Source organism: Galleria mellonella, unplaced genomic scaffold (genome assembly GCF_026898425.1).
Source record: "Galleria mellonella isolate WM207_F2 unplaced genomic scaffold, CSIRO_AGI_GalMel_v1 utg83, whole genome shotgun sequence".
NCBI lineage: Eukaryota > Metazoa > Arthropoda > Insecta > Lepidoptera > Pyralidae > Galleria > Galleria mellonella.
The window spans coordinates 876-577,591 of record NW_026442162.1 but is presented as its reverse complement, the minus strand read 5'-3'; the positions used below and the strand labels follow the sequence as shown (position 1 = coordinate 577,591).

The window sequence follows — 576,716 nt, the reverse complement described above, 5'->3', positions numbered from 1 at the left end:
ATAAAGGCAGCCGCTATGATAGCTGATAAATACGTAAAAAATATAAACATCTAAAGGTAAGTATATATTTGCTATACATACCAATACAAGAAAGACATGAAAGCTGATGGTTACAATATTACATTAACTCTCGATATTGTTAATATATTAATTAACGCTTTACAAAATAATTTAAACCATCAAGTAAAGTAAACGCAACCAGGGCTCTAATGATTTAGATAAAATTTAACAGGTATGTATATTTTGTACAACCGACAACCAACGTACGACGACCAACAGGTTTGTATTTTGTAAAATTTTGTACAACCGTTTTGCAAGGCTTGCTTTCACATCATATTCCAATTGAAATAGTAGAATAATAGTAGTTAAAAAACTGAGTATTACGACTCAAAATCGACATGCCATAAGAGTTGGCAACGTAACGAATGTTTTTAATGTTACAAGCGTTTACGGGTCACGGTTGCCACCTATTGTCAAGAAAACTTATTCTTATACCTATACTCAACCGCCACCATCGTTGTACAAAAACTCTAATAATAATTAATTTCAAACATAATTTATTTATACTCATTAAAATTATATTCTAAATTTAAATTACATTAATTATCGAAAAAAAAGTTACAATTTTCATAATGTAAAATCTACCCATATTCGCCACAAGTGCCCACATCCTCATAGGGTTGATTCGCGGCTGGCAACAATGGTAACAGTTTCTCACAATAGAGTGGCTACTTACTTTTTGTGCTCAAAACAATACTTACAATTCTAAGTGATCGAAATACGTCTCCAATTGATATAATAAGTATCGAAGAGGTAGAGGTATACTGTATTGAAGTACCTATATTATAATCATGTTTCTTTGACAAAAAATCCACTATATTTAAACTATTCATTCTGATGTACATAATTAAACATAGTAATAAAATATTATAGTCTTGCATTAAATTACAACTCATTATTATAAATTTATATAAATATGCAAAAAATCTTATTTTTATTTACTAGTTCTAGTATCTAGTACATAAGTTCTGAATCGATTTCAAGGTTTTTTAACAGACAATTTACTCTCGTCTCAATATCAGACAGTCAATTGTTTTCTAGAATTAAATATTATTTTATAGTAGGTAATATATCTACTAATTTTCTTATATTATATATATTTAAATTTGAACATTACTATTTTCTCGATGTTCATATTTTCATATACGGTTCCGGTGAATACTTAGAAAAATAGAGCCGAATGCTAAAAACTATACATATCCTAATAACATAACTACGTTGTACTTCCAATAGCCAACTAATTCTTTATTTAATTAATATAAAATAATTAAGACATGTATAACATATAATGTTATAATTATAGGACAAAATTAATAACAGCAATCTAGTGCCGGCAGTGAAGTGGCGTCCCGTTGCGTTCCAATATTGTCGGACCGTATTCCGTTCCCACCCCACTTCAGCCGCGTTTGCGCAGGAGCACATTTACATGCGCACAATACAACTGTCACATATTAAACGTTATAATTACGGTACATAAGATTTATAGCAAAGAAACAATAGCACTAAAGTACCTACGTTCAACCCTTTAGTTTATAATCATTCTAACGAAGTGCGTCGCTCATTTAGTGGGTAATTAATATGTGAAATTCTCATCCCCAGCAATTAAAATTACTCTTTGTTGGATATCAAACAAAAAATAAACAATATGATGACCTTTTATATCTTAATTCTATAGATTTTTTTTCTATTCATAAAAGCTATATTACGCACAAACAATACAGTTATCGTAATCTATATTTTTTTTAATCTAACTTAAAACTATGTTATTCTCATATTATCTAAATAAAGTCTAATTAAATCAAATTATAAATACCAGCAAGTACATTGTTAACACTTTAAATATCAGTCTTGGAATATAAATCCTTTCAATACAATAAAGCTACTTAACTGTGTGTACAATGTAATAACATTTATGACTACAAAACCAATTCTTTAGAAAAATTACTACAACAAAGCAGTTCGATGTTCCTACATAGATACCTGCTACTCGCCTTTACTTCGAGGTTACTCAACTCATAATTACCTATAGATAATCTTATACTAATAAGCCAATGAAACATTAACTACCTTCTCCTTTACAAACAATCACAAAAAAATCATAGTTGTAATTACGTGGTCTGTTTGCCAAATCATGTTTGTCTAGATACTTACGGAGCAATGATTGTGATTCCAAGAGAGCCGTGTTTGGAGTTGCCGGCAGGTGACGCCGCTGAGCAGGTGCGTTCACATGCACCTAGAAATTAAATCTAGAAATTTCCACTAATCCTAGTAATTTACGATCCTATATAATATTATATCGATGGCATAATACACAGCAATAAAAATTGCAAATTTTATCAAATACTACCTAGTTGAACTACATCGCAAACTTTTGCAATTAGAGAAAATAATAATAAATTTCCATAAGTGCATACAATAGGTATTTTACAGTATTAGATTTACAGCCTATTTTTGGAGTCATACCTCAAAGCTGGATCTAATTACTCTAAGTGAAACTATTTACCTTACTCGTTTCGTATTATATAATTAAAATAATTCGAGATATCTTCCACTAATTATATTTAAGTATCTAATCAGAATACATCGCAGTCTATTATTTTTTAATTTCTATAGAAAATAATAGACGCGCCATAATTTCAAAATAAGAACATTATTATTCTCTGTAAATGGAAATGTTTATTAATTTCTAATTGGCCAGTAATATATTTTTATACTTTTCTTCTTTTACTTTTTTTCTGTTCATATGTTATGCTTTTATTACTTAAAATATATCATTATTATTTCAAGTAATAGTACTATTAATTTATCCACAATGGGAAAGGCAAAGGAACTAAGCCATACAGCCTGATCTTTAGATATTATTTCAATATTGAAGATGGAATTGATACTAAAATTAAAAGTTTTTAAAAATAATAAGATATTCGTGCAGATTTTCCAAAATACAAAATATATATGTACTTAAAAATTTTTAAACAATTTTGATGTTTACATATAACAATAATTTTATTGTAAATTTTTAAATTATTTTTAGATATCTAACCATGCCATCCAGCTGATAGGGTCATATTACAAAAAAAAAAAATAGACCACCCACAATACCAGAAGCATCACTAGAGAATTGCCAATTTTGACTTATCCCTACAAACAATATTTAAATAATAATACCTATTATTAATAATTATCTACTTAAGATGAATTGTACGTACCTAGAAACCTTTTAGAAAATATACCCAAAAGACAGACATTATTTTTTTTTCACTAGATCAGTTAAGAAGTTATCGGAAATGAATGCTGCACGCGCACCACCTATCGGAACTTCACGTGCATTGCGGAAAGTTTGTAGCCACCCACAGATTATAATCTACCAGCTGTCATTGTCACGTGCCTTATCCATAGACAAATAAATATTCAGTGCTGTCAGTAATTTTAGACTTTCTTCCAATGTTATACGATTTAATTTAGATAAATTTGTTACTTATTATTTTTTATTCACATTGATAACTATCTTTTTTTTTTTTTTTTTTTTTTCTTTTTTTGTGGCGTTCACCCCGATATTAGGGTATTTTGCCAAGAGCAAAACGGGGAAACGATAATAGTAATAAAAATACCTAACACAAACGAATTTAGAAAGGATAAGGATTAGGTCTAGGATATTTATAGGATATGAAACATATACTTGTACATATGAGAATATACTTATAAATATATAGGAAAAGCAATTGATGCAACTATAAATGTATTCATGTAATATAACTAAATCTTAATATTGTTATCATATATATATGAAGATAGTATTTTATAGATAATAGGATCATTGGAAGAAAGTAGAGTAAGAATAGAAGTTGGGAATGGAACACGGATGGATCGGAGATGATTAAAAAGGGAGGTGTGGTCAAATTTAGAACATGAGAAGAATATATGATTCAAGTCCGCCACTTCAGCACCGCAATTACACGACGAACTTTGTACAATACCAAGCTTGTATAAATGAGAAGGTGTGCATACGTGACCTAGACGCATACGAGTTATAATAGTTGTTGCGGTCTTTCCAAGCTTTAATTTACAAAACCATGGTTTGAAAGGAATATCGGGTTGTATAAGGCGATAAAATCTTCCTTTTATTGTACTTGTTTTTTCCCAATATTCCTTCCAGGCATACCTTAAATATATTTTTGGGAGACAAGCTAGGTCACTACAGTAATTATGATACGGATACATATCACCACAAGTTACAGCCTCTCTTGCAATAAGGTCAGCTTTGTCATTGCCGCTAATACCACTGTGTCCTGGTAACCAGGCAAAAGAAACGGAATAACCTCTCAACATGCAAAGATAAAGACTTTGTCTTATGTCACAAATAATGGGATAAACTGGTTTTGATTTAAACGGATATTTGGCTAGAGCTTGCAAAGAGCTCATAGAGTCAGTGAAAACTATTGCCTTATGTAATTTCATTAAAAGTATATATTCTACAGCTTTTAAAATACCATAACATTCCCCGGTAAAAACTGAAGACTCCGGTGGAAGTTTAATTTTTTGAACGATATTAAATTGTGAATGAAACACACCCACACCTACACAACCGCTATTGTCTGGTTTTGATGCATCAGTAAAGATGTAGTGCCATTCATTCCATTCAATGTCAGTTATAAACATAAATTTGGCATTCAATTCTGAATCATTTTTTAATAACCCAAAATCATATTTAATATTAGGAGATAAAACTAAAGATTGATATGAGCATTTATAAATGGGAAAACAGGACGATGTAAAAGTGGGAGATTCTATGGATTTATATTTTTCATAACTTTGTATTAAACATGGAGGTTTTTTATGTTTCCAATAAGATGAAGACGAAATAAAGATATGTAGTTGAGATAACTTTTGAATAAGCGGATGATCAGATAATTGTAAACAACGAAAAAAGAAGCGATCAGATAGATATTGTCTTCTTAAAACCAAAGGTGGATCACCGACTTCGAGCTGTAAAGCATTGATTGGACTTGATTTCATTGCTCCAGAGATAATCCTCAAGGCCTTTGATTGAATTAAATCCAATTTCTTAAAAGCAAATGAACTTCCTGGAGCTAACAAAAAAGTTCCATAATCAATGACACTCCTTATAAGACCATTATAAGCAAGTTTTAGTGAAACGGGATGTGCTCCCCACCAAACTCCAGCAAGGCACCTAAGAATGTTGAGGTTACGCTCACATTTCGTAGAAATATAATTACAGTGGGACAGACCTGTTAATTTATTATCTAGCACGATACCTAAAAATTTAATTTCAGTCTTTATAGGAATGTATGAGTTATCATAAAGCACCTTAATTTGTTGCGGTGATCTCATTCTTGAAAACAAAACTACACTACTCTTGGTTACAGAAAGATTAAGACCATTTGCATCTAACCACGTTTTTAACAAATCTAATGAATCAGATAATTTGGCAGAAGCAGATTCTATGGACTTCGCAATAAAATATAATAAAAGATCATCAGCATATTGTAAAATTTTGACGGATTTATCAAGGAATAATTCTAGATCGTATGTGTATATGTTAAATAAGATTGGACTGAGAACAGATCCTTGTGGAAGGCCTTTCCATACTGTTCTAGATAATTTGGTATCTTCATCTAAATTCATATATATTGTTCTTTCTGATAAAATATTAATAATGAAATTAGAAAGCATTACCGGTACATTTAGAGCTTGTAATTTAGTTTTTAAAATAGAAATTATTACATTATCATAGGCAGAATTTATATCTAAAAAGGCTGAGAGGATTGACAAATTTTGTGAGAAAGCTATATGAATATCTGAAATAAGAATGCTCACATTATCTAAGGTGCTCTTACCTTTCCTAAAACCAAACTGGTTCGGGGATAGTAAGTTATTACTTTCTAAAAACCATTCTAGACGGTTTTTCACTAAATGTTCAGCTAGCTTTAGTAAGACAGAGGAAAGTGCAACAGGACGGTATGAAGATGGTTCAGAAGGTGGTTTATGAGGCTTTAGAAATGGTATAATAATCTGAGACTTCCATGAAGTAGGTATATTTCCCGAAATAATTATGGAATTAATTATATTTAAAAAGTAAATTAATGTCGCATCGCTAGCATTTTTAAAAAGGAATACGGTATACCGTCTTCTCCCGGTGCAGAGTCTTTAATAGAAGCTAGAACACCTTTAAGTTCTACTAGAGTAAAAGGAGAGTCAAGTTCGAATAATTCGTCAGAGACGGATAGAGAAATATTGTAAAGGCATTCCGGCACATAACTAGGAGCAAGACGATCTAAAAATTTATTCGCTAAAGTTAAATCGAGTGCAGAACGTGATGTATGATCACTAAAGGCAGATCTGAATCTTTTAATATTATTCCAAACGACTGATGAATTAACTTCTGGACAGATAGAAGAACAAAATCTTCTCCAGCCTTCTAATTTCTTTTTTTTCAGTAGTTTTCGAGTAGAACGTGAAACTGCGGTGTAAATTTCAAAATTTTCTGGTGTCATGTAATTATTATAATTTTTTTCAGCCTCTTTACGATTTTTAATTGCTTCCGTACAATCTTTGTCCCACCAAGGTGGCGAGGGAATTTTCCCTGAAGCACTATTTTTAACAGGAAATAATAAATCAGCAACCTCCTTCATATTTATCATCAAGTCATTACAACATTGATGTTCATTTCCATGGTAAACAATAGGTAACTCCGATATTTTATTATCTAAATATTGTTTGTAAATATTCCAGTCTACATTTGATAAATTATATTTAAGCCGAGGACCACTCTTTCGACTTGAGGGAATGGAAATTGGAAAAGAAAGAATGAGGGGAAAGTGATCGCTTCCGAAAGTAGAGGAATGAGGATACCACGACAGTGAAGAAGCTAAATCAGAAGAACATATTGAAATGTCAGGAGCACTAAACCCTTCATTCGGTGCAGTTCTACGTGTTGGTACATCTGAGTTAATAATACATAAGTTGTAAGTGTCAATTATCGTCAGGAGTTTTCCACCATAAAAATTAGAAGTAGAACTGCCCCACGATTGGTGTTGAGCATTAAAATCGCCCATTACGAGAAAAGGTTTAGGTAAAATTGAAAATAATTGTTCTAGTTGTGAATATATTTGGCATGTAGGATCAGGAATATATAAAGTAACAAAACAGATACCATTTATAATTATAGCAGCTGCATTAATGCCGCTATATACAGGAAGCGAAAAAGAAGAAAAAGGAAGGGAGTTTTTGACCAATATGGCAACACCGCCATATCCGTCAGCTCTATCATCACGGAGACTTGTAAAGCCTGAAATCCTAAAAGGATATCCTGGCTTTAACCAAGTCTCTTGGAGAGCTATTATAAAAGGATTATATTTATTAATCAAATAAAATAAGTCTGATTTCTTGTTTGTTATGCTACGACAGTTCCACTGAATTATTAGGACTTTGTAATCCATTGTGAGAAGTTAATAATTGAGAAAATACATTGTAAATGGCATCGTTGGACGGTGGTAAAGTTGTTTGTATCATTTTCGATTGCGATAACACTTTAATAAGCATGAGAATAATATCAAAGATGGATTGATTATTGTCAATATTATTTGATGATAATGCACAACCATTAGAGGGAGCAGGAATATTATATTCCTTAACTATGGCTTCATGGGCAGAACGATCATATCCTTGTTGTGCTTTTTGAGGAGAGCGTGGTTTAAGTGTAACTGTTTTTTTATGTGATGATTGAATATGTGGTAATGATGATTTCTCTTTGAGGAAAGAAGATTGAAAATGAGATTTATTGGACGGAGATGATGATGTTAATACATCCGAATATAGTTTAGAAGTGGGAGGATGAAATTTTGATGCTTCAGCATAAGAAACACAACTGTGGGCCATTGTTTCTTTAATGGCTTTCTGACGTGCATATTCAGGACATTTCTTACTAATTGCTGAATGAGAACCATTACACAAGATACAAGAAACATTTTCCTCATCTACTTCACATTTATCACCTGTATGATTTTGCCTGCATTTATAACACCGAGGATTTGAACGACACTGCATCTTGACATGTCCGAACCTACAGCAGTTATAGCATTGGATAGTGGGGTAAATGTACAAATCTACAGTTAATGATGTGTAAAACATAAATACTCTTTTTGGTAATATTTGTCCATCAAAAGTAATAACAATGGTTTCAGTATTAATAAAACTTGGTTGTCCTTCATTAATGGTCTTTTTCTTAATTCTTCTGGTTTTTAGAATTCTCCCACAACCTATAGGTACTGATATATTTTGGATTACTTCCTCTTCTGTCCAATCTTTAGGAATACCCCTCACAATTCCCATACGGGTTACATGGAAAGAAGGTATAAATGCCTTAAAATTATGTGTTTCTAAGTGACTATTATTTAAAAATGCATTTGCATTTTCAAAATTTGAGAAAGAAAGCGATAAACGGTTTCTTCCTATTCTTTTGAGGCTACCATTCACTATATTATTTATCTTATTAGTGTGTAAAAAGCGACCAAATGCAATAGGATGTAATGTAGTGTTATCATTAGGATGTGTTTCATTTTTTTGTACATGAACGACATAAGGAGCTACATCCTCGGCATTGTACAAAGTTCTGCTTAAAGTACTGGGTGGAGAAGCAGGTTTAACAGACTCGGTATTATTTACAACTGGTATTGATACTAGAGTTTGATTCTCATCCTCAATACATTGACAATCACTATCTTTAATTTTAGATTCGAGACCTTTGGTGTGCCTCCTTCGTTTTTTATTGCAATGTTTGCAAATGCGACGTTCGCCACGTACTCGCTTACGTTTAGAACTTGCAACGCTAGAACCATCTGTGTCCATACTAGATTCACCCAATATATCAAAACTATTATTAAATGGGATAGTTATATTTGCAGACACCTGGGGGTTGTCCCCCCAGGGTCTATAGGTGGATCCATAATGTCTAATTAATATAGGTAATTTACTTACCAATATTTACAGCAACAAACACTATTACTACAAAATATACAATTATATATACAATCTAATACACAATATATAAATAAAACTAATCCTTATATAATTAAAAATAAAATTAATTTAAAGAAGATCAAAAAACACTCCCGCTTTTTTAAACGTTTCCCGCGCTTTCGATAACTATCTTATGACCTACAAATGGCTTTATTTGCTTTCAAAAATCAAGATTTTATATTGACCATAAATTTATTTCACCTGGGCAGTAAGACAAATATAAAAACAGTGTCTTGACAGAGCAAAACAGAAACCGAAAAGTAGGTAGACATTATACTCGTATAAGAAGTGAAAGAGTAGAAATAAATGTTTTCAGCTATGTAAACACACATATATATATATATATATATATATATATATATATATATATATATATATATATTTGTCTCTTAGTTTTACAACATTATACTACGAAAATAAATTTTAGTATTAAGGACGATAACTTTGACAAATTAAAACGCACCCCTTAATAGATGACAATGAAACATTAATAACATGTATCTTAATCGGAAATTTTACGGACCTTTATATATTATATCTACGTTAAACGGTTTAGTAATATATACTCAGTTATTTTACAATAATGAATGCGTTGCTACTTCACCGTAGAAATAGACGAATCTAAACACAGAAACTATATCACCAAAGAAATTAAAATCGCATTATTATTTACATCTTTTATATATTTCAAAAATACTAAAAGACTAATAAAATAAATTTGTTAAGTATGCTACTTAATTCTATCTTCTGTACCTTAGATGAATTAAATGATTAATTCATTCCAACAATTAATTTATAAGTAGTCATTCCGTAAAATGTACAAAAAATATGACCCACCCACGAACATTACTGTGCGTTTTTTTATTTGACCGTCAATTGCATATACGCAATAAGTGAAGAGGACCATAGGGACCAGGGAGGGCTGCATTCCCTCACACCTAGCGTCAGCTGGCGATCCTCACCCTCTCTACAGTCCTATTAACTTCAATTGAGCCCGACAAATTTACATGAACTGAGAGGCCACTAACTTAGCGATTCGTGAGTACGCTTGTTTGTTTAACACCTTTAAAAACATAATATTTTAATATTACTTAGATAAATAGATTTAAAATAAATCTATGTAGACTTCCATTATCGAGAACTGAACAGCTCAAAATCTTTTAAGTATATATTTTTATATTTTAGCATGTCCAAAGACTTATATGAATTTTTCTTTTTGCCACCGGATATCAGGTATCTGTATTTTTGTAATTTTTTTCCTGATAGGATATTATCAATTATCATTAATGGATTCATGTAAATACATAAAAAGAAACAATTGCTTAAAAAAAACATTCATAAAAGTAAATACTAGTTGGAATATTGTAAATACAATTATACCACAATTAAATATGAAACGCCAAATATTAAGGAGGGTGAAGTTTACTCATCGATGTATAACTCCAATATAGTGGCCACAAAAGCTTCACCCGCGCGCGCCGCACCATATGGCTGTAGCTATGCGACTCAAATCGCTATTATATTGCTTTTAATTGATAACAATTTAAATATATTTGGTGATTCACACTTACCAACCTCATTATTATTCATCGAGTCATTATCTTCGTGTTCGCATTTTACCAATCGATGCTATCTTTGGCACGAATGTGTTTTACCTTTATGTTTTATCGTTGCGCCACTAATTTGAATTGGCCGCTGATGTCATTGTTGTTTTCCGACAAAACTAACAATTACAATTCTCAACTTTTCTATAATCTTATTTTTGTTTTATTAAACTTTTTCTTTTATATTAAAAATACTTTCCATATAGCTACATATTTCATTCTTTTTCGAAAAATTATATAATTTTATCTGACGGCAGTGGATTTTAGAGTGTTTTAAATTCTAGTCTTAGAGCTGATTTGAGGAGGATTTAATTCCACCTCAAAACTAAATATTTATAAAGTATATATGTAAATTTAATGTCCATGCTTTAATAATAACGATAATAAATGGGATAAGAAATAATATTGACTGATAAATTATTTAAACAGCACAATTTATATTTTAAATTCGATCGATTTGGACAATAGACAGCAGATTTTTTAGTTTTCAACCATAAGAGTAGACATTAAAAAGGAATTATGACCTATAAAGTTGTTCCATTTTGTGGAGAAATTTTATTATTCAATAAAAAGGTGTTGCAACAAAGGCACATTGAATCCCTGCGGTTTTCGGAGGCAGTAAATCAGGAGCAAAGACCCCTCGTGGACTAGACACGGCAGGCTTCTTGAACTCCCAAGGTCCTGTTGTGGTCGTCCGTGCTTCTCTTGTAAACAGTGTTTGACGACGGCTGTTTACACTGACAGCTGGCTGACAAACTTGTTATAAAGCAAATACTAAGCACTTGTAAACAAATTTAGTTGCACTCGCTGTCTCACTACCAGACAAGATCAGCAATTAAGACATAATGTCTTTTTCGATGCATCTCATTATTTAAGAACACCAAGAATTCTAAACTTTGTAGATGTTATGAACTATTAAATATTGTATTTATAAATAAAATTTAAAGATAATTATATATATTTTTTTTTATTTAGGAATAACACTTTCTTATTCTATCTCACGTTGTTGCAATTTATATTTTTAATACAATAACTTTCCCATATAACTACATGGAAAAAGCTGGACTAGATTTTACTGAAATAATCAGGCTCGTACTTGCGTCACAGTCGCTCATGACTAAGAATCACGAATTGATTCCGAAACGAATCCAGCTTTTTCGATCTAATAACACGTAAGTTGAACCGGTTGTTATTACATTTAAATATAATGTGTGCTTACTAAACTTTTAGCAATTTATATTTTGTTTGCTAGATACTAGCAAGTAATATAATAAATAATGATAATAAATGATAAAAATTTCCCTAAATAAAAAAATAAGATGCCATCGAAATGTTCCTCTATTTTTTCTTTCTATATTTAATATATTTGCCATAGCACTTATCATACCATAAATCCAATTAAAACATACTTTAATGATGACTTAAAAACAGTTTAAATAACAATCGGGCAAAATGCGTCGCGTGTCGATGCGGTCAGATAACATAGCAATTCACAGGCCATATTGCATCCATGTCATTTACATAATTGTTACATTTAAATGATGTGCACACTACTGTATCGTGATGATACCGCCGTACACATTTTTACCATGTAAAAACTGTTCATACAATCAACCAAAGGGTAAAACGGCAGTCCTAGAAACAATTACAGAAATTATAAATTGACCTAGATATATTCTATTTCAATAGAACTTAATAAAAATAAAAACACATGAATAATTTACAAGACAATCTGCTGATGTCCATAGTATTTATAGTATATATATATAGTATCGATAATTAAAAGTCTTTTGGTTGAATCGAAACACACAATTGTTAGTCTAATTTCGTTTAAAAGGATTTCTGTGAAAATTAATACATAACTTGGTTACTTTTTTGTTAAGTTTTATTAAAACAGACTATAAAACACTTCATTTTGCTTATTGTAAATTTACTTGCTTTAATTAAATAAAGATCTAATTTAACCCTTATAATTTAAAAAAAAAATAATAACATTATAATTCGGGAAAGTTTTTGTTTTCGGGATTTGGAATAATAAGAATTTGAAGTAATATAAAATAAATACTGAGTTCATCACAAACCAATATTAATATTATCGTATGAAAACTTATTTAATGCGAATACGATATGGATTTAAACATAACAGTACGATGATGACAATGATTAGAATAAAGATTAGTGATGATCATACAAAATTAAGAAAACGGAATAAAGGAGAATGTGTAGTATTCTGTACCATACCAAATAAAAAAATGTAAGAACTAAAATTTTAAGATTTTTAATTTTAAATAAAGAAAAAATATACATATTTCCTTTACTTGTCCTTTAAAAGCCTAAATTATGATAAATATTATACATATTTCATAAGAATCAAAATCTTCTGCGGATTTTAATCAAATGTTGGCCTATTGTATGAATTATTATCGTTATACACCGTATAAAAATAAAAAAAACATAGGTAGATGTTCAGCAAAGAATAAAACCCAGTAACAACTACCGTTATTAAAAATCGATTTTCTACCACTAAAGTACGTTGACTCTTTGGCATCTAGGTACATGCGTAATGGGGATATCAAAATAGAAATATACTGAAATTTTTGCACATAAATTATTTATTTAAAAATTGTAACATCAAACATACCAAGCGATTCACTTTATTGAAATGGTCAATTCTATTTTTCCCTACCAACGATTCTTCACTGATGCAAATAGTAATCGCCATCTTTTCTAGAGATGTCTCTAATGTACTTGCAGAATTCGATTAACATATGATGCAAAATTATTACTAGCTTATTACCTGCTGCTTCGTAAGAGTGAATTTCAAAAGTAGAAAAACTAATGTAATATGCCACTTCTAGACGGCGTATCAAGACAAAACATACTGGTGTTTATTATCTAAATAACTAGTGTTTCTAAGATAAATCTTTAAGAATAACAATAGAACAACTTTAAAAACCGCGTCCAATTTGGTACAATAGTCTTTGCGTGATGTTAGAACAAACATACACAGAGACAATCAGACAGAAAAAAATATATAGATTGGGCATCTATATTTTTTTTATTATTATACTTCCTATTAAGATATTATTTTTTCTTAAATATCTTCCATGTACAGAAATCGTATATTAGATCGTTATATTAGAAAAATACTTAATTAAAAAAAAATACGCCAATAATACCTTTATGTCAACTTCATATACAAACAAAAGTATTTGAAACCGTAACAAAAGTCGACTAGTATTGATAGCAGAGATTAATCACAACTAAATCTGCGGAACCCCAATGATGGAACGGAGACAAAGAACTTTGACCGAGTACCTCCAAATAATCCTTGTGCCAGATTCAATGGGCTAATTGCATCGCACGTATGAGATAAACTCATTAGCAAGGATAGACGCGAGATTCCGTTGCTAGTACTGCCGAGCTTATCTGTTTACACCGAGGACACAAATAGAGGCGGAAGCAAAATGATGATTTCTAATAACAAATTATTTTATATTAGATTTCTTTTCCCCTCTGCTATAAATTCTCTTGATTCTTTGATAAATTAACATGAGTATAATAATAATTACTTTTTTGAAACGTTAACAGAAAAAATTATACAACGATTTCTAAATTTCAATGGAAATCTAAATACCTATCTATTAATTTAATTCTAATATATAATCAAAAAAATGGAAAAAAAAGATTGCTTATTTTAAAAAAAAATAAATTTAATAATATTATTCATTAAAAAAAAATTTTGTTGACAAATGTCAACATTCCGAGGAAGCAAATTATTTCTGTTACTTAATAAAAAAAAATTATTATAGTTTGAATTAATAAGTAATTTTACTTTAGTTGAATTCACAAACTATTTATGCAGAAGTATGATACCAACTCAAAATACCTCCCTATAACCCCTACAACTTAGGAATTATAAAACATGTACTATTCACTCTATCACAGCCTACTAACAATAAAAATATAAGTCTGTAAAAAAGGCTTTTGTAAGCTAAACAAATTTTAATAAAATCCAGTGTACAGATAGACCATTTACAAGAATAACACACAAAATATTTTTTAATATTAATGTACCCAGATAAAAAGGAATACAATTAATATAAAATAAATTTGTACGAACAATACATAACCGCTTCTCTTATTACTGTAAAACTAGCCTATCCACATACAAAGGCCTTTGACGAGCGCGTTGGCGGGTGTGAGCGGGGGCGCGCGGCGGGCGAGCGAAGGGCGGGCGGCCCGCATGATCGCGCGATCGCCGCCGACCCATTTGCGGCTCGTTACACGCCGATAGCACCAAACAAAACACACCCCAAGTAATTAGGGAAAGCCTTTTCCAGATACCGTAAGCACTGGTGACTTTAGCGCAAACATGAAGTGTGTAGAATGCTCTAATAGAACTTGCAAACAACGTAATGCAAGTTACACATTTGTAGGAAATTATTCGTAGATACATCAGTATTTAGCACTTGCCAACTTTTTCCAGACTATTAAAGAAAGCAGGGTAATTTTTGTTGACACTTGGAATGTACATTAAAATTATGCACAAGAACTGGACAAAAAAAGGATATACAAATGAAGTATTTGTAAAATTAAATAACAAATCCCTTAAATAAGGTGAAATAGACGGGCATTAAAAAATATAAAAAAGAAATACATATTTTATGTATAATTTAAATAAATTTGATTACCTTTATAGGTAAGAATGTTTATAAAATATAATTAATTTATTATTCAGTAACAGATAAACTGATCTTATATTTATAAAATAAAAAATTTAACAATGTCCATACTAATAAGCTATTTTCACACAATTTTGTTTGTCACAAACGATATGGTTAGCCTGCGTGGTTAGCAATATTTCTATTAATAACATTGATTGTAATGAACAATCTATAAAGATACAAGTTGAATTAATAAATGACTGATATCTATCTAAATGCATCAATGATTCATCTTCACTGTAGGTACACATAAGTTTATATTTATATGCAATACATTCGATACGACCACCTGGCTTAATTGAATTGCTAATGCCGCCATCTTGTACTTTTCTAAACCATTAAATAAAACTTCTAAACTTCTGTTTGTAATATTGCAGTTAGAATTAAAAAACACAACTCATAAAAATAGACAATGGTATAATTTTAGAGTACTGAAAGGTGCTAATGTTTATGAGTTCGTAAATCTAACCGTAGACCACAGACAAAACATTACATTTCTACATGGTCTATAAAGAAATTCTAGTCGATGCACTTACATTTAACTAATGCTGAATATCGCTTCTAACCGCACTGCCTCACTTATTTATTAGCATTTAGTAATAATAATTATGACCTGTTTCAATAAAACTTAATTAAACAAACTAATTAATTAATGTGAACAAACGAATAAATGGCCCTACAAATAGATAGTTCAATGATGTCCAATAACAGAATAAACAAAAAAATTATTTTTTTAATAATTTAATGTAAATTATATTTAATGTTTCAATTTGTTACTACTCGTAATTTTATTTTGAAAATAATTCTGCAATAATATCAAACTTCGAAACGACCTCGACGACTTCAAAAAGAAGGCTCTTAATTTGGTAGTTGTTTTCATTTTTTGTTACCTCATAACTCCATTAGTGAATCCAAAAAATGTTTTGTAATTTTTTTTTTACCACATTTGAATTTTTGGCCACAATTGAAGTCGGTTTTTTATGGACCACAATTATAACTAACTTATATTAAAACAGAGTATAGTAATACTATTAAAAAATTAGATATTATACACTGCACATCGTAAAATGGTGCGAATGATAGCTGACTTTTTTTCATGTCACTAAGGTGGCAAACAAACATACAGCTCACCTAATTGTAAGCGGTTCCCGTGGTCTATGAATGTCTGCAATACCAGGGGCAAAACACGCCAGTTACGGACTCTGACGAAACCTGTTTACAACATTTATGAAGATTCTCGTTCTAATAATTTTCACTATAATATAACTTTAATGAAAAATTTATAAAAGAATGCTGTCTCACAATCGAAGGTACCATTGAATCTGTAAATAACATTTAACTATATCTATATATGTGGATAGGTAGCTGATAGAAAAAAACATTCCAAGTGGTTAAACACAACTGTTTAAACGCAAATTTTATAACTATATTAATATCAACAAATAATGATATAGAGTTCAAAGATCAGTAAAATTTATAATAAATCGTTAGCCCGTCTCCATGTAGGGGGAACAGGATGAGGCAATGACATCAGCTTGCCGTGTCGCAACCGCCCACCTGGGATCACGGGACAGTGGCGCCATTTTTTATAGCGTAAATACAATTGATGGAATAATCAGATGTATAATCAGATAATAAATAATCAATGACTTATTACGATCGCACCAAGTAAGTAATTACTTTTTAATAAATTGATTACTAACTTAACTAGTATTCAGGTAAATGATGATAGCAGTAAAAAAATCATTTCTTAATTAATTTATCTATTTAACTACAGTCATATTTTTGTATTATATGTATTACTTTAAGTCCACAAAAGTGAGTAATTTTTTTTCATTGTCATGGTATCATAAGAGGTAACTAGTGATACAAAGAATACACTAATACAAAAGAAGGAAAGCCCTTTACCAAGAAGTCTCACCAGCATAGTTTTTTTTTTTTTATGCAATTTTTACCAGAGGGTGACTTTGTAAAAAAGTCGATTGCTTAGGTACCTCTGTCCCATTCGTGTTTCTACCGTGAAGCAGTTGTGTTTGCATGGCTGTGTTTCGGTTTGAAGGATGGGATATGGCAGTGAATTTACAGGTACAGAGGAATAACACCTGAGTCCTCAGGAATGGCAATGCATGGGGGTATCATGGGCGAAACAGTATACTCTGTTGTGTCCATGGTACTGCTCATGTCTATAGGCGACAATTACCACTTTCCATCAGGTGGACCGTCAGCTTGTTTGCCATTCTAAGTTGTATAAAAAAAAACTTAGAATAGCAAACAAGATAACGGCCCACCTGAAAGAAAGTGGTAACCGTCGCTTATAGATATGGTATACCATGGAGATAACAGAGTATATTGTATTGGCCGTGACACCTCTTATATGTTGCTATTCTTGAGGACTAAATGTTATGCAAAGGCACAATAACATCACAGGGTACAGAAGTACCCTGTAATTTTATTGCCATATCCCACCCTTCAAATCGAAATATAGCAACATTTTACAGAAGAAACACTAATGAGAATGGCCAGTATATAATAGTAGGTAAGATATGATAGATAAAGAGATAAGACAAAGTAGTAAGATATTTAAGATGCAATTTCATAATTTTTATGGTAAATAAAGATTATAAGTAATAAATACAAAAAAATAAAAGAAAATACTAATCAAACTAACTGGTTAATTATTTTGATTTAAAAATCAAAATACTGAACTTATTTGCATGAAATTTCTATGAGATTAATCTGAAAGTATATCCAATCAGGTGAAAAATAAATTTCGGTGTATGAATGTCGTAGTTCTGAGATAAAAAATATAAAAAAATACAATCGAATTGAAATCCTTTTTTGAAGTCGATAGAAAATTGTGCGGTACCGTGCTACTGTTAATTAGAAAACCACCTATATGTTCGATATATAGTTGATTAGTATTAAATGTATATCCTTTAAATGGTTAATAACATTAGACAGGGTGCGTACGGTGCTTGTGGAAAGTGAAACGGCACTCGCATTGTATCGCTAAACTCCTGCGTCAATCAGTGGATGCGGGCCCACAATTAGTCGCACGTGCCGCCTGGGAAAACTTAATGCGAATACAAATAAATTCTCATATATGACTATTTAAAATAACGCTATTATGGCACCGCGTTGTAACGGTCTTTAACGTATTCTTTTATTAGGTATGCCTGTAACTTCGTCCGCTTGATCGAGATTTAAAATTATAATCCTTCTACATACCAAATTCTACGAGTATAAACTTTCATAAGTCATGGTTGAGCCAACAGGTAACTTAAAACACAGAAATACTAATAAAATTTTATATATTTTCGTCGGGTTTATTTTATTATTAAAATAAATATTTAAGTGTGTCTGTCAATTGTCTAGTAGTATATCTACCGTGAAGCAGTTGTGTTTGCAAGGCTGTGTTTTGGTTTGAAGGGTGGTATATGGCGTGAATTTACAGGATACAGAGGAATAACACCCGAGTCCTCAGGAATGACAACGCATGGGAGTATCATGGGCGAAACGGTATACTCTGTTATGTCCATCTTACTGCTCATGTCTATAGGCGACGGTCACTACTTTCCACCAGGTGGGCCGTCAGCTTGTTTGCCATTCTAAGTTGTATAAAAAAAGTTGGTTTGGGACTGATTAATAGTATAAAATCTTAATGTAAAATAAATTACCTACTTTATTACTTACTCATGAAGTTAAATCAGACTAACTCAAACTTATTCCAAAATAGGTCTTGTTGGGTACAGGACCAACTAACAATACTTGATTACATTATAATTGTTATCTTAATTTTCAATGTTCTGCTAAATATATAAGCTAAATAAGCTCTTTAACGAAATTGAATACAAAAAGAAACAATTTCAATAAAAACTTATGAAAAGGCCTCACACAGTGGTAAAAAAATAAAAAGAAAACTAATAGATGCATAACATAATTGAGACTTTGAAGAAAAAAAATAACCATAAAGCATGCAACTTTAATGACAGTTCGTCCGACTTACAGTCACGATTTACAAAAATCACCGTAATTTCTGTTGAACATTTCATACTTTTACGCTCAAATTGATGCTATTTGCTCTTACAAGTAAATAACTTAATTAAGAATTTAATGTCTGCATTACTAGGAAACATATTATGCAAGTGCCACTGTGTTGTTTTATTACTCCTCTTGTAATGTACGAAGGATATATAATTATAGACAAAATGTACTCGAAGAATTACTACGTTCATACCTGTTGAATAATGAACTCGAAAGATGAACATCTATTTATTCAATTGATTGATTATACTGTCAATCAATCTTTGGCAGTGGCAAATACGAGAAAATAATTATAAATTTTTTTATGTTAATTTTAAATATATTGTAGATCACACACATCTACACTATATTAAAAAAAAAAGTTTTCTTCTCGCTTCATCCTTTTTTAGGATAGGCAAAGGGAACGAAGCCCATACAGCCTAGTCTGACATAAGTAGTACTTTTTATATAGTTTTTTTTTTTTTAAATTATACGGCTAACGATGCTATAAACCTAATATAACTTACTACGTACATAATCTAAGAACGATACGATACTAATTATGAAAAAAGTTTACGTATGTACAATGAAAAATCATATCAGAATAATTGAGAGAAATGCAGTATTTTTTTTTTTATTCTGTGTATGTCACATAAGCACATACTATTACACTGAATTAGAAAATAGTGATGTAAGTACTCTATCTAGTATCCCACAATATAATTCCGGTCTAGAAGGTGTAAATCGAATGTAAATAAATAACCAATCGCTCTGTAGAAATCATTTCAAGTTCAAAGCACTTGGTCGCGCATCTGGACGCGGGACACTATTAGCACGTAAGTCATTGCGTAATAATCTATTCAGCAGATGTGCGAGCTGATTGCACTCGATATATTTAGCTAACAGGTGCAAATCATCTACACGTGACTCGTACTAGCAGGGCTGTAGACTTCCTTATGAGTATTTTATGCTACACAGATTCACTTCAAATCATGCAACTAAACTAATTAAATACCTTATGAGGTAGTATTGATTTTATGCTACACAGATTCACTTCAAATCATGCAACTAAACTAATTAAATACATTTCATGTGACGTGCATTTAGTCTTTAAGTATGCATACCCATGTTCATGTCTATAGACGATGGTTACCACTTTCCATCAGATGGGCCGTCGAGTATTCCATGTGTGGAAGGAGTTGGTACGAGAACAGTTTATATAGTTTCAGGCGGTTTTCTGGCGTGAGCTTCCCCAGACTCGACTTATTATCGAGGGAAGTGCCCTGAAAGTGAGGAGATACGACAAACGGTGTCTTTTTTGCGTAACGCGCAGACTTGTCTTCGGTTGCCATTCTGGGTTGCATAAAAAACACATAGTACAATATTTAAAAATTTATATACAACTTAAAATGTATAAAGCACGGTAGGTGTATTACTTGGAAAGAAACTCTCTACCTTACTCGTATGAATTACCATCAACACTCGTCAATGATTGACGAAGTCACAAACTGATTACTTACTTGCTTTCGCAAAAAATAGAGAATTAATCTATGTAACCACCTAGAAGTGTCAACGTACTAAAATAAATGAATATTAATAGTGTTGTACAAATCTAAATAATATTACCTGTGTCCTAAATATCAACATCGATAGATACCAGAAGAGACATAACCATTATACGGTAAAAAATTTTTAAATTTAATAAATTGATTGCATAGATTTCATATAATCGTTTTTTTTTTGTCCGTACCACACAAGTCTACATGTAATTTTCATTCCCGCCAATTCGACTGCATCAGGTTGCTGTTTTTTTTTTAAACATATGAAAATATTACTAAGAACAGATAAATGCACATTCATCCTTTGAAATAATATATTTATTTATTTATTATGTGAGTAATATAATCAAGTTTTATGAAACCTTACTTGCACCTTTAGCTCTTAGTAAATATAATATACATACCTATTTGACTTTATGATGAAAAATATACTTAACTCCAATCATAAAGATAAAACTAACACCAATTATTAAGAAAATAAGTGTCCAGAAATTACTTTTATTATTAAGTTAGGAATAAAAAATATAAGTTTATTAATATTTTTTAATAATGGAACAATACGAGTAACATTATTAAAAAAATATCAATTTTGAGACACAAAATTTTATTTTTATATGTTACAAAATATACAAGAAAGACATATTTCACAAATGTATTTATATAATCTAAATATATCTAAAGTAAAAACCTAGTACTTGCTCTGTGATAGGCTGAGGTGAAAAGTATTTATAAGTACCACATATTTTTAATGTCGACAAATGCATACATATTTACTAACTCTACTTTAATTAAAGTGAATATAAAATTGTCATGATCTGTTCGTTGTTTTACATTTACACATTTTATGAAACAGCCCTGTATGAAAACGAGTTCGACGGGATAAACCAATGATATAGGATTTTATTGACCGTCTGTACACATTACGTAATGGCTAGCAAAGTGATAATTGCATAGTAGCGCTCGTACCGGAATAAACTCCCGATACTTATACAACGTAATTTAATGGGTATAGGATTAAACATGGCATCGATAGGATGTAGTTATTAATAAGAAGCCATTAAAAATTTGTATTACAATTTAAATGGTGGCCTGTGTTAAATTTTGATTCAATTAAAATTTTATCAAATACTTTATTAATACGTCTACATTTTTGTGTGTACGTTATGCTGTGTATTCACCGATTCTTAACTGATTTTGATAATTATTTTTCGATAAATTAATATCGTACCTATCCATACTGGTATCATGTTAAGACCGTTCATAACTTTTACCTACTGAAATAGTAGGTAAAGTTATGAAGGTAAGATATTTTGTAGACTTTAGAGCATATATAAAATAATGGTTATGTTCCTCTAGGTCCATCTTATTAGAATGGACTTGACCCAATATATAAAAAAAATACAGTAAATGTAAATATAAGCATATTTTTTGGCTTTGTTATCATTGTACACATACAAAAGAAAAATTCTGTAGTGTTATTTAAACCACTAAGGTTTGACTAACAAAATAACTGTCATAGGAATGATATTGTATCCAATTTCATATTTGATTTATGATTGAAAATTATGTAGCTTATCTAATTATCTTAGGTAAATAAACCGCCGCACAATTGTCAGGCAAAGCGTGGCACAAGTTGATTAGAAACAGGTATTGGCTCGCAGGTGGCTTTCCTTGTAGAAAAGTTTTTGCACTGATACAAGCAAGCCCGGAGGCAGATGGTTGCGCCCGCGCCGCCGCGAAAATTGCAAGCCCCTATACCCAACTAGTCATAATCTAGGAATTAATAGCCAATTGCTAATGACAAAATGGAAATGCAGCAAACGTTTGGTCAATTACATATGAGACGTTAGATTCGCTAGTGAACTGGCCATACGGGTAGGTACACGTGTCGCTGCAACTCACGCACGCCATGTACCATGCATACCATACATATATATATACATAATATATATAAATACATTTTGCTCAACAATTTGCTCAAAATAATCATCATCAACGAAATTTTCATAGACACATTGAAAATTTAATCTGAAGATTGGACACATTTCGTCATCCATCGATTGATTAGTTTAGTTAAAAATTAAGCGAGTTTTATATGTGTAATAAATACTAGAATATGTTTATTAAATATAAATAATCTACTCAAAAAATCTTACCAAGAATTATTTTAAACAAAACATAAAGATAAATAGGCAGATCTATATAATAATGAGTTATGATATGCAAAATTGATTAAAGCTTCATTACGCGACAGCCAACGTCAAATAGAACAAATCGGTGCAAATACATTGTGGAGCGCTTTTGTATTGGGCGCACATGCGCGCGCGCACAATGTTCGAGGAATATCGCGGACAAAACGCTTTTCATTTCATTTGAATCGCTCGCTTATTCCATACGCAAGATGAGTCAGAAGTGCTCCGAACCATAAACTAATAATAAAACAGAGAGTTACATCAGAATAACTTTACAGGTATTTTACCTACACGATAATCATCGTTATTTATTATATAATGCTGACGATGTTAATAGATAATAATATACTTAATTGTTATAGTAGCATTCTGAGAAAGTTGTTGATAAAATGAAATCAAAAAAAAATCTTAATAAACTTATTTGCATTCCACCGTCCATTACAAAAAAGCAGTTTTAACAAGAAAGAATGAACAAGAAACTCAACAATATCTATAGTCAAACAAAAAAAATTAGATACTGTAGGTATCTAATTAAATTAGGTATTTACTATTTCAAGTATCTATAATTTCTTCGTATTATATTTATTTAATTAATAATTTATTGTACACACTAATTATACATAAAAATATGAAAGAGGTAATCAAATGTACAAAGACGAGCTAAAAGGAGTTCTCTTCCAGCAAACCCAAAGTACATAAATTGTAGTACATGACTACAATTTACTATGTACTAAGGCGCTGTATTTTTTATATTGAAGGTTTTCTCTCAGAGAGTAAGTTGACATAACCACATATAACAACCACCACTGCGTTATTTAATAATCTTTGATCAGGCGTAATTAGTAGCGAAGTGAGCGTTGTCTGTGAGGAATTCTTTTCACGGGAGATAAAGGGAGGAGGCTTAGGGCGAGCAGCCGCGATCAATGGGATATCGTGTGTCGGCCACCTGCGCGCTTTGCTTTTGTGCCAAACGCAACAGCGGGATGCGCTATGCGCTTATGGTTCGACTGCTGCAAACCTATATCCCCATATATTAATTATAGTATAAAGTTATTACTATACTGACATACCTAACAATTAATTATTTAATTAATAAAAAATATGTACTTAAATTACCTACGAGTACCTGAAATATCAGAGAATATGATAAGCGAAACACTAACCACCCATTGATCCTGTTCTCGGGGTAAACTAACTTTTATTTACTGATGCTGGATGTTTACCATTTTCATTCTGTAGGTTTTCTTATCTTTTTTTATAACAAAGAGGGCAAACGATCATACGGCTCACCTAATGGTAAGTGACTACTACCGCTCATGAGCATCCGCAACACTAGAAGTATTGCAGATGTACTACCGGCCTTTTTAAAAGGAATATTCTCTTTTCTTGAAGGTTACTAGGTTTTATTTACTAGCTAATAGCTAATCTTCCAATCTGTTGATAAACTTTGGTTTACTAATGATACTGTAGCTAGTACTATGTATTTACCTAAATATGTATCTACTATCTAACATGACGAATACAACCGTCACAAATATTAATTACAGCAGCGTAATCATGTGTAATAATTATGTTATAAGTATAATCAATAACAAATCGGTATTCGCAATTGCATTATAGTCTAAGTTGTATAAAAAGTATCTACATGTTAGCTAATATCGTATCAAAAATCACATTTTTTCGCCTAGTGATATCGTTACTACTTGTTATCTACATACTTATCAGAGAACGATCTCATAAAATTTAAATCCCAATAATCGGTGGCAATTATAATGTAACTACCTATTGAAACCCAAACTCCCGGAAACAATACCATCAATTTCACGTCGGTGGCCTCAGTAGAATTGTGAATCGAGTTATAAAATCGGCAGATCTCACACGGAGATATGCGCCTCTCCCCCGAGCTGCCCGCTGACTCCTGAGAACGCTACTCATTAACAATCATAATTTTATATCGATATAAATGTATCGATCGGAATTCGCGTATCGATGTTATCAAGCACTTGCGGTTTGTGTGGGAAACGAGCGATTCTCTTACAATGTTCTTAAAAGCAAGTTCGTGACACGTGCTATTTTTTTGTTGCAAAACTCTGTTTCAGCTGCGCAATGCATTTAAATAAATAGACTTTGCGGTTCTTAGAACGCTTAAGAACCATAACCTAGAGAAAGTACAAAGACATGGCTATAAACGAACAAAGAAACTTTACAATGAGCAAACCACCTGCATCTGTTTAACTAGCTAATTTAGCCTACATATGATTAAATTTACCTATATATGAATATTTTGATTTGTCTTTCATCATTATCATTCCAGCCGTTAACTGTCCACTACTGAACATAGGCCTCCCCCTATTTGGGGGGTATTGCTAGTAATTGCTACGCTTGGCAAGCGAATTGGCAACGGTAGTTAGGCTTTGGTGATGTTTTAAGAGGGACGTTACTGCCCATCCATCGATCATTTAAATTCTCTTAATTGTCTCTTACGTCACCCACGGAAAAACAAAAGTGGTAGCCCATTCTATACCGGGACCACACGGCGAATGATTTGTTTTTGATAGCTTCAAATTTATGTTAGAAGTATGCACAATTTTTTTATACAACTTAGAATGGTAACGTAGCTGATGACCCACCTGATGGAAAGTAGTAACCTCCGCCGCGCCGTCCGCGTTGTCTATAGAGACATGAGCAGTACCATGGACATAACAAAGTATACTGTTTCGCCCATGATACCTCTCATGCGTTGCCATTCTAAAGACTAAGATGTTATTCCTCTGTACCTTGTAAATTCACTGCCATATCCCATCCTTCATACCGAAAGATTAAAGATTATATATAGATTATATTATATAAAGTTTGCTATGTAATTATGCATTGTGTTACGATAAAAAAAGACAGATATTAATGCCAGAGATCACACTAGCTGCTGATAACGCACGCATTGCAGATTTATTACAGAAATAGATAAGACTAAAGCACATTTACCATCTACTTAGAAGAACGTCGCCTTTTAACTGAACGCCTACTCAATTTCTAACCCACCCTAATTCGAGTGATTGTGGGAAAGGGCAAAGACAATGGCGATTATATCACAGTTAATAGCTCCCATCAAGTAGTGAAGGGGTGCCGTGGAGGGGTGGCGACCTGGCTTATCAGGCGGGATTAGTCGGCGGAAAGTTATTCCCGGTACTTTCTGTGATAACGATATCTACTCTTATTGGCAATATTCACATTGTTTGTATTATTTTAGAAACCTTTGATGTGAACTATTAATGATACTTGAAAATTGCTAGGTATACACGTAAAAACCTCAGGTCTAAAACATGCAACGCGGATAAAGCATAACAACGAATAAGCAATTCAAAATATTGAAGTGAATGAGTGAAGAGCAATATCTACCTATATTCCATTACATATTTATTCTAGATTATTTTATTGTACTTCTGTAATTGCATTTAAATAAATAGTTAACCTATTAATTTATGCAGGTATAACTTAAATATATATTAAAAAAATATTTAAAAAACTACTTTACCTATGTTTTCCAAATAATTTATATCCAATTATTTTCGATTGAAAGTAAAATTATTCTAAAATTTTATTACAGTTCGTTTATGATTCAAATCGTTTATGACTTTTTGTGATATATAAAGAAAATATTTTACAATTACGTGTTAGTAACATTAAGTCACTATAGTACCCACAATAAAAACCTATCTGTTTAATCATATCAAAATAAGAAAACAAAACTAAACAAAATTGAACCGTGAAATAGTCACCTCAAAAACTATATTTCATTGCTAGAATTTTCTAAATATAGCAGGGGCTCTGAATGTTATTGTGTTAATATTACAATATGGTGCTGTCAGTTAATTGGAATAGATTATGGGAATGAGAGAAGAAGTTTATTTTCATAGTGGAGTGGTCCCGGGGGATGGACGCGCGCGATCTTTTTATATTATTTTTTATCAAGTCATCGAGTGACAATGGAGGATTGGCGGATTATCACAATATTTTGAGGTCGTGTTGCTGTAATTTGAGTGTCACTGCGGCTTCCCAACAATAGAAATACTACAGTTAAACATGCATAATCATGCGGTAACATTCTAAATAGGTAATTATGATACTGCATGTCATAAATCTATTATGATATGTGTAATAAATAAATTAGGTAATTAATTCTAGTTGTTAAAAGGTAGAAAAATTTTGCTTAATAATACTACTTAATAATTTTAATAACTATCGATGACCTAAATATATATTTTATTAATATTATGAAATTATAACTGGACGATTTCTGTATATGGGAGATGTTTAAGAAGTATGAAGAATCAACAAAACAAAGGATCAAGTTAACGCAATTTTTTAGAAATTTCGCTTGTCTATCATTATGTTTGTTCCGATACCACGCAAAAACTACTGCACCAAATTGAATGCGGTTTTCACAGTTGTGTATCTTGATACGGTATTTAAAAGTGGTCTATTTGATTAGTTCAAAATTAGGAAGATTCTAAAATCTATAAAATGCGAACACAAACTAGTATAGACATATTAATAGGAGCTAGTAATTTGTGTATGTGTTTATGTCTATCTACTCAAAAATTACCTCATCACATCTTTGTTAATTGTTCTACCAACAGCTGTACCACATTCGTCATGCAGTAACGACCTGCCTCAAATTGTCTACTAATTGAATTAATTCTTAGCAGTCATCTTGTAGTGACCGACACAAGGATACAGAAGGCATGGCGTGACCCAGTGTCTGGTGAGATGTGACGTGAAGTGACTAGACCCGCATGAGACGACCAGACGGCGCGGCTCCCATGACTCATTGGTAGAACAACCTCTTATACTTGTAAAGATGATCGTGTCTCGAGGATTTTGATTAATTAAAGAAGCTACCTTTATTGTAATGTTATTAGATTTTGCTTCCGATTTCTTCCAAATCAAAAAATCTACGTGAGCACGTATAATTATATAATTAAATATATGCTTCTGTGGTGCTATTTCTTTCTATTGGCGATGGTAACAACTTTCCAACAGGTGGGCCGTCAGCTTATTTGTCATTCTAAGTTGCATAAAAAACCACGAAAATAAGAATAATAAGTATATTATGCTTACTGCTCGGATAAAATATAGTGAACATGAAAAGTGAACATGAACTATCCGTTTAGAAGCTATATCATCGGAACCTATTTGTTACTAGCAACCTACTTGCTTAGCTTATTTGCCTTTATAAGTACCTGTCATAAAAATTTCTAAAATTAATTATCTGAATACTGGCAGTAGACTTTTGCCGAAAAACGAAAAGGTAAATCAATTTCCTGTCTACTACTTTAACTTTAAAAATTATAACAGTATGTTACGGTAAAAGAGTAGTGATTTAAAAAAAAATCTTTGTGTAGTTTATAAAATATAGAGTATACTTACTACCTGCACTTTTATATATTTTGATAACAAATCTCACGTTACAAAGAAATATAAAACTATCTTGTATTTCTAAATATAATTAGCTATCATAAAGCAATAAAAAAATTAGAGTAACCGAATTATAGCGTGAAAACATAGATCGTCGTGGGCCGACGTTTTTATTGATAAAAAGCAAATAAAAGACGTAACAAAACTAACAAAGCTTTGAAGATGCGCAATAAAAATGTAATAATGTGTTGTTGTGTGCGCAACAGTGGAACGGCACAATGAGCGTGACGAGCGTGACAATGGACTCATCGGCGCGTGCGCACCCGAAATGCACACCTTGTTGGGTGCGTGCGCCTTTAGCGCACCCCGAACTTACTACGCGCACTTCAATGTTGGATTATACGTATGGCCACCAGTATATTTTTTATTATAAATAGTGTGTATGTGTTTAATTAAATAAGACACACAATCCTACTATCATATTTTTTTATAATATTATAAATTAACAATAGCACATATATTGTATTATTTATAAGTGACGCAATAAAGAGCACCGAAATATTTTTTTGTCTACAAAAACTTCTCAAACTGTTAAATTTTTCCATAGCTTTTTTCCGAGAGAAATTTTTATATTATAGCAATAATACCAATTAACTGGTGTTTTCTCAAATTTGTATATTGAATTTATAGAATTGAACCTGAACCTTATTTATTTCAAACCAAATTATCCCTACTATTTGCGCTACGAAGGTATTCAAAATTTTCATAAACGTATTTATTATATAAGGTATCTATTACTTGAGTTCACTGGTGGGGGTCTCTATTATAACATACGTAATTTTATGAAAGGTAAACGTAAAAAATATAGCTTTTGACCTTAAGTACGCTAAATCCGATCTTAACAATATGCTAAACTTCTATGACCCATTGTTACAATGTCCGCAAAAACAAGCTTGGAGCGAACAAAACCCCCAATAGAAATATTCAATACAGATCTTGAATGGCTCTTTGTGTTTTTTTTTTTCTCATATTTGATTTGTTACTACAAATAACGGACATGAAAAGCATTTAAGGTACTTAATGTCCAGTAATTGCCGATCAATGAGGATCAGTGGGCACATTGTGCTAAAGTATCGACTGGCTACCGAACTTATTGTCCGAGTGGGAAATAAAAAAGCGAATAAAAAAATTAAGCGAACTCCGCACCCGTGAAGGGTCAACTTCCAACAGTAAACTGTCGATGCTGACACATTCAATGAGATTAATATTTCCGAAACTTAAAATAAATTTTTAATAAGCTCCAATACAAAACGATTCGGCAATAACTTTAATATTCTAAATTGAAATATATTTATTTTATCATTTTTAATTTCAGCCAGTAAATAATTTATAATCGTAGTAATATATTTTAATTGTTTAAGAATCAAAATTAGTATTTATTTTTTATTCCACTGAGAACATCAAACGAGTTAACAGCCCACCTGAAATGTTAACATACATTATATTCAATAACGTGACCCATTCCTTAAAACTGGTATTAATATTAACAGGGACTCGAAAATATTTTTCTCCTAGAAAAAATTTATATTGCCAAAAAAATTTATGTAACTTAGAATGGCAAACAAGCTAGCCCACTTATTGGAAAGTATTATATTAACCGTCGCCTATAGACATGAACAGTACCATGGACATAGTAAACTGTTTCGTCCATAATACCCCCATACATTGCCCTTCCTAAGAACTAAGATGTTATGCCTCTGTACCTGTAAATTCACTACCATATACCACACTTCAAACCGAAGTACGGCTATGCAAGCACAACTGCTCCACGCTAGATACACGTATGGGACAGACATACCCAAACAAACGGTTTTCGTACGTAAGTCTCCCTCTGATTATTCTCGAAAAATAAACAAACTGCATATGCACCAAGAGCACTACACAGACAACTACACTACAAGATATGTACACACTTATTATACATACCAAAGGGAAACTTTGTACAAAAGTCGTTTGCTTGGGTACCTCTGTCCCATTCGTGTTTCAACCGTAATGCAGGTTTGATATGGCGTGAATTTACAGGGTACAGAGGAATAACACCTGAGTCCTCAGGAATGGCAACGCATGGGGGGTATCATGGGCGAAACAGTATACTCTGTTATATGGTACTGCTCATGTCTATAGGCGATGATTACCACTTTCCATCAGGTGGGCCGTCAGCTTGTTTGCCATTCTAAGTTATATATAAAAAAACACCTATTATTATGTAGTGCCATTGATACAAATACAAATTGTTCTTTCTAGAATTTTATTTGATACAATGAATATAACCAGCAAGGACATTTAAATCTATAGCCTGTGTACATTGCCATGTCTCAGATTAAATATTTGTATGTAATGTTGTTTCTTTTGCAGAGATTCCACTAGTTATATTCAAATTCATATAATTTTTAAACTTTACAACCTCATTACCTGGCGATTTGTATGCAGATTGTTATTCTTTTATTCCTGACAAATGCCTGCTGTCACTGAACATCGAACACCAATACGTTTCTGTTACACCTTGTATAAATAAAAAGCACAAAACAAAGGTGCTTTTAAAGTAACGGACATTTTAAATTCAAAGAGGGCGCTCGATTTGTAATCAACTAGCGAGGGCGGCAAGCGCGTATAGTCCCACGCGTCCTGAATAAGAAACACGAGATAGAAGGATACTGCTATTATCAAAACATTATTACAACACTTCAAACGCATCGCCCTTCCAATGTAAAAATTAAACAACAATTGCCTTTAATATTCGCTCGCTGGTGCTAACCCCTGGCTGGTCTTATAAAAAATCTGTCAATCTGCCGTAGATCAATCATCCTTGGTGAATAGTCGGAGGGGTGATCCAACGCCACTCTCAACCGCAACTGAACCGCTGTACTTCATAGATAATAAAAGGCGGTCTCTATTTACGTAAACGCATCGATTTGATGTCCAATATTGTGCTCGGGCGCATCCGACATTGATTTCGGTTTTTGCAATCTGTGCACTCCTTTGTGCGATTCTGTACACTTGAGTGACGTTCCGTGAGCAACACACATTTCAAGTAGGCTAATAATTTTGATTTACGAATTTTGCTAATTCTAAAAATATATTTATTAATTACATAATATATTTATGGATGTATGTGTGTAATATGTAATAACAATATTTATACATATTTTAGTAGTAAATGCACCACCTACTTAATTTTCTGCTTGCCTCATGGTTGACTGGTAGAGAACGCCATTAGATATTAAGTCCGCCATATCGCCATAGTCGTAGAATACTGACGGATCGTTATACTCGTATGTAATCTTTGTCAGATCCGTCAGTATTCTACGACTATGACGATATGTACACTTACTTAAATTATATAATTGTGCATTGAAGTTTAAATAAATAAATAATAAAAGCAAAAACAATATTCCACATGATTCCAGTATTAACATTATTAATATACAATATTATATATATATATATATATATATATATATATATATATATATATATATATATATATATAATGTACTTATAATCATAACTATATAGTTATGATTATAAGTACATTATTAGCTGTGTTGGTATTTTGATAACTTTCAAAACGTGTATTCTATAATTAAACTAGCAACCGTTCTATTTCTCTCTTCATATGATTTACATAACTCTTAAATCAACCTCTTCAAACATCTGCAACTTTCCACGTCATCATTTCATATTTGTTTAACAATTTTTTTTATTAAACTTCCCTTTAATTACCGTTTTCAGTTTGCAAAACGGAAGACGCTCAAGAATGCACAAGACATTTCACTCTATAAACAGATGAGGCGTTGCGATACGCAAGTGTTGTTGGTTGACCGCCCTGGCGTCACACTCGTGCGCGTCCACGTGTGAGCACGCGTCACCGCGCCCACGTGCTATGCGCGACGCACGCGCTACTCAGGTACAACTAATTCGCGACGCGTGTACGCGATAATGGAAAGGAAATGGGTTGTAGCTGTAGGTGCATACCGTTTAAAAGCTTTATAAAATACGGATGCACACTTAGCTGAGTTCAGCACCTGTACTACGTAGTGTATGCACATAATTTTAATAGACAAAATCGACGATCGTATATTGCAGAATTGATATAGTAGAATGATACCTACTTGTAAAAAGAAGAAAACAATATAAAATATAAATCATCATTATATCAGCCTTTAACTGTCCACTGCTGAACATAAGCCTCCCCCTTGAGGGATTTTGCCAGTAGTTGTCACGCTTGGCAACCGCAGCTTTACAGATGTTTTAAGACGGACACTGCTGCCCTTCTGTCGCCCTTCCTTAGTCGCATCTTACGACACCCACAGGAAAGGAAGGGATGGCCTATTCTATGCCGGGACCACACTAAATATAAGTGGCAGTAATAAATTGTGAAAGTTATACTTACCAATTTTTTTATATCTCACCCAATTTATTTTAATAAGTATTTTCAGCCCAAAAGAAATAAAATTTTATTCATGCTAGTAAAATTGCACTATTTTATATACCTAAATTCTATGCTATTTTATATATCGGGAAAAGGATTATTTGTAGATATAAAAATGTTTTTAAGTTAATTGAATACTTCAAACCTTTGCGAATTGTGGTATTAAAATAATATACCATCTGTCTATAGGATTTCTATGGAATAAAAAGAACCTAACATTAAATTCTACAAAATAGACATTAATGAACAAGCACACCATGTAAGTAATCGGTATGTCAGGCATGCAGTTTATCACCGGAGCTAATTGCATCCCCTGATCAGTGATTCTTATTCCTACAACGATTGTATACATGTTTTGTTATAAGCACTTTGTACAAAAGTCGATTGCTTGGGTACCTCTGTCCCATTCGTGTTTCAACCGTGAATCAGCTGTGTTTGCATGGCTGTGTTTCGGTTTGAAGGGTGGGATATGGCGTGAATTTACTGGGTACATAGAAATAACACCTGAGTCCTCAGGAATGGCAATGCATAGGGTATCATGGGCGAAACAGTATACTCTGTTATGTCCATGGTACTGCTCATGCCTATAGGCGACGGTTACCACTTTCCATCAGGTGGGCCGTCAGCTTGTTTGCCATTCTAAGTTGTATAAAAAAAAAGCAATATTTGTACACAAACGAAGTAACCCTGTTAATGAATGATCATTCATCTCTTCATTGTTTCCTTCAAACAATGATACAGATTATAAAGATTAAAAATACGGACACAAAATGAATAATTACTTACATAAACTTAATTACATAAAAACAAAATAAAGAGACAAAAATGTAAAAACTAAACAGCAGTCTCTTCCAAGCAACCTTAGGATGGACAGGAATAATTAATAGGACATACCTACCTATATATGCGAGTAATTATAATATAAAAGGAAAATAATCATTAGACCACAGGGAGATAATTAGTGCATTATAACACCTAGGATAATAAGATAATAATAGAATAAATAATATTTTAATAAAATAAAAAGTCGTTGTATAAAAGAAGATTTAAAATGCTTCGGAAGTGTGAGCGAAATTGTGACGTTGCTATATACAAATTTTACCTACAAGTTGAATATTTCCTAAATTGGCCTAATCAAAAATCAATGTGAAATTATAATTTAAAATTTATATTACAAAAAATATGACATCCATATATGTATATCCAAAACGTTTCATTTCAGTTTCAGCTACAGACATAATATTATTTACTGTTGTTTACTGTTAAAATCACATTAAAAGTTGGTTTATTGCTAAAATCCATCGACCAGTTACTAAAGTGACAATAGCAGTGGCGTGTGTCTATCGCATTGTCCATTAAATAAGAATATAATTCAACAAACAACATTATAAACTAGCAGGGTCGTTATTACAATGGTATTTACATCTTCCGATGGTCAGTTATCACGAGTAACAGGGGAGCTTGATTGATCATTGAGAACATAGAATATACCTCATTAATGTAATAATTTAAAATATTTATGTGAATACATTGTTACAGATAAAGTCGACAGTATTTTATTACAAAGAAATTATAGAATATTGTTTTTATATCTACCAAATAGGAGACAACTTATGTATAGGGTAGTTTAACATATAATATGGGGTAAGAGATTATTAGTAATACGAACTATCAGTCCTATTGTTAGCAACATACTCTGTCAGATCGACCACCACGTGGTTCCACCTGGAAACCATCGTGCTAAATTCCAGGTGTATTCATCACGATGGGCTAACAGACCTGCTTTTTCATTTTCACCTATCATCCCTCACTAGTGCCCCGCCAGCATAAACCGTTCGCGCAGGCAGGGTTATCTTTCCTATATAATTCAATAAAAAGTACATGTATACAATGTGAGACGAGTTATGTATGAAGCAGCACGATAGTGACCTTTGGAACTTAGTCCTCCCTGCCTACTTTATATAAAACATATATAATAGATAACTATAATACCAAGGTATTAATTTATAAAGTAGACATAGTAACAAAAAATATATCCTACGCTACAATATAACATATCCATAAACCAGACAATGAAAATTTAAATAATACTAATTAACATCTAAACTTTTGAAATGTAATATCTGAAATATGTACATAGTCTTAAAATACACTAGCAGATCCTACCAATATTTAAAATGTTGCCTAACTATAACTACTACATAACATATTATTATTATCCCATTTTAATCCATTGAAATGATGACCGCATTTAACGTTACTTAACCTCATAAAATGACACCAATCAAATTGTAAGCGCTTCAAATAAAAGAAACATCCATGTTTCTTTATTCATTTTAAATTTAAGAGACATGACAATGATAGCTGTTGATGCTACTTCTTACTGATTAATAAATAATAGTCTATTCAAAAATTGAAGAAAAATCTTCAAATATATTTACAAAACAAAAGGTACAAAAGGCCATCTTATCGCTAGAGCAATCTTTCACAGACAACTTTTGGTTAAAGGGTTTATCAGACGTTTGTAACTTAAATATTGATTTTTCAAAATATACAATAAAAAAAATCACAATATAATAAGTCATATACAGTAATATATTATCTGTGGTACTTGTTATTGGTTATGGTCGCAATGCGGTTAAATAAAATAGATTTTTACCTAACCGCATTGCGACTTTGATTTAATATAACTGTCTGTCAATTTGTAGTAGCATCGGAACACGATACGTCGGCAATAACCATAACCGTACATCTCAAATGTACAAATATTGTTCTAATAACAATAAACATAAAGTATTCGCGGCCACAGGAGCGCAGTGCTTCAACCCTTTCCCACCGCTCTAATTTTACTAATGCGTTCTTTTAACAGAGGGGTCAACTTATTAGGTTAAATAAACTATTTACACGTTATTTAACCTTTAAAACAAACTATTAAGTTATTAAATATAAGTATATACGTCAATTGTTCAATAAATTTCTTAATTTTACCAGTGATGTCATCTGCGAAGAGTTTGATAAAAATTATACCAAATTAGAGGTTAAAGGTTCCCTACATACACTACTACATTCCCTATAATACATAGATTATGTAGATTTCATAGAACTGTTTACCATTTTGAGACTACTTGTTACTATTTAAAATTTTAATAGGCCAGCAATATTTTGTCCCATAAATTTGATAATAATAATTTAATCAAAAAAGGAAAATAATTTTAGTCTTTTTGAATAAAATTGTGTCTTCGTTTTTATATTTTATCCTAACACCAGATGCAAAAATTGGCATTTGTTGCTCTGTTGAGGGCAAAGCGATAAACTATATATTTTTTGTGTATATCTCTGTGTCTAATCTTATTTATGTGCTGTAATGTAAATAAATTATATATTTATTTACCTATCTACCGAGAATTGTCTCGATGAATCCTTTTTTTTAATAAGTGTTTTTTAATAATGTTAATACATAATTATGAAGCTCTTAAACCTGATCAGTCAGATACATTTACGCCTCTGTATTTGTCTTCAGGTTTTTAAATCCTTTCTTCTTTTAATACGTATTATTTTTTGCAACATCGAATGACCTTTTTGCCAATAAAAATGGTAAAAAAACTGAAGGCCTAGTGACGTTTTTAAGGGATACGTTTAAAAAAGAAAAATGTATTAATTAATTACAAGAACTAAACATGATTACCATGTATAAATACTAAAAAAAATATTAATGAAAAATATAAATTTAAATAACGAACTATCAAACGCCACGCGCCCATAAACTTTCCAATTGCACAATCGAAATGGAATCCGTTCACATGAAATGCGCTGTCACAATCGTAGCTAATTGCGCATAATGAGCTGAGCAACAAACGCAATATGTTTTTTTGCCATTATTTATGTCCCGCGAACGCCCCGCCGCTTTGGGCACCCTTCACCAGCCGCTGGTAAAAATAAAATTTAATGGTCCGCCGGGTCCTTTTTGAGTAGTTGCTTTATAATGCGCTAATGTGAAATATCGGATTTCCGGATTCGGTGAGAGAGATTAAATGATCATGCTCAATTTTAAAAACTGAAAAATATTTGACTCTATAGTTTTTATAGGTTCGTGAACATTTTTCATACGCCAAAACATTTAGATTATATTCATTTTATGAAAATTACGCAACACTAAGTAAACTATAGGAGAGCTTATAGTATCTAAGCTCTGCTATAACGGTCAAGTACAGAGCGCTTGGTATGAATTGTACTAAGATTAAAGCTAAAACTGTTATCTCGTTTACGTCAATAAACATTATACCAAATCAAATTTTCTAATAATCACATCCAAACTGTTTCAAACGTTCTATTTCAAAGAATACTCCACACGTAAAAACTATTATTCTAGTCAAATGGAAAATTTATATTTTTCAAAAAAAAGAATAAATACGAGCATACAACAAATATATCCCTATTAGGTAACTATTTTTTTTTATGTATGATAATGGAATGATTACCCCGCTTGCGCTAACGGTATACGCTGGCGGAGCACCACTGAGAATAAAAAGGCATGTCAGTTAGCCCATCATTATGATATTATCGACCTAACAGGGTATAATTTCCAATAATGGAACAGATAGTCCGCATTATTAACAATCTCTTCCCCCCATTAAGTAACTGTATCACCAATACAGTCTGCATGTTAAATGCTAAAAAGAAAATTCTATCGAATGAGTTAATTCATTTTTATATAACACAGGGGGCAAACGAGCATGCGACTCACCTGAGAGTAAAAGATTACCGTCGCCCATGGGCACCCGCAACATCATAGATATTACAGTTGTATTGCCCGCTATTTAAAAAGGAATATGAAAGTTTTTTGAAAATTTCAATGTCGTACTTGTTTAGTAATACAATTGCCGGCAATTGGTTACTACTTGCAAATTTTAATACTATTGGCAAATACTTCGGTTGTGCGTGAAAATAAATGCGTATAGAAACGCATAGTGAAGAACCGTCACTCACCCAGATGATCAAACAGAATGAAACTTTAGCTAATACCGGATAGTACAATGAATAAATTCAACAGCTGATATTAATCCGAGTAATTCCTTTGAACTGTTCTATTCAACGGGTATACTGCACTATAGGTATCGTCTCTACTCTCTACATATACAATAGATTCCCATATTCCCACGATTAGACAATAGATCTCGTATTAGTAACTTCAATTAATTAAAACCACCAATCAAGGTGCGTTCCCACGTTATGATATCTCCAAATCACGCAACATCTTTATTCGTTTATTACATTGTAACCCTATGGGCTACCCTATCCATAACCATTGTTTTTGGGGTGAGCGTGAAATGGGCAGGCGCTAAAGTCATAATGGTTCGCATCAAAACACACTTTTATATATTAAATATAAATTATAATAGCAACGGAATATTCCTGAAATGGTCCAGAATCCAGACATTACATCTAGTAACATTTGGTAGACTTTTAAATATTTTTAAATATTAATTAAACGTAATGTACTTATCTGTATGTATATATTTAATATTTTCTATTTTGCAAAAAATATAAAACGGTGATAATTAGTGTCTATGAACTTACACATCATAATTTTATAATTGATTCCATAAAAAACAGCTACTTCAATAGTAATGAAATTATTAAAATCTACACAGAATTATAAACGCTTTTTTAGTCACCGCGAAAGTTTGTGAAGGTGTTTAAATTTTTGTTAATCAATCACTTTTTAACAGCTAAATAAATTGTAATAAAATTTGGTATACACATAGACCTTGATAAACGCAAAAGAATATTTTTTGTCCTAATTCACGCAGATATTACAACATAGACTATTGGTTACAGTTATAATCTATAAACCTAATTGTAAACTATTAAGAGAAAAAGATTATTAGCAACTTGGGACTGGCGACCATATTTTTATTATCATACCCTGTCAGATCGACCTTCACGCGATTTCCCCTATAAACTATCGTGGAAAATTCATCACAATGAACTAACTGATCTATTTTCATCCTCATCTTCCACCCTTCATAGTAATGATCTTCAATCGTGTACCATTAAAACAAATAAACAAATATAAAATATTTTCGCCTCCTAAAAAATCTAATCTATTGTAATTGTATATTTAGAAATTCGAGAGCCATAACAATTTCACACCATTAACAGCACAATACAGAAAATACTTTTAACAAGGAATAATTAGTATAATAAAACTATATATCAATTTGAATATAGAAATACGCGAAAATTTATGTTGAAATTACGCGACGCGCCCATGTTTATGCAAAGTAGTCTTTTTGAAAATTCAAATGAATCAACAAATCTGTTCGAGAGGGTGTGCTAATTTTATGGTATGGATGCGCATAACGTTTAATATATTTATACTTGATTTAATTCAATTCGTACACATTTTTAGACATTCATACACTACATTGAGGAAGGTCTGGAAACTACACGTAAATGGATCTAGTTTTAATTACAGTTAAAATATACTTTGAAACATTGGACTTGAACATAGTTACCTACTTGTCGTGATGTTACAAAATCACCATCGTACAACCCGCCATAAACTAAAATTTCATCCCAATATACAAGGCACTTTGAAACATTTAATAAACTCGAACATAGTTACCTACTTATCGTGATGTTACAAGATCTATTTATTGATAATTAGCCACTACTACACAAATCTTTTTCGAAAATGTAATGATTCTTTTTTAACATAGTAAATATCGTATAGAATCTGAATTGATATCAACATGCTCTTTAGAGCTTATCAAAACTGTAGTATAAGTAAATGCGATGTCTATTTAAATCCATATCAATGAAACAGTTGCTGTTAGTCGCGTGGTGCATGTTAAAAAGCAGAGGTGGGGTATACAGGCGTCGCCATGACTGCAAACTGCGCGCGCGCACCTCGCACCCGCATCCATAGATAACGGACGAACATAAATTAGTGCGAACACAAACTGCCTTTCACAACAAAACTATTAGAAACGACAGTTTTCACCTTGTCGCTTCATGATACCGGAGTTCTAATAAAAATACCGAGCGTTTTCAGCCGACTTCAAAAAGAAGGCGTTTCTCGATTCTTTACCTCATAACTCCTTCAGTTTTAAACCGATTTTTTTTCATCTGTCAGGTTTATGTGCAGCAATGGACAGATAATGTCTGTTTTTTTTATGGATGATAATGGATAATAACTTCGTCTGCGCTAACGGTATACGCTGGCGGGGCACCAGTAAGAGATGATTGGTGAGGATGAAAAGGCAGATCAATTAGCCCATCGTGATGAATACACTTGGGATTCAGCACAATGGGTTCCAGGGGGACCACGTGGAGATCGACCTGTTGGGTATATTGTTAGCAATGGAAGTGGTAATCCGTATTACTAACAATCCCTTCCCCCCGATAATGTCTGTTATAATGATGATGTGTAAAGATGATATATGTATCGACCTTAGATTATAGAGTATCTCCATACAAATGCTTCGAGAAAAGCGGGTCAACTTTTTGATTTTATAACTTCTATATTTATTTTGTTTTATAATTTTTGCATCTTTTAATTACGTAAAAACCCCATTTATATTTAGTAAATAATTAAATATAGATATGTCAAGATACATTATGTGCGTAAATATATAAAACACTGATGAAAAAAACCAGTCAGCCAATTTGACAATTAGCTGACAAAAAGTTGACCCGTTTTTGAGACTCGATGCTCTATCTATATAATCTAAGGTATCGAAGTTACAGGAACAGTTATATTACATTTGCTGTATTCTTCTTTTCAACTTTCATGTTATACAATATATTTACATTATCATTTCACGCTTCCAATAATTTTCTGTTTATTTTTTCAGAATATGTAAAATAATTTTAAAAATGACAAATTGCGAATCACTACTACAGTAATTCAGCAACGATAAACGAGATGACTCTACCTCAACGTCGATATATGTAAAAGTTTTAATTTATTTAATTAGGACTTCACATAAATGTGTTATTTTTAATAAATGAGCAATATCTCTATTGATTTCATACGGGTATTCATTTTGCATAATCATCATAAACATAATATTATATTTGTTTAGATACAGTTACGTTGACGTTACCTACAATTTTTAAATATTGGCTTTTACCCGCGACTTCTTCCACGTGACTGAGATATGTTCACTGACCGCGAGAAAAAGTAGCCTATAACCATCTCCAGGATCCCATCAATTTCTACACCGAATTTCACAATAACCGATTCCTTAGTTTAAATGTGAAAACGTAATAAACAAACAAACTCACTTTTGTACTATTACTTAAGGATTATATAATATTAAATAATATTTTAATTAAAAAATTTAATCGAAGCATTTGGTGTTCCATTGTTTCTGCCTTTCACAAGTGTGACAGATATGTATTTATGTATGTTAATTAAAAAAACTGTTAACTGCTTATATGTTTTGTCTATTTACTGCTCTTGTGTTGCTATCTTTTTAGGTATAATAAGAGGTATACATACCACTTTTAAAATTAAATCGTCTCATTGTTTGTCACCAATTAGGTATTATAATAATATCCATATAAGTACTATTTTGCGATAAGTATTTATTTTGCTTCTGGGGCATCACTGATCGCTTTGAAATTGATTATTGCATATATTTGTATTATCATAAAAAATATAATCCGTAGTGATAATTTAGGAATTGTGTCACTAACGACTTTTTCACTTTTAGATTTTTACAACAAGCAGATCATATATTCTGATAATTGTTTCGTAAAGCAAAAAACCGCTGAAACAACAATATATTTGTATGTCCGTTGTTTAATTTATTATTATATTACCTAAATAAACCAACAAAAAGTTATCGTATTTACCCACATTAATAATTATGTGTAATTAATCTCTAATAGGTAGTTCAATACTTACCTTTATGAAAATCTCATAATCTTTTGTTTATACCACAAATCTATAAATCTATTCTGATCTGATAACATAACGCCAGAATTTGACACTATCTTACTTTATATACTAAACTGTACTAATACATAATGGTCACACATAAAAAATAATTATTTTGAGCAACGAGCTCACCACTTGATAGAAAGTGGTAACCATCGCCTTTAGACATGAACATCGCCATGGATATTAGATAGATAAATAAATAGACATTTATTTAACACACAATACATGAATAGCAAACATAGCATAAATAACAAAACTTATGACTAATAGTAATATGTATATATAAACAAAAAAAAGAAGAAATAGAGCAAAGGTAACAAATTAGAAGTGATTCTGTGTACGCAGTATACTCGTACACTTATTCTCATAAATAATATTCATTAGAGAAGGATTCACTTACGAATGTCTGTGGTGTTATATCTCCGTACCGCGTAATTTCAATAGCATACTTTTTTACACTATATATAAATTCAATTAATCATGCACGTCATTTATTAATCATTTTTGTTGCATAACTTTTAAAGCCTCTACAAATAATGTACAAATATGACTTTAAAAATGTACATCAGCCGGCAAAGCTGCTATACAAAAATACGCAAAGGCCGAGAGAATTGCGCTATTCTGAAATCGCATTAGTTGCACTCGAAACTCAGCATTGTTGTTCATTTAAGTGTGTAAGGTCAATCATAAATCTATTTGTTGTAGCGACAGTTGCGCGACAAACGCGCGGGGGCGGTGTTTGTCCTCGCGATATAGTTGTTTGATTAACTGCCTTTCATGTCGTGTTCGTAGGAACGCGATTGTCTGCGGATTTGTTTAATTTGATCCTTTGTTTGATCGCCGCTTGTGTGGAAAGGCTTATGGATGGGGCATGTTCAATGTAGATGGATATGGAGATTCGGTATCAGTGGCCGAGCGAAGGGTTATCTCTGTTGTCACCGGCAGATCAAGTATTGTACCCAGTTTGACGACCTCTGTACGTATTTAATAAGTACGTTGCTGATTTTAATCAATTCTCAACCGGGCCTGTTTAGCAAGTGAAAATTTGTGAACTTGCTCGAATTCCGATATAATTGTCTATAGTTACGTACAGCATTCTATTATCGAATGTCGGTCGATTGCTCATTGTATAACAGCGATTTAAAAACAAAGCCTGATTAACGTTACCTGTATTTATTATTCTACTGTAGATTTTTTTTATTGTACGATATTTATTTAATTATGATATGTTCAATAAAATTATTGACTTGATTTATTACGTAACTATTAATTTTATATGTATTATATTTATAGTATACAATAGATTGGCTAATCTATCCAAAAATCATTATTAATAAATTTTGAAGTATCGTAATCTTGTACAACTGTTGACACATCGTAGGTACTTTCTTTATTGATCAGGTGGTCTACCATGAAATGAAATTCCGAAATTTTGGGCTCAATTTCGTGTTTTTGTTCGTATCAAAATCGACCCAGTAAATAGAGCTTAATATTAAATTCATCATAAATCCTATTCTAATAGTCCAAAGGAACGATATTTTAACTATTTTAATAATTTTAAACACCATGTATTATGTAATTTCAACATCAAATTTCTGTTTCGTTCGTCCCCGAAATTTCGGAAAATACTTCATGGTAGGCCCTCTGGTTGTAATTAACGATAACCACATGGGTTATTTATTACACACATTAGTACATTAAGTACTTAACGTGATTCAACATACCTATGACGCATATCTACAAAACTTTCCTGACTACTACGCTTCTGGATACTATGTTTGGGTATGTATTGGATATGCATGTATGTGTGCATTATTCTTATTATTATATTATATATTACTTCCTGCAAAAAATAAAAAAATTGGATACTACTAAAATTACTTTTTTATTTAAGATTTAAATAAATAAAATTAACAATCAGTGGCTAACACACCAGTTTCGTAGGGGCGTAAGTTTTTGCATAGCCGTGTTACAAGAAATGATGCAGCCATTTTAAACAGATGCGCTTACATATATTCGACAATTGATTTTTATTTCTGTCTATAGATTTACTTCTCATAGACTAAAACTAGAAGTACAACTACAACTACCATGTGAAAAAGTTTGTCGGCTGTCATATGCCTGTGTGTACGCTTTGATCAGGCGATGTTGACTCACGAACATTTCGCCGCTAATTCGCTGTTTGCTACACGACCCCTGTCTCTAAAAGCACTCGACGCGAGTTTAACAAATAAATTGTAACGTATTTACCTCTACAGACGTACTCTACTCCACTATACAACTAGGTATGTACAATTAGGTATTGACAATGTTTGCGGAATGCATGAATAATTGTATTTTTATACAAGACTAGCGGCCCGGTACGTGCTTCGCTACGTATAAAGTGAAATAATAAAAAAAAAATTTAAATGACAGCATGAGTGACATAAGAACATGCTTGTACTGTAAACACTGAAAAAAGTTTTAATTTGACAGCACAATCCCCATCTTAATAAAAGTTTGAATTTGACACAAAAATCCCCATCAACAAAATGATCCGCCATTTATTGAATCCATTTGTTACAAAAAATGTGATAAATGAAGAACCACTCGACCGATTTTATGCAAACTTCACATAAACAATGTACTAAATAGTCCGAACAAAGCCTAAACATTTGGTTTGGATAGGTGAGCCCGTTCTTGAGTTATAAAATCGCAACGAAAAGTGGCATTAATTTTTATATATACTCGTATACGAGTAGATACATAAATTTACTTCTTCACTATTCTTTTAAATATTCTTTTAATATTTTAACATGTTTTGTTATTAATTAATGATAATGGAATGGAAACCGCCTGCGCTAACGGTATACACTGGCGGGGCACCAATAAGAGATGATAGGTGACGATGAAAAGGCAGGTCAGTTAACCCATCGTAATGAATACACCTGAAATTCAGCACGACGGTTTCTAGGGAGGTCCACGTAGAGGTTGACCTGACAGGGTACATTGCTAAAAATGAAACTGAAAGTTCGCTTTACTAATAATCCCTTCCCCCATAATATATGGCATTTGAAAAGCACAATGGTCTACATTGTTCTTTTTTGTTCCACATAAAGAGAATTATAATTTAATGCAAACATATAAAGTTTAAGCACATTTTTATTAGAGATACTCTAAGATAAAGAAATATAAATATATATTTAGGTTTATTGCTCTTATACATTAATATACCACGGATAATATATATAAATATAGCTTTTTTTTTGATGGGTGATAATGGTATGGTAACCCCGCCTGCGCTAACGGGATACGCTGGCGAAGCACCAGTGAAGGGTGATAGATAAAAATGAAAACAGGCCAGTTGGCCCATCATGATGAATTCATCAGGAATTAACCATGATAGTTTTCAGGGAGAACCGCGAGGAGGTCGACTTGGTTGGGTATATTGCTAGCAATGGGATTCTCAGTCTCTATTACTAATAATCCCTTTCCCCCATATAAATATAGTTTGAATTGAATGTTGTTGAATTGTTCATGATATCCATGGTTACTCAAAAGCTGTGTTATGTTAAAGTTAAATTTCAATATGCTTAGGACCTTGTGGAATATATCAAATGATGGGGAGCACTTGTCAAGGTCTTTAAAAATCCACGCGCATTCAATCTTAAATTGTAACTTATCAGTCACAATTTACGATCTTAATATATTAGATATAAAATGTTTTGTGCTAAATTAAGGCAAACATTTTATAAGAAAACGCCAGTTTATCACATAAATGCGTATGTATGATGAAAACAACTTACAATATTATCTCACAACGTGACTATGAAACATCTTAGTTAAAAGGGAATTGTTGTCAATTTGCGAATTGGCAACTTCCGCAGGGCGCGGAACGCAATTTGTTCGGCAGTCGCACGACCTTATTTGGGCGGTAATTGAAACAAGACGGTGGGGCCTGCGCCAGCCAATAGTAGAACATACCGTGACTGTTACTTATCGATTTGTGTCACAATCGTATGTAAATTGTATGCAAACTAATGCTGAACTGTTTTCAGACAGAAAAAAAAAACTATTTGTATTTATTATTATAATTGCCAGTACCAAATAGGTTCTGATGATATAGCTTCTACACGGATAGTTCATGTTCTCTTTTATATTTTAACCGAGCAGTAAACATTATATACCTACTATTCTTGTTTTCATATTTTTTATGCAACTTAAAATGGCAAACAAGCTGACGGCTCACCTGATGGAAAGTTGTAACCGTCGCCTATAGACATGAACAATACCATGGACATAATATTATTTCGCTCATAATAAGACCCCCCCCCTCCTTTTAAATTCACTGCCATATCCCACACTTCAAACTGAAACACTGCCATGCAAACACAACTGCTTCACGGTAGAAATACGTACGTACCCACGGTAGAAAAGTCGTTTGCTTGGGTACAGAGGTACCCAAGCAAATAACAATATAGAGTATTTTGCTAAGGTATATTGTCAGGTCGATTTCTATGCGGTTTCCCTGAAAACCATTGTAGTTAATTACTATTGAATTCGTCACGATGGACCAACTGACCTGCTTTCACCTTTCATCTTATCATATATCATCTTCCACCGATGTCTCGCCAGCGTACACCGGTAGCGCAAACAGAGATACCGTTCCATTATCACCAATTAAAAAATTTAAAAATAATAAATACGTATATACCTGTTAAAACGTCATCTCCATATATTAAAATCTCATGTCATGGTATTTATGATCACACTATATTTAGGCAGATATGCGAATCGAACATAAAGTACATGCATCCACCGTGCATCTTTCAAGGCACTTTCTTCCACGCACAACCACTCTTTGGAATCAACTTCCAGCAGCAGTATTTCGAACCGATATGACAACGAACTAAGATAAAACGTCATTTATGTCTACATATGTACATATATTATTATATTATTAATCATAGTCATAAAATAAATAAGAAAGTATTTATGATCAATGACTTATCATTTACCAGATTTAGGCAGATATGCAGAATCGAACATAAAAACAGTATACGCTGTTATCCCATTGTACTTGTCGTGCATCTTTCAAGGCACTTTCTTCCACACACAAAAAAACTTAGAATAGCCAACAAGATAACGGCCCGCCTGAAGGAAAGTGGTAACTCTTTGGAATCAACTTCCAGCAGCAAATGTATTTCACAGAACCGATATGACAACGTAAGCTATAAACACAACCTTTTTACAGAAGAAACATGAATGAGAATAAAAAGAATGGTAAGATATGATAGATAAAGAGATAACAAAGTAGTAAGATATTTTAGATGCGATTTCATAATTTTTATGGAAAATAAAGATTATAAATGATAAATACAAAAAAAAAGAAAATACTAATCCAGTATTTTCACCAGTTATTTTAACAGATTAGTATTTTTTATTTAAAAAAAAAAACTACTGAATCGATTTGCACAAAATTTATATTAGATTCTAAATTGCATAAAAAATCAATTATCATGAAATTTGCCTAAATATCAAATCAATATGGTACCTACGTAGAAATCATATGCCCTAAATATCAACGATTTGCAATGAAAAGCAATCAGTTGTTTTTGTTACTTCGTAAATACCCCATGTTAACATGCGGATTTACCAGAATGATGTCAAGTTACTGACGTTTTTGTTTTTCCTCTAGCAATGTAAACGGATAAATAATTGAAATACTTGATATTGCAGTTCTCTTTTATCTCATTTAAATCAGTAGAAAAACATAAAGTCAATATATACCTAGTTACAAAACAAAAGAAGATAGAAAATAAGTTGTAAAATATGATGCGCATATTATGATGGCCAGTAATACGCCACACCAATGTTGATTATAAAATTAAGACCTTGAATACTAAGTATATCTGATTAAGAAGCATTAAAAGAAATTGTATCGTACTTCTGCCATTTTATTTAACTTTTCCCTTAAGTATTCGTATTTCCCCACACCTAGCTAGCATCCTTATCGAATTACATGAAACAGTTTTCAGAAAATACATAACTTTTTAGATGTCTACCCATTCAATGTCTTTATCATGTAATATATATATATATTATTGTTTTATGTGATATATATATTATTTATTATGTAATATTTAGTCTTTACCTATCAAGGATGTCGCCTACCTACCTTGAGTCAGTCGTGAAGTTCACCTTACGCTACCATGCACTTATAAATTTAGGTAGGTATTTACAGTATTGATAGTTGATATATTTAAAGTAAATATAATTTACTGTTTATGTTATTTTCTCATAAACATATTTATGTGTATTAAGGTAGTATATACATAGATTTACATAGATAATAAAGCAAAAATTTACCTTCGAAATGCAACGAGATCTCATTCTATCGAACAAACCGTCCTACTTACATAAAATCAATTTCCACACATGCATTTACGAGTACGTAACAGATATTTCCTAAATACGATTTTTCCCTAAAAAAAAAGTTTGTAGAAAACTGCCATTGGTAACCAAACGCATTCGCTGATTGGCCAGGAGGCGGGGTCGTGCGAACGGAGCGTCAATATTGGACGATCAGCTCCCCCCACCTATCCTCACCTAGTGTATGGTGGGAGAAATCATCCCCATGTTTATGTTTGTTATCCGACTTAGTAAGCCCAGAGCTTTCGTTGCGTGTATGTGTATTTAATGCTTTACAATTATTTTTGCGATAAAATAGAAATAAATAATATTAAGTTTATTCTCTTACGAGTGAATATCGTGCTATTGTGAACTCAGTGAACAAGATTGCAACATTGGGATTGTGCTGGCACTCGCATTTATTTGGAGATGGTGATCCTGTAAGTAAGGAATTATATTTTTATTAGAAAATATGTTTTATGGATACGTATATTGTTTTTTTTTTTTTTTATTATTAATAACTAACATTGAACAATGTACTTAAGAGGTTGTTTTACTGCATCATCTTGTAATTTTTCATTTGAATTTTTGATTAATTTATTATTTATATAATTGAAGTTATTAATAATATATGAAATAATGAAATAGGTACTAGAAATATATATGCAGAATTTATAACAATATAACAATTTATATTATGTCTGAATAGTCTTTACGATGACAATTTCTCGTCAAAAGTTTGTTTTTAAATAAATAGATATAGTTAATCGTCTTAATGACGCTGCGAAATTGACTTTTTAACCCATTTTTGGCCACAGTGCCAATTTGGGAACACATATTGTAAGTAGATGAAAAAAATATTGACCATAATAAAAATTTTATTACATAGTTGACGGTATACTAATTTGACCTGAGGGAGACTTTGTACAAAAGTCGATTGCTTGGGTACCTCTGTCCCACTCGTGTTTCAACCGTGAAGCAGTTATGTTTGCATGGCTGTGTTTCGGTTTGAAGGGTGGGATATGGCGTGAATTTACTTGGTACAGAGGAATAACATCTGAGTCCTCAGAAATGACGGTGCATGGGGGGTATCATGGGCGAAACAATATACTCTGTTATGTCCATGGTACTGCTCATGTCTATAGGCGACGGTTACCACTTTCCATCAGGTGGGCCGTCAGCTTGTTTGCCATTCTGAGTTGTATAAAAAAAAATACATAGACGCAGATGAGATTGATATCAACCGTTTAATGTTCACTACTGACTAGGCCTCTTGAAGATTTTGCCAGTACACAGCCATACTTGGCTGAATTGGCAACCGCAGTTAAGCTTTGGTGATGTAACGAGTATTAAGAGGGAGCCTGCTACCCATTCCTCCACCATTAAGTTCCCTTAGTCGCCTCTTACGATACCCACGAAAAAGAAAGGAGTGGCCTATTTTATACCGAAATCACACGGCAAAATACATAGATTATTTTGTGTGTGTTTTTAATTTATTAAGATTTCTTAAAATAAAAAATACATAGCTAAATGATCTTTTGCAACTATCGTATTACATGGGTAATAGGTAATCAAAATTTTCATAAACTTTATTACGAATGTAATAAGTAATAAAAAACATTTACAAATATTTTGGAAAACTTATCTTTACATAGAATGAAATATCGCTTTCTGCCGTCTGTACGCTTAGATCTTTCAAACTACGCAATGGATTTTAATTATTTATTTACTCAATAGACGGTTATTCTAGATAAAATGTTTATATGTATAATATAATATAAATTATATAATTCATAATAGTGACGTCAATGTCTACATAGTCCGAAAAAGCTAAAACATCTCACTATTGTTTTACACCAGCAACTATTAAGGGTGTATTCATATGGCGGGCAATTATCTACATAGAGAATAAACACTCGAGCTTGTTGCAAAATATTCAATAACCTTTTAGAAAAGTGTGAAGGTGAACATGAAAATCGTTTTTATGCAACTTGCATTTTTATAGCAAACAAGCTGATGCACTAGATAGAAAAATAGTTTATAGGGGTGGCCTGTAGACATGAATAACACCATGGCCAAAATACATTTGTGATACTCAAGGTATCCTTTATATGTTTGTTGCCATTCATAAGGATTGAAATGTTATAACTCGAAACATTGTAATTTGGCTTATGACTTTAAAAATGTCTAGAACAATCAGTATATAGAATGGGCTGATTTATGATACAAACTTACCATCAGGTGGGCCGTATGCTTGTTTGTCACCTAAGTGGTATAGAAAAAGAATCTTACAATTAATCTTATACGTCTATATAAGTGACATTATTATATCAAATGATTGGTGACTAAAATACAATACTAATAAAATATAACTAAATATAATACAAATAATAATATAATTTTGTAATTTCCTGATATTTTATAAAATATATTGTTCTTATTTTACCTATATTTATTTTTGTAACTACAATGAATAATTTTTGTAATTGCAATTGGCTCTTTTCATTTGTCTACAAATGGGTTAAAGAAATCCTATGGCAGGGATTTTAAATAAATAGTGAATAAAAAAAATCTCTTAAAACATTAAAACTGCGGTTGTCAACCTATCTGTCGTACGTAGCAACTACTGGCAAAAGCCCCCAAACTACAGGAGAAGGATATTTTTAGCAGATAAAAATAAAATTAACGTAAGAAATAAAAGTAATTAAGAAATAAATATTTACCTATTAAAATTATAATAATTTAGATATATATATTTTTTTATACCACGTAGGTGGCAAACAATAGTACAACCCGTCTAATGATAAACGGTCACTGTAGTCGATGGCGAGCAGTGTGATGATGCAAGGTGTGATATATAAGATGTATATATACTACAGTGTGCCTACCTACCCATTTATCTATCTTTCTAATGTCTATATGACTTACACATGCCTAATCAATCTGGTAAAGTATACCTGCCTAAATATAAATACGACTAATTATAGGCTTCCTACCTAGTTATTATAATCATTTAATGTATATTTTATTGAATTTGAAAATTACATTTTACATACCTATATGCAGGTAATATTACGTGCTGACCTTCTTAAGTATAACAATTAAATAAAAAGCTAATATAACGAATTATATGAGGTCTCCTAATTACATGTAGTGGGTAACAAGAAATCAAAAATAATGCACAACAACAAATAAGTAGACACTTTAACCTAGATCGTAGTTTAAAATTCATACATATATAATAATACTAATTATAATAAAACTATAACAGTCTGTACACACATCATTCAAAACCTACTGAACGTATTTTGGTATTTATAATCTAACGCAATGATAATTTAGAAAACCTGAATTTACATACGAGATACATTTTATTACAATACATATCTTATTTCTCAAGAATAATACAAAAACTCAACGGAAACCAAATTACAAATTTGAACAGAAAAAAATACGTATAAATGTACTAACACAAATCTTGTGGAGCATAATTTATATAAAAGAGTTTAAGGAACACTAATTGTTGAATGTAACTAAATTGATTCGTTGTCAATTTATAATCAACTCTTTAGAGCTTTCTTTCACTCTCGTCAGTTTCCAATTCATGCATTATTGTGACTTGAGTTCGTAAAAACTCGGAGACGACTAAGTACACAAGAAACATGAAATCTCATGCAGTATAAGGAATATAGTTATTGTTCGATATCTGTAAAATTAAATTTATTGATGACGCTTAGCACTTACTATCAGAAAAATTAATTTGCTTTGTTTTACCCTAACCTATATTGAAATTAAATTGTTAAAATATATCTTAAGAATTATTCATAACAGATGTAGTATAAGATGAAAATGGAATGTTCATCCCGCCTGCGCCATCAATGTACACTATCAACCACCAGTGACCTATTTTAGGTAATTAAAAATAATTATGGCGTGATTTTACTGGGTACAGAGGAATAACACCTGAGTCCTCAGGAATGGCAACGCATGGGGGGTATCATGGGCGAAACAGTATACTCTGTTATGTCCATGGTACTGCTCATGTCTATAGGCGACGATTACCACTTTCCATCAGTGGACCATCAGCTTGTTTGCCATTCTATGTTGTATAAAAAAAAAGGTCAATTCGCCTATTATAACGAATTCATCAGGAAATAACCACAGTAGTTTCCAGTAACGAGGAGGTTAACTTGATAGAGCTTGCACTACTAGCAATTAAACTTATATCCCATTATTGACAGTCCCCTCCTCCTACACAGAAGGGGGGAAAGGGATTGTTAGCAATGGAGTTTGATAGCCCCATTGTTAGCAATTCGCCCTATTGGGTTGACCTCCACGTGGTTCCCCCTGGAAACCATCGTAAACAATTCTTATTGAATTCGTCACGATGGGCTACCTACCTGACCTACTTCATCCTCACCTGTCATCCTTCACTGGTTTCCCGCCGGTGAATACCGTTAGCGCGGGTGGGGTTACCATTTCATTATCACCCATTAAAAAAAAACCTACACAGAAGGATTAGTATAGTGTAATTTATTAAAGCACCTACCAATATTTTATAATAGGTATTTTTCTCATCAGAATGATATCACTCCCCTCGTGGTTAACGCAGTGTCGATCATACCATAAAATAAATAAGTAGTCAAAGTGGGGTGGGTTGTGGAAGGTGCCGGAGGGACGCCAATTGGACCTAATTGAAACTCATTGAGTCGGTGACGCCTGCGCAGGCGCTACTTGGCGCAATCCACATTGAATTTGCTTATTCTACATATTTAAATTCATTTTTGGGACTTAAAATTAAATATCTAATAATATATATAAGTAAATCATATAACAGCTACTTTTTTTTAATAATAAAATACAATAGAAAATGTCATCATTTTTGATAACTGAACGTAACGATGTTTCAATATAATTTCTACAAAACAACTTTCTAGTAGGCAACCACAAAAAACCGACTGAAAAAGACTAGGCTAATTTAAAAAAAAAAACTACTAAAGGGTTTTAGAATGAGATTGGCTAGAAGAGAATCTATGTACTATTAATACATGAAGACAACCAAAAACAACTTAATTTTCGTAAAAAGAGGTACCTTTTTACGAAAATTGCGCAGTCGGAGGAGTATGAAATTTAACACACTTATAGTTTATATAGAGAAGGAGTGCAGTAATATTGTTTATCTTTAATATTATTTGTCTATAGTCTTACTGAATGTCAAACTTAACTATAAGTAATTCATTTATTACAATATAAGTATATTTCGGCGAATTTCGACCACTGAGCGACCACTAGTATGTACTTACTTATAGCATTACATTCGCCTTATATCTAACCGTTTATTATGTATCTAAATAGGTACCTACTTACTGACGAATAAATAATTATATAATGAGGATTTAAATCTTTATAATTAGAGTGTATTATATACCAAATAAGAGAACTTAATAGTACCTAGTTAGGTATGCGGATTCTAAACCACTTAATGATCCCTCTGTAAGAAAATGATAATCACATTATATATTTGCAAAAAGCGGGCAGATGAATATTTCAATTAAATAGTTATGTTAAAGTATATTTTATATGCAATAAAATGAAATAAATATTATTTACTAACAGTAACAACTTTATTTATGAATTACAACGTACAAATTAATTGTCATGTCGCTCAATTTTGGGTATACTTGAAGCTTGCAAATCGATGTCCACAGAGTTATATGAAATCCCTAACCAGACTTCGTTTCTATATACGAGGAGCTACTTATCAATTCTTAGAAGTGTCAATGAGCTTAAATTTACATCTCTCAATTGTTCGAGATGATTTTGAAGTTAGAATGAACTGACTTCCAATTTTTTTAATTATATCACAATTTAGACATTTAAATAAAATACACGAAATCGACTAAAGATCTAACCACATAATAATAAGGAATCTTTTAATTCTGTTCGAATATTCAAACAAAATATAAATGCTCAACTCAGCTTTCCTCACAATGTGCTACTATTGTGGTATAGTATAGTAGAAAACATGAAGACGACCAGTCTGAAGGTAATCGAGTACCGTAGCCACAGACAATATAGTAAGTAAAGTAAAAAATTTAAGTAAAGTAACTAACTATGGCTAACACAAGTAGATATATTGTATAATAACTGGATATTATTGACACCTAAATACATACTAGAGAAAGAAGGAAATATTTAATCACTTTATTACATAATTTTATCATTTGCACACTTAATTACATAAAATATTTAACAATAAACAAAAAGGAAAAGAAAAGCACTAAAATGGTTTCACCAAGCTATATGATATGTTCTACTGAACATGACGCTGATTTTCAGCGGCAAAAATTAATATAGGATAGATAGTTACCTAATATGGCTCATCGCGTCATGCTAACTTACTTAACTACATTCTTCTCCACTTTTTCTATTCTTCTATTTTCATCTATATTAATTTTTTAACAGATTTTCTTTTCTTTTAACCCGTACCTACTCCTTGTGTCTTTTAAATCTGTAAAAACGTGTCATGTATCCCCACAACCAACCAGCAAAAATGTGAGCTTTCCATAAATAAATAATAAAAATTAGGCCAACCTTCAAGTTACGTATACAAATCCAAGTACCAAAATCTAAAATAACGATTTTATATTTTTAAGTTAGTTTAACTAAATACAATTTTATACGAACCTATTTATAATTACAACAGAGCCTTTGTACCTTCGGCCGATCTTTACTTGCATCGGTTTATTTCAAAGAATCTATCTGCCTGTATATTTACCTACATTATCCTCTCAGTACAAAGTTGTTTATCCAATTAAGGCACGGCCTGCCCCTTCAGACGGTAATTTTGAAGCAATTGGCTCAACGAAGCTTGCGAGGGGGAGCTTTCTCCGCAAATTGAGCTAACGTCGTTCACTGGTGTTTACATTTTTAAATTACGATTCATTTCTTTTTCTGAATACAAAAAGAAAATAAGTTATTATTAAAAAATCCAAAAAAAAAGTATTGCTTTTATTTTCTTTAATCTAAAGAAATTTTTAGTGCATTATTAAAAACAATTGTTGAAGTTTTTTAAATTAAAAATATAGACATGCAATTAGTTGTGTAAATGAGTATATCTAAAAAGGCTTAGTTTTGAATTAAATTACAGAAATCTCTCCCTATTAAGTTAATTTTTTTTTATAAATACCTAATCAAGTTTAGATAATTTGCCCTTAGTAGTTAAAAGATACTTCCAAAAGATGAAAATTAAAAAATGAAAAATTTCAAAGGAATTGGTCTTAAAATAATGCAAATTATATAATTAACAAAATACCCAATAAAGTAGGTACTTACCTACTTTACGTATATATAAATAGGCAGACAACATACATATAGTACCTAAGTATTAGTAGTAGGCCTTTACTATCCTATATTATGAAAATATATTTCTGAGTTTTATTTTCAAGTACCAAGGTGTTAATCAATTTATAGTATAAATAGCTCAAAATGCTGTTTATATAAACACCTGTAGGAACACATATAACAAAAGTATAGTGTACCATTCAGTTAACGTTTTATTCAGTAAAAATATAATTTTAAATACCTAAGTATGTCATATAAGAAGGTCGAGAATATTGCGGTCTACGATAGAACCAAAAAGAAAGAAAAATACAAAAAAAAAACACAATTTTATTAAGCCGACAAGGAGGACATACAATGAAGATCATTTAGGTAGGTGATGATTAGGCATGTGACGATAAATAACCTGCCTTGTACTTAGGTAAATACTTAGAGTTAACATAAGTAAATTGACTTCATCAATATCTCTAAAAAATTACCTGTTATAATAAATAAGTAGGAGGGATTGTTAGTAATGGAGACTAAGCTATTACTAGCAATATACTTAACCAGGTCGACCTCCCCGTGGTCCCCCCTAGAAACCATCGTGCTGAATTCCTAGTATATTCATCACGATGGGCTAACTGACCTGCTTTTTACATTCTCATCTATCATCTCTCACTGGTGCCCCGCCAGCGTATACCGTTAGCGCAGGCGGGGTTACCATTCCATTATCATCCATTAAAAAAAATAAGTAGGTAAATGCATGGCATGGATATCATATAAACATACTAAAGTTAGTATTACTTTTCAGAAGACGAGCGGATATGACAGAGGGACAGTCTACACCTGAGTGGGACATCAACGACGCCGTAGTACCACGAGTGACCTCGTTCGATTCATTTGCCGAATGGTGTGACGGGCACGTTCGCCGTGTATACCCTCCAGGCTGCGAAGAGGCCAGACGACACGCATCTGGTTGGGCAATGAGAAATACCAACAACCATAACGTTCACATTTTGAAGAAAAGCTGTCTTGGCGTAGTTGTATGTTCCGCGCGGTGTCGTACCCCTGATGGAACTAGAGTTCATATTCGACCAGCTATATGCGATAAAGCACGGAAAAAACAACAAGGTTCGTTGATGATTATTATTGTTTTATTGTCCATATCACTAGTTATTTCATTAAAATTATTTTGTTTACTTCCTCTACTATTAGTATGCATGCGACTATCAACATTCGAAGATTGACTACTATTATTATCACTAGAAGTTCTACAACCTTCCATATTAGCCATCAATTGCCTCTACTAAAGTTACAAATGCAACATCAGAAATATTTTTCTTATGAAACGATAATAGAATGGTAACCCCGTGTCATTGGTATATACACTGGCTGGCCACCAGTGAGGGATGATAGGTAAAAAAAAGTAGATCAATTAGCTCATAATAACGAACTTATAAAAATATATCGTGATAATTTTCAGATGATACCGTGTAGAGGTCGACCTGATAAGGTATATTACTAGCCGTATATATCTACAGGTCGCTATTCCCCATTACTAACATCTCTCCTCGCCCCATCCAAAGTATTAGGTACCTATATTTATCGTAATTTCCAGAATTTCTAGGTATATATAATCTATAGTCATGATTTTTATATGCAGTTCTAATTGTCTTCTATTTGCAGGAAAACCATGCACAAATAGAATGTGTCGCGGACGGTTAGAAGTTCAACCGTGCCGCGGTCATTGTGGTTATCCTGTAACTCACTTCTGGCGGCACACAGAACATGCTATATTCTTCCAAGCGAAAGGTGCTCACGATCATCCCAGGCCAGAAGCAAAAGGTGCCAGCGAAATAAAACGGTCATTTGGATCTGGAAAACGAGTGAGAGGACTCGCTTTATACTTATCAAGAGAAACGGCTCCTATAAAAGGCAAAATATTATCAGTAAAGCCAGATAAGCCAATTTCTCAAAAGTTTTGTAATCCACATCCGCAGCCGCCGCCACTCATACCAGATAACCAACCAGGTAAGAATTTGCAATTTTTAATTTCATACCTTTAGATTTCGTATTTAGAATTAATATATTTAAGACTACACGCGATACTGAACCGAAGCAGATGTGGCAAAGAAATTAATAACTATTTAAAAATGGACTTTATCAGCATTAACATTTAGCTAAAATTGACATAATGAAATAAACGACGCCAGCGTATCTCTTTGATATTCGAAGTCTCTCAGGTTTCACATCAACACGACTTCTAAATCGATCTACAGAGATAAAAAAAAAAACTAAGAACCCAATTAATTCACTACTTATGACTTAAATAACTGCTGAGGACTAAGTTGTTATACCTCCTACATGGCTGCTTTCCTAAATTTCAAACCAAAACACAACATCTTACAACTTACGGCACAATGAGGGAGTCCCAAAACCAAAAAGTTTATTGAGCACAAATATGTATCTATGCATTGATTTTTTAATACTTTTTAATTTTTTATCAAGATTTTACTTGCTCATATAGTTTTTTTTTTATGTTCTTTACACGAGATTAAAGAAAGAAGTAAATGAGGATCGGGAACTGAAAACTTAAATGTAGAGGTCCTCTACATTTAAGTCCTCAGTCCTTGTTAATTTCAAGACACCACTAAATTTATCTCTAAACAATATCCTTTGGATAGGTCGAATTAATTTCAACGAAATAACCCCATTATTTTACAATTGCTTCTATGTACCAACCATATTTCATTTTTTTGCCAACAGTAATGAACTGCAGTTGTGGACAGTTTGGCTGCACATGCCGATGGCGTTCAGAGCAGACAGAACAAAATTATAGCCAAATGTCATGGGCACCAGCGGAACCCCAACAATATGCTACCTACGCACAACCCATTGAGTCCGCACCAGCGTTACCCCAACCATACCAATACGAATCCTCAGCACTTCTCACAGAAGAATCATTCCAACCTGAACACATCTTCCAATTAGAAAAACCTTTAAATCAAAATTTCCCCATTGAAGAAAATGCCCTAGAATCACCTTCAACATTTATAAACCTTAACGAAAACTCAGGATCGGAATATTGGGAAAGAATACAAACCGAAGACTGGCAGTTTACCGCCAGTAGTTCGGAATCAAGCAACACCCCATCACCAGAATTGTTCGTTAACAATTATCAACAAGCAGAGATGTACAACGACCAAAACCAGTATCCAAATCAAACTTATTACCCTGAAGAAACGCAATATTACCCTACCGGAAGCAACAGTACTTCTCCAGAAATGCAAATGCCAGAACAGACATTTTATGGTTATGGTCAAGAATGCGTTCAAAATAATAATTTAGAGGAAGTACAATGGAATTATCCGTCTTGCGCTTTCCAGTCTAATAACCCACCAGAGGGCAAACCGTATTACAACGTACAACATCAACAGCCTGTACATACATTCAATGGTCTTTTATAATATAATTTAAAATAGTCAAATGAAATTTGTATATAATTGTATGTTATTATAGTTTTCTTGGTTGTTACTTGAAAGTCCAGTGTAGTTACTCCAGTTGGTATCTACAACTTATTGTTTGTTCCTATGAATACTTACATTATTATGAATTTTGGTAATAATTAAGAAATATGAGGTGGTTTCTGAGCAAATAAAATTCACAATTTGTACAAAATGGTCTATTTATTGTATATAAAAATTACATTAAAATTTTTAATTTTACATTTTTATTGTGTATGAACTAACGATAAAATTGGTCACTACAAAATAGTCCATTAAGCAATCACACAATAGATTTATTATTATGCAATATTTGAATCGCAAAACATTCCAAAAATGTCCGTATGACACAATAACATGACACGACGATCAAAAATTTTAACGATGAAAGAACCCACGAAGATCCCGTTATAATATCAACACCATCCAATGTGACTGTCCAGCATAATCAACCAAATCCTATACTACATATGGTGTTCTCTCAGTTCACTAATATCCTTATGTATTTTTTTTTCGGATATAATTATCTATGAGAACAACATACGAAGCCACATAGCAAAGCTAGCCTTACCTTTAAAAACGTATCAAATAATACATAATCATACTTCATCAAATTTTAAATCGAATTCGCCGTCTTACTGATCGGAAAACATGACTCCTGTAAAACTTACTAATTAGACCCTATGTTATTTTATCAATCAACTATGTACAATAACAACATAGCTATTTGTTGTCGCCTCGTATTATGTTAAACTTGTTACTCGTACATGGACTTATTCTTCATAATCTTAACAAATTCATAATATACCTTAACATGTCTTATTAACTGTGAATCTTTATGCAGTGACGCTACAACTCTCAGTGATTGGCACATGTTGCCAGAAAGCAAAAATGTGACACTGATAAATTTTACAAATACTTTAATATTGCTGGAGTCAACAGTATCAAACAGTTTTATCAGTACAAAACAGGCTTAAGTGTAACGTAACAATTGTTGATTATAATGTTCTTAACTATAGGCCCTAATATATAGATTATAATTAGAATTTTGAGTTTTGTACTTGTAAAACCGTTCGCATGGTTTGAGGAGAGCACAGCACGCACTATCACAGCAGTCGGCAGCAGCCGATAACGGTATCTCCGCTAATACTTTCACAAGATACGATCCTCTGAAAGTACCACCGGAGGCACATGTAGCCCCATATTGGGCGCCACTTATTATAAGGCCACAAACAAATCTAACACGAAGCGATGTCTTGATATATTACAACATAATTTTACATTTTGCGCTTCGATCAACGAATCTACATTTATCATTATGATAAGAACAGCTAAAACAACTTACGGACGCAAATATTTGTGTGTGTGTGCTTTTTATTAGTGGCGGTTTATCCATTAGCAATGAAACGTGAATTCTAACTTTTAGATATTCGCAATGCATATTTTATGGTTATTAAGAGACGAAAATTAACGCGACCACTTAAGCAATGTATCGATTAAAGACAAGGTGAGTGTTGGGTGAAAAAACCCTCAGTATAGTGACAAAGTTTGTATGATGTGGGACAATGAATGTCATATATATCAGTTTACTCGTAACCATGGGCTGTGTAACCTGATCAAAACGTCGAGATAAATCTGGTAAAATACCATAGTTTACCTAAACGTTAGCGTTATTTCCCGTTCCTAATAAACCATAAAATATGTATTCTCATTGTAATGTTTCCCTATCTATGATAACACTCACTTCTCATTAAAAATAAAACTAATGAGTTCGAAGAGAGTACCATAGGACAGTATACATTATTTATTATAATGTCAAAATATTTTCGGCTTAAAAATTCAAGTTCGAGATCGTGTATAAGCGTTATCAATTGCAAAAGCCTATTATATAACAAATTTTACAGCTTGTTATCGAAATTCCTAAGACCGATTATTTAACTAATATTCACTATAAAAACCTGTACAAACGAGGAACAGTTCGTATGTGTTTTTGTCTATTAAAATAGTTTGTCTATTAATATAGAAGATTTATAATTTCATCGCATTATACCACATAGAAGGGACTAAAAGTACCACATTTGTACAGTAAAAAAATACACTAAAACTATCCCAAGCAGTGTCCCTCGTCTGTATAGGCTCTAACTTTGTATCAAGTAAACAGACTTAAAAATTAAGCCAATATTAAGAATAATCATGGCTCTAAGATTTAATACATACGTAATGTTCCGTGTAATACCATCTGTAATCACTATACCTCGACAATATTCTATGCACAAAGAATACAGCATGAATAGAGCAACATACAACTTTGTGCTCACATTACGATGGTCAAAATTATATAGTATAAATCATCAGAAATTATAATATCTTTAAAAACTTACACACAAACACAACACATTATAAAATTAAAATAGTAAATATAGACTGCAAAGTAAAATATATAAAGCTCTGTGACTATATAAATTTGTACTATTGTAAAGAATGAAATAATTCGAATCGAAGGAGACTTCATTCCGATCGCTAAAATGTTACAATAATATAAATATTAATCGTGTAATAAAATCACATAGAGTACAATTTGCAACGAGGAACTCGTGACGCGACTTCAAACGCGCATTACTCAAAGACGAGGTTGAGAGTTGAAGGAATCCGCCTGAGTCAAAACGTGGAAGATGCGGATCGCCGCTCGGAAACTGTAGCGGGCACGATCGATTGATCGCCTATTGGAGATCTACTCCGAAACTCTACGCCTCACGATTTACGACACAGCTTGGAGAGGTCGGTGAAATGTCACAGGGGCGTCAAGGCGCCGCCTCCTCAGCCAGTTCAGCCGCTTCAGTCCCTTCAGCTCCCTCTGGCCCGGTTTCATCGACTTCCACTGGCCCTGTGCCCGACAAAGCCGCACGTAGCGTAAGTTCTGACGGTTCCGGGCCAAGATAACGGCCTACACTGCACTCCATATCCGTTCTAAAATTAAAACATTATATTATAAACTACATAGAAGAAAAAAACAATTTTGAGATGGCATCGAAAACCGCGAATTGATGTGAGATGCAGTGGGATCATCATATCAACCGCTTACTGCCTACTGCTGAATATAGGCCTTCCACAAAAGGGGGGTTTTGCCAGTAGTTGCCACACTTGGCTGGCGGACTAACAACCACAGTTAGGCTTTACAAATATGTGTTGCATACAATATTCTACATTCTAGATTCAATTATATAATGTGAATTTAATCTTTCAGGTATAAAAACATTTTGTTATTAACCATTTACATAAAATGACTTTAAACCTTTTTAAACACAGATCAGTACTAGTAACTGTTAATGATATAGACGTGTTTTTATGTTTGGTAGCTTAAGCCTTCAGATGTCTAATAGTAAATTTATAGAAGTCATCATGATGTACTTTTTTAGAAGGACGCTGCTATCCATCATTCAACTATTAAGTCACCTTAGTCACCTCTTACGACACCCACGGGGATGGAAGGGATGGCCTATTCTATACCTCTTTAATTTTATTTATTTTGTTGTTTACCACCTTTCAAGTCGTTCATCGTTATAGCCTTTCTCACACGCCTCTTCCTACTCCTTACATTCATAGTTCTATTCTATGTGCATAGATCTATTCCATATGAAATTCAATTTTGAAACTCTTATATACTCTTTGACATATTTTCCATCTCACTTATACCTCAAACGAAATATCGAAGATAACTGATAGAAAGATGCTAATTACTTGTCTTAAACTCAATGATGACATTGAGATAGTAAAACTTGATGTCATTTAAATATAAATTTATTGGTAACAGATCGTTGTTCACGTTGCCGACCATTTGTTTGTACGCGTCTCGTATAATATATCCATACATTTACTAGAAAGAATAATTAAAAATACCATCAAAAGTGCGTTCAGTAGAATGCGTCATTTAATTTAGTTGCATTCCAAAGAGAAATCACTCAAACATTGTTTATTCAATTGTATATCATCTTCTTCGGCTTTTGTTCTTTTAAAACATGGATCGTTCGTGTGTAATTGAAAACAAATAAAAAAAAATTTTTTTTGTATCGTAGTTTGTCTAATAAAGTTTCGTTATAACTGCGGGTCAGATTTAGGAATTCGTATATCAAGAACAAGTATAATATATTGGCCATACGATTTACTAGAATGCATATTTAAATAAATTTGTTAAATTTAATTTATTACAGATATAAGCATTAGATTTTAATTTTACTTGTAAGTAGTGGCAGTTCCGAAAATTGACGAATTCAAATAAAAAAAAGAACAGTTTGTTATAGTCAAATTCAAGACAAAAACATTGGCCACAACTACGATTAATACGATGGAGCATTTTTTTATCGTAGTCAGTGTGTAATACAAGAGTAAATCCTGTCGATTACAAAGAGGACATTCAAAAAATAAAATTAAATATGACTCACAAAGCGCTAGCAGTGGACATCTGCATCTTCGAAGTGTGCCACTGGTCGCTCGCCTCTATCGAGTCGAATTGCTCTGTCTCTAGAAGTCCAGTTGTGGGCGCGGCAGCGACAGGCGACTCCAGGTTAATGAGCGTGGCGGTTGCCACTTCACCGCGACTCGGCTCCGCAGGCTTTTGTATATCTATTAAAAAAAAATTATAAACTAGCAATTCGGCCTAGCTTCGCACGAGTATTTAGAATGTACAAATATAGAGCCTATGTTAATCGTTGATAATGTAGCTTTCTCTAGATGAGAGAATTTTTGAAATTGATTGAGTAGTTTTCGAATGCGTTATCCATTACGAACAAACGATCAAATCTTTCCTCTTTATATTAGTATAGATATAGATGATTATAAATAAACCAGACCTGTCCAAAAATTATATTATACTGGTATTAGTAAATAGGTCAATCTTTAAAAAGAAAGCATGTGGCATTTTGCATGAGAATTCATTAATCTGTTATTACTTCAAGTTCCGAAATTCCTAATTTAAAATGCAAAACACACACTATTCAGCATATAATTAATGTTATCAGTCAATTCTGTTATCGCATAATATAATAACTATGTGTACTTTGGCATGAAATCATTTCTCTAATGTGCCATTCTATTGTGATACTGATGAATTGTATCTATGAATAATGCAGGAAGCCATAATGCTACATGATGTATTTAAATATATATCCGAAGCTAAATTTTGTTACAGAAGGCATTACTATTTTATAATTGGTATGAATCTAATGAGACCCTTTTGTGATTCTAAAACGTTTTGTGTATAACATAAACTATATAGATCATATACGTCTAGATGGAGCGTCAAGTATCAAAACTATACCATAAACGGTCATCAAACAAAAGAATCTTTTTTCATTATTGTAAGTAGTTTAGTAAACAATTGAAGATATGAATTTATGTTTTTTCTAAGTGATATATAATATAATATGAGCGTACATATTGTAAACAAATTAATCTTCATCCTTTGTTTGGAATTATTTAAACTACTTTTTCTTACTCACTTAATTTAATACTATATACCTATTCACATACAGAAGAAAATAAATCAGCTTTTTTGATAATGTATTTGTAGTGAGACACTCTCTCCAGACGTTATTAATCTAAGAAAATAAAATTAAACGCACGCAAGCAAATAATGTTAAAAGAATGTAAAACAAAAAATGGAAAATATAAAAAAAAGGAAGAAGAAAAAGCAAAGACCTGGTGCATGCATGTAGGTCAACCATTTCTTGACCGGCCGGTTTTCACCGAACATGGCGAGGACGCTGCTTTTCTTTGCATCTGCAACGCAACAGCGTCAGGTATCAACCGCACAGTGAAGCAAACATAGATTAGTCACAAGCAAAGGAAGAGAAGAGAAGGAGTACCGTATGGTCTCGGCATTAAATAGGCCACTCCTTCCTTTCCCGTGGGTTTAGTAAGAGGCGATGGAGGGCGAGGGATGGGCAGCAGCGTCCCTTTTAAAACATTTCCAAAGCCTAACTGAGGTTGCCAATCTGCCTGCCAAGCGTGGCAACTATTGGCAAAACCGCTCAAGGTGGGGGCTATTGTTCAGCAGTGAATAGTTAAAGGCTGATATGATGATGATGAGGGAAGAGCGCAAAGCGATACGGCCGGTAACTATTTGATACTACAACACTGTAAATGGGAGGTAAACGAACTTTCCGTATAAGCTATAAAAAAATCTACAAAATGACTTAATTTGACATCTTAAAAATCAAGTTCAGCTCAGTTGACTTTATCTGAATAGAAATTGACTGAACTGTTTTACCGACAATCAGTCAAATTACATCATTCAAAAACTGCTTCTTTTTACCATGTCAATGTTAAATTTTTTTAATAATGTATTTAAAATATTTAAAAAAAGCACATTATTAATTTCTTTTTTTTTTTTATTTAAAATGACACGGCCATTTTCCTCCCATTTACTAGTACAATATTACAAAACTATGTGATAATGAAGTGTTTGTTTGAATTATCATGCACTAGTAAAATCTAACCCCTTATTCATAAAAATATCAAACCTCTCATAATCTATTTTATAAACCTATTTTAACTATTAAACTGTTTTGTCTTTTTTTTTTTTGCACTAAATTCCCAATTTGAAAAAAAGTGACAACACTGTAAATTAAAATAGGTTTGTAGAAAGTTTTAGTTTTTTATGAATAAGAGGGTAGGTGCATAATTAGTCTTAATAAAATATAAATAAATGATTTTGATAAGACAAACTATTTCAGTGTAAGGCACTAGCCTAATTATTTCTGTGTAAAGTCCAAAATACTAAAACACAATCTTAGAACAACCCGTCAAAGAAATTTCCTTTCATTGATTAATCGTTCATAGTTAAATCCTAATAAATCTGAGTATGAGAATTTTGAGGCAAAAACAATGTTGGGTGACCCCCCTCAGATGGAGCGATGACCTCAAATGTGTTACAGCAAATTAATGGATGCAGATGGTACAGAATTAACTCACTTCTTCGCGATCATCGTGAACCATTCTATTCCTATAACTGAAGGTTGGTATTTATTAAGCTAATCAACCTACCAACATCTACCACCACACGTAGATTTATTTTTCGGATTTGGTGTTTGAAATTAGACAAAATTTTTAACAAAATATATTATTTTAAATATATATTAAAATAATATTAGCTCTGCCAGCGACTTTGTGCACTTAACCGAAACGTATTAAAGTAGCCTATATACTTCTTCATCCCAAATGCTATGAATATATCAAATATTATGACGTTTAGTTTAGCAAACAAATTCCCACACACAAACCCAGTGACTAGTGCGGATAATGACGGCTCACAAATATGGCATGAGTGTCAATAAATTCAAATACTTGCGTCATCTAAATCTATGTACGTCTGTGGACAGCTCTATGTACAGCGGTAATTAATGAATGATCGTTGTGATGAGGAGCCGAATGTGCTAGCTGACCTTGTTTGGATCGCGCATCGCTGCTGGTGGCGGTGGAAGCCGCGGGGGGGCAGCAGGCGGGCTGCGGCAGGTGCGGCCGCAGGGGACGAACCCGGACACGGTAAAAGCGCGATCCGCGCGGCATTAAGTACCGGTTGCTGCTCTATAATCATCAAAACAGTAAAATCATAAGGCACGTAAAACTAAGAATCTACCTATGCTATTCAAGATATTAGGACAAAAATATTGTTTATCAAAAATAAAAAAATTATAAGGTTATATTTATTTTGTAGTTTTGGACGTTAAGTTGTCTTGGCGAAAATATTTAGTTTCATAATCCTTTCTTAAAAAGATTCTAACATTAGTAGAAAAATTCAGGTCTCTCATATTAACTTGACAAATGTTATATACATAATCCAAGTCTCTCGTCGGAATTTAAAACTTAAGAAGACAAGATAAACACAAAGAAAATTTTTTACATCAACCTGTCAACTGTCAATTGAATGATTTCCATTAGTTTCCAAAGATAAAAATTTTATTTTGAATAATCAATCTTAAAATTACAAAATTTCATCTTAACTCCTACGCAGACGAAGGACATTTTATAAACGAGAGAGAATCCTTTGTATCATACTTCATATGTACCCATGCAGTACTTGCATGGGCACTTGTGTTACGTTATTTATGAATACGTAAATGAATAAGTTCTATTATGACAAACTAAACTTATGTCGAAAATGTCCTTCGTCAATGCAAAGGACGTCAAGGAGAAAACGCGTGTAACAAAACGAAATATCCATACCTTCTTCGCATAACAATACTCTTTCGATTCAACGGTAGCTATAGCGTAGAGACGTCTCTCGCTTTCGTTATCCACCTGTATACTGAGATCGAGGGACGGTAAGCAGTCACTATACACGAAGTACATAGTCGACGATTCCTAAAAGAAAATCAAATATCAGAATACTGTTTTTGTCCACCGATCTGCCAAACCAAAAACCCTCAAAAAAGGCTCAACAAATAACATATATATATATATATATATATATATATATATATATATATATATATATATATATATATATATATATATATATATATATATATATATATATATATATATATATATATATATATAGTTTTTTTTATTCAAATGATAATTGTAAATAAATATTTTGATATAAAAAATGTTGTTTTTAAAATTTTTTAACTAACATTATTAGCAAAAATTAAAATTAGAAAAAAAAAATGTTTGGCCCGGGGTCAAATTTTCATTTGCAATGTGACCCGAATATCGAAATATTTAGCCACTCCTGGTGTAGAGGGTGCAGTACCTGCATGACGGTGTAGTTGCGGTGCGCGGGGTCCCACAGCACGAGCACGGTGTGTCCGGGCAGGCACGACGACAGGCTCAGCGCGCCCGCCGCCAGCCCCAGCGGCGTGTGCCCGCGCCACTTGGCCCAGCCGCCGCGCCCGCGCCTTCAATACAAACATCTCATTTATACAATCATCCGTTATGGGCCCATGATCTGCCGACAACTGACACTCCACTACTGTTTAAAAGTCCGCAATGACAAAGCATGAACCATTCATTTTTGAGATTTTAGTGCATTCTATGGTAACTTCGCTTATCAATTTATAGCTTCTTTGCATTACAAATTGCATAAAAAAAGTTGGGATTATTAGTTTTTAAACATATTATATACAGGCGCATTTCTGAACATAACTGTAGTACAATAATTTCATTTTAAAAGCAATTAAAAATATTAAATTTAACAAAATATTAATTTTATATTTACTTTTCCAATAGTACACTTGCCCTCACTCCCCTCCAGAATTGGTATAAATTTTGTAGTATTAATTTAAGGTAGAAAACATCTCCAATCCGCAATGTACTTCCTATCATAATAATAAAACTCATTCATACCTGAAGTCAACATCTTCTTCTCTGCTCTTCTCCCCCTCGTCGGCTTTTTTCTCCAACTGTTTCTTCAGTTCAGCCACTTGTTGCTGAAGTAGCGCTTTGTCATTTTCAAGAGTAGCGAACTGAAAGAAAAAATAATATTTTACATTTTTTAGAGGCAGATTTTGGCATAAGAGTTCCATGCTATTAGTAGAAGGAAAAATTAGACTTGGGTAAAACAGACAATTCCTCGCTTGATCTAACGCCACTTTTATGACACGGCGACAATTTTTCGACAGCAAAATCTTGCTGCCAGCATTAACAAGGAGTAATAAATATCAAATGGCACATATTTTAGTGCTAATAAGCGAATCGAATCATGAAGATAAAACTACTGCACAAAACACTGATATCACTAATCGCTGGCACCGAAATTTTGCCGCCGCAAAAATGTTCCCATGTACACGCGGCTTTATACAAGTCTAAACCTGAGTTTTAAGCAGTGCGTCGTAGTCATTGGTCTCTGGATCGGTGAGCTGTTGTATGGTGTCCCGGTACTTGTTGCACTCGCGCACTAGCGCCTGTTCGCGTTCGCGCAGCGCCTCCAGTTGCCGGTCCTTTTCCGACAGCAGTCGGCCACGTACATCGTTGATTGTTACCTACACACCCACACACCAGTTTCAACCGACGTCTAAAAGGTACTCAAATCGGCTATACTTTTTGCATGCTACGCGATACCTTTATTCACTTTATCCTAAACACGAGGAATGCGAAGTTTAAGTCTTTCCAATCAATCGATCAGGGTTAAGTAGATGCTTTACACAAATCATAATATGAATTTTTTCTCTATTTTCTTCAAATTGCTCACTACTGAATTTTTACTAGTCTATACTAACATTACGCACTCACCGCAAGATGTCTATAAAACTTGGTTAAATATATAAAATGAATCGTTTTCCTGTAACGCGACTACTTTAACCCTCTACTTTAATACATTTTCAATACCGACTAATTGCGTAACTAATAGTTTACCCACCTGTTTCTCAGCTTCATACTTGGCCTTGATGGCATCCAGTTCCGACTCCATTTTCTGTTTCCATTCGGCCTCGCACTTGGCAACCGCCTCCTTGACCGCTTCCTCTCTCTCGACCTCCGCGTTCTCTTTGGTCTGCATCACGATCGCGTTGTGATTCGATATCTCGATCACGTCTGTGCGCTCGATCTTCTCCAGACTCGATTCGGATGGCGAGCGATCCATGTTAGTCAACGCGACCAGACGGAACCTGTTTTTTTTATAAAAAAATTTCTTTAACATAATAGTATTGCTATTTGCACAAAGTTGCAAAGCCTATTCTACAAATAATAAAAAAAATATTATATACTAATAGTATACTACAACTTTGTGCATAAGAATTAAAATAGAAATCATTGTTTTAGAATTCAAAATAAGTATTATTTAAAGCTTCTAGCTATGATAATAAATGATGAACAAAATATTATAAATAATTATTATCTTGAAAGAAGATTTAGGATGAGAGTATTTTTTTGCCAATTTAGAGCCGCTATTTTCTAAACTATTATTATTACTTTAATTTGATTATTTCGTGAAATTACTATTTTACGAGCCATCATAAACTAAATTTATAACAATTTTTACACAATTCTATAAGAATTTTAGTTAATATTGGTTTTAGAATAAAGATTGCGCTGTGACATTAAATTTAAATTCATGTAACCTCAATGTAAAATAAAATGTACCTTGAACGCAAAGATTCAATCTCGGCCTTATAATCCATATGCATTTTCTCCTGTAATTCTTTAATCTCCTTCTGTTTATTTACTTCAATTTCTTCGAGTTTCGTCTGAAACGATGCTATCTCCTGTCGCGTTTTCTCTAAAAGCTCTTTAGTAACCTGATGTTCTTTATTCAATTTCTCTATTTCTTCTTGGTGTTCTACATTTAGATTTTCCTTCTCCCTCTTAAGAGAGTCAATGATGTCATCCTTCTCTTTCAAAGCTGCCTTCATATCACTCAATTCTAATTCATGGTCAAATGTTAGCCTCTGAGTTTGTTCGCGATACCGAATATCAGCCTCTTCGTTACTGCGCTTCCAACTTTCCAGCAGTTCTAAATATTTACTTTTAAAGAATTTCTTCTGTTCATCAATTTCCATTTTTAAATTACACAACTCATCTCGTATGTACAAAATATTGGTTCTACACAATCCATACAGTTTAAAGAGAAACTCTTGTAGTTTTTCCATGTTTATTTTATGAGAATCCATATTATCCTGTAAATTAAAAAAAAGCATTTAAACTCCGTGATCGGAAACTGAAATATTAAAGTTGTGAAAAAATTATATAAAAATAGCAAACAGCCCACATAGTGGAAAAAGATTATAATAGCCTACAGATCAGAGCCATGGGTATAAACAGAACTATGACTTTTCCCTTCTATAACAAAGATGTAAAAGAATCTACCGATAAATATGGTTTCATTACCACAAAAAAAAAATAACAAAACAGATGTTGATATCTAGTCTTATAAACATTAAAAACTTATCTAACAATATATTCATTTGCAATATATAGACATCGTTTTTTTTATGTTCAATACTTTTATATCTGATGGTGATCTTGGTTTATGAAAGATAACGAGGCAAGAATATGTTGCCTCTATAAAGATCACTAATTAATCCATAGCTTAGCCATCAAAATACATACTGAGACAGAACATTTTATACTGGCTCTATATGATCGTACAACAGCCAAACTATACACGTCAAATAAGATTTAGACGCGTTCAGCAATTGGGCGTTCAGTTCAGTTAAGGCTTTAGGTCAGGTGGAGGACATCAATGTCTAATTTATCAGCTCCGAACCAAAATTAGTGCAGGTTAGTTGTATAATCAGACCATTTTACCACTTTCCTTAATCTCGTTTTAATGACCGCTTTATTATTTTTGGAAATTTAAAAAATAAAATTAAATCCATCGATTATTCCGCCTCGTTATATATTTATAAACATCAAACAAATGCAAGGCGTTCTAATGAAAGGTTATTGAGAGTTGGGATATTGAAAAATTGTGATTGTGACTAGCTTGCACTTTGTAAAAAAAATCCATACAGAAATCGGTTTAGATAAAAATTTTGAATTAGAATGTTGAACGACGATACAGAGCCAACATGGAATTAAGTAAATTAATCTATACCTAGTAAGTTATATTGTTTATATCTACAACAGATGATCAGATATGATGAAAAAATATATGAGAAAGCAAAATAACAAAACACTACAAATCTCGATTTAACGGGGCCGGTGAAGACAGGAACAACAAAAAAAATAGCTAAACACATCCATACATGTGAGACCTCTTTACAATTGGTAGCGAGTGGTAAACAATTCGGGTGAGCGCTGATCGAGCGGAAAATTTCTGACGTTTTTTACTAATTATCTACATTAGTTGGATTAATTATTCTGTTTTGAAAGGTAGTTATGAATATGCCTCATAATTTATTTACAAATATTTTACTCAATTAGGTGATATCTGGCAGAAGTCCATATCACTGGTTATTCGATTCACATTATTTTGTTTAGTAATAACAGTGATAGTCAATCTTCATTGACAGTCACAGTTATACTAATAGTAACAGAAATAAACAAAATAATTGTAATCAAATAATCAATGTACACGAATATTTTCCAGATGTAATAAATATTCCTAAGAATAATTTTCTGTATGAATTAATATCAGAAAAAGTTCATTTTAAAATTTAGTTTTTATCGAAACAGGTATTTACTTTTACAATAGCAATGCAAACAATACACAATTCACAAATTTTAAACTATATCAAATATAATATTTTGTATACAGCCAACTAAGGGAGAAGTATGCAACCATCATACAAATATGAATTTTATTACATTTAGACACCTTAATAAACATTTGAAAAGTAGCTGCTATATGAACAGTTTAAAAGCTATGAAATTATAATTCACGACGAATATCTACACTGACATTACAAACATGACAAATTTGTTTGTTTGCAATAGATAAACCCAAAAACTACTTGACTAATTTTAAAAATTATTTTACCAATAGAAAGCTACATTATCAATGATTAACATAGGCTATATATTATATTATTTTGGAAAATTCTATCAACCCGTGCGTAGCCGGAGTATAAAAACCTAACGAAGCTATTCTCCACTCGCTCAGCTTATAATCTGACAAACAATGAGAGGTAGGGGAGGTCTGACACGATGGGCTATGATTACGATCGGTACAGGGGTTAGAAGTACACCTGTCGTTCGTCCCGGCCCCATTCCAAGCTCGACGGTAGCGACTCTTCAATGTAAAAGTCAGAGTTCTCAAACTCGTCGCAGCGTTTTTGGGGGCTCTCGGCTGTTTCCAAGATAACCGGTAGAGATCGCACCTCGGTCACGGTGGCCACCGCCGTCGTCTCGGGGGCGCACGTTGTCGACGTGCTTATCAACTCCTTCGGTGCTATCTGGTCGGTTAGCTTCTCGAAATCTCCCGTCTCTGCCTCAGATTCAGTAGCCCTGGAAATTAATTTACATTTAAGAATTTACTCAATATTGTCTCCAATATTGAATTGATTTTGATTATTTGGTCACATATTATTTATTTCACGATTATAGTCAGTGGTCTTTGAGCATAAGAAATTACTGTTTGTGTAATTTTTGTTTCATACATATTTTATGAATATGAAAAAGAAAACATTTGCAATGACATTAATCTCGTGAAGCTATTTTTTAATGTTTCTGCGAACTTGTGAAAGGCCTTTTACACTGATACTAAAATACTACACAGTTTAAATTATTTGTAACTCTGATATTTCAGAAGCAACTCACCCTTCAAGGCCCAATTCAACATTAACTTCTTTGTCCTCTTGTTCAGGTATTTGCACCCTAAAACAAATTTATAATTTCTTATTTAATCATAATTAGTTAAATAAATAATAATAATAAGGAAATGAAAATTAAAAAACAACAATGCACAATAAGTAATGAGCAATTATTAATCAGATTAATGTGGAATTTGACTAAGCAAATATCTATCATTCTCTCAGTCATTCATAATAAATACAAGTAAAGAGAATTCTTTGGTTGCTTTACTGTATATATGAAAAAATTTTGGTATATATAATTCCTCTATATCCTATTCTACATTTCGTACTCATTATTTTTAGTCTGAATGCACCTTTAAACAAAACTGACCTCTGTTGAAAGAACTTAAGGGTGGCTGTCATATCGTACGTAGGTACATGGGCCGCAAGTTGTGGGAAGGAGTCAGAAAGCGCGGCCACGTCCGCGACCGCTAACTGCGGAAGACGTGCATCGAACTGCACGGGCGCCTGTGTCGCATACGGCGGCGGCATCTCCATCATACCCGGGAACAGGTTGTTCAAAAAGTGACCCTCGAACACCGCATTGAACTCCTGCCGCCGAGATACTTCCTCGTCATGGATTTTCTGCAGCATCGCAGCAAGCTCGGTCGCCCACTGTTAGCAAATCAGAAAGAGAGTTGTGATCAATATAGGAAACGAGCTTATACTGTAAAGAATTCGTATAGAAAATTATGAACGTGCTACTTTGAAAACGATGTCAAATCCAAAGAATAAATACACTTGGCCTACAGATATACAATGCTTCTTTTTTACCTACATTTTGTTGTTGGCACCCATGTAGCGATTGTTAAAAATTTAAAAGATATTCATATTATATAGTCTCCTGTATAAACTTAATATTATAAATAATATTCAGGTTGTCTCACATTTTTTTTTTTATGACACAAGGCAAACGAGCATGCGGCTCACGTTATGGTAAATGACTACCGCTGCCCATGAACATTCGTAACATCAGAGACATTGCAGGTGTACTGCCTGTCTTTTAATATTAAAAAAAATCTCTAATATTAAACACATTTTTTCTGGTACTCCGAGCCGGATATTTTGACTTCTTACTAATACAACATAAAATATACTATCAGGTATTTATATAATAAGTAGACGAAACAAACGTCACGCGTAACATTCTGCAAAACCCTATACATAAGTTTTTTCAAATGATGACAAGCAAAAACAGACGAGTTGGGTGGCACTACACAAAAGACCAACGAAGGCCTGGCAATGTACCTACAAATAGTGTAAAAGACGCTATATTATCAAACCTGCAAATGTGCGGTAGAGAAAGCGCGACGCCGCGCCACCTCGTGTGCGGCACGCACGAAAACAGCGGGCGCGCGGTGCAACTGCGCAACGATGCCAAAGTAACGTGCAAGCCGGTTGAAGCACTGGAACGAGAGCATCGCGTGCGCATCCTGCACCGACATCGAGTTCTCGATACGCAAAACCGTCCTGCAACATAACAACGTATTGGTTATAATGCATTTTTTAAAACAATTTCTTTAATGTAATTTTACTTGTTTATAAAAGAATTACAACAAGGTTCATATTAATTTTATTTATTATATTAAGTTCAACATTTAACACTTTCCTTTACTATTATAAATTCAAAATGTGGACGAGTGCTTGTTTACCAAAATACTAAGAGTGGATTATTTATTTATTTATTCTTTATTGCACAATAAAACTTTGTACAAATGGCGAGCTTAATACTCTATGGCTTTCTCTACCAGCTAATCATTAGATAAAAATAGAAAGCGTATGAAGGGCAGATGTCGTGAAAAATATGTGAGAATTATAGTAACACATTAAAGTAATCATATATATAATACATAAGAAATGCACTTATTAAGGGAGCATTATTTTTTATTCTTTTTATATTAATAAACCTGTGAATTTACTATAGCGTATGTTTTAAGTTTCATGAGATAAAGAATAAACATTTTTCTTATAGCATGACATGTGATCTAAGCAAACACAAAGACAGTATGATGTATGAATGTGACCAACTGAAAAGAGAATGTTCTTTTCTAAATAGTCGGCAACACTATGCTGGCTCATTAATTAATATTTCATACTACGTTTCAAGGATCCGAGATTATATGATGAAGGGAACACATCACGGGAAAGGCCATTATATATCTACATATTAGAATACACTTACCCTAATCTAGCTTTTAGTGTATACGACAATTCATCCTTTGATTTTGTAATTCGCCGTCTGATATCGACTAGCGTCTGGTGTCCTTTGAGTAACTTCTCAAGCTGACACCAGTGCGACTGTACCAAGGTTGGTAGTACAGACGGATCACACGCCGAATTCAAACGGTCACGATACTGTAAACAACATTCTAGTGTTACCATCATAAATTTAAACTCTGAATCTAAAAATAACGGGTTAAAAGTCGTTTGTTTGAATATCTCTGTCCCATTTGTGTTTCAACCGTATAGTTGTGTTTGCATGGCTGTGTTTCGGTTTGAACGTGAATTTACAGGGTACAGAGGAATAACATCTGAGTCCTCAGGAATGGCAACGCATATATGGGCGTAACGTTTTGTCCAATATGTTTATAGACGACGGTTACCACTTTCCATCAGGTGGGCCGTCAGCTTGTTTGCCATTTTAAGTTGTAATAAAAAAAATATTTAAGTATATAATAATCATCATCATTTCAGCCGTTGTCCATCCACTGCTGAACATAGACCTCCCTCATATAGGAGATTTTACCAATAGTTAACACGTTTGATAGGCAGATTGGCAACAGCAGTTAGATTTTCGTGGTATTTTAAAAGAGACGTTGATGCCCATCCCTCGACCATTAAGTTCCCTTAGTCACCGCTTAAGACACTCACAGGAAAGAAAGGAATGGTCCATTCAATACCGAGACCACACGGAAAATTTTTGCCTCTTTATTTTACCTAATTTTGAGCAAAAAATTCACACAAAATACATACAATTGTGGCTTCTATTTCTTTACATAGAATGGAATAAAATAAATTCGGAATATTAATTTTATATTTTCTTTAGTGGCTAATTGTGAGTAGGAATTCAAATCATAGACCTTAGAGGTTTAATCTATATCTGGGCCACTGAACTGATTCATATTCAGGATGTTGCCATTAACAAGGATTGCAGTTGGCAAGGTCAATAGCAACCTTAACGTCTCTTGAGAAATATTTTAAAATAAAGTTGTATAAAATATAATAATGCCCAACATTTTACTAAACAATGTGAAATTTTTAACGTGAATAACTTTTCAAAAACATTTTATATTTATCTTGTATTGCATTATATTGTATCAGCTGGTAACTGTCAACTGCTAGACATAGACTTTCTCCATAAAGGGGAGTTTTGCCAATAGTTGCCACGCTTGGCAAGTGGATTTTTAATCACAGTTAGACTTTGGTGACGTTTTCAGAGAGACGCTGCTGCCCATCCCTCGAGCATTAAATTCCCTAGTCGCCTCTTACGACACCCACGGGAAAATAAGAAGTGGCACATTTTATGCCGGAACCACGTGGCGCTATATACGCATATATTATACACCAAAAAAGGTAACATAAATTAATTGCAATGCTCGTTTGGATTATTAATTATAATAGCATGACTTAATTCGAGTTCCATTAGTAATCAATACAGTAATAATGTAATAAAAACAAGTTATTCAAGTTATCCATAAAAGAATTCTTAAGCTCAGTATATTATATTTATTGTAAGGCAATATGGTATAAATATCTTTAGAATTTAAATGTAATTAGTATTTTATTTACAAATGTAAAGTAATATTTATTAATAATTATATATAGTATAAAAATATTAATAAAATATATAGTATAAAAACTTAATAATAAAATTCTTGATTGCACTTAGAAATGCATTAATATCAACTATTAGAAATAATGTGAGTAAATATGAACTTATCTCAAAAAAAGATCTCTTTCAGTCAACCCAACACAGTAGCACAAGAAGTCTTGAGTGGGCATTAGTAGCGTAAGAGTGTATTGAAAACATACATTTAAGTACAGTAGTACTACATGTAGTAAAATGTATACAAAATATAAATCTACATATATATAAATAAGAAAAATATAAATTAGTAAATTAGTATAAATTTTATATTCCTATGTATAATAACTTGGTTCTTAAGTGAGATAATATGTGAAAGGAGATGTTCTAGTTTATACTTTGTGTTAAAATCACATATGATTTTAACAAAAAGTACTAGAAAGATTCAATATTAAATATTATAAAATATTAATAAAATATTAAATCAAATCTACCTACAAAGTAAATCTATCTACATTACTGTACTACACAGACTATCTAATCGACAATTGGCATATTGACAATTAATGATCGATTAGTTCGACGTGACATTTCACCTGCGTAAGTGATGCGGCCTGGTCGTGCTGATCCCGTTCTAATTTCTTGACGTCATTGAGCAATTGATCAAGTCCGTACAGCCGTTCCTCTATGCCCTTGATCTGTTTCAATCCGTACATATTCGCCCATGTCAAGATTCGACACAGTTCCTCTTCATGCTCCTTCAGGGGCTCCGCATCGATCTAAAAGTTGAAAAAAAAATACTGTCGACTATAATCCGCAATAGGGGTAATCGACTATTGCTCGTCCGTCCGCATTTTGAGTAGAAGAATTAGAAGTAGTGAGAGAGTCTATCGCCGACACTCGGAATATATTAGATTTTTTTATTTGTGTTTCTCATAACCCGAGAACTAATGAGTAAATTAAATTGATACAAAACGATTATGAAGTCGGCGAGATTGAAGGCACGGTACCTTCCTTTTATTTCATTAAATATAGTAAACAATAAGAGGTTTTAGATTTTTATTAATAGGAAATTGCGAATTTTCAATATATTTGCAAAATTAATGAATTAAATTAAAATATAATATATATTGTGGATGCTTACACTACATTCAAAATAACATTGCAAATCTGTTAAGACTCTTACAGGATTCAAATCAATATAAATGAATAAAATGTGCATTAATGAATGTGTGTGTACTAAATTATCAAAATCAGTAACTATATTTAGTCAAACCAATACATACGTTCAAATTTCTCGATACAAAAGCTAAAATATAATTTATCTAAATCCCTTGTCTACCCTTTACAGAATAAAATCTAAATTAAATTAATTTAAATATCTACGAGGCGACATACCAGCGCGAGGCCTTTCTCGCAGTAGTCCAATATATCTTGCAGCGACGCCTTGTTCCCCTGAGCCAATATCCAATGTAAAAGCGAGGGCTCTTCTTTGCTATCGTATGAGAAAACATCGAACCGATCTCCTTCATCTGACACCTCAATTTGCTTTTCGGTTTCTGTCTGTTCAACAGCGCCATCTTTACTTGTCGACGCGTCTTTTTGATCAAAAACTGAAATAAAATATAATGTCAAATGTCTGATGAATAGTGTACATATCCACATATGTCTTGTTCATTTTGTCTCCGATGCTATGCATTGATATGGGGTAAGGCGGCTGTAAACACAAAGTACAAAGCAAATCGCTACACCTACAAAATACTCTTGCTAACATTCTGCACGTTATGTTGTTGTCGTGTGGAGGAATGGTCTATGACAATTTAAAGAAAGGATGTATCTTTGCACGTGTTGATACCAGTTTGATATGATATAGTACAGCGAATACAGACTTTTAATAAATAGAACATCATAAATAATAACTTCCGAGTACCTACTCGTCATCAATAAATCAGCGAGCCTGCTGCATGCAGCACTATCATTCTACCAGTTTTCTAAATAACGTTACACTACCTTTACCTTTATTATACAAAATTTAGACTTACCATCTTCCTCAGACAATTTGAATGCTTCCACCCCAAAATCCTGGCATCGCTTGTTCTCAGAGCTGTTGTCTAGGGGGTGACTGACCCTGTACAGATGGCCTTCAAAGTTCTCCTCAAAAACGTCAAAGCCCGAGAAACGGTGCGCCTCCGCATTCACTTGCAGCGCGGGCAGAATAGGTATCTTGCCAAGTGACTCTAACACTGCGCCGAGTCTACAAATACATTTTAATATTAGCAATCTACCCTCATTGATCATACAATCTCACACAGTGTGGAATAAAATCATCAGCATTCTTCCGAGTTCTACCAGTAAAACGGAACATTTTTAATAATCATACCAGTCACCTTTTATCATCGCACCACTCGCCATCGACAAGGGATTCACTCTCACACAATAGAACCTAAATCTATAGTCGCGTATAGTGCAGTTTCAGAGGAGTTTTCTCCCGCGAACGCTCTGGCTGTGGAATGTGCTCCCTGCCAAGGTTTTTCCTAGAGATTACTGGTACAGTATGGGGTTCTTCAAAAAGGGTATATTAAGGTTTCTTCAGGGCCGGCAACGTGCACGTGATAGCCCTAGTGTAGCAAGCTGCAAGCAGCAAGTGTAACAGGCTATATATGTATTTGCCACCTTCGTGGTATGAAAAGAATAAACATTTTTTACTAAGAAATATGGATTTAAAAGTCACAAAAAACATCCTAACTATTACTATTATTCACAGACGGGCTTTTTTCAGGCAGAAAAACCTGTGACACTGCAACCTTTCCAGTATCCTTTGTGCTTCCCATACTAACTTATTACCTTAGGACGCGGCGTTTTAATATGTAAAACAGATAACTGAAACTCTTTCAATGATCAATCCTTATTACTTGAGCAAAAAATGTTTAATTATATTTTCCGAACACACCCTTAATACGATTCTAATGATTTCGATTTCACCCTGTATATATCTATGAAGCCTTAAGAGACCACTCCTCTACAATCAAGTAGTTACAAAATTAGTTAGAATATTCAAGTCGCTAAAATCAAAAAGTTAATGGCATTATTTCAAAAATCAGTATGAATAGCATTATAAAGTTGGAGTTAGAACCAAGTACATGATGATCTGTGACATAATACATTAGCATACTATATTTACGCTACGAGTATCAATTTACAACTTTAGTTTTAGAGACAGTTTTCATGAAGGGCTCCTCAAAATTGACCTCAATGTTAATTAAATCACTACAATGCGTATTTACATGTCCTAGTAAACTAGTGAATATGTACCTCCGGTTTTAAATGAGGTTATCACGTAGACAATTACCACAGTTGCGACTCCAAGGTCGATTATTTGTCCCATTAGGTAGTAATAGTTCATTAAAAAAGTATTATTAAACAATTACACTAATGTAGAAACTTTGTATAAGTACTTTACAAGGTCAATAAAAGTTATGTAATATACATATTCGCATAAGGGTTAAGTTTTTATTTGAATTGTATTTTTTTCATAAAAGTATTTTATTTTATCCTTATTTTTTTGCGCTCACCACTAAAAAAAAAAACTAAAAATGCTATATAGATTATGTACGTTTAGATGGAACATCAAGTTTCAAAAAAACGTTAACCAATTTTTAACTCTTGTATCGGTGTTTCTCGACAATTTTTTAAGGAAACAATCCTAAAATCATTTATGTACGACTTAAACTAATGTGAATATTTTTTATGCAACTTAGAATGACAAACAAACTAACGGCCCATCTGACGGAAAGTGACCGTCGCCTATAGACATGAACAGTACCATGGACATAACAGATTATACTGTTTCGTCCATAATATCCATGCGTTGCCATTACTGAGGACTCAGATGTTACTCCTATATACCCTGTAAATTCACTGCCATATCCTACCCTTCAAACCGAAACACAGCCATGCAAACACAACTGCTTCACAGTAGAAACACGAATGTGACAAAAGTGCCCAAGCAAACGACTTCTGTACAAAAACTCTCTCTGATGAATTGATAACAATTTATAATAATCTACCTTTTCTCTCCACTCGTGGTTTTAAAAGTAGAAAAACTAATGAAGTTGATCACTTCTAAATAGCTTAGTATTCTTTAAAATAAAACATATACCAGTTTTTAAATTAAACCTTCAGGAACACAACTGTGCAAATGGTGCTGACTAAAAATAGATGGACAGACAAAATTTATATAAATTATTCTTTTGACTTCTATTAGTCTTATAAGAAACTTTATATTTTCTTAAATACCTCTCATTTGCAGTAACAATTTTATTATAGTACTGAGATAAATATTGTCGCAAATAGCTTGCCAGAATTTCTAGCAAAGATTATGTGGTTATGTTTATATTATTTAAGTTTTAATGACTTTCACGAGTCACTCTAATGACACATGTGAATATTGACGCGAAGACAAATATTTTACATCTTATTATCTGACCATCCCGGCCAAATATAAACAAAGGAACACCATTAACAGATAACATTATACTAAATTGAACAGCACTGAATGCTGTAAACAGAGAAATTCCAATGCTCATATTGTATTATTAACAGGTAAAAATTGACTGACAGAAAACTGTTACTAGACAATAGATTTTGATTCTCAAACAAAAATATCGACATCCACGTGGCCAGACCAGACCAATTACGTTGATTTTTAAACCAAACTACTCAACGGATTTTGTTGTAATTTCTATAGGGCCAATCTGAAAACCAGCTTCAGGTAAAAAAAAGAATTTTTGATATCGATTTATGAGTGATGGAGTTACGAGGCAATAAAATATACCCAAATTGAGAACCTCTTCCTTTTATGAAGTCGGTTAAAAATGTTCAGATGTGGACAACATATATTTTAATACCTCCAATATGTATAAGGAACATAACACAATGTTGAAATAATAAGAGCTCTTAGTGTAACTACTTGACATACTGTACTGAAACAAGTGACCAGGGCCCGATCTAGGAGAGGGGGAAACAACCGTGCTATTGCTCAGAGAAGCAGTCGAGAGTAAAAAAATGGTAAGCATTCGCCTAGCTTTAAGCATAAAAGCTCGCCTTTATTTGAATACAATACAATAATGTGTTATCGTCAAGGACGGTAAATAAATATTACACTTAACTGGAACGGCGAAATAGCTAAATGCGGTCTTGTCAGTGGCTATTTCAAAATCTAACTTCTCTCTAAGTCTCACAATACGCCAATAGAAAAATTAATTAAATATAGGAATTGGACCATCATTATCATCGCACTATGGGCTTTATTAATCAAATTAATGACTATGATAATTAAGTATAAATGAGATAACAAGCTAGACATGTATTCTGCATCTTAAATGTAAATGTAGCCTTTATAAGGATATGTAAAAAATCACTGGTCAGTCATGCATGAGGAAATAAAGAATAACTAATTGCGAATAATCCTTATTAATAAGCCTTAGTTACTAATAAAATCGTAAATAGCTCCGTACATAGGAGACATTTAAGAAAAGTTGATAAAGGGTCTTAATTAAAGCAACTGAAATAAAAACTTTTTTTACTTCGTCTTTGTATCTGAATGTTTGTTCCGGCATTACGCAGAAAGCACTACACCAAGTTGGATACGGTTTAACAGCTTTGTTCCTGAAGAAACTAACTTAAAATATGGAGTATGTCATGATAACAGTATTATATATTGATATATGATATAACAATAAAAGTAGTTTAATTCATTGATTTACCTACTTCAGATATCCACGCGTACGAAACAACGGGCCAAAAATTTGTTACCTAATTATAGATATATAATATAAAAGAGGATGAATGACTATTTGATCAGCACACAGCCGAAATTATTAACAGGAAAATTTACATAAGACTAATGGTGGTGTTAAGATTTTTTTGATACTCAAAGAATCAGTAAACAGCAAGATCTGCACGATCGAAGCCGCTAAAAACACTCCTAGTATAAAATATACTGTTAAAAGATGTAGGTATTTGTATATTTTAAATATCGAATTATAACAACAGATAAATTAATGAATACTACTTATTAGTAGTAGAAATACTTCATTCACATTATATAACATAGGAAATAAAAGAACACAAACAGTAGATAAAATAGATACACTTGTATAAATATACACAGCGACCTTAATACAGAAAATAATCTATTAACATATGTGTAGTTAGACTAAAGAAAACAAGACCACAGAACAAAAATTAGAACACATATTAATCGGTACCTATATATAAAATAAACTAAAACATTAACGCAAGCATAACTTACAAAGTTGTTAGCGAAATCAATATAGCAAAGAAAGAATGCTATTAATATATTGACACTAAATAAAAATTTAAGAGGCAGAAAAAGAAAGATTCTCTCCGTTATTCTAATTCCACTCTACAGAATAAAGAAATGGTCGTAATGCGAATACTAAGTTGGAAATCCAATGATAATAGTCATAAAACTGTAAAATTTCCCTAATAACAACAGCCGAAACCCGAAAATATTTTTTAAATATTTCATACTAAATTGATCACGTGACAGCATGGTTACTATGGACAGTTTGAAGATTATTTTGTCTTTAATTTTGACTATACTCTTGAGAAAAGTTGTTTAATTTTATGAATCTTAAATACTTATTACATCCGTATATTCCGATGATTAATAGTTATACTTTATTTAAATGGAGCTTTATGCTTAAAATAAGATTTCACACTAAATGACAACAGCATGAAGTTACTGTGGCTCACCTCGTGACAAAAGACTTGGACCTACTGACCCTGTGCACGTTGTGACTGCGTTAAATAAACATACACAGCCCGTGGTCCAAAATTGATAAATTGGAAGTTAATCTATTTTGTGCTAACCTCATTTAGGGATATAGTATTGGATACATACGTAATACCTAATCAGAAACAACAATTAGTAGGTCGTTAAGTAACCTATTTATGTATATGTATACATATATATAATATAGTAGGTTTTATTACGCATAGAATGTGCTGGTGTAAAAATGAAAAAAGGCATGCTACTTTGGATAGAGCACGTACAATATCAGATGACAAGTCAACAACACAGGTATGTACACAATACGAATGTAATGCAAATACAGGAGAAATCTAAAGAAACCTGCAATGATCAAATAAACTGTTCTGTTTCAGGGAGGAGTAAAGAGATTGCGAAATCGGAAGAGATACAATGATAGAGGTCTTTAGATCTGACTTCGCTCTGCCTACTCCTCAACGCTATTAGCGTGAAGATAGATATGATGGTGACGACGATATTAACCATTAACAGTCCACAGCTGAACACAGGCCTCCCCCATAAGAGGCGTTTGCCAGTAATTATGACGCTTGGCTGACAAATTGCAACCACAACTAGGCTATTGGTGGTGTTTTAAGAGCGACGGTGCTGCCCATCTCTCGACCATTAACTTCCTTCAATCGTCTCTTACGACACCCAAAAGTAATCGTGAATATAGATATGACTTACGAATATTTATTAAAAGATATGGCTTCAAACAAATTACCTTAATTCTAAGTAGCAATTTGCTGACGACCTCCGCCAAGTGACGTAATTAAAAATTGTTTATAGAAGCACCAGAATCGATAACAAATTATAAAACTTTTATATATGAGATATATTTACTGATGATTTCTCCGATATATATAAACAAAAAAAAATGTTGAAGAAAAATTACTTAATACGTTTACGGCAATATAATGAACTAGCGGTAAAGTGTAAATAATTTGATTGTATAAACCCATTTGTAAATTTACGTGTGTCATAAATGGCTTAAATAAAAAGTTTATCTATCTTATCTATCTAGCAGCCCATCTCGGCTTCGCACGGGTGGACATTTTTACGACATTTTGAAAAGTGGTTATTGTGACATAATGATAATAGCTGGGCATATAGTATCGCGAAGATTTTTATAGTAATTGATATTTTCTTCAATATTATAGAACATACTTTTGTTTCCGCAGCGCAAGCGACGAAATATATTTTTTAACATTTTTTTACACCTTGAGTTACATTACTAAAGTTTTAGTAAGGATCCCTAATCTTTTCTAGCAATAAATATAGCCTATGTTACTTAGGGTGAATATAGCTTTCTAATGGTGAAAGAATTTTTGAAATTGGCAAAGTGGTTTTTGAGTTTATTCATTACAAACATACACAGAAAAATACAAATGTTTCCTCTTTATAATATTAGTGTAGAAGTGTAGATATAAAAGCAAGAAAAAAATTATATAATGAATCTCGCAAGATAGAACCGGAGGTATTTCGAAGTATTTTTTAAAATCGTCCCAAAAATGCTTTTAAAGATACAATACAATAGACAATATTTAAAAAGTCATGCATTTCGCTGAAATCACTGGTACAAGAAATCAATACAAATATAACCCACAACAATATCGTGAGAAGCGGTCGTTAAAATTGTAAATTGTAATCGCAAAACGCAAATAACTTACGTATTCAATTGCTCTTGATACTCCTCCTTTTTCTGGCGATGTTTCTTAAATGACTCTTTGAAATTCCTTGATCGTTCACAAAACTCATTGTATATGTCCTCTAAATTGGCTACGACTGCTGCCCATCCCTAATGTAATAAAAAAATATTTTTTATTAATCCCTAAATCATAAATACATAATTAACTAATTTATAATAACAAATGTGTTGATAGATATATGTAAACTAGATTATATGTCTACAAAAAACTAAATATGATTATACATACTAGATATTGAGATCGACACTATCGATCGATAGTCTATACCTATCTCTAAAATTAAAATATCAATTTGGCATCAATCATCGGATCGGATTAATGTCGTCTGCTTGGGTACCTCTGTCCCATTCGTTTCAACCGTAAAGCAGTTGTATTTGCATAGCTGTGTTTGGGTTTGAAGGGTGGGATATGGCGTGAATTTACAGGGTACACAGGAATAACATGTGAGTCCTCAGGAATGGCAACGCATGGGAGGTATCATGGGCGAAACAATATACTCTGTTTTGTCCATGTTACTGCTCATATCTATAGGCGACGGTTACTATTTTCCATCAGGTCGGGCGTGGTGCCGAACAAGCATACAAATGCTTGTTTGCCACCTTTGTAGTATAAAAATATCAATATATCAATCTTTATCATAAAGACCATTATATATATTACTAACAGATTTAAGTCACATTTATTTAGATTATGATAGTGCATAAAACAGTAATTTGGCGAAATTAAATTAAAATATTAGGTTAAGAAATAAGTTTAAAAAAATGGTACCTCAGAATCGGCCGCACTATATGTACATATGCCCACACCTACCTATTATATATATGTTATATTACCTAATATATATTAATAAGCAAATCAAAAACCTCCACTTTTATGTAAGCACTTAATAAGACTATATGTTTGTAGTAGTAAAAGCATCGAAACTGCTCTCACCTGATGCTGTAAATGCTGCTCATGTACCAATTGTTCACAGCTCCTAGACACTTCGTATGCGAGGTCACTGAACTTCTGAGCGAGAGTTGCGCACGAAATCACAGTATTTATGTTATTCGATTGCATGGAACGACACAGGTCCACATTTGCCTTCAGTTCGGCCACTGATTTCCCATCAAAGCCTCGACTTTCGCTCCTGGATTCACCAGCTCCTAACTCCGCTATTGGACTCAGGTCACACACTGTCGTATAAAAATATATATATATGTCTATTCTGAACCGTTATTCATACTTATCTCATTTAGTACTAATGTTATCACATTTTTTTACGAAATTTATCGTTAGAAAATAAATAAGACATAAAAATCTATATACTAGAAATTTAAAGTAAAAACATGCAATAAATAAACTGTAAGCAAAATTAAAAAAGACTACAATAGTCGAATTATTCACCTAAAAGCTCTGAATACATGTTGTAAGAAAATGTCGTATATGTTAATATATTAATAGAATCATAATAGGGGGTATCATGGGCGAAACAGTATACTCTGTTATGTCTATGGTACTGCTCATGTTTATAGGTGAAGGTTACCACTTTCCATCAGGTGAGCCGTCAGCTCGTTCACTGACTGCTAAGTTGTATAAAAAAAATGTTGCATGCAATAATGATTAACACACAGTAGTTAAATTAGGATTTTTTCATCTAACTCGAAAGACACTAGACTTTTTTATTTAAATTGTGATAACACTCCCTACTATTATAGATTTAAACAGTCTATGAGTTGGTGGGATAAATATTGTTAGAAGATATAAAATGTTGGTAAATACAAATAAAGGTACATTAATATTATTATAACTCACTGGATTGTTTTAGAAGGCTCTCTTTTACAGATGGTTTGCTGAACATATATATAGGATTTGTATCCGTTCCAGCACTGTACGATGATACCATGTGATCAGACTGCAGTACCTCACCACCGCTCACCAAGAGCACCAAAGAGTTTGACGATATTTTTGTTTTTTTCTCTATAGCTGCTTTTAAGCTAGCCACGCTGTAATTAGAAAAGATATTAGACAGAGACAAAGAGATTAAGACAGGACTTCTAAAAGATATCCAGCAACTTGAATTGTCACAAAATTACCGTAAAGACAACACGAGTATAAATCCTACTGACTGCAAAAACAATCGCCAAAATCAGTTCAGAATTTGTCAATACAATCGCGTAACATAAAATACTGCCAAAATGAAAAACTTCCATTTTGAAAGTTGTTTAATCTTCATATACTAGCGATCCGGCCCAACTTCGCTTGAGCCGGATGGACAAGACAGAATTTTTTAAAATAATTTATAGCCTATGTAATTCGATAATAACTGATTGACACGTGAAGCCACGGGATACAGTTAGTGTGATATATTTTTCTATTAATAACACGTAAGATGTAAGAGACAGGTTGGCAAAAATTGAAACAATGAATTCAGACCATTATTCTGAACTGAAAACCAGTGGAAATTCTATCCGGAAAATATCAACTTTTTTAAAACTTTTGTCAAAGAGGATATTTCTGTGCCTTTCAACTGCGTATCGCGACAGAAGGAATTTTGATGGATCCACTCTCTTTAATTGTAAAGATTGATTTAGGTCATGTCCTGTATATCAACGATAAACACCGAGCTTCAGGACTTGCTTTATATTACGCAACAGAGTCCTAGCGGTAATCTTTATTTCTCGCAATAAGATTTTTAGCTTCTTAATGGGCGAATTATGTCTTTAAAAGCCTTTGTAGTTCTAATAGCACGCGGTCACCCCAAGCTTTTCTGGTCTTCCACAGAGGAAGTGTTATTGTATCTGTTGATAGTACGATATACGAACATACGGCTGATACCAAGCTTTTGAAGTGTCTGGAATATGACCGACGACTTCATACCTACTTTATGAAAAGCAATCACTGCAATCCTATTTTCTTTAACACCCCATTCCATATTGTAATTTGATAATAAACCCGAAAAATATGTAAAATGGCGCGAAATCGAAAGAAGTTTTTAAAATAATAAACGTGTTCCAAATTCAAAATAATGAAAATATTGAAAAAAAGTTTTTATGTAACAGTATTTATGGCCAGACTAGTTACATTGTGCGACGTCAAAACTAAGAATAGGTTATTATATGGCTGTGGTGCATTTCTGGTAGGAAAATAATCTGCCGTCTAATTCAGACCATTCATCTGAATCAGCTATTTTCATTTTGATCAAGCTGTCTCTTTCACCCGGTATATGACGACTTTGGTAGTATAATGGTTTAGCACACCAATTCCCTAATATCCATATTACAAGTTCTGATTAATTTGATGATCAATGGCCATGTGTAACATATCTAGTGTTATTTATGAGCATTATTTTTTTATATACTTACGTCTGCAATGTCAAACTCATATCGTATGTGGTCATTTGACCAGCATCCACATGAAATACATACAACATTGTGGTTTTTTATACTGCAACTTTGGGCAGGAAACAATACAAATTTGTACTACTCCTTACATTTGCCACCAACATCCATGAGGCTATGAACAAAAATATACCTAGTTATTTATAAAAATATAGTTATTGTTGTTATACTTATTAAGATAAGAAATTAATGAACATAATGTCAGATAAGGTATTTATTCCTAAATTTAACTTTGATTTCTATAATCATAGTGAATTTACACAGTACAGAGGAATAACACCTGAGTCCTCAGGAATGGCAACACATGGAGTGTATCATGGGTGAAACAGTATACTCTGTTATGTTCATGGTACTGCTCTTGTCTATAGGCAACAGTTACCACTTTCCAGCAGGTGGGCCATCAGCTTCTCTGCTATTCTAAGTCGTATAAAATAAAATATGTTTTAATTTAAAAATAGTTTTCAAAATAAGTAAAAACTTATGACTGTCTCCAGGTTCACTTGAACTATTTATGTTTAAATAATATAATTCTGAGAAAACTATTTTAATATATAAATTAACATGCATGCAATCATTTGTGATCCTTTATATATTAATATTATACATATTTTTTTTTATTTAATTATCATACATAAATACATTAAAAAAAAATTGATATGAAAGTTTATAAAGATTATTGGATATTTAGATGTCGCAATCATACTTTAACTGATGCAAATTTGATACTACTAATACATAAAAAATATTAGGTATTACAGTTTCTTTTCTGTGATATCAGTACACACTAGTAGAACTCCAATGAAAAAAAAAGAAGAAGGTTAGCCTATCATGATGAATTCATTTAAAATTATCTATGTTTTCAGATGCGACTGCATAGAGGTCTATGCAGTCATCTCTGAAAAAACTAACAGTCAATAAATCTGACAGGGTATAGTGCTACTAAGGGGCTAATAGTCCCCATTACTAACAACTTTCCTTCACTGGTACTTATATTATAATCCATAAGTATCTAATAAAAATATGGAACTGTAATTTCGAATTTACTATAGAAATTTTGATGTCAAGGATAGAAAAAGTACTGCAAATAAATAAACAAAATAAATAAACAAACAAACCAATATGTCTATGTATTTATCTGCCATAATTGAAAATATTATAACATTAATAAAGTAGGTAAATGTGATTCTACAATATTACAAACCCTCACTAATATATCAATGTGAAAATTATATATATATATATATATATATATAAATAACTTAGAGTACTACTCTGATTGGAAAGGCAGAAGGGATTGTTAGTAATGGGGATTAGCCCATTGCTAGCAATAAACCCCATCAGGTTGACTTCACAGTTCCCTCTAGAAACCATCATGATTGTTTTATTGTTGAATTTGTCACGATGCTATTTCATCTTCACCTATCATCCGTCACTGGTGTACCCTACCAATGTATACCGAGCGCAAACAGGGTTACCATTCCAATATCATCCAGTAGAAAAAAGTACTCTGATTACTAACCCTATGAGTTCTTGATGAATTTATCACCTATCATCACTCAATAATACCTATCAATCTATACTGATCATGCACACAGATTTACCATTATCAGTTATTAAAAAAAGGTATAATTAAAATGTTCTTCACTAATTTTAAATTTTCCCCATTTTACAACTGTTTTTCTAAAAATACATAAAAAGTTAAAGAATCATGATGATTGCAAGCAGCAGCAAAAAAATATGTATAATAAAATAGTAGTCAAGCTAGAATACTTATTTTAATCAGTTGCCAATTACATTGGTAAGTAACATGCTTTTATTTCACATAATGTTTAACAAAAATGCCCATAATGATTTCATTACTATAAAAATAAAAGTGTTCACCAATGTTTCAAATAACTTATATATCTATAAGTACATATAAAAAATATTTTTATTATAATGTCATTACCATAATAAACCATATTAATCAAAATATTATTTATAAATAATACCTATGGTATATGTAATTGTCTAAATCTGCGGAGAAGGTTCTGCAGTGGACAAAGAGTGATTGAAATGATGATGATATTGTGATATGTCTCTGACTTCATACATGTAAATGTTTTTTCCAAATATACTAACATTAAAACATTACAATAGAAAACAATATACGATTGATATATATATTATGTAATTAAACTAAACTTTCAAAATTAGGCGCGCACACCAAGTCCAACAAACAAACACGCACTACACATGCCCAAAATAAACAATACTAATGCAATTATTTTCACATTTTTTAATTTGCGCTATTTACTTATGGCTTGTCTGTGAAGAAACTACATATATACCTACTTGAAAATAAAGCAAAATATTAACATAAAATAATATCACGTTAAATCATTAAGGAACAACGTGTTATTTTGTGCGTTTGAGCGCATTTATTACAACAAAGATTCAACACTTACGAACAACAGATTCTGAAGATCAAACGATTATAGTACAACACATTTCATAAATCGTTGATTTACTGGAATACAATTAAGACGTTTTATTCGGCAGTATCAATCACCAGAGATAGGAGAATTTTTAATGTATTATGTTTGATTCAATAAATCTCTTGAGGTCATAACATCACCACCATTACTCGATAATCAACTCAAGCAGCCAAAGCCAGCTGACAGTTAAAGTGTTGCCTGAAATAATAATTAAAATAAATAAATATAATTTTTTTTTCAATGGATGATTAATAAAATGGTAACCGCGCCCGCGCTAACGGTTTACACTGGAGGGGCACCAGTGAGGGATGATAGATGAGATAAAAGGGCAAGTCAGTTAGCCCATTGTGAAGCATAATGGTTTCCAGGGGGGACCACGAGGAGATCGACCTGATAAGGTATAAAGCTAGCAATGGGACTGATAGTCCGCATTACTAACAATCCCTTTCTCCCCCATAAGTAGGTACTATTACACACTTACTAAAATAAAATAGAGTTGCCTGCATTAAAGCTGTCGAATCTAAGAACAAGGAAATACGTAGAAGATATGATAAAATAAAAACTGTAAATCATATGGTTGCCTCCTTTGTTCTTATACAAATATAATTAGTAAAAAGAGGACAAAAGATACACCATCAGTTGCTATTTTTCTCAATTCATAGCAGCTAGTGAGTAGAAAATATGTATATAAAATTTTTGTTCTTATTTTATCATTCCCTCGATGTAATTCCTTGTTCTTAGAATAAAAAGAAATGACATATCTTGATGAATTTGACTTACGAACTAGTCAAAATCGTTTTTATATGTCCTTCCCTCTCTACTGCATTGGCAATGTCATAAATACAACGAGCAACACACTATGTGAATTATGCATTCCATCTATTCTATTTCGAAATCTTTATGTTAAATTGTAAGCATAGATAAGAATAGATTTATGGGTAATGAAGTACTTAACATTCACTCAATATGTAGCTATTATATAGATATTCTTTATTAGCACTATGCAAAAGTATATCTGCATTTACTTACTATATTTTTTTCATTAGCCGATTGAGTCATCATTTCTCTAAACTTATCTCTAAATAAAAATATTCATTTGATGCTACATCGAAATCTTTATTGTAAAGACCAATGTAAACTAATTTTCTAATAAATTTAAGCCAAAATTATTATAGTTTTAGTTTATAATGGTACGATAAACAATAAGTTCTAGAAATTATCAAATATTAGTTTAAGAGATAGGTTCAGAGAATGCCTCAGTTTCGGCTCATTTATTGTATTGTACGCTCTCATGAATAGACTGTATGGTTTTTGATTCCACTATTTAAAGATTTTAGAGTATTAGATCACAATTTTTAATTAAATAATCAGCAAACAAATATTAACTAATTAATTCAACATCGAATTACCATGTGGTCCCGCCATAGAATAACGGGAAAGAAAGGGCACCCCTTTGTCGTAGGTGTCGTAAGAGACGACTAAGGGAACTTAATGGCCGAAAGATAGGCAGCAGAGTCCCTCTTAGAACATTATCAAAGCCTAATAATGGTTGCCAATTGCCAACCTGCCTGCCAATCGTTGCAATTACTGGCTAACCCCCTCTTTATAGGGGAGTCCTATGTTTAGCAGTGGATAGTTAACGGCTGAAGGGATGGAATTAGGGAATTCAAGGTCAGAAATCAAAAATGCGCATATTAATTAAATAGACATTTGGTATATTTGCACAATAACAGTATACATACATACATACTTACCAGAGGGAGACTTAGTACAAAAGTCGATTGCTTGGGTACCTCTGTCCCATTCGTGTTTCTACCGTGAAGCAGTTGTGTTTGCATGGCTGTGTTTCGGTTTGAAGGGTGGGATATGGCGTGAATTTATAGGGTACAGAGGAATAACATCTGAGTCCTCAGGAATGGCAACGCATGGAGGATATTATGGGCGAAACAGTATACTCTGCTATGTCCATGGTACTGCTCATGTCTATAGGCGACGGTTACCACTTTCCATCAGGTGGGCCGTCAGCTTGTTTACCATTCTAAATTGTATAAAAAAAATACATTCTTTCAAATTAGGAATTTGCTACCAAAGAAAGAGATAAAACAGTTCAATAGGTAAAAATGAATTTACGGAAGGTTTGACGTTATTATGAATAAGTGGAGTCTCTAAAATGCAATTTAATTGTTTAATTCTTGACTCCCTTGGGAGGAAGGGATTATTAGTAATGCAGACTACTAGTCCCATTGCTAGCAATATACTCTGTCAGGCAGACCTCCACGTGGTCTCTCTAGTCATCCCTCACTGGAGCCCGCATCACCATTCGTTCCATTATCATCCATAAAAAAAATACCTTCCTTTGCAGTACAATGACGACATGGCGCAGTGGTCGGCACGTTGCTTTGTGTAAATGAGGTCCGGGGTCCAATTCCCAGTCAGGCTGGTTTCCATGGGGGGGCCATGTGGAGGTCGACCTGACAGAGTATACCCTATATTGCTAGCAATAGGTTAGGTAGTTCGCGTTACTGCTAATTCTTTCCCTCCAGGCAGATATTAGCTTTTATTACCAACTTGACTATTTGGTCAAATTGGTAATAAAAGCCATTTGGCTTGATTTTGAATTTTCCTTCTTTCATATTATTATTTGGCAAGTATAATGCAACATTTCAGTTGTGTCTTACGAGGAAAATTATGAGGTGTTGGGGTGAGGGTGTCATATTGTCTAATATTGTATTTTTACTTTATTACCAGATTGATTACAGTCAACTAATAAAAATCAATGATATAATTAATAACTTAATTTAGTAACTGCTTAATAGATAAATATTTCACAATATTATTTAAAAGACTTAGTAGGTAAATTAATTTGTAAAGTGATATTTTTACACAATTTTAACTATTTCGAAAATTAAAATAAAAACGTAAGCAACATGAAAGAAATTTATTTAAATCAGACCTTATCTTTGTCTTAACATTATTAATACTTGTGTCATAATAAATATGAATACTTAATTTAATAATAAATAAAAAAGACATAAACAATATAAACAACAGTTTGTAAAAAAAATTGTTCATTAATCTTAAATCTTTACATTCTCTGTCTATTAGTTGAAATCTAGTTACAATCACAATATAGATTATGAGTATTTCAAGGTGAAATAGTTTGACCTCTAATACAAGAACAATTGTACCTACTTATCTAAAATCAAACTTTTTATTAGGTTAATATTGCTTGATAGACAACATTACATTATCACAGCTCTTGTTAATATTATTTAATACAAGATAACTGGTAAGGCACTTGTAAAAAAACCCTATTCTTAGTTTTTTGTCATATTTATATTCAGAACTGAAATATGCAAAACAGATACTTATTTACCTACAAATGTTACAAGTAGATACACACCTACTTGTATGACTTGATCTGACCTTAACATGACCTTACTGTAGATCAGCGATTATAATTTTTAAACTGTGTTCAGCAATACTAGTAATTTGTGAATACAATAATTCTGATATTATGTACATAAATTTATGTAAATAGTCAGACTTTCACCCCACAATTAATGGTCTCTTAATTAAAATTTGGAATGTTATTAAGTATCATATTCTTATATAAATTGTAAAAATTTTATCAAAAATATATAGAAGATTATGCATTATTAAAATATAACTTCTACACTTAGAATAATACAATGTCATAAATTTAAAAAAAACTTTCATCAGCACAACAATAAATTGACAATGAGAAAAATTATGCGTCTTAAGAGAGTGTAGGTTTCTTCCATTTGTATGAACCAGAATATTTAAAGTCATATTCTGATAACTTTGTATCTGCCTCTGGTGGCCCTCTTGATCCAAACTCATATGGAAGGGGCCTGATATGCTGCTCCTCTAGCAACTTCAAAACAGGAGTAAAAATACGCCAAGCTTCTTTCAATTCATCATTGCGCACAAAATGCATCTGTGTGCCAGTAAACACATCCAATATCAGTCTCTCGTATGCATCAGGAACATCTGCCTCCTTATAACGCATACTATAAGTCAGATCCAATTCAGTTTCCAAGAGATCAAATTTCATACCAGGAGATTTACACATGAACTTTAAATAAAGCGCTTCTCCTGGCTGAACTCTTATAACCAACTCATTTCTCTTAGCATGGCCATTAAATATATCTCCTGGCACATCTTTATACTGTATCCTTACCTCTGCTTTTCTTTCATTTAGTGCCTTGCCACAACGTAAAATAAATGGTACTCCTTGCCATCTAGCATTGTTAATATGTAAAGCTGCCAATGCATATGTGGGAGTAACAGAGCCTTTTGGAACTGTCGGATCATCCAGGTAACCAAGTCGCTCTTCACCTTGACCCTTAGGGTTACCAATATATTGTCCTATGAGTATGTCATCCAATTTTATAGGACTTATGTGTCTCAGAACTTTAACTTTTTCATCTCGAATGTCATTTGGGTTCAAGGACACAGGCTTCTCCATAGCAACCAGTGATAATATTTGAAGTAAATGGTTCTGCATTACATCTCGAATAATACCAAAATCATCAAAGTATCCTCCTCTACCCTCTGTACCAAATGGTTCTTTGAAAGAAATTTGGACTGAAGCAATATTTTCTCTATTCCAAGAAGGACTAAAAATCTGATTGGCAAATCTGATGGTCATCAGATTTTGGACCATTTCTTTGCCCAAATAATGATCAATTCTATAAATTTGTTCTTCTTTAAACAGTCCAGCTAGATGATTACTCAGTTTTTCAGAACTAATATCATCACGTCCAAAGGGCTTTTCTATTATAACTCGAGTAAATCCTTTGATTGACACACAAGCATTTTTTATATTTACAGTAACATCTTCAAATACTGTTGGAGGTACAGCTAAATAAAAAATTCTGTTAGCAATAATTCCTTTTTCATGCTTGGTAATTGTTTGATTAAGAAATTCATAATTTACTCTTTTATCATATGAGCCAGACAAATAATCATTCGCTTCCCAAAATTTTTTAAATTTTTCTTCTTCTCCTGGTCGCACTTTCATGTATTTTTTGCACTTATCTTGAACATCGGACATGCTCTGATTAGTGCGTGCATAACCAATAAATTTTGTTTTTTCTGGTAAAAGATTATCGCGATATAAATACCATATAGTAGGATAAATTTTCTTCTTAGCAAGATCACCAGAAGCACCCACCAAAATAAATGTATGGGGATACTCAAAATCTGTTTTGTTTTCCATGTTTCTAACCTGCGAATTTAACGTAAAACTTTAAAAGTCTTGTGACACAACGAGTTAAGTTTAGAGAAATATTCGAACACTTATTAAAATTTTTATTTGATTAATAATAAACACAGGCAATTTAAGAAAGAACCGCATAACTGTAAACACATGCTACAACTAAAACTGACAGAAACTTTGAGTGCAACTGTATTTTATAACCACAGCATAGTGTTGTAATAATCGTAGAATATCAATCAGGTATTAATCGATAATGATGCCAGATGTAATTAAAAAAACGATTAAGTAATTATTAAATTTAATTTACCTTAAAATTTCCAAGAATGCATTAAATGAAAGAACATCAATTAATTAGTGGTTTATCAAGTTTTGGATGTAAAAACTGAGTACGTATGTTCCTTCTGAATAAGACATATGAGAAAACGGCTAAATATTGTTTGATGCAGCTTAATGTAGGAATTTTTTTAAACAACTTAGAATGGCAAACAAGCTGACAGTCTACCCGATGGAAAGTGATAACCGTCGCCTATAGGCGTGAGCAGTACCATGGACATAACAGAGTACACTGTTTCGCCCACGATACCACTTGCGTTGATAATGCGTTGCCATTCCTGAGGACTCAGGTGTTATTTCTCTACTAGCGACCCGTCCCGGTGTCGCAAGGATCGACATTTTTACATTTTAAAAAGTAGCCATTAAGGCTGCACACGCGATGGAAGCTTAAAAATGGAGTAACTTCTCCCGTTTTCCCAGCATTTCCCTTTACTGCGCTGCTCCCATTGATCGTAGCGTGATGTAAAGTATATTATAACCTGCCCAGGAGTATAAAGAATAATTGTACCAAGTTTCGTTAAAATCCGTCGAGTAGTTTTTGTTTCTATAACGAACATACAGACAAAAATTTTATTGATTGCATTTTTGGCATCAGTATCGATCACTAATCAACCCTGATAGTTATTTTGGAAATATATTTCATGTACAGAATTGATCTCTCTACAGATTTATTATAAGTATAGATTAAATTATGTATACAACCTTGTTGTAGTTACTTTATATCAATATTAATTCCCCCATAATATTAAAAGGGGATGGGTCTGTGGCCTCTTAAGACAGGATATTATATTAACCTATTTAGGAGCCTAGTTATAAAACCACAACTACTTGACCCTTTTAAAATTATAATATTAATATTAGTAAACTTAAAAAACTACAGTTATGTTTTTATGTACAAATCTCATTTCATTTCAATTTTATTCCTCGCCTTATATAAACTTCAAAAATTTTAAGTCAAGCATGCATCTCAAATAAGACGGCATTCTTTAATCCTATCCCTAAAATTAAAATTTCAATTAGATATCATATTGAAATCTTTATTGTAAGGATCAACAAGAACTAAATATCTACTAGATTTAACTTTAAATATTATAAATTTATAATTTATAATACAATACAATATATAACATAATACATTTACAATGGTCAGTAAAATAATACTTTCGTATTTTACGATAAATCATATATATCAAATAAAAACATTGGTTTTAGCAAAGGATTTTAGAGATAGATTTACAAAAGACCACCTCGAAGTTAACCATTCTTTTAAAACTATGTAAATAAAAAATACTTCAAAATATTATCTTGAATTTATATGTAAAAATAATCAGATTTTATTTTGTTTAAACATCTAATGGACGTTTCTTTTCTTATTCCTCTTTTAATTCTTTTCAAGATTATATATAGGCCACTCTAATATGTTAACGATTATTTTCGCCTTTTACCTTATCACATAGATTTAATTTTTTCTAAAAAAAAAATCTACACACGTTGCTGTGCCGTTTACAGATGCGTGTTTTCGTTCAGAAATACAACAACTGAACAAGACATATATTAATTTTTAAACGAAACTTCATATACTGACGATTGACGTGACGCTTGCTTTTATGTCACTTGTGTGTATCGAATTGTAATTTCTCAATTGTGAAATATTTTAATTCAGTGTTCATTAGTTACTGAATAAGGTCTTCATTATTAAAAATAATTAGTAAGTTTATCATTCAATGTGTTTCAAAGAACCCCCAAAGATTTATGTTTTATAACGGGTATAATTTCAAGTATAGGTATATTTAGTTCAACGACCTTGTTACTGACAGGTTCATCTTTGCGACTGTAGTAATTTATGAAAGTGGTGAACCTATTGTAGAAGATAATTACAAAAGAGGATGGAGCCCTCGAGAGAGTCAGGCAAGTACATATATTCTAACTTAAAATAAAAAAAAAAGTAAGCATGCATGTAATTGTTACTAACTAGAAAGAATATCTCTGAGACATGATAATTAATTTGTTTATTTAGATTAGAATTACTGAAATGTATAGGTACTGCTCTGTGTGACATGTGTTGTAGTTATTATCCGTAAATAGATATTCTATTTTTTTTATTATTTTGAGATAATCTGAAAATTTCGGTTAGTGAGCCTTAAGGTTGTTATCGAACATGGTAATTTAACTTTTGTAATTTTTTTTCTAACACCATTCCCATAAAATATTATATATCGTTGCTACAATTGATTCAAGCTGATATTAGAATGACTTTTTCATAGTCACATTTCTGTGAACTCATTGTACTCTGAAAAATATAATGCAATATGCTAAACACCTTTATTACCCACAACATTTTATAGACATAGGTGGATTATTATTTTTCTGGTTCTGTTTATTTACTTGTACTATAATGCTAATTATTATATATTACTACTTTAAAATGTCATTAGAATATTAATAATAATATAAATAAATCCTCTTTATTCTCATATCCAACAATAGTTTTAAACTGTATTAATTATATTATGTTTAGTACTAGAAATCTTAATATCTATGTTAATTTATTAGTTATGTAGTCTTTTGGATATTAGCTCCATATTGGGTATAGGCCTCCTTCATCTAGTACCAGTGTTATTAAAAAATACCCAATAATTTCAAAATTACAAAAAAAAAAAAAAACATCAGTCCTGATTTGTCAATTTATTATATTAACTTCTGATTGTTTCATATAAAAATTTTGCTTAATCATTGAAGGGTGTCATATGTTATAATGAATAGAATTTTATGCATAATTAAATATATTTTAAAAGTAAAATTTCATTGGATGATTTAATGACAAAAATCAGATTAATAAAAAATTTATTGTTTATTATATTCAATATTTCCTTGTCTCTCATAGTAATGAAGATATTGAGGATGGCTTATATCTAGCAGTCACCTGAAAGGGGCTGATTATCGGCCTATTCAGGTTACTGCTTGATTTAACATCTCTTAATGTTATTGATATTATTTATAGGTGTTTTAGAGTATTATGGTGGCAGTTAATATGAATGTGTGTACTCATATACTAATATAAATTCACACATTTATATTAAATAAATTCAAGAGAAAAATAATAATTGTAATTTGGCTTTTATTTTTATTGGATATGATTTGCATTTGTTATTATAATTACCTATATACTTTTTTTGCCAAGGGTTGACTGGGAGAGAATGCTATATAGTATTAAGTCCGACTTTTGTAATAGATATTTTTTTGTGATGTGGTTAATAAAGAATAAATAAAATAAATACATAAATAGAATGAATAAAATACTTATTTTAAAATATAAATTTTTTAATAAGTATGTAGACAATAATATCTTTACACCTATTTACTTTTTAAGAATTATGACTATACTATTATGAGTGTTCATCTATGAAAATGAAGTACTATGCTAAAAAAATCTAAATTTTATCTAGCTGGAAGAAATTTTATAAATATTGACCTTACAATTATTTTCATGATAAAATATAATACAAAAAAAAAAAATTGTGAACCTTAATTATTTTTTATTCGCAAAAATTGAGTTCTTTACTTCTCCACCTACATTGATGATATTAGAGATTGAAATTGTAAACAATGAAATGTCATTGTCAATGACATTAGGCCAGTCAACATTATATTTTAATTTGGTGACTGCAATGAGGGTATGGCACTACAGTTTTTTTTGGTTTGTTTTGTTATATATTGGTCTTATTAAGAGCCCTCATATAATTTTTCCTTAAATATTTCTTATGTACAGATATAGTGCAGTTACAATTTTATTATGTATTTTTTAATCAAAATTGTAATTTTGTTCTTCTGTTGTCGTATCATACATATTTTAAAATTTGCAACGCTGTCTAGTAAAACAGTAATACTTTTATTGCTGCCAGGTGCTGATGTGTAAACAAATAACACATATAACACTAAGATGCTTTTTGATATGCAAACATTGGGAGACCAATATTATTATTTTTTAGCTGTTTTTTTTTATATCATTATGTAAAGTATTATACTTAAGTATTAATATATTAGTTATAAGCAATATCCTAATTTAACAAAGTTAGGATATTACATACTCATGTACCAATTTTATTCGAATCTATTCAGTTGTTTTGAGTATCAAACATACAAACATCTCAAATTATAAGGTTTATTAAATTTACTGTAGCATCAATACTCCAGGAAACTAAACAAACATTCTAATGCCTTTTTATTTTTTGTCAGCTTATTATTTTGTGTTTATTTACATATTTTTATATTATTTTACTTTAGTACCGACCCAATTCCGTTATAGTATAAGCCAAGAAATACCTACCAATTTATTTCTAACGTTTCATACGAGATGTCGTGTTACACAGTTCAGTCATATATACCTAGATGGCGCTACTGGTATAAATGAAGATTTGTTAAGTAGTAACGAGATGAAGAAAAAAACATTTACTCGTAATTATTCTAATTTATAAATAGGCACATAGTCATTGAAATAAATACTTAAGTTAATGTAATAATTTTATATGAATTCATATTATAATTAAGCTTTTGTTAATAAATGTTTTTTCTACGATAAGTACCTTGTAATGTTGTTGTGTACCTAGATACACCATGTATCTTGATACCTATTATAGTACTAACTAGCGGCCCGCCCCGATGTCGCACGGGTGCACATTTTTAACATTTCCCTTCACTGTTCTGCTCCTATTGATCGTAGCGTGATGAAATGTATACTATAACCTGCCCAGGAGTATGAAGAATAATTGTACTAAGTTTTGTTAAAATCCGTCGAGTAGTTTTTGTTTCTATAACGAACATACAGACAAAAATTTTATTGATTGCATTTTTGGCATCAGTATCAATCACTAATCACCCACTGATAGTTATTTTGGAAATATATTTCATGTACAGAATTGACCTTTCTACAGATTTATTATAAGTATAAATTATTAGGTATCTACTTAGGTACTGTTTACATTCCACTACTGGGCATTAGTATTTTGACCCTGGCCAGGCAACTTTGTATAGTGTTTTCGAGCCTTTTCTTCTTATTTGTGTTGAGCTTTGTTTTTCTAGTCGCCTTTTTCATTGTTAGTAGGCTTAGTAGTCAGTAGGCTCTAAGGGTCCATTGTTAGTAATACTCTCTATCAGGTCGACCTCCATGTAGTTCCTCCTGAAAACCATCGTGGTTAATTCTTGTTGAATTCGTTACGATGGACTAACTGATCTGCTTTTTCACCTTCTCCAATCATCCCCCACTAGTGTTTCGCCAGCGTATGCGGTTAGTACAGGCGGGGTTACTATTGAAACACATCTTGGGGATTAAAAGGAGATACTGTGTGGTGCAGTCTCCAATAGAGGGAGGCCTATGTTCAGCAGTGGACAATTAAGGGTTGACATGGTATGGTACTGTGTGGTGACACATTGTATTCTTACTCCATCATCATACGTAATGGTTATGTGATATTTAAAATACGTAATTTGTAGTTCTTGTTCTTAAACAGTATTTTTAGAGATACATTATACTTATTTCACTTTTTTTGCATCCATTGCATAAAACCAAAACCTAAATTCTTGTGGTAGCAAAAAAAAATTATATATACTTTCGTTTCCTATTAATATTATAAATGGAATAAATAAATGATATTTCAATAATTTTGATGTTTGGAATTCAGTCGATGTGAGATATTTTTAGAATTTTAAAATGTGTAGAATTATGTATACATGAGCTACAGATTTGTAGGCCAAGTGCTTTATAATAAAAGGCGGAGGTTCATAATTTAATTGTATTTTTTAGCTTTTCTTCGTCTTACACGATTAATTTTTTTTTTTTTATTGTATTTGTAATTGATAAACTTTACATGTAAGTGGATTTGTTCCGTATTAATTTTTGATAACTCGACGAATAAGTACTCTCGGAGTTTTGCTACATGATAAAATCCGAAATGAGAATATTTGCAGTAAAACCAAAGTGATTTTATAGGTATAGCCTGAAAGTTAAGTAAGCTTAACCCTTTGAGTGCCCACGAGCGCCATTACGCTCGTGCGCATTGCAACTAAAAGTGCCACGAGCGTCATAGCGCTCGTAAAATCAGTCGCCGTTTAGCTTGCTGTAAAAAAAATATTAAAATTGGATAATTTTTGGAGGAGATAGTTTTTTTAGAAACAAGGGTAAATGACATCAACACGACAAAGATTTCTTTGGCATTTTTAAGTAGATATGAGTAAATATCAATGGCACTAAAAGGATTAAGGTGCAATGGGTGGGTGAGTCATATAATTCGACAAACCTCCAACCAAAAAGTCTTGTATTACGACCTAGTACAAGAGAACAGAAAAATACGACGTCCCCCATCCCTCTACTTAGTGAACTAAATCACTAGATGCAGGCGATTCGAGAGTATTATTATATTAAGCATAGGATTTTCGACAGCTAAAAAAGTTATGACATTATTAATATTTTAGATACATATATGACAAAATGGCAGTGTGATAATATGTGAAATGGGATAGCACTGACGATATGTACATCAGGGCCTAAGGGACTTTTAGGGTCACGGTGTGTGAATACAAAATGTATATCAACAAATTATAGGTACAAAATGTTCCAATGCGAGCGGGACCCGAAGATGTGTTACTACTTAAAAGCATTTAAGGGATCAGTTTACTATACACGGCCACACGTTTTAATATAAATTTTATTTCAAGCTTTTTTTCTCTTCACTTAATGTATTATCCTTTTTCTAGTGATCTCTTACTAAATCCTGTGGATGAAATAAGGAAATCAAAATAATTTAATCATATATAACAATTGTTTGCCTCTTATGCACGTAAATTTTTAACTCATAATGAAACTAAGAAGACATAATCTGCCTACTGTAAAAGCAACTACACTATAGCTCTTTTTAGTCTGTTGTCATAATATTTATAACTTTAACGAATATATGTGACATACCGAACATAACAAAAATTACGTGCATGATCAATTCCAGCGCCATTTATTACCGTAAATTGCATGATTGTCATATTTTTCTAAAATTTAAAGATCTCTACATGTTGGCTGTTTTATCGCGTAATAATATTGATAATTATTATACTTATATAAATAATTAAAATGGAATAATCTGATCTTGCGCACAACGTAAACCGTAGTGATTATGAAGAACTCATTGGGTTTTATTACCAAGAGTGATTCCAAATAAAGACTAGAATCTATATATGATGATGATAAAAAGAGTAGTGACACATTTTACTCCTATTTCATCATGAGACTAATATTTTTTCATTATTTTTTTGTAGACAAATTCATTTAAATATTAAATAGTATCTATGAAACTTGCGTAAACACACTACATGGAACTTATGCATAAATCAACTAATATTGATTTATTTATATCAAATATAACTATTTATAAACTATATATGTGGAAACTAGTACAATTATTCCAAAGAGGAGATCAGGTGTAAAATTATATGAAATTATACTGTAAATTATATTGTATCCCAAAACATAAAAAAAGGTTTATTGCTCATTTTTGGCAAAGTACGAATGTATATTTTAAGTTGGTATTTATGTCTAAAAATATTCGCATTTCATTTTAAGTTCTGTAATCGAGTAATAATATCATCAAAATAACAAATATTGATCTGTGAGAGATAGAGATGTGTGGCATAAGACAAGATGGCCTTTACTTTAATAGTTGAAATCCCTAAAGACGATCCAAGAAGTAAACACATTTCAGTTGATATAATTGATGTGGGATGTCAAAAGGTGGAGATAAAATACATAAACAAGACTTATTACAGAATAAGACTTATTCTTATAGCTAGAAATAAGCCGAGTGCTAGAACATAACCAGGATTACGAAACAACAACATATATAATTGTTCGCGATAGCTGTTGAGCAACGAGAAGAAATGCTCTTAGCACGTTTACTCCAAACAAAAATGAAAGGAGTAGTGTAGAACGAGGATTACGAGTAGCTCACTTTATCGAACTCTCCTTTAAGGCTGATCGTAGAACTAATGAGTAATTATATGGTGTGAATGATAACTGATTTACCATCAGGGAAGGGATTAGTGCCCCATTGTCAGTAATGTACCCACCCAGGTTGAATTCTTAACTGCTTTTATCCTTACCTACAAATATCAGCGTATTAATTTAATTCAAACAAATTGGGTCCATTTGGAGCATTTAGTACATAACTGGATAAAAGTTGCAAAAGTTTCGTTTATGTAGGTGTCTATCAGTAGAATCCTGTAATAGTTGAACTTATATGGTTTTGCCAAACATTACCTAAGTGATTTCACTTTAAGGATGTTCCGATTCCTGATGTACTGGAACTGGAATTGTTAGCACGTGTGATGCGGCGGCGACAGGCAACGCGGGTGGATTGCAGGGTGAGGGGTGCGCAGTCGTGTGCAGTGGACCACTCGACGTCGCACAAGGTCAAGGAGAATGATTAACAACGAAAATACAGCAAAACAAATGGTGGCGGCGCGGGCACGAGCGGGGACGGGGCGCGGCAGTCAGAGCAGCGACGCCACCCGCACCGGCCGCAGGACCGGCGCCGCTCGCGACGGTTTCGAAAATCGATGCACGATACGCAATCGACTTTCAACAATTTCAACTGTAACTGCAATTTAATAGTTACCTTTGACGAGTGACGTCACGAAGGCCCCAGCCACACCGCCACTCGCGACTGTGATGCATTCCTTCAGTCTACCGCACATTGTCGTCATGACATTTCTGTCAACTTTAAAAATGAAGTTTTGCATGTTGCACAATATTTTATTTCTCTCCGCGAATAATTTTCAAGACTGCAATTCAACAATTGTTTCTTACACGTACAGTTGCTATAATCATGTACTTATACAATGATCTCATTGATAATATTCTCATCTAAACAAAAGTTAATAAAAATTGGTTTCGATAAATATTGTTATTATAGCAAGGTTGATACAAAAATATTGTCTCGTTAATTTTCAACTCGCACTATTTCAGAACACCATATATACTTACCTATAATTTTTAAATTGTGCTTTAAAGGTGACATTATAAACAGACTTTTAACATGGATGTGTCCTTGTATATCTCCTTTTGAATAAAACAAATATGCAGTAAGACGACTTTGACGTATCAGAATAAAACTTTTACGTATATCGCTTGGAATACTTTTTATTAAATTGAGATATTTAATGCTTTGGATAAACCATTAATAGATATATTTTTATTCTTGATCATATTGAAAATAGAAATAAAATTATGTTTATGATCTATACATACATATAGTAAAAAAAAAACACTCGTCATATTCACGGTTTGCGTGTTTGTACCTAATGATCAACAAACAATTCTATTGGTTCAGTAGGTGAATAATCTATCTTGGAACTTCACTTGCGTATGCTTATAGAGTAGCGATGTTTTAATGCCCTTATATCTTTATCTGCCACCAGTTGTAGAGAGCACCGCAAGGTTGCAAGTGTATTGACTCTAGGTATCTTGAATACGTTTATCAGGACCCTGATCGTTCTAGCCGTTACATATTTATTCAATATTTTCAAAATAATCTCGTTTTACTTCTTTATTTACAATATAAGACAGAACTTTCCTCATTTATATTCAGATAGTTTGACGTCATGATGATGTAACATTGTACCGACAGCGTGCTAAAAAGTAAGTACTGAGATGAAAAGAGTATCTCCTGCAACATGACCATTAAAGGAATATTTAGATTTAGCCTTGTAAAAGTTAAAATATATAATATATAATATCTATATACGCTTCGAAAATCTTTTAACCCTAGAAAGATAATCATATTTGGTATGGCGGTAAAGATAATCATACGTCTCAGAGACGTACGCCTAGTTATTAACTAATATTTTAATATATATGCATTTATTAATTGTTTATAGGGTCTTACATATTAGTTTAAGTATTGTACTAAGTAATAAAACATCCATTAAGTTATTATATTAATTAATTAAAAGAAAAAACAATAAACATAAAACTCTCTTAAAAGTACACAAAATATAATTCAACTTTTTTAATAGGAAGTTTCTATGTGGTTATCAGTCTTCAATTACAAATATAATGGCACTTTTTGAGGGTATAAATGCAAAACAGTCTTTAATATAACAGAAACAATCATCTCTTATAATTTAAGTACATTTATAACACACATCTTTTTTGTGATTACTACAAACAGGCTTTTGGCAAAGAACACATTCCATTTTGGACATTCTTTTTATCTTGGAAGGACAGTGCAAAAAATTTCTTTTCTTTTTTGCTCCAGGCTCTTCCTCTCTTTCCGGGTTATCATCCACTCTATTTTCTAGTAGCAGTTCTTTAATATTGTGGCGTAAGTACCTTTTCAAGGTCGGAACTTCCAATCTTTTCCCATCCAAGCTGAAGTTAGCTTAGTGCTCAATTCCTTCATGAAGTCGTTCCTGTTTAATGGCTTTTCATTGTTGATGAGTACATTATGACAATATATGATATATAAGTTAACAAACGATATGTTTAGCATGCTATAAAATATCGACATTGGCTATCTATTAGGCGTTCCCTAGCTGATCGAATAATATTTATTGCTAATGTCCTTCCGCAGGGGGGAAGGGATTGTTAGTAATGGAAACTAAAGGCCCTATAGCTGGCAATATACCAAAGCAGATCGACCTCCACGTGGTTCCCCCTGGAAACCATCGTGCAGAATTCCAAGTGTATTCATCATGATGGGCTAACTGACCTGCCTTTTTTTTCATACTCATTTATCATCTCTCACTGGTACCCCGCCAGCGTATACCGTTAGCGCAGGCGGGGTTACCATTCCATTATTATCCATTTAAAAAATGTCCTTCCGTGACTTTTACCTTTGACAGTGGACCAATAGTTTTGCTGAGGCGGGGTATGCGGATTCAGTGAAGGAATTATATTGACAGTAGACTCCGTCGATTAAATTGATAAAGAAGGGTTATCTGTAGTTATATCGATCAACTCGTCTTCTGTATCACTTTGTACATCATCTTCGAAGAGTTGATTTTCCACTTCGCTATCACTTTCTTGGGCAGAATCATCATCATTTCCCATCAAAAATTGCACAATTTCCTCCTCATTATATATATATATATATATATATATATAAAAAAATATACATTCAAACATATAAACAAAAAAAAATATCAATCTCGCGAAAGTCACACAAAAGATAATTATACGTCTCGTAGACGTACGACATAGCTGTATCTAGGTACCAATATCACTTACCGCTGCTGAACCACCATCCAACATTAGCTCCGACAACCGACTGAGTTGACTGAGACGGACAGTGCGCTGCGTATTGTAGATAAAAAGAAATAACAATATTTAACAACTGCGTACGTCTCGCGGACGTAGAGTATCTTTCTAGGGTTAAATAGAAGTGCGTATTTTACTTCTATTTAATTCTTTATATCGACTCAAATTTGATTCACAATTAGAAATCGCCATCAAATCCATAAAGTCTTTATTAATACTATTTTCGTACTAGTTTTACAATAATATTTCCTGAAGCTAGTCTATTTTTTCATTTTCATTATAATAATGTAAATGAATAATCTTTATAAAGCAAAAACACTTGTAGGATCTCTACAAGAAGAGTACACGTGTATTCGCTTAGGAAAGATGAAATTCAAATTCCACCTGATTTAAATACAATCATAAATTTTTAACGAAATTTGAAACGGTGAAAATTTTAATGCGGATATCAGTGTTTTGATAAATTGTTATACATTACGCTTAGGTACATTATATGGATATTACTAGATTCGTTAATATCTAAGTATTTATCCCGCAGTTTCCTACAGCATGGAATTTTAAAGTATAATGGTCTATATTTCTATTTGACAATTAATAATTTTTAAAACATTCAATATTATTTAAGCATCATTTATTTTAATATACACAATCAAAAATAATTTGAAATATTTACTCGTTTGTTTCATTACCTGTTATGTTAATAGGTAAATGCCAAGATTTCAAAATGTCCGTGGAAATAACTTGGAATTTGAATAGAAAAATTGGCTTTCTACAAAATAATGAAGAGCATAATTTCATTATTTTCCCAACTGCGGTTTTAATAGCTAATTTTATTTTAACCAAATACGGATATACCTATGCATTTTTCAAATTATTACTTGTAATTCTAAACTGTTTTTCTATCATATGCTTCCTTTGCAATTCAGGATGTCCTATTTTATATTTTATGTTGTTTCTTTGTTCTATATTTTTTCCAAGCCCTATGTTTCTTTTTTCTTTTTCTAGTTTTACTGTAATACGTTTTCATTATATATAGTGTCAATACATGATATTGTATGGTAGTTGTTGTTTTCTCACTGTTTAGTCACTGATTTTGTACCAGTCTCATACTACTGACATAATATTGATTTCTGTTATTATATTATTAATTTTAACTTTCAAATTAAAAAAGTAATAGATTTTACCATGCTTTTCGTTGCGTTTCTTTTTCTTTTATATGTTTATAACATGTTTCATTAAAACATAATCTATATACATATACGATATGTTATATCGTCATATTTTAGCTGTTTCCTAATTCGTGTCGATTGTAATAAAGATCGTATCAATATTATTTGTTTTTTTTTTTTAATATACACTTGCTATCATTATTTTCGTTTAAACTCGTTTTGAGTTTCAAGGAACAACTGAACTTGTCTCTTTCACCATTTATTGTATCTCAGTGTAAATATAGGCATTGTAAATCTAAAACTTAGGATAAAGATTTTCGAATCTAATATTTTAAAACCTAATTTTTGGTAATATATATATATATATATATATATATATATATATATATATATATATATATATATATATATATATATATAAATACATTTATTAATAGTCAAACCGGAAGCAACTATTATCAAGAGAAGTTTTATGACACAAAAGAATGTTGGACCTATCTATTAGCAATTTTGACATTTGAAAGCCCATACAGATATAGGCGCAATAGCAGATCGTAAACCTCCTAATCTTGATTGACGACACTATTATAGACATAAGGCTGATTTTTTAATACTAACCAAGATAATTTTAAAAATAAGTAAACGAACACCTTAGCGATATACTAATTACATAATTAAAAAAAAATGCTTAGGTGCCTAATGAAACCAAATTAAAATTTTATTATGTAAAAAGACAGCTATTTCAATCGTGACAAAATCAACACAAGAGCAAATCCTGTTAATTCCAAAAGAATCACCAAAATGTATTCAGAACTGGTGACGATATTGCATAAAAAATAAAATAATGCGAATTATAAACCTCCTTCTTTTTGAAGATGTTTAATAAAGTACCTACTTAACATTAGTATTCCTAATGTGAGTTAGCGTGAGGGCGGCAATGAATTTAAATAAAGTAGAAGGCCTTGACAATGATACAATTGTCTTGGATAACAGCTCTATAAAATAATAAACGAATTTTTATTCGTGTCCAGCACACTTGCTACATTTTAGTTGTACTTTATTGCAGTTTATATTGTCGTGTATATAAGACTACATGATAGTTATATAATAGAGCATGTACATAACTAATTATTCGATACTTATGAAATCAAAAGGACATATTCCAGAACAACGACAATGAACTAAAACAGCCGAGAAACGCAGTGATTTTGTTATTAGGATTTTTTTCACAAAACTTACCATATATACCTAGCTGGGTAACCAGAATTTAATTAATAGTAAATTTGTCGTTTCTGACAATTGTTTAGACTTCGAGTCTTCTTTTTTCAAGACACCGGAAGAAAATTACACTAATACATTGACAAAGTACTCACAGGTATACGAGTAATTAATATAAAACGGCTTAAAGGATTAAAATGAAATTTAGTATACAAAAACTAAACCTAAGATATATATTAATATATATATATATATATATATATATATATATATATATATATATATATATATATATATATATATATATATATATATATATATAAACTTAGATATGAAAGACTTAAAAGTGCCTGTGACTAAAAATAGAGTGCATTCAACTAAATTATGCATTAATTTCTGACCAACCAGGAAACATTTTTGTCAAAAGCACTAAAATGTTCTTAAAAATTGAATAAAAAAAAATTACTAACAAATATTTTTACCTAGTACACAGAAGTCTGAGGTTTCCTTGGCATTTTATCAAGCAACTTATCTTTTTTGGGAGTATGGTAGACGATACTGATTTTCTTCTTATAGTATATTGGGTTTACAGTGTTTGGTACCATGTTGATTTTGTTTGTAGCTGATTTTGTGCGGACTAAAATCTTAAATTAACTTATGTTAAATTATCCATCTACTGATTGCAAACAGATTATTCAAACAATATTTAATGCACAATCAATACCAATTCTATAAAGAATATAAAACTATTGCGTATTCGTTTAAATATTTACTGGCGTACCACAAAGTATAAGTAAGTAACAGTAACATTCCTAATAATATAAGATAAGAATGGTCATACAAAATTTTTATTAACTTTCTCTCTTCAATTTGAAACATTCTTAATGTCAACATCATCGTCTTTCTATTAATAATATTTTTATATTACTTGTGGGTAAAGATTAACATCTTTAATATTCTCGTCTTAGCTCTAATTTTAGATCCTTGCTTAATGAAAATGATTGTTTGACACTCCATACAAGTTTCTCTAAAATTAAGTTAATATCAAATTTAAACTTAAGAACTTAGCATAATTGTTAAAGTATTTTATTTCTTCATTTTTCTACACTTCATGAGTATAAAGTGAAACGAATTAGAAATTCATTATGTAGTATAGTACAGGTATAATCGGTTGTTGCGTGTCCCTAATCGCGAGTCTGTACAGCGTCACGCCGCGGGAAGTGTTACTTGCTTTGGTCACGGCCAAGGTCTTCGCCGACCGGCAAATTGTGCTCGTCATTATATAACTGCCAGATAAAATGTTTGCGTTCTCTTTACAATTCGTTGTTGCATTCCCCTGTGTCCTAACGATATCACTATTTATATGGTTTATTTACATTAATAAATTTACACTGCATTATTTCTCTATAGAATGTATTCAAAGTTTTTGTCATTCTTCTCCATCTTTCTGTTAGTCCAGTTTGTATAACGTTTTTAATCCATATGCGCGTTAAATAATGCAGTTTATTTATTTATTTTTTAATATCCAAATTTTTTTTTTTTTTTATACAATTTAGAATGGCGAACCACCTAATAGAAAGTGGTAACCGTCACCTATAGACATAAGCAGTACCATGGACATAACAGAGTATAATGTTTCGCCCATGATACCTCCCCGTACGTTGCCATACCTGAGGACTCAGGTGTTATTATTCTGCACCATATAAATTCATGGCCATATCCCCTGCCTTTCAAACCAAAACAGCCATGCAAACACAACTGCTTCACACTAGAAACATGAATGGGACAGAGATGCCCAAGCAAACGACTTTTGTACAAAGTCTTCCTCTGGTAAATATTGTAAATCTGGTAAATAAAATAAATTGAATAGTGTATATTTTTAATCACATCGCCAATGCATTAATTTGCTTAGTTACTCTAACAGACATTTACATCTAATGAATCCAAGGATATTTAGGTATTAGACATTCCTATATTGTTTGTCATTGTGGTTGTTTATTATTAATTTAAAGTGGGAGATAACAAGATATTATGAAGTATCGATAAAAAATAAAATATGCAAATACTAACCAATTTGTATTGTGTAATATTAGAAAGATAATTTATCTATAGTTAATGTCTCTAATCTCTTTGTTGATGTTAAAAACAGATGATCTAACACATAGATGTTTTGCGAAGAGAACTGTGGATTTTATAATAAAATAAGTATTTTTATCGTTTAAATAATGCCGTAGACAATTTAATAGTAGGTTTGAAATTGGCGAGTCTATTTATAAATATGTTTAAAAACAACTTCAACCTAAAAAGATCTGATGATGAATGACCGCCTCCAAACACTACTGTTCAAAATTACGGTTACGATGACACATACTGGCATACGTAATGGCCTATTTCAGCTAACAAATTATCTAAACGCAAAATTACTTGTAAGGACAGTGTTACAATGTTCATATTTACAAACATGGTTAGCCGATTGTACTGGTGGGTTCTAAGACGCTCGATCATTCTCATATCATTTACAGTCATTATCTGTATTGTGACTTGAAATGTTTGCGTCAGATATACCTAGTTTTTAAATAATTCTAATAGCATTTCCTACCCTTATTCAAGATATTGTAGATCATCCAAATCCTATTATAAGACGTTCAACACTTTTAGATAACAATCATTTCAAATTAAATATTGTTAAAACAGATGCCACATAAAAAATGGTAGGATAACGATACTTATTTTTATAACTCTTATCATAATGATGATTAACTAGCTAGTTCAAGTGCGTGTTTGAATGTTAATACCCCTTTTGTCTTTTTATTATACTCTTATAAGTATTTAAGTGTTCGTTCATTTGAAAAGTGAATATTATACTTATGGTCATTATTGTTTTCTTTTTTTTTTTATTCTTCTTTGCTTTCTTAAACATTATTCCATATTTGCTTATTACAAATCTTTGACTTGCTACATACAGTACGATACAAAAGGTCATTTTTACTTTATTATTTGGGATATTGAGTAATTTTATGTATTAATATTTGTTACTTTATTTTGTAACCAGTCTTATTGATTGGACTACCGTCTAGTGTCGAGTTCCGGTTGCGCTCTCCGCGTCGCGGTCGTCTTGGCCAGTGTAGACTGGCCAGGCCACCAAGCAAAGCTCGGCGATCTCGTGTACAAACAAAAAACACCTGTAGCCGTCAGCGAATCGCCAAGGTCGCAGGCCCCTACGGCGCGCTTCTCTGCGTTCCGTTTACCCATATCTCGCGGCGAATGCACGCGTCGCGCCGCCCCCGCTCCTTTGACTCACCGCACCCGCGCGTCCCGCCTGCTGTGTTTCGGGTCAAGTCTAGGACGGCCGTTTGACTTTGGTCTTGCTTCTTTCTTTTGCTGCAGTCTGCAGTATGGTATTACATTCGCGTCGCAACGAAAACATGGCGCCCTATCAAACATGACGTCATTATATGCTGACCTATCCCAGAACATTTTTATTTATATAGATGTAGAGTGTATGTATTGATGACTTTATGGTTTGACGAAAATGAAAGTATGTGACATACAAATGAGTACATACAAATTGGTTGAGATTCGGATAAAGTGTGCGCGCGCGTCGCTATTGTTAATCTTAATAATTGTAGCTGGTGGCCGCACTTCAAGTCAAGGTCGGCGCAGATCGATAGCTGCGATGGAGTGGGGTGACGGCAATCCTCAGCAAACTCCACATGCACGAGTGCACGTCATACAGACCAAAGAAAGTATTTGAAAGCGACAACATTCTTTGATAAGACTGCAAACAGTTCCACGCACGATGCGTAATCTGTCTGTATACAATGTACATTTTTATAAGTAGACTTACTTACCTATTGGGTATTTTTTCTTTTACCTTTTCATCAAAACTATTTATTTATATTTTTGCATTTAGTTCCTTTTATACTAAAGGATAAATCGAACAATGAAATATTGTAACTTAGAAGTAGGTATGTACTTGTGTCACACGTGTTTGTTGCTGGTAGTGGTATTTGCTTACTAAATCTAATTTTGACAATATTCTTATAATGGCTGTCCATTCATGCCATGTGTAGGTGTCCTCTGACCGCTAACGCCCCGAGATTGTTAAGTAGTTACGATTACACCTAGGTACAAAACACATCGACGTCAATGTAGGCAACTATTATGGCGACGAAGTGTTTTGTTTACTACAGCTTAAATATTGATTTGTCGCTTTCAATAAACTACACAATATAGAAACCGCCTACCACTTCCCAAGGGAGAAGCTATCAATTTCATAGACGCGAGGTTGTCAAGGATACCGCCTGATTGACATGTTCGGGTGATGTATACCTAAAATGTATATACTTACAGACGTCCCATATCAATCGTGAAAGGATATAAATTCGCGCCTGGATGAATTCTTTAGAATCGTGCGTGAATAATATCCGGGCAATCCACACAATAATTAGATATCATATATTTACTTTCAGTTTTTATGGTAATACGTATTATTAAATTTGTTTGTTGTTGTAATAAGTAAATGATTTAAACTTTATGGGTTAAACGTAGAGTAGTTTGTTGCTTAAAACATTTGGTTACTGGATATGATTTATGGTGTTTATATTCATACATATTTCTTTCTGTCTTTCTATTCTGCCTTATATCGCACTATCGTATCTCACTGTCATGAAGCTATTATCAACCCGGTTTTCGCTACCATTAGCTAGCGAGTGCTCTACTAGTGTATCTCACATTCTGCTGAAGTCACATTCAAGTTCATATTGAAATGGCTTCATATAGACTTTAAGAAACTGAGAAGACTAGTATTAACACCGCGGTCAATGTTGGCGTAACCGTAGATTTAGCAGACAAGGCTTTTTATTGCAATAAGTAATTAACTAGCAGTCATTACAAATTCGCGGTCAGTGAATATTACATTATTTGTATCTCCAAATACGATTACAGCAGCTAATACAATGAAAGATTTTAAGACGCATTCTACTAGGAGGTTTTGAACAAGAATGGTATCTGACAAACAAAAATATTTTTAAGTTAATTTAGGTATACTTTGCTTTGATGTAGGAGAAGATTCATAATTATCATTTATGAGCCCGCAAACTTTTTTGCTTTCAGAGCTTTACACGTGGTTATTAATATAATGCCTTCTTTCATAATCTAATATATAATACGCAGTGGTATCTATTACAGTATTTCAATGTGTATTTGTATTAGAATGTATATTTACTCAAACGATGTCCGCTTTTTTTTTTTAATTTCGCATAACTGATATCGTAAATAAATATTTAGTTGTAAATATAACACGTATCGATTTCGAATATATTTGATTTTGTGATGCCTACAAATTTTTGTATTTATTGTCATTGCGTACTCGTATATTGTATTATTAAATGAATACTTAACCTTATTTATTGATATATCTTTGTCCACATACACATAACAATATGTCTCTAGTCATTGTTTATTTACCATTTCTTTTATACAAATCTACTTTGTGTTTATTTTTATTAAAAATAGATTTTAGAAGACCGGATATGTCATTGTTTTTATTTTGTTACGCTAATAGTAATGTGAAATGTACCTTCAAGCATGTGGGCAAGGCCACATGTGTCCTCGGGCCCCTTGCTGAAGTAAACAAACATAACAAAACATGTTAGCTAGCTTTATATAAACGCATTGGTTCCACTATATTATGATTTGTATATGCTAAATACGGTTTAGATGATTTGGTGAGTATGGAGTAATTCAACTCCTAAACTATCTATGTAATGTAATGCATTAGTCGTGATGATATCCTTTATATTTTCAAACACCTTTTTTATCATCTTTTTTGTATTTATTGATAATACTAGTGGACAAACAATAAATCTGCAGGATATTCAATTACGTATTCATGGAATATAGTCTTTAGTTTAAAGTCAGAGATTCTTGCAAATACCTCGTATCTTTAGAAATTTACCTGACATTGTGTTTTGTCCAGATCGCGTTATTTACTTGCGACTCTACACTTTGTCAATAATTGTTATATTGTTTTATCTATGACAGTCTCATGATCTGTACATGCGTAAATTGAAGAAGATTTGATATTAACAACATGTTTAATTCAAGGACGTGTATGTAGGTGTATTTTAATTAATATCTTTTAAATAGTAAAAGGTACTCTTCGGATGTTTTTGTTTAGTTCTATTTTTGTTTCTCTGATTCTGTTCATTGATGAAACCAGCGAATGAAAATTGACTACTATTTTATTGTTGTGCGTAAAAATTGCGAGGTAGCGTAATTATACCTTTTAACAATAAGAAACTCCGTCCTGGAAAAGTAGTTGCAATAAGTCGCTCATAATGACTTCTAAATCAATTGCTACCTAGACTTATCAAGCTGTTGATTGTTTTATCCGTCATTGGAACCTAATAGATGCAATTTTTTTTACACTTTTATGCCTCTGCTCTATTGTAGATTAAACGTGGCGCCTGACTTGGCCTTCGTTTAGTCATTGTTTTTTTTTTTTACTTATGCCTTATTGATTATGTTATTGACTCCATACTACCTTGAAGGCGAGCGTCACATATACTATCTGTACCATATTACTATCCCTATCTATTATTAAGGTTTGTGACTAAGCAGCAGTAAATTAGCATAGTGTAATTACTTATTGTCTATTATGTATTGCTATGAATAATGATTTTTAAAAGTTTTTTTATTATAATATCATTGGCTACAGACGAACAATGATAAATATAGGATGTGTTTGTTTAGTTATTTATTAATTTCTCTTAAATATAGATAAAAATCAATAAAAGAAGGCAAACTGCGCGGACCCCAGATAAATGAAAAAGGCAAGGCAATGATGATGATGATAGAAAATATCAATTATGTATAATTTGAGTATAATAAAGATAACAATAAAATGAATGTAGAGAAAATATCGAAAACTATGCCCAATAAATATGATACGTTTGGTAGTTAATTAAAATATAAATATTATCATTGTTTAATTAAATTGCTTTTAATTTTATTGAGTGAAAAAGCAAATTTTTACATGGTAGGGGCTAGCGCTGGGAGTTCGGTCCACGAGTGACGTATAATATAATTACAGAAACGCGCCACAGCCACGATCATGAAGGCCAACTGCTAACAACTTCAATTATTTAGATGATTCCATCCCAACTCCTAACATATACATAACTACCTAACCATAAAATTCTTAAAATTATCTAGTTCATTTTGGTATCATTTACGAGTAAATGGCAAAAAACATGATTATAGCAACTCGTTTTGCTCAACATAAAATCAGATTTATTCATGTATGATTGTATACGGACCTTGAGCGCTTCGGGTGAGACCTTCACGCCCGTAACCGCGCGGAAGTTGGCGAGTAGGTACTAGCGGGTACCTATATTTTTTTGTCAAATCAGAGCTAGTTGAATTGCGCATTAGTCACTAGTTGGGCATCGGTGAGTGTATTTGTTACTTGCGGCGCATTGTTGACGAGCTGCACTGATATCGGCGTGTCGCGTCGGGTGCAAACTATCGTTATCACAATGTCACAACGTTGTCTAGATTGTCCCCTGCACGGACGGTTGTTGTAATGCTGTGCTGTCCTCTTATCACGATAGTCGTTTATTCGGTCTCGGTCGCCTTCACTCACATTATTTACATTCTTAATCGTTAATATCATTATTCGCGGATTCTAACATTCAGGCGCAAATTGTTCGTGACAGTCGCATCAACGTGACGTGGGGCAGTCGATTGACGTGTTAATCCGTGCAGTGTAATCGCGATCATCGGCAAGTGCGAAGTGCAGTGGCTCTTGAAGAGTCTCTAGTGATGTGAGGATGCTAGTTTGTGGTCATGTCGAGTGTGGCGAAGAAGGACAAGCCGACGATGTCGGTGACAGCGCTGATGAACTGGGCGCGGCCGCCGTTGTCGGGACAACAGCAACCATCGCCGGCCACTCCGGCGCCCGTGACTGGCTTTATGCAGCCGCTTCCGACGCCCTCCACCATTTCCAGCGACAGTTCGCTCGACATGCAATGTAAATATGTATTTTAACTTAAGGCCTATGTTAATGATAATTTTTTGCCGCGAATAAATCATTGGACTTATCATTAAACCTACACCTGACTAGAAATGTCAGCAATATTATTTTCAACATCTATGCCTTGTGTCATTAACATTAGGCCGTATATACATATAGTTATATATTTAATTTGTGTCTAAGGTCGCTGGAAGAATTCAAAGTTACAGAAATAGGTAGTGGGACCTTGAAAATAATCGATAAATCAGTAAAAGTACTTTTACCTTATAGATTGAGGTTGAATTATTAATTTGGGTAATTTGGGTTTGGAAAATTCTTGGAAACGTATAAAAATTTATTATTTAAAAATCTTCAAATATAATTCTTTCGTTCAAATAAAATAAGTTGTAAAATCTTAAAATACTTACCACTTATAACCTGTATATCATTAACAACCCTAATACTCGCATCACAAAGCAAGCAGCCCTCATAGAATATGTTATTTAATCCTTATTAATATTATAAATGTATAATGTTATTTTGTTTGTTTATTACCTCTTTGCTCCTTGGTGACTTAATAAATCACTATGAGACTAAGGGTACCCACTGACCGAAATTTAATATTATATAGTATGGAGAAAGACATAGGTTACACTTTTATCTCTGTCAGTGAAAATATCCCGATCATGCGGACGAAGTCGAGGGTGTAAGTTAGTACTTACAAAATAAGGATGTGTAATTAATTGAACTTTGAAACTTATCTTTATTTCTTAATACCTTCGTAGATAGATATCTACGAAGGCGTTAACGTTAATACGTATACAGACAGTTTTACAATTTTTATATTTGCCTAGGTACTACGTACTGTAGATTCTTACTAATTGATAGAAAATAAATAAACTGCAAAAATTATAGGATTGCAAATATAAGTATGACGTATAGTTTAAATAAAAGGTGATACTGGTTTCAGTGGTTTTCTATGAAGTATATGTATGTATTTACACGAAATTAATTAAGTTACGTCACTATAATGACTAGTACACAAAGTACTAGACATTTATTACTTACATTATTATTATTTAGCATACCTTATATATACCGTTTTTTTTTTTCAAGATTTGTAAGAATTCTGCATTATTTTTTTTTTTTTTTCTTTTTGCCCGCTACTGCTACGCGCGTGGATTTCAGAAGTAGCAAAACCAATGAAATAGATCACTTCTGTATCAATATAAAACGTACAACATATTTTAAGTTACACCTTTAAGAACACAACTGTGAAAACCGTATCCGATTTGGTGTAGCAGTTTTTGCATGATGCAAGAAGAAGCAGACAGATAGATAAAAATTCTAAAAAATATTGTTTTTGGTCTTATTAAGACCTCTCAAGTTACTTTTTTAAATATGTCTCATGTTACGGACATTGTGTAGTTACATTTTTATTGTCTCAGTAAAATTATAACATTTGAGCGCGTTTTACCATAGTCTCACGTGATGTTAAGTGAATGAGTGGTCTAAAATGCTGCACGTAGACTCAAATATTACCTATTCACTCTAGCCTCGATGGACCTCAGAATATAAGAGCTCAAAAAGATAAATATTAATAATAAATATAAGATTGTTCATCCATAGGATATTTATCTATTAGGTTTTATGTTTTTTACAACACAGAGGGCAAACGAGCATGCGGCTCACCTGGTGGTAAGTGACTACCGCCGCCCATGATCACCCACAACACTAACGGCATTGCAGGTGTGCTGCCGGCCTTTTAAAAAAGAATATGCTCTTTTCTTGAAGGTTATGATGTCGTATCGGTGTAATTTTGACCTCTAATTGTTTATTATATAATTGTTTATTACTGGTAGGCTATACTGTATTTTTTTATAAGTAATCAACTCTCTCCCTATCACTCTGTATCGTTATAATTTAGCAGTCATTATGCAGTAGTTGTATAAGACCAGCAGTATATTCCATTTTTCCCTTCATTACACTTTACAAGTAATTATTATTTTCTAACGAGTTTGTTAATTACACAGTGAGTGATTATACGAAGTGACGAAAATCATGGTTGCTCGCACGATGAAATGAAATCTCTTTGATTCGTACTCACCTATGCATATATTATATAGGTACATAATTTTCTGTTTACAAACTCTATATAATAAATTATGAATATCCAATTTCATTAAAAGGCGCCTTTTCATCTTAATTCAACTCAATATATACTAAATTAAACGATATAAAATCATTTCATTACGAAAATATGTAATAATAAATTATAAAATATATTATGCGATATATGAGGTAGATTTGAATTCATTGCAATATTTACAAATAAGATTCAATCCAAAATACAATTGTGTACTAAATTTACAAACAAAAATTTTGACTATTGTTAAAAATATTGCCTTATATAATTATATTATTTAATATATACTATATAAACAAATAAACGTGACTTATTGAATACCAAAAATATATTATGCAAAACATCTTGATACATAATATACGCGAATCGATTTCAACAATGATTAATTTAAAAATCGAAAGGTTAATAATTTAAAGCCTTCCATACAATCGCTATCTTTGTAAAACCCTAAGTGGCGCAAGAAATATCTATAAAAAAAGTCGTTATGGTTATTTTTAGTGGAACTTTCATTTGTAGTTCATTATTTTAATTACATATCGATTCCGTATTAGAGCTAATAGTGACTTGCAAATTGTTATTTTAAAGATTGTGCGATTAATCGCAGTTTAAACTGGTCTTTTGTTTTTGTTAAACAGCTTCCAAGAAGAGAGGGTTTTGGATTTGTCATTTCTAAACAAATTTTTATAATTATTTTTGCAATTTATTGATTGACTCTTTGATGGATTTATTTTATGGATTGACTCCCGTATTGTCTGTTATTAATTTTAGCTTGTTTCGTAGAAAAACTTTAAAAAAATACTTAATTCCGTTATGTGTTCTGAATTCAAATTTAGTCGTGAAGTGTTTTTTTTTTTTTTGCTGCCCAAAATCTATTTGTAAACCTTATATTTCGTAGACATTAGTTTGTACTGTACTATTTCAATTAGTTATCGATTCCCTATATGAAGCTCATGATGACTTGCAAATTGTTATTTTAAACATTGTGCAATCGAATTGACGTTTTTACTCTTTGAAGGCATATCTGTTACCTTATCATGGTAAGGAGGATTTATACTAAGTGAGCGATTCTCTATTCAATCCTTACTTCTTATATTTTTTAGTGTGAACATATTAAGAGATAGCTAATATTTAAAGAATATTCTTTGATATGTGTTTACTGCAATTCGCAATAAGTCGTCTAAACTTGCAATATTCGATGCTCTAGATTGTTCCTATTTGTATATATATAATAACAAAAATAATATTGTGTTCCACAAAAAAAAAAACTAATTTCAATCGTGGCAAAACCAGTTATTTTGATTTTAGAACTAAATTACTGAATCGATTTTGATAAAATTTCTATGGGACTAATTTGTGAAAGTATATGCTTTCAGATACAATAAGAATTTCCCAAATTAGTTAATAAATGATGGAGTTATGAGGTACAAACGTAAAAAATACAACCGACTCCTTTTGAATTCGGTTGACAATGGAAACCATACCTTTAGGGTAACTTATTGGTAACTTGCTGTTACAAGTCTTTCAGTCAGTTTTATTCCAAACTTGGTATTCACGTATTATTTAGACGCGTTATGATAGAGCTTCAATTCAATAGAATCAGAACATAATACTATTCCAATTTTGACAACTTCACAATCGGCGCTTTTCAAGGATTTCTTCAAACGTCTAAGTTGCTATACGTACTGTGAGTAATATACTACGTACTATATACAGTATCCTTACGGTTTTTTTTCTCTAATTCCGAAAATTTACGTATAATTTAATTAGATTAAAAATTTATTATTTTCCTTGAAAATTATACTTTTCTCAAATACTTGACAAAAGTGCACATCATTTATTTTATAATCGTCTCGGACTTTAATACGAAGATGAACCTTATCACTAGATAGTCATAAAATATTTTTATACCTGGGTATAAAATATAATTGGCTAATCACTTCCAGTCGATAATCTTTATGATCTTATTATTATCTTTTTCAGTACCTATTTACGCCAAAGCATTTTAGGTCATAAAATTTTCAAAACATAAATGTGTACGCGTGTACTTATTTATATTATTTACTTCACGATGAATTTATTTTTGGAAATCAAATATTCAGCGCAAATGTATTTTACTCTCGGAAATGAGATCATTTGAAATTCTGTATTTAGTTCCACCTTGAACCTTATCTACTTAACTTTATAATATAGATTTAACATTCGCCAACCATGCCTGTGATATCTTCCCACTGATTAGGTTATAAGGTAGAAAAGATTCAGATCGATTCAATGAATATATGCATTACGTTGAGGAATTTCCATTCTGTATTTTTGGCTCAACGCAACGTGCTATTGAATTATGTGGAAATCCAAACCCCTATAAACTATTTTTATGGTATGAAGTTGATAAACAAGCTTATGATTACTAATGAACAGTTACCAAAACATCAGTGATTTACGGGTTTTAAATGGTATTCACTTTTATGAGTATTATTGTGATTTTGATAATTTAATTTATCATTTAATTTTAATTTGTCATTTGCATTCTGGTTTAATATTACTTCATCATCATTATCTCAGCTATTATCTGTCCACAGTTGAACATAGGTCTCCACCATAATGGTCCTGTGCCGCCTACATCCACTGACTTCCCGCAATGCATTTAAGGTCGTCACTCCACCTATTAATATTCATTCAATAGTTTAAAATAACGATACAATATCATTCTCTATGATTTTTAAGGTTCTTGTTATTTTTTCTCGGAAGATACCAACCAAAGGTTTTCAAAATTATTAAGTAGATACATGCCTTTTAAATAATGTACTTTATATGTCTGAATTTGATACAAAAAGCAATATTGCTTAGGACAAATGATATGATAAACCTTAACCACTTTCTTAATAGATGGGATGAAAATTTGTAGATAAAGTGATTTTATAAATGATAGAAAAATAAATCATCTCAAGGACGTAAGTGGAATATCATAAACTAATCTAGGTTTTGATAAACACAAAAATCATCAATAGGTAATTATATCTCTGCATATACTGAGCAAATGGTGAGGTCTCACACTCTATCGCATTGTCTCCTTGTAATTACTTGTAAAAAAAACATCATTCATCAGCATTAGTATAACATTTGCAGTATTTTTTTTTAATTAGTCAAAAATATCTACATACTTAATTTGGTATATATATTTTTATTTGTATGAAAATCTGTTGCATAATTAAATACAACTTTAAAGGTTATCATAAAAATTGGATTAGGAATATGATTTATTGAAATTAAGGTATATACGGAAATGTAGTTTACACTTGATGAATTAAAATGATTCTACTATTTTATAAGTCCAGCTATGTTTGTAGTAAATACATGATTCAAATGAAATCATTGTTGGTAGGTGTATTCATTTATATGCGAATACTGCTGGTAAACAAGCAGATTTTTTCTCTCTATCTGATACAGCCAAGTACTGTATATAAAAATTAACTTCCTTTACTGATTTACAATATCTTTAGAAATGATTTTTCATAATAACTCAATGTTATTGATATTCGGGAAAATCTCATACACATATCTAATAAATATCAACAGATTGGTAAAACTTAATATCAAATTATAAATTTGGAATAGATGTTTCTATTTTGAGGCTGTTATTTACTGTGATAATTGTAATTCCAAATGCTAGTATTATCATAAAATGTTTAGCTCCTGTTTTAGTTAAAATATATTACAATATCAAGTTATTTAGCCTTTTATTATAGGTAATAAAGACATCTGTTAATAACAAACTATATTTATCATTTGCAAATTAAGTGTAAATCATTGTGAACTTTTTCTTATTTCATACTCGACAATGTAATTTTGAACTATTTTATTAAATAAACAACTGCAATTAATGAAAATTGTATGAATAAATTTATATAAATATGTTTTGTGTCTGTTAATGTAAAACTTAACAAATAATAGGTACTTAAATACCTATAACTTATAGAATAGATTTATATATGTTATAGCTTAGTTTATGGTCATAAATACACTATAGTTAATTGTAGAATTCTACGATACGATCTAAAGTCACATAATTTATATAGGTGCTTACGAGTACATTCTTCGAGACCTGTAACTATTTAAGTGGAAGCTATTAAAAGCATGTAATTGATAAATTGATATCTAGATACGTTATACTAGCAACTCGCCACAGCTTTGCATGGTGTGTTTTTTTTTTAATAAAATACAGTCCATGTTATTAGCTAAGAAGTTTCCTGTAGGTTAAGGAATTTTTAAAATCGGTTAATTATTTTAAAGTTTATCCAAAACAAACAAAAAAAAATCAATCTTATTATTAGTTTAGTTCGCCGTGTGGTCCCTGCATAGAATGGGTCACTCCTTCCTTTCTCATGGATGTCATAAGAGGCGACTAAGGAAACCTAATGGTTGTGGTATGAGCAGTACATTTACTGAATCAGTCGTGAATGCAATTGACGCTGGTAAGCAATACGACGTTATTTACACCGATTTCTGCAAGGCTTTTGATAGAGTTCCACATAGAATATTACTATATAAGCTTTCTGCGTATGGTGTAACGGGTGCTTTGCTCTCCTGGCTAAGGTCTTATTTATCCAATCGTTCGTTTTATGTAGTTTTGAATGGATACCGTTCTTCTTTCCACTCGGTGGTCTCAGGTATTCCCCAAGGATCTCATTTGGGGCCGATCCTTTTTAATATATTTATTAACGACATCATAAACTGTTTCCAGTTTTCTGAGTTATACATATTCGCAGACGACTTGAAGTTTGCTAGGTTGATTACAACTATTGAGGACGCATTAAAGCTTCAAGACGACTTAAGTAGACTACATAAATGGTGTCTCCAAAATGGCATGAATTTAAACACTAAAATGTTTTAATATGAAATTCTCTAGAAAATTGCACATTATTGATTACAGCTACCATATTCAAAATGAAATAATTGAATCTAGGAACACCATAAAAGACTTAGGAGTGACCTTTGATACAAAATTAACTTTCGTGCCTCATATAGATAATGTAGTTAAAAAAGCTAGCATGATGTTAGGATTTATTATAAGAAACACTAAAGATTTTCGTAATAGTCGAACCAAAATTATTTTATATAATAGTCTTGTCCGCAGTATACTGGAGTACTGTAGTGTAGTCTGGCGTCCACATTATTGTACACATGTTTTACGTATTGAACGTATTCAAAAGAGATTTTTGTGGCACCTCTCGTATCTAAATAATAAAGGAATAAAAAACTCCTCTTACATTGACAAGCTGAAGCATTTTCATATCATCTCATTAGAAAAACGCAGAGATTTTATTGACATTTCTTTTGGTTTTAAAATACTGACGCATATAATAGATTGTCCACAAATGCTTCAATTGTTTAACTTTCGTGTTCCCTCTAGAATACCTCGGAAACAGATAACACCTTTATGTCCTCCGTTAAGAAGAACAGTGTTAGGAGCCAACTCGCCTGTACCCAGATTGTGTAGGATTCTGAATGCTCACAGCGATCAAATTGACATCAATTTTGGACCCACCAACAGCAGATATAGCTTATTGCGGAAAATCTTAGACATAAGTTCATAATTACTTATTATTCAGATAATTTTATTGTTATTGTTAATGATTTATTAAATATTATAATAGTGCATGTGGTGTTCGCGTATAAAAGATTTTTACATTAGGCAAAATTATTTTTTGTGTTATTAAGTTGCATGTAAAATGTAAAAGTTGTATGTGAACCTTATTAAATAAATAAATAAATAAGCAGCAGCGACCCTTTTAAAACGTCGCCGAAGCCTAACTACGGTTGCCAATCCGCCTGCCATGTGTGGCAACTATTGGTAAAACCCTTCAAGGGGGAGGCTTATGTTCAGGAGTGATATATGTATAATGATGATGATATTTGTTTAGATTTGACAAACCTGACTTGTAGGTATTAATAATAACTGGTGATGTTTTTAATAAGCATTCATTATAAACGTACATAACATAAAAAAAATTGGTGTTTTGTTTCATTTTTTATTAAATGAACTGACGATTACTAATAAAGCGTCGTAAATATTCCTGTCTGCAGATAGATTTTAATTTGTGCTCTACAAAGAATAATAGCAGTTTTATTCATCACAAAACTAATGTGGGAGTACACTTTATCGATTATATAAAAAAATGTGCAAATTGGTTAGAAAATGGTACGATAGCCACAAGAAATATTGAGAATCTCTTACGAACTTCATTAATATACTTGCTGTGCATTGGGTTGTAGTTGTCAGTTGGTTTGTTGGCAATTGGCACAGTCATCTTCGAGACGCCATGCTGTCATAAATACCTATGTAAATATGTTTTTTCTTTAATATTTGACGTTGATAGATGTATATATTATACATAGTTTTAAAAGTAACACGTTAATATTCAATAATATCTGCAAAAAACTAAACCATTCTAATACATACATAGAGGGTGGCTCCGATGTTTATTTGGTTTTTTGTCTGCTGTTGACTGTAGCCCTCGACTGGCTCCGACTAATGGACCGGTTTTGTCGGTTGAATCTAAACACTTTTTATTTTCCGGTGTATTTGACGTGCACATTCTATGCATATTTTTTTCATACATAAAAATTACATAAAAAGAAATAAATTCATCCGGCCACCATACTGTTTATTCGATTGTAAGAAGTGGTGATTTAAAATGTTTAATGCGTTCTCTTTGATGATTTGTTTGTTTTTTACGAGATTCAGTAAATTGAGTTGACTTAATTTACCAGCGAGTTCCTTCTACCAATTCCATTTATATACATATACATCAAAATATGAATGTATATTGCAAATTGTCATAGAAAAAATTTATTACGCGTTGTTGATGTTTCGTAAATCTTTCAGTCACCCTAGACAAGTGGTAACATCGATAGAATGGTTATCGCGAGTCCATAAGTTGGAACGAAACATTGGGACGTTGCTATCTCATTCTATCTAATGGGCTCGCTAGCTATGATTATTCCATCGATGAATTCGCTTGCCATTTATCAAAAGGGCCAGCTCGGTTGTTCTATACATATTATCAATAGATAAATATGGAATTTTAACTCCGCCTACGTTATTACTTTACAAATGAAGGGGTACATATCAATGACGGATGATAGATGAGGAAGAAGTTAGGTCGTTTGATTCTTAGTAATGAATTTACCTGCAAGTAATCATGTAATTTTCAGAGGCCATCGCGTATATATCAAACTTTCAGGGTATATATATTTTAATGTATAATATTGGAATGGTAACACCGCCTGCGCTAACGGAATACGCTGGCGTGACACCAGTGAAGTATGATAGGTGAAGATGGAAAGACAGGTCAGTTAGCCTATCGTAATAAATACACCAGGAATTCAGCACGATAGTTTTCAGGAGGGACCACGTGGAGGTCGACCGGATTGCTTATATTGCTAGCAATGAGACTGGTAATCCACATTACTAACAATTCCTTCACCTCCCTTTCAGGGTATATAATCATATCAGCCGTTAATTGTCCACTGCTGAGCATAGGCCTCCCTCTATTGGAGGATTTTGCCAGTAGTTGCCACGCTTGGCAGGCGGGTTAACAACCGCAATTAAGCTTTGGAAATGTTATAAGAGGGACGCTTCTGCCCATCCCTCTACCATTAAGTTCTCTTAGTCCTTAGAGAAAAGAAGGGATGGCCTATTCTATGCCGGGACCACACGACGAGCTTATCAGAGTATTGCTAGAAATAAAATCGCTATTATTAAAACTCATATTACGTAAAGATTTCATAATTAATATTTCAGAAACCCTGATAATTTTGATCATTATAGTGAAGCTCTTAAGTTTAATAACTATTTGGACAGACAGGTGCTGTCTGCCAAATTGAAAATCCACATCTGTCGCGTTGCTATGAATTGTTTTAATTTTGGCGCGTTTATTAGGTTTTTTTTTTCGTTTTGTGTTCTGTTGTTTATTTCGTCATTTTGTTCATAACGTGGGTGAATTGATACAAAGTCATATGCATATATAATCGTATAGTGTTTCGCCTCAAACAGCTTCCTCGAACAACTTTATATCAAATTGAGGGTTGGAATTGTGCAGCGCAGTTATTCAGTACAAAATCATAACATCGTGGTCCTTAGGAATGGCAACACAAGAGAGATGTTATATAGCTTTGAATAATATCGTCATAGTCATAGAATACTGACGGATCTTACAAATATTAAATATATATATCCGTCAGTATTCTACGACTATGACGATATGTTTGCTGTCCATATCTATAAAGGTTACGATTTTTCCAAGAAGTGATTGTTGGTAATGAGAACTAGCGGCTCCATCACAACAAGATCTTCCATGGGAACCATTATAGTCAATTCCTGGCGAATTTGTCACTAATAAGCTAACTGAGATGGTTTCATTCGCATTTGAACTACTCTGACCGGTGCCCCGTCATCGTATAGCGATAGCGTAGTTAGAATTATCATACCATTTTCAGTCATAAAAAAAACGTTTTGCGAGGTGGACAGTCTGCTACTTTTCCATTCCATGTTGTATAAAAGAATATTTTTGTCGACAGGGCTGAACCTTGAGAGCAGCTTCATGAGCAGCCCAATGTCCCCGCCGGAGATGAAACCGGACACGGCGATGTTGGACGGGCTGCGAGAAGATGCAACTTCACCACCTAATTCCTTCAAAAATTATCCACCAAATCATCCCCTAAGCGGTTCTAAGCACCTCTGCTCAATATGCGGTGATAGGGCGTCAGGAAAACACTACGGAGTATTCAGGTATGTTATCGACTATTTAAAATATGACTAGGTGAAATCTATTCTTAATGTCAGTTTTTGGGCTTTAATACATTTCTTTATCTAATTTAATTGAAATCGGTCTGACTTAGCGTTTTCAAGAAGAAAATTCTCAATTCGGTTGTCTTTTTTTATATTTGTTACATAATTTCGTTAGTGCTAAATCGATTTAGAAAATTCTATTGTATCTGAAAGAATATACTTACAGATTAGTTCTATAGAGATGTAATCGAAATCGGTCAAAATAGTTTAGTTTTTAGATTAAAATAACTGGTTTTGTCGCAATTGAAGTCGGCTTTTTGTTGGATCTTTAATTATGTATACAGATTTATATATTTTCCAATATGAATCACTCAAGCGTATAAATCGATTTTTTTTATTAGGCTACAAAAACAGTATGAGTATATGTATAACGAAAGATTTTTTTTTATAAATAATATTTATAAAAAAATCTTTTGTTGTTTTATGACTAAGATTCTTTATATTGGGTATAATTTATATTATAAAAATAAGTTATGTGATTATAAATTACTCATGGTATGGAATGCTAATAGCAAAAGTACGACTTGTACCAAAACATTTTTTGTTATTGCAACATTACAAACAAAAATGCGTAATTTTGTTCCTTTATCTTCCACAGCAGTTTGATATAATTTATATAATTTGTACTAAAATATACCCATTCATATCTAAATTCATATTATACAATTTTTAGAAATTATCCCAACATCAAAGAGGAACGTTATTTACCTTTTGTTAGGTTGTGATTGTGATTATTTACTCGACGGACACCCACGCCTTTATGGATGATTTGATTTTATTCAAACAAATAAAATACAAATTTTCTTTTTTGTGCCGTTATATTTCTATTATGTTTTGAATACATATAATTTTATGTACGGTGAATTGGCCCAGCTACGGACTATTAACTCATGTTATTTCCTTTTCACATAAATATATGTGTCACGCCTGTCTCTTATTGGGGTAGACAGAAATAATAGAATGCGATGATTCAAACAGACCTCTTTTGCTTCTTACATATTCATTAATATATTAATACAGGCTGGCCGGTTATGAGTATTTTTAACTTGGACTTGGCCCTTTTTCAGCACAATCATCTCCTATTTGGTCGACGTACGTCGCTCTAGGGCGGCCCCCTACTGATGTCAGCGACCAATTTCGCTTTCTTTTTTCAAACTACGTTATTTTGGTTTTCTTTTTAATTTTTGTTATTACATCAAAACTTTCAAAAGGGTCAATTTTATAAATGTGTCCTATCTAATATTAAGATTACTTTTTAGTAGTAATAAAACGAACGCTTTCTATTGTCACTTTAATTCTGTCATTCTCTTTTAAGGTTACAAAGAATTTGTATTGCTATTTTTTTTATGGGTGAAGATGGATCGGTATACGTTGACGGGTCACCAGTGAAGGGTGACAGGTGAGGCCGATGACAGGTCAGTTGGCTCATAGTGACCACTTAAACAAGAAATAACCACCATGGTTTCCAGGGGAAACCGCGTGGAGGCCGCCCTGATAATGTGTATTCCTAGCAATGAGGTTGTTAAATCTCATTACTAACAATATATTTCCCCCCTTTGTATTGCTGTTATTAACACTAATTTATTTCAAAGTTCTACGCATCCTTGATTGGGTTTAGTGTGTTGATTGTTTGACCATCGACTGTGTGAGATGGAAGCAGTTGAGGAAGGCTTTTGACCTTTTAACGTCATAAGCTATAACTGATTGATTGAATGACAGATTGTAAATACGGGAATGTTCGTGTGCAAATCACCCTTGACAATATTATAACTATTTGAAAACTCAACTTATTTACTAAAATTTCTGGTTCAATCTACTTTTATGATATAATGACGTAGTTTCGGATTACAGTTAGAGGGTACATACAGGCACAATTATATAATTTAAGATTTACAGGGACTAAATTACTATTATTAATAATACTATTATTAAAAATAGGGAATATTGGTTTTGAATGAGCGAAGACATTACATAACCTACGCATATAAAATAATACAGGCGAGTTGAGAACATTCTCCTTTCTGATTTTAACGTTGGTAGTAAAATAAAATATTAAAGATTCAGTTTCATTTGCAAAAATCATCCTTAAAAGAATGCTAACTATTTCATATTTACCATAATTTCAATTTCTTCAGATGAATTTCGGTCATTCTAGTTTGAAAATATTTTTTTATACCTAAATTACCCCTGATCGATATATCAGCGTATCATCTTTATAGAAGTGAATTAATATAGTATATATAATTTCGCTTGATGATAGATCCACCTTATGTTATTATTAGTGAAAGTGAAACTTCAACTATTTCATGAAAATATAATCTTTCTATTCTTTTATCTATTATTACGATAAAGTAATAAGAAATAGAGGGGGGAAGGGATTAGTAGTAATGGAGACTGAGAATCCTTTGCTAGCAATATACCCAACCAGGTCGACCTCCTCGTGGTTTACCTGGAAATTATCATGGTTAATTCCTGATGAATTCATCATGATGGGCTAACTGGCCTGTTTTCATTCTCATCTATCACCCTTCACTGGTGCTCCGCCAGCGTATCCCGTGAGCGCAGGCGGGGTTACCATACCATTTTCACCCATCAAAAAAAAAATAGGAAATAGGATTATAATTATATAAAACCGTATTCTTTTTTTATTCTTCAACACAAAGGTTACACACCCTTGATTGATCAGTGCATCGTAAATCAAGTATTTATATCGTTCCGCGGGTATTTCCAGAAAAGAATTCTTGTAGACTAACCTCAAGGTTCTAGCGACACCAAGTAGTTACTATGCAGTATCGCTAGAACCTTGAGGTAAGTCTACAAGAATTCTTTTCAGGAAATACCCGCGGAACGATAGAAAACGAGTTCTGTGCAGATGTTGCGTAGTTTCCTTTTAGTTCAGTTACATACAGGTTGTAACAGAAATGATTAAGGCCCAAAAAAACTATAAAAAAGAACTACAACCCTTCCTCTATTTTTTTTTCAATATATATATATATAGACTGCAGAACTGACGAAAATATCATACAATATGCACGAAAAACAACCACGCTCATTTAAAACCTCCTTTTGACGTCATTTGGACAATAAACATAAACCACGTGTTCATGTATATTATTTTTATTTTAGTTTTTAGTTCCTCGTTAGTCAGAATTTAATAATTAACAGATATTTTTGTTCATTCTTGCGGTTCGGGAAAATTAAGAGAAATGTAATTAAAAAAAATGCTCTGTAAAACTTGTTTCCGAATTTTCATGTAATATTTAATATAATATAATTTTTATATATATTTTTTTAAACTGAGGGAAAAATATATGTATAAAAAATAAAAAGATAAAAATATAGGTAATAACGATTTATCTATCGGACACGAGATTAGTAACTATTCTTGGATTTTGGATCGTATTATGCTCAATTAATTACGTTCTGTATAAAACTAACGTAAATTATATTTAACTTAACAAAATATAATTGCTCGCAAGGGGCATAGTCCTCAAGAATAGCGGCGAAAGCCTTAGGCAAAATCTGTATTGACAGTGACTACAGGCGCCGGTAATTCCTTTCACTGGTGAGCCGTCAACTTGTTGGTTACTTCTACTACTATAAAAATAAAATAGTACGGCAGTCTTGATTGTAGCAATCTAAAGAAAATATCCCTTGATTGAATGTAATAGAGTAAATTTTTACGCGTACTCGTGATGTATTAAATTTTTTGCTTTGCTATTACTGTCGGCTGGATGATCATAAGGAAAATAAATATTTCGAGTTTCATATCAAATTATATCTGACTTAGAAAGTCCCATAAATTAAATTCAATATTTGATATTGTATTTATTCATCTGTGATATTGTCAATATGAATGAATTATAAGTCATTTCTTTTGCTGGATATGCGGAGTTTGTTCAAAGGATTTTTTATGTCGTGTCTCTTCGAATGATTAAAAAATTTAATCAGTACCCATTTAGTAGATTTTGTGTAATGTAAAAACATGGTTTTGTTACAGTTTTATTATATCTAAATATAGGATATATATATATATATATATATATATATATATATATATATATATATATATATATATATATATATATATACACATTTGAACTAGTAGGTACATATATAATAATATAATAAGATGTCATCTTGAGACTAGACCTTTAAGTAGCAGAGCACAATACTTGTGCTCTGCTACTATGATAGAAGTTAGACACGTATAGACAGAAATAAAAGAGCAAAAATAGTGAACAACAAAACTAAAGAAAACCTTTCAGGTTCGAGTTGAACTCACACACTGAGGGTTCCTTATATGAGATAAAATTACCTTTATTAAATTTCTTCTACGAAATAGACACCTAATAGTTATTATTTTTATTGCAGCATTTGTTTTTTTTTATAATAGGTCATAATTGTGGTTAAAAACTGAACTGTTGAACAAAATTTGTTTACAGTTGTAGTATATAGTTTGAAACATTATTTTTACTGTGTTATTCACATGCACCTTTATATACTAAATAATACTTTTTATGATTTTTTTGAATTAGTATATAAATAATACTTTATATACTAATTCAAAAAAATCGATAGCCGTAGTAGTTCTTGAGGCATAGCGTTGTAACAGGCGAACAAAGTCACTCTATAAGGGTTTCTTTGACCGATTTGTTAAAGAACTGTGAAATGTACAATTTACCTAAACTAGGACTATCAAACTATTTAAATGAAACGCAGACGAAGTAACGAAAACAGTTAGTTTGAAATATAAAATATGAAAAAAGTTTGTAGGTACATTTACAGATCGCGTGTTAAAATATTATGGCATGCGCAAAATTAAAGATTTTACACCTTATTTCTTACAAAAAATTATTATTGTTGTACTGGTTGTGCGTGGGACGTGCGTTTAAACTATGCCAAGTAGGTAGGTACTTACTGATAGAATATGCCTACCTACTATGAAAATCTATCCGAAATTTCAAAGACGAACGAAACGTGAACTGTAATTACCGTCGAAATCACGAAAGGAATGCTCTCAAAGTTCTTGTTAATTTAGATCCATCCTTCCGTCTTTTGTGGTACTGTTAATGATAAATGAATTGTCGCTCTCAGTATCGTATTTCATTATGTTTAGAAAATTCGCAGCTTCTTTTCATAGTAGACCCCATTATGCTGTATAGCTACACTGTTATACATTATCAGAGCGATTTACAATTCTATCGATCCTCGGTTACCGGTAAGTAATTCCATGCAAAAGACACTTCATTTTCACCTTGAGAATTTTTTATATTGAATTGACGCCATCGACAGGTAATAAGTTGTATATACGTCTGTCTTGCATCAGCAACACAACAATGTACTTAAAAAGAAAAGCGAAAATATATACGCGAATTAACCTCGCGATCTTAGTAAGACACCTCATCAATAATATATTTGCCTAATATATATATATATATATATATATATATATATATATATATATATATATATATATATATATATATATATATATATATATGCGCCTATGTACCAAGTGACATGATTCCTGAATGGGAGAAACAACTCCAAATCAAGTTTTTCAACCTCCTTTTTTGGTGTCAGATTAGATTACTGGCATCTAGGCCCGAAGACATCATTAATTGCGAATTATCGAATTTAAAATAGGTTCTTCTTAATATTTTTTTAGCTAAATCAGTTCAGTAGTTTAAACGCGAAAATCTAACAAATAATTAGATAAACTCTGTTTCGCTCATAATGTAAGATATGCAAGTGAAAATAGTTGTGTACATACCTGATAATACGAGCATAACACATATCTATTCACGTGCTAACAATTTTCTATTCTCATACAATGCAGTTCGCATATGTTTATGAAAACGGAATAAGAATAGGTATCCTGTAGGTGAATAACAAATGTAATACAAGTGAGAGGAGATTTATTATTAATATTATACTTAGTGATTCTGGATTTTTTTAGTTTTAGTTCGGCTCTTGCTTTAAATTATCTATATGATAGAACATAGAATCTCAAAAACCGGTAAATTTTTATCAGCTAATTGTCAAATTAGCTTATTCATATATCATTATGAATAAAATGTATCTTGACGTATTATTTAATAAATAAAGTATTTACGCATTTAATAAATGCAGAATTTATAAGACAAAATAAATATAGAAGTTATAAAAGAAACATTCATAACTATTTATCACGCAAAATTGTATGAAAAAGTTGATACGCTTATCTCGAAGCATTTGTATGGAGACACTTGATCTATATAATCTAAGGCTCTTGCAACAATTTCCTTCTAGAGGTACCTACGAGTTGTACTCGAACTATTACCCTTGTTCTGCGAACAGCAAACCTTACATCAGTAAAAATATATAATAACATTATAATTATAAATAAGTTTCACACAATCACGTCGATGTCCTAGTTCTCAATCTAATTATGAGGGACCAGGTAACGAACATCTGAGGGTACAACTAAGAACACCTAGATTTGAGACAATTCTTTTTCTTTTATGAATGATAATAGAATGGTAACCCCGCGTTCGCTAACGGTATATACACTGGCGGGGCCCTAGTGATGATAGGCGAAGATGAAAAAGCAGATCAGTTTTTTTTTGATAGGTGAAAATGGTATGGTAACCCCGCCCGCGCTAACGGTATACGCTGGCGGAGTACCAGTGAAGGGTGATAGATGAGAATGAAAACAGGCCAGTTAGCCCATCATGATGAATTTATCAGGAATTAACCATGATAGTTTCCAAGGAGAACTGCGAGGAAGTCGACTTTGTTAGGTATATTGCTAGCAATGGGATTCTAAATCTTCATTACTAACAATCTCTTTCCCCCCAAGCAGAGCAGTTAGCCCATTGTATGAATACATTTAGAATTAAACGTGATGGTTTCTAGTGGGGCCCACGTGGAGGTCGGCTTGATATTGGGTATATTGCTAGCAATGGGACTAGTAGTTCGCATTACTAATAGTCCCTTCTCTCCCCAAGAGTCAATTCAGAAAAATTCGTTTTTTTTTCGTCAAACAAGCTGACGGCCCACCTGAGAGAAAGTGTTAACCGTCATTTATGGACATGAGCAGTACCATGGACATAACAGAGTATAGTGTTTCGCCCATGATACTCCCTATACGTTGTCATTCCAAGCAAATGACTTTTGTACAAAGTTTCCCTCTGGTAAATTTTCCTCTGGTCGTTTTTCATTTCCACGAAGCAACGTGTCCAACACAGCGCCATTGAGGTCATCAGTGTTAATAAATATTCATATTAAATATTTGTTTCTAACAATTCTCTCGCAAATCGCGATATCAAATAGTTTTAATAATATCAAGTTTTACATAGACGATGTGACGAGGTGTAAACTCGTTCTTTGGCACGTGTTGGATACCGGGTAGGTAGTACGTACCTATATGTACATAGTGCGCGTGAATCTCTATTTATATCACACTGTTTCTTTTACGTTGTACAACTCTCTAATGACCTAATCCCCTATAAAATTGTAAATCAGTATTGTATCGTATCTAATGTACTGCAGAATGCCATTTTGATCTCATCGACCACCACCACCTCGACTTTAACTACGACAATCCATCCTGTTGCAGATAGGTAACTGTGTAGTAAGAAAATAGCATCTCATAATATAAACGTAAATCTGGTAAAGGTCTTGACATAGAATAGGCCATCCCTTTCTTTCCTGTGGATGTTGTAAGAGACGACTAAAGGAACTTAACGGTAGAGGGATTGGCAGCAGCGTCCCTCTTAAAACATCTCGATAAGTGTCACTGCACTTGCCCACCCATCTGCCAAGCCTACGTGGCAACTACAGGTAAAATTTCCGTTATGGGGATGGCTTATGTTCAGCAGTGGACAGTTAACGGCTGAAATTATAAAGTATTATTCTACTCTTTAGTAATTAAATTAAATTACAATGTTTTTCACTTCAGCGGTTGTGTTCTTTTAACCTACTTAAAAAAGAAGGAGACTCTCAATTCAGTTGTATGTTTTTTTTTATCTTATAACTCCATCAGTTGCAAATTGAATATAAATAAAATTTTATCAAAATCATGTCAGTAGATTTTGCTACAAATAAACTTTTTTTTTTTGTAGAATATTATTATTATTTTAAGAGAGCAGTGTATTTAGATAAAATAAATAAATTTACAGATTTTTTTATTTTATGATATTGAAGTAAGTAGCAATTTGATCTTTTAATATTTTTACAATGTCAGATTGTGCTTACTGCGTACATACTTAACGCCTGCGCAGACAAGGGGCTTTTGTCCGCAAAGGACACGGTTTCAAGTACTTGCAAGGACGTGTGCTTTGTAGCATGCAATACAATAGACAAAATGTACGCCGAAGATGATCCATCGTCTGCTCCGGTTAATAACTTAAAATTAATTTCCATATTTTTGTCTATTTGTTAATTTTTATTCCTACGTGAGACCTGTTTTAATTAAATTTAATTATACTGTGTTAATTAAGATCGTAAACAAACTTACAGCAAAATAATTATTTAAACCATCTTAATTGCCAATATCTGTTGCTTTACTGCAACTGTAAAAAATAAAACATTTTACTATTCATTTTATATGAGAATCTGAATAATTTTCACAAATCTTTTTTTGATTACACCCTTTGATTTCTCTTCTTTCAATTTATTTGATTAGCTTCATTCAAATTTGAATCTTACGTCGATCACAATAAAATGTGTTGACAATCGGTATGTTTTTATTGATCACACTTTAATCGATTCTGGTTTTGTGTAAGCAATGTCTGCGTAAATTGAAAATATACTGTATGTGTTCAGTGTGCTTATTTATATTAACGGCAACATCAATCTAAATATATGATTACGTGCCAATTTGATTAATGGTTACATTTTTTCAATACAAATTTTACTGATATAATAAAATTGTAATTAATTGATGTTTGTACATGGGAGATATTTATAAAAAATAATATAAGGCCAATAGATTGCCAAAATTTTTTTTTGTAATTTTATCTGTTTATATGTTTATTTAGGCGTCAAACCAAAACTTCTCAACCAAATTTGGATGTGGTTTTTACACTAGTTTTCCTGAAGATCTAGCTTAAAATTTGGTCTATGTTTTATCGTGATACGTCATCTAGAAGTACTAAGTCTACTTCATTTGTTTTCCTATTTCTGAAATCCACACGAGAGAAGTAATAGTTAATTTGATTAGTCATTATTGAAAAGAACGGGGCTTTTAAATAGACAGCAAAAGTTTCTATTCTCATAAAATTCATAAGATACACGAGAGTTTATTCATATTTTTGATAAAAATAAATAAATTTCAAAACGTCCCTTATTAACCTACTTCATAAAAGAGAAAGTTTTAGATAAGGGTTACCAACTTGAAATATACCAGTATCCTAGAATTATTCGAGCAAATAAATAACCAATGTAAATTGTAAAAAGCAGAGGCAAAATTACACTATATTAAACTTATTTTACTTAAAATAATCATAAAAGTTTGTATCCCTATGTGGTAAAATGATATAGCAGATAACACTGTTAAATGCAGCCAATTTACTTCGTCGTAACGACTTTAATGTCCCATTGTTACCGAGTTACGAAGTGATCATTGACATTGACCGCGCATCACAATCTCAGTTACTTGGCTTGAAATAGACAATTTCATAACTGTCTGAAAATAGTAATGTGTTGCAAGTTGTTAAATAATGAAGTTACTGTTATTTATATAAAAATTGTTTTAGTTACCTATATTTTTGACTCCTTTATCCGTAAACTACGTCCTCGTATTAAGAAAAATTAATATGAGGGGTCTTAATAAGGGCAATAGGAGCACAAAAATAATATTTTTTAGAAATTTTGTCTCTGTAATTCATTTTTATCTAAATATAGTGATCTTTTTTTTATACCATGAGGTGGTAAACAAGCATACGGCCCACCTGATGGTAATTGGTTACCCATAGCCTATGAACACCTGCAATACCAGAGGTATTACGCGCTCGTTGCCGACCCTGAAAAAACCTCTTTACCCCCCCTTTGAAGAAACCTTTCCCTTTTTTTGGGAAAACCTCGGCAGGGAGCTCATTCCACAACCTGAGTGTTCATGATAATATAGACATATTAGTGAACTTTATGGTATTATATTAAAATTGTTAGTGTATGTTATTTTGTACAATCATTTTTTTACGGTTTATATTACAAAGAATAACGAAATTTCTAAATCAAGTCAATATGACTTGATTTAGAAATTAATATGCTCACAACTGTTAATTCTTTATAGAGTAGTCAGAGCATTAGTTAAATGCTACTCGGATGTATTTGAAAGAAAAAAATTTAAGAGCATACACCTTGTTTTATTCATTATTGCTTGCCGAAGCGTGTAACGTCGCAATTATTTTTCAATTTTTAAAAACAATTGAATAATTTTGAATGTTTCTTAAAGTTATATTGCTTAGAAATGCTTTTCCTAAAATCTAAAATTTAATCGTACAACACGTTGCATATAAATTTATCATTAAAAACTTTACACCTACTTAACTAACTTTAACTTTTTTTAACTTTATTTGCTTTAGAATTTTTCAAATATAATTTGGTCATAAAAATCCAAATTTTCAGTAACAGCTTAGATTTCATGATTAAAGTTTTAGTTTAAAAAGTGCTGTGTTACACTTTTAAGTGATCAATCAAAAACATTGAAAATTATTCTTTTTAAAAATTGACAGATAATTTCGCCGTTGCCACACTTCGTTATAAATGTTTTTAAATAATCATTTTATTCTCTATTTACAGTTGTGAGGGCTGCAAGGGTTTCTTCAAGCGGACTGTGAGGAAAGATCTCTCATACGCGTGTCGTGAGGAGCGAAATTGCATCATCGACAAACGGCAAAGGAACAGGTGCCAATATTGCCGGTATCAGAAATGTCTCTCGTGTGGCATGAAGAGGGAGGCCGTCCAAGAGGAGCGGCAACGAGCCGCGAGAGGCACCGAAGATGCCCATCCGAGCAGCTCAGTACAGGTAGGTGACTGTAGAGATATTATAGACAAAAGATAAATACTTCTTTATGAAATCTTTTTTTTTATATCATAATATTAAGAATTTAAATTCAACTGTCATAGGTGGCGCTAGTGTAGAAGGTAAGGTGAAAACTCCTGTAATCTGAAAAGAGGGGGACTCTTTAGCGTAATGATTAATTAGATGAATGTTCAAAGATAGACTGTATTGTATTTAAGGTTTGTGTTGTATGTGAGTTTCTATATTCTACTATAACTGTATGAGCAGACGATTGTGTTTTTTAAAATGCAGTTCTTGTTATCTTTGTTTTGATTTATCTTTTTACAATTGTGTCTTGACACTTGTTATAGAGAAAAAGATGTGACAGACACTTGGCCCTACACCGCCGAGCTAATGAATGTATTGTTTTTTGTAAAATGAAATTTTCATGATTTTATCTCAAGCCTTTTGCCACAAGCAAATAATTAATATTAATCCATTCTCCTCTCTTACTCCTTAATTAAAGATTGTGTTAATAGCTAATAAAGGATTTTTTAATTAAAACGAGTGTAGTAGAAACGCTTGAGCTGTGATTCGGTACAGAATTCATTGTTTACTGCGTCTTCCAACTTATCGATTTTGCATCGTGTTTCTTTTTTGCGAAGTTAATGACGCAGCGGTATTTATATTTGACGAATAGTTATTGTATGCTGATAGGTTTAGCTTGTACAATTTTAATACTGTCTGCTAATGCAGCATTTTGTATGTTATATTGTTAGATAGCTATGTGGCTTATTGTTTCAGTACTCCGATATAAGGCAGTAACCAAGATTTTTTTTTATTTATTTAAAATATCAATAGAAATACAGGCTACAAGCTAAAACAGCAAAATAAAAACTCATTTGTGGTTTATCCGCCACTGTCCGGAAAGATTTTCTCGCACAGTCGCTTATTTGGTAAATAGTGGGACTTTATATGTTTTTACATTTTTGTTGATTATTCTATATTTTGTCACAAACATTCGCAGGCAATTTATTTGATATTTATGGCAATATATATTCCATATTTGATGCGTAGTTTCGACATAGAATGGGCCACCGCTTTTTTACCGTGGGTGTTGTAACGACTAAGGGAAGTTAAAGATCGAGAAATGGGCAGCAGTGTCCTACTTAAAACATCATCAAAAGCCTAACTGCAGTTGCCAACCCGCCTGCCAAGCATGGCAGCTACTAGGGAAACCCTCCTTATGGTAGAGGCATAGGCTTCTCTCATAAGAAAGAGGGCCTAACGTCTATTTCAGAATTAGGAGTTAACAATGGGCAAAGACATGTCTAAAATTATGTATGCCCTTTCTTTAAGGTCCTAGTCCCCCAGCCAGGTTTGGAAAATAACCTTAAATATGTAAATTATAATGATAGACTTACCAAGAAAGTAGTTTTAGCAAGAAGGTCCGTTCATTAAACAAGTACGGTAATTTACTTTATTTCTACGACTCGCTGAAATAGACAGCGAATTTATGATGTCATGACCACGCAATCCTCCAAATCTAGATGTGACCTCATTTTAATTACACTTTACCAATTTCAACAGATGGCTATTACTATAAAGTCTGCACTACAATATAATATTTTAAGTATTTATACTGGTGATGATGTAATTTAGATTATCAACTAATTGTTCATATTGTTTTTATACAATTTAGTATGATAAACAAAGTGACGGATTACATGATGAAAAATTGTAGCTGTCGTCTAAAGACATGCACAAATTAATGCACTGTGATCGATGTCAGTGTTGTGACTTATACTGTACCTTTCCTTAGAACTAAGGTGTTCAAAAATATTTTAAAATATATTAATATTAAAGCATTGGGGAATTCTAAATTTAAAGTGTTATATTTCCTTATCCGATAATTTCTTTAATCCTGACTTCTCTCTATTTATGCGCGCGCATCACATCAAAACTGCTTAGTCAACTTCAATAGAATTTCCTTTTAATTCAATCGATTGATCCTATACGCAAGTTTGAAATGAATGGAATTCATTCTATAGAAATGGTCAGGGCGATAGGTTGAACTGTATACACCTTGCGGATCTATATAAAACGGGGGTCATGATTACTATACTAAATAGGTACATGTGGAAATTAATGTACAAGTATAGCCTTCATAGGTTAAGGTCACGGCACCGAATAAATTTGAACTCTAAACATAGGATTGTAATGTTTAGATCTAGATTATCAAACGTTGTCTGTTGTAAATGTTGTCTATAAAAAGTTTCAATGTTTATGCTTAAATGTTAGTATACAATCACGCACGGATTGGTACGAAATATGGAATCAACAGAGATGGGCGATGTTCTAATTGATTAGCTGTTAGGATATTTTATATCTTAATCAATGCAGGTAGTTAGTTACCTTTGATATACAACTAGTTAGTAACATAATATTATGCGGACGAAGTAAATAGTTTGTTTAAGAAACATCATATAATATCTTCATTGTCCACTGCAAAATATAAGCTTTCCCCATAAGTTTTGCAAGTAGTTGCTACACTTGGAAGGCGGATTGACAACCCTCAATCGCCTCTTACAAAACTTGCCTTTTCTATGCCGGGACCACACAGCTAAGTTGTTTAAGAATAAAACAAAATATTTTTCTTATACATTATTTTTTATTATTTTTTTAGTTTCATTTAAATAGAGTATAAATATAACCTACAAGTCCTATTCCACGATTTTGTCCGCGTGACCGGGATAAAAAATAACCAAATAGTGCGAATGTCATGTGACGATTGATTGAGCCGTTTAAGCGCCAAGAAGTAACAAACAAACAAATTTACTTTCAATTTATGACATTAGTAAATTTTCCTATACACCTGTTTCTTGAATTAAAGAATCTTTATTAATATACCTTTATGTTTATTATACAGGAATTGTCAATTGAACGGCTATTAGAAATGGAAGCTCTGGTGGCAGACACTACCGAGGAGTTCCAATTTCTCCGCGTGAGCCCCGACAGCAACGTGCCGGCCAAGTTCAAAGCGCCTGTCTCCAGCTTGTGTCAGATAGGTAAGTGTATAATATTCGTAGTAACTATCAAGAAGTTATAACAGTGTAGTTTAATGATAGAAGTAAAACGCACATTTAAAGAGACAGTAAAAAAAATATGAAAATCTATTCACAGTTGGTAAGGGTGAATAATATACACAAAAAACAAATTTTTTTTACAAGTTTTAGAAATAGAAATATTTCATATTTGTGTACTGTATTTGAAATAACTCACCATGGATGCCAAATTGTATCGATGTTTACAACTTAAGCGTTACTTTCTAATATTAACGGCACGGCACGGCATGATTTATCGTCCCGATTCAACAAAAACACCAGCAAAATATATGAAGAAACATATTCTATGTTAATATTCATATCATAATACAAAAAGTCATAAGCTCCATGTCCGCTATATTGGAAAATTAAAAAGTACGAAAATTATACAATTATTGAATACATTTTATTTTCCTATTTAAGTAATATAATAGCAGGTTGCATAAAAAATATTAGAACACTACATTTTAAGATTGTGTTTTACAAAAATAAAAAACTTTTTATAAAACCAGTTATTTTAATCTAAAATCTAAACTACTACTAATAAATACCGATTATGATAAAATTTTCATGGAACCAATCTGTATGTATATTCTGTCAGATAAATATAGAATTTTTCAAATCGGTTTAGAACTGACGGAGTTTTAAGGTAATAACAACCGATTTGCAAACATAAGAAATAACCGAATTGAGAGAATCTCCTTTTATTGAGGTGAATTGAAAATATTGCCGGGACTGTGCAATGTTATAATCAAATTTATAATTAGATAATATAAGAATGAAAAGATAACAAGTAACTATTTTGTAATTCAATGAGACTGATAATAGTAGCTTGTTGTCATTGCGAGCGAAGATTTTTGACGTTTATCTATTTCGATAGCGCGATGTTTATACTTACTCCATAGTAGTTGGCGTGTGTGTTCTACTACGTCTTACGGTTAAAAATATACTAGTTTTAATTAATGGTTATATACCCACCAGTATGAACAAGCTGGATTTGTAATTTATTATCTCTTAAATTCGTAGATTAACAAGTAGTCATTAATATTCATAATTGACTTATTAATTCGTAGTTATTTTTAATCTCTCTACAGAGGGAAATCGAAATATTTTATCCGTTAGCATCCTTTGAAGGGATTGTTCTACTAGTGAAACTGAACATTTTCAAAATATGTCGAAAAATTACAAATAATTTTGAATCACCCATTAAAAAAAAACGTCTGTATGTCGTATTCACTGTACGTATCTTGATTTATTAAAGTTTATCATCGTCATCATCATTTCAGTCCCTAACTGTTCACTGCAACATATGTCTCCCCCATAAAGTGGGTTTTGTTAGTAGTTTTCACTTAGCAGGCGGTTTGATAACCTCAGTTAGCCTTTAGTAATGTTTTAAGAGGGACGCTGCTGCCCATCCCTCGACCATTAATTCACTTAATCGCCTCTTACGATACCTACGATAAAAGAAGGTGTATTAAAATTCGATCCCTGGTAATATAAATAATATAAAATTAATTTGTTTACTAATTCTTGGCTATTTAAGAATATTCAAGCTCTCATTATGAAGTTTGGAATACACGTATTGTTGATGGAGAAGGGCATAAGGATTTATCCCGATTAATCAACTATTTAATCAGTTTAAATAATTTAATTTTCTTGGAACTTTTAATATTTGTTATTGAAGATATTAATAATTGTATTAAAATGCATTATCATCATCTTTCTGCCTTTATTCTAATTATAGAAATTTTGGAGTCGACATAATGCTTTTATCAATATTATCCAAGGTTTTGGCTTTTAGTTTTACGACCGGTGGTCTGCTTATCGTCTACCCTACTTGGGAATTGCATTAAAATGCATGTTTATATAAATATGCTTTATTTCTGACTATTAACTCTTATTTAAAAAATATACTAGAAAATTAAAATTGTTTTACTAATTAAAAAAATGGACATATAGCTTTTTCATTATTATCAACATTAGTTTTTTTTAAAAAAGCTTAATTATTTTGTATATTTTTTTTTTTATGCAATTTAGAATGGTAAACAACCTGACGGCCGCCCTGATGAAAAGTGGTAACCGTAGCCTATAGACATAAGTAGTACCATGGGCATAACAGAGTATACTGTTTCGCCCATAAAACCCCCCATGCGTTGCCATTCTTAAGGACTCAAGTGTTATTCCTCTGTACCCTGTACATTCACTGCCATATCCCACCCTTCAAACTGAAACACAGTCATGCAAACGCAACTGCTTCACGGCAGAAACATGAATGGGACAGAGGTGCCCAAGCTAACGACTTTGTACAAAGTTTCCCTCTGGTAAAAATGAAAAATTCCCTCTTATGAAATCTTAATAATTTTAATGAACAAAGAATCATAATACACTAGAGGTGAGACGACGCGAGCTATAATATGTTACTCAAATAACAGCGTCTTTGTATTGACCCCTACATAAAATTAGCTGTGCCGTGGTAACCAAGAACAATGGTACATAACAAGTCATCACTACAAAATTGGAAACACTTGATGCAATATTTATGATTTTCAAAAATCGAGTTTGCAATGTTTTTAAACATTGACGGATAATATACAAAAGGTCCTTAATAAATGTATTAATTTGAATTGCTACTTGAGATTCATGCTTGACGTATTATCAAATTTAATGATTAATCCAAAAAAAAAATTGTAGTAATCATTATTATTTTTATAAATATTTTTAGGAAAAAACATTTAATTAGATATCAATGGTAAACAAAAGACTTATCCTGTCTGAAAATCATTTATTCAGTGAATGATCTGTTAAAACCCAGCGAAACAGCTTAGACTAAACTAAACAGAGCTACTCATAATAATAAAAAAGTCTGCACTGTCGAGATTAAATCCGCAATACACTATTGAGGTAGTTAAATGTTACAAAATTTCAGTTATTGGACCTATTATCAAATCTATTGAGTACCGGAATTTATGTCATAATATTATATAAATTGTATTTACACGCAACCAAAGACATAGTTGTTTGGCCAATTTGTAACGAAGCTCAAACCGAATTGATTCGCTACTTTATATGTTATTGCCGCATTGATTCAATTACACATACGATCTCAAGTCCATTCGTACCAAATTTTCTTGCTTACAACTCTATTACGGTGTTATAAGGATAAAAATTCCATAGAGAGAAATCTTGGTCACAGTTACATGTATATAAATTTTATTTACCTACATAATTATGTATACATAATTAAAGACTGGTTAGCTTATGACGTCGTCGTCTAGAAGGCATCGACTTTTCTATAATTAAGAGGTGTTCAATTTTCACACAAATATTTATATAAATTCATAACTAATAGTACAGCGACTTAGGCTTAATTATAACGTAAAGTAATAAGAAAATGAAAAAGGACTCCCACGTGTACACCTCTAGTTAGCCGGCGCCCCTAGCTAGATTTTCTGTAGCGTTATTTTTAATAAACAAATAGATATTATAATTTCAAGTAGGGTGCCCTCCTGACCTGGCGTCGTAGGTGATCAACCCCAGTTGGTTGTGAGTAACGACTTTAGTGCTTAAACAGTTTATGGGTTGCGGTAGCTAAATATCATGAGACGGGTCGTATGCTTAATTGCTCCTTTCGATATATAATTTTAAATATAGAAACTATTCCACAGTTATATGTGGTACAAGAAACGAACGTGAGACGTTTATTTTACATGTAATGAGTACGGTTTACAGTTGTACATATTATTCGATCAGCATTTTTGTCTAATTCACATTACGAGTATAACATTAATAAAAAAATCAGTTCATCTAATAAAACTGCATATCGCGGCTGTGTACTCTTATATCATTAGCGTACTTCATTTGTGCATTTACAGTATATGAACCATACATAATCCATTCATTGTGTTTTATAAAATGTTATTCCTCTTTAATACATTTAATATGTTGTCAGTGATGTACCCCCATACCTGTATTCGTAATTTTGGTATTTACGGAATAAGTTTTATAGATAGTGTCGAAATAAGCAAACCATTAGATACGATTCAATAAAAGTTTATATTATAAAAAACAAAGCTAAGATCAAATTTACAGTAGCAGTTTATAATTATTGCTATTGTCTGGGAGTCGATTGCTTTCTGTTTGTTAATATTGTTTGTTTCCAGACTTGAAAGCTTTTAATTAAATTCCACGATAATATTATGTACTTAATGAATAGAGCTATACTAGAATTGTATGTTGTAAATTTCGAACGCTGTTTGGCTTGAAAATTTGTAAGCTTTAAATAACATAAAGTATATAATTATATTTTTTAAAAACCTATTTCTGTATATTTATTGATAGATATATTATTAAACATTTTAATAATACTGATTTATAATGCAGTACACATTTAAGTAAAGTATAGTATTTAAGTAAATAAATAGGAGAAAGTGGTCAACTTTCTTACACGTTTTACGTCTTCACTCACTATTTTCTTCTATTTGGATTTGGGTATTCAGAGCTGAGACTCTAGATGTTGGCCATTTGGCGGCTATCGTAATAATATCTGAAAGTTCTGAAGTATACATATACATATTTTTGATACAATTTACTGCAGTAAGTAATTATGTTTTTGGATTGTACCTCTAATTCAGTCAGTTGGTTATTTTATTTGTAACTGACTCAAAATAAAGTGGTTATCAATTTCACAATATTTTTATATCTCTTTTATACAGTAGATATCTTCATCAATTTTGATGTCTAATCTTTTAATCATAAGCTCTGCTCGTGTTTTTTCCTTATGCACGTATTTAGCTAGTTCTTTTTTAAAGATCAAAATTTTTCATACTTCTTCTAGTTTTTTGTATAATTTAGAACAGAAAAGAATCTATTTGGGAAAAATGCCTCTAAACCTTCCACTACGTTTATTCGTATGCAACATTCCAGAAATCGCTGGGAGTCGTTTCGAGACCTCAAAACAGAACACGTATACAAACATTGTTCGTTTAATAGCCTAAGATAATAGTGTTATTTACTACTTTGGCAGCCGAGACCAAACAAAAACAGTTTTTAAAACATGTTTAGTATGCGGAATGCTCACTGGATTGCCATTTGCCGATTATTCCCCAGTAAGGAATGTGTGGTAGGTATATTGGGTATATGATGAATATTGCCTACTGTTGATGTTTTGTTTGGTTGAGATCACCGTTCACTAGTTAATCTTATGTATATCGACACATATATGTATATATGTATGTCTGTATAGACGATTATTTATTTTAAATTTATTAATATAAATGTTTACTGATAAATATGCTGCTTGTTTACTTTAAATAGATATAACGTGGTAAAATGTCTTATCTTGTGATTTATTGCACATAAACTGTTTCCCGCGTCTTTGCCCGCGTGAATATATAAGATACTCTGTCTCACAATCAGTGACGTAACAAAAGTAGGGTGGCAGAGCGGGCGAAATGCGAAGGTCTTCGGCTTGAGGAACCCTCTGGTCATTAATGAAATTATAATATCAATCTTTTTAAGATGGCTCCATCCGATAAATTTACCATTAACATCAGATGATACTAGTTACGCTACTGCTCACAATAATAGCATATTTTTTAAAGGAAATTACTAATATAATAGAATATATAGGTACAATATTATTACACTAGTTTTTTTACGTGACTTCGTTGATTGATCGAGATAAAAATTTGCGTTTATCTTTTTTATATACCACATATATTATTATATAAACATAGTTATATCTAATTATATGCTAATTGTTATAGTCGGTAAAACGCTAAGAGGCCACAAACAAATCAACCCACTTTCACATTTGTTATTAGTAAATATTTAATTTATGTATGATCGTAATTACGTATTTATTAAATTGCAGGCAATAAACAAATCGCGGCACTGGTGGTGTGGGCGCGCGACATTCCCCATTTTAGTCAGTTGGAGCTGGAAGATCAGGTGGTACTGATCAAGGCCTCCTGGAACGAGCTGCTATTGTTTGCGATCGCCTGGCGGTCTATGGAAGTAAGTCGTTTTTGTAACTGAACAATATCTGTAGGTAAATGGATATTTACGAAAAATTAATACGTAAGGTCTTAATAGTAATATTTTTTAGAATTTTTGTCAGTCTGTATGTTTGTTCTGGTATCACGCAAAAACTTGCACCAAATTTGATGCGCTTTTCCCAAGCTTGAAGTCTGGATTTTAGTTTGATACTACATCTAAAAATAGTTTATTATTTTTTTATAGAGGCTAGTTAAAGTAACCACACCTCGTTATTATTTATTATTATTATTTCATTGGTTTTCCTATTTCCAACGACTACACGTATAAACTCGGGGACAAAACCTAGTTATTATTAAAGCTAAAGTGATGGTATATAGGGATTATTGAAAGAATTATTTAAGCATACTGTTGACTATGACTTTCTCTATATAAAGAGGATATAGCCTAAAAATATCATGCTGGCCAAGAGAGAGATTGTTATGAAATTTTATTTCGACTTTATCTTTTCTTGCACTGATATAGTATTATTTTCTTTGGTGATCCTTATCGTCTTGAGATGAAAACTAGGTTTATTTATATTAATGTAATGTCTGTAGTGATACCAATAATTATTTTAACTGTCGTAAGGACCGACTTATAAAATATTCCGTAGCCTGTTGCAATTTTTTAGGATAGGTACTTGTATTGTCTTTTTTTTATGATCGATGGAGCCATTACAACAATGATACAATATTTATTATAGGTACGTGTTCATGCAAGGACAATGCCTACGTGTTCTGCAAATATAACTAAATCATTAATAATTGATTTATGTAGTAAGATAAAAATTATAAAACATTGTCGTTTTGGACGTATTACGTACCGCCATCCATCTATTCCCAAACTAAACACAGTTTTATGTGTACTAAATAATTAGTAGACCACACAAAAGGTATTCGTTCAATTGATGTTATTTATATAATTTACTCAAATATATTTTTTATTCAGATCTTGCAATAATTATAATATTAAATTTACTAGTATAAATCTATTAAACTGTAAGATTCTTACCTACAGGAAATGTCTTAGAGAAGTTATGTACACCTAATTATGTATTTGCAGTTACTTGATTCCCTTATCTCTGCCATATTGTCTTACTTTTTATTGTTGAATGAGTAATTTGGTATTTCTGTTTATTTTATGTTAAATATCGAATCAGTATACTCTGTTATGTCCATGATACTGTTCATGTCTATAGGCGACGGTTACCACTTTCCATCAGGTGGACCGTCAGCTTGTTTGCCATTCTATGTCGTATAAAAAAATTTTTCTATATACTTGTGGAAACTTTGTTGATTTGTATGTTATGTATATGTATATACTAAATGTAATAAGAAATTTTTTGTTTAACAAATAAATAAAAATAAAAATGTTGTACTATGCCTGTTTCAGTATTTAAACGACGAACGAGACAACATGGACGGTTCGAGAAATACATCGCCGCCTCAGCTGATGTGCCTCATGCCAGGTATGTTCTGTACTACTATACTACTTTCGTGATAACGAAATAATATACCAGAGAGCCATTGGGGTCGATTCCATGGCGCCATTTCTCTAAACTCATCTCTTAGACTGACATTTTCATTTGATAGTTTTGCAAAATTACTGTTTTATGGACCATCAACATAATTTATAATTTTGACTCAAAAATGTATTAGAAATGTAATTTATATTGATTCTTAAAGACTTCGCTGTGATATCAGTCCTAATGGGCTGCTCATATAGCTCGAACAATCGACAAACGATGGGGAAGAAAAGTTCTCGAGTGGCGACCCCGTACGAGCAAACGCATTGTAGTATGACTCCCCCCCCCCCCTTCTCTCCATCTAGATGGAGTTACGACCTCGAGTGCATTGCAGGTGGCTCAAGACCGTTCTTTATGGTAGTTTATGGGGGAGGCCTATGTTCAACAGTAGACTGATAATGTCCGAAATGATGATGACGATGTGATATCAAATTGAAATATAATTTCATACATAGGTTTAGAGAAATGACGCCTTAGAATCATTGTCTACATGAGTACCTCTATTTCCATCGTGTTTCTATGTTTCATCTGCCAAGCGGTTGTGTTTATTTCGATTTGAAGGATGGGACATAGTTGTCAGGAATATCAATGGCTATAAAGTACTATAGGCATCATTCTGTATTCTGTGATGTATTTTTTTTTTTATAATGGCACGACACATTGACTCCATAATCGCCTGATGGTGAGTGATTATGAAATCTATCTGCATGGGCCATATATTGTGTAGTGCATGTTTATAGGCGACGCCTGCCAATTACCATCAAGTGAGCCATCAGTTTGTTTGCCACTCAAAGTTGAATAAAATTAATGACCTGATAGAAAATCTGTGCACATGTAAGATTAGGATCAATAATTTTTCGTTGTTGACAATAATTCCCTTTGTGTTTCGCGTACCCATGTACCACGTACATTATTATTGCTCGTTGGCACTTGTTTTTTTACTGTAACATCTATGGTAACTCCATACGTCGCGTCCACAATAATCTTCTAAATTATACTGTATATAAATAAGCATTTTGTGTGCATATTCATATAAAATGACACAGTAATTTAACGCCTTTTATTTTGGTATCACGCCATGTCCCTGACGTGACATGTAGGCGATGATTAGGGTTGTCACAAAATGAATATAACCATATTTTTCTCTAAGCCTTGAATGTGTCTCAAATGTGTACTGTGTATAATAATTGGAGCTTACATTCACTTTATTTGATTATTTATTTATTTAAGGACAACCAACAAAGCATACATTTATATCTACTTAAAACACATTATAATAAGGTTACATTATAAAATGCTGCCTCAATTAAAGGTCGCCACGACACGCTTATTCATAATATATATAACTATTAGGATGAACATTTATAAAAACTACAATACTAGTTATACAATAAATAGACTACAGTAATACTTTGGATTTGAAAGATTTGTACACTTATAATCTATACATATGTGCAATGATACATGCCATGCTGTTATTAAGCTGAATATATTTAACTAAAGAATCTATACAAAGTTGATTTGAATTTGTTTATCTCACACCGCAAGTTTTCTGTCTGGACTTATTAATATGCTATCAATAAAGACTTACTAAATATTTCGTGAAAGTAGCTTAACCAATTGTCTTTGAAATTGAGTATACACATATTACTTGATATTAAAAACGATATAGGCTTCTTTTCTTGATCCCGGTTAATAAACAAACCCTTGTTGCGCGGTCGCAGTCGCGAGGGAAAACTAGTATTGTAAAGAAATAGACGTACAGATAAACAGTTTATACGATACTAAAATAGGTATATGACGAATTACATTTAGAAAAAAACGGCCGTTGTATATCGTCTGCGTATTTTATGGCGTAATTATTCTAATAATTATATAGTTGAATAAAATTTTAAAATGAAATTTCTATTGCGTTCCAGGTATGACGCTGCACCGCAATTCGGCGTTGCAGGCTGGTGTGGGGCAGATCTTCGACCGCGTTCTGTCCGAGTTGTCGCTCAAAATGCGCTCACTACGCATGGACCACTCAGAGTACGTCGCGCTCAAAGCCATCATCCTGCTCAACCCAGGTCGGTACAGCTAGTTTGTCATAGTATGTCCTGCCCCACTATTGGGCAGAAGCCTTGTCCAACTACTTCCATAATTATCAAAATCCGGCATGCAAAATTTATATCGCTGTCATATGAACAAAGCAAATAAATGTATAAATACAACATTTAAATTTATAGGCATTATTACACAAAATATAACTACCAAATTATTTGGTTCTAAATTATTTTCTCAATGAATAATTGCATCTAGAAGCTTGCTGCTTATTATATACATTATAACTTATGTCAAAGTTTATTTAACAATTTTTAAGACATTATTACATTTTTTTTATGGGTGAAAATGGTATGGTAACCCCGCCTGCGCTAACGGGATACGCTTGCGGAGCATCAGTGAAGGGTGATAGATGAGAATGAATTTATTACATATTTGGTCTATTATGTCATTTTGATAACACCAGTATTTATTTAGATGTGAACTATTTTTTTTTTTTATAATTTCCAGATGTGAAAGGATTGAAAAATCGACAAGAAGTAGAAGTTTTAAGAGAGAAGGTAAGATTGATTAGGTACTTGAGAAAATGATAGTTGATGTTCAAATGATAATCGTGAATTTGACTAAATATTTTTTTTTACACAACCACTCCTGCAATCTTAATGTATGTGACCCTATTAAATAGTCCTTACGAACCTTCATTTTAAATCTAGATTATTTCTCTAAGTATTTCATCGTTAATAATAAAGATTTTGTGGATTTAATAATTGTGACAGAATATTATACCAGTATGGGAATAAAATCTATCTATTTGATTCATATCAACCTTTAACTGACCACTGGTGAACATAAGCTTCCCCTTGTGGGTTGCTAGTAGTTGCAAAAACAGTGCATCTCTGATGCATTGGGTCTGGGCAAGCTCTAACATAATCCTAAGGGTATTGGCGGACCGTCCAAACTGCCAGTATTTGATTTATTATACATATAATTTTTCATTTATTTCTTCACTATGACAGTATTGATTATTATTGTCCCTTTGGCTTTTGACATTGGCTCAAAGAGTTTTCTGTAAAAGTTCGTTCTCTAATTTAACTGGAATAGGTATTCAAGTTAGGCCCAGGTGGGCGTAAACAAAGAAATGAAATTCCGAATTTTACGACCCAAACTTCTCGCGTACAATGAAACAAGTTAATTCTGTAGACAGAGAGTGATATAACGCTAAGAATTTTAATAAATTGTACCATTTTTAAACTATTTGTGACTTAAGAATTTTCTGTTTACCTCTAAAACTTCGGACAGAATTCATAGTAGCTACCTTGGATTTCTGTCCACAACTCTGTAATTATGTGGAACTTATCTATATTATATCTCGTTTCAGATGTTCTCGTGCTTGGACGAGTACTGCCGACGGTCGCGCGGGACTGAGGAGGGCCGCTTCGCATCGCTGCTGTTGCGGTTGCCGGCGCTGCGTTCCATCTCGCTCAAGAGCTTCGAGCATCTTTTCTTCTTCCACCTGGTAGCTGACAGCAGCATCAGCGGATACATACGAGACGCTTTGCGCAATCACGCGCCGCCCATCGACGCCAACTCCATACTGTAGGCTGGGGTTTAACGCCACCACTACGTCTGATATCACCACCGGGAGAACGAAGTTTTACAAACACTGGCAGTAACGGCTGAACAGAGAATATTTTAGATTCAATGATTACTCTATGATTTATCATGTCACGATTTTAAATTTTATTGCATGATGGTAAATTGTGCAAATTACAAATAAGAAACATCTGGCCTTTAATGTAATTCATTGACGTCGTAGTAGGTTGAACCCGTCGACCTTGAAGGTGATGTGACAACACGTCTCATTACTGTTTCTTCATCAATACTTATCTTTCAACTCAGTGTATATTATTATATAGAAATTAAATAGGACAAAATGTCTCCAGTTTATAGACGTAATATCTTCAAGAACAAAACATTAATAGTTTTCCGGGATTAGATCGAAGAGATGGCCTCGCGTAATGTGATATTATGTAGCGCTCGACATGACCGTCGCAATCCGTGCCGTTATCACTGAACGTCGACTAGTTACAAGCCCCTGATTCGACTGTGAATAATGATTATGAAGACAATACGTGCTCTGGAGGAGCGCTATCTATGTTTCGAGTATATTCACGCTGTTGTACGTGTAGTAGTGGAGTAGGCAACGCGGCGGGCGCGCGTCGCGAACTACGTTATAAGAACGATCTTCAGAGTTAGATAATGTAAATGGGGCCGCCTCTTTTATTATTACTTAGTGTTAATATTAATGTAATTAGTCGTTCGTTTATTAGAGAATTCTATTTGTCATGTAGTTTTATCTATAGTGAATTATTATACTACTTAGAATATACGCGTAATGTTAACTTTTACCAAATCTTTAAAAAACACATGTTTATTATATATAATAAAATGTCCGATCCCAGTGAACTATAAACAAATTTGTTGTTTAAAAAGTTAAATTCTAAAAGAACATTTCCATAGTTTACACTGTCTCTAATTATTTTACTTAAAGCGCAGCACATACAATGTTTTTACCATCAGCGATCAGTGATTTTACAGCTTTAATGCTACATCATGATTTAGCGACGTAAAATCGTGAATTAAAAATGTGCGTACGTTGTATAAGCTAGAAATGTGAAGCAAGGGGGAGGATGTTAACTAATTACTGTATCAGGCATCGAAATATGCGCGAATTGTAAAGTGTAATCGCTGCATGGAGCTCCCAGGAAGCAATCGAACAAAGTAATTCACCGATCTCCGATGTTAAATGTGTTGTCTATGCTATAGCCTTTTATTGACATACTGTTGGTGCTTTACATGCATTAAAATTATGCAGTTGCATATCAAATATGCATAAATAATCTTGAATGGAAAATAATATTATTTTCTCTATAGTATAAGTTATATAAAAGCTGTAAATATACCCTTATGTACAATATAAATCTAATATTTACGTATATTCATTAATTAATATATACACACCTCACCAACGGAGTGGTGGGACAATTGTTAATGATGGCCTACACAGTGTCGAGTAACAATATCATGGTCATTATTATTGTAATTAGGCCAGTATAATTTTTATTTTTTGACTCAACACGCATTTCTGCAGATATTTATTAAAAATAACCAGTATTAATAAAAATATAGATCTTAATAATTGAATTACAAAATTATAGGTAGTCTTGAAGAATAAAACATAATCCAAAATATTATATGGTAAAATATGTTTTGTATAACATATAATTCTATTTTGCAATTTTCTTTATAAAAGTGGATATAAATAGGGAGCTCAATATAATAGAACTTCTCTTATCGAGGTAATATGGTTAGTATAATAAATTAAAAGATTTACATCTAAGTATTTATGAATAAATAGTGAAGTTATCACTACATTCTATTTTGTTGATATTGGTAACCACTGTTTCTGTTGTATTGAAGGAAAATGTTGAACAATGATATTATTATATGGATGGGTTTTGAATTTATGATGATGGTGTTGCAGCGGTTGTGAGATGATATATTATGATGTTCACTAATTATCTGACTAAATTTAAGTTATATTTTTTGTATAGACATAGCTTTAAGATGAATGGTAATTAAAATGATTATCATCACAAAACTTTGTATCATTGTGTACATTACATTCTATAAAAAATGTTAAGACAGTTATTATCTACAATTATAAATACAGAAACCTTTTTTCAAGCTTTTCATGATAATATCAAGACTGTTTCCTTCCTTGTTAAGTCTTAAAAACCTCAAGTATAAAAATAAACAGATAATATTATATGGCATCTATGTTACAGGTATAGATAATAAGGGGGAAAAGGGTCTGTGAACAACGGGAACTACTTGCCCCATTACTAGCAATACAAGTCTGTCTGTTCCCTCCGATCCCTCCTGAAAACAATTTTTAGAAACTTAATTCCTGATGAAGTCATCACGATTGGTTATCATAAGATCATTTAATTTTATGTTTTTCTATATCATCATCACCTATACGCTAATCAGAGATAAGGGCGACCCTTGGCTTTCGACACCTGCGCTGGAAATGTGTAAGGTGTTCATGGGTAAAGTATCTGTATATGTAAACAAAAGAAATTACACAAATGCCGTACAGTAATAAATGACCTATACTGCTACTTCAATTATCGACGTATTAAAAATTTGCACTGACTTCCGGCACCACAACTTTAGGACGGCACTAGGTTTCTCGATATTTATTTTTAATCATCTATAAACTATAAAAAAAAGCCGTCATCACTCGTACCTGGGAAATTCCATTTATTCACGTAGTCACCTGTACCGCTCAGAAATGACGGCATATAGTGCTCAGAGTTTTCTGATATAGTAGCAGCCTTCTAAGTGTTTTTCACGTTGGTTCATTTCATAGGTTTTTTTTTCCATGGACTTGTAGTCTATTAACTGGCCTACATTAGGGGGAAAGGGATTGTTAGTAATAGAGACTGCGAATCCCATTGCTATCAATATACCCAACCAGGTCGACCTCCTCGCGGTTCCCCCTGGAAACTATCATGGTTAATTCCTGATGAATTCATCATGATGGGCTAACTGGCCTGTTTTCATTCTCATCTATCACCCTTCACTGGTGCTCCGCCAGCGTATCCCGTTAGCGCAGGCCGGGTTACCATACCATTTTCACCCATCAAAAAAAAAAAACTGGCCTACATTTTTATTCTTACTTGACATCACTCACTTTTATTCTGTTAGCGTATACCACAAGTGCGGGCGGCGTTACTATTCTATTATCACCCATTAAAACAACATGTTATTCTTATCCAGAGATATTGGTCTGATACTGTTAACGTTTTTAATGTATCATTACATTAGCCATCAGGAATATTAAAATATCGGATAAAAAATGACCATAATTTTGTTTAATAAAAGTAATTTTTATCATATTTTAATTTTTAAATTAACGAACTCACTGTGTTTTGCCGTTTATATGTATATAGACATTTTATTATATACATATAAGTAAGACAGACGAGTATTTTACCCCTCAACCACCGATGCAATATAATGGGCGTGGGGTCCCGGCATAGAATAGGCCACCCCTTCTTTTCCTGTGGGTGCCATAAGGGGCGACAAGGAACTCAATGGCAGAGTGATGAGCAGCAGCATCCCTGTTAAAACATCTCTAAAATCCTAACTGCAGTTGCCAACCTGCCTGTCAAGGGTGGCAACTACTGACAAAACTCCCATTAAGACGAAGGTTTATGTTCAACAGTGGACAGTTAAGGATAGTAATGATAAAAAAAAGTAAAGCACAGCCAAGTATTTATTGTTTTTTTTTTTACTAACAATATTCGATAATACAAAAATAAAATAATTATAAACATTTGCATATTCATATCTTAGACTTAGTATAATGTACTACAATTATTGAAAGACTGGCAATGTAATCACACTAGCGTGCGTGTTTATTAAACGTTTGATTTCAATTCGTGGACATCCAGAACTTTATTTAGGATAAATTCATAGTACGTTATACTAAGTCTATGGATAAATCTGATATTTTTCAACAATTCTCGTAAAAACTATATATATATATATATATATATATATATATATATATATATATATATATATATATATATATATATATATATATATATAAAAAATATCTCTTTACATGCAATTATATATATATATATATATATATATATATATATATATATATATATATATAATTGCATGTAAAGAGATATTTTTTTTTCTAATTTATGTTATATCTACATTTAATTCCAATTAACTACATTCACTTAAAATGAATTTCACTTCAAAACAAAAATAAAAAAATAAGATTTGTTTTTTGTTCATACTCCCACCAAATCAGCTTGGAGCTTATATTGTATAGGTGAGTTTCCTATTTATCTATCTCGCTAATACTTTTACATTACCAATATATATACTTTATAATCTAAGAGTGATACAGTAGTGAGAAAACTATTATTTATTGAAATGGGATAACTCCACTGACTCATATGCATCCAACTTGATGTTGAACCTGCAAAAAACAACAATATTAGACAGTACTGACAGTTTTCACCGCTCGAATGTTCTACACATTTTTTTATAGATTATAGGCACTGGGGAAAAATCTCGTAATAATTTTCAATACAGTGAAAAGTTCTAGCACAAACAACCAATGCATATGAATATCCCAATATTATACGAATGCTACGCCCCCATTATACAGTCGTACAAATAATCTCAGTAGTGGTGAATATAAAATGAAATTTAATTTTGTGATTGAATATAGCAGATATATGCTGTATTAGTTTCTATTAATAATTATAGATAAACAAACATTCACGTGGCAATCGATAGTGCACTAGCCATTTCAATATTGTAAATTTTGTTCTTAAAATGAACAAAGGAAAAACAATATTTGTTCTTGTGTTACTTTGTTAAACTCGAGTAAATTTCATAAAAAAATCACTTAGTAGTTTTCTTGTAATGCGAGAATAGACAGGAAAAGACAAATTGACATCTACCTATATACAAAATTGTGAATATACAACAAATAGTAATCTGTTGTATATTTACAATGTGTATATATATATGTAGTCTTATCAGTCTATTATGGAGTTACAGTTCATGTCTTAGACGATTGTAACCATTTGCCTTCTTGTCATATTCAGTAAGCAGAACTAGAAACTAAACTACAGAATACAGGTTATCTCACTTATCAAAGGCGGCCTGGATATCTTTGACCTTGGTGGGGTGGCACACAATGGCGAGCTTGCCCAACTTGGGGTCGAGTAAGGTCGGTAGCCACCTCGCCGCCGCCGCCTGTGCCACCGCCGGGGTTACCGCCGCAATCGCGCATATTAGGTCCCTGTAATGATAAGACCAGATTATCATTACTATAAAAGCTTTTGACAGGAAAAAAGGATTGTTAAAATACAAGTAAAAGTTATTCCAATATCTATTATACCTGTTGTATGTATCGGTGGCTTGTCCCACGAAGTTGCGTAAAGATTCTCGGACGACATTAGCGGTACACTTCTCATTCTCCACTACTTCGAACAACGCTGAGCTTTTGGCTTTCGCAAATAAACCCGCGTCAAATTCTCTGGTCGCAAGGAATACTTCCTATAACATAATGAAGTTATAAAAAATATTCTTGTAAATACGATGAGCTCGATTCTGAGGCGCTATTTCTTTAAATTTATCTTTTAAATTAAAATTTTAATTTGATATCGCAATAAAATCCTTATGCTAATCTTTAAAATTAATGTGAAGTAAAATTTTAATAGGCTTTAATAATAAATTTTGTTTATAATGATCCATAACATAATAAGTTCACGAAACTATCAAATTAAAATATTAGATTAAAAGTAAGTTAGACAAATAGCGTCTCAGAATCGACCCCAATGTTAATTAAACGTTACATAAAGTCTAGATAAACGCTAAACCCATCTATTAGTAGATTTGTTTCATCAGCACACATACATAAATAGATTCTTATATATATCTTTCACGTCTGTCACTCACTGGGGTAGGCAGAAACAATGGAACGCCAAAAATTCCGATTCAAACACACTTTCTTCGCTTCCTCCATATTCATTAATCTATTTATACACGCTAGTTACAGGTACTTTTAATTTGGCACTTGTTTTTAACGTGACATTTTTCAGTACGTTGCCTATTTGGCCCCTACTCTTTATTCGTGATCGATAAATATCTTTCCTATTTCTTCTTTTATTCATCCTCTCCAAATGGCCTAATCAACGCAACATGACCGTCTTTCAAGCCACGTTCTAAGCACACTATTTCTCACTGTTCTTTACTACAATACCATTAGTATAAACACTATAAAGATAGAAGTGATTCCACAACAATACTGTGTACGTAGCTCGTGTAGTCTTGGAGAATTAAGCTCAAAAATATCTGATAATTTTCAAAAACAATTGAACATTTTTCAATGTTTTCGATTGATTACTTAAAAAGTGCTCTACTAGCGAACTCAAAATGAAAGTAAAATTAAAAATTGAGCTGGCGGCCTTTTAAAAAGGACATGCTCTTTTATTGAAGGTCATGATGTCGTATTGGTTCGAAAATACTGCTGCTGTAAATTGATTACAAAGAGTGGTTGTGCATGGAAAAAAGTGCCTTGTAAAACGCACGATGGAGGACCGCCACTCATCCAGATGGTTGGGTTGGAACTTTAGTTTATGGCGGGTTGTATGGTGGTGAAAATCAGCAGCAAATATCAATCCGAACAATTCCTCATAGTACTACCCATGATAAATTCTGTAGAGGATGCACAGAGATGCAACATCTCTATGCAGTTTCAGTGTGTCGAGTCGGACAGTACCACTCAATTAAAATTATATCAAATTATACTCTGAACTATTTACATTATTTTTATTATACACACACTGCACAGACAATCACCAAAAATATTGCTCTTTTTTTTTATATTTATTTTAATTATTATTTTCACGATAATGGAAAGAAAATCAGTTTTTGCCTGAACAATGTTCCATCGAGTATACACCTTTTTGTATTGTTGCAGATCACACATAATAACACAATTTTATAAATCTTATGTTGTTTTATGTATTATCTATTCTTATGAACATGTTGTGTGTGATTAGTAACAAACAAATAAACGATCTATCTATCTATCATCGTGACGAAATCAACAAGAATTAGCCACAATGGTTTCCAGCTTCCACGTGGAGGTCGACCTGATAAGATATATTGCTAGCAATGGGGTTGTCAAACCCCATTACTAACAATCGCTTTCTCCCAGGAGCTGGTACTGTGGCGCTTAATCTGGATGTTTTCCATACATACTCATTATTTTAAAAAAAGTATTTAACTATGTCAATCAGTTGTCTAGAACCCAAGTTCTGCTTATATTAGCTTGGGACTAGATGGCGTTGACGTATTTAGTTGTATTAAGAAACGTTGTTTTAAATTTCATTAATAATATTAAGGTTAGAGGTAATAATACTAACGAATATCGCTTTAGTTTTGATGTAGGCGAGGAATGCGTTGGTGGCGCGGTACATCGAGTACACGAGACAGCCCTCGCTGGGCGAAGGCTTCACACTGTACCCGTACAACAGCCCGCCGCCATAGATCAATTCATATATTGGACCCTGCCGTAATGCGAATTAGATTTCAATTACATTTCAGATGATTTAAAAAAAGTACTCATTTGGATTTATACATTACATATTATATACTATAATATATACTATTATTACTTTTTTTTTAATGGATGATAATGGAATGTTATCCCCGCCTGCGCTAACAGAATACGCTGGCGGGGCACTAATGAGGGGCGATAGGTGAAAATGAAGAGGCAAGCCAGTTAGCCTATCGTGATGATAATTTGTTATGTTAACCTAACTCGCGTGCGTGGTGCCTGCGAGTTAGTTTAACATGTGCGGCCCGTCCGGCGTATGTAGTGCGTGTGGTGTGGTGGGTGCGGTACCTCGAGCTGCGTGAAGTAGTCGAGTGCGACGAGTAGCGGCGCGTGGTCGGCGAGCGCGGCGCGTGTGGTGCGTGTGGTGCGTGTGGTGTGGTGGGTGCGGTACCTCGAGCTGCGTGAAGTAGTCGAGTGCGACGAGTAGCGGCGCGTGGTCGGCGAGCGCGGCGCGTGTGGTGCGTGTGGTGCGTGTGGCGCGTGGGTGCGTGTGGTGCGTGTGGTGTCGGTGGGACGGTAGCGGCGCGTGAAGTAGTCGAGTGCGACGCGTGCGGCGCGTGGTCGGCGAGCGCGGCGCGTGTGGTGCGTGTGGTGCGTGTGCGCGCGTGATGGCGCGTGTGGTGCGTGTGGTGTGGTGGGTGCGGTACCTCGAGCTGCGTGAAGTAGTCGAGTGCGACGAGTAGCGGCGCGTGGTCGGCGAGCGCGGCGCGTGTGGTGCGTGTGGTGCGTGTGGTGCGTGTGGTGTGGTGGGTGCGGTACCTCGAGCTGCGTGAAGTAGTCGAGTGCGACGAGTAGCGGCGCGTGGTCGGCGAGCGCGGCGCGTGTGGTGCGTGTGGTGCGTGTGGTGTGGTGGATGCGGTACCTCGAGCTGCGTGAAGTAGTCGAGTGCGACGAGTAGCGGCGCGTGGTCGGCGAGCGCGGCGCGTGTGGTGCGTGTGGTGCGTGTGGTGCGTGTGGTGTGGTGGGTGCGGTACCTCGAGCTGCGTGAAGTAGTCGAGTGCGACGAGTAGCGGCGCGTGGTCGGCGAGCGCGGCGCGTGTGGTGCGTGTGGTGCGTGTGGCGCGTGTGGTGCGTGTGGTGCGTGTGGTGCGTGTGGTGTGGTGGGTGCGGTACCTCGAGCTGCGTGAAGTAGTCGAGTGCGACGAGTAGCGGCGCGTGGTCGGCGAGCGCGGCGCGTGTGGTGCGTGTGGTGCGTGTGGTGCGTGTGGTGTGGTGGGTGCGGTACCTCGAGCTGCGTGAAGTAGTCGAGTGCGACGAGTAGCGGCGCGTGGTCGGCGAGCGCGGCGCGTGTGGTGCGTGTGGTGCGTGTGGTGCGTGTGGTGTGGTGGGTGCGGTACCTCGAGCTGCGTGAAGTAGTCGAGTGCGACGAGTAGCGGCGCGTGGTCGGCGAGCGCGGCGCGTGTGGTGCGTGTGGTGCGTGTGGTGGGGTGGGTGCGGTACCTCGAGCTGCGTGAAGTAGTCGAGTGCGACGAGTAGCGGCGCGTGGTCGGCGAGCGCGGCGCGTGTGGTGCGTGTGGTGCGTGTGGTGCGTGTGGTGTGGTGGGTGCGGTACCTCGAGCTGCGTGAAGTAGTCGAGTGCGACGAGTAGCGGCGCGTGGTCGGCGAGCGCGGCGCGTGTGGTGCGTGTGGTGCGTGTGGTGCGTGTGGTGTGGTGGGTGCGGTACCTCGAGCTGCGTGAAGTAGTCGAGTGCGACGAGTAGCGGCGCGTGGTCGGCGAGCGCGGCGCCGCGCGGGCCCGGCGCCAGGCGCGCCGCGAACGACGACTCCACGCCGCCGACGCCCACCACGCACCCGCCGCCCCAGCCCGCCAGCAGCGCCGCGTCCCAGTACAGCCGCGGCCTGCCCGCACAATCACGCTATGTCATGTCCAGATTTGTATAAGGTTATACATAAATATTTAATGGCTAATTTTGATATAGTAAACAAAGTAGAAAATACTAAGGAATTTAACACAGAACACCCGCACTACTAGGACATTACTTTTACTACTAGGACTTTTGATATTACCGTAAATTAATTTGCATTTGAAATAAGTAGGTCTAATCTGATTTTTAAAACAGACAAAAATTATCTTTTAAATGATCTCATTCGTATCTAGCAAATCTCTTAATTTATAATTTAAAATTTGTTTATTTAAAAATGTAATTAAATGTAAAAGAATAGTATTCTACTTACTCAGATGGTACACTTTCATTGGTTCTGGCAAATCTCTTCCACGGCTCTGTGCTCAACTTGTATCTATCGAAATCAGCCGCGAGATGTAGCCATGCGTTTTCCGTGAGTCTTGCGTATGCCTTCTTCGCTTCATTGACAGCTGCCTCTGCTGTGTCTCCGCCAGCATTTAGCTGCTCTACAAGCTCCTTTAAGAACGTCTGCAGGCGAAGAACTGAGCACCAGTGTACATTACTATCTTTGCAATATACAGAATCTCGCAGTATGTCGTATACTATTTTAAATCCGTTTTTACATACCTATAAAATTATAATTATGTTAAATAATGGGTAACACTATCTGGGTTATAAGAATGAATAGTACTTTCTGTAATTATCAGTTAGTACTTATTTTTTAATTATTATATTTTATTTATTAGTAATTTATACTTATTTTATACACATTAAATGTATTTTTTTTATTAGAGATAGCAAATCAAACCAGATAGGATTTTTACGACGTGTTTACGATTCAAAATTACTAATTTGTTATTTTCAGTTAGGATATATAAATTTACCTGTGCGACGTCGTTGATCATCCTCTGTGTAAACACTAACAATCTCTCTTTTGTAATTTTAGCTTTGTATAGAATCTCATAGAGATGGTTCACCACCTCCTCGTAATCTTGTGGCTCGCACTGTAACAATAACAATATATTAGGCCTAGTGTACGTACAATATTTTAAAATACTGAAAACGATTAAAGGATTATAGAAAAATAAGAATAAAATTCATTTACATAGTAATTTATTATTATTATTATATCAGCGTTTAATTGTATACTGCTGATTAGGTTCAGTCTCCCTCTTGGGGGGTTTTACTAGTAGTTGCTATGCTTGGTAGGCGGATTGGCAGCCGCAGTTAGGGTTTGGAGATATTTTAAAATGGACGCTGCTGTTCATCACTTGCCCTATCTTAGTCGATTCTTACGACAGCCACAGAAAAGGAAGAGCTGACCTATTCTATGCCGGGACCACACGGCATACATTATTAAATTTACTAGCACAAAAATATTTTCGATCTTGCCACAAAAACAATTTATAGACTTAGATATAAACAGATATTAAATGTCCCTTTTACAGTAAGTCGTTTACAAATATATTTAACACCTGTCTTACGCAAGTTTTACTAAGGTAAGACCAAGTGTTTCTACTGTGAAGAAGTTGTGTTTGAATGGCTGTGATTCAGTTTGAAGGGTGGGATATGACTGAATTTACAGGGTACAGAGATATAACACCGTTTTTAGGAATGGCAACGCATGGGGGGTATCATGGGCGAAACAGTATACTCTGTTATGTCCATGGTACTGCTCAAGTCTATAGGCGACGGTTTGCCAGTCTAAGTTGCATAAAAAATTTGTGATTTTTTTTTACAAAAAACATTTCGCCGCTTGCGGCATGTCACGTAGATAACGTTACGTACATATTTATCACAAAATAAACTCACCCTAGTCTCGATCTGTATAAAATTGCCGTATTGTCCGACGGTGAAGTTGCCCGACTTGCCGAAGCCAATGTCATTGCTGAACATGACGGTGAGCTGCTCGGTGGTGGATATGACCTGCTCGTGCGGCACCAGCGTGTCGCCGCGTCGCACCGGGCACTCCGTCAGCCCGTTCAGCTGCAGCGGGATCCACTTGCGCGTACTCTGCTCCATCGACGTTGTGTCCAGGATTATACTTATCTGGAATATTGAACAGGTTTAGAATGATTTACATGATCAACGTGACTACAGTTCGTCAAGTGTGCGGTGCTCTTTAGAATGTTTAATGTCGAAAATGCATTCAGTGGGGTAACTATACCATCTAAGCCCGTGGTAAATTCATCAGATCGGGTACTTTATCTAAAAAGCTATGTTATAGTTTCATTTTTATATAATATCCCACTAAGTAAATATGCATACTTATGAACATATTTATATAATTAATGTGTCTATTTTTGGTTTTACTTACCTAAAAAACCTTACTTAAAATACCTTGTTCAAATCTTAATAATTCATGTATGTTTTGAAGTTAAAAAGTTAAATTTTGTTAAGTTCTTAAATTGTATAATGAATGTGTAAGACCCTTTTTTTTGTAAGACCAATAAAATTAAAACAATAAGTGTTAGATTTTTCTTCTGCTCACAGCCATAAACTGGAACCAAAAATGTTTTTTTTTTATTAGTTTTTTTACTTCGAATTTCCACGTGTACGAAATAACAGGCAAAAAGCTAGTAAAATAACTCACCAACAAAAAATTTTGATCAAAGAGACATTTTGCCTGTTCCACCATTTTATTGACACGCTAATGAGTGTGTAAGACCCTTCATATATTTTTGTAAGACCAATAAATAGCAGTCAAAACAATAATTTACAAAAATTTTGTCTGTCTGTATATTTTTCTCAGCAGCACGCAAAAATTACTGTAGCAAATTGCGATTTTCACAGTTGTATATCCGAAAGTATCCGCCTAGAAATGTTTTTTTTTATTAGTTTTTTTACTTCGAATTTCCACGTGTACGAAATAACAGGCAAAAAGCTAGTAAATAACTCACCAAAAAGAAATTTTGATCAAAGCTGTCTACATACCAAGCAGCTGTGCTTGCAGAACTGTTTGGTTCCATTTTTAAGAATATGAGATATGACAGTGAAAGTACCGATCACTGTAATTCAGGAACGGTTATGGCAAAAAGTGACAAATTGGATGTATATTTTTTTTATATTTATAAAAGGTCCGTTTTTTTTTTCTTATCCTACTTAGAATGGCAAACAAGCTGACGGTCCACCTGATGAATAGTGGTAACCGTCGCCTATAGACATGAGCAGTATCATTGACATAACAGAATGTACTGTTTCGCCCATGGTACCCCCCATGCTTTGCCATTCCTGAGAACTCAGGTGTTATTACTCTGTACCCAGTAAATTCACGCCATATCCCACTCTTCAAACCGAAATGCAAGCCATGCAAACACAACTGCTTCACAGTAGAAACACGAATGGGACAGAGGTACCCAAACAAACGACTTTTGTATTTGCGCAGAGTGTACTGTGAATGTTGAGGTGGTCTTGCAAGCGTTCATTAGCTCGTCATCAAGGGAGTCTTTCTGTTGATTGCTATCATTACTAATTAAAAAATGGTACACTAACATATACGAGGTTGGTGGTGAGGCTGTGCACACGAGTGTAAAGCGGCATTTCCTCGAGAGCGAAATGGGGACAAGTCTCTCCCGGAGTGCCAGCCGCTGATCGCTTGGTAGTGGAGACGGTCCCACGATGACACCGGCACCGCCGCTAGTGCGTCTTCTGGTGGACTGCGCTGAATAAACCACTTTCATCGTGATTACTGAGGTCCTACTACATACATATTACATGCTTCTCACTTTTAACGCTTGTACCCAGCAAACACATCTTTCTCGCTCTAATACTAATTTTTAGCAAATTACATGACAGAGAAAAAAAATGTTACGATTGTTATGTTTGGTAGAAACATGGTGTATAATTATTACAGTATCAAAGATAAATTTTATGTATGTATTAGAGTCATAAATCTATAGGGCAGAAATGAGTAGTGATCTCACTGACTATTTCTAAGTAATATTGTCTCCCTAGATAGGATATTGTTATTTATTATTTGAATTAACAAAATAGATAATATTCAACGAACACATAAAATACAAATATATTTCTTTTCTCATTAATACAACGCAACAAATGTAATCTATAAAAAAACACCTCAACAAATAATAGGTACTTACCTCGATGAATTCCATAGCTTCTTGCAACAGCTTGGCTTTCTCTGCTAAGCCGCTTTCACCGAGATCTCTTATTTGTTCTTCTATTCTATTCTTCTCGTCTTTTTCCATTCTAAATTTTAAATAATACTTTTATTTATTAAGATAAATTATATAACTGTATCGTTACATTTATTGTCTTGCTTATTTCCTATAGCGTCGGACTGGCCATATAGTCGAGATGGCATTTGCCATCCGGGCCCCAAACTGCGTGCGTAACCCCTCATAGCCCTGGCTTGCGGGGCTTGTGGTGCCGCTACCAACTGGTGCAACTACTATCATCTAGTCTCGGGCCCCGGGCTTGTGGTCAGCCATCCGGGCCCTTTTAGCCCAGTCCGACCCTGATTCCCTATATTGTGTAATGCAAATAAAGTATACTCATTCGTACATAAATTCTAAGACTAAGTGCCTAAAACTGCGTTACAAATATCATCGAATTAAATTGAATGCTAAAAATTAAAGAACCCTAAAATCATCATACAGGGTGAAATTGAAATTAATAGCATCGTTCCTAAGAAGTATTCTAGCAGTTAAATTGAACATTTTCTCCAAAGAAATATAGTTTGAAAACAATAATAATTTTTAGTTTGCCATGTTGACACCACGCATGGAATAATATAATAAAAAAAAAAAAAACAAATTTGACATTTCAACAAGCCATGTTAATATGGAAAGTATATTCTAACAACATTTCTTTGTAATGTTTGTACAAATTCATTAGTAGAGCACTCTCTTGTAAGAATGCTAATGCTTTAAGGGGTTATATACAGTTAATTTTTTCAAAAAATCGATTTTTTTTTTATTTTTTTTTCTGATTCTACATATATTCAAGAATACACACAAGAAATTTCAAATCGATCCGGCAAATATTTTCGAAGTTACACGCATATTTGTAACGACGTCTCGGAGCGCTTGGGAGTATAAGGCCATAGCGGCATCGACTACCTGAGCGCTGTCCCTTTCATGCATCTGTCTATTGTAAGCATTCCCCTTCTAAAGTGTTTAGATGTGTAAATCAACAGTGTGATTATTTTATTTTATACCTGAAAAGTGAGTTTATATTTTTTCGACCCTAAAGTGGAACATATTTAAGAGTGGTAGTCAGTATACGGAGCCAAGCCAAGCTGTAAACTTGTGAGATCGTTTATTTTTTTGTGTGTAATTTCCAGTGAAAATGAAGTCTTCCCGAATAATGAGAAAATCTCATAATGTACGTAAGTCGAGAGTAAAAAAACGTAAAAATGTTTTCAACCCAAAAACAGCTGAAACAGATGAAAGGAGTTTCAGTGCCTCGGCGAAAAAATTTAAAGAGCAAGAGGAAATCTCCGTCACACGTGATCCGTCTGTTGAGTATCGCATACTAAACTTCATTACTGTTTTTGCAGCAATTGCTGAATATGTAAAGTGTAAAGTCTGTGACGGAGATGTCAAGTTTCAAACAACTTCTGAACGAGGACTTGGTTTTCAAATAGTTGTGCTGTGTGATAAGTGTGCCGACCGTAGCGTAAATTCTAGTCCGTTCGTCACGCATTCTTATGAAATAAATCGACGATTTTTATTTGTCATTAATGAGAGTTCTCGGATTAGGATTGAAAGGTTCAGCAAAATTTTGTGGATTAATGGACATGCGAGCTTTTATATCACAGCCAACTTATGATTTGATAATAAATAACATTCACTCCAGTGTAAAAATAGCCACTGAAAAACTTTTTGCACAGGCTTGTACCGAAGAGAAAATTTGACTTCCGATAATCAAGGTAACGAACATTCAACAGAATTAACTGTATCTGGTGATGGCACATGGAAAAAGCGAGGGTATACTTCCTTGTACGGTGTGACCTCTTTGATTGGATATTATTCAGGTAAAATAATAGATATAGTTGTTAAAAGTGCCTACTGTAAACTGTGTGAAACCTGGAAGAAGAAACTTGATACAGAAGAGTATAATGAATGGTACGAAGAACATAAAAATACTTGCACTGCAAATCATGCTGGTTCCTCAAAAATGGAAGTTGATTCAGTCGTTGAAATGTTCAAACGTTCATTGGAAAAACTCGGAGTCATCTATAAAAATTATATCGGAGACGGTAATTCCAAAACGTACTCGGGAATTTTAAAAGTTAAACCTTATGGTGATGAGGAAGTTGTAAAGAAAGAATGTATTGGACATGTACAGAAACGAATGGGTACGAGACTTCGAGATTGTGTAAAAAAAATGTTGAGACTGTTGAGAATGCGAAAGGAAAAAAAATACAAAAGAAAACTCTCGGTGGAAAAGGAAAACTCACTGGAAAGATGATCGATAAGTTAACAGTTTACTATGGCTTAGCAATACGTAGAAATTGTGATTCCATTGAGAAAATGTATAATGCTATCTGGGCCACATATTATCACTATTGTTCATCTGACCAAAAACCTCAGCACGACAACTGTCCGAGAACCAGACTCATGGTGCAGCTGGCAGATTCATTGCTGCTGCCAATGAAGTATCTACTTTCGAACATGATTATGAGCCACTACCTGATGATGTTGCTGAAGCTATACGTCCGATCACCGCCCAACAAACAATTATAGACCTCAGCAATAAAAGTTTATTGGAAAGATGTGTCGGTGGTTTTAACCAAAACAACAACGAGAGTTATAATCAACTGATTTGGAAAATCTCTCCCAAAATTGTTCCGGCAGGCTCGAAAACTGTAGAAACCGCTGCATACATAGCTGCTGGCGTCTTTAATGAAGGAATGGCTATTATTATATTATATGAATGCAATAGGAATTACACACTTGGACCCAACGCACATTTATATGCCGAAAAAGAAGATGAGCAGCGCGTGAACATCTCCGACCGCAGAGCGCGCGATAGCACCCGAGATGGAAGAATGGCTCGCAGACAACATCAGCTCGAGTTATTGGAATAATGAATCAAAAAGGTCTCTTATATGGGCCTGGAATAGATGACACCATGTAAGTTGAAAAAAAAAAATTTTTATCCCATGTAAAGTGCACTCAAAACTTTAAACGCGTTTTTCTCGAAATGGTGTTTTCAAAGTCGGTGACCACTGTAACTCGAAAACGGTTTCTCCGATTCGTCTAAAATTTTGATACAAGCTTCTTAAATATATTTTTCAGTTATTAATCGAAGCTTTTATTTTTCCAATAAAAACTTCGATTTTTTATAAACAATTTAAAGTTGAAATTTTGGTGAAAAATCGACTTTTTTTTTTTTTTGAGAAGGCGCCATTTTGACAAAAAAACACATTTTTTTTTGCTTATTCCATCGATTAATAATTGAATTTAACATTACTTTAACTAAATCTTTTTATTTTTTTAATTTCAGATGATCCAGTTCAGAGATAGAGTGGTCACCGCAAGACGTCTTTTTTTAGAGGACCTCCTGGAGATCGGCTGTAGCTCTTCTCCAGAGAAATATTTTTACTAATAATAAGCACTAAAATGTTGTTGAATAATACCATAATAAGTATGTAAACTTTTGGAATCAATAAATTTTAACGGCTTCTCAAAAAAAATTCCTAAAAATTCGCTTTTTTTCGACCCATTAACTGTATATAACCCCTTAAGAAAAACATGTGCCAATTTGGTTTTCCTTACAGTTAAAATATAACGCTAATGATTTCGATTTCACTCTCTACAGTATGTAATCTTACTTGACTTGTAGCTCAACACTGGGCGAACTGATAATCGTGATGACGTCATCGGTGAAATATTTCTGCAGTAAAGCAAGCCAGTAGTCGCTATTCTCCTCCAAAAGTTCTGCCAGTACTTTTTGAGGATTCATTCGTGCATAGAACTGCAAGATGGCTTTAGAACATTTAGACATCTTTTCTATATACAGGGTGAAATCGAAATAATTAGGATCTTTATCAGAGAGTTTTACTAATGAAACTTAATATTTTGTCCTATATTTCTTTAAAAAATAGGTAATTGTTTTTTTTTTATTATTATTACTGAACACTAATAGTTATAATTTCACTCTGTATACAAAAGTATCCTGTAGGAGTTCGTTAACGTCCGTTGCCGGGGGTTTTTCGGAATTTTTTTTTACAACACAGGGTGCAAACGAGCATGCGGCTCACCTGATGGTAAGTGACTACCGCCGCCCATGATCACCCACAACACCAGCGGCATTGCAGGTGTGCTGCCGGCCTTTTAGAAAGGAATATGCTCTTTTCTTGAAGGTTATGTTGCCGTATCGGTTCAGAAATACTGCTGCTGGAAGTTGATTCCAAAGAATACATTCTTATTGCACTTTTACGTTATATATGGGACTCTCGTGTTTTAAATATATCTTTTATATATTTGATGATGGTTGTAATTAAAAATTACAACGTTATTACAAAGCGTATGAGGTTTTTTTTTAAAGTGACATCAGTTTCGTTAAGTTTGGAAGCTATTGCGCGTTGCTTACGCATCGTACATAGGGGGGCAGGTGGATATTAGACTTATTTCTATTTAATTTTTTTCTCAAACATGCTTGGAAATGTGAACATTATTTTGACAATCTTCTTAGAGATAAATCAAAATTGCCGTACTGGACAGATACATGCGGGCAGCGGCCGGCAAAAGTTGTATGAAAATCCATATCTGTCGTGTTTTGCGGCCAGATAAATTACTATGTAAGCTCATATCTGTCCTGTATTTTAAAAATGGAATGACCTTTTACTTCGAAATATGGCTACCAAGGAGGTAACTAATAAAAGGTTTTATTTAAAATTCGAACTGGCTTGCAAATAGAAAGCTGTTTATCGAAAAAAAAAACAAGGGAACATTATGGCGCGTGAAAAATTATTAGTTCGTTATTCGTCATTAAACTTAAAAAGTAAAATTGTGTTTTTGATTTCCGCGCATTGTTTGAGAAAAGTACTTTAATTATATTGATGGACTCATATGTTGCCTAATGTCGGCCTACATTTGCACGTTCGTCCATCAATGCCTCAGTTGCTGGCCGTTGCAGTAATATACTATTACTTTATAGTATGATTTTGCTTTGCTTATTTTATTCATATACTACAATTTATTTATAGGTATAAGCGTATAAGGGTTTAAAGGTTTTTTTAATGGATGATAATAGAACGGTAATCCCGTCTGCACTAACGCTATACGCTGGCAGTGCACCAGTGAGGGTTAATAGGTGAGAATGAAAAGGCAGATCAGTTAGCCTATTGTGATGAGTGCTCCTGGAATTCAGCACAATTGTTTTTCATGGAGGGCATGGTGAGGTCGACCTGATAGGGTATATTATTTGCTAGCAATAGGGCTAGTATTCCAAATTACTAACAATCGCTTTTCCGCTAGCGTGTAAGGGTTGCCATGGGCATCAAAATGTATTCTTTGATATTCAAGGTGCCCTTCATGTCTATAGGCATACTTGAACAGCCCTCCTGTTTGACTGTGCCTATTAGGGGGGAAGGTTTGTTAGTAATGGGGAAGTTAGTCCCCTTTTCTATCAATATACCCTATCAGGTCGACCTCCACGCGGTTCCTCTTGGAAACTATCGTGACTAATTTATCGTTAAATGCGTCACTGATAATGACCTACCTTTTCATCCTCATCTATTACCTCTCACTTGTACCACGCCAGTATATACCGATAGAGTAGGCAGGGTTACCATGCCGTTTTCACTCATTAAAAAAAACAGGAGGGTCATCAGCTTAGTCATTGCCAATTTCATAAAACCATCATGCAGTCAGTGAATAATACTAAATTGTTATATATTACTCACATCCTGTTCATTCTGCGAATACAGAGCGACTCCAATACACCTGGACGCAACAGCGTAGTGCGGGTCAGACTCGAGGCTGGCGAGCGCCTCCCGCAGCTGCTTCCGGACGAGCCGCCGGAGCCGCTGCATGTCCAGCGGCTCGCTGCCGTCGCACACGCTCCGCAAGCAGCTGCGCGCCTCGTCGCGAGCCACTTCCAGCTTATCGATGGGCACATTGTCCAGCTCGATCTTGATCAGGGACGCTATGTTTTCGGTTAGATCGTACGAGACCTGCGTATATAAGTATATTAAATTGTCATATTTTTAAACATATAATATCAGATGAACAGATGGAGTAAAAAGATGATAACACATCTTCATCATATCTAACGTTAACTAGCCACTGCTGAACATAGGTCTTCCTATATTGGAGGATTTTGCCAGTAGTTGCCAAGCTTGGCAGGCGGGTTGGCCACCGCAATTAGGCTTTAGTAACGCTGCTGCCCATCCCACGATCATTTAGTTCCCTTAATCGCCTCTTATGACACGAAAAAGAATGGGTGGTCGATTCTATGTCAGGACCGGGATAATTAAATATATTATCGTCTATTGGATGAAAAATCAAGATTCTGATTTTTTTATTTTTAGTATTCTGAAACAAACAGTTCGTTCATTAGAAATCTAATATTGGTTCGCCGCGCGAACAATGACTAATATGGAAGGTAGTAGAATTTCTATTAATAATATTAGTCAATCCGTTTGCTCGCATACTAATGGCAGCAAAATTAAACAAAATAATTCTAATCGACTAACCAGTAATTTTTTTATGCCATTAAGGTGGCAAACAAGCATAAAGCCCATTTCATGTTAAACGAACACTTAGCCTATGGACGCCTGCAAAACTAGGGGTGTCACGTACGCGTTGTCAACCCTGAAGAAACCTTAATATATCCTTTTTGAAAAACCCGACACTGTAATCTCTTGAGAAAGAGCAGACTCTCTTGGCAGGGAGCTCATTCCACAGCCTGAAGGTTCGTGGGAGAAAATTTCTTTGACACCGTACTGTTCGTGGCCATTTAGATTCAAGTGTCTGAGGATGAATTGCGGTGCGATGATAAAAGTTGACTGTAGGTATCATTTCAAACAATTACTCAGAATACAATCCATTATACAAGCGATAAAACACAAGGGCAGGCAAAGTATCACCTTAGACTTTAGGACTCGATACCGCTTGTGAACCAAACTCACAATTTCGTCGTGATCGTCAGCAATTTTCATAGACCATCTTTGAACTGAGTCAAGAGGACCAAGCTGGTATCCAGGTGCTCTGGCCCACATATCGTCATAGTCGTAGAATACTGACGGATCTGACGAAGATTACATATAAAGATCTGTCACTATTCTACGACTATGACGATATAAGAGCAGTACTTCATGAGGGCCAGACTTGCGACTTGTACAAGAATAGTCTTTGTCTCGGGGTGAAATACCATTTCGTTCTATTGAGCACCCCGAGCTTTTTGGACGCCAGCATGACCCTATCTTCTAGATGACTTTAGAACTACAGTGAGATGATAATGGATGTGTTCTCAAATTGCGGAGCTACAGTAAATGGGTATTTTTTTAGCGGTGAACATTTGTCTTTTGGGTTAAACTAGACTAAGTTTAGTTGCAATTGGAGATTCCAACAAGATTACTTTTGATTTCAGACATAAGTTGTTCGCAGTTAGTCTCCATAGCGAAGGTTATTTGCACGGCTCTTGTAGTTTACATCCCCAGTTTTGTCACCCGCATAACAATGAATGTCAACTGTAGCCAGCAAATCATTAATGTGCAGTAAAAACAACATTGGGGACAACGCAGTCTTGTGGAACGTCGGCATTAATGTCGGAGCTACTATCATCAATCACGTTTTTAATGTATCTGCCGGACAGAAAGCTGGCGTGAGTTTGGGAGGCTGTGAGTCCGTATAAAGGCAATTTCGACAGAAGACTATTATACCAGATCCGATCGATAGCCGTTGCAATATCTAGACCAACCGCCAACGCTAGCGGTGTGTGAGGTATACTAGATGATCACCAGTTGAACAATGTTGATGAAAATCGTATTGGTGATCGCTGATCCTCTAGGTAGTAACGTATGCGTAATATGCTTTATGAAAGTGGTTGGAGTAAGATATGACTTATCTTTGCATGAGTATGTTTTTTTTTTTTGATGAGTGAAAATGGAATGGTAACCCCGCCTGCGCTAACGGATTACGCTGACGGAGCACCAGTGAATATAGAATGAAAACAGGCCAGTTAGCATCAGGAAGTACCATGATAGTTTCCATGTTTGTATTCTAGCAATGGGATTCTCAGTCTCATCACTAACAATCCCTTCCCCCCGATGAGTATGTTTGTATTGATCTGGGTGTTTTTCTTTGTAAATACATATCTGTATATATATATTTTTTATAAATAATAATAATATACATACAGTATCATCTAATAGTCTAGTGTTATTTGTTTAATCAATGCCAACTATCGCACAGTGAGTCACGAGCACATCTAATAGGCAATCGGTTTCATTGTTCCTTAATCAGTGAGCGCTGCAGCAATAGAATATCACAAATGAGAATATTATAGAATCGTACGTCTCCGGCGAGCGCGTGCTCCCGCTCGACGAGGCGGCGCTGCAGCGGCGCGGCGGCCGTGTCGCACAGGTAGCGCAGCAGCAGCGCGCAGCCCGTCAGCTCGCGCTGCGACTGCGGCGCCGCCAGCACCGGCCCGCGCCACCCGAACACCACCTGCGGCACGCCGCACCACGTGTCTTATGCATCCACTGTTACCACTGCCAGTCAATACAAGGCTCGCATATATGCAAATATTTCGCAAGACATATTAGAATTCAATGTGGATATATAGGCACGATGTACATGACCAGTAATAGTTTACAAAATATTATCACATAAAAAATATATTTTTGCACTTTGAGCCCCATATGACTATATCAATTTAAAAAGATAATAAATTATCTTTAAAAAATTAAAAACCTGTCCACAGTCTTCGGTGTCAGCTGGCCACTGCTCCTTGTACTCCTCAAACTTAGGCAGAGGTGGGATTGTCTGCCATGGCTTCACCCACTCTTCCAGTGGTTCTTCCTTTCTCTGTTACGAAAATATAGTAAAATTTATTGCAAGTTATTGACTTTGTATTGTGGCATCAAATTTAAAATATGACATCAGTTTATATCTGAAATAAAATTAATTATTAATATTAATTTGATTTTATGTAAGAATTTCATTGTCGACCTGTGAAACTTTTCATCAGTACAATGGAATAAGTTGACTTATGGACACTTGCATATATAAGGGCAGAATATTTAGCCATATCTGCTATTACTATACTTTGGTAAGGCCAAAAATAAATAATAAGGTTTGGGCATATATGACGAAGTGTGATCGTAGATAAAAAATGAGAGTCGACATTTTTTTTGTTGTTTTAGAAACAATAACAGCTTTCGAAGTAAAAATTAACATTCATCTGTTAATAGGGCATACATAGTGCCAATAATAAAAGGAAAACAGGAAAAAATATTGAATAAAACATACCTGGTTTATGATATCATCCTCGACTGTAGTTAATGCGTTAAACACGTCATCTGCTGCAATTTTTCCTGTTAGTATGATTGTCAGATTTTCAGCACGATAAAACTTTTTGTGGAAATCTCTTACCTATAAAATGATACGTACTAATTACTTACTACGAACAATAAAGGAAGACAATATATTAAATATGAAGCTACAGGCAATAAAAACACAAAAATGTGGAGAAAAGAATGATATGGTGTTCAGCTTGCGTTGCTTGGCATGCAGATTGTATGACACCAATAAAAAGTTTATATTTAATTCTAATTCTAAGAGACATAAATATATAAAAAAGATCAAAATATAAAATAAAAGAATAGTAAAACATTGTCAACATACTTTACCATTATCAGTAGAGGTCCTCAAGTTGGCCACAATGCCTCCAGTTTCATATGAGTATCCACTATTTGGATACATAGCTTGCTGTAATCGTAGTTCACATCTATATAAAGGATAATAAAAAATAAACAAAACTGGATTATTCTAAAAAGGGGTCATAAGCTAAATTTAATTAGAAACTACTGAAAAATATTTTTTTTAATACTTCTGTATCTTTATATAAACTAATATTATAAAGAGGAAAGATTTGATTTTTATATTTGTAATGAATAAACTTAAAATAATATTTAACCAACTTTAAAAATTGTTTCACCTATAGAAAGTTAATATAGCTTTCTGTATTCTATTAAAAAATAAACTGGAGAGAAGCCAGTGTGAGTCACTAATGCCATATATTTTTGTAAAATATGGTCAATAAAGAATAAATAATGTGTCACCATTTTCTTAAAGATATGATAAAAGATAATTAAAGGAATAAAGCTCAATAATGAATAGGTAGGGAAATAATCTAATCCTAAAATTAGACACAGGAAACAATAGAGAAGTATGTTTTCATTTTTATACATAGAAAATAGGAAAAAAGATTTTTTAAGAAAACAATTGAAGCCCATTTGTAACTAATATTGATGATTAAAACAACTGTGCATCATCTAACTATATAAACAAAGTACATAATACTAATGACTTTTATTATCAAAATGATAAAAAATGAGAATTATAAAATATACCTCTGATTTACTGTATTTTCCTTGTCCTGCATTTCACAGTACACAACTCCACCATCTTCCCCATCACCATCAATGTGATGAACTTCAGTGATGAACCCCTGATCAGTGAGTGTAGGCCTCAATATGTGGTCTAAGTATATCGGTAACAGTGTCAACATACCCTCATCACCAACAGTGTATATAGTGTAACAAGTGTGGTCAGTTTCTGTCCATGCATTAATCCCATGTGCCATGCATCGGTTGGCCAGCAGGTTCAATACTCCTTTATAGGGGTATCGCTTAGACCCAAGAAAAATGAGATGTTCCAATGTATGTGGCAATCCATCATCATCATGTGCCTCCGTTGCTAAATATCAGACACAAATATTACTCAATTTAGTAATAAATAATTATAGAACTATTAAAAAACCAACTTTAATAATAGTACAATAATGTAATATTTTTTTTTATATAACTTAGAATGGCAAATAAGCTGAAGGAAAGTGGTACCCGACGCCTATAGACATAATTTATTTTTAAATTAATATTTTTATTTCATTGTTGTTAATAAATAATTTATATTGATTTAAAGATGTGTAGTTGATCAACTAGACTGTAACAAATTTGATATTTTTGTGAGATTGTTTTAATGGAGATTAAAGACACTTAAATGAATTTTATAATAAATTTACACTTGTTCCATCAATAATTCTGGTGTATTATCAAACTAAAATTATAGGGATAAGGAAAATTGTATTATTATTATTTACAAAATTCACATTTACACTCTTAGGGAAGGGAGAGGGAAAACTAATCATTATTATTATTATATTATTTTTATTCTGTAGTCTTGATAATATTAAAATTATTAATTTTTTTTAATTGGCATATTCAGAGATTAATTTCATACTTGTAATAAATTAAGGTATATAATAATAAACTTACCAAGACAGAAAAAGACATTCACAAGAGGACCCTCCACCTCGGCAATGATTATGGTTAGACCAGTTTTTTCAGATACATATTTGTTTACGGGAATAACATCTGTAGCCTTTGTTGATGTTATTAATTTGAAATGAGACATTGCCTCAAAGAAGTATCTGTACAATTCTACGGTATAATTCTAATAATAGAAATAAACAAACAAAAACTAAGAAATAAAATTAGCTACTTGACAGCCGGTAGTGATGCGCGTAATCGGTTATAAACATAATCGTCTTTTGTGTTGCAATTTTTATAATTAACTTCCGACCCGCCGAGAATCGCACGAGTAGATGGTAAATAATATATAGCCTATATTACTCGCTATTAATGTAGTTTTATATAGGTGAAAGAATTTTTAAACAATCAAACATATTTATACCACTGAGGTGGCAAACAAGTATACGGCCCACCTGATGGTAAATGGTTAGTTATATACCTAGTATAGAACTGTTCATCATTTTGCTTTATCATGCACCTTATCCCAATAATTATTTGGGGTCAGTATAATATGTTTTTTTCTTCCACTCTTCTCTACAGTTCATTCCCATATTATTATTCACTCATTTTTTTTGCCATATCGTCTTTCACAAAGTCCATCCATGTCTGTAGAATAGAAGTATTGATTATATTATATACTAGTCGATGCCCGCAACTTTGTCCGTGTGGTATTTATTTTTCCTGTTTAGTATGTATCGATGTATGTACCTATCTATTTATTGTCTGGGAATACTGGATCAAAAATAATAAATAACCTGTCGTTATCATTCTTTACCTTAGGTCAAAACGACTTTACTTAAGTAGGTGGTGTACTAAGCTGTATAAGTTGCTATGGTCTTTTTTATTGACAGATATGCCCCAGTAATCTTGCGTATTTTTTAAATTTGTCTAAGGGTTTTAATTATTGTAAGCTAATATACTTAAATTTAAACGTAACAGGACAAGAAGCCACATTATTATTCAAGAATAATTAATAATCACGATCATATTAGTCGTCAACTGTCTACCGTTGAACACACTGTAGTTGCCACATTTGGTAGGCAGGTTGGCAATCGCAAGTTCCAACCAACCGCAAGGCTTCGGTCGTAGATAATATAATACTATACTAGAACGTTGGTGATGTATTATGAAGGATGCTGTTGCCCATAGTCGACTATTAAATTCTTCTAATCGCCACTTACGACACCCACGTCACGGGGCAGGAAGGGTTGACCCATTCTATGCCGGACAAGACGGCAATTATATTAATTTGGTGATGTCGAATTCAAAAATAATAAAGAGATGATTGTTGTAAAACTTATGGAGGGTATTACATGTAATTAGTAGGTAGGTACACATTATTCAAATTTAAAATGTCGTATATAAATTGTTATATTGTATGTGTCATCGTCACTCCTGCTGGCAGGAGGCTCGCCCTACACTATTTTGTCACTTAAAAATAATTTGCTTTTGTAATATGATTACAAAAGCAAAAGCAGCGTTTTTCATTATTAATATATCATTATGACAATGTAATTAATTGAATAAGTATAAATTTATGTTAACCCTATTTAAGTGAGGGGGAAGCGGGTTATATTTTGTCGTTATCAGTGTACTCATTAAGAAAAATGCATATGTCATTTCAACTCAAATTATTTATTATTAAAAATACTAATCAACTTATCGATAATTTAAATAAAAAAAGTGAACATCACTACAGTTGACCGGTTCTGATAAACCAGAAATAAATGTGCACATGAGTTATATACTATGTATACGATATATATAAGTGGTTACTTACCTCAAAAATCCACGCGTTCGAACCTGCGGTAAAATAATAAATATATCTAGTTTTTTTTAATATAGAATCAGTTTCTAATGCTTTTTTTGTGTTATTTTATCGTGTATAAAAAATAATTATGTTACACGGAATCCATAGACATAGAGAACATGTACTAGGTATAGGTGACGATTACAATGTATCGTTACTTTGGTGATCAGCTTCTTTGCTATTCTAGTTAGTAGTATAGAAAATAAAAAAAAAAAAAACAAATTATGACAAAATTATTTTTAATAGGCAAACATATTTAAACGTGAGATAGTTATTAAAACTATGATATATGCATAAAAGTAAGGCACAGCCAAGCAAATAAGTATTTATTTCATGTTTTATTGTACTTATAATATTCGATTATACATGATACAAAATATAAAATGATTTTAAACCTTTGTGTATTGATACAGTATTGAGATAAATGATTTATTTATTAAAATGGGATAGCTCCATTGATTCAAATGCATCCAATTTGACGTTGATCCTGTAAAAAAAAACAGTATTAGAATGTATAGAGAATTTTCACCGATTGATTTCGTACTTTTTAACCGACTTCAAAAGAAAGAGGTTCTAAATTTATTTGCACTTTTTTATGTTTATTATAGTTATACCTCATATACATAACTCCATCAGTTCTAAACCGATTTAGATTTTTTTTTTGAAAGGAAGTACTTATAAATTGGTCCCATAGAAAATTTATCAAAATTGGATGAGTAATTTAATTTTTAAATCAAAATAACACATTCTTTAATTATTTTATTTACAGATTCTACAGCATTGAGGAAATGATCGCACGAAAATGTTTAATGTACACATTATAAAAGTTCATGTGGAAAAAGCCTCCTTAAAAATTTGCAACACAACCAATTCATATGAATGCCCCAGTCTCAACACAGTGTTACTTCACCATTGTACAGTCGTACAAATCATCCTAGCAGGGGGGAAAGGGATTGTTAGTAATGGAGACTGAGAATCCCATTGCTAGCAATATACCCAACCAGGTCTACCTCCTCGCGGTTCTCCCTGGAAACTATCATGGTTAATTCCTGATAAATTCATCAAGATGGGCTAACCTGGCCTGTTTTCATTCTCATCTATCACCCTTCACTGGTGCTCCGCCAGCGTATCCCGTTAGCGCAGGCGGGGTTACCATATCATTTTCATCCATCAAAAAAAAATCATCCTAGTAGTGGTCAATATAATATGAAATTTAGTTTTGTGGGCGATAGATGAGAATGAAAACAAGCCAGTTAGCCTATCATGATGAATTTATCAGGAATTAACCATGATAGTTTGCATGGAGGTATACTGTGTTGGTTTCTATTTCTACGTGGTTATCGCCAATACAGTATTTTGCGATCTTATTCTTGCACAATTTCCTCTATATTTTAATTATAAAATAAAAAAGAGTTCTTTAAAAGGAGGGGTGAAAAGGTTTCTTCAGAATCGGCAACGCGCATGTAGTAACCCTGGTATTGCAGGCGGTCATAGGCTATGGTAACCGCCTACCATCAGGTAGGCCGTATGCTTGTCTGCCATCTTAGTGGTATAAAAAAATAGTCGAAACATATAATTAATATTTAGATTATATACATGTTACTATCAAATGTTTCACCAAAAACAAGTCAACCCTTTTATACATGCGTGATTTATGTAGAATTACCGTAATATACGTTTTACCCAATTATCCCAATATAAGTCCCCTGAACTAGAATATAGGTAATCTTACTTATCGAAGGCGGCCTGCATATCATTGACCTTGGTGGGGTGGCACACGATGGCGAGCTTGCCTAATTCGGGATCGAATAAGGTCGGTAGCCACCTCGCTGCCGCCGCTTGTGCCTCAGCAGGGGTTACCGCCGCAATCGCGCATATCAGATCTCTATATGACAAAACAGATTACAAAAAACAATCCATTAATTGGGAAAAAGGATTATTAGCAATTACCTATGTCAAAAGGTTTGATGGATGGGATATGGCAGTGAATTTACAGGGTACAGAGAAATAACACCTCGGTCCTCAGGAATGGCAACGCATGGGGGGGTATCATGGGCGAAACAGTATACTCTGTTATATCCATGGTACTGCTCACGTCTATAGGCGACGGTTACCACGTTCCATCAAATGGGCCGTCAGCTTGTTTGTCATTTTAAGTTGCATAAAAAAACCTATATCACTAGCAATATACCATCGAGGTTAATTCTTGTTGAAGTCCTCTTAATGGGCCAAATAATTTTATCCTTGCTTATCCTATTTAGTGCAAACGGACGTATATCGATAGGCAGTGTCAACATTTCATTTTTCACTCATTACAGCATTCCATTGACAATCTATTATTTGGCGCAGATGTATCTCCATCAAAGGGAAGAATATTAACCTAGTATTGGCTAACTCCTAATTCGGTATTGGGTTTTATTCAGTTTTCCGTACAGATGGGTTATAGCACATCTACATAGTCACTGTTGCTTTAACAACAACAGACTAAATTAACTCTAGTGTCTCTATCACGTTAGGTAATAAACAATATGGGCGTGTGTTACGTTCACAACAACGGTAAAAGTTGACAAATACCTCTGACTAATCCATTAAGGATTTTTGAACATTTTTTTTAATAATTACTATATATAATGAAGATAGTTGAATCAAACGAATAGAGGCATAGGTACAATAGGCATGCATAAAAACTGAACAGAGTTATTGTATTACCTGTTGTATGTATCGGTGGCGTGTCCCACAAAGTTGCGTAACGATTCCCGGACGACATCAGCGGGACACTTCTCATTCTCCACTACTTCGAACAACGCTGTACTTTTGGCTGACGCGAATAAATCCTCATCGAACTTGCCGCCCGTGAGGAATTCTTCCTATATAGGCAAAACAAAAATGTATGGTAACAATATACTTGTAAATACAATGTCTAGACAAACGCTAAACAAATGTATTGGTAGATATTTTTCCTTAGCGTATGCAAAAAAAAAAAAAAAGATTTCATTATTGCTGTCTTGTTTTAATTTCATGCGGTAAAGTGGTAACCATTTATATATCGACAAGTTAATTTGCCACTTGTTTAGAAAAGGCTATATATATGTATACAATTATCTCATTAAGCAAAGATTTTATTAAAAAAAAAATCTTTTGCTTGTGCATATTAAAAAAGCTTCCATAATTTAAAATTGAAAAAAAAACAAAAACCTTGTATTTATGTGTATCTTTGTATATATTAATTTGGATATTCTCCACAAGTAGGTATATGTTTAAAAAACCAGATAGTCGAACTGCAGCACTGAGGGTTCCGTACAATTTATTATAATAATTTAATGTGGAAGTAATTACAAATTTACGAATCTCAGATTTTTTTTATTACTGTTGTACGTCATTGCTTCTTGACAAATTTTACAATTCTAGGTCAAAAGGAAGTACCTTAAAAGTTTTGATTCAATTGTATGTTAACATATATGGTAAAAACGAGCCTATCTTTTGATTACGTTGATTTCGAAGTTTGATTTTCTTAGCTTCAAATGACTGCATACTTGAGTTTTTGATATTAATTTCAATTTTATAGTTCAACGCGTTTAAATAATTATAGTCAGTGAGAATACTAACGAATATCGCCTTGGCCTTGGTGTATGCGGCAACCGCGTTGGTGGCGCGGTACAGTGAGAACACTAGGCAGCTCTCGTTGGGCGATGGCCGCACGCCGTACCCGTACGACAGCCCGCCGCCGCGAATCAGCCGCCACATCGGACCCTTAATATTTAATATACAGATATAAAGTGAGTTTGTCTAAAGTTTAATCAACCATTTGTCATATTTGATAGATATACATCTGTTATAGATATATATCTATTATAGTACAGAGAAGGGACATAGGCACGTGGATGAAGTGGGGGTGAAATTACTATCATTTCATTTTGGTGAAATCCCATTTGATGCGAGTGTGAGCGTGTGTTTTTAGATGAATCCCTTTAAAATGTTTAGTTTTAAATAAGTGTTATGTGCTCGTTAGGTGGTCATTCGTCATTGTGGTATGCCGCAATTTGGACGGTGCGTGCGGCAGACTCGTCAGCTGCGTGTGGTGCGTGTGGTGTGCTGCGGGTGCGGTACCTTGAGCTGGGTGAAGTAGTCGAGTGCGACGAGTAGCGGCGCGTGGTCGGCGAGCGCGGCGCGTGTAGTTCGTATGGTGCGTGTGGTGTGGTGGGTGCGGTATCTCGAGCTGCGTGAAGTAGTCGAGTGCGACGAGTAGCGGCGCGTGGTCGGCGAGCGCGGCGCGTGTAGTTCGTATGGTGCGTGTGGTGTGGTGGGTGCGGTACCTCGAGCTGCGTGAAGTAGTCGAGTGCGACGAGTAGCGGCGCGTGGTCGGCGAGCGCGGCGCGTGTGGTGCGTGTGGTGCCTCTGGTGCGTGTGGTGTGGTGGGTGCGGTACCTCGAGCTGCGTGAAGTAGTCGAGTGCGACGAGTAGCGGCGCGTGGTCGGCGAGCGCGGCGCGTGTGGTGCGTGTGGTGCGTGTGGTGCGTGTGGTGTGGTGGGTGCGGTACCTCGAGCTGCGTGAAGTAGTCGAGTGCGACGAGTAGCGGCGCGTGGTCGGCGAGCGCGGCGCGTGTGGTGCGTGTGGTGCGTGTGGTGCGTGTGGTGTCGAGTGCGACGAGTAGCGGCGCGTGGTGGAGCGCGGCGCGTGTGGTGCGGTACCTCGAGCTGCGTGAAGTAGTCGAGTGCGACGAGTAGCGGCGCGTGGTCGGCGAGCGCGGCGCGTGTGGTGCGTGTGGTGCGTGTGGTGCGTGTGGTGTGGTGGGTGCGGTACCTCGAGCTGCGTGAAGTAGTCGAGTGCGACGAGTAGCGGCGCGTGGTCGGCGAGCGCGGCGCGTGTGGTGCGTGTGGTGCGTGTGGTGCGTGTGGTGTGGTGGGTGCGGTACCTCGAGCTGCGTGAAGTAGTCGAGTGCGACGAGTAGCGGCGCGTGGTCGGCGAGCGCGGCGCGTGTGGTGCGTGTGGTGCGTGTGGTGCGTGTGGTGTGGTGGGTGCGGTACCTCGAGCTGCGTGAAGTAGTCGAGTGCGACGAGTAGCGGCGCGTGGTCGGCGAGCGCGGCGCGTGTGGTGCGCGCGTGGTGCGTGTGGTGTGGTGGGTGCGGTACGAGCTGCGTGAAGTAGTCGAGGCGCGCCGCGAAACGACGACTCCACGCCGCCGACGCCCACCACGCACCCGCCGCCCCAGCCCGCCAGCAGCGCCGCGTCCCAGTACAGCCGCGGCCTGCCCGCACAATTATCTCTATTTATCTAAATATTTAACTAAATATAAGAAGTCAATTCTGGTTCTACTCACTCAGGTGGAATTATCTCATTCGTTCTAGCAAATCTCTTCCACGGCTCTGTGCTCAACTTGTATCTATCGAAATCAGCCGCGAGATGTAGCCATGCGTTTTCCGTGAGTCTTGCGTATGCCTTCTTCGCTTCATTGACAGCTGCCTCTGCAGAGTCCCCACCAGCGTTTAGCTGCTCTACTAGTTCCTTTAAGAACTTCTGCTGGCGAAGAACTGAGCACCAGTGTACATTGCTGTCTTTGCAATATACAGAATCTCGCAGTATGTCATATACCATTTTATGTCCATTTCTACGAACCTATAAAATAATAATTTTATTAAATTACTAGTATCATTATCATTTATGTAGTGATGAAATATCATTAGAAAACATGTAATTCTTTTTGTTAATAATGATAAAGTTTTTTAAATGGTAATAAACCAAGAGGAAGGCGAAAGCATATTGGCTAATCAAGATTTAAAATAGCAATATATTATTGAGAGTTTCGACACATAAATATACCTGTGCGACGTCGTTGATCATCCTCTGTGCAAACACTAACAATCTCTCTTTTGTAATTTCAGCTTTGTATAAAATCTCATAGAGATGGTTCACCACCTCCTCGTAATCTTGTGGCTCACACTGTAATAACAATATATTAGGCATAGTCTATGTACATAGACTACCTATAAATACAGAAAGAGATTTGAGAAAAAAATAAGAATAAAATTAATTTACTAAGATAGTGTAAATATATTTCTAAAAAATAATTGTATCAAAGTTTATATTATATATATTTTGTATTAAATTTATATATTATCTTAATTAATCGTAATTTATATATTATCTTAAATTGTATTTATAAAATTTTAAATATATTATTTTGTTAAATTAATGGCAAATAGTAAAAAAATTAATAACCATTTTATTACAACAAAAATATTTTAGGTTTTATGATTGTATATGAAATATTACTTAAAGTCTCTTATGTACTATGGTACTCTTACGTCACGACACATTAATGACGTGACGTACATGTTTCTCACGTCTACTAATACATAAATAAACTCACCCTAGTCTCGATCTGTATAAAATTGCCATATTGTCCGACGGTGAAGTTGCCCGACTTGCCGAAGCCAATGTCATTGCTGAACATGACGGTGAGCTGCTCGGTGGTGGATATGACCTGCTCGTGCGGCACCAGCGTGTCGCCGCGCCGCACCGGGCACTCCGCCAGCCCGTTCAGCTGCAGCGGGATCCACTTGCGCGTACTCTGCTCCATCGACGTTGTGTCCAGGATTATACTTATCTGGAATATTCAACAGACATAGAATTATTTATTTATTATTTATTCAGTCAATAGATGGAACGCGATAGCGGTCAGATATCTGTGATGCATGAAACTAGTCAAAAAAAGATATCTTGAATACTTACAGTTGATTGATTTTCAACTTTTTCTTCAACTACATTTTTAGTTTTTGTCATCATCTAAGATGGTACTAGCGGGGGGGAAGGGATTGTTAGTAATGCGGACTATCAGCCCTAATGCTAGCAATATACGCTATCAGGTTGACCTCCACATGATTCCCCTGGAAATCATCGTGCTGAATTCCAGGTGTGTTCATCACGATGGGCTAACTGACATGCCTTTTCATTCTCACCTATCATCCCTCACTGGTGCCAGCTAGCGTATACCGTTAGCGCAGGCGGGGTTACCATTCCATTATCATCTATTGAAAAAGAAAGTTAAATATTTATTTAAAATATAATTGATAATTGTACGTAGCGAACATTGAATGATAAGCTAGTAGTTTTATGAGCATTCATTAGATGATTTTATCAAGAGAGCCTTGAGTTCGATTGTCATTAATTCTATAAATAAAAAAAATGGTAATTAATTGTAAATGGTATACTAACATAAACAAAGTTGGTGGTGAGGCTGTGCACGCGAGTGTATAGCGGTATCTCCTCGAGCGCGAGGTGGGGACAGGTTTCCCCGGAGCGCCAGCCGGTGATCGCGTGGTAGTGGAGGCGGTCGCACGATGGTACCGGCACCGCTGCCAGAGTGCCTTCTGGAGGACTGCGCTGGGTAAATCACCTTCGCCGTCATTACTGAGCTCCTACCTACTCTATTTATATCTTACATAGAATGAGAACACTCTATGTAATATATTAGTATATTAGTAGAGTAATGTAAACAAATATTTGAAGCAAACAATACTCTTTCCCACTCTAACTCTCATTTATAGTTAATTACATGACGGACAACATGTTACGATTACCATGTTTGATGAAAATATGGAGTGTAGTTATTACAGTATCATACATATTTTACATTTACCAGAGGGAGACTTTGTACAAAAGTCGATTGCTCGGGTACCTCTGTCCCATTCGTGTTTCAACCGTGAAGCAGTTGTGTTTGCATGGCTGTGTTTCGGTTTAAAGGGTGGTATATGGCGTGAATTTACTGGGTACAGAGAAATAGCACCTGAGTCCTCAGGAATGGCAACGCATGGGGGGTACCATGGGCGGAACAGTATACTCTGTTATGTCCATGGTACTGCTCATGTTTATAGGCGACGGTTTCCACTTTCCATCAGGTGGCCCGTCAGCTTGTTTGCCATTTAAAGTTGTATAAAAAAAAAAACATGGTTTATGTATGTATTAGAGTCATAAATCAATAGGACAGAAATGAGTAGTGATCTCACTGACTATTTCTAAGTAATACAGTCTCCCTACACAGGATATTGTCACATATTAATTATTTGCATTAATAAAATTTATAACAGTCAATGAACACGTAAAATATATTTATTTTCTCGTTATCATAAAACAGTAGATATAATCTATCAAAAAACATGATAATAAATAATAGGTACTTACCTCATTGAACTCCATAGCTTCTTGCAACAGCTTGGCTTTCTCTGCTAAGCCGCTTTCACCGAGCTCTCTTATTTGTTCCTCTATTCTATTCTTCTCGTCTTCTGCCATTCTAAATATTAATAAGATTTTTTGTTACTAAGATAAATTCTAAGATTAAGTCACCTCTGTCCCACTCGCGTTTCTACCGTGAAGCAGTTGTGTTTATATGGCTGTGTTTCGGTTTGAAGGGTGGGATATGGCAGTGAATTTACAGGGTATAGAGGAATAACACCTGAGTCCCCAGGAATGGTAACACATGGGGGGTATCATGGGTGAAACAGTATACTCTGGTATGTCTATGGTACTGTTCATGTCTATAGGCGACAGTTATCACTTTCCATCAAGGGGGCCGTCAGCTTGTTTGCCATTCTAAGTTGTATAAAAAAAATTAAAATTGTGTTACAGAGGTCATTCAATCAAACAAAACCATTTAGTTAACTAAAAGAGTCCTTTTAAAAAAAAAGTCGGAAATATACAAAATTATTAAATTGTTTTCAAAATCTTTAGATAATTGCGACAAACTAATGGCTACATTTCGATAAGCTAGTTATGAATGCTCTTAAAATGATTATGTTTTCAGCTTCCACAGTACAAGATTTGGAATCTTACTTGACTTGTAGCTCAATACTGGGCGAACCGACAATCGTGATGACGTCATCGGTGAAGTATTTCCGCAGCAAAGCGAGCCAGTAGTCTTGGTTCTCCTCCAAAAGTTCTGCCAGTACTTTTTGAGGATTCATTCGTGCATAGAACTGCAATATGATTAAAACATTTGGATACATACAGATATACCTAATAAAAAATGTGTACGGACACTACGTAATATATTTTAATTTTATTGTACAAAAATCCCGTGTCACAATGTTCGTTCATACTAATCTCCGAAACAGCTCAACTGATTTTAATGAAAATTCGTAAATGTGTATTCAATTTAAAAGGTAGGATAATTTTTATTCTATTAAAAAAATGAGGGGTACGATCCCTGGTAAGTGATATTATGATTAAGGAAGTAAAAAGTAACAGAAACCAAAATAATGTTTTTTAAACATATTCTGTAGTATATTTAGTATCAACACTGTACCCTTTAAGAAGCCGGGTGGGTCGCTAGTGTTATATATTACTCACATCCTGTTCATTCTGCGAATACAGAGCGTCTCCGATACACCTGAACGCGACAGCGTGGTGCGGGTCAGACTCGAGGCTGGCGAGCGCCTCCCGCAGCTGCTTCCGGACGAGCCGCCGGAGCCGCTGCATGTCCAGCGGCTCGCTGCCGTCGCACACGCTCCGCAGGCAGCTGCGCGCCTCGTCGCGAGCCACTTCCAGCTTATCGATGGGCACATTGTCCAGCTCGATCTTGATCAGGGACGCTATGTTTTCGGTTAGATTGTACGAGACCTGCGTAATTGACGTAAATTGTTATATTTTTAAACATATGATAACAGATGAACAGACGGAAAGAAAGGATTATTCCGCAGATACGTGTAAGTAGCACAAAAATTTAAGAATATAGGTATTTTTCACAATTAATGGAGCTTCGGCAACGACTCATGACTAAAACCGAACGTAACTTTTTTTAAAAATGTGAATATTTGTAATTGTATTTATGCTTAACATTGAAGATACTTACTGGTTATAAGTGATTCTCATATTAGTTCTATTTTTTGCGTTGTACGAACTCATTTTATGGAATAAATAATGAAATATAGATACGTCATGTGCGTAAGTATATAGAACGCTAATAAAAAACCGAGTTAGCTAATTTGACAATTAGCTGATGAAAAGTTGACCCGTTTTTATGATTCGATGCTCTATCTATATAACCTAAGGAGGTACGCTATGGTTGTGTGGAAGTTATTGTTATGAGGTCGTACGTCTCCGGCGAGCGCGTGCTCCCGCTCGACGAGGCGGCGCTGCAGCGGCGCGGCGGCCGTGTCGCACAGGTAGCGCAGCAGCAGCGCGCAGCCCGTCAGCTCGCGCTGCGACTGCGGCGCCGCCAGCACCGGCCCGCGCCACCCGAACACCACCTGCGGCACGCCGCACCACGTGTCTTATGCATCCACTGTTACCACTGCCAGTTAGAGATGGGCAATCCACCTGGGTGGGTTTAAAGTCTGGTGGGTAAAAACCGGGTGTTTTGGGTTTATTGGGTTTAAACCCCATAAACACCCAAATTTTTGGGTGTTTATGATTTTGTACTTCATCATCGTCATCTCAGCCGCAAGACGTCCACTATACTGGACATAGACAATATTATTATGCAGCCTACAGAATAAAAAACTTTTAATTTGATTTTGAGTTTATTAAGAAAGAGATGAAAGTAAAATGTAAAACTACAGTCAATCACTGTCAGATTCAGAGTTATTACAAGCGATGAATTGTATAGGTTCGATAGGCTCTATTTCGTCTAAACTGTTATGTTCATTTACTTGCTCAATGAAAGCTTCTAAGGTATTTTCTTCATTAAACTGAATGTCCTCGCATTCAGCTTTATGTTTAAGATTCCAGTTATAACAAATGAATGAAATTTTTTCAGTTCTTTCAGTTGTAAGTCGATTTCTTTTGTTATTATGTATGTAGCCTTGGATACTAAAGGAACGCTCAGTGGCTGCCGAAGTACAGGGAGCTGATAGAATACGAATCGCTACTTTGCTTAACTCAGTGGAACCACAAATACCTTTCCACCATATTAGGGGCTCAATGCTATCTAATGAGCTCCATACAAATCCTCTGGCCCAAAAGTTTTCTTTAGCTTTATAACACGCCAAATCTGCCATTACATTTGACAAACTTAAGTGTTGGCTTAAATTGTAGATAAACTCCATACCCTTAAGTTCTTCCTCTTGAGTAAGTTCGACTCCTAGAGTCCTGGGGTCTAGAATATATGCTGCAAAATGTATTGGCCTCATTGCCATATTGCATCTTGAAGATACTGATGTTAGAATCTGCTGTTTGCTTTCTTCGCTCAATGTCGAAATCTCATTTAATGCAAAACGTATCTTAGCTTGTACATCTCTAAATGTAATGTATGTGCGATGCAAACGATTCTGGTCGCTCTCTAAGTAAAATATGCTTTCAGTGACTGGTTCCAAAATACTTATACATTCCCCTGTCTTCGTCCAGAAATCATCACTTAGAATTAAATCTTTAATATCTCTTGAAATTACCACATCTTCTCTAACTGTTAATATTTGCAAAGCTATCTTATTTGCTTTCAAACTTTTTAACGAAGTAACATGACTTCCCCATCTTGTAGCACAAGGCAATTTTAGTGTTTGTGTAGAATCTTCACCCTGCCTTGATTTTATCAACAAGGAACTTAATCGTTGACTCCTTTTAACAGTTTTTATTATATTTATGGCTTGCATAATAAACACAGTTACTTCTTGTATCTTTACAATATCTTGGCACAACAAGTTAAGGATATGTGCACAGCAACCGAGAGGAACAACATGTGGATATTTGAGTTTTGTTAATTCGAATGCCTTTTGTATATTTCTAGCGTTATCGCCAATAAGTACAAGAAACTTATTTGCTCCATACACTTTCATTACTTTTTCAACTTCTTGGCTAAGGTATTCACTAGTGTGAGGATTACTTTCTGTATTCAAACTTTTAACGTATGCAGGTTGAGGTTTTGATATAAGAAAGTTTATTATTCCTTCATTTCTTAAATTAGACCAGCCATCGCACTGAAGGTGTAAGTAACTACAAGCATTTAGTTCCTCATTTAACTCAAAACGCATTTCTCTATATATTTTATCTAAGTATTTTGTCGCTAAAGCTTTACGTGAAGGTATTTTAAATTTTGGTTGCAATTTTTCGAAAAATTGTATCCATAAAGGATGTTGCACCATCGATAATGGCGTCCCTGTTACAAATATAGCTCTCGCTAATTCTGTTTTTATATGATCATCGGTGTCTTGAAACTCAGCATTTATTGTAGTGTTAGCAGACGACGAGGGGCTTATAAAAGAATCATTTGTCTCTATCTCTGACAGTCCAGACATTTTGGTTTTGGACGAGCTATCTTTTATAAGTTTCATAGAGTCTTTTAATGTTTCTGGAGATTTTGGACAAGTGATAAGATGTTGAAGCATTTTGGCAGCATTACTGAATTTGTAGACCTTATTACAAAGCTTGCAAGAAACAGACTTGTTTGGTAAAGTACGGTAGTGCTCCCATATGCGTAAATCTTTAGGTCTCCCCATTGAACCTAAAAAAATGAACGATGATTAGTTGGTCTGACGAAAATTCAACAATAGAGTGCCTATTTTTTTACAATGATTATTTCTTGTTATTTACAATAAATTTATTAAAAAAATAATAAAATAAATACAAAAAACCTTTGTAAAATTACATCTCCTCGGAGGATTAAACGCAGACGCTAGTTTATTATCGTATTGTTCTGTATTTTTCTCAGCAACTTCTTTAATTCGATTAGGTACTTACGCATATTATGTTAAAAATAAATATCTAGTACACATCTTAGGCTATCCACCATTATTATCCAATGACGACTCTCAGCTAACTATGCACTATCATCCAAAATAAACGTGTATGGAAAATTTTATCCCAGTCGGTTGAGGATTGAGGATAATTGCATCAACATACGAACATACCTACATACTTTTATTTACATAACGCAAGCTAAATAAAAGCTTGTAATAATACATCTAATTTTAAGTTAAAATTGTTAAGTGATCATGATATAATTGTATCATTCAAAAATCCACTTACCTTTAATTATTTCTTGTTAAGTATAAATATTATTTCAAATCTGCTGCCTTAATATGCACTTTTTTACTGCTTTTCCTACCTAACACGTTACCAGGAAGTCACGTTACCAGAGTCAGAGTAATAGTGAACACGTTTGACAGTGATTGTCGTCGCCTCATATTCAGCGTCGACGAATAGGGGAATCCCCAGTCATAATGTATTGCATGCGTGGCGGTCTTACTTCAAATCCATAAACAAAGAGATAATTACAGAACTCGATACTAGATGGCGCTGTTTTTGTTTGAAGAAAGTTTGCGGGCTAAAATACATAGAATTTCATCAATGACTTCCACAAAGAACAACATTTCTGTTTTTTCTAAGTCCGTATCTCTTCCGTATATTTCATAAGATATAAGCTTGGGCTACATTGTTATGCAACGTGATTTTGTCGCTGTCTTGCTAGCAGGGTTGACAGATATACAATTTAAATCGTACTCATACTATTATTTGTCTATTTTTTAATGTACGATCGTAAAGATTATGATCGTAATTCGCACAAAAACATACGACTTTTTGGTTACCTGGCAACATTTTTATTATGAAACGAACATGCTCACATCATCAGTCACATGCAACAATTTATTGGGGATTTCCCCTTCACATCTGGCAGTCCTGCTTGCTAGAATATAGGTAAGTCAGCCACAGTTACTGACGATCGATATTTAAAGGGTATTGTTTTTGTGCTAAATATTTCATAAAAACGTTATTTAATACTTTGTGGATTATTAATTTAGTTGATAATCACTGGAAGTAAAATGGATGCTAATTTGAGAGATCAAGATCTTCGTATAAAACAGTTAATAAAAGAAAATCTACGTAAGTACTCTTTTTATACCTAGGTAGGTAAGGTATAATAAACACAAAAGGTACTTACATCGCGTGTGTTCGAAGCATTTATTCTAATAAATTTAATTTAAAATTGTAGAAAGAAAAAAATGTCTGCCAAGCCGTAGCCGAAGCCGATCTCCAAATATATTTGGCGATAGTGAGACCCAGTGTCCAGATGATTTACCCAGCGTCGTCGCAACAAAGAAAAAAACGAGGATAAAGTAAAAGAAAATTTACTGAAAGAAGAAACAAACTGTTCTAAATGCTTAATTTATGGAGAAGAGGATAAAAGAAATGAGTATTTCGGACTGTTAGTGGCTCAAGAATTTAAATATATACGGCCATGTGTGCGAACGAGGTGTTATGAAGAAATTTTAAAGTATCTACGGGAAGCAAAAGGCCAACATGTTGATCAACTGCAACATGAAAACACTGAAAATTAATTACTTTCATTTTATTATATATAGATTTTTAAAATTTCCTGAAATATTATTAGTTAACGTTTTATTTAATATTGTAGAATTGATCAATACAATTTATAAAAATAATTTATTGGTATTACTTACATATTTTCAAAAAAATACGTAAAAACCTATTTTTTTTGGGTGATTATGGGAGTTTATGGGTGTTTATTGGGTTTTTACCAAAGCACCGGGTTTAAACCCGGTGCTTTGCCCATCTGTACTGCCAGTCAATACAAGGCTCGCATATATGCAAATATTTCGCAAGCCGTATTAGAATTCAACGTGGAAAACATAATAACAATAATATGTATACTATAGCAAAATATATAGGTACGATTATTTACGCAACTGCCAGTGCCCAGTAATTGTTTGCCGAGAATTACGCTATAAAGCAAATTATGATTTATTTTCGCAATTCAGTTGCTATATGCTGCCATTTTTAAGAACGTTAAGTCGTTTTAAAGAGACTATTTGTAGACAGCTGTATATCGTGTCTTTGGTCGCGTGAACCATACACGTACATAGGGTATCCTGTGTACTAAATTAAAATATAAACTACCAGTGTACCAAATTCCGTTCAAATCTGTTCAGTAATAGTTTCTGTGTGAAAAACAATTAATCCATTTATCCTTACAAACTTTTGTTTTTTTTGTAAATAGAATATTAATAAGATTAAAAACCTGTCCACAGTCCTCGGTATCAGCTGGCCACTGCTCTTTGTACTCCTCAAACTTAGGCAGAGGTGGGATTGTCTGCCATGGCTTCACCCACTCTTCTTGTGGTTCTTCCTTTCTCTGTAACAAAAATGCAATAAAATTTAAAAATTATGATTTTATTATATGCCAACAGATTTAAGTAAAAATATGATGTCAGTTTATATTATAATTTGAAATTGATTCATAATTTGATACAGTATTTATTTATTTATATGCTATATAGGGTAATCGTTATCATTAGCGTTTATTCTAGTGATACTAGAAATTTTCCATAAAGAAACGTGTTGAAAACCGATAAAATACTTAGGCTCTCATACTATAATGGGATTTAGCTGTCACGTTAGTATAATTAGTATAGTAGTTATACCCAAGTGGGGGCGAAGGGGGGAGGGATTGTTAGTAATAGAGTCTAACAGCCCTGTTACTAGCAATATACCCTATAATCACCCCCTGGAAACCATCGTGGTTAATTGTCGAATTTATCATGATAGGTCGCCTGGCCTGCTTTCATCCTCACCTATCATCTCTCACTGGTGCCCCGCCAGCATATACTGATAGCGTAGGCGGAATCATTTTATTGTTACCCATTATTAAAAGAACCTACCAAAGTAGGGTAAAATTTTTCGACGACCCATATTATTTCTATAGGAAAAATATTTGAGTTTTACTTGAAAACTAGTAGAGTATTAGCAAGTCTAAAATGAAGTCGATTTTGAGGCGCACACTCTATCTATAAAATTAAAATTTCAATTTGATAGCTATAATGAAACTGGGTGCAACATTTTTACAAGATATCAATTTAAACGATTACCCCGTTATAACCTAATATAGGTATTAAAATACTTTCTCTTTCTTTTGCGCTAAATTCTCAGTTTGAATGAAAGTGACAAAAAGTGTAATAATTAAAATACGTTAGTAGGAGGTTTTAATTTATATGAATATGTATGTAAACGCTATTGGGCAGATGTTGATGATAACAAAGATAACAGTGAGACAAACGTACTAAACATTGATGTTTTGGCATTATGCCATGCATATGTAATGTAGGTAGGTAGGAATAATTAATATATAAATGGAAAAGCATCGCGTGTTTTGACTAACGACACAGAAAGGTATTATTACCATATACCTACCTAGGTATAACTCTGAGCTAGCAAGGTTACAAATTTTGTTATATTCACAAGAGTTAATGATCAATAGTTACATTAATAATAAAAACCCTGGGACTAACAAAAAATCTGCAACAAATATTAGCTACTTCAGACAGAAGTTGATGGATACATTAACTTTAAAGCGTTACAATAAGGGCGAAATTTATAAATGTACAAAGTATGATATTATCAAGGTCTTTATAACAAAGTATAAAAAAGTTAGAAAAATAGGTACCTACCTATTTTGTAGCCTTTGTATACACTAATCACATCGATTTGTTTACTAAAATAGTGTACCTCCTTTTATGATTACATCCACTCACGCTATAAATTGTAGAGTCGTGTCCATGGCAATAAAATCAAACAAAGCTAAAACCAAGTCATTGCAGACTATGATCTAGGTATTTGGTTTCTTAATTTATCTGATTGCAGTATACTTAAGATATATGTACTCGTATACATAAAACCAAATGGTATGCCAAAGCTTAACAGTTGGGGATGGGCAGCAGTGCCCTTCTTAAAACATTTCTAACTTAATTGCAGTTGCCAACTCGACTGCAAAGCGTGGCAACTACTGGCAAAACTCTCCAAGGTGGAGGCCTATGCACTGCAGCGGACAATGAACGGCTGATGATTTTTTATGTAACTTAGAATGGCAAACAAACTGACGGCCCACCTGATGGAAAGTGGTAATCGTCGCCTATAGACATGAACAGTACCATTGGAAGTAACAAAGTATACTGTGTATACCATAATACCCTTCATATGATGCCATTCTTGAGGATTAAGGCCTCAATTCAATAAATATACAAATAAAAGTGTTTTTTACTAATAATCCGGAAAGAGGTCAGATGGAGAAAGCTTGTTGAAATTTTAAATGATATTTAGATCAATTTTTCAAGCGCTAGGACAATTTTAAAATAATATCAATACTTCGTCATTCGGAGAATTATGTATAAAGTGCTGCCGTTAAGCCTAGACAGAGGTTTTGTTAATTTCTATGGCCAAAAAGCTCTTGTCAACTGAGTGCGTCATCGTCACTTCATTAAAAATAATAAGTTAAACACAACGAGACCGTATGTGATCCAGGGCAAATTTTTCTAATTAGGTATCAAATTATATACTTATTTACTAAAAATAAGTTTATTAAAATTGTAGTAATGTGTAATCATTGTTTATAATTCAGTATTGTTAAAGAAAAAAAAAGATCCCGTCCTAACTACGCCCGTTTGGGATTTTTTATTAGATGTCAGACGTCTACTTGTTTTTGCAATTGATCGTGCCGGACATAATGTGAACAGGTATAATCTGTTTCTTTACAAGGTCATATTAATTTTTGTCCGACATCTTACATAGTAGGTGAGTAATGCATTTATAGGTTGCATTATACAATATATTTACATAATCGTACTCATAAAAGTTGCATTTTAATTATATCCCAGTCACCATGTTTAAATCTCCGAAACTGTTCAACCGATTTTAATGAAATTTTGTAAATGTGGATTGACAGTCTCAAGATGAGAGATAGGATGGGTAGTTTTATTGTATCCAGTAGATGGATGTAATGTATGGAATGGATAAACTCAAAAATTACTCAATCGATTTTAATTCTTTCACTTTTAAAGTTACACTAGCGGCCCGTCCCGGCGTCGCACGGGTGGACATTAAGGCTCCACACGCGACGGAAGCTTAAAAATGGAGTAACTTCTCCCGTTTTCCCAACATTTCCCTTCACTGCACTACTCCTATTGATCGTAGCGTGATGAAAAGTATACTATAACCTGCCCAGGAGTATGAAGAATAATTGTACCAAGTTTCGTTAAAATCCGTCGAGTAGTTTTTGTTTCTATAACGAACATACAGATAGACGGACAGACAAAAATTTTACTGCTTGCATTTTTGGCATCAGTATCGATCACTAATTACCCCCTGATAGTTATTTTGGAAATATATTTCATGTACAGAATTGACCTCTCTAGAGATTTATTAGAAGTATAGATTATGAATGTATAATATATAGTCAATGTTATTTTTGGAAAACTCTATCTATCCGTGTGAAGTTTGGGCTAGCTAGTTCAAAATAAATTATCTATTTTACTGAACTAGGCGTTATCTTGCGGAAGCCCATATCACTAGTTATTCAATTAGAATTATTTTGATTAAACAAAAATTTTTAATCAAATAACCAGTGAATGATCTATTTACAACTAGATACCATCGCGGTAACAAATGACAAGTCTTATTCATAGAGTATAATTTAAGATTTACCAGAGGCAGACTTTGTACAAAAGTCGATTGCTTCGGTACCTCTGTCCCATTCGTGTTTCAACCGTAAAGCAGTTGTGTTTGCATGGCTGTGTTTCGGTTTGAAGGGTGGGATATGGCGTGAATTTACTGGGTACAGAGGAATAGCACCTGAGTCCTCAGGAACGGCAACGCATGGGGAGTACCATGGGCGAAACAGTATACTCTGTTATGTCCATGGTACTGCCCATGGTCATGTCTATAGACGACGGTTACCACTTTCCATCAGGTGGGCCGTCAGCTTGTTTGCCATTCTAAGTTGTATAAAAAAAAGATTATGATCTGCGTAAGTGTGTATTTAAAATCAGTCAGAATTGACGAATATTATCATCATCATCATCATATCAGCCGTTTCTATCCACTGCTAAACATAGATTGCCATACAGTTCTAAGTCATTTGCATTTACTTACTCCCTGCAATGCATCTAAGATCATCAATCCATCTAGTGGAATACGTTCTACACTGCGTTTGCCCGTGCGAGTATGTACGAGTACAAGTTTTTTTTTTTATGGGTGAAAATGGTATGGTAACCCCGCTTGCGCTAACGGGATACGCTGGCGGAGCACCAGTGAAGGGTGACAGATGAGAATGAAAACAGGCCAGTTAGTCCATCATGATGAATTCATCAGGAATTAACCATGATAATTTCCAGGGGGAACCGCGAGGAGGTCGACCTGGTTGGGTATATTGCTAGCAATGGGATTCTCAGTCTCCATTACTAACAATCCCTCACCCCCTACGAGTACAAGTTTGCCGTTACGAATATTATGCGTAACATAAAAACAATAAATTTATGCTAATTAAGATTTTTGTAGTTTTTTATATCGCTTAAAAATTAACTAGACTATTCATCTAGGATAAAGGTCATGAGAATTTTGAGTATGTCAATGCAAAATTTAAATAATTTGTTATCTTCACGAAGTGTGGTATTTATTGTTCACACTGTCATTAAACGACGCTAATGATTTCAAAATAAAAATTTGCATTCAGCTATTAATAGGATATACACAATGGCAACAACAAATAGGAAAAAATATTGAATAAAACATACCTGGTTTATGATATCATCTTCGACTGTGGTTAATGCCTTGAACACGTCATCTGCTGCAATTTGCCCTGTTAGTATGATTGTCAGATTCTCAGCACGATAAAACTTTTTGTGGAATTCTCTTACCTATAAAATGAAATGAATTATTAGCAACAATACTACACTAAAAGAAAAGTTTTTTTTAATATAGTATTTTTAACTTTTTTCTTTTAGAAAAACATTCTAAAAAAAGTGCAAGTCATCTGTATGTTTAAGTATGTCTATACTATACAGATTGTTTGCCTGTACTAAAAAAATTAATAAAAAAAATACTACATTAAACTGTCTGTTTTGGTATGGCATGGCAATGAAATTATTGGATACTGTGACTTATGATCATTCAGACACTAGGTTTGGCAACAAAAAAATGTCTTTGTTTTATAAGCGCCTATCGTGACCGCCTATGATGAGGCGGATCGTATGCTTGTCGTATGAGGGTAGGTTACCTTTAATGTATAAAAAATATACAAATCTATGAAATGCATAATTTATTCAGTATATAAACAAAATAGTAGGAGATGTATGTATGGAAATTGGAAAGCTATGTTTTCTTTGTTTTATAAGCGCCTATCGTGACCGCCTATGATGAGGCGGATTGTATGCTCGTCGTATGAGGGTAGGATACCTTTTTTAATGTATAAAAAATATACAAATCTATGAATTGCATAATTTATTCAGTATATAAACAAAATAGTAGGAGATGTATGTATGGAAATTGAAAAGCTATGTTTTACGATCTTATAAAATTCATGAGTCAGGCAATTGATGAGTAATCCCTGTCTTTTATATAATATACGACATGTTGATATGTTCTGTAAAGTGTGAATATTTTAAGCAACACTGGATGGTTTGGTTTCGTAAGTCCGAAATATTTTAAATTACCCCTATTCCTGTTGTCACTCAACAATATTTGGGACACTTTTGTGTTATCATTCAATTTTTAATCTCAAATCCATTGCAGCACAGTTTAATTTTAATTAAATAGATTTAACTCAGAATTGATGTGTTAATACTATTAATATATATGAAGTAATGTAGATATTTGTAATTTATTCATAGTATAATGGTTAAGCGGATTTAATCGAAATTTGAATTTATATCAAATTTCATCCAATTAATGCTTGTTATTTGGTATAGTAATGTAGTTCGAATACATGAAGCCCACCACTTTTCTTGTCTTTTTTTATTTTTTAACAATCTAGGAGATGGAAAGCAATATACACGTCACAGAAAACTAAAGATATTATACAATCACAGATCTCGAACTGTGATTAGTTTGTTAAACTGTTACAGTTTCAGTGATACTTCATTTCATTAAAATAATAAAACTATTATATTCAGAGTTCTCATATTAAAACTAAGAACAATTGAAAACTTGAATAATAAATAAACAATTAAGAAAAATAAAAAAAAAAAAACAAAATTACAAATACCTATGAATTTGTGTTGTTAAAATATATTTTAATAATAAATAATTTTGTTTTAACATTTTTTACTTGAAAGCTAATTATAAATCATTTCAAGATTTGAGTCTAGACCTAGAAAAAATACATAAAAGTATAACAAAATTTAAATATAAGAACTGTAAAGATTGTCTACATACTTTAGTGTTATTAGTAGAAGTTCTCAAGTTGGCCATAATGCCTCCAGTTTCAGACGAGTACCCACTGTTTGGATACATAGCTCGCAGTAGCCGTAGTTCACATCTATATAAAAAGGAAAATAAAAAATACAGGATATTAGAATAAGCAGGAGAAGATTTTCATCTAAAGAAAGTTTTCTATCCTAAGATCATAAGCTAAAGCTAAATTTAATTAAAGCTACCAAAAATATTGTTTAAATACAATATGAGTTTGAGAGAATGCTGTACAGTATTGTATACCTTTTGCAGTATATCTTTTTGTAAAATGTGGTAAATAATAAGCTTTACAGCTGAAGCTTTAGTGTTTAGTTTAGTTTGTTTTAACATAAAATCACTTAATAATAAAATAAGAAAGGATCTATAGGGTATATTTATAAAAATAGTTGGTAGTATAATTGAAACTATTGCACTGTCTCATTTTTATTTTTAATAAGTACACACATGATGGTAATTTTCTTAATCTAATAAAATTTAGTAAAATTTTAGTGCTTTTAAATATGGGTTTAAAAATCCAGTAAACTAAAGGCCCATTACCTTTCTTCTCACATTGAGTAAAATTTTTGCATGTTGCATCAAGTATTTAATTATTTTAATTGAAATGGATTAATTAATAATAGTCAATATTGTTTTTTAAAAGATGATCAATTTCGGATGCGGGTTCAGAGTTACTAAAGAAATTTTTGCTGCATAGGAAAATAAAATAGATGCTATTTTGGATCTAGTTTTTTAAAAAATTTAAACTTATTAAAAACATTTGTTGAAGGAATCCTATTACACACTAAATGATTATTTAAATGATAAATATGCATGGTGTTAGTAGACTATTCGTGAACTTTTAAACGACCATGTAATTTTAGGCATAGTACAGTTAAATAAATACATATAATGTTAACAGAGATTTTTAGTAACTGTTGAGTTTCTTGTGGGTTCTTTTCAGCAGATAATAACTTTCTAAACTCTGCATTGCATAAAAAATTATAATTTAAAAGTGTTTATAAACAAGTCTTTTTCTATAAAGAAATTTTAAATAAAAAAAAGTATAAATTAAACCTAGCATTCAAGATTAAGAAACCTATGTATGTGGACAATGTATATTTATTCACAACTATAAATTAACATCACTACTGACTTTCATGTAATATCAAATGAAATATATATATATATATATATATACACATACCTGCTATCTGCTGTATTTTCTCTGCCTTGCATCTCACAATACACAACTCCAGCATCTTCCCCATCACCATCAATGTGATGAACTTCAGTGATGAACCCCTGATCAGTGAGTGTGGGCCTCAATATGTGGTCTAAGTATATTGGTAGCAGTGTCAACATGCCCTCATCACCAGCAGTGTATATGGTGTAACAAGTGTGGTCGGTATCTGTCCATGCATTAGTGCCATGTGCCATGCATCGGTTGGCCAGCAGGTCCAATACTCCTTTATAGGGGTATCTCTTAGACCCGAGGAAAATGAGATGTTCCAATGTATGTGGCAATCCATCATCATCATGTGCCTCCGTCGCTAAATAAATACAGACATTATTTAATAAATAATTGTAGAATTGTTAGAAACCTTGCTTATTATAGGGCATAATAATAAGAAAAACATTTTTAAATAATTGGTATTGAATAATAATTTCTATTGTCTTTTATATCCATTATTAAATTTATGACAGTACAATTCCATAATATTGTAAAGGTATCCACTGATTATTTATTTTATTGTAAACCATTGAAAACTAAATATAAAATAGATAAGATTTAATTTTATGATAAATTTATACTTGTTTTATATATAATAATTATCAATGGAAATGAAATTTTAGAAACATGGAAACTTGCATCATCATTATCATCATTCTTATTGTTGGTATTATTAAAAAAATTTTTTTTTAGTTTACCCACATTTTAAAAATAAAAAAATAGGTTATTTAAATATGTGGGGATGTCTTTACTAATATTTGTTATATAGTCATATGATTTAGAGGTATGTAATTAATCCCTAAATAAACTTACCAAGACAGAAAAATCCATTCACAAGAGGACCCTCCACCTCGGCAATGATTACGGTTAGACCAGTTTTTTCAGATACATATTTATTTACAGGAATAACATCTGATGCCTTTGTTGACGTTATTAATTTGAAATGAGACATTGCTTCAAATAAAGATACCACTTTAGGCTATAATTCTAATAAGATTGAACAATAAGCCAACAAACAAATCAAGCTCTAAAATTGACAGCCGGTACTTTAGTGTTGCATTAGTGAGTATATGTTAACAATTAATCGATAACAAAATACTAAATAATATTACGATTTTTATAATCGATGTAAAATACTCAAAGCTTTTACTAGTCCTTACTAATTTATTTATTTACTTAAAATAGTGGTTTTATTAGTTACTTAAAGAATTGGTATATACGTACTATATGGAATACGTATATAACACGTAAAGAATATAGGCTATTTTTTAGTCAATAAACAAATCCCGTTCACGCGGACGAATTGGCGGGCAAAGGCTAGGAATATATATTTATATTTTATACATTCTGCACTTAAAAGTAGTTTAATTTGTGTTATAATAATCTATGGTCGCTCATAAATCGGCGTTTGTCTATAAATGTAACCATCTTCATTGATATCGCTTTTTTCTTTGTTACTCGAGATAAGCTTATTTAAGCACAAATAAATGGAGAAAAAAATTCTTGTTGTTGAAAAAAATAACTTGGCTTGTGACTGTGACCAGTTATCAAATCCAAGGTCATAAATGACATGTATAAAATTTGATCGTAATATACATTATTTTCATTTCTATAATAATATAACGTAGTAAGACTTTTAATTATTCTTATATTATGACTCATTGTGAAATTTCACGTGAATAACTATATAATAATACATAAATAAATATTGCTACTAAAAGTTTATTACTATATGAAAGTAGTATGTACTCGATTTCAAATCGATTAGTAAATGTTTTAATAATCGTTTAATGAATTAAATAGTTTACAAATGGACATCATTATAATCGAGTGTAGCATTGCCAGAATTAATATTTTTTTTGTAATAATGGGTAAACAAAATTAGATTACGAAATTTTAATGAAATGAAATTAAGTACTTTTATGGAAATTTTAGGTAATAGTTTTAGTACTTGTAAAGTTTATAGAAAGATATAATAAAGTTGAGTTTCTTGCGGGTTATTTCCTATAGATAACAACTTTCTGCACTCTGAAAATAACGATTTAAGTGTTTTTTTACAAACACTTCAATTGCGGCAATCCAAGAAAGACTTCAATTGCGGCAAAACCCATTAAAAACTAAACTACTGAACCGATTTTGATAAAATTTTTAAGAGATCCATCTGTAAAATTGATGAATAAAAAAAAATTTTCAAATCGGATTATGATCGACGAAATTATAAGGTTAATATATATAAAAAATACAACCGAATAAAGAACCTTCTTTTTTTTTTAAGTCTCTTGAAAATGATTAAATTTTTTAAATTATTTTATAATTGGAATAAATTGCTTATTGTCGTCGCTCTATAATGCCCTATTTGGGAGGAGATGAGGTAATAGAAAATTAGCGAGTGTATTTTAATAATTTCCTTGTCAGGTCGATTTCATGTGGTTCTCTCTGGCAACAACTATAATTATTTCCTAATGAACTCTCTGTTGATGGCGAGCTGTACGACGACAGAAAGTGGCAGTGGATATTATGTTGAACAATTCTTCTGAGCACAGCCCATTGTACGCTCATACAAGAAGGTACAAAGAAAGAAGAGATAGAAGATCTATCATTCCGAATTGATATTCCGTCAACAAATTAAAAGTGCAGGCTTGGTTTGGTTTTTAGTTACGCAGGATATTCGAATTTATTGATTTGGTGGTCAACAAGATTAGCTATGTGCCTGTTTGTTACCTTCTAAAATATACTGCAATCTTAGAATCTATTTCCATATCAACCTAACCTAACCTAAATTTGTTATCAGTAGAACAAATTTTAGACTATGTAAAATTTCTTATTATTTATTTATAGTTAAATAAGCGAATTTATCAATTGAAAGAGCTGTTCAGTAGATATTATTACAGATAAGGATACAAATATTAATTATATCTATAATAATACAATCATACCAGTTGTCTAATCATCAAGCTAGGATACTCTGTGTTATGAGTAACCAGACAACAAACATGCAGACAATCCAAAAACCCCTGGTTCTAGTCAATGCACAATAACAAATAGTCTGTTTCCTGAATTAATCCCACCAGGAATCAAATCTGGAACTTCATTATCACTACATCCTCAGCCATTTAGATAGTCAAAGGCGATACTTACGTTTCTTTTAATTTTTTAAAATAAAAAAGATCAAAAGTTTGTCACACATGCGAATGACTTTTCGAACATCTATATGTTTCTATGAGCAATATGACTACTAAACATTATAAGCTGAATGTAGTTTGTAGGCGCAGTTTTGCGTAGTTAACGCCTGATTTATATTGTACTATAAAATAATGGTGTGTTGTTATTGTATTGTAATTGATACTATCAACCGAGAAGAACAGGCAAGAAATTTGACACTTTTTTTTTAACATATTAGTATGTTACAAAGCAGTTGCAATCTAAATGTGAGTTAATTAGATAAAAATTATTATTAGATATAAATAAATACATAAAAATTTTAATCTAACTTAACCTCTTTTTTTGAAGGTGGGTAAAAAGACGATATTAATCGTGTCATGTACAATGTAATCATTATTATGGGATCTACATAAAAATTAATCGTACTTTATATATAGTTCATAATTGGTATGAATATCGCATTGCATATAAAAAATACGCCTAAACAAATTAAAAACTGCTTTGGTTTTAAATCGCTTTTTAGAGATCTATAGCAAAAAGATACAAAAGAACTCTTATAGTACAACTTTGTGCGTCCTTTCGTCTGTCATAGCGCTACACTCAGCGTCTAGTAATGCTATGGATTTAAAATGGATTTCTATTTATGTCATTTATTGTTGTTCCGCACTATTGCAATGAAAATAATTGTTAAAATGTTTATATTTTCTTTGCTAAGAATTCCAAACGCAGTAATCAAAATTAAAAAATTGTGGGTATATATCACGTAGGATAATATATGAAAGGTTTTTATTTCTACATTTCAAAACAAATGTGACAATCCCACTCCTTCTTGACAAACTCCTTATCTCATAGGTCCGAAATATAACAGGAATAATTAAACGATGTTACTAACTAGTACCGTTTTTAAATAATAAATCTCCAAAAACAAAGTTATGTGATCCAGTTTTTTTTTAATCACGATTATGGCACAAACTGTTGTATCAATAATTATTACTATTATTAATCTATTTCGTATGAGAAATTCAATAAAGATCATTTTGTCTCATATTTATACACTTATGTACGGAACTCTTAGCGTATGAATTCAGCTCCCACCTACCCGGGTTTTTATTTTTAAATATTAAAAACTTCTGATTATTCTGTTACACCTTGTAGATATATATATTATGATAGAGTGTGATAGATAAATATATGAAATAAATAGCTTAATCAATATGCTAAAAGTCCACTTATATTTTATTTAATCTTTCAGATAATTGTTTAATTACTTGGCTAATAATTTGTCGTAAGATATTCTCCAGCGTTATCAAAATCACTACGGTATCTAAATCCTCATTTTATTTATGATCCTTATAGCAGTAGGTGCTTAGAGATGTTTGTGTTTTTTTAAATATTGTTTTTCGTTCTATAATAATACAGAATATACCTAACATAGACAGTATGAACTATTATGCTCCTATATTATAGGAAATTCCATATGTAAAATTCTTAGTAAAATTATATTTTACTAATAACCTATACTAGGGGTCGCCCTATGATCGAAATTCGACCATAACATATATTGTAATAAATGAATTTATTATAGTTATGGTTGACGTTCAGTAAGACGAGAAAATTTGTAATATTGAAGAAGAGAAGATAAATATGTAATATTAAAGACAAACGATATAAATCTATTTTAAATTTGACTCGTGTGTGTTCAATATATAATAGTGTGTGTAACTTTTTTTATTGATTTAATGTAATTTTTATGCATAATTAAAAAAATATTAGCATTCTGCACTCCTTCTCTATATAAACTATAAGTATACCAAATTTAATACTCCTCCGTCTGCGCAATTTTCGTTAAAAGGGAGTACAAAGTTTTTGCTTCACGTATTAATATATAGATGATACTAGTAATTATCTAGACTCCGGAATGATAGGTTCAAATGTTTCAGTGAATGTAATTAAAATGGTAGGTATTATGATGCATTTTGATGTGTGACATTTTGATAATACTTAAAATTTGATTGAATGAGAGATTTCTTTGATAATGACTGATAATAATATTTCTACCATTCAACCATTGAATAATTTTTATACTTTCTTTTGAATGGCAACCAATTCTTACCTAATCAATTATTAGATAGAACCATTTCAAGTAATGATAATATTGAAATCAGTTTTAAATTGATATAATCGAATTAGGTACATCCGTATTTGAAAAATACACTAATATTTATATACTAATTAAATTGATTTTTCAGTTAGATATTGCTTCAACAGACATGTAAACGGGATTAAATGAGATACATCTATATTTATTATTTAATATTATAAAGGGGTAAAGTTTTTTTTTAATAAATGATAATGGTAACACCGCCTGCGCTAACGGTAGGTATACGCTGGCGGGGCACTAGAGCGGGATGATAGGCGAGAATGAAAAAGCAGGTCTGTTAACCCTAATTAGGTAATTAATAGATCTGGAAATCAGCATGACGGTTTTCACATGGAGGTTGACCTGACTCTGCATTACTAACAGTCCATTTTCCCACAAGATGTCCGGGTAATCTCCGGTACTACTGGTCCGATTTTGTAAATTCTTTCACTGTTAGAGAGGTATATATATTATCACTGAGCGCTATAGACTACTTTCTGTTTTGGTAAAAACATATTTTCAATAATTAATTACAATAAATGTAATTGAGTTCGGCAAAAATTCTATTATATCTCAGCCAAAAAGATAATGTTAATGTTAAAAATAAATTTGACAACCTGTTCTTTTATAAAATCTTAGAAAATATTAATACAGTACTTTCAGACGTCAAAATACTAGCCTTACTTATTAAAATGTGTTGAACAGTTTAAAAGGTATACAAACAAATATCGAACCCGTGCGAAGCCGGAGTGTGTCGATAGTATATCTTAAATATTCTCTTCTCTTCCACTATCGAAGAATGAGGCATTGAGAGCAGTTTTTTTTCCTCATTGGCAATTGGTCGCAATTTCTATGACCGTTTTTGCCAGTGTCATGTATAAGAGACTAGTAATTCGAAAATTGTTATTTTTATAATAGTAATATTCAAAACACACAATCATAACAAACAATTACGCATTATCCCATCGAGTATTTATGTATACTCAAACTACAGTTCTTTAATTTAAACTATATATTCACATATACATAAAATATATTTTAAATATGGATTGATAATGTAATTTTTATTTTATTTTTTTATTTAACCAATTTTTTTATTATGAATATCTAAGAATCTTTGTAGGCATATCAATATCTATCTATATAAATCTTTGTGTGTAATGTTTTAAACATTAGAAATAATGGAAGTGGGAGTCATTTTAATTTTATGCAGGTTTTTGGAAACGCCTATGTATAGGAATGGAAAATACGAGATAATTAATTGTAATTGAGATGACTAAATGTAAAAATTATTGAATTGTATTTTATCTTCAGTCTAAATTCTTAATGTTATTTTGTATGTAATCCTTATCCAAATGGATACTTTTATCAGTTTTGCTATGTAAAGTAGATAATCTTTGTCTTTTACAGTAAGTAATTTGGATAAATAACATAAAAGCTATGATGATGAAAATATGGTAGAACGTCTGTAAGAGGTCTGCGTGGGACGTGACATCAAAATACGTAAGGCACTCAAGACGCAAGGACGCAAGGCTGTTTTTTATCGAAATCTACGCAAAGTTGTGTATATAAGCTAGACTAGCTTATTATTATAATAATATTATAAAAATAAAAGATTTGACTGTTTCGTTATTTGTTTATAAGTAATGGATGAATTCATGAACTATTAAATCGATTTTAAAATTCTTTCACATATAAAAAACAACATTATTAGCGAGTAATAGATTTGTCCTCAGATTTGTCAGCTAATTATCAATTTAATAAATTGTTTTTAAGACTCGACACTATCTATATAGTCTATGATAACAGTATAAATAATAGTAGTAGTGTGTTTCATTTAATTCCGTTTACATTTGGCATAAGTAGACTATACTTATGCCAAATATAAACATAATTAAATGAGACACATATCATAAACATAAGTTTGGTACAAGTAAATATACGTTGCTCTATAATGTAACATTCCTATTAACATATCTTATTACCCCAGCACTTTTCCACTATTGAACAATAAGGCACCGAGAGTTATTCATCCTTACCTATACATATAGTGGATTTTTTATCTATTTGTACCAAGGACTTACTTTATCGTTTTTTAAACAAACAACCAAGGAGCGAAACTTTCTTCCGGCATCTGTGTTTCTAGATTTATTGATTTTTTTTATGGGTAAAAATGGAATGGTAACCCCGCCTGCGCTAACGGGATACGCTGGCGGAGCACCAGTGAAGGGTGATCGATGAGAATGCAAACAGGCCAGTTAATGAATGAAGAATGAAGAATGCAAACATGACAGTTTCCAAGGGGAACCGCTAGGAGGTCGACCTGGTTGGGTATATTGCTAGCAATAGGATTCTTAGTCTCCATAAATTTATTGATTGTGGGTTCTCTCAAAGTTATAATAGATAGGCATTGCTTAAATTTGCATTTAACATTTTAGATCTCACGTAAGATTGTAGTCAAACAAATAAAAATTAGCATTTTTTCCAATACAAAATACATCGAATTTGCAATACACTCGTATAACATAATTAAAAATAGTCGAATATCAAGGTTAGATTATAGTATTTATATGGGAACATCGCTAAATTACTGTCAAATAGATTCGTCAGATTTCTGATTTTACTGTTGAGTTTGATAATTAATAATTTCTATTTCACAGCTAATGCAATGATTTACATATCAATAGAAGTTGAATTACTGTCACAAACGAACAAATTTATTTCACTAATTGATTATTGATTTTTACCTGCAATCTAAGTTTTTACTTCATTGCCGTTTTGTCGTTATATATATTTTGTTATATATAATCTTTATGCAAATAAATTGCTTATTAATAAGTATTCTAGTTTCCTAGTCTAGTTTAGACGACTATGGTAGACGTCTAGTGGCTTAACATACCGCTTTATATTTCAATGTTCCCGGGTTTGATTCCCACAGATGACAAATATTTGTATAATAAGTATATCTATGTAGTATATGTATTTATAAGAAAAAGTATTTTAGTTTGTCTAACAGTTGTCTAGTATCCATTGTTAATGTCTATTAGGTATTTATATATTTATTTATCTCTGTTGTTTCTTTTATTTTTATTTATTTATTTATTCTTTATTGACCACATTACGGTTGGATTATCTCAATAGAAAAATAAAACAATTATACAATAATCACTATAATAAAGATCTACAAAGTAATTTCTATGTATTGTAATAGGCATTGTAGGAAGCGTCGATCATATACATCTAGATGGAGTCTCGATCAGTGCAAGTAAGAAAAAACCTTCAAAAGAACGTTTAACCTGCTATTGGTTGATATATTCTAAGGTCATATATGATAACATTCTTTCATAGGTAGGGAGTATATGTAAGCCTGAAAGTATTATATTGCTTATAATATAATGAATGTAAGCAACGGCGTCCCTCTTAAAACGTCATCAAAAGCCTAACTGCAGTTGCCAACCCAAGCGTGGCAACTACTCGTATTAGTAAAACCTCCTTTATAGGGGTTGATATGATAATGATGGTGATAAATATAAATAAAGAATAAAATGACGATTTGCGTGATAAGAGTTTGCAATTGGAAGATAAATTTTATAAGTACCTATTATAAAAAAGTAAGGATGTAAAACTATATAATACTATATAAATAATAATGTTAACATCAAAATGTAACTTATTACAACAATAATACCTAATATATATTTATTTATAATACATACAGACAGAACCCTAGTGGATTCTGTAATTAACACCGGAAATTAAGACAGTGTACTTATTAAACCGTCACACCATCAAGATCGTCAAAATACATAAATATATAAACATGTTAGTACAGAACACTAGTACTTTCTTTTACAAAGTTGCGAGAGAAGAAATCTGCAAGATGCATTATGGGGAGAGTCGAGATGGTCATACATCAATATCACATCAATAGATAAGTCTACTATTATTACAACTTTACGACAAGACTTTCTATTCTAGTCAGTGTTGAAGGTTTTATATTGGCTCTAACTTCTCAACACTGATGGAGAGAAGCGCCTTTGAATCACAGTGTGATTATTATATAAGTGCTTAGACCAAAGTTTTGCAGTTAGCGATCCATCGGGCCGCGCTTCCTTTCTTTGATGTCAATGCTCACACAGTCACAGATTCGCAAACACGCGACGGCGCTGGCGGTGTGTTCGGTTTCCAAAGCGTAGTTACGCGTGCTGTAAAAAATATAAAACTTTAATAAAGTTTTATATTTGGAACACGGTGAAAGAAAAGTACAGTGGTGAATTGGTGACAGAAAATAAATACGAACTGGTTGAATTTGTGAGTTATATATATATTTTTCTAAATATTTTTTTCTTTAATAAGATTTTGGATAATAACAATAATTTTAATTATAGTTGATGCAAAAAAAAATAAAATTCACAGTAACAAATGCGAATCAAATAGTATTTAGTCCACGGGTCTCTGACTACCCCATTTGAGATTACAGTCGTGAACATGGTTATTTTTTTTTCATTTTGTTATCGCAAATATTTATATATAACCTAATTATTTCTAATTTTTAATTATTAGTAAGATAAGTATAATAGTTATATCTGTTAATATTAGTTAATTTATATAAAAAAAACTTAAATATTATAGAGTAAATTATCTCTAATAATAATAAGATAATTAGGTAGTTGTGACGAGGGATAATAAAATTTTCAAAAATTTTGATGACCAATGGCTACTGCTACTATTCTGAGAAGGTCGATATATATTTTACATAGTCTTTTCATCATATTAATATTTTAAAAAATAAATATTTATTTGCAAATAACTATACGACTATTAAATCTTTCGTAAAATCAAATATTATAATATCTTTATTATCAATAAATAATAGAATAATATTTATCAGTTAGATTTTTCATTTCTGTTATCAGTAGATACGTTTCGTTTGTTTACAATTGACTGAGATGTTAATAATATTCACTTAACTGTAATTTACAAGTCATTAATATTGATTTATAATTTATTTAAATGCAAACGATAATGTAAACTTTTACCCTCTTTTACCTAAGTCTGTAATAACAATAAACAATTATAATCAATTATTTATTGTAATATTGTAATATATTTCCCCCCAGTAAGATTAGAATTGTTCTTCCCGAAGGCACGACAGCGCACACCTATATTTATTTATTTTTCTCACGAATTTTACTAAAACCATAAACGATATTCACTTATTTAGATACTAAATAGTGAGAGACAGGATATATAATTTTAGGAAAATGGACCTTTTACTATGAGACATATATAGAAATGATGTACATAAGTACCTCATTTTTTAAAATTTCAGTATATAGTTTAAGTCTTGTCTCCTTACCTATGATGTCTCTATAGTAAATCAACATGTCTATGGTACTATACTAATAAGAGAAGAAAAAATACTACAAATTGTAAGGATATGTTGTGTGTCTATTATTATTTCATTTGAAATCTATGTCTATTATAATGTATTAATAACTTTTATGGAACAACCTATCAGTGGCGTATATAAATGTTAGGTACATACCAAGCTACGTTTTTTACTAAAATTAATTGTAATATATATTTTTTTATACAACTTAGAATGGCAAACAAGCTGACGGCCCACCTGATGGAAAGTGGTAACCGTCGCCTATAGACATGAGCAATACCGTGGACATAACAGAGTATAATGTTTCGCCCATGATACCCCCATGCGTTGCCATTTCTGAGGACTCAGGTGTTATTCCTCTGTATCCAGTAAATTCACGCCATATCCCACCCTTCAAACCGAAACACAGCCATGCAAACACAACTGTTTCACGGTTGAAACACGAATGGGACAGAAGTACCCAAGCAATCAACTTTTACAATGTACAAATGTACAAAGTCTTCCTCTGGTATTATTATTAATATATTAATAGTAATATAAATATATTAATAATAATACAGTGAATAATTTTTATTTCAAACACGAAGTTATTTCAAATATATTGATAGATTACATTAATAATTAGTAATACATTAGCGATACTGCAGGTAACGGTTGCCATTTTCCAGTAACCGTCACTGTTAATGAATTTGTTACTATGGGCCAACTAACCTAAGTTTATCGTCACCTATGATCACTCACTGGTACCTCGCCAGCATATACCGATAACGCAGACAGGGTTACTATTCCATTTTATCCTATAAATTAATTAATTTTGTTTACCAGTCTACTAATTCATAGTATTTTAAATTTCATGTTATATAAAAAGATTAGTTATCTTTTAAAAACGTTCATAAATGTTATATAAGTAAAAAGTAAAGGCAGTTAATAGTGTTATTAATAAATATAGTCGAGGCATTCGTCACCATTTCACTTTGTTCTTTATCGCACTGGTAAAGTGTTTGACCTTTTAGACGCGGGTTAAACTTCGTTTATATTATTATTAAAACACTGGCATAGTAATTCACTGTCCCTATTTACACGCTTATAACAACTTTAATCCACTACTTGGTCTAATAAGGTAGTAAGAAGTAATAATTCGTTAAATGTTTGAAATAAGTGTCATTAATTCTTGGCATCAATCTCCTACCAGGTATTAATTATTCAAAGTTTTAAGAACCGGATACTGGTATAATAACTACTGTAACATACTCGTAATAAATGTACAAACAATTTGACATACATTATAATGGTGGTGTTTAACATAATTATCAGGCCGTAGTTAATTTCTAGCTTCTACGAGTTGTGTTATCCAGTAGCGTAGTTGTGAAGTGAGAGATTTCCCCATAAAAAAAAAATGTTATTTAATAAAACAAAAACTTAATAATTCAATTACCTTAACCTAATATCTCAAGCGTTTTAAACCTAACAACCTCATAACTTAAGCATTTTTTACCCAATAACCCTCTATCAAACTTTTTTATCTCCACAATGCTGGGGGATTTGGATTGTTAGTAAGGTCTAACAATGTTATTGGCAGCAATATACTCTGTTAGATTGATCATTTTCAGTAGAATCCATCGTGGTAAATTACTGATGATAGATAGATAGATAGATACTCTTTATTGTTTCCTTCAAAAGATTAAAATCGTAAACTTATTATAAATAATTACAAGAAATAATCACAATGAGAAAACAATATTATCGCTAAGAGCGAACTCTTCCAGACCAGATCGTTACCATGGCCCATCTGATTTATTCTTACCTATTATCGTCCACTTTGCCCTGTAATAATGCATACGGGCATTTTCATCCCTATTGAAACCTTGCAAACTATAGGTACGTTTTAGTCTGCACCTCGGGATCTGCGGACCATTATATTATAGATCACAAGTATTATTTTACTTTATGGTCTTAGCGCGCTTTAATCATATTGTTCATGTGGGGTTTGCAGTCATAACCAAATAAAGAAAACAATGATAAAAATAAACGACTAAATCCCTTATGTTATCTAAGTATGTGAATTATATAAAAATTATGATAATGTCATAATGGTGTGGATTGAGATAACAAGTGAAATTTTTCGATAAAATAAGCAAAATCTAGAAATCTAAACGAAATATTTTACCTTCTTTTATGTTACGTCACACGGTGCATTATAATACACGTAATATTATATAAACATTTATGATTTGAGAGTTAGAGACTTTATTATGGCGCTATGAAAGTTAAAACCTATTAGAGTAGGCACTACAATGAATAATGGAACGTAATGATTGATACAAAGTAAATTTTAAAATACACACTGTCATTATTTAAGATTTTGCTCCACAAACAATTACTTCTTTAATTATGATAAAATTAATAGAGGAATTACAATACAGAAATGAACTAAATGCAAAAACAATCATCAAAATTGGCTCCGAGTTAGCAAAGAAATTACACAAAAAAGATATAAATTCAGTTCCTCTTACTTGACGTCACTTAAAAAAACAAATGTATATATACTTATTTACATATAATATAATTTTTTTCCTGTATTCTTATTTGATTGGGGGCTGTTTCTAGGTAATTTTCTGATATAAAGACACCTAAATGTAAACTACTCTTTAATGCCAAAGTGCCTTGCTGTGAGGTATATCATTGCGTAATCTGGATTAGAACCTTTAATAAAAAACTTAAAAGCTCTTTTCATTTGCCTAAAATTTAAATTGTTCTGCTGTTCTCTATAACATCCTTTGGATATGCCAAAAAAGTTTATTCCACTTTATTACTTTATGGAATATCTGCAAGAGAAATAAATGTGGACAATCGATTCTACAAATCGTAGTGTGGAAATTTGAACAATGGCTGCATTGTAATGCACATTTTCAAATTTTATAGTATAAAAAAGTGTTTATAATCTACACAAAATTAGTGCGAGACAAATGTGAAAGAAAATCCAGACAATATAAAAATTGCGGTATATTATTATATAAAAGTTAGTTGAAAACGTGTCAAACTCACTTTTCTCGTATTTCCATGTCTTTGAATTTAAATTAAAATTTCCCTCTTCAATATACACATCTTTTCATTGGCCTTGTATATAAAAAAAGTATCGTGTACTTTGTAAGTAAATTAATATTAAGTACATTGTAGAATCAAAGTGTAAATCCATATCATTAATCATAATTATTTTATTAGATATCGCGTGTATCTTGCAAAATATATCTAACGTAAGCATACATATATTTAGATTAGATATCTACAATTAAGCACGTAAATAATGATATGATACAGGTAATAATTGCAAAATATTTTGGAAGCTGTCAAAATGATACTCTACAGGTATCACAGCCTTCATAGTTACAGCGTACTTACTAATTGCACTAATGTACTTTGTCACAGGTGAGGTGTGTCTATATCTTAATTTTCCTTACGACAATAGTAAAGAGATCTTCACATAATCTGCTTGGAACAGAGCATAGATGTCTATTCCTGTCTGTTCCACCAGCTCTAGTTGTATCTAGGTTGAATGGTTGTTATAGATCGAAATCAATTTGGTTCGTGACGATAAAATAGAACGATATCGTGTCGTGATACATTAAATTATAAAGCGCCCACTGGTTCTTCGAATGTACGATAAAATATAAAAATTTTGGGATAACTAAAATATAAATTCTTATAAGCATTCGTGTGTTTGCCGTAAAGCAATTGTGTTTGCATGGCTGTGTTTTGGTTTGAAGGGTGGGATATGGCAGTGAAAATACAAGGTACAAAGGCATAACACTTAGTCCTCAGAATCGGCAACGTATGAGGGGTATCATGCATGACAAAGTATACTCTATTATGTCCATGGAATTGTTCATCTTTATACGCGACGGTTACCACTTTGCATCAGGTAGGTCAAACCTGAAACAAAATGTAATAGTGGCGATTTTAATAAATGGTGTACTATGGTACTGCAAATGGTTATATTATGTTAAAAGTATAAAATAATAATAACTTAATGGCCGAGGGATATGCAGCAGTGTCCTATTTAAAACATCACCAAAGCTTAACTGTGGTTGTCTATCCGACTGCCAAGCGTAGCAGCTATTGGCAAAACCTCCCTTATAGGTCTATGTTTAGCATTGAATAGTTAACGGTTAATATAATAATAAAACTATAAAATAATTTTGGTAGCTATAAACGGTCAAAAAAATTTAATAATAAATCCATTTGTGGCTTTATCATGTCTATTAGTTGTACTAATTAGATACTTGATAGATGAGTATTATATATATCGAGTCGCATAATAAAATATTATGAAACAACACTTTAGAAATTACCACAATACAAGATTATTCTTATGACAAGACTAAATATTGCATTCAGTACGTGGTAGTGTGTTGTGAATGTGTGGTTGTGAGCTGAGTATTATCGCATCAGTCGCTTGCAGCTACGGTAGGAGGTAATTAGTAATTATACATGTGATAACGTGACTCAATACTTTTAAGTATTAATCTACCTATATCCTATTGGTATGGGATGTCAGTGCTTCTATTCATGTCATGTTCTGGTAGGCCATCAGCTTGTTTCCTGTTTCAAGTTACAAAAATAACCTAGTACAGAATGTATACTTGCATTTGATCATTATGTATGTGCTATAATTTTCTTATAATATCAACGCTGTCCTACTAACCCTTGAACAATAAAATAAAGATAACCCGTCGAAGACCCTTATGATTATAAATTTAAAAGTAAGTTTGTTTAACCAGACATGAAAAGTGGTATATCCGTCTGGAAAAGACACAGCCTCAATCCCGCTCAATTAAATCTTAATACCCTGGACCAAATCAGGAAGAACTAATATATTGATACTTAACGAATAATAATTAAATATTCTTAATGTTACGTATATAATTTTTTAAACCTAGTACTTACTAAATTTACCGTTAATTTCGTATTACTAGTCTGAAGCCTCACCATTGCTGATGGGTATCGTTCAATACGGTTATAGAATATGTTATTTACTGTAAGTAGTAAAAAAATTTCTGACTACTTAAAAAAATGGATTTATAATATTTATTTGCACTCAATATAAGAGAATAATAGTTATTATGAGTTTAGTACTCAAGTGATAGTGAATAAAATCTATAATATATTTAAAGGAAAGACAGAATCATATGATTCTGTCTATGTATATACATATACACAACTTAAATGAAGGTGAATGAATTGTATTAGGAGCATGGATCAACTAGTTAGCGTGTTTAATGTACATACAACATCATTCAACACGTGATGATTACCACTGATTGTACTACTGATTCGTATACTTATCACATGTTTTCTGTATTAATAAATATGTTTATATTTTTTTTATATAATAGAGTACTATTTGACCATAATAGAATCTCCAGCGAATGCAAGGTCTAAGTATATCAGTTAATCGTAGATTTCAAGTGGTTCGTCTCAAAATAATGTTTACTCTATATACATATATTTAAAATCTGTATTTTTATAATAATATGTCAGTTTGTTTGTTTATTATCTCTTGGTTTTCACTGTTCAACTGGACGCAAAGATGAAATTCAACTTACTTGTATTAGAGTTTAAGACGTAGAGACATAAGCTACTTAACAACCAACTTCATGTTAGTAATGGAGACTGAGAATCCCATTGCTAGCAATATACCCAACCAGGTCGACCTCATCGCGGTTCCCCCTGGAAACTATCATGGTTAATTCTTGACGAATTCATCATGATGGGCTAACTGGCCTGTTTTCATTCTCATCTATCACCCTCCACTGGTGCTCCGCTAGCGCAGGCGGGGTTACCATATCATTTTTACCCATAAAAAAACAACCAACTTCAAAAGAAGTAGGTTGTCGATTCTATTGTATTTTTTGTATTCATTGCTTCATAACTTTGTCAGTTATAAATCGATTTGAAACATTTTCATTTTGTATGAAAGGACATACTTACAAATTCATTATCATCATATCAGCCTTTAACTGTTACCTGCTGAATATAAGCCCCTTGGGGGCTTTGGCCAGTAGTTGCCCAAATCGGCTCCTTACTTACTTATAGAATGTTTCCAAAGAAATTGTATCAAAATCGATTCAGTGGTTTAGTTTTAAAATCAAAATTTTTGGTTTTGTCACAAGTTAAATTTTTTTGTGGAACGCAATCAATGCGGAGGAAGTCGTAGTTAAAAACTAGTCCTAGTTTGCTTTTTTTTTGTTCTCTTTACACCTCAGCGTCTCATTCTATCAGTGTTTAGGATGCAGAAAATTATTGGCTATTTTTTATAAATAGCAATCAATATAATCGTCGCGGATAAAATCTGCATTAAACGTAGGTGAAAGAAAGTAAATACTAATATATAACGTGGAAATTTGTTTGTCTGTTTGTACGCGTTAGTCTCTGGAATTAATAGTCGAATTTGAAAGATTCTTTTTGCATTCAATAGCTCATTTCTTGAAGAAGGTTTTGGATTATTCAATATTAGAATATGATCACGTGTGAAGCTGTGGGATACAACTAGTATAACCTTCGAATAAGGATATAAGATAAGCTGCAAATTATATTTAAATATAATCATAGGACCTTCAACATACAATCTCTGAAAAGATAATAATATTATCGGATAGTAATTAGTAATACGTAGCTACTTACGTTAATTATCTATCACGACACGATTAATGAATGATTATAATGACAATAGGTATTTATATTAGCAAAGTATATAGTTATGACAAAATATTCATGACGACAGATTATGGAACAAGACGTAAATAGACAATTAAAATTTATTATAGACTTCCAATGGCGATTATCGGTATTTTTGTCTTTTTTTGTGATTTTTTTCCTATACATCTTTATTCTTTATATTAAACCAAAATTCGGTGATTAGTTATATTAGAATATACATTTTTATAAAACTAGCCAACTTGTCACAAAGAACAAATTCCAAATCTCAAAATAATTTTTGAACTTTCCACACAAGTCGCAGTCGCGTGATCGATTTAGTATGTGTGTAGGTAAAAATAAGATTTCAGATTTTGATAATTTTTTTCGGCTTGATATAATTTTTCCGATTATGCTTATATAGTATAATAAGATAGTAACGAAACCAAAACAGTACATTAAATATAAAAAAAATGTGTGTAGACGCATATGAAGTCGCGGTACAGACCTATATGTGTGTACAATTAGCTCTAAACTTAATATTACTACTAAAAACCTGAAACCGGACAAGGTCTTTACTTACGAGTGGAGGTAGTATTGTATTTGATTTTCATTATGACCTCGACCGTTTTTCATAACACGAAAAACGTTTATTAATTATTTTACTTGATGATTTCAGAGATTTTACATACATATATACTTATACTACATTACATATGCATTTACTAGTACATACATTACATATACTAGTAAATATACCACTAAAAATTTCATATTTTGCTTAGAATTTTTTCAAGTTTATTTTTTTCCAACTAAATCAATTGCATATGATTAACATTTAAGTTCGCTAGCGAATTAGTTCGATAGAATATTTTTTAAATAACCGGTCAAAAATATTGAAAACTGTAGGCAAAGTTTATAAAGTGTTTTTGAAAATATTGCCATATGTCGGTAAGCAAATGTCACGAACGTCCTTAAATATAGTGGGATTGTTAACAGAGACTGTAATTTTTATTTTGCGGCGCAAAATTTTATGCAACTCGAGAAGGCAAACAAGCTGATGGCCCACTTGATCCATAGTGATAATCATCGCCTAAAGACACGAGCAACTTCACAACAATCACAGATTAGTCTATGATATTCTTCATACGCTGCTGTTTCTGTTTATATAACGAAGACTTGCGACACGATAGAGGACAGATTAATTTACCGTGTCCGTATTTTTTTTTATATGGATATCAACCGTACATGTAATATAGTATAATCACGCCATTCTTGTGCATTGTTCCATGAAACTACAATAATAATTAGAGTAGTTTGATGATATAGACTATAAATATCATTTATAATCAGCATTATAATTATTAAATATGCAGTAAACATCATTTTTGTGTGGTCCAGGCAAAGAATAGGCTACCTCTTCTTTTTCCGTGGGTGTCCTAAGATGCGATTAAATGAATACAATAATCGAGGTATGGGCAGCAGCATTATTCTTAAAACTTCATTTAAAGCCTAACTGCGGTTGGCAATCCGTCTGCTAAGCGTGGTAACTACTGGCAGAATCCCCCTTATGGGGAAGGCTTATGTTCAGCAGTGGACAGGTTGATATGAAATATCATTTTTAAGGCTATATTTTATTAAATTCTTACTTGAATTACTCTGTATGTATTTTTGAAACATACTCTCTTATTTTTTTTTTTAAGTAGATTAAATGATTTTGATTAAAAGCGTTGGTAAACATGTATGTTTAGATATAATGGAGGAGCCGAAAACTTAAATTTTTATTATTTACATTTCAAACATTAAAACGAGCCTGTGACTGCATTATCTATATATATGAAGACAACAGAATATATTTTGAAATTTCATCCTAAACACTATTACAAAGTTTTAGCTTGATACCATTATGAGTTACAAAAAAATATTTAAGTATCTACTACTAGTTACTAGATGGCGCTGTAAATTTTCACCCTTTACTATAGGTAAATATTAGTAAATATAGATAATTTAAGATTTTTATCAATGTGATAAAATTCAATAAACATATATGTTATATAGGTATTTAAGGCGGAAAGATATTAGGCCTTAAACATGTTAGTTAATTGTTAACTGACCTGACTTCATCCCCATAGTTGCATTTTCCACTGGTGCCCTGCTACTGTTTACAATTAACACAGGTAGCTGCACCATTATCTCTATCCATTAAAAAAATATTATACAGCAAATAGATACTTGTCATATTATGTGTGACGAAATTTTAAGTTTTTGTGATTGTAAAACCGCATACTATTCGCAGTTAGAGTTATAAAAATATAGAGGTTGAAGCCTATTATTACTGCACGGCTTGACGGCACGGTCCACTGCCGAATGCAACATCTTGCGTCACCCGGTGTACCCTCGTTGTATTGCGTTGACAATCGTTGACACTTCGTATGGACCAAGTATTTTTAACTGCTGTATCCCGCGGTTTTACCCGCGAGAATTAGTATATAAAGTATCCTATGTACTAAGTTACGATATAACCTTATCTTTTTACATTACTCCCATACCTTGGTGCCTGGATGGTTGCGTCCGGCGCGGTTTCAGAGATGTCACTTCCCTCGAACGTTCAAGTTATGGAATGACTCCCTGTTGTGATTTTGCAAGCGGCTACAGTATGGAGTACTTTTAAAAAAGGCGTAAAGAGGGTTTATAACGTACGCGTAATATATTGCAGGCGTGCATAGGTTACGCTAATCGCTTACCATTAGGTGGGTCGTATGCTTGTTTGCTACTTCTGTGAATTATTTGACAACGCAAAATATTTTATGAGAATTTCAAGTACTAACTTCGTTTAATAGTGAGCAAGGCACACAGATCGACAGAGTTATCATTGGCACAATAATACAATATTCAGTTTCTATGGAACTATAATACTTATGATGTACAGCTAATAATAATTAAATGAAAAAGAAAGGTAAATCAAATTCTATATTATTATTCTCCTGAAATACGCAGCATTAAGATAATCTATCGAAAATTATCATAATCACTGGTAGGTATGCGTATGTGTATCTTTTTTATATAAATGACACGACCTTCGGATGGCTACAGGCAAATTTCTATATTTATTACTAGAAAACCATTAATAAATCCCTAATAGTTGTAATTAGTAATTAAATAACCACTAACATTGATTACATATTGCACGTCATTAGAAAAACCGATGAGAGAGACTTTGCAAAAAAGTAGACGACGATGGAAACATAACATATCAGTCTTCAAATATTATATCTGAAAGGCGAAATCAGAAGATAAATAAGTAAATACTCATAAGTAGTAAACAGGCACGTAGATATATAATTTAGGTAGATAGATATCTCAATTTATAACAATAATATTAAATAGATTCTAATATATTTCTATTATTTAATGTATCATGAATATTTTGCTAACTACCTACAGAGGGAGACTTTGTACAAAAGTTGATTGCTTGGGTACCTCTGTCCCATTCGTGTTTCTACCGTGAATCAGTTGTGTTTGCATGGCTGTGTTTCGGTTTGAAGGGTGGGATATAGCGTGAATTTACAGGGTACAGAGGAATAACACCTGAGTCCTCAGGAATGGCAACGCATGGGGGGTATCATAGGCAAAACAGAATACTCTGTTATGTTCATGGTACTGCTCATGTCTATAGGCGACGGTTAGCACTTTCAATCAGGTGGGCCGTCAGTTTGTTTGCCATTCTAAGTTGTATAAAAAAAAATACTAGGTATCCAATTTCATTCGTCAAGACACCAATCCAAGTATTTCTATGCTACCTTTTTTCTAAAATTATAGTAGACTTACTGTTATTGTGTACTTTTACAGTTATTAAATGAATCATGAATATTTTGCTAACTACCTACTATCCAATTTCTTTCGTCAAGACACCAATCCAAGTATCTCTATGCTACCTTTTATCTAAAATTGTAGTAGACTTACTGTTATTGTGTACTTTTATAATGTACAATTGTATAAAGCTATATACTTGAACAAACATTCATTTTTAAATACTTAGTAACAGTTATTGGAGGGTTATCATAACTCATAATAAATTACCTATTCCAAGTACTTAAGACAAAGCCGTTATTCGCACATGTCTTTGACTTGCGTACGTACTACGCATATAAAGCAGATGGATTTTACGAATGCATGTGAGTAATGTTTTTTTACAACTTGTAACTTTATAGTACTAGTAATATCATTTCCTTAAACCTATATAAGCATGAAATTTTTGAAGAGTTTATTATACCCTTTTTTTTTTTTTTTTTGCTTAAATCTACCTCATTCAATTTATACAGGCGCTTACTTTATCGTTGCTAACAATTAAATATTGACAAATTCATTTTTGCATTTAGTTATTAGTAGTATATTATAGTAGTATAATATCCGTAAAATGTATGTATTTTGCAACATGCATCCGAAATATTTAATTTTCTTTTGTCATTCTTGGTAATGTCCCTTATTAAGGACAACCGGTACAATTGAACTGGTAAATCAACTGACATATTGATAAATGAAATGTAAGTTTTTAAAAATATGTTTACAAAATATCTAGACTTATGTGGCGCAGAAAGTACGGTGTACATTACACAATTAAGGCCCTGGCTTCGATTGTGGTCGGTTCAATTTAAGAAACGATCTTTTAAAAGGTTTTTATTGTTTGGTTATTCAAAGATCGGGATATCGATCAGAATATTGATAAGATTAGTGTAATTATCAGGTTTCACCGTGTTGTGTTATATATTTCAATGTAAAATGTTTTTATGTTCATAATATTTTTTTTTTCTTACTACCTTCGGAATATTTTTTTTTCTTACAATGAAAAAAACACATTAATAATAATATTTATTAATCTAGATTTTTACTATGGCGAGTATCAAAATCACTTAGCAAAGAGCTTTATTTCTTTTTTTTTTCATTTCATAAGAAAATTTTGATTCACAGCAGAAAGTATAGTGTTTTTTTTTTTAATTGAGTTAACATATACTACACGTGTTATGATAACAATTATTGTATTATATATTATTAAAAAAATTAATACGTCTATATAAAAATAGTGTAAAAAATTTATTTCGTTTTCGGGTACGTACATTCTTTTTACCAAAATGAAAACAGAAGTCACATACACTTTCACTTTTCGACAGCACTGCATCTATAATTTCGAAATTGAAAGGTATAAAATGCATCGATGTTAATATTTACTATCTGTATCTAAGATTGTATAATATTATACTATAAAATATAAAATTACAATATAAAATTGTATAATATTATTCTATAATATTGTGTAATCTTAGATATATAATATTTTATCATATATATTGTGCAGACAATTGTGATTAAAACTATCGACTAAGTGTTCCGTACTATTATAATTTAGGGTGAGATATGGTAGTGAAATTACAAATTACTGATCCTCAGGAATTGTATTATACTTTCATATCCTGTAATGTAAACGGTATGAGGGATGGCCATCTCTGTGTATTCTGTAATATCCATGCAGCTGGTCATGTATGTAAGTGACGGTTACCATTTTCCGTCTAATAAGTCATCAGCTTGTTTGCCATTCTAAGTATCATCATATCATATTAGCCTTTAATTGTTCACTGGTGGTCATAAACCTCCCCCTTGGGGGGTTTTGCCAGTAGTTAACACGTGAATTGGCAACCGCAGTTAGGCTTTGGAGATGTTTTAAAAGCGATGCTGCTGCCAATCCCTCTCCCTCCCTTAGTCGCCTCTTACGACACTCACTGGAAAAGAATGATCACAAGGGATCATTTAAAGTATAATAAAAAAAATTCTAAGTATTTACTCATAATAGAAGTCTACTAAACATTTTGACTCCATAGATATGACAGTATATTAACTTTTTACTGCTGTCATTAGCATAAAACATTTTCATAATTAAGACGAAACTCCCATTTATTACAATCCGTCAAGTCGTTTAGGTTATATGTTGCGTTAATGATACGGATGTAGTACTTATATCACCTTTTTCATTTTGCAGTTTAGTAAAAAATTATATAAGCTTAAGGCCTGTGTAGACGATGGACAATACTCTGTACATATTTTCTCAATCAAAGTGCAACATGAAATTGTGCAATGCTACCTTAGATTATATAAATAGAGGGTCACCATAGAAATGCTTCAAGAAAAATGGGCCAAACTTTTTCATACAATTTTGCGTGATAAATATTTATGAATATTTTCTTTAAAACTTTTATATTTATTTTGTTTTATAATTGTTGCATCTTTTTAATGCGTAAAAACTCATTTTATTTATTAATAATATTAAATATACGTTAAAATATATTATGTGCACAAGTATATATATATATATATATATATATATATATATATATATATATATATATATATAATAAGGTTACAACCTATACGATGGGCAATAAGTACGACGTAAAAACCAGCTTAAATAAATAAAAATGGACCATCTTCATACTGCCCAAATGTATGCGAGAGTGACAGGTCAAAATTGAATTAATGTGTATCAACGTCGAACTTACGGACGCGTCAATGCAGAAGGTGAATTTCTGTCTGCTTTGAGCATTGCGTAGGGCTTCCAATTTAACTTTACAAATAGACTATTGTATTCAATTAAATGTAGATGTACTGTAATATATCCATTACAAATAACCAAAACGACATGCTTGGACCATTTTGTTAATTATTGATAATTTAATGATTATTGTTCCTAATAAACTGATAACATTGTTAAAGATACATTGATAACAGAGTATATTTCAATGCTTGATATATAAAGTCATATAACTTTTATTATATTGTCAACCCTAGCATTGTTTTGTGCAGATAAATTAAATATTGTGTACGTGGGGTCCACGTGTTCCTGTGAGGCAAAATCAGACTTTCTCCTTAGTAGATATTAGGTATTAATGATTATCGTCTGCGCAGATTTATAAAATTAATAAATTAAAAAAAAAATGTCAATATGCATTAATAAGTATATATGCTTGAAACATGAAGTTTGTATGCAGTATGATTCTAGTCAAAACACCTTTTAAGTAAGTACATAAAGCCCAAGTAAATAGACTCGATATTTAATTTGTGTACCCTATTTATATACTTATTTCGCTATGAAATCAGGAAAGAACCTAAATCGTTGATCTGTTGTATTTGAGTAGACTCCACCTTTAGTTTTGTAATGTTTATTCTTCTTGAGAAAATAATTGAGTTAATAAAATATTTATTTAGTTATTTAAATTTCATATCTATAACGAAATTAACGCTATGCATTTATATGGCATTATTTACTCGTCAACCGTTGACGAAATTATAAAAAATAACTGATTATGTCCTCAAAGAAAAGGAATAAACTAAATTAATAAATTTATATTATATATATCGAAATTCTACTTTACATTAGGTATAGTATTAAATCTTTGTACATTATATATATTATAGTATATGAAAAATATGTATTTTTAAATCTATTTAACATATATTACAGATAATATAAAATTAAGATATTCTGTATCATTATACTCGTACATATCTGTATATGACACACCTGGTAATATAAAATTATTGATATAAATTTCGTAGTGGTTTATATAGTTCATGCATTTTTTACTTCAAAACAAATACATAATAATAATAAAGTCAATGGGTACGAAGTCGTTAACAAGTCCTTGAAGAATACAAAGGAGGATTTTGTCCTTCAAAAACAAACTTGCGACCGTCAACGGTTTGTGTGAAATAAAAATTCACAAAATAATATTGGTATTTACTGAAAATCTACTGAATTGAATTTAAAGTGGTAGGTAATGATAAGAACTATTATTAAATCAATTAGTTCCGAGAAGCTATCGTAAACCGCTTTACAGAAAGTTTGAAGAATTATTGATTAATATTAATCAGATATTTTATGGAGGTTAATTTAAAATTTATAATGTTTCGATAGAGTCACTTTACAATTTCTTCGCCAAAACTAACTTAAGATTTTTCATTTTATTTTTGTTTTTAATTTTTATCATAAAGTCATGTGTGCTTGAATAGAAATATCAAAATATAGCGTGCTTTGTTTTATTAAAAAAAAACACGTCATCCAATAGTTGGTTGACCGTTTTTGTAATTTAACATTCCATCTAGATACAAGTATAAATAATCTAGAAATTAAATACAAAATATTTAGGTCTTTATTCTTATATTTAGTGAATGAAAGACATATTATTTATGTATCGTATATATTACGCTTTACATACAAATCCAAAGTACTCTCTTCTTTACAGTTCTCAAGGTTGACTGGAAGAAATCTCTTGAAGGGATAAGTCCGCCTTTGTACATTTTAGTATAACCTAATGTCTATGTATTTTATAAGTGAATGTACAAAAGCATATAAATAAATAATGGTATTTACTACAATACAGCCTATACAAACAAAAACCGTTTGCATGTTCTGCATTGAGGGTTTCGCAATTTACGACAATTCTGTCCGTTATGTCATAAACACAAAAGCCCGTCATTAAAATAATTATAAATGCACTTAATTTCTATCCAATGCAAATTAATATAAACATTTAGTTAACAAAATAATTGAAAATCGACTTTGTACTAATTATACTTCGGGAAATTTTTTGCTTAGGAAATACCAAAGGCTTGGTATGTTTCGTAACCGAATCGTTTAGTTAAACAATCAGAGATGTTTAACATCCTGTCCTAAGAATCAATATTATTCTTGTATCTACGTTATGACCGATTTTATTTGCAATGGAAAGGTTAAAAGGAATTACTCTGAACGTAAATACCTGTTCCGTTCAACATGTTACCACATTGACGTCATATTATCATTATATGAAGGAAAATGTTTTTAAGCGGAATACAGGTACAATACCCTTAGTGGGTTACGTTTTAATTATAATTTACACTTTCATTGGTTTTTTATAGAAGTACATTACGTCAGAGCCCTGCATTTTATGTTTTTATTTTGTTTAAAAATATAATGCTAAGAGGTCATTTTATATTATATGATTGAGGTCATTTACTTATACGTAAATTACTGTTAGCATTTATTACTCGTATATTATATAATAAGAGATAATTTTTGTAGTCAGACCTGTAAAAGAAAGTTTTAAGACAGACTCGTGATAGGTCTAATTTATTATATATATATATATATATATATATATATATATATATATATATATATATATATATAAATACAGTATAATATATATATATATATATATATATATATATATATATATATATATATATATATATATATATATATACATATACATATAATGTACAGAAGAAGTAAGACGTGACATATATGCTAAAAACATATTTAATTTAATTTTAATTAAAATTAAATTGCGATTTAGGCATCCGTGAATTATTGGGATTGAAATATTATACAAAATAAAAACATAAACTCTGTATCTTTTTAAATATATCCTTATTACCTTATTATGTATCAACAATTTTTAACTAAGCAATGCAATAATAAACTTTATTCATCAAGAAAAATAATTATGCAAATATAATTACAAATAACCACAATATATTTTACTGTTTTGATAAATGTCTGTCTATTCAAATTAAATATTCTGGTCGTGTACAGAAAAACACATTCCTCAAGTATCTATACGGAATCCAAAGTGTTGTTGTATATACACTAACTTTATCGGTTTTTATATAGAGTCAAAAGGCCATTGCCTCTCACTTTCATTACAGATGGTTTCCGTCATGCATGTTCGTGGCGTGAGTTCTTTTCTTTGTTCAATCTTGTATGGGAATAATACTGGTATTGTTCTATTATAAGTATATTTACTCCTCAAAAAATAATGAACTCAATAGTGATAAAATTTTTTGATGACTGACGATATATCGTATATATATATATATTATTCTAAATTCAAATACCTATTTGAATACAGAACGCTGAAACGTTTGTCTACATCAAGATTTTGGTACGAATCTAGTAATATTTGCTTTGCAAGGTAAAACAAACAGCCTTAATAGTCATAAGATTAATAAGGGATCTGTACGGGTGAACACCCTTTCAAATTGGCAACGTAATCATGTAACACATTCATAATAAATACAGATTAATAGCAAAGCTCCCTCTTTTAATGTTCGTTGAAAAAACGTTGTGACTGAAGGAAACTATTGTGAACGTAGACGTTATCTTCCACTGTCGAAGGTGTACGTTTATGATATTATAATAGTGCAGGCGCTAGACGCTGTTTAAATTCTGGTTTGATATTCTAAACACGTTTAGTTACAAATTTATTTATTATTATACCAGTATATTATATGGTATATAATATATTATATAATATACCAGTACCAACGCGGAAAACTCAATATTATTCCAAAGATTATAGCCAAAGTATGCAAATACTAGTACTTAATTTTGATGATTTTTTACAAATTACGTGGACACGTATTTAATATATTTTGTAATCCCATGAAAAACGTAAACTTACCTATTCCAATTATCTCTGTAGTTTGATATCTACAATAATATCTACAAATTACGATTCTTATATTTAATGTATTTTTTCCTAAAAGCATATTGTAACAGCATTTTGTGAGGAATGATCGATGGTTGCCAAAGGATACTGGGCGGAGGTTAATCTGATAGATAGGTTACTTCTAGCAATGGGACCGTTACTCCTCTTTAGGTACTAACGAACCTCTCCACTTTTATAAATGAGAAATTACTTACTTTTAGGGATCTGTAGCAAAAAGATTTAAAGGAACTTTTATGGCGCAACTTTGTTCGTCCGTCTGTTACAATGCTATATTTCAGGTAATGCTATCGATTTGAAATTTGTAATAGTTATGTATTGTTAGCCCTCATATATTGTAGTGGAAATAATTGAAAATATAATTTTATTTTCTTTACTAGGAAGTGCAGAAGGGGTACTCAAAATTTCAAAATTATTCTACTAGTCCAAGTGGGTTATCATAAAATATGGGAAAAAATATCCCACCCCCTGGTTTTCAAAGTGTCTGAATCAAAAAATCTGAAGTAATTACAGTTTGTAAAGGTATATTAAAGGAAAATTAAAACGATTTATGATTAGCAATTTTTGAGAAATTATCAAAAAATTTCCAAAACCAAAGTTATACAGTCCAGTTTTATTTCAAATTACGAACAGTAGTATTAATAATAATTATTATTAGGTGTTTATTTAGTGTGATAAATGTAATCAACTTTTTTTTTTATCTCACATTTATATATTTTTATGTGAAAACCTCGGCGTGTGAGTTCAACTCACACCTGACCGGTTTTTTATTTTGTAATGCTGTCATTGATATTTATAGGTGTTGGTCACTTTTTAAAAATAATTCGCTATTTTTCAATAAAATATCCCGCAAATAATGTAAATTGTACTTATATGTAAGCAAAATATGTATCAAGTCATATTTAAAAAAATATAATTCAAATTAGAATGTGACGGCATAAAATCAAAAGGAGCTGATTTAAAATGGGTACCCCCAGGGCTCTATTTTAGGTTCTTTTCTTTGTTTTTGTTTATGTAAATGACCTGCCTTACAGGGTTGAAAGTTTAGATGATATAGTACTATATATTAATCGACTTAAATCTTCTGTAAAAATAACTCTCTTTAAAAAGATATATTACAGGATAGATGATTATATTAATGTTAAAAATATATGGTCAGTTTTAGATTAAACAAATTATATATTAAATTAACATTATATTATGACTGTTTTATCAATTAATATCTATAACAATTGATATTTGATTTGATTTAACAGACAAGGTAGACGTTGGAGATATGCATATGTAAAGATATCTTGTACATAATAATTTGAAAAGAGTAACTGTAGACTCTCTTGCGGGTTCTTCTCAGCAGATAACAACATCCCGAAAGCAACAGTACTATCATAAAAAAAAACACGATTTAAAAGAGCTTGTAAACATGTCTATTTCAATAAAGATTACTTCAATTCTATTTAATCGGTTCTATCTTTGTTCCAGGTATTTCTATGAGAATATATAAGCAAATCATATTGTAACAAGAATGACGTTCGGTGGGGATCTAAGAACAACGTTAATGTAATAACTTATTGCGAACAATAAGTTAGGTATATTTTAGTAAGTTCAGTAACATACACTACGATGTCAAAGTACAACGTCACTGTCGACAATAACGCGAACAAGACTGATACAAACAAGAACACACAGGTAAATACAACTTTAATTTTTTTTTCAAATTTCTATAGTGAGTCGTATTTTTTACATTATTATAAATTTTTCTTCCATCAATAAACAGTTCTATTAATAGTTCTGATTAATAATCGCGATGGTAAACACCATTATAAAAGAAAATCAATTTGAGAGACTACGGTAAGCTTTCTCCCTGCCACGTTGGATTCAAATGTGCGCTATAAAATTTGGGCATATTGGGTGCTATGTTCATCAGTTCCCTATAATGGTAACTGTCAAAAATTGCACCTAACTACCCCCATAAGTGATAACAGATATTTATTTTTTTTATTTTCACTGTGTGGTTCCGGTATAGAATAGTTAACATCTTTTTTTTCGTGGGTGTCGTAAAAGGCGACGTAATGGTCGAGGGATGGGTAACAATATCTCTTTTAAAACATTATCATTGCCTAGTTGCGGTTATTAACCCGTCTGTCAAGTGTGTTGACTACTGGCAAAGCCCTTTAAAGGGGAGGCTTATATTTAGCAGCGAACCGTTAACGGCTGATATAATGATGATTTTTAATTTTAATTTGTATTTTTTTTTATACAACTTAGAATGGCAAACAAGCTGACGGCCCACCTGATGGAAAGTGATAACTGTCGCCTATAGACATAAGCAGTACCATGGACATAACAGAGTATTCTGTTTCGCCCATGATACCCCCCATGCGTTGCCATTCGTGAGGACTCAGGTGTTATTCCTCTGTACCCTGTAAATTCATGCCATATCCCATCCTTTAAACCGAAACACAGCCATGCAACACACTGCTTCACGGTAGAAACACGAATAGGACAGAGGTACCCAAGCAATCGACTTTTGTACAAAGTCTCTGGTATATATATTATTATATGTATGTATATTATTATTATATGTATGTATTATATGTATTATACATATTTTATTGTATTTTATTGTACAATATATTCGTAATATGTTTAAAATAGGTGGTAAGTAGGTTTTTATTTTTTAATCCAATAAATAAAGATTACTTACGCAACTACTTAATAATTTGTATATATATAATGTTCATGTCTATAGGCGACGGTTACCATTTTCCATCAGGTGTCCCGTTAGCTTGTTTGCGTTGCTAAGTTGTATAAAAAAATGAGTAAGTACGCAACTTGGATATATTAATTAAGATAATAATGTAATAATTGTTATTGTACTCCCAACGTTTGATCGTTAAAAAAAAATAGAAAAAAAAGGTATACCTAATTAGTGAATATTTTCAGTTATAAAGTTTTATTAGTATTTCTATTTTAATTTGAATTATACGCTGAATATTAAATTAAGCATAAACTGTGCCTTTTCGACCTGTGAACATTGAAAATCAACATTGAAATTATTTACATTACAGTCTTTTGTGTGGAAATGTTTTGCATAATTTATATTGAATACTTGTACACAGAAGTAGCTTCAACAGTTGTAAAACGTACGCGCTACGTATTTACTCATATGTTTATCGAAATAATTTTGTATCTGTACGGCTGATTTGATGAATTAAAACTATGTAGAAGAAAAGTTCTCGAGTGGCGACCGCGTACGGGTAAACGCAGTGTAGGACGACCCCCTACTAGATGGAGTGACGACCTAAAATACATTGCATGGAGTCAGTGGATGCAGGTGGTTCGGGACCGTTCTTTATGGCAGTCTATGGGGGAAGCTTATGTCCAGCAGTGGATGGTTAATGGATAATGATGAAGAAATATTAATGCGTAATTTTATTAAATTAATATTTAAATAATATATGTATGTGTAATTATAATCCTTGTAACCCTATATATTTTTCTCAACTTTTATCTCTACAAATACAATATTTTGTATAACAAAACAGCATTAAAAAAAAACACATTAAAAAATACTCATGTACTGAGTACATTTTGGAAAAGTTATTGAAAAGGTCATGAATTAGAGAAATATATTTCAATCTGGATATTTTTAAATTATTTTTATTTCCAATGAACTTGTATAGACGCAATATATATACATGTAAAAATAATAGTGCGATGCATAAATAAATGACGCAAATAAATGGTAAGCACCTTATGTACTTAATTACCTACTTAAGCTGGAAAAATATATACACAATTTGATTGTTATCAAAATAATTACACTTTATCTGCGAGTTTATGAAGTGCTCGCACTTTTATACTACAAATTATCCACTGTCAAAGGTTAGGAAATGATAAAAACGTTACTAATATTATAAATGTGTAAATGAGTTTGTTTGTTTGTTACTTTATAGCGTCTTTACACTTAACCATTATGATTTTTTTTAATGGATGATAATTGAATGTTAACCTCGTCTACGCTAACGGTTTACGCTGACGGGGCCCCAGTGAGGGATGATAGATGAGAATTAACAGACAGGTCAGTTAGCTCACCGTGACGAATACATCTGAAATTCAACACGATTGTTTCTAGGGGTCACCACTGGAGTCCCCATGTGGAGGTCGACCTAATATTGCTAGCGATGGAACTGGTAGTCCGCATTACTAGCAATCCGTCTCCTCTCTCTCTCTCCTCTCATCATTATTAAATTTGGTATACACGTACTATGTGGGATAGAAAAGGATATAAGCTTCTTTTTATCCCAGTCAGTAAACATATCCCAGTCACGCGGGCGAAGCCGCGAGTAAAAGCTAGATAACAACATAAATCAATTGATCATTTTAATTACGAATATAATCACCCAAGTCGCGTGCTGTTAGAAATATTAAGTACACTTAGACACATGAGGTGTGTATATAAAATTTATTATTTAAAATAAAATCGATTTAAGCAAACTACATATGTTATTAATAAATATAGATAATTATTTACAAATCGGTCTTTATACAGCGGAAGTAACTATTAATGTAAATTTAGTATTCTGGGCGCGAAGTCTAATAACGCTAGGTTTATCTAATCGGAATTACAAAATGTTTTATGATAACAACGCTGTTTGTTGCCGTGTGTCACTACTTAATTAGATTTATTTGTAATGACAGGCAAAATCGAACAGTGCAGATTTGGAAAGAGGAAAAAATAGTGACGACTCTTCGGGCACTTCGTGGTGTAAGATCATAACCATGATTCTTGCACTTGGAGCCTTGGCTGCTGCCGTGGCTGTGACTTGGGTGTTCCAGGACTGGCAGACTAGCCTGATAGTGTTGGCTGTACTTGTGGTTGTGTACCTCTTCGCTTTCAACTGGTGGTGGTGGTATGTCGCTATTAGAACGACGCCGAGAGATTTGAAGTAAGTTTCCTTTTTGTTAGTAAGTGATAGATTATAGTGTATTATAGTGGCTTGAATAGGCAATTATAGATACATATATCATTGTTTAGATGACCTAGTTTCAATGTAAGAGGAATTTTCTCAGCAATACAAAATTGTATACAGAACATGTTAGGTAATTCTTTGAAGCAAAAAGTAAATACAATATAGAATAAAATCAAAATCATTAGCATCTTTTGAAGGGAATGTAAGATGAAAATTATATGTCCAGAAATGCCATTTTGGTGTCCAATATTAACACGGCAGGTTTAGCCGTCTCAAGGTTTTATGTTTATGCAAGAGAAAAAATTGTTTTTTTTTTTCATAAACAAAAGATTGTAGTCTCTCGTACTAACTCAGTTTAAATATATTTAGGTTGTTTATTGATTCAATGGAAGAAAAAGTATAAGATACTCTAACATATTGTTTATTTTTTATTCACGAAATTTCTAACCAGATATTTAACATACAGTTAATAATTTTGATATTATGCTGTAGGTTTGAAATTTTAGGTCGAACATCTACAATTGATATAGGTCGTAAAGAATTGATCCAATTATTTAATTTTATCAAAATTAAAATCAATTCTTAATTCTGTTTTCGATTTACCTACTTATCAAAGATAATTTTGTTTCATTGTACGTGATACAACTTAAATAATTTAAAAATCGTATTAAATAATTTAAAAACTAAACTACTGAACAGATTGTGATAAAATTTCTATGGGACCAATTTGAAAATATATTCTTTTAGATTTAAAACAGAATTTTCGAAATCGATGTACAATTGACGGAGTTATGAGGTAACAAACATAAAAAAATATATAACCGAACTAAGAACCTCTTTCTTTTTATAGTTGGTTGAAAATAATATTTTAAGTTAATTTTAATAATATATTTATTTTTAATAATATATATATTTAATTCATTAATATTTTGTTTGTCTATTGGTATCGTTTTACGAAATTTTATAAATTTAATATACAAACCACAAAGATATTAATTTGCTGTATTAAATTATTTTCAGGGCACTGTATTATTACGTAAGATTGTTGCTGTTAACTAAAAGATTAGAAAGACAAAATAAGGGGATGCCAGATATCGTTCATGACTTGGTGAAAAAACATCCTAACAAAGCATGTTTCTTATTTGAAAATGAAACGTGGTCCTTCCAAAAGGTATTTATTTTACTAGTTGATTATAATTATTTTACTTAATTCCGCTACCATTATTACGTGTGAAAACATTCTATGAGTGGACTTGAGTAGTTACACCCAGAAAACTTCATTTCCTTTTTCGGCAGTTTGGGTCATAAAATTAATTGATTAACATAATTACGTCAACGAAGTTAATTTTGGTAACTTTTGCCTGTTGTTGTTGGCGGCGTGGTCAATTGACCTTTTTTGTATAATTATGAATTTTTAATAATTCTTTAAAACATTTGCTTAATGAGCTCATGACCTATGTATATGTTTTTCATTGACACTATTAATACTGTTTTCTGTCATAATAATGTTGTAATTTTAATAGGACTCTCTAATGGTACAATATCTTTAACGTACAATATGTATGTTTGTAAAGTTTCTTTGTAAAGAAATAATAATAGAGAAGACATTATATTCCTTCTTAATTAAGTTTCTCAAGTTGTATTTTATGGGTATCTATTAAGTTACACAGTATCTTTATTATTCGTGGAAATAATTAACATTATAATACATGGAGACGATGTGACAAAGTCCGTTTATACCTAAAGATTTATGTCATTACTAACAATTCTAAATACAAGATAATTATGGTTTCTGTACAGATTATTAACTATTGTTTTTTATTCGTAATACGAGTATTATAGTACGTAACAAATACGCACGTGAGCAAAAAATAGAAAAATGCAACTGAGGTTTCGGTTATTGAATATTGGTTCTTAGAATAAATTGTTTTATTTCCTATTATAGGTGGAACAATTCAGTCTCCGAGTGAGTGCAGTACTCAAAAACCAGGGTATCAAGAAGGGAGATGTCGTGGCCCTAATGATGAACAACTGCCCGGAGCTGCCTGCCACTTGGCTTGGAATTGGCCGTCTCGGAGCTATCACGCCCCTTATTAACACTAATCAAACTGGCAATACGCTGCTGCATTCCTTCAATATTGCTAAGTGCAACGCAATTATTTATGGCTCTGAATTTGAGAGTGGTTAGTATTCTTAGAACTCTTATTACACTATCAAAAATACATATAAGATAATATCTAGTCATGACGTTTAAAATATGCTAAGGCATATTCAGTCACTTTCACTTATGATAGTAGGTTTTTCTTCTGTATATAGGTGTATAGGTAAAATGCATTCTGCTCATGTAGCTATCAGTAGGTAAAAATTTTCAATGTAGTGTTCTAAGGAGGTTCACCTATACGTGGTCCTCCTGTGTCGATCTGACAGGATACGTAACTAGCAATGGGACGAAAATTTATTTCAGTGACTTGTCCCTTAAACCACGCTACAACATACAAAATATCTATACCTATATTGTTAGTAAACAGTTGATCAAATCACACTCCATCACTACAGCAAACAAACAGTCATTATTTGTGCTATTGGTCAAGGGTTTTAAATATTGTCACAGATGACATGTATTGTGTAATTTTTTTCTAACACTTATAATGAACAAGCAAACAAATATATTGGGCAACCAACTAAAATACCCAATTTACTTGTTTGCTAATTGGTTGATTAATTGATATGATAATGTTGTCACACTTATAAGTGTTACAATAGCAAACTGGTTCCCTGCCAAACATCCTTCTGATAATCAATATATTAAAGGTAGGTATGTACCGCCAACATTTTATCATGTTTGCCACTTCATAACTCCGTCATTGATAAACCGATTTAGAAAACTATTTTTTATTCTGAAAGGATATACTCATAATTTCAGATTGGTCCATTAGAAATTTTATCAAAATTGGTTCAGTAATTTAGTTTTTAAATAGATAGACCTTACAAGTAGTATATGTCACTATTTACCACAATCGCAGGCTTCAAAAAAATAAAAATGGGACTAGAAATTTATCTACTATATAATACAGCGACCAACAAACGATAGTACCTAACATATATTTATTTTTAAAATAAAGGTTTATTTAATAGCACTTACATACTTGCATACTTAGATGCAATCGAGGAACAGGAAAAGGACATTATTAACTTTTGGGGTTTTGTATGTAGATCAATAAAATAAAGGAAACGAGAGAGGCAACTTTATATGTCTATATAACTCCATATATACTCTATCAGGTCGATTTCCATGCGGTTCGCCCTGGAAACCATCGTGAATAACTTAATATAGAATTCGTCACGATGGGCCAACTGACCTAATTCATTCTTACCTATCGTCCCTCACTAGGCCCCGCCAGTCTATACCAATAGCGCAGACGGGGTTAACATTCCATAATCATCTATTACGAAAATTGTAACGCAAGCTTTTGTCAGTATTTTTAAGGGCATTTTTTTATTTTATTTTGCAAAGTACGGATTTTACGAGGCGCTACTTATTCTCATACTTGACTAATTTTTCTATTTCAGCTATTGAAGAAATAAAGAATGACCTGGATCCGTCAATAAAACTGTACAAATATACACGGCGCGAGTTAAATACTTCGAATTATGCCGTGAAAGTGGTAGAGTCTCCAATTGATTTAACGTCTTTGTTGGAGAGCACACCGCCTGCCCAATGGTTCAGATCGGAAGGTGACGGCTTCAACGGAAAACTTTTGTACATTTATACATCAGGAACCACAGGACTACCAAAGGCTGCAGTTATATCTTCTTCAAGGTACTTTGCAATATACAACATTCTTTTAAAAATATTTGTGAATAAAATGTTTTTGTTTTAGCTATAAGTAGAAAATTTGACATTGCTTATTTTAATCCGCTCGATTTATAAAAATATTCATTTCAAATAACGCGGCCGTTAACGTATGCACCTATATATAATCTGTGGTAGGTGCTGGTGAACATAAAATTAATAAAAACATTTAATACCTATAATTTTTAAGCATATGAAATTAATTATAATATGATTAGCATAAGATGGCAAATATAATCCTTCAAATTCCTTACATAAGCTTCTACATTTAGATATTTCTCTGGTTTTACCTACTTTCACAATTCGTCTTATGTATGCAAGTTTCGAATAGCCTTTATTATGTCTAGCTGAATATAGTGGGAGCTAATTCGTTTGAAATAAAATAATAATATAATATTATATAACAAAATCACGATGAAAGCAATGTTTAATTTGGACACCTGAAAAGAATGTCAGATAAGAAAAAGTGACGAAATAGATAATACTGGTAATGTCCGAATTTGGTATTCTTCACGATAGAAAGACGAATTGGGAGATATCCAATTAAACGCAATTTTGTAAAAGTCTCTCTCAGATTGTGAACCAAATTTGATAAATTCCTTTCGGAATTGGTTAATTAAGTAATTTTTTACTCTCGTGTTAGTGCTATTTATTTTAGAAAATCACGTGGTGGCAATAGTTAAATTATTCCGTTGTACTAGCAGTCACTATATAATGCTTATTAACCATAATTTGTCACTTGTCGACTACAGTGCAGTGCGGGACTATTCCCCTCGGTTACCATCCTGGCATAAATTCACATTGTCTATTAAAATGTAGTAGTATGTATATATACGCAGGGAGGCTTCACAGTAAACAATCATACAGATTTATTGTAAGGTATTTTTGTAATGTAAAATCTTCTCTTTATGGCAATCTTTGGAGAAGACATATGTTCAGCAGTGGATATGTAATGGCTGATATGATAGTAAAGATAAATATCTTCTTGTAATCGAAAATATTTATTCTTGAGAGAATTTCATGTTAATTTTGATAATGACCACAGTTACTGTTGCAGTTATCAAAACAAAGTTATCCTTGCAGAATAAAATCCTAAAATATGTAAATATTAGAGTAATATCTCATAGTCAACGAAAGCAATCTTAAGACATAATAATAGACGAAAAGTTTGAATATCTATAGGTATAACTAAACAAATACCAAATTAATATATAGAACAACCATATTGATTGTTCCGTAAATTAAAACAAAAAAACTACCTTATGAAACTAAAAGCAATTTAAAAAAAAATACATTCAGTATTATTTGAGATGATGTAAACGTTTTGGGCAGCAGTGTAAAAACGTCTATCGTCTTAACAACTATTGCACCATCAAGCACTTTATCGTCGAGTCATGAAAGTTACGATCATGGCCCTATACTTCATTAATGACAATAAAAATGGTGTGAAACTGTCATTACAACTGCATACCAAGTCCCTTGGGGGGCAGACAGAGAGAAGCGAGTACTTTACATAAATCTCAGATAGAACATGGTATAACTGATCATTACCTATAAATTAGATTATGCTTGTATTTTGGCATAGTATGTTTGGTACATCAACTTTTTATCTGACATTATTTTCGTATTCTCTGACCCCTTGGTCCGAGCATGTTACCTTTAGCATGTTTTTTTCTACCATTAGTTCTTTTAAATCAATTCGTTTTTGCATGTGAGCTGCTGTAAATGTGATATTTTACAAAATCGACGCAATTCTCTTATTATGATCATAATTATTCTACTTATCCACATTTTAACTAACCCAACTCTCGTTACGACACACAGTAATGTTAGAATAACTGTGGCAATGACGGAGTGTATAGGGAACTGAGCCTTTTGACTTAAATGCCGTTGAAAACACAACACTTAGCCATTTACCTAAATGCTGCAAATACTGGAAGCTTCTCATAACGCTATTTATTCTATTACCAATATTCTACTCTTCATTTTTAACTGAAATTAATGTATTTCAGGATGGTATTTATGTCTACGGGTAACCATTATCTGGGAGGACTGAAGAATTCAGATGTGATATATTGTCCTATGCCACTGTACCATTCGGCGGGTGGCTGTGTTTCTGTCGGTCAGGCGTTCATCTTCGGTTGCACTGTCGCAATGAGGACCAAATTCTCAGCTTCGTCATACTTCCCTGATTGCATCAAATTTAATGCAACGGTTAGTGTTCAAAGACAATCTTATTTTAGTAATATAGTAAAAATGTAACTACACGGTGGTGTACACGGGAGATATTTAAGAAAAATAATTTGAAGTGTCTTAATAGTACCGATAGATGCTAAATCGATAATTTTTAAAATTTTGTCTTTCTGCCTGTATGTTTGTTCCGTAAAAACTATAGCATCAAATTGAATGCGGTTTTCATAGTTGTATTCCTGACAGTCTAACTTAAAACTGGTATTTTATCTTTATACGCCGTCCAAAAGTCGTGTATGTTATTAGTTTTCTTACTTCAGAAATTCATGTGTACAAAGTAGCGGGTAAAAAGCGAGTGATTAATACAAATATTTTGTTTCAAGTTATATTACGACAATATTTTAATATGTATAAAGAAAACTGATGGAAGATGATCAGCAGAAAAATATCTTTAAAAAATGTTACATTCTGCTCATTATATTTTCAAATTTGTAAATCTTTCCAAATAATAACTCTAAAGTTATGTATAATATACCTATATATCCAAATATTTACTAGATATATTTTCTCAAGTAGGTTTATTATATTACCAGGTTGACATCAGTTTTATTTATTTATCTGTAATGTTTGTTGTTGTGCCAATTTTGAAATTAATAAAGTGATTGCAGCTATTTAAAACACATGTGAATGAATAATGTGTCCGAATTCTATATGGTTTATGATATTCTACTAACATAATTTGCCTACGCTGTAAGTGATTTGGTATAAAGATAGTTAATAATATTATTGCGTTGCATTTTACAGGTAGCTCACTACATCGGCGAGATGTGTCGGTATATCCTTGCGACCCGTCCGGCACCCACAGATACACAACACAAAGTTCGCATTGTCTTCGGAAACGGAATGAGGCCTGCTGTAAGTTTTTTTTATTAAAATATACTTCATTTGTGCCTTAGATGTTCTGAGTTGTACCTCTAACTGTACCTTGCCCGGTTATTCATAACACTATATTATCTTATTATAAAAAACTATATTATCTGTAATCTCAGTATTTAACTTAAAATTATCAATACTTGCTTGAGCCACTACTGTTTTTTTCTATAAATATATGTACAGCGACTAGGTACCTATTTACTAGTATCTATTACCAGAGATAATATAATCTATTATTTATTGGTGTTAATATTTTTGTTTTTTTTTTCTTTTCTAGTCTCTTTATCATTTTGTAGCTAGGTATTATAAAAATAACCTTTATTTACAGATTTGGGGAGAATTCGTGAAGAGGTTTAATATAAAGCGAGTATCTGAATTCTACGGGGCAACTGAAGGCAACGCTAATATTAGTAAGTTTAAAATATTTTAATAATTGTAAATAAATACACATACTTATACGATTGTCCGTATGCAAAAGCTTCAAGTTACTCAGTGAGCTATGGAGATGGCTATACTTGGAGTTTCTTTGCGTGATAAAATCCGAAATGAGGATAGCCACAGAAGACCAACGTAGGCAATGCAATGAGTTGGTCACATAGCCCAAAGAACTGATAAATGATTTTTGAGTGGCAAACACGTACGGGCAAAGATAGTGTACGAGTAAGACGACCTCTATCACATGGAGCGATGACCTCAAATTGCATTGCAGGTAGTCAATGGATGCAGGTTTTTTTTATACAACTTAGAATGGCAAACAAGCTGACGGTCCACCTGATGGAAAGTGGTAACCGTCGCCTATAGACATGAGCAATTCCATGTACATAACAGAGTATACTGTTTCACCCATGATACCCCCCATGCGTTACCATTCCTGAGGACTCATTGGTGTTATTCCTCCGTACCCAGTAAATTTACGCCGTATCCCACACTTCAAACTGAAACACAGCCATGCAAACACAATGCTATGCTTTACGGTTGAAATACGAATGGGACAGAGGTACCCAAGCAATCGACGTGGCAAACACGGGCAGTAAGGGCAAAAACAGTGTACGAGTAGGACGACCCCCATTACATGGAGCGACGACCTCAAATTGCATTGCAGGTAGTCAGTGGATGCAGCTGGCTTGGAACTGTTTCTTTTGGCAGTCTGTGGGGGTGGCCTATGTTCAGCAGTGGACAGATAATGGCTGATACGATGATGATAATAAAATACATACTTACATATACCGCTATACTAATATTATTTATTCTTACAGTAGTAAGAATCAATGTGATTACTTATAGTACGCAGCATAGTAATGCTGCGTACTATAAGTATTATAAGTAGTATAAGTAATCACATATAATAATAAATCGACATAATAAAGATAGAAACACGGATTTGATATACAGACAATAGATAGTTTCAGAAGAATTTCTTAAGTACTTTTTTTAATGTAGTCATTTTACTATTTATTATACATACATATACAACAATACTTATCTATTAGTATCATATAACAATTTAAACTTCTACAATTTTTTTAAATAACAACACTAACAACAAATTATAAATAGTCTCCCAACGCATAGAGTGTAATGCACGTATTTGTCGAAATTTGGTCACGCCGCGCCGTTACGTTATTACCCAAATGCCTTTGACTGTCCCGTGAGATAATGTTAGTTTATAATAATCTTAACACTAGATACAAATATAAAGTTGCTGTTCTGAAGTATCATTTATGGGAACGGGCATTAAATGTTATAATAAGATACCGAATGATATTTTTGATTTACCTTTTAATAAGTTTAAAACTGTTATTTAAAAACACTTATTGAACAAAGTCTATTACACACTAAACGATTACTTGAATGAAAAAAGTGCATGGTCTTAGTTGATCATGTATGAGCTTTTAGCAACCATGTAATTTTAGATGTAGTAGGGACATTTAAATAAATATACATAATGTTAACAGAAATTTAAAAGAGTAACTGTTGAGTTTTTTGCGCGCTCTTCTCAACAGATAACGACTTTCCGAACCCTGCAGTAGATATAAAAAAAATTACGATTAAAAAGTGCTTGTAAACAAGTCTATCTGAATAAAGGTGATTTGAATTAATAATAACTAACGAGTCAGTTAACAATTAAATATAACTATAAAGTTATGAGCATATTTTTTTCATTTATATAATAATAATATTTACATGCATACTAGCTAAATACTTATAATACAAAAATAAAGACAGCGCATAATAAATAAATAATTTATTTTTCAGTAAACATTGACAACACACCTGGTGCTATTGGATTCGTGTCTAGAATAATTCCTTCCATTTATCCTATCGCTATCATCAAAGTCGACCAAGACACGGGTGAACCCATCAGAAACAAGAAGGGGTTGTGCCAGGTAATCAATATTTACAATTTTAATTAATATTTATTAATTTATTCAAAATAAAATAAAGATAAATACTTATCTTTATTACCAGAGTGAAATCAAAGGATATCTTATTAATATAATAAATGCGAGAGTTTATAGAGATGGATGAGTATATAGATAGGATATTTGTTACTCTTTCACGCCTAAACTACTTAATATATTAAATTCAAATTTCAAACATGGATAGGTTATATAGTAACTTAGCACTTAAGATACTTTATGAATTAGTATACAACGCGGGTGGAGCCGCGGGATACTGGTATTGAATTACCTATTGTGACTTGACTGTGAATTACGTAGAAAAATTACCTACTGTGTTATGGACATACTGTTATTAATCATACTAATACATATCATATAGAGTATATAAATATATACTGTACGCGAATACGTAGTTTAGTAACAAACATATAAATATCTTTTCAAACTTTCATGTTTATAAAATTAGTAACATCATCCTTAATTTACGTAATCTTGGTACAAAGATGAAGTATATCGTAAATGAATACACAGAGTCTCTCATTAAACATTTTAATTTATACGTAATCCAAGCGAGTAAATCCACATGAAAGAGCGAGTTTTATAATACTATTGAACTTAATGTATGATGTAAGATTATTTATCTTACGGTTTCGACTGCGCGTGACTTGCACAGTTTTTTGAAACACGAGTGTACCTACGTACTTAAAGATACCTCAGTCTCTATACTTTCACTTACGTATTTTGGTTGTGTAATCTTCAATTGCTATGAAATAACATTATGTATATCTATTAATAAGACGTTATCAACTAATTAAGTCACGTGGAAGATAATTGATAGAGAAGTATTACATTCTACGATAACTTGTAATTATGTCAACATCAAAGAACATACTTAATAGATGGGTATGTAATACTGTGTTATCATTGTATTAACTTATATCTATTGGTGCATGATTAACCTTTTTGAGTTTTTGTATACCTATAACAAATATAATAATATTCTAAATAAAATTTACGTAGTAATTATTGACGAAGAAAAATGTATTAGATTAAGGTATAAAATAACACCTAGCGAGTTTGAATAATAATATTAATAATGTAAGTATATGAAGCGAAAGAGGTTTCGACTTTTTTTTTAATTCAAGCATTTGGTATTTTATGTTTTACTCTACCATAAGAATAAAAAAGTTTATCTTGAAGTAGGTTCAATCGATCGGTAACCGAGATTTACCTTACCACATTCGTAAGAGTCGACTAATTTGATAACGAAGTCGATTCTGAGAAGTTAAAATTTCAATTTGATATTAAAGCGAAATCAAAGTTAAGATTGTTATGAATTAACCATTTAACACAACATCGTTTAATTATGTGTTTTTGTTTATGATGGTCCGTAAAACAAGTAATTTCGTAAAATTATCAAATTAAAATACTAGGTTAAGAGATAAGTTTAATTTAACTAAGGACTCAGAATCGGCCCCAAAGCTTCTGATTATTTATGGTTTAACGTGACCAAAATATTTTTCAATTTCAGCTTGTTAAACCTAACGAACCAGGAGCGTTTATTGGCAAAATCAATCCTAATTTACCGTCAAGAGCTTACCTTGGATATGTAAACAAAGAAGAATCCGACAAGAAGGTGGTTAGGGATGTGTTCACACACGGCGACTGCGCCTTTATATCTGGTAAGTGGTGAAAGTTTGGCATTTTGAACACTGAGTAAATTTTATACTACCTATCTTCACACTAAAATTCACCTAAGGAGAACCGAGTGCCAAACAATTTTCCTCACATACAATTTTGCTTCATTCGCTTTTATAATTTGTCTCATACATACCCGCCGGTTACGAAGACTTGAGTCATTCCTCAGATAACACACAGTCTAATTGAGGGATAAAAGTTTTACATCAAGGTTACTGTTGCTGGCAACTTGCCTAGCCGTCCTTTTTAATATACAAATCTCTATTATTACATAATTCTTTTTTTATATATATTTTCAATATATGTTTTGATACCTCTGTTAGTTGAAATATATACAGTATACTTGACATACTGTTTTTTGTTTCTCCGCTTAAAGTTATTTTAATCCTCATTTGACACTTCTTTCACTTAAAGCATCATTTCACTTCCGCGATGTACCTATTACCTTTTCATGTGATATTATTTTCATATATCCTCAACCCTGGCATGTTATACGTGGCAACTCTATATTCTGCAGTCTTTTGCATTGAAACTACTTCTCGGCTACTTTTATAATTCATCTCTCTAACAGTGTTCATGAGACAAATTGTGAAACATTCTTTTTTCGTCGTATTTTTATATTTCCTTTCATTTGTATTTGCACGTGAAGATGAAGGTTTTTTCGAAATCGTTCCATACAGATAATGTCGACTTGAATAATATCCAATTATTTTAATTAATGATTGCCCACAGGTGACATCTTGGTAGCAGATGATTTTGGTTACCTGTTCTTCAAGGACCGTACGGGAGACACGTTCCGATGGCGCGGAGAGAATGTTAGTACCACAGAAGTTGAAGCCACCATATCCAAGATTGCCGGACAACGAGATGCTGTCGTTTACGGAGTAGAGGTAAGTAATATGTTACTTATTTACTTCCATAAACCAATCAAAGTTGGAATAAGAATAAAAGCACAGTAAAAATTTTAACGAATACTTTCGTATATGCTACAGACAATGTGGTATTTAGGAAGTAATGTCTGGAAACACTGTCGTACACGATCATCTGTGACAGCTCGCACATGTCGGAAGTCCAATGTAAAAAATAAGAAATTATTGATTTAATTAGTGTAATAGAATATAGTTTTGAATGAAGGAAAGTCTGACGTTGGGGTGCTTCATTTGCCACAAAAATAGCACAGATAAATAAATACCTATTAGTATTATTGTATCCTCATTTTTTAACATATTGTACTCGTTTACTATCAGAGCACATGGATACGTAGATTTTTGTGGACACGTGTATCATTAAGAATGCGAATCTCTTCTTGTCTTCTGGGATTTAACAATTTTCTGACTAAAATAATATAAAGCTATGTAATTAGTGTTTGACGTTTGACTTCGGTGTAAATTTCAATATCGAACTTGCAAACTTAACTGCTGAATTTATATTTATATTTGAATGCTTAAAATGCTTCGTGCTCTGGAGAACACTTAAAGTCATCATCTGTAAATTCCACTAAAGGCCTTCGTCTATAACGAAGTTGGCCCAGAAAACTGTATTCTAGTATAATACTTTCCTATGGTTGACGAGGAGAGAATGCTTTTAGCATTAAGTCTGTCATGTACACATATATATTCTAATGAATAAATAAATAAAATAAATAAACCTGATATTGAAGGTCACATGAGTAAATGCAGTGTTTCCTTTATTTGGTTTAATTTGGCCCTTATTCTACTATTTGGGGTCAACACACTTTTTCCTTTCCTATCTTAAGTTCGTTTATTTAGTCTTCTTTTCTATGTTCTCTGTCTTTTCACACATTGCGTCCGTTTTTTCTTTCTCTGAGAAGCCTGTCAAAACTATATTTAATATTTTATTTCTAAAGCAGCCACGGACGGTACTTTTAGACTTACTAAAATTATTTCTCACTTTATCTTTCCTTATCTATGTGGAGAGTATTTTATATGTCTTCAGTTCGGTATACTGTAATATGTGTATGATATGATTTCAGATCCCTAACACGGAAGGTCGCGCGGGTATGTGCGGAATAGTGGAACCAAGTGGCGAGCTGGATCTAGATAAACTAGCCAAAGATATGGCCAAAGATTTACCGAAGTATGCCAGGCCTGTTTTCATCAGGATAATGACTAGTGCTGACATGACTGGTTAGTTTATTAGTTAAACATTCTACAGAAATCATTTATTTGTAATATGTTTAGTAACGTAAAAAAAGGCGAAAGATTTAACATTCATAGATCATCTACTGCTATTAAAGTAGAAAAATAAAAATACCGTCACTATGCTTCCATAACCTGTTATTTGTTACTGGCAGGAGACACATTTTATTGAGATGTACATTATTTGTGAGACCCAGTAAAAAAAAAATTAAATTTTTGAAGGCCAAATGTTAGATCTTTATCCATAAAACTTACTTGTGTTAATAATGTAGATATACGTAATAATTTGCATGTCTTGATCAGAATTAAGACCCGAAAGAAAGCACCGAAACGAATTTATGGAAAGCACTAGTTGCATATCGCGGCTTCGACCGTGTCAATCAGTATATAAAATATCCTATGTTCTAAGTTAGAATATAATCTATTCGTGTACCATATTTCATTCAAATCAGTAGTTTTTGCGTAAAAGATTAAAAATATTATCCACCCATTTTTACAAACTTTCGCATTTATAATATTATTGGGATTCATATGAGTAAGTTTCTAAATTGTCAACGAGAGTATAGATATATAAAAAACATACTGTTTAGTATACTGTTGAAGTTTTACACAATAGTGAAGTTAGCGTCGATTATTATTAGCTAGAATTAGATTTCATTTATTATGCCAACTTAAAATAAAATGGAGAAGCGTGATAGTGAAGTGAAATATAATACTGATAGTTCAATTCTATAAAATAATATTCATAAGACAATTTATCTATTTACGATTTCTAATTTCAAGACAAGAAATTTCCTCAATTACTGTAACTATTAACTACTCTTTAATATTTTCAGGAACGTTCAAATTAAGGAAAGTAGACCTCCTGAAAGAAGGTTACAATCCAACAGTTGTTAAAGATAAGTTATACTACCTAGATCCGGCAACAAATAAATACCTACCCCTGGGACCAGAAGAGTATGACAAAATTATATCGGGACAGATCAGACTGTGATTTTAATTTAAGTACCTGTGTAAAATTTTGTACCTAGAGAATACTGTGATGGGACTTTTGATAATGTGAAGAACGTGGTTCCTTTAGGATTGTATTTAAGTATAATTGACAATAAAATAGTTATTATCTATTGTAAATGCATTTAGATGTTGACAGTTTTGTAAAAATGGGCTTAGGTATTTATTAAAATATATTTTTTGTAATAATTGGATTTTTTTATTACCACCAAGGTGATAAGCAATCAGCCCGTATGCCCTTCTTAAAGAATCCCATACTTAGTAGCGGGGAAAGACTTAAGTTGGTTGTGGGTAAAATATATATCGCATGAGTCCGTTGGTGATTCAGAAAACAGAATTAAAAAAACGGAAGTGTACAATTCTAAAACAAGAGCAAAAATTTGTGGGACTCGCGGCTCCTTATACTGCAAAGCTCTAACCGGTGGCGTATATCGCCCATGCTTCTTTCCAGTCTATACACAGGTTGATGGAAATAGAAATCATTAATTTCCTTTTAAGGGAGTATTTTATCAATGAAACTAAATATTTTTACCAAAAGAAGAAAAATGACAAATGACAAAAAATATAATAGATACTAATATGATGCGTTCACGTATTAATTTAGCATTAGAATTGAAAAACTTAATATTCTTTTTTAATTTTTTAATTCACATAATCATCATCGATTTAATTATATATTCAATTGCATTGGTAGAGTGTTAATTTTACCTGTGATTTTACGATTAGTATCTTATAGATTAAGTTATTGATTAAAGACAGTAATAGTACAATTTTACTCGCTGCTAGCGTAAATATATCGATAGAACAGGCGGGGTTACCATTCAATATTCACATAAAAAATGTAGGTATATAGTTGTTTAACGTTATGGAACGGTAACCCCGCGATATCTGTATACGCTGGCAGCGGGGGCACCAGTGACGTGATAGATGAGGGTGAAAATAGGTCAGTTAATCCATCGTAACGAATTCTACAAGAAATCAACAAAGAAAGTGTTGCTGATGACACAAATTGCACACCTTTTTTCTATTCAAAGTCTTAGTAATAACATGTGATATATATTGATTATGATTAATTCTTTCCCACGAGTTATTTTTTAGACGTATGTACAATTTGTGACTGTCAGTACGTCAACAACATATAGTTTCTAAAGCGAACCACGTGGAGGTCTACCTGAAATGATATATTGCTAGCAATGGAGCTGTTAGATCTCCATTATTAACATACCCTTTCTCTCCCTTTTTTTTAATTGGTGATAATGGAATGATAACCCTGTCTGTACTATCGGTGTACGCTATTGGGACACCAGTGAGGGATGAGGATAAAACAGGTCAGTTGGTTCATAATGACTAATTCATAACGTATTAATCAAGATAGTTTCCAGCGGGATCCGCGTAGAGGTCGACGAGATGAAGTGATGAGGTATTTTATTAACAATAGGGTTGTCAGATTGTGGCGTCTGTAAATAGATATTGTAAATATTCATCTCATAGCCACTTGTCAACATCATTACTTTCTTTTCCATCAAGTAGGTTAATTTAATTGTACATAGATATTTCACCTCTTTCTATCTTTCGCACTGGACGTACAGATATGACAGCGACGTTTACTTCTCACATTCATTTCTGCTGTCATTCTCTCATTATATGTGAATCAATAATATAATCAAGTTAGTTGTTATTTATTTTCTTCAAACAACTGCAGGATCCCTATTACTAACAATCCCTTTTCCCCCTCCCCTTCTCCCTTAGGCAGGTATACAAATACATATACATACATAATTATGTATGTATTTGACATTACATTTATCGTAACATCAGCGATATGTCAACGTCAACCTGTGTAGAACATAGCTGTCATGCTCATTTTACTGTCCGCGTTACTTTGAACAAAAATAATTTGTATAAATGCTATGTAAATAATTATATTAATTAGAATATTTGACTCCATAAAATAGATATACTTTTTATTACATCCATTGATATTGATATTTTGTATAGTTGTATAGTATACTTATCTATACAACGATGAATGTCCATTGTTTTGGTTCTGTTTATTCGTCACTAGGGAAAGCAAAGATAAAGATAAAGATAAATTTATTTGCAAACATGTGTACATAGTAAGTGCAAAGACATACTTGTTGTTCATTGTAGGATTTGTATAGTTCTAACATGTTTTGCTAACATTAGTGTGCAAAATATTATTTCAAGGACAGTGGCAATTTCAAGTGCCTTACAAAGTAAATCTATGCTTTCTATCTATCCATGCCTTACAAAACATATTAATATTTTGTGAAGATTAGATATAAACTAAATAAAAAGTCAAATGAAATTATAATGTCACTAGCAAATGTCGAAAGAGAAACATATTAAAGGTTGTCATTTAAAAATTCGTCAATATTATAATAACATTTGTCAATCAGTAGCATTTTCAGTTTTTTCCGGAATAAGTTTGTGTTTAAATTTTTATATACATCTGGAATTTTATTATAAATTTTTGGGGCCATACATATAATGCTTTTTTGCAATAAAGTGGTTTTGGCTGGATGTATACATAATAGATTTTTATTACGTCTATTTCGATAATTATTATCAGATAGATAAAAGAATTGATCCTATACAGTCTTCAGTCTATTCCGTAAACAAATTTCTTTTATTTCTATAAATCAGATTTCTTCAAATCCATACATGAATGTGTAAATAGAATTAACACATTCATGTATGGATTTATATATTTCTTTGATTTTTAGCAATCTTTGAATAAAGCGGGAGATGTCCATTTTTTTTACAAATGTTCATCAATTTCTCAATAATTACAGCACAGCAGGATAATATTTTATTGTTTACGTATTTGATGCATAGATACGTTTCCAATATTATCAATATAAGAGTAGTGTCGATTTTTACATCGTAGTATCGTAATCATCTGTGGTCTAGTCTGTGCTTATGTCATAACTGTCATAGTCATATTGTTGAATTGTTTGTTTGAACTTGATTACTTTAGTAGGTACTTAAAAAGTCGGACAAGTTTTTTGTTATTTTTGCATTTACCGTTACTATCTGCGTACTGACCAATGTTCGGATTGAACTGGGAATACAGTTAAATTTTAGTTGGCAATCCGCAATCGGAAAACCGCACTGTGGGTCGGCGGTGGTTTTTCAGTCGCCTTTCGTGGCGCAAATTAGTAATAATGTTTTTCGCAGTCGCAACTATTTTCGCCGTTTGTGCTGCAATCTGGTTGTATCATGGTTTGCTGTGCACGGTGGTTGCTTCTTTACTTCTCGCAGCTTTATACGCCTTAGTTTTCCATTCAAGATTGTGTTATATAGCCGCAATGACATCGAAAAGGGACCTCAGGTATGTGTATTGGAGTTCTTTGTATGTTGTTTTATCATTTTACGCCAGTAAATAAAAATTTACCACTTCATAATATAGTGTATAGAAAATATTGGATCTTTTAGATAGGGTTTTCATACATGTTCTAGTTACAACCCTTCTCACAAAACGAGTGATAGTCTCACGCTCATGACCTATTCTGAAGAATATGAATTTATGTCACTTGTGTGAATAACTTGCGATAAAGAAAATGTAATTATTATGTATTGAAATTATGTACAAAAACATCTATGATTAAAGTTCAACCTTTTTGTTATGACCACCACTGGGTTAATTGTAAAATAATGGGGTACAAGATCTAGGTTTATCATCTTAATTTCTCAATTACCTGATTGCCCCACAGACATTGGTTAAGTAGGACTGTGATCTATAAATTGCTACTATTTATAAGATATTTTGCATTATACAGTTACTTGTCTCTTTTTATCATATATTTCCACTTTTGCTTACTGTTAGTAATCATAATTATCATGTTTTTATCGAAAAATACAACATAAAATAATTGATTGTAAGAATATTTTTCTGTGTTATTTTGTATTATGGTAGATTTATTTTTGCCATATTAAGTAATATAAACTGAAGTGTCTGCTTTTTTATATTTGGTATATTTAGTAGACAGTGTCTAAACATTAGTACTCTACACTTCTTTTATCAAAATTACAGTACAAAAGAAAAATTAAAAAGGAATGGTTTATGTGTTAAATGTTTATGTATCAAATAATTATTCTTATTTTTATGTGAATAATTTGAAAAAAAAAACAGTTGTGTACCAAATATGTTAATAACAAATAACATAAATAAATACAACATAATTATATATTTTAAAATATAAATAATTTGTTTAATCAATATTACATTTTGTGGTATCAAAGTACATAGCTGTTCAAACTTTCCATACAAAATAAATAAATATTTAAATATATTAATGTTAAAATTCATGACACTATTTATTTTGTAGTATATTGTAAAATATTTAATACTACATTACACATAGGTAGGTATTTATTATTAACAGTTATTGTAAACTTAATAACACATATAACCGATTTGTTCTTTCCACTGATATTGGGAATGATATTAAGATAATTGTTTTTATGTAAATTATACTAATTACGTCAATTAAGATACCTACCGTGTGTTATGAGAAACTTGATAATGAATAAATGTTTTAAGCTTGAGACATCCAGTTTTGAAATATATGGAAAATCATTGAACCTAAAATTGGATCAACAGAGAATTGAATCTGGATTCTATATTTATACATGTCTTTATTGATACAACTGATTAATGTTAATGGGGCTTAACTACTTTGTTAATCTTTTAATAACTATGAAGTAAATGAAATAAAATCATCAAGATATATATATATATATATATATATATATATATATATATATATATATATATATATATATATATATTTTAAAAGAGAAAAAGGTTGGTTTAAGTGTAAATATAATCTATTGTTTCCATAAGAATTTTGTTTACAGAGGAGACCTTCTAGTTTGTTTCCTGTTTCAAATATAAAGTGCATTTTTTTTTTTCTAGAGCACTGTTTGCATATCTGAACATACTGTGGAAGACACGGCAGTTCAGTAGAAGAAATTGGACTGTCCCTGATATATTCCATGACGTTGTGCAAAGACATCCAAATAAACCATGTTTCCTATTTAGAGATGAAGTTTGGACATTTCAAGAGGTATGTATCTATATATACTTCTTATTTCAATATGTAAATAACAAAGATGAGATAAAGGAATATGTAGAGGAATTAATTAATTATAAGCTGTACTCTAGCTGTAAGTTTCAGTTAATATAAATAAAAAAATAATATTTAATTAATATAACATGTATCTGTAATAACTTCTATATTACATGTCATAAAATATTGTAAGATGAACTATGAACATTTTGTATTATATTAGTTTTAAGCAATTACAGGTCAGTAGAACTCGATACCAGATTTTTATTACTGTGAACTTAAAAAAAAATGCAAAATGTAAATATTAATTAATGCTGTATATATTTATAGTTTTAATAAGCAAGTATATAGACATTGTACTATGCATTAAATATTGAATTGAATATTGTATATGTTCATTAAAATGTTAATGAACTGAAATATCATTAATAATTTATATTAACCTTTTGTACCAGCAAAATTATTTATGAATACTGATAAGAAGTATTATATGAACAAGTGACATTTTTAGGGTGATAAAAGAAATTATAGGGTATTTGTGCTAGTAGATGGTTAGGTCCAAGGTGCAAATCCTTGTTTTAATTGCGATTTTAGAAGACAGTTGATGCCCAATATTAATAAATATAAAATAATCATTAATTGATTGAATGTTTCAATTTGATACTATTTAATACAGAGTTTTTGTGATAATTTCAACAAAACTTGACTATCATTTTATTAAGTTCTACTTAAATAAACTAGGTATTTATTTCATGTATTCTATGCATATGAAAAATGTACTCTGTGATAAAGCAGATTTTTTTATCCCCCTATAATGAAAAAATTACTATTCAAAAATGCTTAAATTTAAGTTGAATATAAATATTTCTTTCTTTTCTGATTTTTTTTTTATGATGAAATTGATACACATACTCACATTGTCATATCCAATCTGCTCTATACTTTATATTTTTGATACCGTCGTTTATGACTGTGTAAGTACATGAGAAAGTTTTGGCCATTTATTTTATACAACATATAATAACATATAAGCTGAAGGCCCACTTAATGGAAAGTTGTAAACATCTCTTATAGACATGAACAGCACTGCATGTTCTTGTTTGTTGTTAGCGTTATAAAACCTGTTTTATAATGATATACAGGCAAGTATTTTTCTATTACGGCGTATTTATCACATTAGCATTATTATGTTTATACCTACTTAGATATTTAATCTTAATTTCACACTATGGCCATGCCGGCAATAAAAATAAAGAAGTATTGAAAATGTCACGAAATTAACGTACAATTAGTGGTTACCTTGTTGGTGTAGTGGTTAACACACCACCTCACCTTCCGATTGTTACGGGTTTAAAGTCCACACGATACAAATATTTGTTTTCATTAACATGTCTGTTTGTACTGGTCTGGACATTTTCTATTCGTATTATGTATGTAATCACAAAAAAAGGATTTAAGTACAAGATTTTATCCCACACTTTCACTGTATGACCGGGATGAAAGTAGCTAATGTCCTCCTCCATCTCATATAGTATGTGTATACCACATTTTATAGTAATTGGTTAATCCATTATCAAGAGGTAATCCAGGCATCAAGAGGTAACAAACACTCACTTTCATATTTATAAGATTAGTAAATGTTCTATTAATTGTTTAGCACTATACAAGCTCAACGTAGTTTGGTATTATTATACCACAGAGTGAGTGTACATATTATTTTTAAATTTTTCAATTATTTTTAAGGTGGAAGACTTCAGTTTACGCATGACAGCGGTATTGAGGGCACAGGGCATAAAGAAAGGGAGCATAGTGGGCATGTTAATGCATAATTGTCCTCAACTGCCGGCGCTGTGGCTCGGTAATGCTCGCGTAGGTGCTGTTACGCCATTAATTAACACGAATCAAAGAGGAAACGCATTGCTTCACTCAATCAACGTCGCCAAATGTGATGTCTTAATATTTTCGGATGAATTTCAATCTGGTAAGTATATATAATATACAATATACACTATGTTTAAAAAAATAATTCCGTTTATCAACCGATGCAACGACTTTCTTGCCACGATAAGTTGAAACCGGTTTTTGGGTGCACTATAGTTTAATAGAGCTCAATCTTAGAAAGCAACTTCTAGATTGTGAATCGTAATGAAACAGATCCATATTTTAAATTAAATATACATATTATGGCAGTCCAAACACATTTAGAAACTTTCACATTTCTAATAAACGGAAGATTGACTGTGCTCATATTATATACTAGACATATAGCAGTCTATATAGTCAGTCCCAAAGAGGGTTGACGTCAGGCAGGTGGCCGGTCGTAAAACTAAAAACCAAGTCTTTTTGTAATATGGACAAAATCATATTACGCCGACCCCAAATTATTGGGATAAGGGTAATAAGATGATGATGATAGCAGTCTTCAAATGATATTCAAACAATATATATTAAACATAATAATGAAAGTTTTGCTACGTATGAATTTGCTTTAAATATTTGGCTTATTGCAAATCTTTTTTTTTTTTTTACTTTTATCTATGGTTTCAAACCCGCAATATGTTCCTATTCTGTGCAGACTTTAAACACGTCAACAAAGTTTCCACAAATAAATTAACATTGAACCGAATGGCACGCAAATTAACTTTATTATTATTTGACTACAAAGTACAATAATCTTGTAACTTGACTACATACCTAAAGTTGCCAAATATTAGATTCATTATCTTTATTGACCTTATTTACTACATGTCACATCTTTAATTTGGTGTTTATGATAACACTATCAAATAGACTACAAACTTCACAATGAATTATGTTACGATTCATAGAGTATTACGATAGAATAAATGTATTGGACAGTACATCTTTATATCTACCCCGTACGATTATGGTCGTGAAGATAACATAGTCATCTTTCATATTTAAAATATTTATCCTTATCAATATAAATGTGAAAGTAACTTTGTTTGTTACTTTATAGCGTAACAAACAAACAACAGGTCACACGAACGATGGCGCGGTAAAAGATAGTAGCATGTAATTTATTGGGTCAATGAATTTTTTGAGGCCTGAAAGTGTAACGAAGCTGTTTCTTCAATCACATTACAGTATTCTCTAAATGTGCATATGATGAAATAGAACTAAATAGCATCATTTTAAGGGAGAGTTCTATGAATAAAATTGAATATTTTTTCGTAAAGTAACAGGATAACTTTTACTAATTTGACGCATCGTGTTAGCTGTGGTGTCAGTATAGGGGACTCAAGATTTTTTTATCGTTTTCAATTCGTACTGTACACACTTGAGTATATAAATATATAGAAAGATCATGTACAGTCCGCTTCTAAAGGAGTTTTCTCCCATTAACACTCAGTTTGTGGTTTGATCTTCCTGTTGAGGTTTTCTCTAGTGACTATAACACGAGGTTTTTTATTAAGGACGTATTAAGGCTTTTTAAGGGTCGGCAATGAGCGCTTGACGTACATTTACAAACGTACATAGGCTACAGTAACCTTGTTTAGCATTAGACGGGCTGTATGCCCGGTCCATGCTCGTTAGTTTCGAAACATCAACATTGTCTAGTGTTAAATATGTCAAAGATACTTTTATACTTCTCTCATAGCATCAATTTGATTCTGCGAATTTTTTCATTTTAATTTCTATCATACAATAAAATTTCGAGTTTTCTGTTCTCCCTTCTCTTCCTCCATAGTTCTATGGACGATTTATCTTCCAGCAAATGTTAAATGTTTTGGTTCTGTAAGTCCAACTTCAAACATGCATTGATTACAAGACCAATCTCAATTATTATCAATTACAAGTCTTCATGTATCATTTGTTGTGACTTCTGGATCAAGTTGAAACAATTGTCGAAATAACAAACACAATAAGTTCTTAAAATTCCCGTTATGGATGTAATTTTAATTTTAAAAATAATATTTTGACACGTTTGATAAGAAACCATATAGGTTGGATCGAAATGAGTAACAATTAGATTGAATGCACTCAATTTTTAGTCTCTGTTGTACATACATCTTGAGTTTTGTTTTTGCATGTCAATAGGTATTTTGTATACAAAGAGATTATTAAATTTCTTTATTAATTTTAATTTCAGCGATCCAAGATATATCAAAAGAGTTGAGCCCGTCATTAAAACTGTTTAAATTCACGCATCGTCCACTCAACACGTCGAGCCCTAAGGCATCAGCTGACGACGGTTTTACCGATCTTACTTATCTTTTGGAGTCCACTCCACCCGCTCCTTGGACTTTGGCTAACGGGGACGGATTTGGGGGCAAGCTTCTGTACATTTATACATCTGGGACGACTGGACTTCCAAAGGCAGCTGTTATATCTAATTCAAGGTAAATTTGTAATGACCAAATACATAGATTAATATCAAAAACTTATTAATTTATTATTTATTAACATATTAAAAAATATTATAGCTGATAATGAAGAACGGTCCACGTGATGATAAATAGTATATACAAAATATGCCGATAGTGGCGACGGGTGTTGTTATTACCTATAAAGATCATAGAATACAAGACGTCTATGGTGGCATTCATATGTTGACATTTCTTAAGACTGATATGCCTTTTAACCTAATAATTTATACTGAGTTAGTTACGCAAGCATAGCTGTTGCGTGTACATGAAACACGAGTGGGCCACATTTGTTAGCGAGTGACATTTGTACTTCTTTTCTTTCTTAACCGTATATATATACACTGCCGACCAAAAGTTTGAGACCACTATAAAAAAATATGAGAAAACAAATAAAAGTCAACATATTTAAACTTTATGAAAAAACAGGTTTTATTTTAATGTTACACACAAGATTTGAAATTCAAATATTATATGAAGTCTTGACCAAAAAAAATTTTTTATATATATATATATATATATATATATATATATATATATATATATATATATATATATATACACGTATATATATATATATAGATGTTTCATATATATATATATATATATATATATATATATATATATATATATATATATAATGACGAATAAAAACTATTGTGAGTCCATACTAGTATAACATTTGTATCGGTGTGATTTAACTGATTGACTAACGATACAAACTGAATTACACGCATCAAAAATAACATTTTTATCGAATTTGAGACTGTTTAACAACACCGTAGTTAAATATTGATCAAAAAATGAAATATAATATAATATTTATTGTCTGAATGTGACAGAAAGTGACCTCTAACTACCCCTCGTCTAATGGTATCTGTTATTTGATTGTTTAGAAAATAATATCAAATGGAGGCGAATGTAATGGACACACATAATGCATTTTATTCATATTTCTTTTTTTATTATATTTAATAAGGCTAACGATACAACAGAATATCAGTGTTTTGCTCTTTTGAGGGCAAAGCAATAAACTGAGTTGTGACCATTTTGTGTCACTATGGCGCACGTATAAAGGAAAAGAATGAAAGAAAATTGTTGGTTTATATATTTTGCTTTCTGTTTTTTTTTTTTTTTTTGTTTTGATGCTTTTTTATTTTCATTCTTTTATCTCTTTTACTGTGTAATATGTGTATGTTTGTATTATAATTTGTGTGCTGTAAGTAATGTAAATAAATTATCTATCTATCTATCAAATTCATTTCCTTAGCCGTATATAAATTAAAAATGTTCCCATGCTACAAGATATGATAGAAATGAGCGTCACACACTAAGTTAATAACGGGACACGCGCCGTGTTTATATGAGGGGGGGGGGGGAGAGGGATGTTCAACATTTTTGTCGCTTTCCGACTCGTGTCTCTGTTGAAAAAGTTCTTTTTCACTGATAGACCGCTGCAAAGCGGATGGTTATTATATTATATATGAACAATTATAGATCGTAAACTTTTAAATAATATACATTTTTCTTGTTTCCAGGTTCGTGTTTATGACGACGGGGATACATTACTTCGGTCTGAACAGTTCTGATGTAATCTACTGTCCACTACCATTATATCACACGGCGGGCGGCGTGATAAGCGTTGGCCAGGCGTTCGTATCTGGCTGTACGGTTGCATTGAAGCAAAAGTTCTCCGCCTCGCAATACTTTCCTGACTGTATTAAATACAATGCTACGGTAAATATTTAACTCATTATCATGATATTATATCAGCCTTTAACTGTCCACTGCTGAACATAGACATCTCCCTATTGGAGGTTTTGCCAGTAGTTGCTACGCTTGGTAGGCGGGTTGGTAACCGCAGTTACTGATGATATTTTAAAAGGGGCTCTGCTAGCCATCCTGCAAGCATTAACCTTTCTTTGCATGATTTTTTTATTGGTGAAATAAATTAATGTGATATAATTCATGTTCAAAATTAAAGGAAAAATTGTTTAAAAAATAAATTTGACAGCTATGTGTTTTTTTTTTTTTTTTTTGCAATGGACATTAAAAAGGTATCCAGACACGATCAACTTAAAGTGAAATTGTTATTTTATATAATTTTTGAGCATTCAATGTTATGATGGAAATTTCCACCATTATGCAAAGAAGGGTTAAATTCCCTTAGTCACATCTTATGACACTCACGTGAAAGGAAGGGGCGGTCTATTCTGTGCTGAGACCACACTGTGGCGTAATAACTTAGTTGTCACGAATAGCAACGCATAAGTGGTGTCCATTGGCATCGCTATCGTTTATACAATAATATTCATAGTGCTGTTCATGTCTATGGGCAATAATTATCACTTTTCATTAGGTGGGTTATTAGCTCGTTCATAATTTGCTGTTGCCTAAAAGATTTGGTTATTTAACAATAGTTATTTGCCCAATAGGCGGCGCATTACATCGGCGAGATGTGTCGCTATGTGCTGGCCACGCCTCGCTCTCCCGCTGACACAGCCCATCGTGTCCGCATCATATATGGGAATGGACTCCGACCACAGGTATATATAGATTTATTATTAATAAGAAAAACTGTATCTCTTACAATTCACCCTTTAAAACTTATGAGTTTTAAGATTTAATTTCCATAGTTTAGCATTTAATTTTGATATAAATTAACAATACCTTCTAGCCTAACTTTTATTGATGTAGTTCACAAAATTTATTCACAATTAGGTATTTAACCTAGATGGCGTTATAAACAATTGTATTTTACTTCCATAATTAAAGTAAATAAAAATATAACTTTTGTTTATTTATCTTAATTTTTTTTGTAAGTAATTATCGTTTTTTTTTTTTTGATGGGTGAAAATTATATGGTAACCCGCCTGCGCTAACGGTATACGCTGAGCACCAGTGAAGGGTGATAGATGAGAATGAAAACAGGCCAGTTAGCCCATCATGATGAATTCATCAGGAATCAACCATGATAGCTTTCAGGGAGAACCGCGAGGAAGTCGACCTGGTTGAGTATATTGCTATCAATAGAGTTCTCAGTCTCCATCGCTAACAATTCCTTTCTTCCCAGTAATTATCGTTGATCACACCTACTTTCATAATGTTATAGAGAATGTTTTGAAATAATGTATGTATACCTAAAATTTCGTAACAATCTGCTGGGTCACATTAACAATAGTAATTATTATGTTAATTTATTGCGTACGCGTGTTCATTGTTAATTCAGTAGGGATCGGTTTATCGAAATGTCTTCTGTCTGTGTTAGGTAATTACAAGGGATCATTTATATTCTGTACTATAAAAATGCATTTTGTCACACTTACCTACAAAGATTTACACAATTTAGGGACAAAGCATTCTCATTAAGGTCTGGACCGACATTTGAATTAAATTATTTCAAGATTTACTGTTGCCTTTTTGTGATATATATTTTGAAGTTCTGTATATTTGTTATTGTTCTGTTTTTATAATGAAATATGAGTTTGTAAATTGATAGCACGTCCCTTCTATTAGCTTTATAATCCATAACAGAGAAGACTAGTAAGATAGAAGTAGACTCACAGTGTAATAGAATATTTATCACATTTTTAAGAGATTGTTCTGCCAGTACAATTGAATCTTTTTCCTAATGAAACACAAGTTGAAAAAAAAAAGAAAAAATCCTAAACTTGAAAAAGATATGGCAACATTGCCTTGTTAAAACATGGATATATAAACTTTTTACTGAAGATCAGGTTGTATGGTTTAGTTCCTTTACCTTTCCCATTGTGGATAAATTGATACTACCACTACTAACATGACCCGTTTGTATAGCTGTCAAATTTTATTACTAGAATTCTATTTTAAAAGAATACGAATGGTTTTTGTTAAACAAAACAATTATAATTAACGATTTTTTTTTAGATCTGGAGAGATTTCCTACAGCGATTTAACATCGAGGATGTCATTGAATTCTATGGAGCTACAGAAGGAAATGCTAATATAGGTAATTTATTTTGCTATCACAATAATAATATAATATTTTGAATGTAAAGTTAATAATTTAGAAACATCCGTAGCGTTATAAACAGACGGTTATATGTAATACTAGCTATATTCCGCGGCTTCGCCACTGTCGTTTGAATAGCTATTAAATGTAAATAGAATTTTTTAAATCCGACTGGTAATTTCAGAGTATAGCGCGTTGAAATAAACAAATAAGCTCTTCCGATTTATACATAATGTATGTATGGTATTCAAATTATTATTGGCATATTTTTTAATTAGTTAATTAGTTATACTTCTTGCGCTACTGTGTTTTTCTTTTTTCGTCTACCTAAGTATAATATAGTACTCGTAGTTATTTGGCGCAAAAAGTATATATAATAAAAAAACGCTCATATACATACATAAGTACTTATAATAGTATATATATTACATAAATAAATGTGTAATAAATAAAATACATACATTTAGATACATACATATTGTAATATTATTCATAGCGCCTTAATGCCTTAATAAATTAATCAATTACTATCAAATTTGGTATACACGTATTATATGGGATGGAGAAGGATACCTTTTAAGAAGGATAGGCTACCTTTTATCCCAATGAGTAAACATATCTCGGTCACGGATTAGAGTTACTAATAAATAATAATTCTAAAAAATATTTTTTATAATTAATTTAACAAATATATTTTTTAGCTAACAGCGATGGTACACCAGGAGCGATAGGATTCGTTTCCCGCATAATACCAGGCGTATATCCCATCGCCATTATCAAGGTGAACCAAGAGACCGGCGAACCAATAAGAGATTCTAGGGGTCTTTGTCAGGTAATTAAAAGATACTTTTTTTTTCTTCTTCATTCTTTATTCAAAATAGAAGAAGTATTGAGGTATTATTAATTTACTATAGTTCTTTAAATTATTTTATTTTGACGATATCTAAAAAGATTCTAGAACATCTTAGAATAATTATTAATTTTATCATCTTTGTTTAAATTGTTATTGTTTTATTTCATAGAAATTAAACCTATGGACTTAATTTTAACTATTGATTGTTTTATAATGTTTTTTCAAATTGAATAGTTAGAGACAGAGAGATAAAAACTTGACTAAAAAGACTACATTCAATGGCTAAAAAGGGTTTATGAGACGATTGACGTTTTTATATTTTTTTTTTCTGCGAATTATGATAAGTGACTATAAAAGTATTTTAGTTAGCACATTGTGTCGAATTTAACAAGAATGTCGACCTAACAAAGTATCTATATGATAAGAAATGGGGCCGCTAATTATTGTCGGTAATTTGTTTGCCGTTCCAATAATAAATTTAATAACATAATTGTATAAAAAAAATATTCTACAGCTTGCAGAACCTAATGAGCCGGGCGTGTTCGTTGGCAAGATTTCGACCACGAACCCGAGTCGCGAGTTCCTCGGATATGTGGACAAGGTTGCCTCAGACAAAAAGGTTGTCAGAAATGTGTTCCAACAGGGCGACTCCGCTTTTATATCAGGTATTCGTCATATCATTCGTTAACCGTCCACTGCTGAACATAGGCCTTTTTTTGTGGAACGAAATCTTAGTTATAATAGCATTTCGTGATTTCGGCGCCGAGTTCGTGTATCTAAAAATTTAGACAAACTTTAATGGTAATTTTATCCCAGTCATAGTGGGCACTAGTATCTCTCGCTGGGTGAATTTTGCCATAAAACAGGGATCAGCGCCCTTTTGGCAGACAAGACCCATTTAGTGGTAAAGAGAAGGAAAGGCAGGCCGTACTTGTTTATAATTTTGATAATTGATATATATATCGGTGCTAATAAAAATGCGAAAACATTTTGTTTGAAAAAGGAGGAAAAATAATTATAAGCTTGCACGAGAACTTAAAAAAAGACAACTATATTTAACAAAAAAATATTTATTGTTTAAGAACATATAATCAATAAAATAAAAGTTTTGTAAATAAATTTTTCTTATAAATCTAAAATTTAAGTTTAAAAGACTGTGTTATTTACAAAACAGGCCACAGGCCGCTGGTTGTCGACTGTTGCCATAAAGCAATAATGCACCTATTATTGTATTTAAATTAACGATAGGTATATATATATTTATTTATCTATTTCTATCTAAAATTTAAGACTCACAGACCCCTAACCTCCAAAAGAAAAGGCACAAGATCCATCGTTTTAACGATTTTTATTTATATTTTTGGCGATCATTGAATTAAATTTTTATACATTATATTATAAAAATCTGAAAGTTATATATATTTGGATTATAAATATAACTTTCATAGTACATATTGGTTTTAATAACATTTTGTAAAAAAAAAATATTGCTCATAGGTGACATCCTGTTGGCGGATGAGTTCGGTTACCTATTCTTCAAGGATCGTACTGGTGATACTTTCCGTTGGCGCGGAGAGAATGTCAGCACATCTGAGGTGGAAGCTGCCATATCCAGAGTGGCTAACCATAGAGACGCAGTTGTTTATGGAGTACTGGTAAGATAACTAGTTACTACACAGCAATATAGCTTTCCTGCCAGTGTTACTAGTAACATGGTATATCTTTGAGTCTATAGATGTTCAAAATGTGTAAGTGATTTCTGGCTATTTCCAAGTTTCCGAATATCTGAAATTATACAAGTTTATGGGTTACATATGTACAGCGGTTTAACACATCATTTCACCTTCCAATAGTCGTGGGATCGATTCCTACACAATATAAACATTTGTGTTCATGAGAATATTTGTATTCGTCTAGGTGTTAAGTATGTATAATATGTATGTATTTACAACACAGTATTTATGTTTTTTTATTATTTGTCTAGTACTCATAGTATGAGGTCTGCTTAGTTTGGTATTAGATGGCGCTGCGTTGTGTAATATATGTTGTATCCATTTAATCATTGATGATTTACTTATTTAGGCTGATTTGATACTGTTGATTGAGCTGATTGAACTTATTAATGAATTAGACATCTTCTTCCCAAATAACTGATAAAGCTACTGGAAATCTCTTCTTTGAAGTTTAACTTACAAATTTACAGGATACTAAACGGTAACTTCATCTATCGTATCTATGGCACGCTGGATAAACACAAACAACTGTTTGGTTATGAGTTTCTTGAAACCCATAGTGAGAATATCTTGTAGCGACTATAAGTCACGCAGTTCGCGAATCAAATTAGTAAATGGTTGAGCCACTGCACGAACAATTAATTGTCAGTTGTCCTGTATCATGAACATTTTTAATACATACATAATGAAAAAAAAAACTTATTATGCAAATTCGAGTCGAAAAGTAGCCAGTATAACGTCCTAATATGCAGTGGACAGTCAGGTTTATTGTTGTTTTCTGGACACTTTTTATAAATATAAAAATATGTGCATATTTTTCTGACATTTTGACAAATACTTCATTACGGGCACGGAAGTGGATATAGAAGTTAAATTGGAATTAACCTGACATTGTGCATTTACAGTTCAGCTTGAAATACCACAGGCTTCAGAAAGAAATCACAATGGTTTAAGGATCAGTTGCCACTTGCTCGACGATTCTGCCTTTCATTAAGAAGTGTTTGGGCATACTTAAAGTATTTTACGGCGCAAACGTAAATGTCAAAAGATAGGTTTTATAATCAAAATAACTAAAATTAGAATATATATTAGTAGAATTAACTTAAAATTTGCTCGACAGGTACCCAATACGGAAGGACGCGCTGGCATGTGTGGTATCGTGGACACGGATAATTCACTCGACCTAGACAAACTGGCTAAGGATTTATCACGGGAGCTGCCCGCTTACGCTAGGCCCATATTCATAAGGGTCATGAACAGTGTCGATTTGACAGGTAAGATACTATTTTATAAAATTTTTCAATGGCAAACAAGCCGATCAGTTAGCAAATAGAAAGTGGCGACAATCAGCTGTAATCATGGAGAACATATAAATTAGCAAAAATACTGTGACGTTTTTAGTACCTCTTTGATATTTTTGAGAACTAAAGTTATGCCTTCGTATTCGTAATTCTATCGCTATCTCACATAGTTTTCACTAAACAGATATGCCTATAGCCGCTAGGATGCAAAATTAATATTCGGTATAGAGGTACTTGCTACACGGTGACTTTGTACTTATATATAATCTTCCTCTTATAAGACCATGTAATTTAGTCTTTCTTCTACAAAACAAAAGAATAATCATTGCTTAAAATTTAAGTCTTAAACTATACAGAAATTATAAAGTATAATAATTAGTTAATTATTTTAATTAATGAATAAATTACAAATGATACTTTATACATTTGTAATTTATCAATTAAAAATAATCATTTTTATGGAGTGACTAAATTTCCTAATGAAAACAACATTTTAGAAATCATAAGTGGTTATTGATTATGAACGTTAATTAACATGGCACTTATGTCCCCACATTGTTTTACTGTGTGTTGCAATTTTTGAATTTAGAATTTATTTTCTCCTAGAATATAAAGCGAAATGATAAGAAAAAATGTGGTAAATTGGATTATGTTTTGGATTAGCATTTTTTTTATTTATAATGTACATTGACTATGCTAAGGATCTAATATAATTCTTTACTATACAATTTATCTACGATTATTTGCTAACTGTATATCTAAAAGTGGATTCATATAATATTTATATGTATATTAGATTTATAATCATAAATATTTAAACCGAGTTGATTCATATAATAATCTCTTTCAGGTACATTTAAAATGAAGAAGGTAGATCTACAAAAAGAGGGATTCGACCCAAATCAGGCTAAAAAAGACAAACTATATTATTTAGACGCGAAAGTCGGTAGGTACTTACCTCTAGGACTGGAAGAGTACGAGAATATTAATAATGGAAAAATTAGACTGTGATCAAACTGAATCTTAAATTAGATTAATTATTTTGTTATTTCGGGTGGCGTTATACTCATTATTTATAATGTTGTTACGTTATATTGTTTAAAAAAATGGGTTACTCGTTTACTTTTAAAAATATTGAAATCGGCAAATTAGATTAAGGGACTAAAGGTGCATGCCTGCATTGACATTATGTAATAAAATACGTGATAGTAAAAATGCATAGTTAACACGAATGGGATATTTAATAATAACATGCTTATATTTATTGAAACTTTATAGTATTTCAGATTTAAGTTATATTCTTAGTTTTTTCCAAGTACTAGATATTTTGTAAACAATTTACAATTATAGATAACAAAATGCATATCTACATGGCCCACATACAATGTCATGTTTGTATATATTATATTAAAAGACACACAGCAGTTTTTAGTTAATTTAATATACTCGAATAATTTGTCTACCATACTACACCGTTGATCAAATTTCGTTGTCCCACAATTACTTATTATTTCTTGATACTTTGTACTTATGCATCGTAAGCTGTATTATTTTATATACCTATAATTGTATATTGCTACTAACAACGGTGCAGGTTGTGATTAACTGTCATTAGTGATTCCATTCCCAATATCTTACTTCCATATATTTGTATGTAATGCTCAATGACCTGTGTGATAGCATTATCAAATAAGTTTCACTGCCATACCTCAATTTTCCAGCTGTATTTATTTTATTGTAGTTTTACTTCAGTTTTAATCTCATTTCACTCATAGATCTGAAAAAGACTGTTTGAAATCGACGCATGGATGGATTCATACCAACCATTAAAACCTTGCCATTTATTTGGTATTTCTGTGTAATATATTGACGAAATGAAATTATATTATGTCATAAATTTTACAGTTATATTAAAAAAAATATTCTGAGAATTCAAGAATGTTTAAAATGTAATATTAGATTTAAAATAGTACTTAGAAGTTATGTTGACGTACATATGTACACGTATAATAATCTCTTTGCTGGGTGATGGGTGCGTTTATTTTTTATTGTTATTTATTAATTTAAGCAAAACTGTTTTATATGAATAATAATAATAATAATGTATAAAATGTCCTCGTCTCCGAATTGTAAGTTAACTAGGTAAATTTTAGCGGGTTTTGTATAGTGACAAAGTCTAGAATATTTGATGTAATTTTACACGACGCTGCAGCATCTGACAAAAGTGTGATTTAAGGATCTGAAACTGTCAAATTACTGCCCGGGTACATTTGACACGATGTGCGCATTCCTATTTTTTTCTTTGTTATTATTAAGAATTGTATGTATATTTTGATAATAATTGTTATAATTTGGGAATAATTGTACTAATTTTATGAATAAAATTTATAAATCAATTTATTCTATGTATCTCTACAATAGTTCCTGTACTTGAGTTTTACAGTATAATATGTAATACTAAAAAAAGCCGGTCAAGTGCGAGTCGGACTCGCGCAACAAGGGTTCCGTACAAAATCATCAAATTAATTTTTTTTTTGTGAAATATCTACAAATTACGGTTTCCGGACTTTTCCTTTACTTGTGCTATATGATATTGTTTCTTGTCAAGTTTCATGAGTCTAGATCAACTGGAAGTACCCTATAGGTTTTGATTCCCTTTGCGAATGTCAAAATATGCTATATGAATGGAACATAATCGACCATAACTTTTGATTTCGTCAATTTAGAAGTTTGATTTTTTTTACTGCTTTAAGAGATTGCAGACCCGAGTATAAGATATTAGTTTGAACTTGATACCACCACGCGTTACTAAGAAAAAAAGTCGTAACAGACAGACAGATGGACAATGAAGTGATCCTATAAAGGTCCCGTTTTTCCTTTGGAGGTACGGAACCCTAAAAATCATCACGTTCATATCTACAACTAGTGAACTAATAGATATAAAACTAATATGAGATAACAGCTAACATTGGCAGGGCGATGTACTGATATTATGTCGTGATACTGTTATCGTTGTGGCATTGTAGACCCTTTAGACATGTGATAAACGAATCTAGTAAAAGATACACTTTTGCCGTCGTATGAAAGATAGAATGAGTCTCATATTTGCAATAACGATAACGTATCTATCGACAGTTCGCAATTGGTCTAAGAGGACAGTTGGGATTGCTGTTTATGCGGGTTTCCTATATTTTTTTGTAGTAGTAATTCCTTCTAGAAGAGGAGGGAGAAAAGGAGCGATCCGGATGATTTTCAGAAGAATAAAGTTACAATTGTGTCAGTAGGTATACCGCTTGAGTAATAAAAATGGCCAATAAAAAGTTTGTTTCAATTCATCAAAAATAAATGTATTTTTTCGGGTTCGGTAAAAAGGGATTTCGCAATCACACCAATTGCCCGGTTTTCAAACTAAGATACTGTTTTAAAAAACTAAATAATAAATATCTGGTCTAAAGTTATCTAAATTGACATGCTCAAGAGTCAAATTCCGAGGTCTAATTTCCCTAATATTATCATGGTGGTACATCCGCTGTTTGTTGTTACTATTCCTATTATATGTTCTACCAATATGAAGATAATAACATTTACTATTTAAGTAATAGAACTGATAAAAGTGCTAAGTTTTATCTATACATTCTATTATCAGCTGGACTAGATGGCGCTGTGTGTGTTAGGCTATTTTCAACCGACTTCAAAAAGAAAGAGGTTCCCAATTCAGTTGTATTTTTTTTTTATGTGTATTCTCCGTCACTTATAAACCGATATGAAAAATCCCTTTTTTTATTTGAAAGAATATACAAATTTGGCCCCATAAGAATTTTATGAAAATCGATTGAGTAGTTTAGTTTTTAAATTTAAATAAATAGTTTTGCCACAATTGAAGTAGAATATTTTGAACACAATCTTAAATAATCAATAAATTTGAGAATCCTCTGGTACACTTATATACTTAACTCTTTGGTCTTGAATAAATGTAAATGTGTTTGAAGTTTGATTAAATAGAATTATAAGGAATTTGATATCTAGATCTTAAATTAACACAACAGTACTTTTTGTATTAAATAACGCAGGATCGGGTTGTGGCTAATATTTAATAATATAAGGATGAAAAACTTTTGCCTGTCTATTACCTAAATGGAGGCTGCCCCGGTGCTGTTTTCTATGCATATATATAAAAAAAAGGCACAGGTAAAACTATTTTGTGTTTTTACCTGCACCTTTTTTTTTGTAAACATCGAGAACAAACAATGAAAATTTAGCTACGGTACATAAACATTTGGGCTCAGACTTGAAATGATCTTTGTCCTTGGACAGCTAAGTATGTCTTTGTTACTGTAAATGAACTTCCCAGAAAGAAGAAAAAAAAAGAATTTGTATTTCGAACGACGACAAAATTATTTGTGAAATGTCACCCGCGTAAGGAATCCACCATCGTTGTATTGCCACGTTTCTATTTTGTATGTTTTTATATTGAGTTTTATATACATGAGGTGATCGGTGTGGAGTGGCGCGATCCTTCGAGGGATCAGCTGTTATCGGCGCATGTGCAGCTGGCGCGGAGAGCCCCACCGGCCGCCATTGACTCGACGCGGTCCGCGCGGCGCACCCCATCGTTCGTGTTCACGCATTTATAAAAGTGTTCTCTGTGCCGATGGACGCGTGCGTGCGTGCAGTGTGATCACGTACTAGTGGAAACATTGTTTATTACCGGTGTACAGCTAGTCGTTGCGTCCTACTGGGCTGATCGCCAGCATGGACGCGATACTGGCAGCGCTCGTTGCTCTTATGGCACTGGCTGCCGCGATGGCCGCCGTGCTGAGCACGCTCTCTAAAGCGGCGATATTTGCCATTCTCGCGATCGCTCCATGCGTCTACCGTTACCGGAGGGGAATTTATGTGATAATCAAAACTTTGCCAAGGGATGTCAAGTAAGTACTCAGACTTTTATACCATATTATGTCATAGTGAAGTCAAATACATAATACCGGAGACTTATAAATAAATGACAAAAATAAAATGGCCGAGTTTTGATAGTTTACTGTCTCAGTGTCTACCAGGCTAAGACTTTTAATATCGGCCTAGTAGAAACACGCTGAACTTTGACATCTGTTTCAAGTGAATATCTTCTATACTACCTGTATAACTACAGTTTAATTTTATCCGTTTACATAATTATATAGATATTTTTATTCCTAGTATGTAAACAAACATTTAAAATTATTAAAGAACAGGCTTATAAAAAATATAACGTCGCATTTTATTGTAGGTATGAGTATGCATAGTGTAATTTTATTTTGTAGATACCCATCGTGTAGTTAAACCTAGTTTTCAAACCATAACATAACATATTGATCTACATTAATCTCGTTATATTGTATTTCTTATATCGGAGCGAAACCTAAGGTTCAGAGAGTTATATTGACATTTTGATTAGTAATTAAATACATAATAGATTTAGTATACTTAAAAGTATATTGCTGAATATATAAGTTAATATCGTGTGATTTTGTATAAAGACAAAGTTTTTAGGTATCTTCTATTGTTACTTTGTGTTGACTATCTTCTGACAGTCTGAGTTAAAACTAGGCTTGGTTTTTACGTTGATAAGTTATTTTAAAATTTAATAAATGTTTATTTTAAAACTGAAGAAGGAAAGATATAAGATTTACTATATATTTTTGTAGTAAACAAATTTTTTACACGCTGTTTCACACGTGTGAATTTCAAAAGTAGGAAAACCAATGATAATATTGAACACTTCTGGATAGCGTATCAAAATAACACATCTAACAGATTTTAAGTTAAACTTTCAGGAACACAATTTCGAAAACCACATTTAGTTTGAATTTGAGTGATAGCGCAACAAACATAAAGACAGACAAAAATTTTTAAAAATTCACCCATTTGTCCTGTCTCTCATGGACAGACATGGTCTAGTTGCAACTTTATTATATAAATAAGATTTAAAATTTGTTATGTTTTATACCGCAATGTCCAGTTTATTTCAAGGGTGTGCAATTTAATATTTAATATTTGATTGTTGATTTATCTTTTTTATGCTACTTTGAATAGTGAATAAGCTGACGGCCCACTTATGAAAGGTGGCAAATGTCACCAATATAACCTCACAGAATGCTTATATTTTTCACTATACCTAAGTAGGTATGTCATTACTTACCCATTTAATTATAGTTACTATTAAGTTCATTGTATATTAATCGGCATTAAGGCTGAAAAACAACAATGAATAATAGCATGTTTTTATCAGTTTTAACAATTGCTAACACGTGTTTTTATCTTAAAACAAAGCCCCTGCTGCGTCTTACCGTTTCTTCGCTTACTTCTTCAATCGCTCTTTGTTATTATTTGTATCGTTGATATTTACTTTTCTTCTCTACTGCCACACTCAGAGTTAATTAAACACTAATAAGATATTAGTTAATGATAGTTAAAATTGTTAATTAAATAATTACTTAATGTTAATTATTTGTTAACGAAATTAGTAATTGGCGTTAACAGCCTTTAATGAACCATTAACTGACTGAGAGATTTTTAAATCTATACTGATTATTAGTAATGTCTATATGTTATGGTCACAACTTTTCCATCAGGTGGCCGTCAGCTTGTTGGCCATTTTAAAATTAAGATATTATACAGCCACTATTTTTGTATGCATAATCTTAATTTTTGACATATTTACCTTGGAAGGGAGATATGATTGTTTAACTGATTGGGAGTTCAGTGGTCCCATGCTAGCAATATGGGGCCCATCCTTTCAATTTATCCTCCACTAAGTTCCCCTGGAAAACATCACGTGAAGCCTACTAACCATTATATTATTTGCATTTAATAAAAGATTATTGGCTGTAAATCATTTTAAGATCGCAGAGCGAACGACGAAATATGAACCTGAAATAGTGTATTAATACTTTATTACGCAGTCGCCTTAAAGTATTTTTCTGTATTTCTATGTAAAATGTATCTACTATTTTGTCTAGAGGAGCAGATTATTGTTGTTTTTGTCACGATTAATTGCGACGTAACTTCTACATTACATAACTGGTCTAATGATGTGTTTATGTATATATTACCAGAATGTATTATATGTTGTTAATAGGTAAGTAAGTAATATATAATTACATATATCTATTTTAAAAACGATTTACATATATACATTGAAATAATTACGGAAGAAATATATGATATCCATTGATGCATACATACTCGTACAATATAGATACAGATATTTATCATACAGATAATTCTGTTATTTTTTCTATTACTAGTACATAATGGAGGAAATATGGAGGGTTAAGAGTTTTCTAAGAATAAGGTAGTTTAAGAGGACTATTTAGTAATGTATTAAGGTGATGGTATTCGTATGTTAACTATTCTGTGGTTGAACGAATAATTTGCATATTACTCAGAAGTCAGTTACACGCCTGAATCCTCAGCAGTACTAATGTAAGTTCTAGGATCCAGTACAAAACTGCTTTTTACTAAAGCCTTATGCATGTTAGAGTTTTTTTTTAATGGATGATAATGGAATGGTAACCCCACCCGCGCTTTCGGTATACATCGGCGGGGTACCAGTGAGGGATGATAGGTGAGGATGAAGTAGGTCAGTTAGCCCATCGTGATGAATTCAACAAGAATTGTTCACGATGGTTTCCAGGGGGAACCACGTGGAGGTCAACCTAATAGAGCATATTGTTAGCAATGGGGCTGTCAAAAACAATTGCTAACAATCCCATTCCCCCCTATGCATGTTAGAGTTATAGTACTTTCATATAAACTGTCACTTACATAAACAAATATTTGTACACACGTAAAAGTGTACGTATAAATCTGTAATTGGCTTTTGTCTTGACTGTTTGTTTTAGTGAAATTTAATAGCTGTTGGTTTTTCTTCAATAAAAAAATATTTATAAGGGTTCTCTTTTGTAACGGTTATACGTGAATCGCAGAGATGGAGTGAGGTAAATTAGGGAAAGTAATATAAGAAACAGACAGAGAAACAGGCAATGACTATGCTTTATGGGTAGTATCTCCTATTATTATTGTACACTGTGGGTGTATTTGGGTATCTGGGTTCACACTCAATAGATGGTTATCTGCCACCTACTGTATTGCAAAGATATAGTACTATCTATTCTATTTCAAATGTATCAGGTTGATTAAGTTATTATAATAACACGTTGAGGCTTCGTGACACTGACTTTTTGTATTTATGTTATGTAAGATGATATTGAGTCTTTGCTCTCATCTAAAAATGTGTAGGTATGGATTAAATACTAAATACCTATTCCCTATTTTTCTAGTTTCAATATGACACAATTCTTCTTCCTTCTTCATTCCTAGACAAAATCCTTACCTATAACAATGGCCTATATTGTATATAAATAAATATGTAATATAAATGTAATAGTTATACATAATTATCTCGCTTTCATTTATTTGTCTATTTACCATAGATCTATACTAATATTATCAAGAGAAAAGATTTAATGGTTGCTTGTAATGGATAAAACTCAAAAATTCCTCAGCCGATTTTAAAAATTCTTTCACCTATGTAAAACTATATTATCAGCAAATAACATTTAGGTTATATATCATTTTCCAAAATACTATCTATCCATGCAAAGCCGGGATATATCGCTAGTATAATATATTTGCGATATATGACTTTATATGCACTGAATAGAAAAAATGTTATTTGTAGGACCTATATCTATGTTTAAAATATTTACTTTGGATCGATTTTTAAAGATATTGAATGAAGTTGAACTGGCTCGTCACAGCACAAAGACGGAATGTGACTCATCGCTTTTACTATCACAATATCAGTATTCATTATTACAGTAGGTAAGGTGTAAATTACAATAGGACTTAATTGTAAACTGGCTGTGGAGTCGATCGCTAACCGATAAGTTAAACTACCTTTTAAAAATATTATACGCCTGCTGTTGTATTTTTAGGGCATTTTAATGTAATTGCTTATTATATGAATAAAATATTACAGCCGTGTAGATGGGTAATGAAATAATGAAAGATGAATTAATTTTCTATTAGCTGACCCAGTAAACGTAGTTTCGCCTACTACATATCTCCAGTTACCAGGTCCATTTCTTCATATCATAATGAATTTTTTACAAATTTTATTATAATTTGTAAAGTGGTTTTGGAAATTATCGTGACACGAGATTTTTATAATTATAAAGAATATAAATGTGAAAGTAAGTTTGTTTATTACCAAAAGGCTTAAGCCATTATTATGAAATTCGATTGATCTACATTGCAGTATTAAAGATGTAGCTTAATGCCCTGATCAATCAATATATTTTGATCACGATTAAAAATTAATAATTATAAAATTATCGTTAACATCTGTCATCTAGCCCATTCAGGGGTTCACACTACGATACTGTAATATGTATTCCAATACTTTTTAATATGTATTTAAATACACTATCGGACTACCTACATACCTGTTTTTTTATTGACGATGTTACGTTGCCAATATTGTAGTCAAATAACGTGTAATGCTTATCATATATGTATAGGATTTTTATGTTTAATTTATCGTGTAAACAAATCACGCACTACATCGATATTTATATAAGCCCATTTAGTAGATAAAGCGTGGTATGGCGAGTAGATCTGTACTGCACTGCGTCACAAAGAACATAAAAGTTACTGCAATCACAACAGAATAAATGTATTATCAAATTATTTATTTAGGACATTATTTATATAAATACCCACTTATCTGAGTCAATGAAAGATAGTAAGTTATTAAGTGCTTATGGGGTACAAAGATTCAACTCGGTTTATTGTATTTATTGATATATGCATTCCAATTAAATCATTTTCTTGGATAAAAATAAATAATAATTAATAGACTGAGTTATTATTAAAATATAAGCTTGAAAATATGTAGATGTAAGCGGGATTTGTACCCTCATTTTCTACGTTATACCAAATTCTTTTTCTTGAGCGGGGGATTAATTCAGGCATTAAAAAACATCCTTATGTAAATCGTAATATGAATTATAAGTATTTAAATCGCAAGATTTAGGAATAGTTATCTCACTGTGAAGGCTTGATAGTAGCGTACTTTTTAATGGGTAATAATGGCATGATAACCCCGCTTGTGCTATCGGTATACACTGGCAGGGCACCAGTGAGAAATGACAGATGAGGATGAAAGCAGGTCAGTTAGCCCATCCTGACGAATAAAACTAGAATTAACCACGATGGTTTCCAGGGGGAACCACGTGGAGGTCGACCTGACAGGGTATATTGCTAGTTATTACTAGGGGGTCAAATAGCCCTATTGGGCTATTTGACCCCATTACTAACACTCCCTTTCCCCCCAATAGTAGCGTACTAGCACAGTTTTATCGGTGATTTATAAGAAATAAATTGTATTTTAAGTTGTATTTTACCCGCGACTTTGTTTGAGAGATATGTTCACTGATAGGAATAAAAGGTAGCCTTATAAAAAATATCCTTCTTCATACCATATATTAGGTGTATACAAAATTTTACAGTAATTGGTTAAGCCGTTAAGCTGCTATAAAGTAACAAACAAACACTTTCACATGTATAATATTAGTTAGGATTCATATAAAACCTGTACATGCTATAGAAGGGCAGTTGTAGGTTTAATATTCCCCCGTTCTTTGCCTTTTTTTTTAATTGCATAGTAATTACTACAACTACTGTTAGAATGTGCTTTTAAATTTCAATATCTATATTTTTTATAAAACATTACGCGGCGTGTGTATTTTCATGAGTTTCACGTCTTATTATTATCACAATAAATCCTGAGTAAACATACTATACATTGTCTTAGTGGCAAATAATATACAATATTATCACAGACTAAATAATTTTCCCTTATACTATGATATTATTTTGATATTGTGAAAATGTATAGCGAGATTTTACCGATTGGCCCTCTATCAAAATTGCCTACATTTTGATAGAGGGCCAATCGGTATATAGACGTTTAATTTCGTTTTTGTTTTTACATTGTTATTTTTAATGTGCCGCAACGAAGAAGTTTAGAAATAATTTAAAAAACCGGTCAAGAGCATGTCTTGGTAAGTAGATTCTATAGCGTTGAATTCCGTATCTGTAACAACAAAATACCAAGAATAAAATGACACAATCAATGTTGTTTATTTGAAATCATTAATTTGATCGGCTATATTATTATAAATGTTTTCACTTACTTTACTGTATTGCTCGTATTTTTAATATTAATTAATACATGAAATTATCTAAAAATCTTTATCAAAAACACCTATTAATTTAAACAAATTAATGGTCGAATTCCCTTATTAACGATTCAGGACGCATTCATCAAATAGACATTTTTTTATTCTTGTATCTCGTATGTATGCGGAGGCAGTGGTTTCAAATTTTTTTCTTCATGGCGTGTGTTTAATAATTAGGTACATGTTTGTATGTATTTGCAATCCCAATTTGAAGATGCTGTCTCTGAATAAAATGGCGGAAGGAGGACCAACGAATAATTTCTTGTTTTTATGGGTAAAAAAAAAACAACAAATTATTCGCCGCTCCTGAGAACTATTTTTATATTTGATCAAATTTTAGTAAGTTCGCCTGATGGTAAGCGACCATCGCATATATACTTGATTGAAAACATTCATTAGATAAAACGTCTGGAGACTTGTCCATTAACTAATTATATTTGAGCACGTATTATTGGTAATCTTATACCTATTATTAACATTTAGATAGAAAAATACACCCTAAAAATTCTTTTACAAAAAGAACCTAGTTATTTTTAATAGCATATTTTTCGGCAGATAAAAAATTGTATTGTAACAATACTATGGTCTGAACAGTGCCTTAATTAGATTATTTCTTCAGCAAAACCTCATTTTTACTTGCACTTGACTTTCTATTATTTAACAGATTTTCTAACTGTTAATGATTAATATATTAAGTCACCATAAAACCAAAATAAAACACAATTGTTTAAAATGTAATAAAAAGTTACTTGCGTAATTACATTCGTAGGGCATCTAGATCCCCAACCTCATATATCTTAAAAGATTTGCAGTATCCCGGTCCACTTCCACGTATCGCAAGCTTCTTGTCGACTCTGTTAGTGTGTTTAAATTAATAAAAATATTTCTAAAAATATGTGTAGTGGGGGACGTTAATCCTCCAAGAGTGTTGTTAAAGTTTAATCTTGTACTTTTATATTACAATTCCTTGTATTGTATTGTAAAATCTTTATTGTACGTAATTCATACTGAATAAAATAAAAGATTTAATATATATTTATATTTTTCATATAATTATTTTATTCAAACTTACGTACTGGGTAACAACATCGACGTCAGTCGATAAATACCGAGCTCGCTGACCATGTTTAGCATGTTTTTGTCATTTAACGCTTCTTCTACTATGTATCTTCTATTATCTATTTATGGTTTATGTTGGTAGTCTAGTGAAAACAATAACACCATTGATCACAGAATGCCTGTGCCAGCTACTCAAGCTGGTTTAGCTAGCAAAACAACACAATACAGGTTTCTCAAATGTTAAAATGTTAAGGAAATCGGGTCACTTGAATGCGGGTCGTCGGTCGCCGTGGACTATCCAGAAAATACAATAGATACATGTTTACATAATATATTATGCTAAATCTATTAATTTAAATTGAACATAAGTGAATACATATTCCTTTGTTTACTACACTCAAATGTAAGAATATCTTTGATTAAGTTAAAATTGTCATTTTAGTCTTTATAAGTAATAAGGCAAAACCTCTATTAATTCTACTTTTCAAGAGATTTTTTCACAGTTTTCTGTATTTTTTTTTTATTTATTGACGTATTTGAAGAGGGGCTGGGTGGGCTATGGTTACCCCTGGAATTGTTTGGTGCCTACACTAGGATGTGAGCGGAACTGAAGGTGCATAATACACCTTTTTTTAAGGGGCTAGGTACATCCTAGAAACTAATCTGAAATGTGCCATGTCTTAATATTTTAGAAAGTATGAAGTATTGAATACCCACAAAGCGATTTAATCTCTTTCATTTAACTGATTTAAACCCATAGGTGCTTTCCCTATTCTTAAACGTTTCTGTGCAGCTAACTATACGGTACTATTTATAACGCGCGGATCAAGGTTAGTTCCAAAGATCGTGACTCAACTGAAAACCCCTTTCAAAGTATTTCAGATTGGGATTATGCGGGCTAAGTAAGTAATAATAAGTATTTCTAAAGGGAGTTCTTATAATATATATTCTTCAAATATATTGTAGAATATAGATTCCATAGTATTTGTCTTTTAAAACTGTCTAATTACTCTTAACATTTGTGAAAAAAGCACGATTTTTAAAAAGGCAGATTTATATCAATTACTTTTTACAGTTCTTTTTTTATTTAATTCTAATTTCGTTGTATAGATATTAATTAGTTTAATTAAACTGTGCACGTATTAATATATGCCTTATATTGTATGATATTTAGGTATACCTAAATATCATACAATATAATATAAATATTGGTTTGACTCTAATTTACTGAGAAACTCTAAAAAATCTCAGTACGCGGTGATGATCAGAAAAAAAAAAGTACCAGATTGTAGACACGTCTTTCTAAGTCTCCAAGTCTTGAACATCTATCGCTTTCAGGAAATGTTGGTTGAACACACCAGTTATACTAGCACGTGCACACTAGGTAGATACCGCGGCTTTAATCAGGGTATTACTCGTATATAAATTATTATTAGTGAATATATTATTATTTTTTTAAATGGATCAGTTGAACCAGAAACCCTACCTTATTTATAGTATTACCTCTTTATAATATTAAATATCTAACCTACTTATGTCTAATTATAATAATTGTAGATTATGATAAGTATCGTAAATGTTCTCAATTATTGTCTGCATAGTAAGTATATAATCAAATATCAAGTAATCTGTAAGCCTTACTTAGAGTAGATCTCACGATGATGTGTAGCTTCTTTGTTGTTCTCAAGGTTATTTTATTTGCAATATATCTGTCTAAACTTATCTAGTTATTATGTCTGTATTTAGTTTATTACAAAAACATTTAATTATTCTTATTGGTTTTGTATTTCTTTTTATGCAATTTAAAAAGACAACCAACAAGTTCACAGCTTACCACTGCTGTTACTGAATGTTCACTACATTATATACATCATAGAAAAAGTACATCTACGAGTATGGCCCCTCTCCAGAGTTACCATTTCTAATGATAAGTCTTTAAATGTCTACATATACTGAAATTGTTCATGTAGATTCATCACCTTTCTCGAATAAGTAATAAAACACCAAAGTATGGATTTTACTATGAATGTATCAGAAGTAGGTATAAATATTTATGAAAAAATTAACGAGATTTATTATAAAACGCGAGATAGCTTGTTCACGCAGTTAACTATTGTCAATCAAAGATAAAAAGTGTCATGTGAACAGATTTCCTCTTTTGTATTTTTTTTACTAAATATACACATGTCATGAATATATTATATATACTATAAAAATTAAAAATAATTACGACCTAGTATTGTGACGTTGGCAAAGAATAGAAAAACGAAAAAAGAATCCCTACCGTCTAGAGCGTCGTCCGCTAATTAGCGGACATGTTATTTAACAAGTCAGCGACACCACCGCTGATGTTATTCTTATCAATTAAATTGAATCAGATGTTACTTTATAGCATTATCTTATCAGTGTTAGTTTTACTAATTTAAATTTGTCTTCAGCGTTGGGTATTTTTCTTCTGATAAATTAAATTTAAACATAATAATAAATTCTTTTATCGTGGGTGTCGTAAGAGGCGACTAAGGAAATATAATGGAAATTTAACATGAATGGACAGCAACGTCTCTTAAAAGATCATCAAAAGCCAAATTGCAGTTACCAACACGCCTGCCATGCGAGGCAACTACTGGCAAACTCCCCTTATGGGGGATGTTTAGCAGTGAACAGTTAACGGCCAATATATAAGAATAAATATTTATTCCTATAATTTAGGCGATAAAATTTAAATTCCGACTTATTTTTTTCTTACAATACCTATTAGAAACGAATGCGTGTTGCAACAAAAAACTATTAATAGCGTTATTCTAAACAAATTATCAGTACGAATAAGATACATAAACCTTACTCGTATCTTAACGAAATGAATAGTTTCCTTATTTTTTATTTTATAGAAAACTATGTATAATGCCAATATTCAAGAAATTTGAAGTCATTGTCTAGACAAGAGTTCATTGCCAGATAGTCAAGCCTGCCTTTGTTGAATATGTATTGTATTTAGAGGAGTGGTTTTTTTAAGAGCTGAATCCCGCCTGTTCCGTCGGTAGAGTATACTGCTAGCAATGATACCGTTATTCCCAGTTACTAACATTTTCTTCCCCCAACAGAAATGCAGTAGGATAAAAGTAGGTTAGTTAGCCTATCGTGACATATTCTACGGGGATTAATCACGATTGTTTCTAGAGGGAATCGTGAGGAGGTCAACCTGACCCTATATTGCAAGTAATTGGGCTTTTAGACCCAATTACTGACAATCCTTTTTTTTTAATGAATGATAACGGAATAGTAACCCTGCCCGCGCTATCGGTGTATACTGGCAGGGCACCAGTGGTGAGATGACGGGTGAGGATGAAAAGGCAGGTCAGTTGGTCTATAGTGACTAACTATAAATTAGTCATGATGGTTTCCATGTGTTCCACATGGAACCGCGTGGAGGTCGCCCCAATAGGGTATATTGATAGCAATGGGGACTAGCTTCCCCATTATTAACAATCCCTTCCCCCCAAAAGCAGTGGTTGAGAGGCACATTATTTCGCGTAAATAAGAATCTGACGCAGATTACTTATAATTCTTAGATTTAATTATTTATCAAGACCGGGCAATTTGTTCGCAGAATTTTAGTGGAGTTTCGCCGTTCAGCGGAATGACAGTGATGTAATTGTAGAAACATTGATATGGATGAATGAAGTTTTAGATTTGTCCTCGTTCGGGCCAATGAAACTTGCTTTTTCTATATTATCCATTCACCATTGTCTGGTCATAACATATGGTACGTGCTTGTTTGAGGACCAAGTGGTTCTAGTAAAATAAAAGTATAATACTGGTGACAGACTATTTAAAAATTCTGCCATACTCTTTATGGGATGTGTTGGGACCGAGCAATTATTGTGATTGCTAGAACATGTTATTACCTAAAATACTTCCAAATAATTTTAATATTTACTATATGTTTAATATTATTTGTACATAACCTTTTAAAAAAATATGTTTGTCATTTTCTGTATTGCTCTGCTCCCAATAATTATGATAATGATGACATTATAATGATTTTGTTACTGATTCGGTGTTTTATCTGATAGATACTTAAACGAAATGTGTTTATGTATAATTACGTGGATCCAGTTCCTACATTAATTATTCACCTTTAAAATTACAAATTATTATTTTTTATTAGACAACGTATTTACCTACTCATGTCTACTAATATTGGTCAACTTTCCTAATGTAATTGTTTTGTTTTTAATCGGTCTCAATAGGCCAGTAATTATAAAAACAAAAAAAAAATCAGACAAATGGTTAATAATGGGACTTTTAGATGCCATTACTAACAATCTCTTTCTCCTCTTACTCCATTGTTAGTCCTATATAAGTGGGTTTTTTAATTATTGCAAGTTGATGCAAAAATGCCTTTGTGCGTTTCAGTGACACCTTTTAAGTCACACACTCAAGGTCATTCGTAAGCAATGTTTCATTTAATTAAAGGATTACAGTGCCGGCGTCGCGTGACTGCCTCCTGCCACCGTTTGTTGGCAGCGATAGCCGAGTTTGCGATCTCCGCATTGCCGCTAAATGGCTTCCATTTATAATGCGGCTCGCAGGTGCTTCGTAGCGAATACATTTCATTCGTAAACATTTTCTTTTCCTTTTCGAAATATGGCATACAGCTTTGGGGCTCAGCTAGTAATAGCAATGTAGAAATACTGGAAAGGTTCCAAAGTAAGACAATAAGAAACATGCTTAATATACCACAATACATAAGTAATGAATTTATGTAAATGGATATCAAACTGAAAACGGTAAAACAGGAAATCGAGATATTTAGTAAAAATTATCAATCCTATTCGAATAGGCATAGGAATGTGTTGGCCATTTAATGACAAGGATCGGGAAGCATTAGTTTCTTTCGATTAAAAATACAGCATCCAAGGACTGGTAGAAACATTTACAGACAAAAACTAAGGGCTGATTAATAGCATATTGGATTATTTGTCTAAGAGGAACAGATTGCCAATTAGCAGATTAGAAAAAGAAAAAGTTCTTTAATACTTCTTGTGCTTCGAGGCCACTATTTTACCATTGCAACTTGAAACTTAACCTAAGCAAGTCTTAGTTACTCGTACATCTGATCGACATCTAAATTTCCTCCAGTTTTAGTTTTATCGCATTTTATTTTAATGTGTGTTTTTATTATGCTTATAATCATGTCATATATATATTTAAATTTTAGTTACATTGTATACTATCTTTTTGTTTAAAAAAAATAATGAGTTTCTCAATAGCTCTTCGCAGTTGAAAATACATTACGAAATGGTAAAATGACAAGGACATGTCATAAATTGTCTTGTAATATGGATCTACATGAATAAACATATGAGAAGGAGGTTTTTAATACGCTTACGTGTAATGTACACGTAAGCGTATTAAAAACCTCCTTCTTATTAAATATGGTATATAGATAGAATACGTCCATAAATACAACCAGCCCATCAGCGAACCTCCACGTGGTCTCCCTTTTTTTTTAGATCTGCTAATACAGTTAACCGCAGGTGGTATTTACAGCTTCACCGAACACGTGCAGGAGTGTGTGCGGAAGGCACTCCAAGCCCGTAAGAGGAGACCAACGAAGAGTCGACTTTTACCGATGGATTGACGTAGTCTCCCTTGTTGTCTGTTATATACCTGTCGTCGTGGTTAATTCTTAATAAATTCGTCACGATGACCCATTTGCGTTGCTTCTTTTTAACCTATGATCCCTCTCCGGTACCTTACCAGTGTATGCCGATTGTACAAGCGGGATTACCATTCCATTATCATCCATTTAATAAAAGTCCATTACCCTGAACTGCCTCAAAAACTTCTTAAATTTTTTGATGTTTCACGTGATGCTATATTTATTGGAATAGGAATTTAAATAGCGTAGTATCATATTATATTAGCACGTACTACAGCAGGTAACTTATCACCGTTTATAAGTACATATTAAACAGTTCATCGTCTCATATTTCTTAAAAGAAAACCGCTTTGTTCATAACTACACACGCCGCGTAAGTACAATGCACTCGTCAATATTATATTCATAAGTTACCTACCTACAATTATTATCCATGTAACAATAGCTGATATTATGTATTTTAATAATATTTTTTTGTCGCATTATTATAAAGAATCTATTAAAACTCAGATAAATGTGCAGTCCTACATTTTTCTACGCGCAGCCCTAGTAGGTTATCTGGAAATGTGTTTGCTGGGCAAATGTCCAGAAGGGCAAAATGAATTCGTTGCCTATATGAATACCCTTTGTTTTACCCACACTGTACTTATATGTTGTACAGTTATTAACATAGATTTAGTGTTATGTTACATTCACTTATTTTACTAATATCATAAATATGAAAGTTTGTAAAGATGTTTGGATGTTTGTTACTCAATCACGCTGAAACGGCTGTACAGATTTGGATGAAATTTAGCACTTACAGGTAGATTATAATCTAATTCTACACATACTGCACTTTGTATACTGATTAACGTGGATAAAGCCGCGGAAAATAGCTAGTATTTATATAATGCTTTGATAATGATAATGTAATGAACTCATTCGGTTATTGCACACTAGCAACCGTACTGCAGTATAAATATTACGTGTATGTACCTATGTAATTATGTAAATCCTTACGTGCATTGACATGCCTCATTGTTTATACCTAGTTAACAATCTTTAAAAACATTATTGTTTTAAATATATCAAAGTTAAATTAAAATGTTATGCGGTATTTAGCATAAAATGATTCATTTATGGTGCTTAGGTGCTGAATGACATATGTAATCCTTACTGATATTTTAAATGTAAAAATAAGTTTGTTTTTGATCTTAAACCTTTTATTTAATCGATGAAGGTGAAACGGTGCTCTTACCTATGCTAACTGTATACAATGACGGGGCACCAGTGGACGATGAAACGTTATACATGAAGCCAGTTAGCCTATTGTGGCGAATACGATATAATTTAACCACGATGGTTTCAGGGAGACCGCTTGACCTGATAGGGTATATTTCTAGTCATGGGAATTAGCGTTCTCATTACTAACAATGCATCTCCTCTTCGAACTTATTCTTTAATTAATGGATTAGAATTAAACGGTAACCCCACCTGCGCTATCGGTATAAACTGGCAGGGCCCCAGTGAGAGATGATAGGCGAGGTTGAATGCAGGTCCGTTGGTACATCATGACGGATTCAACAAGAATTAGCTACGATGGTTGTGGGGGAACCACATGGAGGTCCAGGCAAATTGCTAGCAATGGGGCTGTTAGACTCCATTAGGTACTACCAGCATTCTCTTTCCCCCGACCTGAATTTTTTTTATAATACGTATTTAAAAAAAGAATTTAATTTATAATAGTGATAGGACTACAATACTTAACCACCTATCCTTTGTCTTTTTTCTCAATGTATTCTATCTAAAAATTATCTGGAAGACATCGCTTAACAATAAGGCCGCCTTTTGTATCACTTCTCATTAAAATTTACTATATTTGTTATTTTTATAAATGGTGCAGTAAAATATAAATACATATTTATTTATAAATACAAAATTGTATGTACTGAATCGTAAATGAAGATTGTAAACCACCAATCAATATTTGTACCCAATATCGCGTCATGTGTTTCCAACAGTCTCTATTTCTGTAGTCATCTGGTGATGTTCACGCGTGAATTATTCATTATGTCTGCTTTAACTTGATGGGAATAAACTTGCTACGTACATGTTGTGAATTGGCCATTTATAGCTTTATGATTGTATGAAATTAGTATGTTGCATAGAGTTGCATATAAAAAGTAAAAAAGAAATCGTCTTTCAAGTCCATTTTGAAACTGAACATGTCGAAAAACGATGAAAAATTGTCGAGTCTTTTATACATGCTCCCATACGTACGTACGCTTAATATCAATCGTTTATCGCCCATCGATACATAGAATATAAAATAAGCAGGTAAATATGACCACTACTGTATTTCAAGAAGGGGTTATTATTCAGAAGCACTTTGAAGTGACTTCAAGGTTAACTGATAAAACACTCCCTTAACGGGATGCAATGACTATATATTCACTTTGTATTCTGGCATCACAGAGTTTAAGAAAACTTGCCAAAGGTAGTATAAAGTAGTCCGCATTTGTGTTCTGATTCACCTTTTCATTTTGTCTAGTAATAAAAAAAAATTATATTAAATTTTTAATCGACTTCGAATGACAATGCAAACTATAGGCTAATAACTTAAAAAGCAACACAGAATACACTATGACACTCAAAGTGTGTTATAATAGTAGTACCCTTTGAGTGCGTTATTTCGAGGATTAATTAAACTGTTCTTTTTATTGGGTGAATTTGGAATGGTAACCTCGCTTGCATTATTGGTATACGCTGGCAGAGCGCCAGTGAGAGATGATAGTTGAGGGTGAAAGCGTATCTCTTGGACCATCGCAAAGAATTCAACAAGAATTAACCATGATGTTTTCTAAGGAGAACTTCGTAAAAGTCGATCTAATAGAGTACAATTACTAACAATGCAGCTATTAGATCTGACAATAACTTTTTCCTCATATTAAGATGTTATGTCTCAATACTTTGTAATCCTAATCTTCGAACCAAAGTCATATAAGCATGGCTTCTTGGCGGTAGAATGGAATAGAGGTCTTTAAGTAATAAGGTATCTCTGAAATGGTGTTTTGCTTTTTCCACAGATTTCTGTGGCGCTACGCTAACGGCATCGTTCGTTCGAAGCGATGGGGCCGGCAAGACGCGACCGTGGCCCAGCTGTTCACGCGCCGCGCGCTCAAGTATCCAGATGCGCCATGTTTCATCGTTGTTGGAGACCGCACCTGGACCTTCGGGGAGGTACTGTCCACGATTATTGTTCTCATACTGTATTATAATTATTTATCCAGTTTCTAATACAGTTTTTAGTTTATATCGCTCTGCAAAATACGACTTCAATCGTGAACGGATTGATGAATTACGAGATGTTTTGTAGATATTCTACAACGACGTATTTCGTAGATACCTTACCGTATAAACACGAGTTTTACATAATAAAAAAGGGACCAACATGGGAATGAATACCATCAGTCGCAAAAAGAATTGTTAAAATCAGTTCAGACTTGGCATCGTCATTCTACCGTTTTTTTAGAATTCGCTTAAAAATAAGTAAATACGAGTTTATAATATTCTTTCTTCTTTATTTGATGATATGCCCTTATAAATTCAAAGAACTTGAAATTTTGCTATCATTGTTTCATTAAGTAAAACATGGCAAATAACTTCATTACCAGTAACTAAACACAATAATAAAATTGAAATACTCGTAAATATTGTTATTAATAATGAAGTATGATGTTTCTACTAACTATAACCACTGATAGTATTATGGTTGGTACACAGACCTGCTGTTTGTTCGCACTTGTGTGAATAAATTGCAGCTGTAAACAATTGTATAGGTTGTAACCGGCTGTTTTTGCGGTTTTGCTCACGTGAATCAATATATGAAGTAACCAATATGTTAAGATATAATCTATCCGTGTATCAAAATTTCATTCAAATTCGTTCAGCGATTTAAACGCGATTGAGTAACAAACATACCAACATCTTTACAAACTTCGACATTTATAATATCAGTAAGATAGTAGTAGTTTAGTAAATTATCAACTAGATTCGAAATCATTACTGGAATAAGCAGATAACAAATGTTATGTGTCATGATAATAAATACCCGCAAGTGGGTACAAGTTGGTAATAGAAACAAGTTTTTATTAAGTCATCCTTCAATTGATTGTATGGGAAAAAATTAATGTAAAATTCTTTAAATGCTGATAATCATAACTATTTTTTTTAATGTTTATTTAAGTTACAAATACAGCGCAAGCAGTTTAGGTGTAGCCCAGGAGATTTCCTGACCTTGTGGTTAAAGTAGTCAAGTCACTGTATACAAATTTCGGGTTCATTTTGTATATCTAAATAGTATAAAATCAACATCAAGAAACAAGTTTCACTATCATTTAAATATTTTTTATGGAATATTTTATTTTATTTGGTTCTTGTCAATCTTTGTGACGTAACATAACAAAAATTATTCGAATACCTTCAGCAGTTTTGGCGTGAAAGTGTAACAAACATCTATCCATTCTTACAACCTTTACAGAGGACGTTTATAATCCATGACATGACTGTACTAAAAACAGTATGGTTTTAAGGTGTCTTATCCTTATATACTTATATCCAACTATGTTTTTATTGGGTATGGTGGGCTATAATACAATTAAAGTGAGACGAAAACTAAAATTAATTATGTATGTGCTAATATGGGAGGAAAAATGTAACTAAACTGTACTGGCATCGATATCAATAGGATTGCTCTGTGTTTATGTGTGAACACATAAACGGCACTTGTTTGATGTTCTGTTGAGAACAGAGTTGAACAAGCAATCTCTTTTCTCTCTTGTGTTAAAACTACTCATTGATGTTTTGACGCAGTATCTACAAGTAGACGTATTTGCCTCTAACTTGCTGGAGATTCATCAGATGACCATTGCTGTGTTTATATAGTTACATAAAATATAAAATGTTATTTATGTTATTGTTATTTAATATTCATTCTTATTGTTATTTATATATATTAATAGTATTTGTCATTGTACTGATGCTTTCCTGGGGGAGCGTATTGGGAGACTGTAAAGCTCGCACAGTTGGTCAAATAAATAAATAAATAAAGTATATAGTAGAATTTTATGTATACAATCTTACTAATAATATCTTAAATATGGGGTTTTCCATAATATTAAAAAAAATTGGTCGTTTATTTAACTAAGGATAAATTGTTACATGTACTCATATACAATTCACTTAGTTTTGGCAATAGTCGCTGTGGTGTGTATGTGTGTGTGTAAGTGGTGGTGCGTGTTATATGAATAGTAAAACGATATATTAGTGCAGATAGATATTTATTAATGAACCAGCTGAATCCTGCGGCTTTATCTGTGGTTCGTATCGTAATATTAAATAGCCTATAAATAATAACCTTCTTTGAGAAATGCGCTATCAAATGTAAAAATACTTTTTCAAATTCGGCTGGTAATTATAGAGATTTAAACAGATATAGACGTTTAAACAAACACTCATAGTAAATATAATATGTTGTTAATATGTAAACACACTCCTCGTTCTAATTTCAAATGTCTACTTATTTTAAATTGTGTATTATTTATAGATGCGAATATTGTATTCTAGGTACAAAATATCTGGTTGCTTATCGTGTTTTATTCAATTTAAAATTAGAATAGCCACATTACTAATTTCATATATACATATAAAATCAATTTTATCACGTTAGAAATTGGTAATTTTGCGGATCAAATCATCATACCAGTGTCTTCTAAAAAGAAAATAATGGCGATCAAAATGACAATGCTTTTCATTAAGTAGGTAGATATTAATTATGTATTCACGCTCAGTACCATTAGCGGTCAAAACCGGAGTTGATTTTCCTGTCGTCACATCGCCATACAACGAATTATTATTGGCCAATGACTTATCTAAATATTATACATTTATCACGCATCCGTTGTTTAATAGCTTATTGCAAATTGGCATGACAGTTATAAAATGTATACTTACTTTAATTTTTAAGCGACTTCAAAAGGGATGAGATTCTTAATTCGTAATTTTTTGTATGTATGTTACACGATCTTCGTCGATTCGTTCAATAAATATGAAAGTTTGTATAAAATATTTGGATGTTTGTTGCTTATTAAGATTTGAATAAAATTACACAGCGAGTTATATTACAGTAGATGTAAATGATTACACTTGGCTGTGTCATTTATTTATTTATTACAATAATTCTTTTGTCACAGTAACAACAGACTGCAAATTTTATATAAATCCATTGAGTAGTTTTTGAATGGTACGTGAATAGTCTACAGTTTCATCACAGTCTAAGGAATAGTTAGTAATACACTGCCTTTGACATGCCCAAAACGAAAAAGTGAGAAAATGTATCCTGAATCATGATAATTCAGGATACATTTTCTCACTAGACATATGTGTTATGCCAGTGGGCAACTGATCTAAGCAGCTGTAATATTTGAAGTTAAATGTTGACAGGAAGATTACCAACAGGATCGATATCAGATACTGGATTTTTTAATACCAAAATTTATTATTAGAACATAAATAAGTACTATAAATGAAATTCACCGGCCAATGATCTATTAATGATCACCTAGATCTACCCACATTTCTGTTTATCCAGGGCCAGATTAACCATGTCAGGGCCTCTAGGCAATGCACGTCTCGCTCACATGCTATAATATTATTCTACATTACAGTAACATGAAACTACAAAATATAGTGAAATATAACTAACACGTGGGACAATAACATTTTCATTGAGGGTTTGATACCTACGAAATTTTCTTGAAAAGAAATTTGATCGGGGCACGGGGCCCCTATCCGATGGGGACTATACCTATACTGTTTAATAGATAATCCGGCCCTGTATATACCCACCATTGACGCAATGGCCACGTCAGAGCTGTTTTATAGTTTTAACTAAACTCAACTTGAAAGTGGGTGTATCAAGTTCAAACGATATAAATATTTAAATTATAAAAGCCGGATGCACACTTATCCGTATCGCAGGCATCGCATACGCCGAGTTGAATTTAATGCGTGAATGTATGCTACTGACGTAGACGATGCGAATGCGAATGACGTCATTGAAATCAAACCAAATCTGATTACATCAGTTATCTAATTTGCACGTTTAAACGATACGTTTAATAATACAAACGTCTTATTATATTTTATCATATTAAAAGTTTGTAAAGAGGTTTTTTATTGTTACTAGGCATGAGTATTATGGATACTGTTCCGATATCTAAATAATGAAATTTTCTAGATATTGGTGGCGGTTGAAAGGTAATCGCTCATTTTGATATCGTCCATATCGGTCGGATATCTATTTTCGAACATGTTAAAAATCTGGTATCCAAAAAATAATATATTTTTTTATACAACTTAGATTGGCAAACAAGCTGACGGCCCACCTGATGGAAAGTTGTAACCGTCACCTATAGACATGAGCAGTACCATGGACATAACAGAGTATACTGTTTCGCCCATGATACCCCCCATGCGTTGTCATTTCTGAGGACTCAGGTGTTATTCTTCCGTACCCAGTGAATTCACGCTATATCCCACCCTTTAAACTGAAACACAGCTATGCAATCAACTGCTTTACGGTTGAAACACGAATGGGACAGAGGTACCCAAGCAATCGACTTTTGTACAAAGTCTCCCTCTGGATTAGATAACAGACTTAACATTATCGTTATTGGACCAGTATATAGATATTGTAACTAAAATATATATTTATTGCCATATATTACCCACCCTTATTTTTATACGCTTAAACGGCTGAACGAATTTGAATAGAACTTAACACATAATATACTTTATATACTGATTAACGGGATCCAAGCTCAGGGAAACAATTTACAATATATCAATGAAACGGGTTGCGTGTGGCTCGAATGAATGCGCCGCTTCGTAAATACATTTCTAACAGAGAATCATGAAATTCCAGAACTGGGGCGCATTTAAGCGTGCTTTAACATTTACGAAGTTTAAACGTTTTTAATTTTACAGATGGCCGCAAAGTCGAACCAAGTTTCGAGGGTCATGCAGGAGCATTTGGGGCTGAAGCGGGGTGACGTCGTTTGCGTGTTTATGCCCAACTGCGGCGAGTATGTGTGGACGTGGCTCGGCATGGCGAAGGTGGGCGCGGTCTCAGCGCTGATCAACAGCAACTTGAGGCACAAGCCGCTGCTGCATTGCATACAAGTCGCCAAAGCTAAGGCGATTATCTTTTCCGAACATCTTGCTGGAGGTACTACTGAAATATAATTTCTAAAGTATTGAAATTAGTTTCAAATGAATGCGTATAAAATTTGGCTGTTGCACGTTTCAAACACTAAAGTGTGTTCCACACAAAAAAAAAAACCGATCTCTATTTTGGCAAAACCTTTATTTTTGTTTAAGAATTAAATTAGTTATTTTGATTTAAAAACTAAACTACTAAATCGATTTTGATGCAATTTCTTTGGCGTCAATCTGTAAGTATATCCTTTCAGATAAAAAAAGAATTTTCCAAATCAGTTTACTGACTTATGAGGTAACAAGCAATAAAAAAGTACTATCGAATTAAGAACCTCCTTTTTTTGAAGTCGGTTGATAAAAAGAAAGCTTCATGGATTAATTAGATTAATTTGATCGAATTAAAAAGACTTAAACGGAAGGCAGTGTTTAACAGTGATGTTTTTTATTTATGGTACACGGCTTCCAAAATTTCAAGTGTTTTTTTTATATATTTTTATCTGAAGCTAAATATAATACATATATATATATATATATATATATATATATATATATATATATATATATGTATACTACTTATATATAATATAAGATAAACATATATATATATATATATATATATATATATATATATATATGTTTATCTTATAATTAAAAGTAATCCTCTTTTTTATTTGTTCATAGCTGTGGAAGAGATCCGCTCACAACTTTCTCCTGATCTGAAAATGTTCCAATTATACGGACAATGCAAGCCCGGTGTTATAGACCTTGGCGCTGAAATGGAGAAGCACCCTCCGGAATATCCGATTGTAACTGAGAAATTGCACTACAAAGATACGCTGCTTTACATATACACATCTGGAACAACTGGGATGCCTAAAGCAGCTGTCTTGCCAAATTCTAAGTGCGTATTGTATACATTCAATATATCTGATATATTTTACAAAAGTAGTAATTTTTTAGAACTCAAAATAGATAAATAATCTATCTAGCAATGTCTGCCTTAGATTTGACTAGGACACAGTATTACATTAGTGCAAGTGAAGGAAAATTCGAATTACAACCCGTACTGAGCCAAGTGTGTCTTAGTTCCTAAAGCTATAAAGACCCGCATCAGTAGAAATAATATTATTACAAAAAAACTTCAAATTTAACACATACTTAAAAAAATACAGTCAAATCGAGATCTTCCTTTTTTAAAAACAGATGGGAAATCATCTGTTTTAATATAACTACCGTTTATTTCAGGTACTTATTAGTGGTGGTGGCCACCGTTCACATGTTGGGGCTCAAGTCCTCGGACCGAATGTACAACGCTTTACCTCTGTACCACACAGCGGGTGGGCTGGTAGGCACTGGTGCGGCTCTCATTGATGGCATACCGTCAGTGTTGCGTGCAAAGTTCTCCGCTTCCAATTACTGGACAGACTGCATCAAGTATGAATGCACGGTAATGATTTATTATTATTATTGTAATTATTATAGTCATATAAGTTTTCTTTAAAATAACAGATTCCATAACATTATTTTTTTATAATTAATACAAATATTAATATGATAATAATACCGCGTAAAGATCAGAGAATTTATGTCCGAATTCAAATTAGAAAGATAGAAGAACCCCCTAAACAAGTACCAAATTAACGAATTATTGATCTAGTTATAAAGTTATATACTATGACGTTAAAGATTTGTGTTTAGTTATTATTCTTTTGCTATTTATTAGATAGAGATCAAGTAATTAAATAAAAAATTCAAGTCCAGTTTGTAATTTTTTAAAACACTTAAATCTGACGTTAAAATTAAGTAAGTGACCTCATTTACGCGCTTTACCCCATTGTATTCTATCAATTATAAATTGTCTTGTAGCACCTATTGTAGAATATCTACATAGCTAGTAGTCCATTAGTATGAATATCGTACATTGTAAACATGCCAGTGTACATTATGTATCCAATATTGAACTTTTAATCGAAGAGGGCAATAAACTTATGTTTATTAACATTTTATGTATATATGACGTTTGTAGTGATAAGTGATATGGGCATAACACAGATAACATGGATATTTATTTGTTTTCGCATATAATCGGTCGACTGTGGAGTCACAGGTGAAATGACTAGACGTGACGATTAATAATAAGATCATTTAAATAACTAATTGCCCATCACACTGTTGAATAAGAGATGCTCCATCGCTCACCATACGAGAAAGGACTCAAGCCAGGATTTATTTTGAGTTTGTCTTCTTTTGTATATAAGAAAATTAAATTGAAATTAATAAAGCAAATAAATCAATCTATCTAAAAAATAAAACAGTGGCAGTGGTAAAAAAAATATTGCTTAAGAACGGAATAAAGATTTAAAATCTCAAGATATCTATTTAGTTATTAGAGATATCGGTAACAGAACGAAACGATAAAGTGATAACCTTACTTTTAGTATCTTCAACATGGAACTGTTGGTCTCATTTCAACGGGTCGGGTTAGTAAACCACGACCCTCTTACATAAGAAAAGGGTAAAAATTTTTTTAGCAAAAAAAAAAAATACTACTGTGACAAAATAACAATAAAATACTAAGATTTACGGTAAGATTGGTTCAAAATTTGCAGAATTGAAAACTTGAATTTCGAAAGCAATGTTATTTAAAATGTTTTCATTGCATTATTTTTAGTGCGCAATAGTTATTATTATTATTTATCAATTTATGAAACTAACTTTAACAAACAACTACACTTACTGGTCTTCTGTTTAATGTATTAATTATACACATAAATACATGACATCAATCGTGTCCAAATAACAACATAGGATTAAAATTTACAATAACATTGGTTCAAAATTAGCGTATATATTGTATAACATAAATGCAAAACGAAAATCTAAGCGAATTGAAAACTTAAATTTCGATGATATGTTCTCATTGCATTATTTTTAATACGCAATAAAATAGTTATTATTAATCATTATCATTATAATTTATAAAATTAATTTCGACAAACAGTTGCACTTGCTGGCCTTTTGCTATCTATTACGTACATAAATAAACATAAATCTTTATTGTTTTTAATCGACTTCAAAAAAGAAGATGTTCTCAATTCGGTTGTATTTTTTTTATTTGTCACCTCATAACTCCATTAGTTATAAACTGAATTGGAAAATTATTTTCTATCTGAAAATCTAATGAAAATTAGTTCAATATTATTCTTAAATCTTATTAACTGATTTTGTCACAATTGAAGTTGAGTGTTTTTTTGTATGTTATTATTACTCAACATATTGTATGAAGAACGGCTTGTCAGCGATCGATTAGTCTTGCGTGTATTAGCTGGTTGTTGACGTTAACCGACCTTCTGGCATTGTTGCCACCTCCGTTACGGGCTTACTAACTAAACTGTACCCAAAAAGTGTGGCTAAATTAAAAAAAAATGCAAAAGTGGCTACAAATGGATGAATTAGTCATGCAAAGTTAAAAAATAGGACAAAAAAATGGTACTTGCTGGTATTGGTAATGGTATTTTTATCTATCTATGTTCACCAAGAAAATGTAGTAATGGTTAATTCAACATGATTCAAATTTTGATAGCTAGCTTATGTAAAAAGTTGCTCTATATGCTAAAGTAATTAAACTGGCAACACTGCCTCATGATAATTATGCCATTATCTACGTCACGCTTTCGCGGCCTATTGAATTAATGCGTATTTATTGAAACCAAATAATTTCTTTAGAACGTAACTGAGCGTAGCTGCATTAATTCATACAAATACTCATTTATATACGTATACATCTGCACATTATTAACTTTGTTATGCGCCGAGAAACAATGTGATTTTATCAGATACGATAAAGAGATATAGCGATTATATCTATCAGTATATTCCATATAAACTCCTATTGTTTTGTCCTCTTTCACCCATCTCTGTCCCGAAATATCAATACAAATGACGTTTTTATAATCGATTAAAAATCGATTTTTTTCTTTGTCAGGTGGCTCAATACATCGGAGAAATGTGTCGATACCTACTGGCGCAACCTGCACGGCCTACCGACTCCCAGCATCGGGTTCGAATTATGGTCGGCAACGGCATGCGTCCCGCCATTTGGCAAGAGATCGTCGACAGGTAAATCTTTAAAAAAAAGTATCTTTCTGTGTAGCAGTTTTTTATGGATAATAATGGTGTTTGTTGTATTTACATTATTTTCACTGTTACCTTTCTTGCACTGGATTACCCAAATTAAATTATTTTCTCTCTAACTACACTGGGTTGGCTGGAAGAGATCTCTTTCAGAGATAAGTCCTCCCTTGCTAACAAGTTGTTAAACTAATCGTCGCATATATATATATATATATATATATATATATATATATATATATATATTAACGTCGTCTGCGCTAACGGTATACGCTGGCGGGACACCAGTAAGGGATGATAGGTGAAAATGAAAAGGCAGGTCAGTTAGCCCATCGTGATAAATACATTTGGAATTTAGCACGATGGTTTCCAGGGAGTACCACGTGGAGGTTGACCTGACAGGGTATATTGCTAGAAATGGGACTTGTAATCCGTATTACTAACAATATCTGCCCCCTCTATGTAGTAGTAGTCCACGATATGATCCATCTGTGTACCATATTTTATTCATTCAGGTATTTGAGGGCGACTGATTTTAACATTTCAGGTGGGCCATCAATTTGTTTGTCAACAATTATCAGTACTATATTATCTACAATTATCGTTTACCATCACAGGTGGGCTGTTTGCTTGTTTGCCATTCTAAATAGCAAAAACAATCTATATATATTTATATATATATATACCCACAATTTAAATGTTAAATCTTCCGTGTTCAGGTTCAAAGTGCCCCAGATAAACGAGATTTATGGCGCCACTGAAGGCAACGCAAATATCAGTAAGTACCTACCAGAGTCATCTAAGTATTTAAAAATATCTCGCATCTGTCTCTTACTAAGTTATTTGTTTGACTATCTAAAAAAGGAAAAAAAAAAATTGCGTCGAGTTATATGAACAAACGGCAACACACCTGCAATGCCTCTGGTGTTACGGGTGCCTATGAGCGACGGTAATCACTTACCATCAGGTGAGCCGCATGCTCGTTTACCCCCTGGTATGCCTATAAAAAATATTATTGTACTCGAAATTAATTATGACCATATGATTTATTAAATCCGTATTTACATTTTAGTATCTTTTTTGTGGTTTAGCGACTTATAACTCGTTATCATGGTATACCTTATGGAGTAGTTAGTGTTATCTATGCCTAATTTTCATATACATTAAGCTAGCTACTTTGTCTCTACTCCATTCTCTTATCAACTGTTATTTAAAGTTAAACACGTTTAGCGACCTATCGTATTAATTATAATTATATTATATATACACATAAATAATAACTGAGATAAATTTTAGACTTTGCATCTCTGTTTGTGCAAGCAGATAAATAATAAGGTCGAGTATAAACAACTCCGGATGTATTTAAAATGTCACGATACTTTACTCCGCTTGATTATACTTGTAACAATAATAAAAAATATATGGTAATCGACTGGTAATGAATGCTCTTTTCACTCAAGGTTTGCTGGAAGAGAACTCTTACAGAGTTATGCATAGGGGTTATCATAGACTGTTTGTCTATGGTACTGCTCGTGTCTATAGGCGACGGTTACCACTTTCCATCAGGTGGCCGTCAGCTTGTTTACCATTCTAAGTCGCATAAAAAAAAAATAACGCTCGCCTGTTTTCATCTTTGTTTAAAACCAATTTAATGTATTAAAAAATAACAATGTATTTTTTATGTACAAAATAAAATAAACAATACTATTAGACAGACAACCAGTTGAAATTGAAAGCAGGTCAATTGGCCCATTGTGACTAATTCATCAAGAATTAATGATTTCCCGTAGGAACTCATGAACGTGTCGACTTACATTTTTTATTATAATTTCCACAGTCAACGTGGACAACACAGTGGGTGCGGTGGGTTTCCTCCCAAAGCTGGTGCCCACCAGTTTGCACCCAATCGCGCTGGTACGCGCCGACGAGCAGGGCTCTTTAGTGCGAGGACCCGATGGCTACTGCATTCGCTGTCAACCAAGTCAGTATCATCAAATTTTTTTGACACGAACACGCGGGTGTTCTTTTTGACAACAAATTAAGATTTTATTTCCATTAAAATAATGACTTTAAACGTGGCTAAACCAGTTATTTTGATTTAAAAACTAAAATACTGAACCGATTTTGATAAAATTTCTAGAAGCTTAATTTGAAAGTACGTGTATATCCTTTCAGATAAAAAATATTTTTTTCGAATTCATTTATAAAAAAATATGGAGTTTTTTTAATGGATGAAAATGGAATAGTAACCGCGTGGTTACTATTCCATTTTCATCGTATCCTGCGCTATTGGGATACGTTGGCGGGGCACCACAGTGATAGGTGACGATGAAAGCAGGTCAGTTAGTTCACCGTGACGAATTCCACTAGAATTAACCACGATAGTTTCCAGGGGGACCGCGTGGAGGGCAACTTGATAGGGTGGGTGTATTGCTAGCAATGAGTCAGTTAGACGGTCTAACTGACTCATCTAATAATACACCCACCTAACTAACTAACGATGGAGTCTAACTTAGACCCCATCACTAACAATTCCTACCCGCCCCCAAAAAATGGAGTTAAAAGCTAACAAAAAAAACACAACTTTCTCCTTTTTTTAAGTAGGTTGTAAAAATAGTACTTTATTACACACTTCTGTACGCTGAAAGAGTTTTCAGCTGACAAAACAGAAAAATTTATCTATCAAAATAGGGACGTTCCTTATCAAGGCAGATCTAACAGATTAAGGGTCTCGTTCATTACGAGACGCAGCTAAAGGTAATATTTGTTGCCTCATAATGTTATAATATATAAGTTAAAATAATAGTCGGTTTTTTTTTGTGGAATCCAATTTGTCTCGGATACCTACCATGAACGATATTTAAAAAAAGAAGTATGGCAGTGAAAATGTATCTATCAATAGGTTTCTTTGTCTAAAAGAGCAGATTAGAAGTATCTCAATTGAAAAGACTTGAATTTTCTGTCAAACGACTATTGGTCAAAATCATACCAGTCTCTTCTGTTCAGATCTGTGGCATCTTCGGTACATTCTGTTAATATATTAAGTGTATACAAATAGGGTCATATAAAAATAATAAAAAATACCTATAAATTTACCTTTGAATAAATACTTAATACCTACATTTAATTTTTTTTCAGATGAGCCGGGCATGTTTATCGGGTTGATCGCACAAGGAAATGCCTCCAGGGAGTACTACGGATATGTTGACAAGGTACACACGCATCGATAAATATATAAAACAAAATGTAATACTTATGTGAAAATGTGTAACTTAATCAATGACTTTACCGTATGACTGTTTACTAGACTTACAAAGACTTATAAATAAATAAATCCTAATGGCTTAGATTAAAATCAACAAAGCAACACACCCGCCACGTAGTCCATGTTTGCAAATGCATGCACTTGTACACAATGTACTTGTTTGTATATTATAAAATGTAATGTATGCAGAGCGACAGCAACAAGAAGCTGGTGCGCGACGTGTTCTGCAAGGGTGACGCGGCGTTTGTGAGTGGCGACATCCTGGTGGCGGACGAGCTCGGCTACCTGTTCTTCAGGGACCGCACCGGAGACACGTACAAGTGGAAGGGCGAGAACGTCGCCACCGCCGAAGTGGAGGACGCGCTAGCGCCCTCGCTCGGCCAACGCGCCTGCGTAGTCTACGGTGTTTCTGTGAGTTTTTCATTTTATTGTATTCTTATATTTTTGTATTTTTGTGAGTATTATTTTTTTTATTTCATACTTATAATATAGTGCAAGTTACCTTTTTTTACAAGTATAATAAAAGTGGTAATTGCATTTCGATTAGTTTAGTGTCAAGCGGTTGTTATAGTCTATAAGTGGTAAACAAAATTGCTATATACTAAGAATGGGTAACATGGATACTGATCCGATATCTATATATTGACTTCCTCTAGACATTGATGGCTGAAAAAAGGTTATTACCTATTTTGATATCGCCCATATCGGTCGGATAAAGTCTGTTAACGTACTCGTTGTTGAACCAGTTATTATAACTAAAATACATAGATATTGCTGTATATTACCTACTCCTAATTTATACTTTATTGCTATCGCGTGCTCATGTATTATATATTATTGTATTTATCTTAGAATGAGACAATAAGGACTGGTGCCTTGTTTTTTCTCTTTGCACGATACAAAAACAGATTAATTATTTCTTCTAGGGCCTAGGAAACTGTCGACTATAAAATATGCATATTTCTATTAGCTATATCGTTGGTAAAAATAATAATTCATTGACACATAATTTTGGTTAAATAGATTTAGCATACGTATATTCTTCGGCTTTTTGATTTATTTTAAGTAAATACGGCAGCCTAATTTAACGGTCTCATTAAAGATTCCGATATATTTGTTGTTATTCAGATTAATATTTATTAGGTACCTACGTATCTAATCTACATTCTTTTACCTTTTTTTGCAATTCTTCACGTCCATTTTATACAGATAAACACTTATTTATGCAAAACATGTCATACAATCTCGTCCGGGAGATTTGTTTACAATAGTTCCAGTGGCCGGCGGTTCAATGATAAAACTAGATAACACTAGTCGCCTGTTTTAAAATACGTGTAATATACAATGCATCTGAATTATTTATTTGTGGCGTATATTATGTACTGGATTTTGTATCTACCGATATTCTGCCATGTTACCCACGTATCCCAATTCAAATAATTCGGTTCGGTAATGATCATCGACGTATTTATTTCAAATTCAAAGTAGATAAAACTACTAAGGTAGGTATTTACCTACCTTAGTAGTTTTATCTACTTTGAATTTGAGTGTATGGCTTCGCTTACCTTTCGAAGTTCGAAGTAACTGATAATCGTTTGTAAAAAATAATATACACCTAAATTTGAAAATTAAGAGATTTAGGTTGGTATTCTATGACTAAATGTATTTCAAACTTAAAATAAAACTAATATATGAGTTATAACAGTTTTTTTTTTACTTTGAAATTCATATAGTGGGATATTTAAATCTTTTTTTTATGAATGACAATGGAATGGTAGCCCCGCATGCGCTAACGTTATATGCTGGCGGTGCACCGGTGAGTGATGATAGGTGAGAATGAAAAGACAAGGTCAGTTGTCGTAATGAATTCATCAGGAATTTAGCAGAATGGTTTCCAGGGGGGACCACGTTGAAGTGGACCTGATATATTGTTAGCAATGGAACTGGTAGTCTGCATTACTAACAATCTCTTCCTCTCTTGTTATTTGATACGGATAGTGGATGCCTTTTGTTCTATTTGAGGTATTTTTGTGTTATTCGTGAAGAAATAGAAAGCTTAGTATTTTTTCAATGGACGATAATAGAATGGTAGCTTCACCTGCGTTATCGGTATACGCTGGTGGGGTACCAATGGTGGATGATAGGTGAGGATGGTATAGGTACCTTGTTGACCTATCGTGACAGATTAATCAAGAAATTAACTACAATGTTTTAAGTATGTGAGGTATTTTTTAAGATTAGGGTATAATGAGGCTGACATATCCTTATAGGATAAAAAAGTTAAAAAAAAAAGAAATTCATCACAATGTTTTCTAGAGAATATCGCGTTGGGGTCGACTTGGTAGGCTTAATAACTAGCAATGAGGCCGCTAGTCCCAGTTACTATAAACTTAAACGTAACTATGTAAATTACGATAACAAACTTTCCTTCGCCCCGGCTTAGTAGGTGTTTTATGTACATAGTTTCATAATCCTTACTAATACTATAAATGTAAAAGTGAGTTTGCTTGTTTGTTACCTATATAGTATAGTGCCTTAAAGGCTTAAACAATCGCTATGAAATTTAGCATATATGTACCTAAATGCGATGTAGAAGGATATAGGCTACTTTTTATTCCGGTCAGTAATTTATATACCAATCACGCGAAGTCGCGGGTAAAAAGTAGTAAGTTTTTTTTTTTATACAACTTAGAATGGCAAACAAGCTGACGGCCCACCTGATGGAAAATGGTAACTGTCGCCTATAGACATGAGCAGTACCATGAACATAACAGTAAAATAAAAATGCAATGAATTGTACAGATTCCGCAAACGGAGGGCCGCGCGGGCATGGCGGCGATCGCGGACCCGGCGCGCTCGCTGGAGCTGCGGCGGCTCGCGCGCGACGTGGACGACTCGCTGCCCTCGTACGCGCGCCCGCTGTTCCTGCGGCTCATGAACGACATCGAGATCACTAGTCAGTCGCACTACATACACTCGACGCACTGCACCCGACCAGAGGGACACTTTGTACAAAAGTCGATTGCTTGAGTTCGCTTTTTTTTTATACAACTTAGAATGGCAAACAAGCTGACGGTTCACCTGATGTAAAGTGGTAACCGTCGCCTATAGACATGAGCAGTAGCATAGACATAACAGAGTATACTGTTTCGCCCATGATAGTCTTCATGCGATGCATTCCTGAGGACTCAGGTGTTATTCCTCTGTACCCTGTAAATTCACGCCATAACCCACCCTTCAAACCGAAACACAGCCATGCAAAAAACTGCTTTACGGTAGAAACACGAATGGGACAGAGGTACCCATTGACTTTTGTACAAAGTCTCCCTCTGGTAAATTGGTTTGAATAATAATAGATTAGATTCCTTTAGAAACTACAATATTTTTATGAATTTTTGTCGTCTCAAATTTTGCCAACTCTCCATTGTGATGTAATTGTTAACTTATTGCAAGTAGACAAATATAGAGTGAAATTCACAAAAATACTTTGACTGCAGGTACGTTTAAACTCAAGAAGCTACATTACCAGAAGGAGGGCTTCGACCCAGATGTAATTAAGGAGCCGCTCTACTTCCGGTCGGGAGATGACTTCGTGCCGATCACTTCACAGCTCTTCAACGACATTTGTAACGGAAGAGTGAAGCTATAAGCGGCACCGACTCAAATAAAATGCACGTTTACCACCTCTGTGGTATATAAATGAACGTTGCCGTTTGGCATCGACACACCATTTTCATTTGTGCACGGTACACCATTCAATTACGCTATACAATTTCTATAAGGGTGTATCGTAAATCCATATACAAAAGAAAATATTAAAACTATTATAGTCTCAAATTTTTTGTATCTATCTCACCTCCGTAAGTACCTAATCAGACAACAAAAGCATTTATCCTAATCCATTTATATTATTTTAAGTAATAATAAAAATTCTCAATGAATAGGGTGGAGGTACAGTTAGTTGAATTGAAATACCAAAGATACAATTAAAATGAGAGAAATATTGTCCTTGTGTCGTTAAGCTAAGTTCTTTACATTTATTGACTATTGAACTAGAAGACACGACGCTGTAATAGTGAGCAATATTATATATAGTCGTAAGAATGGTCTGAGACCCCCATGTAACGGTATGTAAAATATAATTTGTTAGGTATCTGAAAATACTAGATAATTGGAATTTTATCATCAAAGTAATTGCACAGTTTCACGTTAATAAAAATTTGAAACGATTGTGTTGTGATATTTGTAAATTATAATTTTATATTTATACACAGAATATTGTTATAAAATTATTAAAATCTTGAATAAAAACTCGTTTACGAGTGATAGAAAATTTTGCATGATTATAAATACATTATATAAAGTAGAAATTTACAATATCTGCACTGCTTAAAATTTGTCTGTACTCATGATGTTTGGAGTTTTTAAAAATAGTTTTGTATCTTATTAGGAAACGGTGCCTAATTGGTATTCGTTTAACATATGGTGCGGGGTATATAATAAAGGTTGCAGGGTAGGGAAATTTCTTTAAGTATGACATCAATGTAATGACAATAGATGAACAAGATAACTGCATTCTTAAGTGGTGATAATCCAAAGATATCTAATAGCTTCTAGATATGGCATTTCAATAATTTACTTCTCTAAAAAGCTTCAATGTAAAAAATAAATTAAAAAAGTTACTGGACTGTGATCATCTCGAAAGAGAACATATTGGAAAGTTAGTTATATTAGTTAAGATCAGTGCCCGATCTAGCAATTTTGCTATTCTAAGTAAAAATAATATTTGCTGGCATTGATATAAAAAAAAAACGTTGCGTCTTATTTAATGAGTACTAGGCATTTGGCCGGTTTGCCCTTCGCTAGATTGGACCCTGGTTTGGATAGCAATTAGAACACAACAAAGCAATAATAAATCAATTATTTATATAACTACCTACAAACAACAAAATATCTGAAGTACTTTATATAGATAAATTATAGTAGATAGGCAACATTCCACCATCTAGTCGTGTAAGATTTGTTTTTGTCTTTCGCTATGCACTTTTATTAAGTTGTTGTTGTTGTTGAGTTCCTATTGTGAGTACTTTCTGTGAAATGGTATTAGTTTTAGGCACTTTATTTGCATGGAACCTTTTAGTCTAGGTGGCGCCCTCTATATGATTGTGTCAAAAGTAATTTACGTTATAGTTACCCTTTCCAGGCACGAATAAGCGCTTGTTATAATGTTAATTTATCATATATCTGTGGGGTTACTCTTGAAATAAATTCCAATAAATCGATATTGAAATTGAGACGTTTCAATGCTAGTGACATAATGGGTCCATATTGTCCTGATAGATGCATATTAGTGTAACCTGCCAATGCAAAGTATTGCAAACCGATCCCAATTATAACGTAATTCCTGATTGCTGTTTCATGAGTGCAGTATAAAATTGTTATTGGCAATTGGATTGATATCAATATTAGATTCAAGAGTAGACCTGCTGGAAATTCACAGTATCTACTGGTTATAAATAGTTATTGCTCATAATAATTTTTTTACACTAATTGCTCAAAAATGAGGATTCATGCTTATTGAAATGCGCGAAGGTTTATATTTGTTTAGAATAGAATTATAACGTAATATTTTTAAAACATTTAACGTAATAAAATAAAAGCGATGGCGCCACGTAGCCTATGACCGGCGCCTTAACTCTAGCAAATAGCAACGTTGAAAGATACTCTTGATCTTAGTATCGGTCCGTTGATATCGCGAATAAGGTAAAGGCGATTCCATTTAGATTTGTGCCTTGTAACGAGTCCCGTTGCACTGTAGACTAGGTACATAGTACGCCGTTAACAATTGCTCCTGAATATTATAAATTATAATGATGTAAGTTGTAAATAAAGACATTAAAATATATCGCAACATTATTTTATTTATTACCCTCTGAACTTGGTGTGGCGGCTGTCATGCGAACCGGCAAACGCTGTTGCGTGAGAAAATGAAATTATCCACGGTACGATAAACAGGCAATTTTATTCAGAGAACAGAAATTCCTGATCAAATCAATTTAGAATTTGCAATTAAATTGCTATTCTGTTATTACTTTTAGTGTCTAGGTCGCTTTAGTTATACACGAAAGCATGTGACGCGTTTCTTTTAGTCGGTGGTTCTGTTCATACTGAAATGTAACGATCTCAGAACTGTCAATTCTCAAAAACAATTGACCATTTTCAATATTTGTGATTATTTAAAAAGTGCTTTGTTAGCCATGGTTATAAAAAAAGTTAAACATAAAATTACCTTTGAAAATTTTGCACCGAATTTGCTTTCTAAATTTTCAAATACATATTTTGCTATTATAATCTACATTTTCACTGACAATTTATAATAAAGGTCTTATTGAATAATATGTACTACTTACAATTATTAAATATATATTGAAATAAATAAACAGTAAAAGTACATATTTTTATATAATTAAGTTTATTCATTTATTACACACAAAAAAATAATTCGATGTAACATGATATAACGTAAACATTTAAATAATCATCAACATAAACCATACATAATACTGTTTATCAAGCAGAAATAAATATCTTTTACGACAAAAATAAATTCTATTTTATAAATCTTCATCATAACTTTTTACCTAAAACAATGTATTATTTATTTATAGAATAGACTAAGACTAGATTCAATATACATTAGTGTCAGATCTCAGTTCTAAAATATGTAAATATCTACAAATATTACAAATGTTGTTCAAATTAACAATGTCGTAGACAAGTCAACTTTGTGAACGCTGCCTTAAAATCGTATTCACAGAGGAGATATATTATGAGTAATCTGTAGTGTTGATAAAAAGAAACGTTTATCTTCAAAATGTTATAGACAAAAGGATACTTGAATTTTGTGCTGACAATTCTTTTAAAAATATCGGTTTTCTATTTTGTCTTGTTACTAAACTAAATACGATACGACACAAAATGTAATGTTTTTAATAAGACATAAAGCCACCTTAACAAGCAACAAGCTATACAAAAATACACGTCTGTACAGATGATGTTTTTATCGTTAGAAAAGTGGCATAATTAGTAATATTTCATTGCTGATTTTCTCTAGTTTTTACTAAATCTGACCATTTTTTTAGAGTTAATTTATTTAAATTATTTATGAAATATTTATTGCAAATATTGTGATTAAATTTCTTTATACCACTTTTTTTTAGATGATAAAAAATGCACTAATGCAGACATGAACAAAACCATAGACAAGCTCGCGCAGTGGACACTGTGTGTAAAATTGTTACTGCGCAAGTCACGTACTATTAAAATAATTTTCAAGATATTTATCAGTACCTATACAATAATAAACATAAATATATTATCAAAAGGGGGCAGTGTTGTCTGAATATTCTATTATAAAAATTGTATAGTATCAATATTACATAAAACCATTTACCATATGTGCAGGAAATCGCATATAGTGATATTTATTTGTCGATTAAATTTCTCAATTAGTTATTTTAAAACATCACTATTGCTAACTAATGCAAGGAATGTAGATTTTTACAAATTTTTTTTTTGACATTAACAAAATAGTTGTGTGTGTAATAGTTTGATTTTCGATTGAATATAAAATCACAATAATAATGTAAGCAATTATATATGTAAGTTGCCAACTAGTCTGCCAAGCGTGGCAACTACTCGCAAAACCTCCCTTATGGGGGTTCAGTAGGGGGCAATTATGATGATGATACGTTAATTATGTAGTTCACACATTACCTCAGATACTTCAAATAAAGAAATATTATAATTCAATTAACGTTAATCAAATCCATTGCAAGATCATTAAATTTATAATACAACAGAATACGTGGAATGACTTTCAAATCAGAAAAAATGCTATAAATATACAATTACTTCGTAAAATGACTAGCAACTATTAAGGCATCTTTAATTAAACCTTAACACTACAATATTACGAAATACAACGTGAATATGTCTAACACTAACAGCTTTATAGTTTAGCAAATAGAATGTTGATTATCATCTTAACTATAAAGAAGAATGCATGTCGTCGCATTTGTAGCACAATTAAAAACAATCAATATACTTTAAATCAGTTACTAAACAAGTATTAAGTAATTATATTAACCTTCCTAGACCTTCTTTGTTGATAGTTTTTACGGCCCTGGGTACTTGCTTTGTGAAACTCGAGGCAGCAATGTTTGATGTAATCTGTCATCTCGTTCTTATATGTACAGTGACGTATGTATTTGGCAATAGATTTTTTTTTGCCATTTGTGTAGTAGGGCAAAATAATAAAACATAAATAATTCTATAGTGTCAAAGGGAGTATACATGTAATACAAGTATAATATTGTCCTTGAAGTACTGATTATACGAGACCATGCATTAGCCGCATTATAAAAAGAAGTACTGAACATCTCATGTCAATTTTAATACACTTGTAATATAAATTACATACATACCAAATCGTCTGTCATTAGATATAGGCAATAAATATAAAAATAGGGGAGAAAATATATAAAATTTTTGATAATCGAATCACAGAATAATATATTGTGGCTCTCACAACAACCTTTCACTAACAGACCTAAACGACCAAACATTTATAATTAAAATAAAGTTATTTACAACGAATATATTGCACTGTTTATATTTATATATGTTAGCATTAATACTACAATTATACCATCATTTAAATATGGAATTTTTAGAAGTCAGTTTTATAATAATGAATCTTTTTTTTTTAAGACGGACGATTGTAATTATCATAGGTCATCTACACGCTAAAATCTAAACTCACTTTTTAAACTAATACAATGTAACATACATTATACAGATTAATAGCGCCGGTAGTTTTCAGATTCAACGCGGCAACAGTTTATTTGGGACCGTATATAAAAATATAAAATACAATTCGAGTTGTTCTTGTTTATTCTAAGTATTTCAAATACATTGAAGTCGATTCTGAGACGACATTTCTTTATCTCTAACCTATCTTTAAAATTAAAATTTCAATTTGATATCGCAGCGAAACCTTTTGTGGATAGGCTTGGGTAATATGGATACCGATCCGATATCTATATATTGGGTGTTTCTGGACATTTATGGTGGAAAATGGTTATCACCTATTTCGATAACGCCCATATCGGTTGGATATTTACTTTCGAATATGTTAAAAATATGTTATCCGATATTATTTTTTGGATAATAGACTTTTACCATATTCATTATTGGATCAGTATATTTATATTGTAATTAAAATATATAGGTATTGCTACATATTACCTACCTCCTATATATGGTAAGGATCAAGATGAACTAATTTTTTAATAGATTTAAACAACATTATTGTAATTTTTTTTTATACTACTTAGAATGGCAATAAAGCTGACGGCTCACCTGATGGAAAGTGATAACCGTCGCCTATAGACATGAGCAGTGCCATGGACATAACAGAGTAAACTGTTTCGCCCATGATACCCCCCATGCGTTGCCATTCCTGAGGACTCAGATGTTATTCCTCTGTACCCAGTAAATTCACGCGATATCCCACCCTTCAAACCGAAACACAGCCATGTAAACACAACTGCTTTACGGTTGAAACACGAATGCGACAGAGGTACCTAAGCAATCGACTTTTGTACAAAGTCTCCCTCTCGTTTTTTTTTTAGTTTATTTTATTTTAGTTTTAGTTTATGGTGGTCCATAAAACAGTAATTCAGTTAAATAATCAAATTAAAATATTAGATTAAGAGACAGGTTTCGAGAAATGACACCACAGAATCGGTCCCAGTGTTTACGTATAATGATGCGACTTAATACTGACATACTTGAATTATATTTCGTGCCATTAATTTCACATAAAATGATTGTATTTTTAATTTTACGTGGTTTAGAAGTTTTGGTTTACTCTTTCGAATTGCTTGTTTACAGAAAAAGCTGTCTGTATTCGAGTGAAGCTTTAAAATGAAATTCGACTAAACGATCGAAAATTTGTTCTAGTCATACATTTTAACTCCTGCTTAATTCAACCGCTCAAAAATTGGTTATAAACATTTTAATAGCACACTTCGGTTAGTTAACTTCATATTTTTTAATCAGTTGTTCATTTAATCTAAATTCTAAATTCAGCCGACCTATCTACGGTCCAGTTTTTATTTTTTTTATTATTATTTTAGTCTAACCCCATCTTTACTAAATATTGAGATAAGAGGAACTGTGTGCCACAGAGCTGGAACGTGTATCAAGTCAGATTTTCTAATAAACAGTAATATCTCCTGTCTAACCAAAAATGCTCAAATGTGAAAGCTCTCGTGTTGTTGAGAGGTAGAATAGCAAGGATCATGAGTTCAAAAGTTATTGTGTAACACATTCGAGGCACGGTTGTATTGTGATGTGATCAAGTATGTACATATATACGTGTATACGCTCATACCGAAGCAACGTCCATATTTTAATGTTTTTCTAAATTAATCGTTCAAAAAGTGGCGTTGTTCATTACGTTAATTATTAAACAATACGTTAATAATAAAATAAACATCAGCTGTTTAAGATGTACTGATTATAGATCATTCAGTAAACTTATTTAGACTAGGAATTCGTTTTATGGGTTTGAATTTTGGCAATCAATAAAGACGTTGCTAACATTTTATATATATACACTCTCTTAAGAGCGTTCACATCATACCATTTTCATACTGAAGTGTGTCAACATCGGAATTGTATTACAATTTTCAATAACATTTCAACTATTACTGAGTAACTATTTAAAAAGTGTCCTAAGACAGCGAACTAAAATGCTAAGTACACAATAGGCTATAATAATTATCACTGAAAATTTAATGGCAAAAAATAATTTCAAAATCCCAGAAGCAAAATGTTAAGTAGGCGTAAAGTTTTTGCTGGTAGATTTATATGTAACTTTTTTAACGACTAATGCGTTAGTTCGCTATCAGAGCACTTTCTGCGTAATCAGTAGTATTGAAAATTGTTCTATAATTTTCGAAAATGAATACATAATTTCGACGTCGCTACACTCCGGCATGTACTACCTTAAGCGAGAAGAAGCTCGTGAGCGGGCGATCACGTGTTGAGCGAGGGCAGGGAGGGGATGGTGGAGAGCGAGGAGAGGGAAGGGAACCAGGCGGCGAGGCCGGAGCGCGGCTGCAGCGTGGCGCGCAGCAACGCCTCCTCGTGCGCGGACAGCCGCAGCAGCGCCGCCAGCGCGCGCGTCAGCTGCCGCGCCTCCAGCTCGCGCGCCGTCAGGAACCGCAGCACCACGTGCTTCAGGTACCTGCGCAGGTAGACAACGCGATGCGATAATGCAAACTAATAGAAACAGCAATTTTTTTTATGGGTGATAATGGAATGGTAACCCCACCCGCGCTATTGGTATACACCGGCGGGGCATCAGTGAGGGATGATAGATGTGAATGAAGTAGGTCGGTTAGCTCATCGTGACGAATTCAATAAGAATTGTTCACGATGGTTTCCAGGGGGAACCACGTGGAGGTCGACCTGATAAGGTATATTGCTAGCAATGGGGCTGTCAAACTCCATTGCTAACAATCCTTTTCCCCCCTATTAAAGGTGGGTATCCTGACGAAAGTATGCTAGGTAACGCGACGATTTTGCCACTTCTTCATGATGAGTGTACTCGTCAATCACAGTTAACTGGTTAAGCTACAGTCAAGGTAAATCGTATTACTACGACTTCCGCCTTTAAGCTACAGTCGAGATAAATCATATTTCTATGACTCCCGCCTTTAAGCTACAGTCGAGATAAATCATATTTCTATGACTCCCGCCTTTAAGCTACAGTCGAGATAAATCGTATTACTACAATTCTCGCCTTTAAGCTACAGTCGAGATAAATCATATTTCTATGACTCCCGCTTTTAAGCTACAGTCGAGATAAATCATATTTCTATGACTCCCGCCTTTAAGCTACAGTCGAGATAAATCATATTTCTATGACTCCCGCCTTTAAGCTACAGTCGAGATAAATCGTATTACTACGATTCTCGCCTTTAAGCTACAGTCCAGATAAATCGTATTACTATGACTCCCGCCTTTAAGCTACAGTCGAGATAAATTGTATTATTATGACTCCCGCCTTTAAGCTACAGCCGAGATAAATCGTATTACTACGACTCCCGCCTTTAAGCTACAGTAGAGATAAATTGTATTATTATGACTCCCGCCTTTAAGCTACAGCCGAGATAAATCGTATTACTACGACTCCCGCCTTTAAGCTACAGTAGAGATAAATCGTAGTACTACGACTCCCGCCTTGAATGTGATATTTGTTTAGATTTAAGGAGTGATTTTTATAACCTAAACTAAGGTAGAGAAAAAAAATCCTAATTCGATTATTTTGTTATAAAATTATTTCACGTATTAAAAATATATTACATATTCGCTATACTGGACAACAAGAGCTTGTTGTAAACACTTTCAAGATAATAATTGGATATAATTAAATATTGTTTCATTTTTCTTTACATAATATAATATGTTTTTTGTTGTAATAACGAGTATAAATTATACTCACTTTCTACTAATATCCTGTTCCTCAGCCGACGTGAGATCTGATTTACTGCTTTGCAATTCACGTTGTAATGTTTTCTTCATATCCGATATTCGGTTGTCTAGGGTTTTTATTTTCTAAAAAAAAAAAACAAATATAAATATAGTAGTAACATTCCTATTCGTTTTTTTTTAATCTTCGTCTGATTAATCTTATACTAATATTATAAAGAGAAAAATTTAATTATTTGTTTGAAAAGGATAAACTCAAAAATTACTCAGTCGATTTTAAAAACCTTTTTCGCCTATAGAACAGTATAAGTATTCTACGTTACAGTACATTATCAGCGAATAACACGGGCTACACACTACACACCAGAGGGAGACTTTGTACAAAAGTCGATTGCTTGGGTACCTCTGTCCCATTTGTGTTTCAACCGTGAAGCAGTTGTGTTTGCATGGCTGTGTTTCGGTTTGAAGGGTTGGATATGGCGTGAATTTACTGGGCACAGAGGTATAACAATTGAGTCCTCAGGAATGGCAAAGCATGGGGGGTATCATGGGCGAAACAGTATACTCTGTTATGTCCATGGTACTGCTCATGTCTATAGGCGACGGTTACCACTTTCCATCAGGTGGGCCGTTAGCTTGTTTGCCAATCTAAGTTGTATTAAAAAAAAATTCATGAAACTACATATTTCAACGAAAATTACAATAAAGTATAAAAAAAACTACATATATAAAATATGAATTTATCTTTTTATCTATCTACCTGTGTGAAATCGAGGATGATCGCTAGTAGTATTATACACACATACATAAAAAAAATATATAATATTTTAAAAGAGACTTGGACAATTATTGATAAATTGTAATTACTGCAAGGAGTCTGTGAGTCTGTCATTGTATTTCAAATCGGCATTCTTTTTATTCAGATGTATTTATACGCTTTACAAAAATCCTTACCTTATTTTTATCACAGATTTCAGTTTCTAAGTCTTGTATAGTCTTTTTAAATGTATTTTCGCTTTCGGTAAACTCGTCAATTCGCTTCTTCAACTGTTCTAACTCAGCCAAGCGAGACTCTTCGTTTTGTTTTATCAACATACACTCCGCTTGATTCTGTAAATGTATCAGTGTGTATTCTATACAATATGGGGTAGGATAGTATAAATATAAAATAAACAATAATATAGATTAAGACGTGATCACGTCAAAATTATAAGTGACTACACAAGTAATATAAATGCTGTACAACTGTCACATTATAGAATACTAGCTGTATCCCGCTGCTATGCACGCGTGAATCAGTACATAAAGCTAACTTAGGATACAACCTATCTGTACACCAAATTACTCTCAAATCCGTTGAGTAGTTTATACGTGAAAGAGTATAAAAACATTCATCCATTTATTCTTACACACTTTCGCATTTATAAATTAATAGGATTAGTCAAGTTATTATACATATATACTAAAAGATCTATAGAAACCGCTTAAAAGACGATTATAGGACAACTAGCAACTGTATTGATAGATTTAGATCAAGTTGTGCGGTGTTCATTAGTTAGATTGGCCTTTTATCTTCTAATATATAAAATTCTCGTGTCGCAGTGTTTGTTACCAAACTCCTCCGAAACGGCTTTACCGATTTTTATGAAATTTTGTGTGCATATCAAGTAGGTTTGAGAATCGGCCAACATCTATTTTTCATACCCCTCAATGATAAGGGTGACCCACTCCTAAATTTTTTTTAATTTTTTTGACAAATATATTTTTATTTTATTATGATTTAGCATTGAAAGATACATACAAATTCAAATTTTCACGCTTTTACGATCAACCCCTGTTTTTTAATCGCGATTTTTATATGCCGCAATGAGGTTGAAAGATGGCAATCGAATATAATAATTGTAGTACGAGATAAATTCATGTATAGTTCTCGAAATAATGTATATGGTAAAACAACGTTTGCCGAATCAGCTAGTATTTATATAAGAGAGATGAAAAAAGCAAGTAGAATAACTGAACAACTCAAAGTTTAATAATCCCAATCGTCTACTTACCTCTTTGTGTTGTGCTAAGAGCGCTTCTAACTCTACTATTTTAGCTTTTAACTCTCCGATTTCTGACTCTTGATACCTTACGTTACACTGACTCATCTCCACTGATTGAGACATGTGAGCGTTGCGAAGTAACGCTTCATCTTTCTCGCGTTTTTCCCTAAAATATAGATAGACACACTTTATTGTTTCCTCCAAAAATATTACAATAGTTTTATCGTCAACACACGCAATTACAAGAAAAGATTACACTGAGTAAACAGTGGACGACTTTGTTGCTTTAGTAATCTCGTACATGCAATCTTTTTTTTTTTATATAACTTAGGATGGCAAACAAGCTGACGGCATACCTGATGGAAAGTGGTAACCGTCGCCTATTGACATGAGCAGTACCATCGACATAACAGAGTATACAGTTTCGCCCATGATACCCCCCATGCGTTGCCATTCCTGAGGACTCAGGTGTTATTCCTCTGTACCCAGTAAATTCACGCCATATCCCACCCTTCAAACCGAAACACAGCCATGCAAACACAACTGCTTCACGGTTGAAACACGAATGGGACAGGTACCCAAGCAATCGAGTTTTGTACAAAGTCTCCCTCTGGTAAAAAAATATTTGGATGGAAGGGATAATTATAAACAGTATGACAAAGATTTTGTTAATTTTTCAATACATAGGGAAATGTAATATATGCAATAATGTAAATTATTATTATTTTAGTAATCCATATTTAATGGCTTGCTATTATAATAGGTACTTTAGATCACCATAGTAAATCATTAAGTTATTTAATCTGGGATTATAGAGTTTTTTTTTTTATAAAGATATGATATATCAAGATAGTTATGTTTTATAGCTTTAAATATTGGACTTAATATCGTAAAGTAATAATTTACTGTTCTAATCGAAGTAATACAATTCTTGAACACTGAACAATATTAAGAATATAAATAGAACAATATCTTTACTGTAACGATTTGTTTTTATGAGAAGTGGCAACCGTTGCCATTTAATATGAACATCACAGAATATACTGTGACGCCTTCATGTGTTACCATTTCTAAGAACTAAATAATTATGCCTCAGTACCCTGTGGTTTCTTTTATAACTAAATAGTCGAGGGATGGGCAGCAGCGTCTCTCTTAAAACATCACCAAAATCTAACTGCAATTGCCAGGGGGAAAGGGATTGTTAGTAATGGAGACTGAGAATCCCATTGCTAGCAATATACCTAACCAGGTCGACCTCCTCGCGGTTCTTCCTGGAAACTATCATGATTAATTCCTGATGAATTCATCATGATGGGATAACGGAAGGCATATGTTCAGCAGTGGGCAATTAACGGCTGATATGAAAATGATGATGACCCTGTAATTTCACTGCTATATCCCATCTTTCAAACCGAAATATAGCCATGAAAGCACAATTATTTAGTAACAGAAATAAGAGTTAAATTGTCGCTTTTAATTGAATTGCTCCATCGGAATTGTAATGGGGTTTTAAATTATAGCTGTGTCTCGCGGCTTTGTCCGTTTATAAAGTATACTGTGTTAAAGGATATAACCTACTCGTGTGTATGATTTCATTCAAATCCGTCCAGTGTGTGTTTGTGTTACGCGTGACTGAGTAAATCAATCATCTAAACATCTTTACAAACTTTTACATCCTTACTAATATTAAAAAAGAAAAAGTGAGTTTGTCTATTACCATTCAACGCCTTAAATATTAATTAAATATTTATTAACCATATCGTTGTAATCGTAGAATACTGACGGATCTTTATATGTAATCTTTATCAGATCCGTCAGTATTCTACGACTATGATGATATTACTATGAAATTTAGTATACACATATTTTTTTAATGGATGATAATGGAATAGTAACTCCGCTTGTGCTATTGGTACACGCTAGCGGGGCACCAGTGAGGGATGATAGGTGAGGATGAAACAGGTCAGTTAGCCCACCATGATGAATCTAAAAATAAATCAATCGCGATGGTTTCCAGGGGGAACAATGAGGAGGTCGACCTGACAGGGTATATTGCTCGCAATGGGGCTACTAATCCCCACTATTAACAATCCCTTTTGCCCCCAGTATACACTTATTAACCCGTATTATATAGGATGCTGATGATAATGACATAGGTCACTTTTTATCCTGCCCAATAAACATATACCAGTCACGCGGACGAAGTCGCGAGTAAATGCTTGTTTATGTAATATTAGTAGAACAACAAAACCTACTTCTCATAGGGGGGAAAGGGATCGTTAGTAATGGAGACTGAGAATCCCATTGCTAGCAATATACCCTGTCAGGTCGACCTCCACGTGGTTCCCCCTGGAAACCATCGTGGTTAATTCTAATTGTATTCGTCAGAATAGGCTAATTGATCTGCTTTCATCCTCATCTGTCATCTTTCACTGGTGCCCTGCCAGTGTATGCCGATAGCAAAGGCGAGGTTACTATTCCATTTTCACCCATCAAAAAAAAAACCTACTTCTCATATTTCCTCTGCATATCGACATAATCATGCTGCATGTCCGTCAATATGGAATTAAGGTGGTTCACTTCAGCCTTCTGTTCATCGTAGAGCCGGTTCGATTTGTCCACCTTCTCCTTCAGGATCCTTACCAGCATCCGTTCGTTCTCTAATGCCACCGATAGTTCTTTATTCTCTTCTACCAGCTCTTCTATACGACTTTCTAGACCCATCGTTTTCTCCTGTAATTAATGACTTTGTGAACTGAAGAGAAAACTCTTAATTAGTATTTACTGTATTTATAAAATGTATCATTATATTTATGTATCCATTCGTAGTACAAAAAATAAAGGAAAACTTTAGTTTTGTTTTAATTTTAACTTTAAAAAAATAAGATTTGTGAAGAATACTCATATATTTATACCATGCCTAATACACACATTACACTATACAACTGCAATTTTGATAAAATAGAATGCGTTAATTTAATGTAGTTTTATTAAAAAGCCGTAATAACTTTGGCCAGTACTGCGGGCTGATTTGAAGTCGTTAACATATTGTATATTATTCCATTTAGAAATTAAATGGTATTTAGAGTCATATTTATCACTACTGCTTTTTGCTAATTGTTACAGAATTTAATTTCATTAGATTAGATTGTTTGTTATTTTAACAAAAAATCATATAAAATCACAAATTTAAAAATTCGCAGTAACATATTGAAAAAGTTCAAGTAATGTTACTAGAAATTCATATATGTAGTACTCAGTAAAGTGTTTTTTTTTTTCATGTGAACTAAGAATAAAGAAATATAATAGTACCATCAATTCCCATATAATGATATTACATATTTATTGCCAAGTTTCATTAGTGTTGGTCCAGTAAATTCAATGTGTTGCATGCAGATATTGGTGTATTAGTTTAGGTTAGTAACCATTGTACAAAACATCACCAATCCAGAGAAAGTTAATTTTTTAAGTTAGTACATCAAGCAAAAATTATATTAATGTAAAGTCCGGCTCACTTTGTTCACAATGTATTTATAAAAAAAAAATAAACAAATTGATTAAAAAGGCATTGCGTTCAATAAGTCCATACCATAATGTAAATAAAAAATATACTATTCTAACTAAATAATTACAAGGACTAAGAAGGAAAATTAAAAAAAATTACACTACTAAAATATAATTTATTTTGCAAGAATAAATTCAACAAAATGAAAACAATATAAATTATATAAGTAACACAAAAACATTGCAAATAATACTTAAGGTAATATTCTAAAAATAAATCTTTCTAATATAAAAATTAAGATACTCAATAAAATGTTCTTATACTATATAATTTAAAAATTAATAAACTTACTTGGAATGTATAATGGTTCTGCATTTATTTCGTAAGTAGTAAATGATATTAACTCATACAATGTATAAACTACACAACACCTGTGTCATTAGCGACGAGGCGCGACTCTTGTCGTTCGAAATTATAAACATGTCGTCACGTGACTATTACATTATCTATACCCTTATCAACGTTTGCAATACATCGATAAAGAAAACGTTCTTGTTTTATTAAACATTATTAACGTGTATAAAGCACGTATAAAAATAAATTGTGATTAAAAAACACATACACCCAAAATGCATATTTTGAAACAGCCACCTCCGACTAGATTAGCAAATTACCATATAAATAAAACACTTGCTCCACAACTCAATTACAACCAATAAACTCTAAGAGTTCCTTTTAATGACAAAGATACAGTAAGTTTAATTAAGTTTACTACAAACTTTAAGTCAATGAAAAATTTCAACAGAACAATAAATTGCATGTATAAAGCTAATAAGCTAGGCTGTGATTGAATGCAAAAGCACTGTGTCCTTTATCTAAGTTTTAAAATATAATAAAAACTATATTGAAAAAATAATAATATAAAACTTATTTATCAATAACGTAAATATTAAGTATATTATTGCAAAATCCTTACATATAATGATGCAATAACATATACATAAATAACTTAGTTTTTTTTTTAGAAATTATATTTAATGGTTTCATATGAAATTTTCTTGTAAGGTTTTATTTAATATGACCTAATGATCTAACATAATGACATATTTCATCACCTTTATTAGATACTAGCTGTTACCCGCGACTTTGTATACATGACCGGGATATGTTTACTGAACCGGATAAACAGAAGCCTATGACCTTTTCCATCCCATATAGTAAGTGTATACAAAATTTCATAATGATTTAACATTTTATAGAGATGAGTTAAGCCGTTAAGGCGCTATAAAGTAACAAACAAACAAACTCACTTTCACATTTATAATATTATTGTATGTATTACAATATTTGATATAATTAATTTTGTCTGGATTTAATTACTTGCCAGGATAAAATAATACTTTTAAGAATTTATTCCATAGTAAATAGCTACTTCAATCATGACAAATATAATATGAAATCAATACGAGAGTAAACGTTATTAATTTCAAAAAAAAAATTATCAAAATCGGTTCTGTATTATAAATTATCCCTTCCTACCCCGTGGGTGTCATAAGAAGCTACTAAAGGAACTTAATAGCCGAGGGCTGGGCAGCAGAGCTTCTGTTAAAATATCACTAAAGTGTAACTACTTTGTTGCACTTTCCAAGCGTGGCAACTATTGGCAAAACCCTCCTTATGTTCACCAGTGGACAATTGGCGGCTGATATGATGATTGTTAATAAGTCATTTTGAAGTCACTTAAAAATAAAAGAAATTAAAACAGTATTGCATCATTATATACGTGAGGGGACGGAATGTACTATGTTTGTATTCACGAGAGTTGAGGTCATGTTTCACATATAATAATTAGGTACTGTTATTGTGTATCAAGAAATAATAAGAGAAACTACTCAGTTTATTTAGTTGTATAGTTTACTAGTTTTTGCCCGTTTCAGAAGTAAAAAAATCAATGTAACACACCTCCTCTATATGGCGCATTATGATAATACATATGTTCCAGATATTAAGTTTGAACTTTGAAACACAACTACGATAACCGCATCTAAGTTGTAGCAATAGTTTTTACGTAATGCCGGAACAAACATACAGACAAACAAAATTCGTAAAAAATATTGTTTTGGCTTCTTATTGCTCTTTTAAGGCAGAATATAACGATTATCCCTTTTTACTTATTAATGATAATTGTGACAATACCAGTTATTTCGATTTAAAATGGCGGAGTTACGAGATAATAAATATAAAAAAAAATATGCAACCGAATTGAGAATCTCCTTTCTAAAGTTGTACACAGTAAAATTTTACATAAAATGGTAGGAAAGCTGAACAACACTATAATTATGTATTTTCATTTATACTTGTTAATAATTCTTTTTTAAATTTTTTTAAATTTTATTTTAATACCGGCAATTTCTCTTATTTACAATATCTAGCAATCTCTATGTATCACAAAATGAAAGTAAACTCAAAAATTTATCAGTATGTGACCACAACCAACGTGTTTATTATACATGATATGTGCCAATTCGATTGCACCAAACAAAGATGGTATAAAATCTATTTTCTGTCAAGGTGGATTTAGACAAAGAAAACAAAACATAGAATTAAGAATTGAGCTGCAATCTTGTATGAAACATTAATACAGAACAAGATTTTCTTCTATTATTTGGTAATTATCTCAATCCCTGATAGTACACCATCCATTCAACTATTCAGTACGTTGATGCGTGGTTTAGAAATTAATTATTTTATTGAATACGTCTGAGCCCATAGAAACACTTAGCGAGCATGCTCGCTAACTATTTCTAAAAAGAGATTAAAGTAGTACATTTGCATAAGAAAACGTAACGTAAATAAGTGACTAATAATTTAGTAGCTAAAAGTGTTTGAATTAATAAAAAATATTTAAAATTTGTCCAATAGATTTTTTAATAATTTAATATCTTTTACGTTCTCACAAAAAAAAAAAATGGACAAACAGAAAATGTAGGAAGAACAAGTATGCGCTCGCTTGATCTAAATCCACCTTTAGGCGTGTTTAATGATAGATCAGAATGGGCACGATTGTGTAATGCTAACGCCATTGCTATATGCTGTAGAGGCTGGCACTCACGCCTGCTTGGCTCGCGGCGTTGCGTAGCGCCTTCACCTCCATCGCCAGCGAGTGCACCTCGCCGTTCAGTCGCACCACCTGACGTACCGCCGGACGGTGAAATAAAACACTAAGGCTAGCGCCACATTCAGCGTATCTTTAGTAGCTACCAACGAGAGCAGTCAACGTGGGCCATCTGCTGAGTGTAGCGCGTCACATAAGACAAAGTGCAAGACATTGCCGACTTTCCGTCGGCGGAAGATCGGCGACCAACGACGATCGCCGACGATTCGCAGGTCGCCGGTCGCAGCTGTTCCGCAGCATTAAGTCAACGTAATGACTTTAGTAAATAATTTTCCGTATGTAATAGAGAATAGCAAATTGTATTCAATTTAATGTATTGACGCTTTTCGTATATAAATAGGCAACCAAAGATACGTCGAATGTGGCGTATATACCCGGTCAAGTCACTCTGCACGCGGTCCTGGTTAATTCGTCGTGAGAGGCGAACTGTTCTAACTTCATCCTCACCAATCATAAAAAACACAAAAAAAACAGTTCTAAATATTTTCTTTTACTCTTTTTAAATATAACTAAATATCAAATTAATCACTGAATTACGTGATTTTTATTATATGAGGAGGCTTACTACCATAACGTTGTACGTTCTATTGGTCGTAGCTCAATGACAATAAACAATACCTAAAATATACCTAAATGTAACGTATCAATTTAGAGAATTGTACATACATTTATTAATATGCAGAGTAAGTTTAAAGGCCATGTATATACATTTATTATTTTAAATTTGGCTTAGGTTGATTCTGGCACATGCATAAATAATAGATTAGTATAAGTAGAAATATTAGTGCTTTTATCGATTAAAATTAGGCTAGCATATTTTCAATAGACATTGCAATATAATTATTAGCTTAATTCAAATCAACTATTCATTGCTGAAATGGTTTAACACTAATATGTTTTAGTACTTATCACATAGTTTTTAACGTTTATTTTGTCTAGGTATATTTTTAATGAAAATTGTACTAAGCTCACTTAGTTGACAATGTTTTATTTTATCGTAAATTTAATGTCATTATAATTTATATATAAGAGGTGTCTTAGTCCTTTATGGAGTAGGTGTAGCTTTTATGGCAAAATATTAAATAAAAACATTTTTTTCCATTTTTATAATATAGATTGCATTTTGGTACATCTATTTCTCTGCAATGTAAAACTTCTTAGTTTGAAAAGCAGATTGTAATGGAATGAGGCAAATTCTTTTAGAAATTGATTATTATTGCAATGTCTACGAATGAAAACGAGGAACAAAACCTACCTCATTCAGTTTCGAATGTAAACTGAAAGCATAATTGAAGAATGCAGATTATTTACCTTAGCTTCACTATTGACCAAGTTTTGTTTTGTTTTCTCTAACTCGGTCGCCAAATTCATTAATTTCTCTTGCATCTCTCGCTTTTCAGTCTCGACTCTTCTCCTCTCAGCCCCTTCTTCACCCGCTTGTCGCGATAGTCGCGCCACCTATGTTACAACTCCATATGACAATACGGGTAGGCAAGTTCTTTTGAACTTTATGACAGTTGAGTGATTATTATATCATGTCGGAATCTATAAATGACGATGACTAGAAAAAAATATTTCTCTGATGACATACATATGTACAAAATTATTGATTAATTATTAAATACATACACCAGTGATTAGGATTTGTGCAGATATTGATTGGTTGCCATGCAGTTTTGTGTACATACTTTACCCATTATTCATAAATTTTACACTTAAATGTATATAATAATTTCTTAATTGGTTATTAAGATGTTTCACATTGTGGTCCAGCCCTTATACAGTACAGTTTGATTACATGTTAGGACAATTCCTTTTACATATCAGTCCATGTTCTTTGATTGTTTAATTGGTCCCTTTTCAACTATTTGTGTTTATAAAAACATGTTTAATAAAAGAAGCAAAAATTATGTTTTTTACGTCTCAAGTTCCATATGTTTAGTGAAGGTTTACCTGTGTCTCAAGTGAAGCGATCTGCCCGCTCCAAGAGGTCTTGACGTCAGCGAGCGCCATCTTGGCCTCCTGCAGTTGCCGCGTCAGAACAGCGCGTTCACGACATACGCGGTCATAATCCGCGCAACCTGTCGCCTCGACTGCACGTTTATCTACAGATTTATCACATTTTTTATAATTAGCACCATTTTTAAATTCAATTATTCAATATTAAAATATTTTTACTAAACTAATTAGCCAGTACCATGAATAAAACACTTTACATAAACCTACAATAATACGAGGTTTGTCCGGAAAGTACGTATAAAAGTTTTTTAAAAATTTTATTTTACAATTATTCAGGTAAATCAATTTTATCCCCTTCAAAGTACTCCCCCTGTGACATAATGCACTTGTGCCAACGCCGTTTCCACTGTGAGAAGGCTCCTTGAAAGTCCTCTGGTTGTAGGTTTCTCAGCTGCCCCGTCGTAGCTTTTTTTATCTCATTTATGTCCCCCAAATGCTGCCCCCGAAGTACCAATTTGGTTTTTGGGAACAAGAAGAAGTCACACGGGGCCAAATCCGGCGAATAGGGGGGGTATTCGGTCACCGTAATGGAATTTTTACTCAAAAACTCACGGAACGATCTTGGCGCAAATTTTTTCATTTGAAGTTCGTTTCTTAGAATTTCGTGGACCACGGTTTTGCCCAAATTAAGCTCTTCAGCCACCTGTCTGACCGTTAAACGACGGTCCCCATTAACACAAGTTCGAATTCTTTCCACGTTTTCGTCGGAATGTGAAGTGGAAGGACGTCCTGAACGTGGGTCATCTTGAACGCTTTCTCGGCCCTCTCTGAATCTTTTTAGCCACTTGTGGACGGTTGGTTCCTTCACAGCATCATCCCCATAAACTGTTCTGAGATCGGCAAAAATTTCACGGCCATTCTTGCCGAGTTTCGAGAGAAACTTGATTACGACGCGCTGCTCTTCAACGGAAGCGGGCTCCATGCCGACGGGGTTTCGTTAAGAGGTAACTTCACAGATGGCGTGACAAGCCAGTTCGCACCGCACGGCGGTCAGACCAGAACTGAAGCATTGTTAGGGACATAAGGAAGGGGTCCTGCGCTTACCTGGCCTCCCCACTCCTCTTTCTCGCATTCCAGAACACTTTTATACGAACTTTCCGGACAGACCTCGTATACTAAAGAGAATGTTTAGACAAAAAAAAACCTGCTTCAATACCTCTGTCCAATTCTTTCTGCAGTCAAACAACAGTGCTTGTACAGCTATCAGTTTGAATAGTGGTATATGGCAATAAAATTACAGGATATAAAGGAACAAAACACCATAGTTCTCAGGAATGGCTCATTATGGGCGTCATAGAACATTTCTGTGATGTTGTAAAGTTAATGATTAATATAGACTATTCACTTGTATTAGCTTGGTAGATGGTATCAGTTTCATAGATTATCATGTAACAGTGTTCATAGATCTAGATAACGGTGGATGGTGACAATAGTGTAGAAAAGACATACCCTCATGGTGCATGTGGTGCTGTTCATTGTCCGGTGGCAGTGCGGCGCGCAGTACAGTGATCTGGTCTTCCAGATCTCGAGCGCGCTCCTCCGCCGCCCCTCGCGCCGCCGCCAGCTGTGACCACGTACGTCGACTTTGCTCTAGCTCCTCCTGTCACAAACCGCAATGAAATTATATACACATAATAATTTGAGATAGAGAAGAATAAAGTATGCTAGTCCCATGTGGTCAAGATCGCGGAAAAAAGCTAAATCATTTATTAAAATAAAAATACCGTAAGTGCATCTAATCTGTCTTGAGCGTGCTCTACGGCAGCGAGGCGCTCCCGTAGTTCGTCCACTTGTCGCACGGCGGCGTCACGGTCACTAATTGCCTTCGCAGCTTCTGCTTGGGCTGCTCTAGCCACAGCTTGTGCAGCTACTGCCTCCTCAGCTGTAATTATTTAATAGATATTTTATGAACTGCTGCCAAATGAGTATATGCTATATGGGTAAAAAAAAGTGTGTATAAAAGTCTTCTATCTACCTTGTACAGAAGCCTGGGAGAGCTTTAATTCTTCGATTTTCTTTTCCCAGTAGGCATCTCTGTCTTTCAATTTTAACTCAAGTTGTGCAGAATACTGTTGATTTAACGCTGCTTGGTCCAATTGCCCACCAGTGCGATCAGATATGTATGACTCTAATTGTGGTGATAATGACTGGAACAATTATAAAAATGATTAAAAAAAAAAACTGCATGAAAGATGATTACCTCAAATATCAGCATTTATATATGGGGCACCCAATGATAAAAGAAATTAAAAAAGAGTTACTGACAACACAGAACACACACTTGAAATAATTTAAAGTTTGTTTAAATTGGCCTAAATGTGACTCAAGAATAAACATACAAAGTATATAAAACATAAAAGCTTATAATGAAAAGCTTTTTAAATTTATTAAATAATATATGACTCTTGATATTTGCTTCTTTATGCCTATCCTATAAGCTACCACATATATCTATGACTGTAATTCACTATTGGTTTGGTAATTCACTATTACTTAGTGTATAACATCTATAATTTGTGGTTACTTTGTGTATAAAAGATTAATACAAAATAATTATACATACATCTGATGTGGAATCTCCTGGTCCACCTGAGCTAGAAGGACTCGCTGTAGACTGTAAATTAATTAGAAAAATACATTAATAACCAACTGTTATAACCATTTTGATTCTACTGAGGTATAAATTAAATTTAAAATTATTTATTTGATAAAGATTTTTAAGAACCAACTTTGGTTGGAACTATTTACATTTTCATAGTAACCCGTTAACATATTATTACTGGGTATAAATCTCTCCTTACAAATTTTAAGTTCTCTTTCTCTTATACTGGTGTATTTTGAAGAGTTCCTATATTTGACTTTTACACCATCTAGAAGATGAAAAGGAATGATGACATATTGTATTCTTATTTCCATGGCCATAATTTTTATATTCCATAGATATGAAAATATTTTGTAGGCTTTCAAAAGTAGCATTACTTTAAGTGCCTTACTGCACCCACCACAAAATTGCATGGTGGTCACCCAAGTATAGAAGCAGGGCTTAAAACATAATGGTAGACTTATTCTATAGACGAATCTCTTACAGTTAACTTTTGAGAAGTTGAAAGAAAACTATAGAATTTTTGAGAGTAAAAACTGTAATGATAATACTTGTGTTTACTTGTCACTGGTGCCAAATAAGAATAATACTACAACAAGTATATATACTTTATAAAGTGACAGTGGTTGCTTGCTTTATTTTTTTGTTAACAAATGCAAGGTTACAACAATAAAAAACAAGAAAACATTCACTACTATCAGTAGATAATTCCTTACTCTTCAAAGATGTTAATGCATGAGGAGTATTATACATGAGTGGGTGATGTTTAAAGCTGGTGAATCAAATGCTAAAGTTTATACTCTTTATCTAGTACACACAATATCTACTTACTGAATCATCTTTGAGTGTGATTCTGCCCAAAAAAGAACCATTGCGCCAGCTGCTTGTCAATTTGCTTATATCGCTACCGGTTTCTTCCTTGATCTTACTTTTGAGACTAGCAAACATTGTAAACTGTGTTTCTGAAAGTGAGATTGATTGCAAATGTTTCAATATCAATCATAAAGTAGCACTACAACTAGACAAATTAGCCTAGTGACCGTGATAATATCGTTGCATACTGACCAGTTTTTTTAATGGATAAACTGGTCGTGTTGTGGAGATAGCGTAATAGATTATTAATTTCGAATCCACATCGTACCTCCGTACTGTGTTCAACTAAATCCAAAAAGAAATAAAGCGTCACTAAAGTAAAACTTGTAAAGTTTTCAAACTAGAAATTAAAATACTATTAAATACGTTACGTCCAAAAATGCAATAGAGAATTGAACAAAAAATGCATCAAAAATTACAATAAATAGGTATTCATAAGGTGTTATTTTGTCAAATCAATCAAACAACATTTGACTTGCACTGATGTCAAATCAAACTGACTCAATTCTGTCATCCATGAAGTCTTATTTTTATTACTGGTAACTTCTATCTAACGCTATACATCGTAGACGGTCTAAATATAATGTATTAAGAAAAATATATATTGATAGATTTAATTTTATTATAATTAAATTAGTTGTTAATTGTCTACTGCTAACCATAGACCCTAAGAACAAGGAATTACATAAGCCTCCTCCTATTGAGGGCTTCTGCCAGTAGTTGTCACGCTTGGCAGGCAGGTTGGCGACCGCAGTTAGACTTTGATGATGTTTTAAGAAACTAAACTCGACCAATAAATTACCTTAGTCATCTCTTACGGCACCCATGAGAAAGGAAAGGGTGGCCCATTTTATACCAGAACTGTACGGCGTAGTAGTACGTAGGTAGATTTAATTACTTTATATATAGTGTCAAATAAATTTAATTATAATAATTAAAATTTTCAATTCTTGAGATAACAAGAGTGTAATACTGGCCTTGATGCACTGGAGTCAAATATATTCGGCGAAATGTGAGCACGTCGAATATTACATTCAATTTAATTTAACGGAAATAGATAATACTCATGGATGCCTCAATGTTTACCATAAATATAGTGTAACGTATTTACATATGTACCTACTGGAGATTACGGTTGTGACATTATTTGGTTTTTTTTTTACTTTCAAATTTAATTAATGGGATCATCTCCGTTTTTGGCCAGTTTTATAAAGGGAATTGTTTGCAAGTTTTAGATTGACCTTCTAACGGCCTTTTCTGGTGAACTAATTCCAATGAGTTAAGTGAGATAAGTACTTTTTCACTTTTATTGGTTTTGTATTTTAGTCCTTGATAAATATTGGATCCCTATAATACTTACTAACTTGATATGTCGAATGGAGTATTATAGCACTACGGGGGATCTCCCGCGTAGTGCTATAATTTATCTATAAACCAATATATCCTAGTTATAGTAAAATTTCTTCTCCCCGTAATGTTACATAGCTATATAACTTATTTGAGAATGCGCATTAACCAAATTTCAAAACTATATGACATGTAATAAAAACATTTCAGTTTTTTTTTATTTACTGTGATCACTCTTATGAATAACAGGATCCTCGTGCTTCTATACTATACTATTTTGTGTTATATGCTTTAGTTTTGCTTGACTCGCCAATACGTTATTGATGGGCATAGGGCACTAACTATACTATGGGGAACTATGGCAAACCTCTATTGAAATTACTCAATAGCAATTCATTTGGGTATGTCTACTTTGATATTCTAAATATTACACTGTATTCTGTGATAAGTTTGAAATAAATTACTATAAAAGGAACTGGATATTAATGGTCATGACAGAAAAAGGGGAAGGTGCCTCCTGTTTTACTCGAATATTATGAGATCATACACAAGGACAGTTAACAAATAAATTTAAGTATTATTAATATCAATCCAAAAAATAAGTTACCTAAGTGTGCAATGTAGAAGTTTACGTTAATCTCTGGTAAAATACCAAAGGGAGACTTTGTACATAAGTCGATTGCTTGGGTACCTCTGTCCTATTCGTGTTTCAACCGTGAAGCAATTGTGTTTGCATGGCTGTGTTTCGGTTTGAAGGGTGGGATATGGCGTGAATTTACTGGGTATAGAGGAATAACACCTGAATCCTGAATCCTCCGGAATGGCAACGCATGGGGGGTATCATGGGCGAAATAATATACTCTTTTAGGAAATATGTAAATATATGACGATGAATGGTATTTTCTTTATTAAATAATTCGGTGGGTATGCCAGTAGATAAATTAAATATAATCTGACTTACTGTTATAAAATGCTTAAGTACGTTCACACAATGTTCACAACTCACATAAACACATAAACACAAAAGGAGAAAGATTATACAAGCACAGATATATACATTACAAGATCAAGGACACAAACAAAGATAATAATTAGCGAGCATATATATATTAAATAAGCGAAAGCGACATTCAAATATTAAAACAACTGTCCAGCAAAGCGGTAGTTTTTGACTGGTCTATGCGCCCGCGCAGGCCGCGCGGCTTTACCGTCACGAGTTAAAAATAGATCGAGCGGCATATATAATAAAATGAAAGTAATTAATTTTCGCTACTCGACTGCACGTTTTCATTACCTCTATACGATTTTTTCTTCTTTCAGACCAGCCGGCACGATTTGCCGTGTGTAAGATATATAAATAAATATATGTGAATAAATATTTGTAAATAAATAAATTAAATATAATATTAATTGTGCAAGTCATTTACAATATATAAATAAATATTTGTAAATAAATAAACAAAATTATATTATATATGTAAGTCGCCTACACTCTGTTATGTCCATGGTACTGCTCATGTCTATAGGCGACGGTTAGCACTTTCCATTAGGTGGGCCGTCAGCTTGTTTGCCATTCTAAGTTGTTTAAAAAAAACGTTTATCTTAGTTATAGAAGTATTTGTGCACATATAAATAGATAGTGTCTCCATAGAAATGCTTCGAAAAAAAAACGGGTCAACTTTTTTTGTATAATTTTGTGTGATAAATAGTTATGAGTGGTTTCTTTATAATTTCTATGTTTATTTTACCTTATAATTTTTGCGTCTTTTTAATGTATAAACGCTTATTTTCTTTATTAAATAATTCGTCAAGATACATTTAGTGCGTAATTATATAGAACACTGATTAAAAAAACGGGGCCCTAATTTAAAAATTAGTTAACAAAAAGTTGACTCGTTTTTAAGTCTCACTGCTCTATCTATATAATCTAAGGTTAACTTACCAATTTTTTTGTGTGACTTGTTTAGACAGGTAATTAGCCTATAATGTAGATACGAATAGTATTGGCAATACAGTATAACCGGTGGTTTGAGAGGGAGGGGGGTAGTAATGCGGACTACCAATCCCATTGTTAGCAATATACCCAACCAGATCGACCTCCACGTTGGAACCAGTTGTTAATTTCAGTATAGTTCAATTATTTTAACCTGTTTTAATCCAACTGCCAAAGACATGAGAGTAATGTTTTTCAGGTAAATACTTATATATGGGTCTTTGGTGTACTATTTGACTTGGATACCTAATTGTTCAGTGCTATAGAGCACATAACGACAGTATAAATATTTTTTTTAATGGGCGATTATGGTATGGTGATCCCGTTTGTGCTATCGGTATACGCTGGCGGGGCACCAGTGATAGATGACTAATGAGGATGAAAGCCGGTCAATTAGCCCATCCTGATGAATTCAACTAGAATTAGCCACGACGGTTTCCAGGGGGAACCATGTGGAGGTCGACCTGACAGGGTATATTGCTAGTAATGAGGCTATTTGACTCCATTACTAACAATCCCTTTCCCCCCAGTATAAATATTGCAGTTATAAATACCAGAAAACTCATTTTGCAATTGGATTTTTGCGACTATAAAAATTTATCGAATACTCTAATAAGTAGGTAAGTAAGCATCTATCTACTTGTCGGACATTAACACAGTACTAGTTTATTGCGGTAGAGAGTATCAAGACGTGGCTTCCTCAAAGTTCATAGACCTACTTATGTATGATTTATAATTATCTTATTTATGTGGAGTTTCAGAGTTACAGTTTTTCGCTTTGTGAAAGATCATATTAACCAATCTTCTAGTTTATGGTTCTATACAATTGTGACAGATCTATAGAATATTACTTACCAGTAAAATTATGCAAGATGTAGGAGCAAACTGTGTCAAAATGTATTTAATGCTGTGTCAAATCGCAGCTTAAGTCAGTTAAGACGCTTAAGTTTAATACTCATTCCCCAATAGCGAACCAAATATTGGAAAAAAATTTATCACAATCAGAAATTTAGTGATAGTATAGTACATGAGACTGTATAACATTCTTAAAAGAATCTGAAATAAACTGGGTTAAAAATTTTACCTTGCGTGAATTTGATTGCTTGGGTACCTCTGTCCCATTAGTGTTTCAACCGTGATGCGGTTGTTTGCATGGCTGTGTTTCGGTTTGAAGGATGGAATATGGCGTGAGTTTACTGGGTACAAAGGAATAACACCTGAGTCTTCAGGAATGGCAACGCATGGGGGGTATCATGGGCGAAACAGTATACTCTGTTATGTCCATGGTACTGCTCATGTCTATAGGCGACGGTTACCACTTTATATCAGGTGGGCCGTCAGCTTGTTTGCCATTCAAAGATGTATAAAAAAAAGCCCCATTGCTAACAATATACCCTATTGGATATATTGTCGTTTCATCTATCAAAAAAAAAACTAAGTATATAACGTGGTATACGTACCCAGTATTACGTATACAGTACTGTCATATCTCACATTTTAAACCGAAACACGGCTATGTAAGCACAGGAGCTTGGAGGCAGAAAAATAAGGGTCAGAGTCCTTCTTATATGCCTCTATCAATATTCGCATTTAGTAATAAAAGTGGACATGAGGAATTGTTTGGTTTATTGTATTTAAGTGTTCCCGCAAAGTCATTATACACTAAGTAATCAGTGAGGCTCGTTTAGAGGCACCATACAGAGGTTTCTTCAGGATCGCCAACGAGAGCATAATGTTTCTGGTATTGCAGGTGTTCATAGGCTATGGTAAACGTTTACCATCATGTAGACAATATGCTTGTTTACCACCTCAGTGGTATAAAAAAAATATTAAAATTAATATTTTAATTTTATAATTTCGGGATTTTACAGTTTAATGGGCCATCATAAATCAAATTTATAATAGTTTTGACTTAAATCTATTAGAAATTTAGTTTATATTGATATGGTAAAATAAAGATTATTCTGTGATATCAAATTGAAATTTTAATTATAGACATATATTTAGAGAAATGCTGTCTCAGAATCGCGAGTAGTGTATCACTCATATATGTACAGTTCTCGTCCATGTGGTATGCATCAAATTTTGGCGTAATATTGCATGCTGTTGTTGTGTAGTCGGATAATCATAGTTTATCTTTTGTTCCTGAACAAAGTCACATATGGCATACATATAAATTACTTTGGGATACTATTAGGGATGATTGCTACTAAGTACAACTAGAAATAAAAGAGACGCATCACATATTCAGTTGTTTATTATCTATGCTGTACTCAAAATTGATCCGAAGATCACATCACATAGTAATTTCATAAATAATATTACAATGTCATGTACTTTCTGTGATTGTTCGTGAATAAAAAAATGTTCACAATATTATAAATACTTTGATCACTGGACCGGTTTAAAGTAGACTGTACTTACTACATAATAAGATACCAATATTTAGGTACTCAAACAACTTACAGTATATTTGATGAGAGATATAATAATCAATTATTGTGTTGCAGTTCATTTTTTTTTTGTTAATATATTTACAGTTTTACATTTTTTTTTGTGATTTACAAATAAATTCTTGAATATTTAATTAGGTCATCATTACTCCATTTGCATTTATAATAACAGTACTTTATAGTTAAAAATATCACAAAAATGAAATATATTATGTGTAAGACACACGCAACATTATACAACAAAAAGAAAAATATAAAATCCACTAGAAACTTCGGGCCAGAAGAGTCCCTTCTAAACAGGAAGGATACTTTCGATGTTCAATCTTTTATAACGGCAATTTGATACCATAATTATTATTATCACACTAATTAATTATAAAAGTAATCGATTGTCTTACAATAAATGCGTCAGATCATAAAATTTTGATTATAAAAATTATAGGCAACAAATAATTCATGAAACGATAAATTTCAACAAAAAAATAAAATGACAACTTATTATATAATAGTCATAGTGCCGTATTGATAAAAGTGAACTGTTCACCTTAGCCACTAGCACAGGACTGATAATAACAATCAACATAAAACACAAACGCAACGAGTTACTAATGAGTTTGACTCCGCATCCGATATTCACCTTTTATCGATATGGCATTCCACTTACGTTACGACAATAAATATAACACGCTTACACATTAATCACTTCTTTAATTCCGACGCTAGGAATTATTTCATAATATATACCTAAAAATATAATCACGGCACAAGTATCCCCCCGACTAAATTACTAAAGTAGTGTCACTTTATCAGGATTTAGAATCAAATATGTATTATGTATCTTAAATATTTCATTATTAATATATCATTATCAAAATATCCACTAAATGGGAGGAATAAATCAAATTATTAATATTTATTCTAACATTAATCGCATGACTGATCAACAAAAAGGATATGGACTAGGAATAATATTAGGCATTAGGCTTCCATGCCCTCGGGGCGAGCGCGCCGCGGCGGGCGGACCGCAGCGGACCGCACGCGGCCGGCGGCTGCGGCGCGCTCGCTCCCGTACTCTCTCTCTATCCGCATATCACCTCTACATACATACGACGAGATAAATTTGATCGAAACGTTAATACTGTTTATGTTCAAAACAATATAGGTAGCTATTTCTTTATGCTGTACTCACCGAGAGCTAACTGGACTCGATCGTCGGTTATATTTTGTGCTTTGATAGACGGGATTCGATCAGTAAAAGAATGATTATCTAGCAAAATCTATCTGGAATAAAAGCCGACGTTCTATCCTAGAATTTAGGTAAATAGCTTGGAAGTATGCCTTCTTCGTTTAAATATTGTCCGATAACGTTCATTGTATTTCGAATGTTTGTTTTCTATCACTCTACGAGTGTCGTGATATTCTATACTAAGTGTGAACTGGGCGACGCGACGCGACGCGAGGCGAGGCGAGGCGAGGCGAGGCGACGCGAGGCGATGCGCCGCGTCGGTACCGAGGGACGTGATGCGAATGGGATGGCTCGTTGAGGGAAGAACGACGTACCGACTGGCGGCGCTCCACCGCACCGCTCCACGTTACGTGCACAATTGTGCTCCGGCGTCAAAAGTTTCAGTGCCGAAGGAGAGAAGCGGCTACGCTATTGGTGTTTCTTTACTGATTCGCTTAATCTAATCTAGTGTAAAACTTGTCATCTAATAAAACGTAATTTTATAACGTACATAAAAAAGTAACATAATTCTCACAAAAATGCTCACAATAGGAGTGGGGTGATGCAACTTTTGACACCGGCCATAGCCGTCGGTAGAAAGCTACGGCGCCGAGTGCGCGCGCGCCGGCGGCCGCCGCGGCGGCGCCACTGCGCACCACCCATAAATATTACCTCGCTTATATACAACAAAGTTTTCGTGCTGTGCCACATGGCGATCGCACCGATCTTTACAGGAACTCATATCGTATCTTAAAAAAAATAATATACAATATTAATAAAACATTTGAAACCTCACTAACTACGATTCGACGATCTCGATAAAATTACTCAATACGGCTCCGGCGTTTCGAAATCTATTCATATCACAATCGCATGACCGTGCCTGAGAATCATATCCCGCTACTTATGTACACACTCCTTTCCGAAGACTACGCACTCTCAAGACGGGGGCGGGGCGCCGCTGCGGCCGCGGCCCGCCCCCGCCACTACACTAACCGATATTCACTAAGATATCACCACCTCCGCTGCGGGAGCGACAGTGCGATCCGACCGAACCTGCCTTTCCCGAGTGTGCCAGAGGCGCGATCGATATGGATAATGCTGGGCGCGGGCGACGCGGGGGACGGGACCTGTGGTGGGTGAGGGTGTGGGGTCATGGGTGAAGGTCATGAGGTGAGGACGAGGGTGCGGGGGCGGACGGGTTGCGGACTAGAGGTTAAGGAGGACGAAGAGCTGGCGGCAATTGAACTGGGATGTGGTAGTAGCGGCAGGCGGCGCGGCGACACGTGCCGGCGGCGGCGTCGCGACACACCACCACGCGGCACCCCACCACCTGCAGCCCGCACCCTGGAACGTACGCAAATGTGTAATTAAAACAACTTACGTATTTCGTAATGAATAATAAACACACGGTGACCTTGGTGCCGCGCCGTCGTCTGCACGCTCAGCGGTACGATATACGATAGCGCGACGACACAACGGTAAAAATGTTAAAAGTGGTTTGGGTTAAAAAGAAAAGATTGGTCAGTTACAATAAAAATAAATCACTAAGTACGAGAGATTGGTTTTTATGAAAATAAAAAGTCATGTATCATTTAAGTACTAAGTATATACTCTGCGAAATTACAGACTAAAACTACGTTTTTATTATCTACCTAAACATTTTAAACTTTTATTGCAACAAATAGAAAAAAATAACATTGGATACAATGCAACTATGAACAAAGGATAACCACTACTTCTACCAAATCTACTATAACAATTATAGGCATATTAATTTTCTTTAATAAAATGGTGCTATAGTCAAATAGATACAGTTAGGTACTAAAACTTAGGAGATCATGCCGAATGTAACAAGGATGGATGGGAAAATTATATAACAATATAGTTTAAAATATTGTTCCATTAGGCATTTAGAACATGCTTTTTTGACATTAATTAACTTTTCATTAAATTAGATATATATTATAAAATAAAATCTCACCTTCACGAATATGAACAAATCTGCAGGTAGGTCTTGTACATCCTTGTCGATTAAAATCTTGGCACACCGGGAGGGTGTCCAGTAACTGTAAACATGATAAGCAATCGTTAGTTTTTTGTTATCACTTATCCACATATACACACAGTTTAACACCACAATAACAAGATAAACAGTTGTATGGAAATTAAATGAATTTTATAAGATCACATTATGATTATTACTTTTATTGTACTAGCGAAGATTGTCTGTCTACAAGTAGAGTATGAACATTCATAGTAAATTAAAAAACAAAAATACAATAACTTATGTATTTCAAATCTGATGAATATCGTGATATCACTCCCTGATAGTACAATTTAATTTATTGTCATCGTATAAAGTCAATTTATACTTCAATTCTATAAAATTCCATGCTTAGCGGCTTGTTAATTGTGGCGTAACTGTGAGATATGTTCGTAATAAATAGCTACTTCACAAACAGTCGGAAAAAAAATATTGTAAAATGATAAATGTACTGGACACGAGTCCGCGAGTTCCGATGGTTCATGAATTGTTTATGTTAATAGTGTTAATGCTAATCTAGATCATCACTTTTTGGACATTCATACATCTGACACTGATCCTCATTGCACAGCCGTCTGAAAAAATAACGCTGACACAGTTTTTGTAATATCAAAGAGCATAATATAAGACGTAACTAATTTAAAAAAAAAAAAAAAAACTAATTTAAATGTACCTATGGGAGTAAATTACATTATGGTCAACATTTCTATAGTTTTGCGATTTTTTTTTCACAATATCTCGGTGTATCGATGTTCGCTTAGGAAACAGAAATTTGCAAATGCGTGTGTACTCTCTTGCTCAATCACTACATAAATTAACACAAAACGGGACACACGGAAGGCGGAAACTGCTCAAAATCAAATCTTGTTGCTGCTTTAATATTACAAGAACTTTACAAGATTCGTTGCACAATATGATTGGACCTTCCAAGCATTCTTTTATTTACGTGCGCGCTGACGTTATGTGTGTCACCTTTATATTGTATGTCTAATTTAGCTGTTGTATAAACATTTTACATAGAATTAATGCTGCTAGAGTTATTCTCGTGAGAAATTCCGTAACCGTCAGAGAGTAGTGTTAAAATACGTTGCACTATGCACATAGTAGGTATGAATATATAATCTAAATGGCATGCAGAACGCTTGAAGTATAATCATTATTGCGCAGCCAATCTTATTTAAGCGTGACTATATTTTACAAAAAAGCTAAAGCATGATGCTAGACAACTGTAACCAGGGCGGGGCGTTCTAGAAGGTTCTGTAGCGTCCAAAGTGTACCCATAAATACCAACTGTTGCTATAATGAAGCTAAGAGGCTGTGTGGGGGGTTTGCGACGTGTGTCTGAGTCGGCTGTGATGATTGAGACAGTAGGCCGTCGTTCTCGTAGTACGAGAACGGAGGACGGTCATGCTTAACAGTAGGTTGGCGCTGGTTAAATGTAAAAAGTCAAATTTATACCTTTAGCTTACATGACAGTTCTGGACGTGACATGTTAGTGGTAGTACAAACTGCAACATAATGACCATTAGAGAGTGCGGTTACTGTACGACAAACAAAAGAAAACCAAGTATATTATTACATCTACGGTGAACACTTCAAATAAGCATCAGAGAGGCCTCGACAAGTCGTAAGCGAGGAATTGAAGCCGCAACGGCGAAGCACTTTAAGCGTTGCAAAGAAAAGTCGAAGTGAATAAACGGTCTATTGAACAGCGAAACATAATACAATAAGGTTTATTATAGGTTTTGACAGATTACTACTACTGTATCAAAAAAGTTCACTTCGATTTTTCTTTTTTCACCATTGTCATTTCAACTAACGACTACAAGAAAAATACGACTATTAGGCATATTTAGTTTCAATCGAGATATTTAAAAAAAAAAAAAAAAAACAACCCCCTTGTTAGCAGTTGATAGTTGAAATTGGCGAAAGGTGAATATGCTTCCTGCTAAAAAATTGATTTCATGAAAAACAAATTCTTTTGGTATTGTTAAAAATAATGAACGTTAGGTGCAATAAGACGTTTAGTGTGAATTTGTAAATCAACTTATTAGCAGGCAGCACCTAAATGGCTTCGTTATTTCATAATTAAGACCACCTCTACTGAAACTGCCGTAGTCTATAATAAGTAGTCAGGCATTAGTAGCATATAATTATATTGCCAGCATTTAGAATATTATTGCAACTTCATGCAAATGACACAGGGCAGATTTCAGTAAAGGTTTTGAATAGGAAATCACTTATACTGAGGATATTATATAAAGCTGATTGTATCTTACCGGGTGTAAGCAAGGCAATACGGTCGAGTGACTTCTTCCACATTTGAAAGCAAGAATGTCTCACTATACAAAACTAAAAATCATCAACAAGTAAGTTGTAGCATCAACTGTTCATTACAATATAACTGATACAGTTACAGCACAATGACTAAAATGATTGATGTGATGATGACATTGATAACACATGAGACTCTTGAGAAGCAATGCCATCGGTTTCTGGGATTTTCATTCACAGCGTGTTCTGATCACTTTCCATAATATGTTCGTGGCATTTCTGGTAAAAGCACGGGGTAGTTATTATACTGTATATATTATGTGGTTCGACTTCTGCTCCACCAACGGAGTAAGGTACAGTTTAGTTAACTTTAAGATATACAGTTTTTAATTAACATTGTATTATTTTGTGCGTGTAATAAATAAGGCCGATTAGGAAAGCTTAAATAATTAAGCGCACCTTGTCCCGTGAATAGCCCGCTGATGTGATCGTGGTGTTTGTTTACAGTTCGATATTAATAAGCGCTTAGTCTACTAAGCCCGCTTGAAGCAAGAGAAATAAAAACAAGCGAAGACTAATAGCGCAGTGAAGAGATAAGATCTACTTCTTTTGATACTTCGATTGAGCTCATTATTGATAAGTTAGATGAACTACTATGCAAATTAGATAAATCAACAAGCTTGTACAAAAAAAAACTGCTCAGTAGATAAGTATTTAATTTTAATATATCATTCACCGCTACCTTTGATGTTTTAGTTAATAGGCCAAATTAACAGCTTCGTTTCTCAGTTATGTTGAAATACTTAACCAACAGACCAAACGTAGTCTATTTAAATTATATCTAAGTATATTTGAATTGTTTGTATTGGCTTACTCAAGTGACATTTTAGAGGCAGCTCAAACTGTTTTGGATCCATGAACCGTACTGTATACCGTTCGGAAGAAACAGTCGATTGCATCGAAAACTTTTGGGCAACCATAAGGATATCGAGTATGAAGCCGATACAAAGAATTAAAATTCAGTGACTCTTGATAATTGTTATTTAAAAATACCTATATTAATAAAAAGCGGTACTAGTAGTTGGCGTAGGTAAAGGCGATATGCAGATAGTAGCATGTTCTAGGTGAGAGCGTGAGCGCGGTATGGCGTCGTGAACCCGCTGTGACAGGGCAGCGGGAGAAGGAGGCCGTGCCTACTAGCGTCGGTTCTAAAAGTCGTACGTTAATAAGCGTCATGCTTGTCAATATGGAGGTCTCAACGGGGGAGAAGCTGGTGCTATTGAGTGGCGAGGTGCGGCGGAGTCACGCGGCACTCGTTACCTGTCCGCGCTCGTCGGTGTACACCACATAGGGCGCATTGGGCGGCGCGCAGCCTGTCCGGCCCAACACAAAAAGCGACAAAAGATTGGTAATGGGGACGACAGCCGAAGCGGTCATTCGGAAGGCATGTAACAGAAAGCGTTCAAATAAATAGAAAAAGTGCGACCGAAAGAAAAAAGCGGGACGACGCTCGTCGTCTTCGCAGCACTACTGATGAACACGCCGGCACACTTAGCACACACGAGGAGCCACTAGAATAATGAGAACAATACCTGATGAGCCAAACGTATAGGGGTGGTAGGTTCTATTCCATGCGAAAATTAGAAGGCGGCTGTGTTAGGTGCGGGCCTGCTGTTGCAAGCCGGTAACCACTAGGTACGGGATCGACACATCGGCCAAAGCGCACCCGTGCGGAGCTCCTCCGAGAACAAGCGTGTACGTAGCGGGATCGACGGACCAAGCGCTCAACTCTCAGTACGACGATAGGTACTCACGATAACGACGATCGACAAGAGGTAATAAAAAAACGTACAGTCATGCATCTCAAGCGTTATTATTACCGGGATCGTAGATATGAGAAATATACACGCATAGGATAAAAACGGTGAGTAGATACACAATAATAAGATATAGCGTAAAACTACCGAGACATCTGCGAGGGCGAATCCGCTCGCTTCGTCCTTACAATAATACAATACAAATGTGACCACACGCCTAGCGCTAACCGCCCCGACAGGCCGGGGCGGGACACACGGTCGCACACGTATGAGTCTCTACGCGGAGACCCCGCGCCCCGCGCCCCACCGACCGCGGTATCGCCCGCGCGCCACTCTATGTCGTCTTCATCTTCTTATAGGGGTTTACTGCCGCAGCGGCTGCGGCAGCGGCCGCGGCAGCCGCCGGTGGCGTCGGAGGCGGCATCGTGTACATGTATTGTTGCGGATAGTAAGCGGGCATGTGCATGGGTGGCGCGGGCCAGCTGGGCCGCATCATAAGCGGCGCACGCATTAATCCCGGCATGGACGCGCGCGCCTTCAACTGTTGCGAGTACATGGCGGCCGCCTGTGCCATTGCAGTATGCTGCGCTGCAATCGCTATCGCTGCCGCATAATTTTTCTGAGCCACTTCTTTGGCTACAGCAGCCGGGTCGGGTGTAGCGGCGTCCGCGAGCGAAGCAGGCGGCGAGGTGGACGGTGCAGGTTGTGGTGGCGCGGGCTGCGCGGGCTGCGGGGGTGGCTGCGGCGCCGGCGCCGTTTGCGGCGCGGGCAGCGCCAGCGGCGGCGCGCTCGCGGGAGCGGCGGGCGACGCCGCGGTTGGCGGGGCGGACGTGGCGGGTGCGGGGTACTCACATGACACGGGCACGAACGGCTGCTGGAGTTGCATTAGCTGCTGGTAGGTCGTCGCCGGCTGATAAACTGGGACGCCCGCTTTGTCTGCGGCGGGTCGTTTATACGGCATTACACCAGGGAAGGCCTGAGAAAAGATGATAATAATAAAATTATATCCATTTCGAGGAATTTTTAACGAGTTCACGGACACGAAACCAAGTGATGACATGATTATTTGTTATTTACGGGTGCGGTATTGAAAGTCTGTGAACGTATTAATAAGTCATCGTAGTGTATTAAAATAGGAACGTTCAGATACTTACGAAGTTATCGTAATAGAAGGATCCGACGCTCTTCATGTCCATCTGAAACGAGAAACAAACGGTTGAATGGAAGTCCTCGGGTGTGACAGGGTGGATGGCACACCGGCGACGCGGGGCAAAGGGCGGGGGTGGCCCTCGGCCGCGCGTCGCTTGAGTCCATATAGGAGGGAGAGGCGCGCGGAAGGATCGTGCGGGCGGGAGTGGGAGTGGAGGTGAAGCGTGCAAAGCTTGCGGCAGTACCGGTGGCGGCTCGAGCTCGGTGGGTGCCGGTCGTTTCTTGCCCGGCTCCGAAGTCGCGCTCGCTGCCGGCTGCTGGGCTGCGGCGGCCGTCTACGTGAAGCGAAGCGTCGCAGGACGGGACAGAAACAATAACGATGTAGTAGATGCACAGAATACACCTAAAGCTCTGCATAAGGTGATATTATGCGAAAGATAAAAATAAAATAAAAGTGAAGCGTGAGTGCGACGGAAGCGTGGCGCGAGTCGGCCTGCGCGAACTGAACAGAACAAAGCCTGCGAACGAAAGCGGCGTCGCGACGAGCGAGACCAAGCGGAAGAAGAGAAGCGAACGCGAGCGAGCGAGGCGAGAGCGTGCAGCCTGGTGGCGTACCGCGCCGCGCGCCTGCGCCTTAAGGTGCGCCTGCAGGTGCAGGGGAGGGTGGAAATAGCGGCAGGGGTCGCGGACGCAGCGGCCCTTGACGGCGTCCATGCACACCGTGACACAGCCGTCGTCGTGCGCCACGACGGGAGGCGGCGGGTGCGCGAAGCGACACTCGGACTCCGCGCGCTTGCACGCGCCGCGCTGGAACTCCCGGCACACCTGCACCACCACACACCAGCCATGTCCGCCGCTCGCGACCCGCGCTCTACAGCCTATAGCCCACTGCTCGTCTAGCCCGATCTGATCCCACGATATTCCCGAAATTCGATTGTACGCGCCTATTTAAAATTTCGCGTTCAAAAAGTTTGCGTCTGATCATTCTAAGACGTATTTCCGCGTAAACTAAACGACTTATGCAAAATTTTATCAACGATTTTTTTTTACTAATATGCGGTTTTCTCGACCCGACGCCGCTTTGATATTTTAATTGGAAGTGACATTCTCAATTTACCGAGATACGCATCCGTCGCATTTTTTTATTTATGATCAAATTAGTATTCAATAAATCGGTATATACAATTTTAATTTCACACGAAATTTTGATTTCGATCTCGATCGAATTTGGTTAACCAATTTGTTTTAAGCGTTTGGCGCCACTACATTGTAGGCGCAAATTTACAATAATTTTGCTACCAAATGTCGTGGTTTTCTAGTAGATTTAAATATTTCGGCGAATAAATAATTGCGCCAACAGTGCAGATCCTTCACCAAAGGTGTAAGCGAGTGCTGCTCGCGAAGCGCTCGCGCTGACGCACTGGGCTAGTGCGCCCGCGCACCACAGACACATGGGGACGGGCATAGGCTCATTGGCCGTTATCTGACAGCGGGGACCGACACTATATGCCTTCGTGTTGCACAAAGAGATATAAGGCATAGAATACAAGTATAGTCGGTCCCCGGTGTAAGTGGCAACATCGGGAAGCACTACTCAGGTATGATGGAGTGTCGCTCGGATACATAGAAGAGGTCTCACCTCGAGACGATCGGTGCGAGGGAGCTTCTGCTGCAACACTGGCTGCTGCATGACACCAAGTGGTGAGGCAGCGGCAGCGGCAGGATCGTGACCTAGCATTGCAGGCACCAACTGTGGCGTGTAGTATTGCGCGTACGTCGAACCCACTCCAGGCACTGATGACAAGTATGGTGACGTTGCCTGTTACACAAACAACAATTAATAGTTAATATTCAGAAAATATCTGTTCAATAAATTTTACAGTAATTTGTAATCAAGCTTTTCACACCAATTTGTAGATACTAAAATCCATATTTCCATAAGCATAATCTGATAGCAAGCATATTAAAATTACAAAATACTTGTACATAAGCTGTACTGAATATATCTATTTATACATATAAGATCATCAATTTGTTTAAAATTATACAGTGAGTTATATTGTTAGCCAAACAAGCTTACACATGCATTAATAAAGAACGAATTGAAATATTAAAATAAGCATACGGTGTCCAATTAAGCAACCCACCGACCACCAGAAGTAGTTTAAGGACGAGGACGGATGAGGATGAGGAGTAGTCGAAGTTCCGAATCGTCGTATGTTTACATCAGGATGCAGTGCTAAATTTAAACGAAGACTATGAATAAAAGGAAGAGGTTCAAGGAGACCGGTAGTGCGATGAATTCGGCGGCGGCGAGAGTTACCTGCGGGGCGAGCAGAGCAAGAGAGATCGGGTCCAGCGCGGCGAGGTGACTCGCGGCCGCACCCGTGCCGCTCAAGCCGCCCACCTCGACACAAAACCACACAAACACGCTACTCATCGTGCGAAGGCTGGACTGCGCTTGTGCGCGCGTCCCTAGTGCCTCGACGTCTTTCTGCGCACGACTTCGCCATTGCAGTCTACTAGTGACATAGAAGCACAGCCACTATGTTAACGCTATCCGAAAGCTATTGACATGGAAACAGCGCGAGTAGTGCGAAGAGGGACGCCGAGGAAATTCGGGTCGCGACATTAGCGACGGTGTGAATAGTGGGGGAGGATAATATTTCGGTGATTAAATTTGCATTACCGCTTATACCCAGATCATACAATGTGAGTAAGTTTGGAGAGAGTCATGCCACTTAAGGAACGAATCGTACAAACATGCTCAAGCAGTGAGGAGCGATCGGCCGCCAGCGGCGAGGTTTAAGTTGTGCCAAAAAATAAACATATTATATACACAAATAAATACAAAAATTAAATAAACAATTTTACATTAAACAGTACGTATTTAAAAAGGATTAAAGCTATTTTTAGACTAGCGTTAATTCTCTTTTTTCATAATAGGAGTAAGAGTCTCTTGTTGCATTTAATAATAATTTGTTTTTTTAATAAGTTTACATGTAAATAATATAGTTTCTGAAGAGAAAACTACAGGTAGGTTAACTTGCTAATAAAAGTAGACACAATAAATGTTTTATTTCAGTTATGGTGAGTTTTTTTATTATATTCTAATTTTTAGAGGCACAACTTAAACGCAATACTTTTTATTAACTACGTGTTTTAATAAGAACGCTTATAAAATACAAGGTAGCGAGTACACCGAAAGCTGCGTATTGCGTGCACAGAGTACCTACGTGTTGAGGACCGATCGCTCAAAGCATTTTAGTAAGTATACGTAAAGTTTACTGTTACTTACCACGGTGGGTACCTGGCCAGGCAGCACCTGACCAGGCGTGAGGCCCATTTGCTGCATTAATGCGTTCTTGAGTGCTAGATGATTTCTGCCGTTAATCAGCAGCTGGTCCTTGAGATGCTGCGGTGGATGAAAATACTTGCAAGGTGGTTTCTCTCGATTACACCGACCCTGAAATAGAAAAATATTACACAATGAAAGGAGGTTTATTAAATTAAACTGAAGATAAAAACGGCATTCCGTGTTGTCTGGCCGTGGTCTGGTAAGTACAGTAATATGCTCCTATCATGTAAAGATTTAAATAATTCCTTTGTGTAGTTAATTTCATTGGTTAATCCTGTGGTGAGTCATTTACATATTCTACATTATAGTATAAAACTTCTCAAAAGGTTCTGTGTGTTTCGAATTTTATATCAAAATGCAAGTATAAAAAGACCAACTTTAAGCCTACGCAGATGTCGGATGGCGATCAGATACAGCGCGAATTTTTTTTTGATGAAGGACACTTTGTCCCTTATATGTCATGCGGTGGACTTCAAATAGTTTATTTTGGCGATCAAAAATACATAAATTTCTGTCTGTGTGACTGCCCCTAGTCTTGCAAGAAATATGCCAGATAGTATTATTAAAAAACAGTATTCCTAGTGTTGACATAAAACAATTTCAGATGTATACACTCGAAAGCCACAAATTTCAATATAACATATGGGGGTTAAAAGGTTCCTATCTCAGAATATCAGATTCATACATATCTTATATATTATTTTTGGATGATATAATTTTTACTATCTTGTATTAATATTTTGTTATGTTAAGTTTCTATCGTTTTGGAAACATGAGAAACCAATAATTATCACATTTATTATTCACTATTCTTCATTCAATACAGAACATTGTTAATTTTTGTCAATGAGATAGCCAGAAAATTGCTTCCTAATGATTATTTTTACTTTCATTGATACAAAAAGTTATATATTAAAGGAATATGTACGTTCATATGCCAGAGGTGTTCTCCTCTAGTAATTTGTTTGGTTCTAGAGTAAGGGCTTATGGGGTATATGACTCGGCCTCTCGAACCATTGCAGTATCTGACTAGTATTATACCCTCTGCAACTGTCGTGTCCCCTTTACTGTATAAATATTTCATTCTTTTAATACAAACTTTTACTCCTAAAGTTCTCCTTTTTCTTAATACGGATAGTACCATATCGTAGGTAGCCGATACCATCAACAAATCCATTCCCCAAGAAGGGTTGAAGTCAGTCAGGCGGCTGGTCGTAAAACTAAAAGCCAAAACCTTGGGTAATATGGGTAAAAACATATCACGTCGACCCCTAAATTTATATAATTAGAACGTGGGTAGGAAGATGATATGTTCTAAGACTTTAATATTCTGAGATTTACATGTTTTGAGACATAGACTTTTGATACATTGATATTTTCAGATATCAACTTTTTAAGCCCCATATGTTGTTTTGAAACTTGTATGTCTTAAATGCAAATCATTTTAGAAAAACGTTTCAATAATTCGACCCAAAGTTTCGATTGTGTGAAGTAAGATCATGACATTATACATAATCTGCGTCGAGTAGGATGTATTTGGTATTTATTTTGTATCAAATTAATGATATTGAAAGTTTTTGTATGAAAGCAGCTAACTCTCTATATCAATTATAAACAAAAAGGAATTAGATCTATGAAGAATCGAATTCAGAATGTCAATATAATAAAGCAGTAGGTATAATAATAAGAATAATAATCTTTATTTCAAACAGTAGATTACAAAATTGCTTAACAACGGTCCCCATATGGGTCGAGCCTGTATGTATAGGTATGCGTTGGCATTGCAGTACAGAGGTCGTTCTTTGTTATCAACAGATTCAGTTATGGCATTGTTATAAGATATATATAATATTTGGGATTTCAAGAGGCTACATTTTCTATGTTATGTGGAAAATGAAAGAGATAAGAGTATGGTTGCTCAGGTAAGTGACACTTGGAGTCTCAGAATGGACGAAAATGGCGGACCTCATTCGATATCATTCCGATAAGCAATATGTGTCGGGGAGGTAGCGGCCGCGGTTTCGGCTCAATATCGGGCGAATGTGCGGAAATCCCTCCATGCATCACAATTGCGGTGAGCCGGGCACGTAGCCACCAGAAATCCTCCACTCGATTTTTCCTTATAACTGCGTCTTGCGTGTCAAATATTTCTGAGGCGTGTCGGAGCGGTGTGGGCTTTGCTCTGCTCATTTTCGACGTCAATGAGGCGCGAGATAATTGCCTTTCGGAATCGAAGCCACCGCACCCATCTATGATGATTTATTTACATCCGCGTAATTAACTGTCGCACTACGTGACGGGAAGAGCCTCGCGGACGTTTTATCGTTGTACGCCGAGCCTTCAGAGCAATATTTTATTCAGTGAAAAAACGGAAAAGCGCTTATCGCAGTTTCAAAGAAATACGTATACAAACAAACGCCATCTGAATATTCAGTACTCTACTTGGGGGACTCGCTTACTGATAATGTCCGCGAAACGGGTGATTTATTGAGTAACTTTTCTAAAGTACATCGGATAAATATCACGACAATAGTTTTTGTTAAAATGGTTGAAGGAAATGGTGGAAGAAAATATTGCAATATATTTGAATGTTTAGCCACTGGCAATATCAGATGCAGACACGTATTAAATTGTGTTGGTCACAGAACTTTAGTTATGTATGCTACAACTAACTAGTGAAAGCAGTCAGATGCATTTAGATCAACTTGTAACTAGCAGGCATAATGTCAGTTGGACGGGTATCTCACAGTTTAAGCTTGGGATAAAGTTATTATTTCCTGTTACTCTACGCCGTCTGCTTGAGTTTCGATTCCTACCAATCCGTTTGTGAAACTTGAATGGGTGATCACGTTTTATCATAACTATGATAACTTGGTCGGGTCTATCAAACTTGATTTATTAGCTGGGATGGATTTGACTATTATTAACTTTGTAGTTTGGAACGTCTTATAGTTATTTCACAATTAAATGAATAACAACTTAAACATTAATTTAAATTAATTTAATAAATTAAATAATTTTATTTTAAAGAAAAATAAATTTAAAAATAATACGTTACAAATATTTACTTACGACTTTATTTTTAGGCGTTTAGTGTAGCATTGTAGTTTATTACCATTAAAGAAATCAAATATTGTAAATGTTTGACTTCCATATAATTGACATTAGTAGAGGCAATGATTTCTGAAGATCACTAAATTATATTACGTTTTATTAGGTATTTATTTATTTTGTAATTTATTAAAACTAAACCTCAATTCCTTATTCTATAATTCCTTTATACTGATAATTTTGATATTGAAACATAATCATAGTTCAAAGGAATTCCTGATTTATTTATATAGTAGGATTATAAGGGTAGTTAGCTACGTGCAGGTATAACGTTGCAGCGATTAGCGTGACGAATGCCCGCTTCAATACAAATGGCCGCGTCGCCTGAGACGAATGGCCTGGCCTCGTCGTACAAGCCCGATGCATACATACGTATTAATTGTTATCCTATTATTTGTATTTAGTGATATGTAATTAATATTTGTTTAATTTTTTTGTAGAAATAATGGGGACAATAATGTCAACACCAATGGATAGATAATTTGGTATATATTCCTGTTAAACCATGTGGATTAATATGAAATCTTTCAATATACCGTATTTGTCCGAGAGTGGCTAGGGAGAACCGTTCGGGAGCAGGGTGGGCAATAACCGCCCAAAACTAATAACATTTTTGTGTGATAGTAGTGGAAGAGCAAACCGAGCGCGTTTCCCTCGCCATGTCCTTTATGACACAACAATGCGCACTTGCAATACAATAAGGGGCAACCGACAGTCAGTTTCATCACTGCTTTCCTTCCTGGAGATAAAGATTACTTCAAAGAGGTAATATTACATGTAAGTTTGAGGAGTTGAAAGGGTTGCAGTGGGATATTTTCAATACACATTAGTGAGTTGCTGTTGTATAGTTGTTCTGGTAAAACCATTGACAATTAAGTTAAAACTGATATCAATGAACCGAAGCGCTTTTGTCTCGTTGCAATGAATGCCTCAAAACCACCAAGTACACTTTGAAACCATAACGTGTATAATGAGCAGCTTTTGAAAGAAACGTAACAGCCACGCTGCCGTTCGACTGATGCCAGCATGCGCCAGTATTCTTTTTGTAATGCCACCACCGAAAATTATACTCTTATTTCTTTGTTTAGAGATTTCATACCTATTTTTCGTTAAAATGTGACAGAAACTTCTACTTTTGACTTGATTAGATGACGTGAGGTATTTGAGCCAACAAGTGCTAATCGAGGAATTATTCAAAACTGTCAATTATGTTAAAAATTTGGAAAATTGAGGTTAGTCATATTCATTGATTAATTCAATGAATGAGCGCAGTAGTGCACATTATTTAAATCGGAAACAATCAGAGCCAATTAGGATGTCACATAAAGCATGCGCTCGTTAATCGATCAGAACAATCGATCACGATTGATAGATTGATTGGCGACATGCTGTCGGCGAAGCGCGGACGGCAGTACGCGCACGCGGTTCTACGCTCATCTAGTCTACTATTGGTCGCGTGGGCATATGTTGCGACAAATCGACACACGAGGAAAACAATGAGATAACGAGCCGATGAATGACACGCTCCCGTCACGAAGTCGTTCGGCACCCACTTGTACGCATGAAAGCGGGTGCCAAAAATATTTGTTTAACAGGGACAGACGGAAATAGACGCGGCCGGTAATACGTGCCAACTTCTGCAGCAAATAGGCACTTGTGGCACGTGGCCCGCACACGCAGCTGGCCGCTCACCTTTACATGCTTCTAATTGCAGTTGAAAATACCTATGATTTAAATATTGTGTAAAAAATTATTCCATAAGACATGTTTTGCTATTAATGATAAGTACAAAACTATCTAGTCTGACAAAGTCTGACAAATAGAAGAATTTTATTGAGGAATATCAGAAGATGAATTCGTAATTTTTTTGCTAACAAGGAGCTCATCACCACGTAAACTATTCAAAAATAGGCATACAGATTGTGACCCTGTGAGAATTTTCTTCCGTAAATATCTAGGTTTGGGAACGAACTTTGTGCATTTGCTTTAATAGAAAACGGAAACATGTAATATTCACACTTTTTTTTACACAAATGTGGCAAACATGCATACAACCCGTTTGATGGTAAGCGGTCACTGTAGCCTATGAACGCCTGCAATACTAGGGATATCACGTGCGCGTTACCGACTCTGATAAAACCTAATACACTCTTTTTAAAGAACCGCATATTATAGTCTCTAGGAAAAACTTAGGCAGTGAACTTATTCTAATGATTTTAAGCTTAATAAATGACTTTAAATATTTTGGATTTTTTTTTTATATTTTTAAGGGCGAATTAAAATATTAGTAAATTAATAAATAATTATCATTGAAGTCAGTTGCCTATCCATTTTTATTATCATTCAATAGATAAAAAAAAAGATATTTCTAAATGGAATAGATAAAATAAAAAGTAACACAAGCAGGTATCACGGTTTAAGATCCGGTCCCGGATGCCACAAATATTTTTTCCCGGCAGTCAAAGAGAGGAAAAGGTGAAATCTAATTTGCGAAATTTTGTGGCTGGGAAGGGAATTAGGTAAGCAAAGTCAATTCTGAAAGTAAGTAGAATTTGAATTTAAAATGATTTATAGAGGCGCAGGGGAGTGGCTAATGAGCCGTCATGCGAGAGGGGCGCGTGTTTACGCCTCGCGCTCGCCGTGTATTTTTTATTGCGGCCTCTGGGCGGCGCCGTTGCCGAACGAAACCGCGCTTCGCTGTACGTGTACACTGTTCACGTAACGATGTACACGCCTACACCGCTCGTCCCACGAAATTTTAAGAAAGTATAACATTTAAAGACATTACGAGATGGTCAAGTGGCTTGAATCAAGCACGATTTTTAGTTACAGTCGATCTTGGCTGATCATTTTAACTATTTACGTTATACTGTAATCATGTCATGATTGACATAACATAAAAATTATATTTATTGTTTGATGCGAAGAACGGAACATCAATATATTCCCGATAATAAAGTAGAAAAAAATATTTACAATAATAAAACTATTTGACCTCCATTTGGAAATTTAGTTAGTAAATAATGCCAACATTATAGCGTACAAAAAATGTATGTAGATAAAGCACACGTTAAAATTGTTGAAATGACCGCGACTCAGTACAGTAGCATACTAAGAATTATTAACTTCGCCAAAGTTTCCGTCAAGTCTGCTTCGTGGTACCGTAGCTTAATGTTAAAATATGCATTCGTGCACAGAGCTTTATCTCGGCCACTTTTGCCGTTGCCGTTGCCGGCAGACAGCGGTTAGACCTTTATAAATCTCAGCTTTATTATTAGTTTACATACTTTTAATACAACAAGAGCGGACTAGCCTCTAGTCTCATGAACTTTTAAGTATTTTAGCTGTAATATTTGAGGATTATAAAATTTTATATCATTAGGTGTACTTGCTATTATATGTTATATCATTTGGTAATTTCTCATATGGAGGTCAGTTCAGTTGTTAATATCTCTGTGGTAGTTGCTCGACCCGTGGCGGGGTGTGAGATTAATGCAACGGAAGCAAGCACAACCTCTCCAGGTGTTTCATTAAATTGCGCGCGGCGCCTCCGCCGGCTCGTACGGCCATTATGAAAGCTGCAAGCTCGAGGGCCATTCGCTTTAAGAACGCCCGCGCCACTTTGTAACAGCCTTAATGAATCTTGTTACTTATAGGCTCGCGTAAATTGCCTGTTTTACTAACGCGCCGCGGGAGAAAAATCATTAGGTCAGTGAACATTCTCGTGCAAAATGTTCTCAATGCTTTTGCAACACATTTAAAGCTTTTTTCTAGGGGCTGTTAATCCAGTATAGTTTTCTTGTTCAGCCGCAATTTTGTTTGCGAAAGTTTATTAAAATGCAATGAGTTTACAGGGTACAGAGGCATAGCACCTTAATCTTCATAAATGGCAACGCATGAGGTGTATCATGAGTGAAACAGTATACTTTGCTATGTCCATAGTACCTACTGCTTATGTCTATAGCCGTCGTGGGCAGTCAGTATGTTTGTCATTCTAAGTTGCATAAAAAAAACTAAACACGCGCTTTACGCTTATTGAATGCTATATAGTCTTTGTCTTCGAATACTATGTGTACTATGCAAAACCGTAGGATGATTTGTAGAATTAATATCACCAAGACAGAACAATAAGTAAATAAAATGAACATATTTCTTTTTGTATTTGGATATTTATACTCCCTTAGTTATATGTCAAAGAAAGAATATTTAAAAATCCTTTAAACGAGTATGTGTATCTTTCATGACAACCAAAAATCGCAAAAAAAATCATACTTTTTTTTATACAACTTAGAATGGCAAACAAGCTGACGGCCCACCTGATGGAAAGTGGTAACCGTCGCCTATAGACATGAGCAGTAGCATGGACATAACAGAGTATACTGTTTCGCCCATGATACCCGCCATGCGTTGCCATTCCTGAGGACTCAGGTGTTCTCGTCTCAATCTCATCCCAATTTAGACCTGTTCGTATATTTATTTAACTATCATATATTTCGATCTAGACCCAACCTAATATTTTTTTAGAATTTGCAAATAAGTTGAAATTTAATTACTTGAAAGAGAAAATGAAGCAGTTACATGTCTGTCGTACAAATGGCAATGTCAATATGCATGATTTAAGTTTGACCATTTAGACCTTTCAGACATACTAGTGTCAATAAACATAACGAGTGCATACAGTACTATGTAGGGGAAAAAGCTATAAGCATTCAATCTCATGAAAACAACGAACGATGAACGATACCTGGGTGTTACGTACTTCCCATTCTGACTTTGCGCTACCTACTAGCTTGACTAACAAGTTTACTCGTAATACAAGCTCCTGTGGTAATTAGTCTAAGCGGCTAGACGGTGCACTGTCACTTCGTGTCTCGCCTTGTTCACCCTCATTTGGACGCTTACTCACTCGGGAGACGCATTCGCCTTATTGTTTAACTAAAAACATATTATACACCATTTTTGACTTTCGACGAGTTTTTGTTATAGTTGCAGACAACAATAGTTGTATCACACAACAAAGGTTTCTGGGACGTTTCCGTAACGGTATTTTGCTAGGTCCGCTTTTGTGCTGAAATTAATAGAAATCGTTGAGCAATATCAGTTTCTTGCAGCAACTAAAGAGTACAGGCTGGTATATATCACAAAAGTTTTTTATTTATTCAATAATCAGTAATAGTATGTATTGACTGACCAATTCTCCAAGTATAATAGGTTAATTTTGTTTTGATTCTTTTACTAAGAATTCGGCATCTCTCGACACCTTCCGAGAAATTGTGTAAAGGTCAGTGATCGAGTCCAAATGACCGTTTTTAAATACCATGTAGCCAAAGATAAAAGGCGATAACTGCGAAATGGGCTAACTACAAAATAAAGACCCTTTAGTAGGTACGATAAGGGAAGTTTAAGAGTTTTCGGGTCCGGGTCGTACCGATAAATTGGGCGGCACTTAATTATGATCTCGGGCGGCATCTTGCAAGCGGCTAATGTCCCGGACTCGTTTAATGCGCGAACTTGTAGTCTCAGCTCCGGCGGGCGTGATAAATCTTCATCTGTGCCCCGTGCCCTTGCCATCCCTACACCCTACTTACAGTGACGCCTCGATGCGGATTGTCTACTCCCATGCGTATGTGACAGGATATCATCAGCACTTTGCAGTCATAGGTCTTTAAATAATAAGACCAAGGATTACAAAAGGATATACATAAGATGTATACGTTTTGGTTTTCTTTAATAATCCAATAATCACCCTTTAATAATCTAATAATAAATGAGTATTAAGTCATTTGACATCCTATACGAACGAGTACATGCCAGCAGATGAATACACCATCTACAAATAGTTTCATGTTTATAAAGTTCTTAGAAAGAAAATAAAAAGCTATTTTTATTATGAAGTCCAGCAAGACGCACGTTGTTTTTAACCTGAAGGGCTAGAAATAATCATTATAAGTTTTAGCAGCTTTCAGGTACTATAGTTTGTAACTTTTAGACAAGAAAACATATTCCTTCATTTAGTCTGTAAAGCTGTCGGCATAAATCAATTTTCTAAACATAACCAGGGTTTATTAACCGCAGTGATTTATGTTGAAAAAAAAAAAAAAAAAAACGAAAGTTTGTTCGTTGTGTGAGTACCTTGCATTTAGACAATGGGATGTGGGATATGGAATTATAGTATGCAGTATATTAAAAGTAGTGGAATGTTATTGCACCATGTTACGTTAATGGAGCAAAGGCCGAAATCGAGTCGACAATGTGGGGGTGTGGAGCGCAGTCGGCGCCGCATTATCTAGGTATAATTAAAGCGGGCAAGACTACGGCGAGACGTTACGCCCGTCCTAACGACTTTTATGGCGTATGTAACATTGCCGGCACATAAAATAAATGTGCCGCCTCCAGCGCCCCGATATAGCACAGTATTCCCAGATTAATCGCCAAAATGTTTGCTCTCACGCTATACGACTGCTGTTATTCCCAGTCTACACATAATGAGGTAGATATTGAAAACTGTTTATGTTTTTAGGGCTCTGTACCTTGAAATGTTAAACGAGACCCTTTATTGTATCACTTTATTGTCTAGCAAGGTCATATTAATAGGACTGGCTAAAAATATCTTCTTTCTCAGCCGGAGTTAGTCCATTATCCAGTATAAGCATTTTTATGAATCCCCCATTTTGATGATATCGTCAACATAGCGTAATATCTTGATTTTTCTTCAGCTAGTGTTTAGTCGCAATTTCGTAATCACATGACGCTTGCTGATCTCTTTTTCAATTAAGATTCTATAAGGTGACATATCTAAAATTTTATTTTTATCATAACTTAAGAGAAATTATGGCACATTTAATTGTCACAGTTTCTGTAATTTATCAAAAAGTTCACATACTTTTGAAAGTATCACTACGTCTATACTTTCAAAAAGAAAAAATATTTGAGGTGATAGAATTTTCATCATGGAGCAGCGTCAGGAGATTATCAGAGTCGATAGTTGGTTGGTTGGGTACTCATTCTTGGCTCGGTTAGGAAACGAAATTGGATTGGGTCTAATTATGGGTTGTATCTTCAATTTTTTATTGTTATTTTCCTATTGTGTATCATAGTTTACAGACGGTAACAGTTTTAGAATTAGATTGTCTTCGCAAAAACATACTCGCTGTATCTTGCAGCTTACCTTTCCTTACCATATTTAGTATATTGAAAAAATTAGTGGAATTAACATATAAAATATACAAATTGATATATGATGAGTATCGATTTCAGTTTTTTTATTATTAGTACATAAATCTATCGTATTAAGTGCTCCTACGAAGTGACTAAAAAAAGAATCTTGAACTATAATTATTATCGAAACAACTGTTCCGATAATAATTATAGTTAATTTCTAAATAAATATTAACTATAAGAAACAATTGTTTTCACAAATGCCTTAAATGGTAATGTTTTGTTTTTAGTTCACTATTTTAATGATATTTCAACTGATACATGTTGTAGTGTTATTGACTAATGACATTAAAAAGATGATGTGAATGGTCAATTCTACTGCTGAAATCATGGCCTTTGTAACTACCTGATGTTATCTGATACCAATACCTTTTAACATTTACCATAAAAGAGAATCATTTTAATCTCACTGATGAAAGTGGTACATTCGTATATAATGAAAGTATTTGTAAGTTACATTAGTCCTGGTTTATTTCATTGTAGGGACGGAAGGAGCCGCTGACCGCCCGTCGTCCCGGGCCGTCATTTAAATCTTTATATGTCCACATTAGCTTTATAGGCGACGGGGAGCTTTCTCCGAGGTTAGAGGCGCCTGAGTGCACTTTTATTGAGGATGAAATACCGTAATTGCCACTTGGCGCCAAGCCGTGACAGACGAGTTCCGCACGTGCTAATTGTGCAATCCCTTATAGGTATTGCTAGTGACTCCAAAATTTGCAACTATCAGGTAAATTTATAACTATCAGTAAGTAGTAAGTTACTCTTTCCAGGTTCCTATTAATATTATAAATTTTAAACTGAGTTTGTTATCTCTCCGTGCTTTAACAGCCTTAACAATCATTATGAAATTTAATATATACATTATATGGGTAAAGAAAGACATCATAGATTACATTTAATTTCGGTCACGTGGATAATGTAAAAGATAGTAAATATTATGATTTTATAAAAAACTACTTTAGTCAAATACATAAAAATTCTCATGCAAAGAATTGTTTCTATTTTATAACACGACTTCGTTCGCGTAGTTGTCAATTTAATGAAAATTGATTGAGCTATAAATGCGCTAAAACTTAACTAATAAACAAACTCACTTTCATATTTATAACATTAAACAAGGTTATTTATTAATGAATAATGTTGAACGTGGTTTATATATACAGCATGCGAGTTAAGAAACATTAAAAATATTTTAAGTTAAATTTATTTACGTTTTTGGTTCAGCCACCGTGCCGAAATATTGGAAACTGTCTAATCTTATTCCTTAGACTTTATAACTTTTAACTATAAAAACCCCGAGACTTTAAATATATTTACTTAGTATATTGTTTTCTTACTTTTCTTATATTCTAAGTTCTAAAAGTTCTATACTTGAAACTTGAATTAGTTTGTGTAGGTGCTTTAACTGTCGTCCCAGTTTAGAACGTCAACATGAATTATCAATATTAAAACTGATATATTAATAATAAAAATATATCGATTTATAAAAAGCTCTACTCCTGAAACCGACAACCATTAACTGCAATTCGGATATAAAAATAAACTGATTAGATATAGGCAATATCATTTCAAGGAAATATGGAAAACTTCGTAATTTAATTTTGATAATTTCCATGACTTCAAACATTTCTAATTCAACTTCTTTAGTGCGTAGGAAGGTATTAAGCGTGATGAATCATATTGAACAATATAATAAGATTTTTAGTTCGGGAATCACGGGTCCATACAAAAAGGAAGCCCTATCATAAAAAGGAAAATATTCAAAACAATAACCGCTTTTCATATCTCAATCCCCAAACAGCCATAATCTTGACAAATGACGGTCTTTCGAGTATAGTCGGTACTACGAGTCGCATTGACAAAGCCCCAAATAAACTGACGCGGACACATAAATAAGCATATTCGATGTTTTATTGAGTGGAGGAAATACGAAGGAAATAGTTTCCCGCGTCATTACGCGACACATCAATCAAAGGGCCAGCGGCGGTGCGGATTTGGAAAATTTTTGTGAGATCGATTTATAAGTAAGTACAGGGGCCATAATGATTTCCTGATATAGTATGTGGGTAGGTCCAACTAGTCAGTGTATAAGGCGCAATCGAACATGCTTGGCGCAGTAGTAAATGACTATAAACGTTGAGGCGTGAACTCCGCAAGTGGTATGGAATGAAACAGGACCGAATGCACGATATCTGCATTGTAGGGCGGCGTCGTGGCGCCGGCGGGTCTAGGCGTCGCGGCGGCGGCGCATACATCAGGCACGCGACCTCTACTCCCCCCACCAGCGCGGTCCACCCCACTCACCCGCATCAACCACCCCACGCCAATTATCATCATTGTTTCTATTTTTGACTGCGATAATGGCTTTTTCAGATACCAAATGCGGTTAATGGGCAACAAGAACCTGTTAAATATTGCTGATTAAACCAAAGCTAAAATAATTTCAACTACCACACCATTTATTGAATACATACAAGTACATAATATAAAAGATGTTGCAATTTTGGCTACCATAAACGCGGTATGGTGGTGGCCATGGTGGCGTCCTCTGTTGTTGAAAATTTAAAAGTCGGTTTTAAAAGGCTTTAGAGTTGGTTTACCGAAAGACGATTTACTTGTCTTTTTTAGCATGAAGTAAGTAACAAACATTGAATTAAAAGGTTTATCTTAAAATTTCGGAGTACGAAATTTACGGATTTCACCGATTAAGCTATGACTGATAGCCTAAAATATCAAGGTAAAGTTAAAACTACAGGAGTTAGACGTCTGTAATATTGGACAGGAATTCTTCATGTGACGTATTCACTAAAAAAAGGTTTTTAGTAATTCTCTCGAGAGCAAAAGGCAACAGGTATTGCGTGGGCAAAACAGAGTAGGTTACTTCAAATAACTTCGTTACCTTCTCTATAATAAATAACATTATTCGCGTTTATTGGAGTTAATGTTACTAGGTTTTTAACGTCAGTTCGGGTCCCATTGCTCGAATTTCAGACAGGTCAGGCCGCGCCACGATAGCTGACAGATCGTGGGAACGTCTGTCCATTGCGGCCTGTCGTGTGTCGTGCCTTGGGATAGAGCTTTAATAGTATAAAAAATGATGTTCGTAACTTCGAAATATATTTCATCGACAACAATGAGAGGATAGTAAGACACTAGCTCATAAGCCATCAGTTTGTATCAATAATGTTTATTGGAGATGATCAAATTATGATGTCATTAGATTGTAAAAAGTTCTTGTATATATGAGACACAGTTTCAAGGGTATTATAAAACATAAGACAATGTTGGACGACTGTTGATTTGGTACCAGCACTTGGAGATAACTAAATAATAAACGGAAGTCAACGACCGATAGAGGTTTTAATTAACTTTTCTAATTAAAGACGTGAGAAACTTTAAGATATATTGCGACAAAGGATAATTGTGGATATTTTATTGAAATTGTAACTGATGTCAGCTTAATAAAATGCTGTTTTATGCACTATACTTTTCAATTCTACTTATTTATGTCTTTCAAAATCATACTAACTTTAAGGTATCTACGTTCTACAGAATTAATTTCAATATCACCACAATATATAATATCATGAATGTAATTGATATTATGTTTGTTTGATTATATTATTTCCACGGTTAAACTACTTGTCAAAAATATATGAAAATTTGGTTTAAATTTATACGACGAACACAGAACCACGTGTAAGGTAGTATTCTTGGAGTAGTAGTATTTGGAGCTTTCTTGTGCGGCCTATAATCTACGGCTCGGTGTTGCAACAGTTTCATGATTATATTATATAATAATGAAATAAGAATATAATTCGATAATACGAATGATTTAAGCAAAGGTATAAAGTGGAAAGAGTTGAGAAAGGCATATGTTCAGCTATAGATTTATGCACGAGTAATCTGCGACGATGATAGTAATTACGTTAATAAGCTATATAATAATATTGAAAAAGAAGCACGATAATACTATAATAGCATAAAAAGCTTAGAGTGTATCTTGAATTCGTTTATCTTTTATTTATTTTCAAATCAACTATAACAACAGGATAATGGAACTGAAACTGACACATTATGGTAATAAATTGTTAACTGTTAGGGTCTTTCGTTGGTTCTCGGTTAAGTTGCAGGAATGTAGTAATTCAAAGCCACAATTATTTCGTATCAAAACGGGAGGGCAGTAGTAGAGTAGATATTTAAGTGGATTCTATAAGGGACCAAGCGAGTTGGGAGCACGGTGCTTCTGTATATCTAAGTATTTTAATTAAAGCATTCTATTCATAAGAGAACATTTGTAAAATGTATTTAAAGCTTAATCTAGTATTTTTATTCTACCGCAGAGGGTTTTGATAATAGCAGTTTATGTTTGAGTACTATTAAGTATTCTGTATATGTTAATTTGTTCCCAGATGGAACCTAAAGTAATATTTTTTACATTAGTAAATTATGGTGTACTTTTACGTCTCATAATTATTAATATTTGTATTTAGTATGAAAAATAAGACCTATACGAGACTATATACATATCAATTACAAAGCTGAGTATTTTGTAACACGGGAAAAAACTACTAATCAATAAACATAACAAATAAATTGTTAGAATACAAAACATTTCCTTTAAAAAATTGTCAGGGGCCAGTCGAAAAACATATATTCTATTTAGTCAAACTCAAAATTTATTAAACAAGAAATTGACTATTGCCAGTGGTATCTATCTGATTTCACATGCCACTGTGGTGATATGTTGTCATAATAATATGTATTGTTATAAACTCTGTTTAAATATGTGAAGGTTATATAAATAGTATATTATTAAGACAAAACGCAATAATCGTCAATTTTTCTGTATTAAACAAAGACACTGCGATGTGCACACAAAAATGGCGGAGTACATTAATGCAGATTCATCAAAAATACGACAACCTACATATATATCGTATACACGTAGGTAGTAAGGTAACACTAACGTTCGACGGCACGTTCCACGGGATACTGAGCTCGGAAGTCCCTGATCCGGGGCTGTGTGAATGGCGCTTAATAAAACGACGTATCTACTGAAAATACACTTTGTTTGAAGCGTATGAGCGAAGCTTTACGGCGAGGCGGGCGGGCTGGCGCGCGAACCGTGTCCACAATGCAGTGTGCACATGCAACGTTGCCGTACTCCCATTATCCTATGCAAATCCGGATTTCCCAAATATCACGTTATGTCGCGGGCCACCTCCTATCGCGGCTATTAATAACCCGCCTTGTTACAAATACGAGCCGGAGTTGAGCCGTTTAGGCCACCGACGAAATGCACTATCCGTATGTTGTTCCATTTCGCTAAGATTGCAATTGCATATTTTACTACTAACTCATTAGAAAGAAATAAGTCCCCAAAACGTTAACACAACAACTAATGAGGTGAAGCGTAAACCGTGTTGAAATGAATTAAGTAATACTTCAACATTATGATTTCACGTTGATGTAACTATGAAATTAATTTTGATATTTTTCACCGGGCGCCGGGGGAACTCGGCCAATATTAATATTCGAGTAGGTAAAGTGTTTATCGCTTTAATCGCGTAAAACAGGTTAGTCGAATGAAGGGTGTGTAGATCATGCGCCGAGGTCAGCGCCGCCGGGGTCAGGTCGGCTCGGGTCGTGCACTCAACGATCCCTTGCGACTGGGGCAGTGCTAAGAAGTTTCTACTATTACAATCACAATTAAACGATTACGCCAATGTTCGACAACAAAATAATGCGTTCTAATAATTTCATTAATAGTTATAATTTTGGATTTTCAATACACTAAATTTATTTTTCTTAAAATCAAGGCAAATCAACAAACTACGGCCGGTTCTAAGTTTGATTCATTTAAATTCGTAAAGAACAAGTGCAAATACCGCATTATTATGATGCGCTATACATAGTAAAAATGTATGTAAACTGATCTACAAGGATTACTTAGAATCGAAGATATTATGCATTTTTAATATATTGCTTTGCAAGTGAAACTACTGCTGTAAGGTGAAACATGTGGAAATGCTACATAATTATTTGCTTACGTATTAAATACAACAGCAAAATCTTTTATTTCCTTTCCATATCATTTGTGTCACGTTAAATTAGCCCAAGTTGCAAGAATTATTATGCAACGTTGAGAGTATTATAGAAAACTTATTTCTTTCTAGTCCATATTATACATATCGGGTGTTAATAATTTCATAAAATAATCGTATCAAAATCTGACACTGTATTATAATCTACACATACAAAGTATAAATGTGATAGAAAGTTTGTAAATTATCTTGGCGTTTTAACGACACAATCAATCGACATTAAATTATTATTGGTATACCCGCAGACAGTATTTGGAATCATATAATGGGTTATATTAATGTCTAATATTTAGTAGAGAAAAACGAACTTTAGTGAATATATAATTTAGGTCTATATTAAAAAACCAGCTAAGTGCAAGCCGGACTCTTGCGCCGAGGATTCCGTACAATTTTAAATAAATCAAAAATTTATCCCCTTACTTGTGCTATACAAGATGGTTTCTTGTCAAATTTCAAGATACTAAGTCAACGAGACGTACCCTACTGGTTTTGATTTACTTGCAAACGTCAAAATATACACTATAAACGGCCTTATGGCACATTTTTTTTCACATCTTCAAGGAATTACAGACTCGTGTATTTGATATTAATTTCAGTTTGATACCTCCACGCATTCTTGAGATAAAGAGTCTTGATAGACGGGCATGTGGGCAAATAACAAAGCGACTTTATAAGGATTCCGTTTTTATTTCTGAAGTACGGAATTCTAAAAAGATATACATTACACACAGTAGATCCAATTAATAGAAGAAAGTGCAATTATATACTGTGAAGAAACTAGCAGCATTATTAGAGTGGTGTCTTAGTGGGCGGCTTGGAGTTAAGGGGGACGGAATGGAGCAAACTGCTTGCACTCGCTCCTTACAAGTTTTTTGAAGAGTGTACTGGATAATTAGATTAGATGCCGCTACCGACTGAAACGACGCGAAATCCAACGCGAGCCACTTCTTTTTAAATAACCTTAATTCAAAGTTGAGTTTAAAAAAGGTAATTTTAGGGGATTAAGTTATTCACTTGTATAATTTAAAATAATTTATGTACTTATTAGTTAAATTAAGAGTTGAAACTTATACTAAGTTTTTTCTTTACAGTGGTGATAATATTAAAGACTGAGTACATAAAAGACTATATTTAAAGAATAGAAAGAAATGTAATGTGCTACGTTTTGTAGTGGTATTGAAAATGTAAGAGTAGCTGTCTGTCTGCATAGTAAAATCAATGTCTCAATAGCTAGAATCGATTTCGATGAAAACTGATATGGAGATAACTAGAACCCTTTTTTTAGCTACTGCTTAGCGATAAGCCCGCATTTTGTATTACTTCTCATCAAAATTTACTGTATTTATTATTTTTTTATAAATGGCGCAATAAAGTGTAAATAAATAAAAAAACCCTGAGAAAGGAGATAGACTATTTTTTTTAATTATAAAATTAATTAGTTACAACATTAATTACTATTTAAAAGTTGCACAGCAATAATTTTAACGTTAACACAAAAAGGTATGTAAATTAAAATATTTATTACGCTCACCTCAACCCAGTAATCCGAATAATATTTGTTATTTAGACAAATGAATGCCAGTACACAATTACTACGGGTCCGCGCAGGAAGGCAGCTGTCTACGGAATGGCCTGCGGCGACGTCCACGTACCGGTAAAATTTAATTAAATACGGCTTCAGATTAACTCGGTAAGGCTTCATACAAACTATTCTATTTCATATTTACCACCCTTCAGTACGCGTGTACGAGGGCACTACAATCGATACGTCCACCTACGTTACTCTATATAGCGTGTAATAGAAGAAGTACCTGTTATTAATATCCATTGTAACAAGAGTGGCACTTTGATGAGATTACCTGAAACAGAAACAATGTAAAATTAGTCAAGTCTGGTGATTTGTTTACGACGAAGTCAATTAGCCTAAACAATGTCTGTAATAATAATAATGACAGGAGTGACGAATCAAAGTTACTCCAGTGTAAAGTCTTGACTGTGATAATAATGGGTTCGGTTGAAGCGGGGACGCGGGGTTGCGTGGGGGCGCGATTGTATCGCATGATAAACACCGGCCGCCCGTCGCGCGCCGCGCCATCCAACAACCGGAGCTAATTAAACAACAACGGAGAAAATTAATTTGATTGTTTCGGAACTGCGCCTCTTTGTTAGAGGCCCACGAATGAGTTACCTCGAGAAAATATTTGCGCCTTGTCCTTAGATGCCACCCCGGAGGGCAATTTCCACCATGTTTATTGTGTGAGAAATGAACGTCGCCGCCACATATGCATGAGGCGACGATGACACGCTAGAATAGACTGCTGAAGTGATGCTTAGAGACAACCGGCGGAAAGCCTCTAAGTGCAATGGGGATTAGGTCGATAACAAATACAGGGACGTGTTCAGGGTATTTCTCTGTTGAAAATATTTTTTTTTATATAGAATTTTGTAAAATCAATATCTGTGAAAATTTATTTAACATACTGATATATAGTCCTACGTATAGGTCCAGTACTTTTAGAAAATAAAGTCTAACTTTATATAAGTAAAAAAAACATGTTAGTGAAAATGTGTGCTAAGATAGAGGATTTAAGACATATATAGGGGTTTTACAGAATGGCGATGTAAGTACTATATATTATAAAAAAAAATATGTTGATAGTAGTTACTTTATTAAGACTACAATAATTATATTAGGCCAACAAAGTAACCACAAGGTCGATAGGCGTCACCGTTGATGCTGTAAGTATGGCAACCGTTTATGACAAATGACGGTCGCGTGACGACGCGGGTACACGCTTCACTCGGAGATGGCGGCGGGTCGTTCCGATCGCTGCAGCGTTGCCAGGTGTGATTTTTGTATTTACCGAAATTACAATTTTTTTTTTCAAAACTGATATGATTTTCTTTCCTTTCAGCCAATTACAAACTTGTACTAGTTTTGACTAGGCTTTACTACATAATTACTCAGTGAACGACAAAAAGAAAACCTCTTCCTTACGCTGACTTTTTCATTTTATTGTTTATAAACGCATGGTTTATAAATACCAAAACCGTAAAAAAATACCCAAATTTTTACGTGCATTTTATTTTTCTCCAAAAACTTCTCCAACAATTACATTTTTTCAAATTATCTTTTCAACACAACTTTTATCAAAGAATTGTGAAAAAAAAAAAAAAAACTCGTTCTGGCAACGCTTGATCGTAGCTCTTGTTGTGTAACGTGGGCACGAATGTGGTGGTGTCGCCTTACATGCACAACCCTAGTTCCATGATCGTATAACCTTAACTCCCTTGCCATTATTAATGACATGCTGTAATTAATTACACCAACGTCTTTGGATACACTATAAGGAACACATGTTAACAAGATCTGATAGGAGACCCAACGTAACAAGATCATAATATTATACCCATGTAACAATATAGCCAATGTCGCGAAGTACTACTGAAGATGAATAATTCATAGCTAAGTTTAGTGCTTTGTAGTTCAAATTATTATATGTAAACCATTTATGTATTGGTTAATTAATTTATTATTTTTACAATTGGAGGAATTAGCCGTAAACGGGTTTAGGAAAAACGAATGAATGTGTATTCGAAAAGTTGTCGGTGTGAAAATGCTGAATTACGTTTGGTATTTGGATCGGGCCACTCGTCCCAACTGTGAATTATTTACTCAGCGCTGAGTGCGGCCCCGGACGCCGCCGTACACGGCTCCGAGATAGATTGGAGACGACAAACTTTTGTTTATGACAAATTAATTGATTTGACTGTAGGACACGCTTTCAAATACTATGTAAAAACTAAATACTACGGGAAATATTACATAATATGTATTACGGATACTAGACAACTAATAAACAAATATAAATTTATTTTTCTTTTATGACTACGTATAGTATAATATTAAAAAGAAAACACTCAGACCAATGTAAACGGGCATACTCATGGATATAAATATTTGTAAAATGCGGGAATCGAACCCACGACTATTGGAAGGCCAGGTTGTAGAGTTTGTTAAACCGTAATATCGATTATATACCTATATTTAATTTGCAGCATACCTAGTGCCAGAAAAATCTAAGAAGTAATTAATAATAAACTACTTTCAGCACAGAAAATATTTCATTAAAATTAAAAAAAGAAAATTTAGTCAACACTTTAAAAATAAAAAAAATATGAAGTCAAACACTGAATCACTTTAGTGGAATGCCACCAAAGGGTAACGAGGGGCGTCCAAAGAGTGCGAGGGGGACTCATTATAGGATGCGCGCTTCATCTCATTCGGGATCGACAAAAACAGGCCGCTGTCCGTTACGGTTTGGGCCGCAATTAAACAGGAAAAAGACCGACGGCCGCTCATTGGAAAAGCGCTGAACAAGTGAACAATACAACTGCTATCTAATTACTTTGTGCCTCCACATTGCCTGTTGTCCTACTATGTAACGGCGTTGTACAAACTTGCTTGCGGTTTTTATCTGACCGAACCTATGACGAGGGCAAATTCAACCGTATACAATGTTTCAGATCTTGGGTATTTTAATTTGTATATAGGATGAAAATGGAACAATAATCCCACCTGCATTATCGCTATATTCTGAAGGTACTAATGAGTAAAGATAGATGAGGATGAATGCAAGTCAGTTGACTCATCAAGATAAATTTATAAGGAATTTTATCCATGATAGTTTTCATGTTGGGACCGTGTGGAGATTGACCTGGTATGGTATATTACTGGCAAAGGGTTTGCTAGTCCCTGTTATTAACAATTCTCTCCTCTTCTGTTATTTTAATTAGGAATATATAATTTGCAAAATTTTAATTAACAATGGGAAATATTTTTGCAAATTAGACCGCGCGACCGGTGTAATTTAAGGTTAATTTTCCTCTAGTGCGTTAGGGAAAATAACTATTTGTGTGGCAGAACGGGTGTGGAATAAAGGACTAGGAGAGTAAAATTATTGCGAGTCCTTTTGGTCATTAAGTCATTAAGCAGAAAAGAGGTGGGGTTTAACACAATCGGAATCAAATTAAGTTCATTCAGTTGCGGTAGAGCGCGCCGGATTTAGTTGATTCAGCGAGATGGTAGACACGTGCGGCGACTGGCCCGCCCTCTCTTTGCGCAAAGAATAAGAAATGAGCCGATAAATTAAATATGATAATATAATCACATAATAATAACTTCTTGTATCTGAATTTCTTTGAAGGTGTTCGCCGCATAGTCGATAATAAGGTAAGTTCTTTCTTCAATTGAATATTATATGAAAATAATGTTTATTATTTATATTTAATTAAACTTCGATAGCTTGTAGTTTCAAGTGATCGTGGGAATGTATAATTAACTTTATAAATATCAGTTTTAAGTAATCGCAGGGAATGTGCATGAAACTTCATAAATGTACGTTGAATACATTCCAGCGATTCATATAAGGCAGAGTGATAAATTTCCTACGCCGATGGTACGTAAAAGAATGATTGTGTTCGTAAGTATCAAATTCCTCAAAAAGAAAAGGGGCTCATTAAATGATCTGAAGCGACGAGTACTTTCGTTTCATGGTGATAAATAAACTCGAGCAAGGGGTGATTATTCCGCATCACGTGTATTCAACAAAACTTATGATCGCCAACAACATATTTTCCAACGAAAAGAGTTATTATGCAAAACAAAATTCACAATTAATTGGGTTTTAAAAGTTAAATCACCACTACGACCCGACAAAGCTCTCGCGAATAAAGATTTATTACAGGAAATATGACGGAGCTAGTCATTTAAGAGCGAGAGAATTGCGAATAATATTGGAGGAACTAGGAGAACGCGATACGGCCGGTGGTGCAGTGACGTCCAGTCTACATTACGAGAGACATCAAATTTGGAACGTTCTGGTCCGGTTATGAGCTAAGCGCTGCGAAGTTCCACGTCGAGAATGGATGGTCGAATTAATTGAAATATAGCGTCGCGCCGGTGTGCGATCGTGCGGTGGCAGCGGCGGATTGGGGGATTAAAGTTGCAGCAGTAGAGAGCGCGAGAGCAGGTGACGCCAGCGGCGGAGCGGGGCGGGGTGACCGGCTGCAGTGCAACGCCCGCTATCAGCTTGCCAAACACGGAGCCGAACCGTTGAAAAATTGCGCTGAACGTCTTTCATTGCCGCCCCCGCATCCGTGTGGACACGAGCTACATACAAATAAGGAAGGCGGGCCCATGCGCCCGCCACTCGAAACACCACGGAGAGCGCAATGTCTCATAGTGTACCTCGATAGGCAAACTAAAATATTCATGTAGGCAATATATTTATAAAGGACGTTAAGAGATTCCATATTGTTTGATTCAAGTATGTATGAATATGTTTAATTTAGGCTACTTTTGCAAAAAGGTATTTCTGATCAAGTTGCATCCGGCAAGTTTTGGCCTGTGAATTTGGCACATGAATAAAACTTCTAAAAAAAGTGTTAAATATTGAACATTGTTCATTAACATTGTATATGTGATTGAGTAACAATCATACATGCAATCTTTTATATTTATAATATTACGATATATTCAAATACTATTGACTGATAAATACTGCGCCTAAAATTAATAAAATAACAAATATAATAACGATTTGTACGCTGAGTAGAAAGGGCTACAATTAAGGAATAATCGATAAAAATATTTTTTATGTAAATTCGTTCCATTAAACATGATGATAGAGCTATTTAGCAGGCAGTAGAAAATATTAATACAAAGACAAGTGCAACTACCACAACGATTCTATATTTCTAGGATACCGCCATCAAGTATCAACTTGTTTTCAATTTACGAAGATTTATTTTTGTCGGCTCTAATGGATAGAGGGGTAAATAGAATTTCTCAAAATTATAAATAGATAAATAACCATGCATAAATGCTAATAAAAATATATTTAGTAAATAAGGAACAAAATAATAGTTCTCAATCCAAAAATAAGGGTATTAAGTGGGCGCTAAACTTTATTAAAGGTTCGACAACGTCAAGGGCCGGGGCGGTCGACCTTCATAAAACAAACTTTATGACAAACAATAACATTTATTACATAGTTGAGTATTAATGCGCACTCCATTTACAGCTGGGCGGGCGCCGTGGCGGGGCGCGCCCTGCATTGTTGGCCGCGGTGCCAAGCTCTCCTTACATGTTACTCGCCCTCGGCATACGATATTCTTTCTTTATGAAATGAATATATGCGTAATTCTAATCTAATAATATTCGTTCTTTCATTTTTCGTTCGAATTTTAGTTTTTTCTATAGAAAATGGAATTATGATAATTTATATTATATTTTACGCATTTTAACATTGATTTTCATGTCATTTACTAAAGGAATATCGACGGGATTTGTTGTTAAAGGGAAGTAGCCACTGGTGCCTAGTGGGTTTCGGTTGAAAGTCGAACTTGTATTATTATACATTATTATCATAAATATTATAAGCTAATATATTGTAATTATATGTTGTAATGGTTCTATTTTATAGGAAAAATGAAGGAAATGAACATTTAATAAAACGAAATTCTTAGCTTTCAAGGAAGAGTGGACTGTAACACGCGTCTGGATTGTTCTTGTTCTAGACTAGAATAAAATTTTATATAGAGCATTATACGTGACAAACGACGCGAACGACATGACTATCCTCTTTAGCAATACTTTTAGTGGACATTCGTTTATTCGATTCAATATATACCAAATATCAGGCATATATAACTAACAGGTACAATATCGATGTAATGATGATATAATAATAATGAATAAGAGAATGTGCATGTAATTTTATTTATACATATGCGGCGAAAATGTCCTTCTTCATAACAATGAATAAAGCATATGAAATCCATTTACGAGGATTATACGTATTATGGCACTGAGATTGAGCAATTCTTCACTGGTTTAAATTTTTTTATTAGGAAATGATGTAATTTAATTTTATATTAATTATTATAACTGTAAAGTTTGATTATTATTCTTTAACTTCAAATGTACTAAAGAAGTTATAGTTAGTTAATCCATCGGTTAGGATTGTACAAGTGTCAAGCAGTGTTTATAATTAGATTAAATCCACGAGAGTATACGAGGATTGTTTAATGTGTCATATATTCCTGATCCGGTCAGTGAAGTAGGATAAGTCACTGGAGGACATGTGTCACATAGGGGTCGATATAGGGACCGTTTTTATTTCATCCGTGCGTACGGGGAATATGGCGTTGTTACAATCTCGTAATTTTCCAAATTATCCTTAGTAATGAGGTTCTGACCTGAGTAAACTTAGTAGTTACGTGTCGTAGTAACGTCAACTCATTACGATATAATTAGGTTTATGTTTTAATTTCTTTTAGTAGCGTAGAGAGGTAATATACTTGTACTTATGACTTAAATACCTCTCTGTATAAGTTGTACTTTGTATATTTGAATTTGAAAGAAGAGAGATTGCAAAAACGCATTTCATAGTAGTGTTTCATATATATGTTACTGATGTATTACTTAAAAATTCTAGTAAAGTAAGCCTCATAGGTGGCTACGCCCATATGTTAGCAGTAGCATTGTAGACGGCTTTTCGATAATAAACCTATTCATATCCATGATTTCACTCTTTAGTTCCTTAAGAAAATCTCAGTTATCATAAACCGAGAGTGTGGAAAAATGGGAGTTATAAGATGTGAAAGTAAAATGTAAAAGATGACTGTAAACATCACGACTTATATTATACTTTATATTAGAACATAGTTCTACAAGTATAGGTGATAAAACAGGCAGACAAAGGAAGTGTATCGTCCATTATCGAAATAAAATGACGTGTTCGAGTTTGTCCAGTCATAATTTATTAATGATATTGTACATTACACAGACGCCAGTAACAAAATCTATAATAATGATAGTATTAAATCATTACTGAATATAACTTAGTACCTACTAACGTATTGTATAACAAGCATCTAAATATATGGTATACCAGGCTTAACATTATAATATCACGTAGAAGGCTAAGAAATATTGTACAACATAACGTAATTGACCAATCAGTACCTAATTTTCTAACTGCGTTGTCAATTCACTATATTTGTATTCACAACATAATAATAATAATATCTTTATGATTCCATTAAAGTCGCTGTTCATAGCTCTGTTGTATTTTATATAATTTAACTCTAAATCTTAAATATGTAAGTAAATCGGCAACTGAGAAACCATTTGAAAGATTATATGATTTTAAAGTAAAATGTTTCTATTATAATTTATATACATTACGAGCTTCGACAAATTATCTTCAGGCATAATTATAAAATTTTAAATAATATCATAATCATCGATACAATGAAGATCTATCTAAAAGTCACAATAGAAACCCTGAATGTATCTATTTAGAGAATTTTCAATGTACACAAATACAAATTAGTTTCTTTTGTCGTTCTTTGTACAATTTTATTCTAAACATATCGAGTATTACAAAATCAATATAAATACTATGAGCACTATAGGTAGTCATGAAATATGTTGAATTTGTAAACTGATGCCCAGTTCAAACAAATCCGATTACGTTTTCGTTTTCCAATATATTCATAAATTGTTGCAGACAGAATTTATTTCCAAGAATGTTCAAATGCGGGATTTTCTGTGTTATATAGAATTATAATAAATAATATTAAACTGTTATAGGTATCTAGTTATGATAAAGGTTTTCATTTACATCACTTGATGACACTTGATGAGGGTGTGCGACTCGGGAAATGACTATACAATTCGCTATCACGTTCTATAGGCACCGACTTTGACTTTTTTTAAGGGAATTTCAAAAGAAGTCCCACGACGCCTGTATTTACTAGAGGGAGACTTTGTACAAAAGTCGATTGCTTGGGTACCTCTGTCCCATTCGTGTTTCAACCGTGAAGCAGTTGTGTTTGCATAGCTGTGTTTCGGTTTGAAGGGTGGGATATGGCGTGAATCTACTGGGTACAGAGTAATAACACCCGAGTCTTCAGGAATGGCAACGCATGGGGGGTATCATGGGCGAAACACTATACTCTGTTATGTCCATGGCATTGCTCATGTCTATAGGCGACGGTTACCACTTTCCATCAGGTGGGCCGTCAGCTTGTTTGCTATTCTAAGTTGTATAAACAAAAATTCTTTATTTTTTAAATGAATATTACCAATCCTGAATCGATTTTGTCATTATTTTTGCAATCTCTATTAGAATTACTAAAACTGTTTATAATTAATGAATATGTTTCAATATTTTTTTTATTTATTTAAAAACCGATAGAATGCGCTTTCTTATTAGTGTTCGTTATTTAATTAATATTTATTTTGATTATTTTTTTAATTGCGGAGAAAAAAATGTCTTTGATTATTTTTGAGCAAAGTCATGTGGATTTTGCTGAAAAATAATTCTGAGCAAAGTTTCATGTTTGAATACAAATTCGTAGTACGTTTTAAAAACAAATAATTTTGAAAGTAACAAATGTAAAATAAGGAAGAATTGACGAAAATAGGTTAATTAGTCTCAGCTATATACATATGTAGATACTTATACAAGAATTGTTGGGCGGTTGAAATTAAAACGAGAAACGCAAAGTACAACTTGAACACTCCGGGTATTATGCCCGCCAATAAAGTATTTTCTAACAACTTAAGCACCACTAACTAAAGGCTGATGTTACTCACCATTACGTCGCAAATGGGAAACCCAAAGTAATTGTCCAAATGGTAATGAGTAAGAGTTATTATGAGCCGAACCGAAAGGAAATTAAGCAACGGTTTAATGTGTTAAGGAATAAATTGGCATTTTCTTCGTCATAAACCTATTTATGTGTAGCCCTGTGAAACTGAGTATGTGTTAAAGTACATATTATTTAAGAATTGTTCCAAACAAAATAAACCAATTTTAATTTTAACAAAATTAGTACTCGATCAATACAGGACTAACAGTGTATAAAAAAAAAATTGTAATTGCTATTATTTTTAATTGACTTACTTTTATAATGGTTTAGAAAACAAAAAGCTAATATATTTTAATAAAGATGAAATATAAATATACATCCTCATATATGCCATATTTTCCTCATAGATCCTATTACAAAAAAAAGCCTTCTATAATTAGAGTACCTTTATCGAATATGAGGTAAAAATAATTATAATTCTTAGTTTTTGAAGAACAGGATAATTTTTATCTCAATAGACTAATTCAAACAAATGCACACAATATAAAAATGTACCTAGTAGATTTTTTCTTTCACACTACCGTTTAATAGCTAGGTATAATATAATGAATATGATTTAGTAGCTGAATATTGCTCTTAAAGTGAAAGGAGAAAAATATCAATACTTTTTGTAATCGATAGGGTCAGTACCATAATTTTATTATGATCAAATTTATCTATTTTGCAGGACATAAATTTATATCATCAGATAAAGTTTCTTAGATATATAGTAAAAATTCGTGTGACCAGTTTTTATCATTCTAAGGATATCGTAAGTAGCAACTAAGGAAACAAAAGAAAGTGTAACAGAAGAAAAATTTGAAATAAAACCTCTATTAAGTCACGTGGCCAGAGAGGTAATAAATAGGTTAGAATTCTATAATAAAGAAAACAGGAATTTAAACTTGCACTGATAATATGAGAATGTGTAAACAGTAAAGAATAACGTCAATTTGGTAATCAGTGGTAAAGATTAAAGTTTGTTTGTTACCTCTTGAGGTTTTAACATTTCAACCAATCTTCTTGAAATTGAGTATACACATAGTATATTTGTGACTGGTATATTTTATTTTTATCGTTAAATACACTTTCTCCCGATTAATCTACATATCTCGATTATACGGATGATGTCGCGATTAAGACTAATAAAAAATGAATTAAAACGATATTGAAAGGCTTAAATGTAGTGTTCATTGTCGTGAACACTAAGTTCAAGCCTGTCTTGCCGTTAACCACTATAAACACTTCCAAAATAGTATCCGCTTTTCGGTGGTCTTATAAAATTCGGCAAAGGCCCGTCATTAGACAATATCATTTAAGATAGTGTTTCACAAAAAAAAAAAGTACTGATTTTAGTTGTAACAAAATCGGCAGTACAGTTTTTAAATAAAACTAACTGATTTAATATTATATATTACTGTAAGTATATTTCTTTCAGAAAAATATATATTTCTTTCTTTTCAAAGATTAAATAGGTTTGTAACTGACGTAGTTATGAGGTAATAAACATAAAAAATATAAAAAAAATTACAACCGAATTGAGAATCGCCATTTTTATGTCAGTTGAATATTAAATGAGGTAAAACTTGACTGTTACATTGTTATATATATATATATATATATATATATATATATATATATATATATATATATATATATATATATATATATATGTAAAATTTTAAACACAGAACTGAAAGTATAGCATAGGAATATGGGAAGTTAAATAGAAGTCCGTAAAAAGATTAAACGGGATAATATAGATCGCCTTATAATACGCAAATACAAATAACATAAATAACTTTATTTGGTAATAAACAAATACGTTATTCTGAAACATTTTCCGAGTTTGATATGAAATATTTGAAAATGGGGAGAAAGTAATGTCGACATTAAACATAACGACATTAAATCATGAAGAAGTATGCTACATTCGACCGCTGTTAAGCGTTTATTTGGCGATCTACTATGAAGGGGAATAATTTCGATCGCACGTGTAACGGTACTCAATCGTAGTCGGTAATGTGTACGCGTAATCGTAGCATTTACGGGCGGCAGTCGTCGATGCTCATTTGCGTATCTAAGTGGGCCCGCGGAGGCCATTAGCCGACGATCGAAAGCGTCATTACTCGCGTAGTGTCGCGATAAGGAGCCGCAAACGTCGTAGCGGCCGACACTACATCCTTAACGACACGGCGCAAGGCGTGCTCTGAGTGGACACCGTACCATCCCTTCCCCATCGGAACGAGGCGAACATTTGGGAAAAACTTCTGGCAAAATTTTGCAATATATTACTGGTTCATTTGCGTTCAACTCGAGACATTTTCACCTGACCTTCAGTTTTCTTGATTTATTTTGCATTGAATGTCTAAATTATATTTATTATTAATTTGAATAAGTATATTTAAGTATAAGAAAGATAAAGCGGCAATAGGATGGTCACATAGCTCGAAGAATCGATGACCGATGGGGAAGAAAGGTTCTTGGGTGGCGACCGCGTATGAGCACACGCAATGTAGGACGACCCCCCCCCCCACTAGATGGAGTGACGACCTGAAATGCATTTGCAGGGAGTCTGTGGATGCAAGTGGCTCAGGAACGTTCTTTATGGCAGTTTATGAGGGAGGCTTAAGTCCAGCAATAGAAGGATAATGGCTGAAATGACAATGATGATTAATTTGGACATTGTAATTAAACAGTGATTAAATTGTAAACATTTCTGAAAGATTATCTGCTTATCAATATAAAGTGTATATCTGTTTCTAATGGGTTATTAAGATGTGATACTAATAACATAAACTGCCGCACTAAAGATATCTATATTGTACAGATCATATGGAATCAGCCGCATGTTCTGCGGCATAGTATTACAAATAGGGAAAGTTGGAGAGATAATAACTTATTAAGTACCTAACTACAGACATGCTAGTCATAGCATGTGATTTCATAAATGGTTGCGAAACGCCAGCGCCATTGCGGAGTTTCGTCGTAGATTTTAACGAGATTGCCGGCAGTCGCCGTTGCTAGCATCGAACTTGCGAAAACCCCTCCAACACAAGTTTACAACTTATTAAAGGAGATCTCTCCGATTTGATATTAAAACTCGGCAAAATACTTTTCATTTTTTTTTTCCAACTTTTATAATTTCCGTGACTTTAAATTAAACTGCTTACCTACCACAAGTAAATAAGAAATAATGTGCATACGCGGAACTACTTATCTATAAATATACTTTGGATTGATACAATATTTTTATAGTCCAACTCAACTTTAAACGCGCAAGTAACGAAATTATTCTAATAGTTTTCTTTTTACCACATTTTTACTGCGAGTTTTAATGTACATTGTAAGCTTTTATTTCACTAATTTCCAATTTTTAATGCGTGACATTGATAAAGCATTTTGAATTTAATTTGGCTCTTATTACAATTTTAAATAGCTTAATTACTTTATATGTGTAATTAATTTGTGGTTCTTAATTTAAATGACATTTTTTATTTAGAATTTGTTTGCTTTTTAAGGAAAACGGTCACGGAAATCTCCTTTGGTTGTCTAATATTACTGATACATAAATTTAGAATTAATTGATTTCTCATAGTAGCATAACCAGAATTTGGTGATAGATTTGAATAATACTCCTCACAACGGAGGTCATCTGCGACGTTTCTATCGTACTACGTTCACCGACGTATGTATTATTCACACAGAATAAACAGGGTTGTCAGACTTCTCCAGAAAATACTATACTTTTATTAAGTTAGGAGTCAAGACAATATGTGTAAAAGTTTCTACAATATTTGTTGCATACGAACATATACAAATACCATTTAAGTATATTTTTAATATTATGAAGATGGCAAACAAAGATACAGCCCTTCTGATAAGAAATAGTCACGATAGTCTATGGACGTCTGTAACACCTGGGATGTACCATGCCCGATTCCAACCCTGAACAAATTTTAATATTCTTTTTTTGAAGAACACTATATTGTATTAACATTTAATTTAAATATGGTAGATGATGCAACGTTTAGAAAGAACATTAATCAGTTTGTTTGAATTATCAATTTAGACATTAGAGTAACTATTCAGTTTTTTGTTGAGAGCAAGCACAGGCTTGAAAGCATTAGTCTCGGGTAGAGTATGACATCGAAATTAGAATAGACAGCCCTGATACGTTGCAGGATGAGCGGCGGGCAAACCAGGTCTATACTCATTATAATACATTTGAGTCGAGCCGGCGGAGGGCCGGCGATGGCGCCGGCTCGGCGGCCAACTTCTGCGATGGCAGACTATGCGACCGATTAAAATTTCATCTCTCTTTGTTCGGATACAGAGATAACGGATCGATGTGCTTCACTAATGCTACAGTATGATCATCGTTATTCTATCTACCTATCTTCATTCTCTTTAGAGGGTTTGGAAGGGACCGAACCCCAACCACCTCTATACTTATACACATACACATGTCTCGATTTGTTATTTATAACAATTAATCATTGTTCTAAATTAAATAACTAAAATATTCAGTCGATGCACGACGTTATTTTAACTTAAATATCACCGTGCATCTTAGTCAAGACTCGTCTTAGTCATCCGACGAAAATACACAAAGAGGCATACGTGTCTACACACGTAAGCGGTGCTTCATGTTACACACACTACATTATTGCCCAATGAAATATAAGTAAACTACTTAATATGCATATATCACATTGGGCAATAGTTTTTGTGAATAACAAATTATAAAGTTGCATTTAGAATTATAGAAGGTAGAGTACCTACACAAGGGCTAGAACATATACATATAATATATTATAAGGTAGGATTACATAAAAAAAGAACGTAAAATTGTACACGAATGCAGTTGAATAATTAAAAAAATGCTCTTAATTATCTATTTTTAGTACGTTTACATTAAAGGTCAAAGTCAGGGTAAAGTTCAACAAGTTTAGATATGATAAAAATTTCCAGTGCAGACAGACCGATAAGGATATCTCAGTCTATGCGAAGAAGAAAGATGTGAAATCTTTTTATTACAAAATATAAATCTTTGTAGAACTTTTATTATAATTGTAAATTATAATAATATAAATGCAATCTTTTTCAGTTTTATGTTAAATGAAATTTAAACTAGGCACATCGACATAAATAAAAGTGAGCAAATACAGTCTCTATGGCAAATCTTAAATGCATCTGAATAACCACGTAGCAGTCTACGATACATAACTCACGTACCTAAAATAAAAGGTGACAAAGGAAGCCATTTGTTTAGGTATTACGCTATCGGCTCGCAGCATGGCGGTGGAGGCTTTGGTTTTCTTGTCCGGTCGATTTTTCAGCAGACGCGTCTCTATGTGTCTAGGAGAAATTGAGAGAAATAGGCGGCCATTTATTTATATTGGGGCATTCTTAAACAGCGATATAATTTGAAACTGTCATTTTTGGGTTTATCGGATCCAGAAACATTATGTCGCTTTGAATAGGAGTATGAATATAAGGAGCTGGACTGGATTCTACTGCAAGAGTTATTTAGAACAACATTACTGTTATTTTGGAGAAATAAATCAGGCTAGCTTTATATTCCCTTCACAACCGACAGCGGAGCCTTGGAAGCTATTACAGTAGCCGTAATGAGATTTAGAGCGCTCATATAAAGTTATTTATGTGCAGAGCGCGACTTCTGTGCTGGTAGAAGCATCAGTGTCTCAACATTCCAAAGCTCGTCAATTGGACTACTATATAGTATTATTTACCTCATAATATGCAAAAAAATATGAGGTTACGTGCGTGCTTATAAATGCTGTGTCATAAAGTGGAAGCGTTGAAGAGCTTTTTACTCATAGCTATGACATTTGACGTTCCAGAGTGGTGGGGTGGGGTAGGGTGGAGTTGCTAGACACGCGGCAGCGCGGTCATCCATCACATTGTGTGTATTCTATCTACCCGACGGTTGCGATAGACACGGACTTGCGAACATATCCACGCTTATTATCATTTATGTCTTGTGACAGTTGATCAACAAACATTGGTTAAAAGATACTAGTTGGGTTTTCTATTTGTAAACATTACATCACATTTTTATCTTTATGTCAAAAGCTATCGACGTTCACTTGTCCTCATATTTATTAACAGAATTTTCTTCGGTCTTTTGTCATATGCTCCTAATAAATGAGAAGATTTTATTTCATTGCCTTATTATCTGAGCCCGTAAAGTGTAACATGTATAGGTGCAATTAATATACATAATTATAATGTAGTGGCAATTTTCGTAAACATGGCAATCCAATTTACAAATACCTATTTGCGTTCTACATAACTTTATACACTGTAGGGTTTAAGCTGTATTACAATATTTGCTAGAATGATTCTGATGAAATTGTCAGTTTTTAAGTTGTCTACTCATTAAAGTTCTTACAGTAATTTTTTCGCGATGACATAAAACAGATAGACATGAATTCTAAAATAGATTTGGAATCCAAATTAATTTTAGAATTTTGTTGTATTGCGTTTTTTAATCGAATTGCGTAGGTTTTAGAAAAATACATAATATTACATATCTGTTTTAAAAAAATATGCTTATAATAACGACCTTGTCCTATAAAGAATAAAAAAAGGGGGTAAGTAGAGCAGAAACACCATTCCCACGCCACGGCTGACGTTGTTAAGTCAGTCAATATTATTTGAAATAACCAAAACTATCGCTGACACGCACGCCTCATTTGGACAATGGCGGCAGCCCTATTATTTATTATTATTTTTATTCGAGGAGCTGAATGATCGATCGTGTGGAGGGTTCGCGGAAACGGGACTGCTTTGTTCGGCGCGAGATTAATCACACACCCCTATGATGGAGCTGACTAGAGATATTCATTAGTGGCAACCGATCTCCAAACCCACACACTTCATTCCATTGAAGTTCACAAACGGCTATCTGCTACCTTTTGAAAATTCTCGAGACCAGACGTAGAAACGTAAGACTATTAAAAATTGTAAAAGCAAACGTCAAAGCGGTCATTATAAGTCAGTGCACGTAGGAACTACAATTTATTCGGGCCATTTAAGGAATAAAATAAATTTCATGCAGTTTTACCTTTTTGAATGGGATACGAAGGCGCAGACTCAGGGTGTATTACTAGGCAGTGCCGTATGACGCCATGCTGAGTTGGCGTTCAACCGTTTTCAGATGAGCTTATGTAGATATTGCACAATTTGTTACACTGGAGTAAATTATTAATAAATCGTTTCATTGTCGTCTTAAAATGTTACTATTCTCATAACTTGAAGAATTTTTGCCCCAAAAACTATTCCTGTAATCCATCATATCCAATCATATTATTAAACAAGTAACGTTTCCATATCGTTGGAATTATTAGACTCATATATCGGGCTAGACTGTTTCGATTCATTGGATAAACAAGTCTAGCCTTCAGATATCGCTTACATTTCATTTGGCTTTGGTTTCAAAGTACTGTTTAATGTTTTCAGAGAAATGTCTGAGTCTTGCGACTATGTCTGAAGATAAATAGATCGTTGTATACTAATAATGATTTACCGAACCGATCGGATTATTGGCATTTATATGTGTATCTAAATATAATAAAAAATGGATAAAATAAATATGAATTCAGGAATTGCGGACATACTCTTTTTTAAGGAATTGGTTAAAAATAATTATTCAAATGGACACCTTTTGGCAAAATATTTTTAGATAGGCATGCAATAATTTTGTTTATTTAGTACTAAGTAACGAATGATTTATCTCGTGTATTACACGGTAAATATAGGCATATATAGCGTTATTTAGATACAAGTCATACAAAATACAAATAAAAAAATAGGCATACTAATGCCTATTTTTTTTATATTAGTTTACAGAATAGTTTCACAACCTAATTCTAAATGCATGTAGTTTTCGTAGTTGAGAAAGTATACGCGACACACAGGAGTTGAACATTAAGTAGGATAAAACCGTGGTAAGTTTAAAGTTATGATACTGTCAGATACGGACAGGCGGGCAGAGAGAAATTATAAGAGTTCCGATTTATACTTTTACCATTTGAAATAATTATAGAGAGTACAGTAGGACTCTGTAGGATTTAATATTTAATTCAGTTAATAATTGTGTTAATCCTTTTTGAGTAGCAGACGTCAACGATGGCGACGCAAACGGCGACATGGCTCTGAAGTCACGAGTTGGTAATGCGATAGCGCAAACAAACGTTCGGACACCGCGCCTCGTGATGTCAATTAAGCTAATTAAACACACAGTGGGGGAGACTGGTCGCCAGACCCCCTTTTACCGACATTCGCCCGTTGTTTCCCTCATCAGACGCATCATTTTAACAACAATGCTATTTCTCACAAATGAGGAAAACAATGGTCCGACTACGCAACATATACTAAATAGCCGTGAACCTGCATAAAAATGCATATATTCGTTATTATTATTAAATACGAAACGGTTGTAATTTACCCGAAATTATGGATCACTTACAATCAGCGTGCATACAAATCAAAAGGATCATGTTCTTCAAGCGAGTTTGATATCAGCAAAGTGTAACTTTAGAAGGCAAACGATAACAAAATACGCAAACACAATGAGAAACACTCCGCGTTAGTGGTAAGTAATTACTTGCCGATGAAATTATGGAAATGAGCGGTGAAAAGACAAATAATAGAATGAGTGCTAACAAGAGATAAGACACGGCTTAATTAATAAAGTTGGCGAGCTTGTCTTGGGGTGGGGCGCGTTGCGAAGACGACTGCGAGTCTGAATCCGAATCGGATAATCGCATTCGCCTAATTGAGCGTTAGATTGACGCTATCGGATCTGAGAATAAGTCGACAATCGTCCCGCACTCCGCATGTTGACTTGATCTTACTGTCAATATAAACGAATCATAATATCAAGCTACAAATGTAACTACAGTAAGATAAAGAAGGATAAAAAATAAATGTTTCTCCGAGTTTACAGATAGAAAGTGACACAGAATAAAATCGAAGACTTGGTTGGGTAAGCAAGTAATGGGAGCTGTAGAAAAATAATACAAAGGGTTGCAAGCGTGCGTCATATTTCGGAAAGTTTTAACGAGAGGGCGACCGCTGCCAAAGGGAGTGGGGTGCGTGTCACGCGAGCTTCCATCAATGTGTTTTCAACTGTCACTGTGTGTACGACATTGCATGTTAGCTTGTATAATATTTGGATATTTGTAAAACTCTTTGTATGTAAATAGTGAACCAAATTACAATAGTTTGCGACACCTCGTTGTTTTGGTAACGTCATGTAATTCCTTTTAAGGGATTGTTAACTGAATGGAATGGAAAACTCGTATGTATTTATTTAAAGAAAAAATAAAATAATTAAAATCAATAGAAAATAAATAAAAAAAGAAGAAATGTAGTTATAAAATTTAAATTATATCGTATTAAAATCATAACAAATAATAATGATGTTACCAACGTCCAGACAATAAAGCCGTGTTAATGGTTCAAGTCAAGGTCAGGCGTCGTATAGTTTACACAGGTGTGTTGACGGCTGTCGGCAACCAGCGTTATTATACTCATACACATACTGATTCGATTTCTTGTGTACTGGCTTGTTTATAATTCTGCTCAGCCCGTGTGGAGGAAGACATATATATTTAAATTTGTAACTGAAAACACTGACAAACATACAAAACCCGCTTTTTGCTTTATTTAATTTATTTTCGTTTTTGTGTGTTTTTTATTTAATTTGAGATAATATAATGCATCTATGTATGTATTTTTTGTGTAAATAATCAATTAAATAATTATGTATTAGATACAAAGGGAAAGACAATGATGATGAATTATGTATTTAAACAACATTACAAACTTTAATATATATGTATAAGTAAGATTATCTTTAATATTACTTACAAAAAGCGTTAAAGATAAGAAGCCTAATTAATAAAAAAAAAAAAAGTCTTTTTATGCAACAAGAGGGAGGTCGGCGACAGAGTGACTAAGTACATTATAAAAAGTGTATTTACACTCGACCTCACGCGGCGGGCGGAGAAACTTTCGTTTCGGGCGCTTTATGGGCGGAAAAATTGAGAAAAGTTGGAGCGTAACGGCCGGTGGCGACGCGGAATAGGGGCTCGGGCGACGGCGAGTTTAATATAATATGTAAATCGAACGGTAACATCGCGACCTCACGCTCTCCTTAGTAGATACACGCCGAACTCATATCGCCGCCTGGACGTATTACATGGGGAGTCGTAAATTATCGTGCAAAAGGCAAGGCAGCAAGTTTTACGCTTTACACTGGCGCGCTATGGATGAGGCTGCATAAGCGAAGGAAGAGCGAGCAAGGGTTACGAGCCTATGAATGCAAATGAGCGTCGCTGCGCGGGTGGAGGTCGGTTTATCGGTGGCCATTTACATAAAACCCCAGAAAGCCGACCGGCGAACTCGCTTACCCGCCTATTGCCATGACCATGATCATATGTCGATGATTACTATTTTGAAATAAACTAAAATTATAAAAAACTGAGGAAATACGAGATGTCCAAGGTCGTAATTGAATTGAAAACCTTTGATTACACGAGTAATCCAAAAGATAGAATTGTAAGATTAAATCCATTAATTACCATAGACCAACTCCAACTTGGATTTGGTTTAATATAAGCAAGTATTCCACGTAGAAACTACGTCTCATAGTCTTTCCATTCCTATTAATGTTATAAATCTGAAAGTTTGTAAAGATAGATCAATCGATGGATGAATGAATATTTGTTACTCTTTTACACAAAAATTACTGAACGGATTTGAGAGAAATATGGTACACAGGTAGGTTATATTCTTACACAGTACATAGGATTCATTATGTACAGTCACGTAGGCGAAACCGCGGTTACAATTAAAAATATTAGGGTGGAAATGAACATATTAGGAGTAGATCCTAATATGTTCATTTCAACTTCGTTCCTTGATGTCTTAGGCATTCTAAAAATGTGCGTGATATTAAATCATTTTATTGGTCTTGCTAGTCAGTTCAGTATTGTAGTTGTACCGATGTATCTGCTACACCTACACTAACTTTCTTCTTTTATCGAGTGATTCTGTATTTATTTTTATTAAAGTGAAGACCGCTTGCTCGCGTATCGATATCATTTTGTTAACTCAATGTATTGAATGTAGTACACAAACGTTATAATGATTTTACTATGTTATGAACTTGGCTTTGACATGATCATAAAAAGTCAGTAAGCACGTGCACGTGTCTTACCTAACATCAACGACATCTGTCGAAAAACTGTTGCGTTCTCAATATCAAACAAATTATTGTTTTCGTTTTTAGGAGTACAGATGCAGATAACTTTATGCGCTGTTTATTTCCTTCAAGCTCTATCATTAGTTAGGATCGGCTCGTAAAACCCTCGGGTTTAACCATTATTTTATTATCGAACCCTATCTCTATAATCCTGTACAATGACATCGCTCCACAATCTGTCGCCATTCATTAAGTCGCAGTGACCATTTATAATCTGAATTTGTTCTGTACGTGCTCGGAGGTAACTCTGAGGGATTGAAATATTAGGAACCATTGAATATATATTGCAAAATTTTTAATGTACATGTAATATTATTATTATCGTTAAAATATAATCGTAGTCTATATATTATATTATTAGAAGTACCAATAGAATGTCTTTTGATTTTCTCAGAATAATTTAAAGTAGTTCACGTAGACCCAAAACTTTCTTGCTATGATGTTGTTTATAAGGCATCCAACTTTACAAAAACAACGATACATCAAAAACGAGTTACAAGTTAACTGGTGCTATCCGTTGCGGCCCACGGCAAAATTTCGATTTAAGCTGACACGGGTAAGGGCCGGTCGCGTTGAGTTCTCCTTGTTGACTTTCTAAAGCGGTGTTTTACCGTTCCTCTCAAGTTACCCTCTCTATAATAGTGATCAGCTACCTAAAAAGTAATCCCTTTCCTGAATAACCGTCATATTATAGCACACGATATTTTTACACGTCTTTGTTAGTTGTGTGCTCTAGCTCGTGTGAGCAGCGAATCAAGAGAGCTGTAAGTTTCTTTAACACTCACGTGTCCGTTCAACAAGTAGGGCATTGAAAGAAACGAAGGGAGGAGCGTGAAGAGGACCGACTAAAGGCGGAGCTTTCTGAAAAACCAGTAATATGGCATGAACACTTAAGAGATGTAACGGTCGTTCTCTTGTTGCTACGAGATTATGAATAGATGTTTCTTCGTTACATAACATAGCGAAATAATACCTAAGCCCCTCGACGTCTGTTGCATGTTTATTCTATAGAAATTACAAAGCGATAGAGTTTATACACAACGATTTGTAGAGAAAAGTTGATGTTTAAAATTTACGCAGACAGACGAGCCCCGGGAAGACAATAAAGAACCTAAAGTGTACGGTTTAAAACTTTTCGCAAAGCGAAACACTGATGCGACGCCTCGAAAGTTGCAAGACGAAGCCGGCGGCGGCGATGGCGCGCGGCGGAGTTCTCTCCACGATCCCGCTGTCAAAGTAAGAAATATTACAGCTCGGGAAGGCGCGCACATTCCTCTGCCGGGATCGTGAAAACTACTTAGATATACGTATATTTATTGGGTCACGGGACAATGTTCATATCGTGCTAACTTAAACAGATTTTACTGATAATGTAATTAATAGATGTAAAAATGTAGGCTAATATTACAGATTTAAAAAATAGTAATAAGTTAAAATTACAAAAAAGAATTTTAACTTATTACTTACTATTAACAGAAATATAATAAAAAAAATACAGGACCAGTTAAATGGCAATAGATTAATGTTAGAAAAGATTGTTTAAGCAAAAATATAACAAAAGATTAAAAATTACAACAGACGACAGTAAAAACAATACGACTATTACAATATTACCGTGATAGAACTGCAAATTACCGAATTTCTGATATAGGAAGTAAGTTTTAATTATATGCAAACAGTCATTTGTAAAATAGTCAATCAAATTAATACATCCACCTGTCTCAGCCTTGTTACAGTTACAAAATCGAATTCCGTTGATTATAATACATAGATAACTATTACAAAATTTTGAATCAAATATTTTGGATTACATACGGTTGTTTATATGGCATACACGAAGAGCTAATTACGTTAACCGTATATTTTATATCAACAACAATGTCTGGTGATCGTATCGCGCACCCGCGCGCTTCTCCGGCTGCCCACTAATCCTATTCCAGCAACAAATTAATATGCTCATCGGCTGCCGCGTCACTAGATTATGGTGCGTTCATAGCGCGATTGTATTTTAAGTGTATTATCCAATTTGGTGATATTGTGCGTGCGGTAATCCGTGGTCGTGAAGCACATTCGAACGTTTAGTCGCGGGCAGCGGTAAACGGTACAATGCTGGCATTATCGTACGCTGTGATGGAGTGAACAGACTAACTTAATAGATTTTGTTGGCGCTGCATCCAAAATGGTCAGTCTACTGCGAACCAACCGGATTATCACTCGCATTTGTGTTAAGTGCAGAATTGGAAAAACAATGTGGTTATGTGAGCCCCGCACAATAAATAAAATGTAATGTCTTTAGGTCTTTTAATTGAATCAAAATAAATTATAAGGTGACGACACATTACATAAATTTGAATATAATAAACGTTTTTAAAGTTCTTAAATTTACATATATACACTCCTACTCATCCATCTTTTCTCACATATACATACACTTTAACATAACCTATTCATATGTCATATATACACACGCACACACACACACACACATACACACACACACACGCATACATTTTTATCACAATTTCACTAAACCCATAAATTATTATTTCTCTAAAATTATGGGCTCCATTGTAATTTTTGTTTTTGTATTTGTTACTTCTCTGTTTCATATTGTTTCACTAAGAATGTAAAACAACAACATATGGAAGAGGGCACTAACTCCTGAAACACAGGTTTTTTCATACCTACCTCGGGAGTTAGGGACTTTAAACTATATTGTAACAAAGAGTGAAATAAAGATTATTTATTATTATTAAAAAAAAAAAAAGTTGTAAGTTTTCAATAACAACCTTTATAAAGTTTCTGTATTTTACTGATTATAAGGTATGGCAATTTAGAGAGGTTGCACAATAAGTGTATTGAAATAAAATATCTGATATGACAACGAAGCGCTGGATGCACATAAAAAAACTTTTATAATCTAAGGAATGTTAGAGAATTTACGATAGTGGGACAATACTACTAGTATTGTCCCATTATCGTAAATTCTCTACGCAACGTAACACCATTTTGTACAAAGCCTTTGCATTTGGTACGTAAAGCGCAAATCAGAAACAAGTTTGGCATTAAAATAGCGCAAATAATTAAAATCTGTGCACAAGCCATTAAAAGCGCAGTTTATAATAGGAGAGTGCACGTTGGAGGATCCTTCATGTAGGCAGTTAAAGAGTTGGAGGGGTGCACTTGAGCACGAGTGCGTACTGTAGCGGCGCCATCCGCCACCTCGCGTCTAACGAACCTACCGACAAAAACTGCTCCACTTCAGCACAGTCTACAATGTTCAGCTCAGCGGCAGTACCGGGTTATACGGTAATGAATAAAAAAAACCCTTAAAATAATGGTTAATCTATGCGATCAGAATCATAAAGTACATAAGCAATTAAAAGTTTTTTCAAAGAAATTGCATCATTATATTGACTGATATAAGAAAAAACAATACGATCTTTTGTAGTGATAAAAGACAGGAAAAGTCTATGCCGCAATGAATAAAAACAATCTTTCACGCCTAAAGGGTAATCTATGTTACATTAACATTCATAAAGAACATAAGTAATTAAAAGTTTAAAAAAAAGTCATCACGGAGCCATTTGACACAAGAAAAAAAAATATAGTCTTTTGCAGTAATAATAAAAACGTAAAAACGTCTACTAAACTAGCGTATTAAAGGCAAAACAATCGAAAGAGTGATTCGTTTTATGTTGTTCCGCAAGAACCGTAAAAGACAAATGATCCAAAGCACGCGACGGAAGCCCGGGTCCAGATTTTAATATCGAGATTGCGGGAACGATCGCGAGATCATTAAACTGAATACATCTGAATCGTAGTAAGCGTTTAAATTGGTTACTCCGATTGAGTGAAAATATTTATTTGGAATAACAACTAGTAACTGAAACATAAATATAAAATTTGTAATTTACTAGCAATAAGAATAATTGAAAAGCAAATGTTACCACTGAAAACTATATTTTACAATTCTTTTATTACTGCTTTTTTAGAATTGAATCAGAAGGTTGGAACATTTTTTTATTTAGATGGATAATGAGTGTATTTAAAAAAAAAAAAATGTGTATCTACATAATTTTCTCTTAATTGTCAAATTATATTGAAATAGTGGATAAGTGCAAGTATACACTCAGTTGATTATTTATATAACTGTTGAATTTCTATCTATAAAAATATTTTGGAGAACAGTTATTGACTTCATAAACACAAATAGGATACAATTTTCAGATCAGTTATTTACAGGATATTTAAAAAGTTCTTCTTATCCACATCTTAAAATAAAAATTAAAAGAAGTAGGTATATTCATACACTTAACAAACTTTTATCTTAAAAAAAGGTTACTGCTGCTGTATTGAGACATGAATAAAATTATCTAATTTCCGTAACTGCTTCTAATTTATTCTTAGAAATTTTTTTCTGTAGGAAAATTTTAAGGATACATTTTTTATAACTATAATGAAACCTTATACCTTTTCTAAATATAAACAAACTACTTCTTTGCCTTTTACACCTTTACATTAAATTATAACTGAAACAAATATTTTTGACTGGTAAATAGATGGAAAACTGCGTATCGATTAATAAACAGACGAACAAGAAATTGTTTCTAAATGCGATATTTTTTTTTTAAATAATAGAAAATATATATAATTTTCTTTTATATATTTTAGAAACACTATTTAACACTAAACACATTTTTCCCTATGAAATAATAAACTTAATTGTGTTGCTCTGAAAACAGAAACTACATTTTACGCTATTTATTCCAAGAATTAAAAGCAATTTAAAATATTAATTACAACAGTAAATCTAGATACTTCCTCGTGAATGACAAGTTATTTTGACAATTTGATTCAACTCTTAATGCGCACCAAATTCAAATTAATAAATGTCAAACGATTTTACATATATTATCAAAATGTAAGAACCTATATATTATTTGATATTAAAACAAGGTTTATGTGCGCTGCAGTCGTTTGTGTATTTTAAAGCCTCTTTCGATGAACAGTGTTTGTTTTTATCGCGATTGTTTGTCTGAATATTTTATTTAGAATCAACGTTTCGTACTTCTTTTAATAAACAAAAGTCATCAAGCATCACTGTCATGAAACAAAATTAAATTATATAGAGACAATATTTGTTCGTATATAAATTTTAATAATTGTATAATAAATGGCTTCTCCTTTGTTAGTCCAAATATAATAATAATAGTATTTGTTTTTTTTTTTATATAAACTAAGTAATAAAAGTTAATTAGCTTGCATTGATTCCAATTACAAATTAGCCTAGTTAATAATAAATAAAGCGATTGGAATAATATTGATAAAGTCAATTAACTAATGTCAAATATCATTTAAAGCCACATGTCTGAGTGATAAACATTCAAATTCAAGCAAAATCATAAATTTGGTACCATATTATTTATAATTATAGTAACGTGAGAAGTTTTATACTTTCAAATAGAAATTGTTTGACTGGGAAAGGGTTTTATAGAAGATAGTAGCAAATCAAATAACACTAGCTTGGTAGCTTTGTGAAATGAAAATTATGAACTAGTGAAGTAAAGATTGTGTTGGTGTAGGGAGATCTTCGCGTTTTAAAGGGTTACTGCAACGAATTTCCCTCACAATGACACCGCACCGTGTACGTTTCATCCAATTACCCTTAATGTTGTAGATATCTATCGATTACGGTAATTGCATATGAGTCGGCGGGTTGTTTAAGTTGTTGAAATAATTATGTTTATTTAAAAAAAAAAAAAAAAAACTATTATTTATTATATATTCCATGAGTATTTTTTAATAATTAACACAAACGATACTTACATCTTTTAATATAATAAACTTTTTATTTCATTTGTTTTATAAAATAGTGGCATATATATTTATCAGTGAAAACATTTCTTTTTTACTGTGCATTTTACGTGCCGGTATAGATTTGTCAGTGTAATGGGTTACACTGTGTTGTAATCGGTGATACATCACGCCAGCCTTCACAAGATATATGGGTATTGTCAACTATCAGTTGTAGCAGCATGCAACACATTGCCTAGCAATATGACCACTACTGCTTTTTGCTGCGTGAGTGATATAAGCTACGACGTATCTTTAATTGCATTGACGTACGTTAAATGGCTCGATTTCTTGACTCTTTATATTTATTCATTTATTAAGAAAATGAACAATTAAAAATATTTTTTAAGAAAAAAAAAACATACTTTGTAGATAACTATAAATACTACGTAAAATGGGAAGAAGTAAAACGATTATGATAACTTCAAGAATGATTAGATAATAGTGGAAAGATTCATGTATGTGCTATATAAAGTAAATGAAAAAAAAAAAAAGATAAAAGTTATCCAGCGACATATCAGATACGTGTTTTGAATGCTTGTGTGAGGTGAAAAGGCTGCGTCTACCTTCAAGTGGGCAAAGAGGACGCAGGAGCGCAACGAAACCGGTTATGCCTGTTTATTTTGCACACATTCCTGCCGGTCGGCCGGGAGCGAGAGAGAGGAACTCTGGACCGATCAGGAATTTGATTTGTCCAAGCCACGAATGGCCTTGGATGTCTGACAACACTTTAGAACATCTAAGCTAAAATATTGTGAAAACGTGCACTATTGTAAGAGAATACTGTCAACACACTATCGTCATGCGTAAACGCTAAATCATTATTAAGGTTACGTTCATTAATTCACTAGCTAGCCTGAATACTTGTACTTAATATTTCGCAAAATTGCATTCTTTTTTATATAATGACTTCATAGTTTAACAATTTTAGTACGTTTCGGGAACTATAATATTAATTTGTAAAATCAGGACTATAATATGTATCTTTTTTCACCATTCGTTAGTTCAGATAAAAAAATTAAGTACGAAGAGAAAAAAGAGTAAGTTTATAGTAGCATCGCAGTGGTCACGAAAAGAATGATTATAGTTATTGTATACGAGCATTCACGTCCATTAGTTAGATATGCGTCTACAAAGCCCGTCGGGCTTCAGTACACAACTCAGTTGGGAATGTGGTGGTATAAGTGTCATATTCGGCGGCTTACGAGCCTTGTTTATTTGTGTATAATTTGGAAACCTCCCGGGGAGAGCATCTCTTTGCCGCGAATCATACGGGTTTCGTGTCACGTCTGCGATGAGAATTCACTTTAATTGGCAAATAATACGTAGGCCAATTAAGGATGCTAAGTCGGGTGGAGCGCGCGTGACATGACTAGCGAATGTATTCAATTATGCAAACCGAGAAGCGAAAGAACAATGTAAGCTCTGTCTTTTCTTTTATTGACCCATAGACTGCTAAGTGCAATTTGTGTGGCGCGTGTTAAACTTTATTTGATGAAACGTTTTACTCTTCTTTCGTATAGAGATGCCTTTCACTTATTTCATATAGAAGATTTACAGCGCCTACGTGCTAGTAACTTTCTCTTAGACGATGAAAGGCAAAATAGATGGTAAAATGCTTCAGTATCAATTATTATATTGAGTGCATTTTAGAATAGTGCATAACGCGGTAGTAATGTAGTTGTATCGCTAGCTAGATATACAGAGAGCGAAGCAGCTGAGAGTTGCGACGTTTGCCCCGGGGACATCGCAATTGTCATGTAAAGGCGTCGTTGGGGCTAAAACGTGGCATATCGAGCCCGGCTCCGCCTCGGGCTGAAAATGCACTTTTGCGAAAGCGATTGCCTGTCGATCTGAGTTATTCAGCGAGACGACCGAGCGGCGACCTAAGTATGGATAACGATCTGTTCTGAGAGTGTTATGTTGAAAGAAAGAGAGAGTAGATGGTAGTCGATATGATCTGGGTAAAAGCTAAAGTAAATGAAAGCGGCATTTCAGATCTCCTATTGTTCTGGTAGACCACTATTGTCATACATACCTCATGATAGTTGTTTAGTAGGTTTTGGTGGCGCATTGCTATATATCTATAGAAAAAATAAATAATATTTGTTTTTTTTTTTTTCGGGAAATACCCATTAACTTTATAAGTTTTTTTTTTATTTATTTAATGAAGAGCAATAAAAATATCACAGGATTAATTCACTTCATTATGAATTCTTTTTTTTATTAATACATATAAAGTAATGAAAAGTAGCAAAGAATTTTGATTTTATTGTATACGATAGCTACAAGTAACGTTATGGACTCAACAAAAACAACTCTAACTGTAGTAGTTATATCGCTCTTTATTTTTAGACATGGCGCATATCTGTGGATGTTTAAATTTTCTTAGCAGTTACAGCGAGAAATATTGCTGTATAAAGTCGACCAATTATTACTTATAAGAATATACTTTCGCGCAGAGCTCGCCTATTGACATCGTACTGTAACAAAGTTGTCGATGATGTAATTGTCGCATCGCGGCTCTGTAGCTGTCGATTTCGGCGTATGGTGTTATGCAGGGTGCCAAGGTCGAGGCAGATACACACCGAATGCAAATGAGCACAGATAAGTCGCGCTCATTACGTTCGATACCCGACGTCGAAACCTCGCTAGCACCATTACGGACCCCGTTGAATAAGCTGCCTCCATATTATTACACGGTTATGTCGAGAAAGAAGGTTAATGCCGTCAAATTACACGCATTGTTTTAGCTGGCCATTGCTATGGAAATAAAGATGTAAGTGTACAGTGTTTAGAAACAGGAACAGCAGTATTTGTCATTGAGTATAATAAAAAAATAATGTACTTTACTAACTTTAAAACTAGGCATACAATGTGTTACTTTTATATATAACGGTAACCGCAATAATGATATTGTAAATGTTAGTCTCATATGGGAGGTAATGAGGCACGTAAAGAATACTAATAGATTTTGCTTCGTAATTGGGACAAAATTAATATTAACTAGTAATCTCAGTATTCTTACGTTAAAATAAATAAAACGCAACAAAAATTGACGGAATGGTTGATAGAATACATTGGATTTAAAAACACGAAATGGTGTCAATAAATAGTTTTTGCTTCGTACCAATTTTGTACGAAAAACGGTTACAGTTGTGACAAAATTACATGAGATTAATAAAGTTATTATATAAGTTAATTTAAGGTATGTCTTACCGACTATAAAAATAATTATTTAAGTAAGTTCAGAAATTACGAAGATATCGCATAATAAAAAATACAAGCAAATTAAGAACCTCCTCCTTGAGTCTCTTTAAAAAGAAAAACATGGCAATGGTGGTAGTCAAAGAAGTTTCTTAACAATTGACTGGACCTAAGCGCGTTGAGTAACTTTGCAGCTATTTACGTGATTTTCCACGTTGCTGCTGGAGACGTGTCTCTCGGGCCTCACCGTTTAATTAAAGGGCGGCGGGTTGAGGGTCGGGGGACGGGGATCTAGGAGCAAGGCATAATGGCGGCGCAATATCGGATGGAAATGCGCGGCATGTAGGAATGCGCCGCACGCCCGCCCCTCCTCATTCGCGAACGATTCGTGGTATTTTTTATTGACGACTCTAGAAATGCTATGGCGATAGTCCATTGAGTACCCATATTACCAATCATAAAATAATAATTTACACTTTCAAATGATCAATCATGCGATTAAGTACTTAACTACTTTAATTATTTTTTATTGAATATGATAGCGGTTATAAGTTTCGACTGAAAGTGGAATGAAAGTTTATAAAGTTGAGAGCGCTATCTAAAAATATACTTTGCCTAATGGACAAGGCACGACAGTATTTTTCATCCACGCTCTGCGCCGGTGGAAAGATTAAATTTAGAGACTGACGTTTTTAGGAAGCACGAATTCAGTGGTGAATGCTCGGGTGTTCCATACGAAATTCATTTTATAGTACTGGTAATGTGAATACTGATCGCAAATATGACTGCAAAGCGAGACAAGTATTTTAAGTCTTGAGACATATCTGAATGCTGGATGTGATGGTTGATAGCATTTAAGTAATTAAGCCATTATGCATAAGAAGTCTGTATAATGTTGAAATATTCGTCTGGGGTGTGCAGCGTGCGCACAAACGTAGTGCAATTTGAACGGCGAATGGCGAAATCCGAGAGCGAACGGAACGTGACACCCCACTTATCACACGATGTGAAAGTCGGACATCTTATTAAATTCTGTAATTTATAACTACGTAACAATTCTAGATCCCAAGTCGCTGTATGATATTAATAAAACAGTTAAAAATATGGATCTTCGTTTCGCATGGTTAGTATCTGTTGACACCGTGGTTCTTTTTACAATATTACACCATGATATTACAAAAATATCTCGAGTTTCATAAGGCATTGTCATTAATTTTGAAAGAGGTACTGCACTGACTCAGTTTATAATTAATTATTAAAATAACATGTTTTTGTTTGCAATAAATAAATAAAACAGAAAAAAACGCACGATTCCAATAGGGAAAATTAAAACGGTGAACGACAATTTATGCAGCAATTAGTTGATTCAAGCTGCCGTTCAATCTGGGTCAGATTAAGTAATTTTTTAAAAACTAATGCAAACGATAGCTATCGTAAAGTGCTGCACAAAGTTAATGAACGCCGAATAAACAAACATATTAGTCGGATCAAATATGTTGAATAATTTACTATTCGTATTATGTACTAGCCGTTTCCTGCGGCGTTGCACGCTTCTATGTAGTACCCGTGCATAATTCCTATTGGAACTTTTCATAAACCAGGTCTTATATTGTATTATATATTTAAATAATAATTACGTACCTAATACCTTTATTAAATTTCAGCCAATTCAATTGATCGGGTTTTTATAGCATTTTACATGTGATTTTTTATATTGATATAAGTTTTTTATTTATGAACCGATTGAAATAAAACAAACACTAAAAGTTAAGAGACGGAACGCATTAGTAAAAACCGTGTTCAAATCGGTTAAGCCATTTCTGAGATTAGCTTGCAAAAATGTACAGATAAACAGATAAAAATTCTAAAAATCATTGTTTTGAGTTTTATTGCGTTCCAATCGTTCCACGACCAATTACGAAATCGATGCTATGTAATGCATCAACCTTAAGATATTTACTGTATTTATCATTATTAAGGAAAATGAATATACAAAACTTTCTAATAATAAATTTACTTGTTGGCAACAAATCACGTACTAGTGTTGCTTTAAGTGTAGATACTTGCAGTTATGAGTCTTAATGGTATCTACTTATTTAATTACAACTTTGGCTTCAGTTTTTAAACGACTTTAAGAAGAAAGTATTCCTTGTTGTATGTTACGCAATATCTTCACCAACAATGAGCCTGTTTTAATAATTATTTTTTAAGTCGATATTTTATTACTGTGTTTGCCTTATGGTACATAATTTTGTCAGAATTTCATTATTATTTCTTAAAAAAAAAAAAGATTTAACAGAAATATTTTTTTTTTATGCAACTTAGAATAGTAAACAAGCTGACGGGCTATTTGGATAGACAGTAGTAACTGTCGCTTATAGACATGAACAGAACCAGTATCATGGGCATAACAGAGTACTTGCAAGTTGCCCATGATATCCCTCATGCGTTGTCATTCCTGAGGATTAAGGTGTTATGCCTTTGTACCCTGTAATTATATAGCTATATCCCACCCTTTAAACCAAAACATAGACATGCAAATGCAACTGAACTACTATTTTGCGATATTGCGTAAATATATTATTTATTTGGAATAAATAAAATATGATTTTTTGTGAAGAAAATCCAGTATATTTTTATTCCAATCGAACAAAACAGAAATACAACAGAAAAGTTTTGCAATATCGAGTGCGTCGGGTGAATTGCTGGAAGCAATTTATACTTTCCAAGAAGTAAAGATGGCGGCGTGCCACTTTGCTGGCTAATTTTGGATTTTACACTCGTTACGTAACATTATGTCTATAGGTAGAACCTATTTGACTGTGAACTCTAACATCTATATAAACAAATGTAATATAATAGGAAGAGAATTAGCAATGCTATTTAGAGAATAGTCTTGGAAAACTAATATTGATGTAAATAAGGTAGGAGAACTGAGAACTACGCAATGCGACGAAAGTGATGCGTGGGCGGACGAGTAGGGTCTGCGCAACTGATCCGACGCCGGTGCATTCATCATGACCTACGAGAATCGATGTCCGCAAACTGAGGTTCATCCACCCACTTACACTTTCACTAATGTTTATAATAAATATACGAGTACTTTGTGTGAGCCGTTTATAAGCAGTTAACATTTCAAATTTTCCTTTTATGCGAAAGACTACGCATTTTGATGATGATGCTACATGTTACGAAGACGAACATCTACATTACTGTCGAGTAAAGTAATGCACGAAAATATATGTTGCTGATGTTCCAAACGTAAGCCGATTCAAACATAAAAGTTTATCTTGTTTGCCGAAAATCGGAATAAGGAAAAGGGAAGCTATTAGATAGACCAAATTATGTTTGAAGGTTGAAAATTTAAGAATCAAAAGCTAATCGAGGTTTTTCTTTGTGTTGATAGTTAAAGGAAATCGTTACTAAATCACTCATACTGAGCATTGTAGCTATACGTTTGTTCTAATAAGTAACAATGAATCATCTCATTATTTTTGTGTTCAACCTTGATAAAAAGAAAAAAAAATGATTCAATGACTGCACAAACTAGATAACATGTTTTGGTTTATGGTTTCCAATATGGGTCGAGTCTATTTCTGGAGAAGCGCAGGTGTAATATGTAACGTGAATCCAATTTTATTTCTGATACGACAGGTGAATATCCAACAAGAATGTATAGATTATGTAAAACAATAACTAAACGTGACACCCTACTCATTTCTAATTGCTGTGCTCGACAGGATCTGTATTGTCATTTATTAGTTTATAAGAACTTATATAACATTCTAATAAATATTTAAATTAAATTAAGTAATTAATTTCTGTAATTTTACTAATAAAACAAATTATAAATAGACGATGTCTGTACATGGGAGATAGTTAAGAAACAAAGAAAAAATAATATGAGGAGGCCTTAAGGCCTTAGGACTAATAAAGGCCAAAACAAAACAAAAAATTGTATATGGTTTTGATGACACTTTCTAAAAATGGTCTACTTCATTGATCCTCCCACTGTCGAAATCATTTGTACGAAGTAGTGGGTAAAAACTAGTTAAGAACAATAGTTGTTTGGTAGTGATTAAAAAGTTTCCCAAAATACAATATGTTGTACATTCGACATGACATTTTCTAAAAGACCTTGAATTTTAGAAGAGGTTAACAACGATATCTTATTTGCTTAAACCTGAAATCTATTGCATAACATGAATAATTCGACATCAGGTTTGTGGATTTTATGATTCAAAAGGATTTTGTGATAGAATTTTGTCTCCTTATGTACAGAAATATTTAAAAATGACAATTGCCGTCTTTTCTGTTTTCTAAATATGATGTTAAACCTCGTGGAACAACTGTTTTCTACGATATACTCGTATTAACTAATTTTTTTTGGGGAAATACAGTAATAATAAATAAAATAATAATTATGATGAGGTTTATAGAGTAAATTAGCAATCTAGTTTTCCTAATGATAAATAAATACTCATTGGTAATCATGGTAAAATAAAACTGAATTATAAATGAGGTTTGTTAAAAGAAACAAATTGAGTAACGAGCACACAATTGATTCATGGCCATTTTAATGTCATGTGCAAGAGATAGGCTAAAGGTGACGCAGATACGGTGAATCCGGTTCGACAGTGTGGCTAATCGTTCGCCGGTTGGCGTAACACGTATGGTAGGTGAAGTAAGTGAATAAGGCAATAAGCTCTGTTTAATCAACACAACACGAAGCCTAATCAAATATGACCCCCTCGTCATATCGCGTAATTGAAGGCTTAATTACGGGAGACGTTTCGCGTAAACGCGGGCGTGGGGATGTTGCGGGATGCGGGACGCTGAATTGCAGGACGAGTCGCGGGTTTGTTTGATTAGACCTCGATTACGTCGATGACAACTTTAGTATAGACCCAACAATACTAAATACAGTGAGAATAGCGACATTAATAGTGTTCTTGATTGTGTGTGGTAGGGTTGTTAGTTGCTCTCTATAAATTAACGTGCAGTTGAATGGTTGGAGGACTATAAAAAATACGCTTTGCCAACTGAACAATGTTCTGAAAACAAAACCAATGTGACAAGTTTTATTTCTTCTGTTTCATTTAGGAGTTTTCGTATGATGCGAACAGGGATGGATAGAAAAATGGTTACCATTGTTGGTACTATGAATATAATTGTGAAGCGGCAAAGTAACTTTTATTTATTTAACATAATGCATTAAGTATAATGATATAAAATAGACTTACATTTTTAAATTTTATATAAACTTAAGTCAATATTATAAGTTATAAAGAGAAATCGACAAATAACGATATGATTCCGTTATCCACTATTGCAAATTGATTTCGAATGAACTCTAAAATACGTACTTACAAAAAAGAAAGATTAGTGCTGCAGAGGCAGGTGACTCGAAATTAGTTTTTTTGGCGTTGAAATGTAAGCAAATATATCTTATGTTCACGAATAGGTATTAGATATATAATATAGATTGGTTAAGCTGAAATTATGATAAAGTAGTGAAGACACAATACAGTAAATTTATCTATGAAATTCTGTTTTAAAACGAAAGAGTAAAGTTATACGCTTTAAACGATTAGCAGGATGAACTGGCACGTCTCCGCGTCTCCTCAAAGCGAGCTTTACCCATACAAAATCTTTGTTTACTGTTTCATCCTCTCGGTTAAATATCTGGACGCTCCATTGCCGGTCAAACAGTATGAACACGTTCAGTGGCGTTGCGGTATCGTACAGATTAGGGATTATCTTATTGGAGAATTATATATTTTCTTCACTTTTCATAATTATTCTATTAAGTGTTTAATGGAAGTCAAATTCAAAGTTTGCTTTCAAAGGAATACTTTCGTAGATTTTAGTAGATCGAATGTTATGAAATGAGTGAATACAATTCAACTTTCCTTGAAGTTTCGATGGAAATATTTTATAAACGTTGCGAATATGAAAAATGGTTTCAGCGATCGAGTAGATGCAGTTTTTATTTTAGAATAAAAATTTAACAAATATAATTTTTCTTCACTAACATAAGCATCGATATACTTCCTATGAAATTCCACTAAATAATAGGGGGATAGGGGAGACATGAGTATATGAGATAAGCCTTCGTTGGCGTTGTGGCAGACGTGTGGGTGGTGCGATGGTAGTTCGCCACCGCGGCATTGTCTAGAATGTGCCAGCGCGATGGACTGATACCAGAATGCACAAAGCCCACACAATGTATGTATACTCCCCACCTATTGTTTAGCATTACGGACTATACGATGCTTGCCTCTAACCAAATTTCTACTTGTCTTTACAATCCCATGGTGTAATTGCTCATTCATCACTATTTTATAATGAAAGACACAATTTTCAAAATTTTAGATATGTATGACAGATATTTTGATACATCATATACAATTAAGAAAATGGAAATTTGCCAATATGAAAAAAGCAATAGCAGTGACTTATTGCCACCGAACGGTGAGAAGACGTAAAAATAAACGAGGTTGGTACTAAATAGGTTCCAAGACACCGTGGGGCAGGCATGTGTCACCCACCGCCCACGATGCACGCCAAAACGAAGTAGATGCCGTCACTAGAGACAACGTTAGATTCAGCGCATCGGTATATTGAATAGCGAACGAGATGGTAGACGAAGAAATGTTGTCGAGCGAGCAAGCTCCCGCCCCAGTCCCGATCTGAGTGCGTTTTATCTCTTGATCGCGTTATTCAGCCGAGCATCAAAGGAAAATAGGAAGGGAAATATTAAGAAATGAGAAAGTGCCTTTTATTTATCTCAATTTCTTTGTTTAGGGAATGTATTTGTCATATTGTGGATCTCTAAAAAGGAATTTTAAGACAGTTGGTGAAAACAGTTTTACATTTTAGTTGCATTATTCGTTCTAAGAAAAATGTAGAATTATTTCTTTCCGTAGTGATGTAATATCAAACCAAAACATTAGCTGATGTTTTCTGTTATCATGGCGTGTTTTCGTAATAATTTTTAGTTTTTATCGCGTTGCCATTTTCGTCCGTAATACCCGCACGTTATCAATTCTTTCCGAGTTGATAACACCATATCACGTAATATGCATGCAAGTGACCGATATAATTTACTGATATATTTAATGTTACTATTTCACAAGTAATAATTTATTAATGAATCTATTAATTTGAATAGTTTATACTTAATTGAAATGTAAAATCGTAGCAGAAAGTCATCGTCCTAGTCATTATGTTAATATGCTGACAATTCTCATACAATAGCAGACGGCGGCGGCGTCAGTGGCGGCGGCGCGCGGATGACGTCACCAATTCCAACCTAACCTTGAGATTGAGGTCGGCGAGTGGAATGGCGGCGGCGAAATGTCGCCTCGAGGGTTGCTTCGTATTCACACGGAAAATCGAATCAGTATTTAGTATATTTAAAAAAATCTTTGTTTGATATTATTTCAACAGAAAATTTACAAATTCGATGTGAAAGACTTTGTACAAAAGTCGTTTGCTTAGGTACCTCTGTCCTATTCGTGTTTCAACCGTAAAGCAGTTGTGTTTGCATAGGTGTGTTTCGGTTAGAAGGGTGGGATATGGCGTGAATTTACAGGGAACAGAGGAATAACATCCGAGTCCTCAGGAATGGTAACACATAGGGAGTATCATGGGCAAAACAGTATACTCTGTTATGGCGACGGTTACCACTTTCCATCAGGTGGGCTGTCAGCTTGTTTGCCATTCTAAGTTGCAATAAAAAAAATACGTTTGGATTAATGATTAATACTAATAAAATGCGCCATGAATAATGATGTTGGAAATAGATTTAAACAATAAAGATATATTCTGTAAATGTGAAAGTGATCAAGGAAAGTATAACAAGGAGATCTATTAACATACTGAAATAACACAATAAGTATTAGAACTTACCTTAATACTGTCGTAGCAGGCAGTGACTCTTCCATTTTGCACTTCAACAGTTGCTGGGGGATGCGCGAACTTGCACTCGGTGTCAGGCCGCGAACACTTATTCCGTTGGAATTCGCGACACACTTCAAGTTGCAGCCAGCGTGAGTCTTTGCCATTAAGGAGGCTATTCATGTTCACCATGGTGGCCATTGTTGCCACAGAAGTCAGGGTTGATAGTGCGCGCAGTTACGCTATGCGAGTGCGGCGCATAGGCCGCGTGGGGCGAGCGCGACCGCGCGCTCTTAGCATGCACTTCTTACACTGCCTGGCAATATGCTGCTGCTGTTGCTGCCACTATCGGCACTCGCGCACCCTTCACTACCACACACTAGCAGGTATACACTCGCACGTACGCGACACCGCAGCGAGACACGCGCGGAGACGACGCCGATTAAGTACTTACTAAAGATTAATCTTACAATTAAGTTAGAATTAAAGACACCGACGTTGCAAGCTTATTTAGGCAAGTATTAAAATATTATTATCACACGCGTTCTTATCGATGTTGACGATTGAGTTTAGTAGAGGGCGAGCGGTGCTTGGTGCGCGAGCATGGCGGCGGCCGGTGCGGTTCTGGGCGGGCGACGGTGGGGCGCGAAAAAAGCGAGATTAGCGGCTCGGCGGTCAGCGAGCAAGCCGGTGCGGTGCGGGGCTCAATTCTGCGAACAACAAAACACACTGGTTACTCTCCGGGCGTTTCGCCCCGGAGCCAAGCACAAGCGGCTACCGGGTTAGCAAGCACACGCGGCGGCCGTTCATAGGCCCGCGACAGGTGACGCCGTTGGGAATTTTAGCTCGCAATTAAGAATCTCAACGGTTTCACTACAGGCAGCAGATTGAAAGTAAACATTATTGGATAGAAATTAAATATTATAGTCATGAATTTCATAATAACAACAATCAGTTATTGGCCAGCGATAGGGGAAATGTAAGATGAGCTATGAAGATTTTTTTAATATAGATAAATTGTCGTTTGTACTTAGATATTCCTCACTATTTTGCAGAAAAAAAATTATGAAATTAAACTAAACGTAATTATTTGAAATAAAATAATAATAGTATAATATGTGCATAACAGATGTAGACGACGCAAGTACATAATATAATATTAAAACTAGGTGTGTTGCTATTGAACTATTCGACGTAATGTAATAAAAGTTATTTATTGAGATTTGGAGCAAACCTCCTCCCACGATAAAAGTTTTCGAAAATGCCATTTGTAATGCTGTTTTTGTCATCCCCCTAAACTTTTTTCTTTGATGTAGGAACTTCGATTCAACATTTAGTCGGAGTCTATTAGGCTCTATCGAGTCTGATTTAAGTCCAATAATGACGTACCAAGTACATATAGTTGCAACATTATATCTGTAAATATTTGGATGAAAAAGATTTGAATATTTAATAAAATTTCAAATTATTAAAAAAAGTATTTGCTTTCTGACACTGTACCCATATATAGGCGTAGCCAGAGAACTGTAATTTTTTAGGTAGGCTAGAATATTTTGTTGAAAATTATTCTCTGAATGTACAACGATACATAAGGATAAATCTATTTCCTTATGCATAAACATCACTAAAACTGTAGCACAAATTACGGATATATTCAGGGATCATAATGCTAGAGTACACTGATAGGGCAAAGGAGAGGGTTTCTAAGATTGGGATTTGATGATGGTGGTTGGTCATCATCAGGTCTTAACCAGAATTCTGTTTTATGTATGACATATCTTAAAATTAAAACCTGTACATCCAGTCTTATAAAATATCCGGTAATAATAATTAGGGATAATACGAAGGAAGGTTATGAACATTTCGGTAAGAAGAGGACTCATACATTTCTTTTAACTTTTGTGACATTAAATAAAATAACAATTATTCAGTTAAAGACCTCTTAATATTTTAAATATATAATTTAAAAACAATGTAAAAAATAAGGAACTCCATTTAATGGAATTACGTTGCATAAAATCTTATCTCTTTGCGCTTTAATGGAAAAATAGCTAGCTAGTTAAACGAAAAATCGTAAGTGCCTGTTTTTTTTTTCCAAGGAGCGAATAATAAATATTCAAAGTAAAAGATGGGCGTCTACGAAGAAATAAGTAAAATATCTACAATAATATAGTGAACTTCTGTACTTATACATTATATGTTACTCAAAATATTTGTACTTAGTCCTACTGTTTATTAGATACGAATCGTTTGTGCGCGTACGTGTGAATTAGTACATAATTTTAAGTAATTCGATCAATTTTTTTCACGTTTTCGCTGATACTGTATGTGTGTAAGCTAATCAGTAAATGGAGAGTACTTGTGTATAATTTTAGGGGTGAGTGCGTGACAGGTGAACAGTTTGGGCCAGCGATTGGTCAAACGACAGGTGTTCTCCACTAATAACATCGGCCAAACTGTTCCAATTCATCGTGTGTCCGAAGACAAACTGTGTTGCTATAGCATAAAATAAATACACATACTTCCTTAGTTTTATTTGCGTACCATCATCGTGAGTTTACTCTGGATATTTTCCCAATAATTGTCAAGAATATCATATAATAATGTTAAAGAAAAATTCACTGCGTAGGCGATACCAGTTGAAACGTAACGGACTGAGGCCGGGAACAGGGAAAAACTCGTGAAACCAAATCCTATCGTAATGCGCTATTTAAAGCATAACCCGGTTGAAAATAACTCGGTGTGCGGCAACGTAGCGTCGCGCTCTCCATCATGCATAAATCTTCAAAATTTTATTTTCGACATGCATGCAACTGTGTTTTTATCGTAGTTCGGTGCGTCCCGAGCCGCCTGGACGTCATCGGCACGAGTGGAAAACAACGCGCTGTTTTTATTCCAATTTTCTGACAATCAACCGAGTTCCGATTATTTGTTTATGTAATAGATTAATTTATTAGCCAAGAAGAACGATTATTACACAATTTAAATTTACTAATAAATTATAAAATGAAATTTATTCATATTAATTAAAAATAATAATTTCTAATTTTACTATTAAATAGTAGGTAATAGACTAGAATGTAATATTACTTTATTCGATTCATTCCGTTTTTCTTCGGTCCTGACTGTATCTCTTAACATAAAAGGTAATTTTGAGAACAGTGATACATATGCGCCAGTTAAAATATCTGTTTTAAAATATATTTTTATAAAAATGAGTGGGCGGATCAATGATAATAAGTGTCAATGAAATTCAGAATTTTTTGATGATATTACAAGTTTATTTGTAGATAACTCACGAGAACTTGCCACTTTTATATTTATTGTTATTGGTATATATAAATATAAAAGTGCATTATATATTGAGTTATTTCGTATTATGTAAGAATATAGATAATAATAATTTCTTATTATATTGCACAGTTTTAAAACGATCCCACAACGACATAAATTATACTATAAACTATGAATACAAATACTATATAATAATACAAACGAAATAATTCTTGCATCAACTAAACTAACGTTTAAACATTGAACAAAGAATTAACAACAGTGGTTTAAAAGGATATCAGCATCTTATTCCTTGAGGTGTCTTCAGTGCTCAAAACGCACGGGGAAGACATTCAATAACCTAGTGAAAAGATTACCAAGAGCAATCAGACGGAAGCGAATCTAAATAAGAATCTCGTGAGAGCGGTCGGGAGCGATGGGGTGGTGGAGGGAGAAAAAACAGTTGATCGCGGGGCCTTTTGTTAGATCGCCGATTCGATCAAGTTACCATCCAAGAACTTCTGTAGATTTTGCCGATACTAGAGCGTGGTTGAGTGTATTTATAATAATTAAGCAACTCGAGTTGTTCAGGACGCCTGTCAACATTCACGGTCTTGACCGGGACTCGAACCTGGGTCTCCCACCATTATTGGAGGGCGCTCTTACCACTGAGCTATCAAGACAATCGGAATGTGTTAAGCCTTCCTGAAAAACCTGAAATTCATCTGATAAATTATTCGTTAAAGAACTTCTGTAACTCATGTGTGAAAATTTTTAAGTTTCGAAGGTTGCAATAAACAAAATAAAGAAATCAAAGAACTTGCACAAATAATGGAATATAAACTTTAGCATTTTCCAAATAATTTCCACTCAACCGTACTCAATTTCGTTGTTTGTAGAACTTGGTGTGGTTTGAGATATAAAAGCCAATACGTATATATTAGTTTGTACCGAAAATTAAGAACCGGAATAATAATCATATTCTATGCATACAAACGAAGAGTTTGGTTATAAGGAGTCATTATTAGAGTTATGAAGACGATATTTTTTATATTAATCTTTGTGGAATAAAATAACTTCCTTCATAGCAACGTATCATCTCCTTACTTTGCTCTTTTTTAAAGAGAACTTTACTGAAAATTGGCTTAAAACTAAACACGAGAATAATTAATGATTGCAAAAATTTTAGTCAAAAAAAGCTTTATTACTGCATGTTCAGTACGTAAGGATAATAAACACAAATAATTGAATAACGCACACTGTTATCTTTAAATCGCCTTCATGTTAACTGTATTTAATTGCATGAAACAGGACAGTCTTGTTGTAATATTGGATCGATTAAACCGAGCAGAAATCGAGGTAAGGTCGTACACGTGGTGCCTTTAGAAAGGAACCATTGCTGTTGTTGCACTATTTCGTTACCTTCACGTCAAAATTGCCTGTCACTTTAAAAGTTTCAGATTTGTTTGTTGTGTAAGCGTCGCGGTTAATATAAAGTTCATATTTAACATTATTTAAGATGGTCTGGTAAGGCAATGTTACTATTTATTGTCAAATTATGTAATTTTACTTCACTAATACTATAGATTATTGAAATTCAGTTCACAGAATAAAATTTTTATTATTTAATCTGCAAATTCAAAATGTATTCCATAATTCGACGAGAACGGCGAGCGGTTATCAAGTATTTTAAAAGAAATTGTGATTGATACTGGTTAGTTAAGAAAAAAAAGTAATATGGTCATTAGATTTCAAATAACGATGGTCGAACCATCATTTTTCACTATTGGCAATTATTATTTACTAGTTTTATTACCACCAAAATAGTTGAAACAATGATTTGGAGCGGTAGATGGCAGTAAAAACAGACAAGGCCACATTATAATAGAAAGACTGGCGGAAAGCAAGATAGACTTGAGCATTAAGCGACCTTGGAATGTGGTGTTGCGCTTCGCCGCAGACGTGGCTGGAGCAAAAACCACAGCAGTTCACCTTCGACACGCTTCATCAATACGATAGAATGTAACAGTGTTATTTTGCTAACAAATCGACATATTTTAACTATAAGAATAATTCGATTGACTTAGGTACCTAAGTGTGTTTTAGCTGAGAATGCCTATTCATAATTTTATTTTCATGTGTATACATATATATGTACATATGATCGAAACTCATTGAATAAATAATATAGGCTTAAAATTTTTTTTAACAGCAGTAAGCTAGATAAATTTATACCTACATATAATAAAATTGTAGAAGTTGAATGTCCGTATACACAAAAAAAAAAAATAAAAGTAAAGACCGAGTCAGGGAGATGTTATAAGTGAAAGAGAACACATCTAGATTTTTTCAAACTTTTCTCTGTCTGTCTATTTGTGCGGGCTTATCTCCGAATCTTTTGGACCGATTTAACTGAAATTTTGCATGATGGTACTTTACATCCCTGGTCAATATTTTAGATACTTGTTATAATTACTTAGATAATCACGGAAAATTAAAGAGTTTCCATGGGATAGTTAAAACTATAGTCATTTATACAGCTTAGTACACAGCCTACTTAAGTAAAGTAATTTTGACCTAAAGCAAAGAGTGAGGACGATACCTCATTTGTTAATTTTGGTTCAGTGTTTCCAGACATAATAAATAGGTAAGTACATACGAGGTCTGTCCGGAAAGTTCGTATAAAAGTGTTCTGGAATGCGAGAAAGAGGAGTGGGGAGGCCAGGTAAGCGCAGGACCCCTTCCTTATGTCCCTAACAATGCTTCAGTTCTGGTCTGACCGCCGTGCGGTGCGAACTGGCTTGTCACGCCATCTGTGAAGTTACCTCTTAACGAAACCCCGTCGGCATGGAGCCCGTTTCCGTTGAAGAGCAGCGCGTCGTAATCAAGTTTCTCTCGAAACTCGGCAAGAATGGCCGTGAAATTTTTGCCGATCTCAGAACAGTTTATGGGGATGATGCTGTGAAGGAACCAACCGTCCACAAGTGGCTAAAAAGATTCAGAGAGGGCCGAGAAAGCGTTCAAGATGACCCACGTTCAGGACGTCCTTCCACTTCACATTCCGACGAAAACGTGGAAAGAATTCGAACTTGTGTTAATGGGGACCGTCGTTTAACGGTCAGACAGATGGCTGAAGAGCTTAATTTGGGCAAAACCGTGGTCCACGAAATTCTAAGAAACGAACTTCAAATGAAAAAAATTTGCGCCAAGATCGTTCCCAAGCTTTTGTCCCCGGATCAAAAATCACGAAGAGTTGCTTGCTGTGAGGACTGTTGTTGGCCCCGTGTGACTTCTTCTTGTTCCCAAAAACCAAATTGGTACTTCGGGGGCGGCATTTGGGGGACATAAATGAGATAAAAAAAGCTACGACGGGGCAGCTGAGAAACCTACAACCAGAGGACTTTCAAGGAGCCTTCTCACAGTGGAAACGGCGTTGGCACAAGTGCATTATGTCACAGGGGGAGTACTTTGAAGGGGATAAAATTGATTTACCTGAATAATTGTAAAATAAAATTTTTAAAAAACTTTTATACGTACTTTCCGGACAAACCTCGTACATCGATACATACTAAACAGGAATAACAAACATCACACGGATAAAGTCGCGGGAATCAGTTAGTTTTATATAAAATCATAATTTATCACAAGTTTAAGTATTTCTGTAGTTCCACAAATACTGCATTACTAAAGGTTTGCTTATAATTTGCATTATTACAAATAAATGTTTGATAATAAAGGTAGACGCTTTTGTGTTCGGTTCAAATTTCTAACAAGTATCAACAATCACCAATATTGACAAGAAGTCTATGTTTTGTATTTAGTTATGACATGCGAACAGGCGGCCAGACAGCGGGACAGTCTTGACGAACTGATAAGGGTTTAGACCATTCTGCTATGGTAGGCCAAAATTGTAATTTATTCTCACAATATGTCTCCGATAGTGCTTATAATTCAAAAAACAATGTACATAATGTATAATATATATGTATAATATACATAACTGAGCATCGCAAAGTGGATCATAAATCAAGGGATAATGGTTCAAAATAGAATCTTTTATTCGACATTTTGCGTGCGATTCGCAGTGATGTCACCGTTTGTTATTCTGCGTATAGCCACATTTGTTGGCCATGGGCGATAGTTGACTCAGCGTTGGGGAAAAACTCGTGTTAATGTATTGTATGAGGATGTGAGCTCGTTTATTATAATTTAATGTTTTTTCTTTAGTATATAATATGGTCTAAATTAACTAATTACAATAATTTAAATTTATTGTTCTTTGAAAATATACATCTTCAATTGTTCAGTTTCCTTTGCGATTTCTTTGTATATATATATATATATATATATATATATATATATATATATATATATATATATATATATATATACAACAAAATAAATTTATTTTAAATATAATCCTAATTAATATGCCATTCGCAAGTGATTATTAGTTGGCACGTAGGTCACTCTTGTAGCCAAAACAAAGGCTATTGTTTAACGTATGAGGAGCAATGCAAGCACAACCCGACTATTTGTATTCAGGACATGCGCGAAGCACACTTAGCAGTCTCAGAGGAAGTCAGAGGGTTGGTAATTAGCAAGAGAGGCGAAAAATTTGCGACGACTTAAATTTACGAGGCGCAAATTACACGATTCGGACGCTATCGCTGCAGTGCGCTCGTTAATGTGCACGCCTTATCGAACACGGTGCACCCAGACTGAGACCCAGTGCCTACGTTACAAACAAAATGAAAAAGAATTGCGCACATTCAGCTCTAACCATATTGGGAATATATTTTTTTTAAAGAAACAAAAAAGTTTTGTATTGTTCTTTACAAGTTTAGGCACTTCTCGAGTTTCATGTACATTTTAGCCATGTGGAGAAAATCTCGTAATCAAATTATTTACGCATCCCTTATTCGGAATGTTTCAAGTTTTTTTTTTTCGCCGAAATACATTGTTTGAGTTCACCCCTCGATTTCCAAGAGTTTCCTAAAGTCAAACATGTCAAATTCTGATTAAATAATATTACAGTCATGTATTTACATCAAATTCAGGAGACTTGTGTTACTTCCGTGAAATTACATTTAATTTGATTTCTTACTGGCTAACAAAATTTGTTTATGCATTTTGCAGATTAATAAAAATGTAGGTTTGACATTTATATAATGAAAACAACTTGAACACAAAGTGCCTTGAAATTTAAGTTTCTTAATATTTCACTGCTCATAATTTATGTTATTATTCAGTTAGAACTCATATTTACTTTATTATATTCACAAATGGTGAAATATTGCGAAATTCTTCTTTTGATTTTTGTTTAGAGTTTACATTTGGAAATAATTATAGGTAACTTGGATACGCCACAAATATACTGATTTAATTGTTCAAGTTTCGTTAAGTTTTAGTTTGGGACATTTGGCACCAGCAGCAACAAAGGCTGTTTGCAGCGTCTTATCAATGATTAATTTGGCCGCGTAATCTGCAACTTTAGCTGTGTCACATCCGTTTAATTTTCACTGAGATAAGATAATTAATTCCGATAACGAGTTATCAGCGGCCATTTCGGTCTTGCTGTGGTATTCGGTAACTTCAGTAAAAAAATACATACCTAAGATTTTATATCGCGTTTTTAACAATTCGGTTTCTTTCTTTAATACTATTATTAATTCACGGAAATGTTTTGTTTACAGATTGAAAATATAAATTTGTCAATTATTTCACCTCATTTTTGATAGGTAAAGGTAATTAAACTCAAGAGTCCCAAATATGTATTGTTTAACTTTGGTCACATTACGCAATCTATCTATATAGTTTCTGCGCTATGCACTTTTTTTATCACAGTAGTAAAAAACAAATTATTCACTGAAAACTAAACAGAAATAATAACTATATTACACATTTTAAAGTCAAATTTGTATGAAGTAAAACAATAGTAATAATAATAATGTAGAGCGGACTCTATTCAGTGACGTTTTATTGTTAGGGAGCAGGTAGCTAGGCAGCTGTTACATTTGGATCAAACATGCAAACTATAATGAACTTTAACAATATTAGTAAAAAGGATTATTTAAAAATAACGTGAGCAAATTTATATTGTATTAAATTTAGAAAAAAATATATTAGACTTTGGAAGTATGAATATTAATTTTAAAGTTCACTATGATTTTGTGGTAATTGAATTTAAATTATCTGTTTGTAATAATATATTTATTATTCTGCATGTTCTTAGCATTCGTGTTGGCACATTATTTTGACGTATAAATTCAGATCATATTTATATAATTTCAGACATTGATGGGTTACAAACGTTAGGTACATTCAATTCGGTACAAATGAAATTACTAATTTGTTTAATGAATATTACGAGGTACACATTGAAGATCGTATAATTTGGTGTAAAACCAATGTTGATGATGTCATATTTTTTGTAGATGATAACATTAAACGGTTACGCAACTATTTGTATTAATGCACACATGACCAAGATAGACACAGAGCGATGATGGATAAGGATGCTGAATGGAACGTTTTGTTAATAATGATATTAATAGATAATATGTAAGTGAAGTGAGATCTTTCAGGATAATATAATTTATATTTAGAAATATTATTTTGCTATTTTAGACAAGGAAACTTAGTTGGAAAGCAATTTTCATAAGAAGATTGGAAAATACGCAGCCCGAATTCTTACGAGGTGAAATAATGCGGATACAAAACGAACTACTAATGTAATATTAGAAAGAGTTGAATATCGTGGAAGGAAAGTTTTGCAAGGGATTAGGGAAGAGTTTTACTTAGGGTAACTTTTTCATTAAAGGCAATATCGATGAAAGCTTTAACGTTGGGACCGGCGGCGCGCAGCATATGGGCCGATGCTTGCACAGTCACCGAGCACGAGCGGTACCAAGCGAAAGCTCTCATGCGACGACGAACAGCCACGCTGGAACGAGCGGAATCAACCACCGGGCTGTTCAAACAAACCGCTCGCTCCTATTGTTGGAAACTTTTACCGTCGAATTTCGGAAATCGCCGGCGATTCAACTCCGTCCACAAACAAGGAACACTAGTAAAATCGATGTATTCGCTGCACGATCGCTAAAATTTCACCAGCTTTTTTAATCACTAACTTTGACACACACTTCGACGCGAGTTCCGAATTCGACGAGATCATGTCGCATTTAATAGAAAGAACGTAACACTTACATGATGAGGGGTAAACAAGCCGGGTAAGGGATGTAAATGTCCGAAAGTTAAAACATAGCAAGTTGCACGTAAGTTAGGAGAAATGTTTCGCCGGTTGCGTAGAGGTCGCGTTCGCGGCCACAGCTTGGCGGCACGCGTCGTGATCGGGGCACGAGTGCGGTGCACGGAGCAGCGCAAATCACACAAGCACAAGCGGAGTCGGCGGGCGACTGATGGGAGGCGAATGGCGCGACGCGGGGGCTGCCGCTGCGCGCGCACCCCTCGCCCCGCGCCTCGTTCCCCGCGCGCGACCCGCACCCCGCGTCTGACGCCAGCCGGCTGCCTTATCACACCGCGCGGCGCGCCGCTTCCTTTCTCTTCATGCAGTTGCGAGCTTTTCGCCACTGCCACACTTCCGCCCGCCTCGTCGATTGTTTTTTTTTTTTTTTTTTTTACAACACAGGGGGCAAACGAGCATTCACCTGATGGTAAGTGACTACCGCCTCGTCGATTGTGTCGAGTTTTAGCCGGTCAATGTGTTGCACCGATTATTTCCACTCCTTGAGCAGAAGTAGGTAATTTCTTTTGTTCTTGATGATGTATGAACATTGTTTAAAACCTTAGTTAACGTAAAGATTTAATTTTCGAATTCCATTTCAAAAAAAGCAAAATTACTGTTTCACAGCAAGGTGGAATAAATATTACATATGGTAGTTTTGCTGTTAACAGTGAATACTGACTAACAACTAAGAAATTAATTAAAAAACAAAATAAAACTGTGTTACTGCTTGCAACAGGTTGAATCCTAAACAACAATATATATAATATATAATTTGTAAAATTATATATTATATTTGTATTGGTATTGAATACAATTATTAAAGAGAAACCAGAAATAAATTTATGAGCATTCATAATTTGAATGCATACACTAGTTTAAGAACAAAGGAAGTTTTAGATTTTCGTGACTTTTAGAGAAATAAATTTGCAACACATTAACATTTATAACCTGTTATAGGTAGAAGCAAGGGAAGGGCTGTGGAAGGGAGCAAGCGGCATAAACGCGGGCGCAGACGAAGAGCGGCGAAAGTGCGCTGTAAAACGAGTTTGCGTGCGGCGCGTGACCTGCCCGAGGACACGCTGTGAACCAGTCTGCATCGTGCGCACTCTAGTGAATAACCAATATTTCAACGTCCTGATATTCGGTGGTAATTAGAAATTGGGATTAAAATTACAGATGAAATATAAGAATTTATAAACAAATAAATAAACTGAAACTGCGACTGACAGGTTTTATATCATCAACTAAAGCAAGGCCTAAATAAGACTATATTGCAGAATAGACACTACATTGTCGGTGATCACGTGTGTCAGTTTTTGCGGCGCACCAAGCGTGACTTCTAAAAGCTCGTTTATACGCTTCTTATAATCGTTTGACTCAAATACCTAATGGTTTTTTACAAGTCTCCTAGCTATCATCCTAATAATGCGAGCTCTACATCATTCGTCGTGCCAACGGCCCAAAACAAGGTCAATATTGAAGTCCTTCAAAAGTCCATTACGAACCGACTCAATTTGAAACAACACTTTTAACTGCACACTGCTCATGGCATAGCAACCGACAACGATAGATCTAAATAATGAAATAAATATTTTCGTATTAATGATATATTAATGTACTTTCTCACAAATCTACGTGTCTTTGGCACAAACTCTAATTCTTTTTAAAACAGTCGCTATTTTTAATAAAAACGTTTAGTAGATAGATAAAGCTGTAATAAACACGTGTTCAAAGAAACCGTAATATATAAATTTAACGTATTAAAACCAATTGTGAACCTTTTATTAAATTACAGAGGAATATCATTATTAAAAGTGAGTAAATGCAAAATGTGTTCATTATCTAATTATTTTTCTTGGCACTTTGCTCACATGTTTTGAGAATTAAAATCATATATTTCTCGTCTATATTTCAACGAGTAATTACCAACAGGTAATAATTTTGCCGTTATTCGGCTAGCCTATATTACATTTGTAGGAAAGCACCGTTCTGAATTTATATTACACATTATCTTTATCTGCTGTTCGGTATGCTTGTTCACTGGAATTATTGCGCCTGGTAGTATCGTGAAGCGCAAAATTTTTGCCTGATGATTTTAGAAACGATCACTACCAATAATTAATAGACTTTTGAGTATTTTTTTGTCAGGTAATAAATGGCCTGTATTGCAGACAGCTATTCGTGCCGCCAGTCCGTTTGTTCACAAAGCGTGCTCGCGTGGTCGCCACTGATGCTACAAATGCTGCACATCGCGAATTGCGCTTAAAGGAATTTACGTTTTTTAAATTGTCAATATTATTAAACTGTTTATATGTATGACAATAACGATTAAAAAGTAACATAATTTTTAATATGCATTGGATACTGATCGTGAACGCACCTTAATTAAATGCACCTCCGTATAAAAATGTTGGAAGATGCGCTCCGTTTGCGAAATTCGGTGCCGAGACAAGCAATAGGGGTTCATTGACCTGCCGTTCATCTCGCGCCCGCAAAAAAATGCACTGCCCCGTCCCACGCCGAACGCAGTACTCACACACATGTACAATTACTTTATACATGTACACAATACATACTGAGATAACTGTTACCAATCGCCGCACGTGTAATCGTACACTGCACTTCTCCTTGTTCGGATACCCGAGAACAATTCGAGAATAATGTTTATTGCTCGAATGATCTTAGTGGGACGGTGTTTATGGTTGTTCTACATTAGTATCTCAATCCCCAAAAGCTTGCGGAGACAATAGATAAAATAACGATACATGTACATTCATTTAGCGTTATATTACTGGCACTTAATTTTTTTGCGAACAGTAGAAATACACCGTTTTATAATCCAGGTGTAAATTTCATTAAGTGAATAAGGTTGCTCGAAAACAATGTATTATAATTTGGGCATGTTTTAATTATATATAAATTTTTGAGAATTAATGCAATGCGATTTCAAAGAAGAATTCTTTAAAAAGTTTATTATAAATTTCAAAATTAAACTATCGATTATAATAAAAACAGATTTGAATTAGAAAAAGGTAAGAGGGACAGATGGTGTGGTAACGTTACAGGTTATATTCTATAGTAATATCACAAAGTATATATTGCTGAACGGGTGAGTAGTCAATTGACAAACAAATAAACCAGCGGGGGTGCGCCCACGCGGCTCATCTCCACATCAGTTTACTGCGCACGCGCCGTATTTCCTGTATATACCATTCATATCATCATCATTTGAGCACCCACGAATATTTTATCCTTTCCTTTTGCGAACACATAGCACAAAACACAAAAAGACAGAGTTAGTGTGACATCATCACACCTCATATGACAGGTAAAACATGACTTCCACAAAAATGAACAGTACTTAACAACCTTACATTTACATTTTACTCTAACAACACATGAACTAACTTAATTTAAACAAGATCGGGAAATATAGAATATATACGTATATATGCAAGAGGATGTCGAGGAAACTACGTTTATTTATGATTTAACTCATGTAAGTCTACTGAAGTAGCTACCCACACATGATAGAAGTTCATATGTGGGTAGCTACTTCTGTTACTATTATACAGCAGATAGCATTTGATAATCTTCAGTAATAGTATGAAAATTTATTGATAATATGTGAAGAGTTTCGAGATTAATTAATCAGCATAAACATATTAATGTTTTTCACGTTAAACTGTTTATATTGTTGACTCGAAGTTAAATTATATCTTAAATTAGCATAGATACTATTGATTTGATAGTTCATTCCCATGGGGTAATTAACAAATATGGATGGATCATATCAATGTACCTAAGCGTAAATTGTGGGGGGGGGGGGGGGGGGAGATGTTGTTAGTAATAGGGATATAACAGTGTTAAGTGTTAATGATAGCAATAAAACCTATCAGATTAACCATCACGCGGTTTCTCCCGGAAAACAATTTTGGTTAATTCTTGTAGAATTCGTCACAACGGGCTAACTGATCTTTCGTCCTCATTTATTATCCCTTACTGGTGCTCCATCAGCATATACCGATAGCGATAGGGATTTACCTTTCCAATATCACCTATTGAAAAAAGTCTAAATTGTTAGTATAATTAAACGATTCTATGTAATGGCTAAATAGTGTTTAATTTTTTAGATTTAATTTGTAATAACTTATTTTAAATTAATATAAAACGCGAAATAAATTTAAAGACGGGTCAGATCAACACTATGTAAGTGTCGAGAGATATGAATGTGGTTCATGTATAATTCGCGAGGGTACCGTTTCAAGAGCGATTTCGCCAACAAAGAGGCTTAGATTCTCGGTCGACTGCCTACCGCCATGTCTACACACCAATTAAGCTAAATTAAATACACGAAGAATTTAGAAACTGGTTAGCTTCCTTGAAGCGCAACGTTGTAATTGGCCCACCTGCGCTTAGAGCACGAAGACGTTGACAGTAAAATATATTATTTTATTGACATTTCTTGTGTGAAATGAGTATGAGTAGATACTGCACATAACAATAAGATTGGACCGATTAAACACAGGTTTCTAATCCTTCATTCTCTTTTAAAAACCTTTAAATGATTTTGTGTTACTTCAATTCAACTTAAAACTAAAAATAAACCAGCTAACTAGGCCAAGCAGCGATATTGTATTGACAATATTAGCATAGGATATATAGAATAAAATCCAGATTTTGGTTTTTTCAGACTATTAAGTTTAAATTTTTTTTTTTGTAGGAATAGCTGGATGATTGATGACAGATAGCTGAAGTTAAGATAAATGTCAAATAAAGTACTCTATAAAAATGTAGTAATTTATAATAACTTAAAAAAATACGATAAACAGTGCACTATTCATAATATAATAATGTAGTTTTCAAATTATGCACCAAACAATAATATAAATTTTAAAGGTTTTGTGAATACTCAAATCACACTAAAACACAAGTAACGAAAGCGTGTCTAAAAGTTAAAAATAAAAAAAAAAAAAAAATAACGACAATAATAAAAATGTAAAATGGTGTACCCCAAGGAACAGTTGTAGGATCTTTGCTGTTTATTCATTAATATATAAATTTTAAAACAAACAAATCTGTGACTGTTATTAATCAATCATAATTCTTTTACTGTTGCTAAAAGTGTCAAATCGAGGCTTTTGCATTTAATTAAACGTGGCAAAGTGAGCTCTCGCGACTAGGCGTTGTCCCGAAAGACGCGCTCGCGCTTATTTGATGGCTGTACATAAATGTTAATTAACCTTACTCTCTTCCTTGTAACATATCATTACCGTTCACATATACATATACCAGCATACACACATGATAAAAACATTGTAAATGTGAATATATTTAAACATATATAATTATTTATCTATGCAAGATAGAAAAATTAAGCAATTGATAACATGATGGTTGTGATTTCCGTGTTTGAGCTCCATGTACATTTTGTCTATTTTGGTTGAGCCACGTACTGAAATAGGTTCCGGAATGTGATGTGGGCTCGGAAATGAAAGACTTCTATTGGCGTAGATAGATGTCTCTTATTGTTATTCTGTAAAAGCCATTTGAACGTACAATAAGCAGAATTTTGTATGTGTAAGGTTCATAAATTGACAACTGTAGCAAGCAAGTATTTGTTACATCATCAAACGTCGAATGTTTCTTTAATTTATTTATTGCTACTAATGGCCTACTATTAAAACTGCAGTTACCTAATTTATACGATTTAATTAGACGCGTTCTGTTCTAATTACATTTATTAATCTTAATCGTTCTCTGAAAATGCTGATATTGTACTCACGGTTTGGAAAACTTGAACATTTAAATAAACGTGCACTGTTCCATACCGAATGAAAATGTGAAATACCATGTTTCCGAACAGAAACGCATTAGGTAAAACAAAGGACTGTTTGATTATTAAATGAATTGTGTTATTACTGTTAATTTATGTGTGATAATTACTAGATATTATATTTTTATTGTGAAAAATTTAATTTATACTATGTTCAATTAAATTACCATCATGCCACTACATATTTACTAACATGTAATGCTATTTAGTCAAAATATTGCGTAATGTAAAACATCAAACAATTGACATTATTGCATTTTTATTATTTAATGACGGATGATCACACGCTTCTTTTACCTGTTATTAGGAACCTAAGCTTCTAGAAGGAACTACAATTCGTGATGCTCCTTTGCGGAAATTTATTTTATTTTGATATATAAATGCACTGTCTACTTTTATTAAGAATGAGTGGATAAAATGTAGATACGCTTATAGATATCAAAGAGCACTAGCGAGGCAATAAGCTATAAAGGCAATATTTTTCTTCCTAGTCTACCCATTACCGCGCTGATGTAATAAGAAACGCAATGAGAACGCATTATACTCCGCGCAATGTGCTGTTAAGTGACTTCTAAGGTCGCTTACCTCACCTCGCTGCCTCTATTTGCTGTATCCGACTGCTCATGCACGAATTTAGTCTGATCGTTCTTTTGTTTATTCGGTTCATTTGTAACAGGGACCACCATACGCTAATGAAACAAAAATTATTGAGTATTTTTAAAATGAGAAAATTATGGAAAATTACCGGAGTTGAAGTTCACTCAAACAAATATTTTTTTACGATATTATATTGAAGTAGTTGAAATTGTTTCTGTTGTATAAATTTGAATCGAACACTCGACGAAATGTTAGCGCATCAAATATTACGTTGCACATAACGGCAAGAATGGACTAATGCCAGGGACTACCCCATCATGATCCACAGTCGTGAGTATATTTTAAGTTTTATTGGTTTAAAAAAGAAAGTCATTCTCTAATTTATTGTATATTTTTTGTGTGTGTTATGTTATACGATATCTTTGTCAATTCTATACCGATTTTTATGAATCTACTACTAGACATTTAGTTCTATTATTATTAATTTAGAAAACAGCTTGGATGACTAAATTTGTTTATTCGTTTTGTATTTGGAAATACCTAAAATAAGTTTATATATTTTATAAAATATTGTTAGCTTTCATTGAAATTATATTCAACAAGAGAAATCAGGGTAATTTCCATCTTCTATCTCGCAAATGTCCTCATAATAAGAAAAAAATATTGATCATTTACAATTCAACAAAATCTTCAACTCAATCTGTTCATGGATTCGTCATTTACTGTAATCTACTAAAAAAGTCTAATATTTGACATATGGCATGGCGTCCGTCAATAAAAATTTCAATTGCCATTGCTACAAGAGATATCTTTTTGTCAGGGGTTTCATTATTTATCTTTTTTTTAATACAACTTAGAATGGCAACCAAGCTGACGGCCCACCTGATGGAAAGTGGTAACCGTCGCCTATAAATATGCCATTTGCCATGCCATGCGTTGCCATTCCTGATGATTCAGATGTTATTCCTCTGTTCCCTGTAAATTCACGCTATATCCCACCCTTCAAACCGAAATACAGCTATTCAAACACAACTGCTTCACGGTTGAAACACGAATGGGACAGAGGTACCCAAGCAATCGACTTTTGTACAAAGTCTTCCTCTCCTTTTTTGTAGAGTTTCATGAAGATTGGTGATAGGTAGTGAAAGTAATGATGGTTGAACACACGGACAAACATCCATTTGCTCGTCTGAAAAGACATGATGAAATTACAAGGTTCCATTTTAGGCATTTGGTATGGAACTTAAAAATATTGCGTTCTCATAGTAAAAACATTAAAAATATTATTTTGCACTTAAATTGCGATGTTCGCTAGAGATAGTGAGTCATGGCACGGCGTTCAAGATAGACACACAAAAGATTCTTTGTGTTGCGGCAAATAAAACGCCAATCACTGCGTCTCTGTATCCATAAGTAGAAAAGTATACTTAGTTGAATCATAATAAGACGAACGTGAAGTCAAAAAATGGAATCACGCACGCTCCACTGCTCTCGATGTAACGAATTACTGTAATTTTATATATTCTTATGCATCTCATGCTAAACGCACGTAGAGTATATTAATTTTTTAAAATAGAAATTGCACATATTAACTATTAAATTATTGTCTCGATATGACATGGTTATTGTTAAAAAATTTGATATATGAAAAAAAAAAATGGAGAAATGAAGAGAATTAAGGCCTCGTCGTCCTCTGACGATGGATCTTTAGTTTTCTCTGACGAAGTCCATTAGCAAATTATAATTATTAATTCATATAGTATCCTTCATTTTTAACATTTAAAAACGACAAGATAAATTAGAATAGATACTTCTTGAGATATAGGTATGTTACTTGTAATAACGTCATGTTTTTAAATAAAGTGACTACATCTTAGGAAACATTAAAAGCGTGACCATTCCTATTACTAGTTGGGTTTCTTTTTATAAAAGAGGGATTTTTTGTGCTTGTATTTATTTGTTAAGCAGCACGACGACAAAACGAAGTGACAATAGCTCGATTTACCAACAGAGTGTGTTGAACTTGTTCAGTCTAAAATCCTGTCGACTGGCCTTATATGTATCGATTCAAGATCCAAATGAATACTAGACGTGCCAAAGTACGTGACCATCTAAAGCAAACTAAAGCGATTGAACAAAATTTATCTAATGAACTGTTGCTGTATTGGGTGTGTTCGCTATCATAATAATTGGTGGTTTAATTTGATTAAGTGACACCCATAACGACTGATAACCATGATGTTGCTAGCTCGGAATGAGCGGCATCGCACATAACGCGATGCGGTTTGACTCCGTTGCCGCAGCTCGTAAATAAGGGCGTCTCATTGCGAGCCATTATTAATGAATCTGCCATCCCCCGGCCCCCACCCCCGATCCACACGCACCCGTAAGCCAAATAACAGGTGCGTCTAACCCCGTTCGCACAATCTATTTTCGATGTCTTATAACCGCGCAGAGAAACGCTAGATGCGTTCTCCCGCTCTAAATATTCATACCATATGCCAGATATTGAGATTTGTTTGGGCGTCATCTGCTCGACATCGCCGTCTGTAAATAAGCGCGGTCTCGTGTTGGCTTTACGAAGTTTCATTAGTCGTCTGGGAACACTTACTTAGGGTATCATGTTGCTTGAATTGTGTGCGGAATTTCCACCTTCTGCGGAAGGAGTTCGGTATAACAAAACCAGTAAAGAGGATTATGAATAAAGTAAAGAAATTAACAAATGTTTGAGATTCAAAGTTTCGAAACTCAGTGAAGGAATTTCAGCAAATCCCGTTCGTTTCGTAGGTAACCTTTGATAATATAAAATAATGCGCCCGAACGAACCTCTGCCTAATTTACACATAATAATATAATGTATTAATACTGTCTTAGTAAAATAAAGTCAGAAATATAGGTAACAACAATATTAATTCCCATATGCTTATTTCAATTATTGAAATCAATAAACTTAAAGGCATAGTGTAACTAACATACACATATTACTCAACACTCATAGAATATCACCATAGGGGACATATTAGTTGTCTAGTAGCATGGAGCAACTGACTGCCTTTCTATTATTTAGTCCTCAGAAAACTGCTTTTCATATCAGGAGCAGCGGGCCACTGCGAAGTCGCACAAAGATCTTCCCCTGCTACCTACATAAATGCATTTGCTTTATGAATGACGTAAGTAACATTGTTTGAAACTTGTATTTTTATTCATATTTTGTTGCAATAAACTTAGCGTGTATATTTATTTAATATTTAATCGTTTTTAAATAACGTGGTATATTTAAAACATAACGATTTATTAAATATGTATCTGCATTTAAATAGCCTGATTTATCTGCGCATTCTAAATACTACAGGGCTTAAAATTGTAGCAAGACTTGGAAACTAAAATTTTTTTGGAAATAGAATTGTACATTTGCTTCTGGTATGAGGCAATACTAATTAGATTTTTAAAATACATAATTCATCTTGCACATACACACATTTATATAGACTGACAAGGACGAAACGCAATATAGTTTTAGATGGTTTCGAGGTCATAGTTGAATACCCAAACAAAACTAGTGTCTTAAAAGATAAACGAGTGAATCACGGGTAAAGTGACGCAATGAAGGAAGTTGCTACTTGTCAGGAATCTGCCTACACACTGTCAGGACGATGTTTCTAGCATAATAGGTGTTGTTCTGATATGCTGTTCTTATTAAATTGGCGAGTTCTTTATATAATTGGTAATCCCATGTTACTAATTCAATAGATATAAAAGTTGGTAAACATGTTTAGATGTCTCTTTTATTTAATCCTGTTTTAAATTGATGAACAGATTTGAATGAAATTTAATGAGGTTAATTTTTGTTTTATCCACCCAGTCATAGCAACAGGTTATAACTAGTTATATAATAAAATGAGATGGATATAATAAAATGTATAAGGAGCTAACTATAGCTGCTTATACACTATGCCCAAGACGCTAGTGCTTGATATCATAGACAAAATTACATTATTAACGAGTCAAGTTTTGATTGCTTATCAATATTATTCAAAGTTGGTAATCTATTAATTGAATAAATATATGTTTAATTGTATGTTGGCATTTAGATTTAGTAATTATAATGAAATAAAATAGATAAAACGTAACGTAATTTGTTTATATGTCTGAAATCTGAGTGATAAACACTAAATGAGCTTGTTATTGATAAGTCTATTTCTAATGTTGAAACAAATAGAAAAGTTCCTTGTGCATTAAAAGACACATAATGTCTACAGTTCCTTAAAGGTTTTATTTTTTTAATTTTTTCGTTTCGTAAACAAATTTAAATAAATGTTTTAAACTTGCTCTTCCATATAATTAACACAGTGCTGGAATCAGTGACGTTAGACATCTAATTTGATTACACCAGAGCAAGGCCAATATAGTTAGTATAACGCGAGTGGTAATGCGTTGAAGCGTTCTGTTCAAATTCGTGAATTCTAGGTACTTGGCGAGAAGACAAACTCAAACGCATCGAAACACAATAATCTGTTTACTTAATCTTTTATGAGTGTATATCAAAATTTCAAATATGGAATTAGATAACGTTTTTAAGCAACTTCCAAAAGCTGATTTTTAATTCTCCTGTTTTATTTTAAGTGATGTTGATTGTCAACCGATTTTGATAATTAATCTTATAATCGAGACTTAATCAAGAGACAGTTTTTGTGAAACAGAATCTTAAAATATAAAAAGAAAATATTAGCAATTATTGATCAGATGATTACATTGCATTTTTTATAAATTGTTTTTGTGAAATTATAACTGAATTATAGAAGAATTCCGTTACAATTTCTCACAATTCCTTAAATTCATCCGACGTTCGTACAGAACATTTGAATTATAAAGTGAGTAGCGAGTGCATTCAGAGTGCATAAGATACCTAGGGTATGTAAATGAGGCATGGAAGCTCCGATTTAAGGGCGACTTTACACTTGCGGATCAACGAAAAAGGATGTTTTTAATATCGTATATGGGAAGGTAAATTATGGGGAAGTTTTAGTAGATTATTGGAATCCTGAAGTTTTTAAAGCCGGTTAAAAGTTTATATTTGCCAAACAGAAAGCCTCTATATATTACGGAGACTAAAAGTTTATATAGAAAAACAATTGGTTTAAACTTCGAAATGTTTTGGAATGTGCAATGGATGGTTATAATAAAATATATTTTCGTGTATAATACAGTATTTTGAAAGTTATTAGAATGTGACCAAATTTTAAGAGTCTACTTAAACAATAATTTAAATAAAGTATTTTAAAATATCACTATCAAATACTAAATAATAAAAAATATTATTATCAGCGTTCTGTTTGATACTGAAATCAGTCAATCGTTGCTATTAGTACCATTTTGTGACCGTTACTCAAAACTTTGAAGCGGCTTTGTTCCCAAACATGAAATTAATTTATTCGTATCTGAGCGCACCATTCCGACATCTTAAATAATCGAAGAGCAAATTATAAATGCGTACTAACGGTCAAGTCATAGTTCAAAGATTAGGACAGAGGGTAACCCTTTACTAGGATCGCAACACCGGCTACGCGATGTGAAGAAGTTTCAAATTAAAGCGGATCACCCGAGGGCACGATGCACGTTCGAACAATTTGATATTTTAATAAAAGCTGCTAGCTACCCTTTGTATTATTATTGCGCACGAGTATGGCTTAAATAATGTAACGAACTTATTACGGTTTAGTCAGATATTGTTGTTTATTTAGAGAGCTTTGTTGTTCATATAGAAGAAACGATTATTTAATATCATTTATGGGGTGGAGTTGCATTGTAGTTATTTATAAATATTCGGAAGTGTAAATATTTATTTACACTTGTTTGTTAATCTCCGAATTTATATTCACTATAAATAAATATAATTAAAGATTGTGTCCCACGAAGAAAAACTGACTAAATAAATAAATAAATAAAATTATTTTGATCTAAAAATTAAACTACTGAACAGATTTTGAACAAAATTTCTATGGGACTATCTGTAAATATGTCCTTTCAGATAAAAAAAAAAAAGATTTTTTCCAAATCGGTTTAGAACTGACGGAGTTATGAGGTAATAAACATAAGTAAAATATCGAATTGAGAACCTTCTTCTTTTTGAAGTTGGTTGATAAGTAGTGCTATAGAAGATACTAGATTTTTAGACTAAAATATGCTGCTAAAAAAAAGGCGACCACTTACATTTGAGGTTACAAAACACAAAATTAATAAGTCAATTTAAAAACATGTTTCTTAAGTGCGGTGAATCAAATTTGGGATTCCAATAAACACAACAACGTGACTGTTACTATGCCACGCAGGTCGTTTTTGCAAAAAAATTCTATGACCTAACCTGAATAATTTATTACACTGTTTATACGAAAACCTAGAAGTATCTACGTGTAAGGCGCGTATAAATAATAAAACAGCGTTGGACTATGTTGTGAAGGATACTAGTGATAAATATGTAAACTATTCTATCGCAAATTACCTATGTATTTTTGTTACAGCTGAACGATGGCATACGACGTGAACAGCGCCAAAGACGCTCGCGTGCGGCGCCGCTATAATGGACATTGATGGCAATACCGACTAATTAGCCCCTACTTACAGCCTTACTAACACTACCTATAGTCTTACAGCTAACCTAAGCTAACTTATACTGTTATCTCTACTCGGGCGGTTTTCCCAGCGAGGTGCGATACAACACGACCGCGCACAGTTCGATGCCGGTCATCAATCTTGTCGAAGAACCAAAGTGAATCCGCTGATCAGTGTCTTAGAATGACATCATCTATGTCCGTAGCGAATAGATTCTACCAATGGCAGTGACGTCGGTGGGCGTCCAAACAATATCACATTCGAATTAGAAGTCGGGTCTGCGGCGAGCGGTATCAATCACCGTGGGCGGGTTGCGCGACATTGGACTTCAATTAGGCGAGCGGCGCGTATGATTGCTCACTCCTCTACACGCCAAAGGGTTACTTGACCCATTTATTAGGTTCGCGGCACGCGTCCTCGTTAGTAGGAAATGTTTCGAAATGAAGAAATGTTTCAATATTTATTCCGAATATAGTTTTCCTTAAGTATAAATATTTTTAAAATTTATGTTAGTGTCATTTTATACGTAATGATAGAGATATAGTTAAGTATGTATGAATATCGAAATCTATCTTTTCTATTAGACTATGATATCTGTCTTTATCTAATTTATTATTCATTTAAACAACACTACTTTAATGTGTCCGTAATACATTTTAATTATCACTATATTAGCGATTGTACTTCTATGTCGAAATTGTGCAAAAATTAAAGCAACAAGCGTGACGGGAGAAGCGATTAATTATCGTTAATTACAATTCTTAATTAAGTTAGCACAGAACCATATGAACTCATAAAGTTTAAAAATTCTTATTATAAAATTATGATTAGGTGCTTAAGCTGAATAAATGTGTGTAGAACTGTAACAAGCAGGTGGTGCGCCTGAGAAGCGAGGCCAGTATGAGCTGCATGAGATGTAAGTAATAAGTATAGTCACGAGGAGCAATTGACCGCAAATAGGTCGTGGATTGAATAACTCGGCGTCGACCTGTACAGGTTTCTAAATATGTATAAAGGCGGTATTATTGTAACCGCAGACGATATTTCGCAACATATCAACTGGTCTGTAAAGCACGTCGCCTACATGTAAAACCTCTGTGATCTCACAATCTGTGACACCATTGTGTCAAAGTGTCAACAAACTCCAATATAACCTTATATGCCATCTAGACATGAAACAAAACTTTGTTACTAGCTATTATTTTACATTTGTACTTTTCGTATAATAATTGCAAATGATCACATTTCGATACTGACAATAAAGGCTATCAAGAGATTTTGTATATTACTTCATGAAACTCAGAAAAAAGAACTTTCCACTTACGTAAGCTTGATAATTGGATTATACAATATAGTGAACGATTGCGAAATAAAGATAGGTAGTAAAAGGAATTATTTAATTATAATTGAAAAATAATTTTTTGCAATGTGCATTCTATTTAAACTTTACCGTGTTCCAAACATAGATTAAATTTACGATCTGCCTGATAAACTAAAGTTCACTTAGCTATGTGGTGTGTCGGATAGTGTGAAATTTGAGAGAATCAAGTAATAACAAAACCTACCTAGTTTCATTTGACTAGTGTCTAACTTATGAGGACCCTTACCTCATAGATAAGTTAGACACTAGTCAAATTAAATTAGGTACATTTTTATTTAATCTTCTACAGCTGTAAAGGCTGTAAAGTGTACAGATGTAGAGAAATTGAATAGAGGCATATACAAAAGGAGGTCTTATCTCCAATATTTAATTTCTTCTAGATATAAAACATCACTATGTAAAACATAAAACAGGATTATTTGATTTACAATTCTATACAATTTAAAGATACCCCATTTAAATAGTACAAAACATGTTTAGTGTGGTATTGAATCGAAACTGTACGGATATTATGTAATTAATTGTAAGCATCAGTGTCTAAGATATAGGCTAGACCTAGTTTAAAGAATAATATGTTAGTCATATGTTACATTTTAAAAATACTTACATATTAAATTTTGTAATTATTCTAGCCCATGACTGTATTTATTTTTTGTGCAATAACTCTTTATTTGCGATCAATATGTCTCTATACAACATTTAGGTAGTAAGTTATGATAGAGAAAAACTACCTAACTCATAATTACATCAGATAAATAATTAGCAGAATGACTACGGGGCTGGGTTAATTCTTAGATTGCTAAACATTGTTGTTAACTTTCACATCTATATACATAAAAATAAAATGTATGTATTTACGCATGTATGCAAGTGCAACACACCTACACCTATTTGGCTAATTCTTTTTCTTAGTGTTTTTAATTTTAAATGGATAAATATGGAATGGTAACATCGCTAACGCTATTAGTACTCTGGCAAGACACCAGTGGGAACGAAATCAATAGGAATGGTCCACGATGGTTTCCAGGAGGAATCGCGTGGACGTCGACTGATAGGGTATGTTGATAATATTAGTATGCTTATAGGATATTAAATAAGACTTTCAGTTACCAGCGCTTAACATGTGTCTTAAAATTTCTTAGAATTATTGTTCTGGATTATAATTTGGACATTATAGAATGATCCTTACCCATACAAAACCATATCGACTACCTGCTGGCAATCAAGACGCGCTCTCTACGGGCGACTTACCTCAGTTTGACATTAATTGACATTCACCTGAAAGCCGATGGAGTTTGTGTTAATTGATAGATCTTGACAGCGGAATCCGACTTGGTATTATCTTGGAAACTAACATCACTACAGTACAGTGAAATATTTTAAATAATGGATATTCACATTTACGTAAATATCGAGTTTTGGGTTTTTTTATGCAACTTAGAATGGCAAACAAGCTGATGGCCCATCTGATGAAAAGTGGTAACCATCGCCTATAGACATGAGCAGTACCAAGGCCATAACAGAGTGTTTTGTTTCGCCTATGATACCATGCATGGGCATTGCTATTCTTGAGGATTCAGGTGTTATTCCTCTGTACCCTGTAAATTCACTGTCATATCCCACTCTTCAAACCGAAACACAGTCATGAAAAGACAATTGCTTTATGGTAGAAACACGAATGAGACAGAGGTGCCTAAGCAAAATACTTTTGTACAAATTCTTCCTCTGGTAAAAGTTGTGGGTATATTTAAATTAATACATGTGTTTACTATTATGTATCTATTATTAATACTCTGTGCCTGTATTGATTATCTCTATAGCTAACTTCAGATACAAATATCAATCAATAACATTAACTGTCTACTGCTGAACATAGGCCTCCTTCAAAAGAGGACTACGCCAACAGCGGTCACGCCTGGCAGGTGGGTCGGAAAGCTCAGTTAGGCTTTGGTGATGTTTTAAGAGCGACACTGCTGCTCATCCCTCGGCCATTAAGTTCCCTTAGTCGTCTCTTACGATACCCACGGGAAAGGAAGGGGTGGCCGACTCTACGCTTGAATCACACGGCAGATACAAATATAGCTGGACATAATTTAAAAATTACAGTACAGTCAAAGGAAAAAAAAATATAATGCAAAACTTTGAATTTTATTACGTAAAAGTAATTTTACAATATTTGACATAGTTACGCTGTGGATAGTCAATTTTTTTTTTATTTACCAGCAAGAAATATGTGTATGTAGACCTTGTTCAAAATTAGAGTAGACTTTTTAATCAGTTGAGAACACGACTTCATTTTTACGAGCGTCTTAACTGTTCTTTTTTAATTGCCTCTCGACGGGACGGGCCGTGTAATACGCGATTTAATGATCCTTCAAAATGTAAAATGCATTACTGTAAGTATCTTTATATTTTACAATCTCTATAAGATCATACCGCGGTGAATATAAGTAATATATTTAGAGAAAGCTATTACTTGTATACCTCACCGGTGTTCTAGTAGATTATACCGCCTGCGCAGGCGGAGATACCATTTCATTACCATCCATTAAAAAAAAATCTTCAATTTTTTTCTAAATTTATATTTTCCAAAAAACTAATATTATACTCTTGAATGGTAAGCATTAAGAAGATCATACAATGTTCGGTATCTTATTAATATAATATAATAAACTAGCGACTCGCCCCGGCTTCGCACGGGTGCAATACCACACCCGCTATGTCCCTGCATTTTAAATCTGTAATATCTTTGGAAATATTCATTTAATTGCATGCTGTAAATAGCCATGTTAAATGGACAATGTATTTAAGGTACTTAATTGGATAAAAATGTTGCTTAAAATCACTTAGTAAATAAGCCATTTTTTCCCGTAAAATGTAAAGGATAAAAAATGGTTACTGTGGGTTATCCTTAAGAAATAGATTTATACTATCGCGAACATTTTTATTGACCTTTTTAAGGTGTACAATACTGTAGTACATTATTTTGATTTATGACATCACATTAGAAACCTCTAAATTTATCAGTGTTTCTCTACAACATTATGCATGTATTAAACATATAAACCGTCCTCTTGTATATCTATTAAAAAAAATTGCTTCAAAATCCGTTGTGTAGTTTTAAAGATTTAAGCATACATAGGGACGGACAGACAGCGGCAGCGAAATTGTTTTATATTATGTAGTGATGTAAAAATTTGTAACGAAGGAAAAACATCGAAGTTAGTATAAATGGCTAGCCTAATTGAATCCTATAAAATTTAGCATTATATAGGTGTTAAATTATATAGTTATATATAGAAAGAAAATAAACGATGGACAAAGTTAATATTTAGGAATAAAATATATCTGAATATAGTAGTATTAATTCTTTGACTTGGCAACAGTCTATCTAAAGCAGTATTGTTTTTTTCCGATTCGAAATTGACATTGAACCGATTCGACACACGGCGAGTCTAAATTATAAAAACATGACCAATCACAATTCCGCAGTCAAATGATATTTTGTAAAAAAGATAATAGATTACTTTTTGATAAAAATGCTAACAGAAAATAGCATGCATTTTTAGTATCTCCTAATAGTTACTAACCTACTTTATTTTACCTATATCTTAGTTTCTAACTACAGTATAATTATAACAATGTTCCACAAATTGTGTGACATTATAATAGATATCGATTAATGAAATAATTATTATTAATATAAAAAACCTAAAAAAAATTGCTTATATACAATATGTGAATTAAACACTATTAGAATTTGACATTTTACTAATTCCATTATTAAAATAATTAATTAATTAAGAATTTTTTTGGGAATATATAAATGGATGCTTGATTCCACGCAAAGATTATATTTTAACATTCTCAATATATCGCATATTTTGTATATTGTTACATGCGGGCGATGCCGCGAGATACAACTAGTTTTAAATAAAAATATTTTTTTAATTTAGTTATCCCGAACTTCTGAATTTTTGTTCCAATATATCAGATTTTCAGATATTTTTGTATATACAGGTGAAATGGAAATAGTTAGCAATATGTAATCCACCCATGCTGGAGAACATTTTATAACAGAAATTTTGTCAATAAAAAAATAAGCAACAGTAAAAAAAATGAATTTCACATGGCCTATATAAAGTATATATTTTTTTTTCAATAGTTACCTGGTTTAAGATTCAAGAGATTACTAATATATTTTCCTTAAAAATATTTTTAATGGCATGGTAAGAAGTGAGCTATAATAAATCTGTTTATTTCGTGTAGATTGCAATTTCACCGTCACCGTCACTAACGTGCTACTTCATATATTGTGACCTACCACACTATAAGCATTAATTTACGACGTAATCGCTTTATCGCCCATTACGTCAGTTTACTCTATTAAAATTATTTAATAATATTCCACATACAGAAAAAATGTACTTTCGAATTACGCATGCACCCTCACAGGCCGCTGTCGCTGGCACCTAATTAGAATATAAATATCTACCGACGCCGTTTAACAACTGACCCGGCCTTTGTAATCTTAATAACCCGCCGCTCCATAATAAAAGGCGATGTCATGTGAATTCGCGAAAATGTCGCCTCTGCCATCTGCGGATGGTTTGCAAAAAGAAAATTGTAAAAAGTTTGGTCATATCACTAGCAAAAATTAGTGTCAGCGTATTGGAAACCACTAACATGTAAATTAAATGACGTAACCTACAGTTATGTGTCGGCAGCCGTTTTTTGCTTTTCCGTAAACTTTGTCAACAAGTGTTAAAATGAAGTTGACAAACCAGTTGCACAGGCTTTTTAGCGCCATGTCCAATCTATTTTAGCAACAAAAACAATATTGCATAAAGCGGAGTAAAGCGATGCAAGCGGCAGCGCCGGGCCGCCATCAGTATCGCGGGGACAGCCATGTGGGCATATATAACAATGGGATCTTACAACCGGTCGCAGGACCGTTACAGATGAACCGCCGTTCGGCTGAGCTGTGAATATGCATGAGCTGAGACTTGACCTCGGGTTATTAGACCGCGGGCGCGGAGCGTGGGACCGATTCGACTAGACAATCGACATTTGACATTTGCGTGAAACTTGGTCACTTCCTGACGTTCAATTTGGATGTAGCGAGACAAAATTCACGTCTTGAATGCAGGAGCATTTTGCTATAAAATATCCATTGGTGGAAATTGAATCATTCAATGCGTCTTTCGTTAAGTAAATGCAGTATTTTTTAAATATTACATTGTAATTATTGAAATCTGTTTTAGCGTTAATAGGTAATTTCTTTATAAAATGTCAAGCACAAAGCAAGCTTACACTTGGCTCGTAAAGTCAGAACGGAAACGAGGCATGGCCATCAATCAGACAAGAGGCCGCGGGTCAGGCGCTTCTCCCCTGTACCCCCGACCACCTGTCGCGCCCGCCAGCTCAAAGCAATTGCTAATCAGTCACTAAGTTACGCCAAATCTCAGTCTGACAGGGGGACCGCGTCGTGTACGTAATGGTATTTTGACGAACAAGGGTATTAGCTGCTGCGACATGTAGGTTATCCCCAAAAATGCCAATCGACCCGTTTTCCGGAAAGTGATATCTGTGTAACAAATACGTACCTATTTGTATTCCATTTTACGAAGATATTTTGGACAGTTTGATAGAGTTGCAATATTTTTGGTGTTTTTCTTCAGCTCGTAATGCCATGTATTACTATGTTTTATGTCTCATCAAATATCATATTAGCCGTTTAACTTTCCACTACTGGACACAAACTTCCTCCTATTAAGGACTTGGCCAGTAGTTACCAAACTTGGCAGGCGAGTTGGCAATTGCAGTTAGGCTTTGGTGGTGTTTTAAGAGGGATGCTGCTGCCACAATCATTAAATTCCTTTAGTCGCCTCTTACGACACCCACGGCAAAGAAAGGATTGGCCCATTCTATGTATTATGTGTAATTCTATGGAATTTACTCGATCGACAAAAGATTATTATTATTGGCAGTCAGAAAGTTCTAGCATAAAATAGCAGACATTTTTAAAATAGTCGTAGCTTGTCATTTGAAGTGTCGAGGTACGGCAGGCGGCGAGCTGCTATGATCATTGTAAATTTCGTGGCAGTAGTGAATGTACACGCGAGACTAAAAATAAACATGGCGGCCACAGCATGCGTATTCAGGCAATGTAGAGATAACTCCAGTCCAACGAGTATCGTCTACAACAGATTCAAAACTAGTCTGTTATTACATTCGAATACTCATCACTTCATGTACTTAATCAGTAAACCTAAATTTGTTCAACTGTTGGTGATTGAGTGTGGGTGGTAAATATTTATCTTGTTTATTATTTATTAAGAGAACTATTATTCTTAGTACTTAAACACTAAATAGTTAATATTAGAATGCCTTAAATATATTAGCAGCAAGTAAGTAATCTAATGAATTACCATAGAAAGGTTACGATTTATACGTAAGGAACAGGAGTTATAATAGCTTTAAAAGTTTTTTGCAGCGATAATTTATGGTATGGGAGGGCGAGCTGGGCGAAATCAGGCACGCAGAAAAACAATTCAGAGTGAAGAAAAACTTCTCAATCTCTTTCGCAAGAAAGAATTCGAGATGAGAGTTTATGTCACATAAAAGGATTATTGTGACGAATCAAACTTATTTGTATTATTATAATATATAAAGAAATTACTGTTATTTTAGATTTAAAACGCCGTTCAATAAAATTTGCGTCACATTTGACTGTAAATCGTTTGTCTTCTCGGAGCGTTATTGGAATACCGTATGGAGCCATAAGATATGACGGCAAAGCGAATGGTACAAAAATATAATGCGCTTTACGTCTTATACATCACGGAAACAAATGGGTGCGGGAATTTTCTCTGCCTTAGGGGAACGTCGTATGTATATGCCGTCGCTGGAAATCATTTCAACTATGATAATATGCAAAACAGCAAAGTGTGACGGGCAGATACAAACTCAAGTGAAGTGAGAAACAGAGCAATAATGTCGGTGCGCTTCATCTCGGCCAGATCACGTTCCTAGAACAAAAGGAACGCTCGGCGAGTCGGCTACGGCAAAACGAGCTACAAAAACCTTACGTTCAAATGGAGCCTTCATACTTAACAAAGTTACTGTACTTATAGCGTTCAAAAGACATACCGGTATAGCCTTTTAATAATCATATCTTGGATACTTTTTTATGCAACTTAAAATAACAAGCAATCCCACCTGATGGAAATTGCTTATAGACATGAATAGTACCATGGACATAACAGAATATATTGCGTCGCTTATGATACCCATCATGCGTTGCCATTCCTGAGGACTATGGTATTCTGTCTCTGAACCCTATAATTTCATTGCCAATCATTAAAATAAAATCATTAAAAAAAAATAACGATTTAAAAGTGCTTGTAAACAAGTTTATTTGAATAAAGTCGACTTGAATTTTAATTTGAAACACAGCCATGCAAACACAACTGCTTCACTGCAGAAACACGAATGGGACAGAAGTATCAAAGTACTTAGAAGTACCAAGTAAACGAAATTATATTTTTATTATATTTTTGTACAAAATCCCAAAGGGAGATTTTACTTACTTATATATTACTACATAGTGTTTACTACTTATAATATTCATTGAAGTAATTTTTATACGACTACGAACTTTAAATGAGAAACCAAAACGAGAGTAGTGACAACTCCATACTTCCATGCAGCATTAAGAATACATTAGGTATAGCGAGGGACTTGTGTAGAGCGTACATTATTTAGCAATTTATCACGTACCTATTTGATATAAAAAATAGTTCTACTCTTATAAATGATAGAATATTGAAAAAAATCACATGTATTTCTCAATATTCATTTTTTCTTTGGTTTTTTCTTCAGGTAGGAAAAAAAGATTTCTTACAATTGATATTGTCAAAGTAGACAGAAAAATAGTGAAAGAGTATAAATGTATTCAATATGAATTTAAAATTACCGATTGGTAAGTATGACTATAATATATGTAATACATGATCATTGTCATTGTTAAAACCCTTGTTTTGGAGATGTTCTGACCGACTTCTTAACCATAGATATAAATTACGAGTATAAGAATAATCATCTTTCATACAGTCCATCCATCTTTTTAAGTGGTCTGCATCTCTTTCGGGTCTTTCGCATCCATCCACGTCCAAACTCATAATTCTTTTAGTCTACACGAAGTTAACCTCCGTTTTCTCATCAGTTATTGATGTTGTTTTCAGGTTTTCATATATGTGTTCATTTCTTACTTCGTGTAATCTCTTTACCCCATAAAGATTAGTATTACACTAGGCGTATTTCTATGTGGTGGCTTCATAGATAAAAAATAATTATTATATGATTAATTATAAAATATAAAAAAAATATAAGAAATAGTTCTGTTTGACGAATCGCGATGACTAGCTTGAAATCATGGCATAAACCTTTCATCGCGCGTCGCTACGAGCTTTCAAAAAGCTTTCAGTGGTCGATTGAGCTCGCTATGATTACGAGTTGCCAATCATTGATATACATATCTTGATTCGAAATATGGATTATGTGTAAATACAGTAAGTATTGGGAAACAATGTACGAAAAGATCTCGTTTTAATCATGTAGACCTCACAAATCGTATGGGTGATTGTGGTGTACCACATGGTGCGGTTGCCAACCGCCCGCAGCGGAAAATTTGGCGAAAACTGATCGACGACGTGACTGAAAACTATGCATTTTAAGTTGCAACAATCGATACGTGGTTGGAGTCGCATGTGTGTTAGTTGTTTATGTGCCACAAAAACCGCGTGATCAGCGCCACTGCCAAAACTATATGCAAGTATTGTGGTTTAATTGGCTTTTAAGGATTATTACAATGAGAGAAGTTAGGAGAAACATGGGGCACAACTCAGGCGTCGTAATTATCGTTACAGTTCAGTGGTCACCGCCAATTTGAGTCGAGTGTGTAACGAAACGCGCCCGCGCTCGTCGCGCTCTCCGGACTTCGTTAATTGAGCGTTCGGCTAGCCGATTTCTTTATACGAAACTTAAACCGGTATTTAGAACTGTATAAACATAAATTCACTCATGTGTCTAATTCAATGCTAACAAAGCATTTATTGTTTGCTTTAAAATAGAATCCGGTAAAATATTTAAAAATATAACGATTAACACATCATTAATATTTCAAACAATTGATTTCTGGAATCTACTGCGTGCATAATGAGATCGATAAAATATCAATGAACTTATTAAAAAATAAAAAAAAAAACAAAAGATGAATCGTCTCCTGAGATTTTATTTAACATACTTTAAAAATTATTTATATATGTAGGTTGCTGTTTTTGGAGATTATTTCCATCCAGTTGATTATTACGACAACGTATTTTGTGGCCTGACAATGTTTTTAGATTTTAAAAATTTTTTTTTTGTTATTTTCCTGTACAAACTGTATAGTGCAACTATGTATAATAAAGTTTCTGTAAAGTTATGTAATTTATTTGTTTAAAATTTCTCGTAAAACGTAATAAGTTGATGTATTGTGACGGGAATGGATGCTGACGAACTATGCCCAGTGACATTTTATTGTTTTATGAATAATAGACTTTCCATGCCGAATAGCGGATCTTAGAAGTCTGAATAGGCAAATCAATTCACGCTAAGGTGATGGTCACATTTTGAAATCGCCGATTAGCTTTTTTTTTCTGATTTTTAAACATTTTGTTGTTTAATTTTTCTACAAATACAAATGAATTTAGTTATTCAGTTCATTTCCATATTAGTCTCATTTAGGCATCTATCCTGAAAATAGGCTTAAAGCTAATCTTTTTCATTTATAAAAAATAATGGATACTAATCCTTCGAGTCAGATGGTGTTTTGACGTTCTTTTGGGCATACAATGTAAACTGAAATTCTATTCTATGAATAAATTTATTTGTTAAATATTGAACAATTAATACAGTGTTACCATTTTGATGAAAAGTATTTGGACGTAAGGAGTTTAAAATTTATAGACTGTAAATTAAAATAAAAGATCCCTTTAATGTAGTCAAGTACTTTTATAATTAACAAATAACAGATAGGAAGTAGATATAGGTAGGAAGGTGGATTGTGTCGGGTACCGACGCGTGGCGCGTACCGGCTCCCGTACCCATAAATATTTTATGGTGAACTCCTTTATAGTATTGTGATTAGATTGTCGTGTTCCCTGTACCATCGTCGAGCCCGTATGGATCGATCTCCTATGAGACTTCAATAAGGCTGTTTTGCGTACATGTCACATCGTAGCTATTGTGATACAGTAATACTTTTCCAAATTTTATCAGATATCTATGGTAGATTTTTTATTATGTTAAATTTACATTAGTTTTAGGCAGATATCGGGTGAAAAATTTGGAGTAAATAATATGATTAAGGTTTTTGTTATTATTTGTATAAAGTGTTAAAAGTGAAGAATTAATTTTAGTTTCTATTTCAACTCAAGTAATTGGAAGCGACCTTTTCTAATCCTGTTACAACATTCAAGTAACTTTCAGCGTATTCAACGCGAGCGGATGTGTTCTATCTAGTCTCTGGTGAAGGCGTAGGTACATAACGTGTGCGCGGTGTTAGAAGGGGAAGGTGGTAAGGTCGCGTTACGCCGTTTGAAAGTGAGATGTGAAGCGCCAGGAGAGCAACAAATTAAGTCTCCGCAGGGAGCGAGTCCGCCCATGCTCCAGCATCGGCTGCGCCCGCTTCGTGTGCCACCAGGCGGGCGTTGAGAGGGCCGCGCGATAACGTCTCGCCGAAGGGAAAACTTGAATATTTCCAGCGAATTACGTAACCGAATTCGCTGAATAAAAGTTCGTGTACGTGCCCTGCCAACTGGCAAAGTATTATTGAACTTCCCTTTACATTCTAATTAGGAGTTTAGAAGCGTTTAATCGTTGAATATATCGTCTTTGTGATCGTAACTTATATATGTTTATGGTGAACATACAATTGTGTAACTTTATAGATATTGCGAATCTCCAGCTTAATACTTCTCTGGGGTACATTACTTGTTTCATATATTATTCAATGCTTTTAGTTTAATGAGACGAGCTTTATCATTGTGTAGTGTAAGAAGAATTAAATGAATGTAGCACGTCGCCGTACATATTAGGAATGTATTGCTCACAAAATGTTACCTTATAACTGGATATAATATTCATTTTATTGGTCAATATACCATTTATTCGTTACTGAAAAAAGATAGGTATTTGACGAGAGAAATAAAACTCTTACCGCAACATAAACTTTATCACTTGAAGTCATAAATATTTTGTATCAATATCACTTCGCTGGTTCGAAGCGTAGCGTAGATAGCTATGTTTCTAAATAAGAACTTTAAGAGAAAGACTGATAAGTTGGTACTGAACGAGTTAATTCTATGAATAGCTTTCAAAGTCAGTAAGCAAACAATAGTATTGAAATACGATTTGTAAATAAAAGTATTAGAAACATGAATGGGGTTGTAAAAAAAAGTAACAGTAAAATAAAATCATCGACATTTATGATCAGAACGGTAGTTGTAGTATAAAAAATTTATTTAGTTCAAAGAAAGATACATTATAATATGTAAATTAAATAAATTAGAATACTTTTTTAATTCCAATATATAATTTTTAGCTTTATAATTATTTTTATTTCGGTTAATGAGGTTTGTAAAGTTGTTATTTATCGAGAATAGAAGAATTATAAATGAATATTATTTTCCTCAAAATAACCTTTTCAGGAAGCAATACAGCGCTGGAGGCAGTTGGGACTACTCCTAATAGCAACGTTGCGTTATGTACAGTAATCCTTAATATAATGACTATTAATGTAAATAAAAATTAAGAAGGTAAAAAAATAAACTCACGGCTTCATATAATAAATAGTAGACTTATTGTAAAATCGAATCCTCTTATTAGCCAACAATTTTCAATTTATAACTATGATAAGAGCCTAGAAATAAATACCGTCTCGATTTGCATGAAACGCCTGTATTTGAAATGACATTACAGAATTAACGAGGCGATGGAGCTTAAAAAACAAATGCGAAATAATAAACACGCGATACAGTTAATGACAGACTTATAAAATGGAGGAAGAAATCTGCCAATAGCAAAGTTTAAGCGAGGGTATAAAATTAAATGGGTAGAAGGCGTTTTTACAAGTTTATCGAGCGTTCTACATCGGGCAGACGTCTAATGGGCTCTCAGGCGCCGCGCACGCTGCCTGTCTGTCTGGGCGGCTAGTGACGTCCGCCAAGCCGCCAGGCCCCTACACCCAACATCCACACCGAACTACATTGACATTTGGACCTTACCAATTTCCGATCGATCGTCGAGGACGAATGTTACACTTGCATTGTGTCATAGATGAAATGATAACACGTGATATAGTTTAGAAAGAAGCTAGAGAATAAAAAGGTTGAAATGACCGGTACTTACATGGAACGACGCAGTTGGCTGGCCTAGCCCCGCTTTTAATGCGGATTTATCGACTCAAATTAATCGTGTAAGTAGAGAGAGAAAGCTGTTCGAGGAAACTTGCGTGAAACGCGATAAAGGACCTCTATTCGTTCGAAAAGCCGTTCATTGTGATTAAACTAAATTGACTTTCGTCTGTTATGTATTTTTAGTTTATTGTAGGTGAACTTATGCAAAATTAAGGTATTAAACCTTGATTATTCTTAAATTCAAAATCCAAGTCTACATTTACATTATGATAACTATTTTGAAAACCGCAATAACGTATTTTTTATATACATTTAGGTATTTCCGTATGTTCATTTTATGGGTTTGAAAACAACATAGGATAGTTTGAAATGTTTATTATATTATTTTAACTTTTTTTTTTATGTAATCGGCAAAAAACTGACGGCCCACTTGGTAAGGAAAATAGTATCCGTCGCTTATAAGTAGGAACAACATTACAAAATATTCCGTACCGATACGACAACATAACCTTCAAGAAAAGAGCATATTCCCTTTTAAAAGGCCGGCAGCACACCTGCAATGCCGTTGGTGTTGTGGGTGATCATGGGCGGCGGTAGTCACTTACTATCAGGTGAGCCGCATGCTCGTTTGCCCCCTGTGTTGTAAAAAAAACAAAATATTCTGCCATATCCCTTCAACCAGGGGGGGGGGAGAAAAGGGATTGTTAGTAATGTGGTACCAGTCTCATTGCTAGCAATATGGTCAACCAGGTCGATTTCCACGTGACCCCACCCCGGAAACCATCGTGAGTTCCAGACGAATTTATCACGATGGGCTTACTGACCTGCCTTTTTATTCTCACCTATCATCCCTCACTGGTGACTCGCCAGGGTATACCATTATCGCAGGCGGGTTCCCATTCCATTATCATCCACTAAAACCCTTTAACAAGGAACGTAGCTATACATGGACAGCTGTTTCACTATAGAAACACGAATTGGACAGAGGTATTTACCAAAGCAGATATTTTTTTTATATATAAGTATCTCTGATATATATAAGAGACGACTAAGGGAACGAGATGGGTAGTAGCGTTCCTCTTAAAATATCACCAAAAGGCCAATTGCGATTGCCAGGCGTAGCAACTACTGGCAAAACTCCCCTTATGGGGAATCCCTATGTTCAACAGTGGACAATTAACGGCTTATATAATAATAAAAATCCCTATGGTGAACTGTTTATTAACTACATCGTGGAAATTTATGTTAATAAGGAAAACAGTAACTGATTTATGGTCGAAAGATGTCTAACGTAAGAAAACAATGGATGAAATTAGATCGGTATCGTAACGTACGACTTGATTAAGAATAGGTTTTCCAGACATTGATAGGCGCCGGCTAAAACGGTAATCGCGATTTATTAACGATATGTCGATAATGTCGGAATTCTATTCAAAATAGTAGACCATATGAGGCGATCCAGTTCGAGTGTGATGTAGAGTGCGAGTGGATCTCCCGGAACGACATGTCAGCCCACAATCTCATTTGTGTTTCCCACTAGAACGAGCGACACGTCGGAAATGAGATGCGATTAGCCTAGCTTACATAGTTGGTTTGGTACACATAATGCAGATAATTGTTATTTAGATATTGAAAATTATTAGTTACAATTATATATAATTTTGTAATGATAATTAATACTATATACAAATTTTTCTGTTTTCCTTTAAAGTTGACTGGGAGTTTAGCACTCTGTTTTCTGTATCATGTAGTTGGTGTAGTCAATGTTTTTAAATAAATAAATATAAATCTAAAAAAATATACATTACGAAATCACAAAATAGCCGTCTTCATATTTTAAAAAAGGGTTTTAACGGTCAAGAATAAAAAGTAGTAATTTCTTTAACGATTTATATTACGTGACGAGCATTACAAAACTGAACTGTTATAATCACTTCGAAAAACAAATTGCAACAGGCCAGGAACAGGATGTAAACACTGCACCTAGACTGTTTATGTTCAGTTTAACTTTATTTACTGAAATACTTCAATAGCGTCACAATGACCAACCAGATCGATAGCTGCTGCCGGTAATTTACAAAAGAGATCCGAAATGAAATGGCTTTCTCGAACTTTTGGAATAGGAAATTTTCTAGGAATAACTATGTACCTCGTCTCGAGCGAGTATGGTTCCGAGCCGCTTACATTGCCAGCCGTACTAGTACTGCATAATACATTGCAGAGAATGCACCGCAGTTTGATCCCTTTCTAGACAAGGTAAGTACGACTGCATCAGAGTGGAAAGTTCTCTTGATGTTACCTCCACTTTCGTACCAAGTGCGGACATGGACCGGTAAGGGGCTTTACGATTTCAACGTAAATTGACAAAGTTTCGGAGATGATATGTCTTTGTTTTCATCCAAAGAAATATCGATCAGTCATTTATTTATGGTTACCTAATCGTATTTGCATTATAAAGAGGCAAGTTCGTAAATTTGGGTTTGATTGTCAATACATGGTAATAACAGTGCCAGCTAATCACACTAATTGCTTGGTTCGAGCAATTAATTTGGTATTCAAGTATGAACGTTTGGAGCATACAAATAACTCAAATTACACAATAATTTAGGACTTTTTCCACAAAAAAATAAAACACCAACTTTAAATTTGTCAAAACCAGTTATTTTGATTCAAAAATTAAATTGCTGAACCGATTTAGATAAAATTGAGGAATCAAATATAAAATAAATATAACCGAATTGAGAACCTCCTCCTTTTTTTGGCAGTAGAGGAAGAAATTAATTACCCTTTTATTGCAGTGCAAAATAAAGTTCAAGTTGAAAATAGTGCATAATGAATTATATTCTCTATGACAATATTGTTCCAGTATTTAATTTTATTTATAAAACTCTATAAAATGTTTTTAATAATTTAGTACAATAATAATAATACGAGTAAATAATAAGAAAAAAGAACTTTTTTTATATAAACGTAACACTATTAAAATTTAATTTCATGGACGACCCTGCTTAAAACAACATCAGTTTGTATACAAAGACTGGTTATTTAATAAAGAAAATATACAATATTTCTATTATCTTTTATCATGAGACATTCAAACAAAAGCTCATTACATATAAACTAATCGATAAAATGATTGGTTTTAGGACAATCAAAATCATACATAAAAGAAACTATCGAATAAATCATAAAATGGGTACTCTCTTATCTTGCTAGTATAATAAAATTGTAATTTGACAATATCTATACATGGGAGATAACTAAGAAAAATTTATGAGAACTCTAAATAAGAGCAACAGAAGGCAAAATAATAATTTTTAGAATTTTTGTCTGTATGTTTGTTCTAGTATTACGCAAAAACTATTGCACGAAAGTGAATGCGATTTACATAGTGATCCTGAAGGTATAACATAAATTCAATAATATATCACAAAATAAATGGTGGACGAATAGTTATACAGTTGTAGTCTATACATGATCATTTTCCTAACTTTATCCCAGTACTTTATCCCAGGACGAGTACTCTTTAAAGTTGAACAAAAAATAAACAATAGATTAATATTTTACTCTACCAACACTCTCATTGATTGCAAAAAGAATTATCTGAATCAGTTTAGAAATAATAATGTCACATAACATAGAAAAAATTAGACAAAATAATAAATTTAACAATTAAAATTGTTGAAATGATGATGGAAAACAATTTTTTTGAACTTGAACAATTTATGTTTAAACAATTTAGTAATTAATATGACGGTGAAATTAATCACGATTGAAGTTATGTTTAGAATGTGAAGATGCTTCATTAGTCATTAAAACAGTTCTAAGTTTATAATAATTCTACTTATTGTATTTCAGTTGAGAAGAGAATATTGATTTACTATTGAATATTTCATGAGAAGTATCAAGTCTGAATCGTGTTATTATTTCTTGGTGAAGGTGTTTATTTCATAAACATGAAAAATGTTTTCAATAAATAAAGTTTTAAGATTTTCTCTATTTGCAAGAACAAATATTTCTTAGATTAATTGAAATGCTTATCAGTTAAGTAGCCACCTAGATATAGATATAATCATCATTATACCATATACAGGTAGAAATTTTACGGGAGAAACGAAATAGTGACTTATTATTTGACCATGTGTAGTGCTATATATAGCAACCATGCATACACAATTTTATGAGTAGGTTAAAAGTTAATAAGTACTAATTAGAAAAGACAACCAACTGCAGCATGCTTATTAAATTTGTGTGATTTTCATGTCGTGAAAAGTAAAAGCAAATATCATCTAGGACGACTATTATTTTACTAACATTGTAAACACATTTCGTCCACTGCGGTATGAATATTGCTGTAAACCCCATTTTTAATTGTAGCTATAAATATAATAACATACATAATAATGTAACTATTATTCTTCTTTCTTAATATGAGGGTAGACTGAAAAGTACTCGGCTTGACACAAATCCATTCAATTGTTAAAACAAAACAACCTAGTCCAATCTTTAGTCCAATTCAGATTAGTTATAAGTGCAAAGAAGAAGAAACGAGTGGGATAATTACCTGTGGTTTTATTAATTTCTTTATCAACTAATCTGACGTCATTTCCGCAAATGGAGTAAAATGATCAGCGTGCTGTTATTAAATACCTCTATAAGAGAGGGTTATCAATTACTGAAGTCCTTCTATGATGATAGGGCCAGTACAACATGGGATTCCGCTCTATCATATTTATCCGTCAAAAATAGATAGCAGAATTCAAGTGTGTAGAGAGAGAGAGAGAGAGAGAGAGAGAGAGAGAGAGAGAGAGAGAGAGAGAGAGAGAGAGAGAGAGAGAGAGAGAGAGAGAGAGAGAGATGAACTTCGCTCTGCAAGGCTTTCAACGTCCATAACTGATGAAAATACAGGAAAGGTACTTGATTTAATTATGAGAGACTGCAAATTAAATATAAGAAATCCGAATTTTAAAACATCTTAATCAACTAATTAAAACAAGTAAAAGCAAATAAAATAATTTAAAATAAATAAAAAAGGGCTCTTCTATATAGTATTTAAAAATTATTGCTTAAATTCGACAAAAATGTAGACAAACTAGCTTCACAGGTATATAGGTTATACGGAGAGCAATCTGACATTTATTAATGTGGATCGCCTCGGCAGACCCGGACAATGGCTCATGTTCCTCTAGAATTATTCGCGCTATGGTGAACCTGGCCTCGCTGCACGTACGCAACCTTAGGTAAATAAATTACGACCTGCATAAGTAATTCAAAAGGTACGAATAAACAAAACAGTTACGTACACATCTTCTTTCATAAATATCTGAGCAGGCAACGGTTTTAGTTACTTTCGAGCTACTACGAGATGGTGCCCATACTTCGAGAGCAATAGTATAGATGATTCATAGATTGCAATCAGAGTTTCATGTAATATTGATTATGTCGCATAAAAAGTTCGTATTTTTTCCATTAACTAAGGGAATTTTCAGACTACTGCGAGGGTTATATGTTAGGTATTGAAATATTGAAATAAGTGGACTTTAATAAGGATAAATATAAACCATATGTCGCAGGTTTTAAACCATAGAGGCGTAGGTACATGCAAATCTTTCAGGAAAGAAAAAACTTAACAATTTTAGTTTGAGTGGAATTCAAAGTAAATTTGTAAATTTAGCTAAAAGTAATATTTTTATTAAGTAGAATGTATAATTTTAATCTAAATATTATATGAATTAGTAATGGTGTATTTATGTTTAAAACACTCTTTTGTATGTAGGCCTCTATTGTTTCAATAAAATAAACCAGCAAATACTGTAGTAAATGCTGGGTATAGAATAAGTGACATTATGGGAAAGCTGTTTGACAGCCACAATTTAAGCAAGAGCGCAGCTTACTTTACATTATACAGTTCCAAGGTTGTCCCCACACTGTTATATGGCACCGAGAGGTAGGTAAGAAATAAAATGAAAGCACAGTAAATGCAGTAGTATATTTTACAGAATTTGCAGAGTAAGTCTGAAAGATTACGTTTGCAATAGATACAATAATGCGAGAACGTGTTAGTTTGAAAGTGTTGGTGTAAAATAAGAAAGGGCATGCAACGTTGGTTCGAGCATTTGGAAAATATGTAAGATAAAAAGTTGGCGAAACAGGTGTACAATATGAAAGTAGAAAATTGCAGGTGTCACAAAAGTGCTAGAATAACCTATAATGATTTGACAGACTATATGTTATTTAAAGGAAGTATCTTCGGAATCGACTAGTATATTTCATACATACCTATATATATATGTATATATACTTATAAAAATTAAAAATAAGAAACCGACGGGTACATCAGTATAGTAGTATGTACATTTTGGGAAAATACAGCGAGAAATTGAGCCATTTTTGCTGAGCAGCAAAAGTTACGAAAGATAAGCGAGTGAGATCTTGGTATTTTGCCAAGGGTAATCATGAAAAATATGACACAGTGAAATGGCAAGATATTAAAATACAAAATAAATTTTCAACTAAAATAACGACAGTAGGAAGGATAGTTGATAGCGATTAAGAATACTATTCTTGTAACTCTAGTTGTTGTTGTGGTAGTATAAAAATAATTTATAGCATAGCTTACTTTTGAAGGAGCTCCTTTACAACGATATATGACTCCGGGCCAAAATCTGAAAGCAAAAGAAAAACAGGTTATTTAATATGCGCCAAATTATGATGATAATAAAATTTATAAATTTAAAAAAAGAAAAGTATTACGAGTCGATATATATAGTTATGTTTGAACTGTTTTACTTTCACTTACTATTTTATTTTCACTTAGGAAATAATACATAATAGAATTGGCCCAACAGATAGTTGAGCCAATTCTATTATGCTTTATTATGATTAATAAATTGGCAAATATTTTATTTCTAAAACGACAGTAGCATTAACTAGGTAAACAAATTTTGTTTGTTTATATGTAAGAGTATATTTTTCTATATCTTTATATACACATTTAGATAAAGAAAAGGAAAATATTTTAATAATAAATATAGATATATGAATTAATATAGAATGTAGAAATGTAGATATATAAATAAAATATTATTTTAATAGCAATACATATACATTTAGATTCATTTGAATTTTTACATTGAATAATGGTTAAAAGTATCTTTCCCAACTGCAGATCGATTTCTAAACGATATCATTTAAGTTTACTCCGTACACACTGGCGCGAATATAAAACTAAACCAATTACAAGTTTTCCAATATGCCCAGCAAATTATACCAATGCTAAACTCGCAATAGCCCTCAACGCGGGTTTCTTGTAGACTTCGCTTGAAATTCAAGTTTAGAGAACGGACGTGACATCGGATGATGTGCTGAAATTGATATAGATTCGATTTTTAACTCTTGTTTATATAGAGAGTCAAGTTGTCCTTAAACGCACCAGCTATCTTAGCAATTCATAATTGTAGCTCACAAACAGTTATGCCACCGCAGATCAACTGCTTCCTAGTTGATACAAGACATATCTAGTTCTAAAACGAACACACTGGTCTCGTAGTCGAATTTTATAACAAATTTGACTTACTATCTTAAAGACAGAACTATTCTAAAGATTTTAATTACTTGCATTTGATTTCCAGGTATTTCACAAATTTAAAATTTTAATTGAATTTAGTCATATGCTACTTTTCTAGCTATGCTATTCAAGTTAATTCGTAAGGACTCTTGTCACAGCTGAGTAAGAGCCTTTTTAATGACGAGAATTTGTTTTTACTACCAGTTGCTATAATGTCTGTATATGTCAATAAATATATATTTTTTATTTCTTTCAAATTATCATAGTATAATAGCGGAATAATATGGGGTTCAAAATATTAAAGCTATTGAAAGTTTTTTCATTACTTATCAAAGTCGAATACCTTTAATAAAAATCACAGATGAGTGTCTATTAATAGAGAAACAAAAGCTATGACAATGTCTCGAGATGACATGAGATCAATATGTTTACTCTCTCGAAGGTACTTATTGTAACCTACTAATCGTATTTCAAGGTGAAGATGAGGGTCTTCTAATTTACTTGTTAAATAGCCAATGTCCTAAAAACTCTTTACTAAATAGTAACCGTGAAATTAATTAGGAGGAAATTGGAGTTTTAAAAATCATCAAGTGACCAGGTCAAATGAGAACATCACAAAAAAGTGTTAAAATACTGTGCATTTATGTAAATACACAAGTCGAGAGTTATAACAATAAATCTCGGGAAGGGTCCTGTAGTTGTTTACTGTGTAATCATGCTATTCGAGTTATATAATTTTGCAATGTCGAGCGAAAAGTCGCGCTTAAAAACTCCATTACTGGGCGGCATTCGTTTCGCCGTGACACAATACGCGTTAACCGACAAAATGAGAGCATAGCTAGTTACGGAAATAAAAGCCGTTATTATGAATTGCGATGTGATGGCGGTGCGGCCGGTGGTGTAGTGCGGCGGTGGGCGGCAGAAGAGACGCGACACGAGCGACTCCCGAGCCAGGTAAACACTGTTATTTGCATTACACGCCCCGGCCCTTGGCTAGGATTTGTGACATCCGCCGGTAAGCTCCGTGAGCGTTCTCTCGCAGCAACTCTAATTATTGTTGAATTCATTACAGAGTAGTGACATGAGCAAGATTGGATTTTGTGAGAATAGTTGGTACTTACGATCTTCAATTTGTGTTAATTTGGCAAGGTCGTTTGTTCCAAGTTAGAGGCTTTTGAGAATTATTACATTTTCTACAAGAACATTACATAAGCATTTCTTTAATTCAGCTAAAAAAAGCCAGATGTGACCTATAAACAAAATAACCTAAATGGTTGCGTACAATGCGGCTTCAAAAGAGTTTCCTATCGCGAACGTTCAGGCTGCGAAATTAGCTACCTGCCAAAGTTTTCCCTAGAGACTACAGTATGGAGTTCTTCTAAAAGGGTGTATAAGATTTCTTCATGGTCGGCGACGTGCACATAATTTCTTTAGTGTTGCAGGGAGAGGGAGGTATTGGGAATGAGAACTACCAGCTCCATTGCTAGCAATATACCATTCCTTATCTCTCATCCTTTACTGGTACCCCGCCGATGTACAGCGCAGGTAGGGTTACCATTCCATTATCATTAAAAAAGTGTTGCACGCGTCTATAGGCTACAGTGGCTGTTTACCATCAGATGGGTTGTATGTTTGTTTGCCACCTTTGTGCTATAAAAAAACCTAAATTGGTAGATTAATGGACCAGTTCTGTACTCGTGGCTTCCTAGTGATGATTGAGTTAGAACATGCATTCTTAAAGAGTAGTATAAAATGTAAAACGGCGCGCAGCATATTGCCGGTGGCGAAATCCAACCAAGAGCTAGTCTGCGAGACACGGCTCGACACAAAGAACTAATGACTGTAAGATATGCAATTGTAACAACAATGAAAGTTTCAAAATATACATAACAAAACCACGAATTGAAACTGAAGGCTATCTTGTACAATCAGTTGGTGTAATAAAATGTTATTTTCTCGCTAGTGAATTATCCCTATATATTACTTATTAAATTATCCTTAGCACTGATTACGTTTAAAATCCAAGTTACGCCATAAAATAGTTAATAAGAAATTGCAAGTCAGTAATAATGAATACTATCAATTTTCAACTTTGTTAATTGTTCTACATTTCTTTGAATATTATTAATTTAAAACTTGGTCTAAGGAATAATATTTGAATAACAGTAAAAATACCACAAAGTAGCGGTATATTGACAATTGGTGTAAATTAGTAATATTTTTTTTTTGTTTTCTAGAAATATTGAGTAAAATTTATGTCCATACTCAGTAAATTAAGAGTAGGTAGACAGAAAAAAAACCTGTCCAAAATTTGAAAAATATGTGCTTTTAATGGAGATAATATACTTTTCGTTTGTTTTTGTTTTACTATATTTCATAATCAAGATAAAGATCATAATTGCTACCAAGTTTTGTACTCATACATTCCTAATAAAACTTTTGTGCTTTAGTAATAGCCTGAAGAATGACGATTACGATAATAAAAATATGATAAAGAAATCATATACGAGTAAATAATATTTTTTTAAACAAATTAATTTGCAAGGCATGACCATAGAGACCATTGGACATGTTGAAGGTATGTTTATTTCGGTTTTTGTTAGATATAATGATGTTAGTTTTGGTAATTAAAAATAGGCATTACTTTGTGATGGACCCATCTATCTATCTATTTAAAAAAATCATTAGAAACATCAGAAGAAAAACTTAAAACTAAATCATATTGAATCAAAATTTGGATTGTACTTTGAATTGGGTCAATCCTCGTAGAAGTCCTTGAAGTTTTCAGAGGGAGACTGTACAAAAGTTGTTAACTTGGGTACTTCTGCCCTATTTGTCGTGTAGTAGTTATGTTTGCATGGCTATGTTTTGGTTTGAAGGGATAAAGTAGTGAAATGACCGGGTAGAAGCAAAAAAGCAAAGGTCTCAGTCCTCAGGAATGGCTACGCATGAAAGGCACCTATCATGGGCGACACAGTATAGTGCATCAGGTTAGTTACTAGATACGGGATGAACAGAAAACAAAGGTAACATATATTGGAACTACTACTATTAATCGTGTTAAGGTAGTGTTTTCTGACGCCAAGTTTCTACCCAAACTTGTATATGAAGATGTTTGATGTCATCAAAACGAAGAAGCAAGGGAAAATAATTATTCAACTAATAAGTTTAAAGATGAAATATGACGACTTTTGGCCTGATTGGACTACCTTGGGATTCCCAGACTGCCGGTAGATTTTTCTGAGTTGTAACTATGTATTATAATTTGTAAACAAATATGTATCCAAGGAAAACAAATAGTGGATACTATTGGATAGCAGATGCAAGTATTAATTCATCATCATTTTTATGTACTATTTTCTTTATTTATCACTAAAAGATCACATATTTATTATCACTAAAGGATTTAAAACAAATTGTAAGTTGGTGAAAATTTTATGACTTTAATTGATAAAGTTTATCATTTAAATTAATATATTGGGGGCGATGATCTCATTTAAGATAATTGTGTTACAAAGTTATAGATTTTATCTATTGGCATTAAACGAGCAAATTATGTAGGTTAACGCAATTTTGTATTTCATATACAAATAAGCAATAGCACTGAAGGCAAAAAAAGATCAACTTTTGTAACCTGGTGGATAGAATTTTTAAAATAAGAATTAGTAAAGTTGTTGCACGTGCTTTCAAAACTCAATCGAAGTGCGCGGCACGTAGTACGTAAAATTCAACGAAAGTATGACTATGACAAAAGCACGTGCGCGCCCAAACCATCCAAACTTCCCGAAGGACACTGCGACGCTATTTTTTAGAGGCGCCTCTGAAAGGCAAGGTGTGTCGTCTTGGGCCCGAGGGAATTCACTACGCTTTAAAGCTGGTAATTTGATGTGAGTCTTTCGAGATTTTTCCATCTTCCCGGGTCGTTCGGGGAGCGGGCGGATTAGGCCACGCACGGCATGGGCGAGGGCGGCGACGCGCCAGATTAATATCGCGAGCTTTGCGCCAAATTTAAAATGTCACGTTCCATTTTTCCAGCCAACAGAGCCCGTCACCGACTCGAATGGTTAACGCTTCCGATTGTTACGCATCCATTTACTTACTTGCATAATCGTTTGTGAATACGTACGTATGTTTTAGAACACTTTCTTTTACTATGTTATTATCTACATAATAAGTATCTCAGAAATGCAAAAAAGACAACTTTATTTAAGTTTAACTTGATAAAATAAGCAATTTTGTATGCGACATCATAAGAATAAGTGAGAAATACTGTCCTTGAGACAATGTGGACAAAGATACTGGAAAAGGTCAATGTTTTGTGTCTGCAGCACACAAATGAACAATGAATGTATACATATATCTAAAATGTAACCAACATGGAAACAGGGCGTAGGAAAAAAGGCAAAGTCGTAAAACTGGCGCCCACCAATCGCCAAATAAGGCCGGCGCGGCACCGTCGAGCCGAACGGCGTCGTCCTTGACTCCCGGCCAAATGACATAAGTTGGCCCATGGGCGCGGATTCTTGACTAATCGATAAACAAGACGAAATGGATGAACAGCCGAATCACCGAATCGCCGCACCCACACTAAGCTATTAACTTGTCGTCCAGTTTGGTCATGGTCCCATAAAACCTTAAGTCGAAACTTTGTAATGTCGATAGTAACGGTAACAATAAGGTTTTACATAGAGGAGTACATTTAGGAACACATTTAACAATAATTTAAGATTTTGCTCCGCAGAATAAAAAACAGCGACATAATTACATGAAGGTAACATACTAGTACTATACTTAATAAAAAATAATTATCAATAGTTTCAAATTTGGCAAATATATTTCGTAACATACAAAATGATACGTACAAATTAAGAATCTTCACTTTTTTGGAAACTGCTTAACAATGGTAGCCTATAACAATAAAAAAATTGGTATAGGTTGTAAAATAGGTTATACTTAAATCACTATATTAATTTACGAATATTATCTTTTTGCATTAAGAATTATTTTTCATATTTCATGGTAATTTACCAATTACATTAAAAATCGATTCGCGATTATAGGAATTAATTTAGAGCTATTTAATATGAAAATTAGTTACGCCTCTGAGTAGATAAATAATCCTACATCATATAGGTACGTAGTAGACGTATACATTATGCCAAAACTTTTCCAATTTTCATATTCCCCCAGAAGTCAGAAGTTCATAAAGAGCCTTAATTTTAATAATTTCACATTTATACTGTATGGAGTGCGTGTCCGTAACAACCATAAAATGTGCGTGCCGTTGGAAATGGATGCGTATGGATAGAGTGTAAATTTTCAGCTTATTATCGTAGCCTTGGATATTATTAGACCATATGGTTTTGATTTGACATATCTAGGTCTTATGATTTGGATTAAGCTTCTGACATTTATAATACTCATAATTCAACTATACTATTACTATAATTTATATAGACTACAATAGAAAAAAAAAAAACAGTAATTGCAACAAGTATTCTTTATAACATGAATACTAATGGAATTACTTTGTTTGCAAGAAACATCGTCTACTGACAGGATTAGCATGTGTCACGACGCGGAGTCAAGTTCATTGGCAAATGCCCACGTGTCTGCCCCGCCATTACAAGAAGGTGACTGACTTCATCATATAACTTAACCTGCAAAGGCAATATAAGTAATTAAATGACTCTGTAGTTTGTTTGAGTTTCTACCCTATAGGGTTTGGCACCAATGACAAAGCTAGTGAGATCTCTTTATTCGAATTTTGTAGAAAGCGAGACACACCAAAACGTAAGCAATAAAGGTGGAGAGGGGGGGGGATCAGATCCAATTATGTTAACGTACTACATGGTGTGTCACAGAACTCACATCTTGGTCCTCCCTTCTCATACACTGATATATATACATATTTTAATAATTATATCTTTCCTTCCCATCAATAGATGTAAGTTTTGTGATATCTCTAATTGGTGTAAAACAGTACAGTGAATATGGGTGCAATAAATACTAAGGATCTGTAAAAAACAAACCATAAATACCTTTTAAATGCTTTTAATATTACTTAAAAGGAAATTTATGAATATGAGGTTACACATAATTTTTTTTTTTATTATTTAATCAGCCACAAGTACTTCTTGTAAATGTTCCTATTTCCTACACTAAAACATATTTATTTGTCAGAAATCTTTACAAGCGTATTCCTGAAAAGGGGGTTATGTGCACCTATTTACAAGGTTTCATTTGTTCTATTGTTCGACAAGTCCTTCGAGTAAAATGAAAAGGAGTATACAATAAATTGAATCCTAAAGCCAAGGACGTATGTAAGGGTTAAATTGAAATTTGTATACTGGTGTTACGTGTGAGAATAGAGAAGCATAATTTTTGGCAGTTAATCAACCATTCAGAGATCGATAAACGAACAAAGCGCATTAGTGTGGCGATCGGTAAACGTCCACTTGGATGGTGAGCAAACACTAAGGCGTAATCCGCCGGACGGCACTTAGAGCGCGCCGCAAGCACCGCGCACTAATTGCACGCCAACTAATCTGTATAAGTTGCAAACGTAACGCATTACCCTTTTCGGGCTCACTGTGCAATGTAGAACTACAAAACATTGTCCTATCTGTTGACAGTAGATAGCGATAAAAACAACAAAAAGGACAAATGTGTGGATGTCGATTAAAAAGACAAAAACATAACGCACGTTGTAACAATGTAAGGAAATTGGTAGAAAAACCTATTGTTGGAGGAATCCATAAAATTAGAAAATGAAAAAGAACGTGATATTTCATGATTTTTTTACTTAATGACTATTTAGGCCAGTCTTTCATTTTAATTTAAGACGCTTTTCGCAACATTTCATTTTGTTAAATTCAAATAAAGTTATTTAAAAATTTGACTATAATAAATTCATAAGATAAATAATGTTACAATAAATAATGTTGCGTAATAAGATTTTACCTTGTATCATTGCTTACTACAAATATAATTTGAAGTTTATCATACAATTTCTGTAAGGACATCAATAGATTTCTAGTGATTAGTTTGTTGTTGGATAAATAATACATCGCATTATATTGTTTATTTACAGTCTATTTCATTTTATAATTTATATTCTATCGCCCAACTAGGAAAGTACTTTAACCATAATCAATATTCGCAGATTGCTCGTATATAATTGGTTCAGGCTAATGTCTATTTTTTTATAATTAATTTTTTGCATCAATTGCCTGACATTCTTATATTGTATAATTCGTGTTTGTATACGACTTAATTCAACTGATTCTGGCACAGTGCACATTCACTTATTGGCCTTGGGAAACGAACTAAAACGGCGACAGAAAACCAGTAATATTTGCAAACTGCATGCTGTGTTGTTAATATAACAAAATAATATTCATATAATATGTACAGTATAATAAATAAGTATTATCATGTATGTTTGTTAAATTTACTCCAGTCCAGTCCAGTTTTTTGTATGATAATTAGAGGGAAAGTACTTATTTTCAATTTATAATATTTTTTTACATATTCATTCATGTAGAGATAAATAAAATATTACATTATATGTAATGATTATTATATTCTTTCAAACACATTCCATATCAAAAATTGTCAAGTTTCGTTACTTCTTATTTGTAAATATTGTGGGAACGTAGTTAAGTTTAACATACTGTTAATTTTTTTTTATGCGGCGGCCAGACTCAACTCTACATGAAATGTGCGTACATCAAAACATGTGTTCATAATGTGAGAATATTACGACATTATTACTTTTTTTTTACTGATTTTAAAAAGAAGAAGGTTCTCAACTCGGTTGTATTTTTTTATGTTTGTTACCTCATAACTTCGTCAGTTGTAAACTAAATTGGAAAATAAGGATATACTTACAGATTGGTCCTAGAAATTTTTTTATCAAAATCAGTTCAATACTTTAGTTTTTAGATCAAATTGGTTTTATCACAATTGAAGTCGGTTTTTTTTCTGTAAGATACAATTTGTGACTATGTTCTTTCAAAGACGTTCGTAAGAATTTTGTATTGTTTTAATTAATATATACATATTAGCAAATCACATGCTATTTAATCATAATACACAAGTTGCAAAAGCGGAAAATGTGATTGACGTTTGAAAACTTTTCAGGGGAATCATCCCTGACAAAACCTTTCGAGTCTTTAGGCGACGCGTTTACTTAAAAGCACCTCTTCTCGTTGTTGTTTCTAAATATTTAGCATGCACTTTAAAGCAAAACGCTAACAGTTCGTTAAAATAATGTAAATATTGCCTTAAGTCTCTAGGAGAATAAGGGGCAATTATTTGTTTGTAATGCTTTGATTCACAAATGAAACAATACGGACATGCCGGAATTCAGGTTAATGTTTTTTATTTAGTTCGTTCTGTAATTTGGTAAGTAAAACATTTTTACTGCCATTTTCAAAATTAATATTCTAAATGTACGTAGACAGGCACATTGTTTATGTAATTGTATTGTCTGTGAATCCCATCTCCTGTAATTTAACGTCGTATTGTGGGCATCGTTGCGTATCGCCTTTTTGTAAATATTTATTGATAGATTTACTTCTCAAACTGCTGAGCCCCTGCTACTTGATAGGACGAAATTACACGCTGAGTAATCGGGTGAGTCTGCTGCTCGTCTCGGTCGATGATTTCGTTTTATGGGTGCGATTTTTTGTTTCGAGTCGTAAGTAACTGATTCACTATTTAAGCTTCTTTGTGATTTATATTTGTAGGGATGACATACGTTGCTATATTTAGAAGATACTTAATACTTTCAAGGGTTATTAATTATATTTATCGAGAGGTTACATCGAATTCATTACATTCGAATTGTCTATTAATCATGGCGATTACAAATAAAGAGTTGATGGATCGTGCAAATGTCCTATTAGGGACGCCTACGTGTAAACGGAACAATCGGATTTGTCTAATGGAGTAGAGTGATTGCAATTGAAATTATCGGACTGGACCAATATTGCATTACGGCTCGCTCGGCCTTCAGGATGGTAATAGCCAAAAGTGTGACTCATTGCGGTTATTGCAACATCGGCTTTACTACACTGACCTGCAGCCACTGTAAACAGACAGTGGCTTGTTCTTGGAATCAAACGTGTCTCAACTTTAAATAATTATATTTAGAATACACATCCTTAAAACAATTTCCTCTCATTAATTTAGTTGCAATGTAGTATTAAACACATTAAAAGGTAATTATTGCATTAGTTTTGTTCATTTCCATTAAAATATAGACGATATATATATATACTTCACGGAGAGTGACTGTTACATTGGATAAATTAAAGGCGTCTAACAATGGCCAACGTTCACTAGAAAGTGAATCGGGCTGTGGCGCAAATGGTCTTACTGATCGTATCACATTGTGTTCGTTACCATGTTTATTATTCTCGTAGGTACAATAAGGTAATTTTATTTATGTATGTACCTCTCATTTACATAATATCGTATTGTAATTAATCGTTAACGCGAAACTTTAATGTAAAGCTCAAGTAAATGTAAAAATCTTAATTAAATATAACTGGTTCACTTAAATTTTTTGTTAAAATTTTAAAGGTTTTGCAACATTTTGAGCATTGTAAATATGCCATGATACTATTATAAAATTTACTTAAAAATAAAATGTACAGTATTCAAAGAAAAGTGGACTTTTCAACGAAGGGGTCACGTTTACATTTTGTCTGTCTTTTGATTCAAAGACTTCTTTTATAGCTTTTGCCGCAACATGCAATAAATTAGCCCTTTACGGAAAAATGGACATCTGCTCCTCTGGAAAAAATCCCTCCTTGGAAGTAAAAGGACAAAATTTACGATCCGTGTAACCGTGGGTGGATGGACCTCGCCGACGAGTCGCATGCAAATGGCTCCATTGAAGCTGAGTGGCGTGGTCGGTAGGCAGGGCAGATTAAATAAATCGAAACACCTCGCGAACGCTGCTAGCTGGCGCAACCCGGCCGGCCCTATTCACCCCGGAAAGCAAGATGTTCTCAACCTGTGCGTACCACTTTCACAATTGCTGTTTAATGAAACAGTTGTTAGGATAAAGCAAAAACAATTATAGGAAACAGAGACTTTTCCAGTATTACTGCTTAATATAAAATTTTACAGTTTTTAGCAGAAAGGGAAGCGCAAGTAAATTTATTATTTATTTGAATTTATTATTATTAGAATAAATTTTAATAAATAAATTAGTATTTATTAGAAAATTAGACATTTATAAAAACAAAGTGTATTTATAGCTAACAATAAAGAGTACCTATCTATCTATTCCGTGGTACTATTAACAACAATACATTGTGTTGTAATATGAGTTACTAATGTTATGTGCAATGAACTACAAATATGCTTATTACTTGTTACCTTATTAGTTATTATTATTAAACAATTGATGACCTTCGTTGCGAAGTTTTAAGTCATAGTGTTTTACGTAAGCGTATTTTATAGTGTGGCTTTATCATTATTATGAATTGTTCGTGGAATTTAACTCACCTAAAATTCTTTAATTCTATAGCCACATATACAAAAACCTTTTTTTATAATTCGGCTACTTGTTGTCCATTAGTTTTTATAAGAATTTTACACATTACACATATGGAGCTCTAAACATGACCAAATACATGCACTGTCAAATACAAGGAGTTGTATGAATGGATTTGGTTTAGATATGTATATATATGTACACATATACACATATATGTATATGTATTCATATATGCTGGACTTGAAATTTTGGATACATAATTCAATGCAGTGTCATAAAAATATCATAGTTATTCACTATAGGTATATAAGCATTCCTTCAGTTTGAATCATACAGTTGGTTGATAATTGAAGCTATTTTACACCCGTTTTCAACAAGAATTGTGAGCAAGGTTATAACGTAAGTATTTTTTTAATGTATGATAATGGAATGGCAACCCCACCCGCGCCATCAGCATACGCCGGCGGGGCACCAGTGAAGGATAATAGGTGAGGATGAAGCAGGTCAGTTAACCCATCGTGACGAATTCAACAAGAACCGTTTACGATGATTTCCAGGGGGAACAACGTGGAGACCGACCAACAGAGCACATTGCTAGCAATGGGGCTGTCAAACTCCAATGTTAACAATCCCTTTCCCCCAACGTAAGTATTTGCCTACAGTATTTTTTTTTATATAACTTAGAATGGCAAACAAGCTGACGGCCCACCTGATGGAAAGTGGTAACCGTCGCCTATAGACATGACCAGTACCATGGACATAACAGAGTATACTGTCGCCCATGACACCCCCCATGCATTGCCATTCCTAAGGACTCAGGTGTTATTCCTCTGTACCCTGTAAATTCACGCCATATCTCACCCTTCAAGCCGAAACACAGAAAACTTCATGCAAACATAACTGCTTCACGGTAGAAACACGAATGGGACAGAGGTACCCAAGCAATCAATTTTTGTACAGTCTCCTTCTGGTAATGCGATCAAATACATGTTGTATTTGATAGAATGATTTCTAAAATTCATGCTGGTAATTATAAAAAATTGATGTTACAAAATACGTCACTTTGATTTAGACCATCATCTTGTCCTTATTTCATGATATATGAAAAGTTTTTTTATACCACTGAGGTGGCAAACAAGCATACGGCCCACCTGATGGTAAGTGATTACCGTAGCCTATGAACACCTGCAATACCAGAGGTATTACGCGTGCGTTGCCGACCCTGAAGAAACCTCTTTACCCCCCTTTTGAAGTTGGTTTCTTTTATTTATCTATCTCGGTGAATATTTGACCCATTGTATTTTTATCATCTATTACAGAACTTGATCCAATTTAGGTCTTTTTTAACCTTTATATACACCCCTACAACTTGAATCTTTTTAAAAACAATTTCTTCGTTCATAGTCTTTTCACTACCAACATAAAGACAAACAATAACCTACTTCTCTGTTTCTTTGTAAACAGTGTTTACAATAAAACTCCTCCTGCTATACTTATTCGTCTTTATTCCCAACATTAACAGTACGCGATAGTGTCTGGTTTGTCATCTTTTGAAGTCAATATTATATTTTACAATACAATACACTGGAGGTGAGGAGGAACTTATCAATTGTCACATACATCTTTAAGGTTTTAAGGGTAAAGATTGAAAATTTTATCATACTGACTAATGTAATTTTTTTTTGTGTCAAAAAATATACTTGTGCTAGACGCTATATATTATTTGCAGTATCTAAGGCTAAAACAAATTTGCTTCAACGTGCATTTTAAATTAAAACACTTGTTCTATTAAATAATATTTCGGTTAGAGATCCTTTTACATGTTCTCTGATGAAATTCGCAAGGGCTGGTATGTTTATTGTAAAATCAAAACAAATGTCGCTTGCTGTACTTTGTCCACTTAGGAACTATCTTGTAAAGACCTGGTAACAAGGAAATCAATAAATTTCATTTAGATATTATATTTATTTCGGTCCTCATTGTATGTATTATAAAATCAGAAAGATTCCTCCTTGCAACAAATAGTGTATAAAGCCGAGTAATTTAAAACTGCGTCAACTCAATGATTAAAAGTCAGAGGTCGTAAAAGATCACTTAATATAAAATGGTGACATCACGTTGGATGGATGACCTTAATATTGCTCGCCCACACTTCTCGTTTGCATTTGCGCGATATAAACGTATACAAATTTCCTTTCAATTATCTTTATTCCTAATTTCATACTACAACACAAACTAAATACTTTGTGTAATAAGAAACTGATTAGCGTAGCGTGTATTGTATTGTAGACATACTTATATACAACTTGAATAAATAAGAAGTCAACTACTGTAAATATATATAATTCATATTAACAATACATTGCAAACAATTTTAGCATAACCAAAAGTTCTAATTTTAATTTTTTTTTTTTATATAAAGATCAAAAGCTTGTGTTTATAATAAAAATGTACAATATTTTTATATTTTTTACCGTCTAGCTTTGACCTGTTCTTGCTTATATTATAAATGTGAATGTGTGTTTGTGTGTTACGTTTTGGTGTCCTAACGACGTGATTAATCGTTAGGAATTTTGGTATACAGAACACTATTATTCTGGTCAATAAACGAACATATCTTGATCACATGGACGAAGTCACTGGTAAAAGCTAGTAGTTGAAAATGTATCTACCTACCTTTAGATGATCATCCTTTGATATTCTTTGGATAATACCTATTACATTTTCAAACAAATAGGTATGATTATATACCAAAAATCCGTGTGATCCTAGCGTAGAACAGGCCATCCCTTCTTTTTCCGTGGGTGTTATAAGGGGCCACTAGGGGAATTTAATGGTCGAGCAATGGACAGCAACATCGCTTTTAAAATATAACTGAAGTCTAACTGCGGTTGCCAATCAGCCTGTCAAGTGTAGCAACTACCGGAAAAAACCCCGAAAGGAAGGCTTATATTCAGCAGTGGGCAGCTAACGGCCGATGTAATAATATACCCTCAAATTATTGACATTTGCCCATAGTGATACGTTGGACAGTAATTCTATCATGCACAAATATCATAATCATTTGTAAGCATTTATGAATCGAATACCTGTCCTGGAACTGTTTAAACAAGTTCCGCTACCGCTAGATAAACTGTGCTCCACATACAACTTATAAGTACGTAAATAGCTGTACTTACATAAAATATTATATAAGTAGTGTAAGCACAGACACAAGCTATAATGTTCGCATTCTAGACTACATAGAGATAAAATGGGATGGGAATGTGATATTATGCTGGGACACACATGAATTTATGTCTAACATAAAGGAATTGCATGGAAGTAATAAACCAGTACATTCAGTTCTCGTCTCGCCCACGCGGCAGACTCTAGGCGCCATGCGTATTTAGATTCTACCTATGACTAGGAATCGACTCATCGAAGTTCCATCAATATCAAGCACATCAAACTACTAAGTAGTTGCTTGAAATCCTGGTTGTCACCTGTAACTTTTTATTTTGTACAATTTTTTGGTCAATACAATATATTTGTATAATATATTCAATTTTATCTTATATTTTAGTTATTCAAAATGCAACAGATAGTGGAGGAATGGAGCAATGACCAGGTGGTATAAATTGGTTTTCTTCTGCGGAACAGAGAAAAACAAAGATCGCCTGCCATTGATCTGACTTACCTCCTATTTTATGTCAGGTTGTCTATAAGAAATTGTTTATGATGATAAGACCGCCTTTTGTAACTGCAAATATTCTATGTATATATCTATTTTGTGCGTAATAAAGAGTTTGTTATATTATCTGTTCAATAATATGAAAAGAGACTTCAAGCCAAACCAATTGCCAAAACTCAAGACCGAGCAACATAGTACAAATAGTGAGAAGACCCAAGTCCAAATACTGGAACCAAAGAGAGATAGATGTTATTTAAAATATATAAACTTGTTGTTGTTGTGGCAAATAAGTTGATGCGTCCCAGTTGGAAAGGGTTAACCATGCCCTAAGCAACACTATGGACATCACAGAATATACTGTGATGCATGGGACTCTTCAGGACATTTATGAGCATTAATTTGCTGTTACATTTTGGTATTCAGTAACTTCATCGTAGCATGTCATCCTTCTATCTGAAATAAAGCCAGATAAGTATTGGCGGCAGAAGTACTCTGGTAAATCAAGGATAGTTCAGCCTGCCACATCGAATTTTGTTTTTATAATAGCACACGATCTTGAACGAATACATGGACAATATGATTAATGAATGGAATCAAGCAAAAAGAGAATGTTCTACTTTCGTTTGAATTCTAATAATATTCTGCGAAATACGGACAGCTCAACATTCATTACAACGGCTATAGTCGATAAATATCCCTAACTACCCCAGTTTGGGATTACAGTAGTGTCGTGAGCTGATATATTTAGTTATGTAAGGCATTTTACTATTTTTTCTATTCGCAACAGAAAGTCCTGATGGCCTCTAATTTCTTTCTTCAGACTGATTCCGTCCGTCTTCATATTTATTTAAATGATAGGATAGTAAGCGTTTATCATGTATGAGAAGTTTTATTTCGAGGGATTGTTTACTTGCTGGAAATATTTGCTTAGGTTAAACCACTTCTAAGTACAATTTGTTTATCATTTTGAAATAGAACACTGTATACACAGAGATCACATACCATATAAAATAGTCTTCCATATTAAGATAAGTTTTTTAGTATTCATTCAATTATGGCGTGCACACGCTTAACGTAACTCGTAATTTTAAATCACCCATTAAAATGTATTATCAGTAAAAATGCTCCAAGATTTATTATTAATTTGTCTATACTAAAAACAAAGAAAAGCCATTGCATCTGCTGACTCGTTAAAAACAGTCTAATGAACTTTATTAAAACAATATCGCTGTAAATATAGTACACAAAGTTATTTTTGTATTTATTTCCATGTGAACCAAAACGATATAAAACATAGTTTTAATAATTTTACATTGGTTTATCCTACAAGGCGAATAATTTTGCATATGGATGTTTTAGATTTTTAATAAAATATTCGAGTTTTTAAATAAAATATTCGAGCAGAATTCGAATACACAGTGTTTATAGAAATCTGACCTTAAAATTACAACAAAGAGAGTTAATATCAGAAAAATTTACTAGACCATGTCCAAGGAATTCAGCTTTACCTTGTAATATAACACAAGACACGCTATGTGTATCAGTGTATCGGGTGACACAACATGAGTTCGCCAGCCTATAATAATTTGTAATTTATTACAACAAATTTTATTATTACATAGTTTATAATATAAAAAAAAAAAAACAACTTGTAGAAGTTAAAAAGAAAGTTTAAAGTTCTTTTTTAGATTCGACTTAATATCTAATGTAATTCTAAACAATTTTGTGTCAATACCAAATAAAAAGTCGACGAAGCATTTCTAACTGTAATAATTATTTAGATATCATATTTTTATTTCTTTATTTTTCCTACATTGCCTAAATACATGTTGCAATAAATTAACTACGCTTTTTGTATTTAAAATTACTTTTGCGAAAAGTCAAAACGTTCTAATATTCCTTACATATATTATATCTTAAGTGCTGGAAAGTAGAGCAAGAGTTTGCACTTTCTCTACTTACAACGGACTGCGCAAATCATTGTGCACCGACCTCGTTTGACCATCTGGTTAGCCTTAATACTTATTAGTATTATTGTTACTTTATTCACGGTGCGATGTATGAAAATGTCAAGTTAGTCATACATTGCATACACAAAAACAGTAAACGAATTCAAGACTCAGAAAACTAAAGTTTTACGTAAAGAATTGGAAATCGAGAACAGGTCTCAGCTGTTATGAAAGACTATGTATGTGCTCATTGCGAGATAATCAATAGTCAAACGTCATACGACGAAAATTATTAATTTAACGAAATATGTATTTTGCAGATTTTTAAAACATAACAAGTATTATAAAATTACACCAATTGCCTAATTTTCAAGTAAAGATAATGTGTTTGCTGAATAATTATTTGCACTTGGTAAAACAAGACATAAATCCTCAAGCTTAAGCGTGGTGGTGTTCTCCCATATAGTTGTGTTAAAAGACAGGAAACAAAAAACATGTGGGGGCAGAACTCGGTATATTATATTAATGTAGTCGCATATATTTTAAGTTTTGAATTTGGAACTAAAGTCTAGAATAGATGTTCTATAATAGTTGAATTTTTTTATGTCGTTGCTAAACAATAGTAAAACATATTTTAATTTTATAAAAACTTGTATGTTTTATTAGAATCTTTAAACATAGTTTAGCCCGGTTCTAGAGTTCTAGATGACGGTCTATCAATTAGACAGCTATATTTACAAAAAACAAAAAGAAAATACCCTTTGTGACGGATGTTAGTTGTATGTTTACAAACAGCCTAATATTTGGTGTTGTTTATATAGTATATCATAATAATAACACTAGGTGGACGAAATAGAGGTCGCATTTTTTTTAAATAAAGATATAATATCTACATACAAACATGTATTTTTAATTAATTTATGTGGCCAAGAGCAGTTTTGTTTATTCATCCCACAGGAGCATTGTGTTCATACGGAATAAACATCCCACTTTCAGGTTCAGGTTCATACGGATCAAACATCATACAATCATGCCAAGTTTTATTTCGATAAATTCACTCAATATGCGTATCATATTCATTATCACATAGTACATCAAGTTGTATTCTAAATGTTCATTACTTGGTCAATGTAATGTTAACTTGAAAATTATAATTGTTATAATTGCGTAGAACTTATTACACGAAATATATTATTTTTGAATGAATTTAGTTCAATATCCGGTTAAAATTTTATTTTTAAAAGAAATACATAAGTAAATTTTAATACAGTTGTATAATTTATAACTTAATACCATTTCATTATTAATCATACGTCTATATAACAAAGTTATTAATTCATAAAGCGTAATAATTTAAATAAAGTATTATTGTATTGCGTATACACACACTTTTTGTCAGCTACTTTGACAATTAGATGACAAAAAGTTACCTGTTTTTGAAGCTTGATGCTCTATCTACATAATCTAAGATTACATATCATTACAAATAAAATATTTTAACACATATAAAATTTTGTACTACAAAAAAGCTACTTTAATCGTGTTAAGGATATTATGGGTCCACCATTGTAGTCTCGATTACAAAAACAATTATTAAAATTGGCATAGTTTGCATTGATAAAAACCATTAAATCGATAACACTCTCTTTTCTCATTTAGTTGTTAAAAAATAGAGCAAGTCTTTGAAGAAACTTACCTATTCTATTGTTTATTAATAGATCAATGTAAACATTTTTGTGATATTCAATCTAAAGAAACTATTGATGGAGCTATTATAAATGAATATGTTCATTTACCATGATGGCTGTATTAATCTATGAGTACATAAAATTTTAATCGCGACTTTTTCAAAGGATAACTGTTTTACGAGTCACATTTTGAAAAAATCGGCAAAGGTATTTTTATCGGGCCGTATATCTTCGCTAATGACTGTTTTAATGATGGTAATGTTACAATATAATCTTCAATTTTATGGATTTCGATACTTCGGAGTAAAAATTCTGTATTTGTAATTTCAACCGCCAGCGATGTTAATAATGAGACTGTACAAAATTCGTCTATAAGCGACGATTATAACTTTCCATCAGGTGAGTCATTAGCTGTTTTGAGATTTTATGTTGTATAAAAAATCTTACTATCAAATACCTAACGCCTCCCTGAAATTTGTAGCATTATCAACATATTTATAACATTAGGATCCTTTTTGTTCGTTAAAAATGGTGGTTTTACTTTTTCTACATTTCACCACAAACGGAAACTGACGTCTACCGCTCAGCGTATACGAAATGTGAAACGTTTTTCATATAATAATGTGAGGCAAGGTTTTAATTTGTATGTCCGCAATAGGGCAGGTTGGAGGTATTGTTTCGTTGGAACCAGTTTCGTGCATATGATGTGGCGCAGCAACTGTCTTATTGCTCTATTTGTTATGACGTCGTTTTGTGTTGCAGGAAATTAGCTCGTACTGACGGCGCGATTATTTTTCATATTTTCAAGTCTCATCCGGTTTAGAAGACTATAGAAATAAAAAAATATTGCTATTCGTTGGTAAGTAAATTACTTGCACTTCTTTGTAATAATTGGTTTAGATTTATAGGAAAAGAAAGAAACTATTTAGATAGAAATTCTGTCGGGGAATCGTTTAAAAACGGCTGGACTGATTCGGCTAATTTATTTTATAAACTTTTTAGAAAAAATAATACCTGCTTAATCTAACAAAATCCAACACGCAATATATAATCATATATACACACATGCATATTAACTTGTATCATTGTATACATACACAAAATAGTATACAGACGTCATTCATAGGCAATATTAAAAATATGAAATATAATAAAAAACTATACCAAATTATATATAGAAGCAATAAAGGATTTAGTATGTAAGCACTTAATGCATTATGTATGGCTTTTTCTTTTGTGTTGTAGTCTGACCTCCTCCAATTTCGTAATATTAGTATTGAGAAATAAGTAAATTTGTAAAATTGGTATTATAAATTTATTTATTAGATCTGCCGAATATAGTCCCGTGCTAATCAAGGGGGAAATTGTAAATTGAACGAGATTTTTAAGAGGCGTGTTACACGATATTTTTGTTAATTTTACAACGATTTTAGGGATTCTTGTTAGCATCAATACTTCCGTATTTGTTTCATTATAATCGAGATCTGTATTTTGTAGAAAATAAATTATATTTTAGCAGAGGGATATTCTGTATAAAATCGCCTTGATGCGTGGTTATTTCTGTCTCAATCAATTTTCTGTTGTAGAGCAACTGTTATTAAGTAGCTGTGTTTAGATTTGAAGAACGGAATATAGTATTGAAATTACAGCAGCATTCAGTGGCCTAACACCGTAATCCTCAATAATTAGAAACCCACAAGTAACCCAGAGTATCACGGGCATCCCGGTATATTTGTCTGTAGTGTTGTTCACATCTATGACGTGTAATCACTTTCCATCAGGCTTTCATGACGGTCCACGTCAGATTGTTTGCACTTGCAAATTGAATAAAAAAAAAAATATCTGACTTGTCTAGATATCTGGTTACTTTCCAAGACGTCATTGGTTATGAGCGAATCACCTTGCGTGGGCCAAGGTGGTTAGTAAGTGAATGTAAAATGGGCGATTGTGGCACGAATTTTATCGAATATACACACGTAAGATCTTGTTATTGTCAGCAAAATCTTAGTAATAAAAGCAACGAAACTAATCGAACGTCTGTGTCTGATAATGTCATGGTCTTACGTCATTTATTTGTCCGTTCGAAGGAGTCAGTATGCAGATTGCATGTTTATCTGAGTTTCGGTTTGGCGATAATGCATATGATTTTAATGAGTTTCGGCAGTTATTAGTATTTGCATATTCGTATTATTACTTACATATAAAATATAATTTACATATAATATACCTGTTTAAGTAATTTATAATACTTATTTACTAAATAAATACTTTAATAATAACGTAAAGCGAAACCAGTGATATAATTGTTAAACAATAGAAATATTTCTTTCAATGAACACAACTTCGATATTCCGCTTAGCGTCAACAATCAACACTAGAATGAGAAGCGATTAGCTCAGATTAATTTGTTGACGTAACGGAGCAAGTAACCTAAATAGTAACTATGCGTAACACAGTTCAAGCAAAATTTTAGTTTTGATTGCATAACGATTTCACGAAAGTAGAATAGCTATAAATACATACAAAGTAGAAATCAACCTTTTGTCAATAGAAAATCTCATTACTTCAGTATACTGTAGGTATGTTTGGAACTGGATCTAGATAAGCCAAACCTCAGATAGGTACAAGTGTAAACATGTACGTATGTAGTATATGTATAGCGAGTGACATATAGAGAGGCTGTGAACTTGAGCACAAAGCTACCCGCACTCGGACTAAAGTAGTCGAGGCATACAAGCACATACAGGCGATGTTATCAGGTTAATAAAGGTAGGTTTAGAACCAATACTTGCAATGTACCTTTTCACTTAAGATTTATGATATAGAATATGTAAATATATATACATATTTGTCTTATTAGCGGGCATGGACTTCTTCCTAAAAGAAGAGGTTGAAGTCTATTATTGTCAAACGAATTTTGGGAGTATCGTGCTTAATTCTCTTTGTAAGAACTAATCTTACAAAATTCGAAAAATATATATAATATAATTATTAAATCCTCAAAATGGAATCCAATTACTTATTGTCTTAAAAAAATCTGTATCATTATCGTACTGCACACTTCTAAGAACAAAATAATTGAAAACAGGTCAATATTCCCCCAACGATACTAATAATAGGGTTACTTTCCCTTACACTTGCAAAAAGCTTCAAAGAAAGATAGGAAATTGACGATTTTAAGTTGCAATATCACGTTAAAATAACCCTTCGACGGATGTGAGTCATTACGAGGCTACCAGGAAATGTCATTAAATTTTCACGATGGCGTTTTATGTTACCCGCGCTGCTGGTTTCGCTACTTCATGCATATTTATCAAAATAACGTTGCCGATTGAAAGGTTGCATATAAACAACACGCGCGGAATTGCCGAACAGTGGATCAAATCTGCGAGATTGAAGTTTACCGCTGGAGTTTCGAGGGTGTAGTTTCGCTCACGGTAGTAGTTGCATTTTGGTCGTCGGTCGTTGTCCGGTAGTCATTAGCAAACGCACCCCCTACGGAGGGTCGGACCAGTTCCGCGAACACCGTGTAGCGGTGGTGACTCAGGACACGAACGGGGAAATACCGATCGCCCACTCGATAACCACTTTCGATCCGATATGATTGCGTTGCTTGTGCAGTATTGATCGCTGCAGTTAAATTACTCTGTGGAAAATTAACCAGCCGATAGTATAAGCGGTTTTTAGCACGAAACTCTGCTCGGCTCTATTATTACGTTACAGTCATAAGCGGTGGAAAAGGTTACAAGGGGAAGATGTTAACAGCTAACAGCTCTACTAAGGTAATATGGTTTTCCACGTTGCATGCATTTGCCTGGACTGTTTTATTCGAATAGAAATTTAGTTTAGATTTATGACGTAAGAGTGTTACATAATACGGAAACAGGTTGGTTACTGATCAATACGAAGCTATAATAATAATCGTTACTGATTATTTTATAGTTTTATATTGATAAATGGCATAAAAGTTAGATGATTATACACTTTAGACTGTAGGCATGATGAGTATTGTGGATAATAGATATTGTGGGTGTCAAAGATTATTTTGTTATATTCATATGTGACGTGATGACGCTGGTTAATGTTTTTCAGGGTTGGCAAAGCACGCTTAATGGCCCTAGTATTGCAGGCGTTCATAGGCTACGGTAACCGCTAAATATCAGGTGGGCCGCATGGTTTTTTGCCACCTGTAGTATAAAAAAAATTATTATAACTTCAAACCAAGTGAGCCGTCTGATTATTAGCTATTTTCAGAATCATAAAAGAAAGATGAGGTTGTTGTCATTTTATACTTCTTTTTGTAATTTTATCATATTAATTGAATAATTTAAAATCTCTGCAAAAAATGTATATAAAATTTTGTAATAAAATTAAAATTTGAAAACAATACGGGAGTAAACTATATCGATTATTAAACGAATTATCAAAATCAAATCAGAATCAGAATTACAACCTTATTTTGTATAAATCATTTAAAAGTACTAATATTGTAAGCAGGTAAACATAAAACCGTTTTACTGAGAAGCTCAACAGCTCAACGAGTTCACATTATCGGATTAGAGCTCGTGAACACTACGGCTACTTACAGGCTAGAAAGCGATCTATTTTATAAGTACTTATTTACACACTTTAACCTCTTGTAAAAATATGTTTTCAACTTGTCTTTACGGTTACATTGAAAGAAACAATATTGTTATGGGAACTATATGAGATATTTATCACATCATAGGCCAATAGTTTGTTAGTTATTTGAGTTACTGACGTACTAGTCTTACTGTTCAATCTAGGAAATAATCTATCCATGTACCTAATTCAATTCCGATCAAAGTGATTGAAAGTAATCCAAACATTTTTACGGTGAGCTAGCTGAACTTATACCATCAGCGCAGCCACGTTTACCACTCAATTTTCACCTAATAAAAAAAAACCTTTTAAATTTGCAGTTAATATCAGTTGTGTTAGGCTTTGCCTGCATCGTCATCACCATCATGTCAGCTTTTAACTGTCCACTACTGAACGTAAGCCTCCCCCTTGGGGGGTTTTGCCAGTAGTTGTCACGCTTGGCAGGCGGATTGGCAACCACAGTTAGGCTTTAAGAGATGTTTTAAGAGGGACGCCGCTATCCATCCCTCGGTCTCTCTCTCTTAGTCGCCCTAATACGACACCTACAGGAAAGGAAGGGATGGCCTATTCTTACCGGGACCACAAGACCATTTCTGCCATTTTGCCCATATAAATTAAGATAATAATACTGTAGAATATTTTATTTTTTATTTTATTTATAATATAGTATACTCGTGTTTGTGAAGGTACAAAATTTATTTTAAATCAGTTTCAGCCTGATTCAGTAACAAATATCTTAATTCACATTTAAGATTTCACGAATTAAGATTAAACCAAAAGTCCAGGCATACCAGACCAATTCAGGCGTATATATTTAGTAGATTAGAACGCGTGGGAAAATATTTGCCAGAGGGACTTTCCTTTTTATGTTCGACTGAAAAATCCGTATCTACAAACTATCAAAATATTTATCTTAAAGCATATTTTCAACCGACTTCAAAAGGTTTTTAATTCTGTTGTATTTGATTTTATGTTTGTTACCTCATAACTTCGTCAGTTGTAAATCGATTTGGGAAATTCTGTTGTTTTCTTATATGAAAGGATATACTTACAGATTAGTCCCAAAAAAATTTGATCAAAATCGGTTCAGTAATTTAGTTTTTAAATCAAAATAACTGGTTTTGCCACAATTTATTTCGGTTTTTTTTGTAGAATATAATCTTAATTATCTTAGCTAATTATATAAAAGTAAATGCCCATAATTTGTTATTATTTGGTATAAAAATCAGAAATAGAAGTAGATTGTCTACATTTAATTATTCTAAAATAGAAACCGTTAGCAGTCAGTTTCTTATCTCACAGGGGACTTTGGAAATAGGGATTATAAACATATTTATTAACATATGTACATTTATTACTTTTAATATTTTTTTTATAACACAGGGGGCAAACTTGCGGGCAGCTCACCCGATGGTAAATGACTACCGCCGCCTATGATTACCCGCAACACTAGAGGCATTGAAGGTGTGCTGCCGGCTTTTTAAAAAGGAATATGCTCTTTTCTACAAGGTTATGATGTCGTATCGGTTCGGAAATACTGCTGGTGGAAGTTGATTTCAAATAGTAGTTGTGCGTGGAAAAAAGTGCCTCGAAAAACGCACGGTAGAGGACCGCTACTCATCCAGATGGTTTGTTTATTTTGCTTGCTAAACGCTGCGGAATTCTCAGATTCACACGGCGAGTATTCTACTCACGTTAAGATTATAAATAAGGCTTTTAAATCCAGAACAAAATGTTAGTTTCAATAAATAAAATATATATATATCAAATCTTTTCTCTAAATATTATAAAATGTGAAAGCGAGTTTGTTATTTATTATCTTTTGGGGCGTTCAAACAGTTTAACCGAGTGTGACGAAAGTTAGTATACACTTGCTAATTGAGATGGAAAAGGCCAAACAATGTTTTTCATCCCAGTCAATCAATTTGACAGAATCACGGTTAATAATTAGTATATTATAAACTTGAGTGAATGATATACAGTTTGTAAGATAAATTATCGAAAAATAATTAAGTGGGTATTTAACATTGGCACAGAATATTTGAATGATAAATGTGTTATGGTACAGTAAAAGTGGCTTATTATCTATGATACTCTTACTTTAGTGCATAGTATCTTCTGTACAGTCGAAGTAAAAGTGAAATTAGCTACTTTCCCTAGCCGCGAAATAGGAGCGGCCGTGTCATTGTGTGGTCCCTGGGGAGAAGCAAGCGGACGCTGTCCACGGCAGGTGGCGTGCGCTGCCCGCGAATTTCCATAATTGGCGAAAAAAGTTAGCATTTCATACAACATTTTTTTCATTGTGTCAAAACTCCCATGGGCCTGAATAAAACAGAGGCTCGGTGCGAGAGGAGTTGGTTCTAATTTCAACTGACGAGCCGTTTGTACGTTGACTGAGGTGATACTCTATATGGCACGGCTTGTATATTATGTGAGTACAGAAATATTTATCTAGGAAAAAAGGTTATAAATACTTTATGTATACATGTCATTGTCTAAAGCGCGTGACTATCTGTGGATACTGGAAATAGAGCATATGGCGGGCAGGTGTCGAAATCAGAATTAAAGATAACCAACGAGTTTTAATTCATACATATGGGCAGCTGTTAATTCTATTAAAATTCAATTATGGACGCACAATCTAAAATTGATGCAATATACTATATAATATAGCCCAAATTAGTTTTGTACTACATTTGGGTCATCGGTTTATCTCGTGATTGAGTAATAAATACTACAAGAATTTAGATAGAGTTAACACTGAATGGTAAGGTACCTTTTTGAAGTAATTTAAAGATATTTTAATAAGTAATACATGTTTCTTGTATAACAATAAATCCGAGCAAAAATGCAAGAATCGATACGACTTATATATTTAGCTTGTCCCTATTTACAAAGTATGCTAGGTAACATAGTTGAATTACAGATCAAAAATTGTTACTATGTTGAATTAGGCGATTTATAAATTTACTTCTTATAATTTGCATAAGAACTGTTTCGTTACATTTTCAATAAATACACACAAACTTAAGAACATTATGCAACTTTCAGTGAAAGTAAATAAGGTGTTCAGGATGAACAAGAAAACTTTTCTCATCCAATTTGTCGCACCTCATACTTTTATTTTCTCGGATATACCTTTCAGGCTTATTACGCTGCAATACAGACCGAAAAGTAAGAAAATTGCTTGATCCGTAGCATTGTAAAAGTGTCGTGCTCTCATAAAACTCCCACATATTTCACGACAAATAAACTTCTCATCCTATGAAATTTTCTTCCCTGGAAGCAGTTCACTGCAGGTAATATTTCAAAACATGTGTCATTCATAACTTTCGCGTTCGCAATGTCTGTCGATGGAGCCCGGGCGAAAAGGTCTCAATAATATATTTTTCGTGAGCCCGTCCCGTGTTCCCCGCGAGCCAGGTACGTTTTACGGCCGCGCAAGGGAAAATAAACGAAAAATAAAATAAAAGTCAAAATGGCCGACATAAAACTATTTGCCGGAATATACCGCGCACAAAAAGTTTCCAAAACGTATTGCGGACAGATATTGTTGCGTAAAATAAAATTCGTTCCTCTGATATGATAGAAGATAACTGCAGACTCGGTTACGACATAGATAGCGAATATGAAAATACATGAATATTTAAATTAGGGAAGCGGTGATAGTTTGAACTGGCCTCGATTTTTATTCCTGGAACACTGAGTCGACTCTACGTTTATGTCGGAGTTTGGTGGTTAAACTTAAACTTTAAAATTACCTAAACTCGATGCATTCCATACGTAAGTACCTAGTGAAGATACAGATTTTGAAACAATAAATGTACTGTCTGTTTGCAGTTATACTAGATATTTAACGTTATTTATCGTAGACAAATTCGGTGAATTGTTTAACGGAACATGTTTATTATATGTTAATATTACTATATATTATTTTATTCTTTTAGTCCTCCTCCTTTTAGTTTACCTTCATATTATATATTATGAAGGTAAACTAAAAGGGATAAAAAATAAAAGATGAGGCCATTCTAAAGCGGGCTGTAATATTACTAGCAAACCTTATAAACAAGTGACAACCGTAAACTAAAACACTTGGCTATCTATAGCGTAATCATCTGAAAGTTGACATTAATTACACACTAGTTGTAAATTAATAACAAACACATCTTTGTAAAGTGGTATGTCAATTATGCAAATAAAGATTTTAAAGTTACAATTATGTTCACGTCACCGAGTTATCTTTGTCACATTATTTAGGGCTGACGCGGTATGTTTTGCTCTTCAATTGACCCCTATTAGCCGTTATACTTATTCTTGTTTTACGCCTTTTAAAAATTCCTTTAACTCTTACCTAAATATTATTGGCTTTCTTTTAGAAATGTTCGTGACTTACCGATATTGATAAGGATAAAGGCGTTAAATTACCTGTAACAAAATACAAGTTAAAATTAAACTGAATCACGTTGGCCTAGGTTGAGATTTACTGTATCATGAAAGCATTAGACAGTTTTATGGCGTATGTTGGAACGTCGACAACAATGAGTGGCTTGGCTACCTCATAAAATATGTACTAAACAAGTCATGTAAGTACCTTGCTATTGTGCGAGATTCAATCACTTCGCAATCCGCATACTATGTGAACTAAGGTTACGACTCTACTGTGATGTATTGTGACTACACTTACAATCTTATTAGTGTTTATAGAGACAACAATAAAACATAACGATATCTTTTTGTTAATTCTGTACTCAGCAATATTTTTTTATTACCAGGAATGGTTAGAAAACTGGCGATTTAAAAATGGTAAATTACTACCTGTACACGTGTAAAACATCGAAGTGAAAACAATTTTCGATGATTAGCGGCTACTGAACTAAGGTATTGGTCAATTTACATTAGGTTTTTATATGCACCATAAGGAATAACAATATAACGTATATAGCTATTTTATAAATCTTCATCATCATCATCATCATCAGATCAGCCGCTAACTGTTCATTGCTGAACATAGGCCTCCCCCTATTGGGAGGTTTTGTCAGTAGTTACTACGCATGGCAGGCAGATTGGCAACCGCAGATAGGCTTTGGCGATGCTTGAATCGCTCAACAATTATTTTACAAATAAGTAGCATTAATACGAATGTTAATATAGATAAATAAATTAGAAACGTTCCTAAGATTCTTATAAAAAATAAAACAAAATAGAATTCGGAGAGGTAAATGTATGGTGGCTATATAAGTTATACTTATATAAACAAAAAACTTTAGTATCAATAATAAAGGAAGCGAAACTGCTTACGAACACTACTATTGCGTGACACAAGATTTTTCTCCAGTCGAAGTTTGTGGTTGGTCCCGGAAGTATTAAAGGCATTAAACCTTGACCCAATGGTACAGGTATAATGTAAAAGACAATGAACGCACGAAAGCGTATGTAGTTCGACCACTCAAAATTTATTGCCTCCAATAAAATAAGTAAAATACACGATAGATTTCAGTATTGCAATATATATACTTCCATAATGGTAACAGTCGACAAATATCTCTACTTTGAAAGGGGTTATAGATTTAAGCATATTTAATTAATTTTTAGAAATATAATAAGAAGTTAACAATAAATACCTAAAAACATTCATTTTTCCATTGGCCGCTTAAGGTACCCGAAAAATTTTACAATTTATGTCATTTGCAATTGTGAAAGGTTTTCCTGAATGTCTATTATAATAATACATTGTTCTGACTTTTGGGATAGCCAATTTCAGTCAGAGAATTAGTTTTGTATTGTGAACTCGACCTCAGAAGGTATTCTCGGACTAAATCGTAGAGATTTATTATGGCGCGTCAAACACTTTAATAATTACTGACACGAAGTCCCAACAGACGTACCCATCAAAACGTACCTACCTGCTGCTATTGTATTCCCAACTCGGAAATACTATTGTTATATTAAATTGTATGAGAAATATGTAAACAAGGGTTTTTTTTGTTGTAATGTGAATATATACATCAAGTGTACCTTGATTTTTCCTCGGCGTTATACGAATAATATTTGGCATCTTTACTAAAAAAAAATGTAACATTAATATAATTTTGTCAATGATGTTCTTGGGGGAAGTCTGATTTTTGTTTTTTATTATATCTATTTCTTTTTTAAAATTGCACCGTTATTTTTATTATGTTTGGCAAGGTAAATGTTTAGTGTGGTAATGCAGCAATATTTAATCGATCCAATATTAATTTTTTAGTATTTTTGAATTTTTTTTTCGATATTTTTGTTAATTGGTTTGTTCTGGTGGAATAGTCTTATGAATAGCTGTCGCATCTCTATAGGAATCTTCATTCAAAATGTTTTAAATAATATTAAGGATAGTGGGATTTTTTAATGTCACATGTTTTATGTACACTTACACACGTAGTTACTGTGTACAGTGTCGGTGTCAGAGAGCAAGTCGGAAGCCAGCTTTGCTGAAAACGGGCGCGGCGACGTCAGCGCGCAATGAGTGACATGTCCTTCCGCCGAGCTCTCTATACGTTTCTACCACTATCTAGTTACATCATGTTTGCGCTAAAGGCCTGTTTCACAAAACTTAAAAAAAAAAATTGTAACTGATCAGATTTTATCGTAAAGCACTAAAAGTTTTTGAGACTTTTAGTACAAAATCAAACTTCAGACCGTTTCGGTAAAATAAAATCATGCAAAGTTGCCATGGCATTATTGTTTCAAATTACCATTAACGCTTAGAAAGGGAAAGCAAACACTTTCATATATTTTATAATATGTACAGCGACGCTCTCGTATTCGTATAAAATGAAAGTCGTGTCGCAAGTCCTACGCTCTAATAAATATGGAGCTCGAATGCGACCCTAATCGGGAAGGCAAAACGGCAACAATGCAAACAGGCGTGGTATCAAATTGTCGAGCATGCAAACACATTAAAGGGTGCCAAGCAAACTGCTCCTAATGATTATCCATACATTGGGCGTGGACGCGTAAAAAAGAAAGCGTAAATAAATAAGATTATGTTTATTTCACTGGTCTTTGTTTTAGCAACGGACGGCAGCTGGACGGCGGGAAATGTCGCTTATCTGACGCCGCACCTTTTGTCGGTAGGCGTTGACCCAATTCGAGTGTCACTCGCCCGCGAGCGCGCTAACATCGTCCCTAGACAGATGATTCGGATACCAACTGCCTCTTGAATGGACAACAGCTCACTTAACCTCGTACCAGTATCTTGACAGCCGTACAACTTTCGATCAGATTTATTTGGACTAACAACATTATGATGTTGGGGTATCTCTGAAAAAATATAAGTTACAAAAAAAAAGTTATAAAAAATTTTGTTAATTATTTCATAAACGAAATAATTAACGTTCTTTTTTTTTATTATGCCAAGCTATGGCATAATAAAAAAAAAGAACGTTAATTTTGCATAAATATATACAATAGTACGTAAACTCGATGTTAATTTGAGGTGAAACGAAGTTGGACGGCGCGCATTTGCAAAATGGTGCGGCATATTCACGCGATTAAAACAGCGAGGCCGATCGCCGGCGCGATAGGTCGCGGGGTCAAAAATAGCGAGGGCCGTACCTGGCGCCACCCCGCGCCGCTCAATGTCAACTTTCAATCACGGGGCGGCGGAAGGAAGCGGCCGGCTCGTGCGCCGCTAAGGCGGCGGCAGAGGCCCCTGCAATACCGCACAACACCGCAATTATTACTTTGCCCTTTTTTACGACGCCGCGCCTCCCCAGTCTCCTTGTCGTTTACATTCTGTCAAGTTAAGCCTCTCGATGCCGAGTGCACCCTGACAAACTATTGACATTCCCTGTTCTATGCTTGACATTTATATACTTGGCTCAGAAACATAAATTGTAGATTGAAAAAACCATATTAATAAACTATTAATTTGTATCCAAATTAAACCACTCAATAAGTTGTTTGTAATTATATACATAAAACACTATGTCGATTGGAAATGCAGTTTTTTATATAAGTTTGTTGAGTTTATTAAAATGTATGTTTTATGTAAAAAAAATTTATTATGCATTCTGATTTTGTTTTTGGTTTTATTTTTTTTTTTATCTTTTGTACATGTATCTTTTTTATCTTTTTTTCACATTGCTTTTGTGTCTTTTGTTTGTGTGCTGTAAGTTATGCAAATAAATTATCTATCTATCTATCTATCTATGTACTATTAAATTAAAATGTTATAGTATAAACTGGAAGATAAAACTTTATTACTTTTTTCTTTAACCTTTTTGTCCTCTTTGTTTATATAGCTGCGGGCAAAGCCTCTCCGTGCCAACAGCCGCTTTGTCAAGCGCCGAGTGACATTAGCTCGACCCACTGTCAGATAATTTGGAAACCAAATAAAATAATTCTAGTTTCTATTTCTTCTGTTTTTCCAAATCGGAATTAAATAAAGCCATTATGAAAACTACGCAATGACCATTGTAAAAAATATTGTGTTGTTAAATTATTCGAATGAGAACTTCGGTAGCGAAATAATATACTGATGTTTTATGAAATCTACTTCTATAGTTATTGATTTATAAATAAATAAATAATAATAAATATATACGGACAAATCACACAGATTGAGCTAGCCCCAAAGTAAGTTCGAGACTTGTGTTATGGGATACTAACTCAACGGTACTATATTTATAATAGATACATATATATAGATAAACATCCAAGACCCAGGACAATCAGGATATTTATACTTATTATTATTTCATTTAACAGAGAAAACTGTTTTCGATATCAATATTGATTAAAGTATATTGATTATGTGTATGTTACCCCAAATTCGATAAAGTTTCTCCTGTGAACATCTTCATCAATATGTCAATTAGTGCTCACAATGAGCAGGCCAGCACAGGTGTCTCGTGCCCGAGCCGTTTGCCAGCCCATTAAGCAAATAACGGGTCCGCAGGATAAACTTGGAGGCAGTAAAGTTTATTAATGGCTCGATTACAAGCTCGACCCGAGGTGGAAAGAAGTGCTATCAATCAGTCAGGTGCGCGACGGCAGCGGCACCTACCCCCTCAGTAACGCTAATAACAAAATTCCGACGCCCCTGTTTGTTTCTCCAGAAAGGGGTGAAGATGAATATCCGAGTGCGTTACCATCGGTTAGTCGTTTCGGTTGTAAAAGAAGTAATCTTTTAATTTCAAATATTTAAAAACAAATACTCTATGTGGGAGTAAATATTTTGGAAATTTATATAATTAGTTATGAGCGAAATAGATGACAATGCATTTCAATAATGAATTTAAACAACTGAATTAGAACAGACAGAAATTAAAGACAGCTCTGACAGTATGTTAAGCATGTTATCATAGTGTTTATAATAGGTGATTAAGAGAAGGCCGAAAGTGGTGCCAGAATAGGCAAACCAAAGGCAGTAGAGCGCGGCTCGCCGCTGTCCGAATGGCTCAATTACAGTTAATTCGCAGCGCACACACATTCTGGGCGAGGTGTATGCATGTGCGGCGTTCGCATTAATGTATGTAAATGCATGCGACCGGCCACGGCCCCCCGCTGGCGTTCACAATATTGCGACATTAAACGGAATATGGTCGACGAGACGGATATTTTCGACAAAAGTCGACATTTGCAAACGTTATGCACCCACTCATGTGCATTTAACAGCATTTTCGAATAACATCAATCGGTGTTTTAAAGACGCACGATACTACACATTGCTGAATATGAAAATGAAAACACGGAAACATTTATTTAAATACTCGTTCGATGATTCAGTTTCAGTTTTCTTTATTGTAATTTGAAAATAGCATATGTCTTCTGAGCATAACGTTGTTTGACTGTGTTCGATATGGTATATAATACTACTAAACCTATTTGATCCAGTATTCTCACTCTTGCTTGTAAAGAACGAGAGCTAATTATTCTGTGCTGCAAAACATTCCTAAAATTGTTAAATATAATTTTGCTATATACATATTAATAAATAAATATAGTTAATGCTGATGAAATAAAAAAAATCAAGACAGTATACGAGTAGTTAAATAAAGATGTTATGAAATGTAAATGTTACTGGATAGTCAAATAAAAAATATCGAGATTTACAAAACTGTGGTGTAATGTTGTGCAGATAACAACCCTAATTCTATCATTTTAGCTAATACTATCAGCAATTTGTACAATATGTTACTAACACGTGGTACAAATTGCTGTGTTCTTTTGAAAGTTTGTCCATGGAATATACTGTAGTAGAACAAAAGATAACGTATACCTTATATTTTCTAACTATCATAAGTACTTTGATAAATGAAATGGTGTACCATTTCATTTATCAAAGTACTTATTATTAATAGCCATTAACTGTCCACTGCTGCACATGGGTTTTCTACCAAAGGGAGGTGGGGGGTTACCAGCAGTTACTTCGCTTAGTAGGCGGGTTGGCAACTACAGTTAGGCTTTGGGACGCTGCTGCTCATTTTTTGACCATTAAGTTCCTTAGTTACCTCATACAACACCCATGGGAAAGGAAGGGGTCGTATAATAATGCAGAATAATTCTTTGACGTTTCACAATGAAATCGATATTTGAATTTTTTTGGACGACCGGGTCTCATGGCGTCAATGGGATGTTATTCTATAGTTTTAGCACGAAATCATACAATTGTCAATTATATACTATAAGTTAAAAAATGTATAAATTTTAAAGGAGTACAAACTCTTGAATTTTATCATAATGGTAATCGTTTATATGGAATATGTATCACCACCAAGGAGCCTATCAAACTACTATCAGCACCTGTTGCATAATAGTACACTAGCATAACTGAAAAAAGCAATATTTGGTCATTTTTATTACCCACTGCCTTCTCTTTTTTTTTCAAATAAATAACTTCCATTCTATTCTACATCTGGTAGACATATTGAGATTCTCATTTGCATTTTTTTTTAAATATATGTAAGTTATTTATCGTGTGGTCGCGGCATAGAATAGATCACCCCTTTCTTTCCCGTGGATGTCATAAGAGGCCCTTCGTCGCCTCTTAATGGACGAAGAATGGGCAGTAGCGTCTCTCTTAAAACATCTTTAAGGCCTAACTGCGATTATCAACCCGCCTCGCAAGCGTAGCATCTACTGGCAAACTGTCAACAGTGAACAATTAACGACCGATGTGGTATGACATATACGTTGAATTTATGAATAAAAATTTTTGTATTGTGCGAAAATCAAATCCGCAACCACTGGATGTCGAGACAATGTCAAACCATTATATCACCACAGGACATATAATGTAGATGCGTGCTAATGGTCGGTTCCTTGGGTCACGTTCTCATTAAATTATTCCTTGACTCGCTCGGAGACAAGACAGGCTTCCAGTTTTAATACCACTCCAAAGTTTGAAGGCCACTTTTCAGTTCTAATCAGTTGTAAAATTTTCCTACTGATCAAGGGGAAGGTACCTACTTACCTAATAATATGTCGAAAAGTTATCACAAGAATAAGGCGCGTTGTTCATGGCATAGCTATCGAACGCTTGATGCACGGTACGCCTGAAAATCTATAATAAAATCTTGTCCGAAATTTTAAAGCCGAAGAAAAACTTTATATCAAAACTACGAAAAAAATGTTAAAGTAGTAGGAAAGAATCGTCAAGCGAAGTTTACAGATTATTACATAAAGTATGTACATAAGGAATCAAAACGGACAGTATTTTCGCTAAATATATTTAGCGGTAAATGAGATATATATCCACACTATCTTAGGGTGGTGAGGAATAGTTAAAATTGTATCTGGTTATGTTGTCACAATAAAAATAATAAAATTAACAAACAAACCTCAGTTTACTGGTTACATACAAAAACCACCAACGAAACGTCTGACGCCTTCGTGTCACTGTATGCAAGTTTCATGACGCTTGCCCTGATGTACGTCATATGTCGGGCTACATTCTCTTTGATCGAGTACTACCTAGACACGATGCTTCGTTGTTCTTTAAAAATTTGGAACTATGAATTGTATTTGTAACTTTATCATTAGGTCTGATTATAACTAGTAAAAGGACTGATGACAGATAGATAATAAAAAGGAAAAAAAATAAATAAATTGTAACTAAATATCTCAATTCAATTCTTTGGCCAATTTACGAAACAAACTTTTCTAAATAGGCTCGAGTTCGCTATCTTATATTCTAGTCTACGCACATATTTTAGTCTAGAACCAATCAGAAAATTCATATTTCTTTATGTAAAAAAAATATTTGAATGCGTCCGATATAATCGTGGGTATTGAGAACTTCAAAGAATGCATTGGTGTTGATTCTGAAGCGCACTTCCCCAATTTCATGTCTTATACATTTCTCGTATTGCAGTTTAATGTTAGATAATAATGTTATATTAAGGTTTCTCTAGGCTCGGCAACACGCACGTGACACCCTTAGTGTTGCAGGCGTCTATAGTGATCGTTTACCATCAGACAGGTTACAGCCTGCTTGTTTGCCACTTTTGTAGTATAAAAAAAATATTACAAATTATTACTCTATGCATTAAATCTATCTATCGGTACCTATAAAATAGTTTGTTCTAACTATGAACACACAGGCCAAACCAATTTTTTTTAAAGGAGAATTACGGCAAAATGTTTGGACAACAGTTAGGTTATAATATTATTAAATGGGAACTATTTTACATTTAGTTCATGGTGTTCACGTCTATACTACAATAATTTCCTAAAACTAGGTCCAAATTAAAATTTTCGTTGTAGAGGTGTGTTGACCTCAGTGATAGAATATTGGCAGTACCTTTTAAGGAGACACTTTAATACCATAAGCTATATAAGCTGCACAGCGTCAGCTAGGCTACTGTACAGAGGACAGTAGGTCTAAGTGTAGCAGAATACTGGTTATCCGCCTAGCTAGGTATAGGTACGGTTTTAATTCAGTACTTCAAACGAAAAGTTAAACGGAACCCTTATAATCCTATAAGACCTTTTGGTGTATCTGTAGAAATCCATTTTTCTTGGAAACAACGATTAGAAGAATCAAATTATGTCTATTAAATTGTAATGCTTTACATGGCTTTTCAGCAGTTTGCAAATTGGAATGATTTCGTTATTTGAATAATTAGTAATATATGTATTCGAATAATTTTATTCATTAGTAAATTAAACTAAACACATCTAATAAAAAAAAAAAAGCTTGTTCTTTTCTTCTATTTACTACTCTAAGTATAATTGGTAGTAAATACACGACTAAAAGACAAACATCTTCTTATAATAGTTTTAAAAACATAAAGAGTAATTGAAATTAATTAACTATTTACTTAATATTCATTTTTTTTTATAGCTGACGAATATCTCATCATAAATCATACCGATGAGTGCCGGAATAGACTTGTGTCTGAAATCGAAACTTCACTCCATCAAGTTTCGATCTGGGGTGAACAAAATCTTGTCCAATTTAACCCCAAAAAGACACAAGTCTGCGCGTTTACCGCAAAAAAAAAACGCCGTTTGTCGTATCTCCTCACTTTCAGACATTTTGATAAAAGACGTCCAGTTTTGCGGTCATCTGGAGGAGAATAATTAATAGCTTCCAAAAAGTTCGTAGTGCTCAATAGGGTGAGACGATATTTCATTTTATTATTTACCGTTTGAAATTATATAAATGTTGAAGTCAGGCCGCATATGGAATACTGTTCTCACCTGTGGGCAGGAGCACAGTACCAACTCCTTCCGTTAGACTCATTCAAAGTCGGGCGGCTCGAATTATCGATAGTCAACGCCTTACTGTCCGACTTGACCCATTGAAACTGCGCAGAGATGTTGCGTCTCTGTGCATCTTCTACCGAATTTATCATGGGGAGTGTTCTGAGGAATTGTTCGGATTGATACCTGCTGCTGATTTTCACCACCGTACAACCCGCCACAAACTAAAGTTTCATCCCAATCATCTGGACGAGTGGCAGTCTTCCACCGTGCGTTTTTCAAGGCACTTTCTTCCACGCACAACCATTCTTTGGAATCAACTTCCAGCAGCAGTATTTCCGAACCGATACGACAACATAACCTTCAAGAAAAATATATTCCTTTTTAAAAGGCCGGCAGCACACCTGCAATGCCGCTGGTGTTGTGGGTGATCATGGGCGGCGGTTTACTTACCATCAGGTGAGCCGCATGCTCGTTTGACCCCTGTGTTGTAAAAAAAAAAAATATCTACAGTTGCTAATTTTTACTAAATATAGTAAATTAGCAACAATATTGACCAAAAGTCTCGATCGATTCGAGCGGTCGGCTCGACTAGCGAAGGATTTAGCGATTAGAGGAAACTAAAATTAGTAGTCGAATGATTTTCAGATACATTTTCAATAATTCGAATTAATTGCTCAATCGAATAATAATTAATCGTATTAGTAAATTCGTATGTAAAGCTTTTTTTTTTATTATTTAAAGTTTTTAAATTAATAAATGTTGAACGTTGCCCCAGATGTTTTAGATTAGATGTGGCGAGGTTCATGATCTGCCACATTTTGTGACTCAAAAAGCAGACGATCTAGCTACTTGATAGATAGTCGACCTGCTGGGTCAACAGACTTCCTTTCATTCTTACTTATCATTTCCTTACTCGTGTCTCGGCAGCTTATACTGACAGTGCAAGCAAAAAAACAACAACAAGATATATGAGGTATGTTAAGTAGCGTAATGAGGCTTGTAATAATATTTAGTAAAACTTTAGTGATGTTCTTAGTGTCGATGTTTATAAAAATTTTTTATTTACACAAGGAATTCTAGCTTGAGAACCAGATGATCGCCTGGCAATTTTTTTTTAACTTACCATTAATAAAATACACATAATATTTGTCGATTTAAGCATTGTAAACGTTATTTATAGCAATTTTAATTTTATACCTGAATTATATGTAATAAAAATACTTTACTCGATGATTTTTTATGGTCTAAAATTGTCAAAAACATGGGTGAAAATTAGCAGAACGAGACCTGAAAAAATGGCAATTTATGAGAAACTAATTTTTTTCTAATCACACCATAACATAAAGATATAAATCCATGAGAAATAAATAATGTAGACTTTATGCTTTCACGTTACATCGAAATTTTTAAATGATAATCTCGAATTTTATATATTTAAAATATATTAATATTTCTTTTAAGATTCTGCATTTTAAAGTGAGTTAACTAGTTGTGAACCAGCACATTCATCCTATATATTAAATTATAAACAATATAAACACATAAATATTTATATTACATGAGAAGAAATACTTTACAATTCAAATTGAAAAAAAAAAAAAAAATATTCACCTTATCTAGGTAATATTGAATCAAATTACTTGCAACACTAAATAGGGTGTTTAGTTTTGTTTTAAAAATAGGTATATGAATCAGATAAATATAAATTTTGGATGATTGTTTTCTGACACGTTTTTGACACTCAATGCTTCACTCAATACATACACACGATAGTTGTCTGAGAAGCATCGCAAAATTTCCTCTATGCTTGTCATTTCCTTGAAAGTGTACTTAAAGACAAGGAATTCCATACCACAACTCTAAATTCTATTTTTAAATGGATATTAAAAGTATTTATTGTGTATTAGTTATTTTATATCAATGCAAAATAGGGCTTTAAAATTTAACCATAGATTAAAAATGTTTTTCGGATTTTCTTTATTCATTCAATCATATCACTGTCAGCCAAATAAAAATATAACGGGTATTAATTTTCCATATTTTGTATTTTCATTTTTTATAAGCTAAAACAATAGTTTTCTAGATTTAAATGCCAAAATTGTTCCAGATAATGCAATGGTAACCCCGCCTGCGCTGTCGGTATACACTGGCGAGGCACAAGTGAGATGATAAGTGAAGATGAAGCAGATCTGTTAACTTATCGTAACAAATTCACCAATGAAGCAATAACGATAGTTTCCAGGAGGAACCGCGAGGAGGTCGACCTGATAAAGTATATTGCTAGTAATAGGGTTGCTAATCCCCATTACTAACAATTTCTCCCCCAGAGCGTAGTGATTGACATTATAGTGTTCGATACATTTATCGATATTTAAGTTCGAGTTTAATTGTTTCCATGTTTAAATCCGTCAGAATTTTGGGTTAGAATCTACCTGAATTTTATAATAAATATGAATATAATTTAGATTATGGAAATATAATAAAGAATCCAATTAATGAAAATTTTTAAGTTATTACAATTGCGCGGGCGAATATATCTAATATACCTATCTAAATAACTATACCGAGTTGTACATTAATGCCAATACTATCTAATCCTTAGGTTGAAAGACTGACTAGACTGTCATGTAGACATGTAAATTAATGCAAAATTTAATTCATTATCATTTAGTGAATTTAATATTTTTATTCACGATGATATTACCTGTGACAAATCACACCCAGTGATTTTATTTCGCAATGACTTAACGTCGCTCTCTATATTATTTGCAAATGAAAGTAAGAGCTAGCCTATTCGCTATTAATAGACTTTAAGGCTGTGTGACAAAATCTTAATTTGTTTACTCGGTATCTCCAGTTCACTTCACTACTAACAGAGCGCACCTGATAACTCCCTAATAAATCCGAACGCAGCGACTATCTGTGATATCACTATGGTGATTTATAGCAACTTTTATAGAGCGACGTGTGATTTCCTGTAGCTAATGAAATTTGATTTGTGATATGTGAAATATTCAAGTGTCTCCATACAAAACAAATAATATTATCCATCTCTTTGTATATAAATATTTCTGCAATGCTCCAATTTAATTTGAGACAGGCATAGGATCTCAGTGGTAAATATTAATTATGTGAAATGGCGAATTAAACATTTTAGTAACTTTTTAGAATCAGCATTTTTAGTTAGGCAACACTCCCGCGCACACACTATCACACTATTTCTTGAAAATCATGCCATGCACAACGAGTACCTCAGTACGTAATACTTAGATATATAACGTGATTTTCGGCTGTATTGCGCAAAATATATGCACCTATAGTATGACCGGATGTATAGAAACTAACGCCCCCTATGGACATCTGAGCCTCCGAAGCAACGTCATTGTTTTATCAAGCAGCATTGTCATGGTGATTCATTTACGTCAACAATATAAACGTATTACTTTGCACTCTTAACTCGACATCGTATTGTAACACATGCAAATAACTAAAAATAATATCTACAAACGTGTCACATTACAAAAACACGATAAAAAGTACCATGCATAATCATAATGGAAAAATTACAAGAGAAAGTGTTATATTTAAAATAAAACACTGTAAATAAGAAATAATTCGTATGTCACCAGATTCACTGTGTATAGTTACCTACGAATCTAGCTATACAAATCATCTAAATGACTAAAAAGACTGAAATTGAGCATCGTACGTGATGTTAGAGAGGTTATGTCCGCGACAAACAAAAATATTAAGGCGTTTACCTCGTTTCTTCAGCTTTCCAAGAGTCAATATCACTGTAATACCGCACAGTTTCTTTCACATCAATGCAATATTATAAATTTTATTCAAAATATAGGTTTGCATCACAGAAATAACAAAATAAAACGGAAAACATTAAAAGCGGACAAGAAGCGCGACACGAAACAGCAAGCTAAGCAGCAGCTGACTACGAGCGACCGTACGGTATAACTTTGTGACGGGGTATTATGTAGAGTTTGTTTTTAAAAATGTTTCCTCTACAATGAAAATTTTTATATTTTTATACATTTTATCTATGTTATATTATCAGATATATTATTTACTTATTTTTGTTACTATTTTTATGCAGTAATATTGGGTCAGTTCGTATTAAATAAACAAAAATAAATATCAGCATATTATACCATAAATGTGCAATATAATTATATTGTACTTTATAAAAAAATTCAAACAATACAATTAATACTGAATCCAAAATCATACATAAAACAATTCCCCTCTTAAAGACGTTCTTACAAGGTTTGCTGGATAGCTGCGCAACGTGGAGGAGTGGTGTGGGCGCGCACCGGCGTCGACGACGTTGCCCTCTAGCGGGCATATTGTGAGTTATCGATTCTCTGCGTGCCGCTGCCTTCCATTGGCTCCGTTCAGTAATTGGTTTATGTTGCTCGTTCGTAACATGAATTCAAATTTAGCGCGCTCAGGGGCTCTCAAATGAACAAAGTAGAGTGTTTGCACAAAGGAAATTACCCGTTTCGGATAATAAAATCTACTACTAGTACATATAATAAACGGTTTAAAAGGTGCTTTGTATATCTTTTCTTTTTATGCATTTTTATAATAATGATCGTAATTTTATAAACAAAATTATTTTAGTGGATATGTATGAGTCTGTCTTAATGTTCACGATTCTGCGTTTCAAATTAAAATACTTTAAATTTTTCAATCTAGTATTTAAGAAATATTATCGTCATTCAGCTTCATGGTACTGCTCATGTCTATAGGCGACGGTTACCGCTTTCCATCAGGTGAGCCGTCAGCTCGTTTGCCATTTTATGTTGCATAAAAGAAAACCTTAACAAAATATTTTATTACAAAAAGTCGTCACTTTTAGGAATCCGTACCAAAAAGGTACAAAGGAACCTTATGGTGTCATTTTCTTTGACCGTTCTTCCGTCCGTCTGTCATAACACTATCTCGGCAACTGTCCTATCATCATTGAAAAAATATTTTTATTTGCCGACAGGTCCAAGCGGAGTAGGTACTCTAAATTTCAAAATAGTACAAGTCCATAAGTCCATATTATATGAAAGAGGTTAATTGGTACATTTTAAAACTAATTTTTATTATTTACTATTATATTTTTTTATATTTATAATAGAAAAATAGAATGGAACGAAGGTAAATTTCAACCTACTTCAAAAAGAAAGAAGTTCTCGATTCGGTTTTTTTATGTTATAATTCCCGTCTGTAATAAACCGATTTTTAAAAAATCCTTTATATTTAAAAGATTAATCTCATAGAATTTTTTTAAAACCGGTTTAGTAGTAAACTACTGTTCAGTAAAAACTAGAACTTTTAAAGTCTGGTTATGCAATATTTGAAATCAGTTATTTTCTATGTAAAATAATTAATTTAGAGATAAATTTTTAGAGTTGCAAGAACTCAAAACATGTAAGAATATTGCGAAATTATGATAATCTGCTGTGCAGTTCTGACATAGAACGGGCCACCCTTCCTTTTCCGTGAGTGTTGTAAAAGGTAACGAAGGGAACTTAACAGTATAGGGATTGGCAACAGCATCCATCTTAAAACATTACTAAAGCTTGGCTACGGTTGCCAGTCCGTATGCCAAGCGGCAGATGGTTTTTTTTTTGATAGGTGAAAATGGTATGATAACCCCGCCTGCGCTAACGGGATACGCTGGCGGAGCACCAGTGAAGGGTGATAGATGAGAATGAAAACAGGTCAGTTAGCCCATCATGATAAATTCATCACGAATTAACCATGATAGTTTCCAGAGGAAACCGCGAGGAGGTCGACCTGGTTGGGTATATTGCTAGCAATGGGATTCTCAGTCTCCATTACTAACAATCCCTTTCCCCCAGCGGCAGATGGTTGGGACTGGCAATACCTCCCTTATGACGGAGACCTATATTCAGCAGAGTTAAAGGCTGATATCTGTCCATCCGATTCTGTCGTCGTATTTTAACTACGAATATAACTACGAATACGAGTAGATAATGACTGTCATCAAATGGAATGAACTGTATAAATTAACATATTTCAAATCTTATAGATTTGTTAACATTGTTCATGCAATATATATATATATATATATATATATATATATATATATATATATATATATATATATATATATATATATATATATATATATATATATATATTCAATGTATTTTAAATTTTGCATGCCAAATTGTGACGAAATTTGTGGACTTAACCTATTATTATTACTGTATTATAGATTATTTAAAATATAAACATAATTTTATAAAATGATTTGATATAAGGATTTGACATTAAGAAATTACAAAATTAGAAATTTTGTTATTTCAATATAATAAAACCAAATACAATTTAGTATTTGCATACCCCTATGGGGTGCTGCATGTTATGTACTTACTCATATATGTAACACCTTATTTCACTTTGTTGCATGAACAAGCAAATAAATACGTTTTGATTTGATTTGAAAAAAGATTTTAATATAAAGACAATCGAAAAATAATAATTTATAGCTAAGTTAAAGTTCAAGATATTAAATGGAAAAATCTATCATGTTAATAAAAATAAAAAAAAATTATAGATTAATATTTTCATTAATTCCATTATAAATCGAAACGTAATTTTTATATAATAACTTCTTGTATTTTAAGTATGTATGTAAGTAATTATATATGTATATATATATTTATAGAGATATTTGTATTTATTAGTAATTAAAAATATATATTTAAAAATTATATATACATATTTGTTAATATTTAACGAACTTCAAAAAGAGGAAGGGTCTCAATTAAATTATATATATAATTTTAGTTAATAACTTACGGTGTTATGTGGTAACAAATATAAAAAAATACAACCGAATTAAAAATATCCTGTTTTTAAAGTCGGTTAAAAATGAACATAATTTTTGTCGTGCCCCCAATCAAACTATTTATAATTACTCATCTCCTTTCAAAGGTTGCCTATGAGGCCGCCCACTGTTTTCTCAGTGTGATCTTATCTTGTATTTGTTTGTGTTTATGATAATAGTCAACATTTTTGTAAGAAACAATAAAGCGTGTCTATCTATTACGTGACTAGGATACATTGATTGACCGGAAACGACTGATAAAAACTAGTGTATTTCTTTCTCTATTCCAAATAATTACACATAGTGTATTACCATAATTTCGTCACGATACGAGGTAATAAAAAAATCAAACAAAGTCGCTTTCACATGTATAAAATTATAGAATGGAGGATATTTACCTGCTTGAACTAGATATAACTTCAACAGATTATTGCTTGCTAAATTCGAATTCGTGCCCTGATATTTAACATGAAAGTAGAGTTCAGTATAAAACTGAAAACTGTCCAGTTTGCTCCGTACTAGTTTCGATAGGTCTGCCAGAAAAATAATTCCGGCTTATATCTAATGTTATGGGTACGGAATTTAAATAAAATATGCATATTTACTACATGTAATATCTACTGTACCATCTGCACCTTTATAGGTACACATGGTTAACTTTACAATTATATTATATAAAAAAAAAATACTAGACGATGTGTATTCATAGAAGATATTAAATAAAGGGACTTAATAAGAAAAATAGAAGCCAAAATCATATTTTCTAGATTTTTTTTATCGTTTGTTTGTCTACGGCATCATGCAAAATGTATTACAGTAAAGTGGATGCAACATTTACAGTGAATGGTTGAAGTTAGAATCTGGTATATGCTTTATCTTGACAAGCTACCTAGGAGCGGATTAATTGGCTTTTCTAATTAGAAAATTCACATGTAAAAAGTAGAAAAAAAAACTAGTGCACCAGAGGGAGACTTTGTACAAAAGTCGTTTGCTTGGGCACCTATGTCCCATTCGTGTTTCAACTATGAAGAACTTGCGTTTGCATGGCTGTGTTTCGATTTGAAGAGTGAGATATGGTAGTGAATTTACAGGGTACAGATAAATTACACCTGAGTCCATAGGAATGGCAACGCATGGAGGGAATCATGGGCGAAACAGTATACTCTGTTATGCCCATGGTACTGCTGATGTCTATAGGCGACGGTTACCATTTTTCATCAAGTGGGCCGCCAGCTTGTTTGCCATTCTTAGTTGCATAAAAAAATATTAATAAATATAATTAATAGTAATAATATTACGATAAATAGACAGGATGAAGCATTCTTTTAAAGAAGTATTCCTTTAGTAAAACTTACGAATCTCACAAAGAATCATTCAAGTAAAAAATTCTGATACAGATGTCAACTGAAAATTCATTACAAATTTTTTTGTCATTTTTGATTTACATTTCTTTGAAAATAACTTATTATTAGTACTACATAAGTATCGCAATGTAAATTAGGAATTCAGTATGTCGGACAAGTATCTAAATTCTCATATGAAAATAAAATTATTAAACCCATGTTGACACGTACGGAAATATCCTTAACAACATTATGCATTAAGTGAGATTTGCGAGGGGATACACGACAAAAGGTATTCGACTTTATTTAAATCTAATAACCGAAGCAATGTTTTCAAAAGGGGTGAAAGAAGGAAGGGAAGGTTTCAGTGTGAGACGAGCCGTGGGTCTACCGATATATGCTTAAATAATATTTCGTTTTGTTTCATAAATTGCCAGTCAATTGATTAGCACATTACTACTAAGAGATGGGTAGCCGATGATAGGATGAACTAAATTATTAAATTTATTTTTGCTGATAATATAATGTTTCTGTTTACTCTGTACTAGAATTTTTCCAACATATCGCTTTCATAATATAGTAACTCATTTGAGTGTTATAATATAAATTCTAAGAACGGTCATGATATAACAATTAAAATACAAATTCTGTTTATTATTCGAGTCTTTATATGTAATTTCCCATTTTTTCATTTTTAACATTTGCTTGTAGCATTATAAAATGGGAACTAGCTAAGAAACGGAAATTGGTTTTTTTTTCACCATATAAAATACGCCAGAAGCTCAATCAGCCTGACAGTTGTGGAGCAAGAAATTACACGATACGCGTTTATTTGAGGAAACATTATTTAAATGAAGATTTTCAAAGCGAAAAAGTTAGGGGAGAATGTTTCTCGTTCGCATGCATCGCGTGCCCCGACATACCACCGTGTGTAGAAAACTTTTGCACTTTGCTAGATGCATAAGAAGTTAGAAACATCTAGTGTGGAACTCGACAGATCCCCTGATCTCCAGATTTTGCATTTAATCCTATACATTATTAAATTCAATGCACCATTTCTAATTTATAACGCTTTACAATCATTAATGACCATTTTTAAAAATAATAAGTTGAAAATAGTTCTGAAAAGGAAAATTAGAGCAAATAAGATAGTCTTAGCGAATTTATTTTGCTAGAGGGTAGTTGTGAATTTTGTACGCGTAGTGCATTATTCGGTGCACGTAGAGCGCTGTCTGCACGAGGCGCTAGCGCGGCGACGGGCGTGGCCAATATTCCGTCGACTACCGCGGACTGTACCGCGCTCCTTTATCACGGAACCTCGTTTATTATTTAACGGTTCGCAGTACTGAAACATACTTACAGCCGCACGTGAAGCTGACTGCTCTGAGTGTTTTCCACGTGACAAATAGATGTTCGCGTCTCGCATTACACATATTGGGTGCATTAAATCAACTTTTAGCTATGAGGTCTAGCATTGTAAAAATTTAAGGTGTCTCAAGTGAAGACATCTAATCCGTAAAAGCAATCTCCGAAGAGGTAATAGGAAGAGGATTCCGTGAATATTTATTACCGGTCTGTAAACCGTTTCTCGGGTAATTCGGTACAAGCAAAGCGACATTATTTTTGTAGTAATTTCGGCGAATGTCCTTTAAAATATTCAGAGCGCTGTAGCTGAGCCCATTAACGTGCCCGGGCGCAATTCGGAGCAGGGACTCGTCCGCAAATGGCGGCGATATCATTAACTTGACCCCCGCAACTATCCGACGCCGTGCAACTTTTTCCCAATATTACACGGGAGAGGTATTTGCGACACTAGGTACTCGTGGTGCCCGCTGAAATTTGTTTACGTTACTTTACACGTGCATCTACCGAACGGCCGTGGGGTGCGTAACATAATTTAGTGACAGATTACGTGGTCCGGAAATCTCTCGGAAATGTTTCCTTCGGTCCTTCGGTCGTCGAAACCGAATTCCAATTTTAATTAGGTATATATATATATATATATATATATATATATAGGATTTCATCTTCCAATTGATGAAATTGAATAAAACCTTTCGTACGTACGAATAGCGACATATAAAGGATCCCATTGACGTCACAGTATCATAATATGTAATGTTTATTTGGATTAAAAGCTATCAGCTTGTTTGCTAATTTGTATTTTCTTATTAAGGCTTACACGGAGTAAGTAGAGAGAAGGAAAGTACTTAACCTTTTTTATCCTAAAATATATACACCTTTACATAGGTATGTATTAAGCTTCTTGTATATATTCTTTAGACTTCAGTAAAATATGCAACAAAATTATACACGGCATATAATAAGTTATATTATTTAAATAAAGATAAATATTAATACAAAACAACAAAATATTATAATTATTATTTTATTGATTATTGTAACAATTTTTTGTACATAATACAACTTATGATTAAAACTTAGGTACCTATATGTAAGATAATCATATAAAAGAAATAAGGATACTAACAGGTACAAGAATAATTTTCAAAATTACAACAAAACCTTGGAAATAGATTACCGGGTTTTCACTAGGGGAAATAAGAGCTCCCCTATCTTCCGCCTACGGAAAATATGTGGCACGGTGCAAAGATAGGTGTATGGAATTCCTAACTAAACTTACGAGGGGATTCTCAGCTAAAGAAATAACGGTGAAAACTCTCTACATTCTTAGACTATTGAATCTTCGTAGATACGGCAACTGATTATGATATATCTAATTATTGTCTTTTTACGTGAATTTATTTTGAATTGCTTTGTTGACGAAGACATGTTATATGGGATGAAGAACAATGTAGGTACTTCATGTACCTACACGTATACGCTTGCGGAGCACCAGTGAAGGGTGATAGAGTAGAATAAATGAGATATGAGAATGAAAACAGGTCAGTTAACCCATCATGATGAATTCATCAGGAATTAACCATGATAGTTTCCAGGGAGAACCGCGAGGAGGTCGACCTGGTTGGGTATATTGCTAACAATGGGATTCTGTCTCCATTACTAACAATCCCTTTCCCCCATAGACAATGAGTTTGTATGTTTGTTATCTTTTAGCAGCGCTTTAACGGCTTGACTAATAACTATCAAATTTGGTATATACACATACATATAAGGATATAGGCTACTTTTTATCTCGGTCAGTAAACATATCCTAGTCACGAGAACGAAACTGTGGGGAAAAACTAGTAATAAATAGACTCGGAAATATATATCCTTTCCCAGTAGTATCGATAATATTGATAATTTAATTGATATTTAGATTATTCTGGATTATTTATTATCATCGATTATTGACTTAGTATACTTATTAGGAATGTCTAGAGACTTATATTTGGAGAAAAGATTTATTTCAATTTTACAGTTAGACTCATGAATTGACGATACTTATCGGTACTTATACGGACAATTGTGATGGGATAATATAAAAATATATAATATATATATATATATATATATATATATATATATATATATATATATATATATATATATATATATATATATATATATATATATATATATATATATATATATATATATAAATAATAAATAATAAATAAATATAAAGTTATATATATATATATATATATATATATATATATATAAAAATTAGTTCAGAATTGGTTGCGTAACCACGTAACGATAGTTTGTGAGGATATTAATTATTATAAAATAATGTCTTAGGATGTTTTCTTTACATGTCCTACTTACTATTATAAACACTAGCTTTTACTCGTGACTTTTACAATATATCCTGGTTACGGCGCGTGTTAACTTTTAACGCAAATACTACTTGATTACTTTATACAAAATTTGGTACACGATACATAAACATAAGATACCTTATGTTTCTGTATCGTGCACTTATTTATTTATTCATTAGTACATATATGTGTGCATGGCGGACTTAATGTTAAAAGCATTCTCTCCCAGTCAATTATATAAAGTAAAAAAGTCAGCATGAACGTTTTATTGAAAGAAGAGTTTTTTAGTCGGTAGTGTCTTAATGGTATCAGGAAGCGCGTTCCAGAGTCGTAAAGTATGTAGGAGAAAAGAATTTGAAGCGAAACCAGTACGGTGGGAGGGGACAGGTAGTTGGAGAGTATTACTGGAACGAAGGTTACGATCGTGAGTTTCAAAAAGGTACTGGAATTTGCTGCTTAAGTAGTTAGGAGTCTGGGGGTTTCGAAGAAGAGTATAGAGGGTACAAAGAGTCCTGACGTTTCTGCGTTGACGAATGGGAAGCCATTTAAGTTGAGACCGATACAAAGAAATATGATCGAACTTCCGAAGGTTAAAGATAAAGTGTATGGTTTGGTTGAGGAGACGGTCCAGCTTATCGAGAAGATATTCATTAAGATTTGGATAACATACATCAGTATAATCAATAATTGGAATAATTAGGGCGTGAAAAAAAATAATTTTTGAAACGATAGGCAAAAAGATTTTAAAGCGGTATAAGGAGCGTAGAGTAGCAGCAATTGAGCGACTCACCTCCGCCACTTGATATGACCAGCTGAGTGATGAGTCTACGTAAAGGCCAAGATCTTTAACGCGAGTTTTCAGATTTATAGCTAAATTGTTATATGTGATTGGTACCATTATGTTAACATTAAGTTTAGCTAATTGTTTAGAAATGTTCATTACAATAGCTTGACACTTAGAAGGGTTAACAACTAATCCATAGTTAGATGTCCATGCCAGAATGCTGTTCAGATCATTATTAATATTTGCTATAGCTTGATTCAATCAAGTTGATTGATATTATCTACAGTACTTTGAGTGTATCTCTGAACATCGTCTGCATAAAAGTGGTAATGACAGCCAAGGACAAGAGAAAGAAGATTAATGAAAATAGAGAATAATATAGGAGAGGATCCCACCTTGAGTCACTCCGGCGGTCAATTCCTGCCAATCTGAGAGTTTATGGTCAATGCGAACTGCCTGTTGTCGACCACAAAAATAGGAGGGGAACTAGTTTAATGCAGAAGACGAGAACCCATTACTTTGCAAAATGGCAAGGAGAATGTTGTGGTCTACCATATTAAAAGTGTTGGAGAAGTCTATAAGAACGAGAATACTTTTTCACACGGATGAATTCGAGAGATACAGTTAACGTATTATGAAACCTTTTCCCGGGGTTGCCAGATTCGATTTTCATTTTTACACAAATGTCAAATTTTTATCTTCAAATCGATATGATTTCCAGGACTTTCCATCATATCACAAACTTGTATCGTTTTTTATTACTTTTCGTGTCACAAAGTGAAAAACGAAAAAATCCTTCCGTTACTAGTTTTAGCTCATATTAACTTCTTTTTTTCTTATCCCATCCTTGTTGTTTTGTATTTCATTGTATTTATATACCTCTATATAGTTTAAAAGTACCGAAACTGTCCAAAAAAATTATCGAAATTTATCCAAGTCCATTTTGCTTTCCCCCAAAAATTTCTTTTCTCCGAAATCTCGCGATTAGAAATATGTTTAGGAAAAAAATGTTCAATCTGGCAACACTGCCTCTTCGGAAGAAAAATATTATCAATACAACTGTTTATAAATTTATCACAAATACTATAGATATTGTTTGATTCTATGAAGACTTTATAAAAATGTAGAGATCTATTCATTAATTCAATTACAATTGAAATAAACAAGCTCTAAAGGGCAAGAACCCAGTGAAAACCATAAAAAAAACTGTTAACAGTAGTATTACTATAGAACAAACATATAAAATAACGTAAATTTTATTGCAATTCAATATAAGATGTACTTTATACGTATTAAGTACTCCATACATCTATTATTGTTGTTAATGATAGAGCCAATTGAGTTTCAAGTCATTTATCTTTTAGTCATAATAATTATTATCAATAAAAGGAAAATTAATAGTCAATATTGCTTATAAATAATACGTAAAGCATAATTATGTGTAGGTATAACATATCGTTTTGCATTATTTTGTTGTGTAAAGTGGTGTTATGGCGTTGTAAGTTATTAATAATTATATATAATCCTGACATTATGGTCTTTCACAATAGGCAAGATTTATAATGACTCATAGATGAGTAAATACATAAATAAAATAATATATTTGGCCAGTCGTGTTGTTATTGGTTTCGTTGAAAACTGCAAAATTAGTATTGTTTTCATCAATAAAGTATTCTCATAGACAAAATTATATTCATTAGTCACTTGCTCAAAATTCATGAACACAAATGTTTGAATGTAATGCGGGGGTCAAACTCGCAACCATCGAATGATTCGCGAAGTTAAACAAATGTAGGTAGGTGTTAGTAGATAGTATAAAAATGAATCTCTACAGGGGTTATTATGATTAAAAATTTAATCTAATTTGCAAATAACTATTTTATTATTAGATAGGTATGTTAATTAGTTGACAGTCCATCTGTTAAAAAATTTTAACCTACATATTTTCATAGAATAACATAGATGCTAATAATTGTACTTTCCCATTTTCGTAACCTCTTTTATATAAGGTATAATTATGGTAAGGTAGGGTAAAACATATCCTATAATTTCATTCAATTCTGTTTAGTCGTTTAAGCGTGATGAAGTAATCATATATGGTATAGTATTTATGATTGGGAATGCGTTCGTAATGCCTCTGGTATTGCAGGAGTTACGATAACCGCTTATCATCAGGTGGGCTGTATGCTTATTTACCACCTCAGTGGTATAAAAAAAAATCAGTATTTAGAAATGGGCGGCGGTCGTATAATGTTTTACGAAGACATGTCTTAGAGTACGTATGCGTCTATTTTAAGCCCCCACCCCCCTGGAAAATAATCATAAATACGTTTAACAAATTCCAACGTTTATAACATTAGTAAGATTGGCGTGTCTATGAGTTTGTATTCCTAACTGCTTTGTACCGAACAAACGCTTACCTGAATGGAGCGGTTCTTTCAGATATGCAGAGCAAATTATAAGGCGCTCAGTGAGGCCCCGTGCAAATTTGAATTTATGAAGTTTTACTTTAAAATGAGTGCTCTTCCTAGATACTGCTATAAATGTGAAATTATCATGGGAAATGGTTCAAGTGTAGGCAGATAAATGTAAGTATTTTCACACGTTTAAGTAATAAAGTATTTTATCAGATATTATAATTTAATTATTAAAGTATTATATGTTATGTTTGTCGTTACAGACATACATATGTTTCGACTTCACCCGGAGGTCTTCAGGATATTTATGGTATGTGCGGTGCAGCATCTCGTCTCGCATAAGTTATAATAACAATATTACAAGTTATCATAAAATTAAATATTGATATGTATTTTATTTTATACTTTCATAATCGAACTTGATATAGTTTTATGGAACTATACAAAGATAATGTTGATATATAATTTTATAATAATCATTTTCGTATAACAATCGACTTTTAATACTAAATCGAATTGTAATACTAAATATATTTCGTGCTATCACCAGTTTGAATTAAGATAACAAGTATCCTATGTTAAAAGTTTCGTAAGTACACATTTTATTTAAATGTAATAACTACTGGGTGGCGCTTGTCCGCGTTTCCTCCATGGTCAATGTTAAAGATGTCGAGTTGAAAGCCTACTACAGAGCCCAGTTTTTCATACCCGAAGCTCTCCGAATGCCATCTTTCTTATCTGTGACAGTGCCACGAACGCTTACAGCTCGCCGAAGCCAGGTCGAAGCGTGCAGTCAGGCTCGTGTTCGCGTCAGCCGCTCAAGACTAACTCAACTCCCGGTTGATCCCGAAACTAGTTGAGTATTCTCGACTACATTATACGTAAGTTAAACTGGTAGTTATTATATTATAGTATTTTTTTTATAACACAGGGAGCAAATGAGCATGTGGCTCACCTGATGGTAAGTGACCATTGCCGCCCATAATTACCCGCAACACTAGAGGCATTGCAGGTGTGCTGCCGGCCTTTTAAAACGGAATATGCTCTTTTTTCGAAGGTTATGATATCGTATCGGTTCGTAAATACTGTTGCTGGAAATTGATTCCAAAGAGAGGTTGTGCGTGAATGAAAGTGCCTCGAAAAACGTACGGTGGAGGACCGCCACTCATCCAGATAGTTGGGATGAAACTTTAATTTGTGGCGGGTTGTACGGTAGTAAAAATCAGCAGTAGATATCAATTTGAACAATTCCTCAGAGCATCCCCCATGACAAATTCGGTAGAAAATGCACAGAGATGGAACATCTCTACGCAGTTTCAGTGGGTCGAGTCGAACAGTAAGGCGCTGATCGTCAATAATTCGAGCCGCTCGACTTTGAATGCGGTCTTAGGGAAGAAACTGGTACTGTGGCTATCCTGCCCATAAGTGAGAAAAGTATTCCATATGTGGCTTGATTTGAGCTTTATACAATTTCAAGTGGTATTTCGGCATGAAATACTGTTTCACTCTATTGAGCACTCCTAACATTTTGGAGGCCATCTTAGCCATTTCCTCCAGATGACCGCAAAACTGGACGTCGCTGGGTATATCAACGCTAAGAATATATTCTTAAAAGACTCGACTTATTATCAAGGGAAGAGCCCTGAAACGGCGTCTTTCATGCGGTGAACGCACAGACTTGTGTCTTTTTCCATCCTATGGATATCTATCTAAATGCTAAATGTCATTCCAAAGCGTAGAGCAATTTATATTGAATAAGCAAAATCCAAATATCTTTGCAAACTTTCGCATTTACAATGTTAGTAGAATTTATTATTATTTTATTTCGTATCTACAGCTTATGAGGTTGCAACGACTAATTAAGGCATTTGTTGACACCAACTCAGAATGCTGGATTCAAGTTAAAACTTGAAGTTAAAATTTAGTGTTATAGCCATTGCGAATCCCACGTCTTACTCTAAGAAACAAATTGTGTTTACCAGCAGGGGCCGTTGCTCTTAATATGAAAATATTGCTTACTACAAAGAATCGTCCATTTAATTTGCATTAGACTGGTCGTTCTTATAATAAGCTTGCCTAGTTACCCACTGGAATTTTGCATAGTCATGGTTTGTTGCTTAGACTATTCACTCTTTTGTTACGTTCATTTTTATGAAGCTGTGTGAATTACCATATAATTAATATTGTATATAATGAACATATAATTTCACCCGATCCATCTTATTTAGAAAAAGTAACCTAAGTAAACTAGTAAGGCGGAATTAAATTAAATGGGTTTTAGTAAAAGGAAAAGCTCATAATAAAACAATAAATTTTATTTTGTCGTCTAGCATTTGTCTTTAGGCTAAATCTGTGACAAATTGCAACGCAATCGGTACAGTAATTTAATTACTAGTTTTTTTTTAGATATTACTAAATGTATGAGGGTAAATCTCTGGTGATAAAAGATTCTAGGCCGTCTTCGTTATTCACGAAGGCCTGTAACATGGCTATCGGACGCTTTTTTTTTGTCTTCCGAAGTCGATTGATTGACAAAATTGATAAATTCATCATCATCCTTAAATAGATATCCTGATAGATTAAAAGCAGTTATTTTTAAACGATCTATACATGAAATTGAATCATTCAGAGGTTCTTCTTCAAATTATTCAAAATCAATAAAAATACTACTCCAACCTTTGTATTTTTAGGTTAATTTGTTAAATAATATTTTTCCAGAACAGTTTTTTTTTTATAATTAACTACCGACTAGTTGTGCCTCGTTCGTAGAAGTTAAACTGACTTCTAATGTTTAAAGTGGTTACCAGATGCAGGTGAATCAACGTAAACTTGAAAGTCTAAAGCATGCTATATATTAGTGTACAGTCCAGTTAAAACTTACTTGCGGTTGCTTGTGAGTCTGCAAATAAGCGAAGCGTTCTGTCCGCAAGTTGGTCAAGTCGCGCGGTAAATTATAGACTGTCAAGTGGACTCAAGTAACCTGTTGATACCGCGTAAGTCGCTGCCAGAGAGTTCTGTTTGTTACGGACAGGACAACAATTTGTACTCTCGTTTCATTATTGTCCTCGTAACGTCTGAGGATTTCTTGAACTTACGTTCAACCTAAATCATGTTGTCATTGTTTCAGATTTGAATCACGTTATTGTTTGTGCATGTTCTTATAACCCGCTTAAGAGATAAGGAGATTTATCTATATAATTTTGGTTTAAGGAAATAACATATTTATGTAGTAGGTGCATATAACTCAGTAGTATGTTAAACTAGCTTTTTCTCGCAGTTTCTTCCGTATGACTAGGATACGTTTAATAAACTAGGATAAACAATAGTGTATATTATTCTCCAATCCTTATAGTATGTGGTACACCAAATTTTATAACGATTGGTCAAATATTTTGTGGCATTAAGAGGTAATAAACGAACTCACTTACAGATTTATAATATTAGTAAAGATGACACAGAACGACATTTGCCATGTTAAATAAAATAATATAAATTTACAGACTAATTGAAATAAAATTACAGACTTAAAATTTGATTCCGTTTCTTAAATACTGATTATAATCGTAGCAAAATTAATATATATTTTAAAGAGAGAGAATCATCACAATCAGTTCAAATTTGGAGAAGATATCGGTTAACATAAACACACGCACAAAGTCGAATCAAGAACCCCCTTCCTTTTGAAGTCGCTCTCTAATAATATAATAAACGTTAAAATGAATTTGTTTTCTTTCGGTTTTTTAATCGTTCTTAGTTCAATGGTTAAAAACCGATGTCATCGTGGAATTTGGTATACACATACTATTTGGGATGAAGCTGGACTTTGGCCACTTTTTATCTTGGACATTAAACATAGTGTTGGTCATATGGACAAAGTTTCTGGAAAATATTAATAAATTACAAACAAAAATAGGAAGGTATGTACATTGGATACTAACGTACCCGCCTACAACATTTTTGGTAAGTAAAGAAAAATTCTGTAGCCAAGTAATTTTGTTATTTTACATAATTGTGGTCCGAGTCTAAATTTAGAAAGGAAAGAATGAATTGACTTTCAGTTTACATTTATTTTCTAAATTAAGTCCAAAATTGTTGCGATTGTTTGTTTTTGATGTTTAACCTTCTGATGATTTTATTACACTTAAAAAATATGCAGGCAATATAGAATACCTATTCGAAAATAGGTATTAATTGTAAACAATATGAATAGCATTATATATAGCTATGATGTAATACTCCGACTAATGAGATCAAGTGACTTTCGTCATAATCTAGTTTACTCAAGTTTTATCAGGATATGAGATAATGTAATTTACCTTGAAAAGGAATAGATGATGCATAGTCATGAGATACATATAAATAATTTTGGTCTGTCTGCATACTGAGCCATTTCATCGGCTAGAAGGATTCTACCATCGAGGCGTCGGTGCGCTGCCAGTTTAGTTTGAAATTTCATTCTTTTCCAACACATATCTCGACTTCGTTCGGGAATCTACTTTACATTTCTCATCCTAATGGCCATTGTGAGAAAATTGGAAAAGAAGTTTCACGCTCGAGTTTCTATTTCTCGAACAAAGATCTAAAGGAAACAGTTTAGAAAGTATCGGATGAAGTTTAAACAACAGCGCGCTTGTGTCATTGCGAATTAGGAAACATTGCATTTTTGAAATAAGGATAATCGTATTATCGATGAAGAAATTTGATATGTCTGACTTTGAGGAAATAACTGAAATAATTATTTTTATATAGTAATCGACATTAAATCGATTAGACTCTAAACAATCTGGAAGAACTTTTGTACTAATTAGTTGATTTTTATATTACGGTGACTGGAAAATGAAAGCATGAGCTAATAGAGTTTACGAAAACTTTAGACGTTTTAAGATTGACATTAATACTATTATTATTTGTCAATAAAATATCAAAAATTTAAAAATATTTTATAGGTTTCATAGCTCCATTTCTCGATTAAGTAATTCCAATCTTCAATTTAGATACAGAAAAAATATGGATCCAATTACAGTCGTCTGAATCATTATTGAAAGGCAACAACATAGTTTATTTATATATATTGCATTATATCAGAAAGGTGAGTTAGAACAAAATAGGAAAATAAAAATTAAATTAAACTCGAACAAGTGAAGCTACGAATGAAACGGTACCTAGATTTAACCCCAGGTAAAATAAAGAATAGTGGCGATGCACTGTTTTCCTGGAATTCCGATTAAGGGGAGAGGGGTGGAAGTATATCGAAGCGGTCTCCCTTACTGAGGGTTCGACCTCATAGATGGTGCCTATGGTGTCGATGACCCCTATCGATTCGTCCATTTCCACGAATTGACGTAATTGCAAATAGTGTGGGACAGTACTGTCTCAGCTAGCATTCGGGATTCAATATATAATTTCCTTTTTGCAATTATATGGCATATGCCGTATAATTCATTGGTTAATAATAAGTAAAAAGTGTATACCGACAAGCTGTCATTATTTAAACCTAAGGAGCTATTTTTATAGAGCTAATCTTAAACTGCAGCAATTATTTGATTTCTCATAATCTTTCCAATAACTAAAATAAAAATATTTAAAAATGTATTAAGAGTTTATTATATCATAAATAATTTATTTTGAATAATCACCATAATATGATTTTAATATTTTTGAATAGAACTTAACAACTCCCAAGACATTCCATAAACAATTAAAAAAAATTGTATTATGAATTGCATTTTAGAAGTTCTATTTAAAAATAAGACTTGTTTGAGAAGATATCGTTGGGTTTTTAAACAATAAAAAAATGTTGTTTCTTTTAATATGTAACGATACTCTGTAGCATGAGTTTTTTAGCTTTAAATGTAACTCAAAAGTGATAACTCTGTGAAATTGGATAATCGGCAAACAGCCAGACAAACTTTAAAGCGGGGTGTACTCAAGGAAATCCTTAAAAGTATGGTAGTATTGTAAAGATTTGTAGAGTGAAGTTTGAACTGAATGTAAGAAAATAAAATAATGATTGCAGTACCTCGAGGGTAATCAACGGTTCAGTGAGGACGCCTCTCTAGAGAGATCCAGGTTGATGCATGGAGTTGAATTGTAGAGCGGTTATTTTATAATTACAATTCTGTATATTTGTTACAAATTTAACTAAATTCATTGAACCTTTTTATTTATAAAAACAACAAATTTATCATAAACATATTTTAACTGTTATACTGTTTTGTCTCTTTCTTTTATGTTAAATTCTCAATTTAGACAAAATAGTGTAATAGTCAAAATAGGTTTGTAGTAGATTTTAGTTCTTGTCAAATTAAATAAGCTAAATATAGCAAAAATATTTTAAATATTTGAGAGTAATAATATAATTTTTTTTAGTACACATGTACAAGTAAAGATGCCCAGGATAAGGAATTATTACGATGGTATTATCAGAAACTGAAGTCTCTCGATGTGACCTGATCCCCCTTATAATAGTTTGAGGTCGAGAGGAGATCTAGTACTCTATATTTATATTTTACACACATGGATCGCCACTCAAAAACGTTTCTTCCTCATCGGTTGACGATTCTTCGAGCTATGTGACCAGCCTATTGTCACTTCAGCTTACTTATCTTTCGGACTATGTCGGTTACTTTGGTTCTTTTGCAGATATTCATCTGTTATGCAAAGAAACTCCTCCTCTCTCTATAGCACGCTGAGTAATATGAAGCGTTTGCATATGGGCAACCGTGTAAGGCCATGTTTCGGTTCTTTAGGTCATTACTGGCAACACGTACTGGTCAAAGGCCTTAGTCTTTAAACTTTGAGGTATTTTGAATAAAAAGATATGGCGTAATTTTTCGAACGCTGTCCAACCGAGTTGGATTCATCAGTTGATCTTTTGGTCAAAGTTGAACTTACTTATTGGACAAGTTTAGACATGATTTTAGTCTTGTCCATGTTCATCTTAAAACCTACCTGTTGAGAAGCACTTTTGAGGTCATTGAGCATAATATTTAAGCCTTCTAGGAAATTTGCCATGAGTACTATATCATCGGCATATACCATATGTATGCATAAAGCTTTCTTCAAAAGAGCAAGATATTAGTTTAATTTTAACAAGATGACTGGTAGATTATTCTTTGTTTCTCTGGTCGCTACGACTATCTTACACACATTAAGAATGAAAAAGACTGGTGATATAAGTCTAAAGTTGCAGAGAGGTTGGTGGTTGAGAATTAATATAAAGAATATTCTTCATGATCATAAAAGTTATTTTACCCTTACAACTCCATTTCACGTGGCGACTCTAGTAAGAAGTTTAAGTTCTGTTTCTACGGAGCCGCATCCTGGTTTAATTTACTGCTGCGCTAACCACGCGGCCCGCACTTTGTATTCATTACCCACCTGGATACCGCCTGCACAAGGTTTAATGTCACGCACAATCACGGTTCTTATTTACCATTAATGTTGATTCAATTACATTTGTATATTGCGTTTTCTTTTTCAAGAGGAAGATGCTCCATTCGACTATTTTCTTTTTCTGTATTTTATGCAATTACCTTTGGTGATTCTGAATAGGATTGATTCTTTTTTTATTAAAAAAGAATCAATTCCATTATACAAATCAAGATTGATTTAGATTTTGTATAAAATGTTCTATAAATTCTATGTTGTATAAATTCGGCATAATATCATTATACCGAAAAAGTTAGAGGCCCACCTGGCGAAAAGCGGTAACTGTTTAACTAAAGTGATCAGTAATATATTGCAATAAATATTCCTAATTCGCATTATAATGTTTACATCCCAATATTTCATAAATTTCGAAGGACTTGGGAATCTTAGGTTAATAGAATTGATTAGTTTTCGAAAGAAATGTAACGCCAGTCTTCCACATACTACTTGATTATAATGGTAACATACATTCTTATATTTGAAGAAATTTTAAATATCTAACGCTGCGTTTGGGAATCCTAAATCTAAAATTTTAAATAAAACTAAAATAGTTACAATTAATAACAAAAAATTTGCTGCTGCCTAAAATCTTAATCGTTTGTAAGAAAGACGATATCCTTAACTCTTCTCCGAAATCATAAAATTCTTTACGTAATAAGTCAGCGTGGTATTGCGTATATGCTGCAGGTACAGCCCGATTTATGATTCATAGTTGGGGGAAAGTTTATCGGGATTGTTTCAATATTGTTCCTCCCGTTAAGTTTGTTATTGAGATTTCTATTGTGAGAGCACTTTATTACGAACTTATACACGTCTGATATGTTTATCGACTTATGAAAGTAACGAAATGAAGCAGTTTCATATAGAGGCTAAGATGGCCTAATTTAAACAGACAAGTTGACTGTAGTTGGCAAGCAAATTAGACGGCGTACTGTAAACGAGTTGTGCAAAGTTGTGGCAAAGTTGGCGCGCCGGGACCGTCCGATGGAGAGTCCGCATGCTCCGCGGCCGGAGCAGCGCGGTAGTGTGGCCAGTTGGTAACAATAACCGGGGGAAAGTGGCATTATCCGGATATAATAATTGTTGGTAAGCAATGTAGGCTGCGTTTGGCACGAGCTGTAGTTTACTTGTAACGTTTTTAAAGTCGTATAAAGCATAATAAAATAGGTTATTTAGAAATGTTTTTATTTTTATAGAATACGAGTATAATAAATGTATTCTTAGTTACATTCTAATTGATTTGTAAAAGCAGATTCTCAATTTGAAAAATTTTTTTTTAACAGACACAATCAATTTTTTAGCATGAAAAGTTTGTACCGATGTTTGTAATATAATATTTTTTTAATCGAAAGCGTGTACTCCCTTATTAGTTACAGACTAATTTCTGATTCTAAATTTATACAAAAAACATTTTAAAACTTTTTAATGACAAAATTGATATATTTTTTTTATACCACTGAAGTGGCAAACAAGCATACGGCCCACCTAATGGTAAGTGGTCATCGTAGCCTATGAACACCTGCAATACCAGAGGTATTACGCTTGCGTTGCTGACCCTAGTATAATATGGTACCAACACAAGAATAAACCATATTCTGTTGCAATAAAAAATATTTTAACCTGTTTAGAAAAAGAAGTGTGGTCGCGTAACGTCTTTTGGGAACCGCTTAGAAAATATACATGCACAAATTTACCTCACTAACACATCTGAGGAAAATCTTCCTATTGTTTTAGAGCCAGCAACGTTTTAGATAAAACTGACAAACAAAGGCCTCTTACTCTTATATTATGTTAGACGCAAAAAAAAAAAATACTTGTGTTTCCCTCCATTGTGAGATCTCAGGGTGTGGCGTGCCGCTAACACTCCTTATAAATACTGGTAATCCCTTGGCTTTTCTGGCTAATCTTTCGCGTGAAGATCGCCATTATGCCGCTATTTATTATTTTGCCGGTATTTTTTTACAAAGTCATATTGGAACACGATTCACAATCTTGAAGTACATTTTATACACACAAATGCCAGTGTATAAAATTAAAAATGCCGCTCTTTCAACATGTTTGCCGCAATGGAGAATGTAACGCTGTTTGAATTTTAAATTATATGCAAATTTTTGACGGTTTTTTGACGTATTTACTCACGGTAGCTTGTACGTTTAAATTTATAAAGTATGTGGAAATGTTGCTTCTGTAAATCGTTTAATATTTTTTCATATTGTACTTCAAAAACGATATATCTATTTATTGCTTTAATAACGGTCTGTGGTGGTTATATAAAATTAGAAAGAAAATACTGGACGGAAATACGAGCATGCAATAATTTTATGTAAAAATTACTTCCTACCTTTTCTTTTCTTATTTTTTTTTATACAACTTAGAAGAGCAAATAAGCTGACGGCTCACCTGATGGAAAGCGGCAACCGTCACTTAGATATAATGGCCATGGTCATAACAGAGTATACTGTTTTGCTCATGATACTCCCATGTGTTGCCATTCCTGAGGACTGAGGTGTTATTCCTCTGTGCCCTGTAAATTCACTGCCATATCCCACCCTTCAAAGTTAAACAGCCATACAAACACAACTGCGTCACGGTAGAACCACGAATGGGGCAGAGGTGCCCAAGCAAACGGCTAAAGTAGAAAAGTAAAGTAGTAAGTAGTAGTACTTAAAGTGATAAGAAGTATTTTACTGAACTAGGTGTCATTTTGCGGAAGTCCATACCACTCATTATTATTTTGTTTAATTTCGCTACCATTAGTATATGTGCGTTTGCCAACACTTGAAGACTGACTACTATTATTATTATCAGAACTTTTACAACCTCTCATATTAGCCATCAATTTCCGACTGCCATTTCTTTCAAGCACGTTTTGCAACACGTATTTCACATCTAAATAAGGCATCTTAAGGCAAATTAATAGATCACTCATCAAACCCTTGTATTAATCATTCGACACCCAAATTGCAAAATTTGAGTGCGAAATGTGCTTCAATGCAATGGCAGTCGGTAATTAATATCTAGTATGGAAGTTCGTGCCGTGTGGTCCCGGTATAGAATAGGCCACCCCATCCTTTCCGTAGATGTTGTAAGAGACAACTAAGGGAATTTAATGGTCGAGAAATAGGTAGCAGGGTCCCTCTTAAAATATCACTAAAGCCTAACTGCGGTTGCCAATCCGTCTACCAAACGTGGTAGTTACTGGCAAAACCACTCTAAAAGGAATTTTATGTGCAGCAGTGGGCAGTTAACGGCTAAATTGATGATGTTGATGATGATGGAAGGTTATAGAAATCCTGGTAATAATTATATATTATTTTGTTTCATTCGGCTACCATATTATTATAGTATAATATGATATCCGCTACCAAATTATTATATAATATGAAAATACAATAATTCAAATAAGAGTAAGAACTAATTACATAAAGTAACACATCTCAGTTAGGTATATACGGCGACTGAATGGAATTTGGTTATAAAATTTGAGACAGATCATGTACACAAAATTAATATATATATAGAGTACTATTATTGCAGATTTATTTACATAGGCATAACCGCAGTATAGAGCAAGTGATGGTAGGTACAATTTGCATAATGTAAATAACAAAAAAAACACTGTCCATTTAATAAACGTAGGTTTTTACTAATTATTGGTTTTCCTTATAATTCATTTATGGGTAAATCCATGTTTATATTGGAGTTTGATAATGTTTAATTTATAATTTAATACCTAGTTTTTATGTGATTCTGTATTTTTTGATGTCTTCTCTAATTTTGAATTGATTTTGGAGATTAATTTTTAAGGTCAGATTTATTTTTGTTTTTTAATAAAATATAACTTAGTATACTAACGCTTTCTGTTCTTACCTAATGGTTAGTTGGTAGAGAATGCTATACGTCATTAAGCTAGCCATTTGTACAAATTATATTGTGTAATAAAGAATAAATAAACACCCACTAATAAACTGGATAAAAGTTAGTAATCTTATCAAATACATAAAATGTGGTTAATTATTGTTAATTTTAATGGTTTGAATGGTAATACAATGAATAAGTATATTTTTATACAGTGGGTAGAGACTCGTTAACAGAGTTTATATTCGTAATTTCAATACGGAACCCTAAAAGGAAAAATTTACATATCTCGATTCATATAGGTTAGGCTCATAAGAGCAGAAGGGTAGAAAATAAGAAATCCCCAGGACAAAGCTACTTAAGCTTATAAAATCATGATTGTTGATGTGAAATAGGAAAGGAAAGCGGTCGAGCTGCTGTTCTTGAACTTACTTAATATTTATGAAAACCTGACCATTTTCCTTAAACTATATAAATAGCTTATGGAATTTCATTAAACAATAATGTTGAATTGTATAAATAAAGGAAAGCATCATAAAATATTAATAGAAATATTTGTTTTCATAAACGACGTAGTCATAGGCAAGGAAATAGACTCAGATGGGAGTAAAATTATATTGGTATTATCAAAATTAAATTATTGAATGAGTGGACGTGGTAATATTTATGTGTGGTAACAAAATAAGAATTTATTATTACTCCATGTCATCTCAAGATGACGTAAGTGGCAATCAGGGGAACTGTGTATAATATACCAGTGCAAGAAAAGGAAATCTTGAAATAAACTTGTTGATGACTAATTCACTTGTTGATTACGCGCAGAAAACTGATTATTCATGTCCAGACTTTCGTCTAAATACGATAGCATATTTCGGGTGGGATAATGAGCATTTTTTATTAAAGAAGAGGGAAACACAGTTTGCAGCCCATATAAATGATAAATGATTTTATGAACATTGGTAACATCAGACCAATTTTTGATGATGCTTTACTGTGCTTTCAGGAACGTATAAGTTCTCTTCTTTAAAGAACTAATGACTTATTAGGAAACGTGATTTAAAATGTTATAATATTCAACCAATATATAAAAAATAATTAAATTAAAAACTATTTAGCTGACGATAATTAATAAACTAGGATAAAAGCAATATCTAAGAGTGATCAGTGTTGACTCCCTGTAGCTCGTTAAAACTCCCGCGTTAGTCCTGATTAGCTACCACAAGTAATAACAAAAGCCGCACCAAATAAAGCAGTATGTCTGTGAAGCAATAACCGAGCAAGTTATGACAAAGTGAGGCAGTCTCCGGGGCGCCGGGCCGCGGCGTACCCGCCCGCCTTACCCGCCGAACTCTTAAATTAGCGCTAACTTAGACCACTTAGCTTCTTCAAGTTTTGTTTGCAGACGCCATAAATATTCGATGTAGCGAACGCGGTACAATACGGCCCGTCGACTGCTCGCTGCATTGTGCTCGAATCAAAGCCGCCTTTGTATTGTCGGTTAACAGTTGACTTTTGTAGTTTATTCTATTCTATTGTTGTCTTAATATATTTTAAATGGATTTTGTAGATCTAAAACAAGTAGCCACCGAAGCCCTTGAATACTTTTGTGTGCAACTTGGGCATTATTCGATCTTGCTGCATTATCATTATTATTTTAGCAATTATCTACTGCTGAGTCTTCCCTAAATACTGTCACAAGGGACCTTTCTAAGCTAATTAGTTTTACTGAATTCCTGCAAAACAGTAGAAAGGGATCACTCTTATACTACATTTGCCTAGAGAAGTTCGCCATTCACGCACCTCTTCATTCTATCACTTTGGTTCTTTGAGTCGTATTACAAACCCATAACATCTTCAACTTCTTTATCTTTGGAGTACATTATGTACAGCACAATAAGATTTTGAATCATAGAAACTTGTAATGTGGCAAAGAATTTCGCTGCCGCATTACACCCATCAAACCGGAACATATATACAAGAATAGCTGCTTGGGGGTAGAAATATTTAAGACAGGGATATCCAAGCAGAGGACTTTGAATAAAGGCTGTGACTGACAAAAATGCCTTTCACTGTATGGGGAAACGGTTCACATAACGTAAACGGTTATTAGCCACATACACCTAAAAGACAACAAAATCGATTACGACAACTTTCTGTAAAATATACCTATTCCTTGTTTGTTACAAAACATTTGGAAAGTAACAGTAATTTTCATGCCAACTACACAGTAATTAGGTTCATTGTTAGTTTAGTGAATGGAACAAAACAAAACCTAATTTACACAAAGGATACATTACAGTTATTTAAAAAAAAAAAATTTTGCTATTAAAGTATAAAAATATTTTCATGGATATACTTTCAAGTAGAGTATTGAAATTATAAGTCGACAGTTCTAGAAAATATGAGGGTCGTAGGGGATGAACCTATGACTCTAAGGACTTATTTGGCTCCTTATTCGTATTAAACATTAGTGAAGAGTTAGAAATAACAAAAAACTGAATTCTCTTACTAATTATTACTTCTTTACTATCTGTTTATTATAAAATTTTGCAATCATTAATGTAATAAAATATACTAATGATGATTAACTGCGTAATAAATTGAACATTAAAATTTTAAACTATGATTAAACTAAACAAACGTTAACCAGAGGAGAACAGTTACGATATTGTGATATTAGAACAATCCGTGCGCTGAAAACTTTACCTGATAATTGATATAACTGTATACACTTCTGAAACACTAACTGTGAGTTACAGTCGAAATCCAACCAATAAGCTACTTTATTTAGCAATTATAAATGATTCAGTACCCACAACTGTATTTGGTCACTCGATCGGAATGCCAATTCGAGTGCGCACTGAATGGCGGACGAGCCAATAATGCGATTTCGCGGTTATTTTAGCCCAATGTAGGCTGCGTAGGACCCAGGTGCCCGTTTCGAGCGTTCGCTGTACTGCTATAATGATCAGATAGAACTCTAAATGTTCTGTTGTACAACTTATAAAGCAATTGAAGATATATGTGTGCTCTTAAAGTGCATTTTTGGATTTTAAGAACAAAGAGCACCGATGACCTATAAATAGGTTTAGGTTAAAACATGAGTAAAATCGCACGAATGTAGATAATATAAGATACGAGTAGTAAACGGAATGTTAGGCACAGATGATTTTGTAGTCTTTGCTATGTAAGACACTCGGAAACTCGGAAACATTACGATGACTGCAGGGAGCTAAAGAGCCCAGCAGGAAGAGAAGAGGATATAAGACACTATCAGAATATATAAAGATTTAAATTCAACCTTTATAGGAATATAAGCATAGATGCGATAGTCACCAGTTTTCATCAAGCATGCCTTGTTTATCATTCTATGCTATATATGAGTATTAAAAGAGTATGTGAATTCAAACGGAAACGTAATGAGTTTATCAAACAAATATAGGTATATTTGTAAGCAAATATAGGAATTTCCAATATAAACCTTAAACTATTGATGGATTGATTTCAATAAATATTCGTGAGGTATTGTTTGAGTTGTCGACGTGAATGCCATGGGCTATATAACAGTTATTAGGGCATGTTACAGAGGGAGTAGAAAGTTATATGGAATAGTAAACTACTATACAATTTCAATTCTAGCATCTATATAGTAAATAGAGACATACTGGATCAAGTTCTTTTTTAAACTTTTGTTTCTTTATTTTTGATCCTAGAAGTGCTTAACACAGTGGGACTCGAGTGTCTAAATTACAATTTTAGCTATTGGTGAAATTATGCGATACTGCATATCGTTTATTATTATTGTTAATCTTAATTAAGAAATCTACGTCGTATGAATTATAAATCACCTATTTCCTTTTATTGGTCTTCGAGCTTATTGTAATAATAAAGATGGATAAGTGGCTAGCATAGTCTATAGTGCTAGTCATATGAAGAAACTTCAAGTCGCTCAGTGCTCTGTAAGGCCTGTGGTTGAAGTTTTTGAGATGCAGGCCGTAGTGCAATTACAAAAGAGGGACCTAATTGCTTGAATCGACACCAGGTAGGGAAGAAAGATCCTTGAGTATCTATTTTAATCTGGCAAATGTAGTGTAGATCGATGCCTCTCCAGATAGAGTGACGACTTCAAATGCGTTATAGAGTCAATGATACAGCAATATATAATACAAATTAATGACTGATAAATGAATATAGTATGTAAAAATTTGTTATGTTAATTAAATGATGAAAATCGAGTACAATACCGTGTTCTACTTAAAAGTTTCGACGTAAGAGAAAAATTAAAAGAAAAGTCCAAATTGTAATGCAAATTTCTGCTTATGTATTCGTCTTTTTAAATTGGTTTTACTTTCTACCGAAATGGAAATTAATGTCTTACTTCCGAGTAAAGACACGAAAGTCATTGTTAGTCTGAATGGGGCGTCTTATTTAATTTAGGATGCCATAATAGTAAAACGTATATAATAATTTGTGTTTTTATTTAAGAGTAAGAAATGCCCGTGACTTTGTCTGCAACTCTTTGGATTCTCACTGCGTGGACATTGATTCTTTATCATTATTATTAGTAATCGGGTACTGGAATTTGTTCTGGAATAGATTAATAAAATATAATTATGATCAATCATTTACTTTTTGCATAGGATATTCAAATAAACCATGTAAATCTTTTAACTTTTATTTATTTGACCGTGTTACTGTCTATTACGTATATATAAATTTATTTGAATTTCTAGCAAAAGCATATTTCAGTTGGATGGTACAGGTGTGCTATTTTACTGCAACTTCGATTAATTCCCATAACGAGGCAGGTCCATCTCGCGCTCGCTCGTTTGTCTCCGGGCCAGCTATAAATACATCAGCGCACTTGCAATTTAATCCGTTCTGTTCCACTGCCGTGAAATGCTACTCTCTCCCTCCCACTCACACTACCACTGTGCCATAGTTTCGGCTCAGCGAAAGTAGCTGAAATTAATCTCACACGTGGGAAGGAATTGTACTGTTAGCTGGCAATTGTTTTCCTTGAATAATAAACATTCCTTTATCAAAATGATTATATTAACTCGAATAACTTTGAAATTTTTACTAAGACTATGCGCCAGGTAGTAAAAGTTCGTAGAAAATTTACAAATTTGCGTACAAAGCGCAAAGCACTGGCGGGATCGTCTTTGTATGCAAATATTATTGCAAGAGTCTATTGAAGGACCACACTGAACGTACGTATTGAGCTCCAGTAGGTGTACTGTAGTTGTTGCGACTGGGACTGTAATAAGGAGACCTTGCCCAAGAACATTTGACATTATACTGGAATTCTCCGGAAATTTTCAGAATATGGGTCCCGATGGAGCAGCTTTTCTCATAAAAGCATAGTAGTAACTCAGTGTGTAGAACATAAGCTAATAAGATAACTTATGTAATATTACACTTGATGGTCTATTGGGCAATAACTCAATCGCATTGCAGGGTTGAACAATTCATAGGCAAATCTGCTCTAAGCATGTTAACATGGCTTCGAGGTCATTGCGGTGTACTGATGCATATGTCTATAGATATGTTACTGTACCTACATGTATACTCAATAACGATACTCTATTTCAATGTAGACTGTAGGTGTATTATATCCACCTATACAAAATTTACAACGTCCATGTATATATGTATTATGTGTACTTACATATAAACTACATGATGAAAGGATCAATTAACATACTACATTCACTGAGCATCCCATTAAAGAAAAGATTTGTAGTGGCGTATCGTTTGTTATAAATCTGTGTGAGGTATATGACCCATGCGCAACATTGTATTAAGATGCATTAGGAGATTAGTAAATTACGCGTACAATTAGAAGTGACGGTGGTTGGCGGGCGATCCGGGCCACAGGTTGACAGTGGCATGCAAGCGAGGAACGATGCAACTGACGGCTCTCAATCACTCCACGCCGTGACACTTACGTCGTTTCTCTACATCGTTGTTACAGTTTGGAAATTGAACTCTATAGTGTTCAGATAAAACATAAGATGACAAATTTGCGAGCAATCCGGAGTTCTCTGCGTTATGGTTGCAATCTCTTCTTTGTATTCTAGTCGTTTCATTCATAGAGATAACGGCGCGCTCCGAGGCGACAACGGGAAACAATTACGCTATTACAAAAGACCTTAAGGATTCTAATTACAAGTGGATCCTTTCACCCGTGAACTCCGATCGGATACGTAGCCTGCCCATTATCGTTCGCCATAAACATTTCTGGATTTCATATCCGCGGCACGGCTGGGACCGCCTCGCTTATTACCTCCGCCAGGAAAAGAATAACATCGTTTTGGCACTTTTGACGCAAATTCCGGATGCCTACGTTCATATTGTGCGCCGTTAATATTCTGTGCGATGCGTCCGACCTTTTTTATTTGTATCTAAAATTGAACATTTTGTCGCGACAACGAGCGCGCGCGACGTTCCCCTTCGTAGAAGGAGCGATAAAAATACGGAGACGGGACGTTTTAGCGGCAATCAGGCGCACTAACGACATTGCAAGCGGTTAATTCATGTACTCGTATACCTGTATGAAATTAGAGTCAAAAGTATATTGTGGAGGTGAAGGTTCTATTAAAATCTGACAATATATTAATTGCGGTTCATACAACGCACCTGACAGAATGATTTATATAATTTACATTACTGCGCGGCTGTATTATTTCGCAATTTATATCTTTATATATCATGATGATGACGATGATGATATCATTGCTGTGTACTTTTGAACATAGGCCTTCCCCTGTTGTGAGGGTATTTGCCAGTAATTGCCACGCTTTGCAATCGAGTTGGCAATCGCAATTAGGCTTTGATGACATTTAAAGAGAGACGCTGCTGCTCATTCGTCGACGATTAAGTTCCCTTAGTTGCCTCTTACCGCATCCACGAGAATGGAAGTGGTGACTCATTTTATGCCAGGACAGAAGTATTTGAATTAAAATAAGGTATAAAATAGCGAATATTAGAATCTTATAAAATTGATTTTTTTTTCATCTAAAATAAATCAACCAAATTAGATAAAACTTGAACGGTACTCACGAATAAGGAGAACAAATATATATATACAAGCTTAATTAATAATAATCTAGAGCAGGTGGAATCAATCAATCAATTAATCATTTATTTTGTGATACATAGGTAACATATGGTGGCAACAATGCATTTGATGGATTCTCAATGATAGATCTTATAGATAAATTATTATAATATATAATTACACAAAATATTTAAATAATACTGTTCTCGTTAAAAGGAGATTAACTAAAGATTTTAAATAAAATAGGTTATGATGATTCCTGCAGTTCCTATGGCTTTTAATTAAATAATAATTTTTAAAATAAAAATTGGAAAACGCAATTATTATATGTTATTTTCTATTCCGAAATCTTTGTATGAGTACTACGTCTATGGTTTTATCAGTTTTTTTTTTACATTTAAAATCTGTTTGTAGATAATATACGTGCCTATCTACAGATTTCAGATGTTAGAAACTGTTGGTATATGATGTAGATTAAGGATAGTATCCACGAGTATACCCTAATGAAACTTTATAACTTTATGTCGGTTGCTACATGATTTCTAATTGTGAATTATTTATGTTTAAATATTTGTACGTAGCTGTGGTACACAGTGACTTTAAGAGAATAAATAAGAAAGTAGTAAAATTGCTCTATCAAAACAACAGCCGTCGGGCGAGCGATGAAAAACTGAAGTTAGGAAAACAACAAACAACGGGCTCGGCTGTCCGCGGCGTTTCGTGGCCACCTCCGGAATTTACGGCGCTGTCATTATTCAAAGTTTTGAAAAATTCCGAGCCACAAAAATTAGAAAAAAAAAAGAGGATTTCGCCTCAATATGATCTTGGAAATCTGCTGAAGTCGGCTGTCTTTATGCTGAAGTAGCAAACTCGCTAAGATAAGGGGAGGAGCGGACAAATTGTAATAATTGCGAGACGAGATAAGAAGTGACACCAGAAAACAAATGAACGCGGGCGGTAACGTCGGCGAGGACAGAAGGCTGAGGGGGTGCGTGACGTCATTTCGCCTTGAATTCATAATTGCTTCATCCACGCGATGGACATGAATGTGTGTTTTAATATTAAATAGGTATATTTATTTTCGTAAGCTTTGATGTTTTTTGGTTTAATTTGATGAATAATTGTAGACAGTATGTTTGTTGCCTGTCACTTTTGGTGTTAGTGGTGCCCTTATATTTAGTTCAATATAATAAGTAAATACAGTGAAGCATAAATATAAAAATGGTAAACAAGCCGACTGCGCACCTGGACATGAATAACCGATAGACATTAAAGAATATACTGTGCAACGATGTTATTAAAAAATAATGATGATATCTAAAATACCTCATATATACTTACAGATAATACAAATTATACACAAAATATTTTTTTTTTATGAAAAGTTTTTTTTTGTTACTTATAATGGCAAACAAGCTGAAAACACACCAGATGGAAACTGGTAAACGTCGCTTATAGACAAGTATCAATATGGTAACAATGTAAAAGAAATACCAAGCCCCAATAAATTATTCAAAATAGTATCTGCTTACTTTAACATTATTGTTAATTGTTTATTTTAGACTAATAGATACATAATGCTTTGGACGTTCTTTCTTAGTTAACCTTTAGAAAGCGCAAACATAATCACATTATGTCAACTCCTATCTTTATAAATCTAGGATTAAATTCTGCTATGGATTTTTAAACTGTATTTATTACATTGGATTTAAATTTTAAGCGAGGGTCCCGACGAATCCTATGGGATTCCGGGGGTTCACCTCAGCCCGTCGTCACCGTTCACCAAATTAAAATGATAAATCAAAATCCGTCAGGCGGTCGTACAGTGAAACTTTATAAAATGAACCAGAGCTACTAAGAAACTCGTGTAATTTTGTTCCTAAATGTGTTCAACGTTCTTATACATTTCAGCTACCATCTTATGAGCTATATATTAAGTTCGCAGTAAATTAATTATATGACTAAATGCAATATCTAGTTTAATTGTTCAAGCTCTAATTAATGTAACGTTCAAATAATTTTGCCGCCAAGACGCTTCCCTCGTACTGACAATTTGAATTAAATTATAAAACAAAATGGACTGAATTTTAAGGGCCAATATTTTAAATGCAAACCTACAAGCGGGTGCTTAGCGTTTTATTTTCTTTCGGGTTTCCTCCTTAAAATAAAAGGAGAGAGTAAAAATTGGAACGTTTTAATCATTTTATTCACAAACCTGAGCGGAAAGATAATGTTTATATTATACTGTAACAATTGTAAAGAATAAAAATGAATATCTCATTTGCACTAAACAGTTGCTTCTTTCAGAGTTGAAAATTAAACATATTCTGCGTAAAACGGATATTGAGATCTAGAAATCAAGAGGAATAAGCTCATAAACTTTAAAATTAAATCGCTAAAGTAAATTTATCTCTAAAATCTCTCTGTATGAATGGTAACGTTAATAAATTATTTATGTTTCTTGTTCCAATATTGAATTAATCTTAAAATATATTTAACCATTTTAGAATGAAATTGCAATAGCTCCATCATACAAAATTAAATTTCATCTCAAATATTTTCGTATATCGTCAGATAATAATATTTTGTCTTGAAAGACATTAGTTTATAATTATAATAATATTAATCGTTAATATAATGTTATAAATGTAAAAGTGAATTTGTTACCTGTTAGCGCCTAAACGGTTTAATCAATTATTATGATTTCTTTTTTGATGGGTGAAAATGGTATGGTAATCCTGCCTGCGCTAACGGGAAATGCTGGTGAAGTACCAGTAAAGGGTAATAGATGAGAATGAAAACAGGCCAGTTAGCCCATCATGATGAATTCATCAGGAATTAACCATGATAGTTTCCAGGGAGAACCGCGAGGAGGTCGACCTGGTTGGGTATATTGCTAGCAATGGGATTCTCAGTCTCCATTACTAACAATCCCTTACCCCCTACTATTATGATATTTGGTAAATACATTCTATATAGGATAGAGAAGGATACTGGTTACTTTTTATTCCGATCAGTGAACATATTCCGGCCACGCGGACGAAGTCACAGGTAAGAGCTAGTATTAAATAAATCATATGTTAAAATGTATAGGTATTATTGTTAATAACTATTCCTTCGTAACATAATATAATGTATGGTGTCTATTGATTGTACTACCTATTTTTAGTGTGACCTTTTGTTAACTATTATTATTTGTCATAAAAACATTTACAATACGTACTTACAATAACCTATTACTTATAAAAACTTTTTTTTACGTTGCGCTACCTTTTGTTCAATTTAAAAAATAGCTTGTTGTTGGGTTAAAATAGACACAAAACATAATCAGGAAATACGTTTTGTCAGATAGGCCTACGAATTATATTGGCTTTTGTTATTTAAATAAAACTTTTTTTGTATTAGGGACTACAAATTCTCATTTAAACAGTAAACAAACTAGTAATGTACGGTTGTATAGGTCAATTGCACTCGTCCAGTGTATGTTGATAACGCAGGCGAGGTTGCCGTTTCATTTTGACCCATTAAAAAAATATATAATATCGTGAGTCATACTGTAATTATTTATATTGGCTTGATAGATATACCACGTTTTGAATTTTTTATTTTATATGAAAAGCCCAAATAACATAAATAATTATAATACAGCAATGTGTTAATCATAATTCGAAATATGGACGTGGAGGACAATGAAAAGGATAAGCTGGATAGAAAAGGTAACGAACGAGGAAGTCTTGAAAAGGGTGAATGAGAAAAGAGCAATAATAAAAACAAATGAGAACAGAAGAGCTTAAAATCTGGGCCACCTTATACGACATGACGATTTTTTAAAGAGCATACTAGAAGGAAAAATAGAGGGCAAAAGAGGAAGTGAAAGATCGAGAATTAACTACATGGGACAGATAAAGAAAACACTAGATGTCATGTCGTATATGGAGGTCAAAAATGCATTAATTTATTGCACCAACAAGAGGAAACTTAAAAGAGATACTTAATCAGAATATTCTTTTATAAATAGTCTTTATATTATATCTATCTATTCATTTGCGAGCTAATGAGTAAATAGAATACAATAAAAGCATTTAAATGATATGTGATAAGTGTTATGTGTAAAATATGTCATATTAAGGCATAGATGTGGCATTCATAATATATAATAACATATAATAATATGCTCGAAGCCGATATTGTTTATTTGTTCAAATGTGGTATGGGACCGTGCTAAAACTGATTGTGCGGTAAATCGGAATGAGTTGCAATTTATCGACTGTCCAGTACGGAAATACCGATTGCAAGACTAAAACGAGCAGGCTTTTATATGCATACTAGTTGTTCCCGTCGCTATCAGTTTAATCATTTTCAATTCAGTCATTAATAGGCATCATCTATGGATGGACTGGCATAAGAATCCGCATTGACTTTTTTCATCCTACTTAAGATCTTTTAACGGATAAAGTGGAATACTATTCCACTTTATTCGTTATTCCGTCTGCGCTATCGGTACTCGTATATGTTAGCGGGATACATAACAGCAAATGATGATAGGTGATAAATCTAATTAAATCGGTTAATTAGGAATTAGTCACGGTGGTTACTAGGGCACCACGTGGAGGTTAACCTGATAAGGTATATTGTTAGCATGAGTCTGCTAGTCCTCATTACTAGTAATCTCTTCCTTACCAAGCTACAAAGGTTATACGGTCGTCCAACACTACTTTTCAATAAACGTTTTTACTCGAGAATCTTGTTTTCATCAGTTGACGATTTTTGAGCCATTTATTGTTTATTGATCACATTACAAAAAATTTTTAGTACAAAAGGTGAACTTAATGTTATGTAGCATTGTCTCGAAGTAAATTTTTGGCTAAACAACTATATGGGTGGTTAAATTGTTAGACGATTTTTCGGGGGAAATAATTTTTTTTGTTGCTATTTTTATTTTCTAATAGTTGCCTACTCCGGTTTTGCACAGGTATACTAATAAAGAAAATGAGTTCTTGTCAATATTTTTGAAGATCACTACGATTTTTCAATCGAAAACTTTCTTCTTCATCAGTTGATAGTTTTTCCAGCTATATGTGCGGCTCGTTGCCCCTTCCGCTTGCTGATTTTTCGACTCCATCGGTTACTTTGATTCTTCTATAAATATGCTTGTACTTATTTTGGATTCTAACACTTTCGTTGGTTCATATTGTGATATAAAAAATATAGATGAGCACCTACAAACTGATTGCGCTTTTATATAATCGACATTTTTATATAGTGTGAAAGGTTATCGAAAATCGTTTGGGTGATATCCATAATGTTTTATTAAATGTCATCCGCAATATAATGAGGTGCGAGGGATCTAACATCTGCGCGAGGCGCTACAGAAATATGTGCCAAGTGTTATGGAGTGCCGTTGTAAGTCAATGAAGCGGCAAATGGGGTGCTCTCCACTCTCCGCCTCTAATAAATAAAATTATGCCCCAGAAATTACAAGAATACGCGTGCCGCCAGCGATCCCCGCGAGATTGGATCCTCGACATTTTCATCCATATCCACCAATAATGAATCTAATATGTAGTAAGCATTGGACGACGCCACTGTTGCGGTAAAAAATGAGATTGCCTCCTGACGATATTGGCCACATCAATATATTTATTGTGAACACTTCTATTCGTTTATATTTTAGTTTAAAAGGAAATTATATTAAACAGTGCTTTTTTCCTTGCTTACGATATCTTTATTTATATAATTCAAGACTTTCTCCTACAAAAAAGAGACAATTTTTATCATAAAAAATTCGTATGAAATCAATACAAGAATTTATAGTATCTATTAATTAAATTATGCAGATTCTTTAGATAATTATGGCTTCTTTTAGAAGTGATCAGTCCTCAGTTCCAAACGTATACTAATGGTCGCGGAATTAAACATAGTAATTGTAATTAATTAGTATTTATACGAGGATCGAACTCGTGATCGTTGGGGGGAAAGGGATTGTTACTAATGGGGATATGACAGCTCCATTGCTAGCAATATACTGTATCAGGTTGACCTCCACACGGTTCTCATGGACATCATTGTGGTTAATTCTTGGAGAATTAATTACGATTTCCTAATTGACTTGACTTCATTGACATCTATCATCTGCTATTCGTGTCTCGTCGCGTATACTGATAGCACAGGTGGGGGTAACATTTCATTTTCCCATCTCAAAAAAAAAAAAAGAAACTCGCGATCACTGAAAGGTGATGTGTGTTGAGCTGTTGGACCACTGAGTCGTCAAAGTAATGAGTATAAGCAAAATACAAGACAAAATTATTTAGACGGTGCAATAAAAATTATATTTGAATGCCTTTTGATCGGTTTAACGGGTGCGTTAAATTGGAGGGAAAATAGTACCAGCATCTTTTTACAAACAATTTTACTTTAGAAATATTTGAGGACAAATGTAGAACAATTTGTCAGGTCTATTGTGCCCGCTGACGTGGGACCGGCGACGTCACTTCGTTAATGATCCATCTTACATCACACTGTAAACCAAATTGCCTTACTCGTACGACAGCACCGAATAAACCGAAAATAAACCTAAATCGCACCAGATCGATTGCTTCCTTATTTTTATTTACTACGCACTCTGACATATTAAACGTAATTCCACACACCTATTAATATTATAGAATTAATGTGAACGTTTTTTTTTGTTTTTCGAAAAAAAATTTAATGTTTAGATATTTGGATGTAATTTTTTTTATGCAACTTACAATTGCAAACAAGCTGATAGCCCACCTGATAGAAAGTGGTAACCATCGCCTATAGATATAATGAAACATACATGAGATTAACATATATTGTAAGTAGTTTTTATTTCTGATTTACACAGGCAGTTGTGGGAACATCATCATTATATCAGCTGTCTACTGTCCACCGCTGAACATGGGCCTTTGTTCCTTTTTTTTTATTAAATAAGGCCAAGTATAGGCCTCTGTTGGGGGTATTATTAGTAGTAACCTTGCTTGGCAGGCTTGCTTCCCTATATCATTAAGTTCTCTAAGTCCCTATATATATACATTATTCGTATTTATAGTTATTGTGAAACTGTAGCTTATAAACAAGAATAGCACCGTAGGTTGCATTGAACGAAATATCATTGTAACGCCCATGGCACCTTTCATGCGTTTCCATATCTAAGGTATTATGTCTTTGTACTCTGTAAATATCCTTGTATCTATATCCTTGTTCACTTTCACATTCCTAATATTATAAAAATGAAAGTGTGTTTGTTTGTTACTTTGTAGCACTTTAACGTTTTAACCAATAATGAAATTTGATATTCGAGTAACATTTGAAATAGAAAAAGGTATAAAGGTATTTTTTCTATATTTCAAAGCGATATTCTGTTATATTAATTAAATCAATAATCTTATTTTTTATTTTTCTCATTATGCTTTTTTAACATTTTACAGATAGTGTTACCCGATACACCTTCTAGATACTACACTTTTTATCCCGGTCGATGTCCCGAGTAAAAAACAAGTCCAATAATAATAGTATCCATAATGTGGTTTAATTAATTACGAGACTTATGTACATAATCATAACCAACATTCACAACCAGGATCAGTTCAGGTTGGGTTCGGTGCCTGCGTCGTGTTCCAAAGGGATTGTCTGGAAGACGGCAATAAATAATACTATATGAGAGAAGTTATTATTAGGTAGCAACCCTAACATGGGCTCGCATCCCCCAGCCTACTGTATTAAAGTGATATTGCTTATATGCTTACCATTAGGGCTATATGTTTTGAGTAAATTAAGACCAATTTGCACAGGTTTTGCCACGGAATATGAGAATTTAATTTGTAGGCGGTATGACGGATGTAATTTGAGTGAACGCGTAATGAATGACTTTAATTTGATTTCATATGAACACGAACGTGAAAGTCCTTATTGATTGAATATTATTGGAGATCGTGCGAGGACTGTTAATGATATTAATCATGTATCTGCGGGAAATGTTTTAGTTGATAATAGTTTTTACTTGTGATTTCGTTAACGTTACTAGAATATGTTGATTAATCAGGCTAAAAAGTGATAATTTTCGTCTCAAATAATAAGAGGTTATAATAAAAAAAAAAATTACTTTTATCATCATCATATATCTATATATCATCATAGGTCTCCTCAATAGACTATCATAAGAGACGGTCCCTTGAGCCACCTGCATCCTTCTAAACATACTTTCACATTTATAATATTTGTAAGCAATAGCAGTGCCCGAGAGTTTGTTCTAATATTAGGAATTATATGTAACCAGTTGGTACACTAAAATCGTTTAAGAAAAATCTTGAAATTTAGCAAACATGAATCTATTTCATTTTATATTATTGCAGTAAATTAGCATGCATTACGCATTTAAAAGCCAGCAATTTATTTTTAATTTCAATAAGTGCATTTTAATAGAATTCGCTAAGTTAATTCAATTTTCTGTAGCGTTATGAAACTTAACTTGGCATTAAGTGAAACGACGCGACGCTCAATCCATCCTAATTGGTGTTAGAACTGTTATAAAGCTACTAATAATTGTCAATCATAATCGCAATAATTTAATTATACGATAAGGTATTTTATCGAGAATTGAATACAGACTTTCCGAGAATGAAACTGTATTAGTAGAAAAAAATTAGACCGGTTTTTTATTCATCATCAGCTTTCTAAATTTGTTCAATGATTTTATAAATTTGTACTATAAAGATGTTTGTTCCGACATTACGGTTTTGTATCAGTAACTGCTGTGATTAATGACTTCAAATCTTATTTAATATTATTATTTCAGCCGTTAACCGTCCACTGCTGGACATAATCCTTCCCTATAAAGGGAGTTTTGGCAGTAGTTACCACGCTTGGGAGGCGGGTTAGGGAACTGCAGTTAGGGCTTTGAGGATGTTTTAAGAGGGACGTTGCTGCCCATCCCTCACCCTCCCTCTTACGACGCCCACGGGAAAATCTTCATTTTAATTTTACTTATATAATAAAATTGTAAGTAGAAAATGTCGATACATGAAAGATTCTTAAGAAAATTTTATATGAGGAGTCTTATTTACAGTAATAGAAGTCGAAACAATGATTTTTAGAAATTTCGTCTATTTGTAGGTTTGTTTTGGCATCAAGCAAATACTATTGCACTAAATTGGATGTGGTTGTTATAGTTATGCTCCTGAAGGTCTAAATTAAAATCTTCTCTAATCTAATTAAATAAAAACTTGATATGCTATTTGTAAGTGGTCTATTCCGTTACTTTTCCTACTTCTGAAATCCATGTGTAAGAAGTAGCGGGCAAAAAGATAGATTAAAATATTTGGAAAAAATAATGTTTCCACTCATTTCTTAATTTCTATATAAGTATTCGACTTCTAAATACTATAGCTATATATTAGTCTATTTTAGTTTTAATCTACTTACAAAAGAATAACGTTTTCAGTCTACAGTCAATTTTTACAATTCTTTTCATAGAGAAATTTTATTTTCTTTCTTTGGGTTTACTTCAGTGTTAGTACTATATTATTTTGGTGACGATAAAAGTTACTGTTTTTAATTGCGGAGTAAAAAACTTCTTATTGTTCAATAAAACCTCTTGTAGCCACGAGGTTTTCCATTCAAAATATTGAATTTTGAATTTTCATTGTAGGGTATTTAAGTATAGCAAATTATACTTGTAATATTTCCATAGATAACACAAGAAGAGAATTCTTTATATTACTATAATGCTTTACTAACCATAGCTAAATATTGATATCTCAACTTCAAATTCACAGAAATACTTCGTACAAATAAAATGGAATACAAATAAGATTTATATTTACGGGACAAATAAGTCGAACCTATATATATTTAATTTCAGAAGTAAATAAAATAGAACTGATACTTTCATGCTATTTATATTGCTCCCGTTCAATGTATATATGTCTACCCTACCCTACATTTAGTGATAATTATAACATAATAAAAAGAAATCAGCATTCATATATTGACCACAATACTTGGCCCAATATATAAGATTTAAAATAAAAATAAAATTTAGCCAAAATGCGATAATAAACCTTTTTATCTATACTTAGTAATAGATCAAAATAAACAATCAACAATTCACAACCTATTGTTCAAGATAGAGAAAGTTTTTCTATGATTATTACATTTTAAAATGGTATCACTGTACCTGTTATATTATTTTAAATGGTATCATATTTTAGATATGGTAATTCTTTCAATATATCGGCAATACGAATGTTTTGCTTTATTATGGACTGAAAAATATTTAAATAAGAGTTTAATGTCGAATAATTAATTTTTTATATGTATTATTTAGCACACAATGTTTAAAATGAAGCGATTCACACAGTCGCGAAACAAGACAAACAGGATTACGATATCAATTGTTTGGCGAATGTTGCGATGCGATGATCTCCAGCCCGCACCTATCCCGGCATCATTCACGATAATGGTAGGGCCCATGTCGCGACCGTAAATGTAAATCGCTCTAATTTATACGCCCGATAACGTCGCCGCACTGCTGTTAACTGTAATTATATTACCCAGCGAGGACGTGTTGATCAAACTTCTGATTAAATGCCACTGATGCGGACCGAGAAAAATTATACAGGCTTCTCGGTTTAGCTCATGGAAATTAAACAAGAAAAGTATTTTTTCTTTGGTTCGTTCTTTAAAAACGCTCGTCGTTTATCTGGCTGCCTTGATTGGAAACATCAGAAAAGTAATATTATATTGATGTTTTTTTCGTTTTCTTGCAATATGAAACTCTTTGGTGTATAGATAGAAAGTATCGTTTCCATACTTGTATAATACTTAAAGTAAGTTTGATATTTTTAACATTAGGTTATGTGTTGACCATTTTTATTTCGGCACAATAAGCGTTCGTCATTAAAGTCTTTCTAATATTCAGGTTTATGTAGTAAGCTGTAGTTGGTTTTAAATAGGGTATTCCTTTTTCAAGTAACAAATAATAACAGTCATTATCAGAGCTGCACTGTTCTTAAACCTTACCTACATAAAATTTTAATTTTTTTTTAACTACACACTAGTGACGTCTGTGTCTCTATATTATGTGAATGCAATTAACATAACTAACTAGAATACTTGTTTAATGGGGCGAAAATTAAATAGTAACTCTGCTTACGCTATCGGTATAATTATACTATCTAGGTATCAGTGAGTGATAATTGATGTGGATAGATTGAGGTCAGATTGTCTATTGTATTCACTAGAAAGGAATTTGAAGGCAACCTGACAATGTATATTGCTAGCAATCATAAACCAAATTACTACATAACAATCCCTTCGTCCCAAGCTAGTATTAGTTAGGTAGGTGGTTATTAACACCAAGAAAATCACTTTTTATTTTTTTATGATACTTAGAACGCCTAACAAGCTGACGGCTAACTAATATTCTAGATTTATGAGATTCATTAAAAACATTGCTTTTCCAATTTTAAGGATGCAAATTGAACACTGTTTTAAATTAATTATTTCATATAAAAATAAGGAGTAGCAGAAACATGTCCATGTGTGTGAAGTTCAGCATGAGCATGGCGATGGTGAAGACAATAAGAATTCAGTTAACAATTCGGTAGATGGTAACATTCGTGATATAACATCAGAAGCACAGAGACACAATACCCGAATGGGCAATCTATTTGAGTAATTATCCGCTAAGGGCCATTGTCGGCCATCTTGTACGCGTGGAATGAGCCTTGTTCGCTCAATGCCCGTCTGTTATGTACATGCTTTTGGTGATCACGGCGACAGTGCCCCGGAGTGTCTTCAACGACCGTACAAACACTTCATTGTCCTCAAGATCTCTGTCAATTTATGTCGATGTTCCCGTTTATTGATAATAGAGATTGGGTTTATTAAATATTTTTATATACATTTTACACAATATACGAGTAAAAAGTGCTATACATATGTGCAAAATTAGACAGATTAGAGTATGAATAATAAAAGGCTGACACTGTTTTTTTATTAAGAGAGATTTTGTGTTCAACAATGAAATGTTGTTTGATGGTAATAGAGGTATGGAGATGAGGATGATATAAAACTTTACAAATTTAGGATTCAGTTATGAAAAAAGCAACGGGACCACGAAACGGATAGACAGATTACTCTTTTACACACAACGTAGTAAATGAATTTGAATGAAATTTGGTACAAAAGCTAAATAAATTTAATTATTAGTATTATTAGTTATTCAAGCTTAAAATACAGAAAATCTTATATACGTGGGCGATGTAGTGAAAAGTAGCTAATATAATAGTGTCAATAACAAAATAAAGGCAAATGGAAAATTTTCTTCTTGATGTCAATTAAAAATTGTAATATTATTATTAGGTAAATTAAGAGGGAAATAACATTATGTAGATGAAATAAAAAATTTAAATAGGTAACGGCAAATTAAGTTTGAAATTTTGTTTAATTATAACACTAGATAGGTTAACAATCTCGGATCCACAGTTTGACTGCGGCTTATCTGGTGCCAAATGTTTCAAAGAAACTTTTAACGAGTTTAAAGTTGTGCCAAGTGTAGTGCACCCGCAGCAGTTCCGTAGCTTAAGATTAATTAAACAATTGCACGATGGCTCCTTGAAAACACTCCGACATGTCTCGGCCTGTCGTCGCCAACCTTGCCAAATTAAAGCCATAAATCAAAATCCAACGACCGGAAACAGAGAAATGGAATAACGAAGAACTAATTCCAATGGCAAGAACTATACGAGCGGGACTTAACCATGATTAATTATTTTCTTTTGACTCGTCATACGAATACTTGTAGCTCGTACGATCTCACTCGTGGCGTGAGTCAGCATAGTGCCGAAAGATTTCTGATGAGCTAGCAATTGGGTTATAAATAAAGATAGTAGTAATTAATCTAAGCGGTAGACTCTCCCCTGCCATGGATTCTAATATGCTCGTTGAAATATGGGCATGTTGAGTATTACGTTCACCATAATAGTCGACAAATGCCTCTGGCGGCCCCATAAGGAATAATACATGTTTTAGATTATTATATTATCTAAATATGAGTAACCACTCTAGAATTTTTAAATATTAATAATATCACTTTTAATCCTGCAGCAGTGCACATTTTTAACAATTCCTTCTTCTTTTCTATATTCTTCATAAATTCTAAATATACATATATTTTATAACACAATTTATTTCCTTACAGTTAAAGTACTGTTTACAAGAAAAATGCATTTGAAATTTGAAAACGAATGTTTGCATAAAAGACGTAAATTGTATGTGTCACCTGCATATATTTTATTGGGTATAATTTGCATTGGTGTCAAAGTAATAAAACTGAATATTCAATCGCTTGATGTAAAAATTCGATTATTTGTTCGGAACAAGTGAGTGGAGTTAGAATTTACAGTGGGGGAAAGAAGGTGAGTGGGTAACGTCGAGTTTGCGGGGCTCGGTCGTAATTCAACCGCAATTTATGTGCGTGCGCCGGTGACGCTAAAAGATTAGTCGCTATATAACGCTTTACTGCTTGTGGATAGAGGAACCAATAGCTTTGTTTGTCATTTGTATATTTTATTTCGATTTCAAACTTTCACAGTTTATTAATGTATGCGGTGTATACTTATTATAAACTAGCTTAAATGTTGTCGTGTTGAAATTCTATTTTTTTTTTGTCTTATAAACCTTAATAGGATTATTAATATTTTGAATTTATGAACTACATATTATTGAAATTAAAATTCACTTAGACCTCTCGGAGGAGGAGGATCTCTTGGATTATTTTGAATTGTTGACGGTGTTTTATATTACTGGACAGTTATTTTTTTAATGGTTAATAATGAAACCTTGTAGGTGCTAATCATATACGCTGGCGAATTACCAGTGAGGGATGATGGGTGAAGATGAAATGGCTGGCTCATATTGATAAATTCACCTGAAATTAAGGGCGATAATTTCCAGGAGGACCGTGAGGAGGTTGGCCTTGCAGGATATAGCTGGAAATGAGGTTGCTAGTTCCTTTTACTAACAGTCTTTTCTCTCATCATTGGACAGTTAGTTGCAGGTCCAAATTCTGACATACGAAGATTTTGATATCAGCCAGAGTAAATGTAATCACTTTTGGGTTTAAAAGTTAAGGTAACGGGCATACTGCTAGGCCATAATGCTCTCATTGATTTACATTTGTCTTTATACTTTTTTCAGTTTCTATTATTTTGTTAGAGTAAAAAATAGAGTACAGCATCTTTTTTTATGCAACTTATATTGAAAAACAAGCTGACGGCCCACCTGATGGAACGTGGTAACCGTCGCCTATAGACGAGCAATACCATAGACGTAACAGAGTAAAAAATAACTCAGGTGTTATTCCTCTATACCCTGTAAATTATGTCAAGATGATTCAGATACATTGGAAAAAAACTGAAATTATCTAAAGACGTTTGAAAGTTTGTTAAACATCAAATAAAAACAAGTATACAAACCATATTTTTAACAAAAGGATCATTTTTATTATAATTTACACGAACAAAGCCGAAGTATAGAATTAGTATCTAAGGCTAGTACATAATGAACTGTCAATGTTAAACTAACCTTATTCTACACGTGTTGCATATATATTAATTTTTATATTCTATAGTGCTAATATATAGTATTATATAGTACACATACTAAGAAATAAACACACAGGTGCTGTGCAGCAAGGATTGAATTTATAACATTTATACCTGTGTACTTACGTTATGTTTGTATTCTATTATATTGTACCTTCCACCGCACTTCTCTATACATTAGTGAACTTTGGATATGAAAATTAATTTACTTTTGCATAAACAATCTGTCTCTAACTTAGTTGTAATGTATTGTAACACTTGGAGGCATAGCGTCGCGTAATGAAACAAGCCAGATGTACAAAACATAGAATGTTCTTTATGGGACACGCTTTCGCTATTACAACAGGACCAAATTGCTGGGAACTATCAGTGTATAGGACGCTTCGGATTTTCCAATGGTTCTACTAAGGGCCGAAGGTTCAATGGAGGTCAAGGGAGGCTGGTGGAGTGATTCGCGTCGCTAGTAGGCGATGCCGACGGCGGCTGTTCAAGCTTCAGACTCGCTCTATATTGTATGCGATTCTAACACAGCGAGCTGTAATATAATATTAACAAAATAAAATATTAGCATTCCGCTACAGTAAGGGAAAAGGTATCTAGCTCAAAATAACGATGTATATCTGCCGTTTTATGCAACCTTTATAAAGTATTTAGATTTTATAGATATTTCTGTAGTTATAAGGCGGGGGAAATATAGATATAAACAGTTCCTAAGTTTAAGACTGTAATCTTAGAAGACATTTAGCTTTATCGTTCCAATTATTATAGCATATTCGATTTATATCTATTTACATTTATTGTTTGATTTATTCGATTCAAAATACCTCAAAGTTTCATGACAAAGATTTTTAACCAATGCGAGTTGTCATTGACGACCTTCGGAATCGAAATATGGTTGCTCGTATCCCACAGATTACTCAGCGAGCTACGGAGACGGCTATACTCGGAGTTTCTTTGCGTAATAAAATCCAAAATGAGGACATCCACAGAAGAACTAAAGTGACCGACATAGCCAGAAAGATAAGCAAATTGAAGTGATAATGGGTTGATCAGAGCTATGTGAAGAATCGAAAATCAATGGGTAAGAAAAGTTCTTAAGTGGCGACTTCGTACAGGCAAACGCAGTGTAGGTCGACCCCTCAATAGATGGAGTGTCGACCTCAAATATATTGCAGGAGTCAATGGATGCAGGTGGCTCAGGACCTTTCCTTATAGCAGTCTGTGGGAGTGGCTTTGCTTTACAGTGGAGAGATAACGGCTGTTATGATGATATTAATTCGATTTATCCTATTTAAATAATAAATGTGAATGTTTGTTATGGTGTACGGATGATGACGGATGGTTAGATGTTTGTTACTCTTTCGCACATAAATTACTGAACGGAATTGAATGAATTTTGGTACACGTATAGGTTACATTTTGACTTAGCCTATAGAATAGTTTATGTTCTTATTTACTTAGGCGAAGCAACGGAATATAGCTAGTTAAAAATATACCGTATCATGTGCGTTCAAACTAAAATATGTAAAAGTCTGTGTTGCTACATTAATTTGATAAAGCTAAGAGTATATACAATACTATCAACGGAGACTTAAATATGAAATATGGATTTCATCATCTTTATATTAATATTATAAATGTGTAAATGATTTTTTTTTGTAACTTCTTGGTGCTTTAATGGCTGAACTCATTTTCATGAAGTTTAGCATACGAATATGTTTGAAATGGGGAAGGACATAGGTCACTTTTCAGATGAAGTCGCTGATAAAAGTTAGGGTTAAATTGTATAATAAATCATGAAAATATTATCCATCTTATTTATAAAAATTAAAACCTACAAATCTATTTTAACTATTACATTGTTTTGTCACTTTCATTCAAATTAGGAATTAAACTCAAAAGAAAGAGACAAAACAGTTCAGTAGCTAAAATATAGGTTTATAAAAGGTTTGACGTTTTTATGAACAAGGAGGTTTAAGTGTAAAATAATAGTACTTTCATTACGTAAATTTCTAGAACCACGGAATGGTCTAAATATTACACAATATATGGTAAGTTTATGCTATGTATGAATCGTAAGTCTGCTCAGTGAATTCATGAGACGATTAAGACATAATTGCGTCCCAAATTTTTATAGGTCATATCGATATAGGCTGTGGTCGAATTCATTACCCTATGGGGTTGGCGGCGTGGGACGGCGAGGGGGAGTGAAGGACGGGACTTCATGGCGTCAGGCGCGGGGCGGCGGGAATGTAATATCAGTAGAGTAGTGTTATTGCGGTTTCTAACTCGAGCTTACGTCTATAGAGTCGCTTGTAAGTAAAATATTTATAATTATATTATTTTATTATATTCAATATTTTATTTATCTCTATTATTCTTCGAACGGAATAATTAAGAGTTTTCATTCATTCACTCAGTCAGATTTTATATTTATTTTTTTATGTTACTAAAAAAGGCCATTGTAGTCTATGGATAAAACAATAGGGATGTCAAGTGTGGTTTGCCAGTCCTTAAGTAATATTAACACACCCTTTTTGAAGAATCCTATGTTGCAGTCTGTAGGAAAAACCTCAGCAAATAGTTCATTTTATAGCCTGAGCATTTGCAGAAAAAACTCCTTTATAGCTAATATGAAATAACGATAAAATGCACAGAGATAGAGGCAAAGAGTAATTGAATATTGCTAACATTTAGGTAGTAAAAAATCGAGTAATTGTTTGTTCTAAATAACATTATGTGAGTAAAATATATATGTTCAATATTATGTAAGTAACCATATTAATTTAATTTAAGTTCTCCCAAATGGCTCTCGCTGAAAAGCAGCGCTGTAGCTTCTCGGCTGCAACATAACGCTGAGCGGGGACCATTTCGGCAAACATTGCGTAACATCATTGCGTAAATGTAAATTATATTATTAAGCAGGTTCAGTTTAAGTGTATAATAATTTTATGACCAATGTCCAAACACTATTAAATAAATAGATAATTTTGAGATTCAATTGTATTCGTGCACAATTGCTGTAAGGCTGAATAGAGATAAAATATTTATTAGTATCGAGATATTGGTCTAGCCTTAGACAGATATATACGTTAATCGGATAGGAACAAACCGAAAAAAGGCTAAATTAAAAGCATTCATAACTGGTGAGCTTGTATGGTTACACTGATGAATGTGGAGGAAGCGAAAGCGAATGCGGAAGGATCTGTCTATTTGAATCGGGGTATTTGGTTTCATTGTTTGCCTAACCTAATTGGGGACAGATGTGCCCTATAATTGCTTTTAATAGAATTTAATGAAAAGGATTGAAATATCAATGAAATTAGTATTTATTAATGAAATTATTATTTATTTACAATCAATACAAGGGAGACTTTGTACAAAAGTCGATTGCTTTTGATTCTACCGTAAAGCAGTTGTGTTTGCATGGCTGTGTTTCGGTTTGAAGGGTGGGATATGGCGTGAATTTTCAGGGTACAGAGGAATAACTTTTGAGTCCTTAGGAATGGCAACGCATAGGGGGTATCATGGGCGAAACAGAATACTCTGTTATGTCCATGGTACTGCTCATGTCTATAGGCGACGGTTACCACTTTCCATCAGGTGGGCCGTCAACTTGTTTGCCATTCTAAGTTGTATAAAAAAAATATTCAATATAATTTTCAAATTGAAATTTTATTTCTATTTCCCATAGTAGTGTCGGAAATAGTTACAAACTATTTTGTAGTAGGGTCAATTGTTCGTTTGTTTACATTTTCATTAAAGTTGTACTGAAACACATTGTATATGTATGTATGTATAAAAAAAAACTACAGACTAAAACGTATTATGGTGACAACTGCAATGTATTTCTCTGTTTACTTTATAGTACAAATGCCAAGTGGGTCGGGTTACGGTGCGCGGGCACACGCTTGGCGGGACAAACGTTATGTATGGAGAGGCCATCAGGATAATTATGACTTAAATATAAACAAATGTTCATACATATGTCTATACATACAAAGCTTTGTGTGATGTGGTCAACTAATAGTAGAAACATAGGTGAAAAGTTATCATAGATGCTTAGATTAGCTATAGCTAGAGCATCGAGCCTCAAAAACGGGTCAACTTTTTATCAGGTAATTGTTAAATTAGGTGACTCGTTTTTTTGTCATTGTTCTATATATTTATGCACACAATGTATCTTGACGTATTTATATTTAATTATTTGTTGCGTATGAAAAAGATGCAGAATTTATAAGACAAAATAAATATGGAATTTATAAAGGAATCACTATTATTACGCAAATTTGTATGAAAAAGTTCATCCGCTTTTCTCGAAACATTTGTATGGAGCCACTTTATTTATATAAGATATATAGATGTTTATTTTACTGAAATAAATGTTATCTTGTGGAAGTCCATGCCACTACTGGTTATTTCATTAGAATTATTTTGTTTGATTCCGCTATAATTAGTATGTATGCGTGTGACTTTCAACACTCGAAGATTGACCACCACTATTACTATTAGAAGATCGGCAAAAGTCGAGGGCTAACGTGTAAGGTTGTTGTAATGATATATATTGGTTTTACTCGCGACACAGCCATGAACCGCGCTCATGAATAAGGTCTCCTATTGAGTTGTTGTCCAAGCGTGGCAACTACTGGCAAAACTCTCCAAGAGGAAGGTTTATGCTTAGCAGTGGACAGTTAACGAGGCTGATATGATGATGAGGATAATTACAAATTAATAAGAATTCTCAAACATTGAGGAAAAACAGAAATTTTTATATTTAGATTAATAGTGTTACGTAAAATAACTACCGCGCACAGGTTACTCAACAATAATAACTCGAAACGAGAATTTAATATGCAATTTAGATAAATGATATTGTTTAAAGTGATTTGGCAAATACTCACACTAATTCAACATATATTAAAATTGTAATAATCATAAAAATATTATTTCAAAATGGCTCATGCTAATGTATTTACATCTGTTACGTATAAATATTTAATAAACTGTTATTTGTAGGTAAGCACAGAAAAAATGCTAAATAAAACAAAATACAATTCAAATAATCATAACAAGAACTTATGATTCGATGCGGAGTATAAAAAAGGGAGAAAAGAATATTGAAACACGGGCGTTAAAATGTATTTTATTGTTCAAGTAAAGTCGTTATTATTACAGTAAATAGACCTTGTATTGTATATTTGTTACACATATATAACAACGTAAGGAAGTAATTGAATCAAAGTACGATGTAACTGTTCAAGAAATTTTGTTTTTTTTTTTTATTATATAAGCAAAAGAAGTAATTAGTGCCATGCGTTGTAAATGTATAACTACATGGAAATAGGAATAAATTAGGTATAGAGTATATTTCGCAAATAGTTTTTTCTATATAATTACAGTTGCTTTTCCAATTGGATTTTAAGGGATGTTTCTATCGGTTTCTGTTGAAGACCAGCTTTGTCAGCGTGTTCGTCTGCGCTAATCATAGTTAACTTAATTCATAATACGATTATTTGGTATTAAAGGAATTAATACATAGAGCAGTTTTGTAACTTCACAGATAATATAATACGATATTGTTGAGCTTGGGTTTAAACAGATAAACAGACATATTCTGGTCCCCTACGGGCTATATGGGCCAGAAAAGTAAGCAATCACCATAAATACATAGTAGATAAGCGAGTTTTAATTTTTATTACCTACCTAATCTCTAAAATAAAGCCAGTAGATTTGATAGGTAGCGTTTAATCTGAAATAACAACAAAAGATTGGGTTTTAACGATCATAACGCCAGTAGTAAAATAAATGGATTTCGCGAACGACTATTCCGTTCGCTTCTAGTGATAAAAGCATTATACAATTGGTCCGATTTTGCTCTCTTTTATTCTAAGTTTTATTATTTTAAAGTATTTTAATTAAAACTGACATTGTTTTGAGGAAGAAGATTATGACAAGCCGCCAGCTTGACGTAGACAAAAAGATTTCGCGCAATCCGTTTCGTTCAAATGTAGGGTTGGGAAGGGTCAGAAATTATTCAACTTTGACTTGAGATTCAAAATTTTTAACAATGCTATTTTGTTGTTAAATTTTTAAGAGCATTATTGAAATATCTGTTTTATAAGAAAATTAAATGTTGTGGCATCGGGGAATTGTGTACATAATCTGTTTATTTATTCTTGGCATATTTAGTAAACAATGTTGGTATTAACTGCTAATAAAATCAGTTTTTATTTTTGGCAAATCACGAATTGTGATTTTAGCTCGTGATTTTACGTGACTAAGGCATATTGATTGACTGAGATAAAAGCTACATGCCAAGTACTACTTACGTGTATATCAAATACAACATAATGACGATTGATTGAGCCGTTAAAACGCCGAGTGGTAACAAACAATCTTACTTTCACATTTGTAACATTAGATTACGTTAGTAAGTATATATTTCGTTATATCGTGATTTTTTTTTATATTTTAATGTTCTTTGTTATATTCAGGGTTACGTTTATTTTATTTTCATACGTTTTTTACTTAGCCTAATTAAAAACTTACAATATTCGTTTGTTAGTTTCAAAAGTATCTTTATTAATATATTATTTGAGATAAAGAATTTTCTATTTAATCAATCAACATATATATCGCGGTCACACGGACGAAGTTGGGATTAAAAGCTAGTTAGTAGTTTTTTTTATAAATCACCTCCAATTTTTTTTAATTATATAATAAATAACTATTTGCCAACCCTAAGATGGGGTATCTCCGTGACTGGCAAGCGCTGCCCATTGTCTTTCTTTTGTATTGTGGAACAAGGATCTGCTTCTATTTGTTTACGAGGTTAAATTATTTAGTTTACATTTTTGTTCTCATTATGAGGGTATGATTATTTTAATTATTAATCAAATGTTTTAACTCAATTTTCTTATTTCATTTGTGGCATTTTAAGTAAAGCGTACCTATGTATTTCGGGCATGTAGACGTTGTTTACCTGAAATCGCGACGCATTACGGCTCGAAAATAAAAAAAAATACATTAAGTTTGAATAATGAATTGTGTTTATGGAGCTAGAAACCTATCAATACAAATTTACATTTACAATAATTTATCATAAACATTTTCATTTACAAAAATAATTTACAATGAGAATTTCTTCATGACAGCCTATTAAAATTGTTTCAAATATTTTAGTAATACATTATTTTAATACGATTAGTTCTTAATTGAATTAATTATATTTTACTTACATTTATTTGTCCTGTTTTGTATTTAGTAGCGAAGTCTAACGCATGTGCTGTTTTTGGTTAGTTTGCCTGCTTCTTTTCCTTACAGAGTCTGCCACTAATACATAGAGGTGAGGAGAAGGGATTGTTAGTAATGTGGAGCTTAATCCCCATTGCTATCAATATACCCTATCAGGTTGACATCTATGCGGATCCCCTGGAAATTATCGTGACTAATTTATAGTTGAATTCGTCATGATGGGCTAACTGACCTACCTTTTCATTTTCACCTATTACCTCTCACTTGTACCCCGCCAGTGTATACCGATAACGCACGATAAGCATGCTATTTTCACCCATTAAAAAAATACATAGAGGGGAGGCCTTTAGACTATTTGGACATAGGAGTTTATCATTGGCATTTTTATCTTTATATTGAAGTTTTTGGAACACGAAGAATAGATGTTTGTAAAGTTAGTTATTGAAGATCTCAGCTTCGTTCCGTTTAATATACGTATTAAAGAAAACAATATGAGTGTAGCTTTACTTTTATATCAGTACTGTATCATTGTGTTTCTTGATCCTTTTTGCTAAGTACTTTTAAATTAACCTCTATCAGTTGCAAGTTTGCCGCCATATTTTATATTACTTTCAGTAAAATAAAAAGTAGCAAATAGTAGGAAATAATTTAGAAATATCTAAAGTTCGAAGTAGAACAACATATGTGTGGATTGTTTGTTTTACTAATTATGTAGTTCTGGCATAGAATAAGCCACTCTTTTCTTTCCTGTGGAATTCGTAAAAGGCAACTAAGGGAACTTAATGGTAGAGGGATGGGCAACAGCGTCCCTCTTAAAACATCTCTAAAAGCCTAACAAGCGTGCCAACTACTGTCAAAACTCCCCTTACGGGGAAGGCTTCTGTTCAACACTTGATAAATAACGGTTAAATTTATGATGATGATAATGTACATGATGAGAATAATCAGAGACAGTTGTTTATTATTTATTGTAGGTTTTTACCAGAGGGAGACTTTGTACAAAAGTCGATTGTTTGGGTACCTCTGCCCCATTCGTGTTTCTACCGTGAAGCAGTTATGTTTGCATAGCTTTGTTTCGGTTTGAAGGGTAGGATATGGCGTGAATTTACAGGGTACAGAGAAATAACATCTGAGTCCTCAGGAATGGCAATGCATGGGGGTATCATGGGCGAAACAGTATACTCTGTTATGTCCATGGTACTGCTCATGTCTATAGGCGACGGTTACCACTTTTCGTCAGGTGGGCCGTCAGCTTGTTTGTCATTCTAAGTTGTATATAAAAAAAAAATTGTAGGTACAAATTTCTTTTGTATATTACATAAGATTTAATGTAATTGAACAAAGTGACAACATATTTGAACAGTTAAAACTAGGTATTAAAAATACTATACGTTGAATTTAGTTCGTAAAATTCTCTTATTACTCGTTAATTCAAAGGGAAAGGTGGATATTTTGAAAGGATCTGTTCTCAAACGTAAATATTCACTCTTTAAGTTATGTTGATTTGGGTAAAGTAATTGTACAAAGTGCTGTTTAAATTAAATTAAAATATATTTTATTTTGCGTGTTATAAAAAGTATATTTTGTATTGGTCAAAATATTTTAAGTATCCGAAATAATATAAAGCCAATCGGAAAACTTTCGAACAAGAAGAGAAATAAACTTGCCAGATATTTATAGTTTCCGTGGAAATAAAATACGAGGAGTGTTCTTGTTTTTCTTATTTGTTGTGATAAGTTTGTAGAAACAAATCAACAAATCAGTTTATGTAAGGCAAACATCGTAATATATAATTGAATGTTTATAATCAACAATATCAAAATAAGTTTAATACAATTTGTCATTACGACAGCGAACTGCAATTAACAACAGTTGGACAAGGAAAGTTAAGTAATAAGTTATCCAACAGTCTAAGACCAGACCAGAGTGTAGAAGAGAAACTGATCGCCAGCAAATTGACAATTTGACCTTCAAACTTAACTGCGAAGATTTAACGATTGTTTTCCTTTCAACAATTTAAATTGAAAAGTTTATAAAATTTTACAATGACGTAGATTCCGTTAAATTTAATGTCCATTAACCATTCACTACAATCTATAAGTATTTTATAAACAGATAGTATTACTAAATACGCAGATATTTAGTTAGTGGACTAAATAAGAATACTTTTTTTGCAAATAAGCGATTTCATTCTTACAGTTTATAGTAGATGGCGGACTGGAAGCTGAAATAATGGTGACATGTAGTCACGTATAAAATATTTTGCTATAATAAAATTGGAACTAGTAAGTTTGTATATAAAGAAGATATTTAAGAAAAAATTATGATAGGCATCTTTCTAAATAGAAACTAAAATAATAATTTTGAAAATTTGTTTGTCTGTCTGTATGTTTGTTTTGACATCACGCAAAAACTATTGCACCAAATTGGACGCGATTTCCACAGTTATATTTCTGAAGATCTAACTTAAAATCTAGTAGATGCTTTATCTTGATAGTTTCTTTCAATAATTTAGCTACTTTTGAACTCCACACATACGAAGTAACAGGAAAAAACGAGTATTAATATAAAATATGAATTACGAATTAATCCACGCTGAGCTGACAATGGGAATTGTAAAAAAATACATAGAATTCTATATTACAAGATAGATATATAAAATATATTGTTAGTGGTCACCAATACAACGAACGAAAAAATATTTCGTAGATGCATTATTGTTGAGACTAGTGACCGGTTCAGCTTCCCATAGGTAGACAGAATTAAAAATTTGCATATATTGCAACATTTTATAGGTGAAAGAATTTAAAAAAATCGGTTGATTACTTTCGAGTTTATCCATTACAAATAATCAGTCAAATCTTTCCTCTTTATAATACTCGTATCAATATAAATATGTGAATTTGGAAGGCGAAATTGTGTGCCTGTAAGTAGTTTTTGTAACAAGCACTTAAGTTACAAAATGAATATAAAACTATCATTTGAGTAAAAAGAATCGTGAAAATTTTTTCGGAATTCCTGACGTAATATAGCCACAATAATTTAAGATTGTGTCCCACAAAAGAACCGTCTTTAATTGTAGCAAAACCAATTATTAAAGTTTAAAAACAGAACAACTGAATTAATTTTGATAACCTTTTAATATTTATGGGATCTATCTAAAAGTATGTCGTTTCAAGTAAAAATAATTTTCCAACTTGGTTTGTAACAGACGGAGTCATGAGGTAACAAAAATAAAAAATTACACCCGAATTGTGAAGCTCCTTTTGGGCGAACTGTTTTATAATAAGTACAAAGAATTTTATAAGGGTATGTTAATATTGGAAATACTATAAGTAGTGTGACATGGGAAACCTCAAGCCGTCCGCCCGCAGTGGCGGTTCGTTCCGCAAGATCATTGTTATTTATCTCGGTGCCTCCTCGCTTTTATTTCGTCCCTGTCCGCCTCGGTTTATTTGTCTTCGGGATCTGAGGGTACATTAACGTATTTTTCTTCTCTATTAGGGAGACGGTCGTCGGCTCACCTTCAAACTTTGCCGGGTTCAGTGGAATCCGATTCCCTACGTTTGTTTACTTGTTTTTTTATTTCCGTGATAAGTCAAATAAAACTTGATGACTGATTGTATTGTAGAAGATCTGGTAATCACAAGGAATAGGAGAGTTTCTGATGCGTTAAACTGTGAAAACGATAGAGGACCAAATGCGGCTGCCTCTTGTCCCCGAGTCTCTCAAACTGACGAAGTTTGACAAAGCAATTTCTAACTTGAGAATAATATTTGTCTCCATACAACTTACAAATTATTTATGTATTACTATGTTTATATAGGATCTAGTTGAGTATTAAGTAGTTGAGAGATATAATTGGTTAGACACTTTGAATCACAGTTAATTTTACTCCCTTTTATATTATTTATTTCCATAAGATAGGTAATACCGTGTATTTTATTTATAATAATAAAAAAGCTGTTACATTCACTTTTTTTATGAAACTTAGAATGGCAAACAATCTGAAGGCCCACCTGTTAGAAAGTGGTAACCGTGGCCTATAAATATGAACAGTACCATGGACATAATAGAGTATACTGTGTTGTGCATGATACCTCTCATGTTACCATTCCTGAGGACTAAGGTGTTAGGTGTTTGTATCCTGTAATTTAATTTCCATATCCCAACTTTAAAACGATGCAAAATGCACAGCCATGCAAACACAACTGCTTCATGGCAGAAACATGAATGAGTAAGAGGTACCCAAGTATACGAACTTTGTTATTAAGTCTCCTCTGGTAATGTAAATCTCAATCGGAAAAATATAAATGAATAAATTCTCATACCTGAAAATATTTTTGGGATTTCAAAGCGGGATGACCATGATAGGAAGAAAGACACAAAATAAAAATCTTATCATCATAATAAAACACCATTTACAGGGCTATTCCCATAAGGGTAAAATAGTAGTAGGCCCATAAGCTTACACTGACCGAAAAGCGGTCTCATCGGAAAAGCAATCTCTTCCAGACAACCATTGGGTACAGGAAAAAAGAAAGAGACGATAGCTTTTACAACATTATAGAAACGAAAAATAGTTACCACGCGTAAAGTGATGCTACAAAATGAACTCTCCAAAATATCATTTTGCTGTTCACTGCAACCTAGTAGACAGTAAAATGTTTTGCAAACTCACCCGCTGATTCATACAGCAATAAATAGGCAAACTATTTTAAGTCGTCCTTCGCACGGTTTCATGCCCGTTAACACGGCTGGAAATCGCCCGTGCCGGTATTAACCCAGAATTCCCTCCATTTGCATAATACTTTTCACTCGACGCGGCTTTTATTTAACAACTCTCCATCTGTGTCTGGTACAAAAATTGTAAGTCAAGAACAGGACGCGGGTTCGCCATTTGTGGTGTTTTATATTTAAATGGTCATTAAATTAGCGTAAAACAAACAAAGCGTGGAACACACCAGAGGGAGACAGTACAAAAGTTGTTTGCTTGGGCACCTTTGTCCCATTTGTGTTTTTGCCGTGACGCAGTTGTTTCGGGTTGAAGGGTGGGATATGACAACAGGTTATAGAGGCATAGTAGCTTAGTCTTCAGGAATGACAACGCATGAAGGGTTATCATGGATGAGCACTGATTTTAAGTGTTTTTGAGTTTTGAGTAACTTTTTGAAGGAGTTTTAAAAAATACTGTAAGAAATTAATTCTTTTGAGTAGAAACAATATGTGTATATCAACAAGGCTCTCACTGGACACTGCATTCTAAACAAGCATATGGCCCAACTAGGCTTATGCCCAAAAAGTGTTTGCAGATTTTGTCACAATGTGGAAGAAACCCTGCAATACTTAATTTGTGGCTGTAGCCCAATCATATATAAAAGATACATCTCCTTTGGAAAATACACTTTATATATTGAGAAGATGTAAAAATCCGTCTTTTAATAATAATAATAATCATGGGTGACACAGTAAACTTGGTTATGTTCATGATACTGTTCAAGTCTATAGGCGTCGGTTATCATTTTTCATCAGGTGAACTTCTGTCAGCTTGTTTAAGTTGCATAAAAAGTACGCTAAAAAATTTTATTAGTTTTTAAAAAGATTTTTTTTGTTAAAAGTGAAAGTATTTAAAAAGAGATGTATTTTACAAACTATGGAATACAGAAGAGAGATAATATTATGAAGAACTCATAAACATTATTCAAGGAGGAAAAAATTAAGGAGAGGATGGAGAAAACATATATAGAAAGTTGGTTACTTTAGTTGTAAAAGTTTATATCGTATAATCCTTATCGCAAACAATTATCGCTACGAGTAAAAATGATAATTAAAATCAGTTTAGAATTGGTAAAAATAATATACGCGAAAAAAATATAGACAAATTAAGGGCCTTCTCTTTTTCGGGTATATAATTATAAAGTTCTTACCATTACACACCCGACTTTGTTAATAGAAATAGGTGAATGGTTTAACAAAAATTTTGTACAAAAAATATACAGTTAGGTAAATATAAAATTGATGGATTATCTCACTTTCTTTTTAACGAGCAGTAGACAGAATAGATGGATACTCTTTATTGTTTCCTCCATAAGATTATAATAGAAATTTGTATAAATTTGTAAATATAATAAATATTTATTATAAATACAAGCAGTTATAAGAAAATATTACATTTGGAAAAAATGTTAATTATCAACTGAAAAATGAGATCACCTAGACATTAGCGGTTGTAGCAAATTGCCAGAAAGAATAAATTCATTCTGGCATATCGGTTGCATGAAAATTGCAACAGCGGGCGATACCGGCGCGCCAGCCAAGCGCACGATTATAACGAGTTGGTATAAATCAAAATGAGTTGTGGCAAGTTATTAGGGCTATTCCACAAAATAGGAAGAAGCCCGGCTCAATGAGAATCGCAAGCTAGCAACACCAAAATATACCCAGTTTAAGATTAAAATTTTAAAATGATACTTTTTTCATTGGTTCAGGACGCAGATTACGTCATGGCCTTGCATCGATTGTGAATGGTATTCGATTTTTATCGCACTCGGTTATGGTAATGCATGCATGGTCATGCATGGAAAGCGAAAGATTAGATTGGCTGTTTTATTTTTGTGGTCGTATTCGATGCATATAACGTTACCGAGAGGTACATCTTCATGTTTAATTATTCATTTACAAATAAAAAGTTAGGTAAATAAATAATAACAGAAATGAGAAATGATATTGTAATACTTATTGCATGATTGAAAAAAAAAAATAGGAGGGATTTGAACTCGCACTTTATATAGTAAATGCGAGCTAGAATATTTACCATGCGAGTTACTAATTTCGAAACTACTTTACATATTAATACTAAATATATATTTTTATTTTAAAGTGACATACCTTTTGCAAATAATCTTCTATTTGTGAACTATGCAGCAACGTAACCTGAAAGGAAAGAAAATTTTTACATTAGTCATAAACGAACGAATTCAACATTGTTAAAATTAGAATAGTACTCGTATCAACATGTGAATACATTTTTTTTTAAAAGAATCAAAAAATCGATTCAGAATTATTAAAGAAATTGCATAACATATGGACAAAACATACAGTTTAATTAACAACTTATCTCTATTGGTTTTTTTATTACAGGTAACTTTATATTTTCTCTTTTGAAGAGAAAATCAAAGACTTATACAACTTTTTTTTTTTACAACTTTGAATGGTAAACAAGCTGACGGCCCACCTGATGGAAAGTGGTAGCCGTCGCCTATAGACATGAGCAGTACTATGGACATAACAAAGTATACTGTTATGCTCCTATGATACCCATGTACACCCATGATACCCCCCATGCGTTGCCATTCCTGAGGACTCAGATGTTATTCCTGTAGTGGTAATATATAAGATTAATTATTTTTTGTAACAGTATTGGTATTTAAAGTTTTTACTAACAATATTTATTTATTTATTATTAAATTATTTATTGTATTATTTTATTGAAGGGAAATAGCGCACTTTCAACACTGTATTTCTTCTATTGAATAATATTCATTGTTGTCTTGTTTCGTAAATATTTAACATAATAATTAAAAATGATGTCCCGCAGAGCATGTGATCTTGATGCTAAGCTCAAGGTGACACTCTTAGAGTTAAAAAATCCAATGAATTAAATATATCCCGAGATGAAAGTGAGATTGAAATTAAGTTGATGTCTGATAAATATGTGGCTCTGAAGAATGACCTAGTGAAGATCAAAACAAGTTCTACATATCGAAAAAGAAAAACTTCAAGAAATTGTAAATAAATATGATCTGTGCAGAGACACATATGAGTCAGCATTGCAGAAAATATCATCTAGAGCGGCACCTTGAAATTCACACATATAAATCTTTGTTGGATCACAGGCCAGTTATAACGAGACCATTCAACAGAAATGTTAAATACCAAAACACAGCTATGCAAACATAACTGCTTTACGGTTAAAACACAGAAAATGAGACAGAAGCAAAAAATTGACTTATCAATAGAATTAAATAATTGTAAAGAAAAAAATATATAACAAAGATTTAGAAATAGATGAATTATCACAAAAAATTAAACTATTAGAGAACTGCAAACGACTTTTGGATACAAAGTCTCCTTCTGGTACCTCTACTTCTTTCTATTTTTTGTATTAAATGTGATTACAAGGTAGTCTCTATTTTTTGTATTAAAAGTGGATGAAGCAAGAACCGTAGTTTTGTTTAATCAACTTTCGTAATTCATGTTATGCATACTTGCCGGTTACTGAGTCCTCTCTCCCCTCAGCACACATTATCTGGCTACTAACAGAAAATATTTATTTTATTAAAATCAACAAATAAACTTATATTCGTTAGAATAATAAAATAATACGTAGGCACAAATTATAGGATTGTGTCTTATTAAAGTATTTGTTTAAATATTTGAATTCGCATTTGAATAAAATTTCCTCACCAGCTCCAGAATAATAAACGGGGGACTTTAATTACCGTAATTTGATAATCAGTGGGGTTGCCCTAATTTATATTTCACGTTATTTTCCATTATATTGGTCTATTACGGTACATTAATGAACCAATATTATGTATTTAACATTCACCACAACGGTTACAGTTGACTTGTTTCTGATTACTCTATCTGTCCTAGATATAATAGATATGATAGACGCTTTTTGTGGAACAAAATAGGTATCGGTTATATTTTTTTATGATTTATTTAAAACGAATTTACTATTACTATCTTAATAATTGGTATTATAAATGTAAAAGTTACAAAGAAGATATTTTTATAAACTATTAGTTAGTGCCCACGACTTCGTCCGATTGACCGGTATATGTTTATTGACCAGCACAAAATATAACCTATATCCATTTGCATACAATACAGTACGTGTATATATATCATATACATAATATATACACGGAATTTCATAGTAATTGATGGGAATAGGTATAAAAATTTACAATAAGATACCAAAGGATATGTTGGAAATATATATATATATATATATATATATATATATATATATATATATATATATATATATATATATATATATATATATATATATATATATATATATATATATATATATATATATATATATATATATATATATATATATATATATATATATATATATATATATATATATATATATATATATATATATAGAATGATATTTTTATAGATGGAAATGGAATAGTAAGTCTACCTGCGTTGTTGGATTACGCTGAAGGGATGCTAGTTAGGGATGATAGGCGAGGATAAAGTCACTCTAGTCCAGTTGGTTCATCAGGACAAATTCACTAGGAATTAATCACTACGATTTCCAGAAGCGATCGTGTTGCAGGTCGGTGTATATTGCTAGCAATGACACCATTGATTCCTATTATGAACAATATTTTTCTCTCAATATTCGTTATTCAATTACAAGAAACAGTATATAGACATTTCGTCCTAAGCCATACGAGAAAAGCCGCAGATTATAGCAAATAATAAGATTAAATATAGAACTAGTATATTGCCTTGTATTATAAGTAATATTTGTACGTTAGTTTACAAAGCCGTAAAATATAATAAGCGTCAAGCTTCAACGAGATTTAGGCAATATTCATCTGTTTGTATTTATGAGTAAACAGGACTTTGACCTTCTGATTCGATCAGTTCCTCTCAATAATTCTAGGAAATTGTTATAAAAAGGCGCCGCATTCTGTTTGTGTTGTGTTTATGTTATTTTTGTTACTTTTTTGAGCAGATTAAACAGAATGTTTCTTTAGTCATTCAGTCGCGAATTGTTGACCTATTTTTTATATTGAATGCTTTCAGTAGTCTAGTAAACGAGTTTATAAAATACTTACAAGAGAACTATTTAGTATTTAAAAAATTAAATATTATTTTTATGATTTATGTCACAGTTAGCTTTTACCCGCAACTTCGTCCTTTTGGCTGGAATATATTTAGCGATCAGGTTAAAAAATAGCGTATCCTCTTCTCCATCCCATGTATAATACGTTTATAAGAAATTACGTATTGGTTTTAAACTATTAAATGGTTAGAGGTAACAAACAAATAAAGTCACTTTTACATTTATAATACCAATATGGATTATAAAGTCAGACTATAGAGAAATCCAAGTTTCTCTAAATCAACTTATATAAATTTAAACACTTAACTTTAGTTTCACACTCACTAATCTTTTAAATCTTATTCAGAATTATATGTAACCAATCCTCTAGTAAGTACAAGCGATTCGGCCCAACTGCGTACGGGTAGATAGAATTTTCGAAAATAATATACCTGCCTACTATCTATCTATTCTATTTAAGAGCTGCGCTCTTGTCGGTGGAGCTCTTGCCACTCACTACGATTTTCAGCGAGTCTCTTTACCTCTTGATACGACACGACACCAACTCCTTCCTTGATCTGCCTGATGTAACTATGTCTCGGTCTCCCTCTCCCCCTCCTTCCTTCTATCTTACCTTCTATTATAATGTTCATAAGTTCGTCGTGTCGTATCAAGTGTCCCAACATTTTTCCCCTTCTCTCCTCAATAGTTCTTATAATTTGTCATTTTTTCTTAACCCTAAGCAGGACCTCCTCATTGCTATTTCGATACCTACCTACATACCTACATAAATAATATACCAAGTAACATAAGCTATTTATGTTACTTGATCCAAGAGCTCTACCGACAAAATCAAAACTTTTATATGGGAATAATAATATGCTACTGATAATGTAAGTAGGTGAGTGAAAGTGAAAAAAATATTGAAATTCATTGAATAGTTTTTAAGTTCTTCCATTATAAACAAACAATAGCCAAATGTTTCCTCTAATAGTATATATTTATGTTATATAGATATAGATATACATAAACACGACATATTTTATATTTTGATTGTAACAATAGCTGATTTATAATTGTTGAGATTGCTCAACTAGCCTGGAAATAACTTGGAACTGTCTGGGACCCCCATATATCATAAGGGCCTTGGACAGTTCTAACGCTATTATTCGCTAATTGTAAAAATTTGCTTTTTATCTCGATTCTTTGAGAGATTACTAAAAATCGAATACCGTGTGTAAGATGTGTTTGCAATGGACAGGATAAAAAGACTATGTTTAATAAGATCCCGGTGCGACGTTGCATCCAGAGTTGAACGCGGGTATTGCGGGTCGGCGGCGGTAAACAACGCTCGCCCCCCGACATTGGCGGCAGCTGCGCGCCTGCACCCGACGCGCAATATCCCACTGACAAAATAAAGGAATAGTCCGCGACGACAATCGTTCGCCTTCCTTACCCTTACCCAACAAATACAAACGCACGCCTCCGAATGACTTTACAAAAATTTGCATGGCACCAGCTTTTTTTTCTCTATATTTTCCACGTTCAGAAAAGCAATTTTTGTACGTCGCCCGCGATACGGAACGCGGGAAATTGCACCCGTTCGTCGCTGAACGGGGAACACTGGGAATGGAGTGACACAGAGCATTGTGAGGCACAGAGCCGAGCGATTGCTTTCGTCTGTCTTTATTGCCCTATTCTTCTGGACGTTTGAACATAACGACACATGTTTTGTTTTTCATAGCTCCGTTATTTCATCCCGAGGTCAAGGCATGGGCCTATTCATATTTTATTATAAGTACCTATAACATTTATACGAAAATATTTGTTTTGGATAAAGGAAAAAATGTGTAGTCATTCGGTAGATTTGTACCTATTTGTTGTGGATTTAAAGAGTGTGTGGAACATCTGACAATGTTTAAAACTATAATTTAGAATGCGCTTCGAATATATTTCTGACTTTTGTTACCCTGTTGATTTATTGTATAGTAAAAAAAAAAAAAATTATTACTGTAAAATTGCCTTTTATAAATCCATTGAAAAAGTTGTAGTTATCACTTATTGTTCTTAGAATTGCCTATTCTAAATGTCAATAGATGGCACGTGTGTCTTGATGGTTTTTTTTTTAATTAGAAATATTTCTCTAAGTAACAGCTATACTCGAATGTAGTCAATAGGCCATAAAATTTAAATATTTATATAACTAATCGAAAACTATACAGTAGTAAATTAATACTTAATTACTTGTAACAAATCTGCTACCCTGTCTTTTTGATTTGAAGAAACACTAGGTTAAATTGTCTCTCGTTGCTAGATTCAATTAGAGAAAACAACCCCGCTGCACAGCAGAGCTAATTATCTTCATTACGCGAAGGACAACAGAGTAACTTGTTAATTACTTTAAAATACAAACTCATCTCCTTTTCATTGTAATCAGATAAATAGTGCTGTGTTTTTCTGTGTGCACCGAGCGCCGTGGATGCCGAGAGACCAAAATCTACAAACGAGACGGAAATTATTTTCTTGAATATCGTTTCAACAATCTTGGTTGTTTCGCTACGAGTTTGATAGTATTGTAAATTGTTGTTTTTATCTTTAATTGTAAGAAACTAAACATTTTCTATTTATTTACGTTTAATGTATTGCTTTTAAAGTTGTACAAATACTTGTTTACATTTAGTTACGGATCCAATGTTATAATAGCTAGCTAATTCAAGATTTTCCTAAAAACCGACTTTAAGAATTAAAATTAAGAAATAAAATTGTGTTTCACAAAAAAACTAACTATTATTATGGTAAAACAAGTTATTTTGATTGAAAAACTGCACTGCGGAACCGATTTTTACATAATTCCTATGGAGCCAATCTGCAACTATATTTTTTCAGATAAAAAAAATTATTTATCAAATCGTTTCACAACTGACAGAATAATGACGTTAACATTAAGAAATACATATAATCTAGTTGAGAATCTTCTTTTTTTGAAGTCGGTTGAAAATGATCAAATAAAAAAATGCTTAAAAGTGACGCGACGTCTTACAACGTCATTTAGTTTATTTATTTAACTCTTTATTGCACCAAAAATATACAATGACTATTAGAAAATTCAAGTGAAATACAGTAGTATAAAGTACAGATTAAAATATATAACGTAAAAGTACAAAAGGCGGTCTTATCGCTAGGACAATCTCTTACAGACAACCTTTGGTTAAAGGAGAACAATTACAAGTTTACATTATCTGTTCATTAATGAAGAAATAATTTCTAAAATTTCCTAATACTAAGAAGTGTTTTCATATCGGATCAAAACGTAGTTCTTAGGTGTGTGTAATTACTCACTCAACTAGACTATTATTTATCACCACTTGCAATAATATTTTGATACTCTCATGCCATTAGTCTCGGTATATTTTGGGTAGATTACTGCATTTCTTATTTTACATCATTTCAATGTCGTGACACATTTGATTTAAGAAACCAGGTGTTGTGTAAATCTACAAATATTTAGGTAGATGACTGGAGACTGTAATTTGGGACGACAGTGTTAAATGGTTCGCTATATTTTGTTTACTTCGGCGGGTAATTATAACTAATAATAGCTTTTACCCGCGACTTTGTTCGCGTGACCGGAATATGTTTATAATGGATAAGGACATAAGCTACATTTTATCCCGGTCACGCAGATAAAGTTGCGGGTAAAAGCTAGTAATATACAAATTCCCTTTTTTTGGAGTATTTGAATCAAAAAGTAAGTAAAACCAATAATTTTATAAGCTTTGATTCACATCTCCATCATGAAACCGATAAAGTTTAGTCTGATATAATTAAATTATTTTTAACACCGATTTAGTTACGTTATTAATAACGTTGTCCTATAAATAGTTGGGGATCGAATACAAATGTATAATCGATTCGAATCGTCTGATTATATCGAATATAATTGAACTACGATTGGAGACACAAATTATATAATAATCGCGTATTTAATCGATTGTCCGATAGAGTTTAATATTTAAAAATTACAGGCTATATAATTATTGACTAATCGATCAAGCGATATATTCTATTATTAGAATTTAATTAATAATAATTGACTATAATACTTTAAATTAATCGATAACATCGTATAATTTATTATTGCCAAAATAGCTATTAATCGAGAATATAGCTAGATTAAGATCGAATAAATTCTGTAAAAATTCTTATTGATATACTATCGATTAAATGACAATCGATTATTAGGCAACACTAGTTATTAACAGTGATTTACGAGCTTGTCATCGGTAACGTTTCGACAGACAACCGTTAATGACCCCGACTCCGACTCGGGAGGTGCACTCAATTTTATTTATTAGCTTCCTTTGAGACTGTTGTTAAGTAACTTCCAAGTAGCAGGTTCTCAATTAGTTTATATTTGTTGTGTATATAATTTACGATTACGTCGCAAATTTGATTCGATTTTGAAAAATTGTTTGCAAACGATAAGCTTTTCCATTTCCTATACAAAATTTGCTACGTTGCCTTTTTTGCGATGTAAAAAATTGTTTATTGCATAATAAAATCTACTTAATATACACACGATTCGTGTTCTAAATAGGCTATTTGATAATATAAAAAATAATGCTTTATTTAATGCCATCCGCATAGTCTAGGGGCTTTAAAACCGGTAGACATAAATCTGACATAAAAATATATTATAGATTATGCATAAAACTCCGAAAAAATTATCATATTTTATCTGGTACCGTTCCTTATTGCAATCTATGGGGGAGGCCTATGTCCAGTGGATGAATAATGGCTGAAATGATGATGACGATCTGGTACCATATAATCGAAAATAATCTGGAATGTATATTGACGTTATATGAAAGTAAATAACATGTCTGTCATTAATATTCTTTTGTGTTCATGGTTGTATATTATTAATTAATGATTATTATTCATATCATTATTCTAAATATTAGGAATTATTAATTTTATTATTTCACTGGTGACTGAAAACGTAGCTTATTTTTTAAATTCGGAATTTTTAAATTCGATGTTGCCTTATTTTAGTAGATTAAAAACAGTAATTTAAATTCTTTCTTATAATATTCATACTGCCTTTTACTTCTTCACAGTTAAAAACTCTATCGAAACAGTTCGATTATCTTAATTAACAAATTCAAGAACATATATAGCAAACACATCTTGCTATGGTTGTTATATGTTTTTAAATAATGAAGGTATATAACAATTTTGTAACATGCATATTAATTTGTATAAAGTAACCCTTGGATGTTTAGTGAAAATACAGTGTTATCACTATTAAAAGTGTTACATTTAGAGCCTACTAAGGTGCTTAGCTCTTAAAATAACATTTCTATACTTAAATCCACCTACATTCTAATATTCTCAATTACCGACTTATGCTATTTTAGGTCTTCTCGACCCGACAAAATTGAACAATTGTATATATACGTATACTAGCATTATATGTTAATTCTAACAATCCTTATTAATATTATAAATATGAAAGTGAGTTTGTTTTTTTTATTTGTTACTTTATAGCGCCATTAGATTAAGATCGAGCCTCAAAAACAGGTCAACTTTTTGTCAGCTAATTGTCAAATTAACTGACTCGTTATTTTTATTAATGTTCCATATACTTACGCACAAAATGTATCTTGATGTATCTATATTGAATTATTTCATAAATAAAATGAGTTGAGTTTTTGCGTATTAAAAAGGTGTAGCATTTATAACACAAAATAAATATAGAAATTATAAAGGAATCACTCATAACTATTTATAAGACAAATTTGTATGACCCGCTTTTCTTGAAGAATTTGTATAAAGACACTACCTATATGATCTAAGATGGCACAATTGTACACTTACTGTATGGGATATATTTTATATGGACTACTTTTTATCCTGGTATTTAATATTCCGGTCACGCGGTTGAAGTCGTGGTTAAAAGCTATCTAGTTATTTATAATGAAAGTAGATTTATATATAATAATTATGTTTATATATATAATAACTATAAAACACAACTTTACCTGCTTGTTTTAAGATAAAAGTAACTATGTCTTAAGTAAGGAAATTATGGTTTGTCTGTAAACTTGCTAAAATTTAAGACAGTTTAAAATAACCGTGACTATGTAACAAACGAAGAACAACGCCTCTATTATCTTTCACACTTATAATGAACTAGTTTTGCTCGTGTCTTCGTTCTCATGATTGGATTTATCATAAATGTCCACTATTAAAGATAGGCTTCCCACTTGTCGGGAGGATAGAGGCGAGGGGGTCGTGACTGGATGTTCTTCTCCATCCTTAGTAGCACGTATGTCCACAACATAGTCCACGTTTTTTTATATATTTCCTTTTTATAATTTTAATTTTATTCTTTTGTTAACATATGTTACTATTTATATGTCTCACTATATCTGTGTCTTACGAAATACTGTCCGCTACTTGGTTTATATGTTTTTTCCTTTTCCAATAACGCGTATACTAAAAATGACTATTGGTTGAGCCGAGAGTTAACAAATGATGAACAAAATAAATAAACAAAGTGACTTTCACATTTACAATATTAGTAAGGATTAGGACAGGATAGGAAGCAGGATATCACTTAAAGCTAAACGAAAGTGCCGCCGCGCTCTCCAAAGCCGCATATTTTTCCAGAGCCATTTATTAATAATGTCAATTTCTCAAATGTCTTCGGGTATCCTTCCCATCGATTCATTAATTTTATTGATTGATGTCAAGTGTAGCCGAAGTTCATGTAGTAAATCAATCAAGAGTAAATCACTAAGTCACAGTTTGTTAGTAATTGTAGGTACGAGTATATGAAATAATAAATATATTGATGTCATAGTCAGGTACTTTTTAATGGAAGATAATGGAATGGCAACCCCACCTGCGCTAACGGTATGCGCTGGCAGGGCACCAGTGAGGGATGATAGGTGAGAGTGAAAAGACTGGTCAGTTAGCTCATCGTGATGAATACACACGTGTGCTGAATCACACCAGGGGGGACCATGTGCAGGTCGACTTGACAGGATATATTACTAGCAATGGGATTAGTAGTCCGCATTATTAACAATCCCTTCCCCTCATAGTCAGGTATTATATAGACTGCTGTTGTTCTGATATAATAGTACATAAGTGACTAGTTTCAGTTGAACCTAATGTATCCATTTCTATTCTAATGTGGTTAGAGATTTTCACACTGTTCTGAGCACATAGCACAGTCTCTTACACGAAGCAGCTGCATAGCTGTAAGACTCGAAAAAAGTAACAATTTACTGTATACTCAGCAGTACATACATGAGGAGTGCAATGGATATAGTACATTAATCTATTATTATTTTTTTATATCTACACTTTTTTACTTTAACAATTCTCTCACCCATAGAAAGCTACATTATCAACGAGTAAACTAGGCTATATATTAATTTTTAAAATTCTATTTAGATGTGACAAATTTATATATGTATGTGTAATATATATTTTTATTATATACTACATATACATATAACGATTTTATTTTTTACACCATTGTCGACTATGTCTGCACAACCTAAAGATTGACTGGTAGAGAACGCCTATAGCGTTAAGTTCGCTTTTTGTACTACATTTTATTGTTTAATAAAGTTTAAATAAGTACACAGTATCACATATGTAATTTTTAAATTTATGTAGTTTAAATTTATCGGCCATCAATATAATATTATTCTGCTATCAGCTTGTTTTATATTCACCGTAGATTGACAGTATGAACCTACAAATCATTAGTTGTAGGTAATTCATATAAGCAATAGTTCTGCTTCACAGCGATGTGGTCTGGTACAGGCAATAAGGGTCTTTGCTCTTTGAAGCTAAATAAAATACTATTCAATATAAATTGTAAACTTTTCTGAGGCTTACCTAGATACTTTATAACCCTAATATTTTATACTCATTATAAATATAAATTTGCTACCAGTGATAATTTAGGTTGAGAAGTTACTTTAAATTTATCTGAAACATTTATATATTTTTTTCAATACAGCAATAAATATTTAAAATTATGTATTTTTTGTGATAATTAAGCTTTATATAATTATTTTACTAGTATTTATAAATGTGAAGATTAGCAAAGACGTTTCGATGTTTAGATGTTTGTTATTCAATCAATGTTAAACGATTCTATGAATTTTGGTACATGGGTAGGTTATATTTTAACTTTACATAGGATATTTTATAAACTATTCTAATTTATACATAGAATATTATATATATTGTTTGATTTGTACAGAGCCTCGGGAAACAGTAAACTTGATTCTTTTACATCACTTGTTATTTTTTTTTCATTACTAATTATGGCCTCCGGTTCGCTTAAGTAAATTTAAATATGTCACACTTATAAATATAATTTTACTTCAGCATAGAAAACTACTGCTTAAAAAGCAACAGTGTTCTATGCTTTCTATAGAGTACTTATATTTAATCTTGCCATATGTATTGTCATCAATTTCCGGTAATTTTTATGGAATATTCGAATAACATAAAAAAAAATAAAAAAAATACTATTAATTTATTTAGATTCTGGATTTATCATGCATATAAAACGACGCCAAACATTTAAAAAAAATTCATGTATATGTAAATTCTTTGATTCCATGATTTTATATAAAACATCTACTCACCTGTAACGATATACTTAAATTAGCTGTTATAAAAACAAAATATGATTATAAAATTTATTTGTAAGATCATTTTGGATATTGTTAATTTGTAAATTCCGGGAAAATACCATTTCTGATTTCTAAATTATTCATATACAATGACAATGAATTGGTTACATGTGTCGAAAGCTTAAAAGGAAATGTCACTAACGACTGATAATATCAAATGCCCGCATTATTAAACAAGCCCTTTCAAAGTCACTATTATTGATTTTTGTTCTAAAGCCAATAGACAAATAGACAACAATACTTTGAGAACTACTCGTAATTTGTAATTAAAATTAGGATCACTGAAATAAACAACGTGAAAAGCTTAGTCGGTTTATAGTAGAAAAAATAAAATTAATTGAGGGTAGATCAACTTCTCTATTGGTTTACTAATATTAGTAGTAGTAAAGACTGTAATATCAAGTTTAGAATATATATTTGGCACATAATTCACCTTTGAATTGGTACACATTATGACATTTATGTCCAAGTATAAAAATTATATAGTTCATTATGGTAAACGTATCCTAAGAGCACTAGTAGGGACTCCCTGCAGAGAGCCTTATGGCATGTACTGAATACTACTCTCAAGTCACCGTGAGTTGGTGTATTTGAACAATACTCCGTAATATATACCAAACGTTAAAGACAATACTGTAAGTTAATAGACAGAAATGAGAGTTGTTAGTCATATTATAGGTACATAATGGAAAGAAGTCATAACAATATCATTAGTTGTTTATTACGGATTCGCCCGAGCGCATCAATATATAAAGGATCCTGTGCATATCAAATTTCATTCAAACCCATTTATCTGTTAAGCATAATTAAGTAATAATTATATAAACATTCACATTAATAATGTATATAAATCCGTTAAAAAGACTATAAAACTGTCAGCTTATTGACCTATATGTCTTTTTTTCATATTGAGTATTTAATTTCCTTTTAAAGTGCACGAAATCAAAAAAATAAAAATATTAAATATAATATATAAAATTATTAATATTTAGATATATAATATATAAATATATATTATGACTGTCTACAATCTATTTTTTACGAAACGTTCGTAGTGAGATACTTAACTTTGATATTACGAATCTAATAATCTTTTACATGGACAGATATGTAATTCCTTATACCATCATAATCTCAGACATAAGTCTTATGTTTAAGATTATGGTGTTATATGATAAGTCATCAATATATAAATACTAAAAAATGTCTTTACGAATAATAACCACGATTCTTAGTCATTGTGAAATACTCAAGGCCAGATGTATAAAAGTCGAACGTTGTGTTATAAAAGGTCCAATAAGTTCACGTTACTCGTATCCTACCCACACACCCTACTCAACTATGGTTAAAAGCCCTATAATAAGACGACAAGGGAGACTACAAATCATAATAAATTCGGCGAACTTATTAAGTCCGCCGCCAACAAACAATGGAGCGAGTTATTGGTGATCTACCCCCCTTTTATCTAGCGGTTCGCTCCCTCGCCCCCCTAATGTCCCCCTCAGGGCCCAACAAGTAGAGCAATCTTCGCTTTATCGGAAAAAGCTTGCAGGGAAACAAGAATACACCAATTAACACTGGCAAGGAGTTAACAACAATGTGATGCTGATCGGTAAATAGCTGTCTATAGCGCCTCTGAAAACAATATCTTCAGAAGTTCTGCGGAACATTACTTTTTATATAAACGATTTGAGTTTACGAGACCGTGTAAGAACTCTATTTTTGTATATGTTATAAAAGTTGTTTAGGAGATGTATTTTTTTCTTATCAACTGACATTTTGAAAAAGAAGTTTCTCAATTTTTCAAAATGATTTCGGTAGTTTAGCTTTTTAGTCAAAATAACAAGTTTTATAATTTTTGCTTAATATCAGTTTGCTTTAAAAAGAAAAACAGCATGACAAAATTATAGTCTATTCTTTGTTACACTTGTAAATTAGATAATTGATATAGAACTAATGCAAGAGTAATTTGTTGACTGCTAAAATAACAATCAAATTGATTTATTTAGTTTTTTTTTTAAATATTACGTAAAAAAAAAACAAGCATAAAATATAGGTGAACTGAAAATTTTATAAGTTATTTTTTAAGTTTCTTAAAAACTAACATTTATGAACTCTTATTATATTTAGTTTAGTTAGATAAATTGGGTTGGTTTCAGTGAAATTAGAATCAAATCCGATAACTAATGTCACCGATGTCCGATAACTAAATAAAAAACTAAACTCTTTAATTTTGTATATCGAAAACCAAATAAATAAATACATTATTTATTTGATGTAGTAATAATAATATTACGAAATGAAAGAGAAGGCCTGTGAATACATTATTTATAGACTTTAATTTGGACGTTGAATTTCTTATTGTTTTCAGAATTTGATTGTATTTTTTTAAACAATGAATTATAAGTCAACACTAAATTTTAATGGCAATTATATCGTGTTATATATAAACATAAATAAGTACCGTTTAAAGAAAAACAAAAAAAAACACGCATTTCATAATAAATATTTTCACTACTAAAAAGGGAGTGCTAAAATACTAAACTGTTAAGATAGGCTTTATATTTTTACAAGTAATTTACTGCTATAGCAGCAAAATGAAAAGGTATAATGTAAAATGAATATTTCGAGTGTTATAATTTTCAAATAAATACCTGAAGTATCTTTTTTTTAATTTGATTAGGACTAGGTAATTCGTGGAATTTCTTTGTTTATTACATTATGTATTTATTATTATTATATAGTGTTAAGTCTGCTATTTACACTATTTAGGTGTATTAATATTTAATAAATAAAAAATTATAGTTAATTACCTACTTAAATGAAATTATACACAATAAATTTCAATTTGTAGTTTCAATGTCGCAAATAAATAGATATATGTATGCATACTATGTGAGTTGATTAGTTATTCATATTATAAAATTATTATACATTAACTACAATGCTAATATTAGAGACCTATAGATATTAATCATACAGAGGATCTAGGGCATGATAGTTTTAGACATGTAAAATTATATGTTCCAATTGTGATATCTTAATTCATAGTGCATCACGTCACGTCTCATGTCAGCTTCCTACTCACTGGAGCTCTGTGCCAATGAGCAATTATTCATTGAGACTAAATTGGAACACATTAAACAGTAAATTTGTATCGCATACAAAAGGGTTTCAGCTGCATTAACTTATTGTTTGGTACTTATTTTAATGACAACTATGTTAGGTGTTTAAACGAGACCATTTATGTTAATGAGCTAGAACTGGAGCTTAATTATAGTATCAATTTAATCCAGCAATAATCTGCTATTTCATGATAATATCCAAGATTGACGCTGTAATTAATCTTGGCACAAGGAGAAGTTAACGAGTAGTGGCCCAGGCCAAGATGCACGGTCAACTAATTTTGTTAATTATGAACAAGTCAAAATATCGTTTACGGCGATATTATTACTAGAAACTATTACACTCTAATTCTTTAGATTTGCAACTAGAATAAACCATTAAAGCTAAACGAACGAATTCGTATCCAATCTAACAAAATAGCGGCAATTACAATCCCAAACTATACGCAATAGCGCGTTACGGCCGTCCTTCGGCAACATATAAATAGAAAGCCTACGAGTCGCCCAATAATGGTCCAAATATCGTTCAATAATGGGACACAAGCGGCCGAAAGTGCGGGGCAAACAATAATGGCGAAGACAGAGCGAGCACGTACACTGAGTCACAGAATTAATCAGTTAGTCACACTTGTGCCGAACTAAGGAAGAGTCGATTAGGAGGGTACCTTGAGGATTATTGAGACATTGGCGGCGGCAAGCCAGCTGCGGCCGACGAACTTGCCGATATTGCCGTGGCCAGGGCTGCCCCAACTTGTTTTCAACTGCCCAAGAATTTCTAGCTGCGCGCTCAAACTCCGACGTTCGATCATTCTTATTGGAAAGAGTTCTCGTTTTCACTGAATATTGCCGTACGTCCAGAGCAAGGATAATAAATGTTCTGATAATTTTTTTAACTGTTTTTGCAAGTAGTTTTAGCTCTTACACCTACTTGCCTGTTTTTAAATCCGTTTGTTTACTCATGTAATACAATATATACATACATACATACATACATACATACATACATACATACATATATATATATATATACGTAATATATTCATAATTGCATAAATAAATTCTTTCCCCACATACTTGGTATTAATTGTACATACTGGTAACCCGATGGTACACATGTATAAAATACTTGATCTGTTTTTGGGAAGCATTTCTTTAGAGACACTATCATAAAACATATATAATAAAACGATGAATAAGTTACCTGTGAAACTATTACAAATAGAATAGCTTATCTTCGTTTTCTATTAAGCCAATTAATTTTAACAATGCATAAAAAGACTGCCATTATTTCATATGCATGACACAAACTCGGGTTTAATTGATAGTTCGTTATCTTCTCGGCAACAAGATTATTTAGTTATATACCCCGGTGGGTTTCACATGCGAGCTCGCATGCATCGAATTTCACGTTCCCAGTAAATTTTGTTTCCATTCATCAACATGTTCGTGATACAGTTATTTATAAATACATTTAGGGTTTATTTATTCGGTACATACGAACTGATTAAACTATTATTTCCCTTATTTTATTATTATTATTTTTAATAAATAATAATCAAGTTTACTACGTCTACTCCAAAAGACGTTGCAGGTTCAATTTTGAGCAACACTTATGTATTACAATAAATTTCTCAAATATTTTCGCTGGCACTCAAAAATTATCATATGGTTTTATCTACTGGTCAATGAAATGATACTTCAAAATAAATAAATCTTGTTAGTTAAAAATTTAAAAATTAAAAATTTATTTATTAAAAAAAAATGAAAAATATAGTTGTCAATAAACTTATATCCAAAAGGAGGTAAGAGTCGTGTTATGGTATAGTAAGCACAGTGTATATATAAGCATGGCATATAAGTATAGTAACATGATTATGAAGTATGAGTGTACTTAGTTGTATGTGTGTTTGTGTGTATTCTTGAGTCGTTCGAGAAAACTATATCTTATATTAAATTTAATGAATATTGTTACTTTAAAACCTCGCTTCCAATGTACTAATTGTCGGAAACCACAAATACGGTAAGTTCGTTAAATTCCCCTTATACATACATATAGACATCGTATTAAAAAATGAACTAAAGTTTTAAAAATAAAAATGAAATTACTAGTTATTATATTTGTAGATAAAAAACAAATTGTGTAATTAATAATTTGAGATTGTGTTAAAAAAACAATTACTTCAGTTTTGCAAAACACGTTACTTGCATTTAAACCCTAAATTGCTGAACCGATAGTAATAAAATTTCTATGAAATCAATCTATAAGTATATACTTTCAGTTAAAATAATAATGTTCCAAATTCGTTTATAACTGACGGAGTTAAGAGTTAAGAAATAATACAATTGAATTGCGAATCTTCTGCTTTTTGAAGTCGGTTGAAAACATTTTATTATTTAAATGAACCTATTGAACTAAAACTTCATCTACTTCAAACGACATTCGAACATTGAAAGCAGGCTTAAAGTGGACGGGTACCGGACGAGGCGATTAATGCACAAAGAGAGACCCATTCTTATTGCTATGTTGATTGTTCAAAACAGATTGTGAACTCATTACGAACTGCGTTCCTTGTTTGCACTATCGTGCAACCAGAATAGCAATCGTAAATTGTTTTGGGAATTGAAAACCTTTGCCTAAATTTACGTGTCTAAGGACGAATCAATATTGCTTTGTATATACGCAAATAAATTCAATATTACATACCTATATATCTTTAAAAAAATTAAGTTTTGTTAACAAACATCGTAAACATTTTAGTAATTTTTATTTGACTAACCTTTTTATATTTCAAACTTCAAGTTACATATGATTTAATAGATAGTAGCGGAGTATGATATATTTTTTTTAATTATTAATATTTAATAATGGCCGTATGGCCCCGGCATAGAATAGGCCACCCCTTCCTTTCCTGTGGATATCGTAAGAAGCGATAAGGTATCTTAATGGTTGAGGAATGGGCAGCGGTGCCCCTCTGAAAACATCTCTAAAAGTCTAACTGCAGTTGCGAACTCGCCGGCCAAGCGTGGCAACTATTGGCAAAAGCCCCTAATGAAAGAGGTCTATATTTAACAGTGGACAGTTATTGGCTGATATCATGATTAAAATATTTACTAAATTTAATTTGAAGCCATTCAAGCGTGATTGAGTTATTAAATCAAAATTTTTTTTATACAAGTTAGAATGGCAAACAAGGTGACGGTCCACCTGATGGAAAGTGGTAACCGTCGCCTATAGACATGAGCAGTACCATGGACGTAACAGAGTATACTGTTTCGCCCATGATACCCCCCCTTGCGTTGCCATTACTGAGGACTCAAGTGTTATTCCTCTGTACCCTGTAAATTCACGACATATCCCACCCTTCAAACCGAAACACAGCCATGCAAAAACAACTGCTTCACGGTTGAAACACGAATGGGACAAAGCTTCCCAAGCAAACGACTTTTGTACACTTAATTACAAACTTTTACTTTTATATTATTACTACAATTAGAATTTTAATTGTTGGGTGACAAAATTATTAAGAAGAGTATTCTCTTTCTAAGTTCACAGTTATTATACTCTTAATAATGTGTTAAAAACGAGGCTGTCTGCAAAATTCTAAATAATAAATATTTTTTTATAGCGAACATTGCTATTTTTTTAACAAACTACGTTAGGACTTTAATATTTAATATGCCAAACCTAAACGGATTTCGTTAATAGGTGACCAAGGACAGAAATAATTTCTTGAGCAAAAAGACGTTATTTATTATTCATAGTTATTTTTACATGTAATTGTATTGTAAGCGATTTATCTATGTATATTATTTTATATATATGTATGTTCATCTTAAAATGTATTAATGTTGTTATCTATCAAAATATTTATTTCATTTACAAATTGATTTTGTTACATCAATGCACTGCCATTTACTCTGATAGAGAATGATATGAGGCAATAAGTCTGTAAAAGTATAAATAAATAAAAGTGCGTGCGTGCAAAAATATAAATATATAAAAGACGAATTATGATGTTACGGTATTCGTTTAATAAAAGTTGGTAGAATTGTAAGGCAAGATATCTAACTTGTCCGTTTCAGCGATAAAAGCCTCTGAATACTGAACGGCGAATGTGTCCGGCTGGTCTGTCGGCTTTGGCTGTCAATCACAGAACGTTGATTGGATTTCGATATTGGCACCGATTTGACGGTACTTCACATTTTTAAATGGGACAGCTCGAGAGAGTGATTGAATTACATAATTGGTGGTGGAAATGATTATTAAATACATTGTATATAAACCTAACTCTAAATATAATGTATTAATTGTTAAAAGCCCTTCTTTACTGATATTTTATTATATTATAGTCTTACTATGGTTAATGTAACATATGGATAGATATATAAAAAATCTTCTATAAAATTGTATGTATACGTTTGTGTATATAAACAATATTTTGAGTAAAATAAATAAATAAAAACAAATAAGTATAAAACATTATTTCATAGCAGTTACATGTATCAATTCCACGTGTAGTTGGTGGTGATATAATGGTGTATCTATATAGATTATTTTAACTAATAAAAAGCACTACTGATGACGTGTCATACAGTACAATCTAAATAAAGTGGTAACACCTAAATCTATTTAAATCGGCTTTAAATAATACTGTTGGCGTCAGATCTATAAAGTGAATAAAAATACGAGTATCTCGCATAAACAATTGTTAAATTTGAATGATTAAATAGCTATTGTTAGTGACTCTGTTCGCTGTTGGGAAGTTGTTTGTCGTCATTGCAAAAATTTCACGACTTGCGTCACAGTTTTACGGTGCTAGTAAAAATTTGTTCAGTTTAGTACCGTCTGAGATTATAACGGAAAAATCACAAAGACAAAGTAAATGTAAATATATATCAGTTATTAGCGCCCGATATTGTTTTATAATAACTAACTTATAAGCTATTAATATTCCTCTGTGGTATAAAACTTTATTTAATGGGTATTGTCCGCATGTGATGCGCGCGACGTTAACATATGCTTCAAATTAGACATATATTTAAAATGTGATATTTAAGGATACATAATAAGTATATATAATGTTTAACAAATCAATTTCATTTTATAACTTGACAGATTAATCTTGCCTTTATGGCTTATAAGAGACGGGAATTAACGCGAACATTTAGGTAAACTATGATAATCTACCTAGTTTAGTTATCTTGACGTTCTGACTAGGTTACACTGCTGTAGTCACGAGTAGACTGATGTAGCGCTGTTTATGCCTTCGAGGCAGAAGTTTTTTTTTTAGTTCCTGTATCTTATAAACCATGAACTATGCAACGTAAATGTTTCAAAGTTAATAAGCATACCTACCTTTCTTCTAATAGAAAGTAGTAGCTGTAACCTATTGACAAGTATAGTACCAAGAACGTTACAGAATACAATCACAGTGTATGTGTTGTGATATTACTATTAACTATTATTAAACTAAGTTTTTACACCTCTTTATTCAATAATTCCCCTTCAATGACAATCTTCGAATCCATGCAGTTTTGTATGAAATAGTGTTTGTAATTTGTGTAAAAAAAAAACGAGATATACAATCTGAGAATTAATATTAAGACCATTTGTATTTTAACTCAATACTTTAATAATTAATGTTTAGAAGATTTGGTTTTACAAAAAAAGAGCGGTTTTAATAGTGGCAAGATTAATAATTAATTAACACCCACGTACTGACTGGATGCAAAAAGAATAACTTTTTGATCATTCTTTTGATATTCAATCAGTATAGATATTTAATAATTAGTTTAGAATTAGCCAGGTTATTAGGTGATGTTGGCGACAGACCTCCTTTTATATAAGTTTACCTTTTTAAGATTTATATTTTTATATTTTGAATATGTCTTTTGATATCAATTTTTATTTTTCTTCTTGATTGAGATATTATTGTTGTATTGTGTGCTTGTTTTAAGAAAATATACTGGTAACCCTCTCTTAATATTATTTTATTATTGTTGCCCTCCTCTTCTACCAGCGCCGTTTTTAGGTGACATAAAATAAACGCATAATGGAGTCTACTTCTTTTTTTAAAACCATTTAAAAATTAAAAGTAGATAGAATTCTTAAGTTGCACAATGCAAATTATTTTGCGCAGTATAATCTAAAATATTCATTGTTTTATTTATGAAACTAAAAAAAATCCTTATAGACTTGCATTCAAGTTGCATTTATGAATACATCAAATATGTTCTTAGAATCACACAACGAGGAATGCCCACAAACTTCCGAAGCATATAGTTGTCAATACTATATACCTACTCGTATATACAATATAATATATATAAGTCCTTACACGATAGTCTCGTGCGAAACGGTATCGAGAAGATTCGATGCTAAGTGCTCTAGACATTACGAGCTTAACACGATAATATATTGAGCAACTCGTGTACGGATAATACCCTTGATCGACATACTATGGTGCTTATTTACGTTATATGTTAACATGAGAAAATTGAAAATATTTACCTCCTAATTTGAGATTTCGTTTAAAAAAAAAACAAAAATAAATTGACAATTTTCATACGGTTGGATGGTGAAGGGATGGACAGTAGCGTCCCTTTTAAAACATCACCAGAAGCCTAACTCTTGTTGCCAACTCGCCTGACAAGCGTTTTTTTTTTTTTTTTTATACAACTTAGAATGTCAAACAAGCTGACGGCCCACCTGATGGAAAGTGGTAACCGTCGCCTATAGACATGAGCAGTACCATGGACATAACAGAGTATACTGTTTCGCCCATGATACCCCCCATGCGTTGCCATTCCTGAGGACTCAGGTGTTATTCCTCTGTACCCAGTAAATTCACGCCATATCCCACCCTTCAAACCGAAACACAGCCATGCAAACACAACTGCTTCACGGTTGAAACACGAATGGGACAGAGGTACCCACGCAATCGACTTTCGTACAAAGTCTCCCTCTGGTAACTACTGGCAAAACACTCCAATAGGGGGACGCATATGTTCAGCTGTGGGCAGTTAACGATTTACTTTAAACTTTGGCGTTGTTTACACATATTTTAAATTCACGATCGGGATTTAACGATTACAGGTAAACCCGATTTTTTTTGTTTCCAATATTACGATGTTCGTTTCGTTTGTCATGTCATGGTCATGGTAGGGTTTGTATTTTTAAAACAGTGAATTCATAATGTATATTCATCATTATCATAATCGTCATCAAATTAGGCGTTTACTGACCACTGTTGAATATAGGCCTTCCCCATACGGAGGTGTTTATTCATATAGGAAGAAAATTATTGAAATAATTCTAGAATCGAATCGAAATAAACAGTTAGGTGAAAATTAAACACCGAGGCTGTATTTCTTAGTAACTTTGTGAACTTAAACCTTTTAGGGTAGGAACTAATCTGATTTAGTGGTATCAGATAAATCAAATTTTGTTATTTATATTATAGTAAATTTTTATTTTTGCATTTTATAATGGTCATTTGTAATAACTTTGTGTTACCTGAAATTTGTCAATTAATTTGAGTTTGTTTAATTTCTCTTCATTTTTCAGTCGTTTCATGGTTGAAACTGGTCGAATTAAGTAATAGATTAAAAAAAGTGATATGCCTACAAGTATATATGGTAAATCTATCTACCTATATGAATAAATACTTTTTAAATTGAATATGTACATTTTTCATATATTGAGCGGCATAGTATATTTTTAACTATGGTATAAGAAAAGTATTGTTGATATTTATAACATTATTTTTGTTCTGACTTACAGTTTGTTCGCATGTATTAATTTAAATATTATATAATATTATAATACAAAATAATTTAACATTTTGTTACACATAAAAAAATTTCAATCGTGATAAAGTTATTAAAGTACGAAATTTAATTAACGAATGTAAATAAGTAAGCACATATTTAACAAATAATCACTCAACTTAGCCATATATACGCAGGTATCATATCCGTGAACGTTCACAAGTCCAAGAGGCTGGGTTACAATTACAGATGTATTATTTATCAGAGAGAAAGCGAGCCCTCGCTCGTCCGGGTAAAGGAATTGATTTCTGCATAATTTAACACGGAAAACACTTCCCAGAGACCTCTGTAGTACTAAAAACAAAACATTCGTTCGTATTTTACTACTTTTGCCTGAATAAAATGCATTTTTTATATCTATATGTACTTGTTAGGGAATGAAAGTATGTCCTGATATTTTTACACCCCACCACGTACAAATTTCTATATTCGTTAACTTGACACTTTTTTATTATATTCTTCAGGTCCTATATTTAATGAAGATTTAATTCCCTTTGACAGATCACGTCTAATATTTTATTCAAAAGAAGGTTTCGTTAACATAATAATTAAATGTGCTTTATGAATATAAAGTCTTAATCAAAGTTCCCGTAAATAGCTTAACTTTTCCTAGTGTTCAGCTCGATACACATTGTGCATATTAATTAGTTGCGGCTGAAAGGGACCACACCGACAAATAAGAAGCATTCTTGGCAAATTTCATCTTTGGAAAGTTTAATTGCATAATTTATATTGACAAAGGGAGCGATGATGCTTTAACCGATAACGTCACAAAATTTATATACAGCGAAGAGATTTTATAGGTATTTGTAAATTATGTTTTTGTATTGCATTATTAGGTAAGCACAAAGATATATCAGAGAAATATTTTATGTTAATCTATTCTGGGTTACCGATAATGTCGGTTGTATTTTACAGCTCGTGTATAATTCAGTACTGAATAATGCTAGAACTTCCTTGTTATTTCAAATGCTGTTGGCTTGCCGAACATAGTTTTCATTAAATAAACAAATGTTAGAAACTCATACTCCCGCAGGTATACTACGTAATAATTGGATATTATCTGGTTTTAATACTTTCAACTCTCTTTATAATTACAATTAATACAGAGTGAAACCAAAACTATTATATATGTTCCTAAACTATACAAATTATAATAGGATAAAAGTTAGGTAAATCTAAATTGAAACAAAAATATTTTAAGCATATACTTAGTATGGGAGGCTTAAAATTCTTGTTGTTTTTCTACTCATTTCTAGTCTTTGACAAAAATATTTATTTTCACGAGTAGAAAACTCCTTTAAAACATACTAACGATTATGATTTTTTTCTGTATAATATAATTAGCGATTTATCCTGGCTTAATAAATAAATTTAATTACGACACACAAATCGTTTGTAAAAAAAAAACATAAGTTTATTTATTTTTATTTTGTAATAGTGTAAACCCGTATCTTTCGCACGCTTAATAATAAAGAGAAATAACTCAAAAATTTGAAATGTTGGGAAATTACGTTTTAAGTTTTGCAAGTTTGACTCGTTGCACTAAATATGAAAAAAAGGTAAAAAATTGTCATATTTCTCAAAATAAAAGAAATTAATCTAAAAGTAGAGATATCGACCTTCAATTTGGTATAGCAATTACCATTTTACAAAATTGGAAACCCCGAAAAAAACTGAAAAGAAAAAAAAGCCTGCGACTTATTTCAGTTTATTACAAAAACAAAGTAATCAAACACATATAAGCTATGGCACTTAACTAAATAGTTCTCTTTTATTTTAAAAGAAAAATTAAATCATTGGTAGCTATGAGTGTTATTTCTCTTTTGATCTGTAAGTATACGACTACTGAAATTTATATCAAAATATTTTCTTTTTTTATTTATGCTACTTTTAAAAACATAAATTTAATCTGAAATAAATTCTGTATTCACAGAATTATTTAGTAAAATGTTATAAAAAAAACAGTGAAAAACAAAACTACGACTTGGCTTGGATACTATTTAATCAACATAAACTTTCAGTCTTGAAGTTTTGCACCTATAGACTTACAAACTAGTAACAAAAAATATGAAAATAACATAAGTAGGAACTTCTAGCATAAACTAAAACAGCCTTGTTTAATACACATTGAGTAAGGTAGAGATCATCACGTTAATCTTAATACTTAAATATAATAATCATCATCATGTTCAATAAATCAAATAAAATGAGCCTTAGTGAAATTAGGACTACACAAATAACGTACTAAGGTACTTTTTATTTAACCTATACTTTGGAATAATTGAGATCTAGAGCTTAAAACAAAATCGACTTCTAAAACAAACAAAAAAATAAAGAACTCTAATAATCAAAAACTTAAAAAAAAATCCCTTTTATACCGTAGTACTTAATAATATAAAATCACTATGAAAAATTAGTATAGGTTTTAACTTAATCAGACAAAGTAGTATTGTTGAAGTTTTGATAATAATATGGAGGAATAAGACCTTTATTGAGAAGTTCCCGTAAGTCTTTCTTCTTATTATCACTTAACTCTTGCTTTTCAGTATATGCTTTTTCAAGAGAGATTAAATTAATGGGTGGCATCTTCTTTCGTTTGTTCCTTATATCGATTTCCTGACAGGTCTTTTGTTCGTAAGATGTTTTGTAATAAGTTGTAAATGGATTCTCCTTAGAAACTTTTATCTGTTTTATGTCATTCCAGTTTACTGATACTCTTCCTGTATTGACATTAAAATTGTGTCAATATACTGCCTTGAAGAACATAATACGGCTCAATCCGAGGAATGGAATCTATATGCTTCCTTATATTACTATAATTCCTTATTCAATTGCCTGTGGTTCCCATGCTTTCCTCGAAGGTCTCCTTGCACTATTCCAGTACTATCTTTTTTATGTTGGATTGTACGTATCATGCGGTCAGTCACATCTAGAGTGCTTTTGAAAAATAATTTGCAGACTCTAATCCTGACATTCTTTGAGGTTAAGTAGTGGGCCTTGTTTGGAGCTCTTGGCTTTTCTGCATTTGTGTTTATTCATTTTATGCATTTCTGCATACTTGGGCATCAGGTCAACCATAGACTAATTGATAAAAGCTCTTTGCTCACCTAAATCACCTAATTTCCAGAAATTACGAAATATCTTATATCTTTCCTCAGTGTTAATATTTTGAAAACATTTTAAGTGGCATTTCTCTTCACATGGTATTTTAAGACAACAGCTTGGCATCGACTTTTTAGTTTTAGAAAGGAATACATATTTTTCTCCAAGATTTCTCAATTGTTTTGCCTTATTTTGTTTCCATTTTTGTAGACACTGGGTTCGTTTACGACCTTTTTGCTCAATCTCAACTTCAGGCTCGGAATCTGAAGAACTAGAGGTTGCCGGGACTAATTTAAACCTCCTTCTACAGCTTTCAGTAAGTTGATCTTCGGAAACAAATGTTGGATCTGCGACATCGTCATCTACATCACTCTCATCAGTGTATATTGGAGATATTGTCCCCAAATTGTTATTAAGGCAGCATCTACGCTTATGTAAGGCAGAATTAATTGCAAGTTGTAGCTGCAAAGAAATGAAAGGGCAAATAAATAAAAAAACTTAGAGAAATATAATAAAAGATAAATAAGTCGAAAATAAACTGAAAATTACTTTGTCTCTGCTGTATTTTAACTGATCTGTCATCGGCGTATTCTCAATAATGTCGTCTTGGCTCGATTCTACAGAAGAAACATTCGCAATCTGGTTAGGTCTAAGTACTTGGAAATAAACAGAACTTCCTTCTGTTCGTCCAGATTTGTTGGATGACGTTAAACTGTCTGAATTTGAAGAGGATCCAAACAAATTTGAAGAAGAAATCAAACTGGTAGATGAACGACGCGCAGTATTTGCGACTGTCTTCTCGTCTTCTATGCACGACTGATTATCATAATCAGATACAAGGTTCAAAGGAAAACATTTTTGACTTTTTGTTATAGAAAGAGGCTGGTCATATTTGGTACTAATATTGCTCTTAATTTCAACCGAAATTGGTTTTTGTAGAAAGTAAATAATCATTAAAACGGATCTCCTTTGTTTTCATACAAACTTGTGAAACTAATTAAAATAATAATTGAAAATGTAACATAGTACTCACTTCTAAATAACTTAATATCATATCAAAGTTTTCGTTCGAATGATTAATATTTTCTTTGTTTAACGAGGTATTATCTTGATCTTGTGAATTCTGAAACAACCGTTGATTAGGTTTGCGCTTACCTATGTTTGCAAATAGTAATAAGGAAGGACACAGTAAGTGCCTTACCAATAAATCTGAATCAATGTCCAACACTTGACACTAATTCTTCCTCATTTTCGATTGCTGGGATATTTAGTAGACCTAAAATCTTTCGGCCTCTTCAAAACATTTTCGCATAGTCGCAGAGCCTAGATAATCAGAAAAAGCAATAACTTACAATAACATCAATTAAATTTACTTTGCTATTAATAATAAACTGAGATAAAAACAAAAATTTAACCCAACTCTTACCACATTTTGATAATAAACTGAAATAGGTTTTAATGTTACAAAAAATACGATAGAATTTTAAAAATAAACTGAAATAACTCAAGTTACTTCTTAAACCACTGAAACAATTTAAAACTAAACTGAAATAAGTACAGATTATGCATTTGACAATACCACAATTTTAAATATTAAATAGAATTAAATTGAAATATTGCATTTTATTATTAAAAAAATATGAATAATATACTCACGTTTTAATTGTAAACAGCAATATTCTACTTTATGCCACAAAAACGTACGTCTACTTTTTACCAAGATTGATTCATCACTAAATGCATCGCTTTTTGACAGACAACATTGCCAACCCGTTTGGAATGAAAGAGGCGATCGATCTTTTATCTCCGTCTTATTCATGAAAATTGAAAGGCTGTCGAACTCTACCTATTCTTTTCGCATTATTATTATGTTTTATTATAAAAACTAGATTTTCCCAATTTTTGAGTTATTTCTATTTATTATTAAGCGTGCGCTTTGTCGAGTAATTTAAAAGAAGTAGGTGGCCAAACAGACATATGAGATTTTACTACTTTTTATACTATTTAAAGAAGTAAAAATTTATCACATCTATGAGTAATTTAAAACTTCCGGTACACTACTTTCTCAATATTTTAGTATGTAATCTCATAAGAATTCGTAATATTATCTAATTGTGTATAAAATTTTATAGATTTCATGTCTATTTTTATTAAATTATATTATATTTATTTGACATTTTAGCATAAATATTACTTTCTTTTTCTACCTCAATTTTGTGTTATTTCTTTATTGTTATTGTTCTATAACCTTAAAGTTGCTTTTATAATACTCTTATCAATGAGCAACCACTTTGTTAACTTTTAAACAAATCACGCATAATTAGTTTCAGTTCAAGAGTGAACGAGCTCATAAATAATAAGTGAATACACAACAGTACCCCTTATGAATGAAGTTTGGGGTATTGGATAGTGCCAATATTATATCAATAATAAAGGTCATTATTGTTTTTATTAGAAATACTATAATTGCTTTTAAAAGACTCATACATATTATATAGTCACTATTATTTAATGCAAATCAAGAATATTCCTTAATTGTTCCAATATCGAAGTGAACATCCCTATTAATAATGAATGAATACCGCTTATCTATAAAATCTGGCGTATTACGCATTGACAATATTATATTAATACCTTCATTATTATTATTTTTTTATTAGAAATTGTAAAATTACTTTAAAATACTCGTTATTAGTTATCAAATCACTATTATTTAATGCAAATCAAGTATATTCCTTAACTGTTCCAGTATCGAAGTGAACATGCCTATAAATAATGAGTGAACAATACCGCTTATCTATGAAGTCTGGGGTATTGGGCAGTGACAATATTTCAACACGTTGTGTATCGAGACACTAACTAGTGGGCACAGCTGGAGTTGCGGCGTAGTGACAATGTTTGGACGCCGCATCTTCGGCGCCGGCCCGTGGCCCGCATCCGCAATGAGTCTCGGGGGCGCCGGCGTCCGAATACTGCCCGGTTGCTGGACGCCTGCTAATTTATAGCAACCGTTAATTACCTACAAGAATCCGACTCAGCTGGAACAAGGCGGACTGCAACGCTTTCATGCATTCGTGTTGCTAACTAATCCGCTTAGCTTTTACACGGTTATCTTATTTATCAGTTTAGTATAAGTGGCGAGACGTTTCTATACAAATATATTTATATATACAAGTAGATTTAGATAAAATAGACAATTACTTATAAGTATTACATATTTCCGTATAACAAAAATGTATAATAACTTTATTGACATTTCTGTGTTGAGAAATTTAATGAATAATATATATTTTGAAAAGTATGAAATTGTAAAAAAAAATTAATAGGTACTTATGTGCATTTTCGCCACATACTATATAGTTTAGATTATTTATGTATATATATTGCAATAAAAATATTCTATCATTATCATTTTAGCCGGTGTTTATCCATTGCTGAAAATAGGCCTGCTCCTCATACTACCATAAGGAATGATTCCGAGTCACCCGTATACATATTACATATTATATAACGTCATTACTCAATATAGTGGATAGTTGATAGAATGCGGGACAGATAGATATGCTTCATTTGTTATATTATATGTAATTATAAAAGAATTCATGCAAACTAAACAATGTATACGTGACTAAGGTTACCTTGTTGGTAACCTTATTGTTAAGAGCTATCTTTGGTCAAAAATTCAAATATTTTAATAAAAAAAAAATTAGTAAACACACGCTTACGCTCCAAATTCAAACTCGAAACGTTACACGTTACATAATTTGTAGCTAGAGCGAGTTTAGATTGTAGACAAACTACGGTATAAAGCATACTGCTGATGCATGTCACCGCTAGTATCTCCAGGTAATCGCTGCGCACGTATACATCTGATAAACTTCCCAAGCTTCCAAACAAGTTGGACTGTTGTAGAAACTTCCGACTATGCTCGCTAGGTGCATGTTCCTGCACCCGATAACGGGGGCTGGATTGAACCTTAAATCCTAACACGCGCTCGAATCTGTCTAGGTTAGCACAACGCCCACACACTTCGTAGGCAATTAAAACTTTTTCTTGGTAACTTTATAAGAAATTTTATACTTTTTTGAAGGAATTTTAACTGATGTGTTTGATATTTCCTTTATTTGAATAATAGAATGGATAGTGAAAGAAGTTCTCTACTTAGCATAATTGAGGTACCGGACTCGTTTCTTTCTATTCAAAACTAATATGAATTTCCGTAGCTTCCGTCACGAGTAGGCTAGACTACTTTTAAAACTTATTTACCAAATTAGATTTTTCTACGTCCAATCATTTTTCCATGTAATAAAAATAAGTATGTAATAAAAGTAAGAAATTTTATGTACCTATTTTTATTTTAAAATCAGACATCGTAAACTTAGCAGATTGTAAAAAAATACGATGTATTACCGTATTCTACTACTTCAAGTTAATGTTATTTTAGGGATATTAAAATATACAGAGATAACACACGTTCGTATATTCAGTAAGTTATTTTTTTAAGGTTTATTACAAAACTTATATACAAAGTAGCTTAAATTAAATGGTAAATGTTTTGTTTTTGTCAAAGACTGTGTTAATCGAAGGATAAATTAATACAGTAGACTATTAATCGAATATTGGCATGTCATAGTTCTTAGCCGGTTCATAATGCGAGTCACGTCATAGCATAGTGTGAACTTGTTGGTTGCAGGTGCGCGGCGGGCGGCGCGAGGGGACCGTATCACGTGGTGGGGAGCAGCACCACCCATTGCCGAGGCCATGAGACTTATGAGGATTACGCCAAAATGTGTATTCGATGACATTTTTCGGGGCCGTAGAAAAAGATGAAATATAAGGAATTCTAAACGTGACTTGAATACGGGATAACTCGCCACCTATTACCGGTCTATGTGCGTTCTTTTCGCGGTCGGGCGGACGACTGCCGATGAAACCGAGCGTGACGTTCCATTCCTGATATAAAAATGTAAGTATGAAAAAGCTTTGTTAAACGCGCCTTGGCTTCGGCGAAGTGGCAAAGTTTGAAGTGGAAAACTTTTCATGGAGAAATCTTTGCGGAAAGCGATTAAATTTTAAGGCTATTTGTACTG

The 576,716-nt window shown here is 33.2% G+C and overlaps 13 protein-coding genes and 1 long non-coding RNA gene across 44 annotated transcripts in view; 6 read left to right on the top strand and 8 right to left on the bottom strand.

The window, feature by feature from the left end:
• Nucleotides 1–2,269, bottom strand: part of LOC113517093 (meiotic recombination protein SPO11) — a 9,650-nt gene extending 7,381 nt beyond the window's left edge. Inside the window, 1 exon segment of the mRNA XM_026901650.3 lies at nucleotides 2,212–2,269. The gene's annotated coding sequence lies outside the window, so the exon portion shown is untranslated.
• Nucleotides 2,270–48,718: 46,449 nt separating this feature from the next.
• On the top strand, nucleotides 48,719–59,420 carry LOC113516734 (transcription factor glial cells missing 2-like). Its single transcript, XM_031908062.2, has 4 exons — nucleotides 48,719–48,891; nucleotides 56,586–56,905; nucleotides 57,461–57,805; nucleotides 58,541–59,420. The coding sequence occupies exons 1-4, from the start codon at nucleotides 48,881–48,883 to the stop codon at nucleotides 59,239–59,241; spliced, it is 1,377 nt and encodes a 458-aa protein (XP_031763922.1). The 5' UTR covers nucleotides 48,719–48,880; the 3' UTR covers nucleotides 59,242–59,420.
• A 1,543-nt stretch (nucleotides 59,421–60,963) lies between these two features.
• On the bottom strand, nucleotides 60,964–91,893 carry LOC113517106 (RB1-inducible coiled-coil protein 1). Of its 3 annotated transcripts, XM_026901672.3 has the most exons (23): nucleotides 91,685–91,893; nucleotides 89,202–89,352; nucleotides 87,652–87,842; nucleotides 86,791–87,032; nucleotides 85,819–85,946; nucleotides 79,356–79,567; nucleotides 78,712–78,926; nucleotides 77,910–78,092; nucleotides 75,691–75,863; nucleotides 74,792–74,978; nucleotides 73,840–74,123; nucleotides 73,474–73,530; nucleotides 73,035–73,161; nucleotides 70,357–70,889; nucleotides 69,635–69,881; nucleotides 69,087–69,257; nucleotides 68,623–68,741; nucleotides 68,030–68,174; nucleotides 67,498–67,635; nucleotides 66,717–66,858; nucleotides 64,972–65,052; nucleotides 63,717–63,897; nucleotides 60,964–62,244 (listed from the first exon to the last, which is right to left on the bottom strand). In XM_026901672.3, the coding sequence occupies exons 2-23, from the start codon at nucleotides 89,267–89,269 to the stop codon at nucleotides 62,079–62,081; spliced, it is 3,990 nt and encodes a 1,329-aa protein (XP_026757473.2). In that variant the 5' UTR covers nucleotides 89,270–89,352; nucleotides 91,685–91,893; the 3' UTR covers nucleotides 60,964–62,078. The 3 variants fall into 3 exon arrangements, with proteins under 3 accessions (XP_026757473.2, XP_026757475.2, XP_026757474.2); XM_026901674.3 differs by lacking the exon at nucleotides 69,087–69,257; XM_026901673.3 differs by lacking the exon at nucleotides 64,972–65,052 and having other exon boundaries at nucleotides 91,685–91,892.
• Nucleotides 91,894–94,633: 2,740 nt separating this feature from the next.
• LOC113516632 (glucose-6-phosphate 1-dehydrogenase) lies at nucleotides 94,634–97,148 on the bottom strand. Its single transcript, XM_026901074.3, has one exon. The coding sequence runs from the start codon at nucleotides 96,957–96,959 to the stop codon at nucleotides 95,475–95,477; it is 1,485 nt and encodes a 494-aa protein (XP_026756875.1). The 5' UTR covers nucleotides 96,960–97,148; the 3' UTR covers nucleotides 94,634–95,474.
• Nucleotides 97,149–98,889: 1,741 nt separating this feature from the next.
• LOC113516739 (protein ultraspiracle homolog) lies at nucleotides 98,890–157,348 on the top strand. Of its 7 annotated transcripts, none has more exons than XM_052901859.1 (10): nucleotides 98,908–99,000; nucleotides 99,110–99,200; nucleotides 129,719–129,929; nucleotides 140,778–141,003; nucleotides 143,909–144,047; nucleotides 149,956–150,098; nucleotides 151,512–151,587; nucleotides 153,564–153,713; nucleotides 154,198–154,247; nucleotides 155,066–157,348. In XM_052901859.1, exons 2-10 carry the CDS (start codon nucleotides 99,179–99,181, stop codon nucleotides 155,285–155,287), a joined length of 1,239 nt encoding a protein of 412 aa, XP_052757819.1. In that variant the 5' UTR covers nucleotides 98,908–99,000; nucleotides 99,110–99,178; the 3' UTR covers nucleotides 155,288–157,348. The 7 variants fall into 7 exon arrangements, with proteins under 7 accessions (XP_026757006.2, XP_052757819.1, XP_026757003.2 ...); XM_026901202.3 differs by lacking the exons at nucleotides 98,908–99,000; nucleotides 99,110–99,200 and adding exons at nucleotides 105,785–105,927; nucleotides 118,749–119,013; XM_026901200.3 differs by lacking the exons at nucleotides 98,908–99,000; nucleotides 99,110–99,200 and adding exons at nucleotides 105,816–105,927; nucleotides 118,680–119,013.
• A 2,093-nt stretch (nucleotides 157,349–159,441) lies between these two features.
• On the bottom strand, nucleotides 159,442–180,521 carry LOC113516736 (uncharacterized protein C05D11.1-like). The gene is given in 19 exon segments (XM_052901884.1): nucleotides 159,442–159,760; nucleotides 160,442–160,594; nucleotides 160,694–160,851; nucleotides 162,726–162,869; nucleotides 164,584–164,758; nucleotides 165,095–165,390; nucleotides 165,648–165,767; nucleotides 166,576–166,812; nucleotides 168,256–168,343; nucleotides 168,345–168,424; nucleotides 168,864–168,972; nucleotides 172,565–172,707; nucleotides 174,641–174,910; nucleotides 177,255–177,407; nucleotides 177,654–177,767; nucleotides 178,212–178,334; nucleotides 178,587–178,689; nucleotides 179,315–179,660; nucleotides 180,239–180,521. Coding segments are annotated over 19 exon segments (3,009 nt in total). The 5' UTR covers nucleotides 180,378–180,521; the 3' UTR covers nucleotides 159,442–159,702.
• Nucleotides 180,522–182,306: 1,785 nt separating this feature from the next.
• On the bottom strand, nucleotides 182,307–205,541 carry LOC113516737 (uncharacterized protein C05D11.1-like). Its single transcript, XM_052901885.1, has 19 exons — nucleotides 205,291–205,541; nucleotides 204,451–204,796; nucleotides 203,232–203,334; nucleotides 201,593–201,715; nucleotides 197,050–197,163; nucleotides 192,173–192,325; nucleotides 191,427–191,696; nucleotides 190,911–191,053; nucleotides 190,263–190,371; nucleotides 189,297–189,464; nucleotides 188,452–188,688; nucleotides 187,902–188,021; nucleotides 187,402–187,697; nucleotides 187,237–187,329; nucleotides 186,398–186,479; nucleotides 185,691–185,834; nucleotides 184,794–184,951; nucleotides 183,817–183,969; nucleotides 182,307–182,571 (listed from the first exon to the last, which is right to left on the bottom strand). The coding sequence occupies exons 1-19, from the start codon at nucleotides 205,427–205,429 to the stop codon at nucleotides 182,514–182,516; spliced, it is 3,009 nt and encodes a 1,002-aa protein (XP_052757845.1). The 5' UTR covers nucleotides 205,430–205,541; the 3' UTR covers nucleotides 182,307–182,513.
• An 8,364-nt stretch (nucleotides 205,542–213,905) lies between these two features.
• Nucleotides 213,906–251,810, top strand: LOC113516677 (long-chain fatty acid transport protein 4-like). Of its 3 annotated transcripts, none has more exons than XM_026901133.3 (14): nucleotides 213,906–214,090; nucleotides 233,882–234,088; nucleotides 237,104–237,351; nucleotides 238,396–238,546; nucleotides 239,321–239,558; nucleotides 240,946–241,195; nucleotides 243,241–243,442; nucleotides 244,223–244,333; nucleotides 244,680–244,761; nucleotides 246,608–246,738; nucleotides 248,285–248,435; nucleotides 249,184–249,341; nucleotides 250,445–250,598; nucleotides 251,447–251,810. In XM_026901133.3, the coding sequence occupies exons 2-14, from the start codon at nucleotides 234,023–234,025 to the stop codon at nucleotides 251,602–251,604; spliced, it is 2,100 nt and encodes a 699-aa protein (XP_026756934.1). In that variant the 5' UTR covers nucleotides 213,906–214,090; nucleotides 233,882–234,022; the 3' UTR covers nucleotides 251,605–251,810. The 3 variants fall into 3 exon arrangements, with proteins under 3 accessions (XP_026756934.1, XP_031763749.1, XP_031763748.1); XM_031907889.2 differs by lacking the exon at nucleotides 213,906–214,090 and adding an exon at nucleotides 219,626–219,642; XM_031907888.2 differs by lacking the exon at nucleotides 213,906–214,090 and adding an exon at nucleotides 225,830–226,039.
• Nucleotides 251,811–254,592: 2,782 nt separating this feature from the next.
• LOC113516655 (long-chain fatty acid transport protein 4-like) lies at nucleotides 254,593–271,379 on the top strand. Its single transcript, XM_026901109.3, has 12 exons — nucleotides 254,593–254,976; nucleotides 256,564–256,714; nucleotides 258,461–258,698; nucleotides 260,832–261,081; nucleotides 262,644–262,842; nucleotides 263,541–263,651; nucleotides 265,012–265,093; nucleotides 265,798–265,928; nucleotides 266,464–266,614; nucleotides 267,447–267,604; nucleotides 268,803–268,956; nucleotides 269,834–271,379. Exons 1-12 carry the CDS (start codon nucleotides 254,810–254,812, stop codon nucleotides 269,992–269,994), a joined length of 1,953 nt encoding a protein of 650 aa, XP_026756910.2. The 5' UTR covers nucleotides 254,593–254,809; the 3' UTR covers nucleotides 269,995–271,379.
• A 2,178-nt stretch (nucleotides 271,380–273,557) lies between these two features.
• On the top strand, nucleotides 273,558–308,552 carry LOC113517089 (long-chain fatty acid transport protein 4-like). Its single transcript, XM_026901644.3, has 12 exons — nucleotides 273,558–273,911; nucleotides 290,061–290,214; nucleotides 295,021–295,261; nucleotides 295,933–296,152; nucleotides 296,497–296,698; nucleotides 299,237–299,370; nucleotides 300,102–300,160; nucleotides 301,220–301,363; nucleotides 302,521–302,594; nucleotides 302,837–303,058; nucleotides 305,450–305,603; nucleotides 306,145–308,552. The coding sequence occupies exons 1-12, from the start codon at nucleotides 273,736–273,738 to the stop codon at nucleotides 306,294–306,296; spliced, it is 1,932 nt and encodes a 643-aa protein (XP_026757445.1). The 5' UTR covers nucleotides 273,558–273,735; the 3' UTR covers nucleotides 306,297–308,552.
• Nucleotides 307,373–329,904, bottom strand: LOC113516919 (golgin subfamily A member 1). 3 transcript variants are annotated; one of them, XM_026901421.3, is made up of 15 exons: nucleotides 329,802–329,880; nucleotides 329,623–329,715; nucleotides 329,389–329,519; nucleotides 328,519–328,569; nucleotides 327,931–328,102; nucleotides 327,680–327,837; nucleotides 327,405–327,555; nucleotides 325,890–326,041; nucleotides 325,248–325,394; nucleotides 323,874–323,951; nucleotides 319,766–319,989; nucleotides 317,266–317,422; nucleotides 316,166–316,321; nucleotides 315,225–315,337; nucleotides 307,373–313,964 (listed from the first exon to the last, which is right to left on the bottom strand). In XM_026901421.3, the coding sequence occupies exons 3-15, from the start codon at nucleotides 329,503–329,505 to the stop codon at nucleotides 313,754–313,756; spliced, it is 1,887 nt and encodes a 628-aa protein (XP_026757222.2). In that variant the 5' UTR covers nucleotides 329,506–329,519; nucleotides 329,623–329,715; nucleotides 329,802–329,880; the 3' UTR covers nucleotides 307,373–313,753. The 3 variants fall into 3 exon arrangements, with proteins under 3 accessions (XP_026757222.2, XP_026757221.2, XP_026757223.2); XM_026901420.3 differs by having other exon boundaries at nucleotides 329,623–329,904; XM_026901422.3 differs by lacking the exon at nucleotides 323,874–323,951 and having other exon boundaries at nucleotides 329,623–329,903.
• A 5,105-nt stretch (nucleotides 329,905–335,009) lies between these two features.
• LOC113517083 (protein muscleblind) lies at nucleotides 335,010–545,892 on the bottom strand. Of its 15 annotated transcripts, XM_052901926.1 has the most exons (11): nucleotides 412,980–413,207; nucleotides 402,510–403,207; nucleotides 347,034–347,201; nucleotides 346,059–346,142; nucleotides 345,375–345,554; nucleotides 343,981–344,070; nucleotides 343,741–343,782; nucleotides 343,439–343,562; nucleotides 342,090–342,142; nucleotides 338,433–338,517; nucleotides 335,010–337,795 (listed from the first exon to the last, which is right to left on the bottom strand). In XM_052901926.1, the coding sequence occupies exons 2-11, from the start codon at nucleotides 402,696–402,698 to the stop codon at nucleotides 337,665–337,667; spliced, it is 1,146 nt and encodes a 381-aa protein (XP_052757886.1). In that variant the 5' UTR covers nucleotides 402,699–403,207; nucleotides 412,980–413,207; the 3' UTR covers nucleotides 335,010–337,664. The 15 variants fall into 15 exon arrangements, 13 of the variants coding, with proteins under 13 accessions (XP_052757886.1, XP_031763894.2, XP_052757887.1 ...); XR_008253690.1 differs by lacking the exon at nucleotides 342,090–342,142 and having other exon boundaries at nucleotides 337,657–337,795; nucleotides 412,980–413,206; XM_052901927.1 differs by lacking the exons at nucleotides 335,010–337,795; nucleotides 338,433–338,517 and having other exon boundaries at nucleotides 340,997–342,142.
• LOC113516738 (uncharacterized) lies at nucleotides 413,455–427,337 on the top strand. Of its 3 annotated transcripts, XR_008253696.1 has the most exons (4): nucleotides 413,455–413,533; nucleotides 413,981–414,166; nucleotides 422,547–422,622; nucleotides 425,971–427,337. It is a non-coding gene; the product is annotated as an uncharacterized LOC113516738 (long non-coding RNA). The 3 variants fall into 3 exon arrangements; XR_008253695.1 differs by lacking the exon at nucleotides 422,547–422,622; XR_008253694.1 differs by lacking the exons at nucleotides 422,547–422,622; nucleotides 425,971–427,337 and having other exon boundaries at nucleotides 413,981–414,241.
• A 25,641-nt stretch (nucleotides 545,893–571,533) lies between the features above and the next one.
• LOC128202268 (uncharacterized) lies at nucleotides 571,534–573,489 on the bottom strand. 3 transcript variants are annotated; one of them, XR_008253693.1, is made up of 4 exons: nucleotides 572,828–573,259; nucleotides 572,660–572,749; nucleotides 572,176–572,243; nucleotides 571,534–572,088 (listed from the first exon to the last, which is right to left on the bottom strand). XR_008253693.1 is itself a non-coding variant. In XM_052901930.1 (2 exons), the coding sequence occupies exons 1-2, from the start codon at nucleotides 572,578–572,580 to the stop codon at nucleotides 571,606–571,608; spliced, it is 888 nt and encodes a 295-aa protein (XP_052757890.1). In that variant the 5' UTR covers nucleotides 572,581–572,620; the 3' UTR covers nucleotides 571,534–571,605. The 3 variants fall into 3 exon arrangements, 1 of the variants encoding a protein (XP_052757890.1); XR_008253692.1 differs by adding an exon at nucleotides 573,283–573,489 and having other exon boundaries at nucleotides 571,534–572,243; nucleotides 572,660–572,949; XM_052901930.1 differs by lacking the exons at nucleotides 572,660–572,749; nucleotides 572,828–573,259 and having other exon boundaries at nucleotides 572,176–572,620.
• Nucleotides 573,490–576,716: the final 3,227 nt, after the last annotated feature.

What these genes read in the sequence shown, in the direction of transcription:
- LOC113516655 (XM_026901109.3), top strand. Translation starts at nt 254,810, where the DNA reads ATGTTTTTCGCAGTCGCAACTATTTTCGCCGTTTGTGCTGCAATCTGG. An exon ending in ACATCGAAAAGGGACCTCAG is followed by an intron (nt 254,977 to 256,563) that starts GTATGTGTATTG and finishes TTTTTTTTCTAG; the next exon opens with AGCACTGTTTGCATATCTGA. An exon ending in GCTGTTATATCTAATTCAAG is followed by an intron (nt 261,082 to 262,643) that starts GTAAATTTGTAA and finishes TCTTGTTTCCAG; the next exon opens with GTTCGTGTTTATGACGACGG.
- LOC113516677 (XM_026901133.3), top strand. Translation starts at nt 234,023, where the DNA reads ATGTCAAAGTACAACGTCACTGTCGACAATAACGCGAACAAGACTGAT. An exon ending in AAACGTGGTCCTTCCAAAAG is followed by an intron (nt 238,547 to 239,320) that starts GTATTTATTTTA and finishes TTCCTATTATAG; the next exon opens with GTGGAACAATTCAGTCTCCG. An exon ending in ACAAGAAGGGGTTGTGCCAG is followed by an intron (nt 246,739 to 248,284) that starts GTAATCAATATT and finishes TTTCAATTTCAG; the next exon opens with CTTGTTAAACCTAACGAACC.
- LOC113516734 (XM_031908062.2), top strand. An exon ending in AGCACGGAAAAAACAACAAG is followed by an intron (nt 56,906 to 57,460) that starts GTTCGTTGATGA and finishes TTCTATTTGCAG; the next exon opens with GAAAACCATGCACAAATAGA. An exon ending in CATACCAGATAACCAACCAG is followed by an intron (nt 57,806 to 58,540) that starts GTAAGAATTTGC and finishes TTTTGCCAACAG; the next exon opens with TAATGAACTGCAGTTGTGGA.
- LOC113516919 (XM_026901420.3), bottom strand. Translation starts at nt 329,505, where the DNA reads ATGTTTGCTAGTCTCAAAAGTAAGATCAAGGAAGAAACCGGTAGCGAT. An exon ending in CTCCCAGGCTTCTGTACAAG is followed by an intron (nt 327,838 to 327,930) that starts GTAGATAGAAGA and finishes AAATAATTACAG; the next exon opens with CTGAGGAGGCAGTAGCTGCA. An exon ending in TCTTAGCACAACACAAAGAG is followed by an intron (nt 316,322 to 317,265) that starts GTAAGTAGACGA and finishes ATACATTTACAG; the next exon opens with AATCAAGCGGAGTGTATGTT.
- LOC113517089 (XM_026901644.3), top strand. Translation starts at nt 273,736, where the DNA reads ATGGACGCGATACTGGCAGCGCTCGTTGCTCTTATGGCACTGGCTGCC. An exon ending in GCACCTGGACCTTCGGGGAG is followed by an intron (nt 290,215 to 295,020) that starts GTACTGTCCACG and finishes TTAATTTTACAG; the next exon opens with ATGGCCGCAAAGTCGAACCA. An exon ending in GAACGACATCGAGATCACTA is followed by an intron (nt 305,604 to 306,144) that starts GTCAGTCGCACT and finishes CTTTGACTGCAG; the next exon opens with GTACGTTTAAACTCAAGAAG.
- LOC113516739 (XM_026901202.3), top strand. Translation starts at nt 118,830, where the DNA reads ATGTCGAGTGTGGCGAAGAAGGACAAGCCGACGATGTCGGTGACAGCG. An exon ending in TCGCCTGGCGGTCTATGGAA is followed by an intron (nt 150,099 to 151,511) that starts GTAAGTCGTTTT and finishes TGCCTGTTTCAG; the next exon opens with TATTTAAACGACGAACGAGA. An exon ending in TAGAAGTTTTAAGAGAGAAG is followed by an intron (nt 154,248 to 155,065) that starts GTAAGATTGATT and finishes ATCTCGTTTCAG; the next exon opens with ATGTTCTCGTGCTTGGACGA.
- LOC113516737 (XM_052901885.1), bottom strand. Translation starts at nt 205,429, where the DNA reads ATGTCTCATTTCAAATTAATAACGTCAACAAAGGCATCAGATGTTATT. An exon ending in AATGAGATAATTCCACCTGA is followed by an intron (nt 187,330 to 187,401) that starts GTGAGTAGAACC and finishes TTGTGCGGGCAG; the next exon opens with GCCGCGGCTGTACTGGGACG. An exon ending in ACTACTTCACGCAGCTCGAG is followed by an intron (nt 185,835 to 186,397) that starts GTACCGCACCCA and finishes TTAAATATTAAG; the next exon opens with GGTCCGATGTGGCGGCTGAT.
- LOC113517083 (XM_052901929.1), bottom strand. Translation starts at nt 402,698, where the DNA reads ATGGCCACCATGGTGAACATGAATAGCCTCCTTAATGGCAAAGACTCA. An exon ending in CTCGCACCGATCGTCTCGAG is followed by an intron (nt 344,561 to 345,374) that starts GTGAGACCTCTT and finishes GTGGTGGTGCAG; the next exon opens with GTGTGCCGGGAGTTCCAGCG. An exon ending in CCTTCTATTACGATAACTTC is followed by an intron (nt 343,563 to 343,740) that starts GTAAGTATCTGA and finishes ATCTTTTCTCAG; the next exon opens with GCCTTCCCTGGTGTAATGCC.
- LOC113516632 (XM_026901074.3), bottom strand. Translation starts at nt 96,959, where the DNA reads ATGGAAAACAAAACAGATTTTGAGTATCCCCATACATTTATTTTGGTG.
- LOC113517106 (XM_026901672.3), bottom strand. Translation starts at nt 89,269, where the DNA reads ATGTTGTATGTATTTCATGTGGATGCTGGTCAAATGACCACATACGAT. An exon ending in GCGAGAAAGGCCTCGCGCTG is followed by an intron (nt 78,093 to 78,711) that starts GTATGTCGCCTC and finishes TTCAACTTTTAG; the next exon opens with ATCGATGCGGAGCCCCTGAA. An exon ending in ATGTCCACTGCTAGCGCTTT is followed by an intron (nt 62,245 to 63,716) that starts GTGAGTCATATT and finishes TTTTAATTTTAG; the next exon opens with AACGGATATGGAGTGCAGTG.
- LOC128202268 (XM_052901930.1), bottom strand. Translation starts at nt 572,580, where the DNA reads ATGATTATTTACTTTCTACAAAAACCAATTTCGGTTGAAATTAAGAGC. An exon ending in TAAAATACAGCAGAGACAAA is followed by an intron (nt 572,089 to 572,175) that starts GTAATTTTCAGT and finishes ATTTCTTTGCAG; the next exon opens with CTACAACTTGCAATTAATTC.